The following is a 427,081-nucleotide window of genomic DNA, read 5'->3' on the forward strand; positions in this document are numbered from 1 at the left end:
CAGCCATAGGGAGGAGGAGGAGGAGAAGATCCAGCAGGCAGGAGTTGTGCAGCAAGATTGATTTATTTAATTATTTTACAAACTCTTTTATAGACTTTTTTCTTCATAGCCTAATTGGACAAAGGGCCAGCCACCCCTTGGGGGTGATTGGCTAAAATCCTAAAACATCCATTGTCAAAATATTTTTCTACAATACCATAAACAAGACTTTTCAAGGTTGCAGGTGTCTGGGTTGTTTACATTCCCTGCTACCTCTTCTGTGAGAGAGAAAAGTCTCTCACGGACTTAGAAAATAACAAGAAAATCCTCGCTAGCAGCATTTTTGTATCTACAGAGGGGCAGCAAGGGAAGGAAGAAATCCCGACTGAGTGGCGGGAGAGGCTCCGAAAGAATATGAAACAATACTCTGGGATAGACCCAGAGTCCCTAGCAGGGCAAGCCCTGCTAAGAGTTAACTTTGTCACTCATGCCTGGCCAGATATTAGGAAAAAATTGGAAAAAATAGAAGACTGATACGAGAAGCCATTACAAGACCTAGTAGGGGAAGCTCAAAAGATATGTGTATGGAGGGATGAAGAAAAAGCCCAAGTGGAAGCAAAGATCATGATAGCCACTATGCGAGAGACTACCTTCCAAAAAAATCTAAATCAAATGCCCTCAGGTACCACTCCTAAAGATTCAGGGTTCAGAAATGGGGGAAGGGCGAAAAGTAAAACTTCAGCACGGTCAAAATTCCAAGAACAACCCAGGGATGCCTGTTTCTATTGCAAGGAAGAAGGGCATTATAAAAGAGAATGCCCCCACCTGAGGAGGGATCTGAAAATATTTCAAGAGACACACACAGAAGAAAAATAGGGAAGTCATGGGCTCTATTTTTGGGGGGATAAATACCATCTGGAGCCTTTGATAACTTTAAAAGTAGGCCCCCAAGAGGGAGTATTCGAATTTATAGTTGACACTGGGGCAGAAAGGACTTATGTGATGAATATTCCAAAAGAGTGTGATGTAAGTAATGATATGGTAAAAGTAACGGGAGCAAAGGGGGAAGGATTTAAGGTCCCTGTCATTAAAGATATGGTCATTGAAGGGGAAACAAAAATCGGGATAGGGGATGTTTTGTTAGTTCCTGGGGCTGGCAGCAATTTATTGGGAAGGGATTTACAAATCCAGCTGGGGATTGGAGTCATACCAGAAGAAGGGAAAATGACGGCCAAAGTGTTAAAACTTAGCCAAGAAGATGAAAGAAAAATTAACAGAAAGGTTTAGGCTGGGGAAGGGAATAGGGGTGGACTAGATATTGACCCCATAAAGGTCGCAATTGAAAAAGAAGAATGTCCTATTCATGTATGTCAGTACCCTATATCTTTAGAAGGGAGAAAAGGCTTAAAACCAGTAATAGAAGCATTAATAAAGGATGGGACACTAGAACCTTGTAAATCCCCTCATAACGCCCCTATTCTCCCAGTAAAGAAATCTGATGGAAATTATAGATTAGTGCAAGATTTAAGAGAAGTAAACAAAAGAACAAAGGCCTGCTACTCTATGGTTCCTAATCCTTACACTCTTTTAAGCAAAATTCCACCTCAACATCAGTGATTTAGTGTGGTGGATCTTAAAGATGCCTTTTGGGCCTGCTCACTGGCAGAGGAAAGTCGGAATATTTTCGCCTTTGAATAGGAAGATCCAAACATAGGGAAAAAGAACCAATTGAGGTGGACTAAACTGCCACAGGGGTATTGTGAGGCCCCAAATTTATTTGGGCAAGCCTTAGGAGAAATATTACAAAGCTTCCCCACTCCCCCAGGAATACAAATTATCCAATATGTAGATGATCTTCTAATATCAGGAGAAGATGAAATTAAAGTTAAAGAAGCTCCTATAAAGCTTCTAAATTTTCTTGAGGAAAAGGGACTAAGGGCACCAAAAAGGAAATTACAGTTTGTGGAATCCGAAGTAAAATATCTCGGCCACCTGATAAGCAAAGGTAGCCGAAAACCAAGTCCTGAAAGAATTACGGGGATTTTATCCCTCCCTCCTCCCTCTTCAAAGAAGGAGGTTAGGAGACTGCTAAGGCTACTGGGATATTGCAAACTATGGATTGAAGGATATACACAAGCAGTAAAATTTTAATATGAAAAATTAACAGGCGGAGACAATATACAATGGACCAAAGATGATGATAATAAATTAGAAAAACTGAAGTTGGAACTAGCCTCGGTACCAGCCTGTTATAGGTTAGCAAGCATAGTCCCGGAAGGGATGTCCTTGCTAAGGGGTGCTTACAATTTCCTCTGGGACCTGGTAGAACCTATCAGCTGGCCAGTTTGAATATGCACAATTCTTTAAGCCACTTAAAGTTGGGACTGCCTCTGTGATCCACACTTAAGAATAGACAAACTCCCACCCCAAGCTCTCTCTCGTTTCCGGTGCTGGGACAGGTGTCTGTGGGCCCCGTGTGGGGGCCAGCGGGACCAGCCCAGGTCCTGCGTGGGCCAGGCTGGGACGGGCCATGGCCATCCTGGAGTTGATGGACCTGTTCCAGCGGTGGAAGCCCCCCCCACTGCCTTGCTGTGGGCGACCGGAGCAGCTTGGCTCTCCCCGCTCTCCACTGCAGCCAAGATTTCAGCAAAGCGGCACCTCTGTCTGGCAGAGGTCAGGTGACCAACAGCGATAAGCTGAATTCCAGCTGCAAGGCCGAGGTGAGATTAACCCTTTTATTGCTGTGAAGAGCTGAAAACCTGAGGGAAGAGAGAGAGGAGATGCTTAAAGCTGAAAGTCTGTTGTGAAGCTATGATATATCAGAGTATCCCATTGTAATTTCATGAAGATATGGGGGGTGGAGTGTTCAACTCGTAAGCAAAAGCACCTGTGCTGAGATAGGCAGATGCTGACGCAGCTGTAATTTCATGAGAAGTTTGGACAGGGAGAGATGGACCAGATGAGGACTTTTGCTCCAAACGGGAAAGGAGAAAACCTCAGTCCCTAGAGATGGACCAGATGAGGACTTTTGCTCCAAATGGGAAAGGAGAAAACCTCAGTTCCTAGAGATGCTCCCAGAGATAGTCCTAAAGATGAAGATGAGGATGACCCTTTGCTCCCAGGGAAGGAGAAGGGCCTCTGGTTTTTGTTTCTGAATGGCTCAACCTTAAAATTGTACCCCAAAAACCTTCAAGAGTGGACCCTCGAAAGCAGCTGTGGGAAAAGCTGCAAGTCGGGGGAAGGGACTCGCATGCGAGCAGAGAGACCTCTTCCTGAATGGACTGAACAATATTTGGAAGTGGGTGGCTGTCTCGGTGTGATACTGTTTTCATAGCATGAGCAAAAAGAGACTTCTCTTTCTAAATGGACTGAACAAGGTTATTATGGAAGTGGTAAACAGACTGAACATCTTATGGGTTGTCTTTTTACATTGTCAGTGGGAGAAGGGAGGAAGGTGGGGGGAGGAGGAGAGTTCTGAAGGTGGTATAATTTTTTTTCCCCTTCTTTTAGGTCTGTTAATAAACTTCCTTATATTCTTTCAAGTTTGGTGCCTGCTTTGCGTTTCTCCTAATTCTTATCTCACAGAAGATAAACAGTAATGAGTATTTTGGGCCAAACCACTACACAGCCCTAAGCTTACCCTCACTAGAAAAGCCCTTTCATTTATATGTGAATGCAGAAAATGGAGTAGCTCATGGTGTGTTAGTCCAGGAATGGGGAGGGGTGAGAAGACAAAAAGCTTATTTATCTAAATTATTGGACCCAGTAAGCCTTGGCAGGCCAGTATCCATTCAAGCCATAGCAGCTACTGTTATTTTGGTAGAGGAGCGCCATAAACTCAACTTTGGAAGTAAACTGATTGTATACACACCCCATGCGGTCCAAAATGTGCTAAATCAAAAAGCTGAAAAATGGTTAACAGACTCCAGGATATTAAAATATGAAGCAACTCTGATTGACAGTAATGATCTAACTATAGAAACAAGCAAAAGCCTCAATCCGGCCCAATTCCTGTATGGAGAACCAAAAGATGACCTGACACATGATTGCTTGGAAATTATTCAATACCAAACAAAAGTTCAGGAAGATCTAGCAGAAGAAGCTCTCTTGGAAGGGGAAAGAATATATGTGGATGGTTCATACAGATGCTTGCAAAGAAGAAGAATGTCAGGATATGCCTTAGTCGATGGGATAAACATGCAGACCATCGAAAAAGGAAAACTACCTTCAAATTGGTCAGCACAATCTTGTGAATTATAGGCTCTAAAGAGAGCACTGGAGCATTTAGCACACAAAAAGGGGACCATCTATACTGATTCAAAGTATGCCTTTGGGGTAGTACATACCTTTGGAAAGATCTGGGAAGAAAGGGGTTTACTAAATTCAAAGGGGAAGGAACTGATACATCAAGGCCTGATTTCAAAAGTTTCAGAGGCATTAAAACTGCCTGAAGAAATAGCCGTAGTGCATATCAAAGGACACCAAAAAGGGATGACCCCAGAAATAAGAGGGAATAATCTAGCAGATCAAGAAGCCAAAGATGCAGCAGAAAATGGGACTGAACGAATTATGTTAATCCTGACCCCAGAAAGGGGAGAATTGGAAATCCCCAAATTTAGTGAAGAAGAAGAAAAGGAATTATCTAAGATAGGGGGAGAACAAGTTCAATCTGGAAAATGGAAACTCCCTGATGGGAGACAGTTACTTAATAAGCCACTCACTAAGAGAATATTAGAAGATATGCATCAAAAAACTCATTGGGGTACTCAAGCTTTGTGTGATCGTTTTCTAAGAAATTGTGGGTGTATTGGAATCTTTGGGGTAGCAAAACAAATAACTGAGAACTGTATAACTTGCCAAAAAGTGAATAGGAAAATAATGAGAAAAACAACATTAGGAGGCCGTGAGTTAGCCCTGCGACTATTCCAAAGTATCCAAGTAGATTTCACTGAACTTCCTCAAGTGCAGAGATGGAAGTTCCTATTAGTAATAGTAGATCATCTAACTCATTGGGTAGAAGCAGTTCCTGCTGCTAGAGCTACAGCTAATGTAATATGCAAAACCCTTCTAGAACAAATTATTCCCAGATATGGAATGGTTAATAAAATAGACTCAGATAGAGGAACACATTTTACATCCAAAGTCTTACAACAAATAACTCAAGCCTTGGGAATAAAATGGGAATTACATACCCCCTGGCACCCACAAAGTTCAGGCTGAGTAGAAAGAATGAACCAGACTTTGAAAAGAACTTTGACAAAATTAATGATTGAAACGCAAATGTTGTGGGTAAAGTGCTTACCTTTGGCTCTGTCGAGAGTCCGAACACAGCCCAGGTCAGACCTGGGAGTACCTCCTTATGAGATGATGTTCGGATTACCCTTCCTTACCACTCAACATGAAACAGCTACTTATGAAGGAGGAGAAGTAAGCGTCAGAAAATATGTCACCACAATTGCCAGAACACTTGAAAATTTGCGGCTGAAAGGAATGATCCCTCAAACCACAACTTTGGAGTTCAAAATTCATAATATCCATCCAGGGGAATGGGTACTAGTAAAAACATGGAAAGAACAATCTTTGACTCCACAATGGGAGGGTCCTTTTCCGGTACTGCTGACGACTGAGGCCGCAATCCAGACCAAGGAACGAGGGTGGATGCATGCCAGCAGAATCAAAGGACCTGAAAAAGAACCTGAAGAGTGGACTGTAATATCCAAACCAGGTGATACCAAATTGATTCTTAAACAGAGGCCAGGTGGCAATGAACTAGAACAATCTAAATAATCCAAGGGATATGCAAAGAATCACACCTAACTGAGAAGTAAAAGCCAAATTTATATCAGTGCCCCCTGGACAAATTCTGGGACATCTTGGAGAAGAATATTCTCACTTCAAACAGGAAGGGTTGGGACTGGATCAAACAGGGAACTCTCATGTTCTGATTCTAGCCTGTGACTTGTGTTAAGAAGGGGGAGAATCACACCTTCCATCGGGGCCACATCATATACCCTGTTTGAATCATTCTAACACGGGGCATGCCAGCCAGGTCAAATATAAGTAACTAATCTGGAGGGAAATTGGCATTTCACACCATCGACACCCTAGTTGTAAAGGGTGTCAAGCACAAAATCAACCCCCTATCCAGACAAAATCATAAGCAACAAAAGGAATAACTTTGCTCTGCAGATGGGAATTACTAGTGCCTGTTGAATGGGAAATACCTAAGATACAATAAGATACTACAGTTAAAAAAGGTGCCAAAAGAAATTTGCCTAAAAGCTACAAAAAAAGAAGTGACAAGGAAATAGAGGGCAAGACCGGGTTGGCCACTGTACTCGCCATCGAGAAGATCCAATACACCTGCTATGGGTTGCAACCTCATAGGCAAGGGAGGTGGGAGTATAAGCCATGCCGGACCTCTGTTATTCCTTCTTTTGTCACTTATCCTGGTCCCTTTCGGGACACCGGCAAGACCATGTTACAAATGCTATCGAAAGCTTTACATGGAAAGACACCGGGGTTTCTTTCTTATTACTCATACCCATATCAACAGTCACTGTTATGACTCGTCCAAATTAGGTATTTGCATGCATAAAGGGGAAAAATATTGGATTACAGAAAATTTGGGAACAAGTGGAAACAGACTAGGAAGTAATTGTCCAAAAGGAGAAAAATGGATTTGCTTCACAGCTGCCACCAGGGGAACAGTCCAAGATTTGGTAAAAGAACAAGTGGTAAGTAAAAATACAAAGCCAGCACAGCAACCTCGCCCTATATTCACCTCACGCCAGGACCTGTATGCAAAGCTTAAACAACAGTTAAAAGAGGAAAAAACCCCAAGGTTAGGAAAAAACCTGTTTGCGGAGATGGGGGAGCGGATAGGTAAGGAACTTAACAGAACCAACTGTTGGGTCTGTGGAAGAGCTTTAATGACAGAAGAATGGCCATGGAAAGGTAGCAGCGTAGGCCCAGTAGAACTCCTTAAATGGAACCGGACAAATATAAGAGGGGGGAACCGACCTGAAGGGTGGATTTTAAGTTCAACAGTGATAGGGGAAGAATGCCTCTGGCGAACTGGGAAAAAATGAAGTAGGAAACACTCCCTGTAAAAGGTATAAAGTGAGTAACAAAAATTCAACGTGGTGGGTCCCAGAAAAACCAACTTGGTATTGGGCTCAGAAAAAAAGAAAAGACTGTGGATATGATAATGAAATTGGACTCTTTCAGTGTAATGACACAGGGAAAAATCCTTATTTTGGAATCCCAGAAATATCCAAATTTTGGGAGAATATAAATCAACAAGAAAGTGATTATTGGAAAGCACCAGATGGCTTATTTTGGATATGTGGGAAAAGGGCATACCCAAGACTCCCTTCACATTGGAAAGGGAGTTGTACACTAGGATTCATTCAACCATGGTTTTTCCTTTTACCAGAACCAGAGGGAGATCAATTAGGAATACCTGTCTATGAAGACTTCAAAAAAAAAATAAAAGAGATTTAATTGGAGGATTCCAAAAATAGAAAGATGAGGAATGGCCCCCTGAACGAATATTGGAAACATATGGGCCAGCTACCTGGGCACAAGAAGGAAGTTGGGGATATCGAACCCCAATTTACATGCTGAATTGTATCATCAGACTCCAAGCTCTTGTAGAAATCATAACCAATGAAACAGCTGGGGCTATGGAATTAATAGTCAGCCAGCAACGCCAAACCAGAGCTGCAATATATCAAAATGGTCTGGCTTTAGACTATTTACTGGCTGAAGAAGGGGGTGTATGAGGGAAGTTTAATACATCGGATTGTTGTTTAAAAATGGATGGCAATGGGGATGTGAATCACGCTGCAACCGGGCCAGGAGACACTTTTGAGACTGAGTCAGAGAAGTGGGTATTTGCTTTATTCGGCGCGCCGGGTGTGTGGGGATTGCTCCTCCAAACACACACACCTGGTGCTCTCTACAACACAGTATTAAGGGTTAAATTATGAATATTCATCACATTCCTTGGGACAGGTGTGGTTATACAAATTATTTCTCGGAAGTCATTAGCATATGGGCCACGCATGCGTATAACCGCAAGCCTGGTTCCTACGGTATATCACTGTGTCCCGGACCATAGGGAGGAGGAGGAGGAGAAGATCCAGCAGGCAGGAATTGTGCAGCAAGATTGATTTATTTAATTATTTTACAAACTCTTTTATAGACTTTTTTCTTCATAGTCTAATTGGACAAAGGACCAGCCACCCCTTGGGGGTGATTGGCTAAAATCCTAAAACATCCATTGTCAAAATATTTTTCTACTATACCATAAACAAGACTTTTCAAGGTTGCAGGTGTCTTGGTTGTTTACATTCCCTGCTACTGTTGGGAAATAGAATTATTGGGATCAATAAAAGAACTGTGAAAGCAATAGGCCTGGAAGTTTTAGGCTTGTGTGTGAGAAAACTTTCCATGGGAAAGTCCCTGTGTGAAAGATAACAAGAAGGCCTGAGAAAGAGAGAGGGAGTGAAAAACTTGCAGCTGTGCTATCCGGGAGTGAACAAGGGAGATGGGCACAGAATTCTTTTGATCATAACAAGACTATGGAAACTTGCCAATGTAAGTCCAATTATGTAGATATAGAAATGTGTCTTGATAAGCTTTAAGCCACTTAGGAGCTAACAAGCTGGTATACTATATAAGTGCCTTTGGACTGCTAATAAACGGAGTTCGTTTATCAACCATATTGGTTTGGACGGTGTTTCTCTCTCCCCCTGCTGGGATCCGGGCTCCTCGTCCTGCGGAGCTTCCAACATCTGGCGCCCGAACATGGAATACCGAACTTGGAACACCGGACTCGGAACTTGGAACACGGAGTACGGGACTGGAACACGGAGCTCGGAATTTGGACTGGGACTGGTACTTTGTTCCTTTTGACCCGGCAGGAGCCTACTGCGGTGCCGGGGCAGCGCCGGCGGGCATGGAAGGTCGGCGACTCGCCCGACCCCCAGCCTGGACCGCCCTGAAATAGGGAATTCGCCGCTTGGCTGATAAAGGCTCACCTGAATGCTGCAGGACCCTGATTGCAGAGGCCCCCCAAAGACGCGGTTTGTGACAAGATAGTTCGCGGTTTGGACGCGGTTTTGCAGTTTGGTACGTAGTTTGCAGTGTGGTAAGCAGTTCACGCTGGTACACAGTTTGCGGTTTATAGGTGGTTACGGTTTGCTGTAGACGCAGTTCGCGGTTTGGACGCGATTACGGTTCGTGCTGAGACGCGGGTTCGCAGTTGAGACCCGGTTATGGAAACTGAGGTGGCCTTTGGTGTATTTTTACGCTTTTTAGAAAAGCAGGGAATTAAGGACATAAACCCTTATAAGGAACTAGCTGATCCAAGATCGTTTAAAATGAAAGCTACAGAAACAAGAGCTCTCAAAGTCATCTGGAGAGCAGTAACTAGCACTCTAGCAGAAGTAAAAACAGAAAAGACAGTTGCCGCGGTTGCCATAGGGACTGTAGAGAGCGGCAACGCAGTCTGTAGCAGCTCCGGGAAAGAAAAAGACGTGGGACTTACAGAGCCGCGGCCGGAGACCGCGGCGGAGTCCGGGGTAGTGCGGTCCTTCCGGCTGGCCACGAGAAAACCGATTAAAACCACAGCAGCATGCATCCGCTCATTGCGGGGGCTGCTAAACTTGGCAGAGCTGGATGTTAACTCTCCGACGACCGGAAAAGTGATGGCTGCGAAAGCGGAAGCACAGACACCCGATCCAGGGGGCGGGGCGCAGGCAGGCCAAAGACACACAGGCAGTCCTGCCGTCCTGCCAAAAGCAGCAGAGCAACAAAAAGGTCCTAAAGCCCGGCCAAAAGCGGTGGAGGGTAACCCCACCCCCCACACCGAAATGCGAGACGGCCGGCAGCAGTGCGGCTTCTGCGGTTTCGTCGCCTGCAATGCCAAAGCCGGCCAGGGCAGCCCGAAAACAGCCCCAAAAGAAAGAAAAGTACCAAAAAATGATACAAAAAGTAATCAAAAAGCTTGCTAACTTATCTACACAAAGCATTTTGCAGTCTGTCTTTACAGCAGATATCCTGTGTTCAAAAGTATTACATCAGCATCCTACAGTTGTTGTTAATCCCTTCACAGTTCCTGCTCTGGGAACGAACGTGGACTACAACACTGCAGAATGTCCTGCAACAACAGGGACAAGTCATTGCTACATCACTGACCAGAGAGGTGCCCAGCAAAGTGATGCCATGCTACAGGACCCCGAAACGAGAAGGCAAAGTCAGCATCAGCTCCTGAGGAACGTGATGCCACTGCTTCAACAGCTGGGACTTTGAGACCTGTCCCTAGGAGCTTTAAGAGAGGCTGAGACGTGGCTGAGTGAAGGAGCTGAGGACTTGCCAGATCCACCACTCTCCGTAGCAGGAGAAATAGTGAGACTCTGGGGCAAATGTAACAGCTGTACTAGGTGGTTGCTAGTGACTGGTGGTGGGTGTAGGGGAACCCTTTCCAAAGACAAAACTAAGAAAAATAATTGCATAAATTTTTGGGTATATTGCATAAATCTTTGGGTATAACACCAAACCCAGAAGTAAAGTGAAAAATTGTTTTTCATCTGCCTTGAAATAAGAGTATTAGCAGGCATTTTTCAATCAGCTTCCTGCCTATTTAGATCAAGTGAAAGCAGTCAATTTAGCAATTAGTTATGCATTTATGTTTTTACCTGGTATTTTAGCAAACAGGGCTTATGCTATTTTGCTTAAACTTGCTTGCTGGGAGAGGGATAAGTTTAATATAACCTTGCAAATGCTTAATAAGTTAAGTGTGTGTGTTATTAGTGTTAGACTTATAATATTATAAAGTTAAGTAGCCATTAAGTTTAATATAACCTTGCAAATGCTTAATAAGTTAAGTGTGTGTGTTATTACTGGTAGACATATAATATTATAACGTTAAGTAGCCATTGATTTTCTGCTATTAGCCCACAGCCACAGCTGTGAAAGGTTCCAATGTTTGTGCTGTTTAAAGGTTTGTGCTGTTTAAGTCTTTCTAATCACTTTTTCCCACTTCACTAATAGATTAGTGAGTTACATCAATTAACTACATAATTATAGAAAAAAAGAAGACAGTCTCAACTTAGAGGGATGGTTAAAGTTATTAGGCTTAAAATCATAACTAGTTTTATTTGTGTAGCATTTGATTACTGTAGAACTAGCAATACTGTTAATAACAGTGCGTTCACCTTGCCTCCCAATGCTTGCAATAGATAATATACAAAGTCACTACATCTGTGACCCATCAAGTATTGCTTGCACAAAAGAAAAACGGGGAATTTGTTGGGAAATAGAATTATTGGGATCAATAAAAGAACTGCAAGCAATAGGCCTGGAAGTTTTAGGCTTGTGTGTGAGAAAACTTTCCATGGGAAAGTCCCTGTGTGAAAGATAACAAGAAGGCCTGAGAAAGAGCGAGGGAGTGAAAAACTTGCAGCTGTGCTATCCGGGAGTGAACAAGGGAGATGGGCACTGAATTCTTTTGATCATAACAAGACTGTGGAAACTTGCCAATGTAAGTCCAATTATGTAGAAATAGAAATGTGTCTTGATAAGCTTTAAGCCATTTAGGAGCTAACAAGCTGGTATACTATATAAGTTCCTTTGGACTACTAATAAACAGAGTTCACTTATCAACCATATTGGTTTGGACTGTGTTTCTCTCTCCCCCTGCTGTGATCCGGGCTCCTCGTCCCGCGGAGCTTCCAACATGCTACCTCTTCTGCGAGAGAGAAAAGTCCCTCATGGACTTAGAAAATAGCAAGAAAATCCTTGCTAACAGCATTTTTTTACCTACAATTCCCCCTTTTTGTTTTATAAGAGAACAATTCTACTATTAATCCTAAATAGAAATCTACATCAGTTATTAATTCTAAATATGTCCTTAAGGCTTTAACTATCTGACTCCATAACAAGAAATTTTAAGTTCAGTCTCTGCTTGTGGAAGGACCATCCCAGTCTCTGCTTGTAGAAGGACCATCTGCCTGATGGTTGACATCCTGGTCATCATCAGAAGAGTCATTAGGCTGATGCTCTACATTCTGGTCGCCATTTGGATGATTGGCGTTCTGGTCATCATTTGGAGGTTGCCTGTTCTGCCTCTGGCACCGTAGGTCAGGGCAAACGCATTTTGAAGGTATCCCAGTATCTGTGGAAACGCAAGCATACCCACGACCCCAAACGATAAGCTCATGAGGGCCTTCCCACTGGTTAGTGAGTAAATTCCGCACCCAGACTTTTGCCTGGGGCAGTTGTCTGTCGCCTGCAGACTGCAATGAGAGAAAATGATTCAGAATAACAGGATTATTTGAATTTTGTGGTACTGTAAGGTGATTAATTGTATACAAAGCTTTTGCTAGTCGGCTCTGTGGGGTTTCTCCATGCATTCCCCTTTTCTGCTTGCCCAAAACACGCTTCAAGGTACCATGAGAGCGTTCAACAATGGCTTGGCCAGAAGGAGAATGTGGGATACCAAAGGTATGGTCTACACCCCACAGGTGTAAAAACTGCCGCGTCTTCTCCGAGGCGTAGGCAGGACCATTATCGGTTTTCACAGAAGCTGGCACGCCTAGGACTGAGAAAGCCAATTTCCAATGGGCAATGACATCACGGCCCTTCTCTCCAGTGTGAGCAGTAGCCCACATAGCCGAGGAGAAAGTGCCAATAGACACATGCACATATTTCAGCCGACTAAGTTCTGGGATGTGAGTTACATCTGTTTGCCAAATCTGCAAGGCTTTTAGCCCTCTGGGGTTTATCCCCGCTGGCAAAGGCGCAGCAAGTCTGTGACAGTCAGCACAAGCGCTGACAATGTCATGCACTTCGGTTGGCGTTAAATGAAACTGCTTCTGCAGGGTATGTGCACTTTGATGGAAGAAACCGTGCGATGCCTTGGCTTGTGCAATTTTGTCAGGCTGAGGCCCTACCCATGCAGGGTTGGCCAGCATGTCAGCCCTGGCATTGCCTTCTGTTAGAAACCCTGGTAAATTGGTGTGGCTTCGAATGTGCAGAATGTAATATGGATGCACTCGAGCCTGAATTGAAGACCACAAGGTTTGCAACAGCGAAAACAGAGCCACATTGTTCACCTCCTTCAGAAGGGAACAATCTAAGCGTTGGGTGATATCTGCTACATAAGCAGAGTCAGTAACCAAATTCAAAGGTTCCTGTGAGAATCGCTGAAAAGCCATGGTAACAGCCCTTAATTCAACTAACTGAGCAGAGCCTGACTCGTGTTCCTTCAGCACCTGCCATTCTGATCCCTCCTTCCAGGTAACAATGGCTTTCCCAGTTTTCCCTGAACCATCCATAAAGATGGTGGGTCCTTGCACCGGTACTCGACTATTTCTCGGCCGCAAGGAAAGCACGGTCGATTTTGCCAACTGCAGTAATTTATGGCTGGGCAGATGGTAAGTGATCTGCCCTGAAAAGTTTTGCAGCACACTTTGCAAAGGAGCACTATGGATGAGGCTCCACTCAAAGTATTCCTTTGAGATCAGAATGACAATTACTGCAGGATCCGCAGCCATCAGTTGCAAACACCGTTGACGGCATTTGATTATCAGAGAAGCGACCGATTCAAACACTGTGGTCACAGTCCTTTTCGGCTGGTGAGGCAAAAAGACCCATTCTAGGATATGCAAAGGATCAGGCCATTGTGCATTCCACTGGCCAATGATACCTGTAGGATGGAGGTCTGGAATAGTAATGAAAACAGTGATGGCAATGGAGGGATCCACTCGATAAACCTGATGAGCGGAAACAGCCCGTTGGACCTCCTGCAGCGCTCGTCGTGCTTCCGGAGTCAACTCCCGAGGTGAATTCAGACCAGGATCCCCTTTTAATGTATTAAAAAGTGGGGAAAGTTGCTTTGCAGTTAGACCTAAATAAGGTCGTAACCAATTGATGACACCCAACAGCTTCTGAGCATCATTCAAGGTTTTAATTGAATACAGGAATTGCACCTCTTGGCATTGGATAGTTTGGTCCAAAATTTTCACTCCTAAATATTTCCAAGGAGGATGCTGTTGAATTTTCTCCAGAGCTACCTCTAATCCATAGGCATGCAGAGCAGTGAGCAGCTGTGCCTGTATTCTCAGCAGCTCCTCCCGTGTGGACGCTGCCACCAGGATATCATCCATGTAGTGGTAGCAGCGTGCATCAGGAAACTGCTTGCGAACTCCGGCTAAAGCTTAGGCAACATACCACTGACGGATAATTGGGCTGTTCCTCATCCCTTGAGGGAGTACCTTCCATTGGTATCTCTTAGCAGGTTCAGCATTGTTAATGGCAGGCACAGTAAAGGCAAATTTCGGTTTGTCATCAGGATGCAAAGGAATTGTGAAAAAACAATCCTTCAAATCAATGATCAGGATGTCCCACCCCGTAGGAATCATGGTGGGAGAGGGCATGCCAGGCTGCAATGCCCCCATACTTTCCATTACGGGATTAACTTTCTGGAGGTCCTGCAATAATCTCCATTTCCCTGATTTCTTCTTAATTACGAAAACAGGAGTGTTCCAGGGGCTAGTAGAAGGTTCAAGGTGCCCCTGTTGTAACTGTTCCTGAACTAGCTGATGAAGAGCGTCTAACTTCTCTTTTGGTAGGGGCCACTGCGGCTCAAAGACTGGTGTGTTAGTCAGCCACCGCAAAGGCAGTGTAGGATGCTGTGCGCCCTTACACACAGTGACCCCTGCTAAAAATTTGTCCCAAACCGTATGCCCCAAGCTGCCAACACATCCCGTCCCCAAAGGTTAAGGGAAGTGGTAGCAACATAAGGCCTAATCATAGCTGTGTGCCCCTCTGAATCCTTCACCACCACAGGCCGTTCACTTAAATAGCTCTGTGTGGTTCCTCCTAATCCTGCGATGGCCGATCCCACCGGGGCTAAAAACCTTGAGGGAGGCCATGCAGAGAAGGAGATAATAGTTACATCAGCACCCGTAACAATCAAACCTGAAAGCTGAATCCAGGGTGGACGGGCGTTCGGCAGGACCAGGGTACATGTCATCTGTGGCCTTTGGTCAGAGATGTCTGCAGTCCAGAAGGCCTGCGGAAGTCCCGTAGATCCACTGCCGTTATCTTCGTGAGTTTGTTCTACCCTGGGGACACAAGACTTAAAAGGCACTAATTTAGCAAGGCAGGTCTTTTCAGGAATAGTTACAGGGGGTTTTTGCGTGGACACCATAGCGCAAATCTGACCTTTAAAGTCAGCGTCAATAACTCCTGAGTGCACTAAGATTCCTTGATGGGCAACATCAGGTTTTCCCACCAGCATCGCACTGGATCCCTGGGCTAAGGGTCCATATGCATCCAAGGGAACCTTATAAATACCGCGAGAGTCTAAGACGACTGCGGCTGCGGTGTGGACGTCAAACCCGTCTGATCCGTGGGTGCCGTCTGATCCCTGGGTGCTGTCTCTAGGGTTGATGGGTAGGCCTGTGCCTGTACCTGTGCCACTCTCTGGGGGAGCGACTGCACTGGAGAGCAATTCCCCCTCCTTGCACCCCGGCGGAAGTTTCCCGACAAAGGCCGACCATCGGCATGAGTCAGGGATCTGCAGCAGCCCGTGCAATGCCCTGGCCTGCCACACCTCTTGCACTGGGGGATCGGTGTGTTCTCTTTTTGTCTCAGCTTAGGCCGCTTCCGTTTTTTCGCCTGTTTTGGTGACTTTGGTTCACGACCAGAAGATGCCGAAACGGTCTGCAGGAACGCAGCCAAAGCAGACCTTTTCTGGTTCCCAGATCCCACCTTAGCACAGGCCTCGACCATGTCTGTTACCTCAGGATCCCCTGGCAAAGAATCTATGACTCTTCTGCACTCCTCGTTTGCGTTATCTCTCACTAACTGCCTTAACAACTGTCTTAACCCGTCATCCTCAACCTGCTTCACGAGAGAAGCAGCGACTTTCTCTACAAGAGAGAGGAATGAGTCTGATTTGCCTTGAACTATTTCAGTATATCGCTTTCTGGGCACAGACAACTCTATGGTTTTCAACACGGCAGCCATGCCGACCTGTTGAGCTTGCTGCAGGACGCTAGAGGACAAAGTACCCTGTAGGCTGGGATCAGAGAAGGGACCAGTCCCCATCAAAGCGTCCACTCCTGCTGTCTGTCTAGGATCGGCAGCAAGGAGCTGCATATTTGCTAATGCAGTCTTGCCGACCAGCTTTCTCCAGGTTTTCTCAAAAACTGTAAATTGTACAGGTTGAAGTAGAATTTGACCTAAGTGTCTGATATCAAATGGAGAAAGCAAATCTGTATTTATCACCCTTATTATCTGCATAACCTCAGCAGAACCTAGCCCATATTGTGCCACCTTGGATTGGAGGTCCTGGGCAACTTTCCAAGCAATTACCTCATGCTTGTCATGCTCCCCTGAATCTGGGAGAGCCTTATACACTGGGAAAGCTTGGATCTCCCCTTTAGGGGAAGCACTACCATCCTGAACTTCTGGCACAGTCTGCGGATGGAGTGTAACACCTCCCGGTTACCCCCAGAATCCTCAGATCTATTTGGCATTCCAAGGATTTCTAATAACCTCCAGTCACCCTCCTCCAATGCTCGCATCTCAATAGACTCTAAGAAGCGATTATAATGCGTCGGACGTACTGTTACTGTTCAGTCCTGAAAGGTCCAGGGGCAAGACCGGCGCAGCCTTTTTCTTCGCCGCGCGGCTACAGCCGCCGGACGACCTGGGGCCAGCACCTCATCTGCCTCACTTCCTGACGAGGAATCATCAGTCAAAGGCAACTTTGGGGTGCTGGGAGTGACCAGAAATGAACGTGGAGGGGCACTTTGGCTAAGTTCGCTAGAGCCAGAACAGACAGCACAGACTGCAGTTGGCTGTGCAGCAGTTTTAACAGCAGTTTCTTTACGGGAGGCTGTCTCGGCTAATCCCGGCTGAGCCGGCACTGAAGCTGCTGCGGCCGTCTCTGGGGCAACGGCAGCTCTCGGCGCCGTGCTGGGCGCAGCGCTTTTCTCTTGCACCACAGCAGCATTCGGCGCGGTCGCCGCTTCCGCTGCTGTTTCGCTCTCCCCGGCCGCGCTTGGTGCCGCCGTCTCTGGCCCGCGCTCTGCGGACGCGCCCGACTCCGCCGCCGCTGGCCCGTTCTCGGCGGTCGTGTTGGGCGCCGCTGCCCCTGCCGCGTCTCCACGGCCGCCGTCGCTTCCGGGTTTTCCCGCGGCAGCGCCGCTTCTGGGTTCGCCGCTGGCAGCGCCGTTTCTTGGCTCGGAGCCGCGTCTCCCGTGGCTAGTGGGGGGGGGTGGGCGGCGCAGCCTGTGCTGGCGGCGCGGGCTGTGCTGGCGGAGGGGACTCGGGCATTCACCGCTCAAACAGGCTGAGCAGATCCTCCATCCTTCGGGATAGGTTCGGTAGCTCTGTCAACAAAGGCAGATGCTTCATTAAAAGGTGGATGGCTCGGTTCTGCGACTGCGCAGAACAGTCCAGCGCCAAGGAGGGCAGCAGACCACACCCAGGGAGTCTAGGTGCAGGCACGCCCGGTGCTACGCCGGCTAAAAAGTTAGACCCAGGTGCATACGGAACCGAGCTAGGAGCCTCTCTGGGCGTCCAAGTGGCCCTGGATAAGCTGTGGCCGCCGCCCAGCCGAACGGCAAGGCAGGCTGTGCTCCCTCCTGCCGCCTTGACCCCCCTGCCTCTGGCAGCGCGGGGTCTCTGGGGGCTGCGGAGTCCTGCGATTGTGCAGGGTGAGCCGGCGCAGGCTCTGCCTGTGGAGCTGGGGGGGGTTTTTCCGAATCCACCATCATTTGCCCCGGAAACCCAGTCAACGGGGCCTCCCTCGAGCATTTCTCCGTCACTCATCACCGAAATAGGTGAGCCAGCCCTGCTATCACAGTCAAGATCTGTCAGCAGAATAAATAACGGGTGCCAGGTTTTGTATAATTCTAACCCTGCTGGGTCCCCAGTCGGGAGCTCGTGTAGGACAGCCCATCTGAGTTCCTGCCATAAGGCAAAGTCCAGGGCAGTATCTCTGTCCATGGAAATCCCTTTTAAAGTAGCCCAGTCTAATAATTCCCGAACTGAGTTTTCAGGAACGGAGGTGCACATTATACTAAACACACCTTTCCAGACCAGCATCGCAGCTTCGGTTTGTGAGCCGCTGTTCGCCATTTCTCAGTTCTGTCGGACCTCCCCGTCCCAGGGGGAAGGGGAACAGCGTACTTCTAGAGGAATTCGGCTTGGCTCGCAGCAGCAGGACACGTCAGAGAGTGCAGATCACGTCGGGCAGCACCAAATATTACCCCAGGCCTGGGCCCTAGGGTATATCACCGTGTCCCGCAGCCATAGAGCCATAGGGACGAGGAGGAGGAGGAGGAGGAGGAGGAGGAGGAGGAGGAGGAGGAGGAGGAGGAGGAGGAGGAGGAGGAGGAGGAGGAGGAGGAGGAGGAGGAGGAGGAGGAGGAGGAGGAGGAGGAGGAGGAGGAGGAGGAGGAGGAGGAGGAGGAGGAGGAGGAGGAGGAGGAGGAGGAGGAGGAGACGATCCAGCAGGCAGGAATTGTGCAGCAAGATTGATTTATTTAATTATTTTACAAACTCTTTTATAGACTTTTTTCTTCATAGTCTAATTGGACAAGGGACCAACCACCCCTTGGGGGTGATTGGCCAAAGTCCTAAAACATCCATTGTCAAAATATTTTTCTACTATACCATAAACAAGACTTTTCAAGGTTGCAGGTGTCTTGGTTGTTTACATTCCCTGCTACCTCTTCTGTGAGAGAGAAAAGTCTCTCACGGACTTAGAAACTAGCAAGAAAATCCTCGCTAGCAGCATTTTTGTACCTACACATGCGCTGCGTGTCCTGGTGGTCGCACTGGAGGAAGACCTCTCCTCTTCCTCAGGGGTCTTTTCTGATGAAGGCCAGTAGTCATCCTCTCAGTGAACTTTTCACCTTTCTCCCTGGCCATGCGTAGCCCTTTGAGGAATGATTCAGCAGTCTCTGAGATGATCCTTGTCCTCTCTATCTTGACAAGATTAGGGTGAATTCGGCTTCTCAGGCTTTATACTAACATTTGCTGTCTCCCAATAGTTAACTTGTGCTTACATGAGTTAGTTATTGACTGCCCCTTCTTCAATCCCCCCTTTTCTTTGGTTATTTGTAATTCTTTACAAATCTTGCATGTCTTTAAAGCAAGAACCCTTCTCTATCTTATTTCTAAGTTTATGCTTGTGCCACTGAGCATAAGCATCGCGATTCCAAGTACATAATATCATACAACAGTAACTACTAATACAAACACTAAGTAACAATGCAATAACACAAATAGCTATTACAAACAATTGTTTAAGGCAGGATAAGTTGGGTAACCATGATGTAAGTTTGTCTCATACCTCTTTAAGCCTTCAAGAACTGTCATCTAAGGTGATTTGATGCAATGTTCACTTTGGATAAATAATTTTAACAGTTTTCTGGGTTTCACAATGAGATCTTTTATTTTAGCCCACCCATCAGATCCTATTTGTCCCTTCCCTTCTTGTACCCAATTTAAATCATCAGTGTCATATGGTGGGGGTTTTTCACCCATAAGGATGTTAGAAGGGATTAGAGCAAGGGCTTGAATTTGATCCCCGCCAGCCACTGCCTTTGCTGTTTTGTCTGCCATAGCATTTTCCAGTTCAGGGATAGTGTTACCCTGGGAGTGTCCCTTACAATGCATTATAGCCACTTTTGAAGGTTTTACCACTGCTTCTAGTAACTGCATGATTTCAGTAGCATGCTTGATTTCTTTCTTCTGTGAGGTTAATAAACGTCTTTCTTTCCAGATAGCCCCGTGAGCGTGTACCACCCCAAAAGCATACCTTGAATCAGTCCAAATGTTCATAGGTTTTCCTTTGCCCAATGCCAAGGCTCTAGTTAGGGCTATTATTTCAGCCTTTTGAGCTGATGTCCCCACAGGTAACGGTTTTGCCTCAATGACAGTGTCTGTGGTTGTAATTGCATAGCCAGCAAACTGCTTACCATTCTTGACATAACTGCTCCCATCAGTGAACCAGTTGTCTGCATTTTCTAGCAGAGAGTCCTTTAGGTCTGGGCGGCTGGAGTAAACTGCCTCCATGCTTTCGATGCAGTCATGCTGTACAGGCTCCTCAGCAGCCTTGCCCTAGAGGTAAGCTGCTGGGTTTAAAATGTTAGTTACTTGGATACTCATATCCTCTGATTCTGCTAGGACAGCCTGGTATTTGAGAAAGCGAGATGGGGTTAACCAGTGATTTCCTTTCTGTGTGAGCACTGCTGACACTGTGTGAGAGACAAAAACAGTTCTCTGCTGACCCAGTATGAACTTGCTAGCTTCTTCTATGTTCAGGATCATAGCTGCCACTGCATGCAGGCAGGCTGGCCATCCTTGGCTGACCACATCCAGCTGCTTGGAGAAATAAGCCACTGGCCTTCTGTATGGTTCCAGCTTTTGTGCCAAAAGTCCCAGCGCCAGTCCTTGTCTCTTATGTGAGAACAACAGAAAAGATTTAGTGACATCTGGTATGCCCAATGCTGGAGCTTGCATTAACTCACGTTTCAGAGTTAAAAATGCATTATTAGTCTCTGGTGTCCAGCATAGGTGAGTTCCCCCAGTCTCTTTTAGGAGTTGGTATAAAGGTTTCACAATGAGTCCATAGTTGTAGATCTATAATCTACACCATCCTGTCATTCCCAGAAAGGTCTCAGTTCTTTGGTTGTGGTTGGCCTGGGCATTTGACAAATTGCCTCTTTCCTGTTGCCTCCCAAGGCTCTCTCCCCTCCTGCCAGTTTATACCCCAGATATGTAACATTCTGGAGGACTAGCTGAGCCTTTTCAGGGGACACCCTATATCCACTTAGTCTCAGAAAATTTAAAAGACTTACAGTCCAGTTCTTGCAGTCTTTACGGGTCCTTGTTGCTATCAGTAGATCATCAACATACTGCAGGAGTGTACCTTCTCCAAGTGGTGGTATCCAGGCTTCCAGTTCCTTGGCTAATTGATTTCCAAATATCATGGGTCTTGAATCCTTGTGGCAATATAGTCCATGTAAGTTGGCTTTTTCTCCCTGTTCTGGGGTTTTCTCATTCAAAGGCAAAAATTTCCTGACTGCTTTCAGCTAATGGCAGACAAAAGAGAGCATCTTTTAAATCTAAAACTGAAAACCACACTCAGTCACTTTGTAATTTTGTGAGTAAAGTGTCCTCAGGTCCTGAACTAATCAATAACTTTCATTTGGCTTTTGTACTGGTAGAACTGGGGTATTGCAGGAAGATCTACACTCTCTCAACAACCTCTGATTAATAAATTTAGAAATTCTTGGTTCTATTCTTATTCATGTTTCATGCCTTAGAGTATATTGTTTAATTGACACTGGTTGTGCCCCTTCCAGTAGTTCAATAATCACTGGGGGAGCCCTTTTTGATCTCTGGAATTTCAACATCTCCTACTAATGGGATCACTTGATTTGTTATTTTACTATCTATGGGTATTTCTCTTTCCTTTATCTAATCTTAGTTGTTTAATTTACACTTTAAAGTCTGTCCTGGGTTGAAGTGTATTCTATTACCATCCTCATGAGCAGTGGAAATCAGGTGGGGCAGTGTTTCCTTGCCTCCTCCACCCAGACTATCTTGCTGTTAATGGCCCATCATTGTCCTGCTGCATGACTCAGAGATAACTCCCTCCAGACTATCTTCTGTTAATGAGCCTAATCAACACTTGGCCTCATGACTCATTACCCTATTGTGAGATGCTCCACCCAGAGGGAGGAACCAAGCATCCCATCGTGGATATAATCTGGGACTCTGAGCACCAGAGACACTCTTTCCACTGGATTTCCAGAGGACAGAAGCTACACATCCACCACTGGACTTTCTGAGGAAGAGCAGACCCCTTCTACTACAGGATCACCACTTCAGAGGACTGCTACCACCACCCTGCCTAACAGGGACTCAGATTGTATCTTGACCCTGTCAGTGTTTTCTTTTACTTTCTTTTCCTTTCCTTTAATTTCCATTAAATTGTTATTCTGACTTGGTGCCTCCCACTGGTTTGTTTTCAAACTAGCACAAAGTCCTAGTCAGGTATCTTCAGGAGGCTTCTTTGGTTGTAGCTTCTTTATACAGTTTTTGTTATAATAATATTCTTACTTTGCTGGATAATTCTATACATTATGAAGGATTACTTTTTATGATACAAAACTAACACACAAAACATTTTCATACAAAATGTTCTCATGCAAACATATCTTTACATTAGGGCTATGCTCTGTTTTCCAGGAGACAGATTATAGCACTCTTGTCATTTAATCTTGACGCAAACTACAAACTGTGGCTTTGTTTTTGGTGGGATTAAAAACGAAATTAATGCTCTTTCAAACTTAGTGGGTTTTTTTTGTTTGTTTGTTTGTTTGTTTGCCTTCATCCCATGCTGCACCTACAACTGAGATTGCAGAATGTGCTATAAATAGGAGGGATGAGGAAAAGTTAAAACATCCTCTTAAGACATATGGCGTGAGATTGAACAGCACTTTAGTTTGAGAGCTGGTAGAAGGCTTTTCTGTATCCCTCTTGGTTTAGGAAGGGGGATTCAATCATTTCTCATGTAGCATTTGCTTGTGTTTTGTCAAGATTCTTTAATTCACTAATTAGAAAATCCAAAAATTTAGCTAGATTATAATAATTTTGAAGCCTTCTGAGGCAGAGCCAGGAAGGTTAGTTCACATTTGTAGGATTTCAAATATGTATAAATTCTTATACCAACTCTCAGGATAATATTGGTTGAGACAAATTATACATCTATAAGACTTTAACCACACCATTTTTCAGTAAAAAGACAAAACAAGTTAGACAAAAATTAAACTCAAGAATACGTAGAATGCTTTAACTTCTATTTGATCTCTCACCAAGTCACTTGCAATGAAAACACAAACAAATTACAAACATTAACCAACTGACAATGCGAGCAATTATGGTGACACTTTACATTTCATTGGTTTTCACACAGCTCCATCTCATGTGTTGGTAGATTCCTATAAAAGAAAAGTGAAAATTTGGCCCACTAGACCAATTATTAAAAAGAAGTAAAACCTTTTGGGGCTAACACAAAGTGACAGTGAAGCAATGGTTATCACATTTAGGTGTGATTTTGCTGCTTGCAGTTTCCTTGCTCTCAAACTGCTTTCTTTATCTTTCATGTCGGGACATTTGACATTCCTAGAAAAGAGAAAAGAAACAAACTTTCCCCCCCCCAAAAAATATGAAAAATATGTCTGAGTGAAACACGAGTTTAATTGCATTAACTTATTTAAGTGGAGTTTTAGTTTTTATTCTATAAAGTGCTTGTTGCACCACTTTTGTTGTCTCCCACAGGTTTTCGGTGGGGTTTCTTCCAATTGATTCTTCAGTGGAGGGAGTGAGACTGCTTTTAAAAGTTTTGCAAGAGTTGCAGTCTGTGAATCAGGCATTTGGATTGCCTTTTTTTTTTTTTTTTTTTTCTTCAGGGTTTTAGTAGGCTTCTGCTTTTCGCCCTGGAGCAGTTTGTCTTATCAGTTTTCTCCTTTTGTTCTAGTGATTTTCCTTTTGGACAAGATCAAGTTCGGCAGCAAGCAATGCTACTGCCTAAAACCCCCTTCTCTCTCTTTTTTTTTTTTTTTTTTTTTTTTTTTTTTTTTTACCAAATCCACCCCAGGAGTAGAGAGGTGACTAACAAATTAAGCAAGGAAGGACAGCAAAACATTTTCCCCATAGGTTTCTCTACAGCCCCCACAGATGAGGCTGCATGACAAATACCTGGGCCTGCACAGGGACAACACCATCCCCACAAGGCTGCAGCTGCAGAATTGGCTTCAGGATTAGAATCTGGCAATTCTAGTTCTCCACAATAAACCACAGATTGGTGGCGAGGTTCCCCACAAGATAGGAGCTCCGGATTCGCCTCAGGTCTGAAACCTGCCAATTTTGGCTTTTCACAACAAAACACGAAAGACACAGGGGCACGGGTCCCCTCCAAACAGAAGCCTTTCAGCTCTGCACACCCAAACCTATTAATCACAATGTCTACAATTCTTACTTCTGCCATCACCTTTGCCATTGCTTTTGCCTTTTCCTCATCTCTTCTTACATACACTTGCTGTACTTTTCTAACCAGTTCCTCTCAAATTTCTCACTATTCTCTGCCACTCTCCCCTTACTCTAACATTATCTGCACTTTCATTATTTTTTTTTTATTCTTGCTTTTTCTAGTCTGATACCAAGCTCTCTCCTCTGGCAGCTTGGACACCATCCACTCCATCTAGTAGAAGTACAATACCACTTTCTCTCACAATTAATACATGCACACAAATACAAGCTTCACAACTATTTTCATACACTAAACACGGGATTTTAAAACGGAAATCAGATGGAGCTACATTAGAAAGGCGTTGGGGGTCTGGATGTTTTCAATTCAATAGCTAAAATCTTTTCTCCTCTAAAATCTGCCCCTCTTCAGGCAGTAAGGTTGAATTCCAAACCAACAGTTTATATGATTTATCCTCATTCACTCTTTGGCAAATGCTTCGCTTTTCTCTGGCCGAGCCCATCGCCGGGGTATGGAACTGCAGACAGAGCTTCCCACTCGCTTTGTACTTTGACAGGATGTCTCATCCACTCTCACTCACACAGCAGCAGAATAGCAACAGACAAAACAAAAATAGCAGTACAATAGCCCATGACAGAGGGGTCCAACCCCTTAAAGGTACCTTTCACAGTGGGGTCCTGTTGCAGTGGGGATACTGCAACACGCCTATATCAAACCAGGAGTCCCGTGGAAAAGAAACAAATATACACGGACGGATTCTTGCTAGATGTTTCAGAGATGTTTATTTCCCCAGCCGCATGGCCGGGGCTCTGCTGAGGGACTCTTACAGTCGGGGCCCGAGCTGCTTTGCCCACGCAGGGGAACACAAACCAACCAATGGGGAACGAGGCTGAGCAGGGACAGGGAAACCCCGTGCCTCCCTCAAGGCTACATGGCGCGGGGGAGGGACCCCAACATCTCACCCGTTTTATTTTAATAAAAGGAGAATGAAGACAATTGGATAAACATAACAAGAACAGTTTCAAAACAAAACAAGCCACCCTCCTGAGTCTTTAAATGTCCAAACAAATTCTGTGGAACATCTCAGGGCTGACAGAAGGGAGACAGAACTCTCTGGACATGCCTGTGGGGAAACTGAGGCAGGAGAGGGTTTAATTTCTTTCCTCCCCCTTTTCATCCCCCCATCGGCATCGGAAAGGGATTTTTGGGGAAACAATTGGCAAAGGCAGGGGTTTGTGAGGGAAACCATGGATGAAAAAACAGATTGGGAATACACTGGGGGTAATAGGACATAGGGTAAAAGGGAAAGATGGGATTAGGAAAGGGAGACTGTAGGGGGGGTTTACAATGGAGATATTGTCTAACATGACTACGATTTTTTGCATATATACTGCCTTTTACAGGAACACCATCAGGCCCAGTGACCTGCGACGCTTGTAACCCTTTTCTACCCTGTATGATTTTGAATTCCACCACCTCCCCATCTCCCAAGCTTGGGATGCATTTTTCAGGGTTATTCTTTTTAATAGCAGTTCTATGCACGAATATGTCTTGCTGGTTATCACATCTTGTTATAAAACCATAATTTTGTTTAACATTATACCATTTCACTGTCCCTAAGATCTTAGCTCCCATGGTCTTTTCCTTTTTCCGAGTGGCTGCTGTTTTCTGTCTCGCTGTGTCTTTGCTCTCTCTTTCGGTCGCTCCCGTGTTGGAATTATCGGAGCCCTTTTCCCGGGGTCGCGTTTGGGGCCGCGCGGGCCGGGCCGCGCCGCTCCGTTCTCCGTGCGTCGCCTCCTCTGCTCTCAGCTGCGTTGCCACTGCCAGGCGCTGCATCTCGGCCAGGCCCCCAAGCAATGGCCCCCCTGCGCCCCGCTCCAGCGCGCGTTTCGGCTGGGCACAGCTCCACTCTGCCGCCTCCACTCCCCGCCCCTGCGCCTCCACTCCCCGCCCCTGCTTCCTCTTGTCCTGTCCCTGGTTCCCACAATCCTGTAAATACCTTTTTAAATCCGGGAACCCATGGCTACCAGGAAGTAACTCCAACTGCTTCTACTACACTCTCTCCTACTAGCAATGTAGCAAACCCTGACTGGAAACCCTTACCTTATTCTAATATTAAGGATTTGTGCAAGGCCATTAAGGAGTTTGGAATGCATAGTAATTATTTTAAGAGCCTTTTAAGTGCTACTTTTGCAACTCACTTACTAGTACCTCATGATTTACTTACATTGATGCAAACTCTTCTAACAGCTGGTGATTTTATGATGTGGAAAAAGCAATGGAAAATAATTTTATCTGATTTGCTAAAAATTTTGTGGCAAACTCCAGATAATTACCTGGACCTTGAGAATAATTATATCACATTAGACCTTTTATCTGGTGACAATAATATGGCAAATCCTCAAAAACAAGCAATGCTTATCCCTAGTCCAGTTCTTACTGAAATCACACGTGCTGCTGAAAAGGCCTTAACATTATTACCATCTCAAACTCCTAACTCTCATTATACCACCATCAAGCAATTGCCAAATGAAAATATTATTCACTTTTATAACCGTTTGTGCGAAGCTGTCTCTTCTCAGGTCCCTAATCCTGACCTCCGACAAGCGCTCCTACTCGAACTTCTCCAAGTGAATACCAATGATGCTTGCAAACAAGTCATCCTCACTCTCCCTCTTCATCCTCCTCCTACTGTTGAATCCATCCTCGAAGTCTGTACAAAGAAGGTGCAGCTGAACACAGCTGCTCCCTTTTTGGAAAAAGTGGGGATGGTTGGGGAAGTTGTGGAGAATGCTATGGGTACAGGAGAAACTCAATCGCGTGGTAACCTTATATGCTATCGTTGTCAGAAAAAGGGACATGTAGCTCGCAATTGCAGAGCCATTATAACTGCTGATAAAAACTCTCCAAAGACTGTTTCCCCAGGTCAACAGCAGGGAAACCAGCAACTCAACGCGTCCTAACAGCTCCGCGTTCAGACAAAAATAGAGCTGCAGACAAAGCAACTTGGACTTCTGGACTCAGGTTTAAGGTAACCTGTGCTGAAACACACCATTTCAACAACAACAAACAGACTGCAATACCTATCTCATTCCAGAATGTGGACCACATGCAAGACTTTACATACCTTTTTGTTATTGGGGACACTCGGGTAACACCTGCTGGGATAGAGGTTACACCCACACTCATGAAAGTGGATCAGAACGGGTGTTCTAACGTAATGGTACAATGTATATATCCGCCGTACTTTATGCAAAAGGGTCAAGTCATTGCACAGGCCATTCCACTGCCCAAATACCTGCCCACAGATGGTCATATCCCAGCCATCTGTTGGACTGAGGTTTTGGGAAATGACAAACCTATAATAGAATGTAAGCTCCGTCATAAATCACATAAAATCAGTATAATGGGAATGATAGACACAGGTGCTGATGTGACTGTCATTCCATTTGATAAGTGGCCTGAGCAATGGGAGCTACAATCTCAGTGCATCATACATGGGATTGGAGGTACCCAAATTGCAAAGCAATCCAAATACACCATCCAAATTGAAGGTCCTGAAGGACAAATAGCAACTCTTCGTCCGTATGTCCTGGACACCAAATTCACCCTGTGGGGAAGGGATGCCATGTCTCAGTGGGGAACAAAAATTGATATCACCCCTAGATATCAAAATTTTCTCTTGCAGGCCACAGAAGCAGAGTGCCATCCACAAAAATTAACTTGGAAAACAGATGAACCCGTGCAAGTTAAACAGTGGTCTTTAAAAAAAGAAAACTTAGAGGCACTCAAAACATTAGTAGCTGAACAATTGGCTAAAGGAAATATAGTTCCAACTAACAGCCCATGGAACACACCCGTGTTTGTAATAAAAAAACCGGGAAAGAACAAATATAGGCTACTCCAAGATCTTAGAGAAGTTAATAAAGTTATTGAAGACATGGGACCCCTTCAACCAGGTATGCCATCACCTTCAATGCTCCCACAACATTGGCATTTAGCTGTTCTTGACATTAAAGATTGCTTCTTTCATATTCCACTCCATCCTGCAGATGCCCCTCGATTCGCATTTTCTGTACCCTCTCTTAATCATGAAACCCCCATGGAACGTTACCATTGGCTTGTGCTTCCCCAAGGTATGAAAAATTCCCCAACTCTCTGCCAAGAGTACATTGCTAAAATTCTATCTCCCATCCGTGCCAAAGCAGAGAAAGCCATCATCCTACATTACATGGATGATGTGCTGGTGTGTGCTCCCAATAATCAGTATCGTGAGCAGACACTTACCTTGGTGATTGAGGCCCTAGAGGCCAAGGGCTTTGAATTACAACCTGAAAAAATGCAGAGAACAAGCCCTTGGAAATACCTCGGACTCAAAATCACAGAAACCTCTATCACCCCAACACCCGTCACCATTAATAATAACCCAAAAACATTAGAGGAAGTGCAACAGATCTGTGGGACACTGAAGTATTTAAGGTCCTGGTTAGGACTCACCACAGAGGATGTAGCTCCCATTACAAACCTGTTACAAGGGGAAGGCGGTCCAGCATCCCCCAGATCCCTGACAGAAGAGGCAAGGCAGTCTCTCAGAAAGATACAAGGGCTCATTTCCACCAGGCAAGCACACAGATATCAGCCCTCCCTACCCTTTAAGCTTGTCATTCTAGGGAAGGCACCACGCTTTCACGGCCTCATATTTCAGTGGGACAAAGAGCAGAAGGACCACCTCATCATAATTGAATGGGTTTTCCTTCCACTCCAGCCTCCTAAAACCATCACACAGCCACAAGAATTAATAGCAAAAATTATCATGAAGGGTAGAGCAAGGCTCCGCACCCTGGCAGGATGTGACTTTGCATGCATCTACTTACCAGTAACAACAGACGCATTAGATCACCTACTCCAAAATAATATAAATTTACAATTTGCATTAGATAGTTACTCAGGCCAAATCTCAAATCATTACCCAAAACATGAAATGTTTAATCTGCCATTCTCTTTCATCCCTCGAGGGATTCAAAGCAGAAAACCCCTCGATGCGATTACTGTTTTTACTGATGCATCAGGGAAAAGTAAGAAGTCCGTGGTCACGTGGAGAAATTCAAAGACACAAAAGTGGGAATCTGACATAAAGGTAATCCAAGGATCACCACAAGTAGCTGAATTAGCAGCTGTTGTTAGAGCATTTGAGAGGTTCAAAGAACCCTTTAATTTGGTCACTGACTCAGCATATGTAGCTGGAGTAACTGTTAGAGCTGAGCATGCTCTCCTAAAAGAAATCTCAAACAAAAAAATTTATGATTTACTCTCAAAATTAATTTATCTGGTTTCCCACAGAGAGCATCCCTATTTTGTCATGCATGTGAGGTCACATACAAACTTGCCAGGATTTATTGCGGAAGGTAATCGTAGAGCTGATGCTCTGGCTATGCCAGCAGACATAGTTTTATCAGCCGACTTACCAAAGCTCCCCCAAGTTTTCGAACAGGCAAAACTGAGCCATGCTATGTACCATCAAAATATTCCTGCTCTTATCCGCATGTTCCATCTGTCGCAGACGCAGGCAAAAGCAATAGTGGCAACATGTCCCAACTGCCAGAAGCTACAGCTTCCATCACTGGGCATGGGAGTCAATCCCAGAGGCATTAATAGCGGTGAAGTGTGGCAGATGGACGTCACACATTTCCCTGAATTTGGGAGATTAAAATACGTTCATGTTTCTATTGATACCTTCTCTGGTGCTATGTATGCCTCTGCACATGCAGGCGAAAAAGCTAGGGACGTTGAAAAACATCTTGTCCAAGCTTTTGCTGTGCTCGGTATACCTGAGGAGATAAAAACTGATAATGGACCTGCCTACACCTCTCAGGAGTTTAAAAACTTCCGTCAGCAGTGGGGATTTCGACATGTTACAGGTATTCCTCACTCCCCAACCGGACAAGGCATTGTTGAACGTGCCCATCAAACCCTCAAGCGAATGCTGCTACAACAATCAGGGACCACCAAACTCAACTCACCTGTCCTCAGACTCAGCAAAGCACTGTTTACCATAAACTTCCTGAATGGCACCTTTGAGGATCCAAACCCTCCCATCTATCGTCATTTCCAGAACACCGGGAGACAGAAACTGAAGGAGAATCCAGAAGTCCTGATCCGGGACCCAGAGACTCAGAAAATCCAAGGACCATACAAACTTGTAACTTGGGGACGTGGGTATGCCAGTGTATCTACCCCTCAAGGACTGAGATGGATCTCAGGGAAATGGGTAAAGCCTTATGTCACTTCCTCAAAAATTAAGGAGGTTAAAACTGCCTCCTGGAAGAGACGCCGTAAAAAAGATGCTGATTTTGTACCCTCATGTAAACCCTTTGCTGCAGATTTTGATGTTAATCCCTTAAGTTGCACTGTTTTGCACTCAGGTTTTGCACTGTACTCTGTAAGTCTTCGTCCTGACACTCCATACCATAGATGTCCTAACTAACCCCCTGAGTTTTTGCTGGGAAACTAGTTTAAAGGCATCCTAGGTACTATCGAAGTTGTAGGGACGATAGATTCCAATTATGTTTTGCACTGTTGTTCTGTTACTGTTCTATGCACTTTAAGTTACTAAGAGTTACAACCCAGCTTTAAAGAAAAAAAAATAGGGAATTGTTGCTGCCTGTTCTGAACTTCCCCTCCCCTTCCCAAAGACACGTGCTCCGGCCACGTGCTCCGAGCTCCTTTGTTCGAAGCGCGGGCAAAACCAAATGTAACTCAAACTCTTCAGCAGTGTCTGATTGGCCACTCACCCCAGGTCCTCCCCTTCCCTCTTCTCCGAATAAAGGATAGTCGAGGGGAGGCTCCACCCTCTCTCAGCTCAGCTATCTTCCTGTGAACATCTGTGGTTGTCTCTCTCTTTCTTAAGGCTTCTAACTGCAGGAAATTGAGCGGGCAGGGAGCTATATTTCTCCCTCTTTGCTTCTGCTGATGGTATTTGCTCTGCAGCTGATACAGGTACCGATTTTAGAGCTATTAAGGTGCTAGATCGCCTGTGCTGCCTCTCTGGGCTGCTCGAGGCTTTCTAAGTTATTGAAATACAAGCGCTAGCCGGTATAAAGCTGAAAAGATACCATCCACAGGGTCCAACACTGGGGGGTCCAACCCCTTAAAAGTACTTTTCCTCTTGCCCAGGACTAATTTTAGGAGACCCAGTCTTCCTCGGGACTTTCAACCCACCCTCAGGGACTTGAACCCTGGACCTGCAGGTATTTTGTGTTTGAAAGGAATAGCAAATACCTTAATTTGGTGCAGATGGTCCTTGTCTGCTCCTGCCGTGAGCCAATGGACAGCTGAGCTCCCCCTGAAAATTCAGGGTCACAACTGGGAGGTCTGCTTACCCCCAGATCCAGCAGCCGGGCAGAGAGGGTCCCATCTCGGGGTGCCAGATGAATCGCGCCACAACCAGGCCAGGAGACACTTCAGAGACAGAGTCAGAGAAGCGGGTATTTGCTTTATTCGGCGCGCCGGGTGTGTGGGGATCGCTCCTCCAAACACACACACCTGGTGCTCTCTACAACACAATATTAAGGGTTAAATAATGACTATTCATCACATTCCTTGGGACAGGTGTGGTTATACAAATTATTTCTCGGAAGTCATTAGCATATGGGCCACGCATGCGCTGTGTGTCCTGGTGGTCGCACTGGAGGAAGACCTCTCCTCTTCCTCAGGGGTCTTTTCTGATGAAGGCCAGTAGTCATCCTCTCAGTGAACTTTTCACCTTTCTCCCCTTTGAGGAATGATTTAGCAGTCTCTGAGATGATCCTTGTCCCCTCTATCTTGACAAGATTAGGGTGAATTCGGCTTCTCAGGCTTTGTACTAACATTTGCTGTCTCCCAATAGTTAACTTGTGCTTACATGAATTAGTTATTGACTGCCCCTTCCTCAGATGCCGTTCTAGATGTCGCCAACAATATCAGAAAAATAGCCCATGTACAGGTCCAAAAATGGGAATCAATGATGACTGCTAACTGGTGGGATGGCATATTGGGGAAAGAATGGTGTAAGAAGCTAGGTTTCTTCCTCTTATGTGCTACAACTGGTCTAATATTTCTCCCTTGCTTGATCCCCTGCTTTATTCGGCTAATCACCAGCGTAGTTCAAGGCATGCAAGTTGTGGCAATGCCTACAGACCCAAAGTTGGCTATGTCTGGAACAGCACAAAAAATTATGGTATTAAAAAGACAAGGTGATATAAAAGACCCTCTCGAAGAAGCCAAATTGATCTGTGAAAAGAATGAATGGACATTAGAAGCCAAGAAGAAAGGAATTATTGCTCAAGCCAAATGATTTATAAAAAAGAAAAAGGGGGGATTGTTATAAACATATATTATAATATTGGCTTCTCGCAAGTATAAAGGTAGATATTATATAATGTTAGAAATGCTTTTTGCTGTGTGGATGTAGTTTTCTCTCTTTTTAGCAAGAATGTTAGCAAGTGTGAGCAAGTAAGGTAACCTCCAAGCAAACAGAGGATGAGGCCCAAGAAGCTGCTAATCAACACTTTGTCCAGAGAACAAAAGGGTCCAAAGGCTACTCTGCCCGGAGAATGGGGGGAAGGGGGGGGGGGGGGGGGGGGTGGGGCGGGGGACCAGGAGAGCCCAAGAGCTGCTATCACCACTCTGCCCGGGGAAGGCAAAGAGGCCCAAAGCTGCAATCAGCCCTGACTGTCTGGAGAATTAAGACATCCACCCTGCCATCAACTCTTACCTAGCGGACTCAACCCCAAGAATCAAGAGAAATAAAACCGCAAGGCAGAAGACTACGCATGCTCTAAAAAGGCGGAACCAAGGAATGGCCATGCAGAACAGCTCCGGGAAAAGTTTGAATATGCATAGAGAGCAGACAGTAAAAATGGTATAAAAAGGACTATCCCCGAGAATCAGGTGTGCTCTTGGCAGCGTGCCAAGGCACCTGGCTGTTACCTCATTGCTTTATTTTATGTGTCTCTTATTGTCTTTCTATTAAACCCTTTAAATTCTCACAGGAGAGTCAACCTCGTTTTTCACACAAAAGCAGTATTTTTCCTAGATGAAAAAACCCAATAACTAGTCTTATGTATGAAGACAGTGATTAAACAGATTAAACGTTGAGGAACAATGTAAAGTTGTTTAAAACTTTTATCATCACTCAGAGTCTGCAACTGCTGGAAGGTCCTTGTCATAGGTTAGCAAGCATAGTCCCGGAAGGGATGTCCTTGCTAAGGGGTGCTTACAGCTTCCTCTGGGACCTGATTGAACCTATCAGCTGGCCAGTTTGAATATGCACAATTCTTTAAGCCACTTAAAGTTGTGACCGCCTCTGTGATACACACTTAAGAATAGACAAACTCCCCCCCCCAAGCTCTCTCTCGTTTCCGGCGCTGGGACAGGTGGCTGCAGGCCCCGTGCGGGGGCCAGCAGGCCCGGCCAGGCCCTGCTTGGGCCAGGCTGGGCCGGGCCACAGCCAGCCTGGAGCCATGGGCCTGTTTTAGCCATGGAACCCCCCCCACTGCCTTGCCGTGGGCAGCCAGAGTGGCTCGGAACCCCCCACCTCCACTGCGGCCGAGATTTCAGCAAAGCGGCACCGCTGTCCGGCAGAGGTCAGGTGACCAACAGCGATAAGCCACATTCCAGCTGCAAGGCCGAGGTGAGATTAACCCTTTTATTGCTGTGAAGAGCTGAAAACCTGAGGGAAGAGAGAGAGGAGATGCTTAAAGCTGAAATTCTGTTGTGAAGCTATGATATATCAGAGAATCCCGTTGTAATTTCATGAAGATCTGGGGGGTGGAGTGTTCAACTCGTAAGCAAAAGCACCTGCGCTGAGATAGGCAGATGCTGACGCAGCTGTAATTTCATGAGAAGCTTGGACAGGGAGAGATGAACCAAATGAGGACTGTTGCTCCAAATGGGAAAGGAGAAAAACCTCAATTCCTAGAGATGCTCCCAGAGATAGTCCTAACGATGAAGATGAGGAAGACCCTTTGCTCCCAGGGAAGGAGAAGGGCCTCTGTTTCTTTGTTTCTGAACAGCTCAACCTTAAAATTGTACCCCAAAAAACTTTCAAGAGTGGACCCTCGAAAGCAGTTGCGGGAAAAGCTGCAAGTCGGGGGAAGGGACTCACATTGCGAGCAGAGAGACTCCTCTTCCTAAATGGACTGAACAATATTTGGAAGTGGGCGGCTGTCTCGTTGTGGTAATGTTTTCATAGCGCGAGCAAAAAGAGACTTCTCTTTCTAAATGGACTGAACAAGGTTATTATGGAAGTGGTAAACAGACTGAACATCTTAAGGGTTGTCTTTTTACACTGTCAGTGGGAGAAGGAAGGAAGGTGGGGGGAGGAGGAGAGTTCTGAAGGTGATATCATTTTTTTTTTCTTTCCTTTTCTTCTTTTAGGTCTGTTAATAAACTTCTTTATATTCTTTCAAGTTTGGTGCCTGCTTTGCGTTTCTCCTAATTCTTATCTCACAGAAGATAAACAGTAATGAGTATTTTAGCCCAAACCACTACAGTCCTGTTTCACAGTGAAGACTTAAAAAGCCTTTCCTAGGAAAGACTTTCAAATTTACTTTGAAAGAGGGTCAAGCTTTTATAAAATCAGATTAGCAAGTCAAAATGACTTGATAACACTTTTAGGGCAGAAACACCTAGGTCTTATGGTATAATCCCCAGTCAGCCAGGGCTAGGGCTTGGCCAGAGCCTCAAGCCATGACTGGGAGGGTTTCTCTAAAATACTTACAAAATTGCTTAAAAACTTTATTAATATCTTGTGATCATTTTGAATGTGATTGAAAAATTAAGAACAGATAAACCTCTTTGCAGTCTTTTGGGGGGGGGCACACCCCATCTCTGCACCCCCCGTTTTTTGTTCTAACAATATGTAACACGAACATCTTTTAACTTATCAAATTCAAGAAAATGTGTAACATAACATTCAGTTTTCTTACCAAGAAGAGTAAAATAATACATCTAATAGAATAACAAGCACTCATTGAGCAAAACCTAAGCAAGTTAGTTATCTTCAACTGCTTAAATACCTCACTATTTTGTAGAATGTATATAAGTCCAGGCTTTGGACATTACAATTATAATAACATTAATTCTTGTGAAAAACAAGGTTCACTCTCCTGTGAGAATTTAAAGGGTTTAATCTAAAGACAATAAGAGACACATAAAATAAAGCAAAGAGGTAACAGCCGGGTGCCTTGGCGCTCTGCCAAGAGCACACCTGATGCTAGAGGTGAGTCCTTTTTATACCATTTTTACTGTCTGTTCTCTATTAATATTCAAACTTTTCCTGGAGCTGTTCTGCATGGCCACTACTTGGTTCCGCCTTTTTAGAGCATGCGTAGTCTTCTGCCTTGCGGTTCTATTTCTTTTGATTCTTGGGGTTGGGTCCACTAGGTAAGAGTCGATGGCAGGGTGGATGTCCTAATTCTCCAGACAGTCAGGGCTGATTGCAGCTTTGGGCCTCTTTGCCTCCCCCGGGCAGAGTGGTGATAACGGCTCTCAGACTCTCCTGGCCTCCCCTCCTCCGGGCGGAGTAGGCTTTGGGCCCTTTTGTTCTCTGGACAAAGTGTTGATTAGCAGCTTCTTGGGCCTCATCCTCTGTTTGCTTGGAGGTTACCTTACTTGCTCACACTTGCTAACATTCTTGCTAAAAAGAGAGAAAACTACATCCACACAGCAAAAAGCATTTCTAACATTATATAATATCTACCTTTATACTTGCGAGAAGCCAATATTATAATATATGTTTATAACAATCCCCCCTTTTTCTTTTTTATAAATCATTTGGCTTGAGCAATAATTCCTTTCTTCTTGGCTTCTAATGTCCATTCGTTCTTTTCACAGATCAATTTGGCTTCTTCGAGAGGGTCTTTTATATCACTTTGTCTTTTTAATACCATAATTTTTTGTGCTGTTCCAGACATAGCCAACTTTGGGTCTGTAGGCATTGCCACAACTTGCATGCCTTGAACTACGCTGGTGATTAGCCGAATAAAGCAGGGGATCAAGCAAGGGAGAAATATTAGACCAGTTGTAGCACATAAGAGGAAGAAACCTAGCTTCTTACACCATTCTTTCCCCAATATGCCATCCCACCAGTTAGCAGTCATCATTGATTCCCATTTTTGGACCTGTACATGGGCTATTTTTCTGATATTGTTGGCGACATCTAGAACGGCATCCCCATTTTCATCAATTTTGAAACAACAATCCGATGTATTGAACTTCCCTCATACACCCCCTTCTTCAGCCAGTAAATAGTCTAAAGCCAGACCATTTTGATATATTGCAGCTCTGGTTTGGCATTGCTGGCTGACTATTAATTCCATAGCCCCAGCTGTTTCATTGGTTAAGATTTCTACCAGAGCTTGGAGTCTGATGATACAATTCAGCATGTAAATTGGGGTTCGATATCCCCAACTTCCTTCTTGTGCCCAGGTAGCTGGCCCATATGTTTCCAATATTCGTTCAGGGGGCCATTCCTCATCTTTCTATTTTTGGAATCCTCCAATTAAATCTCTTTTATTTTTTTTTTTGAAGTCTTCATAGACAGGTATTCCTAATTGATCTCCCTCTGGTTCTGGTAAAAGGAAAAACCATGGTTGAATGAATCCTAGTGTACAACTCCCTTTCCAATGTGAAGGGAGTCTTGGGTATGCCCTTTTCCCACATATCCAAAATAAGCCATCTGGTGCTTTCCAATAATCACCTTCTTGTTGATTTATATTCTCCCAAAATTTGGATATTTCTGGGATTCCAAAATAAGGATTTTTCCCTGTGTCATTACACTGAAAGAGTCCAATTTCATTATCATATCCACAGTCTTTTCTTTTTTTCTGAGCCCAATACCAAGTTGGTTTTTCTGGGACCCACCACGTTGAATTTTTGTTACTCACTTTATACCTTTTACAGGGAGTGTTTCCTACTTCATTTTTTCCCAGTTCGCCAGAGGCATTCTTCCCCTATCACTGTTGAACTTAAAATCCACCCTTCAGGTCGGTTCCCCCCTCTTATATTTGTCCGGTTCCATTTAAGGAGTTCTACTGGGCCTACGCTGCTACCTTTCCATGGCCATTCTTCTGTCATTAAAGCTCTTCCACAGACCCAACAGTTGGTTCTGTTAAGTTCCTTACCTATCCGCTCCCCCATCTCCGCAAACAGGTTTTTTCCTAACCTTGGGGTTTTTTCCTCTTTTAACTGTTGTTTAAGCTTTGCATACAGGTCCTGGCGTGAGGTGAATATAGGGCGAGGTTGCTGTGCTGGCTTTGTATTTTTACTTACCACTTGTTCTTTTACCAAATCTTGGACTGTTCCCCTGGTGGCAGCTGTGAAGCAAATCCATTTTTCTCCTTTTGGACAATTACTTCCTAGTCTGTTTCCACTTGTTCCCAAATTTTCTGTAATCCAATATTTTTCCCCTTTATGCATGCAAATACCTAATTTGGACGAGTCATAACAGTGACTGTTGATATGGGTATGAGTAATAAGAAAGAAACCCCGGTGTCTTTCCATGTAAAGCTTTCGATAGCATTTGTAACATGGTCTTGCCGGTGTCCCGAAAGGGACCAGGATAAGTGACAAAAGAAGGAATAACAGAGGTCCTGCATGGCTTATACTCCCACCTCCCTTGCCTATGAGGTTGCAACCCATAGCAGGTGTATTGGATCTTCTCGATGGCGAGTACAGTGGCCAACCCGGTCTTGCCCTCTATTTCCTTGTCACTTCTTTTTTTGTAGCTTTTAGGCAAATTTCTTTTGGCACCTTTTTTAACTGTAGTATCTTATTGTATCTTAGGTATTTCCCATTCAACAGGCACTAGTAATTCCCATCTGCAGAGCAAAGTTATTCCTTTTGTTGCTTATGATTTTGTCTGGAGAGGGGGTTGATTTTGTGCTTGATACCCTTTACAACTAGGGTGTCGATGGTGTGAAATGCCAATTTCCCTCCAGATTAGTTACTTATATTTGACCTGGCTGGCATGCCCCGTGTTAGAATGATTCAAACAGGGTATATGATGTGGCCCCGATGGAAGGTGTGATTCTCCCCCTTCTTAACACAAGTCACAGGCTAGAATCAGAACATGAGAGTTCCCTGTTTGATCCAGTCCCAACCCTTCCTGTTTGAAGTGAGAATATTCTTCTCCAAGATGTCCCAGAATTTGTCCAGGGGGCACTGATATAAATTTGGCTTTTACTTCTCAGTTAGGTGTGATTCTTTGCATATCCCTTGGATTATTTAGATTGTTCTAGTTCATTGCCACCTGGCCTCTGTTTAAGAATCAATTTGGTATCACCTGGTTTGGATATTACAGTCCACTCTTCAGGTTCTTTTTCAGGTCCTTTGATTCTGCTGGCATGCATCCACCCTCGTTCCTTGGTCTGGATTGCGGCCTCAGTCGTCAGCAGTACCGGAAAAGGACCCTCCCATTGTGGAGTCAAAGATTGTTCTTTCCATGTTTTTACTAGTACCCATTCCCCTGGATGGATATTATGAATTTTGAACTCCAAAGTTGTGGTTTGAGGGATCATTCCTTTCAGCCGCAAATTTTCAAGTGTTCTGGCAATTGTGGTGACATATTTTCTGACGCTTACTTCTCCTCCTTCATAAGTAGCTGTTTCATGTTGAGTGGTAAGGAAGGGTAATCCGATCATCATCTCATAAGGAGGTACTCCCAGGTCTGACCTGGGCTGTGTTCGGACTCTCGACAGAGCCAAAGGTAAGCACTTTACCCACAACATTTGCGTTTCAATCATTAATTTTGTCAAAGTTCTTTTCAAAGTCTGGTTCATTCTTTCTACTCAGCCTGAACTTTGTGGGTGCCAGGGGGTATGTAATTCCCATTTTATTCCCAAGGCTTGAGTTATTTGTTGTAAGACTTTGGATGTAAAATGTGTTCCTCTATCTGAGTCTATTTTATTAACCATTCCATATCTGGGAATAATTTGTTCTAGAAGGGTTTTGCATATTACATTAGCTGTAGCTCTAGCAGCAGGAACTGCTTCTACCCAATGAGTTAGATGATCTACTATTACTAATAGGAACTTCCATCTCTGCACTTGAGGAAGTTCAGTGAAATCTACTTGGATACTTTGGAATAGTCGCAGGGCTAACTCACGGCCTCCTAATGTTGTTTTTCTCATTATTTTCCTATTCACTTTTTGGCAAGTTATACAGTTCTCAGTTATTTGTTTTGCTACCCCAAAGATTCCAATACACCCACAATTTCTTAGAAAACGATCACACAAAGCTTGAGTACCCCAATGAGTTTTTTGATGCATATCTTCTAATATTCTCTTAGTGAGTGGCTTATTAAGTAACTGTCTCCCATCAGGGAGTTTCCATTTTCCAGATTGATCTTGTTCTCCCCCTATCTTAGATAATTCCTTTTCTTCTTCTTCACTAAATTTGGGGATTTCCAATTCTCCCCTTTCTGGGGTCAGGATTAACATAATTCGTTCAGTCCCATTTTCTGCTGCATCTTTGGCTTCTTGATCTGCTAGATTATTCCCTCTTATTTCTGGGGTCATCCCTTTTTGGTGTCCTTTGATATGCACTACGGCTATTTCTTCAGGCAGTTTTAATGCCTCTGAAACTTTTGAAATCAGGCCTTGATGTATCAGTTCCTTCCCCTTTGAATTTAGTAAACCCCTTTCTTCCCAGATCTTTCCAAAGGTATGTACTACCCCAAAGGCATACTTTGAATCAGTATAGATGGTCCCCTTTTTGTGTGCTAAATGCTCCAGTGCTCTCTTTAGAGCCTATAATTCACAAGATTGTGCTGACCAATTTGAAGGTAGTTTTCCTTTTTCGATGGTCTGCATGTTTATCCCATCGACTAAGGCATATCCTGACATTCTTCTTCTTTGCAAGCATCTGTATGAACCATCCACATATATTCTTTCCCCTTCCAAGAGAGCTTCTTCTGCTAGATCTTCCTGAACTTTTGTTTGGTATTGAATAATTTCCAAGCAATCATGTGTCAGGTCATCTTTTGGTTCTCCCTACAGGAATTGGGCCGGATTGAGGCTTTTGCTTGTTTCTATAGTTAGATCATTACTGTCAATCAGAGTTGCTTCATATTTTAATATCCTGGAGTCTGTTAACCATTTTTCAGCTTTTTGATTTAGCACATTTTGGACCGCATGGGGTGTGTATACAATCAGTTTACTTCCAAAGTTGAGTTTATGGCGCTCCTCTACCAAAATAACAGTAGCTACTATGGCTTGAATGGATACTGGCCAGCCACAGCTTACTGGGTCCAATAATTTAGATAAATAAGCTCTTTGTCTTCTCAAACCTCCCCATTCCTGCTTGTGTATATCCTTCAATCCATATCCCAGTAGCCCCAGCAGTCTCCTAACCTCCTTTTTTGAAGAGGGAGGAGGGAGGGATAAAATCCCCGTAATTCTTTCAGGACTTGGTTTTCGGCTACCTTTGCTTATCAGGTGGCCGAGATATTTTACTTCGGATTCCACAAACTTTAATTTCCTTTTTGGTGCCCTTAGTCCCTTTTCCCCAAGAAAATTTAGAAGCTTTATAGGAGCTTCTTTAACTTTAATTTCATCTTCTCCTGATATTAGAAGATCATCTACATATTGGATAATTTGTATTCCTGGGAGAGTGGGGAAGGTTTATAGTATTTCGCCCAAGGCTTGCCCAAATAAATTTGGGACCTCACTATACCCCTGTGGCAGTTTAGTCCACCTCAATTGGTTCTTTTTCCCTGTGTTTGGATCTTCCCATTCAAAGGCAAAAATATTTCGGCTTTCCTCTGCCAGTGGGCAGGCCCAAAAGGCATCTTTAAGATCCACCACACTAAACCACTGCTGTTGAGGTGGAATTTTGCTTAAAAGAGTGTAGGGATTAGGAACCATAGGGTCGCAGGCCCGTGTTCTTTTGTTTACTTCTCTTAAATCTTGCACTAATCTATAATTTCCATCAGATTTCTTTACTGGGAGAATAGGGGCATTATGAGGGGATTTACAAGGTTCTAGTGTCCCATCCTTTATTAATTCTTCTATTACTGATTTTAAGCCTTTTCTCCCTTCTAAAGATATAGGGTACTGACATACACGAATGGGACATTCTTCTTTTTCAATTGTGACCCTTATGGGGTCAATATCTAGCCCACCCCTATTCCCTTCCCCAGCCTAAACCTTTCTGTTAATTTTTCTTTCATCTTCTTGGCTAAGTTTTAACACTTTGGCTGTCATTTTCCCTTCTTCTGGTATGACTCCAATCCCCAGCTGGATTTGTAAATCCCTTCCCAATAAATTGCTGCCAGCCCCAGGAACTAACAAAACATCCCCTATCCCTATTTTTGTTTCCCCTTCAATGACCACATCTTTAATGACAGAGACCTTAAATCCTTCCCCCTTTGCTCCCATTACTTTTACCATATCATTACTTACATCACACTCTTTTGGAATATTCATCACACAAGTCCTTTCTGCCCCAGTGTCAACTATAAATTCGAATACTTCCTCTTGGGGGCCTACTTTTAAAGTTATCAAAGGCTCCAGATGGTATTTATCTCCCAAAAAATAGAGCCCATGACTTCCCTATTTTTCTTCTGTGTGTGTCTCTTGAAATATTTTCAGATCCCTCCTCAGGTGGGGGCATTCTCTTTTATAATGCCCTTCTTCCTTGCAATAGAAACAGGCATCCCTGGGTTGTTCTTGGAATCTTGACTGTGCTGAGGTTTTATTTTTCTCCTTTCCACCATTTCTGAATCTTGAATGTTTAGGAGTGTTACCTGAGGGCTTTAGATTTTTTGGAAGGTACTCTCTCGCATAGTGGCTATCATGATCTTTGCTTCCACTTTGGCTTTTTCTTCATCCCTCCAGACATATATCTTTTGAGCTTCTCTTACTAGGTCTTGTAATGGTTTCTCATACCAGTCTTCTATTTTTTCCAATTTTTTCCTAATATCTGGCCAGGCATGAGTGACAAAGTTAACTCTTAGCAGGGCTTGCCCTGCTAGGGACTCCGGGTCTATCCCAGAGTATTGTTTCATATTCTTTCGGAGCCTCTCCCGCCACTCAGTCGGGATTTCTTCCTTCCCTTGCTGCCCCTCAAAGGCCTTTCTGACATTTTGTCCTTGGGGTGCCCCCTCTTTTATTCTTTTGATTATCAAATTACGATAATCATTCATATGTCCCCTCCCAGCTTCATCATTTTGGTTCCAGTTAGGAGGTGTAATGGGCATTTTCTGATCCCCGGGTGGACCTTGTTGCTTTTCTCTTACCCAAATTTTTATTCCAGCAATTCTAATCATTTCTCTTTCCTCTTGGGAGAATGTTATTTTCATTATTGATTGCATTTCTTCCCAAGTCAAAATGTTGGGACCTAAGGACTGGTCCAACTGTTCAGCTGTACCTATGGGGTCTTCTAATAATCCTTTAATTTCTTTTTTGAAATTCCTAACCTCTGTAGAGGTTAGAGGAGCATTCACAAAGCCGGTTCTCCCTCCTCCCATAGGTACTTCTCTTAATGGAAATAAATGAATTTCCCGGCTTTCCTCTGTTTGTTTAGCAATGGAGGGATTGTTGGGCTGCCTCTGAGCCTTAATGGCACCTCTTGTATTCTGGTATGGTGCTCCTTCGTTAAGAAGAGGGTTTATTTGGGAAGAAAGCACCGAACTCCCCTGGGGAGGAGGGGCAGATTCAAAGTCTGGCGCTGAAGCCGAATATTCTGTGGTGCAGAGGGTGGGGGTGGGGTCTGGCAGTGAAGCCAAATATTCCGGAGTGCAGGAGGCGGGGACCGGCGCTGAAGCCGGGTTTCTCAAGGCAGGAGAGGTGGGGGCTGAAGCCGGGACGTGTGACGTTTCCCTTGATTCAATTGAGGGTGCTGGGATTCCCGAGATATATGGGAAGGGTGGGATCCCCGGCATGGGCGGGGGCACGGCTCCCCCCCCCCAGCTCCATTTGGGCGGGAGGGCTGCCGGGGGAAAGGCCCCCGGTGCGGGCAGAGGGGTGGCTGGCGGGGGAAGCCCCGGAGCCGGGAGGAGGGGGGGGGGGGGGGGCAGCTTCTGATACTGGCGGCGGAGGCAATACTTCTAAAGGGTCCCAGCCTTTTTTCTCTTCTGTTTGCTTTTCCTCTGGGATTTCTGATATTTTAAAGACTTTGGTTCCCAGAGGTTCTGTAACTCCTGTCCAGCAAGAAGCATATTGTCCCTCCTCAGGGTTAGATGGCTCTTTTGAATTTACAAATACATTTAGAACCTGGCAAATCCATGCCTCATCAGACCCATATTTTGGCCAGTACACATGATCAGATCTGATTTCCTTTTTTACCCACTCTTTCATGCAGAATTGAATCATTTTTACTTTATCTTTTCCTTTTGTAGAAGGATCAGTTTCCCAGTTCGCGAGTTTGACCCCGAGGGGACTGTCTTGGGGTATATCCTCTGGTACCCTTTTATAATTTGAACTTAATTTACTAGGTTGTTGTCCCATTTTTTCCAGGAGTTCTCTATTCCAACTTACTCAAAATACCAATTTATCCCCCCCTTTGAAATACTAATTCATTCCTTTAAAACACCAATCTTCGCTGCTGTAAAATACTACCCACCCTTTCACAGTACAAAAAACAAAAAAAAAATTATTATAGCCCACCTTCCCCAAAAACAAAGTTAACTTCTAATTACACAGTTTTTCATTCACACATTCACTCTTTTTTTTTTTTTTTTTAATATTTGTTCACTCACTCATTCCTACTCACAAGAGAATAATAAGGTACCTCTTTCAAGTCACTTGTTAGTTTCCACCCATGGGTATGATATAATCCTTAGGATTCTGGATGCTCTTGGATTTCCCTCAACCCAGCACTGCTAGCCTCTAACCCCCAATTTCTCTTGAGGTACTTTTAGGCCCTGGGTGCTCTTGGAGTTTTCCTCAACCCAGCATATGGGGGGGGGTAGCTCCCACTTTGCAACCCCTTCCCTGGGACCCCGTCCCAGTCACCCTGGGAGATTCTTTCACTCCTCTTATCTCTCACTTCGTCTCCTCGCTGGCCGCCGAACAAGACAGAACCGCAGCCCTCAGAGACTGCCACACTTGCTTTGCAGATCTGGGGGCAACCAGTCCGTGTCTCATTCACACACACTCATCTCCCGTAACCACCCCCTTTTTCTTTGGACAATACTTACCAGTCCTGTTTCTTTTCCAGTGTCCGTGGGGTTTTTATTGAGAGCGCTCTCTTTCATTTGCTTTATTTTTGTGTCTTTCTTGTCCTCCGGGTGTTGCCCTGCTGCCACCAAATCGCGCCAGAGGATGCTAAGCAAGGGTCCTGCCAACTTGGATCTTGCTTCTTGACTCCTCCCACGCTTTTCAGAGGCGTGGTGTAGCTCCGGGACTGTCCGTTTCTCGCGCTTCACGTGTCCAGAGGAAAATAACTTTAAGGGATGGGACTATGCAACTACACGAATTTATTGTTTAAAATAACAAACGCATCAGTCGAGGTGTGAGATTTTACAACACTTCCGAGTAATGGCGACTAATCGCAAGATTTAGGGTTACATCGTAATTTATAACTTTCTAATCCAATAGATACTTAAAATGACACTTTGTTTTAGATTAATGACCTATCACCTGTGGCACTTCTCACTGCAATGCAGCTATGTCTTGACCAATAACTTCTCATGTCACATACACACAGATGTCTCTCTTATACCATCTAAATTCTTAACTTAAACTATATAAAATCAAACTATTATATTTTAAAACCCTTCACCAAAACACCCAGTGTACAATTTTACTTATAATGATAGGAACACAAGTTTGTAATCCTGTTGCTTAAAGTCCACAAATCTCTGTCAATTAAGCCAGACCTAGTCTCTTCCAGGGTTGTAAATCAAAGCCTCCTTTAATTGCAGGAGTTTCTACTCCTTTGTCTCCCACACGGGACGAGCCCCCAATTGTGAAAAACGAGGTTCACTCTCCTGTGAGAATTTAAAGGGTTTAATATAAAGACAATAATAGACACATAAAATAAAGGAAAGGGGTATCAGCCGGATGCCTTGGCACTCTGCCAAGAGCACACCTGATGCTAGAGGTGAGTCCTTTTTATACCATTTTTACTGTCTGCTCTCTATGCATATTCAAACTTTTCCTGGAGCTGTTCTGCATGGCCACTCCTTGGTTCCGCCTTTTTAGAGCATGCGTAGTCTTCTGCCTTGCGGTTTTATTTCTCTTGATTCTTGGGGTTGGGTCCGCTAGGTAAGAGTCGATGGTAGGGTGGATGTCTTAATTCTCCAGACAGTCAGGGCTGATTGCAGCTTTGGGCCTCTTCGTCTCTCCGGGCAGAGTGGGCAGAGTGGTGATAACGGCTCTCGGACTCTCCTGGCTGCCCGTTCTCCGAGCAGAGTAGCCTTTGGGCCCTTTTGTTCCCTGGACAAAGTGTTGATTAGCAGCTTCTCAGGCCTCATCCTCTGTTCGCTTGGAGGTTATCTTACTTGCTCACACTTGCTAACATTCTTGCTAAAAAGAGAGAAAACTACATCCACACAGCAAAAAGCATTTCTAACATTATATAATATCTACCTTTATACTTTGCGAGAAGCCAATATTATAATATATGTTTATAACACTCTCAAAGAGGTTTTAAAAGGTAACAAGCGTAATTCCTGCTTTAAAAAATAGATTACAAATTATAATTATTATCTATCACAAAAAGCAATCAGAACAATGCAGGGGGGTCACAAGGTGGTGTGGTAAAAAAGCAGTCTTTGAGAAAGGGTCTAGGATTGTGACAGCATTTTGAATAATGAAAAAAAAAAGAGTTCTGTGGACCCGCTGCAGGAAAAACATACTTAGCTTGCCACCACCCCTTCACAAGCTGGTGCAAATGCTGCATGCTGCAGCCTCCCCCACCCCCTAGGAAGGGACCATCGGTCCACTCAGTCCTCTTCTCCAGCACAGTATCAGCTCTCGAGAGCCTGCAAGGAATGGGAGCTTGGCTGTAGAAGTGCGGGTGGGGCAGTCACGCGGCTGCGCTGGTCCGGCGGCCGGCAGAGGTCCGCCGGCCCGTCTCTTCTCACATGCAGAGAGCCACACGCGGCCCCCACCATGCGCTGAGTGGAGCCGAGGACCTGCCAGCTCCCAGCGCCGCTGATCCCGTCCGCCCGTGGCACAGGGACGGCTGCCGGGCGCGGCGTGGCTCTGCTACGTACTCGCCGCCGTGGCACGGCTCTGCCATGTGCTCGCCGGCATGGCGCGGTCACCGGCACTGCTACGTGCCACCCCTCCGTGGCCCCCCACGCTCACCCCCTGCCCCGTCTGCCGCCGCTGCACTCTCACAGAGGGCAAACGGAGAGGGAACACGCTACCAGGACGGGATCCCCCGGCTCCAGCCACTCACCGCGACCTGGCTCCAGCTGTTGTTGCATGGCCCGGGGCGGCGCGAGCTTTTCAACGGTACTGTTCGGCTTCCTTCCAGGGTCAAACCCGTCGGGGGACGAGGGGCCATCTTCTGGTTCTTCTCTCACAGCCCCAACAGACTTACGGTTCACTGGAGGCGCAGAAGGGCTCGGCACAGCTGCCGCGGTGGCTCAAGCATCTTTCTTTGTCCGGTCTCTGGGTGCTGCATGCAATATGAGCGCCTTGCACACTGTCCTCCACGGACACAAAAGCTTTGTCAGCGCTGCGTCGCCGCGTGTAACTCGGTCCCACAGTGTGTCCTCTAAAGCGTTCCATGTCTGAGGATCAAAAATATTGGTACTATCTAAAGTTGAATTACAGTCTTTTGCCCAGAACAAGACTCTGTTCAAATCTGTAGACTCAACTTTCCTGCCATATTTCTTTAAAATCTGTTCGTGGGATACACCATCCCCTATGGCCCTCATGCCTCACCTACAACTTGCAGGTATTAATTGCTGGCCAGCTTTCCTGCTTTATTCAGCAGCACTTCAAGTCCCACAGGGCTCACCGACAGACACACAGTAAGGTGTATAATAAATTCCTCACACAGGGACACCATTTGTCAGTGATTGAGGCCCGGACCCAGACCAGCAGGGAATCTTAAACGTTTATTCAAAGGAATGAGCTGGTTTTATACACTTTTCTAAGGGACAGTATTTCCTTATATGGTAATCCTCACTACATGACCTATCCCATGTTGCCACCTCAGCAACACACTTCCTTCTATGAGTGAAAAACGAGGTTCACTCTTTGTAAAATTTTAAGAAAAATTTAATAAAATGGACAATTAGGAGACAACAGCAAAAAGAGTATTACAGCCGGCTGCTTTGGCAGAGATCCAAAGGCACACTTCTACATCTAAAAGATCGTCTTTAAAAGTACATCTCTCATTGCATATTCATCACCATCGTGCATAATTCATGAATTCTTTGGAGTTGCTAAGTAGCATCCCATCAGCCTAATCCTTCTCCTTGGCTCCATTCCATCTGGTTTCGGGTCTTCTTCTCTGATAAGATCTTCCAGGAATGTGAAGGCTTTTCTCTGCCTATCTTCTAAATTGAACACCTAAGCAATACACATTCTATTCCATATAGTACATTACAGAACCTAGGTAAAGTTTTTCTAACATTAAGTAACATGTGAAAAGCCAACATCACAATACATTCATAACATATGGGATGATCACTCGCTGTTCACCCATCCGTGAGCTCCCAGCAGGTTCCTTTCCATAGGGGTCTGCCAGGTGACATCTCCTCCCCCTAGGGTCCGGTGGCAATAAGCATCTGTGTGCCGCCATGTGCTCCTTTGTGCTGCCATGTGCCTCTGCAGGCAGGTTTTACAGCTCACAACCAAATTCTATCTTATTTCTCCCCATAAGAGACCATAAAGACTGTCTGTAGTCCAAACCATGGAGGAGCTAGGCAGCCACGTTGTTCATTGCCTAGAATAAGTGTTGGGGTTTTAGGAGTTCTCCTTTTGTTTTTTTTCTCTTAAAGAATTTTCCCCATACGTGTTGCTAGGAGACAATAATGACTGGATACTTAAGAGAGACAAAAGACCTGGCCACAGCTCAGGGGAGGGGTCCAGCTGGCTACTCTCTTTTACCTGGGGTTTTCTTGTTTAGGGCAGACATGCTTTGAGATTTGGACTGGGAAAAAGGAGTTGGGTGGAGCCCTTAGCTCTTTTGTGCTCTCCACGTTTGGAGGGGAGAGAAGCTGCGGTTGCTGTGGGGAGAATTCATCACCACTGTGGGGTTCTGCCTTCTGCTGCCTTTCTTCTACTGTGAGTGGAGCTTGCTCACTCGAGTGGCCATTTCATTGGGACCCTATTTAACACCCTACCTCGCTAAAAGAGGGACTTTTCACCATCTGCTTGGGTGCCTCAGGGGAAAAGCCCCAGGATCCTGAGCCTGCTTTTCCCTGCCCTGCCACTGCCCTGCCCCCGCCATTCCTTTGCCACTGCTCTGACTCTCCGGTACACTGTAGTGCTGAACCCTCTGTCTGCTGAGACATCCCGGGGTTCCCACTACAGCTGTGGAGTTTGATACATCTCGTCTACCACCCGGGATTTTGTGCTCATTCCTGCTCTTCCAGCCTGCTGCTCCCAAGGGTCCTGTTGGGGCACCAGGATTGGCTGCCCCGGGGGGTTTGTGAAGCAAGCCTTTCTTTCATCCCTTCATGGCTTGGCCAAGCCGCCATTACCACATGCTCCCCGAGCTTGGGCTGGAGTGCCCCCTGCAGCCGCAGGGGAATCATCGCACCTGCTCTGCCCACCGGGAGCTACCAGCGCCCCTGCCGGCTGTGACCATCACTGCACCAAAGGGGAAAGTGCCTGCGGCCGAGAAGGCTGCCACTAGGTTTCTAGTTCTGTTTGTTGTTACTGCCATAGTTATTGTTGTTTGTTTACCTTGTTTTATATATATTAGTAAAGAACTGTTATTCCTATTCCTCATATCTTTGCCTGAAAGCCCCTTAATTTCAAAATTTTAATAATTTGGAGGGAAGGGGGTTACATTTTCCATTCCAAGGGAGGCTCCTGACTTCCTTAGCAGACACCTGTCTTTCAAACCAAGACAATCAGCAAAGGGAATAGCTTGCTGTTGTGTTGATAATTGCAGCAACCTTTAGTTTTGCTGAATAAGAGTTATAGTTAAAAAAAATGGTAATAGGTTGGTGTGCTTGTGTGCTGGTTTGGACAAATTTGGAGGAAAATATCCTCTGATAGATGGCAGGTTACAACCATCCCTCCCCCACCAGGTTCGGGAAAAAATAAATTTCCCTCGGAGGAAAGTGAAAGAGATTAAACAACTGTTTATTTAATAAACGCGCCGGAAAAGAATAATAATACTGAATAATAAAACCTCTCTCTGTGGAGAGAAACCTAGGAAGATTTCAGAGTTCTTCTGTAGGTGTAGTCTCTCTCCTCCTCCTTGGAGCTGAGTCTGTGTGGACCCACCTCTGGGGCCCCGATGGAAAGTTCTCCTGATGTGTTCTGATGTTGAAACAGTCCAGAAGAGAAGAAGGGAAAAACCGAAGTCCCAGGAAAACAAAGTTCAACTCTCCATCTCCCTCTGAAGAAAAGGGGCCGAAAGCTGGCTGAAAAGCAAGAAGGGTGCTTCCTCTGCTGCAGCAGGAGAACGCAGAGGAGTGTGTATCTGTGTCCTTGAACAACTGCTTTGAAAAGTCCGCTTGGTTTTTTTTCTCCCCCCTCTCGGGCTCAGTTTAAAGGCACTGAAAGGTGCAAAATTAATTTCTGGGCATAGAACAGCAGTAGGGGATACACATCATAAAGTCACCCCAAGACATTCCACCCCTTATCCCATATCGTCAGCTCAATGCCCAAACTAAGATATTCTAAATCTACACACACACAATAATACATACACATATATATACATATATACATCTATGTACAACAAGTGACAGTGACACTCAGCAAGCAGTGGTATATAGGCATTTCACATTACAGATGGTTTTCACACAACAATCAGATCTCCCTGCGGTACACAACATGTTGTTCCATCTCTCTGCATTACCCACCATGTGCAACCAGGTCCCTGAGCAAAAACAACCCCACGGATGGGTTTGTCTGTACTCGAGGCGGAGTTAACCCAAACAATCTTTCCTAACAGTCCTCTGACGTACTACTGGGACCTTATCTCCGTCTACTGTATGCAGGGGTTCAGATTGAGCTGTGCCAGCTCTATTGGTGGAACTTTGAGTGTTAACTAACCAGGTGGCCTTTGCTAGATGCTGCTCCCAATTTTTGAAAGATCCCCCACCCAGTGCTTTCAAGGTGGTTTTTTGTTGGAGTCACTGAGCCAGCAGTTTTGATGACTGATGGGCCAGAGAGCCCCGAAAAAGCAAAGGCCTGCTGGTGGAAAAACTCAGATATTTGAAATACCTTTCTTACCCCTGTAAAGTAAAGGAAAAGCCTCTCCCACAATCCCCTGCGAATGAACTGTAACCTTACATACCCCAGGCTCTGTTTAAAGAAAACTACCTCTCCCAGTGGCCTGTGTGGCTGCATCCTTGACCTGGTCCCCCGCTCCACCCCTTCCCTCTGCTCATTGGTTCCCTTCCCTAGTCCTGCCTTTGTACTGTCCCGTGCCCTCAGATCATTGGCACTGTAACACTATGTAAGTGGGCTTTCGAGCAGCCCATGCCTCTTAATCTCTGGCTGCCCTCTGTGGATGATGGAATAAACCTCGACCGTGGAATTTACCATGCGGAGAGCCCTCCGACTCTTTGTCCCTGGTAATATTGAGCTATCTGGCTTGAATGTGTGTGTGTGTGATATCAGCACCTAAACAGCTGCGCAGGGAGAAGGGAGAAGCTTGCTAGCAAGCTATGAGGCCCCACCCAGGCGAACTCTTGCCCTAGATGCTTTCGAGGAAAACAGCAGCGTACTCCCTTCCGCCCTAACACCACCACTCTTACAAGTGGCTGCTCGAACTCGGACTTTTGCAAAAAGAGTCCCGGCAAACGTCCCTTGGGCCTCTGGCCGATAAGGAGTCGTTTTCGGTGCTGCTACTCCCAAAGGAGCAGTTTTAAGTTTTATTAGATCTGCTTCAAAGGGTGGCTAGCCTACTTCCAGACCAGGAGGACCAGCCAAAGACCAGGGGACCAATCTGCAAGTTTTCTTTGACCCTCGGAGCGCCAGAGTTGTGTAAGTGGTAATTCGTTTGGGTCCTTTTTTGAACTCTTTTGATTTACTTTTTCCTCTCAGAGTTGGGAAGAGTTTCTGGGGAAGGATGGGTGGGAAATTAACCCTTCCTCAAAAGGAGGTATATACCCAAGTTAAGATTTATCTTAAGGCGAGAAAATTCCCTTTTTCTAAGAGAAACCTGAAAAGTTTTGTCCGGTAGCTGTTTGAATTTTTCCCGGGGGTGTCTAAGGCTTCTGTTCAGTCTCTGAAGTTCTGGGATAAGGCTGGGGAAAAGCTCACCCTTCTCAGGAAAACTGGAGATACCTCAGTTGCACGGTTTTTCCCTTTGTTATGAATTAGGGGGATGGGGAGCAGAAGAATTCGTTTGTGAGGAACAATGCATCTAGCTTGGTCAGCATATCAGAGCAGGAAGAAAAGATAAGAGACCACTGATAAGACCAGCGGGAGTCTCAGACAGACATCCTGCCTCATCCCAAAACTAGCTCAAACCAGTCCCAAAGCTTAAACTCAGGCCAGGGGTATAAAAGAGCATGTGCAGGGAAGAAAGGTGAAAAGTTCAGGATGAGGAAGACTCCCCGGCTTCATCAAAAAGACCCATGGAAGACCCCTACCACAACCACCAAACAACACTGCGCAAGCGCAACGCAGATGTAAATGACTTTTGGGTTCATTATAATACGAAGCGAGGCTGGGCGAGGCTAGGTGATGAATATGTATAAGTTTGTTAGGAAACTTAATGAATATGGAACTTGTAACCCGATAAATACCGAGCTGAAAGCAGCTGTCGGTACACATGATTTTGGGAGGGGCAATCCCCCGTGCGTCCCAGCGCTGGAATAAAGCATACCTAGTTTACTACTTATTTAGTAGTGGAGTTCTTTCCGCTTTTCATTTGGCGAGCCAGCCAGGAGGAACTGTCCGGCTGCAGGATCGACTGAGGAGTGGACATCCTAGGCGTGCCCCAGGGCTTTCCTCGAGGATCTCCCCCCCTTGGCTCGCTCACTGCGGCGGACAGACAACGACCTGTTGAAGCTGTGGATAAACGGTATGTTTTGCATTTAGGGTGCCTGTAAGTTGTACGCATGGCCAGGGCTGCTGGTAAGCTACGAGGAGACATCCCGCGCACAGCGTAGTCCCTGTGAGGGTAAAGGTGGAGCTTGCAAGCAACCGGCTACCGGAGCCGGCAAGGGGAAATCACTGACCGATAGAGCAGCCGATAGCGATCCTGAGGGCGGATCAGGTGATTCCCGGGGGGGGGTCCCACCGAAATATAAGTGGGACCCTGAAACTATTACAAGCGAGTGTTGCGAACATTTTTGCTACTAGTAGCTGGTTTGAATGTTGTTGTGTTGCTTATATGTCTGTGAAGACATTGGTTGTTGTCGGACTGCTTTTATGTGTGTGGATGTGTATTAGGTCGCCTATTTGTTTGTAAAACGGGAGCGTGCGTGTTGCCGTGTGTTGTTTGAGAGTGTGTGTAGTGGTTTGGTCTAAAATACTTATTACTGTTTATCTTCTGTGAGATAAGAATTAGGAGAAATGCAAAGCAGGCACCAACTTGAAAGAATATAAAGAAGTTTATTAACAGACCTAAAAGAAGAAAAGGAAAGAAAAAAAAATGATACCACCTTCAGAACTCTCCTCCTCCCCCCACCTTCCTCCCTTCTCCCACTGACAATGTAAAGACAACCCTTAAGATGTTCAGTCTGTTTACCACTTCCATAATAACCTTGTTCAGTCCATTTAGAAAGAGAAGTCTCTTTTTGCTCACGCTATGAAAACAGTATCACACAGAGACAGCCACCCACTTCCAAATATTGTTCAGTCCATTTAGGAAGAGGTCTCTCTGCTCGCAATGTGAGTCCCTTCCCCCGACTTGCAGCTTTTCCCTCAACTGCTTTCGAGAGTCCACTCTTGAAAGTTTTTTGGGGTACAATTTTAAGGTTGAGCTGTTCAGAAACAAAGAAACAGAGGCCCTTCTCCTTCCCTGGGAGCAAAGGGTCTTCCTCATTTTCATCGTTAGGACTATCTCTGGGAGCATCTCTAGGAATTGAGGTTTTTCTCCTTTCCCATTTGGAGCAAAAGTCCTCATCTGGTTCATCTGGTTCATCTCTCTCTGTCCAAACTTCTCATGAAATTACAGCTGCGGCAGCATCTGCCTATTGCTTACGAGTTGAACACTCCACCCCCCGATATCTTCATGAAATTACAACGGGATACTCTGATATATCATAGCTTCACAACAGAATTTCAGCTTTAAGCATCTCCTCTCTCTCTTCCCTCAGGTTTTCAGCTCTTCACAGCAATAAAAGGGTTAATCTCACCTCGGCCTTGCAGCTGGAATGTGGCTTATCGCTGTTGGTCACCTGACCTCTGCCGGACAGAGGTGCCGCTTTGCTGAAATCTTGCCCGCAGTGGGGTTGGGGGGGGGTTCCGAGCTGCTCTGGCTGCCCACAGCAAGGCAGTGGGGGAGGGTTCCACGGCTGGAACAGGCCCATGGCTCCAGGCTGGCTGTGGCCCGGCCCGGCCTGGCCCAAGCAGGGCCTGGCCGGGCCTGCTGGCCCCCACACGGGGCCTGCAGCCACCTGTCCCAGCGCCGGAAACGAGAGAGAGCTTGGGGTGGGAGTTTGTCTATTCTTAAGTGTGGATCACAGAGGCGGTCACAACTTTAAGTGGCTTAAAGAAGTGTCCATATTCAAACCGGCCAGCTGATGGGTTCTATCAGGTCCCAGAGGAAACTGTAAGCACCCCTCAGCAAGGACATCCCTTCCGGGACTATCCTTGCTAACCTATGACAGTGTGATATTGAGACATTTGTTTGGGGGGGAGTGCTTGCTTGTTGAATTTGGAATCGTGGCTGGGAGAACCTCTGCAGGAAGATTCGTGGCTCTTGATTGAGAACAACCAGCAGCAGAGAATTTAGAGTTGAAAAGAGTACATGGAATAGCTTGTTTTTGTGGATGTATCAGAACCTTTTATTCAACAGGAGCGTGGCAGGTTGCATGGGTATTAATACAGTGTAAAGTTTGTAAGAGAAGGTGGTACTGTTCTTCTGCCAGGTGGCAGAGCCTGTGTTCTTCTGCCAGGCAGCAGAGCCTGTGTTCTCAGTGCTATCAGGGGTACTCTGAAGCTGATTTTGAGCCTGAGATTTTAAAGATTGTGTGTGGGAAGTCGCATTTGGTACCTGAGATTTGGGAGGTTCGGGAAGAAAATTGGGAAAGAACTCTGAGAGAGTGTGAAGAAAGATTTGGGTGGAAACGAGATAACACTAGGGGACGGAGATAGAAACAACAGCAGCTAAGCGGGGAGGGAGGTCGTTACCCCCCCCAGGAGCTATATGGTAAAAGCATAGCCCCGACTCTCTCCGTTCATGTGTCCTATCTGCTTGAGTGATAGAAAGGACTCCCTGCTTTGTGTGTGGGTGTAAGAAAACTCCAGCTCCACACCGGCTGTGGATTTTAGCTCAGTGCGGATTTTGTGGAAGTCGGAAAGGTTATAATTCTATTTATTTGGCAAACAAGAGATCTGTGCCCAGAATGTTGGGAAAGCAAGGAACATTTTGTGTTGAAACTTTTGTGTGGTAAAGAGCATCACATTCCCAAAATAATGTGCCAATAACAGATTGGGAGGAGATAGTAAAGAATTCTGGAAAAAAAAAAAAAAAAAAAAAAAGAGGAGATTTCAAGCAGCAGCAAAGCAGGCTTGGCAAAAGGCATAGGAGAATTTATAAAGAGTGACTTATACACTATACAGGTGACCCGAAGGGGGTGGCACAGTATTTGAGTAAACTCAAATAGGATAGGAACCAGACAAAGTAAGGAAATCCCCAGAGCAAGCCCACTCGGCTGTATTCTAGCCCATTGGAAGGAGATAGTAGGAGCTGGAGGCACAGAAAATAAAAGAACCCTTATAAAATATTGTACCCAGTGGTGGCCACTGTATAAATTAGAAAATGAAGCCAAATGGCCATCTAATGGAACTTTAGATTATAATACTTTGCTTCAGTTAACCCTATTTCTGAGGCGGGAAGGTAAATGGGAAGAAGTTTTCTACGCTGATGCATTTTTCTCTCTCTGAAAACACCCTGAATTGCAGAGAGATTGTGGAATCAAACCCCCCAGTGATCCTATGGTGTTAGCTCTGGAAAAAGAGAATAAAAAGGGCCGAAGAAGAATTAAGCGCTGTTGTTCATCGTGCAGTATAGGCCAGAGATGCACAAGGTCAGACAAAGTCTATCAAGCAGCAGCTCAGGGACAAGATGATGATGAATTAACTGATTTGCTTAAGCCTCCCCTTAGGAGACAGGAAGAGGATGCGGACTCGGAAGGAACACCAACGCTAACCCCCTCTCCCCCGGGCAGTCCTGTCTCGTCCCGAACCAGGAAACAGGTACTGATGGCACCCCTGAGAGAGGCAGTGGCACCTGATGGGGATACAATGTTGATTAGAGTACCTTTCTCTACTGCTGACCTAGATGCATGGTATAATGTTGCCAAAAATTACCAAAATGATCCAGCTGGTACTGCTGAGCTCTTGCGACTTATAATTAAACAGCATAATCCAGATTGGGCTGATATACAATTATTATTGGGTGGACTAACAGAGACAGAAAGTTAGTTTTGAAAACAGCTCGAGACTTGGCAGAGGACTATTACAAAACGCAACAATTAGATGTAAAAGATTACTTCTCACTCCAGGAACCACACTGGAATCCGAATAGAACAGCTGAATTAAAGAAATTAAAATGTTATCAAGAATGGATAGCAAAAGGGGTGGAAAGGGCTATTCCCAAGACTCTAAACTGGTCAGCTTTGTATGCAATAAGACAGGGTCCTTCCGAGTCACCATCCAAATTCCTGGATCGTCTGAGGGATGCAATGCACCGTAACACATCGCTGGATCCTGGGACTGAGGTAGGGGTACAACAGCTGGTATCTTTGTTTCTAGGGCAATCCACAGGAGATATCAGACTTAAATTGCAGAAACTTCAGGGGCCAGAAGGGAGGAACCTGGAAACTCTATTAGATGCAGCTTGGAGGGCATTCAGTAATCGAGAAGAAAGTTACAAGCAAGGGATGAGGAGATTAGTAGCAGTAGTAGAAGAAGGGAATAGAGGAAAACTTAGACAAGGACCCCCCCAGACAGAGACCTCCCAGACAAGGCCCACCCTGGCTAGGTAGAGACCAATGCGCGATTTGTGGAAGGTCCGGCCATTGGAAAAATGAGTGCCCAGAAAGAAGACAAGAAGACTGCCACAACAGAGGAAACCGAGGAAGGGGGAGGGTGGTTGCACATGTGAAAGAAAATTGAAGAGGACCGGGGGATTCCACCCTAGCAGATCCACTGGTTATAATGAAGCTAGGGGACAAGGAAAAAGAAATAGAATTTTTGGTGGATACGGGGTCAGCATATTCAGTTTTAAATAAAGCTTTAATGCCTGTGGGGGATGACTATATTGTGGTACAAGAAGCAACTGGCCAATCTGAAAGAGCTTATTTTTGTAAGCCATTGAAATATAAAATCGGGAAACAATGGGGTATTCACAAGTTTCTATATTTACCCAATTCTCCAAAAGCACTCTTGGGAAGAGATTTATTAGAACAATTACAAGCAACCATTATTTTTAGGAATGGGGAAGTTATTCTGGAGGTAAATGACCAACAGTACGTAGAAATACTGAGCCTAATATTAACAACCAAAGGCCCTGCGGAGGAAATTAGGGAAGAGAGAATGAGCCAAGTGTTCCCAGGAGTCTGGGCCACAGATGTACCTGGGAGAGCCAAAAATGCAACCCCAATACAGATCAAACTCAAAGAAGGGTGACAACCAGTTAGAATTAAACAGTATCCCCTTAAAAGGGAAGACAGGGAAGGAATTGGCCCAATAATTGAAAAATTCTTACAGTTGGGATTGTTAAAAGAGTGCCAATCTGATTTTAATACTCCTATCCTGCCTGTCCATAAACCTGATGGATCTTACCGGGTGGTAGAGGATTTACGGACTGTTAACAAGATAACTGAGGACCTCTATCCTGTGGTGGCAAACCCTTACACTCTGTTAACATGTTTAACACCAGAGCTAACTTGGTTTACCGTTTTAGATCTAAAAGATGCCTTCTTTTGCCTCCCTCTCCATGAAGTCAGCCAGAAAATTTTTGCATTCGAATGAGAAAGCCCTAAGAGTGGGCGCAAAACCCAGCTCACATGGACGGTGTTGCCTCAGGGATTTAAGAACAGTCCCACCTTGTTTGGAGAACAGCTCGCAAAAGACATAGAGTCCTGGGAAGCCCCACCAGGAGAAGGGAAGCTATTGCAGTGCGTGGATGATCTCCTAATAGCTACCCGAACAGAGGAAGCTTGCACAGTCTGGACAGTAAGCCTCTTAAACTTCCTGGGACTCCAAGGGTACAGGGTATCCAAGAAAAAGGCTCAGGTGGTGAAACAGAAAGTGATCTACCTGGGCTATGAAGTCAGTGCTGGGCAACAAACTTTGGGGCAAGATCGCAAAGAAGCGATATGCCAAACCCCGAAACCCCAGACAGTGAAAGAGTTACGGACTTTTCTGAGGATGACAGGGTGGTGCAGACTGTGGATTTACAATTACAGGCTGCTCGTGAAACCACTATATGAACTCATTACAAAGGAAAGCAGAGATCTCCAGTGGACAAAGGAGGCCATGCGGGCCTTCAGCCAGCTAAAGAATGCCCTCATGTCAGCTCCAGCTCTAGGACTCCCAGACGTGAGTAAGCCATTCTTTCTATTTTCCCATGAGAAGCAAGGGATTGCCTTGGGAATACTAGCACAGGACCTGGGCCCATATCGACGGGCAGTTGCTTATTTCTCCAAGAAGCTAGATGCAGCAGCCAAAGGATGGCCTGGATGCCTCAGAGCTGTTGCAGCAGTCGTGCTAAACCTCCAGGAAGCACGCAAATTCACCTTGGGTCAGAGAATGACTGTACTGGTATCCCACACGGTGTCCGCAGTGCTGGAAGTGAAAGGTGGGCACTGGCTCTCCCCACAAAGGTTCCTGAAATATCAAGCCATCGTGGTAGAACAAGATGATGTAGAAATAGTGGTAACTAACATTGTCAACCCAGCTTCCTTTCTCAGTGGAAATCAAGGAGAACCGGTACGCCATGATTGCCTGGAGACTATCGAAGCTACCTACTCCAGCCGCCCGGATCTAAAGGATACCCCTTTAGACAACACAGAGACCTGGTTTACTGATGGAAGTAGCTACATCATCAGTGGAAAGCGACATGCTGAGTATGCAGTTACCACCTGCTGGGAGATGATAGAATCCGGACCCCTGCCAACAAACACCTCTGCACAGAAGGCTGAAATAATCGCCCTAACCCGTGCCTTAGAGATGGCAAAAGGAAAGAAAATAAACATCTATACAGACTCAAGGTATGCGCTTGGAGTTGTGCACGCACACGGGGCCATTTGGAAAGAAAGAGGACTGTTAAATTCGCATGGAAAGAACATCAAACATGCACAAGAAATAATGCGGCTGTTGGAAGCAGTCCAGCTACCTGAGAAGGTAGCAATCATGCACATAAGGGCACATCAAAAGGTGGGCTCAGAATTGGAAGAAGGGAATGAACTGGCGGACAGAGAGGCAAAAGAAGCAGCAAAAGGTGAAGTAACAACAACTGGAGCCTTGATCCCAGATGGACAACTTTCCCTAGAGGGTAAGCCAACATATAATAAAAAAGACAATAAATTGATTAAAGATTAAAGGGGATCATTTAACCAAGAGGGATGGGCTATCACTGCAGGAGGAAAAGTAGTTATTCCCTCTCATTTGCTATGGGCTGTAGTTAGAGAGGAACACCAGAAAACACACTGGGGAACAAATGCCTTATATAACTACTTAATTGCGAAAATTATCACCAGAAACTTATACGAAACTGTTATGCAAGTAACTCGACAGTGTAGCCTTTGCCTCCAGACTAATCCCAAAAATATCCCCAAACCAAAAATGGGCCAGATTGGGAGAGGCCATGGGCCAGGACAGCAGTGGCAAATTGATTTCACAGAACTTCCAAGAAAAGGGGGGTATCGATATTTATTAGTGCTAACAGATACTTTTTCAGGATAGCCAGAAGCCTTTCCTACTAGGACCACTAAGGCTCGAGAAGTAACCAAGGTGTTACTACAAGAAATAATACTGCGCTTCGGAGTTCCAGCCACAATATCCTCAGATAGGGGACCACATTTTATTTCAAGGGTGGTACAACAAACTAGCCGACATTTAGGCATAGACTGGTGTTAGAAGCTCCGCGGGACCAGGAGCCCAGGGCCCCAGCGGGGGGAGGGAGAAACACAGTCCAAAACCAATATGGTTGATTAGCGAACTCCGTTTATTAGCAGTCCAAAGGCACTTATATAGTATACCAGCTTGTTAGCTCCTAAGTGGCTTAAAGCTTATCAAGACACATTTCTATTTCTACATAATTGGACTTACATTGGCAAGTTTCCATAGTCTTGTTATGATCAAAAGAATTCAGTGCCCATCTCCCTCGTTCACTCCTGCATAGCACAGCTGCAAGTTTTTCACTCCCTCTCTCTTTCTCAGGCCTTCTTGTTATCTTTCACACAGGGACTTTCCCATGGAAAGTTTTCTCACACACAAGCCTAAAACTTCCAGGCCTATTGCTTTCACAGTTCTTTTATTGATCCCAATAATTCTATTTCCCAACAGACTGGGAACTCCACACTCCATACCACCCCCAGTCAAGTGGCCAAGTAGAGAAAATGAACCATTTGATTAAACAGCAAATTGTGAGATTAGGGAAAGAAGCTAACCTACCCTGGCCCCAATCTCTTCCACTTCCATTGTTACGAATTCGGACCAAGCCCAGAATTAAGGAAAAGTTAAGTCCCTTTGAAATACTTTATGGGAGACCATATGGGGTACAGAGAGGAATATCTACCCAAATAGGGGAAGAGACGCTAACCACCTACATGATTGCTTTAGATAAACAGCTTAGAGAAATTGGAAAACATGTGGCTGGAACTCGAGGTCGAGGCTTGGACGGTCCTGTACATGGCATTCAGCCTGGAGATTATGTATATGTTAAGTCTCTTACAGAAAAGACTCTGGAACCACAAGTGGAAGGACCATTCCAGGTGCTTCTCACGACTTACACCATGTTTAAGATCAGAGAACAGAATGCCTGGATTCACCATACCCGAGTAAAGAAGGCTCCAGAGACCCCTTGGAAAGTGACCCCTGGGGATGATGAACTGAAATTGAAGTTTACCTGAACAAAATGAAAATGTTAGGGTGGCACGCAAGTATAACCCAGAAAATTGTTTTTCTCACAGTTATAATTGTAACCTTCAGCTGGGAAGTTATTCATAGGAGAGAAGACATATGGTCCCAAGCCTTTATGCAGGTTACTGGACTCATGGGGAAATATTCTGATTTAAAAAATTTAAACCTGTTGACTGTAGTCATGCACAGAAACCAAGTGTATACAAAGCAAGAATGGGAAAAACAAAGAACTTGGCAGCTCCAGGAGACTGTAGGAGAAAAAATCAAGATTGGATGCCGAATGATTAACGGGACTACTCATAGAAAAGCAACCCAAATCAGTGTCTCAACTACTCCTACAGACAAGCACCGTGCAATTTGTAGTTATTCAAGTGAAGCAGATTGTTGGTATAATTTTACATTAGTACAAACTGTTGAAGTGGTTTGTCTTTGGGGTCAAGGCAGTAATGGACTCTCATTCAAATTCCAGATAAATGCCATGGCTAAGCCTACTACGACCTACTCTGGCAATCAGATCCAAACCCAGGTCACATCACTTAAATCTGAGCCAAAGGTTTATGAGATTGGCCCTTATGTAGTGAGGAACACAGGCCAACAATTACTGCTGTTTAATCCAGAATGGTCTCTTAAGCGTGTAGAACTACTAATGCAAATTAACATTTCTGAAATCCAACCAGCCTGCTCCCCTTTAATTCAAACATCCCTTGAAGGGTGGACAGCCTGGCTGCAGAAGCAAACACCCCTCAAAGGCAGAATGAGGAGAGACCTGACTGGCATGCTGGGAACAAGACTGGGAGTCCTAAATGGAATAGATTCAAAGATACTGATGAATAAATTGGCCACAGCGACCAGTGACCTGACCAAATTAAAACAGCCCCTCCAATCTTCCCTATTAGCATTAGGAAACAGCCAGTGGCAAGTCTCAAAAATACTCCCAGACCTCGCGAAAATCAGCAACCTGGACCACGAACTGATATTAAACACACCTGGCACAGCTCAAGACAACGTCTCATTAGCCCTTAGCTGCATACAAGCTCAATTATGGATGCAGTCCACAGCTTCCTTAATCATAAGAGAAGGTAATGAAGGTGTATTTCCTATTGAAATCCGAGAGGCTGTTTGGAACAATGCTACTAAATTAGAAAGCTCCAATCCTGGTGGACCTTAGTAAATTTCACCTATGACCCAATGACTAACATAGCTACTGCCTTTGTGCTTATGATACGGAATGCCACAGTTTATGTAATTCATCCTATTGTCGCATTGGGATTAAACCATAAAGGGACAGTTTTTTACCCCTCTGAACATAGAGTATGGGCTCGAATGGTAGGAGAAAAATGGCAAACGGTGAATCTAGAATCTTGCATCACACGGGAACAACAAGGATTTATCTGTGAAAGTAATACGCTTGATGCCAGAGACATATGTCTTGATACAGAACAAGGCATATGTCACTTTGAGATCCACCCAGACACTTCACCAAAAACTGTACTTGTATATATTGGTCAAGGCTGTGTGTGCTTAAGAACTACCTGCACTTCTATGATGATAGATGACAATGTTATAAATGTAACTGCCAGGAATCACTCTAATTTTTGTATTTGTAATTTTGCCAAGATTGTTGGGTGTGACTTTTCGTATTTAGGACCAGTCGTATCTCATCAATTAATAAGGTCTAACTATACCATTTACCATAAATTGCTACCCACACCTATTGGGATGGACCTCACATTAGTAAAGCAATTAGTGAAACAACAGGACCTAATGGAGATTTTGAGAGAAATCCAAAGAAACGGGGAAAAGACCTTAGTCACCGTCCATTATGACACACAAGAAATCAGCAGAATCTTGCAAAGAGTAAAACAAGACCAAGCCATAACTAGTGGGACTCACTTTTCGGGTGGTCGCCTACCGCAACTGGTATCCTAAATACGTTATGTCACCCCATAATTGTCTTATTAACCTTGGTTAGTACCTGCCTCGTGCTGTCTATTGCGTTACTTATTTGGAACTATAGAGTACTAAAAAGGTTATCAGTTCTAACTACTTTGTCAAACGCACACAGAAAAACATTAAGAGATGCCTACCAAAAAGTTCATTAGGAAAAGAATTTAAGTATTAGTAAAAGAATTTACTAACTCTTTAGAAAAGGGGGGACTGAATCAGAGGGATGGGGAGCAGAAGAATTCGTTTGTGAGGAACAATGCATCTAGCTTGGTCAGCATATCAGAGCAGGAAGAAAAGATAAGAGACCACTGATAAGACCAGCGGGAGTCTCAGACAGACATCCTGCCTCATCCCAAAACTAGCTCAAACCAGTCCCAAAGCTTAAACCCAGGCCAGGGGTACAAAAGAACATGCGCAGGAAAGAAAGGTGAAAAGTTCAGGATGAGGAAGACTCCCCGGCTTCATCAAAAAGACCCATGGAAGACCCCTACCACAACCACCAAACAACACTGCGCAAGCGCAACGCAGATGTAAATGACTTTTGGGTTCATTATAATACGAAGCGAGGCTGGGCGGGGCTAGGTGATGAATATGTATAAGTTTGTTAGTGTGGGAGACAGAGGAGTAGAAACTCCTGCAATTAAAGGAGGCTTTGATTTACAACCCTGGAAGAGACTAGGTCTGGCTTAATTGACAGAGGTTTGTGGACTTTAAGCAAAAGGATTACAAACTTGTGTTCCTATCATTATAAGTAAAATTGTACACTGGGTGTTTTGGTGAAGGGTTTTAAAATATAATAGTGTGATTTTATATAGTTTAAGTTAAGAATTTAGATGGTATAAGAGGGACATCTGTGTGTACGTGACATGAGAAGTTATTGGTCAAGACATAGCTGCATTGCAGTGAGAAGTGCCACAGGTGATAGGTCATTAATCTAAAACAAAGTGTCGTTTTAAGTACCTATTGGATTAGAAAGTTATAAATTACGATGTAACCCTAAATCTTGTGACTAGTCGCCATTACTCGGAAGTGTTGTAAAATCTCACGCCTCGACTGATGCGTTTGTTACTTTAAACAATAAATTCGTGTAGTTGCATAGTCCCATCCCTTAAAGTTATTTTCCTCTGACACGTGAAGCGCGAGAAACGGACAAGTGGTGCCCGGTGTGCGGCGGATTTACGGCGCAGAGGTCGGAGTAGGATGAAGAGGATTCCCCCGGTCGACCTGAGGTAACCGTACCCTGAAAGGAAGGGTGATCCGGCGAGAGCTTAAGCTGAAAGGAAGCTTAATGGAGGGTCGCGGGTCGATTTCTCCCAAGCACGCTGGTAGGACAACTGTCTTCAACGTTGAGTGAAGGCAGGGGCCGGGGAGGTAAAGAGATGGGTGAGAATATTTCAAAAGAACAGAGGGATGTTTATAATAAGTTAGATGCCTTGCTGAAGTTACATTCGGAGCCTCTTCCCAGCAAAGAAGTGAAAGATTTATTGCTTTGGGTTTTCTGTAATTGCCCTGATGTTGACTTTGAACTTCTTCTTACTAAATCAGTTTGGGATGATATTGCAACTAGACTTTACGATCTGGCTTCAAAACGCGATAAGGTGGCGGCTCTGTTAATCCCTGCTTGCCGGGTGGTGATAGAATTGTTGAACAGCTCAGTGATTAATGGCGGCTCCGAAATTTTAACTGAGCCACTGGCTTCCTCTCAGTCGCCCCCTCCGGCCGCTTGTGATATTGCACCCGAAGGGGGGGGTGGTGAAGAAAAGAGGGGGGAGCCCTCGGAAGTGATGTATGGTGCCGGAGGGCGGGAGGCCCCGGAAATTACATCTCCGGAAATGACATCTTTGGAAGTGATGAAAGCAAAGATGGATGCCCCCATGACAGCTCGGAGGGTTGCCGGTAGCACAGCAGATGTGCAAACTCAGGATGAGTGTTTACCATCAGTGGATGAATCTAATTTAAGCCTTCAAGATATGAATAGGCTCTCCTCTGCCTATAAGCAGAGAGAAATAAATCTAAGGGAAAAGCCTGTTTTAACAAATTGGAATGTTATACATCGGGGGGTATCTAAAGAGGATGATCTTGTCCCAGCTTGTAAATCGTTGTTAGCACTGCCGATGAGATATGGGAGAGCAGGAGAGAACCCGAGGTGGAAAGCTATCTCACATGATGACATTAAGGATTTAAGGAAGGCAGTAGAGGACTGTGGCTTAGGTTCTCCCTATTTCAAGCTGTTGTTAAAGGGGTTTTTCAATCATTTGGATTTAACACCTTTTGACTGTAGAAATATTTCCTCAATAATTCTGACTGATTCACAGTATTTGTTGTGGGACTGGGGATGGCGCAGACTTCTCGGAAAATTGCTAGAGAGATATGCAGGAGGTCCCAATGCAGCTCTGACGCTTGCACACCTGGCAGGGGACCCACCTCATGACAGGCCAGAAGATCAAGCAGACCTGGCAAGACCGGTCCTTGCTGATATCAAAGAGGCAGCCAGAAAGGCACTCCTGAAGGTTAAACCTGTGGGTAGTCCACAAGGTGCCTATACAAAAATAAAGCAAGGTCCAACTGAGTCTTTCTCTTCTTTTATAGATAGATTGACTCAGGCTTTAGAACGCCAGTGTGGCGATGATGTGGCATGCCCAATATTATTACAGAATTTTGCTTACACAAATGCCAATGAAGAATGTCAGCGAACTATTAGAGCCCTGCCAGGGTTACAGCCAAGCCTTTCAGATATGATCGAAGCTTGCAGTAAAATTGGTACTGCACAACATATACCCATGGTTCAAGCTGATATATTAGGAGAAAGGCTTGAAAGAGCTATTACCACTCAAGCTGAAGTGCTGGATAAAACACTCACAAAAACACTTAATGCTCTTACTATGAACAATTTCAGAGTAGTACTACAAGCTGATACAGATGAAAGAACATGTTTTCTGTGTGGTAAGCCTGGACATGTAATAAAAAATTGTCTAGAGCCTAAAGAGACTACAAGAGCACCAGTTCGCTGTTCCAGATGTAAAAAGGGAAGACACTATGCTAACAGATGTCACTTTAGATATGATGTAGATGGGAATCTCTTGCCTGGAAACGAATTTTTGAGCGCGATGCCTCGCCGCGTGACAAAACAAATAGCAGCAGTTCATTACCCAGAGCTTCAATCCTATGGAAACCAAAGTCATACACAGTTAGCAGAATGGTCAAATACCTCCCTAGCGACTCAAACCTCCTGCCCCCTGGAGCATTCTGTACCTTGGCAGCCTCCAAATTGATATGCTTTATGAATAGTTCCCACTACCTGATACCCACAGGGGTTACTGGGACATCTGAAGAAAAGCAGGACTTTTTAATTATGGGAAAAGATGCATGTCATATTATAGGTCTCGTGGTTTATCCAACAATTGTTTCAGCAAACTATCATGAAGAGCTTACAATTTTGGCTCAAGCATTACAACCTCCTTTAGTTGTTCCTGCAGGAACCCAATTAGCCACCGCTGTTGCAGTGCCTACTACAGCTGTACGCAGAGCGATAGAGATGGAAGGGCGGCCACCTATAACAGAAAACTCAAACTTGGGACCAGAGATTTTCTGGACAAAGCATATTGGACGTGACAGGCCTTTACTGACTTGCAGTTTAATGCATAACAATAAAACAATCATGGTTCAAGGCCTATTAGACACAGGAGCAGATGTTACTATTATTTCTTACTTGTTTTGGCCAAAAGACTAGAAGCTGGTAACTCCCCTGGATACCCTCACAGGAATAGGGGGCGCCACTTTATGCTTACAAAGTGAATCTGCGATTACAGTCAGAGGACCAGAAGGAAAAACAGCAATTGTTCATCCTTTTATTGTGAAAAAGCCTATTACAGTCTGGGGAAGAGATTTGTTATCTCAGTGGGGAGTCAAGTTGGAAGTGGATTTTTAGTAGGGGCCATGCAGGCACTCATCACCCCTAAGCTTTCACGGAAAACCGATGAAGCCATTTGGGTTAATCAATGGCCCCTAGAAGAGGAAAAATTGAGTGCCCTTAAGAAATTAGTGCAGGAACAATTGCAAGAAGGACATATCATAGAAACAACTAGTCCTTGGAATTCACCAGTGTTTGTTATACACAAGAAGACCTCTAATACCTGGAGACTGCTTCAAGACCTTAGAAGGATCAACGAAGTAATAGAAGATATGGGACCCCTCCAACCTGGACTTCCTTCGCTCTCTATGATTCCCCGAGACTGGCCTTTAGTTATCATTGATTTAAAGGACTGTTTTTTCAATATTCCACTTCACCCAGAAGATGCCCCACGTTTCGCATTCTCCGTTCCAAGTATTAATCGACAAGAACCATTGATGAGGTACCATTGGGTTGTGCTTCCTCAAGGGATGAAAAATTCACCTACTATATGTCAATGGTTTGTGGCAAAAGCCTTGTCTCCAGCTAGGCGAAAACACCCTAAAGCAAAGATTCTACATTACATGGATGATCTGTTAATTTCAGCACCCACACAGAAGGAGATGGAGGAAGCTCGTGACAGTGTTGTAACAGAGATTAAAAGGGCTGGACTTGAGATTTCTATGTCAAAAATATAAGAAACTCCACCGTGGAAATATTTGGGATGGAATATGACAGAACAGTCAATAAGGCCACAGAAAATACAGCTTCGAATTAAAGTTCATACTTTACAAGATTTGCAGCAGCTTTTGGGAGAGATAAATTGGATTAGAGTTACTTTAGGGATTACTAATGATGAACTTGCTCCAGTTTTTGATTTGTTAAAGGGAGATTGTGACATTACATCCCCAAAAACCCTCACACCTGAAGCTCTAAGGGCACTTGACAGAGTAACAGAGGCTTTACAGAAAAGACAAGCACATCGTTGTGTAGATTCACAACCATTCTTCCTTGCAGGGCTGGGGGAAAAAATGCAATTGTATGGTCTTATATTTCAATGGGATGCTTCTGCCAAAGATCCCTTATTGATAATAGAATGGGGTTTTTTGCCTTACAGATCTCCAAAAACAATCTTCACAACGATGGAAATGTTAGCTCAGATTGTAATCAGAGGCAGGTCAAGGCTGTTAACTATGGCAGGCAAGGAGTTTGCGATAATTTATTTGCCTCTGAAGAAGCAATATTTTGATTGAGCATTACTAAACTCAGAAGAACTTCAGATTGCATTATTGAATTATCCAGGTACTTGTTCTATTCATTTCCCTAGTCATAAACTATTTCAGGCAAAATTAAGCTTTAGAGAAAGACCACTGTTAAGTGAAGTGCCTTTGGATGCTGTGACAATTTTTAGTGATGGGTCAGGAAAGACACATCACTCGGTGGTAACGTGGCAAGACCCAGAAACCAAAATATGGAAACAGAATATTCAAATAGTAGAGGGTTCAACCCAGGTAGTAGAACTTGCCGCAGTAGTTAGAGCATTTCAGCTTTTCCCAGAGCCTTTTAATTTGATTACAGATTCTGCTTATGTTGCTAATATAGCTAAGAGAATAGAAGGATCAGTTCTGAAGGATGTTAGCAATAATGCTCTGTATCGTCATCTTAAATGTCTTTATACCCTTGTGCAAAATAGAACAAATCAATACTTTGTCTCCCATATTAGAGCTCATTCTTCACTCCCAGGATTCCTGGCGGAGGGCAACTCCAGGGCTGATAAGTTAACAGTTGCCATAGTGAACACCTTGCCAAATATTTTTGAACAAGCGAAGTTGAGTCATGCCTTTTTTCATCAGAATGCACAAGCTCTTATGAGAATGTTTCGTCTTTCCAGAGATCAGGCTAGAGCAATTGTAAATACCTGCCCAGATTGCCAACTGGTGCAGCCTCCTGTCTCCATGGGAGCAGTAAATCCTCGAGGGCTACAGAGTTTGCAGTTGTGGCAAACGGATATCACTAAATATCCGTCCTTTGGAAAATATAAAAATATCCATCTATCAGTGGATACATTTTCCAATGCAGTTTTTGCTTCTGTACACACAGGAGAGACAGCAAATCCTGTGTGTCAGCATTTTTTGCAAGTTTTCGCTTCCTTGGGGGTGCCTCAAGAAATAAAAACAGATAATGGTCCTGCTTATACAGCCCAGAAAGTAGCCACATTTTTGATGAATTGGGGTGTTCACCATACTTTTGGCATTCCTTATTCGCCCACGAGTCAGGCAATTGTAGAAAGGACGCATCATTCTTTGAAACGTATTTTAGATCAGCAAAAGGGAGATCTAGCACAAGCAACACCACAGATGCGATTAAGTAAAGCTTTGTATGTTTATAACTTTTTGAATAGTTCTTCTGCAGAGCCTGATCCTCCAATATTTAGGCATTTCTCTAATAGCACACATGCAAAGTTAAAAGAAAATCCTTTGGTTCTGATTAAAAATCCAGAAACAGGACAAATAGAAGGTCCATTCCCATTAATAACCTGGGGAAAAGGGTTTGCTTGTGTTTCTACAGGTACGGGACCTAGGTGGCTTCCTGTGAAGAATGTGAAACCATATCACGCGCAGAAAGAAGCTGACAACTCTACGAGTACAGAAGAGAGTACGCAGACGTGAACTTCGCAGAGACTACAGCCTATACCTGCAATTTTTTGTTTTATTGTTAAAGCTGTAAATTTTAGGTTTTAAATCGATGTAAGAGTGTATAAGCAAATGTGTTGTAAAGATCTTTTGGCAAATAATCCTCATCATTAGATGAAGTGAAAGTAAAATTGGGAAATATAAAAATATTCTTACAAATTAGTTTAGAGATTGAGATTTGAGAAGGAGTCTTTTGCCAAGAGAACTTTCAAGAAACATGAAATCTAATCAAATGTTAAGTTTATTTTTTGCTTTGTTTGTCTTATTTACTTTCGGTGGAGTAGCTTTGCCGGTCGATCAACCTAAGACCAATGTTTGGGTGACTTTAGCTAATGCTTCAGGGTTGGATACTCTATGTCTGTCTACCACAACTCCAGAAAATCCATTTTCAACTTGTCTAGTCAATGTTCCAATAGAGAATTGGCCAATCCCAGAGAAAATTGACAGGGCCTTACGAGATACCTTTGCAAGATCAGAAGTTTGGGAACACTATACTCCAGTAAATACATGGGAATGGTGGACTCCCTATCTTCCTAAAACCTCTGATGAACCTGAAGAATTGGAAATCCTTGGTTCTGTAAAAGTGAAATTCTGTGTTGCGTTCCATTCTACAAACATTAATCAATCACTGATGAGAGATTTCTCCATATCACCCTGTGTATAAGAACCACTCCTTTTGGTGTAATAATACTTTTGTAGCTTCATCTGCACCTAGCTCTATTCCTCTGCAGTTACCAAGAGGAATGTTTTTTGTATGTGGAGACAGAGCATGGCCAGCTATCCCTTCAAACATTAAGGGTGGTCCGTGTACTTTGGGAGAGCTTACATTATTTACTCCTAATATGAAGACAATTGCCAATGTGAGACACAGACAAAAAAGATCTACGCCGCATCAATATGGACCAGAGTGCAAAGATGATTTTACCCCATGGGACTATGGAAAAAGGCTTGTAACATCTCTTCTTATGCCACCAGTTGCCTCAGTAGTTGCGTTAAAGCAGTTGGATCGGTTGGGATGTTGGCTGAGTAAACAATCTAACGCTACATCCCTTGCATTAAGTGGCCTTTTAGCAGATGTCAAAAATGTGAGGCATGCCACTTTGCAAAATAGAGCAGCCATTGATTTTCTTTTGCTAGCCCATGGACATGGATGCAAAGACTGAGGGGATGTGCTGTATGAATCTGTCTGACCACTCAGAGTCTATTTACAAGAGCATACAACAACTTAAAGAGGGTGTGTCGAAAATAAGAATCGATGATGGAACGTGGCTGGATAATTTGTTTAGTGGATGGGGTTTAGCATCATGGGTAAAAAAGTGTCTTACAACAGGCCTATACATTTTGGCAGTCATAGTAATAGTTCTCATAATGGTGCCTTGTCTGTTTCAATGTGTACAGCGAATGATTGATAAATCCATCAAAGGAGTTTTTTTGGTGCAGAAAGGAGGGGGAGATGTGGGAGACAGAGGAGTAGAAACTCCTGCAATTAAAGGAGGCTTTGATTTACAACCCTGGAAGAGACTAGGTCTGGCTTAATTGACAGAGATTTGTGGACTTTAAGCAACAGGATTACAAACTTGTGTTCCTATCATTATAAGTAAAATTGTACACTGGGTGTTTTGGGGAAGGGTTTTAAAATATAATAGTGTGATTTTATATAGTTTAAGCTAAGAATTTAGATGGTATAAGAGGGACATCTGTGTGTACGTGACATGAGAAGTTATTGGTCAAGACATAGCTGCATTGCAGTGAGAAGTGCCACAGGTGATAGGTCATTAATCTAAAACAAAGTGTCATTTTAAGTATCTATTGGATTAGAAAGTTATAAATTACGATGTAACCCTAAATCTTGTGACTAGTCGCCATTACTCGGAAGTGTTGTAAAATCTCACACCTCGACTGATGCGTTTGTTATTTTAAACAATAAATTCGTGTAGTTGCATAGTCCCATCCCTTAAAGTTATTTTCCTCTGGACACGTGAAGCGCGAGAAACGGACATGTTAGGAAACTTAATGAATATGGAACTTGTAACCCGATAAATACCGAGCTGAATGCAGCTGTCGGCACGCATGATTTTGGGAGGAGCAATCCCCTGTGCGTCCCAGCGCTGGAATAAAGCATACCTAGTTTACTACTTATTTAGTAGTGGAGTTCTTTCCGCTTTTCAGTTAGTTGCTATTTATCAATCCTTTAAAAATTCAGAGACTGAATCAGCAGTGCCAGGGAATCTGGGTCCCTTTGGTGAAGGTGTCCCTTTGTTCCTTCACTCTCCCTGTGTTTCCCCCCCCCCCCAACCCTCGAGGAACCCCAGAAAGTACAAACCACCACATGGTGCAGGGGAGCCACCAGCCCCCTCATCTTTCTGGGTATTCCCTAGCCTCTCCTCAGGTCGGAATTGATCACCCCACCTCGGAGAAACCCCTAACCCTCCTCCCGACCCCCCAAACTCCTGTAGTGTCGACCTTAGTTAGTGGCCAAGATGGTAGTGGCCACGTATTCCGCTCCGGTCATGTTGCCTTCTTTGAATATGCCCGCTTCCGCGGGAACCCCTGACCCCTTCCTAACCCCGCCCACTGCGTCGCTGTGTGCCACTGCGTCAGTCGTCGTCCCCCCCCCCACGGCAGGACGTGCCTTTGCGTCGGACTCCTCCCCCGCGGCGGCTTGTGTGCCCCCGGCGTCCCCTCCCTCTGTCATTAGGTGTACCATTCTGGCCGCGGGCCCCTCTCCCAGGGCCGCGCGGGTGGCCACGGCGGCCCCTCCCCTCCTGGCCATGAGTCCCGCCCATGATCACGCCCCCTCCACCGGAGATCCTGCCCCGGGCCAGCCCATCCCTGCTCCCGCCCCTCCCTACCCCCCCCCCCCCCCCCCCCCCCCACCGGCTTCCTGGCTCCCGAACCTGGAAGTGAGAGCGGCGCCGGCACGGCGGGAGAAGCCCCGGTCCCCGCCGGGACGCACCGGGATAACCCCCCCTCCTTCTCTTCAGAGGGAGACAATGACCTCTCAGACGCTGAAGATTATTGGGCAGAAATAAGGAAAAAAGCGGCAAGGGTGGGGGGGGGGAATTGGGAACTGGCAAACAATTGAGGTTAAAGCAGCTCCAGTTCATTACGATAGAGGGAGGGGGAACCCAAGGTGGGAAGCAGTCCCTTACGAACAGTTGAAAGAGCTGTGCAAGGCAGGAAAAGATTTTGGGAGGAATTCTCCTTATTTCAAAAACCTAATCCAAGCTACCTTTGCTGCTAACATGTTGATCCCCCATGATATAAAAAAACATTATGTCATGACTGCTCTTCCCTTCAGAGTACATGCTATGGGAAAGAACTTGGAAAAGGTTATTGCAGGACCTTCTCCAAGGTTATCAAAGAGACCCAAATAGACCAAATCTGACATTGGACCAGCTTTGCGGCCAGGGTAATTTGGAGAAGCCTCAGGATCAAGCCAGAACACTTTCTGAATTGATCCTGGACGATATTAAAAGACTAGCTGAAAGAGCATTGCTGCTAATGCCTTGTGGCTCCACCCCCTCTCATAATTTCTCCACTATAAAGCAGGCAATAGATGAACCCTTCATGAAGTTCATAGACAGACTTAAAGAGTCAATTGAAAAGCAGGTTGAAAATTTCGAAGCCCAGAAAGAGCTGCTGTGTGTTGGCTATGGCAAATGCCAACAAAAGTTGTAAAAAATTCCTCCGGGCTCTATCGCTTGACCCAGCTCCTACAATTGAGCAAATGGTTGAAGCCTGCACCAAACTAACATCTCCTGAGGTTGCTATAGCCCAGGCAGTGTCAAAAGGGGTGGTGGAGGCACTAGCAGTTTCGCATAATATGCAAAGAGAGAAGCCAAGATGTTATAATTATGGGAGTTTAAAACACCTGATTAAAAATTGTCCTGAACCTAAAGAGAATAACAAGGATTCCCAGACTGTCTCAAATGCAAGCACCACCAGAAATCATCAGGAAACGGACGATGAAGCATGGGATGGCCCCACACAAGGACACTAAGCATCGAGCCATTTCCCCCCACCACGCTTCCTGCCTGAAGGACAGATCTCAGAACTGTAAGCAGAGACTCATCAGGTCTTGGTGAGTTAGATTTCTTTTCTCTTTGAGGACAATGCACCACACATGATAACTGTGGGACAGATTGGATTTCTGGACAGGACTACAGACATTCTGATCAGGGGAGACCCTGTGCATGGACCACCTGAACTTTTTATCTGTCCCGAGGTACAGGCTGTGGACTCAAACAGTGAAATTACTGTTAGTTTCCTGTAACAACCCTCCATGGTTCATGAACAAAGGGACACCTATTGCACAGGCCATCCTACTCCCCCAGGAATTCCCACAGTGCCACAGAACACCATCCATATGGTGAGCAGAGGTTGTGAGCAGGGAGAAACCCCTGTTGCATTGTAAACTGCGCAATGGGAAAGCTGCTGTTTACTTGATGGGAATGGTAGATACAGGAGCAGATGTAACTATCATTTCTTGGGCTGAGTGGCCCAGAGAACAGAAATCCAAACCGATGAACAGGAGGATCATGGGGATAGGAGGAACAGCTGCTTCCATGAGGAGTACTAATAACATCATGGTAGAAGGACCTGATGGTCATGTAGCCACAGTCTGGCCCTTTGTAATTGATTCAGGATTTACACTCTGGGGCAGAGATCTCTCCCAGTGGGAAACTCGACTGGAAATCCCAAAGCCACAGGATTTCTAGCAGGGGCCACTGTACAGAGTGCTGTCCCATGTCTTACCTGAAAGACAGATAAGACAATATGGACCGAACAGTGGCCCCAGTCAGCAGAAAAATTACACGCTCTCGAGTTCCTCATGGAAGAGCAGCTTGCCAAAGGCCACCTCGTTCCCACCAATAGCCCTTGGAACTCCCCTGTCTTTATAATAAAAAAACCAGGCAAAGACAGGTGGAGACTTCTCCACGATCTCAGAAAAATTAATTAAGTAATCGAGGACATGGGTCCCCTGCAACCAGGGTTACCCTCGCCCTCTATGCTTCCCTAAGAGTGGAAGCTCGCTGTATTAGACATCAAAGATTGCTTTTTCAATATACCCCTGCACCCCTGTGATGCTCCCAGGTTTGCTTTCTCTGTTCCATCTCTCAACTGGCAAGCCCTGTTGTGCAGGTACCACTGGCGAGTTCTTTCCCAGGGAATGAAGAATTTGTCCACAATCTGTCAATGGTATGTTGCCCATGTCCTGTCCCCTGTCCGCAAAGAGTTCTCAAAGTCCATTATCCTCCACTATATGGATGATGTATTAATCTGTGCACCGGACAATGCTTACCTGGACTTGACTCTAGAAAAAACTGTTCAGGCCATTGAAAAGGCAGGGTTTGAAATATAGCAGGAAAAGATCCAGCATACATGCCCATGGACTTACCTGGGACTCCGCATCAGCGAACGGACCGTTGTGCCCCAGCAACTTGCCATCAAAGATAACCCAAAGACTCTCAGGGACCTGCACCAGCTGTGTGGCTCTATCAACTGGGTTCGTCCTCTGCTGGGACTAACAACAGAAGATCTAGCTCTTCTGTTTAACCTCCTGAAAGGCTGCGAGGACCTGGACTCCCCCCAAGCCATCACTGAGGAAACCCAAGAGTCTATTGAAAAGGTACAGCTTACCCTGTCTTCTTTCCAGGCCCACCAGACCAGCCCGGAACTGCCCTGTAGCTTCATCATTTTGGGTAAGTCGCCCAAGTTGCATGGGCTGATTTTTCAGTGGTATGCTGCACAAAGAGACTCTCTTCTTATAATAGAGTGGGTCTTCTTGTCACATCAGCCATTCAAAACTATCACCGCACCACAGGAATTGATGTCACAACTGATTATGAAGGCCAGAGAATGCCTCCATACCCTCGCGAGGTGTGATTTCACGTACATTTATTTGCCATTGAAAACTGGTGTCCTAGAGCACTTGGTACAGATGAATGAACGCCTCCAGTTTGCTCTGGACAGCTACTCAGCCAAAGTCTCAATTCACAATCCAAAACATAAATTGTTCAATTCGGCATTTCATTTGGCCCCAAAAGAACTTCAAAGTCGAACCCCTCTCAAAGTGCTGAAAAACTTTACAGAAGAATCGGGGAGCTCTCACAAGTCTATGATGACTTGGAAGGACCCCAGGACCCCAGGATGAAGATGTGGGAGTCTGACGGATGGTTCCCCACAGATTGCAGAACTGGCAGCCATAGTTAGAGCTTTCGAGAGGTTCGAGGAACCTATTAATTTGGTGACAGATTCAGCTTATGTAGCCAGAGTAATTGCCAGAGCAGAACACTCTTTGTTAAAGGAGGTATCCAACCCTTAATTGTATAGCTTGCTTTTGAAGCTTGTTTTTCTACTCTCCCACCGAAAGCATCCCTTCCACGTAATGCGAGGTTACACATCGATCTCCCTGGGCCTATTGCCGAAGGGAATTGGAGGGCAGATCCCCTTGCAATGCCAGTACAAGTTCCCAACGTACCGGACACATTCGCTCAAGCAAAGCTGAGCCATCAGTTTTACCATCAGAACACTCCAGCCCTTGTGAGAATGTTTAAACTGCCTAGAGATGAAGCAAGGGCAATTGTGGCAACCTGTCCCAACTGCCAAAGCTACCAGGTGCCATCGTTAGGTTCCGGGGTTAACCCCCGGGGCCTAGGTAGCTGTGAAATCTGGCAAACAGATGTAACCCATGTCCCTCAATTTGGAAGATTAAAATATGTACACGTCTCCATGGATACATTTTCCAGAGCTGTGTTCACATCAGCCCATGCAGGAGAAAAAGCAAAGGATGTTATGAAACATTTTCTCCTTGCTTTTTCTACCCTGGGTGTCCCTGCAGAAATAAAAACTGATAATGGTCCAGCTTACATCTCTAACATACTCAAGGAATTCTTTAGTTTGTGGGGTATCCAGCATACCACCGGCATTCCCCACTCCCCCACAGGTCAATCTATAGTTGAAAGAGCTCATCAAACTATTAAAAGAGTCCTGGACCAACAGTGGGGAGGGACAGAGGTCAATTCTCCCATTGTGAGATTCTGTAAGGCTCTTTTCACAATAAATTTCTTGAATAATTTGTTCTCAGAGCCTACTCCCCCAGTATTTCGGCACTTCACTAATTTAACCCAGGCCAAATTAAAAGAACAACTGCCAGTGTTGATCAAAGATCCTGAAAGCCATCAAATTTAATTGTTGCAACCACTGAAAAAGATCAACATTAGAAAATTCTCTCAAAACATCAGCTTCAGCTCTTTCAACAATACCTGCGGCATAAGCAAATCTCTTATCAAATTAAAAGGCGTGGGCCATTTTTGAAAAGCACGAACAACTGCCGCTAACTTTACAATCTGTAGAGACCCAGAAACTAGTCACATCGGAGGCCCATGTACCAGTCTTATCACCCCTCCAAAGTAAAACAGATTTGTGGGGTCGTCCAGAGCCATTGGTAAATACTATAGGAGCTTATAAAGGCATTTCACTGCACTTGGGTTTTAAAAGAATATTAAAATTAGTAGTTAACAATTTATGAGGTAGTGAATGGAGGGTAATCTGACCTGAAAAATCATCAAGTGCAGACTGAAAAGGTCCTGATGTCTGCAAAAGCCAATCTAGATAAACAGTAGTTATAGGTACACAAATTTGTTCAAAATCACCACCTGCTAACATTTGCAATCTCTGACGTGCCTTAATGATAAGCTGTGCAAACATTTCATGTTGAGTAACAATTGTCTTTATCATCTGATGAGGTAAAAAAATCCATTCAATAATAAGCAAAGGGTCAGCTGTATTAGGAACCCATTGGTACAACAAGGCATGTGGCTGTCATAAAGAGTTTAAAAGAATCAGTGAAAATGGAAGATCAGGTGCACATCATGATGCTTGCCTGTGGGCAATGGCATCTGCTACCTTTTGCAAGGCCAATTGTGCTTCATGATTCAAATGTCTTGGGGAAGACAAGTCAGGCTCTCCTTTTAATAATGCAAAAAGGGGAGCTAGATAAGAATTTGTGATTCCCAGCAAGGGCCTTACCCAATTAATAGCTCCTAATAATTTTTGTGCTTCATGTAATGTAGAAATTTTGGGTTGAATTTGTAATTGCTGTGGCTGTACAGTTTGGGATCTAATACGCCTACCTAGATATCGCCATGGGGGCATTTGATGAATCTTATCCTGGGCTATTTGCAATTCTGCACATTTTACAGCTTCTGTGGTAAGGGCCAAGGTTTCCTTCATGTCATCTTGTTTTTCAGCTGCAATGAGAATATCATCCATATAGTGATATAGTAACACATGAGGCTTTGCCTGTCGTACTGGGCTAAGGGCCCGTGCGACAAACCACTGAGAAATTTTCATCCCTTGGGGTAAAACCACCCAGTGGTATCTTTGCAAAGGCTCTTGCATATTCAAGCTGGGCACAGAAGAGGCAAATCTCAGTGCATCCTCTGGGTGCAGAGGAATCGTAAAAAAGCAATCTTTTAAATCAATGATTGTCAAGTGTCAATCTCGAGGAATCATAGTAGGTGATGGGAGTCCTGGCTGCAGGACTCCCATGTCTTCTATGACTGCATTTATTTTTCTGAGATCATGAAGCAAAAGCCACTTACCACTCTTTTTCTGAATAACAAATACAGGAGAATTCCAAGGGCTTGTGGAGGGAACAATACGTCCTGCTTGCAATTGTTCTTTAACTATATTTTGTAAAGTGCACAATTTTTCAGTTTGTAGGGTCCACTGAGAAATCCAGATTGGGTCATTAGTTTCCCAGACCAGCTTTAGGGTAATGCACTGTTCAGTGGCCCCTACAAAAAATCAGATCCAATCCTGACTCCCATTTGCGAAAGCATGTCATGGCCCCATAACACCATGGGAATTTGCAAAACAAAAGGCTTGGTGGTAGCAGTATATCCCTCAGGACCCACAATTTGAATGAAATCGTTGCTTTGAAAGCTGGTACTGCTCCCCCCAATACCAGTGAGTGCTAGGGGAACTGCAGTTAGTGGCGACCTAGGGGGCCACTTAGCTTGTGAAATGACTGTAACATCAGCTCTCGTATCAATAATGCCTGTGAGCGTGACATGCTGTCCCTGCTGCGATAGTTTACATTTGCAAGTGGGACACTGTACAGTTAGCTGCTTAGCCCAAAAAATTTGAGGTGCTCTTGTGGATCCAAAACCTTCCTCCCCCCTCTGCTTTTGCACTGTTAGTAGGCATTGATGCTGTAAAAAATATTAACTGAGAAATTTTGGACCCTTGGGGTACAGTACATGGAGGAAAGGGAGTCCAGACCATGATTTTGATTTCTCCTAAGAAGTCTACATCAATCACACCTGGAAGTACAAACAGTCCCATTAAAGTAGTTGAAGAACGCCGCAAAAGCAATGCACTCTGTCCTTGTCCTAAAGGACCTTTGACCCCTGTGGAAATCAGATGGACGGAGGAGTCTAAAATAGTTACTGTACAGGCGGCGATGAGATCCAAGCCGGCACTGCCGGAGGTGGCTGGTTGCAAGGCTGAAACACTCCTGCGGCTGCTGAGGGGGTTGGCTGAGAGATTGGTGTCTGCGCACGGGGCTGGCCCGCGCTCTGTTTTGCGTTTCCAGGAATTGGTTTGCTGTCAAAAGGTCTGGGATCAAAGGGATTGTCTCTAAATTCCGAGTCCCCATCAGAAGCGACAAATCACATTGAGAGAGTCTGTGCCGGAGTGCCGGAGGCTTGTGGCTCTGTGGGTAGCGGAGGAGCAAAAGAAAGCAAAGAGTCTCCTGCAATGCTTTTCCAGGGAGTTACAGCCACCGGGGGGCTGAGGCAGGGAAGTGCTGCACAGGGGGTGGCGCAGGAAAGCCAGCAGACTCAGCAGCAGGGGGGCGTGGCAGGCTGCACCGGAGAGCTGCGGCTAGAGCCAGCAGTAGCAAGCGACTCAGCGGGTGTCCTGGGTTGCAGTGTATTCTATTACCATCCTCATGAGCTGTTGAAACCAGATGGGGCAGTGTTTTCCTTGCCTCCTCCCCCGGGACTATCTGTTAATGGCCCATCAATGCCCTGTCGCATGACTCAGAGGTAACTCCCTCTGGACTATCTTCTGTTAATGAGCCCATCAACGCCTGGCCTCATGACTCATTACCCCATTGTGAGATGCCCCACCCAAAGGGAGGAACCAAGCATTCCATCCAGGATATCATCTGAGATTCTGAACACCAGAGACAACCTTTCCACTGGATTTCCAGAGGACAGGAGCTATATAGCCACCACTGGACCTTCTGAGGAAGAGCAGGCCCTTTCTACAGGATCACTGCTTCAACAGAACCACATCCACCACTTCAGGAGGACTGCAGCCACCATTCTACCGGGCTGCTGCCACCACCCTGACTAACAGGGTGTCAGGTTGTAGCCTGACTCTGTCAGTTTGAACCAGTGTTTTCTTTTATTTTTTTTTCTTTTCTTTAATTTCCCCATTAAATATTTATTCTGACTTGGTGCCTCCCACTGGTTTATTTTCAGACTAGTACAGCAGGCAAAGCAGCAGAGCTGCAGCTAGAATCAGCAGCAGCGATAGCCGACTTTTCCCTGGCAGTCTCTTGAGCTTTAAGAGTCTCTAAAATTGCTCTCTATGGGGAGAGATAAGATAGAATTGAGCTGTGGGCTGTGGGATGTGCCTGCAGAGGCACATGGCAGCACAAAGGAGCACATGGTGGCACATAGAGGCTTGTCTCCACCGGACCCTGGGGGGCAGGAGGTGTCACACGGCAGACCCTGGGGGGAGGAGGTGTCACACGGCAGACCCCTATGGAGAGGAGCCTGTCAGGAGCTGACGGACAGGTGAACAGCGAGTGATCACCCCATAGAAGGACATTTAGAAAGTGTGTTGCTGATGTGGCAACATGGGATAGGTCATGTAGTGAGAATTACCATATAAGGAAATACTGTGCTTTAGAAAAGTGTATAAAACCAGCTCATTTCTCTGAATAAACAATTCAGATTCCCTGCTGGTCTGGGTCCGGGCCTCAATCACCAACACTCCAAGCAGGTAACAATTCGTCTACTAATTTGTCGCCTTTAGTTGCTTTGTCCCAAAGTTTCACCCCCACTTCATCCCACAGTTCCACTGTAAAGGCTGTGCTGGTACTGTACTCTTAAACGTGTGATTGCACCCAGCGCAGAATCAGCTTGAGAGAGGGAGAAGCAACCGACTTCCCTTGCTTCTCCAAACATTTAGATATAAGTTCATAAACATGTTTCTCTTCTGAAGACATATTCCCACCCATGTTCCCCAGTGCTCACCTTCAAAACCTGAAGGGATTCTTAGGCCAAATTCCAACTTCCTTTCAGTGGCACTTCAAGTTCTGTGGGGCATCTCCACCGGGTGCCAGGTAGGCAACTGTCGTACTCCTCTCACGGGTACACCATTTGCGGAGATTAAAGAAGCACGGACTCTGCTGGGTGTTGCATGCAAAGCCAGTTTATTACACAAGTTATCAGCATTTTATAGTTTACTACTTCTGGGTAGTTCCATAGGCTCAAACCCCCCTGCCCCATTCCCCTAGCAACACTGTCAAGTCCTTGCTGATTCCCTCTTGAGACAGCGGTGTCCTGGATAATCATCCTTTTGCGCCACAGGCTCAGGTCATGTTGTCCTGTCCGTCCCGTGTCCTGCCTCTTGTTCTTGCTTTGGGCTTTGTTTGGTCTCTGCTTCTTGTTCTTGCCTTGAGTTTTTATCTGTCCCATGGCTTTCACGGCACCAAGGCTAGAAGGGCTGCGCAGCTATCAGCTTTCGTCGCTCTCTGGCCCCTGACCATAGGCTGCCAAGATTTCCTTCTCTGTTGGGGTGTAGTTGGCTTCAGACCCTCTCTAGCTTCGACACCAGAATCCCAGTGGTCAGCCTCGAGTCTCACCAGGCACCTTCTGCCAAAGGCTCCAGGACAGACCATGGCTCCCAGCTGCAGAGTAGAGCACATTCTTCACTTCTGGTCCTGTCCTGACTGGGCCAAGGGCTACCACATGAGCGATCTCTTTCTTGATCTGGGCGAAGGCTTTATGCTGTTCAGGGCCCAAATGGAAATCATTCTTCTTCCGGGTAACCAGGTAGAGAGGACTCAGAATCTGGCTGTACTCAGGAATATGCATTCCTGAAAAGCCTATGGTACCTAAGAAAGCTTGTGTTTCCTTCTTGTTGGTTGGCGGAGACATTACTGTGACCTTGTTGATGACCTCAGTGGGAATCTGATGCTGTCCATCTTGCCATTTCACTCCCAGGAACTGGATCTCTTGAGCAGGTCCCTTGACTTTGCTCTTCTTGATGACAAAGCCGGCTTCCAGGAGAGTCTGGATGTTTTTCTCTCCTTTCTCAAACACTTCTGCTGCGGTGTTCCCACACACAATGATGTCTTCAATGTACTGCATATGTTCTGGAGCCTCACCCTCTTCCAGTGCAGTCTGGATGAGTCCATGGCAGATGGTGGGACTGTGCTTCCACCCTTGGGGCAGTTGGTTCCAGGTGTACTGCACACCCCTCCAGGTGCAGGCAAACTGAGGCCTGCATTCTGGTGCCAGAGGAATGGAGAAAAATGCATTGGCAATGTCAATAGTTATTACAGCTGGAGATGGGGGTCAGCGGCTCTGACCCAGGAAGAGGTGACCGGTCCGGGGAGATGGTCCCGAAAGGAATCGCCTTCCCGAGGTCCGGTGTCTTCCCTCAGCTGCTGGCAGGAAGGCCCATGCAGAAGCTGTCAGCTCTTTAGTGATTATCAGCTCGTGATTCCAGCTCAGCTCTGCAGGGCAGCCTCCAGGCCAAGCCAGACCAGAGAGACGAGAAGGCTCGTGTGGCTGTTTCCGCACGGGAGGTAGCTTTATTATGGGTCCCCTCAGGCGAAGGGGGGAGCCAGGGACTAGAACCCTCTCCCCGAGTGGCCCCAGAGGGCTTGCTTTTATAGGGATACAGGGGATCAGTAAGGGACCAATGGATTTCAGAGGATCTGGGATGGGAACAGACCAATGGGTTACAGAATGATTTGCATAGTGTCTCCCAAAGGATTGTGGGTCTGCCTTTCCTCGCCATGACCAAAGTGGTTGCCTTTCCAGGGAGTCCTGCTGGGAGATTGCTCAATCTCCTTATCTCAGCAGATGTCCTTCCAGGGCAGTGGCTGGGCATACCCCACAAATAGTGGCATACCACTTCCCTGCTTTGGACTCCAGCTTGTACTGGAGCTTCAACATGTCCAGCACTGCAGCGCTCAATGGTGGAGTCACTTCATTCAAGGCACAATAGTCCACAGTCAATCTCCATTCTCCTTCCGATTTGCACACAGGACAGATGGGGCTGTTGAAGGGTGAGTGGGTTTTGCTGATCACCCCTTGGCTCTCCAGCTCACAGATCATCTTGTGGATGGGAATCACAGCATCTCTAGTTGTCCGGTACTGCCGGTGATGCACTGTTGAGGTGGCAATTGTTATTCTTTGTTCTTCCACCTTTAGAAGACCTACTGCAGACAGGTTCTCTGATAGTCCAGGCAAGGTGTTCAATTGCTTAATGCCCTCTGTCTCCACAGCAGCTATTCCAAAAGCCCACTTGAGTCCCTTTGGGTCTCTGAAGTACCCGCTTTTCAGGAAGTCTATGCCCAAAATGCATGGGGCCTCTGGACCAGTTACAATGAGATGCTTCTTCCACTCATTTCTGGTCAGGCTTATCTCAGCTTCCACCAAGGTCAAATCTTGTGATCCACCTGTTACACCAGAAATAGAAACAGATTCTACCCCCACATGTTGAGATGGGATTATTGTGCACTGTGCACCAGTGTCAACCAAGGCATCATATTTTTGTGGTTCTGATGTACCAGGCCAACGAATCCACACAGTCCAAAAAACATGGTTTTCCCTGGCCTCTACCTGGCTAGAGGCAGGGCCCCTCTATGCCTGGTTATCCTTCTTTCCCTGGGCCTGCATCTTAGAGGTTCCTTCAAGGGGATCGGACATGTTATCATCTTTTCCATCATTTCTGGCAGTTTGGCTACAGGCAACTGGAGCTGCTTCATTTCTGGTAAAACTTCCTTTCTGAGACTTTCTTTCCTTCAATTCACGCACTCGTGCTGCCAGAGCAGAGGTGGGTTGTCCACCCCACCTCTTCATGTTTTCCCCACTATCACACAGGAAAAACCACTGTCCACCGTGTGGGATGTGCCTTCTCTCTCTAGCTGGGGCTGTTGCCATAATGGTTTTTTGCCTTTTCTTTTATACCCCTTTTATACCTTTTTATAGCTTCTGTATTCTTAGTGGGTTTTAGCCTACATTCTTGGACTTGTTTGTCAGGCTAGGAGACTAAACATTTTGGACTAAACAGTTTGGGATCAGTGTGCCACAGATACCAATGTCCTCTCCGGAAAATCTTTTGTAAACTAAGATGGAACCATCCAGGGGAAGGTTCCTTGGGGAGGTGGGCCCATTAGAGCCTCTCATTGGGGAATTTTTGATAGATATGCTAATTAGTAAGACCTATAATGTTATACCAGATCTTCTGTGGGGGGGCATTGCGGTGGGCACTGTGGTGTGCATTGAGGTGCATTTGACCTGGACGTAGTGCACCTAAGGATCCTTAAAATAAATACCAAGGTAAAATCCCTTCTTTTCCCTTCTAAGCATGTTTGACTCTTGATTTTGACCAGTAAAAGGCATCAGGGGAAGTCTGCATTTGGTAACAGATTCTCTGATCTGTACTGCTGAGATTTGGAGAAGGCCCTCTTTCATCTCCTTCTTGAGTTCCTGGTGATTCTCCTCTATCTTATCTTCCACTTTCTGCAGACGTGTTTCCACAGCTGCAATTCTTGCATGTGTTGGGCCATGCATGGCATCTGCATATGCTTGGATCTTCGTTGCCATATCCCGCACGGTCTCATTCCCACCATCATCCAGTTTCATCATTGCTAAAGCAGAAGCATATTCTTGTGGCCCAAGTTGTATGAGTTTTCACCACTTCACTGGGTCAACTCTGACCCTGTCTGGACTCCTCAATCCTGGGTCATGTGTGTAGACAATCTCTACCACCGCTAGTCCTCTGAAGCCTTGGATCCCTTTGTCTATGGTCTTCCACTGGGTTTGCTGCATATAGAGATTGTCTGCGCACAGGTCTTTCCCTTGTGCCACTCAAAACCCATGTCCAGAGACTGACAGAGTCAGCCCTCCTTATTATCGCTTGGTCAATAGCCGGATCATGTGACAGGGATCCCAAATGCCTCGCTTCAGCACCGTCCAGCATTATATCATTTCCTGCGGAGTCCCAAATATGGACCATCCAACTTATGGATTCATCAGACCGTTGGGGGTAGTCCTTTCTTAAGCTATGAAGGTCCTTTATGGACATGGACTCAGTAATGGTTTCTGTACCTGAGTCAGTTGGTGGCTTTGAGGTTCCTTCTCCGCATCATCATCATCTTTCACTGGGTGATCGGTTTTGGTTGTGTGTTTTTCCTTGTGACAGGAGCCACTGTCAATGGCTTAGGCTTGCTGTCTGGTCTGGCTGCAGCCTGAGTGACTAAGGTGTCTGCTGATTTATCTTCCTGCCCCTCTACCTTTATCTGCTGCCCTACAGTACCTAGCAGTGTGCGATAGGCATATGCCAAGGTCCAACATATTGCACAGAGCTTGTTCTCATTAGAATTGTGATTGTATTTCTCTTTCAGATATTTCCCCACCTCAGCTGGGTTCTGAATTTGTTCAGGGGGGAAATTCCAAGCTATTGGGTCAGAGAATTTCTTCAGGGTTTGGCCCATATCCTCCCATTCCCCACACCACTCAGGATTTTCCACACCTGGGTCAGGTGTCTCATCAGTCACCCTGGAAATCTGAGTTCTGGATCTAGACAAGCTGCAAACCATATAGAGGAAGCTTACTAGATAAAATACCAGGAAGGTTTTCTCCTTAATATCCAGGGGAAACTGAACATTCTCAAAAGATAATGTATCAAATTTAAAGGGGAAGGAGATTAAAGGCTGGGAAACCCTGTCTCCTCGTCCTCTAACAAACTGGGTGGAATTACTAATAAACTCCCAAAACAGGCTACTGAAACTAGGACTGGGATCAAGATGGAGAAACCACAGATCATACACATTTTGAACAACTGCCACTACCACTGTTAACTTCTTATAAATCATTATCATTGAGCACAGCAAAATAGAAATCCGGATTTGTGCCCCTGCTCTGTAAAGGTTATGTATCAGGGACAAGATTGGAGCAATCTGTGGATAGGCAAATAGGCCTAGGGACCAGAAAGACAGTAGTACCTCAAACAAGCCTAAGGACCAGAAAGACATTAGCACATCAAGCCAGAGAGACATTATGAACTGAACCAACATGGTGACTACGTTGCCCCAGTACAAAGTAATTAAAACCAAACCAAAATGTAATTAGTACAGTTTTTTTCACTTTCCTTCGAGCCACGCCTTGGGCGCCACTAATATATTTGTGCCAGTTTGGACAAATTTGGAAGAAAATATCCTCTAATAGAAGGCAAGTTACAACCAGCCCTTCCCCACCAGGTTCGGGAAAAAATAAATTTTCCTCAGAGGGAAGTGAAATAGATTAAAAACCTGTTTATTTAACAAACACGCCGGAAAAGAATAATAATGCTGTATAAGAAAACCTCTCGCTGTGGAGAGAAACCTGGGAAGATTTCAGAGTTCTTCTGTAGATGTAGTCTCTCTCCTCCTCCTCGGAGCTGAGTCGTTGTGGGCCCACCTCCAGGGCCTAGGTGGAAAATTCTCCCAATGTGTTCTGATGTTGTTGAAACAGTCCAGAAGAGAGGAAGGGAAAAACCGAAGTCCCAGGAAAACAAAGTTCAACTCTCCATCTCCCTCAGGAGAAAAGGGGCCGAAAGCTGGCTGAAAGCAAGAAGGGTGCTTCCTCCGTGCTTGCTACTGCAGCAGGAGAACGCAGAGGAGTGTGTATCTGTGTCCTTGAACAACTGTTTTGAAAAGTCTGCTTGGTTTTTTCTCTCTTCCCTCTCAGGCTCAGTTTAAAGGCACAGAAAGGCACAGGATTGATTTCCTGGGCATAGCACTGGCAATAGGGGATACACATCATAAAGTCACCCCAAGACAGCTTGACATCAAACTGTTGGATTTCTGCTTCAGATATATGGGTTTTAACATACTTTTCCCATTACAGTATTTGGTTTTATAAGTCCAGCATGCTTTTATATGCATGTATAAATAGATTGTGTATTAATGTATATACACAAAAATTGCATGTGTAAAAACTTTAGGCAGACTTTGCCAGGATACCCAGACAGAGGATGATGCCTTGAAGTGGCTACTTGAAAACAGAGGCTAGACAAGATTAAGAGAATAAAAGTAGGTATTTATTTGAAGGGCCTTCAAAGGTACACCCTGGGCAGTCAAAAGGCTACAAGGGGCTCCACCCAAGATGGATGCTGGGTCACGGGTTCTTCACACTTTTATAAGTTTGGTCCATTTGCATATCAGGGTAATTCTCCAATTATAGCTTCAGTAATACCCCAGGTTTGTCCCTCCTCTCAAAGGCTTTTAATTTACACTTTTTGGGGGCTGGGACAATCGAGGTTTCCTTGAAAAGCAAACCTAGAGAGGGTTTGTTAAATCTAACCAGCATGAGAGAACAGTAGTTAACAGGCCACACGACACTTCAGTTACACACTAGGCAGTACAGGATTTGAAAAATATAAGTTAAAACCTAAAGCATCAAAGAGACAATAATTATTGGTAGTATTTGGATCATTCATTATGTTGATAAAAAAAATTTGTGGTGATAATAGAAGTATTGTTGTAGGAAGGCATTGGGTAAAGTGTCAGAGGGAATTTGGAAGGGGTTATATATGGGAGTGACAGAGACAGTTTCTATAATATTGTTATATACATTGAATAAGGTAACATCTGGAACATATACCCATATCCTTCTTATCTTGCTGAAGATATAGGACTTTTCCCTTGTCTTAGGTTACAATGTAAGATGGAACCAAAAGCATGTATTCTATCGCCATCTTCATAAGCTGTTAAAACCAGGTAGGGCAGTGTTCTTTATCTCTTCCATGACACATCCCTGATAACTCTCTCCTGAGGGATATCTTTTGCTAATGGGCTGTCAAGTCTCACTGCATGACTCATAAAATTACATCATCCCATTGTGAGATGCTCCGGCCAGGGGGAGGAACCAAGCGTTCCTACCTGGATATAATCTGAGGCTTGGAACACCACAGCCAGCCTTTCCTACTCTATTCCCAGAGGACAAGAGCTATATAACCATCACTGGATGTTCAGAGGAAGACCAGACCGTTCTACAGGATCACCGCTTCAACAGAACCACATCTATCACTTCAGGAAGACTGCAGCCACCATTTAATTAGACTGCTACTACCACCCTGACCAACAGGGTGTCAGGTTGTATGCTGACTCTGTCAGTTTAAGCCAGTGTTTTCTGCCTTTATTTTAATTTTCCTATTAAATTGTAGTTCTGACGTGGAGTCTCTCACTAGTTTGCTTTCAAACTAGTACATCCCTTTAGTAAATCTTGGTAAAAGCTTCAATGTGAGGCTGTACTTGAGGTTAGGATCAGTTCTTCCTTTCCCATCCTCAGAGGTATAGGATCTCCTTATCCCAGAAATACCCTGTCCTTACTTGCTTACAGCATGCCTACCTTCATGTGTGTGGCTGTCCTCTATATGTGGCTTGGAAGAGGGGAAAGAGCTACTGCTGCAGAGAGAGCAAATAGGAACATGGCAAGACCCACCAGCTGCACCAAGAGCACCCCGCCAGCCCTCAGGTGGGGACAGTGAGGGCAGCAGAGGTGCTGCAGGGTTAGGCATGTGGCTTGTGCTGTGGGTACTAGTGCTGGGACCCACATAGTTCTGTCCCACACTGTTGTTGTGCCATTAGGTCTTCTATTACTATGGGAGCAGTGAGATTTGTGAGAGCAGAGCAGGCCTTTGTTCTGCAGCAGACCAAAAGGCAGCCCTATTTCTGAAAGCTATCAGAACCACAGCAAAGAAAAACTCAACATATACCTCCAATAAAAATGCTAAAAAGGCAGCTGATGACATCTTTTTCTACCATCTATATCTTGCTGCAAGCTGTGAAAAGCATCAACACCCCAGTATGCTGAACATGCAATACCAAAAATGGCAGGGGAGAAAGAAGAATTTGGTTCCAGTATAAATAGTGTATTTATGTTTTTAAATAAGACTTTTTTTCCAAATTAAATTAGTTCACATGTTGCGTTAAATATTTCCTTGTCTCACATGGCATTATGATATAGGAGATACTCCCAATAGAATGGCAGCTGTTGTAGCTTGACACTGGCTAAGCCCCTGGCACCCACAAAAGCTGCTCACTCACTGTCTCCTGCCACAGCTGCGCAGAGGAGAAGAAAAGTTTAAATGAAGGGTTCATGAGTTGAGATAAGGACCGGGAGAAAACACTCCAAGGGCAAAACAGGCTCAACTTAGAGGTATAAAGTGAGTTTATTATTAACAAAATCAGAGGAGGATAATGAGTCAAGATTGTGAAGAGTTAAACTTTAGCTAGGAGTTAGAAGCAATTTGTACTGATTGAACTAAAAGATAAGTTAATGAAGAATTAGAAATTTAGCCAAGAAGTAGAGTGCTATTCACTATTATGTACCTGTCTGAAACTTTGCTTATAGTAAATGAACTGTCATAAGGACAAATGAAGCTGATAGAATTATAGCTAGCACCTAGATTGCATGATCAAATACAGGCAGGAGGTATGGACTGTCTCCAGAAGGCTTGCCGAGGCTTGCCCACAATAGAAGGTAGAAAGTTCATGGTGACGAAGAGATCCCTGACTTCATCTTTCAAGACCACTGACTCAAATCAAGACCACCGACCCAAATCAAGAAAAGAATTGTGCACGTGCAAAGGACTAGTAACCTCATTTTAATAAGAAGTGGGAATGGGAGGTGCTGGAGATATGTATATGATTAATATGTAACACTTTGTGAAATAAATAGAGGGCAAATAACCACGTAAGTTGCTGGCACATCTCTAGGAGGTGACTCCCGTGACGCCCTCCAGCGTAATAAACATACCACTTTCTAACTTTAATTAGTTAGAGAGTTTTTGTCCTTGAATACTGGATTTTTTTAACGATTCATTCTGGCAAGCCAAGCAGGAGACGGTTCTGTTTGGCTGTGAGACCAGGCAGGGCTGGTGGACTCCTCAGGGTGCCCCCAGGATATTCCTGGAGAGAGGACTCCGCTGCCTGGATTGTTCATCCAGCAGCAGACAAGGACTCCTGACTACTAAAACTCTGGACAAAACGTTATGTTTAAAGGAAAATACTAAAATAGTCTACAGTGACCTGTAAGGGATATGTGTGGTCAGGGAAGGCTGTTGGTAAGTTGTAGGAGATGTCCTATGCACAACTCATGCCTGTGTAGTGTGCTTGAAAGCTGCAATGGTGTTTAGTCAGTGGTATTTAGTTACCAGCAGAGGGAGAGAGCTGTAGAGGGCTTGGTCTACCAGCAGAGGGGGAATTCTGCCATCTGTTGTGCCGTAGAGGGCTGGGTCTGCTAGCAATTTGGGGCTAGCAGTTTTAAAGGCAAATCTTATTTATGGTTGTTATGTTGTTGTGTGTCCTGACTGTGAGAGGGACTGTGTGAGAGCTTGTTGAGATGTGCCATTAGCACAAAGCGAGAGAGGAGTTTGGACCCGCGGTTCCGTTCTCGGGCGACCGGGGCTGCCAGGGAAAAACAAAGCGAATGTGGTGGATGTTTAAAAGCGAACGCTATGTGTTGTGTGTGTGTTTCTTTTATTGTGATTGTGGCGTGTGTATTTTAGCAATGGGGGAATGGTATTCGCTGTAACACCCGGTGTTCACACTAAAAGGGCCCGAACTGTGATGCATTTTTTTAAGAGTAACACTGCCATCTTATGTCAAAAGTTATAATTGCAACCTAAGCGAAGGGATAACAAAAATTGAGTTTATTAAAAGAAAATAATGGGAGCCAACCAGAGTAAAGTGATCCCCGGAACTAGCCTTTTAGGATGCACTTTATCACACTGGAAAGAACTGGTGGGTTATGGTGGCACGGAGAATAAAAAAAGCTCTTGTTTCGTTCTGTACACAATGGTGGTCCCTCTATAAGCTTGAGGGAAATGTCAAATGGCCACCAACTGGGACTCTAGATTATGAGACCCTGCTACAGCTTATGCTTTTCCTAAGGTGGGAGCATAAATGGGAAGAAATTATATAAGCTCATTTTTTTTTTCTCCCTCTGGAACCATCCTGAGTGGCAGAGGGATTGTGGAATTGGGGCCCCTTCTGATCCCTTAGTATTGGCCCTCGAAAAAGATAATAAGGCTAAGAAGGAAAAGCTTAGGCGATGTTGCAGTACATGTTCAATAAATCAACGCTGCACACACCCTGATAAGGTATATCCAGCTGACACACAGGAACAAGAGCTGAGGGATCTGTTTAGACTACCACCCAGGAGGCAAAGGGGGCTGGGGGGAGAAGCAGCCCCGATCCCTACTGCACCTTCCACCTCGTTCTCTCTGGGGAAGGACCAACTCCAATTTCTATTTCAACCCCAGCTCCAATCTCTATTTCACCCCCCACTCCAATCTCTATTTCAACTCCAGCTCATATTTTAACTACAGCTATCACAGCTTTTACTCCGGCTACAAGCACAGCCGAATCAACTCCGATTTTGGCTCCAACTTCTATTCCACCTCTCACCTTCACCCCTGAGTCTATACCATTGCCTAGTAATGACAGTGAGAAGAAGGAACTGCCCTCTCCAAGGGGTCCTGTATCATCCCGGGCTCGAAAACAAACTAAGAAAATTATACAAGCACCCTTGAGGAACGCAGTAGTTTCTGAAGGGAGAACAATGTTGGTTAAAATCCCCTTTTCTACACCAGATTTAGAAGCTTGGAAAAAAATTGCTAAGCAGTATAGGAACGACCCAATAGGGTTTGCAAAGAAATTCAAGTTTATGGTTAAGCAGCATCAACCTGACTGGTCGGATCTCCAGCTGTTGTTAGATGCCTTCACAGAAGCAGAAAGATGATTAATTTTGAAAGCAGCAGTGAGTTTAGCAGAAGATGCTTGTCAAATAGCACAGAGGAGAGTTAAAGATGTTTTTCCTCTCCAAGATCCACAATGGAATCCTAATGATGATGTGGATATAGAAAACTTAATGAATTATCAAGATTTTATAGCAAAAGGGATGGAGAAAGCAATTCCTAAAACTATAAACTGGTCAACCCTATATGCAATTAAGCAAGGCCCCTCGGAAGCACCCTCTGAATTTTTAGGACATTTGCAAGATGCGACGGGGCGTCATACAACACTAGACCCTGAGTCTGAGGAAAGGATGCAACAGTTAGTAAGCTTATTTATAGGGCAATCTACCGGGGACATTAGGTGCAAACTCCAGAAGATATGGGGCCTGACCGCACGAAATTTAGACACTTTGTTAGAAGAGGCATGGAGAGTTTTTAGCAACTGGGAAGAAGGGTGTAAACAAGTGATGAGAGAATTAGTGGCAATGGTAAAGGAAGGGGAGAAAGAGAGACAAGGGCAAGGACCACCCCAGCTGGGGAGAGACCAATGTGCTTTTTGCAGGAAAACTGGATGCTGGAAGAATCATTGCCTAGAATGAAGAAAAGGTGATGCTCAAAGAAGAGGAGACTGGAAAGGGGAGGGAGTGGCTGTTTGTGCTAAAAAAGACTGAGGGGGACTGGAGGTTCTCACCCTAGGGGAACCTCGGGTTATAATCAAACTAGGGAACAAAGAAAAAGAAATAGAATTTCTGATAGACACAGGGGCAACATGCTCGGTCTTAAATGAAGCTTTAATGTCAATAACAGATTATTATGTCATGGTACAGGGAGCAACTGGCCAATCTGAAAGAGCATATTTTTGCAAACCACTGAAATACAAACTTGGGAAACAATGGGGAATTCATAAGTTTTTATACATGCCTAATGCTCCAACAGCACTTATAGAAAGGGATTTACTGGAGCAGTTAGAGGCAAAAATAATATTCAAAAAATGGGGAAGTTATTTTGGAGGTAAAAGATCAGCAATATGTAGAGTTACTAAGCCTGATATTAATAACAAATAAAATCAAGATTGAAAGTGAAGAGAGATAAACAAAAAAAATAATGGATCAAGTATTTCCTGGGGTACGGGCTTCTAAAATACCAGGGACAGCAAAGAATGCATTCCCAGTGCAAATCAAGCTCAAAGAAGGGAAACAGCCAGTTAGAATTAAACAATATCCCCTGAGGAAGGAAGACAGGGAAGGAATTAGCCCTACAATTGAAAACTTCTTGCAGATAGGGTGTGCCAGTTTGGCCAAATTTAGAAATATATCCTCTGAGAGAAGGCAGGCCACAGACCACCCCTCCACCACCAGGTTCTGGAAAAAATAAATTTTCCTTGAAGGAAAGTGAAAGAGATAAAACCTATTTATTTAACAAACACACGGGGAAAGGATAGTAATGCTAAATAATACAATCTCTCACTGTGGAGAAAAAACCTGGGAAAGTGTTAGAGTCCTCCCTTTGGTCTCCTCAGAGGTGGGACTTGGCCCAGGGCCACGCCCTCTGTGCTTGGTGGAAAGTCCTCCCGATGTGTTCTGATATTGAAGCAGTCCAGTAGAAAAGGGAGAAAATCTGAAATTCCAGGGAAGGGAAAACAAAAGTTCAACTCTCCATCTGTCTCCAGAGAAAAAGAAGCTGAAAAACTGGCCAAAAGTTGACTGGAAAACAGCAAGCCGGGTGCTTCCTCGCTCTCCTGCTGCAGTTGAAAAAAAAGTCTCTATCTCTGTGTGACCTTGAACAAGCTGCAAACTGCTTTGAAAAAGTTTTGCTCAGTTTTTCCTTCCTCCTCTCAGGCTCAGTTTAAAGGCATAGAAAGGCACAAAATTAATTTCTGGGCATAGGGCAGCGATATGGGATTCCTTGTGGAACAGGGGCATATGATACCCCTGGAAAGACGGGACAACCCAGGGTTGCTGAGGAAAAACCCCTGAACTGGCCCCTGGCTGCAGGCAAGCCTGGAAGACACCTGGCTGCAGACAGCCTTGAAAGTCCTTGGCAAAGTTATACACTGGTCGGCTCCCCCACGGATTAGGGGCCGTCTAGAGGGACAGGATGTGAATCTTTGCAAAGTAGATATAAGTTTGTATAGGTAAACAATAAAGCGGAGAACGATGATCAAATCGTATCGGTGTATGTGTCATTTAATCTGGCCAGCTCTTCAGTACTTGAGGCCCGAAAACCTGGCGCCTGAGCAGGGACTCGAGTGATTTTTCACTTAAATGCGGTTTGTTTTTCACTTAAATGCGTTTCGCTTGAATGTGGTAAGACTCCGAATCATCGCAAGGACGGTGAGGAGCCTGGAGAGCTGGAGCGGGAGTGTCCCGGCAAAAAAGTTGAGTGGAGCCGAAGACTGGGGCTCGCGCAGCCGAGCGGGCCCCCGCAGGTAAGAAGCTATGGAATACGAGGCTGGCACTCGTCTCCTAGCCAGTATCCTCTCTAAGAGAGGCGAAACTGTAAAAGATCAAGATCTCTATGCCCTAGTTACGTAGGCCTGGGAACAAGGGTTTTTGAAATGCACTTCGCTTTTGTTCTTGACCGAAGAGTGGTGGGAAGTTGGAAACAAACTGTGGCTGTTCACGATTGAGGGTAGAAAGGAAGGTAAAGAAGCTAAAGCTCTCGGATTAACATGGAAAGCTGTGACTAATACCCTCACAGAAATGAAAGCAGAGAGGAAGGTGGCCACGGCAGCCATGGAAGCCCTGGGGGGTGGCTGCCCCGGAAAGGAAAGAGATGTGGGTCTTACGGAGCTGCGGCCAGAGGCCAGGGCGGAGTCCAGGGTTGCGCGATTCTTCGGGCTGACCGCGGGTCGACTGATGAAAGGAACATCAGCACCCGTACGCTCCCTGCGGGAGCTGCTGGATGCAACAGGGAAGGAAGTTACCCCACAGACGCCTGAGGGAGAAATGGCCGGAAAGGCGGAAGTACAGGCTCCCGACCCTGGGGGTGGGGCGCAGACGAGCAGAGGAGAAATGAGCAGTCCTAGCTGCCGCCAGAAAATGGCAGCGCGCCACCCCCCTCTGCCAGACAGTGGATCATCATCCGACTGCAAAGCACGCTCTACGGCTTTGTCGCCCTCAGAGCCAGAGCCAGCCAGGGCTGCAGGGGGTCAGCCCCAAGAGGAGGAGAATGCATGAAGTAATCAAGAAGCTTGCTGAATTGTCTACGCATCAGGACGCGCTGGAGTCTATGGCTTGCGAAACCACACCATCAGCACCATGGCATCCCATGGACCCACCGGTCAAGGCAGCCACCAGAACTCCTACGTTCCTGTTGGGAGAACCGGGCACAGGGCCTACGGCCCCTCCCTTCCGGCAAGAAGAGGAGCAACCATTGCCTCCGTCAGCCCCGATGGAGAGGACTGATCCATTGCGTAGGAGATGGAATGGAGTTGTCCGTGACACAATTATTGAAGGAGATTGGCAAGCCATAGATGCCCTAGGCTCCCCTGTACAGATACAAGGGGACACTGCAAAGTGGGAACCCCATGATTGGAAGATCTTGCAGCAAGCAAAGCAAGCAGTCACCACACACGGCTTACGGTCCGAAGCTACACGGAGCATCCTGCAGTTTATCTTTACAGCAGATGTCCTGTGTCCTAATGATTGCATCAGCATCACACAATTGTTGTTAACCCCTTCACAGTTCCTGCTCTGGGAGTGAACGTGGAAGTGGCTAGCACAAGAAGAAGCTAGCAAACACCAAGGTGATACACAAGACCCACTGTATGGTATCCAAGCCGACATGCTAACTGGGAGCGGGGCTTTTGGAGCAACGGTGATGGAACTGACCATGCCCACAATCATTCATCAGTTGTCACAGACTCTTTCCCACAAAGCCTTGTTGTCAGTACCCGAAAAGAAGAAGTCTCCTCCGTATGCAGCAGTCCGACAGGGGCTGTCAGAGCAATATGGTCAGTTCATTGACCGGCTGTCAGCAGCCTTGAAGGACACAACTGAGCTCTCCGAAGAGCTCCAAGAGCAAATGTTCCGGACCCTTGCCTTTGAAAATGCTAGTAGGCAAACTAAGACAATTCTTGCCACACTGCCCCAGGGAGCAGGAGTAGATGAGATGCTCGTGCATGCTAGCCATGTGGAGCAGTCGTCTCAAACAGCTGCATTTACCGCAACACTGCAGAATGTCCTGCAAAAGCAGGGACAAGTCCTCGCTGCAGCGCTGACTGGAGGGGCGCAAAGAAAAAAGGGGCCGAAGGCTGCTGGCCCACCTCCTGGTCCCCAGACAGGCAGAGTAACCTGTTTCCAATGTGGTGAAGAGGGGCACCTGAGGCACACTTGCTGGAAAATGGTGTGGTGCCACAACTGCAATTCCGGCACCCATGCCACCGTAGCATGCTGCCGTGCGGGAAATGACCAGCTCAGTGCCGTGGGGCCACGTGTCAGGACACAAATGAGTGCCCCAAAGAGCCATGAGTCGAGTGCAACCCTGGTGGTGTCCTTCACCAGAACCAGCCAGCCACCTGAGGGAGCCTCGGAGTGGACGTGGCAACTTCAATAGAAGTCACGCTGACTAACCACCAGGTCACGCTGATCCCGACCAGAGCCAAGGGCCCCCTGTCATCAGACAGCCCTCGTCTGGGTGGCCTACTCGTGGAGCGATCATCAACCAGCCAGAAGGGAGTAGTGGTGCTCCCTGGAGTCATCGACGCCGACTACACCGGCAAAATTAAGATCATGGCCTACGCGCTGCAACCACCCGTGACTATCCCACAGGGCAGTCACATTGCCCAAATCGTCCCTATTCCCCTAATGACCAATGGGGGAACCAGAAACAGCAGTGTCCGCAGAGACCACGCTTTTGGGTCCTCTGGGTTGGACGTGTTTTGGACATTGAAGCTGGCCCAGAGACCTCAGCGGCAAGTGATCCTGCGAAGGGGGGCAGAAGCCATCAAAATACAGCCGCTTTTCAACACAGGGGCTGACGTTACCATCATTAACCAGGCAGGATGGCCACCTGGTTGGGGACTGGAAAAACCAGCAGCCATGCTGGTGGGGGGGGGAGGAACACAAATCCCCCAAGTAAGTGCAACCCCAATTCCCCTAGAGTTTGAGGACAATCAAACCATTGTGTGTTGCCCCTATGTTATGAAGCTGCCTCAGACCCTTCAAGGCCTGATCGGACGTGACATCCTTGTGCAGCTAGGCCTTGTGCTGACCACAGACCAGCGTTTATGCTGACAGCCACTGCTGATCAGCCGCCCATACGGGCTCTCACCTGGTTAACAGATGATCCTGTCTGGGTCGAGCAGTGGCTGGTAACAGACGAAAGGCTGAAGATAGTAGAACAGCTTGTTGCAGAACAGCTAGTGGCAGGACAAATAAAGCTTTCGGTCAGCCCATGGAAGACCCCCATCTTTGTGATCCCAAAGAAGTCAGGAAAATGGCGCCTCCTTCATGACCTTCGACAAGTGAATGCGCACATGCAAACTATGGGGGCACTGCAACCTGGGCTACTGGCTCCTACAATGATTCCAGCAGGATGGAAAATCACTGTAATTGACTTAAAAGACTGCTTTTTCACAATCCCACTGCATCCAAAGGACACAGAATATTTTGCCTTTACAGTGCCCACAAAGAATCGCAGTGAGCCTGCTAAGTGCTTCGAGTGGGTTGTCCTACCCCAGGTGATGAAAAATTCCCCCACGCTGTGTCAGCTATATGTTGACTGGGCGCTCCGTCCGATTTGACAACGCTACGCAGAAGCACTCATCTACCATTACATGGATGACATTCTGATAGCTACTGCTAAAGAGTTCCCAGATAAAGAGATGCAATGGGTCAGAGACCAACTGCATGAGACTGGATTAGAGATCGCCCCCAAGAAGATCCAGCAGACTGCACCATGGAAGTACCTGGGCTGGCTCATATCAGAATCACAAATTAGGCCCCAAAAGATCGAGCTAAACACAGAAATCTCCACGCTCCATGATGCACAACAGCTGCTAGGAGATCTGCAATGGGTCCGCGGAGTCACAGGAAACACGAATGCTGACCTCGCCCCCTTTCTGCCATGGCTGCACGGGACAAACGCTGCCGAACCTCAAGAATGCTCCCCGGACCAAGCAGCAGCTCTCGCCAAGGTGGCAGATAAGCTGCGGCACGCATAGGTGTCGCACAGAGAAGGAGTCCCACTCGCCACCCTCATCACCCTGATCTGCGCAGCAGGTTCCCATGCCATCATCCACCAACGGCAAAAGAAAAAGGGGGAGGACATCTGGATTCTGGAATGAATCTTCCCGCCGACTCAGCCACATTTCAGACTGCAGTCCAGGGTAGAGATGGTGGCGCTTTTAATTCGAAAGAGTGGCGACCGAGTGGTAGAGTTGGATGGCAGGGAGGCAGAGGACATCAGTATACCGGTCCGGACAGGGGACTTGGAGTGGATGCTACGCCATGCAGAGGCACTGCAAGAAGCTCTGCTCGGATTCACCCGCGGAGTCCATAACAAGCGCCCACAGGGAAGGCTGGCGCAGTTGCTGGGGCACTATGAGTGGCTGGACCTCCCACTGAATGTAGAACGGCCAGTACTAGGGTGCACAGTGTTCACGGATGCAGGGAGGAAGATGAAGCCGGCCTCCTGTGCGTGGAAAGAGAACGACCGCTGGAAGACTCATGTCATAGCAGGAGAACGGGCCAACAGCTTGCAAACACTCGAACTGCATGCCGTGATATGGGCGTTACAACAGTGGTCGAAGGAACCAGTGAATGTAGTCAGCGATTCCCTATATGTCGTTGGAGTAGCCCAAAAGATCCATGACACAGAAATCCGGTGTACCAGCAACGAACATCTGGGCAGACTGCTTATCACATTGAGGCATATCCTGCAACAACGGACACACCCCTACTGTATCCTGCACGTTCGAAGCCACCAGTGGAACATCGGGCTGGGAGAGGGCAATGCCCGTGCAGACGAGGCGGTGACCTGTGCCCCCATAGTGCATCTCCCGCCCATGAGCATTTTTGAGCAAGCCAGATGTAGCCATGATTTGTTCCACCAAAACGCAAAATCCCTGCAGAGACAGTTTAGGATCCCGCTGATAGAAGCCAAAGGCATAGTGCGGGCTTGTCCCTGCTGTAGCCATCATGGCCCAGGGTTGGGTGTGGGAGTTAACCCCAAGGGTTTGAAAGCCCTCGAGCTCTGGCAAATGGACGTCACTCATGTCCCTGAGTTTGGCTGACAGTGCTATGTCCATGTAACAATTGACACCTTTTCACACTTCCTGTGGGCTACTGCTCAGACAGGAGAGAAGGCATTGCATGTGGAGCGGCATCTGCTCTCTTGCTTTGCAGTAATGGGGGTACCCAAAAAGATCAAAACGGACAATGGGCCAGCATACACCAGCGGTCGCCTAGCCATATTTATGCAGCAGTGGGGGGTAGAACATATCACGGGGATCCCACACTCGCCCACAGGTCAGGTAGTGGTAGAGAGAGCCCATCATACACTAAAAGAATATCTGGACCTACAGAAAGGGGAAGAGATGGAACCAAGTAAACGGCTAAGTAAAGTGCTGTTTACATTGAACTTCCTCTCTCTGGCTGGGGATAGGGAAGAGCCTCCAGTGGCAATCCATCATCAGACGGTTTGTAGGGGAATGGAGCAGGCTCTTCCAGGAATAAGTGTTTTGTACTGTAACCCTCAAACAGGGTTGTGGGAAGGTCCCAGCCCAGTGCTATTTAACGGCCGAGGATATATGTGTGTTTCCTCCCCAGAGGGACCGCTGTGGGTGCCCAGCAAGTGGTGCCGTGCTACACATGCAGGACCCCGAAGCCAGAAGGGGCAGTCAGCATCGGCTCCTGAGGAAAGTAGCACCACTACTACAACAGCTGGAACTCTGGGACCCCCGTCTCGAGAAGCCTTGGGAGAGGCTGCAGACGTGGCTGAGTGAGGGGGCTGAGAACTTGCCAGGTCCACCACTCTCTGTAGTGGGGGAAATAGCTAGACCCTGTGGCGAATGTAGCGGCTGCCCTGGGTGGTTGCTAGTGACTTGCGGTGGTTGTAGGCGGACCCTCTGGATACAAGCTAACGTTAGAAATCAGGTGGTATACGTGCCCGCCTTGTGTGGACCGTGATCAAAGGCAGAACCAAGAAAGGGAGTTAATTCTTGGGTATAGCACCAGACACAGAGGTAGAGTGGGGAATTGTTTTTGACTGTCTTGAGACAAGGGCATTGGCGGACATCTTCTATCGGCTGTCCGCCCATTTAGATTGAGTGAAGGCAGTACAGAGTGTGGCAGTGTTAGGGCGAGAGTGTAGCACACATTTTCGTGTCCCGCGGCAACATGTGGTGGCACCTGAGCACTGGGAAGTGACAAAGCAGCGCTGGGCCCGCAAACATTATGAGAGGTTTGCTTCTCGTAAGCATCCTAACCCGGTCCCACGCAATGTTGATGGCAATCCAAAAGAGACAAAACATGTGGGTCACCCTAGCTAATTTAACAGGGCAAGACTCCATGTGTCTGAGCCTGGCCACGCCAGGGGACCCATTTCACACCTGCTTAATTGGGGTCCCATATTTTAACCTGCAAGACTTCCAAGAGATGCTAGACAACAGCTCCCTGATAGGGAACGCCACAGGCAATGGCAAGTGTTCAGGGCTGATCGGACTCAAGCCTGTGCAGCAGCATGCCTGCTGGCAAGCTGCATTCTTGAAAAGCATCAATGTCACTATGGGGACACCAGAAGAGTTAGATTTACTGGGAAACCAAACTGGGGATGGTTACATGACATTCAAGCCACCCACTACCGGTCAATTAAATGTTAATAGGCACCTTTGGGCCACTGTTGACCCTCTTGCAGACTGGTTTCTGAGAAACCACGAGTCCGAAGCAATTTACCATCGAATCAACCTCACGGGTCAAGCCCCAAAACTCCTCCCTAGTGGTATGTTCTTAATATGCGGGGACCGCGCGTGGAATGGGGTTCCTGCCAGCCCACATGGGGGGACCATGCTACTTAGGGAAACTCACCCTATTCCACCCAAACCTGCATCAACTCTTAAATATCACCCACCGCACTGAAACCAGGATGCAGTGTTCAGTCCATGAGCTCAAATGTGAAAGGACTGAAGAGCCCGTCTTTTGGCGTTGTAGTACAATTTGGCTAGCATCTATGTTTTTACCTGGTGCTTCAGCAGCTAGGGCGCACGCAACATTATATTAACTTGCTTGCTGGGCGAGGGATGAGCTAAACATAACTTCGCAGATGCTTGGCAAACTAAGCGCAGATGTTACTAGTGTTAGGCATGCAGTATTACAAAATAGGGCAGCCATTGATTTTCGACAATTAGCCCACTGCTGTGAAGATTTCCAAGGTATGTGCTGTATGAATCTTTCTGACCACTCTGTCTCAATTCACAAGCACCTCTCTGACCTCCAGAGGGGCCTGCACAACCTTTGAGAGACAGACGACCCTATTGGAGATTGGCTTAAGGGTCTGGGTATCACCTCGGTAGTAGAAGGCTGCCGATTGCTATTTGTAGTTATATTAGGCTTAATAGTATTTGGGTGCATTTTTTCTTGCATTAAAGCGGGGCTGCGAAAGATCATCGACTGGACCTGGGTTGCCCAAAAAAAAATGGGGGATGTGTAGAGGGATTCCTTGTGGAACAGGTTGTCTTGGGGTGACTTTATGATATGTATCCCATATCACTGCCCGATGCCCAGAAATTAATTTTTGTGCCTTTCTATGCCTCTAAACTGAGCCTGAGAGGGGGAAGGAAAAACTGAGCAAAACTTTTTCAAAGCAGTTTGCAGCTTGTTCAAGGTCACACAGAGATAGCAACTTTTTTTTTTTTTCCCAGCTGTGGCAGGGGAATGAGGAAGCACCCGGCTTGCTGCTCCCGGGTCAGTTTTTGGCCAGTTGTTCAGCTTTTTTTTCTCCGGAGAGAGACTGAGAGTTGAATTTTTTTTCCTTCCCTGGAATTTCGGATTTTCACCCTTTTCTACTAGACTGCTTCAATATCAGAACACACAGGAAAAGGAAAATAATGCTAAATAATGAAATCTCTCGCTGTGGAGAAAAAACCCGGGAAAGTGTTAGAGTCCTCCCTTTGGTCTCCTCGGAGCTGGGGATTGGCCCAAGGCCGGGCCCTCTGTGCTCGTTGGAAAGTCCTCCCAATGTGTTCTGATATTGAAGCAGTCCACGAGGCCCACAGCCACCTGTCCCAGCACCGGAAACACGACAGAGAGACTCTGCCTCAGAGTTTCCTATTCTTCAGTGTGGATCACAGAGGTGGTCACAACTTTAACTGGCTTAAAGAATTGTCCATATTCAAACTGGCCATCTGATAGGTTCTGTTAGGTCACAGAGGAAGTTGTAAGCACCCCTTGGCAAGAACATCACTTCCAGGACTATGCTTACTAATCCATGCCACAGGGGCATATGATACCCCTGGAATGATTGGACAACCCAGGGTTGCTGAGGAAAAACCCCTGAACTGGCCCCTGGCTGCAGACAGCCTTGAAAGTCCTTGGCAAAGTTATACACTGGTTGGCTCCCCCACGGATTAGGGGCTGTCTAGAGGGACAGGGCCTGAATCTTTGCAAAGTAGATATAAGCTTGTATAGGTAAACAATAAAGTGGAAAACAATGCTCAAATCGTATCGGTGTATGTGTCGTTTAATCTGGCCAGCTTTTGCGTACTTGAGGCCCCAAAAGGGCAGCGATATGGGATACACATCATAAAGTGACCCCAAGATATTCCACCCCTTATCCCATATTGTTGGCTCAATGCCCAAACTAATATATTCTAATTCTAGACACACACATCAATACATACATATACATATATATATATATATATACAGCTATGCACATAAAAGTGACAGTGACGATCAGCAAGCAGTGGTATACAGGCATTTCACATTATAGGGGGTTTTCACACAACAATCAGATCTCCCTGCGGCACACAATGTTTTGTTCCATCGTTCTGCATTACCCACCATGTGCAACCAGGTCCCTGAGCAAAGACAACCCCATGGATGGGTTTGTCTGTACTCAAGGCAGAATTAATCCAAACAGTCCTTCCTAACAGACCTCTGACATGCACTACTGGGACCTTGTCCTCATCTACGGTATGCAGGGATTCAGATTGAGCTGGACCAGCTCTATTGGTGGAACCTCGGGTGTTAACTAACCAGGTGGCCTTTGCTAGATGCTGTTCCCAATTCTTAAAAGTTTCCCTACCTAGTGCCTTCAAGGTGGTTTTCAACAATCCATTGCACCGTTTCACTTTGCCTGCAGCTGGTGCATGGTAAGGGATGTGGTACACCCACTCAATGCCATGTTCTCTAGCCCAGGTGTTGATAAGGCTATTCATGAAATGAGTCCCATTGTTAGATTCAATTCTCTCAGGGGTACCATGCCTCCAAAGGACTTGCTTTTCAAGGCCCAGGATGGTGTTATGGGCCATAGCATGAGGCACAGGGTAGGTCTCCAGCCACCCAGTGGTGGCTTCTACCACTGTGAGCACATAGCGCTTGCCTTGGTGGGTTTGAGGCAGTGTGATGTAATCAATCTGCCAGGCCTCCCCATACTTGTATTTGGACCACTGCCCACCATACCACAGGGGCTTCACCCGCTTGGCCTGTTTGATTGCAGCACATGTCTCACAATCATGGATGACCTGGGAGATACTGTCCACGGTTAGATCCACCCCTCGATCTCGTGCCCACCTATAGGTGGCATCTCTGCCTTGATGACCTGAGGCATCATGGGCCCATCAAGCTAAGAACAACTCTCCTTTATGTTTCCACTCTATCTGTGACACTTCTATCTTTGCAGCCTGATCTATCTGCTTGTTGTTTTGGTGTTCCTCATTAGCCCTACTCTTGGGAACATGGGAATCTACATGGTGGACTTTCACAACTAGCTCTTTTACTCCTGGCTTAGCTCCCGGCTGCAGAGTAGAGCACATTCTTCACTTCGGGTCCTGTCCTGACTGGGCCAAAGGATACGGCGTGCTTGATTTGGGCAAAAGCTTTTTGCTGTTCAGGGCCCCAATGTAAATCATTCTTCTTGCGGGTAACCAGTCAATCTGACAATCTGACTGACAATCAGGCTATATTCAGGAATATGCATCCTCCAAAAGCCTATGGCACCTAGGAAAGCTTGCGTTTCTTTCTTGTTGGTTGGTGGAGACATTGCTGTGATCTTATTGATGGCCTCAGTGGGAATCTGACGTCGTCCGTCTTGCCATTTTACTCCCAGGAACTGGATGTCTTGAGCAGGTCCCTTGACTTTGCTCTTCTTGATGGGGAAACTGGCTTCCAGGAGAATCTGGATGATTTTCTCTCCTTTCTCAAACACTTCTGTTGCGGTGTTCCCCCACACAATGATGTCATCAATGTACTGCAGATGTTCTGGAGCCTCACCCTTTTCTAGTGCACTCTGGTTTAGTCCATGGCAGATGGTGGGACTGTGCTTCCACCCCTGGGGCAGTTGGTTCCAGGTGTACTGCACACCCCTCCAGGTGAAGGCAAACTGAGGCCTGCACTCTGGTGCCAAAGGAATGGAGAAAAATGCATTGGCAATGTCAATAGTGGCATACCACTTTGCTGCTTGAGACTCTAGCTCGTACTGGATTTCCAACGTCTGGCACAGCAGCACTCAATGGTGGAGTCACTTCATTCAAGGCACGATAGTCCACAGTCAATCTCCATTCTCCTTCCGATTTGCGCACAGGCCAAATGGGACTATTGAAGGATGAGTGGGTCTTGCTGACCACCCCTTGGCTCTCCAGCTCATGGATCATCTTGCGGATGGGAATCACAGCATCTTGAGTTGTCCGGTACTGTCGGCGATGCACTGTCGAGGTAGCAATTGGCACTCTTTGTTCTTCCACCTTTAGAAGACCTACTGCAGATGGGTTCTCTGATAGTCCAGGCAAGGTGTTCAATTGCTTAATGCCCTCTGTCTCCACAGCAGCTGTTCCAAAAGCCCACTTGAGTCCCTTTGGGTCTCTGAAGTACCTGCTTTTCACGAAGTCTATGCCCAAAATGCACGGGGCCTCTGGACCAGTTACAATGAGATGCTTCTTCCACTCATTTCTGGTCAGGCTCACCTCAGCTTCCACCAGGGTCAAATCTTGTGATCCACCTGTTACATCAGAAATAGAAACAGATTCTACCCCCACATGTTGCGATGGGATTATTGTACACTGCGCACCAGTGTCAACCAAGGCATCATATTTTTGTGGTTCCGATGTACCAGGCCAACGAATCCACACAGTCCAAAAAACACGGTTTTTCCTGGCCTCTACCTGGCTAGAGGCAGGGCCCCTCTATGCCTGGTTATCCTTCTTTCCCTGGGCATGCATCGTAGAACTTCCTTCATGGGACTCGGACATGTCATCGTCTTTTCCATCATTTCTGGCAGTTTGGCTACTGGCAACTGGAGCTACTTCCTTTTTGGTAGAACTTCCTTTCTGAGACTTTCTTTCCTTCAATTCACGCACTCGTGCTGGCAGAGCAAAGGTGGGTTTTCCACCCCACCTTTTCACTTCTTCCCCACAGTCACACAGGAATTTCCACAGCTCACTTCGTGGGATGTTCCTTGTCTCTTGGGAAGGTCTGCGTTTGGTATCAGAATCTTTGATCTGTACTGCTGAGATTTGGAGGAGGCCCTCTTTAATCTCCAGGAGACTCTTCCCCATCTTATCTTCCATTTTCTGCATACGTGTTTCCACAGCTGTGACTCTTGCATGTGTTGGGCCATGCACGGCATCTGCATATGCTCGGAGCTTCACCGCCATATCCCGCACGGTCTCATTCGCACCGTAGTTTCGTTTCATTATTGCTAAAGCAGAAGCGTGTTCTTCTGGCGCAAGTCGTATGAGTTTTCGCCACATGAATGGATTAGCTCTGACCTGGTCTGGACTCCTCAATCCTGGGTCATCTGTGAAGACAATGTCTACCCCCACTAGTTCTCTCAGGCGTTGGATCCCTTGTTCCATGCTCTTCCACTGGGTTTGCTGCATATAGAGATCATCTCCACACAGATATCTATCCGTAGCACCTGTAAAAACCCATCTTCAGAGACTGGCAGTGTCAGCCCTCCTTATCATTGTTTGGTCGATAACTGGGTCACTGACAGGGATCCCAAATGCCTCACTTAAGCACTGTCCAGCATCACATCATCACCTGCAGCATCCCAAATATGGACCATCCAACTTATTATGGATTCATCAGACCTTCAGGTGTAGTCCTTTCTTAGGCTGAGAATGTTATTTATGGACATGGACTCAGTATTGGTTTCTGTGCCTGAGTCCGTTGGTGGTTTTGAGGTTCCTTCCCCTGCATTATGCTCATCTTTCACTGGGCGATCAGTTTTGGTTGTGTGCTTTTTCCTCATGACAGGAGCCACTGTCAATGGCTTAGACTCTCCATCTGGTTTGGGCTTGCTATCTGGTTTGGCTGCAGCCTGAGTGACTGGGCTGTCTGCAGGCTTTGCCAATTTATCTTCCTGCCTTTCTACCTTTACCTGCTGCAGTGTGCGATAGGCATATGCCAAAGCCCAACATATTGCAAGGAGCTTGTTCTCATTAGAATTGTCACTGTATTTCTCTTTCAGCTATTTCGCCACCTCAGCTGGTTTCTGAACTTGTTCAGGGGAAAAATTGCAAACCATTGGGTCAGAGAATTTCTTCAGGATTTGGCCCATATCTTCCCATTCCCCACACCACTCCGGATTTTCCACCTCTGGGTCAGGTGTCTCGGCAGTTACCCTGGAAATCTGAGCTCTCATTCTAGCCAAGCTGCGAATCACATGGCAGAAGATTACCAGATTAAATACCAGGAGGATGGTGTCTTTAACATCCAGGGGGTACTGAACATTCTCAAAAGATAACCTATCAAATTTAAAGGGAAGTGAAACCCCGTCTCCTCCTCCTCTAACAATCTGGGTGCAATTACTAATAAATTCCCAAAACAGGCTACTGAAGCTAGGACTGGGGTTAGGACGGAGAAACCACATATCATACACACTTCAAACGGCTTCCTGTACCTCTGTCAACTTCTTATAAATCATTATCACTGAGCACAGCAAAATAGAAATCTGAATTCGTGTCCCTGCTCTGCAAAAATTCCTTATCAAGGATAAGATTGGACCAAGTTGTGGATAGGCAAATAGGCCTAGGGACCAGAAAGGCAATAGTACCTTAAACAAGCCTACAGACCAGAAATACATGAATGTATCAAGACAGAGAAACGGTATGAACTCAACCAACATGGTGACTATTTTATCCCAACACAGAATAAGTAAATTCAAACTAAAATGTAATTAGCACAGGTTTTTCACTTTCCTTTGAGCCACACTGTTGGGCACCACTAAATTTGTGCCGGTTTAGCCAAATTTAGAAATATATCCTCTGAGAGAAGGCAGGCCACAGACCACCCCTCCACCACCAGGTTCTGGAAAAAATAAATTTTCCTTGAAGGAAAGTGAAAGAGATAAAACCTGTTTATTTAACAAACACACGGGAAAAGGATAGTAATGCTAAATAATACAATCTCTCACTGTGGAGAAAAAACCTGGGAAAGTGTTAGAGTCCTCCCTTTGGTCTCCTCAGAGCTGGGACTTGGCTCAGGGCCACGCCCTCTCTGCTTGGTGGAAAGTCCTCCCGATGTGTTCTGATATTGAAGCAGTCCAGTAGAAAAGGGAGAAAATCCGAAATTCCAGGGAAGGGAAAAATTTCAACTCTCCATCTGTCTCCGGAGAAAAAGAAGCTGAAAAACTGGCCAAAAGTTGACTGGAAAACAGCAAGCCAGGTGCTTCCTCGCTCTCCTGCTGCAGTTGAAAAAAAAGTCTCTATCTCTGTGTGACCTTGAACAAGCTGCAAACTGCTTTGAAAAAGTTTTGCTCAGTTTTTCCTTCCTCCTCTCAGGCTCAGTTTAAAGGCATAGAAAGGCACAAAATTAATTTCTGGGCATAGGGCAGTGATATGGGATACACATCCTAAAGTCACCCCAAGACATAGGGCTATTAAAAGTGTCTGTCTCAATTCAATACTCCTATTTTACCTGTTAAAAAGCCTTATGGATCATACTGAATAGTACAAGTTTTTAGAGCTATTAACAAAATAACAGAAGATTTGTACCCAGTGGTTGCCAATCCTTACACTTTGCTAACCTGTTTAACACCCGAACTAATTTGGTTTACCATTTTAGATTTAAAGGATACTTTCTTTTGCCTTCCTCTCCATGAGGCCAGCCAGAAATTTTTTGCATTTGAATGGGAAAACCCCAGAACTGGATGCAAAGTTCAGCTCACATGGTCTGTGCTACCCCAAGGATTTAAGAATTCCTCCACAATATTTGGGGAGCAACTTGCAAGAGATCTGGAATCCTGGGAAACCCTATCAGGAGAAGGACAGCTGTTACAATATGTGGACGATCTCCTGATAGCTACTAAAACTCAAGAGACTTGTGTGGAGTGGACAGTAAGCCTCCTACACTGTTTGGGTCTACAGGGATATAGAGTATCCTGGAAGAAAGCCCAGATGGTGAGGCAAACAGTTGTGTACTTGGACTATGAGGTTAGTGCTGGACAAAGAACCTTAGGACAGGATCGCAAGGAAGCAATATGCCAGACCCCAAAACCCCAAACAGTAAAGGAACTTAGAACCTTTCTGGGCATAACAGGGTGGTGTAGACTGTGGATTTATATTTACGGGTTGCTTGTTAAACCCCTATATGCCTTAGTTGCGGCAGGAAACAGAGACCTACAATGGATGAAAGAAGCTACACGAGCCTTCGACCAACTAAAGAAGGCCCTCATGTCAGCTCCAGCCCTGGGACTTTCAGATGTGAGTAAGCCATTCTTTTTGTTTTCCCACGAAAAGCAGGGGATTGCTTTGGAAATACTAGCACAAGACCTGGGCCCGTATCGCAGAGCAGTCGCCTACCTTTCTAAACAGCTGGATGCAGCAGCTAAGGGATGGCCAGGGTGCCTCAGAGCTGTTGCGGCAGTGGCAGTGAACATCCAGGAAGCATGCAAATTCATCCTGGGCCAGAAGATGACTGTGCTAGTGTCCCACACAGTGTCAGTGGTCCTGGAGGCGAAAGGCAGACACTGGCTTTCCCCACAGAGATTCCTGAAGTACCAGGCTATAATAGTAGAACAAGATGATGTAGAAATTGTGGTAACTAATATTGTGAACCCAGCTTCTTTCCTCAGTGGTAGTCCAGGAGAACTAGTGATCCATGCTTGCCTGGAGACCATCGAAGCCACCTACTCCAACTGCCCGGATCTGAAGGACACCCCTCTCGAGGACACTGAGACCTGATTCACTGATGGGAGTAGTTATGTCATCAGTGGGAAAAGACATGCTGGGTATGCAGTTACCACAAACAGAGAAGTAATAGAGTCTGGACAATTACCAACCAACACCTCTGCACAGAAAGCTGAAATAATTGCCTTAACCCGAGCTTTAGAACTAGCAAAAGGAAAGAAAATCAATATTTATACAGACTCAAGGTATGCATTTGGGGTGGTTCATGCACACGGGACCATTTGGAAAGAAAGAGGACTGCTAGACTCACAAGGAAAAAACATTAAACATGCACAAGAAATAATAAAATTATTGGAGGCAGTTCAACTACCTGAAAAAGTGGCCATCATGCACATCAAAGCACACCAGAAAGTGAGCTCTGAATTGGAAGAAGGGAATGAGCTGGCAGACAGAAAGGCAAAAGAAGCAGCTAAAAGTGAGGTAACTATTGAGACTGATGCCTTAAGAAGCCTCCTAGACACAGAGACTGGACAGGAGTAAAAGAATAAAATAGGTATTTATTTGAAAGGCCTTCAAAGGTACACCCTGGGAGCCACAGGCTATTGCCAAAAATGGACCCCAAGATGGACCACAGGTCACAAATTTTTCACACCTTTATAGGTTTGGTTCATTTGCATATCAGGGTTAATTCTCCAATTAAAGCTTCAGTTCAATGATGTAATTTCCCCTCTGCTGGCCCCCCTTAGAAGCTCTTTGGATTATACTTTTTGGGCCTAGGACAGTCTGGGTGACCTTGGAGAGCAGGCCTGGAGAGGCTTTGTTATGTCTACCTAGCACAAGTGAGCAGAAATTAGCAAGCTACAAGAAACCTCAGAGTTACACTCTAAGCAGTTCAGAATCAGGAAAATATAAAAGTTAAAACTTAGGCATCAAGACAGTAGAAGCAGCCTTTATCCCAGATAGACAAATGTCCATTGAAGGTAAACTGAGGTATAATAAAAATATTAAAAACTTATTGCACAGGAAAATGGAAGTTATAACCAAGAAGGGTGGGCTATCACAGATGAAGGGAAAGGAAGACTTGTAATTCCCTCTTTACATGTTACGGTCATTAGTGAAAGAGGAACATGAGAAAACGCATTGGGGAATAGACGCTTTGTATAACTACTTAAGAGACAGAATTGTAGCCAGAAATTTGAGAGGTACAGTAATTCAAGTAACCCGTCAATGTAGTCTTTGCCTCCAAACTAATCCAAAGAATATTCCTAAACCAAAGCTTGGACAAATTGGGAAAGGCTATGGGCCTGGGCAACAATGGCAAATTGATTTCTCAGAGCTGCCCAGGTGTTAGAAGCTTAACAAGACGAGAAGCCCGGGCCCCTGGCGGGGGGTGAGAGAAGCAGTCCAACCATTATGATTGATAAGAGCAAACTCCGTTTATTAGCAACCCAAAGGCACTTATATAGTATACCAGCTTGTTAACTCCTAAGTGGCTTAAAGCTTATCAAAACACATTTCTATTTCTACATAATTGGACTTACATTGGCAAGCTTCCATAGTCTTGTTATGATCAAAAGAATTCAGTGTCCATCTCCCTCGTTCACTCCCGGATAGTACAGCTGCACCGTTTCAAAACTCCCTCTTTGTTCCCAGCCCTGCTTGTTATTTTTCACACAGGGACTTTCCCAGGGAGAGTTTTCTCACACACAAGCCTTTAGCTTCCAGGCCTATTGCTTGCACAGTTCTTTTATTGATGCAAATAATTCTATTTCCCAACACCCAGGAAAGAGGGATATCGATACGTATTGGTGTTAACAGATACCTTTTCAGGATGGCCAGAAGCTTTCCCTACCAGAACTGCCAGAGCACGAGAAGTAACAAAAGTATTGTTACAAGAAATAATACCATGTTTTGGGGTCTCAGCCACAATGTCCTCAGATCGAGGGCCACACTTTATTTCAAGAATTGTGCAGCAAATTAGCTGCCACCTAGGCATAGACTGGGAACTTCACACTCCATATCATCCTCAGTCTAGTGGCCAGGTGGAGAAAATGAATCATTTGATTAAACAACAAATTATTAGATTAGGACAAGAGGCAAAATTACCTTGGCCTCAGGGTCTCCCATTAGCATTATTACGAATTCGGACCAAACCAAGAACAAAAGAAAAACTAAGTCTTTTGGAAATATTGTATGGAAAACTATACGGGGTCCAAGAGGGGACAACTCCCACTCAAGTAGAGGAAGAAATCCTACACAGATATATGGTTGCCTTAAACACACAACTTAGAGAAATTGAGAAACATGTGGCTGAGGCTTGAAGCAGAGAATTGGATGGGCCAGTACATGATATACAACCTGGGGATTATGTAAATGTTAAGTCTTTTGCAGAAAAGATTCTGGAACCACAGTGGGAAGGACCATTCCAGGTGCTCCTCACGACCTTCACTGCAATCAAGATCAAGGAACAGAGTGCCTGGATTCATCACACCCGAGTAAAGAAAGCTCCTGAAGAATTCTGGAAAGTCACCCCTGGTGACAACAAACTGAAATTAAAACTTACTCAGGAAAGTAAATAGTGTGTGTAGGTAAAATGTTAGAATAGCTTAACATTTTAAAATGGATAATCAAGTAGGTGCAATTTGGGGAGATTGTAGTTTTTGTGATTATTGCTATAACCACTGTTGTAGGTAGTGCAACACCTCCTGCATATAAGGTGACTGGTGTGTATAAGTGCCAAGGGAAAGCTTATGACCCTTACTTCCGTCAGTCTCTGGGTCAGATGTTAAGAGTTACAAATGCAACTGTTTGGCAAAGAAGTAACATTTGGGGATGTGAATATGCATTCGTTCAAGATGGATTCCATTAAGCTCACCAAGAACCCACGAATTTTATCCAAATTGGCCCAGAATGCTGTGACAAATGCTTAACTAGCTGTTCTGAGTTCAGACTTAAAATAGAAGGATGTGCAGTTAAAGATTTTAAAATTTACTTTAACATAACCCAAATTTGTACTCAAACTAAGGTTAAGACAACTCCACCAACACCAAGAGAGACCACGGCCACTCCAATTCAAACCCTCTTAGAACCCTTAGCTCCCACAATTACCAAAATAGGGCCATATGCTATTAAGAAGACAGGAATTCAAAAGTTGTTGGTTAATCCAGAATGGTCTTTAAAGCGGGTAGAAATGGCAATGCATGTAAATGCATCAGCTATTTGACTGGAGTGTACCCCTTTTCTTAAAACTTCCTTTATAGATTAGACCACCTGGCTGCAGAAGCGTATGCCCCATATGTCTAGACAAAAGAGAGACCTTACTGGGTTATTGGGAACAAGACCAGGGGTTTTGAATACCATAGATTCAGAAGCACTAATGAATAAATTGATGGAAATTGGGAGTAATATGGTCAAATTACAGCAACCTTTGCAATCCTCTTTATTGGCATTGGGTACTAGCCAATGGAAATTGTCCAAAATATTACCCGAGTGGGAAAACACAGAAGAACGGGACCATGAGGTAATAATTAATGCTCTAGGCACAGCTAGGGAAAACATTTCTTTGGCCCTTAGATGTATACAGGCACAGCTGTAGATGCAATCAGTGGCTGCTTCAATCATTAAGGAAGAGGAAGAAGGCATATTCCCTGCCGAAATTCGTAAAATTGTCTGGGACAATGCCTCGAATTTGGAGACAGAACTCCAACCCTGGTGGATTTTAGTTAATTTCACCTATAATCCAGTGACAAGTATGGTAACAGCCTTCATTTTAACTATACACAAGGCATCAGTGAGTTTAATACACCCAATTGTCGCTTTAAGATTAAACCATGAGAGGACCATATTATATCCTTCTGAACACAGAGTGTGGGTACAAAAAGTTGAAGGAAAATGGCAAACTAATAACTTAGAACCCTGCTCTACGAGAGAGCAACTAGGGTACATATGTGAAAGAAATATAAAGGATAGCAAAGACATCTGTCTGGATACAGAGCAAAGCATTTGTCACTTTGAAATGCATCCCATTAACCAAACAACCCTGCTTGTGTATACAGGACAAGGCTGTGTCTGCCTTAGAACAGCATGACCTACTATAATGGTGGATGAAATAATTGTGAATGAAACAGTTTAACTTATGCATTTGTAACTTTGTCAAAATCAAAGGATATGACTTTTCCTATCAGGCACCTGTCATATTGCACCAACACATAGAAGCAAATTTGACCACTGTGCAAGAAATACTGCCTGTGCCTATAGGAATGAACTTAACCTTGGTCACACAATTGCTGAAACACAATGAACTAAAGGAAATTCCTAAAGAAGTTAAAAATGAGAGAAAGAAAACTTTGATTATGATACATCATGACACAGAGACCATACAGAGAGTATTTAAAAGGTTAGAAGAAGACCAATCTCATCATTGGTGGGATGTGCTCTTTGGGTGGTCCCCAATGACAACCGACTTGCTTAATGCCCTATTTCACCCAATCATTGTTTTACTTATTTTATGTCCGGGTCCCTCCCCCGCCATGTAGCCCTGGGAGCCCTGAGGGGAGGCACGGGGTTTCCCTGCCCCTGGTCAGCCTCGTTCCCCATTGGTTGGTTTGTGTTTCCTGCGCGGGCAAAGGACCCTCGGGTCCTGACTGTAACAGTTCCTCGGCAGAGCCCGGCCATGCATCTGGGGAAATAAACATCTCTGAAACATCTATCAAGAATCCGTCTATATATATTTCTTTTCCACGGGACTCCTGGTTTGATATAGGCGTGTTACAGCATCCCCGCTGTAACAATTTTAGTCAGTATAAGTTTGATTTTATCTGTTATAATACTTGTTTGGAACTTGTCATACATGAAATCCCTATTTGTGCTTGGTCTTTGCATATTAAGTGCTTTAATTAATTTGAGCTTAATATTTTTAAATTGAATGTTAAAATTAACCCATCAGCCCAGGTACACATATCAAGTTTTTATGGTCTTCCTGTGTTTACTGTATACTTTTACAAGTGTTTTAAGATGTGTTGGATGTATTTTTTTTTGTTTTGTTTTACTTGTATCTTGGTTTCAAGGCAGATTTTAAAAAAAACCCCAGTTGCAACAAACAGCCCAGCCCCCATAGCCATACCCCCGTAAGCTCCATGACTCTTATCTCAACTAATACCACCCCTCTGACAAGGAGGAGCCATTGGTTGACAGAGGTAATCTGTCAAAGGGAAAACACCAATCACCTTAAACCAAAGGGGCGGACTGTGGGCGGAGCAAAAGCTATAAAGGTGCAAGAGACAGACACGCCTTCCTCATTTCTCCCTTCCTCTCCAGCTTGCTAAGTTCAGTGCTGGAGAAACCTACCCCTTTTTAGGGGCCTTTAGAAATAGATTTCTTTTTGACCAGCCTAGACTGCAAGTTTTTTTCTCTACCTGAGGTTCAGAGCTGCCTTAAGCCTAAAAAGCTCCTGAATCCCTGCGCTCCTGGGGCATACCTTCTGAGCCACTAGGATCCCAAATTTTTATATTTTGTTAGTTTTTGCAATTTTTCAATTTTTCTGTTTTAATAAATTGTTTTAATTTCTACAAAGAGTTGTCTCATTCCTCACAGAACTAGAGGATGCTGCAACGAGTAGCTACCTTAACTTCAATATCAAGAGCATGTGGTACGCTCTTGGGAGACACCTACTGTACAAACCGGATATATGAGGAAGAATGTATATATTAGTAAAGGAATTTACCAGTCGTGTAGAGGGAGTGGGGAAATGAGTCAAGATTATGAAGAGTTAAACTTTAGCTAGGAGTTAGAAGCAATTTGTACTGATTGAACTAAAAGATAAGTTAATGAAGAATTAGAAATTTAGCCAAGAAGTAGAGTGCTATTCACTATTATGTACCTGTCTGAAACTTTGCTTATAGTAAATGAACTGTCATAAGGACAAATGAAGCTGATAGAATTATAGCTAGCACCTAGATTGCATGATCAAATACAGGCAGGAGGTATGGACTGTCTCCAGAAGGCTTGCCGAGGCTTGCCCACAATAGAAGGTAGAAAGTTCATGGTGACGAAGAGATCCCTGACTTCATCTTTCAAGACCACTGACTCAAATCAAGACCACCGACCCAAATCAAGAAAAGTGGGAATGGGAGGTGCTGGAGATATGTATATGATTAATATGTAACACTTTGTGAAATAAATAGAGGTCAAATAACCATGTAAGTTGCTGGCACATCTCTAGGAGGTGACTCCCGTGACGCCCTCCAGCGTAATAAACATACCACTTTCTAACTTTAATTAGTTAGAGAGTTTTTGTCCTTGAATACAGGGTTATTTTTACAATTCATTCATGCGAAGTAAAATAAGCCTTTAAAACACTTTGTTTCACCCCAACCCCTCCCTTCTTCCCACCAAGAGCACAGTGGACAGTGCATGGGGGGTTTTGGTCAGTTCGTCACCCAAGGTTTTCTTCCACTGCTCAGGGAGAGTAGTCTTTCCCCTTCTACACCATGGGGGCCCTTCCCATGGGAGACAGTTCTCCGTGAACTTCTCCAGTGTGGTTCCAATCTCACAAGCAGCAGTCCTCCCAAAATTGCTGCCGTGTGGATCACTCTTCCACAGGGTGCAGTCCTCCAAGGACAGGCTACTCCAGCTTGGAAGCAGGGCGCCCCTCTCTCCACCAGGTCTCCCACTGGATCATAGCCTCCTCCAGACACCCACCTGTTGGGGCCCTCCCCCTGCCATGTGGTCCTGGGAGAGGGGCCCTGGGGGGGAGACACAGGGTTTCCCTAGCCCCTGGTCAGCCTCATTCCCCATTGGTTGTTTTGTGTTCCCCCACGTGGGCAAGGACCCTCGGTCCCGTGATTGTGACAGTTCCTCGGCAGAGCTCCAGCCATGCGGCTGGAGAAATAAACATCTCTCTGAAACATCTATCAAGAATCAGTCCATATATATTTCTTTTCCACGGGCCTCATTGTCTGATACACATGTTGCAGTTTCCCCACTGTAACATATGGTGGCTAATGCGAGCAGAATGATCCCCGATCCCTAAGGACAGCGACTGATTTGTGAGTAAACTCTGGATTTCTCTTCTTGTTTTTGTTTTGCTATTCCATATCTAAACTATGGAGGAACTGTGGAAAGACTCTTGGCTCTCAGAGCTGCATATGGACATTTATCTTAAACTTGAAAAGATTCTTGAACAACGATTTGTAAATTTTAGCTTAATTCAAGCTCAAAAGGAACTGAAAAATTTCCTTTCATGGTTCTTTAAAAACTTTTTCTACGTTTCTTGGGATTTAATTCTCACCAAAGACTTTTTGAAGACCGTTTGGACACAGTTAATTTCTGAGTCAAAACATATGCTGATGGAAGAATATTTTCATGAATATTATTTAATTACCGAGACTGTTGAGCAATGTCAGCTGTGTCTTGGCCAAGGGAAGCGTGCCTCAGAGTCCGTGCGACCCAGACCACGTGGACCGAGCGCTCTCCGAGCAGCAGCGAGGCAGTTCCCGAGCACGGGCAGAGCGCCACGAGCTGCAGTGTCGGCAACGGAGCGAGGTGCAGCGGGAGTACATGGTGGAGCGAGCCCCATGAATGCCCGACTGAGAGGGGCGGCACGCAGGCGGCGGTGGTGGTGGCGGTGGAGCAGAGCCACGTCTAGCCAAAACGCGCGCTGGAGCAGGGCGCGGGGGGGTCATTGCTCAGGGGCCCGGCCGAGACGTGGGCGCGACCCCAGGCAGTGGCAACACAGCTAAGAGCCGAGGCGGCAGCGTGCAGGGAGTTGAGCGGAGCGGCCCAGCCCGGCCCGCGCGGCCCTGAATGTGACCCTGGGAAGAGCGTGCAGGCAAGAGCAGCCCTGACAACCCTGGCAATTCCAACATGGGAGCGAGTGAAAGCGGAAGAGAAAGGAAAAACGCAGTGAGACAGAAAACAGCAAGCACTCGGAAAAAGGAAAAAATCACCATAGCTAAGGTTTTAGGAATAGTAAAATGGTATAATGTTAAACAAAATTATGGTTTTATAACAAGATGTGACATCCAGAAAGACATATTCGTTCATAGAACTGCTATTAAAAAGAATAACCCTGAAAAATGCATCCCAAGCTTGGGAGATGGGGAGGTGGTGGAATTCAAAATCATACAAGGTAGAAAAGGGTTACAAGCGTCGCAGGTCACTGGGCCTGATGGTGTTCCTGTAAAAGGCAGTATATATGCAAAAAATTGTAGGCATGTTAGACAATATCTCCATTATATGCCCCCCTACAGTCTCCCTTTCCTAATCCCACCTTTCCCTTTTACCCTATATCCTATTACCCCCAGTGAATTCCCAATCCGTTTTTTTACCCATGGTTTCCCTCACAAAACCATGCCTTTGCCAATTGTTTCCCCAAAAATCCCTTTCCAATGCTGAGTGGGGGGGTGAAGAGGGGGAGGGAAGAAATTAACTATTGTTGTTTAGATTTCCAACAGGTACAAATGGAAGAAACCCTCTCCTGCCTCAGTTTCCCCACAAAGCATGCCTGGAGAGTCCTGTCTCCCTTCTGTCAGCCTTAAGATGTTCCAGAAAACCTGTTTGGACATTTAAAGACTCAGGAGGATGGCTTGTTTTGTTTTGAAACTGTCCTTGTTATCTCATGTTTATCCAGTTGTTTTCAATGTTAAGTTTTTAAATCTCTTTTTGTTAAAAATAAACAAAATGTTGGGGGCCTCCCCCTGCCATGTGGTCCTGGGAGAGGGGCCCTGGGGGGGGAGACATGGGGTTTCCTAGCCCCTGGTCAGCCTCGTTCCCCATTGGTTGTTTTGTGTTTCCCTGCGCCGGCAAGGACCCTCGAGTCCCGTGATTGTGACAGTTCCTCGGCAGAGCTCCAGCCATGCGGCTGGAGAAATAAACATCTCTCTGAAACATCTATCAAGAATCGGTCCATATATATTTATTTTCCATGGGCCTTGTTGTCTGATATGCGTGTTTCAGTTTCCCCACTGTAACATCCACCTGCTCTGGCGTGGGCACCTCCCCCAAGGGCTGCAGGTGGACCTCTGCATCCCCTGTTGATCCCCATGGGCTGCAGGGACACAGCTGCTTCACCATGGTCATCACCACAGCCTGCAGAGAAATCTCAGCTCCGGCACCTGGAGCACCTCTTCTCCCTCCTTCTCCACTGACTTTGGTGTCTCCATGTTGTTTCCCTCACATGTTCTCACCTCCTCTTCTCTAGCTGGAATTAAAACTGCACCCCCACCTTTGTTTTGACTTTTTCTTAAATATGTTATCATAGAGGCGTTACAATCATTTCTAATTGGCCCAGCCTTGGCCAGCGGCATGCCCATCTTCAGAGGCATCAGGGATTGGCTCTGCTGGACATGGTGAAAGCTTTTAGCAGCTTCTCACAGAATCCACCTCTGTGGCCCCCCTGCTGCCAAAAAACAGGTCATACAAAACTAACACAGCAGCATAAATGAAAACATGAGAAAAGCCTTTAGGCACAGCTGTGGGACTCGCTTCCAGCAGATGTTAAAGTTGTCACACTACCTTAGTGTTAGTACTAGCTTTTCTTTTTTCCTTCTCCCTCAGCTAAGCTTGCTATATATTTTATATATTTCAATTGAAATAATCTCAGTGAACAGTTTGCTTTCACTGAAAATTGACTATGACAGTATCATTTAGGTTTCTAAACCTTTCCCATTGCACTGTCAAAATACACGCAATGATAGTCAATATTGTCTATATTTCTTAAAATGAAATTATAAGACCACTGGAATTATTTTATAAGCTGATGATCCTAAATTTTGGAGGTCAGTGCTACCTAACAGTAGCCTTCTTTCAGGACACTTCATATAGATGCTAACCAATACATAGATATTAATGTGGTTGATATTTATGAAATTTAAACTGTCAATTTTCAAATGTCATACCTGAGACAATGAATGAAAGTTTCCTGCTACTGAATTGTGTCTATGTGTCTTGGGGTGACCTTATGATGCGTATCCCATATCGCTGCCTATGCCCAGAAATTAATTTCTGTGTCTTTCTATGCCTCTAAACTGAGCAAAACTTTTTCAGGGCAGTTTGCAGCTTGTTCAAGGTCACACAGAGATAGCAGGTTTTTTTTCCCAGCTGCGGCAGGGGAGCGAGGAAGCACCCGGCTTGCTTTTTTTTCCAGTCAGTTTTTGGCCAGTTGTTTCAGTTTCTTGTTCTCTGGAGAGAGAGACTGAGAGTTTGGACTTTGTTTTCCTTCTCTGGAATTCCGGATTTTCTCCCTTTTCTACTGGACTGCTTTTCAACCTCAGAGCACACCGGGAGGACTTTCCACCGGGCACAGAGGGCCTGGCCCTGGCCCAAGCCCCAGCGCCGAGGAGACCAAAGGGAGGACTCTTAACACTTTCCCAGGTTTTTTCCTCCACAGTGAAACATTTTATTATTTAGCCTTATTTTCCTTTTCCTGTGTGTTTGGTAAATAAATAGTTTTATCTCCTTCACTTTCCTTTGAGGAAAATTTTTTTTTTCCCGAACCTGGGGGGGAAGGGGTGGTTGTGCCTTCTCTCAGAGGATATATTTCTAAATTTGGCCAAACTGGAACACTATGAAATATAGTACAATGTGTGGTGTTTCTTACAAAGCTCATAATAAAATTCTTCATCTAACATAAAGGTTGTTAGTAGAAATTTTAGTATCACCTGTGAAAGTTGGTTTGGAGGAAAGGAAAATTTCAAACAGATAAGAATCCATTAGGAATGTGAGCTCCCAACAGACCTCCAGCCACCTCCCCATCCCAGCCACCTCTCCCCTTTCTCAGGAATATAAATCATCAGTTAAGAGTATTCAAAATGACAACTCTGAGGATGAAGAAAAAAAAATTGCATTTCCAGCTTTGGCACATAGGTCCCTGACAAAACAGTGAGAGCATATCTGGGTGGGCAGGCAATTACTGGTGTTACTTCAAATTTGGAGCATGTAAGAGAGCCAAAGGAGTATGTACTCTACCAGCAGTAACAAGAAGGGCTGCTGTAAATTACTTTGCAGGTTTCGTTTATGTTGTTGATAGTGTAATCAGCCAAAATAACATACGGTGAGTGAGAGATCGAGTGAATGGAGGCATGAAGGAGCAAGTGAAAGAAGCTAGCAGAGGAGTGAAGGGATGAGGGGAGGAATGGAGGAGCGGAGGAGCAAATGAAGGAATGAGCACAAAAAGCTGCAAAGGAGCAAGCAAAGCAGTGAAGGTGTGATCTAAGAAGTGAGCAAAGGAGTGAGCATGTGAAGGAGCGAGAAAAGTGCAGTGAAATACCTAAGGAGCAAGGGAGCAAACAAAGGTGCAAGCAAAGCAGCAAGTGAAGCAGCAAGCAAGTGAAGCATTGCAGGAGCAGTGGAGGAGCAGAGAAGCATAGAAGCAAGCCAGCCAAGCATCAGAGGAGAAAGCAAAATGCTGAAGGAGTGTAGGAGCAAGCAAAGGACCAAGTGGAAGAATAAGCAAAGTTGTAAAGAGTTGAGAGAGTAAAGCATCTGAGCAGAGCAGTGAACGAGCGAGTGAGGGAAGCAGTGTGTGGTGGCCAGTTAGCCTGTGGTACAAGGGACAGAGAGACTTCTCAGTAAGACAGTCCCTAGTACCAGAGAGTTCTGTCTAGGTCACGGTGAGAAAAGAAGCCTCTCCCAGAACGCTTTGTTCTGTTATGGTAATCTACCTGTAAGAGACGGTCCGAAAATCCCTCATCTGCCTCACGATCATTGCCGAGGACAGACACTGAACACAGGAGCCCTGGCCTGGCTGAGGTGGGATGTCTGCCAAGTGTTGCCTGCAGGTGTGCCCACTGGGAACTGGTACTCATTCCTGAGGAAAATTAGTGCAGGTCACGGTGGACTGAGCCATTCCTGCTGCCCAGGCAGGAAGGACTGCGCTGAAGTGGAAAGGAATAACCTGTCCTGTACACCTGTCCTGTGTTGGAGAATGGATTTATTGGGATCAATAAAAGAACTGTGCAAGCTATTGAGCTAGAGGTTTTTGGGCCTGTGTGTATGAGACACTTTCCGTGGGAAAGTCTCTGTGAAAAGCAAAACAGTTTCAGCCTGAGAAATTTCAGGGAGTAACGTACTTGCAGCTGTGATATCTAGGAGTATAAGGGAGGCAAGGGCAAGATTCTTTTGAACATAAAAAGACTGTGGAAGACTGCCAATGTAGTCTGATTGTGTAGAAATAGAAATATGTCCTGATAAGTAAGCCACTTAGGAGCTAACAAGCTGGTATACTATTTAAGTGCCTCGAGACTGCTAATAAATCGGAGTTTAGTTTTCAACCATATTGGCTGGTGTCTGTTCGTCTCCCCCCGCCGGGGATCCGAGCTCCCCATCCCGCCGCGGCTTCCGACATCTGGCGCCCAAACAGGACACACCGAACTTGGAACATCGAACTTGGAACACCGACTTCGGATCCTGGAACGCGGAGTACGGGACCTGAACGCGGAACTGGGACTTTGTACTGGGACTGGTATTTTATTCCCTTTGACGTGGCGGGAGCCTAATGCGGTGCCGGAGCAGCACCGGCGGAGGGGGAGGCGTGGCCGACCTCTAGCCTGGGCCACCTTAACATCGGTGGTTCGCCGCTTGGCTGCTAAAGGCTTGCCTGGACGCTGCAGTACCCTGATACTTGGGGCGCACAGAGGCGCGGGTGGTATCAGAGTAGTCCGCGGGTTTTTCGGTTTTTAGTTCGCGGTTTGCGGTTCGGGGTTTGTCCGCGGTTTTGTTTTCCGCGCTGAGGCGCGGGTTCGCGCTGATCGCACGTACGGCTCCCCCTGGACGCGGGTTCGCGGTTTTATCCGGGGGTATAGTTTATGAGGTTTGTGTTTTTGCGCTGAGTCGCGGGTTTGTGGTTGACGCGGTCATGGAAACTCAGGCAGCCTTTAATGTATTTTTTCGCTTTTTAGAAAAGCAGGGAATTAAGGAGATAAACCTTTATAAGGAACTAGTTAATCCAAGATCATTTAAAATGAAAGCTACAGAAACAAGAGCTCCCAAATTCACCTGGAGAGCAGTAATCAGTACTCTCGCAGAAGTAAGAGCAGAAAAGACAGTTGCCGCGGTTGCCATAGAGACTGTAGAGAGCGGCAGCGCGGGCTGTAGCAGCTCCACATAAGTATCAGACGCGGGACTTACAGAGCAGCGGCCAGAGACCGCGGCGGAGTTCGGGGTAGCGCGGTCCTTCGGGCTGGCCGCAAGAAAAATCATTAAAAATACAGCAGCGCGCGTTAGCTCATTGCGAGAGTTACTAAACCCGGCAGAGCCGGATGTTAACTCTCCGACGGCCAGAGGAGAAATGGCCGCAAAAGCAGAAGTGCAGACACCAGCTCCAGGGGGCGGGGCACAGGCGGGCCAAAGAGACACCGGCAGCCCTGGTGCCCGGCCGAAAGCAGCAGCCCGGCCAAAAGCGGCGGAGGGTAACCCTCCGCGCCGAACTGCGGGACAGCCGGCAGCAGCGCGGCTTTTAGAGTTTCGTCGCCTGCAATGCCAAAGCCAGCCGGGGAGACCCAAAAACAGCCCCAAATGAAAGAGAAGTACCAACAAGTAATGCAAAAAGTCATCAAAAAGCTTGCTAACTTATCTATACTAAGCATTTTACAGTTTGTCTTTACAGCAGATGTCCTGTGTTCAAAAGCATTACATCAGTATCCTACAGTTGTTAACCCCTTCACAGTTCCTGCTCTGGGAACGAACGTGGACTGCAACACTGCAGAATGTCCTGCAACAACAGGGACAAGTCATCGCTACATCACTGACCAGAGAGGTGCCCAGCAAAGTGGTGCCATGCTACAGGACCCCGAAACAAGAAAGCACAGTCAGCATCAGCTCCTGAGGAAGGTGATGCCACTACCATAACAGCTGGGACTGTGAGACCTGTCCTGAGGACCCTTGAGAGAGGCCGAGACGTGGCTGAGTGAAAGAGCTGAGGACTTGCCAGATCCACCACTCTCCATAGCAGGAGAAATAATGAGACTCTGGGGGGAAAATAACAGCTGCCCTGGGTGGTTGCTAGTGACTGGTGGTGGGTGTCGGGGAACTCTTTCCAAAGACAAAACTAAGAAAAATAATTGCATGAAATTTTTGGGTATATTGCAAAACCAAACTCAGAAGTAAAGTGAAAAATTGTTTTTTGAATGTCTTGAAATAAGAGTACATTTAAGTTCTATTAAGTTTACGTGATGTTAAGGTTAATTTCTGTTAAGGTTAAGTTCTTTAAGTTTAAGTTCTGTCAAGTCTAAGTTCTGCAGAATTTAGGTAATAAAGTTAAGTTGTGTAAAGTTTAAGTAATGTTAAGGTTAATTCGTGCTAGGTTTAAGTGTTGTTAAGTTTAGACAAAGTTAAGTTTAAGTGAAGCTGATTTTAAGTTCTGTTAAGGTTAAAGCTCTGTAGAATTTAAGTGATAAGGTTGTCGCACAACATTTAAGTAGTGTTAAGATTAATTCATGTTAAGTTTAAGTGTTGTTAAGTTTAAGCAAAGTTAAGTTTAAGTAAAATTAATTTTAAGTTCTGCTAAGTTAAGTTGAGTAGAGTTTAAGAGATTAATAAGTTAAGTGTGTATCATTAACATTAGACATGTAATAATATAAAGTTAAGTAGCTATTGATCTTCTGCTATTAGGCCACAGCCACGGCTGTGAAAGGTTTTAAAAGTTTATGCTGTTTAAGTCTTTCTAATCATTTTTCTCCTTTCACTAATAGATAAGTGAGTTACATCAATTAACCACATAATTCTAGAAGAAGACGGTCTCAACTTAGAGGGATAGTTAAAGTTGTTAAGTTTAAAATTATAACTAGTTCTATTTGTGTAGCATTTGATTACTGTAGAACTGGCAGTTTGTTCACCTTGCCTCCCGATGCTTGCAGTAGATAATATGCAAAGTCACTACATCTGTGACCCCTCCAGCATTGCTTGCACAAAAGAAAAACGGGGAATTTGTTGGAGAATGGATTTATTGGGATCAATAAAAGAACTGTGCAAGCTATTGAGCTAGAGGTTTTTGGGCCTGTGTGTATGAGACACTTTCCGTGGGAAAGTCTCTGTGAAAAGCAAAACAGTTTCAGCCTGAGAAATTTCAGGGAGTAACGTACTTGCAGCTGTGATATCTAGGAGTATAAGGGAGGCAAGGGCAAGATTCTTTTGAACATAAAAAGACTGTGGAAGACTGCCAATGTAGTCTGATTGTGTAGAAATAGAAATATGTCCTGATAAGTAAGCCACTTAGGAGCTAACAAGCTGGTATACTATTTAAGTGCCTCGAGACTGCTAATAAATCGGAGTTTAGTTTTCAACCATATTGGCTGGTGTCTGTTCTTCTCCCCCCGCCGGGGATCCGAGCTCCCCGTCCCGCCGCGGCTTCCGACAGTCCTGTACCCGATTCCCAAAGCAACGGGCCTCATAACAATGGCTGTAGATTTCCCCACCTCTTGGCCAGTTGCCCCTCGCTTCTGAAAAGGACTAGAAAAGGACTTTCTAAATTAACTGAGATGAGGTCTCCCCACAGAAAGAAGGCGAATCTATTGGCAGAAGACCATGAGGACTTCGTCTCATCCGTTGGTAGCTATTACCTCCCCGTCTTTCTCTCTACCCTTTTACTTTGTTTTCTTTCTCTCTCTCTCTTTCTCTCCTCTATCGCATTACTGTGTTGTGGGCACTTAATAAAGGTGCGCTGTTCTGATTAAGAGTGAAATCCCATGTGTCCTTTTGCACTCTGAGATCTATAAACGAACCATCATGACCCTCGCTTGTATTAGGGGATCGTGACATTAAATTGGCGTCACAGACAGGATATCTGACAGATAGAAGCGGTTGCAAGGTGGTGTGTAGTCTGTAATAGGGGAAGGACATTTCGCTCCAGCCGCACCTAGCCCGACACCCCGAAAAGGGTGAGCGTTGTCTAGAACGCAAGGGGGGGTGACTCCAATATCCCGCAAACTGCACACGCCTAGGTAAAAAGAACCCCATACTCAGGTGAGGGGTCTGTCTTCAGATTTTCACAAAAGATCTCTTAGTGTAAAAGGGGGAACCGTTTTTGGTGTGTGTGTGTGAATTTGGACTACTTGGTGTAGTGAAGAGACAACCATAAGTAACTTAAGGAGTACCTCCCAGGCAGATTTTGGTCTCTTCACCCACCCAGGGAAGCGAAGGGAGACAAAGCGAAGCTGTGTGTGTCGCAGTGTGTAATTAAGTTTTACGTCCCTGTGGTGATTTTGATCCCTTCATAAAATGACTGAAAACGCTAGTTCAAAAGATAAAGCTGCATTTTATGCTCTGCTAGCAAAACATAATGCCAGGCCCTTTCCAGGAGGGGAAGAATGGGCTCAAAATAACTGGTTTAATTTGGAGAGTGTGACTGATAGAGTATGTTCTTTACAACATGAGACAAAATTTAAATTTGGCAGAGATAAAGCCATAATCTACTCTGTTTTAGGAGCATGCCTTATGGCAGCTATAGATCACTGCTTTAAGCAGTGCAGTGAAGAGAAAGCAATCATAGATTCCCTTCAAAACCTAGTGGAAATTTTACAGAAACAATTAGATGAAGAAAGGAATGAAAATCATTTGCTGCAGGTGCCTTGGGGTGACTTTATGACGTGTATCCCATATCGCTGCCCTATGCCCAGAAATTAACTTTGTGCCTTTCTATGCCTTTAAACTGAGCCTGAGAGGAGGAAGGAAAAAACTGAGAAAAACTTTTTCAAAGCAGTTTGCAGCTTGTTCAAGGTCACACAGAGATAGCGTTTTTTTTCCAGCTGCAGCAGGGGAGGGAGGAAGCACCCGGCTTGCTGCTTTCCAATCGCCTTTGGCCAGTGGTTCAGCTTCTTTTTCTCCGAAGAGAGACTGAGAGTTGAATTTTTTTCCTTCCCTGGAATTTCAGATTTTCTCCCTTTTCTACTGGACTGCTTCAATATTAGAACACATCAGGAGGACTTTCCACTGAGCGCAGAGGGCGTGGCCCTGGGCCAAGCCCCAGCTCTGAGGAGACCAAAGGGAGGACTCTAACACTTTCCCACGTTTTTTTCTCCACAGCCAGAGATTTTATTGTTTAGCATTATTTTCCTTTTCCCATGTGTTTGTTAAATAAATAGTTTTATCTCCTTCACTTTCCTTCGAGGAAAATTTATTTTTCCCCCAACCTGGTGGGGGAGGGGTGGTTGTGGCTTCTCTCAGAGGATATATTTCTAAATTTGGCCAAACCGGAACAGTGGTCAACATCTCGATGTCCAAGTGGAGAACAGTCACGAGTGGGTCCTCAAGGATCAGTGTTGGAGTCTGGTGCTGTTTGACATCTGTGTCAGTGATATGGTGTAGCTCGGAACCACCCCCCCCTCCACTGCTGCCAAGATTTCAGCAAAGCGGCACCTCTGTCCGGCAGAGGTCAGGTGACCAACAGTAATAAGCCACACAGCTGCAAGGCCGAGGTGAGATTAAGCCTTTTAGTGCTATGAAGAGCTGAAAACCTGAGGGAAGAGAAAGAGGAGATGCTTAAAGCTGAAAGTCTGTTGTGAAGCTATGATATATCAGAGTATCCCGTTGTAATTTCATGAAGATATGGGGGGTGGAGTGTTCAACTCGTAAGCAAAAGCACCTGAGCTGAGATAGGCAGATGCTGACGCAGCTGTAATTTCATGAGAAGTTTGGACAGGGAGAGATGGAAGCCATGAGGACTTTTGCTCCAAACGGGAAAGGAGAAAATCTCAGTCCCTAGAGATGGACCAGATGAGGACTTTTGCTCCAAATGGGAAAGGAGAAAACCTCAGTTCCTAGAGATGCTCCCAGAGATAGTCCTAACGATGAAGATGAGGAGGACCCTTTGCTCACAGGGAAGGAGGAGGGCCTCTGTTCTTAGAGATGAAATGCTCCCAGAGATGGGTGAAGAGAACTTTTGTTTCTGAATGGCTCAACCTTAAAATTGTACCCCAAAAACCTTCAAGAGTGGACCCTCGAAAGCAGTTGTGGGAAAAGCTGCAAGTCGGGGAAGGGACTCACATACGAACAGAGAGACCTCTTCCTAAATGGACTGAACAATATTTGGAAGTGGGCGGCTGTCTCGTTGTGATACTGTTTTCATAGCACTAGCAAGAAGAGACTTCTCTTTCTAAATGGACTGAACAAGGTTATTATGGAAGTGGTAAACAGACTGAACATCTTAAGGGTTGTCTTTTTACATTGTCAGTGGGAGAAGGGAGGAAGGTGGGGGGAGGAGGAGAGTTCTAAAGGTGGTATAATTTTTTTTTTCTTCTTTTAGGTCTGTTAATAAACTTCTTTATATTCTTTCAAGTTTGGTGCCTGCTTTGCATTTCTCCTAATTCTTATCTCACAGAAGATAAACAGTAATGAGTATTTTGGACCAAACCACTACACATGGACAGTGAGATTGAGTGCACCCTCAGCAAGTTTGCCAATGACACAGAGCTGTGTGGCATGGTTGACATGCTGGAGGGAAGGGATGCCATTCAGAGGAACCTGGACAGGACTGAGAGCTGAGTCTGTGTCAACCTCATGAAGTTCAACAAGGAGGAGTGCAAGGTCCTGAACCTAAGTTGGGACAATCCCAAGCACAAGTACAGACTGGGTGGAGAATGGATAGAGAGCAGCCCTGAGGAGAAGGACTTGGGGGGTTTTGGTTGATAACAAGCTCAACGTGTGTAGCAGGGCATTGCCCCCCGCCACAAGAGCTTCTCTGTTGCTTGTTAGTTGGTGCAATAACTCAGGGCATCTCATTCTCACATGAGCCTCACATGAGACTTGATGAAATAATCAGGACAGTTTTCCTTGAAGTGAGTTATTTTGGTGCCATGGAATGGATGCTTTCAGCTGACAGTAAACATCTTGCTGTGGAAGCAAGATGTGGGAAGATAAGCTGGAATTTCTGACTGACAGACATTCCACTTTACAAACGATAAAAGCAACACCAAACTTTCACAAAGTAGAAGTCTTCTGCACATTCCCTAGAAATGTGTAGGGCCTTTTCCCCAAGGTTTGGGACTCCAGCCTTGCAGTTACTCTTCCAGAGGTTGAGTGAAAGGACTTTGTGTACACTATTGTCATTTCAGTGGTAAATTACATTGACTCCTAATCTATACTATTTCTTTGTTAGCTTTAATATAGGTACCTCAATGTCATGCACTGTTTTATGCAATCTACTAGTAGTTCTTTTTGGTTTTATACTGTGCAGTATCTCTGTTTAAGGCCTCTTGTCTGTTATCTCCTGTCTATTCAATAAATAACTGTCTTGGGGTGACGTTATGATGTGTATCCCATATCGCTGCCTATGCCCAGACATTAATTTTTGTGCCTTTCTATGCCTCTAAACTGAGCCTGAGAGGGAGAAGAAAAAACTGAGCAAAACTTTCTCAAAGCAGTTTGCAGCTTGTTCAAGGTCACATAAAGATAGGAGGGGTTTTTTTTCCCCAGCTGTGGCAGGGGAGCGAGGAAGCACCTGGCTTGCTGTGTTCCAGTCAGCTTTTGGCCAGTTGTTTTCAGTTTCTGGTTCTCCGGAGAGAGACTGAGAGTTGGACTTTGCTTTTCCTTCTCTAGAATTCTGGATTTTCTCCCTTTGTTACTGGACTGCTTTCAACCTCAGAGCACATCGGGAGGACTTTTCATCGGGCACAGAGGGCCTGGCCCTGGGCCAAGCCCCAGCTCTGAGGAGACCAAAGGGAGGACTCTAACGCTTTCCCAGGTTTTTCCTCCACAGCGAAAGATTTTACCATTTAACCTCATTTTCCTTTCCCGTGTGTTTGTTAAATAAATAGTTTTATCTTCTTCACTTTCCTTCGAGGAAAATTTTTTTTTTTTCCCGAACCTGGTGGGGGAGGGGTGGTTGTGCCTTCTCTCAGAGTATATATTTCTAAATTTGGCCAAACCGGTACAATAACTCATTTTATAATAGACCAAATTGGCCATTCTTAGAACTTGTGAGCTGGAGTGGTTTAGGTGTGGGCCACCTAAATTTAAGATACTGCAAAAAATCTGAGCCTAAGGTAGGGCTTGTCTTGAAGCTCCCACTCTATCCATAACACTGTGACCTGGAAATGAGCATTTGGAGCAGAGAAAGCCAACTACGTTCTGGGCTGCATCAAAAGCAGCATGGCCAGCAGGTTGAGGGAGGTGATTCCCCCCCTTTACTCTGCCCTCGTGACACCCCACCTGGAGTACTGCATCCAGCTCTGGGGTCCCCAACATAAGGACATAGACCTGCTGGTCAGAGTCCAGAGGAGGGCCAGGAAGAAGATGAGAGGGCTGGAGCACCTCTGCTATGGAGACAAGTTGAGAGAGCTGGGGCTGTTCAGCTTGGAGAAGAGAGGGCTTTGGGGACACCTTATAGCACCTTCCAGTACCTAAATGGGCTACAAGAGAGATAGAGAGGGACTTTGGACAAGGGCATGGAGTGATAGGACAAGGGGCAATGGCTTCAAACTGGCAGAGGAAAGGTTTAGATTAGATATTAGGAAGAAATTCTTTACTCTGAGCATGGTGAAACACTGAAACAGGTTGCCCAGAGAAGTTGGGGATGCCCCATTCCTGGAAGTGTACAAGGCCAGACTTTGAGCAACCTGGTCTAGTGAGCCCCATCCAACCTGGCCTTGAATGTTATAGTGTCTACCATCCTCATTGTAAAAACTTTCTTCCTTCTGTCTAGTCTGAATCTACCCTGCTTTAGTTTAAAAACATTACCCCCTGTCCTATTGCTACAGGCCCAACTAAAAGGTCTGTCCCCATCTTTCTTATAAGCCCCTGTCTTGGGGTGACTTGATGCTGTATTCCCTATTGCTGCACTATGCCCAGAAATTAGTATATATGCCTTTCTATGCCTCTAAAGTGAGCCTGAGCTGAGAAAGAAGGAAAAAAACCCCAAAGCCTGAAGGACACAGACAGAGATAACATACTCTCGTTCTCTGCATTTTTTTCTTTCTTCTTCATTCTTCTGCTGTGGGAGAGGAGCGGAGAAGCACCCTGCTTGCTTGTTCAGCCAGCTTTAGGTTTTTTTCGCCTCCGGAGAGTTAAACTTTGTTTTTCCTGGAATTTCGGATTTTTCCCTTTCTCTGCTGGATTGTTTTCAACATCAGAACACATCAGGACTGTTCCCCACCTAAGGCAGCTGGCTGGGGTCAGTAGCTCTGACCCAGGAAGCTGTGACCGGTCTGGAGAGATGGTCCCATGGAGGATCATCTTCCCGGGTCCCAGTGTCTTCCCTCAGCTGCTAGCCGGAGTGCCCGTGCAGAGAAGCTATCAGCTCTTAGTGATTTTCAGCTCGTGGTTCCAGCTCTTGCTCTGCGGGGCAGTCTCCAGGCCGGACCAGGTTGAGAGAGACGAGAGACCCGTGTAGCAGTTCCGCACTAGGTAGCTTTATTAGTCCATAGCCAGCGAAGGGGAGGCCATTGACAGGCTTCTCTCCACTCTCACAGGGGCAGAGGGCTAGCTTTTATAGGGATACAGGGCATGGGTGTCAGAGGGTAAAGGCCAATGGGTTACAAAGGATCTGCATAGGGTCTCCTAAAGGATTCTGGGTCTCTCTTCTTCTTGCCGTAGCTGAGAAGTGGTTGCCTTTCCAGGGAGTCCTGCTGGGACGTTAAGCAATCTCCTTATCTCCATGGCAGGGGCTGGGCATACCCCACAACTCCCCCTTCTGTATTTATTAAAAAGGCATTTCTGGCAGCCTTTCTGCAGCAATGTAGGAGGCATGAAAACATAAGTAACACGATAATAATTATAATGAATACCCACAAAACTCCCTTAATCAAAGATGCAATCCATCCCGTTATTCCCCATCGTCCAAAAAGTTCATCGACCCAGTTTAGGCTCTTATCTACTTTTAAGTCTTTTACAAGTCCTTGTAGTTTCTGGATGTTCACCTGGATGGATGTTGAGTGCAAAGAAAGATTGAAGCAGCACATCCCTTCAAAGTCTTGGCAGCCATGTCCATGGGCAAGCAGTAGGTAGTCTATTGCTGCTCAATTTTGTAGGGTTGCGTGTCTGGTAGTGTTGGGAAATAGAATTATTGAGATCAATAAAAGAACTGTGCAAGCAATAGGCCTGGAAGCTAAAGGCTTGTGTGTGAGAAAACTCTCCATGGGAAAGTCCCTGTGTGAAAAATAACAAGCAGGCCTGAGAAACAGAGAGGGAGTGAAAACTTGCAGCTGTTCAGATAAGACCCAGAGCAGAGATGACCACTGAATTCTTTTGATCATAACAAGACTATGGAAGCTTGCCAATGTAAGTCCAATTATGTAGAAATAGAAATGTGTTTTGATAAGCTTTAAGCCACTTAGGAGCTAACAAGCTGGTATACTATATAAGTGCCTTTGGCCTGCGAATAAACAGTTTGCTCTATCAACCATATTGGTTTTGACTGCTTCTCTCTCCCCCCGCCGGGGGCCCTGGCTCCTCATCTCGCTAAGCTTCTAACATCTGGCGCCCGAACTTAGAACATGGAACTTGGAACACCAAACTTGGAACCTGAACTCAGAACTTGAACATGGAATACGGGACTCAAACACGGAGCTCGGAATTTGGACTGGGACTGGCACTTCGTTCCTCTCAACCCGGCGGGAGCCTACTGCTGTGCCGGAGCAGCGCCGGCAGGCGTAAAAGGGTCGGCGGCTCACCCGACCGCAGCCTGGACCAACCTGACATCGGGGGCTCGCCGCTTGGCTGACAAAGGCTAACCTGAAGGCTGCAAGACCCTGACAGCAGGGACGCGGTAAGACACGGCTTTGTGGAAAGACACAGGTTGTGGCAAGACACAGTTAGTGCGGAAAAGACTCAGTTTATGGGAAGATACAGTTAGTGCAGAAAAACGCAGTTTGTGACAAGATAGGGCGGGAAGACGCGGTTTGTGGCAAGATACAGTCAGTGCGGAAAGACGCGGTTTTACAGTTTGGTACGCAGTTTGCGGTGGAGATGCGGTCATGGAAACTGAGGTGGCCTTTAATGTATTTTTACGCTTTTTAGAAAAGCAGGGAATTAAGGAGATAAAGCTTAATAAGGAATTGGTGCGCTTAGTGGAGTTTGGAGTGGCAAGAGGGTATTTTAAGGAATCAGGATCGCTGTTTCAGGAGCAGCAGTGGAAAGAGTATGGTGATTGTTTGTGGTTTTTGGTTATAGACGACAATAAGGAAGCTAGGAAGTTAATGAAGCCGTGGAAAGCAGTTCTTAATTGCTTGAAACAATATCGGGTTGAGAAACAGGTAGCAGCAGTTGCTACAGCTCATTTAGGCTGCAATGATCCTCCTCCAGGTATAATGACGCTTGGGAGCAATTATGTTCCCACACCACCAATAGGGTGTTCCGTGCCTGTGAAACCCCCTACAGATCCGACACAGGGTGCCGTACCTACCGCACCTCCGGTGCAAACGCAGGCTGAGTTATCGGATGGCGACAACAAACAGTTGGGTCAAGAAGCCACTAGATGTCGCCCTGAGCCTGCTGGAACTGACATTCGCAGAGCATGTAACACCCCTACGTTACCATGTACTTGGGTTGATTGGAGAAAGATCGTAAAAACAGCCCTTGAAAATGAAGATTACAAACTCCCCGAGGCGATCGGAGATGCGGTTGCCTTTCCGGTAATATACCAAGCAGCTGGGGATGATGTAGTAGGAGAATATAGTCCGGTAAATTGGAAGCTGTTAACTCAGCTGCGGGGCACAGTCAATGAGTCTGGGCTGCACAGTGAGCCTGCCAAACAGATGCTGAACTACGTATGGGGTTGTGGGATTCTTTGCCCGGAGGATATTAAAACTATTATGAGAATGATTATGACCCCTTCACAGGTTATGCTGTGGCAGGCGCACTGGCAACGCCTTTGTGATGCCTCTGCTAATACCCACCGTGACGCACAGGACCCCTTACATGGGGTTACGGTAGAGCAGCTTATGGGTGTTGGGCAGTTTGCCAGAGTGGAAATGCAGGTGCAAGTGGGACCAGAAAGATTATTGGAGGCTATGAGACTTGCTCGGCAGGCAATGTCCTTTGTAAAAACAGCACCCCCCCAGCCTTCCTATCTGTCAATCAAACAGGGCAGGGATGAATCCTTTTCGAGTTTTGTTGATAGGGTTACAAATGCTATACACAATTCGGATGTACAGGATTTTATGAAGGGACCATTGTTAAGGCAGTGTGTCATGGAGAATTGCAATCCGCACACCCAGTCCATACTAGTTACCCTGCCAGCTGACGCACCGGTAGCGCTGATGCTAGATAGGATGAGCTGTGTGCCAGTAGGGCCACAGGCAATGTTAGTGGAAGCTGTTAAGGCAGTAGGGAAAGATCTCCTGCAAGCTCACACGCAAGCCTTTGCAGCTCTTGCCCCCCTGAAAGGAGTAGAAGCACCGAGAGATGGGTGCTATGTTATCTCTAATGAAGTTAAGTGCTACCGATGTGGCCGAAGAGGGCACGTGAAACGGCAGTGTCAGGTCCAACGAGTATGGTGCCGTAACTGCAATCTCAGTACTCACTCCACGGAAGTCTGCCGGAGGAGGTCGGGAAATGGGAGATAGAGCACGAAGGGTCGCGGCGTGCAGACACCAACAGCAGCCCCAGCGGTAGCAATGCCAGTCTCCGCATCTCCCTGCAACCTGCCAGCTGCCTTTGGCCAGCAACCCGAGGAAGCCTCGGCTTGGACCTGGCAACAGCAGTAGATGTGACTCTGATCGACGGCCGGCCCCAGAGGATTCCAACTGGCATTAAGGGGCCCCTGGCTATTAATGGACAGTGTTATGGAGCTTTGCTGTTAGGCCACTCTTCTAGTAGCCTGAGAGGACTTTTTGTATTGTCAGGCCTAATTGATAAGGACTATGAAGGAGAAATTTGCATTATGGCTCAGACTCATTTTCCACCTGTGCACATCCCAGCACACAGCAAGATCGCTCAATTAATCCCTCTGCCCCACCTGACTGCAGACATAGCCGAGGGAACGCCGGAGCAGGGAACGGGAAATTTTGGTTCAACTGGGAGTCTAGCTCTTCTTACCCTCCCTCTAGCTCGGCGGCCGGTTGCTACTGCAGTGTTCACACGTGATGGTGATTCTATAACACTGTCTGCACTTTTGGACTCTGGAGCAGACCTGACAATCGTGGCCAATTCATGCTGGCCTCCGCATTGGCCCCTTCAACAGGCAGTAGGGGGGGTCGAAGGTGTCGGGGGCACTGCTTCAGTGCAACGCAGCCGGGAGCGACTTCAAGTCATACTAGACGGACGCACTGCATCTGTTGTAGTTACAGTGATGCCTCTGCCTGAGAAAGTTAATGCTTTAATAGGGAGAGACATGCTCGACCAGCTGGGATTTGTGCCAACCACTGATATGCCTTTTCGGTAGCTGCCGCTGCACTGACTTTCCCGATAGCCTTGCACTGGATTACAAATGCCTCAGTGTGGATCAAGCAGTGGCCGCTCAAAGAGGAAAGTCTGCAGCAAGCTCATGCGCTGGTGCACGAGCAGTTAAATCAAGGACATTTGCGACCATCCACGAGTCCATGGAATACACCCATCTTTGTAATCAGGAAGAAATCTGGGAAATATCGGCTGTTACATGATTTGTGTGCTATTAATGCTCAGATACAAGCTATGGGGACCCTGCAGCCTGGTCTTCCCAATCCTGCAGTTGTACCTGAGAACTGGCATTTATTAATAGTGGATTTAAAGGACTGGTTTTTTACTATTCCATTGCATCCTGATGATATGCATCGCTTTGCTTTTACTCTCCCTGCAATAAACAGGGAAGGGCCTGCTTCTCGATATGAGTGGACAGTACTTCCACAGGGGATGAAGAACAGTCCCACCTTGTACCAGATGTATGTTGATGCTGCACTAAAGCTGGTTCGAGTGCAGTGGCCGAAGGCCATCATTTATCATTATATGGACGATATACTGATCGCTCAGACAGACCCAATCACCCCCCAGCAAGAGCTACTGCTCACCAGTCAGTTGAACCAGTATGGCTCGATCGTTGCGCCTGAAAAGGTTCAACGTACACCCGTTTGGAAATACCTGGGGTGGAATATTACCGAGGCACAAATCAGGCCACAGAAGGTGACAATTCAAACCAATCTAACATCCCTGAAGGATGCACAAAAACTCTTGGGTGACCTACAGTGGCTGCGGCCCGTTGTTGGCATTAGTAACGAGGATCTGGAGGTGCTGCGGCCCCTGCTAAAAGGGAGTGATCCTTCCTCGCCTGTTCGGCCCACACCGGAGCAGGTGGATACTATTCAGCGTATTAGTACTGTTATTGCAGACAGAGTGGTTGATCGAATGAACGCTGATATTCCAGTCGACTTCACCGTCCTCCACGGAGAGAGTCAACTTATTGGTGCACTGACTCAGTGCAAAAAGAAAAAGGGGGAGCAGGTTAAGGTCTTGGAATGGATGTTTACAAGCCTACAGCCTAAAACAACATTGCAACAGAAAATTGATAATGTGGCAGAATTGATACAGAAAGGCTGCACCCGTATAATACAAGTCACTGGGCAAGAGCCAGGAACAATCTACTTGCCAATAAAAAGAACTGAGCTCGAGTGGTATCTACTGAGTTCTCAAGCTTTGCAAATTAGCCTGCTAAGCAATGCCCAGCAAATCAAAGTACAATCACTCAGGGCCCCGGTACTGAAATGGATGACACAGCATACATGGATTCAGATTCCCAAAAGGAGTAAGCACCCACTACAAGAAGCAGTAACCGTGTTCACTGATGCTGGAAAGAAGTCCCGACGAGCAGCTGCGACGTGGCAGGTTCAAGGACAATGGTGTCATCAGATACTAGAGGCTGAACCTGGAGACTCTTTACAGACCCTTGAATTAGCTGCAGTGGTATGGGCCTTTAAACGATGGTTGTCTGTTAAGCTCAATGTAGTAACAGACTCATTATATGTTGCTGGCATCGTGGAACGGATAGAGGATGCTAGGATCAAAGACATAAATAGCAAACACCTGTTTGAACTATTGTGCCAGCTTCAATCAGCTATCAGTCAGATATCGTGTGCCTATGCTGTAATACATGTCAGGAGTCATCTATGGACAGAGGGCCTGGGCTAAGGGAATGCCTATGCAGATCAGTTAGTTTCTGTGACAGCGCCATTGAATGAATTTGCAAAGGCACGGGAAGCCCATAACACATTCCATCAGAATGCAAGAGGTCTTCATAGACAATTTGATATCACCATGGAAGAAGCTAAAGGAATAGTACGGGCATGTCCTACATGCAGTCATCATGGCCCGGGTCTCGGTATCGGGGTTAATCCCCGAGGCTTAGGCCCGAATGAACTATGGCAAATGGATGTGACCCATGTTCCTGAGTTTGGCAGACTGAAATATATGCATGTCACCATAGACACTTACAGCAAATTTATATGGGCATCAGCGCAGACAGGAGAAAAGGCCCTTCATGTGATACTACACCTGACCAGCTGTTTCACCGTGATGGGGGTACCAGAGAAGATCAAAACAGACAACGGTCCTGCCTACATTAGCGAAAGGCTGCAAAAGTTTTGTCAGCAGTGGAGTGTGCGGCACTTCACTGGAATCCCTCATCTACCCACAGGGCAAGTTATTGTGGAGCGTGCTAATCAGACGCTGAAGTTATATTTAGCTAAGTTCAAGGACATTTCAGATGTGCAGGAAAAATTAGCAAAAGCCTTGTATGTATTAAATTACTTGTGTTTGTTTGGGGATAGTGACGCTGCACCTGCCTATCTTCACAGCGGTATTGTAGAAGCAAAAAGGAAAGTAACAAAGCCTTTTTATGTGATGTATAGGCACCCAGCTACAGGGATCTGGCAGGGGCCCGCTGAGGTTCAATATTCAGGCAGGGGGTGTGTGCTTACCCCAGCAGGACCTCTGTGGGTACCCAGCCGCTGGACTCGTGCTGCGACAGAGCCTGCAGTGAGCAGCACCAACCCTGGATCCAGAAGTGCATCCACATGAGGAGGAAAGGCTGAAAAGGGCTTTTGTGCCCGCTGCATATAGGCTGTAAACCTGACTTGGAATAAGGGCTCACCTTATGTCAAGGACTGCTTCGACTGTGGTTTTTGTGAACTGTAGAGCTTGGGTTAAAATACTTTGTGATTGTTGTAATAAGAGAATTTGGTATAACACCAAACTCAGAAGTAAAGTGAAAAATTGTTTTTCATCTGCCTTGAAATAAGAGTATTAGCAGGCATTTTCAATCAGCTGCCTGCCCATTTAGATCAAGTGAAAGCAGTCAATTTAGCTATTAGTTATGCATTTATGTTTTTACCTGGTGTTTTAGAAAACAGGGCTTATGCTATTTTGCTTAAACTTGCTTGCTGGGAGAGGGATAAGTTTAATATAACCTTGCAAATGCTTAATAAGTTAAGTGTGTGTTATTAGTGTTAGACATATAATATTACAAAGTTAAGTAGCCATTGATTTTCTGCTATTAGCCCACAGCTACGGCTGTGAAAGGTTCCAAGGCTTGTGCTGTTTAAATCTTTCTAACCACTTTTTCCCACTTCACTAATAGATAAGTGAATTACATCAATTAGCTACATAATTATAGAAAAAAAGAAGACGGTCTCAACTTAGAGGGATGGTTAAAGTTATTAGGCTTAAAATCATAACTAGTTTTATTTGTGTAGCATTTGATTACTGTAGAACTAGCAATACTGTTAATAACAGTGTGTTCACCTTGCCTCAGGATGCTTGCAATAGATAATATAAAAAGTCACTACATCTGTGACCCATCAAGTATTGCTTGCACAAAAGAAAAACGGGCGAGTTGTTGGGAAATAGAATTATTGGGATCAATAAAAGAACTGTGCAAGCAATAGGCCTGGAAGCTAAAGGCTTGTGTGTGAGAAAACTCTCCATGGGAAAGTCCCTGTGTGAAAAATAACAAGCAGGCCTGAGAAACAGAGAGGGAGTGAAAACTTGCAGCTGTTCAGATAAGACCCAGAGCAGAGATGACCACTGAATTCTTTTGATCATAACAAGACTATGGAAGCTTGCCAATGTAAGTCCAATTATGTAGAAATAGAAATGTGTTTTGATAAGCTTTAAGCCACTTAGGAGCTAACAAGCTGGTATACTATATAAGTGCCTTTGGCCTGCGAATAAACAGTTTGCTCTATCAACCATATTGGTTTTGACTGCTTCTCTCTCCCCCTGCCGGGGGCCCGGGTTCCTCGTCTTGCTAAGCTTCTAACATGGTAGTCTCCTCATCTTTTAAAAGATTGCTCAAGGCAGCAGATGTCGCATTGGCCTGTTTGCTTAGCCAACACCCTAGGTGATTTATATCACCAAGGGCTTTGAGCGCGGCTAACCAAGGAGTGAACACGGAAATTGTGACTTGTTCTGCCTTATTCCAATTGTAAATGCGCCTGTCACAACTTTCGTCAAACTCAGCAAAGGATCTCTTTTGACGTGTTGATGTGTTTGTTTGTCTCCAATTATGTAACAATGTGATATTTGGGGTGAGGGTAGAAAGCTTGCCAAGGCTACAGGGGCCTCCTTGGAGACGTGAGGGGATCCTGGCCCATACTCTGTCACCACAGACAAGAAACACTCCCCGGGGTAACACTTTTGGGTGGAGAGTGGACACAGAGAGTGCGTGACTGGTGTAATTGCACCAATCCTGACTATTATAGGCTTTATTAATTGGTGATATGTCTTTTTTGTATGTGTTTTTCGCCTGGTCAATTCCTGGCCAACGTTGGATTTGCTGTCTAAAATAAAATTTGACACAATATGTTGCTTTGGAGGACCCCAGCAGGTTTAATTCTTGAGGTTCATCTCGAGCATTTGGCACAATCTTTGTCCACTCGTCCCAGGTGTCTACTGGGTTGGGCCTCTTACTTGTGGTACGGAGGAGCTCTGGGTTAGTGATGGGCCAATCATCTGCTACTAAAGGAATTCCTACCAGACACGTGGAGAGTGGGTTGTCTACGCTGCCTATGGACAGGCACAGATTGTCTTGATTGAGTGTCTTTGCTAGGGTCACCCAAATATTATGGCTAGGCTGTGGGACAAACTAGCTGAAGGCATGTGGTACGGCGAAGAGCGTCCAGGCAGTGATGAGGACAGCATCAACGTAGATAAATTTCATCTTTGGACAGGGATGGGGCATCTGAGAGGGAATATAAGCGAGATCTGTTAGCTTTATGGTGAGAAGGGAGGTTTTAGGGTTTAAGGAGGTTTGACAAGGGTTGAGGGAAGGGAATATTTGGGGTAAAAAGGGGGGTGGTAACATAAACTAAGGATCAATTTTTTCTGGCTGTGTCTGGCCTACGGCTTGACTTTTGCCGTAGCATCTTGTTCAGCTTTGTTTGGTCTGCTGCCGTGTGGTGGGACGATCTTTTCTCTGGTTGATGGTCGTTTGGCGGCGTCTCCGTCTCCATGCAGAACTGGTCTGGTTTTGGGGAGGTCCTGTATTTGACTCAGGAGAGTTCTTGTTGGTGTTTATAGGAGAAGTGTTCATAGGGCCTAGGTATGGTTTTATATTTTTTCCTGGGAACCACTTCGGGCCAGATGGTAGCTGGACACAGGCGTAGCCTCTCCGCAAGGTAATCAATTGGAAAGGCCCAGAGACCTGGTGTGGTTCTGGGTCCTTCACTAGCACTGGTGGTTTCTCTGTCAGCTTAGCTTGGGTTGAATTTGAGAAGTGGGGAGTATTGGGGGGGTCAGGCTCTGATGATGTACCATTTAGGAAGTTAATGATGTAGAGAGCCTTACAGAGTCTTTCAACAGGAGACAAAAATTCTGTTTCTCTCTGTTGCTGGTTGAGGACTCTTTTGAGGGTTTGGTGGGTCCTTTCTACGATGGATTGGCCTGTGGGATTGTCAGGCATGCCTGTCTTGTGTTTTATACCCCATTGGTTGAAGAAATCTTTTAACTTACGAGAGGTGTAGGCGGGCCCATTATCCATTTTGATTTCTTCAGGGACTCCCAGGGTGGCGAAGGCAAGGAGAAAATGCTTGATGGTGTGGACGGCATTTTCCCCTGCGTGGGCTGAGGCAAACACTGCCCCAGAAAACGTGTCGACTGACACGTGCACGTATTTGGATCTCCCAAAGGATGGGAAGTGGGTTGCATCAGTTTGCCACAATTGGCAGATGTTCAGACCACAGGGGTTGACTCCGGTACCCATAGATGGTATTTGGTAGTTCTGGCAGTTCGGGCACGTTGCAATGATAGCTCTTGCTTGATCTTTTGAGAAATTGAACATTCTGACGAGGGCAGGGATGTTTTGGTGAAAAAATGCATGTGACAACTTCGCTTGGGCAAAGATGTTGGGGATGTTTGCAGTCTCTGCTGGCATGGCCAGTGTATCCACTCTCCTGTTCCCTTCGGCAATGGGACCAGGGAGGTCAGTGTGTGACCTCACATGCATAATGTAGTAAGGCTGTTTTCTGTGGGAGATTAAATGAATTAATGTAGAAACCAATTGGTATAATTTTTGATTTGAGACCTTGTGAGGAATGAGACAACTCTTAGTAGAAATTAAAACAATTTATTAAAACATAAAAATTGAAAAATTGCAAAAATTAGCAAAATATAAAAATTTGGGATCCTAGTGGCTCAGGAGGTATGCCCCAGGAGCGCAGGGATTCGAGATCTTCAGGCTTAGACAGCACTGGACCTCAGGTACAGAAAAAAAAGGGCTTGCAGTGCTAGGCTGGTCAAAAAGAAATATATTTCTAAAGGATCCTGAAAAGGAGTAGGTTTCTCCAGCACTGAACTCAACAGGCTGGAGAGGAAGGGAAAAAGAGGGCGTGTCTTTCTTTTGCTCACTTTTATAGCCTTTGCTCCGCCCACAGTCCGCCCCTTTGGTTTAAGGTGATTGGTGTTTTCCCTTTGACAGATTATCTCTGTCCACCAATGGCTCATCCTTGTCAGAGGGGTGGTATTAGTTGAGATAAGGGTCATTAAAATTCAGGTTGCTATGGAGCTTACAGGGTAATGGCTGTGGGGGCTGGGCTGTTTGTTGGAACTGGGGTTTTGAAATTTTCTTGGGAACCAAAGTACAAGTAAAAACATAAAAAAAATACATCCAACACATCTTAAAACACTTGTAAAAGTATACAGTAAACACAGGAAGGATAACTTATGGTGTACAAGTGATTAATGTTTGAAAAGGGCTTTTAACTGGGGAACTTTTAACTGGGGATTTTTTACTGGGAAGGGTGCAAATGAACTGCTTTGAACAAGTGAAAACCATAATAATAAAACTTGATTTGTGTACCTGGGCTGATGGGTTAATTTTAACATTCAATTTAAAAATATTTAACTCAAAATTAATTAAAGCACTTAATATGCAAAGACCAAGCACAAATAGGGATTTCATGTATGACAGACCTCTTTTAGAAAAGCATGTTCATCCCTCATAGCTATGCCAGCAACATAAGCTGAATCTGTGACTAGATTTAAAGGTTCGTTTTTGAATTTGTCAAAGGCTCTGACAACGGCTGCTAACTCAGCAATCTGTGGTGATCGCTCTACTATTTGAGTATCAGACTCCCATTTTTGAGTCTTGGGATGCCTCCATGTCATGACAGACCGCTAGGACGAGCCAAACCCATCCGTAAAGACGGTCAGAGCTTTGAGAGGTTTTCTACTTTGGGTTAATTTTGGAATCAATTTAAAAGCTGCATCATGGTAGAAAAATCTATGTTTTGGCATGTGGATGGAAATTTGGCCTCTGTAGCTATCTAGGGCGAACTGGAGGCTCTCATTGGTCTGGAGCAAGTGCTTCAGATCTCCAGTAGTCAATGGCAAGTATATGTATGTGAACTCACACCCTGCAAGAGAGCGGAGATGAGTTCTGGCCTTTTTTATTAAATGTGCTATTACTTCTTGGAAGGTGGTTATTGTCTTTGTAGGCTGATTGCTTGTGAAGACTATAGGAGAAAGGTTCACGAAGGATGTCTGGACTTCAGGCAGCTCTCTTGAAAGCTGTTTATTGCATAGGCAAAGTTACAGCATTTCAGGGAGTGGGTATCCAGAGCCAGCCCCACAGCTGTCAGCTACAGCTTGTAGGCATACCTGAAGCTGCCTTCTGTTCAAGTTACAAAGCATTATATACTTTTCTTTGCTGAGTATCTTAATACATAACAACCAATAAGCACCATACACAATACCTTTACATTTGCCTATAGCCTATCATAGCTACTACCATTACCATATTATAGTCATTATTATCCAATCACAAGAGTAAGTAAGTTACAATTTAAGCTTACAATGGAAAATTCTGAAACCTCTTATCTTCTTGCTGCATCAACATTTCTTTTTTGCCTGCGATATCTCTCTTTTTGGTAAAAACCTGTTTTCTATTTACTTATGCTCTTCTTGAGACTTATTTACTTGGTGAAAAACATGTCTTTCTTTGTAGTCACATAACTTTGTCCTATTCCTAAAAATCTCCTTCCAACTCATCTCCAACCTTTGCCTTCTCAGCTATTCAGTGCTCAGTGTTTCAGCAAAACATCTTTTACTCTCTATCAAAACTTGCTTTCATTTCTATCTCATCCTCAGTTTCTACATTCAGAGATCTTTCTGCCAAGCCTACATATCTGTGAAACTTTCTTACCAAACTTTCATCCTCTCCAACATCTCCCCCTTACTGTTGAACTATTGAAACATTAGAAATTATCTTATTCATTATTTTCTGCACACATTGAAGTACACAGGTTACTACTACTATAACTACAATTATCACTACTAAAATAATTAAGCCTATTTTATAAAGTTCCTTCAGCCAAGGTGCAAAGCTCCAACCATCAAACAAACTGTCTAGCCAAGATGGTTCATCTGTTGTAATTTGGTTAGCTAAATCTCTTAAGTTTTGCAACTGCTTATGAATAGAAGCAGAATGATCATATAAGTTCATACAACACAATCCTTCAAAATCTTCACAGCCATGCCCATGTACTAGTAAAAGATAGTCAAGTGCAGCTCTGTTTTGTAAAGTGGCATGTTTGACAGCTTCTTCATCTGTCAGCAAGTCACTGATCATAGAAGAAGTGGCAAAGTGGCATTTGCTTCTTTACTGAGCCAGCATCCTAATTTGTTTAGTTCATTCAATGCAATTGAAGAACTTAGCTGAGGCAAAAAAATGCTTGCAACAATTGATTTTCCAGAGTTCCAAGGGTGAAAATCACTATCGCAATTGCCCTCATAGTGATGTCCTCGGGAAGATCTTATTTTTCTGTTTTTCTTTTTGATTGCTTTTTTGACACTTGGAGCAATTATTTTAAGTTGTCCCAGGGCACAAAGACCACCATCTATTTTTGAGGGAATACCATGCCAAGCTCTGTCTCCACAGATGAGCCAAATTCCTTTAGGAAATCAAATAGAAAGCTTGTTAAAGCGATCTGTGTAAGGTTCATCATATGTGAGAAGCTTAGTTTGATTACACCAGGAAGTCATATTACTATAAACTGGGTGATAAGGAGTGACGTTTAGATGAGGGCCATTTTTTCCTACAAAATGAAACACATAACAAGTGTCCATAGTTAATGAGCCCAAAATTTCTAATTCTTGAAGGTCAGATTTATCAACTTTGAAATTATCAATATAAGTTTGGTGCCTCAGGCTGGGAGTTGGAGAAATGTGATGATCATCATATTGCCAATATTTATCAAAAGTAACATTACCAAAACCTTCTGGGAAAGGCACTCCAACTAAACAAGTTGAGAAGGGTTAGTCAGGGCTCGTGTTGGATAAACAGATGGTGTCAGACCCTGCGGACTTGGCTAAAGCAACCCAAACATTTGTCTTTGGTTGATTTACAGGTAAAGCTTCACTACAAAAACAAAAGGGTAAAAGCAACATGCATCTGCACAAATAAAAATAAAACTCCATTCTTTTCTTGAGCCGTTTCTGGCAGACAATCTTCTCTCAGTGGTTCTGCATAGTTCACATTTGGGTGCCGCTTCTCGGCTTCCACTCGCCGGGTCACTGGCTTAAGTGGAATCATCAACGAGCTTTGATGCGTGGTACAGCTTCATATTCTTTGCTGGAATTCACTTGATTCCTTTACCTGTAGAGAGACATGCAAACCCCTTTCCCCATGTTATAAGATCATATGGTCTTTCTATTTTTCCTGATTCTAAATTCTTGATTAAAACTGGGGGGTGTTCTTTCAATTTTGCTTTTTTGTTGTTCAAGAAATGTCTGTAAATGGGGGGGTCAGGCTCCTCTGCAGAGCTGTTCAAGAAATTATAAACATACAAGGATTTATTCAACCTTCTTTGAGGTGTAGCCTGGGCTTCTCCCCCTTTCTGTTGATCTAAAATGCATTTTTAAGTTTGATGTGTTCTTTTTAGGGTACTTTTTAGCAGTTGTTTAAGATATGGTGAGCAAATACCACTATCTCTTACAGCCCTTCTCAGTTATTTAATTTTCTGAGTGGGAATGGGAGCCCACATTTTAGGACTGCTAGGCTGTTGGCTAGCTATTACAGGCTTAGTTAACAGACTAAGACTTTCCTCTTTACAGACTTGGCGTCTTATTTCATGCCAATCTGTTAATTGAGAATAATCTGAGCATTTTGGAGGATTTTTTGATTCAGAAAGTAGCGCTGACAAACTCCTGGAACTCGTTTTCTCTTTCTGGGTTGCAAGATCCCTGCCACTTGCTGGCTAGACTCTGGGGCTCATTGCAAACAAATCTGGCTGTTTCTCGGGGTTTCCTTGTGTTAGATTTAAAGGATCAGCTCTGGCAGAGCGGCTCCTCGTCTCGCCTGCTACTGGAGCTGCTTCACTCCCCTCCGTTCCCCCCCTGTTTGCGGCTTGTGAGGCGGGGCTGAGCTGCGTAGAGTGATATTGCTGGGTGGCAGAGGGGTACAGCTGCATGGTGGTGGCAGAGGCTGGCGGGGGTGGCAGCATGCTGACCCATGACTCGATTACTCAGTGCTCACCTTTGCCGACCCATCGTGTCAAGTGTCTGTCGTTGAGGTCCAGTCCAGGCGCTGACCCTTCGCAGTGTCCGTCCAGCCTCCACATGCCTTCATTTCAGGTGTCTCGTCTCGTTAGCAGCTGCACACACTTTCGTTTCAAGCGTCTTGTTTGCAGCAACTCAGGTCACTTCGTTTCAGCGACCGCATGTTCACCGAGAAGTCTCCTATATGTGGAAAAATCCCTTTTTACCCCTCTAAAATGCTGGAAGTCAATTTATAGGAGAAAGGTTCACGAAGGATGTTTGGACTTCAGGCGGCTCTCTTGAAAGCTGTTAATTGCATAGGCAAAGTTACAGCAGTTCAGGGAGTGGGTATCCAGAGCCAGCCCCACAGCTGTCAGCTACAGCTTGTAGGCATACCTGAAGCCGCTTTCTGTTCAAGTTACAAAGCATTATATACTTTTCTTTGCTGAGTATCTTAATACATAACAACCAATAAGCACCATACACAATACCTTTACATTTGCCTATAGCCTATCATAGCTACTACCATTACCATATTATAGTCATTATTATCCAATCACAAGAGTAAGTTACAATTTAAGCTTACAATGTATTACCACAGGCCTGGGCCATCGGGTATATCACCGTGTCCCACAGCCATAGGGAGAAGGAGGAGAGATGATCCAGCAGGCAGGAATTGTGCAGCAAGATTGATTCATTTAATTATTTTACAAACTCTTTTATAGACTTTTTTCTTCATAGTCTAATTGGACAAAGGATCAGCCACCCCTTGGCGTGATTGGCTAAAATCCTAAAACATCCAGTGTCAAAATATTTTTCTACTATACCATAAACAAGACTTTTTAAGGTTGCAGGTGTTTGGTTGTTTACATACTCTGCTACCTCTTCTGTGAGAGAGAAAAGTCTCTCACGGACTTAGAAAATAGCAAGAAAATCTTTGCTAGCAGCATTTTTGTATCTACAATTGCCCCTTTTTGTTTTATAAGATAACAATTCTACTATTAATCCTAAATAGAAATCTACATCAGTTATTAATTCTAAATATGTCCTTAAGGCTTTAACTATCTGACTCCATAACAAGAAATTTGAAGTTCAGTCTCTGCTTGTGGAAGGACCATCTGCCTGATGGTTGACATCCTAGTCATCATCCGAAGAGTCATTAGGCTGATGATCTACATTCTGGTCGCCATTTGGATGGTTGGCGTTCTGGTCATCATTTGGAGGTTGCCTGTTCTGCCTCTGGTGCCAAAGGTCAGGGCGAATGAATTTTGAAGGTAGCCACTGTACCCTAGTGTTGGGGTTTTAGTTTAGTCCCAGTTTTTTTTCCTGTTAAAGGAATTTTTTCCTATATGCATGTTGCTAGGGGACAAATGGCTGTACTTAAGAAAGACAAAAGAGCTGCCCCTTGGGGGTGGGGTGGGCCTGGCTACTCCTTTGTTTCACCTGGGTGTGGGGTCAGTTCGCTCTCGGCGTTCGGAGAGAGAAGCTGCAGAGAAAGGAGCTGCTGGTTCTTTCTTCGGCCATTTTTTCTTTCTGCTGGAAACAATGCCGGGATTCCCTGCCCTGCTAAATGCTGGGCTGTGGCCGCCCTGCCCCGCTGCTGCTTCGAGCCTTCGCTACGCTGCAGCCGTGCTCGCCCTGCCTGCCCGACCTCTGGGGGGCTCCCCGTTTGGATACATCTGTGCTCGTCCCTGCCGCTCCACCCTGCCGCTCCAGCCTGCCATTCCAACCTGCTGCTCCCGAGAGTCCGGCCGGACACCAGGATCAGCTGCCCAGTGGTTTGTGGAGCTTTTGTTCCATCCCTTCCTGGAATCCAAGGGCACCTGTGCCGCGTGCTCCCCGAGCTCGCTCCGGAGCACCCCCTGCAGCAGCGGGGAAACCATTGCACCTGCCCTGCTCACCGGGAGCCGCCAGCGCCCCTGCTGGCTGCGAGTGGAACTGCACCCAAGGGGAAAGGGCCTGACAGCCGAGAAGGCTGGGACTGGGTTTGTGATTGTTTGCTGTTACTGCCATAGTTATTGTTGTTTTGTTTGACTGGTTATATATATAATAGTAAAGAACTGTTCTTCCTATTTTCCCACATCTTTGCCTAAAAGCCCTTGATTTCAAAATTATAATAACTCGGAGGGAAAGGGTTTACATCTGCCACTTCAAGGGAGGCTTCTGCCTTCCTTAGCAGACACCTGTCTTTCCAAACCAAGACACCCAGTATCTGTGGAAACGCAAGCATACCCACGACCCCAAACGATAAGCTCATGTGGGCCTTCCCGCTGGTTAGTAAGTAAATTCCGTACCCAGACTTTTGTCTGGGGCAGTTGTTTCTCACCTGCAGACTGCAAAGAGAGAAAATGATTCAGAATAACAGGATTATTTGAATTTTGTGGTACTGTAAGGTGATTAATTGTATACAAAGCTTTTGCTAGTCTGCTCTGTGGGGTTTCTCCATGCATTCCCCTTTTCTGCTTGCCCAAAACACGCTTCAAGGTACCATGAGAGCGTTCAACAATGGCTTGGCCAGTAGGAGAATGTGGGATACCAAAGGTATGGTCTACACCCCATAGGTGTAAAAACTGCCGCGTCTTCTCCGAGGCGTAGGCAGGACCATTATCGGTTTTCACAGAAGCTGGCACACCCAGGACTGAGAAAGCCAATTTCCAATGGGCAATGACATCATGGCCCTTCTCTCCAGTGTGAGCAGTAGCCCACATAGCTGAGGAGAAAGTGTCAATAGACACGTGCACATATTTCAGCCGACCAAATTCTGGGATGTGAGTTACATCCGTTTGCCAAATCTGCAAGGCTTTTAGCCCTCTGGGGTTTACCCCCACTGGCAAAGGCGCAGCGAGTCCATGACAGTCAGCACAAGCGCTGACAATGTCGCGCGCCTCGGTTGGCGTTAAATGCTTCTGCAGGATATGTGCACTTTGATGGAAGAAACCGTGCGATGCCTTGGCTTGTGCAATTTTATCAGGCTGAGGCCCTACCCACGCAGGGTTGGCCAGCATGTCAGCCCTGGCATTGCCTTCCATTAGAAAACCTGGTAAATTGGTGTGGCTTCGAATGTGCAGAATGTAATATGGATGCACTCGAGCTTGAATTGCAGACCACAAGGTTTGCAACAGCGAAAACAGAGCCGCATTGTTCACCTCCTTCAGAAGGGAACAATCTAAGCGTTGGGTGATATCTGCTACATAAGCAGAGTCAGTAACCAAATTCAAAGGTTCCTGTGAGAATCGCTGAAAAGCCATGGTAACAGCCCTTAATTCAACTAACTGAGCAGAGTCTGACTTGGATTGCTGAGTTAAAGAACCACCTCAAAGGCAGTGTAGGATACTGTGCGCTCTTACACACAGTGACCCCTACTGAAAATTTGTCCCAATCTGTACGCCCCAAGCTGCCAACACATCCCATCCCCAAAGATTATGGGAAGTGGGAGCAACATAAGGCCTAATCATAGCTGGGTGTCCCTCTGAGTCCTTCACCATCACAGGCTGTTCGCTTAAATAGCTCTGTGTGGTTCCTCCTAATCCTGCGATGGCCGATCCCACTGGGGCTAAAGGCCATGAGGGAGGCCATGCAGAGAACGAGATAATAGTTACATCAGCACCCGTATCAATCAAACCTCGAAGCTGAATCCGGGGTGGACGGGCGTTTGGCAGGACCAGGGTACATGCCATCTGTGGCCTTTGGTCAGAGATGTCTGCAGTCCAGAAGGCCTGCAGAATTCCCGTAGATCCACTGCCGCTATCTTTGTGAGTTTGTTCTACCCTGGGGACACAAGACTTAAAAGGCACTAATTTAGCAAGGCAGGTCTTTTCAGGAATAGTTACAGGGGGTTTTTGCGTGGAGACCATAGCACAAATCTGACCTTTAAAGTCAGCATCAATAACTCCTGAGTGCACTGAGATTCCTTGATGGGCAACATCAGGTTTTCCCACCAGCATCGCACTGGATCCCTGGGCTAAGGGTCCATATGCATCCAAGGGAACCTTATAAATACCGCTAGAGTCTAGGACGACTGCGGCTGCGGTGTGGACGTCAAACCCGTCTAATCCGTGGGAACTGTCTCATCCCTGGGTGCTGTCTCTAGGGTGGCTGGGTAGGCCTGTGCCTGTACCTGTGCCACTCTCTGGGGGAGCGACTGCATTGGAGAGCAATTCCCCCTCCTTGCACCCCGGCGGAAGTTTCCCGACAAAGGCTGACCATCGGCATGAGTCTGGGATCTACAATAGTCCGAGCAATGCCCTGGTCTGCCACACCTCTTGCACTGGGGGATCGGTGTGTTCTCTTTTTGTCTCGGCTTAGGCCGCTTCCGTTTCTTCACCTGTTTTGGTGGCTTTGGTTCACGACCAGAAGATGCGTGAACAGGCTGCAGGAAAGCAGCTAAAGCAGACCTCTTCTGGTTCCCAGATCCCACCTTAGCACAGGCCTCGACCATGTCTGTTACCTCAGGGTCCCCTGGTAAGGCATCTATGATTTTTCTGCACTCCTCGTTTGCGTTATCTCTCACTAACTGCCTTAACAACAACTGTCTTAACCCGTCATCCTCAACCTGCTTCTCGAGAGAAGCAGCGACTTTCTCTGCAAAAGAGAGGAATGACTCTGATTTGCCTTGAACTATTTCAGTATATCGCTTTCTGGGCGCTGACAACTCTATGGTTTTCAACACGGCAGCCATGCTGACCTGTTGAGCTTACTGCAGGACGCTAGACGACAAAGTACCCTGTAGGCTGGGATCAGAGAAGGGACCAGTCCCCATCAAAGCATCCACTCCTGCTGTCTTTCTAGGATCAGCAGCAGGGAGCTGCAAATTTGCTAACGCAGTCTTGCCGGCCAGCTTTCTCCAGGTTTTCTCAAAAACTGTAAATTGTACAGGTTGAAATAGAATTTGACCTAAGTGTCTGATATCAAATGGAGAAAGCAAATCTGTATTTATCACCCTTATTATCTGCATAACCTCAGCAGAACCTAGCCCATACTGTGCCACCTTGGATTGGAGGTCCTGGGCAACTTTCCAAGCAATTACCTCATGCTTGTCATGCTCTCCTGAATCTGGGAGAGCCTTATACACTGGGAAAGCTTGGATCTCCCCTTTAGGGGAAGCACTACCATCCTGAACTTCTGGCACAGCCTGTGGATGGAGTGTAACAGCTCCCTGGTTACCCCCAGAATCCTCAGATCCATTTGGCAGTCCAAGGATTTCTAATAACCTCCAGTCACCCTCCTCCAATGCTCGCATCTTAACTGACTCTAAGAAGCGATTATAATGCATCAGACGCACTGTTACCATGCCGTCCTGAAAGGTCCAGGGGCGAGACCGGCACAGCCTTTTCCTTCGCCGCGTGGCTACAGCCGCCTGACAACCTGGGGCCAGCACCTCATCTGCCTCACTGCCTGACGAGGAATCATCAGGCAAAGGCAACTTTGGGGTGCTGGGAGAGAACAGAGATGTACGTGGAGGGGCACTTTGGCTAAGTTCGCTAGAGCCAGAACAGACAGGACAGACTGCAGCTGGCTGTGCGGCAGTTTTAACAGCAGTTTCTATACGGGAGGCTGTCTCGGCCAGCCCCGACCGAACTGGTACTGGAACTTCTACCGCTGTCTCTGGGGCTACAGCTGCTCTCGGCGCCGCCGCCTCTGGCACAGCAGCTGCGTTTGGCGCGGTCGCCGCTTCCGCGGCTGTTTCGCGCTCCCCAGCCGTGCCCGGCGCTGCCGCCGCCGGCCCGTTCTCGACGGATGCTCTGGGCCCTTCCGCCCCTGCCCGCTGCTCCGCAGCCACCGTCTCTGACCGCGTCTCCTCAGCCGCCGCCACTTCTGGGTTTTCCCGCGGCTGCGCCGCTTCCGGGTTCGCCGCCGGCCGCGCCGTTTCTTGGCTTGGAGCCGCATCTCCTGCAGATGGTGGGGGGGGCGCAGGCGGCGCAGGCTGTGCTGGCGGCGCGGCCGGCGCGGGCTCGGGCATCCGCTGCTCTAGCAGGCTGAGCAGTTCCTCCATCCTTCTGGATAGGTTTGGTAGCTCTGTCAGCAAAGGTAGATGCTGCATTAAAAGGTCGATGGCTCGGTTCTGCGACTCCGCAGAACAGTCCAGCGCCAGGGAGGGCAGCGGACCACACCCAGGGAGTCTAGGTGCAGGCACGCCCCGCGCTACGCCGGCTAAGAAGTTAGATCCAGGTCCATACAGAACCGAGCTAGGAGCCTCTCTGGGCGTCCAAGTGGCTAAGCCGCTGATCTGCGGCCCTGGATAAGCCGTGGCCGCCGCCCAGCCTAACGCAAGGCAGGCTGTGCGCCCTGACGCTGCCCTGACCCCCCCGCCTCTGGCGGCGCGGGGTCTCTGGGGGCTGCAGAGTCCTGCGATTGTGCAGGGTGAGCCGGCACAGGCTCTGCCTGTGGAGCCGGGGGGATTTTTCCAAATCCATTATCATTTTCCCCGGAAACCCAGTCAACGGGGCCCCCCTCGGACATTCCTCCGTCACTCATCACCGAAATAGGTGAGCCAGCCCTGCTATCGCAGTCAAGATCTGTCAGCAGAATAAATAACCAACGCCAGGTTTTGTATAATTCTAACGCTGCTGAGTCCCCAGTCGGGAGCTCCTGTCGGACAGCGCATCCGAGTTCCTGCCATAAGGCAAAGTCCAGTGCACTATCTCTGTCCATGGAAATCCCTTTTAAAGTAGCCCAGTCTAATAATTCCCGAACTGAGTTTTCAGGAATGGAGGTGCGCAATATGCTAAACACACCTTTCCAGACCATGACCGCAGCATTGGTTTGTGAGCCGCTGTTCGCCATTTCTCAGTTCTGTTGGACCTCCTGGTCCCGGAGGGGAAGGGGAACAGCGTACCTCTAGAGGAATTCGGCTTGGGTCGCAGCAGCAGGACACGTCAGAGAGTGCAGATCACGTCGGGGTCACCAAATATTACCGTAGGCCTGGTTCCTACGGTATATCACCGTGTCCCACAGCCATAGGGGGGAGGAGGAGGAGGAGGAGGAGGAGGAGGAGGAGGAGGAGGAGGAGGAGGAGGAGGAGGAGGAGGAGGAGGAGGAGGAGGAGGAGGAGGAGGAGGAGGAGGAGGAGGAGGAGGAGGAGGAGGAGGAGGAGGAGGAGGAGGAGGAGGAGGAGGAGGAGGAGGAGGAGGAGGAGGAGGAGGAGGAGGAGGAGGAGGAGGAGGAGGAGGAGGAGGAGGAGGAGGAGAAGATCCAGCAGGCAGGAATTGTGCAGCAAGATTGATTTATTTAATTATTTTACAAACTCTTTTATAGACTTTTTTTCTTCATAGTCTAATTGGACAAGGGACCAGCCACCCCTTGGGGGTGATTGGCTAAAATCCTAAAACATCCATTGTCAAAATATTTTTCTACTATACCATAAACAAGACTTTCCAAGGTAGAAGGTGTCTTGGTTGTTTACATTCCCTGCTACCCCTTTTGTGAGAGAGAAAAGTCTTTCACGGACTTAGAAACTAGCAAGAAAATCCTTGCTAGCAGCATTTTTGTATCTACAATGGGCCATTAACAGAAAGATAGTCTGGGGGGAGGAGGCAAGGAAACACTGCCCCACCTGATTTCAACAGCTCATGAGGATGGTAATAGAATACACTGCAACCCAGTTCAGTGGGGCTTGTTCGTTAAGAGAGGGGAGGGAGAAGGCAAACCATGGTCCATCCTGGGGATGGAGCGGGATGTTAAAGAAACAGTCTTTTATATCTATGATAGCAAGCATCCAGTCTTGGGGCAGCATCGATGGTGATGGCAGGCCGGGTTGGAGGGGGCCCATGTCTTCAGTGACCTCATTGATCTTCCATACATCATGAAGTAGTCTCCATTTGTCCTTGCCAGGCTTTTTCAGCACAAAGGCAGGGGAATTCCAGGGGCTCGTGGTCTCGGTGATGTGACCTTTGGCAAGTTGCTCTTCCACCAGGGTTTCCAACACGAGGAGTTTTTCTTCTTCAAGGGGCCACTGTGTTGTCCATTTTGGGTTGTCAGTCTTCCAGGTGAGCGGGGGAGTAGATGGAAGCATGCGTTTCTCAGTGGCCCCAGTCAGAAATCCTGGCTGGGAATAGTGAGGATAGCCCCCCACTGGGATAGAAGGTCTCTGCCCCATAGGGTGATGGGGGCCCTTACCATGAATGGTCGGGTGGTTGCTATCTTGCCCTCGGGTCCTTCGATGACATTTCGTTTGCTCCTCAGAGATACTGTGACTCCACCAATCCCGGAGATCATACCTGCCACCGGCTCCAGTTCCCTGTTCCCTGGCCACTCGGAGTGGGCGATGATGGTCACATCTGCTCTGGTGTCCAGCATCCCTGGATGGTAGATCCTCTCTCCTTTACTGAACAAGCTGCACTCAATGGTCAGTTTGTTTGAGCCTACAATCTCTATTCATATTGCTGTTGGATTGAGAGGAATCTGTTCTGGGCGGTTCTGTGGAAGCAAAAAGGCTTGTGCAATTGGTGTTCCCTGTGGAAGAGAGAAAGGTGTGTCTGTGCAGCAAAGCTGGACAAGAATCTCTTGTCCAGAGTGCACTGTTTGTATCTCTGGTAATACAAAGAGTTGTTCTGGACCATGTAGAGTATCGCTTAGGATAAGAATGTCCCATGGGCCGTTCCTGTGGGGATACGATAAAAACGCTTGTCAATAAAGTTAAGTGACAGTGACGTTACCAGTTGATGCCTGGTTCCCATCGGTAGCGCTCCGTATGTTGGATCCTTCTCGTGTGTTCTGGGATCACCTGGGATGATGGTGCCTTGTGAGGTCCAATTGTCTGCTCCCAGTGATCCGATGTGGAGTTTGCAGGCGGGGCGGGGTAGTATGGCCTTTGATTTGTTATCTGAGCGCGGGGCCTTGATACCAGGCTCCAATGGAAGTTTTCTGAGCGCTGCTGGTGCTGCTGTCTCTGGTGCCTTTGGTAGGTGACACGACGGTCCTGGGTGGGTGACCTTTGTGGGCAGTCCTTTATAAAGTGTCCAAGTTCACCACAGTAGAAACAGTGGACATTCTCCTTGGAGACTGCTGCAGCAAATGCACCGGAAACTCCCTCTGTGATGCCTTTTACAACTGCTTGGGTCATTGTGTTCTCTGTGGATGTGTGTCATGTACAGCTTTCTATCATTTTTTCTATCATGGGTTCTGTGTCCATGGGTAAAGCCCTTAAGATATTCTTACATTGTTCATTAGCATTTGCCATGGCAAGTTTACCCAAAAGTTCTTTTCGTCCATCAGGACTCTCTATCTGTTTCTCTAAGCTCGTTTTTAAACAATCAACGAACTTAATGAAACTTTCATTTACTGACTGTTTGATGTTAGAGAAATATTGTGTAGGAACAGAATAATCAGGAGTGAGGAGCAGTGATGTTTTTGCTGCAATAGATATGTCCTGTAATGCTACTTCAGGTAAGGTGGCAGCTTGGTTTGAGGGTTTCTGGAGGTCACCTTCTCCAGCCAGTTGTTCTATTGTCCGATCTGTCTGATTTGCATCTTTAGCGTAAGTATCAGACAATGTTTTTAAATGTCTCTTCCAATGCCTTTCCCATAACATATATTCGGCAGGGGAAAGGATGCAATTAACAATGTTTTTAATGTCATGTGGTACTAATGTATAGGCGGACAAGGTGGCTTCCAATAAGTTTCTAAAAAAATGTGACCCTCTCCCATGTTCTTTTGCTGCCTTGCAAAGCTCTTTGACTTCTTTCTGTGGGATAGGTTCCCATGTTTTTGTGGTTGATGGTCCACCCCTCCTTCCTTTCCCTATAGTGACTGGGAAGGCTGAGATCTTTTGGGCTAACTCCCAGTCTCCCTCCCGGTTGGCCTCCCTTCGTGTGTGTGCCCAGTGGTCCTCAGATTCAGATTCAGAGCTGCTGCTACTGTTGTCTGAAAATGAGGAGTCAGCTGTGGCAGGGCGGGGCTGGGCTACAGGGGGCGTAGCACGGCATTTTTTAAATGCCAGCTTTGCTTTACCTAGGGAGGGAGTTGTGGGGGGTCGGGAGTGTCCTGAGGGATGGGAAGGGGGTATGTTGTGGCAGCATGGGGGTGGAGAGGCTGTGCAGCAGCAGCTCGTTTTGGGGGGGGGGGGGGGGGTCGGGTTGCTGCTGGTGCCGGTTTCGCAACTGTGTGTGGAGTCGGCATAAGCTGTAAGAGGGTGTGGGGGGGGGGGGCGGTGGGCTTTAGGGCAGGAGCGGAGGAAGTGGGGATTGCGCAAGAATCCGTGGTAGGGGGAGGGGGGGTGTGGGGGATTAGTAGCGGGGATTGCGCAAGATGCAGATGGGGGGGGAGAGAGGGGGTCTGCCGGCGTTTGCCAGGTTGGCAGAGGTACTGGTGGCGGGGGGAGGGGGAAGGGGGCTTCTGGTCTGCAGGTGGCAGCCTGGGGCGGCGGCACAGGTACTGTTTGGCACAACAGCTGTGCTTCGCCAGCGGCGAGAGGGGCAGACGCTGGCGGGAGGCATAGCGTTTGCTCTGTGCTCCACAGTGCCGGCGTGGGATCGCGCAGGGCTGGTGGCGCGTTGTACAATGCCTACTCCGTGGGTGTGGGGAGGGGCAGGGGCGGCGGGGCGGCTTGCTGGGAGGGGGAGGCGGCGGGCTCCGCCGCGGTGGGCAGGGGCGGCAGCCATGGTGGAGCCGCGGCTGTACCACGCTCCCGTTGGCAGAGCCGGGCGGTGGCAAAGCCGGCTCCAGTGCCGGCGGGTTGGGGGGGGTGGGGTAACAGAGGCACCGCGAGCCAGTGCGAGAGGGGGAGGGGTGGTGTCACGCGTGGAGGATTGCGAAATACCAGGGGCACGGGGAGATTGGGCTGGGGGGGGGGGTCTCAGAGCCGTCCATCCCGGGGAGGGGGGATGGGTTTAGGGTGGGTCCCCTGTGCTCTGCCTGGGGGGTGACAGTAGGACCGAGGGGGCTAGCGGGGGGGTTTGGGTATGGGAGAACTGCTGGGAATAGGGGATCGGGATAGGGTAGCAGGGTGGCCACTGCCCCAGCCTGGCCAGGGCTGAGGGGGCAGGCGGGCTTAGCGCTGGGACTGGCCTCTGTCCCAGGCTGCGAGAGAGGATGGGGGGAGGGGAGGGCAGGGGGCAGGTTTGGCTGAGGAGGGTTAGTCACACGACATGTCTTAGCTATGAAATGAAATAAATGAATGAATCGTGAAACAGAGAGGTCTCCAGCCGCTTGAAAAGAATAGAGCTTCTTCCCCACTGTGTCCCAGAATGGATCTGAAAGGACAGAGTATCTGGTGACATCAGGGAAATTTCGAGATATCCAATTAGTGAAAGATTTAAGATTTTTCTTAGAAAGAACACCCTTAGAGAATTTTGTGGTGAGCTTATCTGAGGAATGGCTGCGCAGTAGAGGACATGATAAGATAGAGCCTTGCAGGATGTAGAAGTCAGCCTGTCGTGGGAAAAGGGGTTTCTTATCAACAGGATGTCCAACAGGACACAAGCCAGAGCAGACTGGAATGAGGAAACCATCGCCGCGGGGCGTGTTGTTCCCACGAGAGAAGATGACCAATCATGAGCTCAGCTTTTGCAATATGTATGAGCTGTTTAAGTGCTGTATAAGTATGAGATGAGAAGACAATAAAGTTGAGGCTTGCCGATCATGAAATCATGAGCTCGTCTCCCGCGCCTTTCCCGACAGAATTTAAAGTCGGTTTTTAAGAGAAGGTTTAGAAGAAAGGGGTATAGGTCTCTCTCAGATTGGAAAAGGCTGGGTTTAGCTTGCCTATTTCACATGTGAGTTCAGTTCCTCCCTCAGCAGAAAAAAGAGAAAAAAAACCAAAAAGGACTTAAAAAGTATTGCGCATGAGAAAGAGAGGAGAGCCTGATTTTAAACTTACAAATCCCATCTTCTGGCTAGGCTAGCTCTTTATGAAGTTAAAAAAAAAGTCTGCTGGCGGGGGGGGGGGGGGGGGGGAGTCTGGCCAGTTCAATCCTCAGGGGTTTCTGTCCCACGTGAGAAGGTGAGGGTCTCGAACTGTCCTCTTCCAAAAGGCCCTGCTACAACGTAGGTCCTTTTTTTCAGAGGTGCAGCACACAAATGGCTGTTTCTGTCTTGACGCGGTCAATATGCAGATAAGCCGGGGGTCCGTCGGAAGTCCGGGGTCCAATGGCTTGTTCAGGCACCAAAATAAGGCAGTTGGCTGGGGTCAGTAGTTCTGACCCAGGAAGCTGTGACCGGTCTGGAGAGATGGTCCCATGGAGGATCATCTTCCCAGGTCCCAGTGTCTTCCCTCAGCTGCTAGCCGGAGTGCCCGTGCAGAGAAGCTATCAGCTCTTAGTGATTTTCAGCTCGTGGTTCCAGCTCTTGCTCTGCGGGGCAGTCTCCAGGCCAGACCAGGTTGAGAGAGACGAGAGACCCGTGTAGCAGTTCCACACTAGGTAGCTTTATTAGTCCATAGCCAGCGAAGGGGAGGCCATTGACAGGCTTCTCTCCACTCTCACAGGGGCAGAGGGCTAGCTTTTATAGGGATACAGGGCGTGGGTGTCAGAGGGTAAAGGCCAATGGGTTACAAAGGATCTGCATAGGGTCTCCCAGAGGATTCTGGGTCTGTCTTCTTCTTGCCGTAGCTGAGAAGTGGTTGCCTTTCCAGGGAGTCCTGCTGGGACGTTAAGCAATCTCCTTATCTCCATGGCAGGGGCTGGGCATACCCCACATCCACTGAGGGCCCTGGCCCCTGAAGGAGGGGGGCCCACCCCGTCTCAGCTCGAAAGAGGAGGACCAAAGGGAGGACTCTAACATTTTCCCAGGTTTTTTCTCCACAGCGAGAGATTGTACTATTTAGCATTATTATCCTTTTCCTGTGTGTTCGTTAAATAAATAGTTTTATCTCTTTCACTTTCCTTCAAGGAAAATTTATTTTTTTCCCAAACCTGGTGGGGGAGGGGTGGTTTGTAACCTGCCTTCTCTCAGAGGATATATTTCTAAATTTGGCCAAACCAGCACAGCCCCCTTGAAGCACTCAAAGGCCACAGCAAGGTCTCCCCAGAGCCTTCTCCAGGTTGAATAACCACAAGTCTCTCAGCCTGTCTTCATAGCAGAGGGGCTCCAGCCCTCTGATCATTCCTGTGGCCATTCTCTGGAACTGCTCCAACAGGTCTGTGTCTCTCGTTTTGATTAGCTCTACTACTTATCACTTACTAATCAATTAACACCTTAAAAATGTTCAGTACAGGCATAGTTTTGTTCTATTATTGCTTAAAGCTTTTTGGGACTAACTGTAAGTATAAGCAATATAAAATGGTATTTAAATTGTACATTACATGTTTATTGTGGTGCAAATTTTTTCAAAATTTCTTTTATGAAAAATGCAAAGTATTTACAACTTTTGTAAGATAAACTTGTGTGCTATAATTTACAGTCCAATTGAATCGGGGGATGGGGAAGCAGGGGTTAAAAAATTTGGTTTGTTAGAAACAATGCATATAGCTTGCTCAGCTCTTACTGTGCATAACAAGGCAGGAAGAGAAGATAAGAGACCACTGATAAGGTGGAAAGGATTCAGACCAGAGACCCTGTTTCTCACCTAAAACTAGCTCAAACCAGTCTTGAAGTTTGGACTCGGGCCAGGGGCATAAAGAGCATGCGCAGGGAGGAAAGGTGAAAAGTTCAGGAGGAGGAAGACTCCTTACTTCATCTGAGGAAGACTCTTATCCCATCTCAGCGACCCCTGCCCATGACCACCAGAAAACACTGCGCAAGCGCAACGTGGATGTAAATGACTTTTGGGCTCATTTTAATACGAAACGAAGCTAGGTGGGGCTGGGTGATGAATATGTATAGGCGTATTGGGAAACTTAATAAATATGGAACTTGTAACCCAATAAATACCAAGCTGAAAGCAGCTGTCGGCACGCATGGCTTTGGAGGAACTATCCCCCGTGCGCCCCAGCGCTGGAATAAAACATACCTACTTTACTACTTATTCTGGTAGTGGAGTCTTTTCCACTCATCGTAATGTACTAAGAATCCATAGAAAATCAGATCTTTTAAAGCTTTGTTTACAAATTAATTTTCTTAGGAGGCAGCTAAAAAGGATAGCGCTGTATACAGAAGCAAGAACCAGCTTGCTACATATGGTTTTCTTATCAGACACATGTAATTTCTACATTGTTTTTTAATTTCTTTACAAAATGTCTATATAAACTTGTATGGCTTCAAAATTGTAACTTGTACCCAATGCAAATATATGTATAATCACCTCGTTTAAAAGTGCTGAAACAGAGCTGCTTTATTTAACTAAGAAATGAAAATAATACTTGACTAAAACCAGCAATACAGTTTTGGGGTTTCATTAATAAAATATTGTCGTGTTAAACATTGATTGCAAAGCAGATTACAATCAAGATTTCATTAAAACGGCTGTACCATTTTATATGAGTTAGAAATTTACTATTCAATAAGATTAGCAAGTTGAGCCAAATATACTCTTCTGATCAAATCTACAGTACAGTATGCGCTTAATGCTAATAATGGAACTCTTATCTGCAAAAGTGTGTAGTATACATTAGAATTTATGTAGCTTCTACACAGCTTAATTTATTGTAAAGTTTCAGCAGTCCAATTCATTACTGGTTTTGCATAAATTAGTTGAAGCAAGTTTTATTGTTTAAATATAAAATTTGAAATATACTGGTATTCAAAATGGTGATGTAAAATTCCCACTTGTATGTTATTGAATTATTTTGCCCCAATAGTTTTGATTTCATCATTAAAAAAAACCCACTTGATAATAAACATGCATTAAAGATTTTCTAAATTAGTGACTTGCTTTAAAAAACATTACTGTGTCACTTCCCTGTGCTAAGGTGGTGGCAAGCAGATTAGATGCCAATTCAAATACTAAAATTGGTGGATTTAGATAAAAAATTAATAGAAATGGCAGTACTTGTCATCCTGCTGCTATAAAATACCCTTCTAAAATGCCATTTCTCCCAAAGTACTATGTTTACATTCACATCACAGAACCCTCAAAGCACTTAAATTTCAAAGGCTTGCAGTCCAAGTGAAAGGAAATGCTCTTTGCTTTTACCATCTTCTGTGATTTTTCAGGATTTTCATCTTTGGTGACATTCAAGTTACTATCTCAAAGTTTCAAAGTCCTGTATGATGCATCTCCCTTTACTACAGCTGCATTTATTGCAACTACCCCATGAGGAAGTAAACCAGTATTTTAAACCTCTTTTAAAATAATCTTCAGTTTTGCAAATCTGCTTTCTAAATCCCAGTCAAAGGAGTTTTTATAAATTTGTATGTATTATACAAACCGTGCTTTCTTGATGAAGAGCCAAAATTTGAAAAAGGAATTTAGTCATGTGAATAAGAAAGTGGATAGGCACAATTGTTTTTTTAAAGGCACAAATGTTATGCAATTCATAAAAAATAAATTAAATCTACAGCATTGATTCAAACAATCACAGCACCCATAAAATTTCCTAACTGCAGAAGTAAATCCCTTCTGTCTTTTGCAATTTTGTAACACATTGCACTTTGGAAAAAAACCCTATATAATAACATACAATAGACAGACAGTAAGTTATATTTTTTTTTATACTTTTCTAACTCAGCTGGTTTTATGGCTCGAGTGGATAGAAGAACTATGTGAGACTTTGCTTTCTTTTCAAACTGGCAATTGAAGAATCTGAAAAATTAATATTGCTTATGGAAAGCTGAAATATTTCTTACTTGCTTTCCCATATTTTTAGGTTAAATGTTTATAGAATAACATACAATTTTATACTTTTATTCCAACTATTGATTATTATTTTGACTTCAACTATAAATTTATTAATGATCATTTACAGACAATGTTAATGTCAGTGCTACTATAAAGTAATAAAAAGTTTGCAAAATTACTTTTAAAAGTGCATTTTCTGTTCTGATGATTAAACCTCAGAGTAGATCAACATTTAAAAAAAAAAATTAATGCATGTTAAAATAGTGTTTGAAAAGTAGAGAGGGCAGAGCAAGCTTCTTGCACTCCTTTGATCCAATGACTTCCACATGTTAATCAGCAGTCTGCCATATACCGTCCTGAAAAATAAAGGTAGGATTTTTGCAATCAGTAGATAAAACAAATTTTTTCAGTATTTTTCTGCAAGCAGTTTGACTAACTATGGAAAACAAAAATAGTAAAACAGTTTTCAGCCACATTTTTGAGGAAAAATAATTATTTATGCATCACTTATTTAACAGTTTCATTATGTATAATTTAGCACTACATATCATATTAATTGAATATATAAGCACATCGGTGCCTTACCAGAGGCAAATCTCTTCTTAAGGAGGGAAAGTCGATAGCCAGTGCCTACTAGCTCTACATCTATTCCTGAAAGGGTGCTTCCTTCACTAATGAATTGCACTGCAAGTGTTGCTGGTTTACTGGGTCCTTCTGAAAGTTCAAATTTTGCTCTGAGGGATCCAGAACCTATAAAAATAACAAAACTGAAAGGCTGGTTGTTTTTCAAGACCAAGGCAATCTCCCAAAATTTTTAGTAGTAAAGAGCAGAACTAACATGGTGATCTTTAAGACCTATTCCTAGTGGCAGTCCTATATAGATTTTCAGAAGATATGAGAGTACAACTCTTTTCTTCCAATACTGTGTTTAAGACAGTGACTAGCGAATGATTTAGAGGAAAGCAAAACACATTTCTACAAGATTATACTCATAGATGAATGTAGAAGAACTACCAGACAGCCTGGTAGTTTCCTATTACATTAAATACCTGATTGTTCCCTATACTCATAATTTATGCTTCCTGGTTTATCTTGTATATATATCTTTTCTTTAGCAGATTTTAAAGTACATTAGAATATTTAAACGCTGTCACAATTTTCCTGGATGAATGCACACAAACAAAACCATTGGAAGAAATGCAGCTGAACAGTAATTTAGCAAGAGAAAAGCAATTCTTATTTTTCTAATAAATGCAAGGTCTGATTAAATACATTTCCCAAAAACCAGTTGTTTTTTCATAGACAATGGCAAAATTCACTTCAGTGCCATTATAAAGTAGCAATAGTTCAAAATTACTTTAAGTACCCCTTTGTAGTCAGTGCAAGACATAAAACCCCCCAACATTATTGTTGGTCTCCTTTTCTAGTTCTTAAACAAGACTTTTCTTGGTCTTGCAAAATATGCTGGGGAAAAAAGATTTAAACAATGAATTAATGGAATAGCAAAAGTCAAGTATTTTTATTTATTTAAAACAACTAGTCAGTAGGAACTGCTAAGTAAGGAGGAAAGCTAGTAACTGAAATGTTACTAGGGTAAAAGCAGGAATTGATGAATGGTTTTATGCAATGGTTTGTTCTTGGATTAAAGTCCATTTCTTCAGTAGGTCTGTCACAATTTGGAAAAATTGGAAATTATTTCCACTGTAAGTATGGAAACTCATATATTCAAGTGTTTCAAAAAAACCATTGCATCTGCAATGGCTGCAAGGGCTGTGGCATCAACTGAACCTCAGGGAAAGGCAGATGGGCAGAGGACAACTACTGGTACCTTACAAAATGCGATATAAATTACCACTCTGAGCAGACGCACATTGATTTTTTTTTCCTGGAGTTGTACATGGTCAAAACAAAAAATAATAAAAATGTTGGTGAAGAATTGTGTATAGTTGAGTCTATCTCAGTGCAGGACTTTTGGATCTTTTTTTCTTTTCCCCAGTTCTTCCACTTACCTCTTTCTACTTTATCTCAATTGTTAGCATGTGGAAAATCAGAACACAGATATTAAACATATTTCCCTTTCAATAACTGCTCATTTCCAACTAGCACTAATGTAATTATTTCCTGGCACTAGCTGCTTTCAAGGGGCTTCACTATTTTGCTTTTTATAATTAGTTAATATTTTTACATCTCACTGTTAATGGAATCTCTCAGGAGGAATTTCATTGAGAAGAAGGTGAACTGATAAACAGGATATGGCAAGTGTAAACAGGCATGAAGACATAGAGGCTAAAATGATTACCTTTTTACTGTTATCATTTGTCTGTACAAGAAAACAAAAGAGTTCAACTTGCCTCCATTCTCAGACTTCTCTGAAATGCTAGATATTTTCCAATAAGCTTTCATCTGATCTGCATTCCTGTAAAGCAATGGAAGGTTAGTTATAGGCACCAATTTGCAGAATTTTAATTATTTATATTATTTTCCCAAATTTACATTGGTACCTTACAGACCATGTGCCTATAAACTACGTCTCTCAATGGAGGTTTATAAAAATATTTCATAATTTTAAGGTGAGTTTGTGGAAAACTATACAAAGCAAAAAGGAAAACAGAAGGGTATACCTGCATTACCCCTGAGCTTGCAGCAGAGCTCAGACATACATAGCACCTTTTTATACAGTTAACACTGGTCTATGCCCAGGTTATGGTTCCACTTCTCAACTCAAAACCCTCTGTGGTCTCAAAAGGTAAGGGCAGGCCAAAAATGCTGGAAGCAGTTTGAAAGCTGGGTCTTTATGCTTCATGATGATGGTATGAGGGGGAGCAATACTGTTTGATCTCCTCTATGCGAGACTCCTGGCTGTGTGAATTTTATTCCATTTCCATTCTAGTAAAACAAGTTGGCAGAAGTGACTCAGGGTTTAAGCTAACTCCTGATGCTGTAAAGGGGAAGAAAAGCAAAAGGAACCAAGAACCAGTCTTCAAGCTGACAGGTGTTACGATCCAGTTTAAACCCAGAAAAGCAAAGAAAGCTATGTCTCTGTGCATAAACCAGAAAGAACTTAGAAGGTTCAAAATATTCCCAGAAACGAGATTAAAACCAAATGAGGTTAGATGTTGATGCCAAAAAATGGGTGTATTTTATTTAATAGGAGAGAGGCAGAGAGAAAGAAAGAGAGAAAGAAAGAGAGAAAGAGAGAAAGAAAGAGAGAAAGAGAGAAAGAGAGAAAGAGAGAAAGAGAGAAAGAGAGAAAGAAAGAGAGAAAGAGAGAAAGAGAGAAAGAGAGAAAGAGAAGAGAAAGAGAGAAAGAGAGAAAGAGAGAAAGAAAGAAAGAAAGAAAGAAAGAAAGAAAGAAAGAAAGAAAGAAAGAAAGAAAGAAAGAAAGAAAGAAAGAAAGAAAGAAAGAAAGAAAGAAAGAAAGAAAGAAAGAAAGAAAGAAAGAAAGAAAGAAAGAAAGAAAGAAAGAAAGAAAGAAAGAAAGAAAGAAAGAAAGAAAGAAAGAAAGAAAGAAAGAAAGAAAGAAAGAAAGAAAGAAAGAAAGAAAGAAAGAAAGAAAGAAAGAAAGAAAGAAAGAAAGAAAGAAAGAAAGAAAGAAAGAAAGAAAGAAAGAAAGAAAGAAAGAAAGAAAGAAAGAAAGAAAGAAAGAAAGAAAGAAAGAAAGAAAGAAAGAAAGAAAGAAAGAAAGAAAGAAAGAAAGAAAGAAAGAAAGAAAGAAAGAAAGAAATGTGCGTGGGGGGGTTGGGGGTTGGGGGGACAAGGAGAGGTGACAGGGGTTAGGTGGAAGCATATCACCCATCCAAGGGTCCCAACGATGTCTCGTTGCTCTCCTCCATCTGGTCTTCTGGTGGTGAGGGTCCCCTGTGGCTGCCATGGCCGCACCGCCACACGCTATACCGTGCCGCCACATGCCACCACACCACACACCAAAGAGTACAGAATCTAGTGGATTAATATATGCTTTGGGCCAGGTGGGAACGCCCATGTGTCTCTCTTGCAGTGGCTAGCTTGACACTGTCCCTTGCAACACTGAGGGTCTGTTGCATCATCTCTGGTGCTCTGGTGCAGGGTCTAGGGACCCCTTTGAGGGGAGCCCCTGTGATGGGCCATGTCACCCCCTTCTGCTGTGGATAAGCTTCCCCCCCCCCCGGTGAGAACCCCTTAGCTGGGCTCCTCTGCACAGTGGAGGATGGGCAGTCACTGCGCCTCTGACCAGAGGCTTTTCCAACACACACCCAAACCCTCTCCTCCCTCCACCCTTTGGTGTAGGGGGTCTGTTTGAGCCTGGCAGCTGATAGCCCTGGGGCTGTGGTCTCCACCTTTGGAGGTGTTAAGCCTGTGCTTTGTGAAATGTCCCCATCCCCGAGTTGTTACTTTATCTTATCTTCATCAGCGAGTGGTTTAAGACCTCAGTCAGGGCCCCATTCAGGGTGCGGCAGTCTTCTTTGCAGCTTTTGTAATACAGTTTTAAAAGTCCTTCAAGAAAATGTTTAAGTCATAAACTATAATATTTCAGTCTCTGACACGGCATTTAAACTCTTTCAGCACTTTGCAGCTGTTCCATCAAAGGAAAGTCAACAACTTAAAGCTGTGAGCAGCATGAAGTGATGATAGGTTTGAAACTGTCCTTGGCATTGGTGTAGCAGGAGTGAAATGCTCACACAAGTAGTACATAGATGGTAGTGGTTACTTGCAGGAGGTCTAATCAGAAAATATTTATTCTTAAAAAGACCCAGAACTCTACCACCCAAACCACTAGACCAAGTATATAGTAAGAGACACATACTAGAGCTGCCTGGGACATGACTGCATTTTTTGGTTAGCTTTCAAGGCTCAAAATTCCAGCCTTGGGTAGTTGCCTAGGTAAAAGAAAGAATACATGGGGCTCAGGTCCCTTACTCTGATGAATCTGAAATGAAATTGTCACTAAGTTTTGAGTCTTTCTAGGTAACACTAAGTGTTCTGAGCGGACATTCCTGCCCTCACTCAGGTTTCATTACTGAGGGGTTTGTTGAAGAAGCCTGAGCAGGGAGGGGGGACACTGCCTTCACCAAAAATTCTAGTCAAGTTGGGGAGGCAAGATACTGAACCTGCCCTTGCTCAGAATAAGCTTAAGGTGATTTGGTTAAAAGTATTGCCCCCTTGAAACACCAAGTCAAGAAAGATTCAGTCTTGGCAGGATTTTTTCCACTTAAAATGATATTGTATTACCACTTTGTCCAGTTAACACATTGTAGAGAGAGGAAAGATAGAATTGAGCTGTGGGCTGTGGGACATGCCTGCAGAGGCACATGGCAGCACAAAGGAGCATGTGGCGGCACAGAGAAGCTGGTCTCCACGGGACCCTGAGGGGAGGAGGTGTCACACGGCAGACCCTTACAGAGAGGAGACTGCTGGGAGCTGACAGACAGGTGAACAGCACGTGATCACCCCATAGAAGGACATTTAGAAAGTGTGTTGCTGATGTGGCAACACAGGATAGGTCACATAGTGAGAATTACCATGTAAGGAAATACTGTGCCTTGGAAAAGTGTATAAAACCAGCTCATTTCTTTGAATAAACGATTCAGATTCCCTGCCGGTCTGGGTCCGTGCCTCAATCACCGATACACATTTAAATGTATTGTCTCCAGAAACATCAGAACCTTTCTGATAAATACACCAGGCTTATCTTATTTCTGAACCTTGCTTTATAAGGTAAAAGGATCTATAAGTATAAAGGTTAACAAAGCCTGACTTCCCACAACTTGGTATTCTTTGCCCTCTTAACCTTCATGTTGAAATGACCCTCTTGTTCCTCTTGAAAATAAACAGTCCAGGAATTACATTACAGCTGGGCAAGTACCTATGTGCTGCCAAACCATAGGCACAGGGATTGAATTCTGCTCACCTTTTGCTCCAAATATGTCACACTACCTAGCCCTGCTAACCTCTGCTGTTTTCACAAAATTGTAGAAACATAATTATCTGAGATGTCTCACTTTCAATTGCTGCTGTAAATGGTCTGCAGGCTTAGAAGGTGGGGACAGGCAGGTGTGAGTCATACAATAATCAGCATGACACTTGAATTGAGAGAGCTACCTGGCTCATGAAGAGCTTCTTAGCTACTGAAGTTTGTTTTAAAAATTATTTCAATTATAAGACAATTTTTAAGGTAGAACCATCAAGAAATATTTTTAAGAACTACATTTCTTCTACTCTCTATATAACTTATATATCTTGATATATTTAATACATACACACACAGAGATATATTCTGTTTTTTAACCATTAAGATATTTTTGTTTCAAATCTTGTTATTTAAAATATCTATCCTGTTTATCGTCAAAAAGAAAGCAAACCTTGGAAATTTCAGAAATGCTTGTATTCAGAAATGTTTGTATTATTACACAGTTGGAATGGGTGCATATAATCTCATTTTAGTCTATGTGAATCGGCTGTACATGATCTGTTTTGGACCAGAAAATGTCCTAAACATCTGTACAAGTTTAAAAACAAACTAGCGGGAGACACCAAGTCAGAATAACAATTTAATAGGGAAATAAAAGGAGAGGGGAAGAAAAAATAAAGGTGGATAACACTGGGTTAAACTGACCAAGTCAGGATACAACCTGGCACCCTGCTAGTCAGGGTGGTGGTAGCAGTCTGGTAGAATGGTGGCTGCAGTCCTCCCGAAGCAGCAATCCTGTAGAAAAAGGGTCTGCTCTTCCTCAGAAGGTCTAGTGGTGGCTATGTAGCTCCTGTCCTCTGGAAATCCAGTGGAAAGGATTGTCTCTGATGTTCAGAGTCCCAGATTAAATCCAGGATAGAATGCTTGATTCCTCCCTTTGGGTGGAGCATCTCACAATGGGGTAATGAGTCATGATGCCAAGTGTTGATTAGGCTCATTAATAGAAGATAGTCCAGAGGGAGTTATCTCTGAGTCATGTGGCAGGACAATGATGGGCCATTAACAGATAGTCTGGGGGGAGGAGGCAAGGAAACACTGCCCCACCTGGTTTCAATGGCTCATGAGGATGGTAAAAGAATACACTGCAACCCAGGACATTATCCACCCCTTATTCTATTACCATCGACATCATCCCAAACCAATACCTTCCTTAAACTCTACACACACACACACCACACAGACACACATACATATATATACAATGAAACCCTACACACATTTCTCACCTAAGATTAGGTCACCTTGTGGTACACAACAGGTTTCCCCATCTTTCTGCATTACCCACCAAGTGCAACCAGGTCCTTGAGCAAAGACAATCTCACGGATGGGTTTGCCTTTGCCTGAGGTGGGATTAATCCAAACAGTCTTTCCTAAATACCTCTCAGGTGTACCACAGGGACTCTATCTCCATCCACTGTGTGCAAGGGTTCAGACTTGGCGGGACCAGCTTGATTGATGGACCCTTGGGTATTGACCATCAAGGTGGACTTTGCTAAGTTCACTACCCAATTTTTGAAGGTCCCCCCACCAAGTGCCTTTAGGGTGGTTTTAAGTAGTCCATCGCAGCATTCAGCTTTTCCGGCAACTGGTGCATGATAAGGAATATGATATATCCATTTGATACTGTGTTCTCTGGCCCAGGTGTTGATGAGGCTGTTCTTAAAATGAGTCCCGTGGTCTGACTCCATCCTGTCAGGGGTGCCATGTCTCCACAGGACTTGCTTTTCCAGGCCCAAGATGGTGTTCCAGGCTGTAGCATGAGGCACAGGGTAGGTCTCCAGCCATCCAGTGGTTGCTTCCACCATGGTCAACACGTAGTGCTTGCCTTGGCGGGTTTGGGGAAGGGTGATGAAATCAACTTGCCAGGCTTCCCCATACCTGTACTTTGACCATCGTCCACCGTACCACAGAGGCTTCACCTTATTGGCCTGATTGATTGCAGCACAGGTCTCACAACTGTGGATGACCTGTGTGATGCTGTCCATGGTAAGGTCCACCCCTCGGTCACGGGCCCATCGGTATGTTGCATCTTTCCCCTGATGACCAGAGGCATCATGGGCCCAACGAGCTAGGAATAATTCTCCCTTGTGCTGCCAGTCCAGATCCACCTGAGATACTTTCACCTTGGCAGCTCGGTCCACCTGCTCGTTGTTGCGATGTTCTTCATTAGCCCGACTCTTGGGCACGTGCGCATCCATGTGTCGAACCTTCACGGTCAGCTTCTCTACTCGAGCGGCGATGTCCTGCCAAATCTCAGCGGCCCAGATGGGTTTCCCTCTGCGCTGCCAGTTGGCTTTTCTCCAGCGAACCAGCCATCCCCACAGAGCATTAGCTACCATCCACAAGTCGGTGTAGAGATAGAGCCTCGGCCACTTCTCTCATTCAGCAATATCCAAAGCCAGCTGGACGGCTTTAAGCTCTGCAACCTGAGTCAATCCACCTTGTCCCTCAGTAGCTTGTGCAACTCGTCGTATGGGGCTCCATACTGCAGCTTTCCACTTCCAGTTAGTGCCTAGAATTTGGCAGGAACCATCAGTGAAGAGGGCATAACGTCTTTCAGTCTCTGGTACCTCATTATATGGTGGGGCTTCCTCAGCACGAGTCACTTGCTCTTCCTCTTCTTCAGAAGACAATCCAAAAGTCTCACCTTCAGGCCAGTTTGTTATAATTTCTAGAATCCCAGGGCGATTCAGGTTTCCAATACGGGCACGCTGTGTGATGAGAGCAATCCATTTGCTCCATGTGGTATCGGTGGCATGATGTGTGGAAGGAACCTTTCCCTTGAACATCCACCCCAGCACTGGTAGTCGGGGTGCCAGGAGGAGTTGTGCCTCTGTGCAGATTACCTCTGAGGCAGCTTGAACTCCTTCATAGGTGGCCAAGATTTCCTTCTCTGTGGCAGTGCAGCTGGCTTCAGACCCTCTGTAGCTTCGGTTCCAGAATCCCAGTGGTCGACCGTGAGTCTCCCCAGGCACCTTCTGCCAGAGGCTCCAGGACAGACCATTGTTCCCGGCTGCAGAGTAGAGCACGTTCTTCACCTCTGGTCCTGTCCTGACTGGGCCAAGGGCTACCGCATGAGCGATTTCCTGCTTGATCTGGGCGAAGGCTTGCTGCTGTTCAGGGCCCCAGTGGAAATCGTTCTTCTTGCGGGTAACCAGGTAGAGAGGGCTCATGATCTGGCTGTACTCAGGAATATGCATTCTCCAAAAACCTATGTATGGCACCTAGGAAAGCTTGTGTTTCCTTCTTGCTGGTCGGTGGAGAAATCACATTGATCTTATTGATGACCTTGGTGGTAATCTGATGTCGTCCATCTTGCCACTTTACTCCCAGGAACTGGATTTCTCGGGCAGGTCCCTTGACTTTGCTCCTTTTGACGGCAAAGACGGCTTCCAGGAGAATCTGGATGATTTTCTTTCCTTTCTCAAATACTTCCTTTACTGTGTTTCCCCACACGATGATGTCATCGATGTACTGCAGATGTTCTGGAGCCTCACCCTTTTCCAGTACAGTCTGGATCAGTCCATGGCAAATGGTGGGACTGTGCTTCCACCCCTGGGGCAGTTGGTTCCAGGTGTATTGCACACCCCTCCAGGTGAAAGCAAACTGGGGCCTGCCTTCTGCTGCCAACGGAATGGAGAAGAAGGCATTGCAATGTCAATAGTGGAGTACCACTTCGCTGCTTTGGACTCCAGCTCGTACGGAAGTTCCAACATGTCTGGCATGGCAGCGCTCAATGGTGGCGTGACCTCATTCCGGCCACGGTAATCCACCATCAGTCTCCACTCTCCGCTGGACTTACGCACTGGCCATATCGGGCTGTTGAAAGGTGAACGAGCCTTGCTGACCACCCTTTGGCTCTCCAGTTTACGAATCATCTCATGGACGGGAACCACAGAGTCTCTGTCGGTGCGGTATTGCCAATGGTGCACTGTTGCTGTGGCAATTGGCACCTGTTGTTTTTCAACTCTTAGCAGTCCCACGCCAGAGGGGTCATCTGAGAGACAAGGCAATGTACTCAGTTGTCTGATATCTTCCGTCTCCACAGCAGCTATCCCAAAAGTCCAACGATGTCCTTTTGGGTCTTTGAAATATCCATTTCTAAGATAGTCTATGCTGAGGATGCACGGGGCCTCCGGGCCAGTCACAATGGGGGGTTTCTGCCACTCGTTCCCAGTTAAACTCACTTCAGCTTCCAGCACAGTCAGCTGCAGGGATCCTCCTGTCACCCCAGAAATAGAAATTGGTTCTGCTCCCACATACCTTGATGGCATCAGAGTACATTGAGCGCCTGTGTCAACCAAAGCCGTGTGTTTTTGTGGGTCAGATGTGCCAGGCCATCGGACCCACACAGTCCAAAAGACCCGACTATCCCTTTGCTCTACCTGGCTAGAGGCAGGGCCCCTCTATTCCTAGTTCTGGTGCATGTTGCTCCCTTCTGGTGAATATGCTCCTGAGGTCCCTTCAAGAGGATTGGTCATATTATCATTCCTATACCGTCTGGAATTCTGTGCGCGAGCGACCGGAGCAGCGTTGACTCTAGTTAAGCTTCTTGTGGTAGTTGTCCCTCTTTTTAGTTCACGTACCCTGGCTGCTAAGGAGGACGTGGGTTTTCCATCCCACTTACTCATGTCTTCTTCATGTTCCTAAAGGAAAAACCAGAGATTACCTCATGGGGTGTATCTTCTCTCCCTGGTTGGGGGACGCTGGCTCCTAATGGCAGAGACTCTTGTTGGTTCTGGTGAGATCTGGTAAATCTCTTCCTTAAGTTCTTCTTTCAGTTTTTGATGGCCCTCTTCAATCACGCTCTGGACTTGCTCAGCCAGACTTTTTCTACGGACGAGACATGGGCACGAAACAGGGCTGTGACGGTGTCCTCGTAAATCCTCAGTTTGTTCACCAAGACGCCCACCCGGTCCTCGCCTTCCCTCCATTGCAGCGTTGCCAGGTAACAGGAGTACATTTCTGGTCCAAGGCATGCGAACCTCAACCACATCTGTGACGTGCACTGGACGTCATCCGGGCTCTTAGGAAATCTCTCATCTTCTGAGAAAATTATTTCCAGCACAGCCAATTCCCTCAGGCACCGGATACCTTGTTCCATTGTGCTCCATTTTCCTTGGTGCACCTGGAGGTCTTCTTTACAAAGGTACCTGTCCCTTATACTTGTCAGTAGTCACCGCCAGAGGCTGAGAGTTTCTTGGGTTCTCCCGATCCCCTGGTCAATGACCACATCCCGGGACAGAGATCCCAGTTGCCTGGCCTCACTTCTGTCCAGAATGGTGTCATTGGCTGCAGTGTCCCAGAAGCGGAGCAGCCAGGTCAGGATAGACTCATTTGCCTGGCGGGTGAATTCCCTCCGCAGGTCACGCAGCTCATGCAGGGATAGCGACCGAGTGATGATCTCTGGCTCTGCCTCTTCTGCTGAGTGCGAAGGTCCTGCTGCATCCTCGTCAGTAACTATGCGGACTGATTTGCTTTTTGATTTCTTCTTCTGAACGGGGGCAACTGCAATCAGTTTAGGCTGCTCTGGTTCAGTGACAGCTTGTGTGGAGATGCTGATGGTGCTTTTGGTTCCTTTCTCCTCTGTGTCAGTCTGCGTGGACATGGACACTGTGGTCTCACGTCTGGGTTCTTTCTCCTCTATGAGAGTCTGAGTAGAGATGGATGCTGTCACTATGCTTTTGGTTCCTTTCTTCTTTGCAACATTCTGTGTAGACATTGTGCTTGTTGCTCGGCTCTTTTTTTTCCTCTCATCCTGAGGATGCTGTGCCATAGCTCTGATCCTAAGCATGTTGTACACAGTGCAGGTCATAGAGAAAAAAGTGAAAAGAACTTACAAAAAGATTACGCCATCCTTAACATCCACAGGGAACTCAATATTTTCAAAAACTGCTGTGCCCGGTCTGAAAGGCTGGAAAAAAACATTCTTTAATCCTCCCGCCAGGGGCTGGGTATGATTGTTGAGGCCCCAGATGTAGCAGCCTAAAGTAGGACAAGCAGACAAAGTTGAGTATATATTCCGAATTATGTTCATTGTCTCAGAGGTTATCATGCAGTAGGCATAATAGACTAATAAAGCAAATTTTATACCATACCCTGGTCTACACAGGAGCATTACAATCGGCAGATAGTTCCCCATGTGAGGAAAAATATAGAGAGCTAGGTACAAGACCCATGTAAGCATGTTGAACATCATAGTGAGTAGGTGGCTTCTACAATACAAAATTGTAATTCTGCCTTTTCTCAGCAGCCAGCCCCACCTTGGGTGCCAAAATATGTACTCGTTTGAAAACAAACTAATGGGAGACACCAAGTCAAAATAACAATTTAATAGGGAAATAAAAGGAGGGGGGAAGAAAAAATAAAGGTGGATAACACTGGGTTAAACTGACCAAGTCAGGATACAACCTGGCACCCTGCTAGTCAGGGTGGTGGTAGCAGTCTGGTAGAATGGTGGCTGCAGTCCTCCCGAAGCAGCAATCCTGTAGAAAAAGGGTCTGCTCCTCCTCTGAAGGTCCAGTGGTGGCTATGTAGCTCCTGTCCTCTGGAAATCCAGTGGAAAGGATTGTCTCTGGTGTTCAGAGTCCCAGATTATATCCACGATGGGATGCTTGGTTCCTCCCTTTGGGTGGAGCATCTCACAATGGGGTAATGAATCATGAGGCCAAGTGTTTATTAGGCTCATTAACAGAAGATAGTCCAGAGGGAGTTATCTCTGAGTCATGTGGCAGGACAATGATGGGCCATTAACAGAAAGATGGTCTGGGGGGAGGAGGCAAGGAAACACTGCCCCACCTGATTTCAACGGCTCATGAGGATGGTAATAGAATACACTGCAACCCAGGACAACATCTGATACCGTGCATTTTATCAAGAAGAAAAAATTATCTGTTTCTTATGGTGACATTTTTCAGGCTGACACGAATGAATACTCTGAAATGAATTTGAAATTATAAAAAGAAAAGCATTACTATTACCATTTTGCAGGTGGAAGTGATTGCATGTTTGTTACTCCTCCATCTACTGGTACCACAACCTGCACATTAGACAGCGTACTAGGCACATTCATAGACTCTGGATTATATTTATAATCCACTCTCACATCAGTAGTGCTAGCATTACATTTCCAGTAAGTTGCAAGATTCAAGGGAGTGGACTGGATGCCATTTGAAGCTACCTGTAAAAGAATAAGCCATTGAAAAGGTCTTAATTAAAACATTCCTATTTTGGGCAGAATTAGGGAAAGATGGTAATGCGTATAACTCTAAATCCTGACAAATGACAAACAGAACGATTGAACTCTGTGCCCTTAATCTCAGAATTCTGAAGATTGTTGTAGCCTAAAGTAATTCCTGTTGTTTTGGCTTTTTTTATTTTATTTAAATAATTTTAAAAAATGTTTAAACTCCCTCTGGCCCACGAGGCTTCTTACTGTTCTGGCTTTCATAAGTTTTTTTTAGTCTTCAACTAGGCCTTATGACAATGACCATCATCCTCTGGGCCTGGCTTTTCAGCCAGTTTTCAACCCCCCCTTGCTGCCTGCTAATCTAGCCCCCACTTTATCAGCTTCTCTATGAGGATGAGTGCCAAAAGCCTTCCTGAAGTCTAGGTAGACAATATCCACTGCTCTCCCCTCATTTACCAGGCCAGTCATTTCATCATTGACAGTTATCAGATTGGTCAAGCATGACTTTCCCTTGGTGAAGTCGTGCTGACTACTCCTGATGACTTTCTTGTCCTTCATGTGCCTCTAAGTGGTTCCCAGGATGAATTGTTCCATTATATTGTGAGAGGTGAGAACATTATGCATCCTCATATATTACAATTGATTAGTTACAGCATTCAAAAAATATGCAATTACAAAATCAAAATAGAATACAATTACAAACTCAACCCCCCACCAAACCCCCTAAATTCAAGAAAAACTTAACTTCGTTAACAAAGCTTACACACATGAATTGGATCAAAGTGTGAGCAAGCTGAAACAGGTAGTGAATGAACATGGAATGTCACAAAGGCATAACATGAATTCACTCAGCCTTAGCAGAGCCCAGGCACTGAAAACAGTGATGTACCCAGAACTGGCTTAGATGAGAGATGACAATTCATCTACATGCAAACAGGCAAAGAACAATTCTTATAATTTCTGTATAGATATGAAATCTGCCATAGTTCTTTTAAAAATTCCAAAGGGAAAAGTGTTTACCTGATACTTTAAAACATTCACATTATAATAGGATGCAGATGGATTGTGCTCTGATAATTTCTTGAGGTAGACAGTTATGGCTTGCATGTTCATCCAAAAATCCTTAGTACTAGAGTCACTTTGTGACTGATCACTACAAAGAAAAAGAAAGGTAGGAATCAAAAATCAACACTGAGTTTTATTATTCCTTATGTCTAAAAATTAAGACTAGATCTTTCCCCTTCTTCACTATTCCAAGCAAGAATTTGTTCTAATGTTTTATAACACATAATTGTATCTTCCTAAATATTAAGACAAATTAACTGTTTGCTGTAGCTGGTAAAACTTCTCCTTCCAGGTTGTTGAGCAGTGAGTTTCCTGCACTGATGATCTGCTTCACAAGATGGGGAGTGAATGCCAAATTTGGATTTTTACATTTAATAAAACACAATTTTAATACAGTCAGGTGCCATGAGAATGTGTGGGAGGTGGGAATGAAAGTGTTGTTTGAAGAGGAATGTTTTCCAATTTGGAATAAATCCTAGAATCATAATTAGCTTTTGTTATGACAGCTTCACTAATGCATTGAATTAAAATTTGTGCTGCATGTGTGTCTTGGGGTGATTTTATGATGATACTTTATTCCCTAATCACCTGCTTTATGCCCAGAAATGGCTGCTGTATCTTTAAGATGGACCCGGGGGGTGGGGAGCCTTGGGCTTCTGTGCGGTTTGGTTCAAACTCTCTCCGGGTGCTCCGGCGGTGCGGATTAGGATCTTACATTGGGATTTTTTGTTGGATTAGTTTTTTTGCTAGCTTAAAGCAAGACATTTTTTTCCTTCCCTTAGCCTGGAGGTTGTACCGGGAATTCTCTCGGTGGCTTTTTGGTTTTTGTTTTTTATTTTTTTCCCTTGAACTGTTTCGGCTTGGCTTGTTTTTCTTTTCGGCCCGTCCGGGGAGCCGGCGGGGGGACCGCCCGAACCCGAGACCTTGGAGAAGCTGAACCAACACGAGAAAGGACACTAAAACCCACCAGTTTCGCCTGGTGCCAGGAAGAGACTAACACTAGAAAGGTTCCCATCTATTCTGCCCGAGTGGTTACGTGAACTCCTGTTCCTCCTGTCCCCTGAGACAAAGAAGGGCAGTCGCCATCTTTGCCTCTCGACCACGCGGCAAGGTAGGGGTGGGGTGTAAGGTTCATTTTTTTTTTTTCCCCTGTGCTTTGCGGGTATCTTGCTTTGTTAATAAACAGTTTTACTTTTGGTTTTTTGGTTTTTTTTCACCCACTGGTATTCAATCCTCTCATTGGCAAAAAGGGATTATTGGAGCCCTTCTCTTTAGAGGAAATGCTCATTCCAGGGCGTTTTCTCCTAAAATTTGTCTCCAAAACCGAGACAATGTGTTACCACACTTTCACACATTTAGAGAGTATAAACTTTCAAAATATTTTCAGTTTAAAGTTTCTCAGATACTTATAGTTACATTTAATCTTAGTAACAATTTATTATATCATTTCTACATGTAGCTAAAAGTGCGCATGACTACAGAAGCAAAATCCTGGTTGGGAACTATGGGAGCATGAAAAGGTGTTTTGCAACTCAAGAATATTTTCAGTTCCAGTGGCATCAGGTTTATTTTTTAATAAGGATGAAGCTTTTAAGAAAACTGATTCAGAAGCAAAATTCAAATCACTTAAGAATTAGAGCTCCACGGATCATCTGTGGATACATAGAGGAACTGCACCTGTCTCCAAGGAGGCATTCAGAAAGTGCATGCAGAATGAAAGCTGAAAAGAAGCACCTGGAACATACTAAATGTGACTGCAATGGGTTCAATGTGCCAGAACAGTGATTTACATACCACTAGCCTGTCCAATTTACTCAGAATTTGGTTCTCAATACAGTGTTGTCATTCATGCAATTTCCATTTTCACTAAAATTTATAGATAAACACATAACAGAGACCCTCCAAAATGTAAACAAATGAAACCAGTAGCAAAATCCTTCTGTTTTCTCCTTCAGAACTTCTGACGTCTCCACAAGTTTCAGTCACATTAAAAAGTTTAATCTCTATAAATACTAAGCAAATGATAGTCATTGCAGTATATAATGAAATGTCAAATTATTACTATATGGGTTTAATTTCATAAATATCCAGTACATGCATCCTTTCTAATTAGAGGTGAAGTGTTACAGTACTCAGACAAGAATACTAGACATTTTCACTTTTTTTCACAATATAATTTTTCAGTATAGTTCACTGTCAGATACAGCTCTGCTAACATTTCAGTTATAAACTGTCATGTCAAAGAACGACAAATTTAATTTTGTATAAATCATTCCTTACATTAAGTATGAATTATCACAACAAAATTAATGCAAAAGAATGGATATGTGGTTTGATTGTTTCAAATAATTTTTCCAATAAATCAAATGGAAAGTGCTCAGCTGAAACAGATATCTGGTTGTGGGTTTTTTTGGAAAAGATGTCCAAACAATTACTCTATTATTCTATTCAACCAGCAGCTTTTCTTCTTAAGAATTCTCCTAAGCATGCTGCTATACACTTGAGAGATATAGTTATGTAATGGATCTGATCTACCATAGAAATGATACACCTTAAAACCTACACTAATAACTGACAAATGAAACCATTGTTATTACTGTATAAAGAAATCCATATGACAATGTGTCCTATTTTTGATAATTTTTCTCTGTAGTTATATTAGTTATATTGTTCATATAGTTTGAGTAGAAAAAAATATTTTTGTTTTGTTGTTTTTAAATAGTTTATTAAACCATTTTATTTATAAAATGTATGTATAAACACAGCTAAAATTGAAAACTATTTTTATGTTTCCTCATATTCAGCATAAGTTTCAAGTCCAGTAATCACTGAAATTTTTAATGGTAGCAGTGAAAAGAAACTGAGCTAAACAAGATTAGTTCAGGAAATTAAGTTATGTATGAGCAAATCAAGACTGTAGAGAATTCTGATTTGCATATACAAAAATTCACATTTTAAGATTCATGTACTTTACTATTATATTAAATAAAAATACAAAACCTGTATACAAGTTGTGCATTTGGAAGAATCTGCTCTAGTTTGCTTGTGTTTTTTACCCTGAAGCAGAGCAATGCTGGAGATGGGTTGCTGGTAAAGACTTTAACAATCCCACTTGGGAATGATAATGTCATATCACCAGTGATCTTCACAATGCATCTAGAAGAGAATGAAAATATCAATTTTATTGCAACTCATTAACTGCCTAGTTTTAATACTAATTTTAAATCAATCATACTTTTACAATCGGATGAGCTGATTTCCAAGCAGAAAATCAACAGACTCGGCAGTATGCACTTGCAGCCCAGAAAGCCAACTGTATCCTGGGCTGCATCAAAAGAGGCATGACCAGCAGGTCAAGGGAGGTGATTCTGCCCCTCTACTCCACTCTTGTGAGACCCCACCTGAGTACTGCGTACAGTTGTGCAGCCCCCAACACAAGAAAGACTTGGACCTGTTGGAGCGAGCCCAGAGGAGGCCATGAAGATGCTCTGAGGGCTGGAGCACCTCTGCTACAAAGACAGGCTTAGAGCTGGGGCTGTTCAGCCTGGAGAAGGCTCTGGAGAGACCTTATAGCACCTTCCAGTACCTGAAGGGGTTCCAAGAGAGCTGGAGAGGAACTTTTTGCAAGATCATGTAGTGATAGGACAAGAGGGAATGGTCTTAAGATGAAGGAGGGTAGGTTTAGATTAGATATTAGGAAGAAATTCTTTACTGTCAGGGTGGTGAGGCACTGGAACTGGTTGCCCAGAGAGGTTGTGGACTCATCCCTGGAGGTATTCATGGCTAGGCTGGATGGGGCTCTGAGTAACCTGGTCTAGTGGAAGATGTCCCTGCCCATGGCTGGGGAGTTGAAACTAGATGATAATTTTTTCAAATATATTAATAGCAAAAGAGTGCAGAAATAACATCACCCTGTTACAGGATGAGGATGGTCACCTCACAAACAGGGACATGGACAAGGCAGAGGTGTTTAATGCTTAAAACAGTGATGATGGACCAAGGCAGTCTCAGCACCCTGAGCTGAAGGACCATGACTGCTAGAATGATCAACTCCCAGTCGACACTGAACTTGTGCAGGGTCTGCTGCTCCAGCTGGGTCCCTACAAATCTATGGGGCCTGATGGGATTCATCTGAGAATCCTCAAAGACCTGGCTGATGTCATTGTAAAGCCTCTCTTGGTGATTTTTGAGTGCTCTTGGGAATCTATAGAGGTCCCAGCTGACTGGAAGATAGATAACATTGTCCCAATTTTCAAGAAGGGCAAGAAGGAGGACCCCAGAAACAACAGGCCTGTCAGTCTCACTTCAGTACCTGGTAAAATCATGAAAAAGATTATTCTGGGAGGTATTGAAAAACACCTGGAGGACAACGCAGTCATCGGTCACAGCCAGCATGGCTGCATGAGGGGAAAGTCCTGCTTGTTGAACCTGATTTCCTTTTATGACAGGGTAACCCACCTAGTTGATCTAGGAAAGCCAGTAGATGTCATCTTTTTGGACTTCAGCAAAGTTTTTGATACTGTCTCTCACAGGATCCTTCTGCACAGAATGTCCAGCACACAGCTGGATAACCATGTTACGTGATGGGTGAGCAACTGGCTCATTGGTCAGGCACAAAGGGTTATAGTAAATGAGGTAACATCAGGCTGGTGACTGGTCACTAGTGGGGTTCTGCAGGGCTCTGTCCTTGGCCCAGTGATCTTCAACATCTTCATTAATGACTGACACAGGACTCAAAGGACTAAGTAAATTTGCTAACAACACTAAATTGGGAGGAGCTGTGAACTCCCTTGAAGACAGAGAGGCCCTGCAGAGAGACCTTGACAAATTAGAGAGATGGGCAATCACCAACCGTATGAAGTTTAACAAGGGCAAGTGCCAGATTCAGCACGTGGAACAAGACAACCCTGGTTGTGTGTATAGACTTGGGAATGAGAGGCTGGAGAGCAGCACCACAGAAAGGGACCCAGGGGTCCTGGTTAATGGAAAGTTGAATATGAGTCAGCAGTGTCCTGGCAGCCAGGAAGGCCAACCATGTCCTGAGGTGCATCAGGCACAGCATTGCCAGCCAGTCGAGGGGGGTGATTGTCCCACTCTGCTCTGCACTGGTGTGGCCTCACCTTGAGTCCTGTGTGCAGTTTTGGGTGTCACAATATAAGAAAGACATTAAGCTATAAGAGAGCGTCCAAAGGAGGGCCATGAAGATGGTGAAGGGCCTAGAGGGGAAGCCATACGAGGAGCGGTTGATGTCACTTGGTCTGTTCAGCCTGGAGAAGAGGAGACTGAGGGGAGACATTGTGGTCTTCAACATCCTCATGAGGGGAAGTGGAGGGACAGTGCCAGGACAGGACCTGAGGGAATAGCCTCAAGTTGTGTCAGGGGAGGTTTAGGTTGGATATTAGGAAAAGGTTCTTCACCCAGAGGATGGTTGGGCACTGGAACAGGCTCCCCAGGGAAGTGGTCACAGCACCAAGCCTGACAGAATTCGAGAAGTGTTTGGACAATGCTCTCAGGCACGTGGTGTGATTCTTGGGGTGGTCCTGTGCAAGGCCAGGAGTTGGACTTGATGATCCTGATGGGTCCCTTCCAACTCAGCATATTCTATAATTCTATGATCTTTAATGTTCCTTCCAACCCTAACAATTTTATGATTCTAAAATCAATTTCAAATGAGGGTAATGTGGCACAATGACAATGTATTATCACTTTTGACTTGGAAGTCAGATGTAATAAGAAAAATGTTTAGCTGGTTAAGCATACAGTAGTATGGGTGGTTATTTTTCAGGCTTTGAAAATATAGCAGAACTATGCTTAGGCAAGGCCTAAGTAGTATGTCAAGCAGTGTGACAGAAGAAATGAGGTACTTTTAAGCTGTCCAAATTTACATGAAGCACCTACCTGACTACAGTAGAAACCCTTATTTTTGTTTTTCTCACTGAACACATTTTTGTAAAGCAGGGATATATGAACTCCTAGTCAGATGCAGGCCAATAGAAAGTGATAAGTCACTGATGTCACATATCAGGGGAAAAAACCCTGTGAATCTGCATTCTAATGTATATATGTTTCCCCCCAAAATATTAAGAGTACAACCAGTGCATTTTTTTATTGTAACTTATTACATTCAAAACAATTTACTATTTAACTAACTTTGTGGGATCTGCTCCTTTAAAGTAGGCGTTAACAGATTCAGTAAGGGCTACTGCAACAGGCACGATGTCCTGGTTTCCAAGTCTGACAGGGCTGGGACCACATGAAACACCTAGAATACATACAGTGTATAGGTTTAATTTTCAAAAAGCTTAGCAATAGATTTCAGAATGGTTGACTACACCTGTCATTTTCATAAGAGGTTACTACCATCATGGTCACAGCAGAGTCTGAAATATTACTTGAAGCATGTAGAAAAATATAAACATAATACAGTACAATCACACCATCAAAACACTGCTTAGCAGCATAGAAAAACAGGACTGTTGATATGACATTTTGTAAATGGACAGACACAAGGAAATACAGATGAGACAGAGGAACACTGCATTAAAATGGCTACTGATGAAACTGAAGTCAACAGATAAAAAGAAAATTAGATGTTAACTACAATACTGTAAAAAAAGTCCCTACTGTATGCTTATGGTATGGAAAAACGTATGATAAAATAGTCACAGAAATGCAAAGAATTCAGTCGGGGTATGTATGAACATAAATGCACATACATTAATATTACCCCACATAAGTGAACTGTTGAACATTCTTTTAACTATTTCAGACAAAAAAGATTGCAATTCCCAAATAGAAATTGTTGGAGAAATATTTTGCAAATTTTCTGATGTTTGCATAGTAAAGATTCTGGGAGTACCTTGGAGGTACCTGGAAATATTTATCAGTTTACAAGAAAAATAATTACCAGGCCAGTGTTAGCCTTCATGCATCTGTGCCTACACAACAAAGTTACAATGCATAATTATAAAAAGTTACTCAGACCTCAGCTAAAGGTTTTTTGAAATGAATGAAATGTCAAATGCGAATTGACAAAGCCATTTGTCATGGGATTTTACTTTTCAGTAGTGTTTTATATGTGTACTGACTATAGGAGAAAGTACTTGAAGTTCTATCTTTTTATTAGTTCAATAGCGTAGTAGAAAGCATCTTACTAATTTTTTTGTACTGGTGAAACAGCCTGTATTAGATGCTTGTTGCAAGTTCTCAGGACAGGATGTCAAAGAGTTGTGCCAAGGTGGACTCGTGGTATCTTAGGCTGCAGTCAAGCTCACAGGTCCACTTCTGGGACCTTCAGCAGCACCAGAAAATCTGGCTTTGATGCCCTGCCACCTGCCTTAGCCCCAACCACTGTTAACAGCTCTTCAGCTGTGCTGACACAACAGCTAATGACACAAACATGCAAACAGTTGCATTGACACACTCAAAGAGATTGCCAAGGTGCAGAATAAAAGACCGCATCATTGGTCATAAAAAGAGCAAATAAAATTCTGATCAAATTGTTTTAGTTCAGTTGAGGAACAATGATTCAGGTAATTTTAATATTGGCTAAACTGCTGCCATAAAAATGAAATGTATTTAAAAATATTATTATTTGTATCTTCAAAGCCTTGTGTTATTTAGAAATACAGAAATGGTTTTATCTCCTTGTCTTATGAGAATAAAGATTGTCAAAGTAAAAATATATTTATTTTTCTTCCAAGAATGTAGTAATGACAAACTGAAGAATCAAGAGAGACCAATTTTCAGCTTGTTGGTGGGGGAGGGGGGAATAGATGGAAGATTATGTTGTATAAAAGTGACTATATCAAGTTTTGGTGACTTCAGCAACACATAATTTATGTACTTGAGCTTTCAAGCTACTTGTATCTGCCAGACACCAGAAATAGCTGGAGAGGCTTGTTTCAAAAGAAATACAATATTATTAATTGTAGTGCATTAGGATGATTAGTGTCCTGGGTTGCAGTGTATTCTATTACCATCCTCATGAGCTGTTGAAACCAGGTGGGGCAGTGTTTCCTTGCCTCCTTCCCCCAGACTATCTTCTGTTAATGGCCCATCAATGCCCTGCCAAATGACTCAGAGATAACTCCCTCCGGACTATCTTCTGTTAATGAGCCCATCAATGCCTGGCCTCATGACTCATCATCCCATTGTGAGATGCTCCACCCAGAGGGAGGAACCAAGCATCCCATCGTGGATATAATCTGAGATTCCAAACACCACAGACACCCTTTCCACTGGATTCCCAGAGGACAACAGCTACATAGCCACCACTGGACCTTCCAAGGAAGAGCAGACCTTTTTTTCTACAGGATCACTGCTTCAACAGAACCACATCCACCACTTCAGGAGGACTGCAGCCACCATCTTATTTGACTGCTACCACCACCCTGACTAACAGGGTGTCAGGTTGTATCCTGACTCTGTCAGTTTGAACCAGTATTTTCTTTTATGTTTTCTTTTTTTTTTTTTTTCCTTTTCTTTAATTTCCCTATTAAATTGTTATTTTGACTTGGTGCCTCCCACTGGTTTGTTTTCAAACTAGTACGATTAGTTAACATGTAAATCTGCTTCTAGTACAATACCTGGTGGTGTCTCACAAAGCTTTTCAATTGTAGGAAGTGTTCCAATCAAAAGATCATCCTCTATTACATGTAAATAAAACAAAACATGGCAAAAAACCCCAAAGTATTTCAAGAAAAAAATAGATGTTATAGGTGTTAAACAATTTAATAAATAAAAAAACATTGCAAATGAAAAGGCTAAAGCATAAAAGAAATTCAATTATGCATGCCTACAATTTCATTTGGAACAAGTTAATTATAGTTAACTCAATTATTCAGAACAAATGGGGTAAGAGAAATACTGGATTGTATGCCAAAAGCATACAGACAGTAGTGCAGAGTATATCCTCATGCCATCTGCACCACCCTTTCCAGGTCTCCAGGACTATTTAATTCATACAATCAATTCAGGTGAAACTGGCTTTATTTTTGCTAGGCCAGGTTAATAACCATATCAAACCCTGGTGTCAGTGCACACCTCCTTACTTCTTCCCTCACCTCACAATTTCCCTCTGTCACTGTCTCCAATAACACGCACACAGCTGGGGCTATTGATGCTGCTGCCACCAATTTCTAGTTCCTCAGCACCAGTGCGGAGGCCTGAGGAAGTGAGCCTGGATGGACTCTGGCAACCAAAATATCAGTTATCTTTCTATGATGCTTCTCAACATTTGAGAAACTGGTGGACACTGAACTGTGCCAGCACTGCAACAGCTAAGGCTAGGTAGACCTTACTATCTTTGGTCCTGCACAGAGTGGAAACAGCTGCATTGCTTTCAATGCAGAACTCTTAATAGAAGCTGTGCAGATACTCTTCTGAGGTGCTGAGCCTGGATGAGGAATCCTTGGCATCAGTAACATTCAGAGATACCTGAGCATTAATTCAAGGGTCTAATTTTACTTGGGACTAAAGTGGTAATAGTGTTCAGGAATGAAATACTTCAAATCTACTACAGAAACAAGTTAAAATGTCCCCCCACAAATAATCCTCCTCTCCTGTCCCACAAATCTCCTTGTATTTCTTCTGAAATTAGTGGCAGCATGGGAAGACCGATTTGCTTTTCATCTTCATCTTTATTGTTTGGTTGGTTGTTTTGCTTTCAGTAAACACCTCTGTTTAGCTTACAATACTTCACTAACTTGAAGAAAAAGATGCATTAGTTTCATTTCTTTGGAAACTGCAATTACAGGATAAAAACAAAGTAAAAATAACATAAAAATAACTCAAATTTTGAACATTTATATTAATTCCAATTTATCAGTATCCCAAAATACTTCTGTACATGTACAATAACATCTTCTGAACAAATACATAACATTGTGCTTGATGAATAGAGAGCACACCAAATACAAATTGATAGAATATTTTAATTTTGAAAAATATTTCACTAGAGAGCATGCCATAATTGGATCTATGGTCTAATCTAGCCAAATCCACTGTCTTGTCTCTCAGGTAATTTAGAAGCAGGTATTGCAAAGAAGGCTTGAAGTACCTAGACTGAATTCACATATGGAACAGCTAACTCCAAGGAATGGTTTTCCTAACAGGTGGAACTCAGTGGCAGAATGTTACCATTTCTAAAATGAATTAAAATGGTTAACTTACCAACTGTAGGTGTGTTTGCTGCACTGAGGGAAGCAGGAGAGGATATTGAGGAAATGCTCTCTGCATGTGCCAAGGGAGCTGCAGGTGGTGGACTTGAGTTAGAGGTCAATGGAGGGCTGAATGGCCTAGGCTTAACACAAGAGATCACAAAAGTATTACAGAGACAGAAAGTGATTTTAAAAAGATGAAAATAGACTGTAAATAGTTCTTCATTTCATTCCCCAATCAATTTTATAGTGTTTCTCAACATCTTTCTTTTAATGCTTTATCTATCCTAGTTTTAGTGTAAAAGAGAGAACTTACATTTTCTATGGGAATGAATCCCATTATTTCAGAACTTATCATTATTAATTTTTTTGCCTGGCTAGGTAAGTCTAATGTATTTGATTATGTAACAGCCTGACAATAATTGTGCTGTAACACAGTAGCAGAATCTAACCCTATAGCCCTGTGGATGCGTGCAGCAAATGTGGATTTTCAGAGCTAAAGGAGAGCTACTAACAAAATGGAAGTGAGCCCAGCAGAGGGCAGCTAAAATAGCTGAGGACTGGAGGACATGAGAGAGAGGGAGAGGCTGAAGGACCTAAGTTTGTTCAGCCTGGAGAAGAGAAGCCTAGGAAGGGATCTACTATCCGTCTTTCACTAGCTACAAAGAAGATGGAGCCAGGCTCTATTCAGAGGTGCAAGATCTATAAGAAAGGAAATTTTAGCTGAACGTAGGGAAAAAATTCCTTCTTGTAACCTTGTGGTTAAGCCCTGGGACAAGTTGCCCAAATATGTTGTGAGATCTCCCTCCCTGAAGATTTTCAAAACTCAGCATGTCCCTGAGCAACCTGATGCAATTTTGAAGTTGGCCTTTCTTGGAGCAGGAGATTGGTCTAGAGATCTTCAAAAGTCCCTTCCACCCTAAATATGTGGATAGTTTTATGACCCATTTAACTGTTAAGGTATTAAAATAACTAATGAACAATTTGCAATTAACCTATCTAAAAGGTACTGGAACTCCTGAAGCATCTGCTTTGGTTGGGTAATTTTTTTTTTTTTTTTTTTGGTTCTATCACACTTGTCACTGAGTCTATGACTTTTATACAGACTGAGAATTGTAAAAGGATGTGGCATATAATGAAGACCACTTGCAATCTTCTACTTATATCCAGATAATAGCCAATTTCTAACACATGTAACATTTGCAGAATCATACTTTATAGCAGAACAATACCAGCTAATTTTTTCTCTTTAATTCTGATGATATGTATTGGGTCTGACTGAGGTAAAGCTCGCAGCCCTCCCAGTGCTGTGCTTTGCATTAGTAGCTGGAAGGGTGCTGATAAGAGACCAGTGTTTTGTCTACTGCTGAGCAGTGCTGCCCCTCTGACATTCCTTCCCCCCATCAAAGGGGATGGGAGTGGGCAAGATCCTGGGAGGGGACGCAACCAGGCCAGCTGACCCAAATCAACCAAAGGGATATTCCATACCATATGATGCCAGCTCAGATATATAAGCTGAGAGAGAGGAGGAAGGGGGGGCATTCATGAGCTTCCAATGTTTGCCTTCCAGAGCAACCATTACGTGTGCTGAAGCCCTGCTTCCCGGGAAGTGCCCAAACATCGCTGCTGATGGGAAGTAGAAATTGCCCTTTTTTTCCCCTTTAGCTTTTGCGTGCACAAATCTCTGCTTATTCTTTTCTTTTACTGTAATAAAACGGCTTTATCTCACCCTGCTGGCTGTTCTCCATCTTACTCTCTCCCCTGTCCCAAAGGGAAAGGGAGTGATAGAGTGACTTAGTGGGCACCCGGCACCCAGCCAGGGTCAACCCACTACATGTTATCAAGAACAGATTTCTTGGTCTAAGAGCAATTGCTACAATTTTATATTGGAATTAGAAAATAATCTCAAAATGAACCCTACCCTGACCTTATACTATAACAGAAAAGCAAAAGAGTTAAACAATGTTTCAGTTTTGTTAAAGCATAAGACCAGATGTTTTTTCATAATGAGAATATGGTGAAAATATCTTGCTACTTTGAAAGACAATAAGAGGATCTTACCACAGTAAAATTTTACCAAGTCAGCAAGTCAAATGAAACCCAAAGAATCATAATATTCATAGAAGAGATTAAGCATGGCTTGGCCAGATATGCTGTCTGGGTATTTGCATTCTTTGCCACATTCTTTATCAGCAGGTGGACCTGCACTGCAAGGAGTGAGCAGAGATGAAGGTAGCGTGCAATCTCTCACTATCCAGATGGGCAGCTGCTGCAATCTGCCACCTTCCTTCTCCACCAACCAGCACCAAGTGTAGGGTGAAGTCACAGCAGGGCTACTTGTGTCAGCACATGACTGATAAAGATCTACTCAATCCCACTCATTCCCCAAAGTTTTGGTGATATCCCTAAATCAACTGAGTTTTGTTTATAATTTCACTAATATTTCATATTTTGAAAATTTTAATCCTACACATATGCTATCCTTTAATTTTCAAGATATTGATTTGTTCAATTAAAAATATTCAGCTGATGCAAAATTTATGGTTTGGACCTTTCAAGTTCAGTTAAAAATTATTTTGTTATAGTAACATGTTTATCATTAACAACTTTATGCCTATCCAGCAGTAGTGAAAATTTGAGTATGTGATTTCCTGAACATTATCTAGAAAGTAACTCCACTGTAACAGTGTGTTGTGGTTTAACCCCAGCTGGCAACTGAGTACCACACAGCTGCTCCCTCGCCTCCCCACCCCCAAGGGGGAGGAGAATCGGAAAGGAAAGATAAGCCTCATGGGTTGAGGTAAGAACGTATTGGATTTGTGTGACAAGGTTTTGATAGTGGGGGAGCTACAGGGGTGGCTTCTGTGAAAAGCCGCTAGAAGCTTCCCCCATGTCTTGCACAGCCAATGCCAGTCAGCTCCAAGAGGGACCTGCTGCTGGCCAATGCCGAGCCAATCAGAGATGGTAGTAATGGCTCTGGAGTAACATATTTAAGAAGGGAAAAAGTTATTAGGCTGAAGAAAATTGCACTCAGAGAAGAGAGGGGTGAGAATATGTGAGAGGAACAACTCTGCAGACACCAAGGTTGGTGCAGAAGGAGGGGGAGGAGGTGCTTCAGACGCCAGAGCAGAGATTCCCCTGCAGCCCATGGTGAAGATCATGATGAGGCAGCTGTGCCCCTGCAGCCCGTGGAGGTCAATGGCGGTGCAGAGATCCACCTGGAGCCCATGGAGGAGACCCATGCCAGAGCAGGTGGATTCCAGAAGGAAGCTGTTACCCCATGGGAAGCCCATGCTGGAACAGGCTCCTGGCAGTAACCTGTGGACCCATGGAGAGAGGAACCCACACTGGAGCAGGTTTGCTGGCTGGACTTGTGACCCTGTGGGGGACCCAACACTGGAGCAGGCTGTGCCTGAAGGACTGCACCCTGTGGAAAGGACCCATGCTGGAGGAGGGGAAGGAGTTCTCCCTCTGAAGAGGAAGGAGAGGCAGAAACAACATGTGATGAACTGACTGTACCCCTCATTGCCCATCCCCCTGTGCTGCTGGGGGGGAGAAGATAGAGATTCGGGAATAAAGTTAAGCCCAGGAAGGAGGGAGGGATGGGGGGGAAGGTGTTTTTAAGATTTGCTTTACTTCTCATTATCCTGCTCTGGTTTTGACTGGTAATACATTCAACTACTTTCCTGAAGTCGAGTCTGTTTTGCCCATGATGGTAATCAGTGGGTGATCTCTCCCCATCCTTATCTCAACTCATGAACCTTTAGATATATTTTCTCTCCTCGTCCAGCTGAGGAGGGGAGTGATAGAGCAGCTTTGGTGGGCACCTGGCATCCAACCAGGGTCAACCCAACACAAAAAACAATTTAATAATTGAAAGAAAAAAAAAAAAGACAAAACCAATATAGTAATAGTAACAGTAATAGTAATAATAGTAAGACAGGGGAAGGGAGAGAGAGTAACAGAAGCCAAGAGAAACAAGTGATGCACAATACAGTTGCTCACCACCCAGTGACTGGTGCCCAACACATCCCCAAGCAGTGATTGGCCCCTCCCAGCCAACTCCCCCCAGTTTGTATACTGAGCATGATGTTCTATGGTGTGGAATATACCTTTGGCCAGTTTGGGTAGCTGTCCCAGCTGTGCTCACTCCTAACTTCTTGTGCAGCTCTTCACTGGCAGAGCCTGAGACACTGAAAAGCCCTTGACTCAGGGCAAGCACTGCTCAGCAGCAACCAAAACATCAGTGTATTATCAGCATTATTTTCATACTGAATCCAAAACACAGCACTATATCAGCTATTGAGAAGAAATGAACTCCTATCCCAGCCAAAACCAGGGCACAGTGTAAATGATATATCTGAAATTGAGTACAATGGAGAATTAAAAAATCCAACAATCGATACCTACGCTTTCATTAATTCCACTAAGTTTCCCTGTAGACAATTTTGGTGTTGAAGCAGGCCTTGGAGGGGGTACAATGGTGCCTACAGAAAGAGGATTTGTGGGTTTTGCTGAAAGAAAGCAAATTTAAGAAAATCAATATTAGAAAGGTCACAGTGAACATAAATATGTACTCAATTGAACAGAATAACTGGAAATTATGCTTCTATTAAAAGTTCCTATTTTTCAAGCCTCATTTTGTAAAATTTACCACGAATCATAAATGTTTTTAAAATAGGGCTATGTGCTACCTGGAAAAGTGACTCTAAAGATGGCATCATGGGCTTTCTCATTCCTCTTGAATGATTTTATACCAACTATTTGCAGAGGTTTGTATGTAAAAAGAATTCCCCTTACCTGAGTTCCCTTTTGTGTATAGTTGTTGGGGTTTTTAGTTTAGTCCTAGTTTTTTTCCTGTTAAAGGAATTTTTTCCCATATGCATGTTGCTAGGGGACAAATGGCCGTACTTAAGAGAAGACAAAAGGGCCTGGCCAGGCTTTTGTTTTCACCTGAGTGTGAGTTCAGTTCGCTCTCAGCTCCCGGAGAGAGAAGCTACCGAGAAAGGAGCTGCTGGTTCCTGTTTTCGGCTGGTTTTTTTTCTGCTGGAAACAACGCCGGGATCCCAAAGCTGCTTTCCCTGCCCTGCTGGAGGCCAGGCTGTGGCCACCCTTCCCCGCTGCTGCTTCGAGCCTTCGCTACGCTGTAGCCGTGCTCGCCCTGCCTGCCTGGAGCCCTGGGGGGTTCCCCTTTTGGATACATCTCGTCTGCCACCCGGGATTTGTGTTTGTCCCTGCCGCTCCAGCCTGCCGTTCCAGCCTGCTGTTCCCGAGAGTCCGGGATCAGCTGCCCAGCGGTTTGTGAAGCCTTTGGTCCATCCTTCCCCGGGATCCCAAGGCACCGGTGACGCATGCTCCCCGAGCTCGCTCCGGAGCTCCCCCTGCAGCCGCGGGGGAACCATCGCACCTGCCCTGCTCACCGGGAGCCGCCAGCGCCCCTACTGGCTGCGAGCGGAGCTGCACCCAAGGGGAAATAGCCTGACAGCCGAGAAGGCTGGGACTGGGTTTGTGTTTGCTGTTACTGTCATAGTTGTTGTTGTTTTGTTTGACTGGTATAATATCTATATATATATATAGTAAAGAACTGTAATTCCTATTTCCCACATCTTTGCCTAAAGGCCCTTGATTTCAAAATTATTATAACTCAGAGGGAAAGGGGGTATATCTGCCACTTCAAGGGAGGCTTCTGCCTTCCTTAGCAGACACCTGTCTTTCAAAACCGAGACAATAGTCTATATGGATTCAGAATATAGGACAGTTTTTCATGTCTAACAACAAATGGATAATTCAGTGGAAATTGATATTTGGTCCTGCCTGACAATGGCATAACTCTGCATCAAATTATACCCTCTGATATCCCACTGACTTCAATAAGTATACATCAGTATAACAGATAAATTACTCTGTTGATTGCAAGAACACAGTAATTGCATATTATCTCTTAACCAAGCTGCCTTTCCTAAACCCATGCTGACTGGGCCTGATCCCCATGTTGTCCTGCATCTGTCACATGATGGCACTCAAGATGATCTACTCCAAAACCTTCCCCAGCACCGAGGTCAGAATGACAAGCCTGTAGTTTCCTGGATCCTCCTTCCAGCCCTCTTTGTAGATGGGCGTCACATTTACTAAATTCCAGTCAACTGGGACCTCCCTGGTTGACCAGGACTGCTGATAAATGATTGAAAGTCGCTGTCTTGGGGTGACTATGATGTGTATCCCCTATCGCTGCTTTATGCCCAGAAATTAATTTTGTGCCTTTCTGTGCCTTTAAACTGAGCCTGAGAGGGGGGAGAGGAAAAAAAAACCCTGAACAAAACTTTCAAAGCAGTTTGCAGTTTGTTTCAAGGACACAGAGATACAGACTCCTCTGCGTTCTGCTGCAGTGAGAGAGAGCGGAGAAGCACTCTTCTTGCTTTTCAGCCAGTTTTTTTTCTGGCTCCTTTTTCTCCAGAGGGAGATGGACAGTTGAACTTTATTTTCCTGGGACTTCGATTTTTCCCCTTTTCTCTGCTGGACTGTTTCAACATCAGAATACATCAGGAGGACTTTCCACTGAGGCCTTGGCCCTGGAGATGGGCCACAACCCAGCTCCGAGGAGGAGGAGAGAGACCATACCTACGGAAGGACTCTGAAATTTTCCCAGGTTTTGTCTCCACAGCGAGAGGTTTTATTATTTAGCATTATTATCCTTTCCCTGTGTGTTTGTTAAATAAATAGTTTTTATCTCTTTCACTTTCCTCTGAGGAAAATCTATTTTTTCCCAAACCTGGTAGGGGAGGGGTAGTTGTAACCTGCCTTCTATCAGAGGATATTTTCCTCCAAATTTGTCCAAACCGGCACAGTCACTCAGTGAGCACTTCAACCAGCTCCCTCAGTACTCTTGGGTGGATCTCATCCTGCCCCATAGACTTGTGTGTGTCTAACTGGTGTAGCAGGTCACTGGCCATTTCCCTGTAGATTATGGGAGCTTCATTCTGCTCCCCATCCCTGTCTTCCAGCTCAGGGGGTGGGTACCCTGAGAACAATTGGTCTTACTATTACATATATGTGGTAGCCTGTTAACCCACTGCTTTTTGTGATGCCATGTTCCCCTTCCTGCTCCCCCCGCCCTTAGCCTTGGCCACTCCCTCAGGCTCTCCCTATTGGTTCATGTACCCCAACCCCCCCCCAGGTATCGCCTCTGGGCCCCTGACAAAACCCCCCACGCTCAGACCACGAGGTCTCTCTCTGCCTCTGGAGATCGTGGAGACAAGATGTGATTAAAGCCATCTCAACCCTCATGAGAGACCCTTCTCACTTCCTTCATCATCACTGGTTGTAATGCTGATAGCTGACCAGAGCAAGATTGCGGGGCCGTCCGAAATGGACTGTGGGATGTGATGGGTCGCATTGCCCTAGAAAGCCTGCGCTGAGCTCTCAGGGAGCTACAGCCTGCTAAGCAAAATCTAGTGGTTGCAACAATATATATATAAAATATTTATCCTTAAATATGTTACAAATGTGGATTGAGTAGCCAATAATCTTATCTGAATACCTAAGTGAGGAAGAGACAATCTAATGAATTCCGTAAGCTACATTTGTTATATATAAATATAACTTTTAAGGAATATGAAGTGGAGGAATAAGTTGCACTTAAAACCCTAACGGTTACATAGCAATGTTGGTTGCTACTGAGGACACTACTAAAGCCAAGAAGAATTAGCACTAGTTGAATATAATTCTCCTATTGATATACATTTTTTTCTCACTCTTCTTCAATCTGTATGAGCAGATACAGATGAAAACAGAAAGCCATGACTGTGAACAGAGAATCTATAATAATTTTTGGAAAAGGAATACCCAGCTAAAAGAAACAGTGACCACTTCCTCTCTCATGCACATGGGAGGACAAGAGTCTCTACACTAAAACAGTAGGGATTGGAAAGTAGACATGCAGTAGGCAGACTGAAGAGAACTATGAAACAGTGTCTGCTACTGTTAACAAATAGTAGATTCCACCTTAAATCCCGAGATAATCAACATAAATAATTTAATTGAATAATTTTAGTAAGCAGGTTCAAACATAGCACTACCTGTTATTGTTTCAGTATGTCCTTCTTTCTTAACTAGTTTCTCAACATCTCCTGCTCTCATCAGTCTCTTCAACACATGTAGCCAGGCACTTACATGGTATTTTGCCTCCCTCTCTGCCTTTTGAATGTAAAAATCAATATTGCCTGTTTCTGTAAACTCCGCCCCCCCCCCCCCCCCCCCAAGACCAAGTTTCAGGAAAGCCTGCCAATATCCTGCCCACACTAATATACTCCAAAAACCTGCACCCAAAAAACCTGCACCCAAAATTTACACACAGTTTTAGTCCCTTCCCCTCCACCTCCCATACTCCTCAGCCCACCCTCTTCCTCCTAATACACCTACTCTCAGGTGGTGCCAGGAACTCCCCCTTAATTCCAGACTCAGTCTCGCCATTTTTCTCCCACACACACCTCCTAACAGACTCATGGTTTCCTACAGGAAACAAGTTCATCACAGCAAAGCTCCACAGTGGCTTTGTGCTGCATAGGTCAACAGGTTTTCCTGGAAAGAAGAAACCCATCCCTATTCACAGTGCCAATTCAGCATCTCAGGTGCTGTGACAACCTCCACTTAATTTACAAACTTTGTAAAAATAAGATTCTATTCTTCCTCCAGCATAGATGATGATTATTTTTTGTAATGAGAGAATGAGAGAAAAAAAAAAGATAAAAGCAAGATAGAATTTTCCTAAGGTTTCTAGTGTTCTCTCTTCCCCCTTGCTCCCTAGCTTGAACACCTGGCATACTGCACTCCAAGTTGTGTATACTCATAACATAGGATACTGCTTTAGAAAATTCTTTCATTTCAATAGTCAAAGCACATCTCCTTGCAATGACTAAAAAAGCAACAACAGAACATCCCAAAGAATATGCAGAAAACATTTTCTACTATCAAATATTTTACCTGAGGAGGATGAGGATACCAAGGACGCTGAAGAGGAAGATTCAAGAGAACTGCTAAAGAGTGGATCCCATGCCAGAAGGTCACTGTTTCCCTTTCTATAGTAAATGTTACAATTAGAATAATAATGAAAGATGTATTTACTCATAAAAATACAATTACAACTTTGGTAATTCATATTCTGTATTAGTTGGTCTTTGAATTTAAAAATTAAAAGTATTTACAAATTGTAGGTCAAGGAACTGATTTACACATAAGGAAACTATTCGAACTGATAATTGGTGGGAGTTTGTGTGTGGATATATTTCATAATGTCAGTAAATTATTTTCATTTTCAAAAAGGCATACATCTACAAATCAATTTGTTTCAGTATATACATGTATGAGCAATGTATATAGACCTATCCAAATTTGGGACTTGTAATCTTAAACACTTTACAATGGAACAGTATAAATATGATGGAAACTAAATCTGTCTTATTTAAAACCTGAAATTTTAATAAAAGCCAATATTTTGTAGTCACATAATCATAAATATCAATTGAGACAGATCAGAATGAAGCAAACACATTAGAAGGGGAAAATGAGTGGATAGAAATCTCCATTGTTACATAATTACTCATTAACTCTTACAATGCAATAAACGCCTGGCTTAAAATAGCAGTTAACTGATATTTCCAATGAGTCTCAGTGTCAGATCAAAATAAAACCAAATTCCCCCAAAATTACACTTGATATAATTTTAAAAGTTGAACTTACTCATTAGCTGGAGTAGAAAGCTTTGATTTTGTTAGCTCTTCACCTAAGGAAAAGACATGGCATTATCACCACTCTAAAATAAAAATCTTTCAGCTTCATTGTTTATATTATCTCTGATAGTATAAAATCAGATGCTCCTGAAATACCTTCTAAAAGGAGAGGACTAAACAGAGCAATGCATTTCAGGAAGAAGTGCTGGTCACTTGAAATTTCTTCCTTAAATTATACTGTTTACATCAATATTATTCTTCAGGAAACCTGGCTTGGTTTCCCACTGAGAAAAACACTAGAGACTAATGCTCTTCCCTCTATCTCCATGGCCATATTTTGTGAATGATACTAAACATGTGCAGATGGAAGGGTTTTAACAACCTACACAAGAGTCATTTCTATGGATACTCCCCCATACACACTTTGGCTCTTGGACTTGTTTGTCATCACTGTCACAGACAGACTCATCTGTTTCCCAGAACAAGGAACAGATGAGTATACAAAAAAAAAAAAAAAAAAGAAGCGGTCTTTGGTGGGCTTCTACTAGCTGCTTTGAAATTTTGACCAAATAACTTATTTTGTCCATTGAATTTATTGTGAGTAGTGCAAAAGCAAATATCATGAAGGTACCTAGAACTGACAAGAGAATTTTTTTTTTTACTTAAAATAGAAATAGTTTATAAGTTTATTTCTTCAATATTAAAAAAAAATATTTTCATGCCATGTTAAAAAAATGAATGTAAATAGACTAAAAGTTAAATATTCACACTTACTAGATGCATTTCGATTAGTTTGTGCCTGAAACAGAAAAGAATACATTCTTTTACTAACTGTCGAATAAAACACTTAATAGTCCCAAGGTTCTTATTTCCACTCAATTTTCCATGTTATTTTGCTTTGAATGCCAGGCAGACCATTTTGGAGCTTGCAGAAGACCAGAACACGAGCCAGGACAGAGCAACTAGTGCATACCCACCACACACAGAAAAGGCAGGAATGAAGACCAAAGAGCTGACAAAGGCAACAGTATGACTAAACCCTTTGACAGGCTGGGCCAGTAAAATTAAACAGCTTTTATATCACATAGTATGCCTGAAAGGTAAGCATAGAAACATTCCTAAGGTTTTCCCAATAACTTTCTCACATATTACACTTACTTGGTTTTAATCTAAAAATGTGAATAAAAAGCCATTCTGTACTTACAGAACTGTGTTTCTGCTTTCAAAATGTGGGGGGAAAAAGACAAAAATACTTATTAATATTTTAATATTAATAATATTTTCCTTAAAATTAGAGCCATCTATATTGTGATGTGAATACTGTACTAGCATATTTTAATACTATTTATTTGCAATATCATCCCACAGTATAAAGGATCATTCTGTGGTTTGACAGAATACATACAATAAAGCTGCACTGTAAAAGTTATATGTATCCGCATTATATGATCTGGTTTTAAGGTTTGTATATTACTGAATATGAATTAGTTGATGCCATGAAGATTTTTGCCTTTTCTTTTATACCCCTGTTATACCTTTTTACAACTTCTGTATTCCTAGTGCTTTTTGCCTACATTCTTGGACTTGTTTGTTAAGCTAAGAGACTAAACATTTTAGAAGCTTCGTAGTTAGAGATCAGTGTGCCCCAGACCCCAAGGTCCTCTCCAGAACACATTCTGTAAACCAAGATAGAACCATCCAGGGGAAGGTTCCTTGGGGAGGGGGGGCTCACTTGAGCCTCTCATTGGGGAATCTTTGATAGATATGCTAATTAGTAAAACCTATAATGTTATACCCAATGTTGGGGAGGGGGAACAGAGAGACACAGAGATAGACTCGGCGGGGTGCATCTTGATGCATATGACCTGGACGTGTGCACCTAAGGATCCTTAAAATAAACACCAAGGTAAAATCCCTTTTCCCCTTCTAACCGTGTATGACTTGATTTTAAGACCAGGAAAAGGCATCAAGTAAACTATTTTAAAAGCCATGCTCAGCTAACTCCATATGTATTTCAATGTCTTGTGGTGGCAACAGCAGAAGGACAAGGACTAAGCACTCCCAAGACTCAAAGTAAAGTTAAAATCTGAGAAGGGGGAATTACTTAGCATCAAATAGCAATAAAGTGTATCAAAGATGACCTAGTGCACAAGAAAAAAAATCATTGAACTTGAATCTAGAATAAATTCTGAACAGTAAAATATATGTAACACTAAAGATTCCTTACCACTTTTCTTCTCATTAAAAATACAAGGAACAAAATTACTTACAGATATTGCTGGAGAAAGAGTGATGTTCCCTATAGATACTTTTAATTCATCCAAGGAAGGCATGGTATATTGAGAGCTATTATTTGATTGGATGGGTTTTATTTCTACATGGAACCTCCTGGGTTCATCATCTTCAGAGTCAGAATCACTGGATGAATAGAAATGGTTCTTTTTGGTATGTTTTTCTCAGTTAAGGTAGAAATACTTCAAATTCACCTCTCTACTGTGTTTCACAATTACTCTCTAAAAAATGGTCATATTAAGTAAACGCCACAGATAAACAATGCTGCCTAAGCTCTTTGTGCACTTATACAGACACATCAATTATATCCACTGTTCAAAATACACAACTCAGAGTTCAAATTTAGTTTTTACATTCCATTCATCTTCATGACGGTATTCTGTTATCCAAGACACAATATTATCTAACTGAATGACTATATATTTGAAAGTATCAAGATAAATGATTCTACAGTAGCAACACTTCTGTATATTAAATTTATGATTTCCAAGATTCAATGAAGGATCCTAACGCATACATGAAAAATGTATGCATTGTAGAAATCCTTTTAAACCAAGTGAGGAAAAATCCTAGTCTTTCTAATTAGCAATGAAATGTCCATCTGTCCTTGTTACAGAGAGAAGGGCAGTTTAGTGCTGTGTGGGTGTGACCAAGCTGTTATTCCTCACCATCTACGTCATCACTGGGGGCTTGGTTTCGGCAGGAAAAGCCGGGGCATATAACCAGAAGTGCTCCATCTTGCTTTTCTCACTCCAGAGGAGGGACCGTCAGCATCAAACCTGCAGATCCCATCCTCTGTGGCCTGCCAGTCCCCCCATCCGTTCTGCCAGGACACTTTTGCAGGACGTGGTGCTGAGGAGAGGCGTCAGCGCCGCTCCCAGTTCTGGTGCTGAAGGGACAGCTCAGAGGCGCAGCTGAGCCTAGTGGGGCAGGGGCAGCGCGGAGACGGCACCCCAGCATGTCCATTTTCCCCCTCACAGCACGACGGAGAGTTAGAGGTGGTAGCGCAAGCAACTGTGCAGGACTGAACTCAGTGGAGCAGCTGCACAACCCCTACTTGGACAACCTAGCTTCCGGGGGGTTTCTTTTTCCTTTTTTTTTTTTTGCTGTTTTCAGGCCGGGGGAAAGGAAACGTTAGCTGGGGGAGCTCCCCCGCCATCTTTCCTTTGTTTCCCGGTGTCCATGTGGCACAGCGCGCAGGAACGGCTGCCACAATGCCTTTGTCTGGGGAAACCACATGGATGCATAGTACAGGGAGAGTCCACCATCCTGCTTATCTGTTCCAGGTGGTCAATACCTTTTTGTGGGTAAAACACCTTGTCTTTTTTGTGTACTTTCACTATTAATAATGTTGTTATTGTGCGTGTCTTTTTCTATTGCTTTGTGCTTTTAGTAAATCATTATTTCAACCCATAATCTCTCTTTTTGTCCCTCCCTTACCAGAAGGGGTGGGGGTAGGGGAGTGGCTTATTTGGAATTTAATTCCCTGCTGGTGTTATAACCAGCACGCCATGGTACTTGTACCAAGCATAACAGTAGAGGAAACAGCAGCCACCATTACTTGTCCTTTTTTGCAGAGGCACTGAAAATTTTGTAACAAAGGATGCCAGTTACACAGAAGGATGCACGGTAAACTAAACCACATCAGTCACTTAAAGCACTGTCATCCTTGCAAAAAAAGGAATCGGAATGACAACTCAGCCCTCAAAATAAGCAAAATATACAGATGAATTTAGCCTTGGTTCTTTATATGGACAGCAACTGCACTCAACAAAAGCTCTGAAAGGCCTCTGCTAAGTCTTAAAAGATGCAGCTGTTTTGACAAGAAACAAGTTGAAATTTTTCCTCTGCTGAAAGAGAAGTATCTTGCCACCCAGTGGAAGCATACATATTCTATACTTCACTTCTGTTATTTTTACTTGAAAATATGCCATCCATTTTAATGAAATCTCTTGAAAATACTCCCTGACAAAGATTAAACCCCTGAACCCTAAAGACATTCCAAATCCAATTCAACTGAAAGAAACCCTGAGATGTCATGAATAAGAAGTCAAATGGCTTCATCTTACAGGCTATCTGCCGCACAAAATGGATCACAACTGGAAAAGCAAATTTTAAAAGACAAGTGATTTTTCATTTTACCAAAGGATTTCTTGCCTTGAAAGCTATCATCGAGTTTCAATATTAATTTCCTAGAGATCGGGTGGCTCTTGTAAGGTGGCATGAGCTGGCCACTGAGGTATTAAGTCTATTAAACAGTTACTGACAAAAATCAATTTAGACCTGAATGCCATGAACTAAAAAGTCAGTCAGCAATTTTTGGGATGAGTGTTTTTCCAACATTTAAGACTGGCCTTATTAAGACTCACTGCCATTATGGTAAAATAATGTCCTCCAACAAATCATCTCAAGAGTTCCCATCAAAAGAATAAATATCCACTCTTGGAGGCTGTCTTGGGGTGACCTTATGATGTGTATCCCATATCGCTGCCTATGCCCAGAAATTAATTCTATGCCTTTCTATGCCTTTCTATGCCTCTAAACTGAGCCTGAGAGGGGGAAGAAAAAAAACTGAGCAAAACTTGCTCAAAGCAGTTTGCAGCTTGTTCAAGGTCACATAAAGATAGCAGGTTTTTTTTCCCCAGCTGCGGCAGGGGAGCGAGGAAGCACCCGGCTTGCGGCTTTCCAGTCTGCTTTTGGCCAGTTTTTCCAGTTTTCTTGTTCTCCGGAGAGAGACTGAGAGTTGAACTTTTTCCTTCTCTGGAATTTTGGATTTTCTCCCTTTTCTACTGGACTGCTTGATTGCTTTCAACCTCAGAGCACATCGGGAGGACTTTCCACTGGGCACAGAGGGCCTGGCCCCGGCCCAAACCCCAGCCCCGAGGAAACCAAAGAGAGGACTCTAACACTTTCCCAGATTTTTTCTCTACAGCGAGAGAGTTTATTATTTAGCATTATTTTCCTTTCCCATGTGTTTGTTAGATAAATAGTTTTATCTCCTTCACTTTCCTTTGAGGAAAATATTTTTTTTTTTCCCGAACCTGGTGGGGGAGGGGTGGTTGTGACTTCTCTCAGAGGATATATTTCTAAATTTGGCCAAACCGGAACAGAGGCTAAGGCAGGAAAAGAAGAAGGAAACTGATGACTTTGTGAATCTCTTCAAGATTTTCAGAAGCTGAAGTGCTACCTGGCTGACAGGAATTGCAAACCACTGAGCTTTTTCACTGGATCTATGTCCTTTTCTATTCCTTCATGACAAAAAGGATACTGAATAAAAGGATATCCAGGTGAATCGCTTAAAAAGCATGACTCTTATTCACTCCTGCCTCCATTTCATAAAAAACGTAAAACATTAAATAATGCACCCCTCCAGAACTGGATAATAGTCTTTTGCTTTTATACCAGTTATGCAAATAAGAGATAACATGAATTATTTTTATCAGTACAGGAACCTCCACTGGAGGCAACAGAGGCATATTTTGCAAAGGCGATGAGAACAGAGAAGCTATGATGATGGAGTGGCCCACTTTAAGGTGCTCTCAACTGGTTAAAAGTTTTCACAATTTAAAGTATTGCAAAGTGTACATTTTTTCCGGTTTGGCCAAATTTAGAAATATATCCTCTGAGAGAAGGCACAACCACCCCTCCCCCACCAGGTTGGGGGAAAAAAAATTTCCTTGAAGGAAAGTGAAGGAGATAAAACTATTTATTTAACAAACACACGGGAAAAGGAAAATAATGCTAAATAATAAAATCTCTCGCTGTGGAGAAAAACCTGGGAAAGTGTTAGAGTCCTCCCTTTGGTCTCCTCGGAGCTGGGGCTTGGCCCAGGGCCAGGCCCTCTGCACTAGGTGGAAAGTCCTCCTGATGTGTTCTAATATTGTAGCAGTCCAGTGGAAAAGGGAGAAAATCCAAAATTCCAGGGAAGGGGAAAAAAAATTCAACTCTCAGTCTTTCTTCGGAGAAAAAGAAGCTGAACCACTGTCCAAAAGCTGACTGGGAAAAAACAGCAAGCCGGGTGCCTCCTCCCTCCCCTGCTGCAGCTGGGAAAATGAAATTGCTATCTCTGTGTGACCTTGAACAAGCTGCAAACTGCTTTGAAAAAGTTTTGCTCAGTTTTTTCCTTCCCCCTCTCAGGCTCATTTTAGAAGCATAGAAAGGCACAAAAATTAATTTCTGGGCATAGGCAGCGATATGGGATACACATCATAAGGTCACCCCAAGACAACATTTAACTTTTATTTTATCTGTAGTCCCCTGAAAAATCAGTGAATACGCTTGCAAAAATTAGCTACCTTGCTAACATATTAGGTTTGCTTAGATCTTCAACAGTTCTTCCTAGCTCTTAAGTAGAGCTTCCCTCTGTTTCTGATGGAAGAAAAAAAAGAGGAAATCCATTAAAAAGAAAGACTCATAACAAAATCTGTTTTATCATTAAAAATGCAATAAAAGCTATAAGCACCAATTAGAAACAGCATGATACTTCATTAATTAACAGAAATTCTATTTCTAGACTTCTGGGCCTTCCAATCTTTTTAACAGTGTTATTAAAAGGTGGGAAAGGCACAGATATGCAACAAAAATCTATTCAGTATGCTTAAAAGATTTAACAAGCTGTACTTTACACACTCTCTGAAAGCTTTTAATGGAAAAAGATCTGCATGGTTACCTTAAAGTTTTTGTTGTGGATTTTTTTACCGTCAGACAAAATTTCTTCTCTTAAAGTTCCTCAGACATTTGATTTAACCTTTAACATTTACACACATAAAATCTAAACTAGACAAAATTTTGTGCATTTTGCAAACACTTAAGACTACAAGCTTGCAGCATAAGCATGTAATTCATCTTCCTTTACTTAACACTTTAATGAGTACTTCCCCTCCCCAGATAATTGTAATACCAGGAAATAGCTTGGCACAATAATAGCAAAAAGGATATCCTGTGATGCTTCTGGTTTAATGCTGTATCCTTCATCATCTACATCAGGAATGTTCTAAAAAAAAACCCAACAAAAATGATGGTATTGAGAAATAACTTAAAATATATGCTGTTCTTACATCAATCTGAATTTTATATCATTGACAAATCAAAATTTGATTATAACACCCCATGAAAATCACTTTTATGCATTAATAATTATTACCATTCTCTCAGGTTATGCTCTATAGTTTAGAAGTAGTGTGACAGATGTCTCAGGAACACAATGCAACAAAACAATCTCCAAATTTCCTATGAAAACTGGCAAGTTTTAATGCATCTGCTTTTACTGGTATTCTATGAAAAAGGCCAGAAATCAACAGATGCATTTTAACTTTACAAATGAGTGTTAAATAAGCCTACAATACTCTTAGCCCCAAATATTTTCCCTATTTCTACTTCTAATTCTTTCAGCTAAGCCACTAAGGCTCTGATGGTGCAGGAGCATAACCTTTTCTAAATACTAGTCAGTACTTTAATAAGTGAATAAAAACATTCCAGGTTATATAGGTTGCAACTTCCTCTCTCCCCCTTGAAAAGACAGCAAGCCTGTAGTGTTGCTTTAGCAAATATCCACATTAATTAAAAGGCATGGATGAACCTTTAAATACAGGTGCTCAAAATCAGGTTCCAAAGTTTTTGTTTGTGCATCTCCAGCACTGTCCTGGATTTTTAAAGCTAATAAGCACCTGGGAACTTCAAACTAGTTCAGTTTTTCAGTTCTTGTAGGCAATTAAATATTAACTGAAGAGAATTATGTTTAAAATAATTTTGAATTCTTAGCTAAGCACATAGTTTGATAAAAATGCTTTGGGACAGAAAGAAACAAGTCTCTAATATGATCATCTAAATTTCAAAAATTTGCAAAACCCTACACTTTTGTATATTTTATATATAAAGGGGTATACTTGGATTCACATATATACTTTTCCCATTCAAAATAGAAAAATAAAATCCCACTCATGACTTTGCATGCATAGTTAGTCTATATGAACTGCTGAGATGCTACAGTAAGTTTATTATAAAAAACCCCTCAGATGTCTTCAAATTTCTCTAGTTATACATTTCTTATAAAAATGGCAAAGGGTAGAAGAAACACTTAATGTACCTTTGTAATGATAACAAAAAACTGTCATATACAAGTAAAATAATACTTTAAAATCTTATTTAACAAGTTAAATAGTAATTTCAAAATATTATTTTCAATATTTTGAACAGTTGGACAGTTCTGCTTCCTGAAAAATTAAAATTTTATTTGCTAATCTGCATTTTGTAACAGCAGTAGAAGACAGCCCTTCAGGTGAGATACATAATCACAAATCTCATATTAATGAAGGCATATACATCTCCTTGACTAATTCTTACTCCCTTCTTCACACTCTTACAAAGACAGAACTATATGTTATATGGTGGATCACAGTGCATCTTTTAAGTACCAGGCACACAATACAGATAAGACCTGATTTGCCTATGTATTGGGTTTGCATGGCCTGGTTTTGGTAGTGGGGGGGGGCGACAGGGGTGGCTTCTGTGAGGAGCTGCTAGAAGCTTCTTTGGTGTCCAGCAGAGCCAACCCCTGGTAGCTCCCAAGACGGATGTGCCACTGATCAAGGCTGGGCCAGTCAGAAATGGTGGTAACGCCTCTGTGATAACATATTTAAGAAGAAAGAAAAAAAATTATTGCACAGTTGTAATTCCAGCCAGAGAAGAGCAGAGTGAGAACATGTGAGAGGAACAACTGTGCAGATGCCAAGGTCAGTGAAGAAGGAGGGGGAGGAGGTGCTCCAGGCACCGGAGCTGGGATTCCTCTGCATCCTGTGGTGAAGACCATGGTGAAGCAGGCTGTCCTCCTGCAGCCCATGGAGGTCCATAGGGGATGCAGAGATCCACCTGCAGCCCGGGGAGGAGGCCCACGCCAGAGCAGGTGGATGCCTGAGAGGAGGCTGTGACCCTGTGGGAGCCCTGTGGAGAGAGGACCCCTTGCTGGAGCAGCCTGTCCTTGAAGGACTGCGCCCTGTGGAAGAGTGACCCATGCTGCAGCAGTTTGGGGAGGACTGTTGCCCATGGGATGGACTCGTTGCAGCAGTTTGCAAAGAGCTGTTGTTAGTGAGATGGACTCATGATGGAGAAGTTCACAGAGAACTGTCTCCCATGGGAGGGACCCCATGGTGCAGCAGTGTTGGGGTTCCTCCCCTGCCATGTAGCCCTGAGGGGAGGCACGGGGTTTCCCTGCCCCTGCTCAGCCTCGTTCCCCATTGGTTGGTTTGTGTTCCCCTGCGCGGGCAAAGCAGCTCGGGCCCCGACTGTAAGAGTCCCTCAGCAGAGCCCGGCCATGCGGCTGGGGAAATAAACATCTCTGAAACATCTAGCAAGAATCCGTCCGTATATATTTGTTTCTTTTCCACGGGACTCCTGGTTTGATATAGGCGTGTTGCAGTATCCCCGCTGCAACATATGGTGGAAGATTGCGAGCAGAACGATCCCCGTGACTGATTTGTGTGAGTAAACCCTGGAAACTTTGGATTCCTCTTCTTGGTTTTGTTTTGCTATTGCATATCTGGACTATGGAAGAATCGTGGGAAATGGGGCTCTCTGAGCCACAGAAAAAAATGTATCTAGAAGTAAAAGGGATCCTTGAACAACAAAACAAAAAAGTATTGGAACCGGGAGATCTTGAACACTTTTTTATCTGGCTTTTCAAAGAGTTCCCCTATATTTCTCGAGACTTACTTTTTGATATCAAACCTCCTGGATATTCTCAGGAGTGTTTCTGGAACGAGATCTGTGATAAGCTAAGGGATGGACTAGCAATAGAAGCTCTCCGTGGATCCTTTATAATCAGTGACGCTCTTCAGGAGCATCTGTATGATCCCATTACCCCTAAAGCAGAAGATCATACTTCTCCCGTGGCCGAGACCGCGTGGCGGCCACCCCAGGAGTGTATGACTGCAGCTGTGCCAGCGGAGGTGCCTGCGCTGGATGCGCCCGGCCCCCTCGGGAGCGCGCGCCTTACTGCGGACCCCATCCCTGTCTCGGGGTCCCCGGCTACGCGGCCGCGAGTGAGGGAGCGATGCCGCAGGCGCCATGGGTGCCGTGGGCCACGAGCAGCCAGGAAGCGGAGGTCAGCGTGGAAGCCCGCTCTGTGCATACGGCTCAGAGAGCCCTATGCAGGGAGAAGCGGCGGTTTCCACAGTGACACGAGAAGCTGTGCAGTGCAGCGCCGAGCCGAAACGGGGCCGCTCTCAAAGCAGCGTGGAGTTTGCGGAGCGGAGCCGTGCAGAGCCCAGACAGGCGCTGGAGCGGGGCCGTGCAGAGAGCGCAGAGCGGCCGCGGCGCGGGGGCCTGACCGAGACGTCGGAGTCGGCGAGGCGGCGGCCACGCGGGACCGGCAGCCACGACAGACACGCAAGCACGTGATAGGAGACGTTCTAGCAACGAAAGTCACAGGAACTGTGAAATGGTACAATGTGAAAAACAACTATGGATTTATAACACGAGATGATACAGGGGAAGATTTATTCATCCATAGAACTGCCATTAAAAGGAATAACCCTAAAAATTACCTGCAAAGTGTAGGAGATGGGGAAGTTGTTCAATTTGATATAGTGCAAGGAAAGAAGGGTTTACAAGCAGCGAATGTTACTGGGCCTGGAGGTATTCCCGTCAAAGGCAGCCGTTATGCACAAAATTATAAACAATATCCATTCCAGCAATTTCCCTACCCACAGCCTAATTTCCCCTTTTACCCTATACCCAATATGAACCCTTTCCTAAGTTTACCCTATCCCCAGTTTATTCCCAATCCGTTTTTTCATCCATGGTTTCCCTCACAAACCCCTGCCTTTGCCAATTGTTTCCCCTACAATTCCTCTCCGATGCCGATGGGGGGATGAAAAGGGGGAGGAAAGAAATTAAACCCTCTCCTGCCTCAGTTTCCCCACAGGCATGTCCAGAGAGTTCTGTCTCCCTTCTGTCAGCCCTGAGATGTTCCACAGAATTTGTTTGGACATTTAAAGACTCAGGAGGGTGGCTTGTTTTGTTTTGAAACTGTTCTTGTTATGTTTATCCAGTTGTCTTCATTCTCCTTTTATTAAAATAAAACGGGTGAGATGTTGGGGTCCCTCCCCCGCCATGGAGCCCTGAGGGAGGCACGGGGTTTCCCTGCCCCTGCTCAGCCTCGTTCCCCATTGGTTGGTTTGTGTTCCCCTGCGCGGGCAAAGCAGCTCGGGCCCCGACTGTAAGAGTCCCTCAGCAGAGCCCGGCCATGCGGCTGGGGAAATAAACATCTCTGAAACATCTAGCAAGAATCCGTCCGTATGTATATATTTCTTTTCCACGGGACTCCTGGTTTGATATAGGCGTGTTGCAGTATCCCCGCTGTAACACAGCAGGGGAAGGACTCCTCTCCCTGAGCAGCGGGAGAAGCCACAGGTGATGAATTGACCATAACCCGCACTCCTTGTCTCCCTGTGCCATTGGTGGGAGGAGGTAGAGCTGGGAAGGAGGGAGGGGGGGGGAAGGTGTTTTTAAGGTTTTATTTTACTTTTCATTATTCTGCTGTGTTTTTGTTAGTAATAAATTCAATTCATATCTCTAATTAAAGCCTGTTTTGCTTGTGACAGTATTTGATGAGTGACCTCTCCCAGTCCTTATCTCAACCCATGAACCCTTCATTATATTTTCTCTCCCCTGTCTGGCTATGGAGGGGAGCGATAGAGCAGCTTTGGTGGGTGCCTGGCATCTAGTCAGCATCAACTCACTACAGCCTACCACGCTGAATGGAGAAAACCTCCACAATCTTCTTGTATATACATGTAATTTTGAACTTCAACACAGAGGAAGATGAGATGATCTTTGCAAATTTTGGGTTTCTGTAAGTAGTTATTAATATGATTTGGGATGAAGGTCTAGCCCCCTACCCAAGTGTTATTTGTAGTATTTGCAGTAAAAATAAGCTCAATATGGATGTGACTTGAACTCTAGAAGTCACTGGAAAGGTAGACTTCCTCCAAAGGTTTCACATTCTCTGACATTCTATCAAGCAATTAAACATATAACAATAAGCCCTGCAGTTTTCCCTATGTTTGCAGATGTAAAACAAAACATTATTGATTAAGTTATTATATAGTTTTAAATATACATAAAATCTGTAGGGTTTATAACTCTGAATTAGTATGTTCTAAAAAATTTCTGGGGTGAATAATTTTTTAAAGAAATAAAACATAAGGACATAAACAAAGTAAAACTGCCTATACAATAAGCATGAGGACTGAACATTTTATTCCTAAAACTTATTTTTAGAGTTTCAGTCAATACTTTGACTCAGTTTCCTTGCTCTGTTCCATCTGGCATCCAAAAAGCAATGGAAGAAACCACACCATAACCATGCTATATTAATATTGAAAAATGAAACAGAATGGAAATCTTAAATTAAAAGACAAGAAAAATAAAAAACATTTGAAATGGGACCTTCAAGAATAGGATTTTCTAGAGGATCTAGGTCTTTTTTCAACCATATATAAATTACATCTAGACAGAACAATTAATTTATCATATGGTGTGCCTCATGCAGTCAGAAAGAATGTTAGACACATTTACAGTTGAATTTGTTGAATTTTTTTTTTAAATGAAGAGACCAAAATAAGCAAGGAAGAAAATAAACACCGCACATCAAACCCAGGTATGTTTCACTCCAATGACTCAACCTGAACAGTCAAAAGACACTATTTCTGTGAAAAAAACTGATAATGTTAGGGATGATCCTAAAGTTACTTTATTTTAAACATACCTAATGAATGTGCTCTAAGTCAAGATGACTTTGTATAGGATAAAATAACTGTCTCAAATGATGCTTATAAGGCTGTTCACGCACATAGAGTACTATTATGTGGCAAAACTTAGTTTTCCTTATTTAGAAGAATGGAAACCAAGTTTCTCAAAATGAGTTTTACTATTAGGTAGTAAAACTCCCAGATATTAAATGCAAAGAAAAATATCCACAAAACAGGTAAGCTTGTAAACTTAAATTATTTAATATAATTAACATCTAATTAAATGAACTGAAAACCAAATCAGTCCACAAAAGGTCACATAAATAATTCTGTAAATGCTTCCCTACTATAGCTATAGGGAGCTACAATCTCCATTACCTATAATTCAAGACAACATACATGTTTAATTAAAAAGAAAATGCTCAGTTAAGGAAATAAAAAATCATTAACACAGCAATTTCATTTGCAACTGTCACTTATTTGAATTTAATAAATAAAATTCTAAGACTCATCATAGATCAAACTGAGAGCAATGAAAAACAGACCATGAATAAAGTGCACTGAGATACTGCATTTAAAGCCATATTTTAAAATGTATATTCCTACACACTATTGCCAGCAATCACACAGAACCCTATTATTAGAAGGGTTCTCCAAAGAGACAGTTGTAAGCACAGGAACATGATGATGCAAAGCTGGGTTCTCTGAAACTTTTTCTTACTTAAAATCGATCAGTCAATCAATTTAAGCTATTATTTTGCAAAACAAAGAAGCAACTAATTACAGAAAAAACACCTTGTTTAAAACTTAAGATTGTTAAGTAATATAAATGTATTACTGATGCATATTTGTATATACTGCTAAAGACTATGTTTTGAACAAAATAAACACTTCAACTATGCTATCAAAATATTAAATCCTCTGTCCTGTATATAAGTCAAGTTAAAACAGATTTTAGTGCTTGACAATGTTACCATATGCATTCGTGTTGGAAATAAGTCTACTTACAACTGAGTCTGTATCTGGACACACCCTATAAAAAAAACAAACAAAAAACAATTATAAAATGCACAAATTATTTCAGTCATACAGCTCTTGTAACTTCCTTTAATAATCTCAGGTCATTTGAAATATTGCATTTACCTTTCAAACTCTGGCAAAATTTTTGTTAACACAGATTCATAGAATCACAGAATGATTTGGGTTGGAAGGGACTTTAAAAATCATCTAGTTCCAACCCCCGTCCCATGGGCAGGGACAAGTTTCATAAGACCAGGTTGTTCAGAGCCCCATCCAACCTGGCCTTGAACATTTCCAGGGATGGGGCAGCCACAACTTCTCTGGGCAACCTGTGTCAGTGTCTCACCACCTTCCCAGTAAAGAATTTCTTCCTAATATTCAATCAAAACCTACCCTTTTTCAGTTTGAAGCCATTCCTCCTTGTCCTGTCACTATCTGCACTTGGAAAAAGTCCCTCTCCCTCCTTTTTATAAGCTCCCATCAAGTACTGAAAGGCTGCAATTAGGTCACCCTGAAGCCTTCTCCAGGCTGAACAATCCCACCACTCTCAGCCTTTCCTCATAGGAGAGGTGACCCATTCCTCTAATCATATTGGTGACCTCCTCTGGGCTTTCTTCAACAGGTCCACGTCCTTCCTGTGCTGGGAACACCAGAGCTGGATGCAGCACTCCAGGTGGGGTCTCAGGAGAGCAGAGGGGCAGAATCCCCTCCCTCGACCTGCTGGTCATGCTGTTTTGGATGTAGCCCAGGATATGATTGCCTTTCTGGGCTGCAAGTGCACATTGTGGGCTCATGTCCAGCTTCTCATCCACCAGCTCCCCCAAGTCCTTCTCGGCAGGGCTGCTCTTGATCTGTTCATCCACCAGCCTGTACTGATACCAGGAGTTTTTGACCCAGGTGTAGCACCTTGCACTTGGCTGGTTAAATCTCATGATGTTCCCACATTCAACTTAATGACATTTAAATAAAAGAAGCTGAAAGTTTATGCTAAAAACACTGCAGAAGAAAAATTAATAGTAAATGCTGAAAAACACAAATCACATCATATTGGAAAACAAATAATCAAGGGAAGTCCATAGTATCACACTTTATTTTGGATAAATATACTTCAAAAGTCTGGTTTCTAGGGATGATGTGCATAATAAATAAATCACCAATCCTAATGAAATAGTCCACATCCAATTACAAAACATTTTGGACAATAAACAATTCTTAAATGTGACATTTAAGTAAAACCTTATAAAATGAAGGCCTTGTTGCCTTTATAAAATTATGGCTCAGGCCTGTTACTTCGGCTAGAGAAGGATTGTGAGAAAAGTCTGTGATAAGAAAAACAATTAGTTTTTACCCATGAGAATGTAGTATCAACAGAAGCATGAAAGTTAAACAATAGGAGAAAACCAGCAACATATCCGCACCTGTTATTTTTCTGAATGCTTGAATGCTTATGCTATAGGTAGCCAATGGTAGTACGTTGTAGTTAATAATAGCCAATGAGTCTATTGTAGTAGCTTAACATGAATGATAACATACAAAAGGTGTATAAAAGAGGCTGATTTGTTTAATAAATGGCTTTTTGCCCTTTGTCCGAGGCACTGTCCGTGTGTGTCGTGACCACCCCAACAGCGACACTTAAACTGAGAATGAAATTCCAAGAGAAGATCTGAATCCCTCTGAAAATAGTCCTAATTGCTTTGAGTTTGCCAAGCACAGTTGCAGTCAAGCACCAGAAGATGCTGGAAAAAATAATAGAATACTCTCTTTGAAAACACTTAAATTTTTTTTTCAGCAGAAAGGCAGTGAGTGCAAGCACATTATTCAGAAGTGTTATATTTTTCTGCTATAATTTGAATTTAAGCAGTAATATTTTAAAACATTAATGATGTTGAATCTCTCTCACTGATGTATGCAAAAAGCAGAAGCAATTACATTTATAGTATGTGGAAATGCTTGAGTAGAATACAGGTTCTCTCTAATCTGCACCCTGACAAATAAAGCCATAAGTCCCAGTGTAACTGAACAGCAGTGTTTTTATACAGTCACATTGAACATCTTAAATGTGTACTTATTAAAAAATAAGAGAAAGAAAAAATCAAATTTGTAGCAAACAATCATTTTTTCTGAAAGGTCAAATGGGTTAAATGTGAAAACTATGGTGTCTTTTAAAACATATATGAAAACTTGCTAACATGGAAACATTAATACGAAATTCAGTACAGCGTGTTAAGAAATTGACAGTGAGATGAAGCATCTTGTCTCCTCTGAACAGCCCCACACAAAAGAGAACCCATGACAGTGCAACCAAGTTTCTAATTGATTTATGTCTTATCTTCCTCTGCTGGCTAAACTGAATTCACAGCAATAGAAACAGCTATTTTACAAGCTATTTTACAGAACAAACAGACAACATATTAGATTTCTCTCAAAAAGTATAACAGATGTTGACATCTGCTTTTAAAAAGCATCTGTACTCAGACAAGATGGCCTGAAGTCCATAAAAGTTAAGAAATATGAAAGATGAGAGGCAAGCTACAATCAAACCAATTCAATTCATAATGAAGATTTTCAAAATTAGTGAGCAAATGCATCTCAAAAAGTAATGACAGATCTAGTATCATTCAAATGACTGACAGCACCTCACATGAACTGTTCTCAAGATACAAAGCAAATCTCAATAGATGTTGGGGTCCCCCCCCCCTGCCATGTAGCCCTGAGGGGAGGCACGGGGTTTCCCTGCCCCTGCTCAGCCTCGTTCCCCATTGGTTGGTTTGTGTTCCCCTGCGCGGGCAAAGCAGCTCGGGCCCCGACTGTAAGAGTCCCTCAGCAGAGCCCGGCCATGCGGCTGGGGAAATAAACATCTCTGAAACATCTAGCAAGAATCCGTCCGTATATATTTGTTTCTTTTCCACGGGACTCCTGGTTTGATATATGCGTGTTGCAGTATCCCCGCTGCAACATATGGTGGAAGATTGCGAGCAGAACGATCCCCGTGACTGATTTGTGTGAGTAAACCCTGGAAACTTTGGATTCCTCTTCTTGGTTTTGTTTTGCTATTGCATATCTGGACTATGGAAGAATCGTGGGAAATGGGGCTCTCTGAGCCACAGAAAAAAATGTATCTAGAAGTAAAAGGGATCCTTGAACAACAAAACAAAAAAGTATTGGAACCGGGAGATCTTGAACACTTTTTTATCTGGCTTTTCAAAGAGTTCCCCTATATTTCTCGAGACTTACTTTTTGATATCAAACCTCCTGGATATTCTCAGGAGTGTTTCTGGAACGAGATCTGTGATAAGCTAAGGGATGGACTAGCGATAGAAGCTCTCCGTGGATCCTTTATAATCAGTGACGCTCTTCAGGAGCATCTGTATGATCCCATTACCCCTAAAGCAGAAGATCATACTTCTCCCGTGGCCGAGACCGCGTGGCGGCCACCCCAGGAGTGTATGACTGCAGCTGTGCCAGCGGAGGTGCCTGCGCTGGATGCGCCCGGCCCCCTCGGGAGCGCGCGCCTTACTGCGGACCCCATCCCTGTCTCGGGGTCCCCGGCTACGCGGCCGCGAGTGAGGGAGCGATGCCGCAGGCGCCATGGGTGCCGTGGGCCACGAGCAGCCAGGAAGCGGAGGTCAGCGTGGAAGCCCGCTCTGTGCATACGGCTCAGAGAGCCCTATGCAGGGAGAAGCGGCGGTTTCCACAGCGACACGAGAAGCTGTGCAGTGCAGCGCCGAGCCGAAACGGGGCCGCTCTCAAAGCAGCGTGGAGTTTGCGGAGCGGAGCCATGCAGAGCCCAGACAGGCGCTGGAGCGGGGCCGTGCAGAGAGCGCAGAGCGGCCGCGGCGCGGGGGCCTGACCGAGACGTCGGAGTCGGCGAGGCGGCGGCCACGCGGGACCGGCAGCCACGACAGACACGCAAGCACGTGATAGGAGACGTTCTAGCAACGAAAGTCACAGGAACTGTGAAATGGTACAATGTGAAAAACAACTATGGATTTATAACACGAGATGATACAGGGGAAGATTTATTCATCCATAGAACTGCCATTAAAAGGAATAACCCTAAAAATTACCTGCAAAGTGTAGGAGATGGGGAAGTTGTTCAATTTGATATAGTGCAAGGAAAGAAGGGTTTACAAGCAGCGAATGTTACTGGGCCTGGAGGTATTCCCGTCAAAGGCAGCCGTTATGCACAAAATTATAAACAATATCCATTCCAGCAATTTCCCTACCCACAGCCTAATTTCCCCTTTTACCCTATACCCAATATGAACCCTTTCCTAAGTTTACCCTATCCCCAGTTTATTCCCAATCCGTTTTTTCATCCATGGTTTCCCTCACAAACCCCTGCCTTTGCCAATTGTTTCCCCAAAAATCCCTTTCCGATGCCGATGGGGGGATGAAAAGGGGGAGGAAAGAAATTAAACCCTCTCCTGCCTCAGTTTCCCCACAGGCATGTCCAGAGAGTTCTGTCTCCCTTCTGTCAGCCCTGAGATGTTCCACAGAATTTGTTTGGACATTTAAAGACTCAGGAGGGTGGCTTGTTTTGTTTTGAAACTGTTCTTGTTATGTTTATCCAATTGTCTTCATTCTCCTTTTATTAAAATAAAACGGGTGAGATGTTGGGGTCCCTCCCCCGCGCCATGGAGCCCTGAGGGGAGGCACGGGGTTTCCCTGCCCCTGCTCAGCCTCGTTCCCCATTGGTTGGTTTGTGTTCCCCTGCGCGGGCAAAGCAGCTCGGGCCCCGACTGTAAGAGTCCCTCAGCAGAGCCCGGCCATGCGGCTGGGGAAATAAACATCTCTGAAACATCTAGCAAGAATCCGTCCGTATATATTTATTTCTTTTTCACGGGACTCCTGGTTTGATATATGCGTGTTGCAGTATCCCCGCTGCAACACTCAATAGTCTGCAAATGCTAGTGAAGTGGAAAATAGGGATATGAGGTTTTAGATGAAGGTGCTTTTACATTGCTAGATGCATGATCTTTTAAGATTACAAAACTAAGTCATGTTTCTACTATAAGGTAACATATTTCAGCAAATGGGGACTCTATAAGGGAATTTAAGGACTGTAGTTAAAAACTAAAACAACCAAAGCAGTGATTAGAAAAAGAAGTTAAATCCTTGCATGAACCTCTATAGCAATATATAATAGAATACATTGTGTATGGTATTTCCTTGTGTAAAACCATTACTAGAGACAATATCAATATATGTCAACACTTTAAAAACCTGTATTGATAAACTGAAAAGCCTACAAAACATGAGAGTTTTTCTAGGTGTGGAAAGCCTGCTCTACACAAACTAAATAAGCTTACAGTCTAATTTAACAGGAGATTAAGAAAAGACTTGACGTTTATGTGCAGAGAAGTTTCTGATGATACGGAGTTCAATCATGTACAGCTTCTAACAAGATCATCAGCTGAAGATAAAATCAGAAAAAATTTAGGGTAGCAATAAGATTTTTTAAGAAGTCATAAATAATTATCATAATATTTTACTTAAGCACATAATGAATTCTCTATTATTCAAAAACCCTACATTAAAATGTGATGTTCTAGCTAAATTAGAAGTTATGGATTAATGCAAGAATCTCTGCAAAAGCCTATGGCATGTGTTACATAGAAGGTCAATACCATGCAGTCATACTTAATTCTTTCTGACCTCAGCATCTATTCATTTTTGCATTCTGTATAAATATAAAAACAAATAATATAATATAATATAAAACAAGTTTCAGTCCAACTTGTTGAAAGCAAGTCAAACAATTTTCCCATTTCAGAGTGACTGCACTGATTTATATTTTCTGATGACATCATGACATGAAAACCAAAATTTCTTCTAGAAAGAGACATCCATATTATCTTTCAACATTAAATAAAGTTTATTTGGGAAAAGACTGCATTTAGAAAAGTATTCAGATCCAATGGACAAGCATATAAAGGTATAAAGGTACAAAGTGTTTCACATAGTATAGAAGCCAGCTTTCAGCCCTCAGTGTCTTTTTCTGTTACAAATCAAGGAAAAACATGATCTCTGAATAAGGATAGCACATTGAATGATACACCTGGGAAGAGCTAATTTGGAACTTCTTGGCCCTTACCGTCTCCAGAAAGCTACTATTAAAAGCCCTGAATCTTTACTGGGGCTAAATTACATTTCATCATCTGCCAAAGAATGAATGGAAGGAGATGCCTGGTTTGCAAGCTGGCTAATAACATGACATTGGATTAGCTTGAGTAATAGCCCATGTGGTAGCAAAATACAATTTCTGTAGGAAAAGAAAAGCTGACAGCTACAGAACTCAATCCTACAACAGTACTTGATGCTATCAAAATCACTACTTTGCAATTAAGTAAATGCAAAAAAACCAAATGGCAAATGATTTAATAAAATTTTTTGTAGCCATTTGATATCGCAACAGTTTTTAATCACAAAAGTGTAGTAAATAGCTTTTCAAAGAGAATGGATTAATTTTAAAAAGGGTACTAAAACTATTTAAAATACTAATATCACCAGATATTTAAAACATTTTAATTGAAACATGCTAAACTAACTCATTATCATCAGAAAAAATAATTCTTTGTAACAGAATAGTATTTTCAGATTACTTTTTTCCCTCTGCGCTGCCAGTTGGCTTTTCTCCAGCGAACCAGCCATCCCCACAGAGCATTAGCTACCATCCACGAGTCAGTGTAGAGATAGAGCCTCGGCGACTTCTCTCATTCAGCAATATCCAAAGCCAGCTGGACGGCTTTAAGCTCTGCAACCTGAGTCAATCCACCTTGTCCCTCGGTAGCTTGTGCAACTCGTCGTATGGCCATACTGCAGCTTTCCACTTCCGGTTAGCGCCTACAATTCGGCAGGAACCACCAGTGAAGAGGGCATAACCTCTTTCAGGCTCCGGTAGCTCATTATATGGTGGGGCTTCTTCAGCATGAGTCACCTGCTCTTCCTCTTCTTCAGAAGATAACCCAAAAGTCTCACCTTCAGGCCAGTTTGTTATAATTTCTAGAATCCCAGGGCGATTTGGGTTTCCAATACGGGCACGCTGTGTGATGAGAGCAATCCATTTGCTCCATGTGGTGTCCGTGGCGTGATGCGTGGAAGGAACCTTTCACTTGAACATCGAACCCAGCACTGGTAGTCAGGGTGCCAGGAGGAGTTGCGCCTCTGTGCCGATTACCTCTGAGGCAGCTTGAACTCCTTCATAGGCGGCCAAGATTTCCTTCTCTGTGGCAGTGCAGTTAGCTTCAGACCCTCTGTAGCTTCAGCTCCAGAATCCCAGTGGTCGACCGTGAGTCTCCCCAGGCACCTTTCTGCCAAAGGCTCCAGGACAGACCATTGTTCCCGGCTGCAGAGTAGAGCACGTTCTTCACCTCTGGTCCTGTCCTGACTGGGCCAAGGGCTACCGCATGAGCGATTTCCTGCTTGATCTGGGCAAAGGCTTGTTGCTATTCAGGGTCCCAATGGAAATCATTCTTCTTGTGTGTAACTGCTACAGTGGGGATACTGTAACACGCCTATATCAAACAAGGAGTCCCATGGAAAAGAAATATATATATAGACGGATTCTTGATAGATGTTTCAGAGATGTTTATTTCCCCAGCCGCATGGCCGGGCTCTGCCGAGGAACTGCTACAGTCATGGGGCCCGAGGGTCCTTGCCCGCGCAGGAAACACAAACCAACCAATGGGGAATGAGGCTGACCAGGGGCAGGGAAACCCCGTGCCTCCCCTCAGGGCTACATGGCGGGGGGAGGAGACCCCGACAGGTAACCAGGTGAAGAGGACTCACGATCTGGCTGAACTCGGGAATGTGCATTCTCCAAAAACCTATGGCACTGTCATAGGTTAGCAAGCATAGTCCCGGAAGGGATGTCCTTGCAAAGGGGTGCTTACAGTTTCCTCTGGGACCTGATAGAACCTATCAGCTGGCCAGTTTGAATATGGACAATTCTTTAAGCCACTTAAAGTTGTGACCGCCTCTGTGATACACACTTAAGAATAGACAAACTCCCCCCCAAGCTCTCTCTCGTTTCCGGAGCTGGGACAGGTGGCTGCCGGCCCCGTGTGGGGGCCAGTGGGCCTGGCCAGGCCCTGCTTGGGCCAGGCCGGGCCGGGCCACGGCCATCCTGGAGTTGATGGACCTGTTCCAGCCATGGAACCCCCCCCCCACTGCCTTGCCATGGGCAGCCGGAGTGGCTTGGCTCTCCCCCCTCTCCACTGCGATAAGAAAAATTCAACATTCCAGCTGCAAAGCTGCAAGGCCGAGGTGAGATTAACCCTTTTATTGCTGTGAAGAGCTGAAAACCTGAGGGAAGAGAGAGAGGAGATGCTTAAAGCTGAAATTCTGTTGTGAAGCTATGATATATCAGAGTATCCCGTTGTAATTTCATGAACATATGGGGGCTGGAGTGTTCAACTCTTAAGCAAAAGCACCTGCGCTGAAATAAACAGATGCTGATGCAGCTGTAATTTCATGAGAAGTTTGGACAGGGAGAGGTGGAAGCGATGAGGACTTTTGCTCCAAACAGGAAACGAGAAAACCTCAGTCCCTAGAGATGGACCAGATGAGGACTTTTGCTCCAAATGGGAAAGGAGAAAATCTCAGTTCCTAGAAATGCTCCCAGAGATAATCCTAACGATGAAGATGAGGAGGACCCTTTGCTCCCAGGGAAGGAGAAGGGCCTCTGTTTTTGTTTCTGAACGGCTCAACCTTAAAATTGTACCCCAAAAAAAAAACTTCAAGAGTGGACCCTCGAAAGCAGTTGCGGGAAAAGCTGCAAGTTGGGGGAAGGGACTCACATCACAAGCAGAGAGACTCCTCTCCCTAAATGGACTGAACAATATTTGGAAGTGGACGGCTGTCTCGTTGTGATACTGTTTTCATAGCATGAGCAAGAAGAGACTTCTCTTTCTAAATGGACTGAACAAGGTTATTATGGAAGTGGTAAACAGACTGAACATCTCAAGTGTTGTCTTTTTACATTGTCAGTGGGAGAAGGGAGGAAGGTGGGGGGAGGAGGAGAGTTCTGAAGGTGGTATAATTTTTTTCTTTTCTTCTTTTAGGTCTGTTAATAAACTTCTTTATATTCTTTCAAGTTTGGTGCCTGCTTTGCGTTTCTCCTAATTCTTATCTCACAGAAGATAAACAGTAATGAGTATTTTGGGCCAAACCACTACACTAATTGGTGTTTCCGCCCGGTTACAAACCCAACTCGCGACAGGCACCTAGGAAAATTGCGTTTCCTTCTTCCTGGTCGGTGGAGACATTGCAGTGATCTTATTGATGACCTCGGTGGGAATCTGACGTTGTCCATCTTGCCACTTTACTCCCAGGAACTGGATCTCTCGGGCAGGTCCCTTGACTTTGCTCCTTTTGATGGCAAAGCCGGCTTCCAGGAGAATCTGGATGATTTTCTCTCCTTTCTCAAATACTTCCTTTGCTGTGTTCCCCCACATGATGATGATGTCGATGTACTGCAGATGTTCTGGAGCCTCACCCTTTTCCAGTGCAGTCTGGATCAGTCCATGGCAAATGGTGGGACTGTGCTTCCACCCCTGGGGCAGTCGGTTCCAGGTGTATTGCACACCCCTCCAGGTGAAAGCAAACTGGGGCCTGCATTCCGCTGCCAAAGGAATGGAGAAGAAGGCATTGCAATGTCAATAGTGGCATACCACTTAGCTGCTTTGGACTCCAGCTCTTACGGAAGTTCCAACATGTGTGGCACAGCAGCGCTCAATGGTGGCGTGACCTCATTCCGGCCACGGTAATCCACCGTCAGTCTCCATTCTCCGCTGGACTTACGCACTGGCCATATAGGGCTGTTGAAAGGTGAACGGGCCTTGCTGACCACCCCTTGGCTCTCCAGTTTACGAATCATCTAATGGACGGGAACCACAGAGTCTCTGTTGGTGCGATATTGCCGACGGTGCACTGTTGCTGTGGCAATTGGCACCTGTTGTTCTGCAACTCTTAGCAGTCCCACGCCAGAGGGGTCATCTGAGAGACAAGGCAATGTACTCAGTTGTCTGATATCTTCCGTCTCCACAGCAGCTATCCCAAAAGCCCAACGATGTCCTTTTGGGTCTTTGAAATATCCATTTCTAAGATAGTCTATGCTGAGGATGCACGGGGCCTCCGGGCCAGTCACAATGGGGGGTTTCTGCCACTCGTTCCCAGTTAAACTCACTTCAGCTTCCAGCACAGTCAGCTGCAGGGATCCTCCTGTCACCCCAGAAATAGAAATTGGTTCTGCTCCCACATACCTTGATGGCATCAGAGTACATTGAGCGCCTGTGTCAACCAAAGCCGTGTGTTTTTGTGGGTCAGATGTGCCAGGCCATCGGACACACAGTCCAAAAGACCCGACTATCCCTTTGCTCTACCTGGCTAGAGGCAGGGCCCCTCTATTCCTGGTCATGGTACACGTTGCTTCCCTTTGGTGAATATGCTCCTGAGGTCCCTTCAAGAGGATTGGTCATATTATCATTCCTATACCATCTGGAATTCTGTGAACGAGATACTGGAGCAGTGTTGACTCTAGATGAGCTTCTTGTGGTAGTTGTCCCTCTTTTTAGTTCATGTACCCGGGCTGCTAAGGAGGACGTGGGTTTTCCATCCCACTTACTCATGTCTTCTTCATGTTCCTGAAGGAAAAACCAGAGATTACCTCATGGGGTGTATCCTCTTTCCCTGGTTGGGGGACGCCGGCTCCTAATGGCAGAGACTCTTGTTGGTTCTGGTGAGATCTGGTAAATCTCTTCCTTAAGTTCCTTTTTCAGTTTCTGATGGCCTTCTTCAATCACGCTCTGGACTTGCTCAGCCAGCCTTGTTTCTACGGACGAGACATGGGTGCGAAACAGGGCTGTGACAGTGTCCTCGTAAATCCTCAGTTTGTTCACCAAGACGCCCACCCTGTCCTCGCCTTCCCTCCATTGCAGCGTTGCCAGGTAACGGCAGTACATTTCTGGTCCAAGGCATGCGAACCTCAACCACATCTGTGACGTGCACTGGACGTCATCCGGGCTCTTAGGAAATCTCTCATCTTCTGAGAAAATTATTTCCAGCACAGCCAATTCCCTCAGGCACCGGATACCTTGTTCCATTGTGCTCCATTTTCCTTGGTGCACCTGGAGGTCTTCTTTACAAAGGTACCTGTCCCTTACACTTGTAAGCAGTCGCCGCCAGAGGCTGAGAGTTTCTTGGGTTCTCCCGATCCCCTGGTCAATGACCACATCCCGGGACAGAGATCCCAGTTGCCTGGCCTCACTTCCGTCCAGAATGGTGTCATTGGCCGCAGCGTCCGAGAAGCGGAGCAGCCAGGTCAGGATGGACTCGTTCATCTGGCGGGTGAATTCCCTCCGCAGGTCACACAGCTCACCCAGGGATAGCGACCGAGTGATGATCTCTGGCTCTGTCTTTTCTGCTGGGTGCGAAGGTCCTGCTGCATCCTCGTCAGTAACTATGCGGACTGATTTGCTTTTTGATTTCTTCTTCTGAACGGGAGCAACTGCAATCGGTTTAGGCTGTTCTGGTTCAGTGACAGCTTGTGTGGAGATGCTTACAGCTCCTTTGGTTTTTTTCTCCTCTGTGACAGTCTGAGTAAAGATGGATGCTGTCACTTTGCTTTTGGTTCCTTTCTTCTTTGCAACAATCTGTGTAGACACAGTGCTTGTTGCTTGGCCCTTTTTTCCCTCTCATCCTGAGGATGCTGTGCCATAGCTCTCATCCTAATCATGGTATACACAGTACAGGTCATAGAGAAAAAAGTGAAAAGAACTGACAAGAAGATTATGCCATCCTTAACATCCACAGGGAACTCAATATTTTCAAAAACTGCTGTGCCCGGTCTGAAAGGCTGGAAAAAAACATTCTTTAATCCTCCCGCCAGGGGCTGGGTATGACTGTTGAGGCCTCAGATGTAGCAGCCTAAAGTAGGACAAGCAGACAAAGTTGATTATATATTCCGAATTATGTTCATTGTCTCGGAGGTTATCATGCAGTAGGCATAATAGACTAATAAAGCAAATTTTATACCATACCCTGGTCTACACAGGAGCATTACAATCAGCAGATAGTTCCCCATGTGAGGAAAAATATAGAGAGCTAGGTACAAGACCCATGTAAGCATGTTGAACATCATAGTGAATAGGTGGCTTCTACAATACAAAATTGTAATTCTGCCTTTTCTCAGCAGCCAGCCCCACCTTGGGTGCCAAAATATGTACTCGTTTGAAAACAAACTAGTGGGAGACACCAAGTCAAAATAACAATTTAATAGGGAAATAAAAGGAGGGGGGAAGAAAAAATAAAGGCGGATAACACTGGGTTAAACGGACCAAGTCAGGATACAACCTAGCACCCTGTTAGTCAGGGTGGTGGCAACAGTCCAGTAGAATGGTAGCTGCAGTCCTCCTGAAGTGGTGATCCTGTAGAAAGAGGGTCTGCTCTTCCTCAGAAGGTCCAGTGGTGGCTATGTAGCTCCTGTCCTCTGGAAATCCAGTGGAAAGGTTTTCTCTGGTGTTCAGAATCTCAGATTATATCCACGATGGGATGCTTGGTTCCTCCCTTTGGGTGGAGCATCTCACAATGGGGTAATGAGTCATGAGGCCAAGTGTTGATTAGGCTCATTAACAGAAGATGGTCCAGAGGGAGTTATCTCTGAGTCATGTGGCAGGACAATGATGGGCCATTAACAGCAAGATAGTCTGGGGGGAGGAGGCAAGGAAACACTGCCGCACCTGATTTCAACAGCTCATGAAGATGGTAATAGAATACACTGCAACCCAGGACAGACATTGTATGGGGTTTCTTTATGGAGTTGTTGATTTTATTAACCCTTCCCATTTTTAAGTGTTTGTTTTGAAATCCCTTAAGCCTTCCCCCTTATTTCAAGGTAATAAAAAAGGGGAAGATATTGGTGTGACCAGCCCACTGCAGGGCTGGGGCAGCGAGATGCCAATCAATCCCAGCCCATCCCCTGGTTGGAGCTTCCCGAAGAGGCAGACTCAGAGGGTGGGTCAATGGGCAGCTCAGAAGCCTAAGCCGCATCCCTGCTGGGCGGTGCCCAGGCACAAGCTGCCTCCCCCGGTTTGCGAAAATTCTTGGTTACTCAGTTGTTCACTGGTTCTTTGTTTTAACTCCTGCCTCTTGGTTTCCTCCAGTGGTTCTTGTTAAATTGTATCCTCCCCCTGGCTTGTAACTCATTGGTTGTTTTCCCCTTTCACCACGGTTTTCAAACTCTCTATAAAACTGAGGACAAGCCTCGGGGAAAGCATCCCATTGCATTCCATCCCTTCCGAGCTTGTTCGGGTTGCAAAACTTCTAACAATAAGCCTGCTAGGAGCCAGACCAGAACAGCCTCTGTCTTCCTTTGTCCCTGAGCTAACGTAAGCCGATACCATCGGCTCCTGCCATGTTCCCTCTGCAAAGAAGCCAGCCAGCTAGCTCAGCCAGCAGCTCTTTTCCAGATGCCAAAGTTGCTTCAGTGACGCACAGAAGTAGCGCAGCTGGACTCTCTCTGACCTGGGGCATGCCAGAGCTCCTGCCTCGAGCACAAGAACTGCATTAGTTGACCAGGTGCTAGGAAACCCCGTGTCTTCCCCCCGGGGCCCCTCTCCTAGGACCAGATGGCGGGGGGGGGAGACCCCAACATTTCACCTGTTTATTTTTAACAAAAGAGATTTAAAACTTAACATTGAAAACAACTGGATAAACATAACAAGAACGGTTTCAAAACAAAACAAGCCGCCCTCCCGAGTCTTTCAATGTCCAAATGGATTTTTTCTCTGGAACATCTTAAGTTTGGCAGAAGGGAGACAGGACTCTCTGGGCATGCTTTGAGGGGAAACTGAGGCAGGAGAGGGTTTCTTCCATTTGTACCTGTTGGAAATCTAAACAACAATAGTTAATTTCTTCCCTCCCCCTCTTCATCCCCCACTCAGCATTTGAAAGGGATTTTTGGGGAAACAATTGGCAAAGGCATGGTTTTGTGAGGGAAACCATGGGTGAAAAAAACAGATTGGGAATACACTGGGGGTAACAGGATATAGGATAAAGGGGAAAGGTGGGATTAGGAAAGGGAGACTGTAGGGGGGGCTCATAATGGGGATATTGTCTAACATGCCTACAATTTTTAGCATATATACTGCCTTTTACAAAAACACCATCAGTCCCAGTGATGTCTGCTGCTTGTAACCCTTTCCTACCTTGCACAATTTTGAACTCTACTACTTCTTCATCTCCTAAGCTTAGGATGTACTTTTGGGGTTATTCTTTTTAATAGCAGTTCTATGAACGAATATGTCTTTCTGGATGTCACATCTTGTTATAAAACCATAATTTTGTTAAACATTATACCATTTTACTATTCCTAAAACCTTAGCTACAATGATTTTTTCATTTTTCCGTGTGGCTGTTTTTTTCTGTCTCGCTGTGTTTTTGCTTTCATTTTCCCTCACTCCCGTGTTGGGACTGCTGGAGCTGCCAGTGCTGCCGGGGCTGTCAGGGATGCTAGTGCCTGCGTGCTCTCACTGCAGGGTCTCTCGGGGTCATATTCAGGGCCGTGCGTGCCGGGCCGGGTCGCGCCGCTCAGCTCCCTGTGTGCTGCTGCCGCCTCTGGTTGCAGCTGCGCTGCCGCTGCCTGGCACCATGCCCGCTTCTTGGCCAGGCCTCCGAGCAATGACCCCCCCGCCCCCTGCTCCAGCACGTGTTTTGGCTAGGTGCGGCTCTGCTCCACTGCCATCTTTGCCGGCTGCTGCCCATGCGCCGCCCGTCTTGGCCAGGCATTCACGGGACTCGCTCCACCACGTGCTGCGCGGGGCCAGGCGGGCACCAGCGGGTTGTGCCACCGCCGCTGTGCCTCGCTCCGCTGTCGGCATTGTAGCTCGCGTCGCTCTGCCTGCGCGCGGGAACTGCCTCGCTACTGCTTACATGGTCCCTGATGCAGGCTTCCCTTCGCAAGGACACAGCTGACATTGTTCAACAGTCTCCATAATTAAATAATATTCACGAAAATATTCTTCCATCTGCATATATTTTGACTCAGAAATTATCTCAGTCCAAACGGTCTTCCAAAAGTCTTTGGTAAGAATGAAGTCCCAAGAAATGTAGAAAAAATTCTTAAACAACCATGCCAGGAAGTGTTTCAGTTCCTTTTGAGCTTGAATTAAGCTAAAATTTACAAATCGTTGTTCAAGAATCTTTTCAAGTTTAAGATAAATGTCCATATGCGGCTCTGAGAGCCAAGAGTCTTCCCACAGTTCCTCCATAGTTTAGAGATGGAACAGCAAAACAAAAACAAGAAGAGAAGTCCAGAGTTTACTCACAAATCAGTCGCTGTCCTTAGGGATCAGGGATCGTTCTGCTCGCATTAGCCACCATTTGTTGCAATGGTGATGGTTGCAACATGTGTATCAGACAATGATGCCATGGAAAAGAATATATGGACCAATTCTTGCTAGATATTTTCAGAGATGTTCATTTCCCTAGCCGCATGGCTGAGGATCCTGAGGAAAACTGCAGCAATCACGGGACCCGAGGGTCCTTCCCCCGGGCAGGGGACCACAAAACAACCAGTGGGGAATGAGGTTGACCAGAGAGCAGGGAAACCCCGTGTCTCCCCCCTGGGGCCCCTCTCCCAGGACCATATGGTGGGGGGGGGACCCCAACAACTTCCAAAAGTAATTTGTATAACCACTCCTATCCCAAGGAATGTGATGAATATTCATGAATTTTACCCATAATACTGGACTGTATGGAGTGCTGTGTGTGTGTTTGGAGGAGAGATCCCCCACACCTGGCGCGCCAAATAAAGCAAATATCCAATTCTCTGACTCTGTCTCTGAAGTGTCTCTTGGTCCGGTTTGGGGCGATTCAGACCTGTGGCCCCATGGAGAGAGGAGCCCACACTAAAGCAGGATTGCTGGCAGAACTTGTGACCCTGCGGGGCACCCATGCTGGAGCAGCCTATGCCTGAAGGACTGCACCTTGTGGAAGGGGCTCATGCTGGAGCAGTTTGTGAAGATCTGTAGCCTGTGGGAAGTACTCACATTAGAGAATTTCATGGAGAGCTGTCTTCTATGGGAGAGCCCCTATGCTAGAGCAAGGGAAGAGTGTGAAAAGTCCTCCCCTTGAGGAGGAAGCAGTGGCAGAAACAACATGTGATGAACTACCATTAACTGTCTGTTGTGGTTTGACACTGGCCAAATGCCAGGCACCCATGAAAGCCGCTGGGCAGAGGAGAGAAAAAAAATTAATAAAGGGTTCATGAGTTGAGATAAGGAGAAAACACTTCAAGGGCAAAACAGGCTCGCTCAACTTGAAGGTACAAAGTGAATTTATTACTAACAAAATCAGAGGAGGATAATGAGAAGTAAAATAAGCCCTTAAAACACCTTTTTCCCCCCAGCCCCTCCCTCCTTCCCACCGACAGTGCAGGGAGACAGGGCATGGGGGTTTTGGTCAGTTCACCATCCAAGGTTTTCTTCCGCTGCTCTGGGAGAAGAGTCCTTCCCCTGTGAGACCGTGGGGTCCCTCCCACAGGAGACAGTTCTCCATTAACTTCTCCAGCGTGGGTCCACTCTCAGGAGCAGCAGTCCTCCCAAAACTGCTGCAGCATGGGTCACTCTTCCATGGGGTGAAGTCCTCCAAGGACAGGCTGCTCCAGCCTGGAAGCAGTGGCCCTCTCTCTCCACCAGGTCTTCCACTGGAACATAGCCTCCTCCAGGCATCTACCCACTCTGATGTGGGCACCTCCCTCACGGCCTGTGGGTGGACCTCTGCATCCCCCATGGATCTCCATGGGCTGCAGGGAGACAACTTGCTTCACCATGGTCATCACCATGGCCTGCAGAGGAATCTTGGCTCTGGCACCTGGAGCACCTCCTCCCCCTCCTTCTTCACTGACCTTGGTGTCCCCATGTTGTTTCTTTCACATGTTCTCACCTCCTCCTCTTCTCTGACTAGAAGAAAAACTGCACATGCCCCACTTTGTTTTGATTTTCTCCTTAAATATGTTATCACAGAGGCATTACCACCCTCTCTAATTGGCCCAGCTTTGGCCAGCAGCCTGTCCATCTTCAGAGCCATCAGGGATTGGCTCTGCTGGACATGGTGGAAGCTTCTAACAGCTTCTCACAGAAGCCACCTCTGTGGCCCCCCCGCTACCAAAAACCAGGCCATGCAAAACCAATACACCATCATTCACCATGGCAAATAGCTCTGGTGCAGGCACATCCCGCAGTGGAGCAGGGGATCGCAGCGAGCAAGGCAAGTTTCTAGAGCCAGGGGAACTGCAGGAGAGCGCTGAAACACACGTGGAGCTGACAGCTTGCCCTAGAACAGCTGACTCAGTGTGGGCAGAGCCAGTAGTGACTGTTCAGTGGCACTCACAGCAGTGACAACCAGCAGCTGTTCCCACTCTCTTATAAAGTGCCCATAGGGAGCAGAAGCAACCAGCTCTGTTAACAGGGCATGGGACAGCAGTTTGTGTGGCAGTTCACGCAAGCAGAGTGAGCAGGAAGGTCTCCTGTCCGACAATCTGGGACCAGCTAGCAGAGGCAGTGAACAGACCCAGTAACTGGTGAAGGGCACAAAGAGATCTTTTCATCCCCAATCTTACTAGTGTATGCTCCCTCAGGTATGGTTTTGACATGTCACAGAGCTCATTCCCCTGTAGTGGGAGTCCCTGAACCAGCTGTCAGAGGCTTCAACCCAGACAGACCTTCTGACGGTCGATGTAGCTCTCCAGGTCTCAGGTTGCTAGGAGTGCCTGATGCCTCTTCATGAGGCTGGGGCTGACAATCATTCCTTCTGCAGAAGGTGTGTTGGTGATGAGCTGTGTCACCAGGTGAAGGAACTACAGGAGGAAGTGAACAGGCTATGCAGCATCCATGAGAATGAGCAAGAGATTGATAGGTTATTCTCAGAGACACTACAATCTCAGGAGTCTCAACCTCCCTTTGCAGTGGAGATGCAGGTGGGCTCAGAACCCTGTCAAGCATTAAGTCAAAGGTCTGTTGAATATGAAGGCTGGAAGCTGGTCACTGCCTGTACTAGGAAGAAGGCTCCTCCTTCTCCTGAAACCTTGAAGATGACAAGTAGGACTGGCACCTTTTACAATAGGTATGAGGCCCTGGAACTAGAAGGACAGTCAACTGATGAGGTGGATTGTTGGAAAATGGATTTATTGGGATCAATAAAGGAGCTGTGCAAGCTATTAAGCTGAAGGATTTTTGGGCCTGAGTGCGTGAGACACTTTCTGTGGGAAAGTCTCTGTGAAAAGCAAAACAGTTCCAGCCTGAGAAATTTCAGGGAGTACCGTACTTGCAGGTGTGATATCTAGGAGTATAAGGGAGGCAAGGGCAAGATTCCTTTGAACATAACAAGATTGTGGAAGACTGCCAATGTAGCCTGATTGTGTAGAAATAGAAAAATATCCTGATAAGTAAGCCCCTTAGAAGCTAACAAGCTGGTATACTATTTAAGTGCCTCGAGACTGCTAATAAATCGGAGTTTAGTTTTCAACCATATTGGCTGCTGTCTGTTCTTCTCCCCCCGCCGGGGATCCGAGCTCCCCGTACCGCCGCGGCTTCCGACCTCTGGCTTCTTACAGTGGATGACTATCCTTTTGGGATAGAGATGCCACCTGGGGCAAGACAGCCTACCCCTCGCATCATCACCTCATCTGTTCGAAAAAAAGGGTAGTTGTCATAGGTGACTCCCTTCTAAGGGGAACAGAGGGTCCAATATGCTGACCGGACCCAATCCACAGGGAAGTCTGCCGCATCCCAGGGGCTCAGGTAAGGGACGTTACTAGAAAACTCTCTAGTCTGGTATGGCACTCCGATTATTATCCATTATTGGTGATGCCAGAATAATTTTTGCTTTTATATTTCCTTCACATATATTTGTAGGTCTTTTGTTGTTTAGTTATACAGTTCCTAGCTAGCCTCAGTACTTTTCCCTACCTTTTCCCTACCCTGATAGGCAGAAAGACAAAACACATTCCAGACGCTCCAAGCCAGGGGGTCCAAGACCCCTATCCTATCTTGGTTCTTCCTGGGAGCCAAGGTTGAAACCAGCTCTTCAAAACACATTTTCATAAACAAAGTTTAGTTCCTATCTAAGAGGTGGAACCAAAAGGGGGAATTACCTCACCACTTATGTAACTAATTGGGGATTTTTGTCAATTATGCAAATTTGCTAAACTTATAAAACTCTATTCACCCCATGCAGGGATGGACATTTTCCATATCCGCCCATTGCAGGCCTCCAATAAAGACCAGCCTTTATATGGCCTCCTATACTAATATGGTCTCGAAAGTGTGTTGCTTTATTTCTAGGTGTTTAAGGTATCATTGGTTCTTTATGTCAGCAGTGATGAGATAACAAAGAGAAGTCTGAGTACAATCAAAAGGGATCTCAGGGCCTTGGGACAATTGGTTGAAGGATCAGGAGTACATGAAGTGTTTTCCTTATTCCTTCCAGTAGCATGGAAGAATATGAAAGGGAACAGGCAGACCCATCAGATCAACACATGGCTCCAAGGCTGGTGTTATTTGAAAAGTTTTGGGCTTTTTGACCATGGGATGGTCTATACAACACCAGGTCTACTGACACAGGAGCTAGCAGGGCCAATTGATAGAGATTTAACTAGATTACCCTCTTCATGTGGGTAATGGGCACAGCCGGAAGAAGAGATGGAAAAGGAGCTTCCTCTACAACCTCACAGGGGCTGCTGGTCCTGATGCCCCTCCTGTCCTGGATTGAAGTGTATTCTCTTACCATCCTCATGAGCAGTGGAAATCAGGTGGGGCAGTGTTTCCTTGCCTCCTCCCCCCAGACTATCTTGCTGCTAATGGCCCATCATTGTCCTGCCGCATGACTCAGAGATAACTCCCTCCAGGCTATCTTCTGTTAATGAGCCTAATCAACACTTGGCCTCATGACTCATTACCCTATTGTGAGATGCTCCACCCAGAGGGAGGAACCAAGCATCCCATCGTGGATATAATCTGGGACTCTGAGCACCAGAGACACTCTCTCCACTGGATTTCCAGAGGACAGGAGCTACACAGCCACCACTGGACTTTCTGAGGAGAAGCAGACCCCTTCTACTACAGGATCACCACTTCAGAGGACTGCTACCACCACCCTGCCTAACAGGGACTCAGGTTGTATCTTGACTCTGCCAGTGTTTTCTTTTACTTTCTTTTCCTTTCCTTTAATTTCCATTAAATTGTTATTCTGACTTGGTGCCTCCCACTGGTTTGTTTTCAAACTAGCACACTCCGGATAGCGAAATGAGCTGTAGCAGGAACCTTGGAAGCAGCAAGCTGGAACAGCGGGGACAGGCAGACCCCGGAGTAACAAACAAAATATATCAGAAACTCCGCAGCTGTAGCAGGAGCTGCCGGGTGTCCTGGCAGGCAGGGAGTGAGGGGTTACAGTGTACCGAAAAAACTTGGAGCAGTATCAGAGAAACGGTGGGGCTGGGCAGCAGCAGCCCGGCTCTCAAATGCAACTGGGAGAGGCTCCCTCAGAGGGGGGATGGGGCTTGGGGTCCCGGGTTTTCCTGAGTAGATGGTGAGGGTCCTTTCTAGTGAGGTAGGGTGTCAATAAGGTCCAAGTCCAATGGCTACCCTTACGAGCAAAGGCTCACCCACAGTAAGGAAGAAGCAGCACAGAGCTGAGCTCCGGCGGTGACAGTGAATTCTCCTTGCAGGAAGCAAGAGCTCGACCGTCCTCCTCTGATGCAGAGAAAGAGAGAGGGAGAGGAGAGGAGCCGAGCCAAGCCCCTCACCCCCCAGCCAAAATCTCACAGTATCTCTACCCTTCCCAAGAGAATGCCCCTCAGCTTCGATAATGCAACCAGCTGCACTCCTCCCCTCCTCCTTGGCTATATTTTTTGTCTCTCTTAAGTACCAGTAGTTACTGTCTCTTAGCAACAAATGGGAGAAAATTCCCTAAGAGAAAGAAACAAAAGGAAAAATCCTAACCCCCAACAGGCATCCTTGGCATAAGTGAAACCTGTTGGGATGAGTCTTGTCACTGGTGTGCCCTGATGGACTGTTACAGGCTTTTCAGGAGGTATGGGCAGGCTAGGTGAGGGCTTGGTATTGTATATAACGGAGGGGCTGGAATGTAAGTAGCTTGCAGTTGTCAATAGCACAGTTGAGAGCCTCTGAGTAAGAATCAAGGGACAAACAAATAATGTGGATGTCATCCTGGGAGTCTACTATAGACCTCCTAGCCAGGACAATTATGCTAATGAATTATTCTTCAAGAAACTAAGGGATACCTGCAAATCAACTGCCCTTGTCCTTATGGGGGACTTCAACTTGCCAGATGTTTACTGGGAACACCACACAGTGGGTACAACCTGGGCCAGAAGATTCCTAAAACACCTGGATGATAACTTCATGGTACAGGTACTAAGGGAGCTGACTAGGAAAGGTGACCTCCTTGATTTTTTGCTTGTTAACAGACAAGGTCACATGAGTGAAGTGGTGATTGGCGACCGTCTTGGCCACAGCAACCACGAGGTGATCGAGTTTAAAATCTCTGGTGACAGGAGGAAAAGTGACAGAAAAACCTCAACTCTGGACATGAGGAGAGAAGAGACTTCAGGCTGCTCAGGGAGCTAGTGAGTAAGGTCCCCATGGAAAATGTTTTTGCAGGTCCATCAGTGCTGTTCACTTTTTGAGCACCAACTCCTAAGGGCACAGGAGCAGGCAATTCCCAAATGTCTGAAGTCAAGCAGGTGAGGCAGAAGGCCAGCTTGGCTGAGCAGGGATCTTCTTCTGAAGCTAAGGCAAAAAAAAAAAAAACGTGCATGACTAGTGGAAGAAAGGTCAGGTGACATGGAAGAAATACAGAGATGCTGCTTGCCACTGTAGGGAGAAAATTTGTGCGGCCAAAGCTCAACTGGAGTTGAAGCTGGGCAGAAATGTGGAGGACAATAAAAAGAGCTTTTTTAAATACATCAATAGCAAAGGGTGGTGTAGAAATAACATTGCCCCATTACAGGATGAGGATGGTCACCTCACAAACAGGGAGAGAGACCAGGCAGAGGTGTTTAATGCTTTCTTTGCTTTGGTCTTCAGCACTGATGATGGGCTCTGGGGGTCTCAGAGCCTTGAACTGGAGGACTACTAATGCAGTTCTTGTGCTTGAGGCAGGAGCTCTGGCGAGCCTCGGTCAGAGAGAGTCCAGCTATGTTACTTCTGTGTGTCACTGAAGCGACTTCAGCATCAGGAAATGAGCTGCTGGCTGAGCTAGCTAGCTGGCTTCTTTGCAGAGGGAAACACAGCAGGAGCCGATGGTATCGGCTCACGTTAGCTCAGAGACAAAGGAAGAGAGAGGCTGTTCTGGTCTGGCTCCTAGCAGGTTTATTGTTAGAAGTTTTGCAACCCGAACAAGCTCGGAAGGGATGGAATGAGATGGGATGCTTTCCCTGAGGCTTTTCCCTCAGTTTTATAGGGAATTTGAAAACCGTGGTGAAAGGGGAAAACAACCAATGAGTTACAAGCCAGGGGGAGGATACAATTTAACAAGAACCACTGGGGGAAACCAAGAGGCGGGAGTTATAATAAAGAACCAATGAACAACCGAGTAACCAAGAATTTTCCCAAACCGGGGGAGGTGGCTTGTACCCGGGCACCACCCGGGGGGGTGTGGCTTAGGCTTCTGAGCCGCCCATTGACCCACCCTCTGAGTCTGCCTCTTCAGGAAACTCGATCCAGGGGATGGGCTGGGATTGATTGGCATCTCGCTGCCCCAGCCCTGCAGTGGGCCGGGTCACAGCAACAGACTACGGCTGTGAGAATGATAAAACTCCCAGATGACCCTGAACTTGTGCGGGATCTGCTGCTTCAGCTGTATCTCTATATGTCTATGGGGCCTAATAGGATTCATCCCAGGCTACTCAAAGAGCTGGCTGGTGTCATTGTGAGACCTCTCTCAATGATTTTTGAATAGTCTTAGGAATCTGGAGAGGTCCCAGTGGACTGGAAGCTAGCAAACATTGTCCCAATTTTCAAGAAGGGCAAGAAGTCTGACCCTGGAAACTACAGGTCTGTCAGTCTCAATTCTGTACCTGGTAAAATTACGGAGAAGATTATTCTGGGAGTGCCCTGGGTACAGAGACAAGGGGGTGGAGTTTTTAGTGCTGTCTATTTGATACCACTCACATCACCACTGGGGGCCATGGTTTCCGCAGGGAAAAAGCCAAGGCCAGAAACAAAATTTGTCATTTTTTGCTGGGCTCGCTTTAGAGAGGGTGTAGGATCGGAATTGCTGTCACTGCTGCCATGCCGTCACCACCACCCTGGAGAGACAGCCCCTGCATCCGCACCACTGTCACTGCCACCCCGGAAAGAGAGCCCCTTCAGCAAGGCCCAAGCCCTGCCGGGCAGTGCAAAATCAGCATTTCATCATCACAACTCCTTATTCAGATGAAATAGCTTTCCAGGTTTTGTTTTGTCCCTGCTTTCCATTGGTTTTGGGTGGTGGGTGGGGGGGGGGGGGGGGGAAGTTAAGCCATAAGAGCCTCCCCAATATATTTTTTTTGTTGTTTCCAAATACCATGTAGTCCCAGCCCAGGGCCAGTCACCATTTTGCTGTTATCTGGGAAACCACACTGGGTGCTGTCTTCAGGAAGTGCTTTTGTTTGGTGGTGAATACACTTTTGTGTGTAAGATTCTCTTTTGTACACACTTTTATTAATATTGTTGTGGTTATTGTGATTTTTTCAGTAAATTGTGATTCCAACTTATAGCCTCTCCTAGTGTTCCTCCATTTTCAGAAGGGGCAGGGGGAAAAGGGAGCAGCTTGAGTGGGTTTAATTTTCTAGCTGGGTTTTAAACCAGCACAGGGAGCTATTGAAAAACACCTGAAGGACAATAGTCATTGGTCATAGCCAACACAGCTTCATGAGGGGAAAGTCCTGCTTGTTAAACCTAGTTTCTTTTTATGATAAGGTAACCCACCTAGTTGATCAAGGGAAGCCAGTTGATGTAATCTTTTGAGATTTCAGTAAAGCTTTCAATACTGTCTCTCACAAGGTCTGTCTGGACAAAATATCCAGCATTCAGCTTGATAAACACGTCATGCAATGGGTTAGTAACTGGCTCACAGATCGAGCACAAAGGATTATACTGAATGGGGTTACATCAGTCTGGTGACCTGGGTGGGGTTCCGCAGGGCTCCATCTCAGGGCTGGGTCTCTTCAACATCTTGATAAATGACTTGGACACAGGACTCAAAGGTATACTGAGATGATAATAAATTAGGAGGAGCTGTCAACTCCCTTGAAGGCAGATGCCCTGCAGAAAGACCTAGACAAATTAAGAGGACTGGGCAATAATCAACCATATGAAGTTTAACAAAGTCAAGTGCCAGATTCTGCACCTGTGATGGGGTAACCCTGGTTGTGTGTATAGACTCGGGAATGAGAGGCTGGAAAGCAGCACTATGGAAAGGGCCCTGGGGGACCTGGTCAACAGCAAACTGAATATGAGTCAGCAGTGCCCTGGCAGCCAGGAGGGCCAACCATGCCCTGGGGTGCATCTGGCACATCATCACCAGCTGCTCGAGGGAGGTGATTGTCCTGCTCTACTCTGCACTGATGCAGCCTCACCTCCAGTACTGTGTGCAGTTTTGGGTGCCACAATATAAGAAAGATATAAAGCTATTGGAGAGCGTCCAAAGGAGGGCCATGAAGATGGTGAAGGGCCTAGAGGGGAAGTGTCCTATGTGACCTAGTGTAGCAGGGCATCTCAATCCCCCACAAAAGCTTATCTGTTATCACATAACTCAAACAGGACAAGCTGTCTTGTAGTGAGTTATTTTGACATCATGTGGTTAACATTGGTCTGGCATCTCCCAACTGCCAAAGTGAGTTCTGGCAAGATAAGCTGGATTTTTGACTGACATCCATTCTCTTTACAACTATAAAGGCAACACCAAACTTTCACAAAGCAGAAATCTTCTACACATTTCCTGGAAATGTGTGGAGTTTCTCCCCTGAGCAGGGATGCCTGCTTTGCAGTTACTCCCCTGGAGTTTAAGTGAAAGGAATCTGTGCACATTATCGTAATTTCAGCAGTAAGTTGCATTCGACTCCTAATCAATACTATTTCTTTTGCTAGCTTTAATATAGGTACCTTGATATAGTGCGCTGCTTTATGTTATGCTGTAATATACTAGTAATTCTTTAGTTTTATACTGTGTAGCAATTCTGATTAAGATCTCTCATCTGTTATCTCATCTGTTTAATAAATAATTCATGTTTATAAATAGATCTGTTTTGCCATGATTAGAACTTGTGGACCAGAGTGATTCCTTAAATTAAAATTGTTGCCAAAATCTGAGGCTAAGGCAGGGCTTGTCTGAAGCTTCCACTCTTCCCGTGACACCTAGGTGACCCAAAAATGTGTACTCCATATTTTTTGTATGACATCTGTTGGAAATTATGCCAAGTTTAAAATTTTTTATATAACTGTAGTCAGGGGTTTTGTTGGCTTTTGCCCCAGGGGAAAAAAATTTTAAGTTTCTTTTCAAAGGACTGTTTCATCACTCAAGGAGTGATGATCTTAACATCTCAACAAACTGGGAGTAGCACAGAAGATACACAAAAGATAATGACCATTAACGACCATTAACAAATATCAACTCCAAACATCATCCCTGGTGATGCCATGATGATTTTTTGCCTTTTCTTTTATACCCCTTTTAAACCTTTTTATAACTTCTGTATTTGTGGTAGACAGAGGAGTAGAAACTCCTGCAATTAAAGGAGGCTTTGATTTACAACCCTGGAAGAGACTAGGTCTGGCTTAATTGACAGAGATTTATAGACTTTAAGCAAAAGGATTACAAGCTTGTATTCCTATAGTTATAAGTAAAATTGTATACTGGGTGTTTTGGTGGAGGGTTTTAAAATATAATAGTGTGATTTTATATAGTTTAAGTTAAGAATGTAGATGGTATAAGAGAGACATCTGTGTGTACGTGACATGAGAAGTTATTGGTCAAGACACAGCTGCATTGCAGTGAGAAGTGCCACAGGTGATAGGTCATAAATCTAAAACAAAGTGTCGTTTTAAGTATCTATTGGATTAGAAAGTTATAAATTATGATGTAACCCTAAATCTTGTGACCAGTCGTCATTACTCAGAGGTGTTGTAAAATCTCACACCTTGACTGACGCGTTTGTTATTTTAAACAATAAATTCGTGTAATTGCATAGTCCCATCCCTTAAAGTTATTTTTCTCCGACACGTGAAAGTGCAGAAACGGACATGTATTCTTAGTGGTTTTTTACCTACATTCTTGGACTTGTTTGTAAGGCTAGGAGACTAAACATTTTAGAAGCTTTGTAGTTAGGGATCAGAATGCCCCAGACACCAAGGTCCTCTCCAGAACACATTTTGTAAACTAAGATAGAACCATCCAGGGGAAGGTTCCTTGGGGAGGGGGGCTCACTTGAGCTTCTCATTGGGGAACCTTTGATAGATATGCTAAATAGTAAGATCTATAATGTTATACCAGATCTTTTGTGGGGTGCATTGCGGTGTGCATTGGGGTGCCTTCGACCTGGACGTAGTGCACCTAAGGATCCTCAAAATAAATACAAAGGTAAAATCCCTTTTTCCCTTCTACCCATGTTTGATTCTTGATTTTAAGACCAGGAAAGGGCATCACTGGCATGGTCCAAGACACCTGGTCTGGGAAAAGAGAGATAAGAGAATGAAGAATGAGACCCTAATTAACATTGAAGGCTAAGGGATCAATAACCAATAGGAAACCGAATACTAAGAACTGTGTAACTTGGGACCAATGAACATTGAACCAATTAATTTCTATGGGTTTTGACTGTATAAATATGTGAAAAATCTGGTAAAAAGGATGTGTGATGGAATGATTTTCTCTGCACAATCCAGGCAATGTGTGGATGAAATGATTTCTGTTGCACATCCTGGCCAGAACAACATTCTGGCTGGAATAAAGTAATGCCTTGATTCTCCAACACTAAAAAAGTTGTTGGAGAGTTTTTGTTTTTCCCGCAGTTTTGGTGACACATCCACAGTCTGTTTTACTGTCTCGTTAAGACCTGGGGAGCAGAAGCAGAACTGGAGTGCTTTACCCCGGTTCACAGAAAGGAGAAGGTCCTGGGTCACTTTAAAAAGAGGGAACGCATGCACGTAGAGCTATCTTTTGTTCTCTCCGGACTCCCCAGGAGGTTTCCTTGGTCATGTCTCTGAGTTGAAACCCAAGAAGCTGCATTTCGCAATCCAAAACTGTTTTGGGGTGGATTTCACAGTACCTTTCACTCCTGCTGCCTGTGGTTTCGCCAAGGAGTAGTCAGACCTGGCGTTTGCCAAGGAGGAGTTGAACCCACTCTCCAGAAGTTCCAGCCACTCCCACAGCCGCCGCGCCACTCCAGGAAGTCGGACCTGCTCCACAAGGTTTTCCAGACAGTGCTGTTTACTGAGGAGAGGGCAGGGGCTTGTCCGATGCTGCTGGTTTGGGTTTTTTTCTGACCATTTCACTGCCGCCGCTTGGGACCAGCGCACAATGCAGCAGCGACACGGAACTGGATCCAGCCAGGCCAAAAGGGAGCAGGGAGGCTGACACTGCAAGGTGGGAGCTACCTCAAAGAACACCAGCACCCCTCATCTGCAACCAGAACTGCTTCGTAAGCCCCTACCTTCCCAGTTTTCTTGTTCCAGGGGAAAGGTTGAGCCAAGAAGGACTTCTCTGCCATCTCGTCTTTGTTCTCTGGGCCAAGCAGGATGCTATAGCAGCTGCCATTTGGGAGGAGGCAGCTTCTCTACCATCTTGTTTTCTTTGTTCCCGGGGGGCATATGAGTCTGCATTTTTGTATCTAGTGGTTACTGCTGTTATCTTGGTTGCTGCTGTTTTCTTTTTAGTAAACTGTTATTTTTTCACTTATATCTTCTCGCATTCATGTCTCCTTATTGGTGAAAGGGGAGTGGTTAAAACTAAGGGGAGGTAACTGATTGTGGAGTCTCTGCCCCATATAAATTGTCTTAAACTAAGACAGGAAGCCTTATGAGGAATGGCTGAGGTCATTACATCTGTTCAGCCCAGAGAAAAGGAGACTGAAGGAAGACCTCATCATGATCTGCAGCTTCCTAATGAGGGGAAGTGGAGGGGCAGACACTGATCTCTTCTCTGTGGTGACCAGTGATGGGACCCAAGGGAATGACATGAAGCTGTGTCAGGGCAGGTTTAGATTGAATATTTTGAAAAGGTTCTTCACACAGAGGGTGGTTGAGCAATGAAACAGGCTCCCCAGGAGACTGGTCACAGCACCAAGCCTGACAGAGTTCGAGAAGTATTTGGACAATGCTCTCAGACATGTGGTGTGATTCTTGGGGCTGTCCTGTGCAGGGCCAGGAGTTGGATGATCCTTGTGGGTCCCTTCCAACTCAGGATATTGTATGATTCTATGAACTGTGACCCTGTCTTGGGTTACAATGGAAGATGTAACCAAAAGTATGTATTATATTACCATCTACTTAAGCTTTTAAGATAGGAGGGGCAGTGTTCTTTATCTTCTCCATGACTCAGCCCTGATAACACCCTCCGGGGAAACAGCTGCCACCCTGAGATGGCCACCTCTGCTATAGGCCCATCAAGGTCTCACAGAATGACTCATAGAATTACATCATACCATTGTGAGATGCTCTGCCCAGGATGAGGAACCAAGCATTCCTACCTGGATATAATCTGAGGCTTGGAACACCACGGGGGCACTACCCGCTGGATTCCCAGAGGACAAGAGTTTGACAACTACCACTGGGCCTCCAGAGAAAGACCAGACCTTTCTACAGGATCACCACTTCAACAAAACCACATCCATCACCCCAACGGGACTGTAGCCACCATTTAATCAGATTGCTACCACCACCCTGACCCACAGGGTGACAGGTTGTATTCTGACTCTTGTCAGTTTAAGGCAGTATTTCGGTATTATTGCCTTTATTTTAATTTTCCTATTAAATTGTAGGTGTAACTTGAAATCTCCCGCTGGTTTGCTTTCAGACTAGTAGACTCCCCTTCCCTGTTCCCTTGTGCCCCTGTGGGGAGGAGGTAGAAAAAATTGGGAGTGAAGTTGAGCTCAGAAAGAAGGGAGGGGTGAGGGGAAGGTGTTTTATGATTTGGTTTAGCCTCATTATCCTACTCTAATTAGATTGGTAATAAATTCAATTAAATTCTCCAAGTCAAGTTTGTTTTGCCTTTTATGGCAATTGGTGATTGATCTCTTCCTGTGCTTATCTCAACTCATGAACCTTTCATTATATTTTCTCTCCCTAGTCTAGCTGAGGAAGGGAGTGTCAGAGCGGCTTTGGTGGGCACCTGGCATCCAACCAGGGTCAATTTGTCATGGTGGGATATCAGCCATGAGTTAGTGTTGGGGTCTCCCCCCCATCATGTGGTCCTGGAAGAGGGGCCCTGGGGGGGAGACACGGGGTTTCCCTAGCCCCTGGTCAGCCTCGCTCCCCATTGGTTGTTTTGTGTTTCCCTGCGTGGGGAAGGACCCTCAGGTCCCGTGATTGAGCAGTTCCTCGGCAGAGCTCTGGCCATGCGGCTGGAGAAATAAACATCTCTCTGAAACATCTATCAAGAATCGGTCCATATATATATTTCTTTTCCACGGGCCTCATTGTCTGATACACGTGTTGCAGTATCGCCACTGTAACAAATGGTGACTAATGCGAGCAGAACGATCCCCGATCCCTAAGGACAGCGACTGATTTGTGAGTAAACTCTGGATTTCTCTTCTTGTTTTCGTTTTGCTGTTCCATCTCTAAACTATGAAGGAACTGTGGAAAGACTCTTGGCTCTCAGAGCTGCATATGGACACTTATCTTAAACTTGAAAAGATTCTTGAACAAAAATTTGTAAATTTTAGCTTAATTCAAGCTCAAAAGGAACTGAAACACTTCCTGGCATGGCTGTTAAAGAACTTTTTCTACATTTCTTGGGACTTCATTCTTACCAAAGACTTTTGGAAGACCGTTTGGACTGAGTTAATTTCTGAGTCAAAATATATGCCGATGTGTAGATACAAAAATGCTGCTAGCAAGGATTTTCTTGCTAGCTTCTAAGTCCATGAGAGACTTTTCTCTCTCACAGAAGAGTTAGCAGAGTATGTAAACAACCAAGCCACCTGCAACCTTGAAAAGTCTTGTTTATGGTATAGTAGAAAAATATTTTGACACTGGATGTTTTAGGATTTTAGCCAATCACCCCAAGGGGTGGCTGATCCTTTGTCCAATTAGACTATGAAGAAAAAAGTCTATAAAAGAGTTTGTAAAATAATTAAAGAAATCAATCTTGCTGCACAATTCCTGCCTGCTGGATCTTCTCTCCTCCTCCTCCCTATGGCTGCGGGACACAGTGATATACCCTAGGGCCTAGGTCTGCGGTAATACCAATGGAAGAATATTTTCGTGAAGATTATTTAATTACCGAGACTGTTGAACAATGTCAGCTGTGTCCTTGCGAAATTAAAACTGCTTCAGGGACCGTGCGACCCAGGCGACATGGACCGAGCGCTCTCCAAGCAGCAGCGAGGCAGTTCCCGCACGCGAGCGGAGCGGCACGAGCTGCAGTGCCGGCAGCGGAGAGAGGCGCAGCGGGAGCCCGCCCGGCCCCCACAGCGCGTGGTGGAGCAAGCCCCGTGAGAGGAGCGGCGCAGGGGCGACAGCCGGCGGCTGGCAGCAGTGGAGCAGAGTCGCGCCTAGCTGAAACACGCACTGGAGCAGGGCGCGGGGGGGTTGTCGCTTGGGGGCCGGGCCAAGATGTGGGCGTGGCCCCAGGCAGTGGCAGCGCAGCTCAGAGCAGAGGCGGCGGCACGCGGGGAGCTGAGCGGCACGGCCCCAAATGCGACCCCAGGAAGAGCGCGCAGGCAGCTCCAGCCCCGATGACCCCAGCAGCCCTGGCAGCTCCAACATGGGAGCGAGCGAAACCGAAAGAGAAAGCAAAAATGCAGTGAGACAGAAAACAGCAAGCACTCGGAAAAAGGAAAAAATCATCGTAGCTAAGGTTTTAGGAATAGTAAAATGGTATAATGTTAAACAAAATTATGGTTTTATAACAAGATGTGACAACCAGCAAGACATATTCGTTCATAGAACTGTTATTAAAAAGAATAACCCTGAAAAATACATCCCAAGTTTAGGAGATGGAGAAGTAGTAGAGTTCAAAATTGTGCAAGGTAGAAAAGGGTTACAAGCATCGCAGAAGTCACTGGGGCTGATGGTATTTTTGTGAAAGGCAGTATATATGCTAAAAAGCGTAGTCATGTTAGACAATATCCGCATTATAAACAGTCCCTACAGTCTCCCTTTCCTAATCCCACCTTTCCCTTTTACCCTATATCCTATTACCCCCAGTGAATTCCCAATCTGATTTTCCACCCATGGTTTCCCTCACAAAACCATGCCTTTGCCAATTGTTTCCCCAAAAATCCCTTTCAAATGCTGAGTGGGGGATGAAGAGGGGGAGGGAAGAAATTAACTATTGTTGTTTAGAGTTCCAACAGGTACAAATGGAAGAAACCCTCTCCTGCCTCAGTTTCCCCACAAAGCATGCCTGGAGAGTTCTGTCTCCCTTCTGTCAGCCTTAAGATGTTCCAGAAAACCTGTTTGGACATTGAAAGACTCAGGAGGGTGGCTTGTTTTGTTTTGAAACTGTTCTTGTTATCTCATGTTTATCCAGTTGTTTTCAATGTTAAGTTTTAAATCTCTTTTTGTTAAAAATAAACGGGTGAAATGTTGGGGTCTCCTCCCCCTGCCATGTAGCCCTGGGAGAGGGGCCCTGGGACAGAGACGGAGTTTCCTAGCCCCTGGTCAGCCTCGTTCCCCATTGGTTGTTTTGTGTTTCCCTGCGTGGGGAAGGACCCTCAGGTCCCGTGATTGAGCAGTTCCTCGGCAGAGCTCTGGCCATGCGGCTGGAGAAATAAACATCTCTCTGAAACATCTATCAAGAATCGGTCCATATATATATTTCTTTTCCACGGGCCTCATTGTCTGATACACGTGTTGCAGTATCGCCACTGTAACAAGTTAGAATGATGGTCTTTCAGAAATCAATGCGCGCATGATTTACTGAAAAAAAAATGCAAAGTTTTTCTATCTTTCTATACAGTACACAAAAGATTTTCTAGAAAATAACTAAAGCTTCGATTCTGCAAGCACAGACATATAGTACTTTTTCCACATGCAGAGCTAGTATTTCATTATGAGTACACATAAGAATTGTATTATCTACAATGTTGAAATGTAGAACAAGGGAGAACTACTTACCTCTGCAGAGGACAGCATGAAACATTAGTAGGTTTCCTTAAAATCCTTAGTTAGAAAAATTTTAAATATATGTAATGTTTTAATATTCATGGCACTCCTCTAAACTTCTGTTATAAAACCATTTTTTTGTTACACATCAGCTAGTTTTCATATAAGACAATATTTTAAGCTGGAAATATACTTACATGGACTCAGTATCTTTTTCTTTTTTCATAATTCCTGATAAACCAAATGGCTTCCTCTTTCGTGGTTTTATCCCTGTGAAACAAACACTTTTAATTTAAAGATCAAATAAATAAGTATATATGTCAATGTCAGACACTGGTGCATACCAATGCCAAGACCTTTTAAATGCTGCAATGACGAGTGATACAAAAATCTAACAGTGGAGGTAGGTATGGAGCTAAACTAAGTAAACAAAAGAATAAACTAAGACAAAATTATTCCAATATGTTGTTCAGTAGCATAATGTGCCAGTTTGGGCTGGAACAGAGTTAATTTTCTTCACAGTGGCTGGTTTGGGGCTGTGTTTTGTATTTGTGCTGGAAACAGTGATGATAACACAGGGATGTTTTCATTACTGCTGCACAGGGTTTACACAGAGCCAAGGCCTTTTCTGCTTCTCATCCCACCCCACCAGCAGGTAGGCTGGGGGTACACAAGAAGTTGGGAGGGGACACAGCCGTAATAGCTGACTGCAACTGACCACATGGATATTCCAGACCCTATGGCGTTGTGCTCAGTAATAAAGCTGGGGGAAGGAGGAGAAAGAGGGGATGTTGAGTGATAGTGCTGGTCTTCTCATTGCTATGCATGGTGAGGCCCTGCTCCCACAGAGGTGGCTGAACACCTGCCTGCTCATGGGAAGTGGGTGAATTAATTCCTTGGTTTGCTTTGCTTATGCACACAGCTTTTGCTTTCCCTATTAAACTGCCTTGTCTCAACTCACGAGGTTTCTCACTTTTACCCTTCCGATTCTCTCCCCCATCTCACCAGAGGAGAGTGAGTGAGTGGCTATGTGGGGCTGAGTTGCCTACTGAGGTTAAAACACATCAGCTTAAAAAAAAAATTAAAATATGCTTCAAGCAACACATTCATAACATGAGCCTTTATAAAACTCATCTTTATTTTACATACAACTGTCCAAGCTGGGTATGCTAGACTGTCACATTTTATAGAAGATGGATGCACTGCCAGATTTGAAGAAAGGGACTCTGCGCACAGAAGCTCAACAGGAGCTATTGATCCAGCCAATCCTGACTAGCTAATGGACTTGGGGCAGAAACTGAATTCTGTCTCTCTCAGCTACTGCAGTTCTACCCTGTTCTTATTTCCTTGCATGTTCCTGATACCTGCAAGCCCCTGTCTCTCCTAAAAAGTAGGATCTTGGTCCTGTAAAAACTAACATCTCAGCTTCCCAGCTGATGCCAAGTTCATGATTTCCCAGTGCTGTAGCCAGCTCTAGTGCTGGCTCCCACTGAGTCTGGAAACATGCCTTCTCTCTCTCTTTTCTTCCTTATTTTTAGTAGGGGATTTATACAGCTTTAGTAAAGAAAAAACGTTTGCTTTCATACCCATTTAATGTACTAAAATTAAAATAAATTTAAATATTCCATCAGACTTACTGCCCTGTCTGCTTCTCTCCCCATTTTTTGCTGAATCAAAGCAGACTGCCAAACTTGAAACAAAATGACCAAGTGCAAGTATCCGATCCAACTAGTCTACAGTTTTATTTTGATGTAAGATACTACCTACTGCAAGCATTTAAGCAAAATGGCGGAAATAATTTGTTTTCTATAATTTAACAATGGACAATTTGAGCATGTCATTAAAAACCCCGCTGTGTTCCAATTTACAGAAATACATTACACAGCACATAAGGAATCTCTTCACTTTTAGAAATTTTCAGGGGGAAATAACTCAAAATTTCTCACAAATCAGGTAGCTATAAATTCAGCCATATCTTATAGTTTAATAGAGAAAGCAATTGCTTCAAAATTATTTTTAAATGCTAGTCTAGGATTTAGTTCCTTTCTGTGTTATATCCAGCCCAAAACAATGACAAATGGAATGTGAGAGTAGTTTCTAAACATGCATCTCCTTTGCTTCAGTCAAAAGGCTTATCATGGAAACCCAGAATGGTTTGGGTTGGAAGGGACCTTAAAGATCATCTAGTTCCAACCCTATGCCATGGGTAGGGACACCTTCTGCTAGACCAGGTTACTCCAAGCCCCATACAACCTGGCCTTGAACACTTCCAGGGATAGGGCATCTGCAGCTTCTCTGGGCAACCTGTGCCAGTGCCTCACCATCCTCACAGTAAAGAATTTCTTCCTCATACCTAATCTAAACCTACCCTCATAAAGTATTGTAGTTCTCGTTTCCGTGGAATTATGTTTCTTAAAAGAAAAACAGCTTTTTGGTATATTGGAATATAGAAATTAACATGTGAATATCCTTCTCACCCTCAGGTCCTATCTACAGGATTCTTAGGTAAATAACTATGCTACAACAACTCACCTTCAACTGCACTGGATGTGTTACATTCTTGAAATTCAATAGAGCCTTAAAGAAATAAAAAGAAAGATAAACATTAGGTTAAATTTAATCTCAAATGAAGATCAAACCCTAAGATATTTTAACAACTATTAATATTTCCTGAAACTACTAAACAGTATAAATAAAAATTTAGGTGGCAACTGAAAACCACAATTTCTCTAATAATGGTCAAAAATCATACATGTACAGTGAATCATTAAATATTTTCACTCTTTCATACTGAAAAAACTAAAATACTACTGCACACTGTCTAAATACAATTTAATTTTCAATATTATTACAACCACATGAAAAATTTCCTATTTGTTTCCTCTTCTCATTCAAAATTGCATCTATATGTGAGAGACTGGAAAGATTGATGTCTCAAGACATTTTGGAGTGCATGTGTGTGGACGGGGGCAGGTCGGGCCTTGCCCTGGTGAGGTAGTGCACTGCACTCCCCCCCCCCCCCAGCCCTGCAGTGGTGCTAATCACAGGCACAGCGGACGTAATGCTCCACACCCATCCCTGGAGCCCCTAACCCAGCTCCTGAGTGGTCAAATGACCAGAAGTCCCACCTGAGGGAAGGGCCCAGGAAGGCCAAGGAGTATTTAAGGCCAAACACAAGACCATCACATGGTCTAGATCCTACCTTCCTCTTGGAAATTCTGTCTGAACACTGTTGGAATGCAGGGGTTGGATGCACTCAACCCCTTAATGGAACTAGCAGTAGTTTGGTACAGGCTCAAAAAGACATAAATGGCCTGAGCTGTAGACAGGCCAAGAGTTTCTCTAGTTCCTATCTGTTCTCTGAAAATCTACAAAGGGGTAGAGTGACCCAGTGAGCATCAATGCATATGAGCTTGGAACACCAACATGTGATTAACACATGAATAGCAGGTGGTACAAGGACTCTCATGCATACCTTTCCCATTGTATGAGATTTGACTACAAGCCAACCACTTTATTCCATAAATATGACAGCCCAAGCGAGCCTTCTTTGAGCTCTCCCTGCTAAGCAGCTGACTGGATGGCAGTGATCTCTCCTTGAGCTGGGATGCCCCTCAAGGTTGCTACTCAAGGTCAAGAGACCTCTTACCACCTGAAGATCTTGTAATATAGAACACTAAGATTTTGTCTTGGTAATTTTGATTCAGTCTTGGTAGTTTTGAATCACTGTTATATCCTTTGTGCAGCACAGTAATAGAGCAAACCTTGCCATCAAACTCTGTTAAGTCACACTATTATAGCACCATATTTCAATGAAAACACTTTTGCCAACACCTTAGGCTGCAGTTCTTTAAGCAGTCTAAATTGCCAATTAACAACTGTTCCGGTTTGGCCAAATTTAGAAATATATCCTCTGAGAAAAGGCACAACCACACCTCCCCCACCAGGTTTGGGAAAAATAAATTTTCCTCAAAGGAAAGTGAAGGAGATAAAACTATTTATTTACCAAACACACAGGAAAATGAAAATAATGCTAAATAATAAACTCTTTCGCTGTGGAGAAAAAACCTGGGAAAGTGTTAGAGTCCTCCCTTTGGTTTCCTCGGAGCTGGGGCTTGGCCCAGGGCCAGGCCCTCTGTGCCCGGTGGAAAGTCCTCCTGATGTGCTCTGAGGTTGAAGCAGTCCAGTAGAAAAGGGAGAAAATCCGAAATTCCAGGGAAGGAAAAGCAAAGTTCAACTCTCAGTCTCTCTCTGGAGAAAAAGAAACTGAACAACTGGCCAAAAGCTGACTGGAAAGCAGCAAGCTGGGTGCCTCCTCCTTCCCCTGCCGCAGCTGGGAAAAAAAAAAGTTGCTATCTCTGTGTGACCTTGAACAAGCTGCAAACTGCCCTGAAAAAGTTTTGCTCAGTTTTTCCTTCCCCCTCTCAGGCTCAGTTTAGAGGCATAGAAAGGCACAAAGTTAATTTCTGGGCATAGGGCAGCGACATGGGATACACGTCATAAAGTCACCCCAAGACATTCCACCCCTTATCCCATATCGTTGGCTCAATCCCCAAACTAATATATTCTAGCTCTACACACACACATTAATACATGCATAATTATATACACAGCTATGTACAAACAGTGACCCTCAGAAAGCAGTGGTATACAGGCATTTCACATTACAGATGGTTTTCACCCAACAATCAGATCTCCCTGTGGTACACAATGTGTTGTTCCATCTTTCTGCATTACCCACCATGTGCAACCAGGTCCCTGAGCAAAGACAACCCCACGGATGGGTTTGTCTGTACTTGAGGCAGAATTCATCCACACAGTCTTTCCTAACAGACCTCTGACATGCACTACTGGGACCTTATCTCCATCTGTTGTATGCAGGGATTCAGACTGGGCTGGACCAGCTCTATTGGTGGAACCTCGGGTGTTAACTAACCAGGTGGCCTTCGCTAGATGCTGCTCCCAATTCTTGAGAGTTCCCCCACCCAGTGCCTTCAAGGTGGTTTTCAACAAACCATTGCACCATTCCACTTTGCCTGCAGCTGGTGCATGGTAAGAGATATGGTACACCCACTCAATGCCATGTTCTCTAGCCCAGGTGTTAATAAGGCTATTCTTAAAATGAGTCCCGTTGTCAGATTCAATTCTCTCAGGGGTGCCATGCCTCCACAAGACTTGCTTCTCAAGGCCCAGAATGGTGTTACGGGCAGTAGTGTGAGTCACAGGGTAGGTCTCCAGCCATCCAGTGGTGGCTTCTACCATTGTGAGCACATAGCGCTTGCCTTGGCGGGTTTGAGGCAGTGTGATGTAATCAATCTGCCAGGCCTCCCCATACTTGTATTTGGACCACCGCCCACCATACCACAGGGGCTTCACCCGCTTGGCCTGCTTGATCGCAGCGCATGTCTCACAATCATGGATCACCCAGGAGATACTGTCCATGGTTATATCCACCCCTCGATCTTGTGCCCACCTATAGGTGGCAACTCTGCCTTGATGGCCTGAGGTATCATGGGCCCATCAAGCTAGGAACAATTCTCCCTTGTGTTTCCAGTCCAAGTCTATCTGTGACACTTCTATCTTTGCAGCCTGATCTACCTGCTTGTTGTTTTGGTGTTCCTCATTAGCCCTACTCTTGGGAACATGGGCATCGACATGGCGGACTCTCACAACTAGCTTTCTTACTCGGGCAGCAATGTCTTTTCACTCTTTAGCAGCCCAGATTGGTTTTCCCCTACGTTGCCAATTAGCTTTTTCCCACTTTTCCAGCCATCCCCATAGAGCATTGGCTACCATCCATGAATCAGTGTAGAGGTATAGCTTTGGCCACTTCTCTCTTTCAGCAATGTCCAGGGCTAGTTGAACAGCTTTGAGTTCAGCAAGTTGGCTTGATCCACCTTCCCCTTCAGTAGCTTATGCAACCTGTTGTGTAGGACTCCATACGGCTGCTTTCCACTTTCGTTTCATCCCTACGATGCGACAAGAACCGTCGGTGAAAAGAGCGTAGCGTGTGTCTTCTGATGGCAGTTGGTTGTACGGTGGAGCTTCTTCAGCACGTGTCACTTGTTCTCGTTCATCAGCGAGACCAAAGTTTTCACCTTCAGGCCAGTTTGTGATTATTTACAAGGTCCCAGGGCGATTCAGTTTTCCGATACAGGCGCGCTGTGTGATGAGAGCAATCCATTTGCTCCATGTAGCATTGGCGGCGTGGTGGGTAGAGGGAACCTTTGCTTTGAACATCCAACCCAGCACTGGTAGTCAGGGTGCCAGGAGGACTTGTGCTTCAGTGCCAATTACCTCTGAGACAGCTTGGATTCCTTCATAGGCTGCTAAGATTTCCTTCTCTGTTGGAGTGTAGTTGGCTTCAGACCCTCTGTAGCTTTAGCTCCAAAATCCCAGTGGTCGACCTCGAGTCTCACCAGACACCTTCTGCCAAAGGCTCCAGGACAGGCCATGGCTCCCGGCTGCAGAGTAGAGCACGTTCTTCACCTCTGGTCCTGTCCTGACTGGGCCAAGGGCTACAGCATGAGCGATTTCCTGCTGGATTTGGGCAAAAGCTTGTTGCTGTTCAGGGGCCCAATGGAAATTGTTCTTCTTGCGTGTAACCAGGTAAAGAGGACTCACAGTCCGGCTATACTCAGGAATATGCATCCTCCAAAAGCCTATGGCACCTAGGAAAGCTTGCGTTTCCTTCTTGTCGGTTGGTGGAGACATTGCTGTGATCTTATTGATGACCTCAGTGGGAATTTGTCGCCCTCCATCTTGCCATTTCACTCCCAGGAACTGGATCTATTGAGCAGGTCCCTTGACCTTGCTCTTCTTGGTGGCGAAACCAGGTTCCAGGAGAATTTGGATGATTTTCTCTCCTTTCTCAAACACTTCTGTTGCGGTGTTCCCCCGCACAATGATGTCATCAATGTACTGCAGATGTTCTGGAGCCTCACCCTTTTCTAGTGCAATCTGGATCAGTCCATGGCAGATGGTGGGACTGTGCTTCCACCCCTGGGGCAGTCGGTTCCAGGTGTACTGCACACCCCTCCAGGTGAAGGCAGACTGAGGCCTGTATTCTGCTGCCAGAGGAATGGAGAAAAATGCATTAGTAATGTCAATAGTGGCATACCACTTCGCTGCTTTGGACTCCAGCTCATACTGGAGCTCCAACATGTCCGGCACAGCAGCGCTCAATGGTGGAGTCACTTCATTTAAGGCATGATAGTCCACAGTCAATCTCCATTCTCCTTCCGATTTGCGCACAGGCCAAATGGGGCTGTTGAAGGGTGAGTGGGTCTTGCTGACCACCCCTTGGCTCTCCAGCTCACGGATCATCTTGCGGATGGGAATCAGAGCATCCCGAGTTGTCTGGTACCGTCGGCGATGCCCTGTCGAGGTAGCAATTGGTACTCTTTGTTCTTCCACCTTCAGAAGGCCGACTGCAGATGGGTTCTCTGATAGTCCAGGCAAAGTGTTCAATTGCTTAATGCCCTCTGTCTCCACAGCAGCTATTCCAAAAGCCCGCTTGAGTCCCTTTGGGTCTCTGAAATACCTGCTCCGCAGGAAGTCTATGCCCAAAATGCATGGGGCCTCTGGGCCAGTCACAATGAGATGCTTCTTCCACTCAGTTCCAGTCAGGCTCACCTCAGCTTCCACCAGGGTCCAATCTTGTGATCCACCTGTTACACCAGAAATAGAAACAGATTCTGCCCCACATGTTGCGATGGGATTATTGTACACTGTGCACCAGTGTCAACCAAGGCATCATATTTTTGTGGTTCTGATGTACCAGGCCAACGAATCCACACAGTCCAAAAAACACGGTTTTCCCTGGCCTCTACCTGGCTAGAGGCAGGGCCCCTCTATGCCTGGTTATCCTTGTTTCCCTGGGCCTGCATCTTAGAGGTTCCTTCATGGGACTCGGACGTGTCATCGTCTTTTCCATCATTTCTGGCAGTTTGGCTACTGGCAACTGGAGCTACTTCCTTTTTGGTAGAACTTCCTTTCTGAAACTTGCGCTCCTTCAATTCACGCACTCGTGCTGCCAGAGCAGAGGTGGGTTGTCCACCCCACCTCTTCGTGCCTTCCCCACTGTCACACAGTAAATCCCACAGCTCACTTCGTGGGATGTTCCTTCTCTCTGGGGAACATCCGCTTTTGGTATCAGAATCTCTGATCTGTACTGCCGAGATTTGGAGAAGGCACTCTTTAATCTCCTTCTTGAGTTCCTGATGATTCTTCTCCATCATATCTCCCATTTTCTGCACACGTGTTTCCACAGGTGCGACTCTTGCATGTGTTGGGCCATGCATGGAATCTGCATATGCTCGGAGCTTCACTGCCATATCCCGCACAGTCTCATTCGCAGCATAGTTTGGTTTCATTATTGCTAAAGCAGAAGCGTATTCTTGTGGCCCAAGTCGTATGAGTTTTCGACCCATAAATGGATTAACTCTGGCCTGGTCTGGGGTCCTCAATCGTGGGTCATCTGTGAAGACAACCTCTACCACCCCTAGTTCTCTCAGGCACTGGATCCCTTGTTCTATGGTCTTCCACTGGTTTTGCTGCATGTAGAGATCATCTCCGCACATATATCTTTTAATCATGCCTGTCAAAACCCGTCTCCAGAGACTGGCAGAGTCAGCCCCCCTTATCATTGTTTAGTCGATCACTGGATCACGTGACAGGGATCCCTAATGCCTCGCTTCAGCACCGTCCAGCATCACATCATCACCTGCCGCATCCCAAATATGGACCATCCAACTTATTATGGATTCATCAGACCGTCTGGTATAGTCCTTTCTTAAGCTGTGAAGGTCCTTTATAGACAAGGACTAAGTAATGGTTTCTGTGCCTGAGTCAGTTGATGGCTTTGAGGTTCCTTCCCCTGCATCATCATCATCTTTCACTGGGCGATCAGTTTTGGTTGTGTGTTTTTTCCTTGTGACAGGAGCCACTGTCAATGGCTTAGACTCTCCATCTGGTTTGGGCTTGCTATCTGGTTTATCTGCAGCCTGAGTGACTGGGGTGTCTGCAGGCTTTGCCGATTTATCTTCCTGCCTTTCTACTTTTACCTGCTGCAGTGTGCGATAGGCATATGCCAAAGCCCAACATATTGCAAGGAGCTTGTTCGCATTAGTATTGTCATTGTATTTCTCTTTTAGATATTTTGCCACCTCAGCTGGTTTCTGAACTTGTTCAGGGGAAAAATTGCAAACCATTGGGTCAGAGAATTTCTTCAGGATTTGGCCCATATCTTCCCATTCCCCACACCACTCAGGATGTTCCACCTCTGGGTCAGATGTCTCAGCAGTCACCCTGGAAATCTGAGCTCTCATTCTAGCCAAGCTGCGAATCACATGGCGGAAGATTACCAGATTAAATACCAGGAGGATGGTGTCTTTAACACTCAGGGGAAACTGAATACTCTCAAAGGATAACCTTTCAAATTTAAAGGGAAGGGAAACCCTTTCTCCTCCTCCTCTAACAATCTGGGTGCAATTACTAATAAATTCCCAAAACAGGCTACTGAAGCTAGGACTGGGGTTAGGACGGAGAAACCACTTATCATACACACTTCAAACGGCTTCCTGTACCTCTGTCAACTTCTTATAAATCATTATCACTGAGCACAGCAAAATAGAAATCCGAATTCGTGTCCCTGCTCTGCAAAAATTCCTTATCAAGGATATGATTGGACCGAGCTGTGAATAGGCAAATAGGCCTAGGGACCAGAAAGGCACTAGTATCTTAAACAAGCCTACAGACCAGAAATACATGAATATATCAAGCCAGAGAAACATTATGAACTCAACCAACATGGCGACTATTTTACCTCAACACAGAATAAATCAATTCAAACCAAAATGTAATTAGCACAGGTTTTTTCACTTTCCTTCGAGCCACGCAGTTGGGCGCCATTAAATTTTTTCCGGTTTGGCCAAATTTAGAAATATATCCTCTGAGAGAAGGCACAACCACACCTCCCCCACCAGGTTTGGGAAAAATAAATTTTCCTCAAAGGAAAGTGAAGGAGATAAAACTATTTATTTACCAAACACACGGGAAAATGAAAATAATGCTAAATAATAAACTCTCTTGCTGTGGAGAAAAAACCTGGGAAAGTGTTAGAGTCCTCCCTTTGGTTTCCTTGGAGCTGGGGCTTGGCCCAGGGCCAGGCCCTCTGTGCCCGGTGGAAAGTCCTCCTGATGTGCTCTGAGGTTGAAGCAGTCCAGTAGAAAAGGGAGAAAATCCGAAATTCCAGGGAAGGAAAAGCAAAGTTCAACTCTCAGTCTCTCTCTGGAGAAAAAGAAACTGAACAACTGGCCAAAAGCTGACTGGAAAGCAGCAAGCCGGGTGCCTCCTCCTTCCCCTGCCGCAGCTGGGAAAAAAAAAGTTGCTATCTCTGTGTGACCTTGAACAAGCTGCAAACTGCTTTGAAAAAGTTTTGCTCAGTTTTTCCTTCCCCCTCTCAGGCTCAGTTTAGAGGCATAGAAAGGCACAAAGTTAATTTCTGGGCATAGGGCAGTGATATGGGATACACATCATAAAGTCACCCCAAGACACAACAAATTTGCATAGTTGGCAGGATCCTAAATCAGGATTCGTGACAAGTTGACACAAGGTAACAGTCAGTTGTCATTGTAAAGGGCAGTCCTAACCCTCATTAGAACCATAGAATTGTTAAGGTTGTAAACGACCTCGAAGATTATCGAGTCCCTCCCCCGTCACTGCACCTTATGCAACTACTTCAAGTGAGAGACAGAAATCTTGAGAATTTAATTACAAGTGACTGGAAGTAAATAGATTGTGGAAACCTCAAATATAGAAACTACATTCACTTTCCAAAACACACATGCTAATAAGTACTCTGATTTATTTATCTTTATTATGAAAATACAATTATTCTAGAGCATCCACTATAAAATAAAGGGTGTACTTGCAAGCATTTTCCAGTGTTTCCAGTGAATATGTCATAGTCTTAAAATAAATACCTGATATAAACAAATTTTAGATACAAGTTTCAGATTGTTTTTATGTAGCAGAACATAGCAAATCATTGTGCTGCAATTAGAGGTGCCACAATGAAAGTAAAAAGTAATTTAGCTGTGAATTAGCATTGTGAATTACACTACTGGGTTTAACTGCATGAATCAAATACAAATTAAGTACCTCAAATGTTTCTATTTGTAATGTAACTCCCAAGGTTGGGGTAACAAATGTTTGCTTGAGGGATGTTAGCAGGAAAGAGTTACACAGAGAACAGCAGCGTCTGAATGGGTCAAACGGGTTGAACAAGAACAAGACACCATTTCTACTAGAACATGAAGAAATTTAAAACAGAACGGTCTTTGTGCTCTACTGGCCCATGACTATGGAAAGAATAATAGATGTCAAGAGGACAGATTTATTGTAGACCTATGATTAAACTTTTAGCCTGTAGCTAAATATAGCGTTTGCTTTAGGGGTATAAAGCCTGATGTGCTTTGCGAATAAAGTGGATTCACTCGCATCTCTGCTAGTGTGTCTCATCTTTCATACATCAAAAATGGCGCCAAATGTGGCCTGAATACTGCTGTGGTGATCCAGCCTGGTGATGCATCCAGATTGAACCATCTGGTTGTGCCTGAACGATCACCGAGGAGCTCCTATCATTGCTGGCTATAGAACAAGGTTAGCCAAAGTGACCGGTCGGGAAGTCATTTTTCTTTAATCATGGGGCAAAGCACAACCAAATCTCAAAAACTTCATAAAGACTCTTTGTTGCTCATTACCAGGGAGCAAGGATTTAAAGTCCTACCTCAGAAACTCATATCTTTACTCATCTGGATTCGTCAAAATTGCCCCTGGTACCCCTCTGACGGTTCTTATGAACTTATTCATTGGCAAAAAGTTGGTGAATGCTTACAAACTCGTCAGGTCACTCACCATGACATTCACCCCGATGATATTGTTACTTGGCGTATGATCTATTCTGCCTTGCAGCAATTTAAGTAAGCGAATCGTGTCCTTCCAGATGCACCGCTATCCTCTCCTTCTGAGGAGGGTGATCCAGAATGCCAGGATCCTTTTGATCCCAGACCACTCAACCCTGACCAAGAACCAGATTTATACCCTCCTCTAACCACTGTACATGCTATGGCAGCCACTGCTCCTAGCGTGGAAGAAATATTACAAACAGCACACTGAAAAGCGGCTGCAACCATCTCACCTACTGTGCCGGTTTGGTCAAATTTGGAAATATATCCTCTGAGAGAAGGCACAACCACCCCTCCCTCACCAGGTTTGGGAAAAATAAATTTTCCTCAAAGGAAAGTGAAAGAGATAAAAACTATTTATTTACCAAACACATGGGAAAAGGAAAATAATGCTAAATAATAAAACCCCTCACCCTGCTGAGAGAAACCTGGGAAAATTTCAGAGTCCTTCCGTAGATCTCTCTCTCCCCCTCCTTGGAGCTGGGACTGGGTGGTGGGCCCAGCTCCAGGGCCAAGGCCTCAGTGGAAAGTCATCCCAATATATTCTGATGTTGAAACTGTCCAGCAGAGAGAAAAGGGAAGAAAAACAAAGTCCCAGGAAAACAAAAGTTCAACTCTCCAAAGGAAAAAAGAGCTGAGGGAAAAAACACTGCCAAAAAGCTGGCTGGAAAGAAAAGCAAGCTGGGTGCTTCCCTTCCCTCCCGCTCTCCTGCCACAGCTGAAAAAAAAGTCTCTATCTCTATCTGACCTTGAACAAGCTGCAAACTGCTTTGAAAAAGTTTTGCTCAGTTTTTCCTTCCCCCTCTCAGGCTCAATTTAAAGGCATACAAAGGTACAAAAATTAATTTCTGGGCATAGGACAGCAATATGGGATACACATCATAAAGTCACCCCAAGACACCTACCCGCCCTCCTCATCACATCTCATTCTTCTCACGATTATGAGGACATGTCACCCACTGAACCTGAGCCAGAAAGTTTTATACATAACTGCTGCAGAAGGGCTTTACAGGAAGGAGCTATTGAATTTTTACAAGCAGTGCCTGTTATATATCGCAATCAAAACCCACATCATTAACAGTTGTCATATAAAATAGTTAAAGAATGGAAATCAGTGAAGGAAAATGGCTTGCATTCCTCTTTTACTGTGAATTTAATAGATGCTATTGCAGAATCGCATACCATGTTACTGGTGGACTGGAAATCTCTTTTTAAAACAGTTTTAACAGGGGGGCAGGATTCTGTGTAGTGGACGGAATTTGTAGATTTGGCTCAAACCCAGGCATTGAATAATGGTAATCAGCACCCACAAATTAATATCACGGCACCCCAGCTCTCTGGTACCGGCATGTATGCTACTGCGTGTGCCCAGCTGCAATTACACCCACAGGCATGGGAACAAAACACAGTTATCACCTTCTATGCGCTGCAAAAGTTACCTGATACAAAAAATCTAGAGCCTAGTTTTGCCGCCATTCATCAAGCTCCCCAGGAACCATATGTTATCTTTATTGATCGATTGCAATCAGCCATCAGGTGCCAATTTGAAATGCAAGCCACAGCCGATGCTATTTTAAAATCCCCTGCTTATGAGAATGCTAATAATGACTGTAAAAAAGCCTTAGATGTGATACGCAACCATGCAGATGTTGAACTTGCTGATTACATCAAAGCATGTGCTAATATCGGCTCAGAACAATATAAAGCAGAACTAATTGCTACAGCAATCACTCAGCAATTGCAGTGTCATAGGTTAGCTGCTAAAGCAGCTGTTAAATGCTTTGCATGCGGAGAAGGGCATGTTAGAAAGCAATGCTCAAAGGGACAGAAAACTAATAAAAAGCCAACCAAACCCTGCCCTTGATGCAAAAAAGGCTTTCATTGGAGTTACCAGTGCCACTCTAAGTATGACAAGGATGGCAACCCACTCCAAAACCAGGGAAGCTCAAATAGAGGCATGCAGGCTGGTGCCCTTCAACCCAGTGGGGCCCAATTCAGCCAACCTCCAATGCAAACTCAGGTCTGGCAAAGGGGCAACCCAGGCAGTGCCAGCCTGGACCTGGCCATCAGCTCTACCACAGTCTTAAATGACACTTCTGTTCATCTATTACCCACTGCTGGTTTTGGTCCACTACCATTTCAAACTCATGCTTTATTATTAGGTCATTCTTCTACCACTCAAACTGGACTGTTTATTTTACTGGGAATTATTGATGCAGATTATAGAGGGGAAATCAAAATTATGGCTTGGACTCCTAACCCCCCTTGTACTGTGCCTCAGAGGACTCACTTGGCACAACTCATACCATTGCCAGCAATTCCTTGTTCAGTGCCAATACTGCAACAGCAATGAAATAATGGGAGCTTTGGAATCACGGGTGTTCCACAAATCTTTTGGTCCAGTTATTGGAACACAACAGCCATTACTCACCTGCTGAATAGACTCTAAGTCCTTTACAGGACTGGTTGATACTGTAGCTGATGTATCCATCATAGTGCAGAAGGAGTGGCCTCCTGACTGGCCCTTGGCACCCTCTATGGTGATTGTCGCAGAAGTCGGTGGACAACAAATACCGTGGCAATCAGCCAAAGAACTACACATTGTTGGACCAGAAGGCAAGACTGCCACCTTGTGACTGTATGTACTCCTAATCCCAGGCACTTTGTGAGGGTGAGATCTACTAACTCAATGGGGCTTGATCATTACAACACATTTTTGATAGGGGCCACCGATGAAATGCCGCTCTTGAAACTGACCTGGGTTACAGATAAGCCCGTCTGGATCAATCAGTGGCCTCTAAGAGGCGAGCTGCTTCATCAAGCCCAAATCCTTGTACAGGAACAATTACAATTGGGTCACATAGTCCCTTCCACCAGCCCATGGAACACACCTATTTTCGTTATCCCTAAGAAATCGGGAAAGGGGAGACTTTTACAGGATCTCAGGGCAGTCAATGCAGTCATGTCACCTATGGGGTCATTACAACCAGGAATACCTAATCCCACAATGATTCCCGAACACAGGGAATTGGCAATAATTGATTTTAAAGACTGTTTTTTCACAATTCCTTTACATACTGAAGATACATCTAAATTTGCCTTTTCATTACCATCTGTCAATCATGAAACCCCCATGGAACAATACCACTGGGTTGTCCTAACCCAGGGTATGAAAACCAGTCCAAGTATTTGTCAATTTGTCGTTTATTCAGCAATATAACCAATACAACAAAAATATCCGTTTTGCTGTATCACTATATGGATGAGATTTTAATTGCTTCCGACAGCTCTTCATTATTGCGTGATTGCTTTGCAGCTTTAAAAATAACACTCACCATCAGAGGCCTGTGCATAGCCACAGACAAAATTCAAACAGAACCTCTTTGGAAAGAAATACTTGGGCTTTAAACTACTTGAAATAACAGTCACCCCACAGCCGGTAACTTTAAAAACCAACATAAGCACATTGAATGACTTGCAAAAGTTATTTGGCACCATTAATTGGATTCGGCCTCTGCTGGGAATTACAACAGAATTATCTCCTTGATTTCAGTTGTTAAAAGGGGACCCAGATCTCTCTTCTCTTAGGAAATTGACAAAAACTGCCCAAAAGGCTTTAGAGACTGTAAGTAATAAATTCAACGAGTCCTTTGCCACACATCGAAACCCAGATCTGCCTTTGCAGCTGTTCCTGATTTTGCAATCTTTCCAACCCTATGCTCTTATTGGCCAATGTGATGTGCAAGAACATCGTCTCTGGTTATTAGAATGGATTTTCTTGCCACACACCTTTTCAAAAACTATAACCACTCAATTCAAAATGATTATTTGACTGTTGTCGATGGGACGACTCCGATGTCAGAGCCTGAGAGGATATGATCCAGCAGTGATTCATCTCCCTATTACTGCAGCAGAATTAGAGAATCTTTTCAGGGATTCACTGTCATTTCAAATTGCTCTTGCAGACTATAATGGACAGTTTATTCACTCAATGCCTTGACATGCATTGTTACAATCTTTTAAAGAACTTCCCTTCCAACCGTGATGCTTACAATCAAAGATACATATCCCTGATGCAAAAACTGTTTTCACTGGTGGATCAGGGAAAACACACAAAGCTGTGACCCTGTGGAAAAATGATACAGGACAATGAGAACACTCAATAACCTTCCAACCTGTATCCACCCAGTTAGTTGAACTGGTGGCCGTGGTAGAAGCATTTAGTCTCTTTTCACAGGAACCTATTAACATTGTTTGTGATTGTCTTTATGTTACAGGGATCGTTGAGAGAATAGAGCATTCATTCCTGAAAGAAGTTTATAACAAAGATGTTTTTGTGTTATTAACCACTTTGTATAACTTTTTACTTCACAGGCCTCATGAATATTACATTCTGCACCTTACATCACACAGCACTCTGCCTGGACCTATAGTGGAAGGTAACGCGAGAGCAGATGCTCTCTCCATGACAGTCACTATACCACAAAAGTTAGGGCAGGCAAAACTTTCTCATGATTTCTATCATCAAAATGCCTGAGCATTGGCTAAACAATTTGGCTTGACCTTGCCACAAGCTCGAGATATAGTGAATACTTGTTCACAGTGTCAGCAGACTTTTTCCTTACCACAAATGTTAGGTACAAACCTATGAGGGTTAAAACCTAATGACATTTGGCAAACAGATGTTACGCACATATCGAGTTTTGGGATTTTTAAATATGTGCATATTTCCATTGATACTTTTTCAGGTTTCACAGTAGCAACAGCTCATAAAGGTGAGAAATCAAGAGATGCCCCCTGACATTGGCTGCATGCTTTTACTGTTATGGGGGTCCCTTAACAGATAAAAACAGATAACAGATATACATCTCAAAAAACACAAGATTTTTTCCACACTTGGGGACTTAAACATGTTACACATATTGCCCATTCTCCAACAGGGCAAGCCAAAGTGGAAAGGGCACATTACACATTGAAAAACATGCTACAGAAACAAAAAAGGGGAAATCTGATAGGTATGCTCCTTCAAGAGCAGCTTGACAAAGCAACCTATGTTTTAAATATTTTGAATCTTTCCACTAGGGATGACCTCACTGCACATCAAAGATGCCTAGGTCAGACCATTGATGGAGAAGGAGTTCACCCAGAAGTTGCATACAAAGATGTACACAGCAGTCAGTGGAAAGGTCCAGTTCCACTGTTAGCTTGGGGGAGAGGTTACAGATGTGTTTCTTTGCTCATAGGACCATATTGGCTTCCAGTGAGATACATCAAACCCAGCCACGGATGACAACAAGAATCTTGTCTTTCTACTGCTATACTGCCATCAAGTGATGGAAGGAAGAATCTACTGGGCACACATTCTTGAGCCACCACTGTTTTGCTCTCTGACCTGGTGGGATCCAGAGCCTCCCCTCAGCAACAATGGAACGGAATGGGTAGGAGGAACTTGGCTTCCTCCCCTAGATCAGGATGTTGTAAATACATATGTTACCAGTGCTTCTTATGTTACTGATTTACTGCCTATATGCTTAATGTGGAATCAAACAAACACCTTTTTACCCTTACCTTGTGCTAATTTTTCAATGCAATTGCATTTAATATATGTATCCTCAGGAACTGCAAAAAATTTGACTGCTATTACATTGCCGACCATTCTGTCTATCTCCAACAATTCTGTGGATGCCACTCCACTTCGTTTTCCCAAATGTCATTTTACATCCATTTCCAATTTATGACGTTTGGAATGGACATCATGTTTAGGACAACAACCACAACAACAATTCTTACAGTATCGGAGCGTAATTGATTGGGGACCACATGGTATCCTTAGAGAAAAGGGGACAAATAAAACCATCCTCCCATTCCAAAAGGCAAACCACAGCACTGTTTGGCATTATGGTAGAATGGCAGGACCATTGATTCAATATTATCTAGATAGTAATGCATCATGTGTTCATAAGCATTTGTGGAAGATGTTGTTACCTGCCTTTGGTAATATGGTATATCAGGTGAACTTGAATAAGAATGCTACTATCACAAATTTGACACTGTTAAAGAGACAATCACTAATGACTTGTACTTCACACCTGTATGTTTTTGCTTTAACTAATGATTTTTCAGTTGATTATAGGAATGGCTTGTATTTTTTACCTGCTAATTCTTTTGTCTTTATACCACGTGTAACCAATGAAGATATAAATAACTTTTCTGTTCTTCTTCCATTTAAGAGAAGACTGGAAATTTGGGTACCTGTAAATCTGACTTGGACTTGGGAAGGACAAGATGGTCTTTCACAATTGGCTCAACTATTCCAAGAGGAAATCCAAAAGAATAAGAAACGAGTTCGCAAATTTCTGGGTTGGTTGATTTTTGCCATCATTTCTGCTGTAATAATATTAACCACAGCCTCTGCAGCTGTTGCAGCTTTAACTAATTCCATTCAAACTGCCCACACCGTGGGACAAGCTTTAACCAATATTACGAAAGAGTTACAAGAACAAATTGACAAGGAAATAATGACCAGATTAGATGCCTTGGAAAGCGCTCTTTTGTGGATTGACCAAAGAGTTGAGCCTCAAAAAACCCACATATCTTTACATTGTGATTGGGAACACATTAACTCGCTATATGTAACTCCTCTTCTGTGGAATGAAACGGAACAAAATTGGGAAACAATCAAAACCACCTCCAAGGAGCCTTTGATAAAACCTTAAGACAAGATATTCACTCCACACTGAATTAAAAGAGCAGCTCAGAGCTTTGCAAACTCTGGAGGAACAAAAGTTACTGACAGACTTAAAAAATTATCTCTCTTGGCTAAATCTGAAAAATTGGTTTTCAGGAATAAATTTACAAGTTTGGGTTTTTATTGGATTAGGTTGTTTGTTAGTGATATCTTTTTAAATTTTCTGTCTTGTCCTTTTCAACATAATCAGAGCCATTAAAGGCACACAAGAACAAGTTATGGTTGCACTTGCTTTGTCCATGACACCAAGAAAAAGAGAAGGGGGAAATGTTGGGGTAACAAATGTTTGCTTGAGGGATGTTAGCAGGAAAGAGTTACACAGAGAACAGCAGCGACTGAACGGGTCAAACGGGTTGAACAAGAACAAGACACCATTTCTACTAGAACATGAAGAAATTTAAAACAGAACGGTCTTTGTGCTCTACTGGCCCATGACTATGGAAAGAATAATAGATGTCAAGAGGACAGATTTACTGTAGACCTATGATTAAGCTTTTAGCCTGAAGCTAAATATAGCATTTGCTTTAGGGGTATAAAACCTGATGCACCTTGCGAATAAATTGGATTCACTCGCACCTCTGCTAGTGTGTCTCATTTTTCATGCATCACACCCAACATGTATATTTAACTCTTGCAGCATAAATCTATGTTTAATTCAGTATAAACACTACATCTTCATAGAATTTCTCAAACTGCAAATGAAAAAAAAAATATGCTTAAGTCAAACAGAAAGGATTGAGAATCTGATGATGTAACTTGATACTCACTGATGTTAAACAAATGTAATTATTTTTGACATTGGATAAAATCTACCAAATATTTTCTCTAAAAACTTGCAGAGATCGAATAATTAAAAGAAAAGAAAAAAGATGTGCTCAAAGTAACAACTTTTATCTATTTTATTTAAGACCGAGTCTGAAAAATTTTCACTGCCAGTAAAAAAAAAACTGGGAATGGAACCCATCAATATCCCATTCAACATAATGTAATTGTTTAGCTTCCAAATGAAGCTCTTGAGGGCAGAATATCAAAAGGCCAATCTCAAAGCAGTCTTAAATGCCATTTAAGTTTCTTTACCCTTCCCAGCTACTAAAATTGATCCCCAGACTTTTAAGACTCTCACACTAATAATTAAAATATATAAATAATCTAGGCTGAAGTAAAACCAATCCTTATTTCAGATCAGTATCTTTAACCTTCACTTCTAACAGAATGTACTAGTTTGAAAACAAACCAGTGGGAGGCACCAAGTCAGAATAACAATTTAATAAGGAAATTAAAGAAAAAAAAAAGGCAAAAACCACTGGTTTAAACTGACAGGATACAACCTGACACCCTGTTAGTCAGGGTGGCGGTAGCAGTCCAATAAGATGGTGGCTGCAGTCCTCCTGAAGTGGTGGATGTGGTTCTGTTGAAGCAATGATCCTGTAGAAGGGTCTGGTCTTCCTTGGAAGGTCCAGTGGTGGCTATGTAGCTGTTGTCCTCTGGGAATCCAGTGGAAAGGGTGTCTGTGGTGTTTGGAATCTCAGATTATATCCAGGATGGAATGCTTGGTTCCTCCCTCTGGGTGGAGCATCTCACAATGGGATGATGAGTCATGAGGCCAGGCGTTGATGGGCTCATTAACAGAAAGATAGTCCAGAGGGAGGAGGCAAGGAAACACTGCCCCACCTGGTTTCAACAGCTCATGAGGATGGTAATAGAATACACTGCAACCCAGGACATTATCCACCCCTTATTCTATTACCATCTACATCATCCCAAATCAATACCTTCTTAAACTCTACACACACACACATATATATACAATGAAACCCTACACACAGTTCTCACTTAAGATTAGGTCTCCTTGTGGCACACAACAGGTTTCCCCATCTTTCTGCATTACCCACCAAGTGTAACCAGGTTCTGGAGCAAAGACAATCCCAGCGGGTGGGTTTGTCTGTGCCGGGATTAATCCAAACAGTCTCTCCTCAAATACCTCTCAGGTGTACCACAGGGACTCTATCTCCATCCACTGTGTGCAATGGTTCAGACTGGGCGGGACCAGCTCGATTGAAGCACCCTCGGGGATTGACCATCCAGGTGGCCTTTGCTAAATTCACTTCCCAATTTTTGAAGGTCCCCCCACCAAGTGCCTTCAGGGTGGTTTTAAGTAGTCCATTGCAGCATTCAACTTTCCCAGCAGCTGGTGCATGATAAGGGATATGATATATCCATTTGATACTGTGTCCTCTGGCCCAGATAGTTATGAGGCTGTTCTTAAAATGAGTCCCATTGTCTGACTCAATCCTCTCAGGGGTGCTGTGTCTCCACAGGACTTGCTTTTCCAGGCCCAAGATGGTGTTACGAGCAGCAGCATGAGGCACAGTGTTGGGGTTCCTCCCCCCTGCCATGGGGTCTGGGGGGAGAGGACCCTGGAGTAGAGGCACGGCCAATGGGGTTTCCCTACTCCCTGGTCAATCTTGTTCCCCATTGGTTGTTTTGTGTTCCCCTGCCCAGGAAGGACCCTGCTAGTCCTGTGATTAGGGGTTCTTCTGCAGTCATCCGGCCATGTGGCTGGAGAATAAATATCTCTGAAACATCTACCAAGAATAGGTCCCTATTTCTTTTCCACGGGCCTCGCTGTCCAATACATGTTGCAGAAATCCCCGCTGCAACAGCACAGGGTAGGTCTCCAGCCATCCAGTGGTTGCTTCCACCATGGTCAACACGTAGGGCTTACCTTGGCGGGTTTGGGGAAGGGTGATGTAGTCAACTTGCCAGGCTTCCCCATACCTGTACTTTGACCATCGTCCACCGTACCACAGAGGCTTCACCCGTTTGGCCTGTTTGATTGCAGCACAGGTCTCACAACTGTGGATGACCTGTGAGATGCTGTCCATGGTAAGGTCCACCCCTCGGTCACGGGCCCATCGGTATGTTGCATCTCTCCCCTGATGACCAGAGGCATCATGGGCTCAAGGAGCTAGGAATAATTCTCCTTTGTGCTGCCAGTCCAGATCCACCTGAGATACTTTCACCTTAGCAGCTTGGTCCACCTGTTCGTTGTTGCGATGCTCTTTTTTTCCTCCTCCTCAAGCGGACACTGCACCACACCAAGTAGCGTTCTGTTCCTAAGCATGGTGTACACAGTACAGGTCATAGAGAAAAAAGAAAATAGAACTGAGAAGATTATGCCATCCTTAACATCCAGAGAGAACTCAATATTTTCAAAAACTGCTGTGCCTGGCCTGAAAGGCTGGAAGAAACCACGCTCTACTCTTCCCACCAGGGGCTGGATGAGATTGTTGAGGAGATCCCAGACGTAGCAGCCCAGACGAGGACAGCCAAACAAAATTGAGTATATATTCTGAATGGTATTCATCGCCTCACAGGTTATTATGCTATAGACATAATAGACCAATAAAGCAATTCTCATACCATTCCCTGGTTTCAACAGGAGCAATACAACAGGCAAGTAGCTCCCCATGTGAGGAAAAATGTAGAGAGCAAGATACAGTACCCATACAGACAAGCTGAGTACCATGGTGAATAGGTTTCTGTTAATACAAAATTGTAACTCTGACTTTCTCTCAGAGCATGCCCCACATTGGGCGCCAAATTATGTACTAATTTGAAAACAAACCAGCGGGAGGCACCAAGTCAGAATAACAATTTAATAGGGAAATTAAAGAAAAAAATAAAGGCAGAAAACACTGGTTTAAACTGACAGAGTCAGGATACAACCTGACACCCTGTTAGTCAGAGTGGCGGTAGCAGTCCAATAAGATGGTGGCTGCAGTCCTCCTGAAGTGGTGGATGTGGTTCTGTTGAAGCAATGATCCTGTAGAAGGGTCTGGTCTTCCTTGGAAGGTCCAGTGGTGGCTATGTAGCTGTTGTCCTCTGGGAATCCAGTGGAAAGGGTGTCTGTGGTGTTTGGAATCTCAGATTATATCCAGGATGGAATGCTTGGTTCCTCCCTCTGGGTGGAGCATCTCACAATGGGATGATGAGTCATGAGGCCAGGCGTTGATGGGCTCATTAACAGAAAGATAGTCCAGAGGGAGGAGGCAAGGAAACACTGCCCCACCTGGTTTCAACAGCTCATGAGGATGGTAATAGAATACACTGCAACCCAGGACACAGAAGAAAGCAAAGATTTTTTTTAATACAAACTTTCTGTACTTTGTCCATTACAGTTGCCTAACATTTGTCTTTGAGAGTGTTTTATTTACAACTTGATAAGAGACAAATACTCATGCTTAGTACTGCAACACACACAGATATGATGATCAGATTAGTATTTTTAATTTGATTTAACAGAGGCCAGCTTACCCCCCAAAAATTCACCTTGCTCTAGCAACAATGTATTCTTTTCTCATAGGGAAGACTATAAAACACAATCTGAAAAACTCTCAGTTATTGAAGAATTGGCAGAGATAGTAATGAGATGGTGTCTTGGGGTGACTTTATGATGTGTATCCCATATCACTGCCCTATGCCCAGAAATTAATTTTGTGCCTTTCTATGCCTTTAAACTGAGCCTGAGAGGGGGAAGAAAAAACTGAGCAAAACTTTTTCAAAGCAGTTTGCAGCTTGTTCAAGGTCACACAGAGATAGCAACTTTTTTTTCCCAGCTGTGGCAGGGGAGGGAGGAGGCACCCGGCTTGCTGCTTTCCAGTCAGCTTTTGGCCAGTTGTTCAGTTTCTTTTTCTCCGAAGAGAGACTGAGAGTTGAACTTTTTTTCCTTCCTTGGAATTTTGGATTTTCTCTCCTTTCTGCTGGACTGCTTCAATATCAGAACACATCAGGAGGACTTTCCACAGAGCGCAGAGGGCCTGGCCCTGGGCCAAGCCCCAGCTCCGAGGAGACCAAAGGGAGGACTTTCCCAGGTTTTTTCTCCACAGTGAAAGAATTTATTATTTAGCATTATTTTCCTTTCCCCGTGTGTTTGTTAAATAAATAGTTTTTATTTCCTTCACTTTCCTTCGAGGAATATTTATTTTTTCCTGAACCTGGTGGAGGAGGGGTGGTGACCTGCCTTCTCTCAGAGGATATATTTCTAAATTTGGCCAAAGCGGCACAGATGGAAGCCACACAAAAAGTTTCAATAAGCAGGTCCTACTTTTGGCTACAAAGTCTATTTGGAAATTTTAAATATGCTTTCTTCTTAATGATATCTATTAGCTTATTTTGTACTTCACCAAAATGAGCATAGTTAATAGACAAGTCCCTTCTCCCCCACACACCCTCTCTCCTTCCCTTGAATCTACTAGCTGTTTTACTGCAAGAAAGATAAATAAAAACCATAACAACAGCATTACATAAAGAAAAAAAGACAGGTCATTGTGTTAGTAGACTTCCTTCTGAAGGGAACAGAAGGCACCATATGCAGATGAGACCCACTCCTTAAGGAAGTCTGGTGCCTCCCTGGGGCATTAAAGATGTGAAGAGAAAGCTTCCCACCCAGTACAGCCCTCAGATTATTATCCAGTACTGATTTTTCAGGTAGGCAGCAATGAGGTTGCAACAAGAAGTCTGAGGGCATTGGGATGACTGGTTAAGGGATCAGAGGCACAAGTAGTGTTTTCCTCTATCCTTCCAGTCACAAGGAATGATGAAGGAAGAATCAGGAAGAGCCAGCAACTCAATACCTGGCACTGACTGTGGTGTCACTGACAGAACTTTGGGGTTCTTGATCATGGGTCAGTCTATACAACACCAGGCCTGCTGGGATCACCTGTCTCAAAGGGAGAAAAGGATCTTTGCACAGGAGTTAGCAGGGCTCATTGAAAGAGCTTTAAACTATATTTGAAGGAGGAAAGGGATAAAACCAAGCTCGCTACAGATAAGCTGGGGGAAGAGGTGAGGGGGAGGCATGTGACTGAGGGGTGTGCTAGCGAGGTTCTTTGCCATCTCAGTGGAGGAAGGGAATGGAGATCCATGTGGCAGCAAAGACACAGGGGTTATTGATTTATCAGAAACTATGGAAGTGCCTGAAAAGAATCACATAGGAATGAGGGCTTCTCCCCTTTAAAAGATGGCCAGATCAATAGCCCAGCTGAAGTGCATCTACATCAATGCATGTAGCATGGAAAACAAGCAGGAGGAGCAACAAACATTGCCCAGCTGGAAAACACTATTATATAGTTGCCATCATGGAGTCATGGTGAGATGACTCACACAACTGGAATGATGCAATGGATGGCTATAAACTCTTCAGAAGGGACAGGCAAGGCAAGAGAGGCAGCAGGGTAGCCCCTGTATGGTAGGGAGTGTTTTGACTGTCTAGAGCTTGCCAGTGGGGATGAAAGGGTCAAGCGTTTATGGGTAAGGATCAGGGGGAAGGCCAACAAGGCAGATACCCTGGTGGGAGTTTGTTACAGACCACTCAACCAGGATAAGGAGGCAGATGAAATATTCTATAAGTCACAAAATGAATGAGGTTTCAATTTTTGAGAAGTAAAGGAGGGTGCCAGCAGAACTGCTACTTTGGACTCTTGGAGGGAAGACTTTGGCCTGTTTGTGATACTGGTTGAGAGAGTCCCTTGGGAGGCAGTCCTGAAGGAAAAAGGGGTCCAGGAAGGCTGGACACTTCAAGAAAGAAATCTTCAAGGTGCAGGAGCAGGCCATCAATATGTACCAAAAGATGAGCCAGTGGGGAATATGACCAGCCTGGCTGAACAGAGACATTTTGCTGGAACTCAGGAAAAAAAGGAGAGTTTACTAGCTTTGGAAGAAGGGGAAGGCAACTCAGGAGAACATCCTGTGTTCAGACTTGGGGTCCTCACTACAGGAAAGACATTGAGGTCCTGGAGCACGTCCAAAGTAGGGCAATGAAGCTGGTGAAGGGTTGTGGTGGTACATCCCCATCACCTCCTCCTTTCCCCTCATCCTCGGGCCTGGTCTACAATCTCAGAAGCTCCTGATAAGCCTTGACTGAACCAGCTGAGGGGTGAAGCATCCCTTGACTGTACCAGTTGGGCCATGAGGCACTCCCTGGGTGTACCAGGGGCTCTTGTATGGTAAAGGTGGGAACAATCAGGAACAACATCTGCCCAACAAAGGTGGGAAACAAAGGATAAGCATCTATCCTTTGTAGCCTTGGTAAACCATTTACCTGAATCGTACCCTGAGCGGAACAGTACCATTGTTACTGGACTTTCTGGGTAAAAAGGCCGGTAGTTACCAGCTTGGGTTATGTCCAGGATGGAAACTTACTGATGACTAAAGCCAATCATGACAATATGGTGATCAGTCAAAGGTTGGACTCAATGATCTCAGAGGTCTTTTCCAACCTAAATGATTCTGTGACCCTATAAAAAGAAGTCCTGAATGAGGCCCTTCGAGCTCTCCTGGATTGCAGTGGGCTGAGTCAGCACCTCCCTCTGAGTGGGGCCTCTCAGAGCTCGCAAACCCTCAAGTTTGTGATACATGAAGGACCATCGCTGACGATGAGGCCTAGGCTGATATTTCCCCCCATCTCCATGCTCTTCCAGGTGCAACCCTTGCCTGTTGGGAAAGGCAAAGGGAATTGACGTGAGTATTTCACCAAACCTGAGGGGAATTTTTGATAGGTACATTTACACACATAGAAATAGGTGTAGACATGGTTTTACCTGTGCGTGTGTGAATCAATTATCTTTGCACCCTTACCCCCGTTTGCATTCCTGGTTTCTGTGTAAATCATTCCAAACTACTTCTAGTTTGATATTCCTTTGTATGCTTTAATCTGTGCAGTAAGCAATAGAGTGAACCTTGCCATAGAACTCTGTAAAGTCACTTTTTTACAAATTCAAATTAAACCCTGCTTTTTCCAATACCTTTGATGGTGTTTCTTTAAGTGGCTAAACCACTCATTCACAACAATGGGTCTAGAGCACAAGTCTTATTAGGAGCAGCTGAGGGATCTGGGGATGTTTCTAGAGTCCCTGCTGCATCATAGCCCAAAGCACTGAAAAGGACAATCTAGATGTTGCCATGCTGCAATAATAATAATCATCATCATCTGAAGTACTGCAGTCAAAGCATTGAGATTTCCTTTGTTCTTTTTCTCATAAAAGACAAGAAAACAATCTGAATTGAGAAGGAAGCCTTTTCTCAACCTTTCATATGAAAGCAAAATAAAAGCAAATGTTGGAACTAAAGCAGGACTGTGAAAACAAAAATGCCTCATTCTTAGCCAACATGGGTCCCAGGGGCAGGGGGAGGAGGAGAGGCAGCTTTAGATGGGTTCTGGCTGGTGAAAAGGCATCAACAGCATTCCAGCAGTCAGGACAGATAAGGACACTAAGAAAAGGCAAATGGATGATGGTTTTATAGGCACATCAAAGAAGACAGCTGCTATTTGACAAAAGACTAAAGCAAATAAATCAGAAGTGGGGAAGTTGTTAGGCTTTTGAAAATGAGGAAGCTTTAGTTTCCCAGAACAGAAGATGGGGAAGGTAATTTGAATAAATGTAGAATTTTTATTTAAAATTAATTTAACAATATACAATGAGTGACACTGGCATAAATGAAGCAACTGTGAGTCTGCAGCTCAGGATGCATTTCAGACTGGTAAAATATATGTACTGTTTTTCTTGTTACAAGAGACGTGACTTTCATGACACTAAAAGTGAATGTCTAGCAATGAGGAGATACTGATCTTATTTAAAGATGAAGAAAATGCAATTACATGGATACAATTGCCCTGTTAATTATAATACAGTACCCTAATACATATTTAGCCCACATCTATGAGAATGGTATTTTCAGATATACACAAGGCAACTACAGAGGAGGTTTTATAAATAAAAACTTTATACCCCCTACCTAATTTATCTACAAAGTGACACCAATTGTCTTGAAGAAAGCTAGTTCTTTGTCAACTACCTCGAAAACAGTTACAAAACTTCTGTCTAGTATATTGAGAGGGAGTCATTGGGAAGATAAAGGTTTTGCTAAGGTCAAAAGAATAAAATAATTTGCACTTTCCTCAATACAGGGAAAAATGTTTTGATGTTTGGATTCTTAAACAAGGTAAATACAAAAGCCAACTACAATTGCTAAGAAGAAAAACATAATATTATGCCATACCCTGAAAAAGAGACCCCAAAAAGTATATAAATGAACTGGAAAAATCCTGCCCAGCTAAAAAGTTAAACAAATAAAAAAGTCAACAAATTAACTAAAAACTATTTTATATTTGTATCTGCTTCTGGAACCTGTCTCCCTTCTAGTTTAAGGGGGAGTATGCACGACAGGAAGAAATGTTATCCCATTCAAGCAAATATTTTTATTAACAACATTTAATTTTCAAAAACTGGAAATATTTGGGCACTAAAAAAAAAAAAAAATCTACCCTTCATCCCCATCCCAAAGGATCAATTTACACACACGCATGCATACATATAAACATTAACATATCTGTTTCAAACAAAAGCTTTTAAAAAACTCTATAAATATGTACTTGTAGTTACAAATACAACAACAACTCATATCCTTGTTTTTGTTAAAAACTAAAGTTTGTCTGTTCATACAAATCATGCATGAAAGGAGGGCAATTTTTTCTTAAAACTACATATGCTTCACATGCTGCTTCAAATGGCAAAGCTTTGTGTGTCTGGCTCAGTGCCAGTTGACAGCTCAGCTGGATATCAATGCTCATTCTGACCTCCCCCTTGCAGCGTGTCACTTCTAAATTGTTTCTGCAGTAGAAAGTTTATTCAACCTTTCTCTCAAATTATGTGGACCAACCATCATTCTGCTATTTCTTCATAGTAGAACAGGTCATTTTTTCTGACAGCACAAAAGCCAGACAGCAATTCCTAATGATCAACTTGATACAAGTGGAATTTCGACTGTTTTAGCTTCAATTAATTCTGCTGTCAAAACGAATGACTGCTTTTAGTGTTTAGATATTAAGCTGCATCACGAAGGTCAATTTTGTGAGTACACAAACGTATAAGAAATCTTTATCCTGCTATAATCTTAACCTGTTTCATGTTTATGAACAATTTTTAAGCTTTCTAATTTAGAAACCAGGAAATCAAAATATATTTTCTCAACATTACTCTTTCTAACACCATCTAACACCAACTCCCATTTTTATTGCCTGTTCAAAAAAGAGAAGTGCTTTTCTAAAAAGATAAGGAGAAATTAATTTTTCCCTGGAAAATTACTTTGTTATTCTAGAAGTAAAAAATAAGAAAAACCCCCAATTTCAAGCATAGCTTATTTGTATGAATGCAGAATAAAGATGAATGGTTGTTTTACCATTTCTGAGGTAAATAATATGTTTATGGTATATTTAGCATGCTAGTAGCTGATTGCCTCAAGCAAATGTTAGTTCATGGATTTCGTCAGCACTACTTCACCAAAAAGATGATGAGGGACAGAAAATTTAACAACTGGCCTGATAACAGCCCAATCTGAGGGGAAAACATTGAAGTAATACTGTATCCTTAAATCCAATTCTACAAGTACACAGTTCCATAATGATCACTGCATTTCTGACTACTTTTTGTTACATCCTGTACTAGTTTGAAAACAAACTAGTGGGAGACACCAAGTCAGAATAACAATTTAATAGGGAAATAAAAGGAGGGGGGAAGAAAAAATAAAGGTGGATAACATTGGGTTAAACTGACAGAGTTAGGATACAACCTGGCACCCTGTTAGTCAGGGTGGTGGTAGCAGTCTGGTAGAATGGTGGCTGCAGTCCTCCTGAAGCGGCGATCCTGTAGAAAAAGGGTCTGCTCCTCCTCAGAAGGTCCAGTGGTGGCTATGTAGCTCCTGTCCTCTGGAAATCCAGTGGAGAAGGGATGTCTCTGGTGTTCAGAGTCTCAGATTATATCCACGATGGGATGCTTGGTTCCTCCCTTTGGGTGGAGCATCTCACAATGGGGTAATGAGTCATGAGGCCAAGTGTTGATTAGGCTCATTAACAGAAGATGGTCCAGAGGGAGTTATCTCTGAGTCATGTGGCAGGACAATGATGGGCCATTAACCGCAAGATAGTCTGGGGGGAGGAGGCAAGGAAACACTGCCCCACCTGATTTCAACGGCTCATGAGGATGATAATAGAATACACTGCAACCCAGGACACATCCTCAGGCTTATATATCAGCCTAGCTGATATATAGCCTCTAGAGATGCTTCAGACTTGACCAAATGCACCTGTTTTTTAAATTCAAGTTGAAAAAAGGCCTATAGTATGGTGATAGCACTCCTTTAGAAAAAGAAGAAACCATAGTGGAAGCATAAATAACTACAATTAGCAGTAGTAATTGATGGTCATGTAGAGAGAAAATTAGAAAGGTGAAAGCTCAGCTAGAACTCAATCTGGCCACTGCTGTGAAAGATAATAAAAAGTGTTTTTATAAATACTTCAAAATAAAAAGGAGATCCAAGGAAAATCTCCATTAAATGGGAAGCAAGGAAGGGGTTGGAGAAACTTATAGAAAAACTTTTAGAATGTGGGTTATTGAAGGAGTGTGAATAGGAATATAACACACCAATATTACCAGTTAAAAAGCAAAATGGGGAATATAGATTAGTACAAGATTTAAGGGCCATTAATAAAAAGTATCTGATATTCATCCAGTAGTAGCTAATCCGTACACACTCTTGACAGCACTGAGAGAGGAATATAAATGGTTTACAGTGATTGATCTTAAGGATGCCTTTTTCTGCATACCCTTGGAGGAAAATAGTCAAGCAATATTTGCTTTTGAATGGGAAAGTCCCAGCTCTGGACGCAAAGTTCAGTCAACCTGGACTGTCTTACCGCAAGGATTTAAGAATAGTCCAATAATATTTGGAAATCAACTAGCAAAAGAATTAGAACAATGGAAGAAACATAACACTGAAAGAGCAGTTTTACAGTATGTGGATGACATTCTGCTGACAGCGGAGACCCAAAACCAATGCCTACAAATGACCATAAGTCTGTTGAACTTTCTGGGACAGAATGGTTACAGGGTAATTAAAAGAAAAGCTCAAATAGGAAAGGCAACTGTGAGCTATTTGGGCTTGGGGATCACTCAAGGGCAGAGAATTCTTGGCCTTAACAGAAAGGAAGCAATCTGCCAAACTCCGGAACCTGGGAACATCTGAGAATTATGAGGCTTTCTAGGAGTGTTCAGGTGGTGCTGGTTGTGGATATTAAACTATGGACTTTTAGTGAAGCCCCTCTATGAACCTCTAAAAGAGCCAAAGGAAGGACAATTAGTGTGGACTCCCGAGTGCCAAACTGCCTTCTGAGAACTGAAAAAGGCATTAATGACAGCACCTGCATTAGGGTTTCCTGATTTAACCAAGCCCTTTGAACTGTTTGTACATGAGAGGCAGCATTTAGCCCTGGGGGTCTTAACACAGAAGTTGGGAACCTGGAGGAGAACTGTGGCCTATTTCTCTAAACAGCTGGACAACGTGAACAAAGGATGGCCAGGATGCTTGTGAGTGATTGCTGCAACTGTTCTACTGATCCAAGAGGCCAGGGGGCTCACAACTGAACAGCACATAACTGTTTTTGTCCCTCACATGGTGATATCCGTATTAGAGCAAAAGAGGGGGCATTGGCTATCCCCCAGCAGGATGCTCAAATACCAAGTTGTGCTCTTGGAACAGGATGATGTGGAATTAAAGACAACAGCAGCCATGAATCCAGCTGTGTTTCTTGATCCAAAGGCAGTGGATGAGGGAGCCCTGACACACGATTGTCTCCAAACCATCGAACAGGTATATGGTAGCAGAACTGATTTGTGGGATAAACCAATACAGAATCCCTATTAAGAATTAATTACAGACGGCGGCAGCAGTTTCATAAAAGATGGAAGATGGATGGCAGGATACGCAGTGGTGACTGGTATCTATTTGAAGCTTTATCTTTACCAATTAATACATCAGCCCAAAAAGCAGAGATAATAGCACTAAAACAAGCATTGAATTTGGCAGCAGGCAAAAGACTGAAGATTTGGACTGATTCTAGATATGCATTTGGTGTGATTCATGCCCATAGAGCTATATGGAAGGAAAGGGGACTGCTATCAGCTCAAGGATCATCTATTAAACATTAAAAAAAAAATTTTTACAACTTTTGGAAGAAATTCAAAAACCAAAGGAGGAGGCAGTGATGCATTGCAAAGCACATCACTCTGGACAAACTATTGTTATGTTGGGAAACCAACTGGCAGACAAAGAAGCTCGAGGAGTAGCTGAAAAAGGCATCCTAGAGTTAGTACCACAAAAACAAATTTACATATCTGAATTAAAGGCTAATTATGACAGTGAGGATCAATGCTTAGCAAAAATATTACAAGCCACTAAGAATCGGGAGAGCTGAGCAAAACCCTGGGTATAAAATGGGACTTACACACCCTTTGGCCACCACAGTCAAGTGGGAAAGTGGAAAGGATTAATCAGACTTTGAAATGACAAATGTCTCAGTTTAGAGACAAATTTAGGAGAAAATGCTCTGTAATAAGCGTTTCCGCTAAAGAAAAAGGGCTTCAGCAATCCCTTTTCTGCCAATGAGAAAAATGAATACCAGTGGGTGAAAGTGAAGGAAAAAAACCTGTTATAAACATATATTGTAATATTGGCTTCTCGCAAGTATTAAGGTAGATATTATATAATGTTAGAAATGCTTTTGCTGTGTGGATGTAGTTTTCTTTCTTTTTAGCAAGAATATTAGCAAATGTGAGCAAATGTGAGCAAGTAAGATAACCTCCAAGCGAACAGAGGATGAGGCCCGAAAAGCTGCTAATCAACACTTTGTCCAGAGAAGAAAGGGGCCCAAAGGCTACTCTGCCCGGAGAACAGGGGGGCAGGGGGGCCCAGAGCCTCTATCACCGCTCTGCCGGGGGGGGGGGGGGGGGGGGGCAGGGCAAAGAGGCCCAAAGCTGCAATCGACCCTGACTGTCTGGGGAATTAAGAGGCCCACTCAACTATCAACTCTCACCTAGCGAGCCCAAGCCCCAGAATCAAAAGAAATAAAACCGCAAGGCAGAAGAATATGCATGCTCTAAAAAGACGGAACCAAGGAGTGGCCATGCAAAACAGCTCTTGGAAAAGTTTGAATATGCATAAAGAACAGACAGTAAAAAGGATATAAAAAGGACTCACCTCTAGCACCAGGTGTGCTCTTGGCAGAGTGCCAAGGCACCCGGCCATTACCTCTTTGCTTTATTTTATGTGTCTCTTATTGTCTTTATATTAAACTTTTTTAATCCTCGCAGGAGAGTGAACCTCGTTTTTCACAATTGGGGCCTCGCCTGGGATCTACAGCTCTCCTCTGAAAAGCGTGAGAGGATTCAGAGCAAGGGTAAGGTGCCCCCCCGCCCAGTTTTCGGCAGGTCCCTGCTCCATATCCTCTGGCGTGGATCGGTGACAGCAGGGCGACACCCGGAGGACAAGAAAGACACAAAATTAAAGCAAATGAAAGAGAACGCTCTCAATAAAAACCCCACGGACACTGGAAAAGAAACAGGACTGGTAAGTATTGTCCAAACAAAAAGGGGGTGGTTACGGGAGATGAATGCATGTGAATGAGACGCGGACTGGTTACCCCCAGATCTGCAAAGCGAGTGCGGTAGTCTCTGAGGGCTGTAGTTCTGTCTTGTTCGCGAGAACAGTGGACAGCGAGGAAACGAAGTGAGAGATAAAAAGAGTGAAAGAATCTCCCGGGGTGACTGGGATGGGGTCCCAGGGAAGGGGTTGCAAAGTGGGAGCTACCCCCATATGCTGGGTTGAGGAAAAATCCAAGAGCACCCAGGGTCTAAAAGTACCCCAAGAGAATTTGGGGTTGGATGCTAGCAGTGCTGGGTTGAGGGAAATCCAAGAACACCCAGGATCCTAAGGATTATATAATACCCATGAGTAGATACTAACAAGTGACTTGAAAAAGGTACCTTATTATTCTGTTGTGAGTAAGAATGAGTGAATGAACAAAAATTTAAAAATGAGTGAATGTGTCAATGAAAAACTGTGTAATTAGAAGTTAACTTTGTTTTTGGGGGAGGAGGGCTATAATAAATTTTTTTGTTTTTTGTACTGTGAAAGGCTGGGTAGTATTTTACAGCAGTGAAGGTGGTGTTTTAAAGGAGTGAGTTGGTATTTCAAAGCGGGGGGATAAATTGATATTTTGAAAAGAGTAAGTTGGAATAGAGAACCCCTGGAAAAATGGGACAACAACCTAGTAAATTAAGTTCAAATTATAAAAGGGTACCAGAAGATATACCCCAAGACAGCCCCCTGGGGATCAAACTGGCAAATTGGGAAACTGATCCTTCTACAAAAGGAAAAGATAAAGTAAAAATGATTCAATTCTGCATGAAAGAGTAAGTAAAAAAAGAAATCAGACCTGATCATGTTTACTAGCCAAAATATGGGTCTGACGAGGCCTGGATTTGCCAGGCTTTAAATGTGTTTGTGAATTCAAAAGAGCCATCTAACTCTGAGGAAAGAGAATATGCTTCTTGCTGGACAGGAGTTACAGAACCTCTGGGAACCAAAGTCTTTAAAATATCAGAAACCCCAGAGGAGAAGCAAACAGAAAAGAAAAAAGGGTGGGACCCCTTAGAGGTATTGCCACCGCCGCCAGTGCCGGGGGCGGCCCTTCCCCCGGCTCCGGGGTTTCCTCCGCCAGCCATCCCTCTGCCCGCACTGGGGGCCTTTCCTCCCACCCCAATGGAGCTGGGGGGGGTGGGCCCTGCCCCCGCCCATGCTGGGGATCCTACCCTTCCCATATATCTCGGGGATCCCCGCACCCTCAATTGAATCAAGGGAAATGTCACACGTCCCGACTTCAGCCCCCACCTCTCCTGCCTTGAGAAACCCGGCTTTACTGCCAGACCCCGCCCTCACCCTTTGCACTCCAGAATACTCGGCTTCAGTGCCAGACTCTGAATCTGCCTCTCCTCCCCAGGGGAGTTCGGTGCTTTCTTCCCAAATAAACCCTCTTCTTAATGAAGGAGCACCATACCAGAATACAAGAGGTGCCATTAAGGCTCAGAGGCAGCCCAACAATCCCTCCATTGCTAAACAAACAGAGGGAAGCCGGGAAATTCATTTATTACCATTAAGAGAAGTGCCTATGGGAAGAGGGGGAACCAGCTTTGTAAATGCCCCTCTAACCTCTACAGAGGTTAGGAATTTCAAAAAGGAAATTAAAGGATTATTAGAAGACCCCATAGGTACAGCTGAACAGTTGGACCAGTTCTTAGGTCCCAACATTTTCACTTAGGAAGAAATGCAATCAATAATGAAAATAATATTCTCCCAAGAGGATAGAGAGATGATTAGAATTGCTGGAATAAAAATTTGAGAAAAGGAAAACCAACAGGGCCCACCAGGGGATCAGAAAATGCCCATTACACCTCCTAACTGGAACCAAAATGATGAAGCTGGGAGGGGACATATGAATGATTATCGTAATTTGATAATCAAAAGAATAAAAGAGGGGGCACCCCGAGGACAAAATGTCAGAAAAGCCTTTGAGGGGCAGCAAGGGAAGGAGGAAACCCCAACTGAGTGGCTGGAGAAGCTCCGAAAGAATATGAAACAATACTCTGAGATAGACCCAGAGTCCCTAGCAGGGCAAGCCCTGCTAAGAGTTAACTTTGTCACTCATGCCTGGCCAGATATTAGGAAAAAACTGGAAAAAATAGAAGACTGGTATGAAAAACCATTACAAGATCTAGTAAGGGAAGCTCAAAAGATATGTGTATGGAGGGATGAAGAAAAAGCCCAAGTGGAAGCAAAGATCATGATAGCCACTATGCGGGAGAGTACCTTCCAAAAGAATCTAAATCAAAAGCCCTCAGGTACTACTCCTAAACATTCAGGGTTCAGAAATGGGGGAAGGGAGAAAAGTAAAACTTCAGCACGGTCAAAATTCCAGGAACAACCCAGAGAGACCTGTTTCTATTGCAAGGAAGAGGGGCATTATAAAAGAGAATGCCCCCCACCTGAGGAGGGATCTGAAAATATTTCAAGAGACACACACAGAAGAAAAATAAGGAAGTCATGGGCTCTATTTTTTGGGAGATAAATACCATCTGGAGCCTTTGATAACTTTAAAAGTAGGCCCCCAAGAAGAGGTATTAGAATTTATAGTTGACACTGGGGCAGAAATGACTTGTGTGATGAATATTCCAAAAGAGTGTGATGTAAGTAATGATATGGTAAAAGTAACGGGAGCAAAGGGGGAAGGATTTAAGGTCCCTGTCATTAAAGATGTGGTCATTGAAGGGGAAACAAAAATAGGGATAGGGGATGTTTTATTAGTTCCTGGGGCTGACAGCAATTTATTGGAAAAGGATTTACAGATCCAGCTGGGGATTGGAGTCACACCAGAAGAAGGGAAAATGACGGCCAAAGTGTTAAAACTTAGCCAAGAAGATGAGGAAAAAATTAACAGAAAGGTTTGGGCCGGAGAAGGGAATAGGGGTGGACTAGATATTGACCCCATAAGGGTCACAACTGAAAAAGAAGAATGTCCCATTCGTGTACATCAGTACCCTATATCTTTAGAAGGGAGAAAAGGCTTAAAATCAGTAATAGAAGAATTAATAAAGGATGGGACACTAGAACCTTGTAAATCCCCTCATAATACCCCTATTCTCCCAATAAAGAAATCTGATGGAAATTATAGATTAATAAACAAAAGAACATGGGCCTGCTACCCTATGGTTCTGTTGGGGTTTTTAGTTTAGTCCTAGTTTTTTTTTCTGTTAAAGGAATTTTTTCCCATAGCATGTTGCTAGGAGATAAATGGCCATACTTGAGAGGAGATAGCCATACTTAAGAAAGACAAAAGGGCCCGGCCAGGCTTTTGTTCTCACCTGGCGGGCAGTTCAGTTCGCTCTCAGCGTCTGGAGGGAGAAGGTGCAGAGAAAGGAGCTGCTGGTTCCCGTTTTTCGGCGTCTTTCCTTTCTGCTGGAAACAACACCGGGGATCCCAAAGCTGCTTTCCCTGCCCTGCTGGAGCGTGGGCTGCGGCCGCCCTACTCCGCTGCTGCTTCGAGCCTTCGTTACGCTGTAGCCGTGCTCACCCTGCCTGCCTGGAGCCCCGGGGGGTTCCCCTTTTGGATACATCTCGTCTGCCACCCGGGATTTGTGTTTGTGCCTGCCGCTCCAGCCTACCAGTCCAGCCTGCTGTTTCCGGGAACCCGGGACCAGCTGCCCACCGGTTTGTGAAGCTCCTTTGTTCCATCCTTCCCCGGGATCCCAGGGCGCCAGAGCAGCCGCGTGCTCCCCGAGCTCGCTCCGGAGCGCCCCCTGCAGCCGCGGGGGAACCATCGCACCTGCCCTGCTCACCGGGAGCCGCCAGCGATCCCTGCCGGCTGCGAGCGGAACTGCACCCGAGGGGAAATAGCCTGACAGCCGAGAAGGCTGGGACTGGGTTTGTGTTTGCTGTTACTGTCATAGTTGTTGTTGTTTTGTTTGACTAGTTATATATATATATATATATATATATATATATATATATATATATATATATATAGTAAAGAACTGTTATTCCTATTTCCCACATCTTTGCCTAAAGACCCTTGATTTCAAAATTATAATAACTCAGAGGGAAAGGGGTTATATCTGCCACTCCAAGGGAGGCTCCTGCCTTCCTTAGCAGACACCTGTCTTTCAAACCGAGACAGATCTTGGCGCCCAACCGTGGGGCCTGAGGGCATTAAGAGAGAGAGGTGAAAAATGAATAACAGTTCCTGGATAACTTAATTTGGTGTGTTGGATATAGGAACCTTGGTAGGCAGCACTATGTGGTCTACTTTGCCCTGGTTTGGGTGGCATGTGGCTGTGGCTATATTCTTCCCCTTTGCAGCTCCTTACTTGAATATGGGTCCTCTGACTAAGGCTACCATTGCTGTTATCCAGCTTGTGCTATGGGTCGAGAAGGTGAGGAATTCATGGGTTTTTAACTTGCTCCGGAATGTGGGCACGTGGATAAATGGCTATCACACACTGAGCGCATGTTTTTGGGGTTATGTTAACAATGGTACCTTCTGTGAGGAAATGACACCAGGGGAAGTTTTCCCCCAACCCCTCAACCAGTTATTTGGACCCACCCCATCAATTTTCGAAGGGTTTAGATTCCCTCTGAATACTAACCACCTGCTGCTGGTAGGCCTACTCTATTTAGCATTCAAGGATAAGTTGAGATTGGCTTGGATAACTACCCAGACACCAGCCCTAGAGACTAGAGATCCTGCCCCAGAGCCTGATCCTGCCCCGGAACCTGACACGGCCCCAGACACTAGAGATCCTACCCCAGAGCCTGATTCAGCCCCAGAGCCTGACACAGCCCCAGACACTAGAGACCCTCCCCCACAGCCAGATACCGCCCAACAGCCCACCTCAGAAATGGACTACCCGAAATGGGTGGGGGTACTGGCGAAAGGGATGCAGGAGATGTGCCAGGAGATGGGCCAGGTGCACCAGGGGATATGCCAATTGCTAAGGGAATACACCTCCTCAGCTAGTGAAAAAACCTCTCCCTGCCCCAAAAAGGGTGAGTCTGACGGTGCAGGGCAGGTGCGATGGTTTCCCCACGGCTGCGGGGGGCGCTGCGGAGCGAGCTCGGGGAGCACGTGGCGCGGTGCCCTGGGATCCCGGGGAAGGATGGAACAAAAGCTTCACAAACCTCTGGGCAGCTGGCCACGGTGTCCGGACGGACTCTCGGGAACAGCAGGCTGGAGCGGCAGGCTGGAGCGGCAGGGACGAGCACAAATCCCGGAGGCCAGACGAGATGTATCCAAATGGGGAACCCCCCAGAGGTCGGGCAGGCAGGGTGAGCACGGCTACAACGCAGCGAAGGCTCGAAGCAGCAGCGGGGCAGGGCGGCCACAGCCCGGCCTCCAGCAGGGCAGGGAAAGCGGCTTTGGGATCCTGGCGTTGTTTCCAGCAGAAAGAAAAAACGGCCGAAAAAAGAACCAGCAGCTCCTTTCTCTGCAGCTTCTCTCTCTGAATGCCGAGAGCGAACTGACCCCACACCCAGGTGAAACAAAGGAGTAGCCAGGCCCACCCCACCCCCAATGGGCAGCTCTTTTGTCTTTCTTAAGTACAGCCATTTGTCCCCTAGCAACATGCATATGGGAAAAAGTTCCTTTAACAGGAAAAAAACTAGGACTAAACTAAAACCCCAACATCTTCTAATATCAGAAGAAGTTAAAATTAAAGAAGCTACTATAAAACTTCTAAATTTTCTTGAGGAAAAAGGACTAAGGGCATCAAAAAGGAAATTACAGTTTGTGGAATCAGAAATAAAATATCTCGGCCACCTGATAAGCAAAGGTAGCCGAAAACTAGGTCCTGAAAGAATTACAAGGATTTTATCCCTCCCTCCTCCCTCTTCAAAAAAGGAGGTTAGGAGACTGCTAGGGCTACTGGGATATTGCAGACTATGGATTGAAGGATATACACAAGCAGTAAAATTTTTATATGAAAAATTAACAGGAGGAGACAATATACAATGAACCAAAAATGATGATGATAAATTAGAAAAACTGAAGTTGAAACTAGCCTCGGTACCAGCCCTAAGCTTACCCTCACTAGAAAAGCCCTTTCATTTATATGTGAATGCAGAGAATGGAGTAGCTCATGGTGTTTTAGTCCAGGAATGAGGAAAGGTGAGAAGACCAATAGCTTATTTATCTAAATAAGTAAGACCCAGTAAGCCGTGGCTGGCCAGTATCCATTCAAGCCATAGCAGCTACTGCTATTTTAGTAGAAGAGAGCTGTAAGCTCACCTTTGGAAGTAAACTGATTGTATACACACCCCATGCGGTCCGAAATGTGCTAAATCAAAAAGCTGAAAAATGGTTAACAGACTCCAGGATATTAAAATATGAAGCAATTCTGATTGACAGTAATGATCTAACTATAGAAATGAGCAAAAGCCTTAATCCAGCACAATTCCTGTATGAGGAACCAAAAGATGACCTGGCACATGATTGCTTGGAAATTATTCAATACCAAACAAAAGTTCAGGAAGATCTAGCAGAACAAGCCCTCTTGAAAGGGGAAAGAATATATGTTGATGGTTCATCCAGATGCTTGCAAGGAAAAAGAATGTCAGGATATGCCTTAGTCAATGGGATAAATATGCAGACCATCAAAAAAAGAAAACTACCTTCAAATTGGTCAATGCAATCTTGTGAGTTATATGCCCTAAAAAGAGCACTGGAGCATTTAGCACACAAAAAGGAGACCATATATACTGATTCAAAGTATGCCTTTGGGGTAATACATACCTTTGGAAAGATCTGGGAAGAAAGGAGTTTACTAAATTCAAAGGGGAAGGAACTGGTACATGAAGGCCTGATTTCAAAAGTTTCAGAGGCATTAAAACTGCCTGAAGAAATAGCCGTAGTGCATATCAAAGGACACCAAAAAGGGATGACCCCAGAAATAAGAGGGAATAATCTGGCAGATCAAGAAGCCAAAGATGCAGCAGAAAATGGGACTGAACGAATTATGTTAATCTTGACCCCAGAGAGAGAAAAATTGGAAATCCCTAAATTTAGTGAAGAAGAAGAAAAAGAATTATCTAAGATAGGGGGAGAACAAGATCAATCTGGAAAATGGAAACTCCCTGATGGGAGATGTAGATACAAAAATGCTGCTAGCGAGGATTTTCTTGTTATTTTCTAAGTCCGTGAGAGACTTTTCTCTCTCACAGAAGAGGTAGCAGGGAATGTAAACAACCCAGACACCTGCAACCTTGAAAAGTCTTGTTTATGGTATAGTAGAAAAATATTTTGACAATGGATGTTTTAGGATTTTAGCCAATCACCCCCAAGGGGTGGCTGGCCCTTTGTCCAATTAGGCTATGAAGAAAAAAGTCTATAAAAGAGTTTGTAAAATAATTAAATAAATCAATCTTGCTGCACAACTCCTGCCTGCTGGATCTTCTCCTCCTCCTCCTCCCTATGGCTGCGGGACACGGTGCTATACCGTAGGAACCAGGCCTGCGGTAATAGGGAGACAGTTACTTAATAAACCACTCACTAGGAGAATATTAGAAGATATGCATCAAAAAAACTCATTGGGGTACTCAAGCTTTGTGTGATCATTTTTTAAGAAGTTATGAGTGTATTGGAATCTTTGGGGTAGCAAAACAAATAACTGAGAACTGTATAACTTGCCAAAGAGTGAATAGGAAAATAATGAGAAAAACAACATTAAGAGGCCGTGAGTTAGCTCTGCGACCATTCCAAAGTATCCAAGCAGATTTTACTGAACTTCCCCAGGTACAGAGACGGAAGTTCCTATTAGTAATAGTGCACCATTTAACTCATTGGGTAAAAGCAGTTCCTGCCACTAGAGCTACAGCTAATGTAGTATGCAAAACCCTTCTGGAACAAATTATTCCCAGATATGGAATGGTTAATAAAATAGACTCAGATAGAGGAACACATTTTACATCCAAAGTCTTACAACAAATAACTCAAGCCTTAGGAATAAAATAGGAATTACATACCCCCTAGCACCCACAAAGTAAAGGCCGAGTAGAATGAATGAACCAGACTTTAAAAAGAACCTTGACAAAATTAATGATTGAAACTCTAATGTCGTGGGTAAAGTGCTTACCTTTGGCTCTGTTGAGAGTCTGAACACAGCCCAGGTCAGACCTGGGAGTATCTCCTTATGAGATGATGTTCGGATTACCCTTCCTTACCACTCAACATGAAACAGGCACTTATGAAGTGGGTGTCAGAAAATATGTCACCACAATTGCCAGAACACTTGAAAATCTGCAGATGAAAGGAATGATCCCTCAAACCACAACTTTAGAGTTCAAAATTCATAATATCCATCCAGGGGAATGGGTACTAGTAAAAACATAGAAAGAACAATCTTTGACTCCACAATGGGAGGGTCCTTTTCAGGTACTGCTGACAACCAAGGCCGCAATCCGGACCAAAGAACGAGGGTGGATCCATGCCAGCAGAATCAAAGGACCTGTAAGAGAACCTGAAAAATAGACTGTAATATCCAAACCAGGTGATACCAAATTGACTCTTAAACAGAGACCAGGTGGCAATGAACTAGAACAATCTAAATAATCCAAAGGATGTACAAAGAATCACACCTAACTGAGAAGTAAAGCCAAATTTATATCAGTGGTTTCAAGTGCCCCCTAGACAAATTCTGGGACATCTTGAGAAGGAATATTCCCACTTCAAACGGGAGGGTTGGGACTATCAAACAGAGAATGCTCATGTTCTGATTCTAGCCTGTGACTTGTATTAAGAAGGGGGAGAATCACAGCTTCCATCAGGGCCACATCATATACCCTGTTTGAATCATTCTAACACGGGGCATGCCAGCTAGGTCAGATATAAGTGTTTAATCTGTAGGAAAATTGGCATTTCACACCATCGACACCCTAGTTGTAAAGAGTGTCAAGCACAAAATCGACCCTCTATCCAGACAGAATTACAAGCAACAAAAGTAATAACTTTGCTCTGCAGATGAGAATTACTAGTGCCTGTTGAATGGGAAATACCTGAGATACTATAAGATACTACAGTTAAAAAAAAGTGCCAGAAGAGATTTGCCTAAAAGCTACAAAAAAAGAAGTGACAAGGAAATAGAGGGCAAGACCGGGTTGGCCACTGTACTCGCCACCGAGAAGATCCAATACACCTGCTATGGGTTGCAACCTCATAGGCAAGGGAGGTGAGAGTATAAGCCATGCCGGACCTCTGTTATTCCTTCTTTTGTCACTTATCCTGGTCCCTTTCGGGACACCGGCAAGACCATGTTACAAATGCTATCGAAAGCTTTACATGGAAAGACACTGGGGTTTCTTTCTTATTACTCATACCCATATCAGCAGTCACTGTTATGACTCATCCAAATTAGGTATTTGCATGCATAAAGGGGAAAAATATTGGATTACAGAAAATTTAAGAACAAGTGGAAACAGACTAGGAAGTAATTGTCCAAAAGGAGAAAAATGGATTTGCTTCACAGCTGCCACCAGGAGAACAGTCCAAGATTTGGTAAAAGAACAAGTGGTAAGTAAAAATACAAAGCCAGCACAGCAACCTCGCCCTATATTCACCTCATGTCAGGACCTGTATGCAAAGCTTAAACAACAGTCAAAAGAGGAAAAAACCCCAAGGTTGGGAAAAAACCTGTTTGTGGAATTAGGGGAGAGGATAAGTAAGGAACTTAACAGAACCAACTGTTGGGTCTGTGGAAGAGCTTTAATGACAGAAGAATGGCCATGGAAAGGTAGCAGCATAGGCCCGGTAGAACTCCTTAAACGGAACCAGACAAATATAAGAGGGGGGAACTGACCTGAAGGGTGGATTTTAAGTTCAACAGTGATAGGGGAAGAATGCCTCTGGCGAACTGGGAAAAATTTTCTTAATGAAGTAGGAAACACTCCCTGTAAAAGGTATAAAGTAAGTAATAAAACTTCAACGTGGTGGGTCCCAGAAAAACCAACTTGGTATTGGGCTCAGAAAAAAAGAAAGAACTGTGTACATGATAATGAAATTGGACTCTTTCAATGTAATGACACAGGGAAAAATCCTTATTTTAGAGTCCCAGAAATATCCAAATTTTGGGAGAATATAAATCAACAAGAAGGTGATTATTGGAAAGCACCAGATGGCTAATTTTGGATATGTGGGAGAAGGGCATACCCGAGACTCCCTTCACATTGAAAAGGGAGTTGTACACTAGGAATCATTCAACCAGGGTTTTTCCTTTTACCAGAACCAGAGGGAGATCAATTAGGAATACCTGTCAATGAAGACTTCAAAAGAAACAAAAGAAATTTGATTAGAGGATTTCAAAAATGGAAAAATGAGGAATGGTCCCCTGAACGACTATTAGAAACATATGGGCCAGCTACCTGGGCACAAGATGGAAGTTGGGGATATCGAACCCCAATTTACATGCTGAATCGTATCATCAGACTCCAAGCTCTTGTACAAATCATAACCAATGAAACAGCTGGGGCTATGGAATTAATAGTTAGTCAGCAACGCCAAACCAAAACTGCAATATATCAAAATAGGCTGGCTTTAGACTATTTATTGGCTGAAGTAGGGGGTGTATGTAGGAAGTTTAATACATCGGATTGTTGTTTAAAAATTGATAACAATAGGGATGCCGTTCTAGATATCGCCAACAATATCAGAAAAATAGCCTATGTACCAGTCCAAAAATGGGAATCAATGATGACTGCTAACTGGTGGGATGGCGTATTGGAGAAAGAATGGTAGAAGAAGCTAGGTTTCTTCCTCTTATGTGCTATAGCTGGTCTAACATTTCTCCCTTGCTTGATCCCCTGTTTTATTTGGTTAATCACCAGCGTAGTTCAAGGCATGCAAGTTGTGGCAATGCCTAAGGACCCAAAGTTGGCTATGTCTGGAACAGCACAAAAAATTATGGTATTAAAAAAACAAAGTGATATAAAAGACCCTCTCGAAGAAGCCAAATTGATCTATGAAAAGAACGAACAGACATTAGAAGCCAAGAAGAAAAGAATTATTGCTCAAGCCAAATTGTTATAAATAAAGTATGTAATTCATGCTATTATGTATAAAACTAGAATGTAATCAGACCATGTAGAGACACTTTCAAAATCCCTCCACCAGCCTGGCTGAGAGAAAAATTTCACAACACTAAAAGAAGTTCTCTCACAATAAGTGAGGATTCCACCTAGGTGGGGTTGGATCTTATCACCGGGACATTTGCACCATGACAACTTGATTACCATCTTCTGATATCTACATCTCATCTGATAAGGAATCAGACATTCCGGGAACTAAAAATAACTGTTCCAAGAACCAGAGATGGCCCATTCATCATCAGAGATGGCCCTTCCATCACCAGAAATGGCCCACTCATCAGACCCAGGATGGACAATTCATCAGACCCAGGAAAGGCTTTGTGCAGCCCAACTCCAGGACAAGAAAACTTTATGAATATGCTAAAATTACCAGAAGAATAGAATTAATTCGGACTCTGCCCAAAAACTGTATAAGAAGGGACCAGCCGAAGCAGCAGTTGTGAGCTCAAAGGCTACTCTGCCCGGAGAAGGGGGGGGGGGGGGGGGGGGGGGCAGGGGGCCCAGAGCCGCTATCACCGCTCTGCCGGGGGGGGGGGGGGGCAAAGAGGCCCAAAGCTGCAATCGACCCTGATTGTCTGGGGAATTAAGAGGCCCACTCAACTATCAACTCTCACCTAGCGAGCCCAAGCCCAAGAATCAAAAGAAATAAAACCGCAAGGCAGAAGAATATGCATGCTCTAATAAGACGGAACCAAGGAGTGGCCATGCAAAACAGCTCTTGGAAAAGTTTGAATATGCATAAAGAACAGACAGTAAAAAGGATATAAAAAGGACTCACCTCTAGCATCAGGTGTGCTCTTGGCAGAGTGCCAAGGCACCCGGCCGTTACCTCTTTGCTTTATTTTATGTGTCTCTTATTGTCTTTATATTAAACTTTTTTAATCCTCGCAGGAGAGTGAACCTCGTTTTTCACAAAACCCAACTTTTTATGGACAAACAAAGTGCCTGCACGGCACGGGGGAAAAAATTGAATAAATGCTAGATATTGAACCATCAGAACCTCACCCCCCCCCCCCCCCCCCCCACACACACACCCCCACAGCAGAACAACAAAACCAAAATGCCGGGGGAAGAAACAAATCCACTGGCCGTGTGGCAGGGGGAACAAAATGGTGCCTGGCTTTTGTCTCAGGGAAGGAAAAAAAGTTCACGCAGCAGCTTGGGCAAAACAGATGGGAACCTGTTGAACCTCTGGTGTTGATCTCCTCTTCACAGCAGATGAAGCTGGTAGATTTTGGTGTCCTTTCTCTTGTTGGTTCAGCTTTTGCTGAAGTCTGGGGCCAGGCCAACCGTCTCCCGTCGATTGTCTGATCTCAGACCAAAACCAAGCCGAACAGTTCAAGAAAAAACAAAAACTGCCGAAGGATTCCTGTAGCAGGCCAGAGAAAGGGAAAAAAACCTTCTTGCCTAAGCTAACAAAAGACCAAGCTAGCTAAGCAACAAAGTAACACCGGTTTGCACCACACCCAAGCACGCCCAGGAGTGAGGCTTTGAACAAAGCCCACGCAAGAGCCCCAAGGCTCCCGCCCCTCCCCCAGACCCACCTTAAAACTACAGCAGCCATTTCTGAGCATAGAGCAGACAATAAGGGAATAGAGTATCATCATAAAATCACCCCAAGACAACAAATTAGTAAAATGTGCCAAGAAACCTCTTTAAAATGGCCACAGATCCTTCCTCTGTCTCTTTTGCCAGTCAGAATTCAGCCAGGGTCAAAACTTAAATGAAGTCACTATGAATTGCTGTATGGACAGCCATATCAAACACCATCAATTCCCAGAGAAATACATTCAAAGGGAGAAACAGATTTGAATCTATACTTGATTTTTTTAGGAAAGACTTGCTGGACCCCATTGGTTTATAGCCCTATTGGGACCAGTTGCTTTGGATACATCCGTTCACCCCTACCAACCTGGGGATTTCATTTATGTAAAGACTTGGAACTCTGATCCCTTGAAGGAAAAGTGGAAAGGACCTTTCCAAGTCCTCCTGGTAACCTACACTCCATTCAGAATGGAAGGAATTGAACCCTGGGTTCATCACATGCGGGTAAAACCAGCAACCACACATGAAACATAGCAGAAACAAGACTGACTAACACCGTGGAGTTTTTTTATATATAAATCCTATTGTTTTAGGTATAGGATATGATTTTCTACTGGATCTAGGTGAAGATGATAAATAATTGCATAATTATAATAATAAGAGAAACTATGTTGTTAATCTCTGGGAAGAGGAATGTGGTCTTAAAGTTTTAGTGTAAGATTTTGGCAGATTACAGAATGTAACTTCTATAACAGCTTGCTTGCCAACACCAACCTCTGCAGAAAATCCAGTTCCGTGAGGAGCTTTAGTCAGCAATTTGACAAAAATTTGGGAACACGTGGGAAGGAAATAGTACCCATGCCAATTGGACAGGGATGGAAGGAGAATATTCCTTACAATGGACACATAAGAACAATACCATTGAGAATTGTGATATCTGAAAACAACTTCAGGAAATATCTATCAGCCGACAGATTGCACTAATACCCATTTGGGATGTGAAATACCAGAAATAAGGAATAGCCCTCAGACAGGACAATGGGATTATATCCAGCCAGTTGAGCAGTGTCTAGACCGGAAAGGGAGTCCAGGCCTCCCAGAGGACCCCTTACAGGTCGGTATAAAATATCCTGATTTAATGAGGTCAAGGCAAAAGGATCCAAGGACAAAGGAAAAGTGGAATTGCACTCAAATATATGCTTGTACTAGTAAGAATCCTGAAATACAGCGACTCATGACTGTGGCCCAGGCTTTAAGGTTGGGATGTGTTTGTAGAAATTATTCTACCTTTCTTAATGACACCTGGTCTTATCTAACAAACAATGAGACTTGGAGAGATAGACTGTCAGCAGGACATGGTAAAATCATTAGGACCCACAGTATGGGTAGGAAGTAATGGAATTTGGACCACACATTTGCCCTTAGGAGAATCAAGAGTACAACGGACACTGGGAGTATTAACGTCATGTCCCTTGTGGAAGGAGTCACCATTGGGAAGCCAACTATGGGGAAAAGTTAAATGTGATGAAACTTGGAAACATCCGAGTATGAGAACCATAGTGGGATGGATTTTAGAATCCATCTTTACTCCGCAAATATCTACCTTCAGGAATAGACTAACCATACACAATTTGACTCTGCAAATGGAAACTTTAGCAAATGCAACTCAATTGGGGTTTACTGAAATAAATGAACAATTGCAAGCCACAACTAAAACGACCTTACAAAACAGATTGGCTTTAGACCTATTGCTGTTACATGAACATGGAGTATGTGGTTACTTGAATTTAAATAACAAGACTTGTTGTGCGCACATTCCAAATGTGACTGCTAAATTGGATGATCAGATAGAGAGGATAAAATTGGATGCTGCATCCAGCAGATAATTAAGGGCAGGATTAGAAAGTAACTGGTTAAACAAAATATTTAAAGGACTCGCATTTTCTCTGAGTGGTTGGTTGGCTGGCCTCACTTTTGCAAAGTATAATTGTGATCATAGTAATAATTGTGCTTTAAGCTGCATAAAAAACATGATTGCTAATGCAACGTGAAGAGCTTATATGATGTTGGTAAAAAAGCAAAGTGAGGCTTATGAAGGCTTGAAAAGAAGACAAGCTTCACAAGCCTCAAAGGGGGAGGATGTTGCCAGATGAAAAATTGTCTACACCTGGTGAGCTAACGCAATGCTTATGCTTCAAAGCCCACTGGCCCATGGAACTACACAATGCCCATCACGTAAGAAGAACTGGAAAGCAACCAGCCCCAGTTTCTGCCGACTTTACTAGTTCACCAAGCAGTCAGCTATAACTTTGGGGTCCCCAACCACTAGGGCCCACCAAAGAGACCCCCAGGACAGAAGAATGCATGCGGGGATAGAAAATATGTTAATGATTTTGGGGAAATGATTACCATATATATGTTTATTCTGGGACAATCAATAAATATGTATGTAAAATACAGTATATAAACAGGAACTTTCCTGTACTCAGCATGCATGGTATTTCAGAGGAGATATCCCCTCGTGCATCTGGATGAATAAAGAATTCCTGCTTCTTAATGCTAGATCGGTGTTAAGGAGTTTTCTTGATTTTTACCGAATTTTTGGGAACAGTTCCTCCAGACACTTGAAAAGAAGTAGAACAAATACAGATGCCCCAATCAAAGAAAGAATTATAACAGGTAATGGGAACTTTAGGATATTGGAGAAAACATGTACCTGGATTTTCTATCATTGCTTTCCCTCTGTATTCACTTTTACAAAAAGGAAAACAGTGGGAATGAAATTCAGAACATGAGGAGGCAGTCAAAACCCTAATACTGTAATTAAAAACATATCGATCACTGGGACCAGTGCACCCCCATGATCCTATTATAGCAGAATGGGGTTTTGTGGAGCATGGTACTGTAACCTGTTTCAAACTGTCCCTGATGGACCAAAGAGACCTTTAGTATTTAGTATGTCTGCATTTAAAGAGACAGAATAGAGATATTCTGAATGGGAAAAGGGACTTTTATCTTTAGTCCAAGCAGCGAAACATGCTGAGAAGATACATCAGGAACAGCCCGTACAAACCGGAGGACCATTTAATTTGCTGGAATCTATTTTAAAAGGGGTCTGCTCCCCCAGAAGGAGTTACACAAAAATCTACAGTCAGAAAATGGTATGCCTACCTTGTAGATACAAAAATGCTGCTAGCGAGGATTTTCTTGTTATTTTCTAAGTCCGTGAGAGACTTTTCTCTCTCACAGAAGAGGTAGCAGGGAATGTAAACAACCCAGACACCTGCAACCATGAAAAGTCTTGTTTATGGTATAGTAGAAAAATATTTTGACAATGGATGTTTTAGGATTTTAGCCAATCACCCCCAAGAGGTGGCTGGTCCTTTGTCCAATTAGGCTATGAAGAAAAAAGTCTATAAAAGAGTTTGTAAAATAATTAAATAAATCAATCTTGCTGCACAACTCCTGCCTGCTGGATCTTCTCCTCCTCCTCCTCCCTATGGCTGCGGGACACGGTGCTATACCGTAGGAACCAGGCCTGCGGTAATATTTGGTGCTGCCCGACGTGATCTGCACTCTCTGACGTGTCCTGCTGCTGCGAGCCAAGCCGAATTCCTCTAGAGGTACGCTGCTCCCCTTTGCCCCCCGGGACCGGGAGGTCCGACAGAACTGAGAAATGGCAAACAGCGGCTCACAAACCGAAGCTGCGATGCTGGTCTGGAAAGGTGTGTTTAGCATATTGCGCACCTCCATTCCTGAAAACTCAGTTCGGGAATTATTAGACTGGGCTACTTTAAAAGGGATTTCCATGGACACAGATACTGCCCTGGACTTTGCCTTATGGCAGGAACTCGGATGCGCTGTCCGACAGGAGCTCCCGACTGGGGACTCAGCAGCGTTAGAATTATACAAAACCTGGCGTTCATTATTTATCCTGCTGACAGACCTTGACTGTGATAGCAGGGCTGGCTCGCCTATCTCGGTGATGAGTGACGGAGGAATGTCCGAGGGGGGCCCCATTGACTGGGTGTCCGGGGAAAATGATAAGGGATTCAGAAAAACCCCCCCGGCTCCACAGGCAGAGCCTGCGCCGGCTCACCCTGCACAATCGCAGGACTCCACAGCCTCCAGGAACCCCGCGCCGCCAGAGGCGGGAGGGTCAAGGCAGCAGGAGGGCGCACAGCCTGCCTTGCCGTTCGGCTGGGCAGCGGCCACGGCTTATCCAGTGCCGCAAATCAGCGGTTTGGCCACTTGGACGCCCAGAGAGGCTCCTAGCTCGGTTCCGTACGGACCTGGATCTAACTTCTTAGCCGGCGTAGCGCCGGGCGTGCCTGCACCTAGACTCCCTGGGTGTGGTCCGCTGCCCTCCCTGGCGCTGGACTGTTCTGCGCAGTCGCAGAACTGAGCCATCGACCTTTTAGTGCAGCATTTGCCTTTGCTGATGAAGCTGCCAAACTTATCCCGAAGGATGGAGGAACTCCTCACACTGTTAGAGCGGCGAATGCCCGAGCCAGGGCCGCCCGCGCCGCCCGCGCCCCCCCCCGCCATCTGCGGGAGACGCGGCTCCGAGCCGAGAAACGGCGCGGCCGGTGGCGAACCCGGAAGCGGCGCAGCCGTGGCAAAACCCGGCAGCGGCGGCGGCTGCGGAGACGCGGTCAGAGACGGCGGCTGCGGAGCAGCGGGCAGGGGCGGAAGCGCCCAGAGCGACCGCCAAGAGCGGGCCGGCGGCGGCAGCGCCGGGCGCGGCTGGGGGAGCGCGAAACAGCAGCGGCAGCGGCGACCGCGCCGAACGCAGCTGCTGTGCCAGAGGCGGCGGCGCCGAGAGCAGCTGTAGCCCCAGGGACGGCAACAGCGGTTCCAGTACCAGTTCGATCGGGGCTGGCCGAGACGGCCTCCCGTATAGAAACTGCTGTTAAAACTGCCGCGCAGCCAGCTGCAGTCTGTCCTGTTCTGCCTCTAGCGAACTTAGCCAAAGTGCCCCTCCACGTACATTTCTGTTCACTCCCAGCACCCCAAAGTTGCCTTTGCCTGATGATTCCTCGTCAGGCAGTGAGGCAGATGAGGTTCTGGCCCCAGGTCGTCAGGCAGCTGTAGCCGCGCGGCGAAGGAAAAGGCTGCGCCGGTCTCGCCCCTGGACCTTTCAGGACTGCACAGTAACAGTGCGTCCGACACATTATAATAGCTTCTTAGAGTCTCTTAAGATGCAAGCATTGGAGGAGGGTGACTGGAGGTTGTTAGAAATCCTTGGAATGCGAAATAGATCTGAGGATTCTGGGGGTAACCAGGGAGCTGTTACACTCCATCCACAGGCTGTGCCAGAAGTTCAGGATGGTAGTGACTCGCCAAAAGAGGAGATCCAAGCTTTCCCAGTGTATAAGGCTCTCCAAGATTCAGGAGAGCATGACAAGCATGAGGTAATTGCCTGGAAAGTTGCCCAGGACCTCCAATCCAAGGTGGCACAATATGGGCTAGGTTCTGCTGAGGTTATGCAGATAATAAGGGTGATAAATACAGATTTGCTTTCTCCATTTGATATCAGACACTTAGGTCAAATTCTATTTCAACCTGTACAATTTACAGTTTTTGAGAAAACCTGGAGAAAGCTGGCCGGCAAGACTGCATTAGCAAATATGCAGCTCCCTGCTGCTGATCCTAGACAGACAGCAGGAGTGGATGCTTTGATGGGGACTGGTCCCTTCTCTGATCCCAGTCTACAGGGTAACTTGCCCTCTAGCATCCTGCAGCAAGCTCAACAGGTCGGCATGGCTGCCGTGTTGAAAACCATAGAGTTGTCTGCGCCCAGAAAGCGATATACTGAAATAGTTCAAGGCAAATCAGAGTCATTCCTCTCTTTTGTAGAGAAAGTCGCTGCTTCTCTTGAGAAGCAGGTTGAGGATGACGGGTTAAGACAGATGTTGTTAAGGCAGTTAGTGAGAGATAATGCAAACGAGGAGTGCAGAAAAATCATAGATGCCTTACCAGGGGACCCTGAGGTAACAGACATGGTCGAGGCCTGTGCTAAGGTGGGATCTGGGAACCAGAAGAGGTCTGCCTTGGCTGCGTTCCTGCAGCCTGTTCACGCATCTTCTGGTCGTGAACCAAAGCCACCAAAACAGGTGAAGAAACGGAAGCGGCCAAAGCCGAGCCAAAAAGAGAACACACCGATCCCCCAGTGCAAGAGGTGTGGCAGGCCAGGCCATTGTATGGGCTACTGTAGATCCCAGACTCATGCCGATGGTCGGCCTTTGTCGGGAAACTTCCACCGGGGTGCAAGGAGGGGGAATTGCTCACCGATGCAGTCGCTCCCCCAGAGAGTGGCACAGGTACAGGCACAGGCCTACCCAGACACCCTAGAGACGGCACCCAGGGATCAGACGGTCCCCACGGATCAGACGGGTGTTACAGTGGGGATACTGCAACACGCATATATCAAACCAGGAGTCCCGTGGAAAAGAAATATTTATGGACGGATTCTTGCTAGATGTTTCAGAGATGTTTATTTCCCCAGCCGCATGGCCGGGCTCTGCCGAGAGGCTCTGCCACAGTCACAGGAGCCGAGCTGCTTTGCCCGCGCAGGGGAACACAAACCAACCAATGGGGAACGAGGCTGAGCAGGGGCAGGGAAACCCCGTGCCTCCCCCCCAGGGCCCCTCTCCCAGGGCTACAGGGCGCGGGGGAGGGACCCCAACAGACGGGTTTGACGTCCACACCGCAGCCGCAGTCGTCTTAGACTCTAGCGGTATTTATAAGGTTCCCTTGAATGCATATGGACCCTTAGCCCAGGGATCCAGTGCAATGCTGGTGGGAAAACCTGATGTTGCCCATCAAGGAATCTTAGTGCACTCAGGAGTTATTGACGCTGACTTTAAAGGCCAAATTTGCGCTATGGTCTCCACGCAAAAACCCCCTGTAACTATTTCTGAAAAGACCTGCCTTGCTAAATTAGTGCCTTTTAAGTCTTGTGTCCCCAGGATAGAGCAACAAACTCACGAAGATAGCGGCAGTGGATCTACGGGACTTCCCCGGTCCTTCTGGACTGCAGACATCTCTGACCAAAGGCCACAGATCACATGTACCCTGGTCCTGCCAAGCACCCAACCACCCCGGATTCAGCTTCGAGGTTTGATTGATACGGGTGCTGATGTAACTATCATCTCCTTCTCTGCATGGCCTCCCTCATGGCCTTTAGCCCCGGTGGGATCGGCCATCACAGGATTAGGAGGAACCACACAGAGCTATTTAAGCGAACGGCCTGTGGTGGTGAAGGACTCAGAGGGGCACACAGCTACAATTAGGCCTTATGTTGCTACCACTTCCTGTAACCTTTGGGGACAGGATGTGTTGGCAGCTTGGGGCGTACGGATTGGGACAAATTTTAGCAGGGGTCACTGTGTGTAAGAGCGCACAGTATCCTACACTGCCTTTGAGGTGGTTCATTAACACACCAATCTGAGTCAGACTCTGCTCAGTTAGTTGAACTAAGGGCTGTTATCATGGCTTTTCAGCGATTCTCACAGGAACCTTGAATTTGGTTACTGACTCTGCTTATGTAGCAGATATCACCCAACACTTAGATTGTTCCCTTCTGAAGGAGGTGAACAATGCGGCTCTGTTTTCGCTGTTGCAAACCTTGTGGTCTGCAATTCAGGCTCGAGTGCATCCGTATTACATTCTGCACATTCGAAGCCACACCAATTTAACAGGTTTTCTAACGGAAGGCAATGCCAGGGCTGACATGCTGGCCAACCCTGCATGGGTAGGGCCTCAGCCTGACAAAATTGCACAAGCCAAGGCATGGCACGGTTTCTTCCATCAAAGTGCACATACCCTGCAGAAGCAATTTCATTTAACGCCAACCGAGGTGCGCGACATTGTCAGCGCTTGTGCTGACTGTCACGGACTCGCTGCGCCTTTGCCAGCGGGGGTAAACCCCAGAGGGCTAAAAGCCTTGCAGATTTGGCAAACGGATGTAACTCACATCCCAGAATTTGGTCGGCTAAAATATGTGCACGTGTCTATTGACACTTTCTCCTCAGCTATGTGGGCTACTTCTCACACTGGAGAGAAGGGCCATGATGTCATTGCCCATTGGAAATTGGCTTTCTCAGTCCTGGGCATGCCAGCTTCTGTGAAAATCGATAATGGTCCTGCCTACGCCTCAGAGAAGACGCAGCAGTTTTTACACCTATGGGGTGTAGACCATACCTTTGGTATCCCACATTCTCCTACTGGCCAAGCCATTGTTGAACATGCTCATGGTACCTTGAAGCGTGTTTTGGACAAACAGAAAAGGGGAATGCATGGAGAAACCCCACAGAGCTGACTAGCAAAAGCTTTGTATACAATTAATCATCTTACAGTACCACAAAATTCAAATAATCCTGTTATTCTGAATCATTTTTTCTCATTGCAGTCTGCAGGCGACAGACAACTGCCCCGGGCAAAAGTCTGGGTGCAGAATTTACTCACTAACCAGTGGGAAGGCCCTCATGAGCTTATCGTTTGGGGTCATGGGTATGCTTGCATTTCCACAGATACTGGGGTACAGTGGCTACCTTCAAAATGCGTTCGCCCTGACCTGCGGCACCAGAGGCAGAACAGGCAACCTCCAAATGATGGCCAGAACGCCAATCATCCAAATGGCGACCAGAATGTAGAGCATCAGCCTAATGCCTCTTCTGATGATGACCAGGATATCAACCATCAGGCAGATGGTCCTTCTACAAGCAAAGACTGAACTTTAAATTTCTTGTTATGGAGTCAGATAGTTAAAGCCTTAAGGACATATTTAGAATTAATAACTGATGTAGATTTCTATTTGGCATTAATAGTAGAGTTGTTATCTTATAAAACAAAAAGGGGGAATTGTAGATACAAAAATGCTGCTAGCGAGGATTTTCTTGTTATTTTCTAAGTCCGTGAGAGACTTTTCTCTCTCACAGAAGAGGTAGCAGGGAATGTAAACAACCCAGACACCTGCAACCTTGAAAAGTCTTGTTTATGGTATTGTAGAAAAATATTTTGACAATGGATGTTTTAGGATTTTAGCCAATCACCCCCAAGGGGTGGCTGGCCCTTTGTCCAATTAGGCTATGAAGAAAAAAGTCTATAAAAGAGTTTGTAAAATAATTAAATAAATCAATCTTGCTGCACAACTCCTGCCTGCTGGATCTTCTCCTCCTCCTCCTCCCTATGGCTGCGGGACACGGTGCTATACCGTAGGAACCAGGCCTGCGGTAATACCTACCTAATGGCAGTTGCAGAAAGAATGAAATTAACAGAAGGACCTACTAAAGTTTCTAAATTACAAATGACTATAAATGCAGATCCATTGCAACATTAAACAACCTTTAAACCCTCACCAATTTTAGATGCACCTCCCCTTACTGAGGGGATGCCAACAGAAGATATTTGGTTCACTGATGCCTCAGCAAAAAGGGTAAATGGTTGTTCCGGTTTCGCCAAATTTAGAAATATATCCTCTGAGAGAAGGCACAACCACCCCTTCCCCCCCAGGTTCGGGAAAAAATAAATTTTCCTTGAAGGAAAGTGAAGGAGATAAAACTATTTATTTACCAAACACACGGGAAAAGGGAAATAAGGCTAAATAATAAAATGTTTCGCTGTGGAGGAAAAACCTGGGAAAGTGTTAAGAGTCCTCCCTTTGGTCTCCTCGGACCTGGGGCTTGGCCCAGAGCCAGGCCCTCTGTGCCCGGTGGAAAGTCCTCCCGATGTGCTCTGAGGTTGAAAGCAGTCCAGTAGAAAAGGGAGAAAATCCGGAATTCCAGAGAAGGAAAAGCAAAGTCCAACTCTCAGTCTCTCTCTCCAGAGAACAAGAAACTGAAACAAGTGGCCAAAAGCTGACTGGAAAGCAGCAAGCCGGGTGCTTCCTCGCTCCCCTGCCGCAGCTGGGAAAAAAAAACCCCTGCTATCTCTGTGTGACCTTGAACAAGCTGCAAACTGCCCTGAAAAAGTTTTGCTCAGTTTTTTCCTTCCCCCTCTCAGGCTCAGTTTAGAGGCATAGAAAGACACAGAAATTAATTTCTGGGCATAGGCAGCGATATGGGATACACATCATAAGGTCACCCCAAGACAATGGTCAATGGCAATACAAGGCTGTTGCATCAAACATCAACACAAACAAACAAATAACAGAAGGTGAAGGTAGTGCACAAGTAGGAGAGTTAAGAGCAGTTGTTTGAGCAGCTCAGAATGGAGCAAAAATAATCTGTTCGGACTCCTGTGCTGTTTGGGCTGGTGCTACCCAGTGGCTCTGCCTATGGGAATCACTAAATGGGGAAGTAAATAGACCTCCCCTTTGGAGATCTTAAGATTGGCAATTATTATTAAATATAGCCAGAAAAACATCATTCAGAATAGGATGGGTTACAGCCCATGCCAAGGATAACAAACCAGCCACAAACTTGAATAGAAAGGTACAGGAATTAACTAAAATCAAGGAAATAAAGATAGAAGACTCCTCAAGTCAGGAATGGCAGTGATTGGGAGAATGGTTACATCAGAAATTAGGTCACACTGATACAGAAGCACTTTATTTTGTTGCACAGAGCAAAGGTTGGCCCCATAACAGGAAAACCTATGAAACTATTCTTACAGAATGCCCTCAGTGTAGATTAAAATTACAATTAGATCACCCTGCTAAAGCACCACCCCTACACATCAGTAAAGGCAAAGCTTTATGGTCTACATGGCAAATTGACTACATCGGGCCACTCAGACCTTCTGCAGGATACTGATACATCCTCACAGGTGTGGAAGTAGTCTCAGGCCTACTCATGGCAGCTAAATGCTGAAAGGCTGAAAAGGCTGATGGTCAGAACACAGTATGGGGACTGTCATCTTGGTTCTCAAGTCTACCTACTCCTGATACCATCCAAAGTAATAATGGCTCACATTTCTCCTATAAGGAGGTACAGCAATGGACCAAACAGGAAGGAATTCAATGGGTATTTCACACCCCATATTATCCATAGTCAAATGGAATCATAGAAAGGGCTAATGGCCTAATGAAAAATAGCCTGTATTGGGTCTGACTGAGGTAAAGCTCGCAGCCCTCCCAGTGCTGTGCTTTGCATTAGTAGCTGGAGGGGTGCTGATAAGAGACCAGTGTTTTGGCTACTGCTGAGCAGCACTGCCCCTCTGACATTCCTTCCCCCCATCAAAGGGGATGGGAGTGGGCAAGATCCTGGGAGGGGACACAACCAGGCCAGCTGACCCAAATCAACCAACGGGATATTCCATACCATATGATGCCAGCTCAGATATATAAGCTGAGAGAGAGAGTAGGAAGAGGGGGACATTCATGAGCTTCCAATGTTTGCCTCCCGGAGCAATTGTTACACGTGCTGAAGCCCTGCTTCCCGGGAAGTGCGGGAAGTGCCCGAACATCGCTTCTAATGTGTTGGGGTTTTAGGAGTTCTAGTTTTTTTTTCTGTTAAAGGAATTCTCTCCCCATACTGTTACTAAGACAACAAATCGCTGGGGTACTTAAGGAGGACAAAAGAGCTACCCACTGGGGGTGGGGTGCGCCTGGCTACTCCTTTCTTTCACCTGGGTGTGGGGTCAGTTCACTCTCGGTGTTCTCTGAGGGAGAAGCTGCTGGTTCTTTTTGGCCGCTTTTCTTTCTGCAGAGAAAGATCCCAGGATCCCCGGCCCACCTTCCCTGCCCCGCTGGAGGCCGGGCTGTGGCCATCCTGCCCTGCTGCTGACTCGAGCTTTCGCTGCATTGTAGCCGTGCTCGCCCTGCCTGCCCAGACCTCCGGGGGGTTTCCCGCTTGGATATATCGTGTCTGCCACTCGGGATTTGTGCTCATCCCTGCTGCTCCAGCCTGCTGCTCCAGCCTGCCGTTCCAGCCTGCTGTTCCCGAAGGTCCAGCCAGGCACCGTGGCCAGCTGCCCAGGGGTTTGTGAAGCCTTTGTTCCATCCTTCCCCGGGATCCCAGGCCACTGGTGCCGCGTGCTCCCCGAGCTTGCTCCGGAGCGCCCCCTGCAGCCGCGGGGAAACCATCGCACCTGCCCTGCTCACCGGGAGCCGCCAGCGCCCCTGCCGGCTGCGAGAAGAACTGCACCCGAGGGGAAAGGGCCTGACAGCCGAGAAGGCTGGGACTGGGGTTGTGATTGTTTGCTGTTACTGCCATAGTTATTGTTGTTTGTCTGACTGGTTATATATATATAATAGTAAAGAACTGTTATTCCTATTTCTCACATCTTTGCCTAAAGGCCCTTGATTTCAAAATTATAATAACTCGGAGGGAAAGGGGTTACATCTGCCATTCCAAGGGAGGCTTCTGCCTTCCTTAGCAGACACCTGTCTTTCAAAACCAAGACATAATGCGAAGTAGATTGCCCTTTTTTTTCCCGTTAGCTTTTGTGAGCACAAATCTCTGCTTATTCTTTTTCTTTTACTGTAATAAAACAGCTTTATCTCACCCTGCTGGCTGTTCTCCATCTTACTCTCTCCCCTGTCCCAAAGGGAAAGGGAGTGATAGAGTGACTTAGTGGGCACCCGGCACCCAGCCGGGGTAAACCCACTACAGAGCCTTAAACCACAAAGGAGTGGATGGGATGCTGGATTTCCCAGAATACTTCAGCAACTAAATAATCAGTATAGACCTACAGGGAGCCCCGTGAGCCAAGCATCCTTTGTAAAACCTGAATAAAGTGCTCCACTGTTGGGGTTCCTCCCCCCTGCCATGTGGTCCTGGGAGAGGGGCCCCGGGGTAGAGGCAGGACCTACGGGGTTTCCCTACTCCCTGGCCAACCTTGCTCCCCACTGGTTGTTTTGTGATCCCCTGCCCGGGAAGGACCCTCTGGTCCCGTGATTGTTCAGTTCTTGGCCAAGTCGCTGACCAGGTGGCTGGAAAAATAAACATCTCTGAAAATATCTACCAAGAATCGGTCCTTATATTCTTTTCCACGGGCCTCGTTGTCTGATACACATGTTGCAAGAATCCCCACTGCAACAAATGGCTGCCTCACGTTGGGCACCAAATGTGGAAATACTCACAGCTCTTAGCTGGCTCGGCTTGTAGTTCAGTGCCTTAGAAAGCCTCGAGCAGCCTAGAGAGGTTGCACGGGCAATCTGGCACTTCAGTAGCTCTAAAGACGGCAAGTGGTAGCTGCAAAGCTAATACCACGAGTAGAAGCAAAGAGGTAGAAATATAGCCCTTGTCTTATGCCTTAATCCTGCAATTAAATGCTTTCAGTCAGAGACAGGGAGACACAGAAGTTGTTCGCAGAAGGGAGCAGAGCCAAAGAGCGTGGGCCCACTCTGAGCTCTCTCTTTTATTCACGAGAAGGGAAAGGGGAGAGCTAGGGGCGGACCCAGGGTAACTGGCCAATCAGACACTGCTCCAGAGTTTGAGTTACTTTCAGTTTTGCCCGCGCTTTGGGAGAGAGGGGTTTCAGAGCACATGGCTGTTTGACCAGTCTCGGGAAGGGGGAGGGGCGGCTCTCTCTGAGCAGGCAGCAACACTCTACCTTCCATCAAAGGGTAACATCTGACAGCATTACAACCAGGACAACCTGTTATAGTAAAATTACCACAAATTGGAACTGTGCCTATGACCCTGACTAAACCTCATGGTCCACTTGCTTGGGAAGCTACTGACAACAGTGGTACAAAACAAAATTAGTGCATGGTGGATTTTTCCTTCCTTTTAATGGGGTAACCTGTCTGGGAAAACCCCGCCAAGACTTGTTTTATTTTACTTTTTCAGAAAATGATACTGGGAATGATGCCAGCACATCATCACTGAAGATCAAAGGACTGCTTATTCTTCTCACAGAAGAAATCAGCATCAGAATGAACCAGGCTGGGCACACACATCACCAAGCCTGACCTGTGGGATAGAGACCCTCACTTTTCCTATCTGTAATGGTCACTATGGTAACAGTTGCAGCCACACTTGAGCCTGAATGCATTTCAATGACAATTGCTAATGAAACAAGCTATGACTGTACAAATTTAGGAGCTCCACCTAATAACATGAATTTGGCAGAGGGAAATTTCACTATAATATGTGAAACACAACTTCCAACCACTGAAAGGGAAATTTACTTACTCAGTTTCTAATATACCTCCTTTGAGAAACAACAGATGTTACAAGACCAGTAGCTGCTCTGTGAACATTACATTGAAACAAATATGGAAAGGGAAGTAGTAGCATGTGGAGGTATAATGTATCCACAACTGTAACTTGGCTAATGTATATTGGCATGACAAAAACTAATTTAACCCTCACAATGCATGCCACTACCTCCCAGGCTCCTGATAAGATTGGTGAAACCTTATCTGCACAAATTTCAAAAATTGAACCCTATGCCATCAAATATTCAGGTCAGCAACTGCTCTTTAATCCTTCATGGTTGTCAGAGACTGAAATAGTTCATGTCTTAAACATTGTTATGAAGGAGTCTTGCCCATTATAGCAAAAACTGTATAAAGAAGCTACAACCACAGAAGCCCACCTGTCCTTGATGCCTGACTGGAGCTTTGGACTGTGAGTTAAGCCACCTAGATAAGATAAAGGGGACACTAATGTTCATGCATCTCAGGTCTAGGGAGAAACAAACAAGGCTGAGGGAAAGGAATGCATCCACAAGAAAGCCAAACACAGAAGAGGATCATCCCTGGCTGGGTTTGGGGTAGGGAAGACCACAGCCAACAGAGGCCAGGTTTACACAGACTACCCCCACCTAACGAGGGCAGGGGGAGGAGGTTTTGGGTGTGTGGCGTGACCTCTGGTCAGAGGCACTGAACACCCATCCTCCCTTACACAAACCAGCCCAGCTGTGAAACCCTCAACTCCACAGGCCATATCCATGGGACATTCATGTGAGAGGCAGCTGATAGGGTGTCATAATCCATCGAAGACCCCCCAAAGTGCTCCCAAAACTTATTCCTGAGGCCTTGCACCACAGCACTGCACGTGACACAAAGTGATGCAACAGACCCAGAGTATGCTGCAAGAGACTGTGTCAAACTAACCCCCCCCCCTCCCCCCACCCCAGGGAAGGTACCTGGGCATTCCCACCTGGCCTGAGCATATATTAATCCATTGGATTCTATGCTTTTCGGGGGACCTTCACCAACAAGAAGTGTTGGGGTCCCTCCCCCGTGCCCTGTAGCCCTGGGAGAGGGGCCCTGGGGGGGAGGCACGGGGTTTCCCTGCCCCTGCTCAGCCTTGTTCCCCATTGGTTGGTTTGTGTTCCCCTGCGCGGGCAAAGCAGCTCGGCTCCTGTGACTGTGGCAGAGTCTCTCGGCAGAGCCCGGCCATGCGGCTGGGGAAATAAACATCTCTGAAACATCTAGCAAGAATCCGTCCGTATATATTTGTTTCTTTTCCACGGGACTCCTGGTTTGATATATGCGTGTTGCAGTATCCCCACTGTAACATATGGTGGAAGATTGCGAGCAGAACCATCCCCGCGACTGATTTGTGTGAGTAAACCCTGGAAACTTTGGATTCCTCTTCTTGGTTTTGTTTTGCTATTGCATATCTGGACTATGGAAGAATCGTGGGAAATGGGGCTCTCTGAGCCACAGAAAAAAATGTATCTAGAAGTAAAAGGAATCCTTTAACAACAAAACAAAAAAGTATTTGAACCGGGAGATCTTGAACACTTCTTTATGTGGCTTTTCAAAGAGTTCCCCTATATTTCCCGAGACTTACTTTTTGATATCAAACCTTCTGGATATCATCAGGAGTGTTTCTGGAACGAGATCTGCGATAAGCTAAGGGATGGACGAGCGATAGAAGCTGTCCGTGGATCCTTTATAATCACTGACGCTCTTGAGGAGCATTTGTATGGTCCCATTACCCCTAAAGCAGAAGATCATACTTCTCCCATGGCCGAGACCGCGCGGCCGCCATCCTGGGAGTGCATGACTGCAGCCGTGCCGGTGGAGGTGCCTGCGCTGGATGCGCCCGGCCCCCTCGGGAGCGTGAGCCTTATCGCGGACCCCATCTCTGTCTCGGGGTCCCTGGCCACGCGGCCGCGAGTGAGGGAGCGACGCCGCAGGCGCCATGGGTGCCGTGGGCCACGAGCAGCCAGGAAGCGGAGGTCAGCGTGGAAGCCCGCTCTGTGCATACGGCTCAGAGAGCCCTATGCAGGGAGAAGCGGCGGTTTCCACAGCGACACGAGAAGCCGCGCAGCGCCGAGCCGAAACGAGGCCGCTCTCAAAGCAGCGTGGAGTTTGCAGAGCGGAACCGCTCACAGGCCATGGAGCCAGCGGCGATGGCAGCGCGGGGCCGTGCAGAGCCCAGACACATGCCGGAGCAGCGTCGTGCAGAGAGCGTGGAGCAGCCACAATGCGGGGGCCTGACCGAGACGTCGGAGTCGGCGAGGTGGCGGCCACGCGGGACCGGCACCCACAACAGACACGCAAGCAGGTGATAGGAGACGTTCTAGCAACGAAAGTCACAGGAACTGTGAAATGGTACAATGTAAAAAACAACTATGGATTTATAACACGAGATGATACAGGGGAAGATTTATTCATCCATAGAACTGCCATTAAAAGGAATAACCCTAAAAATTACCTGCAAAGTGTAGGAGATGGGGAAGTTGTTCAATTTGATATAGTGCAAGGAAAGAAGGGTTTACAAGCAGCGAATGTTACTGGGCCTGGAGGTATTCCCGTCAAAGGCAGCCGTTATGCACAAAATTATAAACAATATCCATTCCAGCAATTTCCCTACCCACAGCCTAATTTCCCCTTTTACCCTATACCCAATATGAACCCTTTCCTAAGTTTACCCTATCCCCAGTTTATTCCCAATCCATTTTTTCATCCATGGTTTCCCTCACAAAACCCTGCCTTTGCCAATTGTTTCCCCTACAATTCCTCTCCGATGCCGATGGGGGGATGAAAAGGGGGAGGGAAGAGATTGAACCCTCTCCTGCCTCAGTTTCCCCACAGGCATGTCCAGAGAGTTCTGTCTCCCTTCTGTCAGCCCTAAGATGTTCCGCAGAATCTGTTTGGACATTTAAAGACTCAGGAGGGTGGCTTGTTTTGTTTTGAAACTGTTCTTGTTATGTTTATCCAGTTGTCTTCATTCTCCTTTTATTAAAATAAAACGGGTGAGATGTTGGGGTCCCTCCCCCGCGCCCTGTAGCCCTGGGAGAGGGGCCCTGGGGGGGAGGCACGGGGTTTCCCTGCCCCTGCTCAGCCTTGTTCCCCATTGGTTGGTTTGTGTTCCCCTGCGCGGGCAAAGCAGCTCGGCTCCTGTGACTGTGGCAGAGTCTCTCGGCAGAGCCCGGCCATGCGGCTGGGGAAATAAACATCTCTGAAACATCTAGCAAGAATCCGTCCGTATATATTTGTTTCTTTTCCACGGGACTCCTGGTTTGATATAGGCGTGTTGCAGTATCCCCACTGCAACAAAGAAGACCAGCTGGAGAGGATCAACGGAACATCATTGGGAGCCATGGAGTGGTGATATTTTCTTTATTCTGTCTCTGTCACTCTCTTTCTGTCCCCCCACATTTTTTCTACTTTTCTCTTTCTTTTTCTCTCATTTTCTCTCTCTCTCTCATATTTACTTTTAAATAAAACCCATACTATTGACTTTGGCATATGGTCTAGTTTTCACTCTAATTCAGGCATAAGCATTTCTAATAACTTTTAAACTGGACTGTAACAATGGTCCCTCAAACGAGTGGAATTATCAATGCAGATCAATATCTCTGCAATCAAACCTGTCTGCTCACCATTCCTGTCTACATCCTATGCAGGGTGGTTGGCATGGTTGCATGGACGGACCTTCACCTCTCCAAAATGATCCAGAAGAGATGCGACTGGTATCCCAGGGACAGGATTAGGAGTATTAAATAGCATGGCTGCTGAAGTCTTAGCAAACAAAATAAACTCAGTAACAAGTGATCTATACCAACTGAAACATCCAATACAATCTTCCTTATTGTCATTAGGAACTAATCAATGGCTCATCAGATATATTACCTCACTTGGAAAGAACTGATGAAAAGGATCACCAGATGATAGTGAATGCTCTCAGTGCAGCCCAAACCAATACTTCTTATGCTCTCAACTGCATCCAAGCTCAATTGTGGATACAGTTTACTGCAGCAGCAATTATAAGGGAGGGCTATGAAGGTACATTGCCCACTGAAATTCATAAGATAATCTGTGACAATGCAAAAAAATTTGAAAGAGAATTTTAATCTTGGTGGCATCTAGTTAACTTCACCTATGACCCTACCAACAGTAAAGCCACAGCTTTTGTTTTAACAATACGCAGTGCTTTGGTATACCCCATATACCCAATAATTGCACTGGGGTTAAATCACCATGGAACTATACTCTATCCAATACAACACAGAATATGGCCCCAACAAAATGGGAACAAGTGGCAAACTGTCAATGTTGATGCATGTGTTGTGCGAGAACAGGGATTTATTTGTGAAAGTAACACAATTAAGGCCCAAGACACTTGTCTTGACACTGAACAAAATGTTTGTAATTTTGAAATACACCCTGATGAAATCCTTGAAACTGTGCTTGTTTACGTTGGAAAGGGTTGTGTTTGTATGAGAACTATTTGTGATTCCATACTTATAGATCACACCACTACAGAAATGGGCAATCACTCAAACATGTGTTTGAAATTTTTCCAGAATTAGGGGATGCAACTTCAACTTTTTAGCTCCTGTCCCAACCCATGAATTACTACAATCTACCTACAGGTCCTATGAAGATTTACTGCCCACCCCCATTGGAATGAACCTTACACTAGTGAAAAACTTACTGCAGCACGGCAACCCGTGCCAACTGCTGAAACACATCTGAAACAATGGACACAGAACCCTAATCACTGTTCATCACGATACAGAAGAGAGACACCATGTCTTGGAAAGAGTGATGAGAGATGGAGAACATCACTGGTGGGACATTTTGTTCAGGTGGTCACCAACCACAACAGGAATTCTGGATCTAATGTTGCACCCTATTGTAATATTGCTGATTTTTGGATATATTATGCTCATTGTTGAATATTGTCCTATACGTTAGAGTGGATACTGGCTAGACAGGTAACACTGTCACACAGACCTCCTCACATATATAATATTGTTCCATCATGTTCAAAGAAGAGAAAAAAAAAATTTAGGTAACCTGTGGGGTATGCCCAGCCCCTGCCCTGGAGGGATCTCTGCTAAGAGATAAGAGATTTCGCAATCGCCCAGCAGGACTCCCTGGAAAGGCAACCACTTCTCTGGTCACAGCGAGAAAAGACAGACCCACAATCCTTTGGGAGAAGCTATGCAGATCCTTCATAACCCATTGGTCTGTACCCATCCCAGATCCTCTGTAACCCATTGGCCTTTACTGATCCCCTGTATCCCTATAAAAGCAAGCCCTCTGGCCCCTGTGGCTCAGAGAGGGTTCTCGTCCCTGGCTTTCCCCTTCGCCAGAGGGGATCAACAATAAAGCTACCTCTGTGCGGAACCAGCCACACGAGTCTCTCATCTCTCTCTCTGGTCTGGCTTGGCCTGGAGGCTGCCCTGCAGAGCTGAGCTGGAATCACGAGCTGATAATCACTAAAGAGCTGACAGTCTCTGCACGGGCCCTCCTGCCAGCAGCTGAGGGAAGACACCGGGCCTCGGGAAGGCAATTCCTTTCGGGACCATCTCCCCGGACTGGTCACCTCTTCCTGGGTCAGAGCCGCTGACCCCCTCCAACAACTGTAATAACTGGTGCCCGAACAGCCTTGGACCCCGGACCTGGCCTGAGCTGCGTCTTGATCGCCAAGACAGAACCAGCCGTTCGTGTGCTGATCCTCTGAAGATAGACCTACGTTTTAGCAGGCCTTTTGGATGGGGACAGTTCGAGACCTTCGCCTCCCACCTAGGACTGAAGTCCCTGAGGATCGAACTGCCAGACCATCCCCCCAGCAGACCTTTCTAGGAGCCAGCCCCACCAGGAAATGGGATTTGTAAGTTTAAATTTGGGGCTCTCCTCTTTCTTGCGTGCAACTTAAAGTAATTTTGGTTTTTTTTTCTCTTTTTTTCTGCTGAGGGAGGAACTAAGATGGGACATAGGCAAGCTAAACCCAGCCTTTCCCAATCTGAGGAATACCTATACCCCTTTCTCCTAACCCTTCTCTTAAAATATGACTTTAAATTCTGTAAAGGTGCTCTTTCTAAGAAAAATCTCAAGTCTTTTAGTAATTGGATATCTCGAAATTTTCCTGATGCTACCTCAGACTCTGTCCTTTCTGATCCGTTCTGGGACAGAGTGGGGAACAAACTGTATTCCTCTCAAGCCTCGGGAAACCTCTCTGTTTCCAAATTCATTCCTTTATTTCATTTATTGGTTAAAACGTGTCGTGCGAAAAACCCCCCTCAGCCAAACCCCTTCTCTGCCCTTCCCCCCTCCCACTCCCCCTCTCTGCCTCCGGCAATAGCCAGCCAGAGCGCGGACCCCGCCAGCCGCTCCGGCCCTGGCCCGGCTGGGGCGCCGGCCACCCCACTTCCCTACCCCGATCCCCTATTCCCGGCAGTCCTCCCATACCCAACCCCCGCGGCTCGCCCCCTCGGTTCCGCTGCCACCTCCTAGGCAGCGCACGCGGCACCCATCCCAGACCCATCCCCCCTCCCCGGGATGGATGCCTCTGAGCCCCCCCCCAGCCCCATCTCCCTGTGCCCCTGGTATTTCGCAACCCTTCGCGCACGACACCACCCTTCCCCCTCTCCTACCGGCTCGCGGTGCCTCCGACCCCCCCCACCCCACCACGTCCCAGCGCCCCGCCGCATCCCTGCTCCACGCGGCCCTGCCCCCCCCCCCCCACCCCAGCACGGCTGCCCTGTCCCAGCAAGCCGCCCCGACGCCGCTTCCCCCCCCCCCCGCACCCACGCAGCAAGCATGGTACAACACGGGGCCGGTCCCGCAGAGCTCTGCGCACACACTGTGGGGCACGGAACAAGCGTCACGCCCCCCGCCAGCATCCGCCCCTCTCGCCGTTGGCGGAACGCAGCTATCCGTGGCACTGCCCCAGGCTATCGCCCATAGAATCTCCCCCCCCCCCCCCGCCACCCCGCAAATGGCCCTGACACCCTGGCAGGCGCCGGCACACCCACTCTCTCCCCCCCCCCAGCTGCATCTTTCGCAATCCCTGCTGATGCTCCCCCTCTCCCTGAACTCCCCCCTCCCCCTACCACGGGATCTTGCGCAATCCCCATCTCCTCCGCTGCTGCCCTAAAGCCCACCGCCCCCCCACACCCTCCTACAGCCCATCCCGACTCCACACAGAATTGCGAAACCGATACTACCTACAACCCGACCTCCCCCCAAACGACCTGCTGCTGTACAACCTCTCCACCCCCATGCTGCCACAACAGACCCCCTTTCCACCCCTCAAACCACCCCCAACACCCCGCTATTCCCGCCCTGGCTAAAGGAAAGCCAGCATTTCAAAAATGCCACGCTACGCCCCCTGTATCCCAGCCCCGCCCTGCCAAAGCTTATCCCTCCTTTTCAGATGACAGTAGCAGCAGCTCTGACTCTGAATCTGAGGACCGATGGGCACACACACGAAGAGAAGCGAACCGGGAGGGAGATTGGGAGTTAGCCCAGAAAATCTCAGCCTTTCCAGTCATTATAGGGAAATCGAGGGGGGGTGGTCCATCATCTACAAAAACATGGGAACCTATCCCATACAAAGAAGTCAAAGAGCTTTGCAAGGCAGCAAAAGAACATGGGAGAGGGTCACATTTCTTTAGAAACTTATTGGAAGTCACTTTCTCTGCCTATACATTAGTACCACATGATATTAAAAACATTAACTGCATCCTTTCCCCTGCTGAATATATGTTATGGGAAAGGCATTGGATGAGACATTTAAAAACACTGTCTGACACTTATGCTAAAGATGCAAATCAGACAGATTGGACAATAGAACAACTGGCTGGAGAAGGTGACCTCCAAAAACCCTCAGATCAAGCTGCAACCTTATCTGAAGTAGCATTACAAGACATAGCTATTGCAGCTAAGACATCGCTGCTCCTTACTCCTGATGATTCTGTTCCTACACAATATTTCTCTAACATCAAACAGTCAGTAAATGAAAGCTTCATTCAGTTTGTTGATCGTTTAAAAGCTAGCTTAGAGAAACAGATAGAGAGTCCGGATGGACGAAAAGAGCTTTTGGGTAAACTTGCCATGGTAAATGCTAATGAAAAATGTAAGAATATCTTGAGGGCCCTACCCATGGACACAGAACCCACAATAGAACAAATGATAGAGAGCTGTACTAGACACACATCCACAGAGAACACAATGACCCAAGCAGTTGTAAAAGGCATCACAGAGGGAGTTTCCGGTGCATTTGCTGCAGCAGTCTCTAAGGAGAACGGGCGCTGTTTGTATTGTGGCGAACTTGGACACTTTATAAAGGACTGCCCACAAAGGTCACCCACCCAGGACCATTGTGCCGCCTACCAAAGGCACCAGAGACAGCAACAGCACCAGCAGCGTCCAAAAAACTTCTATCACAGTGTGGTGTCAAGGCCCCGCGCTCAGACAATAAATCAAAGGCCATACTACCCCGCCCCGGCTGTGAACTCCACATCAGACCACCGAGAGCAGACAACTGGACCTCACCCGGCACCATCATCCCAGGCGATCCCAGAACACGTGAGAAGGATCCAACACATGGAGTGCTACCGATGGGAACCAGATGCCAACTGGTAACATCACTGCCAATTAACTTTGTTGACAAGCGTTTTTACCGTATTCCCATAGGAAAGTATGGACCGCAGAATGGCCCATGGGACATTCTTATCCTAAGCAATACCCTCCATGGTCCAGAACAACTCTTTGTATTACCCGAGATACAAACAGTGCTCCCTGGACAAGAGATTCTTGTCCAGCTTTGCTGCACGGACACACCTTTCTTTCTCCCACAGGGAACACCGATTGCACAAGCTTTTTTACTTCCACAGAACGGCCCAGAACAGCTTCCTCTCAATCCTACAGCAATGTGGATAGAGATTGTGGGCTCAAACAAACCGACCATTGAGTGCAGCTTGTTCTGTAAAGGAGAGAGGGTCTACCACCCAGGGATGCTGGACACCGGAGCAGACGTGACCATCATCACCCACTCCGAGTGGCCAGGGAATTGGGAACTGGAGCCAGTGGAAGGTATGATCTCTGGGATTGGTGGAGTTGCAGTATCCATGAGAAGCAAACGAAATGTTGTCATCGAAGGACCAGAAGGCAAGATAGCGACCACCCGACCATTCGTGGTAAGAGCCCCCATCACCCTATGGGGCAGAGACCTTCTATCCCAGTGAGGTGCCACCCTTACCATTCCCAGCCAGGATTTCTGACTGGGGCCACTGAGAAACGCACACTGCCATCTACTCCCCCGCTCACCTGGAAGACTGACAACCCAAAGTGGACAAGGCAGTGGCCCCTTGAGAAAGAAAAACTCAGCGTGCTGGAAGCCCTGGTGGAAGAGCAACTTGCCAAAGGTCATATCACTGAAACCACAAGCCCTTGGAATTCCCCTGTCTTTGTACTGAAAAAGCCTGGCAAGGACAAATGGAGACTATTCCAGGACCTACGAAAGATCAATGAGGTCACTGAAGACATGGGCCCCCTCCAACCCGGCCTGCCATCGCCATCGATGCTGCCCCGGGACTGGCTGCTTGCCATCATAGACATAAAAGACTCTTTCTTTAACATCCTGCTCCATCCTCAGGACGCACCACGGTTCACCTTCTCCATACCCTCTCTTAATAAACAAGCCCCACTAAGAAGATACCATTGGCTCGTCCTCCCACAAGGCATGACGAACAGCCCTACCATCTGCCAGTGGTACGTCGCCCACATTCTGTCTCCCATCAGGAGCCTGTTACCAGAAGCAATCATCTACCACTATATGGATGACATACTAATCTGTGCATCAGAAAAAACTTATTTGGACAGAACTCTTAAAAAGACAATTGAAGCCATAGGAGAAGCAGGGTTCGAGATTCGTGAGGACAAAGTGCAGCACTCCAGCCCATGGACTTACTTCGGCCTCCAGATCCGTGAGAGAACTATCGTACTCCAGCAACTCGCCATCAAAGAGGACCCCAAAACCCTAAGGGACTTAAACAGCCTGTGTGGATCCATAAATTGGATATTCCCCCTTCTGGGAATCACAACAGAAGACCTCACTCCCCTCTCCAACCTCCTCTGTGGCAGCGGAGACTTGGACTCTCCATGCGCCCTGACGCCTGAAGCCCGAGATACCATCACCAAAGTCCAAGAAGCCCTGTCTTCACGCCAAGCCCATCATGTTGAACCCAGCCTGCCTCTCCAGTTTGCAGTTTTGGGTAAAGCTCCCCGTTTACACGGACTGATCTTCCAATGGGACCCTCAACTCAGAGACCCTTTGCTGATACTTGAATGGGTCTTCACAAGCCATCAACCTACAAAAACATTAACCACCTTCCAAGAAGTAATGGCACATTTAAGATAAAAGTCCAGAACTCGTCTCCGCTCTCTTGCAGGGTGTGAGTTCACATGCATATACTTGCCATTGACCACTGAAGATCTGAAGCAGTTGCTCCAGACCAATGAGAGCCTCCAGTTAGCCCTAGATAGCTACACAGGCCAAATTTCCATTCACATGCCAAAACATAGATTTTTCTACCGTGATACAGCTTTTAAATTGATTCCAAAATTAATCCAAAGTAGAAAACCTCTCAAAGCTCTGACCGTCTTTACCTATGGGCCTGGCTCGTCCTAGCAATCTGTCATGACATGGAGGCAACCCAATACCCAAAAATGGGAATCTGATATGCAAATAGTAGAGGGATCTCCACAGATTGCTGAGTTAGCAGCTGTTGTCAGAGCCTTTGAGAAGTTTAAAGATGAACCTTTTAATTTGGTCACAGATTCGGCTTATGTCGCTGGCATAGCTATGAGGGCTGAACATACTTTTCTAAAGGAGGTCTCCAACCAAAAATTATTCCAATTGGTTTCTACATTAATTCATTTAATCTCCCACAGAAAACAGCCTTACTATATTATGCATGTGAGGTCACACATCGACCTCCCTGGTCCCATTGCCGAAGGGAACAGGAGAGCAGATGCACTGGCCATGCCAGCAGAGACTGCAAACGTCCCCGACATCTTTGCCCAGGTGAAGTTGTCACATGCATTTTTTCACCAAAACATTCCTGCCCTCGTCAGAATGTTCAAGCTTTCAAAGGATCAAGCAAAAGCAATCGTTGCAACGTGCCCTAACTGCCAGAACTACCAAATACCATCTATGGGTACCGGAGTCAACCCCCGTGGTCTGAACATCTGCCAATTGTGGCAAACCGATGTAACCCACTTCCCATCCTTTGGGAGATCCAAATATGTGCACGTGTCAGTTGACACATTTTCTGAGGCAATGTTTGCGTCAGCCCATGCAGGAGAAAATGCTGTCCACGTCATCAAGCATTTTCTCCTTGTCTTCGCCACCCTGGGAGTCCCTGAAGAAATCAAAACAGATAATGGGCCTGCCTACACCTCCCGTAAGTTAAAAGATTTCTTCAACCAATGGGGAATAAAACACAAGACAGGCATACCTAGCAATCCCACAGGACAATCCATCATAGAAAGGACCCACCAAACCCTCAAAAGAGTCCTCAATCAGCAACAGAGAGAAACAGAAATCTTGTCTCCTGTTGAAAGACTCTGTACGGCTTTCTATGTCATTAACTTCCTAAATGGTACATCATCAGAGCCTGACCCCCCAGTACTCCGCCACCTCAAATTCAACCCAAGCTAAGCTCACGGAGAAGCCACCAGGGCTGGTGAAGGACCCTGAATCACACCAGGTCTCTGGGCCTTTCCAATTGATTACCTTGCGGAGAGGCTACGCCTGTGTCCAGCTACCATCTGGCCCGAAGTGGTTCCCAGGAAAAAATATAAAACCATACCTAGGCCCTATGAACACTTCTCCTATAAACACCAACAAGAACTCTCCTGAGTCAAATACAGGACCTCCCCAAAACCAGACCAGTTCTGCATGGAGACGGAGACGCCGCCAAACGACCATCAACCAGAGAAAAGATCGTCCCACCACACGGCAGCAGACCAAACAAAGCTGAACAAGATGCTACGGCAAAAGTCAAGCCGTAGGCCAGACACAGCCAGAAAAAATTGATCCTTAGTTTATGTTACCACCCCCCTTTTTACCCCAAATATTCCCTTCCCTCAACCCTTGTAAAACCTCCCTAAACCCCAAAACCTCCCCTCTCACCACAAAGCTAACAAATCTCGCTTATATTCCCTCTCAGAAGCCCCATCCCTGTCCAAAGATGAAATATATCTATGTTGATGCTGTCCTCACTGCTGCCTCGATGACCTAAAAGTAGATAATGACCTTTTTGGACGATGGGAAATAACGGGATGGATTGCATCTTTGATTAAGGGAGCTTTGTGGGTATTCATTGTAATTATTACTTATGTTCTCTTGCCTCCTACATTGCTGCAGAAAGGCTGCTGGGAATACCTTTTTAATAAATACAGAAGGGGGAGTTGTGGGGTATGCCCAGCCCCTGCCCTGGAGGGATCTCTGCTGAGATAAGAGATTTCGCAATCGCCCAGCAGGACTCCCTGGAAAGGCAACCACTTCTCTGGTCACAGCGAGAAAAGACAGACCCACAATCCTTTGGGAGAAGCTATGCAGATCCTTCATAACCCATTGGTCTGTACCCATCCCAGATCCTCTGTAACCCATTGGCCTTTACTGATCCCCTGTATCCCTATAAAAGCAAGCCCTCTGGCCCCTGTGGCTCAGAGAGGGTTCTCGTCCCTGGCTTTCCCCTTCGCCAGAGGGGATCAACAATAAAGCTACCTCTGTGCGGAACCAGCCACACGAGTCTCTCATCTCTCTCTCTGGTCTGGCTTGGCCTGGAGGCTGCCCTGCAGAGCTGAGCTGGAATCACGAGCTGATAATCACTAAAGAGCTGACAGTCTCTGCACGGGCCCTCCTGCCAGCAGCTGAGGGAAAACACCGGGCCTCGGGAAGGCGATTCCTTTCGGGACCATCTCCCCGGACTGGTCACCTCTTCCTGGGTCAGAGCCGCTGACCCCCTTTACCAGCTGTAATAGTAACCTGATTAAAAAATGTCCTGAATTTATAATTGGAACATAATTAAATCTCTGTTTATAGGCAAAGAGGCAAGAGGTGACCACACCACCACTCTGTGGGGCAAGAGATCTTGACTTTAGTCAAAGGGTAGCTTGTGGTGGTGCATCCTCCTCCCCTCCTCCCCTGCCATGATGTGAGAAATGCTCGTTAGGCCCCAGCCTTGATGAACAGCACCTGGGCTCAGCTCCTCTTGAGCTTATCAGAAACAGTCTGCTCCCAGGAACTAGTGCTGGCTAATGAGCTTCTGGGTTTTTAATGAACAGCCTTGGAAACATTTTTGCTTGAATAACAACCCAAGTGGAACAATATTTTTGTTCTCACACTTTCAAAGAAAGTTTATGACTTAAAGTGTGGCCAGGATGAAACACTGTTATGACCAAAGCCCACTGTCTTGCAACCCTATAAACAGCAGTCCAAAGTAAGACCTTTTGAGCTCTCCTGGCCTGCAGCAGCTGCAACCAGCAAACTCCCTGAGTGGGACCTCTGAGAGCCAGTGAACTCTTAAGTTTGCTATACTCAGAGGACCACGGAATAACAATGAATCCTGGGCTGATAAAGAATCACAGAATCACAAAATAAACTAGGTTGGAAAAGACCTTTGAGATCATCAAGGACCTAACACCTCCTCATCAATTAAACCATGGCACTGAGTGCCATGTCCAGTCTTTTTTTAAACATGTCCAGGGACGGTGACTCTACCACCTCCCTGGGCAGATGATTCCAGGGCCCAATCACTCTTCCAGTGAAGAATTTTTTCCTGACATTTAACCTAAACTTCCCCTGGCGGAGCTTAAGACTGCGTCCTCTCATTGTCAGTGGTTGCCTGGGAGAGGAGACCAACCTCCACCTGACTACAACCTCTTTTCAGGTAGTTGTAGAGAGTGGTAAGGCCTCCCTCGACCCTTCTCCCATTGAGAAGTGAGTATTTCACTACCTTTGAGAGGTATTTTTCACTGGTACCTTGTACAAACTCTTTATATCTGTGTGCATGCAAGTGTGCATATGCTATAGCAAATGTGGGAGAAACGCTGCTCTCCTAGATTCTTAAGTACTTTAGATTTGTAAGTTAGGCCTGTAGAGTAAGGTACTGTTGTGGTATAGTAAATCCTATATGAATCCTTTGCTAAATTGTTTAACTTAAATTATAAGGCAAGATAAGTACTGTTAAGTTTAAATGCTGTTAAGTGCTGTTGGACCTTTAGACTGTATTTCCTTTTATCCTTACCCTTTCTATCCTTTTGTCTCACATACACACGCACACACCCCCACACACACCTCCACATAGATATTTTTTGGTTTATTTTGGTTTGGATTGATGGACTCTGAATTTTTTGTTTGTTGCTTTTCCTTGGGGTGCCATAACCATCTAGTAAGTAGCAGAGTGAACCTTGCCAATGAACTTTATTGTGCTGTTGCTTTTATATTAAATCTGTTTTTACTGATACCTTTGCCAGTGATTCTTTAAGTGATCTTAAAGCACTCATTCATGACACCTGGGCTGCTGCATTCAAAGCAGCATGGGCAGCAGGTCGAGGGAGGGGATTCTGCCCCTCTACTCTGCTCTGGTGAGACCCCACCTGAGTACTGCATCCAGCTCTGGGGTCCCCAACACAAGAAAGATGCGGACCTGTTGGAGCAAGTCCAGAGGAGGGCCACAAAGATGATCAGAGGGCTGGAGCTCCTCTGCTATGAAAACAGACAGGTGGGGCTGTTCGGCCTGGAGAAGAGAAGGCTTTGAGGAGACCTTCTATCACCTTCCAGTACCTAAAGGGGCTACAAGAGAGCTGGACAGGGATTTTTGACAGGGGCATGTAGTGACAGGACAAGGGGGAATGGCTTCAAACTGCCAGAAGGTAGAGTTAGATTAGATATTAGGAAGAAATTCTTTACTGTGAGGGTGGTGAGACCCTGGCATAGGTTGCCCAGAGAAGCTGTGGATGCCCCATTCCTGGAAGTGTTCAAGGCCAGGCAGGATAGGGCTTGGAGAAACCTGGTCTAGTGGAAGGTGTTTCTGTCCATGGCAGGGGGTTGGAACTAGATTATTTTGAGGTCCCTTAAAACCCAAACCATTTTTAGGACTCTATGAAATTGTGTTGATAAAATTCCATGAATCATTTAATATCAAAGATAATTAATCCTAAGAATTTGAAATGGTAAGTACATTACCACTATAAAACATTAACAAATAGAGTTTGACCTTTTCTTAGGAGTGGAAATCTACAGTTTTTATATTAACGTTTCCTACACTGTTATTTTTTATCTCTTACCAGGTCTTTCCTTCCCAGTTCCTTTTGACTCAGAAAATTTCTGTATTAAACTCTTAATCGTAGTATTTGTCATGTTATCAATAAACTCTTCATGTACCTGTCAAAAAAAAAAAAAAAAGACAAAACACTCCACAAAAGGAATTTTAAAACCAGTAATTGAAAGAATGTAATTAACTTTAAAAAGTGGTTTTCTCTAGAGTTAGGGTTCAAAATACTTGCCTCCAAAATATATTACAGGGCTTCCAAAAATTTACAGGTATTTTACCAAGGAAATCCCTTCTTTGCTTTAGTATTAGCAAAGGTGTTTGAGATACAGATGCAAATGAGGAATGAAAGAATACAGCTTGATGATGTGTTTAAGATTTCCTTCCATTTCTTCTATCTAAACCACTTTTGTAATCCATAATTTTTGGAATTTTTCAGCAACATGTCCCACTACAATGGCTCTTAAGCCAGCACCACTTAAGGGTGTAAACTATTAGCACTGTATTCTCACAATTCTCACCTGCTTGAGTAAAAGCATTACCCTTGTACTGTTTTTTAGTCTGACAACCACATGGTTAATAAGATTTTCCAACAAGGCAGTATGTATATGCTTTAGAAATAAATAGCATGACCCTTGCAACTACCATTCATTAGCAGAAAACCTCAAACCCAAGGAAAACAGTGACTCAGATATATACAAATAAACCTACATTTCAGAATATCAAAAATTAAGGACTACTTATAAGGATTAAACCAACTTGCATCTAGAGAAAAGACACTATAAAAGCTTCTTTCAGTACTGTTACTGAAGGTCTTTTGCTCATAAAAACCAAAGCATATTAAAAATTTGGAAGTTTTCAGAATGATATAATTTCAAGTTTTAGTTAAAGAAAAGTACAAGTATCCTGAAATGTGTGAAATGGGTGCTAATTAATATCTAGGGAAAAGAATTCAAAATTGTCAATAAATATATTCTTTTTGGTTAACACAAAATGTAACAATTATTCAGCCTTATTCTGTAAAATTTGTGATACTAAACTTATAAATACACCAGGAATCAATAAAATATTCAGGTTATGTTGAATTTAGATATTAAAAAGATTTGCAATACAATGAACAAAATTAGAGGATGACCCATTTAATAAAAAAATTCAGAGAAGCTTGAATAACAAAAGAGAATACATATATAGAAACATCACAAAAGACCAAAACAGCAATTTAGTACATTTAAATCTCCTTCAAACATCTCATAAACAAGTTCTATACTTGCATAACATTTGATATCTGTGGTAAAAAGAACCATATCTGCTTGAAAGTCTTTTGAATTCTGTAGATTATTTCTATCTTCTACTCATACTTGTTTTAAAATCTACAATAATTTGAAAGATGTGATCCTGTAATTACCACAAACACAGTAAGAAATGTTTCATTTAAGAGTTAAGAAATATATGTAGCATGATCCAAACAAATGATAATATAAAAATTACCTCTCCTATTTGCAAATGAATTTCTTTTATGCTAATTGACAATGATTCTATAATCTCTTTCATATGAAGAAGGTGTGTTTCTTCAATGTCTTGAAATTTCTGTAAACCAATACAAACAGTTATTCATAATGAAAAGAATTCTTGAAAAACTAAACCTTAAATTTTAAGAAATATAATAAAGAGAAAAACAGGTTTTTTTTCAGATTTTGATTATGGTAATGACAGCGTTTAAGAAAGGAAGGTGCAGAATTCATAGTTATGAAATAATATACTTTATAATAACCTTTTAGAAGCATTATCCAACTTTTCTATTTACTCTTTAAACCTTCACCTATCTTGATTTTTTTAAGTCTGACATATTTCTACCAAAAGAAAATAGGATTGAATGATGTTTAATAAAAAACAAACAAAAAAAACCCCCCACTTTTTTCATATCTGAAGAGTTTAGGTTTTTTATCTAACTCCAGAAATCCTATTTCTGAATCTGTTTTGTGACTCCTCATCACCCTCTTTTCCTGCTCACAATATACACATGCTTTATGTTTCTTCAGTTAAATCTATATCCTTTGCTTCTTTAGAAGCAATTCATTTGTTTGATCTTTAAACTCACTGTATAAAAGCTTTGCAGCTTGTCTGGAATTTAGGATCACAGAATATTCTGAGTTTGAAAGCACCCACAAGGATTATCAAGTCCAACTCTGAAGTGAATGGCCCATACACGGATCAAACCTGCAACCTTGGTGTTATTAGCACCATGCTCTAACCAACTGAGCTAATCAATTTGCCCTCCTGTTGGACCTTACCCAGACTTTCACCTGACACCTATTTTAAAATCATTTCCAATGTCTCTAATGACCGTTTCCTAGCCAAAGATCAGAACTAAAAAGGTCATCCTTCCCAACAGTCAACCATAATCATCTTGAAGTCCGTGTTTTACCCCTGCTCTGTCCTAGATCTCTTCCTACTTCTGTAACTGTCCAAACTTTGGAGCACCATTTAATCTTCTCTCCACCTTTTCCAGGGTTTTCTGAAGATCATCTCTTCACATTTCACACCTCCTGGTACTCTTGATTCATAAACAAGTACCACATCATATAGACAAATCAAATCTCTCTTCTAAACTCAATCTTTCTTTCTTTTGCCATACTTATATGCCTGTCTAGCCATCAATCAAGCAGATAAATTATTTTTTTTCCTCAAGTGGTCATCCTCTGTAGCCTATTCTAGGATGTTATTTCTTTTACTGACTGCTTGATTACATAACCTATATTATTTTACTTTCAAAGCTATGTATGGCCCATCTCTATATCTACTCTCAACCACTATCACAGTGTCAACATCCATATGCAATGTGATCTTCCAGCCTATTTTCACCACTGTCCTGATTTCGTTTGGGATAAGAGTTCATTTCTTCTCAGTAGCTGGTACAGTGCTGTGTTTTGGATTCAGTATGAGAATAATGCTGATAATACACTGATGTTTTGGTTGCTTCTGAGCAGTGCTTACCCTGAGTCAAAGGCTTTTCAGTCTTATGCTCTGCCAGTGAGGAGCTGCACAAGAAGCTGGGAGGGAGCACAGCTGGGACAGCTGACCCAAACTGGCCAAAGGGATATAACAATAATAATATGGTATGGAATATTTTACTTTTTTCAATTATTAAACTGTTCTTATTGCAACACAGGTTTTACCTTTTTCCAATTCTCCTCACCATTCCACCAGGGAGGGAGGAGGGAGTGAGTGGCTGCATGGTACTTAGTTGCCGGCTGGAGTTAAACCACAACTACCTAATTTTTACCTAAACTCAAAGTCAAGTTGTCCTGGGTTGAAGTGTATTCTATTACCACACTCATGAGCCGTTGAAATCAGGTGGGGCAGTGTTTCCTTGCCTCCTCCCCCCAGACTACCTTGCTGTTAATGGCCCATCATTGTCCTGCCGAATGACTCAGAGATAACTCCCTCCGGACTATCTTCTGTTAATGAGCCTAATCAACACTTGGCCTCATGACTCATTACACCATTGTGAGATGCTCCACCCAGAGGGAGGAACCAAGCATCCCATCGTGGATATAATCTGAGACTGAACACCAGAGACATCCCTTCTCCACTGGATTTCCAGAGGACAGGAGCTACAGAGCCACCACTGGACCTTCTGAGGAAGAGAAGACTTTTTTTCTCTACAGGATCACCGCTTCAGAGGACTGCTACCACCACCCTGCCTAACAGGGACTCAGGTTGTATCTTGACTCTGTCAGTTTGAACCAGTGTTTTCTTTTAGTCTTTCTTTTTTTTTTCCCTTTCCTTTAATTTTCCCCATTAAATTGTTATTCTGACTTGGTGCCTCCCACTGGTTTGTTTTCAAACTAGTACACAAGTTTTGAGATTATGCCAATGCCACTTCCTTCGTGTTTGGTTTGAGGTCTCCATAAAACTCTACAAAACATTCTCCTTTAAACTCTTCTCTATAGTGTATATCGAAACAGCCAGCCATTCAGAGATATTTTTTTTCTCTTGCCATCTTGGCCTTGCACAGGAAATAACACAAAGAGGTCTGATCAAAGACTAAATCTATCTAGGTACTATAATACAATCAGCTATAATCATTAACCAAATTGTTTACTTTCAGTTTTGTAAGATCAGTCCATTTTGAAAAGATGTACTGAAAGAAATCTGTAATGTTAATGACCCAATAAATGCAAGTCAATTCTTAGCATTTTAAGCTACAATAAAAAAAAGAAAAATCATCCATAGGATCTTTATCTATTCAACTCAGCATACACAGCGTAAGCAAGCATTATTCCTTTTTATAAACGTACATTTTCCTGTCGGTTTTAAAATGTGACTAATTATTACTCATTCTTGAACTTTATTTATATAAAAACTGCTCAACAACAGTTATCCAGTCAACTGCACTCAGTTCTAATTAAGACAGGACTTTCAAAGAATAACTTAGCACTTCCAGTTATTTAATTTGTTCCAATAACTGACTGCACTATGTGATTATAAAAAAGCTTCTAAAAAGGTGAAATAACTGACAAATGAGATGTTTTCATAACAAATGCATAGCAATTGTATAATACAACCATAGTTTTATTCAGAAAAACTTTCAACATGAAGAATTTCTGCCAAATCCAGTATCTGAAACAGAAAGTGAATTATATTTTCCTATGTCTTTAATCATAAAAATCGTTCCATGTTTACTGCAGAAAAAACCCACATAATTTGCAATTTAATATTAGGAAGATCATGTTTCTAATTTCAACTTCTCAAAATAATGTATCACAAGCCATGTCACTTTGATAATAGCAGGTAATTTAATAAATTAGGAGAAAGGAAAAAATGTAAAATTTATACAACAGTATTGGTGGAGTTTAACTACGAAAAGAAGACAGTTAAGTGAGGATATTGCTACATGACTACCTAGAATATAGCCCCAAGAATTCAAGGTGTTTGCATCCTCAGAAAAATTTTATCTGAATGGTCTAAAACAGATTTAAGACAACTGATTTTGCACTGAAACAGCTGAGAATGCTCACGCTGTTCACTTATTTTGTTTTTAGAATTAGTATATTTAAAGTGAAATGTACTGCAAATTAAGATAATCTAGGGTGTGATTGATTGGCAAAGGTTGCTAGCGAGGGTCCTCTGCCCATGATTCTGAAATGTGCTGGCCACACTGGAACACACTTGCAGTTTTATGGAAATGAGACAGGGACTCCTGAGGTAACAGAAGCCAACAGGGAAACACCAGAGAATTATCTCAAAGGAATTAAAGGGTGTTCCTCTAGGAAAGTGACACAGCTGACAGCCCAGCCGAGGTGCCTTTACACCAATGCACATGGCATGGACAACAAACAGGAGGAGTTGGAAGCCACCATGCTGCTAGAAAGCTATGACTTTGTTGCCATTACTGAAACTTGGTGGGAGAAATCCCATGACTGGAGTGTGGCTATCGATGGCTACAGGCTATTCAGAAGGGACAGGTGAGGAAGGAGAGGTGGAGGGTGTCCCCTCTACATCAAGAGTTGGATTGAGTGTGAAGAGTTGTCTCTGAAGAACAGCCACAAACAGGTTGAAAACCTGTGGGTAAGAATCAGACCAAGGCAACAAAGGGAATTTAGTGGTTGGTGTCTACTACAGGCTGCTTGACCAAGAGGAGCCTATTGATGAAGCCATCTTGCTCCAGCTGCAGGAGGCATCGTGCTCACAGGCTCTTGTCCTGCTGGGGGACTTCAACCACCCTGACATCTGCTGGGGGAGTAGCAAGGAGAGCTGTAGCAATCTAGGAGACTCCTGGAATGCATGGAGGATAACTTCTTGAACCAGGTAATAGACAGCCCTACCAGAGGGGATGCGATACTGGATCTGATGGTCACCAACGTAAGCAAACTAATTGGGGATGTCAAGACTGGAGGCAGCCTGGGCTGCAGTGATCATGCACCAGTGGAGTTTGCAGTCCTGAGGGGCAAGGGTCACATAAGGAGGAAAGTTAGGTCCCTGAACTTTAGGAAAGCAAACTTCCAGCTCTTCAAGGAGATAGTCAATAGGATCCCCTGGGAGATGGCCCTCAGGAACAAGGGAGTGGAACAGCTGGCAGATCTTTAAGGAAGTCTTTCATAGAGCACAAGAGCTTGCGATCCCCAGGAGTAAGAAATCGGGCAAGGAAGGCAAGAGACCAGCATGGCTGAGTAGGGAACTGCTGGTCAAACTAAAGGGAAAGAAACAAATGCACAGGCACTGGAAACAAGGACGGGTGACCTGGGAAGAGTATAAAGATGAAGTTTGGTTGTTTAGGGATGGGGTCAGGAAGGCCAAGGCAAAACTGGAACTCAGCCTGCCAAGGAACACAAAGAATAACAAGGAAGGGCTTCTACAGGTACGTTAGCCAGAAAAGGAAAGTCAAATAAGGTGTATCCCCCACAATAAACAACTCTGGTGAACTGGCAACAATAGATGAGGAAAAGACTGAGGTGCTCAACAACTTTTTTCCTCAGTTTTCAATGGCATCTTCTCTTCCCACACCTCTCAAGTGGATGGACAGCAGGATGGAGACTGGGGAAACAAAGTCCCTCCCAATGTAAGAGAAGATCAGGTTTATGACCACCTGAGGAACCTGAACGTACATAAGTCTATGAGACACAATGAGATGCATCCCAGTCCTGATGAAATTGTCTGATGTAGTTGCCAAGTCACTCTCCATATCTGAAAAGCCGTGGCAGTCAGGTGAAGTCCCAGGTGACTGGAAAAGAGGAAACATTGTACCCACCTTTAAAAAGGGTTGAAAGGAGGATCAAGGGAACTACTGACCTGTCAGCATCACCTCTGTGCCTGGGAAGACCATGGAACAGATCCTCCTAGAAGCTCTGCTAAGGCACATGGAGGACAGTGAGGTGATTCAGGACAGCCAGCACAGCTTCACCAAGGGCAAAATCTGCTTCACCAACCTGTGGCCTTCTATGATGGAGTGACTACATCAGTGGACAAGGGAAGAGCTACGGATCTCATTTATCTGGACTTCTGTAAAGCCTTTGACACAGTCCCCCACAACATCCTTCTCGCTAAATTGGAGAGGGATGGATTCGATAGGTGGACTGTTAGATGGATAAGAAAGTGGTTGGATGGTTGCATCCAGAGGGTATTGGTCAATGGCTCAGAGTCCCGATGGACATCAGTGACAAGTGGTGTCCTTTAGGGGTCCGTATTGGGACCAGAGCTATTCAACATCATCAGTGACATAGTGAGATCGAGTGCCCCCCCCCAGCAAGTTTGCAGATGACATCAAGCTGAGTGGTGCAATTGACACCTGAAGGATGAGATGCCATCCAGAGGGACCTGGACAAGCTCAAGAAGTGGTCCCACAGGAACCTCATGAGGTTCAAGACCAAGTGCTGGTGCTGCACCTGGGTTGGGGCAATACCCAGTGTCATACAGGCTGGGAGATGAATGGATTGAGAGCAGCCCTGCTGAGAAGGACTTGGTGGTGTTGGTGGATGAGAGACTGGACATGAGACGGCAATGTGCGCTTGCAGTCTAGAAAGCCAATTGTATCCTGGGCTGCATTAAAAGCAGACTGGTCAGCACTTTGAGGGAGTGGATTCTGCCCCTCTCCTCTGCTCTTGTGAGACCCCACCTAGAGTGCTGCTGATGCCTTAGGTTTTAACTTTCATATTTTTCAAATCCTGTACTGCCTAGTGTGTAACTCTGAAGTTTCTTGTAGCCTGTTAATTTCTGCTCTCTCGTGCTAGGTAGACATAACAAAGCCTCTCCAGGCCTGCTCTCCAAGGACACTCAGACCGTCCTAGGCTCAAAAAGTATAAACCAAAAGCCTCTAAAGGGGGAGGGGGAGACAAGCTTGGGGAAATTACATCATTAACTGAAGCTTTAATTGGAGAATTAACCCTGATATGCAAATGAACCAAACTTATAAAAGTGTGAAGAACTCGTGACCTGTTGTCCATCTTGGGGTCCATATTGGCAGTAGCCTCTGGACTCCCCAGGGTGTACCTTTGAAGGCCCTTCAAATAAATACCTACCTTTATTCCCTTATTCTTGTCTAGTCTCTGTTTTTAGGTGGCCACTTCAAGCATCACTGCATCCAGCTCTGGGCTCCCCAGCACAGGAAAGACCTGTGGGAAGGAGTCCAGAGGAGGCCACCAAGTTGATTAGAGGGATGGAGCATCTCTCTTATGAGGAAAGGCTGAGGGAGTTGGGTTTGTTCAGCCTGAAAAAGAGAAATCTTCAGGGTGACCTAATTGTGGCCTTTGAATACCTGAAGTGAGCCTGCAAGAAAGATGGAGAGAGACTTTTTATAAGAGCACGTAGTGACGGGACAAGGGGGAATGGTTTCAAACTGAGGGACAGTAGGTTTAAATTAGATATTAGGAAAAAATTCTTCACTCTGAGGGTGGTGAGGCACTGGCACAGGTTGCTCAGAGAAGCTGTGGATGCCCCATTCCTGGAAGTGTTCAAGGCCAGGCTGGATAGGGCTTGGAGCAACCTGGTCTGTGCAAGGTGTTTGTGCCCATGGCAAGGGGTTAGAACTAGATGATCTTAAAGGTCCCTTCCAACCTGGGCTATTCTGTGATTCTATGATATTCACAAGTGTTATTTTTCCTATTGCATCATCTTTAAAGTAGCCCCCCTGCAACCAAACTGTAGATGCAGCTACACCATTATACTTGAAACAAAGTTAACAGATAGGACTTAGACTGGTAGAATTCCAATTTTCATTTCCAATATGGATAGCTGTGGAAAGTATTAAGAGTTTCCAGGTGTCCGTTACCATATTAAGTGAAAAATTATGAGTAAAAGGGTTGTTGCAGTTAATGAACTAAGATTATTTATGCAAGTGTGGTTTGCAGTCAGACATAAATTTATATAATTTCTGTACTGCAAAACAAAACAAATAGCCCAAAAGCATGGTCATGTTTTTCCAGCTATAAGACCTAGTATAGTAAAAAGATTTATTTTCTCTACATCTCAGCCTGTTTTAAATAACTCATGCCTACCTAATAAGAGAAATAAAGCTGAACAAAAAGCATCTTCATATTCAGTCTCTGGATACAAAAGAAACTGCTACTTTTTTCATTATTTTGTTGTAGAGAATTGTTCAAATTAATTTTTTAAGATATTATGAAAAGCCCAGCTAATTTTCTTGCTGAAATACCCTAAATTTTCCTTCACTGACAATAAAATCCATTTCAAATACTCTTCATGTTTATCTTCTGTCAGTTCTAAACAAAAACTCCTGTTCATTACTCACAGCTTTCTTGCTTGTTAGGGACAAGTTTGAAGTGCAATTTTAGCAAGGCCAGTCTATTAAAGTCATATTCGGTAATTTTTTTCTTATTGTTTTAGAGAGCAGTAAGTCAACTGCTATAAACACAATCTCTTTCTTGTAAAGTAAGGAATAGATAGCAGACGGTTTTTTTGAGACTAAATAAAGATTTAAATCAACCTGACTGAATTTGCTCTAAAGTAAATCAAAAGCATTCACAGGATCTATTTCAGTGGGGGTTCAGTAACTTCCAGAGCAAGGTAACCAACAAAATCAACAAATTTGAAAAAGAAACTTTAAAACATAACAAGCAGCAGCACATGTATTCATACAAAGAACATGATATCCTCTGACATACAGATTAAAACAGCTTTAAAAAAAACAAAACAAAAATTTGAATAGATGTGCTTTTGACCACCTCACATAAACCCTGGAAAGTCACTTTCACAAGCTGTTCCTAAAGTGTTTTGCCAGAATGATAATGAAAACATGATGGATCTTAGTTTTAAAACTCCTATGAATTAATCTCTCCAGCAATTCACAAGATTTCCCACATGATCTCAATGTATCTACAATACTTTCAAAAGTTTCCTTCATAAAAAAGTCTTTCAGAGTGCTAGTGTTCAACTGTGTCATTCAAGGACACTGTCATCACAACATACATGGTAAATGTTTGCCCTTCAAACATATTACTTCTGGCATTATTGTTCATATCAATTTCCAATGGAGATCACTCTATCTTGAACCAATTTTTCAAAAGCTTTGATTTCACATATCATCAGAAAGGTAAAATAGAACACATTAATTTATTTTAAAGATAAGTCATTTAATATAACACTTACCTGTGCAGTTTCTGTCATCTTCTGTTCAAAAGCAGATTTAACTGCAGCATATTTCTCCACATACAGTTTATAGGTATCTGTAGCTTTTTTCAATTTCACTGCTGCCTATAGATTAGTAAAAAAAAAGTCTCAAATGTCACACATCCAATCTGATCCAAGGCTTTTAAAGTCACTATTAACAGAAAGCCTAGGATGACCTATGAAAATGTTCAGGGCCGTATCAAAACAGTGAAGTTTCATACCAAAATTTAACCACCAAATAACTGATTCAAGCCATTAGAGATTCCTATTTAAAGCTATATGTAAACCACATAAAAAGGTAATAAAGCAATTACCTCATTTAAATACCTTCCTCTTATCAGTAATGACTAAGTTATACTTATTTTGAAATAAATATTTAAAAATTTGTATTACCAGAGTTAACTGAATAGCTCATATCAAATACTTAGATCTGCACCAGAAAAGCAGGAAAAGAACAGGGCTGGAATACAGAGCAAACAGTTATTAGTGAAATTCTGAAAGAGGTAATGGTAAAAAACAAAAGGCAGCACAGTTCTCTTAGAAGTGAAGGAAGGAATATAAGGGAAAAGATATTCAAAAGTACAGGTGTTCTGTCAATGGAAATTTTAAGAGATATTTGAAAGTGAAGTTAATGCAGAACATGCTGATGACCAAATTTATGCAGATCAGAGTTGTTTATAATAGTCCTTGGTTTTGTAATTTTATTTGTTTCATTATTTGCTGCTAATAAACCAAAATGTTCTTTTTGTGGACTTAATATTCCTAAAAGACAAAAATACAGGAGAATCCCAATATTACATGGACAATAAAACTGAATGAAGTGATTGTTTTTGGTAGAGAAAAAGTGATTTTCAAAGTCTACAGCATAGCAAACATGAGATGAAGTTTTTCAAGACTTTTATAATCTTGCTATTTCCACAAATTAAAATAAAAACTGTTTGCCAAGAACATCAGCCTTTTTGTAGCTTGTGTTCAACATGCCTATTTTATCTCATTGAAAATTCCCATCAGTAATAACTCAGAAATATTTTTGAATTGTTAATGACATCAATAAGGTATTTACTATTTGTTCTAGTTCTGAATCCCTTTCCTTGCCACTGGGGATTAAAATAAATTTACTTATACAATATTAGAAATATTAGAAATTAATTGTGTAGGTTTAAGTGGCACTACAATATAAGAAAGACATTTAAGCTATTAGAGCATGTCCAAAGGAGGGCCATTAGAATGGTGAAGAGTCTGGAGGGGAAGCTGTATGAGGAGAGGCTGAGGTCACTTGGTCTGTTCAGCCTGGAGAAGAGGAGACTGAGGGGACACCTCATTGCAGTCTTCAACATCCTCACAAGGGGAAGTGGAGGGGCAGGCACTGATCTCTTCTCTGTGTGACCAGTGACAGGACTTGAGGAAACAGCATGAAGCTGAGTCAGGGGAGGTTTATGTTAAATATTAGGAAAATGTTCTTCACCCAGAGGGTGGTTGAGGACTGAAACAGGCTCCCCAGGGAAGTGGTCACAGCACTAAGTCTGCCAGAGTTCAAGAAGCATTTGGACAATACTCTCAGGCACATGGTGTGATTCTTGGGGTGTCCTGTGCAGGGCCAGGAGTTGGACTTGATGATCCTTGTGGGTCCTTTCCAACTCAGCATATTCTATGATTCTGTGATTCTATGATTTAATTGTAACTTGCTCACAGCTTAGCATGAGTGGGCCCTGCTCAAAGTTTGGCATAGATGAACTCTAAATGAACTCTGTCAGCATGAATGGCTACTCAGGGGAGGAAACAAAGACTGGATACTGTCAGATAAGGGTTGAGACCCTGGAGGGCCTCAAGGCTGGCCCAAGCTGGAAGATAAGAGCAGTTAATGGCCTGGCCACATGGACATGGAGAAAGAATCCAGTGAAGTGCTAGAAGACCCTAGACTATAAATCGCCATTGGACCAAGAGGAGCATGCAGGGCACGTGAAGATCAGGGGCACAGACTATGAGGGTATAAAGAGCCAGGAATTTCTTTGTTCAGGGTCCCTCTCTGGAGGCACCAGCTCGAGCTGAAATAAACGGACTCTGCCTCAGAACCCAGGATCTGAACTATTCTTAAATACTTGACTCTTTTAAAAAAATTTCATGTGTCCCACAGGAAAAATGGAAACTAATTTTCACTTGCAATTACTTATAAAGCTGACCACTATCAATACCTTTCAAATGAATTAAAATAAAATGTACTCAGAAAAGATACTGTTATATTCTGTCATTTTCAAGAGAAAAAAAATGAAAATCATGACTAATAGAATAGTGTTATCACTTGCTCACATGGGGAAACATCAACCAGGAAATCAAGAGGAATCAAAGAGTTTTCAATTCTCAGAGAAGTAAGGAGGGGGGCCAGCAGAACTACTACCTTAGACATAAAAAGTGTTTCTACAAATACATCAGCAACAAAAGGAGGGCTAAGGAGAATCTCCATCCTTTGTTGGATGTGAGGAGAAACATAGTGACAAAGGATGAGGAAAAGGCTGAGGTACTTAATGTCTTTGCCTCAGTCTTTAATACCAAGACCAGTTGTCCTCAGGGCACACACCCCCTGACCTGGAAGTCAGAGACAGGGAGCAGAATGAAGCCCCCATAATCCAGGAGAGAATGGTCAGTGACCTGCTGTGCCACTCAGACACCCACAAGTCCATGGAGCCAGATGGGATCCACTCAAGGGTACTGAGGGAGTTGGCAGAAGAGCTCACCAAGTCACTTTCAATCATTTAATCAATCATTCAGTCCTGGTCAACCAAGGATGTTCCAGGTGACTGTGAGTTAGCAAATGTGATGTCAATCTATAAGGAGTTTCAGAAGGAGGATCCAGGGAAATACTGGCCTGTCAGCCTGACCTTGATGTCAGGGAAGGTCATGGAACAGACCATCTTGACTACCATCATACGGCATGTGCAGAACAACCATGGAATGAGGCCCAGCCAGCATGGGTTTATGAAAGGCATGTCCTGCTTGACCAACCTGATCTCCATCTTTGACCAGGTGACCCACCTAGTGGATGAGAGAAAGGCTGTGAATGTTGTCTGCCTGGACTTCAGTAAAACCTTTGACACTGTTTCCCACAGCATTGTCCTGGAGAAATTGGCTGTTCATGGTGTGGACAGGTGTACTCTCAGCTGGGTAAAAAACAGTCTGGATGGCCAGGCCTGGAGAGTGGTGGTGAATGGTGCTACATCCAGTTGGCAACTGGTCACTAGTGGTGTTCCCCAGGGCTCAGTATTTGGGCCAGTCCTGTTTAATATCTTCATCGATGACCTGGAGGAAGCAGTAGAATGTACCCTCAGTAAGTTCACAGATAACACAAAGTTGGGCAGGAGTGTTGATCTGCTGGAGGGTAGGAAGGCTCTACAGAGGGATCTGGACAGGCTGGATGGATGTGCCAAGGCCAACTGTATGAGGTTCAACAAGGCCAAGTGCAGGGTCCTGCCCTTGGGTCACAACAACCCCCTGCAGTGCTACAGGCTGGGGGAAGAGTGGCTGGAAAGCTGCCTGGTGAAAAAGGACATGGGGGTGTTGGTTGACAGCATCTGAACATGAGCCAGCATGTGCCCAGGTGTCCAAGAATGCCAATGCCATCCTGGCTTGCATCAGAAATAGTGTGGCCAGCAGGACTAGAGAAGTGTTTGTCCGCCTGTATTTGGCAGTGGTGATCCCACACCTCAGGTACTGTGTTCAGTTTTGGACTCCTCACTGCAAGAAAGACAATAAAGTGCTGGAGCATGTCCAGAGAAGGCAACAGAGCTGGGGAAGGGTCTGGAGCACAAGTCTGATGAGGAGAAGCTGAGGGGAGCTTGGTGGGCTCAGCCTAGAGAAAAGGAGACTCAGGGGGACCTTATTGCTCTCTACGACTACCTGAAAGAAGGTTGTAGCCAGGCGGGGATCAGTCTCTTCTCCCAGGTAACAAGTGACAGGATGAGAGGAAACAGACTCAAGTTCCACCAGGGGAGGTTTAGATTGGATATTAGGAAAAATTTCTTCACTGAAAGGGTTGTAAAGCATTGGAAAAGGCTGCCCATAGAAATGGTAGAGTCACCATCCCTGGAAGTGTTCAAAAACATGTGGATGTGGCATTTTAGAACATGGTGAACATGGTTGTGGTGCTAGGTTGATGGTTGGACTTGATGATTTTAAAGGTCTTTTCCAACCTTAATGATTCTATGAAAAAGAGAAGACATCATTAGAGACAGGAAAAGATAACTTGCTTCCTCTACTACTTCATTTCGTGAAAACTGGAAAAAGTTACAATGTTGCCACTAAGTCGAGGGAGGTGAGGTCCCACCTGAGTCCTGTGTCCAGTTCTGGGCTCCCCAATACAATAGAATAGAACAATTCAGTTGGAAGGAACATAAAACACTCATCTAATTCAAATGCCTGACCACTTCAGGGCTGATGAAAAGTTACAGCATGATATCAATGGCATTGTCCAAATGCCTCTTAAACACTGACAGGATTGGGGCATTGACCGCTGCTCTAGGAAGGCCATTCCAGTGTTTGACCACCCTCTTGGTAAAAAAATGCTTCCTTAGGTCCAGTCTGAACTTCCCCTGGCACAGCTGTGAAACATTACTATGCATACTGTCGCTGGATCCCAGGGAGAAGAGCTCAGCACCTTCCTCTCCACTTCCCCTCCTCAGGGAGCTGCAGAGAGCCATGAGGTCACCCCTCAGCCTCCTTTTCTGCAAACTAGACAAACCCAGAGTCCTCAGCCACTCCTCCCAGGACATGCCTTCCAGCCCTTTCACCAGCTTGGTTGCCCTCCTCTGAATGCATTCGAGGACCTTCACATCCTTCTTAAATGGTGAGGCCGAGAACTGCACTCAGCACTCAAGGTGGGGCCACACCAGCACTGAATACAGTGGGATAATCCCCTCTTGACTGGCTGTTATTATTGTGTTTGATGCACCCAAGAACACAGTTTGCCCTCTTGGCTGCCAGGGCTCACTGCTGACTCATACTAAGCCTGCTGCTAACCAGCACCCCCAGATCCCTTTCTGCAGGGCTGCTCTCCAGCCACTCCTCTCCCAATTTATACTTGTGCCCAGCATTTCGCTATCTCAGGTGCAGAATCCGTCATTTTGACTTGTTAAATTTCATTCCATTAATCATAGCACAATGCTCCAATCTATCCAGATCCCTCTGCAAGGCCTCTTGTCCCTCAAGAGAGTCAACAGCATTTCCCAGTTTGGTATCATCAGCAAACCTGCTAATGGTGCATACAACTCCTGCCTGCAGATCATTGATAAATATATTGAACAGAACTGGCCCTAAATTGAGCCCTGAGGAACACTGCTAGTGACCGGTCACCAGCCAGATGTAGTGTCACTCACTGCAACCCTTTGAGCCCTGCCCTTCAGACAGTTCTTCACCCAGTGCGTCATGAACCTGCTCATCCCACACTTGGACAACTTGTCCAGAAGGATGCTGCGAGGGAGTATTAGGTTTGCATGGCAAGGTTTTGGTAGTGGAGGGGCTACAGGGGTGGCTTCTGTGAGAAGCTGCTGGAAGCTTCCCCCACGTCTGACAGAGCCAATGCCAGCCAGCTCCAAGACAGACCCCCTGCTGGCCAAGGCCAAGCCTTGGTAGTAACCCCTCTGGGGTAACATATTTAAGAAGGAAAAAAAAATATGCCACAGAAGTAATTGCAGCCAGAGAAGAACAGAGTGACAATATGTGAGAGGAACAGCTCTGCAGACATCGAGGTCACTGGAGAAGGAGTGGGAGGAGGTGCTCCAGGAGCCAGAGCAAAGATTCCCCTGCAGCCTGTGGTGCAGACCATGGTGAAGCAGCTGTGCCCCTGCAGCCCATGGAGGTTCACGAAGGAGCAGAGATCCACCTGCGGAGGAGACTCACCAGAGCAGGTGGATGCCTGAAGGTGGCTGTCACCCTGTGGGAAGCTCACACTGAAGCAGGCTCCCCACAGGACCTGTGGCCCCATGGGGGGCTTACGCTGGAGCAGACTGTTCCTGATGGACTGCATACCATGGAAAGTGACCTATGTTGGAGCAATTCATGAAAACCTGCAGCCTGTGGGAAGAAGTTCATTGAGGACTATCTCCTGTGAGAGGGACCCCACACTGAAGTGGGGTAAGGAATCCTCTCCCTGAGGAAGAAGCAGAAACAACGTAATGAACTGACTATAACCCCCTTTCCCTATCCCGCTGTGCCGCTGGCAAGGCAGAAGGAGAGAATTGGGAACTAAGTTAAGCCCAGTGGGGAAAAGGTGTTTTTAGAAATTGTTTTACTTCTCATTATCCTGCTCTGATTTGACTGGTAATAAATTCAATTAATTTCCTCAAGTCGAGTCTGTTTTGCCTGTGACTGTAATTGATGAGTGATCTCCCCCTTTCCTTATTTTGACATACAACCTTTTGCTATATTTTCTCCCCCTCCCCTAGCTGAGGAGGGGAGTGATAGAGCAGCTTGCTGGGCACCTGGCATCCAGCCAAAGTCAACCAACCACAGTCCTTGTGGCATCCAGGGTAAGGTGAGACAAAGGCAGTTATATATATATATTAATGCTGTAAAATATTACCGTGTCCCGCAGCCGTAGGGAGGAGGAGAGAAGATCCAGCAGGCAGGAATTGTGCAGCAAGATTGATTTATTTATTTTACAAACTCTTTTATAGACTTTTTTCTTCATAGTCTAATTGGACAAAGGATCAGCCACCCCTTGGGGTGATTGGCTAAAATCCTAAAACATCCATTGTCAAAATATTTTTCTACTGTACTATAAACAACACTTTTACAAGGTCGCAGGTATTCTTAGTTTACAGAACTTCTGCTATTATCTTCCATGTGAGAGAAAAGTATCCCATGGTTTAGAAGAAGCAGGAAAATCCTTGCTAACAGCATTTTTGTATCCACATATATATATTGCATGCTATAGTAAATAGTAGTTATTGAGTAACAAGCTCCTGTGTGGGACATGGAGTTTGTCAGCTGCACCACTTATCTCTTTATTTTGCTGAGTTTGGGAACATGTTAATACAAACAATGGTTCTGTGCTTTGCCCTGGCATTGACGGCCTTGTTGTGCTGTGGGAACTAGCTTGTGGAAAAGATGAGGGAATACATCTCCCTCTCCCTACCTGAGACTGATGTGGATGATTTTATTATGCAGGCTCCAGAGGTCCTTGTTCACCCTTACATGACCTGTTTAATACTACTAATAAACATTGTTGGCATATTACAATGTTTGTGGAATCTGGTGTCACCCTGGTGTAAGAGAAGATGACTCTTCAGTGAGGCGATACTGAAATGTGCCCTGAAGCATCCAGTTCCTGGGTGGCAGAGTGTGCGGAAGGATTTGTGCTGTTTCCTAGGGCAGTTATCACCTCCCATTACCTGGGACTTTACACCTGAACAGGCAATGAACCCTGGCAAACTGACAGGGTGCCTTGCCCACCCCAATGAAAACCAGCAGCTTCTCGTCCTGTACTAGGGCCTGGCCTGTGCCTATGGAGCCACAACTCAGTACTCTTAGAGAACTGTAGTTGAGGCAGGAACCAAAACTGCATTTGTGGACACTAGCTGAGACAGGGACTCAAACCACAGCAACTACAGTAATTGCCCCAGTAGTGAAAAAGAAAAGGTGAACCAGGAGAGGTCAATATCATTGATTAGAAAGGGGGAGGGGGAGGAGGAGGAAGATGGGTAGGAAGAGGAGGAAGAAGAGGAAGAAGAAGAAGAAAAAGAATGAGGAAAGGAATGGTCTGATCACAAAGCCAGTCCTTCAACAAAGAAACTGAAGAAAGGAGTGAGACAATTCAAACAGGAAACAGTGGTTACTCAGTTCCTAACCTCATCAGAACTTTGAGACATGCAGCAAGATAACAGCCACCAGCCAGGTGAGCAGATTTCTGCCTGGCTGCTTCAATGCTGGGATAATGGGGCTGACAGTCAGCAACTGGAAGGTCATGAAGCCAAACAGCTGGGATCCCTTGCTAGAGACTGGGGAATTGAGAGCAGAATTGGAAAGGAGGCAGTAATTTGCAGTCTCTGGAGATGGCTCCTCTCAAGCATGAGGGAAAGATATCCATTTAAGGAAGATCTTGCGAACTCCCCAGGAAAGTGGACCACTGCAGATGAAGGTATCCAGTACTTGAGAGAATTAGCAGTGCTGGAAGTCATCTGTAGTGATCTAAAAAATTTTAATGTCTCTAAAGACCCAGAGGATGGTCCTTGCACAATGGCCATGTGGAGGAAGGTGATTCAAAGTGCCTCAGCATCATATTCCAGTAGCTTGGCAGCAATGTATTACCCACAAATGGATATGCCAACTGCAGAGAGTCTTCCAGGCTCCAAAACTTTGAAGAAAATCTCTCTCCTTCCTCATCCCCCTGGGCAAGCACCTCAGCTGTCAGGGGCACCCCAAGAAATCACTCCACTTCTGCCCTGGCTAGAGGGAAAGGAAGCCCCAAGTGCAGGCCATGTGGTAAACTCTGGCTCTTTCTGCATGACCAAGGGGAGGACATGAAGAAATAGGATGGTGAACCCACCTTAAAGCTGGAAGCCCATGTTCATGAACTGAAGAGAGCTGTTGAGAAGGGATCACCCAAGAAGGCTTTCAGTGTAGTTGCCCCAGAGAGACAAAAAGGCAATCAGCAATCTCCCAGACATAAAAGAAGAGAAATTACCTCCTTTGATCCTGGTGAGGGGACTTCCGGTCTGACACTGCAAGGGTTAGACAGTGAATACTCTGACCAGGAACAGGAATAGAGGGTCCCTGTCTTCTGCCAGGAGGAGGAAAGGGATGACGGGGCATACTGGACTGTGTGGATTCAATGGCCTGGCACATCAGATCCACAGAAGTGTAAAGCTTTAGTAGATACTAATGTCAAAATGATTTTTGCTTTTTATATATTCTTCATATATATTTGTAGCTCTGTAGACTGTTATTATATAGTTATATAGTTATATAGTTATATAGTTTCCTAACCTTAGTACTTTTCCTATTAGACAAACAAATTCCTGAGGGCCAGTTCTAATCTCAGTTCTTATGGGAATCAAGGACAAGACACCTTCCCAAGACACACTCCCATAAACAACCAGCAAGGAAGAGGGGCTTCAGAAGGGGTCAAACCAAGAGGGGGAATTACTTCATCACCTGTGTTTCTAATTGGGGATTCTTGTCAATTATGCTAATTTACTAAACTTAAAAAACTGTATGTGCCCTATGTCACGTGTGCATCTTCGGCGTATTTTCAGCTTGTATTTAAGCAAGTTTTGCACCTGGAGGGACCTTCATTAAAATGGTAACTGCATTTTATCACCTAACCTTGTTTGGCTCTTGATTTTAGGGCTCAAAAAGGCAACATACTGGTGCACAGTGCACACTGATGCCATCAAGGCACTGGAGTGTAGAACCCATCTGGATCTCTGAAGTGACAAGGGGATGCCAGAAGTTGTCTGTATTGGAGGCTGAGGGGAGTTTAACAGGGGACAAATGGAAAAAGAACCCCATTGTGACTGGCCCAGAGGCCCCTTGTATCCTTGACATCAACTACCTCAGGAGAGGGTACTTCAGGGATCCAAAGGGGTATCAATGTGTTTTTGGTGTAGCTACTGTAAATACAGAGAAGATCAAACAGTTATCTACCCTGCCTGGCCTCTCAGAAGATCCCTTCATTGTGGGATTGTTGCAAGCAGAAAAATAGCAGGTGTCAATTGCTACCAGGCCAGTGTACTGGCAATATTGCACCAACTGAGACTCTCTGGCTCCTATCCATGAGCTGATCCATCAACTGGAGAGCCAAGGAGTGATCAGGAAGACTCACTTGCTTTTTAATAGCCCCATATGGCCAATGGGAAAGTCTAATGGAGAATGGAGACTAACAATAGACTATCATGGCCCGAAAAAAGTAACGCCGCCTGAGTGCTGCCATACTGGACATGTTGCAACTTCGGTATGAGCTGGAGTCAAAGGCAGTCAAATGGTGCCCCAATTGATATCACTAATGCATTTTTCTCAATTCCTCTGGCAGCAGAATGCAGGCCAGTTTGCTTTCACTTGGAGGGCTGTCCAATACACCTGGAATCGACTGCCCCAAGGGTGGAAACACAGCCCAACCATCTGACATGGACTGATCCAGACTGCACTGGAACACGGTGATGCCCCTGAACATCTGCAACATATCAGTGACATCATTGTGTGGGACAACAAATCAGAAGTGTTTGAGAATGGAAAAAGAATAATTCAGATTCTTCTGAAAGCTGGTTTCACCATAACAAGAAGCAAGGTCAAGGGACCTCCATAGGAGATCCATTTTTAGGGAATAAAATGGCAGGATGGACATTGTCATGTCCCTATGGATGTGGTCAATGAGATAGCAACTAGGTCTCCACCAGCTAACATGAAGGAAACACAAGCTTTCCTAGGCCTTGTGGGGTACTGGAGAATGCATATTCCAGGTTATAGCCATCTTGTGAGCACCCTCTATTGAGTGACCTGGAAGAAGAACCATTTTGAGTGCGACCCTGAGCAACAACAGGCCTTTGAGTAGATCGAACAGAAAATAGCTTGTGCCGTAGCTCTTGAGCCTGTTCGGACAGGACCAGCCATGCAAATTATACTCTACACTGCAGCTGGGGAGCATGGTCTCACCTGGAGTCTCTGTCAAAGAACATCAGGAAAAACCCAAGGTCGACCATTAAGGTTTTAGATCAGGGGTTTTAAGGATCAGAATCCCAGTACACTTCAACTGAAAGAGATATTAGCCTATGAGGGGGTTCAAGCCACCTCAGAAGTTGTTGGGACAGAAGCATGTCTCCTCTTGGCACTGCGACTGCACATGCTACACTGGGTGTTCAAAGGAAACATCCGCTTGGCACATCGAGCAACCAGCATTTCATGGAGTAAGTGGGTATCATTGATCATGCAGCAAGCTTGACTGGGAAAACCCAACAGCCTGGGAATCCTGTAAGAGATTATGGACCAGCCAGAAGGCAGAGATTTTGGAGCATTGCCTAAGGAGGTGGCTCGTGTCCTAGAAGCACCACCATATAGCAAGTTATTGGAAGACAAAAGAGGCTATGCTCTATTTACTGATGCATCTTGTCATGTGGTAGGAAACCATCAGAGGTGGAAAGCTGCTGTGTGGAGTCAGTTTGCAGAAGTGAAAGCCATCCAACTAGCCCTAGAGATTGCTGAATGACAAAAGTGGCTTGTACACTCTACTGGCTCCTGGATGGTCGCTAATGCCCCATGGGGGTGGCTGCTGCAGTGGAAGAAGACCAATTGGCAGTGCAAAAGTAAACCCATCTGGGCTGCTGCCTTGTGGCAGGACATTGCTGCATGGGTAGAAAACATGGCTCTGAAGGTATGTCATGTAGATGCTCAGGTGCCCAAAAGTCGTACCACTGAAGAACATCAGAACAATGAACAGGTAGATAAGGCTGCCAAGATTGGAATAGGTCAGGTAGACTTAGACTGGGAGCAGAAGGGTGAGCTATTTATAGCCTGATGGGCCCATTAAACATCAGGACATGTAGGAAGGGATGCAACATACAGATGGGCTAGAGATCGAGGGGTGGACCTGACCATGGAGGCCATCACACAGGTTATTCAGAAATGTGAAATGTGCTGCAATCAAGCAAATCACGCGAGTGAAATCTCCCTGGAATACAGCGCAGTGGCTGGGTTTCCCATATGGCAAGGCCTAGCAAATTGACTATATTGGACCACTGCCATGAACATGCCAAGGCAAGAGCTACATACTCACCATGGTGGAGGCAGCTACTGGTTGGCTGGAAACACACCTTGTAAACCATGCCACTGCCCAAAACACCATCTCAGGTCTTGTAAGGCACATTTTGTGGTGACATGGTACCTCAGAATTGAATCAGACTATGGGCCTCATTTCTGAAAAAAACGCATAAACTCCTGGGCAAAGAAACATGGTATTGAGTAGATATATCACATCCCTTATCACCCACTCTGGAAAGATTGAGACTGTTTAAGACTATGTTGAAACCACTGGGCAATGAGGCATGGATGCATTGGGATGCAAATTTAACAGAAGCCACTTGGATGGTTAACACCAGAGGATCTGCTAACTGCCCTGGTCCTGCCCAAATAAAACCCCTACATACTTCGGGAGGAGATAAGGTCCCTGTACTACACACAGGAAAACTACATCTACCACCTTCCCTTTATCCACTAGGTGGGTGACCTTATTGTAGGAGATCAAATTAGTTAAACAGAACTTTCACTTTGTGAACCCATGTTGGCTGTGCCTGATGCTTGCATTGTCCTTTAAACGCCTTTCAATAGTACTCAGTACAATCTTCCCATATTTTTTCCAGATACTGAGGTTAGACTAACAGGTCTGTTGATCCCTAGGTCTTCCCTCTCGTCTTTTTTGTAAATTGGAATAATATTGACTAGCTTCTGGTGAGCGGGCACCTCCTCAGACTCCCCAGACCTTTGGTAGATGATGGAGAGGGGTCCTGCTGTAACATCCACTAGCTCCTTCTGAGATTAATCCCATCAGGCCCGGTGGACTTATGAACATTCAGCTGATACAGCTAGTCCCTCACAATTTCAGTGTCCACAAATGGAAAGGCACTGTTCCCATAGTCTTGGTCCTCTGACCCAGATCTTGGGCTGCCCAGTCACCCATCAGTATTATTAAAGACTGGGGGGTGGGGGAAGCACTGAATACCTTCACTTTTTCTTCATCCCTATTAGTCAGATGACCATCTTCAACAAGTATCAGTCTAATGTTTTCTTTAGACCTCCTCTTGCTATTAATGTACTTAAAGAGAGACATGGACATACTAGAGAGAGTTCAGCAACAGACCAAAAAGATAATCAAGTGACTGGAGCATCTCTCCCATGAGGAAAAGCTGAGAGAGCTGGGGCTATTCAGCCTGGAGAAGAGAAGGCTCTGGGGAGATCTTGCCAATGCATGTAAATACCTGAAGGGAGGGTGCAAAGAGGAGAGACAGGCTCTTTTCAGTGGTGCTCAGTGACAGGACCAGAGGCAATGGGCACAGACTGAGACACCAGAGCTTCCACTTGAACATCGGGAAACACTTTTTTTAATGTAAGGGTGACCAAGCACTGGAACAGTTTGTCCAGGGAGATTATGGAACCTCTATTCTTGGAGATTTTCAAAAGCCATCTAGTCACGGTCCAGGGCAGTGGGCTCTAGGTGATCCTGCCTGAGCAGGAGGATTGGACAAGATGACCTCCAGAGGTCATAGAATGGTTTGGGTTGGAAGGGACCTTAAAGATCATCGAGTTTCAACCCTCCTGCCATGGGCAGGGACACCTTCCCACTAGGCCCAATTGCTCCAAGCCCCATCCAACCTGGCCTTGAACACTTCCAGGGATGGGGAATCCAAATCTTCTCTAAGGTCTCTTCCAGCCTTAAACATGTTGTGATTCTATAAATAGATCAAGCTCCCCCATGACCCAAGGAGAGTACTAAATGCAATCCTTTGGGGGTTTGGTCCATGTTACTGGAACCTCTTAAATTATCACTGAAAGTAATGTTAACTTGTTTTTCTTCCCAATGAAATAGACTTCAAAGACTAGTATAATTAGCTGTTTTATCTCACTTGAAGCGACAACACAAAACTTCCTACTCCTTAATTCATTAACAAAGGCATTGAATGTTTGCATATTTACTTAATAAAATGCATCTGAAAACAGAAGGTGAAACATCCAATTTCTGTAAAGGCCACTGAACAAAATTATCATATAATGCAGGTAAGTACAAAATAAAGAATCAAAACTGCAGTGCACTTAGAACAGATAAGGAAGTGTAAACAAAACATAACCAGGCATTCAAAGCATCATGCACATTATGAAATAGCCACAATGACTTTTAGTTCTTTTTGAGCATTTCACTAGTACAAGGTGAATGTTACAGATTGACAACACAATAAATTTAAGATGACACAGAACTACCTTATCAACTTCTCTCTGTGTTGCTCCTTCCTTTTTCAAACGTTCTTGTTCCACAAACTTTGCATTGTAGTTTTCCTTTGATTTCTGTAAGGCCTGAGTGATAGTTTGAATATTTTGCACAGCTTGTAATGTTCCTGAAACATCTTCTTTAGTCTGCCAAATATCACATACTTGTCAAAAACAAACCATTTTAACTATGTCAAGTCATTGGTCATGCATAAGAAAAATAATTAATAACCTTTTTATAAGTTTTGATTTGTTCATCTCCATACTTATTAACTTCTTTTATTAGCTCTTGTAATCTCCGCATGAGGTCCAAGTGACAGCTTGCCAGTTTTTCTGTTGAGGTTTTGAAAACATCCCAAACTGGTGCAAATGTCCTAGATTGAGGGGACAAAAAATAATAAAAAATTTAATGCTCATCTGGATTTGTACTAACATCTGGACTTGTACTAACCAGGAGGGACTGGTTGAAGATGTGAAGGTTGGTGGCAGCCTTGGCTGTAGCAACCATGAGATGGTGGAACTCAGGATCCTGCATGGAGGAAGCAAAGCAGTAAGCAGGACTAGAACCCTGAACTTCCAGAGAGCTAACCTCGACTTCTTCAGGGACCTGCTTCAAGGAATTGCATGGGATAGGGCTCTAGAGAAGGGAGGGAGTCCAAGAGAACTGGTCAATATTTAAGTACCACTTCCTCCAAGTTCAAGACCAGTGTATCCCCATGAGCAAGAAGTCAGGCAAAAGGGGAAGGACACCTGCATGGATGAGCAGGGAGCTTCTAGCAAATCTCAAATGGAAGAAAGAACTTTATGGGATGTGGAAAAAGGGACAGGCCACATGGAAGGGCTATAGGAACATCATCAGGGTATGCAGGGATGAAGTGAGGAAGGCCAAGGCCCACTTGGAATTGAGTCTGGTAAGGGATAGATATCAAGGACAACAAGAAGGGCTTCTAAAAGAACATCAGCAGCAAAAGGAAGATTAGGGAAAATGTGGGTCTGCTGCTGAATTAGGTGGGTGTCCTGGCAATGGAAGACACAGAGAAGGCAGAATTACTGCATGCCTCTTTGCCTCAGTCTTTACTGCTGAGGACGGCCCTCAGGAATCCCATACCTTGGAGGTGAAACAAGGCCCAAGAAAGGAAGACTTCCCCCTGGTCGTAGAGGGTTGGGTTAGAGATCGGTTAAACAGACTTAACAGCCATAAATCCATGGGCCCTGACGGGGTGAAGCCATGGCTGCTGAGGGAGCTGGCAGATGTTGTTGCTCTGCCACTCTACATCATCTTTGAAAAATCATGGAGAATGGAAGAGGTGCCCGATGACTGGAGGAAGGCCAATGTTACTCCCATTTTCAAAAGGGGCAAGAAGAAGGAGGACCTAGGAAACTGCTGGCCAGTCAGCCTCACCTCCATCCCTGGAAAGGTGATAGAACAGATCATTCTGGAGGTCATCTCCAAGCATGTAGAAGAAAAGAAAACCATCAGAAGTAGTCAGCATGGATTCACCAAGGAGAAATCATGCTTGACCAATCTGACAGCCTTTTATGATGACATGGCAGAATGGGTTGATGAGGGGAGAGCAGTAGATGTTGTCTACCTTGACTTCAGCAAGGCTTTTGACAGTGTCTCCCATAACATCCTTGTAGGTTAGATGAATGGACAGTGAGGTGGATCAAGAACTGGCTGAATGGCAGAGCTCAGAGGGTTGCGATCAGCAGAGTAGAACCCAGTTGGAGGCCTGTAGTCAGTGGCGTTCCCCAAGGATCAGTACTGGGTCCAGTCTTATTCAACTTATCAAGGACCTGGACAAAGGGATAGAATGTACCCTCAGCAAGTTTGCTGATGATACAAAACTGGGGGAGTGGCTGATACACCTGAAGGCTGTGCTGCCATTCAGCAAGACCTTGATAGGCTGGAGAGTTGGATGGGGAGAAACCTAATGAGGTTCAACAAGGGCAAGTGTAGGATCCTGCACCTGAGGAGGAATAACCTCAAGTACTAGTATAGGTCAGGGGCTGACCTACTGGAGAGCAGCTCTGTGGAGAAGGACGTGGGAGTCTTGGTGGATGACAAGTTGACCATGAGCTGGCAGTGTGCCCTTGTGGCCAGAAAGGAAAATGGTATCATGGGGTGCATTGGGAAGAGTGTGGCCAGCAGGGTGAGGGAGGTGATCCTGGCCCCTCTACTCAGCCCTAGTGAGGCCACACCTGGAGTACTGTGTCCAGTTCTGGGCTCCTCAGTACAAGAAAGACAAGGAACTACTGGAGAGGGTCCAGCAGAGGCCACGAATATGATGAGAGGTCTGGAGCATCACTCTTAGGAGAGACTGAAGGAGCTGGGCCAGTTTAGTTTAGAGAAGACTGAGAGGGCATCTCAGCAGTACATATAAATATCTCAAAGTCAGGTGCCAAGAGGATGGTGCCAGACTCATTTCAGTGGTTCCCAGTGACAGGACAAGGAGCAACAGCCATAAACTAAAACACAAGAAGTTCTACCTCAACATGAGGAAGAACTTCTTTCCATTGAGAGTGGCAGAGCACTGGAACAAGCTGCCCAGGGAGGTCGTGGAGTCTCCTTCTCTCAAGACATTCAAAATCTACCTGGATGCGTTCCTGTGTAACCTGCTCTAGGTGACCCTGCCTTAGCAGGGGGGTTGGATGGGATGATCTCCAGAGGTCCCTTCCAACCCTAATTATTCTGTGGGGTTTTTTCTTTGTTGGCTATATTTTTCTGAAAATAGTGCTAAAATGTAACTGATATGTCTACAGAATTTCAGCTCTGTTCCTAAAACTGAAGCAAAAACCCCAGCAACTGCTATAAATGTTATTTAATGTTTCAAATGTACTTGGCATCTTACTTAATTTTTTAGTGTTCTATGTTTTACCTGTGTTGACTCTATTGAGTAAAATGCAGCAAAATTAACTTATTCTTCTCCATCAGCAACACAATAATGACAAATGATATTCCTAAAGATGATACAAGAGAAACTCAAAAAATGTAACATGTATAGGTATTTTTAGGTTCATACTTGAATAGTGAAAAGAACCCAAAAGTTACTTGGCTAATTAAGTTTTCAGTTCTTACATCATTACAGCCACAGGATTAACCATATGGTAAAGGAAGGTGAGGGACAGGTAATTCTTCAGATTCAGATTTCTATACTGCATGGACTTCTCCAGCTATTTTAAAGATACACTCCAATTTCCAGGTCAATGTTGCTGAAAAATCAATACCATGTATAGCCTTTAAAGCACTGATGTTATAACTAACATGAAGATACAGAACCTTTGAAGAACAGCAACAACTAGTATCAGATTATCCACTGATGAAAGCTCTCCACATTTCTAGCTGTGATTACTACAAATAAAAATCATATTTGGTCTCATGTAAGAAGTCTGAGCTGTTGGCATAATATTTCTAATTAAAAAAATCCATTAACATTCAGTTTTTAAAAAAACATATCCTGTGTATAAAATTTTAATTAATCTATGGAATAAATCTATTGAAATCTCTTATTCTTAATGTGTCCAAGGACAGAGAAAACACTTGAAAAAGTAGAAATAATAAAAAAATTCACTGCGACATTTGCAGAGCATATGTTCTTTCTTCAAATTAATTACCATAGGATTGGGAGCACAGAATAGAAAATCACATTCTTTATTATGTCTGGAAAAAATCTCAGCCTTAAACACAGAGGAACAGGCAATTCCTCCATGGTGTTGGGCTTTTTGGTTTGTTTGGTTTTTTTAACTGAATAAAGAACTATAGTCTTGTTTTTCATAGCTGCTTGATATTTTGCATAGCTGCACAGTAACTGAAAAACTAAGAATCATTAAAGGTAGAAAAGTTATGCTACCTTGAACATCATCAATAAAATAGAATCAAACTCGATGCTTAACATGTTTAACTATTTCTTTCTTCTACACACTTACCCAAGTTGTGTGTAATTGCTCACTGATTTGGCTAGTTTTGTCATTGACCTTGAATATGCCTCCTCTATTGCAGCCCTGTCAAAGAAAGCAATCAAAAGCATAATTGAAATTTTGAAGATATTTAAAGAAAAATGAATAGGCACTCTAAAGATGCAAAGCATAGGAATTTTTATTTTAGCTGAAAATTACTCCACTCAAAAACTATATGCAAAACCACAGAAGTACAAAAAAATAATCTAAGAACACTGCGACAGAAGGTTGCAGGGAACAGAAACAAATAAAACCTAAGGGCTTGTCCTGGCTTTCACAACCAACGAGGAAACTAAACTCCAAATATGCCACTCCCTTTCCCCAGCCCCCTCAGACAATGAAGAGACAATAGGGAGAGATTATAAGTTAAAATAACAATTTACTAAAATCACGAATAACAATGACATCGATACAAAAAAATACATAAAAAGAAGGTGCCTTACCCAAAAAAAGGAATTTACCACTGGGAACAAATAAAAACACTCCCCATGATACTGAAATAGGCCAGAGAGAAATTTTCTAACAGTTTTGAGTATTCGAAGGCAGGCATTCTTTATTGCAGTGCTGGTTACTCGGAGGATCCTTCCCCCAATTGAGTGCCCCGAGTGTCAGGTAAACAGAGTTATTATACACACTGATTACATATTCATTAGCTATCCCCACTTACTTGATGTATATATATTACTTTATTTTACATAGTCACACCTCTTAGTCCTTATATGGTTCTTTGGGGTCTGTCTTCAACATTTGGTGTCCTTTTTAGGTGGCTGTTCCTCAACCCCTGCTTTTGAGTTGTTGTTTTGCATAACTTCTGTTTGCCTAAGTTATATCCTTTATCTATTTCTGCAAGGCTATGCTGTTCTGTTCTACTGTCCTTATCACCCAAAGACAGCACCTGACATGATCTCCAAAGAAAGGAAAAATGGCGACCAATCCTGTGGCGGTGGCAGCTGTGGCGCTGGTTTGTGGCTGTGGCTACAGCTTGGCTCCACTCAGCTCTGCTGGGCTTCGTTGTGGCTTGGGCTTCACGCAGCTCGTCTGGGCTCCACTACGCACCACCACCACTCTTTTTTCTTGGAGTGGCATCTTGGGCTCACCATCACTGTCCTCCAGCAGCAAACCACAAAAGCCGTAGCTCAGAGGAATGGGAAAGGGACTGACAGTAGCAAAGAGGGGCTAGGTCTGCCGGGCTGCCCCCGATATCTTCTCCCTGGAGAGAGCCAGGCAAGATGGCCCCTTTCCAGCTTCTGGCCTTCAGCCTTCCCTGATGAAACCACACCCCCCAGCAGTGATGTAGGTGGTATCAAATATTAAACACTAAAGCTCCACCCCCTGGCTTTAAAACCATAACATTATCCACCACTTATTCTATACCATCTACATCATGCCCAGATTTATACCTTTAAACTATATACATATAAATACACACACACATAACTATGCACAGGCATAGGTATGATTTCAGTAGTAACTGATCATCCCCCCAAGATTGTAGAGTTCATTTAGTCCATGGATGGTATAACTGGAGTAGTCCATACTTACTGTCCATGGTATTTACAACATACAGTGGCAGTGTCATACAGAAACCAGAATTACATATGCAATTCAACATTACAGGCTGTTCTCACAGAAAGTCAAATCACCCTGACATGTTTCACTGTCCCTCTGCATTATCCAGTAAGTGCACCCAGGTCCTTGAGCAAAAACAATCCCATAGATGGGTTTGCCTTTGCTTGAGGCAGGACTAATCCAAACTGTCTTTCCTAACACATTCCTCATATGCACCATGGGGATGTTATCTCCTTCTACAGTATGTAAGGGTTCTGATTGGGCAGGGCCAGCTTGATTGGTAGAGCCTCCAGTGTTAACTATCCAGGTGACCTTTGCTAAATGTAAATCTGAGTGTTTGAAGGTCCCACCACCCATTGCTTTCAATGTGGTTTTTAACAGTCAATTACATTGTTCAATTTTTCCAGAGGCTGGTGCATGATAGAGAATGTGATACACCCACTCAGTGCCATGTCCTTTGGCCCAGGTGTCTATGAGGCTATTTTTGAAATGAGTCCAACTGTCCGACAATTCTTGCAGGGCTGCCATGTCACCACAGGACTGGTTTTTCAAGGCCCAGGATGGTGTTCAGGGAAGTGGTGTGAGGCACAGGGTATGTCTCCAGACATCCAGTGGTTGTTTCCACCACTGTCAGCACAAAGCACTTGCCTTGGCAGGTTTGCAGGAGTGTGATATAATCAATCTGCAGGGCCTCCCCGTATTTTGACCATCATCCACCATACCACAGGAGTTTTACCTGCTTAGCCTCCTTGATTGCAGCACATTTCACTGTTATGGATAACCTGGGAGATAGTGTCCATGGTTAAGTCCACCTCTCAATAATGAGCCCATCTGTATGTTTGTTGGGGTATTAGGAGCTCCCCTGGTTTTTTTGGGTTTTTTTTCTGTTAAAGGAATTTTCCCCCCATACATGTTGCTAGGGGAACAAATGGCTAGGTGCTTAAGAAGAACAAAAGACCTGGCTGCTCTTTTTGTTTCAGCTGGGTGTGTCGTCAGTCGGTCTGGCATTCAGAGAGGGAAGCTGCTTGTTCTTCGGCCATTTTTCTTTCTGCCGGAGCAGCCCTGGGATGCCAAGCCCACCTTCCCTGCCCCGCTAGGAGCCGGGCTGTGGCTGCCCTGCCCCGCCACTGCTTCGAGCCTTCGCTACGTTGTAGCCGTGCTCACCCTGCCTGCCCCGACCCTCAGGGGGGGTTCTCTGTTTGGATACACCTCGTCTGCCATCCAGGATTTGTGCTCGTCCCTGCTGTTCCAGCCTGCTGTTCCCGAGGGTCCGGCCGGACACCGGGATTGGCTACCCAGGGGTTTGTGAAGCTTCTTTGTTCCATCCCTTCCCGGGATCCCAGGCCACCAGTGCTGCATGCTCCCCGAGCTCGCTCCGGAGCGCCCCCTGCAGCCACGGGGGAACCATCGCACCTGCCCTTCTCACCGGGAGCCGCCAGCGCTGCTGCCGGCTGCTACCGGAACTGCACCCAAGGGGAAAGGGCCTGACAGCCAAGAAGGCTGGGACTGGGTTTGTGATTGTTTGCTGTTACTGCCATAGTTATTGTTGTTTGTTTGACTGGTTATACACATATAGATATATAATAGTAAAGAACTGTTATTCCTATTTCCCATATCTTTGCCTAAAAGCCCTTGATTTCAAAATTATAATAACTCAGAGGGAAAGGGGTTGTATCTGCCATTCCAAGGGAGGCTTCTGCCTTCCTTAGCAGACACCTGTCTTTCAAACCAAGACAATGTTGCATCTCTTCTCTGATGACCTGAGATGTCATGGGCCCATCGAGCCAGAAATAAATCTCCCTTGTGTTGCCAATCAAGATCTACCTGCAAAACTTTAATCTTGGCAGCTTAATCAACCTGGCCATTGCTGCGATGTTCTTCAGTAGCCTGACTCTTAGGTATGTGTGCAACTACATGACTTACTTTCACAGTTAACTTCTCTACCCGGGCAGTGAGTTCTTGCCAGAATTCAGCAGCCCTGATGGATTTCCCTCTATGCTGCCAATTGGTCTTTTTCCATTCTTCCAGCCACCCCCGAAGAGGGTTTGCTACCATCCAGGAGTCAATGTAGTGTTGGCCACTTCTCTCTTTCAGCGATATCTAAAGACAGCTGGACATCTTTCAGCTCTGCAACGTTACTTGATCCACCTTGTCCCTCAATAGCTTCTATGAGTCATCGTGTAGGACTCCATATGGCAGCTTTCCTTTTTTGATGTATCCTTACAATATATAGCAGGAACCATCAGTGAAGAGAGCATATCGCTTTTCGTTTTCTGGTAGCTGGTTGTATGGTGGGGCCTCCTCAGCATGTGTCACCTGCTCCTCTTCCTCTTCTGATATGAGTCCAAAATTTTCGCCTTCAACCCAGTTCATGATGATCTCCAAGATCCCTGGGTGACTGGAATTTCCCATCCGAGCACACTGTGTGATCAGAGTAATCCACTTGCTCCATGTGGCATCAGTGGCACGTGTGGAAGGGACCTTTCCTTTGAACATCCAGCCCAGCACTGGCAGTCAAGGTGCCAGGAGGAGCTGTGCTTCAGTGCCAATCACTTCTGAGGCAGCTCAAACCCCTTCATAAGCTTTCGGGATCTCCTTTTCAGTTGGGGTGTAGCAGGCCTCAGATCCTTTCTATCCTGGACTCCAGAATCCCAGGGGTTGTCCTCAAGTCTTCCCAGGTACTCTTTGCCAGAGGCTCCAGGAAGGACTATTCTCCCTCGCTGCAGTGTAGAGCACATTTTTCACATCTTGTCCTGTCCTGACTGGCCCAAGGGCTACTGCATGAACAATCTCCTGTTTAATTTGTTCAAAAGCTTGTTGTTGTTCAGAGTCCAACTCAAAATCATTCTTCTTTCATGTAATATTCTCCTGGTTTGAAGGACAGGTGTCTGCCAAGGAAGGCAATAACCTCCCTTGGAATGGACAATATGACCCCGCTCCCTCCAAATTATTATAACTTTGAAATTATGGGGCTTTCAGGCAAAGATATGGGAAAAGGAATAACAGTTCTTTACTAGTATGTATGCATATAACAAGGCAAACAAACAACAACAATGGTAGCAACAAAAAACAAAAGGAAAAAAAAACCAGAAAACCCAATAAACAGTCTCTTCCCTGCTCTTTAAGCAATTTCCCTTTTGGTGTAGTTATGGCCACAGCCGGCAGGGGTGCTGGCGGGCTCCTGGTGGGCAGGGCAAGTGCGATGATTCCCCTGCGGCTGCAGGGGGAGCTCCTGTGTGAGCTTGGAGACCACGTGGCTAATGGCAGCTTGACCGAGACAGGAAGGGATGGGAAAAAAGCTTGCTTTACAAACCCCCAGAGGCAGTCAATCCTGGTGCCCCAGCAGGACCCTCAGAAGCAGCGAGCTGGAACAGCAGGAATGAGCAAAATCCCAGGGTGGCAGATAAGATGTATCACAAAGTCCGCAGCTGTAGCTGGAACCACGGGACATCCTGGCAGGCGAGGGTTGGGGGGACTACAATGTAGCAGAAAAACTGGAGCAGTGGCAAAGAAATGGCGGGGGCTGGGCAGTGGCAGCCTGGCTCCCAAACATGGCGGGGGGGGGGGGGGGGGCGGGATCCTGGGGTTTCCCCTGAGACACCTGAGCAGATGGTGAGGGATCCCCTGTTTGGTGAGGCAGGGTATTAATAAGGTCCCAGTGCAACGGCCTCTCTTACGAGCAGAGCTCCACTCACGGTAGAAGAAAGGCAGCAGGAGACAGAACTCCGCAGTGGTGACGAATTCTCCCCACAGTGACCATAGGCTCTCTCCCCTCTGAATGATGAAAGCACAAGAAGAGAGCTAGGAGCTGCACGCAACCCCTTTTCCCCAGCCCAATTCTCTCAGTATCTCTGTGCTTCCCAGAGAAACCCCCAGGTAAAGAGAGAAAGTAGCCAGCTGCCACCCCTCTCCTGAGCTGTGGCAACTTCTTTTGTCTCTCTTAAGTACCCGGTTGTTATTGTCTTCTAGCAACACATATGGGAGAAAATTCCCTGAGAGAAAAAAACAAAAGGAAGAATCCTAAACCCCAACAGTTCTTTACTAGATTATATATATGACAGGGCAAACAAACAACAACAGCAGCCACAACAAAGAAAACCAGGAACCCAATAAGAGCCTTCTCTCAGCTGTCAAGCACTTTCCCCTTTGGTGTAGTTATGGTCACAGCTGGCAGGGGCCCTGGCAGGCTCCCGGTGGGCAGGGCAAGTGCTATGATTCCCCTGCGGCTACAGGAGGCGCTATGGCGTGAGCTCAGCCACCTCTCTCCACGTGGTTAATGGTGGCTCAGCTGGCAGGAGAGATAAAAAAGGGGCTTCCTTTACAAACTCACGGGGGCAGCCAGTCCCAGTGCCCCTCTGGATGGCGAAATAGACTGCAGCAGGAACCTTGGAGCAGCAAGCTAGAACGGCAGAGGCAAGCAGGGCCCAGGGTGACAAACAAAATGTAGCAGAAACTCCGCGGCTGTAGCAGGAGCCGCAGGGGATTGGGCGGACACGGGGTGTCAAAGTGTAGTGAAAAACCCAAAGCAGTAGCAGAAAAGCAGCGGGGCTGGGCAGTGGCATCTGGGCTTCTGCAAGCAGCTGCCGCATGCCCCTTCCCAGTGAGGTCGGGTGTTGGAAAGGTCCCAGTTCAACAGCTGCTCTTGTGAGAGGAAGCTCACCCCCAGCAAGTAGAAACCGTGCAGGATGACAACTCCTCAGTGGCACCGGATTCTGGGCAGCAACAGTCTGGCACCAAACTCGCATCTCTCCACTTCAGTCCCGAGAATGAGAGAGTGAGGAGCTGAGCCCAGCCCCCTGATTCCCCAGCCGAAATCTTGTGGTATCTCTGCACTTCCCAAGAGAAAGCCTTCCAGCTAAGAGGCTGCAGCCAGCTGCCCCCTTCCCCCCACCTTGGCCACTTATTTTGTCTCTTAAGCATCGGTCGTTCCAATCTCTTAGGCAACAAATGGGACAAAATTCACTGAGAGAAAGAAAAGGAAAAAAAAAGGAAAAATCTTAACTTCCAATACACATGATAGAGGGATTACAATCTGACTGTAATCTGGAATATGCATTATCCAAAAACCCACAGTGCCTAGGAAAACCGGTGTTTCCTTCTTGCTGGTCAGTGGGAACACAGCTGCTGTTTTGTTGACCACATCCATTGGAATCTGATGATCTCCATCTTGCCATTTTACTCCTAAAAACTGAATTTCCTGGGCAGGTCCCTGGACCTCACTTTGCTTTATGGCAAAACCAGCCTTCAGGAGGATTCAGATTATCTTCTCTGCTGGCTTGGTTTTGGAGACAAATTTCAGGAGGAAATGCCCTGGAATGAGCATTTCCTCTAGAGGGAAAGGGCTTCAATAACTCCCTTTTCTTCTGCCAATGAGGCAGATGGATACCAGGGGGTGAAAGTGAAAAAAACCTGTTTATTAACAAAAAAAAAAGGGTGCCCACAAGGCACAGAAAAAAGAAAAAGAAAAAAAATTGAACCTTACACCCCAACCTCCCCCTCGACGCATGGCCGAGAGGCAAAGATGGCGGCTGCCGGTCTTTGTCTCTGGGAAGCGGGGAGAAAAGAGTTCACAGCAGCTGGGAACCTTTTGGATTTCTGGCATGGGTCTACTCCTTGCAGCAGCTGAAGTTGGTGGATTTTAATGTCCTTTCTGATGTTGGTTCAGCTTCTCCGAGGTCTCAGGTTCAGGGCAGTTCCGCCAGCTTCCCGGACGGGCCAAAGAAAAAAAAAGCCAAGCCAAAACAGTTCAAGGAAAAAAACCCAAAAAAAACTGCTGAGAGGATTCCCCGTACAGCCTCCAGGCTAGTGGGAGGGGAAAAAAACATTTTGCTTCACACTAGCAAAAAACCCAATCCATCAAAAGGAACAATGTAGCATTCCCATCCATGCTGTCCGGAGCACCCAGAGAGAGGGAGATTGAACAGAGCCCGTGCAGGAGCTCAAGGCTCCCCGCCCCAAACCCTGGGTCCATCTTAAAGCTACAGAAGTTGTTTTCTGGGCATAAAGCAGACAGTTAGGGAATAAAGCATCATCATAAAATCACCCCAAGACATCTGCTTGTGCCAGTTTGGACAAATTTGGAAGAAAAATATCCTCTGATAGAAGGCAGGTTACAACCAGCCCTCCCCCACCAGGTTTGGGAAAAAAAGAAATTTTCCTCAGAGGAAAGTGAAAGAGATAAAAAGCTATTTATTTTACAAACACACAGGAAAAGGATAATAATGCTAAATAATGAAACCTCTTGCTGTGGAGAGAAACCTGGGAAGATTTCAGAGTCCTTCTGTAGGTATGGTCTCTCTCCTGCTCCGAGGAGCTGGGTCGATGTGGGTCCACTTCCGGGGCCTCCGTGGAAAATTCTCTTGATGTGTTCTGATGTTGAAACAGTCCAGAAGAGAAGAAGGGAAAAACCAAAGTCCCAGGAAAACAAAGTTCAACTCTCCATCTCCTTCCAGAGAAAAAAAGCCGAAAGCTGGCTGAAAAGCAAGAAGGGTGCTTCCTCCTTTCTTGCTGCTGCAAAACAACTGTTTTGTGTCCTTGAACAACTGTTTTGAAAAGTTCGCTCAGTTTTTCTCTCTCCCCCTTCTCAGGCTCAGTTTAAAGGCACAGAAAGGCACAACATTAATTTCTGGGCATAGAGCAGCGATAGGGGATACACATCCTAAAGTCACCCCAAGACACTGCTTTTCTCAAAAACTTCCCCTACCATGTTTCCTTATACGATGATGTCATCAATGTACTACAAGTGTTCTGGAGCCTCACCCTTTTCCAGTGCAGCCTGGATCAGTCCATGGCAAATGGTTGGGCTGTGCTCCCACCCCTGGGAAAGTCAGTTCCAGGTGAAACCAAATTGTGGCCTGCACTCTGATGCTACAGGAATGGAGAAAAACGCATTAGCAATGTCAATGGTGGCACTACTTTGCTGCCTTGGACTCCAGCTCATACTGAAGTTCCAGCATGTCTAGTCTGTCAGCACTCAGTGGTGATGTGACTCGGCTCAGGCCTCGATAGTCCACTTTCAATCTCCACTCTCCATTAGATTTATGCACAGGCCATATGGGGCTATTAAAGGGTGAGCAAGGCTTGCTGACCACTTCCTGGCTCTCCAGTTCAGTAATAACCTTATGGATGGGAATCATGGAGTCCCGGTTGGTGTGGTATTGCTTACTGTTCTTGTAGCAATCAGTACCCGTTGTTCGTCAACCCTCAGCAGTCCCACAGCAGAAGGGTCCTCTTGAGAGGCCAGGTATGGTATTCAACTGTGTTGCTTCTTCTGTCTCCACAGCAGTTATCCCTAAAGCCCGATGATGTCCTTTTTGGTCTTTGAAATACCTGCTCCTGAGGTAATCTATGCCAAAGATACACAGAGCCTCTAGACCAGTCACAAGGGGGTGTTTTTGCCACTGTTTCCCGGTCAGGCTCACTTCAGCTTTCAGTACAGTCAGTTGTTGGGTTCCCCCCCGTCACCCCAGAAATAGAGAGAAATTCTGCCCCTACATATCTAGATGGCATCAGGGTACATTGTGCGCCAGCATCAACTAAAACCTCTTGTGGGTCTGTATTAAAGATTAGGATTTTTTCCTTTTTTTTTTTTTCTTTCTCCCAGGGAGTTTTTCTCCCATTTATTGCCTCAGAGATGGGAATGACAGGTACTTAAGAGAGACAAAAGATGTGGCCAAGATGGGGAGGAGGGGGGAAGTGGTGCAGTTTGCTACAGTCTCTTAGCTGGGGGGTTTTCTCTTGGGAAATGCAGAGATACCTCGAGACTTGGCTGAGGGTCTGGGGGCTGGGCTCAGTCCTCTCTCTCACTCTCTTGGGATTGGAGGGGAGACAGGTGTGGTTTTGGTGCCGGACTGCTGCTACCCAGAGGATTCACTGCCACTGTGGAGTTTTGTCCTTCACTGCTTCTCCTTACTGTGGGTGAGCTTGAACTGGGACCTTTTCTACACCTGATCTCACTGAGAGGGACCTTCACCATCTGCTCAGATGCCTCAGGGGAAACCCAGGACCCCAACCCCCTTCCCCTCTCCAGAGGGAGCATCTCCCGGCTGTTTGAGGGAGCCCGGCTGCTGCTGCCCAGCCCTGCTGTTTTCTGCCCCTGCTTCAGGCTTTTTGCTATACTTTAACTTGATACCCCAGGTCCACCTGGACCCCCACTGCTCCTGCCACAGCTTCAGGGCTTTTTGCTACACTTTGCCACCCCAGGTACTCTCGCCTCTGCTGTTTCAGCCCACTGCTCCAAGGCTCCTGATACAGTCCATTTTTCCACCCGGAGTGGCACTGAGAACGGCTGCTTCCCATGAGTTTTGCAAAAGGGAGCCACCTCCCCTCTTCCCTATTGCCTGAGTCGCCATTGGCACTGGAGAGGCGGCTGAGCTCTCGCCACAGCATTCGCAGGGGAATCATAGCACCACCATGCTCACCCACCATTAACCAGGTGAGAGAGGTGGCTGAGCTTGCGCCACAACGCCCCCTGCAGCCGTGGGGAAATCATTGCACCCACCCTGCCTGGCTGGGAGCCAACAGCACTCCTGCCAGCTGTGGTCATAACTACACCAAAGGGGAAAGTGTTTGATGGCCAAGAGAAGGCTGTAATTGGGTTTCTGTTTTCTTTGTTGTTGCTGGGGTTGTTGTTTGTTTGACTTGTTATACACATATATACTAGTAAAGAACTGCTATTCCTTTTCCTATATCTTTGCTTGAAAGCTCCGTAATTTCAAAGTTATAATAATTTGGAGGGAAGGGGGTCATATTTTCCATCCCAGGAAGGTTCCTGCCTTCCTTGGCAGACCTTTTAAACCAAGATAGTCTGCTGTACCAGGCCATTGGATCCACACAGTCCAATAGATCTGATTGTCCCTTTCCTTCTCCTTGCTGGAGGCAGGACCACTCAAGTTCTGGTCACAGTATTCGCTCACTTCTTGTAAATATGACCAGCAGGTCCCTTCAAGAGGATCAGACATAACATCATCCCTTCTATTCTGCCTAGGGGCTTGCCCACAATAGACCAGAATGGCATTTATCCTTGACACATTTCCTGTAGTAGTTGTTCCTCCTTTCAACTCACATAGCCATGCTGCTAGGGCAGAGGTAGGTTGTCCATCCCACCTCCACATGTCTTCTCCATGGTCATGCAGGTAAAACTAGAGATTCCTTTATGGAGTGGACCCTCTCTCCCTTGCTGGGGGGTGCCTGCTCCTAATAGCAGAGACTCTGGTCTGTACTGGCAGGGCATGGAAAATTTCCTCTTGTAGTGGTTTGGTCCAAAATACTCATTACTGTTTATCTTCTGTGAGATAAGAATTAGGAGAAACGCAAAGCAGGCACCAAACTTGAAAGAATATAAAGAAGTTTATTAACAGACCTAAAAGAGGGAAAAAAATATTATACCATACCTTCATAACTCTCCCCCTCCCCCCACCTTCCTCCCTTCTCCCACTGACAATGTAAAAAGACAACCCTTAAGATATTCAGTCTGTTTACCACTTCCATAATAACCTTGTTCAGTCCATTTAGAAAGAGAAGTCTCTTCTTGCTCATGCTATGAAAACAGTATCACAACGAGACAGCTGCCCACTTCCAAATATTGTTCAGTCCATTTAGGAAGAGGTCTCTCTGCTTGTGATGTGAGTCCCTTCCCCCGACTTGCAGCTTTTCCCGCAACTGCTTTTGAGGATCCACTCTTGAAGTTTTTTGGGGTACAATTTTAAGGTTGAGCCGTTCAGAAACAAGAACAGAGGCCCTTCTCCTTCCCTGGGAGCAAAGGGTCTTCCTCATCTTCATCGTTAGGACTATCTCTGGGAGCATCTCTAGGAACTGAGGTTTCTCCTTTCCCATTTGGAGCAAAAGTCCTCATCTGGTCCATCTCTCCCTGTCCAAACTTCTCATGAAATTACAGCTGCGTCAGCATCTGCCTATCTCAGCGCAGGTGCTTTTGCTTACGAGTTGAACACTCCACCCCCCATATCTTCATGAAATTACAATGGGATACTCTGATATATCATAGCTTTATAACAGACTTTCAGCTTTAAGCATCTCCTCTTTCTCTTCCCTCAGGTTTTCAGCTCTTCACAGCAATAAAAGGGTTAATCTCACCTCGGCCTTGCAGCTGTGTGGCTTATCGGTGTTGGTCACCTGACCTCTGCCTGACAGCAGTGCTGCTTTGCTGAAATCTTGGCCGCAGTGGAGGGGGGGGGGGGGGGGGGCAGGGTTCTGAGCCGCTCTGGCTGGCCACAGCCCTGCTGGGGGGGGTCATCCTGGAGCCGTGGCCCGGCCCGGCCTGGCCCAAGCAGGGGCTGGGCCCACTGGCCCCCGCTCGGGCCCTGCAGCCACCTGTCCCAGCGCCGGAAACGAGAGAGCTTGCGGGGGGGGGGGGGGGGGGAGTTTGTCTATTCTTAAGTGTGGATCACAGAGGCGGTCACAACTTTAAGTGCTCAAAGAATTGTCCATATTCAAACTGGCCATCTGATAGGTTCTATCAGGTCATAGAGGAAGCTGTAAGGAGAACATCACTTCCGAGACTCAGCTCACTAACCTAGGACACCTCTCTAAGCTCCTCTCTTAATTTTTGGTGGCCCTCTTTAACTTTCTTCTTTTAAGTTCCAGAAATCCTCGAGCAGTTTCTCCATGGATGAGATGTGGGCCCACAACAGGGTGGTGATAGTTTCTTCATACATCCAGAGTTTGCCAATCAAAGTGCCACTTTGTCTTCTCCCTCCTTCCATGCCATCATAGCTTACTGGCTGGCATATGATGCTGGCACGTTCTGTATGAATTTCAGCCACATCTGTGATGTACACTGGACACCATCTGGATTAGTAGGGAACTGCTTGTCATCTGAATAAATTATCTCCAGTACAGCTAATTCTCTCAGATACTGGATACCTTGTCCCGTGGTGTCCCATTAGCCTTGGCACACTGAAAGGTCTTCTTTGCAAAGGTATCTTTCCCTCACACTTGACATGAATCTCCTACAGAGGTTTAGAGGTTCTGGTCTTCTCCCAATGCCCTCCTCAATACCTGCATCCTGGGACAGGGATCCCAGTTGCTTGACTTCACTACCAACTCGGTTCATATTGTTGGCCACTGCATCCCAGAATCAGAGCAGCCAGGTCAATAAGGACTCACCTGTCTGGTGGCTGAAATCTTTCCGCATACTGTGCAACTCACCCATGGATAGAGATTGGGTGATTATCTCTGACTCTGTCACTTCCACTGATTGTGAGATTCCTGCTTCCTCTTCATTCCTCACTACGTAAACTGATTTGGTCTTGGATTTTGTCTTCTGAATAGGGGTGACTGCTACTGGCTTGGGCTGTCCCTCTGGTTCAGCTGCAGTTTGAGTGACCACAGTGCTTGTTGATCTGGTTTCCTTCCTCTCTCCCGAAGGTGCTGTACCATAACAAGCAGTGTCTGGTAGGCAGTGGTCAGGGCCCAGGACGTTGCATAACTTCACACCTCTCTGAAACTGCCCCAGCATTTTTCCTTCACACATTTTATCACTTTAACAGGGTCCTGTAGTTGTTCAGGGTTGAACTTCAAAACCACTGGAGAAATCCTCCAAATACTGGCCCATGTACTCTCACATTCCATGCCACTCAGGACTATCTACCCCATGGACAGGCCTCTGGACAACCTCCCTACAAATCTTTGTCCTATCTCTAAACATGGTGTAGACCATACATATGAGACATAGCAGAACTAGCAACAAGATTATGATGTCATTAAAATCCAGAGGGAATTCAACATTCTTAAAAACTGTTGTAGCAGACCTAAAGGAGAAGGACATGGAAGGCTGGGAGAAATCATCCTCTCCTGTTCCCCAACAGGCTGGGTACAATTATTAATGAATCCCCAAAGGTAGCAGCCAAGGCCAGGACAGGCAACACCAAATACACATCCCAAATGGCCCTCATTGCCCTTGATTCTATCATGTCATAAATCAACATCAAACAGTACATTACCAGAGCAATCCTGATCCCTCTCCCTATGTTGACAAATGTTATTATGAGGAGCACATATGGGAATATATACAGGACTAGAAGCAATACCCAAATGAACCGACCAAGCAACATGGTAACCAGGGAGTTCTGTACCTAATACACAAATGCTTTGATCAAAATTGTTATTTTACCTTCTCTCTCATGCCCCACATTGAGGTGCTAATTGATGTGCTTGTTTTGACAACCAACAGGGAAACTAAACTCTAAAAAAAGTCACTCCCCTTTCCCTGCCCTCTCCGACAATGAAGGGACAACATGAAGAGATTAAAAATTAAAATACCAATTTACTAAAATCACAAATAACAACACTGACATCAATAGCAAAAAGTACACAAAAAGAAGATGCCCTACCCAGAAAAAGGAATTTACCACTGGGAACAAAGAAAAACACTCCCCAAAGACAGCACCTGACATGATCTCCAAACAAAGGAAAAATGGTGACCAATCCTGTGACAGTGGCAACTGCGGCTTGGGCTCCACATGGCTGGGCTGGGCTCCACTGAGGCTTGGGCTCCATGCAGCTTGCCTGGGCTCTGCTGTGGCTTGGGCTTCACAAGGCTTGTCTGGGCTCTGCTACGCACCACTGGTGCTCTCTCATTGTTTCTTTTTCTCGGAGCCCCATCTTGGGCTCGCCATCACTGTCCTTCAGCACCAAACCACAAAAGTCATAGCTCAGAGGAATGGGAAAGGGACCACCAGTGGCTGAGAGAAGCTAGGTCCACTAAACGGTCCCTGATACCTGCTCCCCGAAGAATACAAGGCAAGATGGCTCCCTTCTGGCTTCTGGCCCACAAGCCTTTCCTGCTGAAACCACACATCCCAGCAGTGATGTGAGTGGTATCAAATATTCAACACCAATGCTCCAATCCCTGGCTTTGAAACCATTTCAGGGCTCAAGACTTCCAAAAGACTTGCAAAATTTCTTCCTTCCTATACTCTCTGCTGTTCCCTTCTGCATTTAACACTCCTTAGTAAGAGTCAGAACACAGTGACATAACAATCACCAACCTAATGCTGTCAAAATACCAGGAATTTTAAAAGCAACAAAATCAAATATATATGCAATGAAAACATTAGAAAAAACCCCCGAAAGCTTACTGAGCAATCACACAACAAGAGGACATAGTCTCAAGCTGTGCCAAGGGAGGTTCAGGTTGGAGATCAGGAATAACTTCTTCACTGAAAGGGTGGTCAGGCATTGGAATGAACTGCCCAGGAAGGTGGTGGAGTCACTGGAAATATTTGGGCACTCAAAAATCTGCCCTTCATCCCCATCCCAAGGGATCAATTTACACACACGCATGCATACATATAAACATTAACATATCTGTTTCAAACAAAAGCTTTTAAAAAACTCTATAAATATGTACTTGTAGTTACAAATACAACAACAACTCATATCCTTGTTTTTGTTAAAAACTAAAGTTTGTCTGTTCATACAAATCATGCATGAAAGGAGGGCAATTTTTTCTTAAAACTACATATGCTTCACATGCTGCTTCAAATGGCAAAGCTTTGTGTGTCTGGCTCAGTGCCAGTTGACAGCTCAGCTGGATATCAATGCTCATTCTGACCTCCCCCTTGCAGCGTGTCACTTCTAAATTGTTTCTGCAGTAGAAAGTTTATTCAACCTTTCTCTCAAATTATGTGGACCAACCATCATTCTGCTATTTCTTCATAGTAGAACAGGTCATTTTTTCTGACAGCACAAAAGCCAGACAGCAATTCCTAATGATCAACTTGATACAAGTGGAATTTCGACTGTTTTAGCTTCAATTAATTCTGCTGTCAAAACGAATGACTGCTTTTAGTGTTTAGATATTAAGCTGCATCACGAAGGTCAATTTTGTGAGTACACAAACGTATAAGAAATCTTTATCCTGCTATAATCTTAACCTGTTTCATGTTTATGAACAATTTTTAAGCTTTCTAATTTAGAAACCAGGAAATCAAAATATATTTTCTCAACATTACTCTTTCTAACACCATCTAACACCAACTCCCATTTTTATTGCCTGTTCAAAAAAGAGAAGTGCTTTTCTAAAAAGATAAGGAGAAATTAATTTTTCCCTGGAAAATTACTTTGTTATTCTAGAAGTAAAAAATAAGAAAAAAACCCAGTTTCAAGCATAGCTTATTTGTATGAATGCAGAAAAAAGATGAATGGTTGTTTTACCATTTCTGAGGTAAATAATATGTTTATTGTCAGGGTCTCCTCCCCCTGCCATGTAGCCCTGGGAGAGGGGCCCTGGGACAGAGACAGGGTTTCCCGAGCCCCTGGTCAGCCTTGTTCCCCATTCGTTGTTTTGTGTTTCCCTGCGCGGGCAAGGACCCTCGGTCCGGTGACTGTAATCAGTTCCTTGGCAGAGCCTAGCCATGCGGCTGGAGAAATAAACATCTCTCTGTAACATCTATCAAGAATCTGTCCATATATATTTCTTTTCCACTGCCTCCTTGTTTGGTACATCGTGTTACAGTATCCCCACTGTAACATAATGGTGGAAAATTGCTGGCAAAACACAGATCCCTAAGGACAGAAAATTCGTGAGTAAAAACCACTCTAGATCTCTCTCTTCTCACCTTGGTTTGGATATTCTCTCTGGACTATGGAAGAATCATGGGAAATGTGGCTCTCTGAACCACAGAAAGAAATGCATCTAGAAGTTAAAGTAATCCTTGAACAGCAAAACAAGAAAGCATTTGTTCTGGGAGATCTAGAACATGTTTTTAACTGGCTTTTCAAAAATTTCTTCTATATTTCTCAAGACTTACTTTTTTGATATTAATCCTCCTGGAACTATTCACGGATGCTTTTGGTCCGAGATCTTGTGTGAGATGAAGGATCAAACAGAACATGCATTAGTGATTGAACCCCTCCGTGGATGCCTTGTAATCACTGAAGCTCTTCAGGAACATTTGTATGGTCCTATTACCCCTAGAGCAGAGGATGGCCATAATCCCGTGGCCGAGACCACGCGGCGGCCATCCCAGGAGCGCGTGACTGCAGCCGTGCCAGCGGAGGTGCCTGCACTGGATGCGCCCGGCCCCCTCGGGAGCGTGCGCCTTATCGGGGACCCCATCCCTGTCTCGGGGTCCCCTGCTGCTCGACCGCGAGTGAGGGAGCAACGCCACAGGCGCCGCAGGTGCCATGGGCCACGAGCAGCCAGGAACTGGGGGTCGGCGTGGAAGCCCGCTCTGAGCACACAGCTCAGAGAGCCTTGTAGAGTGAGAAGCCATGCAGCGCAGCGCTGAGCCAAAACGAGGCCGCACTCAAAGCAGCGTGGAGTTGGCGGAGTGGAAGCGCTTGGAGGGCACGCAGCAGCCGCAACGTGGGGGCCCAGGCGAGACGCCGGAGTCGGCAAGGTGGCAGCCATGTGGGACCAGCAGCCACGACAAACACGCAGGCCCATGATAGGAGAAGTTGTAGCAACAAAAATCACAGGAACTGTGAAATGGTACAATGTGAAAAACAACTATGGATTTATAACACGAGATGATACAGGGGAAGATTTATTCATCCATAGAACTGCCATTAAAAGGAATAACCCTAAAAATTACCTGCAAAGTGTAGGAGATGGGGAGGCTGTACAATTTGATATAGTACAATGAAAGAAGGGTTTTCAAGCAGCGAATGTTACTGGGCCTGGAGGTATTCCAGTCAAAGGCAGCCGTTATGCACAAAATTATAAACAATATCCATCCACGCAACTTCCCTACCCACAGCCTACTTTCCCCTTTTATCCTATACCCAATATGAACCCCTTCCTAAGTTTACCCCACCCCCAGTTTATTCCTAATCCATTTTTCACCCCATGGCTTCCCTATACAATTCCCTTTCCCTACAACTCCTCTCCGATGCCTAGGGGGGGATGAAAAGGGGGAGGGAAGAAATTAAACCCTCTCCTGCCTCAGTTTCCCCACAAAGCATGCTCGGAAAGTTCTGTCTCCCTTCTGTCAGCCTTAAGATGTTTCAGAGAATCTGTTTGGACATTTAAAGACTCAGGAGGGTGGCTTGTATTGTTTTAAAACTGTTCTTGTTATGTTTATCCAGTTGTTTTCAATGTTGAGTTTTAAATCTCTTTTTGTTAAAAATAAACGGGTGAAATGTTGGGGTCTCCTCCCCCTGCCATGTAGCCCTGGGAGAGGGGCCCTGGGACAGAGACGGGGTTTTCCGAGCCCCTGGTCAGCCTTGTTCCCCATTCGTTGTTTTGTGTTTCCCTGCGTGGGCAAGGACCCTCGGTCCAGTGACTGTGATCAGTTCCTTGGCAGAGCCCGGCCATGTGGCTGGAGAAATAAACATCTCTCTGAAACACCTATCAAGAATCTGTCCATATATATTTCTTTTCCACTGCCTCCTTGTTTGGTACGTCGTGTTACAGTATCCCCACTGTAACATAATGGTGGAAAATTGCTGGCAAAACACAGATCCCTAAGGACAGAAAATTCGTGAGTAAAAACCACTCTAGATCTCTCTCTTCTCACCTTGGTTTGGATATTCTCTCTGGACTACGGAAGAATCATGGGAAATGTGGCTCTCTGAACTACAGAAAGAAATGCATCTAGAAGTTAAAGTAATCCTTGAACAGCAAAACAAGAAAGCATTTGTTCTGGGAGATCTAGAACATGTTTTTAACTGGCTTTTCAAAAATTTCTTCTATATTTCTCAAGACTTACTTTTTTGATATTAATCCTCCTGGAACTATTCACGGATGCTTTTGGTCCGAGATCTTGTGTGAGATGAAGGATCAAACAGAACATGCATTAGTGATTGAACCCCTCCGTGGATGCCTTGTAATCACTGAAGCTCTTCAGGAACATTTGTATGGTCCTATTACCCCTAGAGCAGAGGATGGCCATAATCCCGTGGCCGAGACCACGCGGCGGCCATCCCAGGAGCGCGTGACTGCAGCCGTGCCAGCGGAGGTGCCTGCACTGGATGCGCCCGGCCCCCTCGGGAGCGTGCGCCTTATCGGGGACCCCATCCCTGTCTCGGGGTCCCCTGCTGCTCGACCGCGAGTGAGGGAGCAACGCCACAGGCGCCGCAGGTGCCATGGGCCACGAGCAGCCAGGAACTGGGGGTCGGCGTGGAAGCCCGCTCTGAGCACACAGCTCAGAGAGCCTTGTAGAGTGAGAAGCCATGCAGCGCAGCGCTGAGCCAAAACGAGGCCGCACTCAAAGCAGCGTGGAGTTGGCGGAGTGGAAGCGCTTGGAGGGCACGCAGCAGCCGCAACGTGGGGGCCCAGGCGAGACGCCGGAGTCGGCAAGGTGGCAGCCATGTGGGACCAGCAGCCACGACAAACACGCAGGCCCATGATAGGAGAAGTTGTAGCAACAAAAATCACAGGAACTGTGAAATGGTACAATGTGAAAAACAACTATGGATTTATAACACGAGATGATACAGGGGAAGATTTATTCATCCATAGAACTGCCATTAAAAGGAATAACCCTAAAAATTACCTGCAAAGTGTAGGAGATGGGGAGGCTGTACAATTTGATATAGTACAATGAAAGAAGGGTTTTCAAGCAGCGAATGTTACTGGGCCTGGAGGTATTCCAGTCAAAGGCAGCCGTTATGCACAAAATTATAAACAATATCCATCCACGCAACTTCCCTACCCACAGCCTACTTTCCCCTTTTATCCTATACCCAATATGAACCCCTTCCTAAGTTTACCCCACCCCCAGTTTATTCCTAATCCATTTTTCACCCCATGGCTTCCCTATACAATTCCCTTTCCCTACAACTCCTCTCCGATGCCTAGGGGGGGATGAAAAGGGGGAGGGAAGAAATTAAACCCTCTCCTGCCTCAGTTTCCCCACAAAGCATGCTCGGAAAGTTCTGTCTCCCTTCTGTCAGCCTTAAGATGTTTCAGAGAATCTGTTTGGACATTTAAAGACTCAGGAGGGTGGCTTGTATTGTTTTAAAACTGTTCTTGTTATGTTTATCCAGTTGTTTTCAATGTTGAGTTTTAAATCTCTTTTTGTTAAAAATAAACGGGTGAAATGTTGGGGTCTCCTCCCCCTGCCATGTAGCCCTGGGAGAGGGGCCCTGGGACAGAGACGGGGTTTTCCGAGCCCCTGGTCAGCCTTGTTCCCCATTCGTTGTTTTGTGTTTCCCTGCGTGGGCAAGGACCCTCGGTCCAGTGACTGTGATCAGTTCCTTGGCAGAGCCCGGCCATGTGGCTGGAGAAATAAACATCTCTCTGAAACACCTATCAAGAATCTGTCCATATATATTTCTTCTCCACAGCCTCCCTGTTTGGTATAATCGTGTTACAGTATCCCCACTGTAACAGTTTATGGTATATTTAGCATGCTAGTAGCTGATTGCCTCAAGCAAATGTTAGTTCATGGATTTGGTCAGCACTACTTCACCAAAAAGATGATGAGGGACAGAAAATTTAACAACTGGCCTGATAACAGCCCAATCTGAGGGGAAAACATTGAAGTAATACTGTATCCTTAAATCCAATTCTACAAGTACACAGTTCCATAATGATCACTGCATTTCTGACTACTTTTTGTTACATCCTGTACTAGTTTGAAAACAAACTAGTGGGAGACACCAAGTCAGAATAACAATTTAATAGGGAAATAAAAGGAGGGGGGAAGAAAAAATAAAGGTGGATAACATTGGGTTAAACTGACAGAGTTAGGATACAACCTGGCACCCTGTTAGTCAGGGTGGTGGTAGCAGTCTGGTAGAATGGTGGCTGCAGTCCTCCTGAAGCGGCGATCCTGTAGAAAAAGGGTCTGCTCCTCCTCAGAAGGTCCAGTGGTGGCTATGTAGCTCCTGTCCTCTGGAAATCCAGTGGAGAAGGGATGTCTCTGGTGTTCAGAGTCTCAGATTATATCCACGATGGGATGCTTGGTTCCTCCCTTTGGGTGGAGCATCTCACAATGGGGTAATGAGTCATGAGGCCAAGTGTTGATTAGGCTCATTAACAGAAGATGGTCCAGAGGGAGTTATCTCTGAGTCATGTGGCAGGACAATGATGGGCCATTAACAGCAAGATAGTCTGGGGGGAGGAGGCAAGGAAACACTGCCCCACCTGATTTCAACGGCTCATGAGGATGATAATAGAATACACTGCAACCCAGGACACATCCTCAGGCTTATATATCAGCCTAGCTGATATATAGCCTCTAGAGATGCTTCAGACTTGACCAAATGCACCTGTTTTTTAAATTCAAGTTGAAAAAAGGCCTATAGTATGGTGATAGCACTCCTTTAGAAAAAGAAGAAACCATAGTGGAAGCATAAATAACTACAATTAGCAGTAGTAATTGATGGTCATGTAGAGAGAAAATTAGAAAGGTGAAAGCTCAGCTAGAACTCAATCTGGCCACTGCTGTGAAAGATAATAAAAAGTGTTTTTATAAATACTTCAAAATAAAAAGGAGATCCAAGGAAAATCTCCATTAAATGGGAAGCAAGGAAGGGGTTGGAGAAACTTATAGAAAAACTTTTAGAATGTGGGTTATTGAAGGAGTGTGAATAGGAATATAACACACCAATATTACCAGTTAAAAAGCAAAATGGGGAATATAGATTAGTACAAGATTTAAGGGCCATTAATAAAAAGTATCTGATATTCATCCAGTAGTAGCTAATCCGTATACACTCTTGACAGCACTGAGAGAGGAATATAAATGGTTTACAGTGATTGATCTTAAGGATGCCTTTTTCTGCATACCCTTGAAGGAAAATAGTCAAGCAATATTTGCTTTTGAATGGGAAAGTCCCAGCTCTGGACGCAAAGTTCAGTCAACCTGGACTGTCTTACCGCAAGGATTTAAGAATAGTCCAATAATATTTGGAAATCAACTAGCAAAAGAATTAGAACAATGGAAGAAACATAACACTGAAAGAGCAGTTTTACAGTATGTGGATGACATTCTGCTGACAGCGGAGACCCAAAACCAATGCCTACAAATGACCATAAGTCTGTTGAACTTTCTGGGACAGAATGGTTACAGGGTAATTAAAAGAAAAGCTCAAATAGGAAAGGCAACTGTGAGCTATTTGGGCTTGGGGATCACTCAAGGGCAGAGAACTCTTGGCCTTAACAGAAAGGAAGCAATCTGCCAAACTCCGGAACCTGGGAACATCTGAGAATTATGAGGCTTTCTAGGAGTGTTCAGGTGGTGCTGGTTGTGGATATTAAACTATGGACTTTTAGTGAAGCCCCTCTATGAACCTCTAAAAGAGCCAAAGGAAGGACAATTAGTGTGGACTCCCGAGTGCCAAACTGCCTTCTGAGAACTGAAAAAGGCATTAATGACAGCACCTGCATTAGGGTTTCCTGATTTAACCAAGCCCTTTGAACTGTTTGTACATGAGAGGCAGCATTTAGCCCTGGGGGTCTTAACACAGAAGTTGGGAACCTGGAGGAGAACTATGGCCTATTTCTCTAAACAGCTGGACAACGTGAACAAAGGATGGCCAGGATGCTTGTGAGTGATTGCTGCAACTGTTCTACTGATCCAAGAGGCCAGGGAGCTCACAACTGGACAGCACATAACTGTTTTTGTCCCTCACATGGTGATATCCGTATTAGAGCAAAAGAGGGGGCATTGGCTATCCCCCAGCAGGATGCTCAAATACCAAGTTGTGCTCTTGGAACAGGATGATGTGGAATTAAAGACAACAGCAGCCATGAATCCAGCTGTGTTTCTTGATCCAAAGGCAGTGGATGAGGGAGCCCTGACACACGATTGTCTCCAAACCATCGAACAGGTATATGGTAGCAGAACTGATTTGTGGGATAAACCAATACAGAATCCCTATTAAGAATTAATTACAGACGGCGGCAGCAGTTTCATAAAAGATGGAAGATGGATGGCAGGATACGCAGTGGTGACTGGTATCTATTTGAAGCTTTATCTTTACCAATTAATACATCAGCCCAAAAAGCAGAGATAATAGCACTAAAACAAGCATTGAATTTGGCAGCAGGCAAAAGACTGAAGATTTGGACTGATTCTAGATATGCATTTGGTGTGATTCATGCCCATGGAGCTATATGGAAGGAAAGGGGACTGCTATCAGCTCAAGGATCATCTATTAAACATTAAAAAAAAAATTTTTACAACTTTTGGAAGAAATTCAAAAACCAAAGGAGGAGGCAGTGATGCATTGCAAAGCACATCACTCTGGACAAACTATTGTTATGTTGGGAAACCAACTGGCAGACAAAGAAGCTCGAGGAGTAGCTGAAAAAGGCATCCTAGAGTTAGTACCACAAAAACAAATTTACATATCTGAATTAAAGGCTAATTATGACAGTGAGGATCAATGCTTAGCAAAAATATTACAAGCCACTAAGAATCGGGAGAGCTGAGCAAAACCCTGGGTATAAAATGGGACTTACACACCCTTTGGCCACCACAGTCAAGTGGGAAAGTGGAAAGGATTAATCAGACTTTGAAATGACAAATGTCTCAGTTTAGAGACAAATTTAGGAGAAAATGCTCTGTAATAAGCGTTTCCGCTAAAGAAAAAGGGCTTCAGCAATCCCTTTTCTGCCAATGAGAAAAATGAATACCAGTGGGTGAAAGTGAAGGAAAAAAACCTGTTATAAACATATATTGTAATATTGGCTTCTCGCAAGTATTAAGGTAGATATTATATAATGTTAGAAATGCTTTTGCTGTGTGGATGTAGTTTTCTTTCTTTTTAGCAAGAATATTAGCAAATGTGAGCAAATGTGAGCAAGTAAGATAACCTCCAAGCGAACAGAGGATGAGGCCCGAAAAGCTGCTAATCAACACTTTGTCCAGAGAAGAAAGGGGCCCAAAGGCTACTCTGCCCGGAGAACAGGGGGGCAGGGGGGCCCAGAGCCTCTATCACCGCTCTGCCGGGGGGGGGGGGGGGGGGGGGGGGCAGGGCAAAGAGGCCCAAAGCTGCAATCGACCCTGACTGTCTGGGGAATTAAGAGGCCCACTCAACTATCAACTCTCACCTAGCGAGCCCAAGCCCCAGAATCAAAAGAAATAAAACCGCAAGGCAGAAGAATATGCATGCTCTAAAAAGACGGAACCAAGGAGTGGCCATGCAAAACAGCTCTTGGAAAAGTTTGAATATGCATAAAGAACAGACAGTAAAAAGGATATAAAAAGGACTCACCTCTAGCACCAGGTGTGCTCTTGGCAGAGTGCCAAGGCACCCGGCCATTACCTCTTTGCTTTATTTTATGTGTCTCTTATTGTCTTTATATTAAACTTTTTTAATCCTCGCAGGAGAGTGAACCTCGTTTTTCACAAAACCCAACTTTTTATGGACAAACAAAGTCCCTGCACGGCACGGGGAAAAAAATTGAATAAATGCTAGATATTGAACCATCAGAACCTCACCCCCCCCCCCCCCCCCCCCCCACACACACACCCCCACAGCAGAACAACAAAACCAAAATGCCGGGGGAAGAAACAAATCCACTGGCCGTGTGGCAGGGGGAACAAAATGGTGCCTGGCTTTTGTCTCAGGGAAGGAAAAAAAGTTCACGCAGCAGCTTGGGCAAAACAGATGGGAACCTGTTGAACCTCTGGTGTTGATCTCCTCTTCACAGCAGATGAAGCTGGTAGATTTTGGTGTCCTTTCTCTTGTTGGTTCAGCTTTTGCTGAGGTCTGGGGCCAGGCCAACCGTCTCCCGTCGATTGTCTGATCTCAGACCAAAACCAAGCCGAACAGTTCAAGAAAAAACAAAAACTGCCGAAGGATTCCTGTAGCAGGCCAGAGAAAGGAAAAAAAACCTTCTTGCCTAAGCTAACAAAAGACCAAGCTAGCTAAGCAACAAATAACACCGGTTTGCACCACACCCAAGCACGCCCAGGAGTGAGGCTTTGAACAAAGCCCACACAAGAGCCCCAAGGCTCCCGCCCCTCCCCCAGACCCACCTTAAAACTACAGCAGCCATTTCTGAGCATAGAGCAGACAATAAGGGAATAGAGTATCATCATAAAATCACCCCAAGACAACAAATTAGTAAAATGTGCCAAGAAACCTCTTTAAAATGGCCACAGATCCTTCCTCTGTCTCTTTTGCCAGTCAGAATTCAGCCAGGGTCAAAACCTAAATGAAGTCACTATGAATTGCTGTATGGACAGCCATATCAAACACCATCAATTCCCAGAGAAATACATTCAAAGGGAGAAACAGATTTGAATCTATACTTGATTTTTTTAGGAAAGACTTGCTGGACCCCATTGGTTTATAGCCCTATTGGGACCAGTTGCTTTGGATACATCCGTTCACCCCTACCAACCTGGGGATTTCATTTATGTAAAGACTTGGAACTCTGATCCCTTGAAGGAAAAGTGGAAAGGACCTTTCCAAGTCCTCCTGGTAACCTACACTCCATTCAGAATGGAAGGAATTGAACCCTGGGTTCATCACATGCGGGTAAAACCAGCAACCACACATGAAACATAGCAGAAACAAGACTGACTAACACCGTGGAGTTTTTTTATATATAAATCCTATTGTTTTAGGTATAGGATATGATTTTCTACTGGATCTAGGTGAAGATGATAAATAATTGCATAATTATAATAATAAGAGAAACTATGTTGTTAATCTCTGGGAAGAGGAATGTGGTCTTAAAGTTTTAGTGTAAGATTTTGGCAGATTACAGAATGTAACTTCTATAACAGCTTGCTTGCCAACACCAACCTCTGCAGAAAATCCAGTTCCGTGAGGAGCTTTAGTCAGCAATTTGACAAAAATTTGGGAACACGTGGGAAGGAAATAGTACCCATGCCAATTGGACAGGGATGGAAGGAGAATATTCCTTACAATGGACACATAAGAACAATACCATTGAGAATTGTGATATCTGAAAACAACTTCAGGAAATATCTATCAGCCGACAGATTGCACTAATACCCATTTGGGATGTGAAATACCAGAAATAAGGAATAGCCCTCAGACAGGACAATGGGATTATATCCAGCCAGTTGAGCAGTGTCTAGACTGGAAAGGGAGTCCAGGCCTCCCAGAGGACCCCTTACAGGTCGGTATAAAATATCCTGATTTAATGAGGTCAAGGCAAAAGGATCCAAGGACAAAGGAAAAGTGGAATTGCACTCAAATATATGCTTGTACTAGTAAGAATCCTGAAATACAGCGACTCATGACTGTGGCCCAGGCTTTAAGGTTGGGATGTGTTTGTAGAAATTATTCTACCTTTCTTAATGACACCTGGTCTTATCTAACAAACAATGAGACTTGGAGAGATAGACTGTCAGCAGGACATGGTAAAATCATTAGGACCCACAGTATGGGTAGGAAGTAATGGAATTTGGACCACACATTTGCCCTTAGGAGAATCAAGAGTACAACGGACACTGGGAGTATTAACGTCATGTCCCTTGTGGAAGGAGTCACCATTGGGAAGCCAACTATGGGGAAAAGTTAAATGTGATGAAACTTGGAAACATCCGAGTATGAGAACCATAGTGGGATGGATTTTAGAATCCATCTTTACTCCGCAAATATCTACCTTCAGGAATAGACTAACCATACACAATTTGACTCTGCAAATGGAAACTTTAGCAAATGCAACTCAATTGGGGTTTACTGAAATAAATGAACAATTGCAAGCCACAACTAAAACGACCTTACAAAACAGATTGGCTTTAGACCTATTGCTGTTACATGAACATGGAGTATGTGGTTACTTGAATTTAAATAACAAGACTTGTTGTGCGCACATTCCAAATGTGACTGCTAAATTGGATGATCAGATAGAGAGGATAAAATTGGATGCTGCATCCAGCAGATAATTAAGGGCAGGATTAGAAAGTAACTGGTTAAACAAAATATTTAAAGGACTCGCATTTTCTCTGAGTGGTTGGTTGGCTGGCCTCACTTTTGCAAAGTATAATTGTGATCATAGTAATAATTGTGCTTTAAGCTGCATAAAAAACATGATTGCTAATGCAACGTGAAGAGCTTATATGATGTTGGTAAAAAAGCAAAGTGAGGCTTATGAAGGCTTGAAAAGAAGACAAGCTTCACAAGCCTCAAAGGGGGAGGATGTTGCCAGATGAAAAATTGTCTACACCTGGTGAGCTAACGCAATGCTTATGCTTCAAAGCCCACTGGCCCATGGAACTACACAATGCCCATCACGTAAGAAGAACTGGAAAGCAACCAGCCCCAGTTTCTGCCGACTTTACTAGTTCACCAAGCAGTCAGCTATAACTTTGGGGTCCCCAACCACTAGGGCCCACCAAAGAGACCCCCAGGACAGAAGAATGCATGCGGGGATAGAAAATATGTTAATGATTTTGGGGAAATGATTACCATATATATGTTTATTCTGGGACAATCAATAAATATGTATGTAAAATACAGTATATAAACAGGAACTTTCCTGTACTCAGCATGCATGGTATTTCAGAGGAGATATCCCCTCGTGCATCTGGATGAATAAAGAATTCCTGCTTCTTAATGCTAGATCGGTGTTAAGGAGTTTTCTTGATTTTTACCGAATTTTTGGGAACAGTTCCTCCAGACACTTGAAAAGAAGTAGAACAAATACAGATGCCCCAATCAAAGAAAGAATTATAACAGGTAATGGGAACTTTAGGATATTGGAGAAAACATGTACCTGGATTTTCTATCATTGCTTTCCCTCTGTATTCACTTTTACAAAAAGGAAAACAGTGGGAATGAAATTCAGAACATGAGGAGGCAGTCAAAACCCTAATACTGTAATTAAAAACATATCGATCACTGGGACCAGTGCACCCCCATGATCCTATTATAGCAGAATGGGGTTTTGTGGAGCATGGTACTGTAACCTGTTTCAAACTGTCCCTGATGGACCAAAGAGACCTTTAGTATTTAGTTTGTCTGCATTTAAAGAGACAGAATAGAGATATTCTGAATGGGAAAAGGGACTTTTATCTTTAGTCCAAGCAGTGAAACATGCTGAGAAGATACATCAGGAACAGCCCGTACAAACCGGAGGACCATTTAATTTGCTGGAATCTATTTTAAAAGGGGTCTGCTCCCCCAGAAGGAGTTACACAAAAATCTACAGTCAGAAAATGGTATGCCTACCTAATGGCAGTTGCAGAAAGAATGAAATTAACAGAAGGACCTACTAAAGTTTCTAAATTACAAATGACTATAAATGCAGATCCATTGCAACATTAAACAACCTTTAAACCCTCACCAATTTTAGATGCACCTCCCCTTACTGAGGGGATGCCAACAGAAGATATTTGGTTCACTGATGCCTCAGCAAAAAGGGTAAATGGTTGTTCTGGTTTCGCCAAATTTAGAAATATATCCTCTGAGAGAAGGCACAACCACCCCTTCCCCCCCAGGTTAGGGAAAAAATAAATTTTCCTTGAAGGAAAGTGAAGGAGATAAAACTATTTATTTACCAAACACACGGGAAAAGGAAAATAAGGCTAAATAATAAAATGTTTCGCTGTGGAGGAAAAACCTGGGAAAGTGTTAAGAGTCCTCCCTTTGGTCTCCTCGGACCTGGGGCTTGGCCCAGAGCCAGGCCCTCTGTGCCCGGTGGAAAGTCCTCCCGATGTGCTCTGAGGTTGAAAGCAGTCCAGTAGAAAAGGGAGAAAATCCGGAATTCCAGAGAAGGAAAAGCAAAGTCCAACTCTCAGTCTCTCTCTCCGGAGAACAAGAAACTGAAACAAGTGGCCAAAAGCTGACTGGAAAGCAGCAAGCCGGGTGCTTCCTCGCTCCCCTGCCGCAGCTGGGAAAAAAACCCCCTGCTATCTCTGTGTGACCTTGAACAAGCTGCAAACTGCCCTGAAAAAGTTTTGCTCAGTTTTTTCCTTCCCCCTCTCAGGCTCAGTTTAGAGGCATAGAAAGACACAGAAATTAATTTCTGGGCATAGGCAGCGATATGTGATACACATCATAAGGTCACCCCAAGACAATGGTCAATGGCAATACAAGGCTGTTGCATCAAACATCAACACAAACAAACAAATAACAGAAGGTGAAGGTAGTGCACAAGTAGGAGAGTTAAGAGCAGTTGTTTGAGCAGCTCAGAATGGAGCAAAAATAATCTGTTCGGACTCCTGTGCTGTTTGGGCTGGTGCTACCCAGTGGCTCTGCCTATGGGAATCACTAAATGGGGAAGTAAATAGACCTCCCCTTTGGAGATCTTAAGATTGGCAATTATTATTAAATATAGCCAGAAAAACATCATTCAGAATAGGATGGGTTACAGCCCATGCCAAGGATAACAAACCAGCCACAAACTTGAATAGAAAGGTACAGGAATTAACTAAAATCAAGGAAATAAAGATAGAAGACTCCTCAAGTCAGGAATGGCAGTGATTGGGAGAATGGTTACATCAGAAATTAGGTCACACTGATACAGAAGCACTTTATTTTGTTGCACAGAGCAAAGGTTGGCCCCATAACAGGAAAACCTATGAAACTATTCTTACAGAATGCCCTCAGTGTAGATCAAAATTACAATTAGATCACCCTGCTAAAGCACCACCCCTACACATCAGTAAAGGCAAAGCTTTATGGTCTACATGGCAAATTGACTACATCGGGCCACTCAGACCTTCTGCAGGATACTGATACATCCTCACAGGTGTGGAAGTAGTCTCAGGCCTACTCATGGCAGCTAAATGCTGAAAGGCTGAAAAGGCTGATGGTCAGAACACAGTATGGGGACTGTCATCTTGGTTCTCAAGTCTACCTACTCCTGATACCATCCAAAGTAATAATGGCTCACATTTCTCCTATAAGGAGGTACAGCAATGGACCAAACAGGAAGGAATTCAATGGGTATTTCACACCCCATATTATCCATAGTCAAATGGAATCATAGAAAGGGCTAATGGCCTAATGAAAAATAGCCTGTATTGGGTCTGACTGAGGTAAAGCTCGCAGCCCTCCCAGTGCTGTGCTTTGCATTAGTAGCTGGAAGGGTGCTGATAAGAGACCAGTGTTTTGGCTACTGCTGAGCAGCGCTGCCCCTCTGACATTCCTTCCCCCCATCAAAGGGGATGGGAGTGGGCAAGATCCTGGGAGGGGACACAACCAGGCCAGCTGACCCAAATCAACCAAAGGGATACCATACAGGGTGTCAGGTTGTATCCTTACTCTGTCAGTGTTTTTTTACTATTGCATTTATTTTTAATTTTCCTATTAAATTGTAGTCCTGATTTCAAGTCTCTCACTGGTTTTCTTTCAAACTAGTACCATGAGGAAAAGGCAGAGATACTTAATGCCTTCTTTGCCTCAGTCTTTAACAGTAAGTCCGATTATCGTCAGGGCAACCAGCCCCCTGAGTTGGTAGACAGGGAGAGGGAGCAGAATAAACCCCCTGCAACCCAGGAGGAAGCAGTTCGTGACCTGCTGAGCCACTTAGACACTCACAAGTCTATGTGGCTGGATGGGATTTACCTGAGAGTGTCGGAATTGTAAAAGGGAGAAAGCAGGCCCCAGCGGGGGGAGAGAAGCAGTCCGTAACCAATATGGTTGATAAGCGCAAAACTCCGTTTATTAGCAATCCAAAGGCACTTATAGTATACCAGCTTGTTAACTCCTAAGTGGCTTAAAGCTTATCAAAGCGCATTTCTACTTCTACCTAATTGGACTTACATTGGCAAGTTTCTATTAGTTATTGTGCTAGTTTGAAAACAAACCAGTGAGAGGCACCAAGTCAGAATAACAATTTAATGGAAATTAAAGTAAAGGAAAAGAAAGTAAAAGAAAATACTGACAGAGTCAAGATACAACCTGAGTCCCTATTAGGCAGGGTAGTGGTAGCAGTCTGGTGGAATGGTGGCTGCAATCCTCTGAAGTGGTGATCCTGTAGTAGAAGGGGTCTGCTCTTCCTCAGAAAATCCAGCGGTGGCTGTGTAGCTCCTGTCCTCTGGAAATCCAGTGGAGTCCCTTTGATGCTCAGAGTCCCAGTTATATCCATGATGGGATGCTTGGTTCCTCCCTCTGGGTGGAGCATCTCACAATGGGGTAATGAGTCATGAGGCCAGGTGTTGATTAGGCTCGTTAACAGAAGATAGTCCGGAGGGAGTTATCTCTGAGTCATGCAGCAGGACAATGATGGGCCATTAACAGAAAGATAGTCTGGGGGGAGGAGGCAAGGAAACACTGCCCCACCTGATTTCAACAGCTCATGAGGATGGTAATAGAATACACCTCAACCCAGGACATTATCCACCCCTTATTCTATTACCATCTACATCATCCCAAATCAATACCTTCTTAAACTCTAGACACACATACATATATATATATATACAATGAAACCCTACACACCGTTCTCACCTAAGATTAGGTCTCCCTGTGGTACACAACGGGTTTCCCCATCTTTTTGCATTACCCACCAAGTGCAACCAGGTCCTTGAGCAAAGACAATCCCACGGATGGGTTTGCCTTTGCCTGAGGTGGGATTAATCCAAACAGTCTTTCCTAAAATACCTCTCAGGTGTACCACAGGGACTCCATCTCCATCCACTGTGTGCAGGGGTTCAGACTCGGCAGGACCAGCTCGATTGATGGACCCTCGGGTATTGACCATCCAGGTAGCCTTCGCTAAGTTCACTTCCCAATTTTTGAAGGTCCCCCCACCAAGTGCCTTTAGGGTGGTTTTAAGTAGTCCATTGCAGCGTTCAACTTTTCCGGCAGCTGGTGCATGATAAGGAATATGATATATCCATTCGATACCGTGTTCTCTGGCCCAGGTGTTGATGAGGCTGTTCTTAAAATGAGTCCCGTTGTCTGACTCGATCCTGTCCGGGGTGCCATGTCTCCACAGGACTTGCTTTTCCAGGCCCAAGATGGTGTTCCGGGCTGTAGCATGAGGCACAGGGTAGGTCTCCAGCCATCCAGTGGTTGCTTCAACCATGGTCAACACGTAGCGCTTGCCTTGGCGAGTTTGGGGAAGGGTGATGTAATCAACTTGCCAGGCTTCCCCATACCTGTACTTTGACCATCGTCCACCATACCACAGAGGCTTCACCCGCTTGGCCTGTTTGATTGCAGCACAGGTCTCACAACTGTGGATGACCTGTGAAATGCTGTCCATGGTAAGGTCCACCCCTCGGTCACGGGCCCATTGGTATGTTGCATCTCTCCCCTGATGACCAGAGGCATCATGAGCCCAACGAGCTAGGAATAATTCTCCCTTGTGCTGCCAGTCCAGATCCACCTGTGATACTTTCACCTTGGCAGCTCGGTCCACCTGCTCGTTGTTGCGATGTTCTTCATTAGCCCGACTCTTGGGTACGTGCGCATCCACGTGTCGAACCTTCACGGCCAGCTTCTCTACTCGGGCAGCGATGTCCTGCCAAATCTCAGCGGCCCAGATGGGTTTCCCTCTGCGCTGCCAGTTGGCTTTTCTCCAGCGAACCAGCCATCCCCACAGAGCATTAGCTACCATCCACGAGTCGGTGTAGAGATAGAGCCTCGGCCACTTCTCTCGTTCAGCAATATCCAAAGCCAGCTGGACGGCTTTAAGCTCTGCAACCTGACTCGATCCACCTTGTCCCTCGGTAGCTTGTGCAACTTGCCGTGTGGGGCCCCATACTGCAGCTTTCCACTTCCTGTTGGTGCCTACAATTCGGCAGGAACCATCAGTGAAGAGGGCATAACGTCTTTCAGTCTCCGGTAGCTCATTATATGGTGGGGCTTCCTCAGCACGAGTCACTTGCTCTTCCTCTTCTTCAGAAGATAATCCAAACGTCTCACCTTCAGGCCAGTTTGTTATAATTTCCAGAATCCCAGGGCGATTCGGGTTTCCAATACGGGCACGCTGTGTGATGAGAGCAATCCATTTGCTCCATGTGGTGTCAGTGGCGTGATGCGTGGAAGGAACCTTTCCCTTGAACATCCACCCCAGCACTGGTAGTCGGGGTGCCAGGAGGAGTTGTGCCTCTGTGCCGATTACCTCCGAGGCAGCTTGGACTCCTTCATAGGCGGCCAAGATTTCCTTCTCTGTGGGAGTGTAGTTAGCTTCAGATCCTCTGTAGCTTCGGCTCCAGAATCCCAGTGGTCGGCCACGAGTCTCACCAGGCACCTTCTGCCAGAGGCTCCAGGACAGACCATGGCTCCCGGCTGCAGAGTAGAGCACATTCTTCACCTCTGGTCCTGTCCTGACTGGGCCAAGGGCTACGGCATGAGCGATTTCCTGTTTGATCTGGGCGAAGGCTTGCTGCTGTTCAGGGCCCCAGTGGAAATCGTTCTTCTTGCGGGTAACCAGGTAGAGAGGGCTCACGATCTGGCTGTACTCAGGAATGTGCATTCTCCAAAAACCTATGGCGCCTAGGAAAGCTTGTGTTTCCTTCTTGCTGGTCGGTGGAGACATCGCAGTGATCTTGTTGACGACCTCGGTGGGAATCTGACGTCGTCCATCTTGCCACTTTACTCCCAGGAACTGGATCTCTTGGGCAGGTCCCTTGACTTTGCTCCTTTTGATGGCAAAGCCAGCTTCCAGGAGAATCTGGATGATTTTCTCTCCTTTCTCAAATACTTCCTTTGCTGTGTTTCCCCACACGATGATGTCGTCGATGTATTGCAGATGTTCTGGGGCCTCACCCTTTTCCAGTGCAGTCTGGATCAGTCCATGGCAAATGGTGGGACTGTGCTTCCACCCCTGGGGCAGTCGGTTCCAGGTGTATTGCACACCCCTCCAAGTGAAAGCAAACTGGGGCCTGCATTCTGCTGCCAAAGGAATGGAGAAGAAGGCATTGGCAATGTCAATAGTGGAGTACCACTTCGCTGCTTTGGACTCCAGCTCGTACTGAAGTTCCAACATATCCGGCACAGCAGCACTCAACGGTGGTGTGACTTCATTCAGGCCACGGTAATCCACCGTCAGTCTCCATTCTCCGTTGGACTTACGCACTGGCCATATAGGGCTGTTGAAAGGTGAATGGGCCTTGCTGACCACCCCTTGGCTCTCCAGTTTACGAATCATCTCATGGACGGGAACCACAGAGTCTCTGTCGGTGCGGTATTGCCGACGGTGTACTGTTGCTGTGGCAATTGGTACCTGTTGTTCTTCAACTCTTAGCAGTCCCACGGCAGATGGGTCATCTGAGAGGCCAGGCAATGTACTCAGTTGTCTGATATCTTCTGTCTCCACAGCAGCTATCCCAAAAGCCCAACGATGTCCTTTTGGGTCCTTGAAATATCCATTTCTGAGATAGTCTATGCCGAGAATGCACGGGGCCTCCGGGCCAGTCACGATGGGGTGTTTCTGCCACTCGTTCCCAGTTAAACTCACTTCAGCTTCCAGTACAGTCAGCTGCTGGGATCCTCCTGTCACCCCACAAATGGAAATGGGTTCTGCCCCCACATACCTTGATGGCATCAGAGTACATTGAGCACCTGTGTCAACCAAAGCCGTGTATTTTTGTGGGTCAGCTGTGCCAGGCCATCGGACCCACACAGTCCAAAAGACCCGATTATCCCTTTCCTCTACCTGGCTAGAGGCAGGGCCCCTCTATTCCTGGTTCTGGTGCATGTTGCTCCCTTCCGGTGAATATGTTCCTGAGGTCCCTTCAAGAGGATCAGTCATACTATCATTCTGGTATCGTCTGGAGTTCTGTGTGTGAGAGACCGGAGCAATGTTGACTCTAGATGCGCTTCTTGTGGTAGTTGTCCCTCTTTTTAGTTCACGTACCCTGGCTGCTAAGGAGGAGGTGGGTTTTCCATGCCACTTACTCATGTCTTCTCCATGTTCCTGAAGGAAAAAACCAGAGATTACCTCGTGGGGTGTATCCTCTCTCCCTGGTTGGGGGACGCCGGCTCCTAATGGCAGAGACTCTTGTTGGTTCTGGCGAGATCTGGTAAATCTCTTCCTTAAGTTCCTTTTTCAATTTCTGATGGCCTTCTTCAATCAAACTCCGGACTTGCTCAGCTGAAAGACTTGTTTCCACGGATGAGACATGGGTGCGAAACGGGGCTGTGACGGTGTCCTCGTAAATCCTCAGTTTGTTCACCAAGACGCCCACCCTGTCCTCGCCTTCCCTCCATTGCAGCGTTGCCAGGTAACGGGAGTATATCTCTGGTCCAAGGCGTGCGAACCTCAACCACATCTGTGACGTGCACTGGACACCATCTGGGCTCTTAGGAAATCTCTCGTCTTCTGAGAAAATGATCTCCAGCACAGCCAATTCCCTCAGGCACCGGATACCTTGTTCCATTGTGCTCCATTTCCCTTGGTGCACCTGGAGGTCTTCTTTACAAAGGTACCTGTCCCTGACACTTGTAAGCAGTCGCCGCCAGAGGCTGAGAGTTTCTTGGGTTCTCCCGATCCCCTGGTCAATGACCACATCCCGGGACAGAGATCCCAGCTGCCTGGCCTCACTTCCGTCCAGAATGGTGTCATTGGCTGCAGCATCCCAAATGCGGAGCAGCCAGGTCAGGATGGACTCGTTTGTCTGGCGTGTGAATTCCCTCCGCAGGTCACGCAGCTCACCCAGGGATAGTGACCGAGTGATGATCTCTGGCTCTGCCTCTTCTGCTGGATGTGAAGGTCCTGCTGCATCCTCATCAGTCACTATGCGGACTGACTTGCTTTTTGATTTCTTCTTCTGCACGGGGGCAACTGCAATCGGTTTGGGCTGTTCTGGTTCAGTGGTGGCTTGCATGGGGACGCTGACAGTGCTTTTGGTTCCTTTCTCCTCTGAGTCAGTCTGCGTAGTCATGGACGCTGTTATTTTGTATTTGGTCCCTTCCTCCTCTGTGATAGTCTGTGTAGAGATGGACGCTGTTGCTTTGCATTTGGTTTCTTTCTCCTCTGTGTCAGTCTGCGTAGAGATGGACGCTGTTGCTTTGCATTTGGTTTCTTTCTCCTCTGTGACAGTCTGCGTAGAGATGGATGCGGTTGCTTTGCTTTTGCTTCCTTTCTCCTTTGTGACAGTCTGCGTAGAGATGGATGCGGTTGCTTTGCTTTTGCTTCCTTTCTCCTTTGTGACAGTCTGCGTAGAGATGGGTGCGGTTGCTTTGCTTTTGGTTCCTTTCTGTGTGGCAGTCTGTGTAGACATGGTATTTGCTGCTTTGCTCCTTTTTACCTCCTCCTCAAGCAGACGTTGCACCACACTAAGTAGCGTTCTGTTTCTAAGCATGGTGTACACAATGCAGGCCATGGAGAAAAAAGAGAATAGAACTGACAAGAAGATTATACCATCCTTAACATCCAGAGGGAACTCAATATTTTCAAAAACTGCTGTGCCTGGCCTGAAAGGCTGGAAGAAACCACTCTCTACTCCTCCCACCAGGGGCTGGGTGCGATTGTTGAAGAGATCCCAGACAGAGGAGCCCAGACTAGGAAAGCCAAACAAAACTGAGTGTATATTCCGAATGGTATTCATTGCCTCGCAGGTTATTATGCTATAGACATAATAAACCAATAAAGCAATTCTCATACCAGTCCCTGGTTTTAACAGGAGTAACACAACAGGCAGATAGTTCCCCATGTGAGGAAAAATATAGAGAGCAAGATACAGAACCCATGCAGACAAGCTGAGCACCATGGTGAATAGGTTTCTGTTAATACAAGATTGTAATTCTGACTTTCTCTCAGAGCAGGCCCCACGTTGGGCGCCAAATTATGTGCTAGTTTGAAAACAAACCAGTGAGAGGCACCAAGTCAGAATAACAATTTAATGGAAATTAAAGTAAAGGAAAAGAAAGTAAAAGAAAATACTGACAGAGTCAAGATACAACCTGAGTCCCTATTAGGCAGGGTAGTGGTAGCAGTCTGGTGGAATGGTGGCTGCAATCCTCTGAAGTGGTGATCCTGTAGTAGAAGGGGTCTGCTCTTCCTCAGAAAATCCAGCGGTGGCTGTGTAGCTCCTGTCCTCTGGAAATCCAGTGGAGTCCCTTTGATGCTCAGAGTCCCAGTTATATCCATGATGGGATGCTTGGTTCCTCCCTCTGGGTGGAGCATCTCACAATGGGGTAATGAGTCATGAGGCCAGGTGTTGATTAGGCTCGTTAACAGAAGATAGTCCGGAGGGAGTTATCTCTGAGTCATGCAGCAGGACAATGATGGGCCATTAACAGAAAGATAGTCTGGGGGGAGGAGGCAAGGAAACACTGCCCCACCTGATTTCAACAGCTCATGAGGATGGTAATAGAATACACCTCAACCCAGGACAGTTATGTTATGATTAAAAGAATTCAATGTTTACCTCCCTTCCCTGGGTCTTATCTGAACAGCTGCAAGTCTTCAAACCTCCCTCTTTGTTCCCCAGGCCTTTTCTCACACAAGAATCTTCTCATGGAGAGTTTTTTCTCACACACAGGCCTTTTGCTTGCAGGCTTGCAGGCTCTTGCTACAGTTCTTTTATTGATCCCAATAATTCTATTTCCCAACATGAGAGTACTTAGGGAACTGGCAGAAGAGCTCACCAAGCTGCTCTCCATCATTTATCAGCAGTCTTTGTTAACCGTGGAGGTCCCAAAGGACTGGAAGTTGCCCAATGTGATGCCCATCTACAAGAAGGGCTGGAAGGAAGATCTGGGGAACTACAGGCCTGTCAGCCTGACCTTGGTGCCAGGGAAGGTTACGGAACAGATTGCCTTGAGTGCAATCATATGGCACATACAGGAGAACCAGGAGATCAGGCCCAGCCAGCATGGGTTTAGGAAAGGCAGGTCCTGCTTGACCAACCTGATCTCCTATGACCAGGTGACCCACCTAGTGGATGAGGGAAAGGCTGGGGATGTTGTCTGCCTGGACTTCAGTAAAGCCTTTGACACTGTTTCCCACAGCATCCTCCTGCAGAACCTACAGCCCATGGCTTGGACAGGTGCGCTCTCAGCTGGATGAAAAACAGTATGGATGTCCAGGCCTGGAGAGTGGTGGTGAATGCTGATACATCCAGTTGGCAGCCGGTAACTAGTGGTGTTCCCCACGGCTCAGTCATTGGGGCCAGCCCTGTTTCATATCTTTATTGATGATCTGGATGAGGGGATTGAGTGCACCCTCAGTAAGCTCTCAGATGACACTAACTTGGGTGGGAGTGTGTATCTTCTGGAGGGTAGGAAGGCTCTGCAGAGGGATCTGGACAGGCTGTATTGATGGGTTGAGGCCAGTGGTATGAGGTTCAACAAGGCCAAGTGCTGGATCCGGCACTTGGGTCACAACAACCCCCTGCAGCACTACAGGCTGGGGGAAGAGTGGCTGGAAAGTGGCCCAGTGGAAAAGGAGCTGGGGGTGCTGGTTAACAGTGACTGAATATGAGCCAGTGTCTGACCAGGTATCCAAGAAGGCCAATGGCATCCTGGTTTATATCAGGAATAGTGTGGCCAGCAGGCCAAGGGAAGTGATTGCCCTCCTGTACTCAGTACTGGTGAGGCCATACCTCAAGTACTGTATTCAGTTTTGGGCCCCTCACAACAAGAAAGACATTGAGGGGCTGGAACATGTCCAGAGAAGGACAATGGAGCTCGTGAAGGGTCTGGAGCACAAGTCTGATGATGAGTTGTTGAGGGAGCTGGGGTTGTTTAGCCTGGAGAAAAGGAGGCTCAGGGGAGACCTTATAGCTCTCTAAAACTCCCTGAAAGGAGGTTGTAGCAACCTGGGGATTGGCTTCTTCTCCCAGGCAACCAGAGACAGGACAAGAGGAAATGGCCTCAAGCTGTGTTAAGGGAGGTTCGGGTCGGACATCAGGAAGAACTTCTTCACTGAAAGGGTGGTCAAAACAACGAAACAAAACCTCCAAAGTACTCTCGATGATCTGAAAAGAGCTTCCAAGGTTTGGAATTCTTGTTTACTGCACAGCAACAAGCACATATATACATACACCAATATCCTGGTTTCAGCTGGGATTGAGTTAATTTCTTCTCAGTAGCTGCTACAGTGCTGTGTTTTGGATTCAGGATGGGAATAATGTTGATAATACACTGATGTTTTGGTGGCTAAGTGGTGTTTATCCTAAGTGAAGGATTTTTTTCTATTTTTGTCTCATGCTCTGCCACAGTGAGGAGGTGCACAAATGAAAAAACTGTGAGGGAGCACAGCCAGGACAGGTGACCCGAACTGGCCAAAGGGATATTCCACACCATAGAATGCCATTCCCAGTATATAAACTGAGGGAGTTACCCAGTGGTATATGTTTTCAGTATTGCAGGCACCTCTGTGCTTTGGGAGTCATCTGCTGGGAATGATTAATAATCACACCTTTGACATTTTCTCTTCAGAGGAACAACATATGGGGGAGACACCTTCCTACATCTTTCTTCCCTCCTTCTTTCCTTCCTTCTCCTCCAGGCTGATTACAGTAGTGATTACCCTTGAAACCAACCTGGCCCTTTTGCTAGGAGCCAGCATGGTGCTGCATATGGTTCAGGTCTCATTTAAGGTCAGACAATTAAGAACATCACCCAGAGATCTGCAATGAGGCTGGATAGTTCAGAGTGGCAGGGTGTGTGGGATTGTATGGGCAAGTACCCAGGGCAGTGGGCACCTCCAACGTGTTTGCACCTTACCCCTGAATGAGTGCAGAATCCACAAAAACTAGTAAAATCTTTTAAAAAGGTGCATTGTCACCCTGGAACCCTAGAAAGGACCCAAATCACTGCAATGTGTTGGGGCCTGGCCCAGGCCTATCAAGCCCTATTTAACACTCCTCAGTACCCTCAGGAGGAAAAGGTGGTCTCTAAATCTGACAATGAGATGACAACAGGCCCTCCAGCTGCTCCAATCACAGATCCAGACAAAGTTCTATGCCTACAACACGTGGCAGAAATTTATACAGAGTGTACCAATGGCACACGCCAACCCACTGGCAACATTAATTTGGAAAGATGATGGGTGATGCAATTTGTCCACTCCAGGAATATGAAGACAGTATTTCTTTCTCCCTCTCCTCAGTTGTGGAGAAACTGTGCCAGGAGTTCCAGCAATTCAGAGACGATCTGTCCTACTCCCTACCTGTACAGGCCGGTATCTCAACAGCTGACAGCAGGAGTCCTTTTGTTCAAGAAAGACGATACAGAGGGTACATGCCAAGGGCCAAGGGGTACCCTATGGTTTTACCTGTGGGACTACGGAGAGGCCATGAAATGGGATGGAAAACCTACCTCGATTCTAGATGCATGGGTGTGCTAATTGCAGGGAAAAACAACCACAAATGTTTTTTTTCCAGGAAAGTTGCTGCTCCAGTCTCCAGTGGACAGTTTTCCAGGCAGAGTGTATGGTCATACTACTGACTCTATAGAGAGAAGTTCTAGTCCATTTCTACAAGACATTAGTGGGGAAGCTTGTGATCAGTATTACAGAGGCCCTGCCATCAGCCAGGTGGAGAGGGATAACCAGGTTTACTGGACTGTGTGGATTCAATGGCCTGGCATCTCAGTCCCATGGGAGTACAAGGCTTTAGTAGACACTGGTGCACAGTGTACCCTAATGCCACCAAGCTATGTAGGGACAGAATCCATCTGTATTTCTGGAGTGGCAGGGGGATCCCAACAGCTGACTGTATTGCAGGCTGAAATCAGCCTGACTGGGAACAAGTGTCAAAAGCATCCCATTGTGACTGGCCCAGAGGCTCCATGAATCCTTGTCATAGATATTTCAAGGACCCAAAAGGGTATCAATGGGCTTTCGGTATAGCTGCCCTGGAGAGAGAGGAAATTAAACAGTTGTCTATGTTGCCCAGTCTCTCGACGGAGCCTTCTGTTGTGGGATGGCTGGAGGTCGAAGAACAACAGGTGCCGATTGCTACCACAACAGTGCACCAGAAGCAATATTGCACCGAGACTCTGTAATTCCCATCCATAAGCTGATTCATCGACTGGAGAGCCAAGGAGTGATCAGCAGGACGCTCTCACCCTTTAACATCCCCATATGGCCAGTGTGAAGGTCTAATGGAGAATGGAGGCTGACAGGAGACCATTGTGGCCTGAATGAAGTCACGCCACCTCTGAGTGCTGCAGTGCCAGACGTTGGAACTCCAATATGAGCTGGAGTCAAAGGCAGCCCAGTGGTGCCACAACTGGTATTGCTAATGTATTTTTCTCAATCCCTCTGGTAGCAGAGTGCAGGCCACAGTTCCCTTTCACTGGGAGGGGTGTCCAGTATACCTGGAATCAACTGCCCCAGGGGTGGAAACACATATCTACCATTGGCCATGGACTAATCCAGACTGCACTGAAACAGTGTGAAGCTCCAAAACACCTGCAATACGTTGATGACATTGTGTGGGGCAACACAGCAGAAGTTTTTGAGAAAGGGAAGAAAATAATCCAAATCCTTCTGAAAGTGGGTTTTGTCATAAAACAAAGTAAGGTAAAGGAACTGCACAGAAGATCCAGCTTTTAGGAATAAAATGGCAAGTTGAATGTCATAAGATCACAATGGATGTTATTAATAAGATAACAGTGATGTCTCCACCAACTAACAAGGAAGAAACACAAGCTTTTTTAGGTGTTGCGGGATTTTGGAGAATGCACATTCCAAATTACAGCCTGATTGTCAGCCCTCTCTATCAAGTGACGTGGAAGAAGAATGATTTCAAATGGGGCCCTGAGCAATGACAAGCCTTGGAATAAATCAATCAGGAGATAGTTCATGCTGTAGCCATCGGGCCAGTCTGAACAAGGCAAAATGTAAAAATTGTGCTTTATACTGCAGCTCGGGAGAATGGCCCTACCTGGAGCCTCTGGCAGAAAGCAGACTCGAGGAGACCCGAGGTTGACCTCTAGGGTTTTGGAGTTGGGGATACAGAGGATCTGAAGCCCACTATACTCCAACTAAAAGGGAGATACTGGAAGCTTATGAAGGTGTCTAATCTGCTTTGGAGGTGATTGGCACTGAAGCACAGCTCCTCCTGCCATCCCAGTTACCTGTGTTAGGTTGGATGTTCAAAGGGAGGGTCTCCTCTACACATCACACAACAGATGCTACATGGAGTAAGTGGGTCACCCTGATAACACAACAAGCTCAGATAGGAAACCCCAGTTGTCCAGGAATCTTAGAAGTGATCATGGATGGGCCAGAAGGCAAAGATTTTGGAATGTCACCAGAGAAGGAGATAATACGAGCTGAAGAGGCCTTAAAGCGAGAGGCAATATACCTTGTTTACTGATGGATCCTGCCATCTTGTGGAAAAGCATCGGAAATGGAAAGCAGCTGTATGGAGCCCCCTATAAGTCTGAAAACTGCTGAAGGAGAAGGTGAATCGGGTCACTTTGCAGAGGTGAAAGCCATCCAGGTGGCCATAGAAGTTGCTGAATGAGAAAAATGGACAATACTTTATACTGACTCATGGATGGTGGCAAATGCCCTGTGGGGGTGGTTGCGACAATGGAAGCAGAATAACTGGCAGTGCAGAGATAAACCCATCTGTTGCAGTGGGGATACTGTAACATGCATATATCAAACCAGGAGTCCCGTGGAAAAGAAATATATATGGACGGATTCTTGATAGATGTTTCAGAGATGTTTATTTCTCCAGCCACATGGCCGGGATCTGCCGAGGAACTGCTACAGTCACCGGACCCGAGGGTCCTTCCCTGCCCAGGAAACACAAACCAACCAATGGGGAACGAGGCTGACCAGGGGCAGGGAAACCCCGTGCCTCCCCTCAGGGCTACATGGTGGGGGGAGGAGACCCCGGCATGTCACCCATTTTATTTTAATAAAAGGAGAATGAAGACAACTGGATAAACATAACAAGAATAGTTTCAAAACAAAACAAGCCACCCTCCTGAGTCTTTAGATGTCCAAACAGATTCTCTGGAACATTTTAAGGCTAACAGAAGGGAGACAGAACTCTCTGAGCAAGCTTTGTGGGGAAACTGAGGCAGGAGAGGGTTTAATTTCTTCCCTCCCCCTTTTCATCCCCCACTCGGCATTGGAAAGGGATTTTTGGGGAAACAATTGGCAAAGGCATGGTTTTGTGAGGGAAACCATGGATGAAAAAACGGATTGGGAATACACTGGGGGTAATAGGACATAGGATAAAAGGGAAAGGTGGGATTAGGAAAGGGAGACTGTAGGGGGGGTTTACAATGGAGATATTGTCTAACAGGACTACGATTTTTAGCATATATACTGCCTTTTACAGGAACACCATCAGGCCCAGTGACCTGCAATGCTTGTAACCCTTTTCTACCTTGTATGATTTTGAATTCCACCACCTCTCCATCTCCCAAGCTTGGGATGCATTTTTCAGGGTCATTCTTTTTAATAGCAGTTCTATGCACGAATATGTCTTGCTGGTTATCACATCTTGTTATAAAACCATAATTTTGTTTAACATTATACCATTTCACTATCCCTAAGATCTTAGCTACTATGATCTTTTCCTTTTTCTGAGTGGCTGCTGTTTTCTGTCTCACTGCGTCTTTGCTCTCTCTTTCGGTCGCTCCCGTGTTGGAACTGTTGGGGCTGCTGGTTCCTGCGCGCTTTTCCCGGGGTCACGTTCGGGGCCGCGCGGGCCGGGCTGGGCCGGGCCGCTCCGTTCTCCATGCGTCGCCTCCTCTGGTTGCAGCTTCAGGCACTGCATCTCAGCCAGGCCCCCGAGCGATGACCCCCCCGCGCCCCGCTCCAGTGCGCGTCTCGGCTGGGCACGGCTCCACTCCATCGCCACCAGCCGCCGCCCGCATGCTGCCCCTCTCGGTCGGGCGTTCACGGGGCTCGCTCCACCACGCGCTGCGCGGGGCCGGGCGGGCACTGCCGGGCTGCGCCGCTCCCGCTGTGCCTTGCTCCGCCACCGACACTGCGACTCGCATGGCTCGGCCCGCGCGCCGGATCTGCCTCACTGTTGCTCGCAGAGGGCTCGGTGCACGTGGCCTGGGTCGCACGGTCCCTGAGGCAGGCTTCCCTTCGCCAGGACACAGCTGACATTGCTCAACAGTCTCGGTAATTAAATAATATTCGCGAAAATATTCTTCCATCGGCATATATTTTGACTCAAAAATTAACTGGGCCCAAACGGTCTTCCAAAAGCCCTTGGTAAGAATTAAATCCCAAGAAACATTGAAAAAATTCTTAAACAACCATGACAGGAAGTGTTTCAGTTCTTTCTGAGCTTGAATCAAGCTAAAATTTACAAATTGTTGTTCAAGAATCATTTTAAGTTTAAGATAAATGTCCATATGCGGCTCTGAAAGCCAAGAGTCTTCCCATGGTTCCTCCATAGTTTAGATATGGAATAGCAAAACAAAACCAAGAAGAGACATCCAAAGTTTCCAGGGTTTACTCACACAAATCAGTCGCTTAGGGATCGGGGATCGTTCTGCTCACAATTCTCCACCATTTTGTTACAGTGGGGATACTGTAACATGCCTATATCAAACCAGGATTCCCCTGGAAAAGAAATATATATGGACGGATTCTTGATAGATGTTTCAGAGATGTTTATTTCTCCAGCTGCATGGCCGGGCTCTACCGAGGAACTGCTACAGTCACCGGACCCGAGGGTCCTTCCCCGCCCAGGAAACACAAACCAACCAATGGGGAATGAGGCTGACCAGGGGCAGGGAAACCCCGTGCCTCCCCTCAGGGCTACATGGCTGGGGGAAGAGACCCCGGCACCCATCTAGGCTGCCGTTACATGGCAAGATATTGCTGCTCAGGTACAGAACCTGGTTGTGAAGGTTTATCACATAGATACTCATGTGCCCAAGAGTCCAGCCACTGAAGAACATTGGAACAACCAGCAGGTGGATCAGACTGCAAGGATTGAAGTGGCTCAGGTGGATTTGGATTGGCAACATAAGGGTGAATTATTTCTGGCTTGGTGGGCCCATGACACCTTGGGACATCAAGGAAGAGATGCAACATATAGCTGGGCTTGTGATCAAGGGGTGGACTTAACCATGGACACTATTGCACAGAGTATCCATGACTTAATTGCAATTAAGGAGGTCAAGCCTCTCTGGTGTGGAGGCTGGAATATGAAAATGGGGAGGCCTGGCAGATTGATTCTATCACACTCCCCCAAACCTGTACGGCAAGCGCTATGTGCTTATGCCAGTGGAAGCCACCACAGGATACCCTGTGCCTCATGGCACCACCCAGAACATTATTATGGGCCTTTAAAAGCAAGCCTTATGGTGACATAGTACTCCAGAAAGCATTGAATCAGACAATGGAACTCATTTCTGAAACAACCTCATAGACACTTGGGCCAATAAACATGGAATTGAGTGGTTGTATCACATTCGCTATCATGCACCAGCCTATAGAAAAATTGAACAATGTAATGGATTGTTAAAGAGCACACTTATATCAATGAGTGGTGGGACCCTCAAACATTGGGATACCCATTTGGCAAAGGCCACCTGATTAGTCAACACCAGAGGATCTGCCAATCGGGCTGGCCCTGCCCAATCAAAACTTTTATATACTGTAGAGGGGGATAAAGTTCCTGTAGCGCACATTAAAAACATGCTGGGGAAAACAGTCTGGGTTATTCCTGCCTCAGGCAAAGGCAAACCCATATGTGGGACTACTTTTGCTCAAGGACCCAGGTGTACTTGGTGGGTAATTCAGGAGGATGGGGGGTACTAGTTTGAAAGCAAACCAGTGAGAGATTCTAAGTCAGAACTACGATTTAATAGGAAAATTAAGATAAAGGCAGAAAACACTGGCTTAAACTGACAGAATACAACCTGACACCCTGTTGGTCAGGGTGATGGTAGCAATCCGACTAAATGGTGGATGTGGTTCTGTTGAAGTGGTGATCCTGTAGTAAAGTCTGGTCCTTCTCCAGTGCTGGTTGTCAAGCTCTCATCCTCTGGGAATCCAGTGGTAAATGCTCTGGTGTTCCAAACCTCAGATTATATGCAGGTAGGAATGCTTGGTTCCTCCCCCTGGGCGAAGCATCTCACAATGGGATGATGTAATTTTATGAGTCATGCAGTGAGACCTTGATGGCCCATTAGCAGAGATAGCCCCCAGAGGGAGTTATCAGGGATGAGTCATGGAGGAGATAAAGAACACTGCCCTATCTGTTTTAACAGCTTGTGAATATGGTAACAAAATACATACTTTTGGTTGCATCTTACATTGTAACCTAAGACATGGGGAAGTCTGGTGTGTGCCTCAAGGGGATTTGATTTGGGGTGAGAATAGCCAATGAATTAAACTGTATGATGTTAATAACTACCTAACACTGTGTATTATCACTTCTACGGCATCTGTGTGCACATCACCTTCCTGAGCACCTCACGGCATTGATCTTAATCACAAGCCTTCTGCAGATATGAACCTGACTTCCCTCTGATCATCACACCAATCAAGAAAGAACTTTGATAAAACTGAACAAGCGCAGCAGTGCTGAAATCAGAACTGACACAAATGTGTAATATGCAACAATCCAACACCTCACACCATCTTTCCTGCTTGAAAGACTGTTACCAAGGATGGAGGTCAAAGTCATGGACTAAATGAATTCAAGAGACATTTTTGTGGACATTTTATGGACATTTGACAGAGGTGTTTCATAGACTAAGGGATGTCTGTATGTATATCTATCCCAATAGATACATAGGGGAGGTAATGGGGCATTGGGAAGTATGAGACTTGGCATGATGTAAAAGGCATGGAAAAAGGGGTGGATATTGTCCTAGTTTCAGCTGTAATAGAGTTAATTTCTTCTCAGTAGCTGCTACAGTGCTGTGTTTTGGATTCAGAATGAGAATAATGTTGATTACACACTGGTAGTTTGGGTGTTGCTAAGTCCTGTTTATCCTAAGTCAAGGATTTTTTTTTTTTTTTCATGTCTCATGCTCTGCCAATGCAGAGGTGCACAAAAGAAAAACTGTGAGGGAGCATAGCCAGGACAGGTAATCCAAACTGGCCAAAGGTACACTCCACACCATAGAACATCATGTCCAGTATATAAACTGGGGGAGTTACCCAGAATGGGAACTGATCCGAGTTTGGGAACAGGGTCTGGCATCCATTAGTGGGTAGTGAGCAATTGTATTGTGCATTACTTGTTTTCCTTTCCCTTTTATTATAATTAAATTTTACTATTATTTATTATAATTTACTACTATTATTATTCTATTTTACTTTTTTTTACTTTTGCTTCTGCTCCCATTCCACGGGGGGGGGGGCAGAGGGAGTTGAGCAAGTGGCTGCATGGTGCTTAGTTGCCAGCTGGGGTTAAACCACAACCAAGAAGAGACACTTTTTTATAATTGCCATGATGAACAATATATTTTGCTTAAGTATCAGTAGTTTCTATCAAAGTTTTATAGATTTGAGAACTCAATGCTTTTTTTTTTTTAAACACAAGATTTCTGACCAAAATCCACACCTTTCTTTGCAGCAATCTCCACAAAACTGGAGTTCCCTAACTTACTACATATTATCCACATACAATGATTACAAATACTAACAAGCAAAATGCACTGTTGCTAACCAGTGTAGCATGTATATGTACATTTGTTTTATCAGTTGACTTCCCAGAGCATTCTGATGTACTGGTAACACACTATGAACATCTGAGTAAATTAAGTTTCACTGATTTGAAAATCTGTCTTTGGAATTTGTTAAACATTTAAAGTGAAATGAATATGTGCATTGCCCGATTGTTCTGATGAAAAAGTTGCTTTTTTATGACACTTACAGACAACTGGTGCAAAAAAATGTTTGAAAGACTTCTGCAGAAAAGCCAACAATCCTTATTCAGCTCCTAGTTGAGCACAGTGGTTTCTTACACATAAACATTTAAGGTGTTAAATACACAAAAATTCACCTACAAAATCTCACCAGTATTTAAAGAAAGAAAACCCCACAACAACAAACAAACAAAAAAAAAAAACACCAAAAAAAAAACCACTGCAGGGGAATCCCAATCTTCTTATATGTTAACTTCTTTAAAGAAATAATTTCTACATATTTTATCAAGAATAGAACAAAGATACCTACATTTCAGCAGACAGATATTCTGCCCCCCTCAAGATTTGTCAACATAGAGTGAATTTTGTGACAGACAGTCTGCTCATTCAGGAGATGTATCTGAACCTCCTAGAAAGCAATATACTACTGACTGAGGAAGTCTTTCCCATTTACAATAGCAGAATAGCTGGACAAAAGGCACTAAAGAACCATAGATCCAATTGTCCCTCATTTCTTTTATTACTAAACCTTTAACAATCACTCAAAAATGAAAAAAGTGAAACATAACAGTTAAAAACTGAATTGGTATTTGTAGGAACCCAGAGTGCCGAGAATATTTCTCTGCCTGTTTTTAAGGGTTTTTACCCCCCTGGACAACACTGGTATAGCTTTAAACCTTGGAAAAAATTACCAACAGTCAGACAAGAACTAGAAAATACAGTGGTGTGAATTAGGTTATAGACTACTATGTAAGATTGTCACAGGGTGAAAAATTTAGAGGTTTTAGGCTTCTCTTTATAGTATATAGATGAGTAAAAAATATCAAAATGGAGGGTTGTTGTTGTTCTCTAAACCTTCTTCTCCTTCTTCTACCACTCCATATTTTGCAGTAAAAGTAGTTTGGAATGATTGTATAGAAAATTCCGCAGTTCCTAGTCGTGTTACTGAATAATTGGTAAGAAAGTAAAAATAATGTACGTTTTTAGTAACTATTGGTTAAAATGTCTTTAAAAGGCTGTGTAAATCTTGATAATAGCTCTCTCTCGCTCTCACTCCTACTTTTCCTCCTTCCATGCTGTACCTGGGTCACACTAGTGGCTCAGTTCCTCTGATAAGACTTAATAAACAACTATCTAGAAGCATTGAAACTACAGAAGATGCCTCGTTTTATCTTTTAAACTCCTTGCAAGGATTTTCAGCAAATTCTCTCCCATCAGGAGAGACTCAATTTATGGCACAATAAAGTGTCAGGTATTGATTAACTGAACACAGCCAAAGGGGAAATCTTCCGCTCCTTCTAGGGATATCCAGGGTTTTTTTTTCAGAGTTCATCCACATGTCCTTTGTGCCCTAAGCAGTCTGTACATCCAAATATACTCAACTATCTTTCCTCTCTCTCTTTTATGCCACTCCCTTAAAATAAAGCAAATATTTTGGTTATTCTTCTGGAGACTCTAGCAATGCTGACTAACCAGCTGACAACTGTATATAATGTTTTACAGTACTCCAACTTTTTGTAATTATCATCACCAACTCAGATGTCTCTCCTTTACCTAGCCAGAAATTTTCAGTTTTCACTCTCCTATATCTCCATATCTGAATAAAACTGGCCAATATGTTCAGAAGGAATGGAAGGGCCAACATGAGGAAATTAAAAATATGTTCAAGTTTAGTTTTCATAGGTGTCGTGGTTTGATGCGGGCCAAATGCCAGGCGCCCATGTAAGTCACTCACTCACCCTCCCCTGTCATAGCTGGGCAAAGGAGAGAAAAAATTAACGAAGGGTTCATGAGTTGAGATAAGGACCAGGAAAAAACACTCCAAGGGCAAAACAGGCTCAGCTTAGACGTACAAAGTGAATTTATTGCTAACAGAATCAGAGGAGGATAATAAGAAGTAAAATAAGCCCTTAAAAATACCTTTTCTTCCCCCAACCCCTCCCTCCTTCCCATCGACAGTGCAGGAGACAGGGCGTGGGGGTTTTGGTCAGTTCGTCACCCGAGGTTTTTTTCCGCTGCTCAGGGAGAGAAGTCCTTCCCCTGCTATGCCATGGGGTCCCTTCCCACGGGAGATAGTTCTCCGTGAACTTCTCCAGCATGGGTCCACTGTCACGAGCAGCAGTCCTCCCAAAACTGCTGCAACATGAGTCCCTCCCACAGGCAACAGTTCTCCCAAAACTGCTGCGGCGTGGGTCACTCTTCCATGGGGTGCAGTCCTCCAAGGACAGGCTGGTCCAGCTTGGAAGCAGGGGCCCCTTTGATGCCATGAGGATTTTTTGCCTTTTCTTTTATACCCCTGTTATACCTTTTTACAACTTCTGTATTCCTAGTGCTTTTTGCCTACATTCTTGGACTTGTTTGTTAAGCTAAGAGACTAAACATTTTAGAAGCTTCGTAGCTAGGGATCAGTGTGTGCCAGACCCCAAGGTCCTCTCCAGAACACATTCTGTAAACTAAGATAGAACCATCCAGGGGAAGGTTCCTTGGGGAGGGGGGCTCACTTAAGCCTCTCATTGGGGAATCTTTGATAGATATGCTAATTAGTAAAACCTATAATGTTATACCCGATCTTTTGGGATCTGCTCGGCAGGGTGCATCTCAATGCATATGACCTGGATGTGTGCACCTAAGGATCCTTAAAATAAATACCAAGGTAAAATCCCTTTTCCCTTTATAACTGTGTATGACTTGATTTTAAGACCAGGAAAAGGCATCACCTTCTCTCCACCAGGTCTCCCACTGGATCACAGCCTCCTCCAGGCATCCACCTGCTCTGGCGTGGGCACCTCCCCCACAGGCTGGGAGCGGATCACTGCATCTCCTGTGGATCCCCATGGGCTGCAGGGGGAGAACCTGCTTCACCATGGTCATCACCACAGCCTGCAGAGGAATCTTGGCTCTGGTGCCTGGAGCACCTCCTCCCCCTCCTTCTCCACTGACCTTGGTGTCTCCATGTTGTTTCCCTCACATGTTCTCACCTCCTCCTCTTCTCTAGCTGGAATTAACAGTGCCCCTCTTTGTTTTGATTTTCTTCTTAAATATGTTATCACAGAGGCGTTATCAACATCTCTAATTGGCCTAGGCTTGGCCAGTGGCATGCCCATCTTCAGAGCCATTGGCTCTGCCAGACATGGTGGAAGTGTCTACCAGCTTCTCACAGAAGCCACCTCTGTGGTCCCCCACTACCAAAAACCAGGCCATACAAAACCAACATAATAGGGAACAGTTCAGAAAATGAGGTTTAAGTAGTGCATAAAAACACTAGATCTAGGAGGTTCCTAATGTATCTTGCTCATCTACTTACACATTTCTAGCAGAAAAGAGTACTGCACAATAATATTCAGATTATAGGAGAGGAACAGATAATTGTGAGCAACATAATTTCTTTGCAATAAACAAAGATGCAAAACAATACAGTCGAGACAATCAGACTGTTGCAAAACTGTTGAAGTACTGCCCAATACAAACTCTGAGATCAAGAATTTGACCCACATGAATAAATGTGTGCTACTGCACCATATTTATTTCCTGAGAAATAAGACTGACATACTGCAATAACCTTACAGTGGTAAGTGGAAGGATGCCACTGCCTAGATATGAACACTCAAACATTTTTACTAAAGCAAGGACACCAAATATTTAAAATCCATCTATTTCTTTGAAACGCCAAACTACATGCCACAAGGTGCCACTAGCTTAGACTGAGATTGATCAGCAATACACCCTTAACTTGAAAAGAAGCATCTATTTGGCATTCAAATTTTTAAATTTTTTTAATGGCAGCCTGGCATACCTAATGGATCAATAAAGCACAGCTGAATAAGACACAATGGAGAGGATCACTGGAAAGGTCTGAACCTATTGCTGCGGGTCTGCATCAAAGGTATTTTCTAATTCCAGGGCAAGTTGTTCTTAAGGAAGTATACTGAAGCCCTGTCAAATAAGTTAAAATTTAGTGCTAAGATTCTAGTGAATCTCACTGTATTAATTAGAACTAAAATTTTCCATAAATTTTACCAAAAATGCTGTAGATGGTTGCACATCTCTAGCATGTCCTGATCTATTCACAAGAGAAACTACATTTCTTGACATCTCAGAAACTTCAGCCAAAACATTTTTAATATGTGGCGAAAGGTCCAAATATTTATTGATTGTAAAGGCACATCTCATTTAAAATTGCATTTGAAGAAACAGATAGAATGAAAAATAAACTAGAATGCCATATTCTTTTTACTGGTAATTTTGTGTAGAATGAACTGCCAAGTTTTATTTATGCCACCATAATAAAGAATCCAAGACAGACATAGCATCAAGTTATTTTTACCCATTTACATAAGATCTTTAACCTTAGGATCAGTATGAATAAAATGAAGCATGCCCAAAGAATACAACTTAATGGAGATAAGAAGAGTGAGCAAGCAAACTTCTGATCTAAATGTGGAGATGAATCAAAACGCAACAGATATAAAACTAATAAAATTATATGTGTCCAGGTGATGTACAGCTTAGGTCTATGACTTATTACTATATATAAAAAAAAGACTGATTCCAAGAATTAAAGCAGGTTTCAAAGGAAAGATCCAGGCATACGCAAAGATAACGCAAGGCAAACTTTTTACCAGTCAATATTAAAAGCAGTTTAGAAAAAAATATACCATTTTTCGCAGCTTATGAAGCATACTAAGCATCAACAGCATGATATCCCTCCACTAAATCCAGAATCCACTAAATCCAGATACCTGTCTGGCTTCATAATGTGTTCTCTGGAATCAGGGATTCTTGAAACAACATTCCTTGGTTTGTGCAGTCCTTCCAACAGGACACTGCCCATCACATATGGACTCTAGAATTCACCTGTTTCACTTAGTGAAAAGATTTTTGTCATTGTCTCCATTTCAACTCACTTAGAAACCACACAAATGTCAGTGTCACTGAGTACCTGCCAGATCCATGATGGTTACATTTTGTGGAAATTTTAAAATAAATTCTTCATTGAGGTCTATTTTGGGATAAAACTAAAGTTTTGATGAAAATTTTCAGAAAACAAAGGCTGGTTATTTTGATGGCTTTTACTGCAAGAAACCTTCACTGAAACAGGTCCTCAATTAGCCTCTTGCAAGTTTTTTCCATGTATTATCTGGTATTGGTAACTGAGTAAGACAGAATTCTGAAGCAGACATATCATTAATTTCATCCAGAACAGACATTCTTATGTTCAAAGTAGCAGCAGCAGTCATCTTCTATAAAGAAGATCTGTTTAGAAAGCTGTCACATTTTCAGATTTCAGTTCTGTCCTTTTCATCCCATAAAGAACAACCTAGATTATTTTCTGCAAATTATTTTCTTGTCCATAGATAACACTCCCTTTTCTTTAACCAACTTAGTTTCTCAACACCTTAATCAAAAAGTATAACTTTTTAAGATCATACTAGAACTTGCTAATACCCTAATTCTACATATATAGTCATTTTTTTTCTACTTAAATTATTGCTTTTCTTCCAAACATGATGAAAAATCGTGATTAATTTAAATAAACTAATGGACACCTACTGTGACATTTCTTGCTTTTTATTCATCTTTTAATTCAAACAGAAAAATTAGAAGCTTGTTATTAGAAGTTACTATTCACTGACTTAGAAATCAATATTCAGTTCAAAGCAAATGCAATAAACCAAAATGTTCTTGTAGGATATGAGAGATTTTTATGTTTTGTGTGTTACTGTAATACATAATGATAAACTTAAATAAAAACCACAAACTGTATATTAAAGAGCCAGGATTAGCAAGGATGAATACTTACCTTTCTCTTATGAAGTCTGCCAAGTCTTTTGTTGACAAATGTCCATGTTTCATGTTGTGATAGAGGACATCAAAGCCACTGTTCCTTTCCCCCTAAAGGTTAATAACAAAAAGAAAGCAGAACTATGAAACACAACAAGCTAAAACACTTACATAAGGTATATAAATATGCATTTGAATAAATGATCAAGCTTCATAAAATAAATTATTTCTAACGCTTCAGTGTTTTGGTTTGTAGGACAGGTGTCTGCCAAGGAAGGCAGGAACCTCCCTTGAAATGAAAAAAAAAATGCAACCCCCTTCCCTCCGAATTAACATAATTTTGAAATTAAGGGGCTTTCAGGCAAAGATATGAGGAATAGGAATAACAGTTCTTTACTATTACATATATATATGTGTATGACAAGTCAAACAAACAACAATAACTATGGCAGTAACAGCAAACAGAACCACAAACCCAGTGCCAGCCTTCTCGGCTGTCAGGCCCTTTCCCCTTTGGTGCAGTGACGGCTGCAGCCGGCAGGGGCACTGGCGGCTCCTGGTGAGCAGGGCAGGTGCGATGGTTCCCCCGCGGCTGCAGGGGGTGCTCCGGAGCAAGCTCAGGGAGTACGCAGCAATGGCAGCTTGGGATCCCGGGAAGAGATGGAACAAAGGCTTCACAAACCCCCAGGGCAGCCGATCCCGGTGTCTGGCTGGACCCTCGGGAACAGCAGGCTGGAACAGCAGGGACAAGCACAAATCCCAGGTGACAGACAAGATGGATCGAACTCCAGAGCTGCGGTGGGACCCCCTGGAGGTCTCAGTAGGCAGGACGTGTGGGGCTACAGAGTAGCCAAGGCTCGAAACAATAGCAGGGACAGGGTGGCTGCAGCCCAGCTCCCAGCAGGGCAGGGAAAGGTGGGCTTAGGAATCCCAGGGTTTCTCTGGTAGAAAGAAGGCAGCTGAAAAAAGCAGAAGCCTGCCGTGCTGACGAATTCCTTCCAGCCTCTCTCTCCATCAAAACGCCAGGAACTAAAAGCCCACAAGCCCAGGTGAGAGTAGCCAGATGGACCCCTTCCCTTGTGGCCAAGTCTTTTGTTTTTCTCAAGCACCCAGTAATTTGTCCCCCTGGCAACACGTATGGGGAAAATTCTTTAAGAAGAAAAGAAAACAGGAGGAGAACTCCTCAAACCCCAACATTATCCACCCCAAATTTTTCCCATACTAACACGTTACATGAAATTTAACCCTTTTAACCATATACATACATGCATCACCCGAATTATATACATATATACATGCAGATACTGATACAAGTACAGAGCCATGGGTTGTTCACCCTAAAACAAGGTCCTCTTGAGGTATGCATCAGGTCTCTCCATGCCTTTGCATCACCCACCAGGTGCAACCTGGTCCCTGAGCGAAGACATCCCCACGGATGGGTTTGTCTTTGTTCGAGGCTGAATTAACCCAAACAGATTTTCCAAGCATACCTCTAGTGCACCACTGGAACCTTATCCCTGTCTGTTGTTTGTAGGGGTTCAGATTGGGCAGGGCCTGTTCGGCTGGTTGAGCCTCGGGTGTTAACTAACTAGGTGGCTCTTGCTAAATGCACCTCCCAGTTTTTGAAAGTCCCCCCACCCAGTGCCTTCAAGGTGGTTTTAAGCAATCCATTACACTGCTCAACCATCCCAGCTGCTGGTGCATGGTCAAAGGATATGGTACACCCATTCAATGCCATGTTCTCTAGCCCAGGTGTTGATAAGGCTGTTCTTGAAATGAGTCCCATTGTCAGACTCAATTCTCTCAGGGGTACCATGCCTCCAAAGGACTTGCTTTTTGTAGTGGTTTGGCCCAAAATACTCATTACTGTTTATCTTCTGTGAGATAAGGATTAGTGTTGGGAAATAGAATTATTGGGATCAATAAAAGAACTGTAGCAAGAGCCTGCAAGCAGAGGCCTGTGTGTGAGAAGCTACCCTCCATGGGAAAGTCCCTGTGTGAAAAATAACAAGCAGGGCTGGGAACAAAGAGGGAGTTTTGAAACGGTGCAGCTGTACTATCCGGGAGTGAACGAGGGAGATGGACACTGAATTCTTTTAATCATAACAAGACTATGGAAGCTTGCCAATGTAAGTCCAATTATGTAAAAGTAGAAATGCGTTTTGATAAGCTTTAAGCCACTTAGGAGTTAACAAGCTGGTATACTATATAAGTGCCTTTGGACTGCTAATAAATGGAGTTTGCTCTTATCAATCATAATGGTTGGACTGCTCTCTCCCCCCGCCGGGGGCCCAGGCTTCTCGTCTTGTTAAGCTTCTAACAGATTAGGAGAAATGCAAAGCAGGCACCAAACTTGAAAGAATATGAAGAAGTTTATTAACAGACCTAAAAGAAGAAGGAAAAAAAAATTATACCACACCTTCAGAACTCTTCTCCTCCCCCCCCCTTCCTCCCTTCTCCCACTGACAATGTAAAAAGACAACCCTTGAGATGTTCAGTCTGTTTACCACTTCCATAATAACCTTGTTCAGTCCATTTAGAAAGAGAAGTCTCTTCTTGCTCGTGCCATGAAAACATTATCACAACAAGACAGCCACCCACTTCCAAAAAACTTTGTTCAGTCCATTTAGGAAGAGGAGTCTCTCTGCTCACATGTGAGTCCCTTCCCCCAACTTGCAGCTTTTCCCACAACTGCTTTCGAGGGTCAACTCTTGAAGGTTTTTGGGGTACAATTTTAAGGTTGAGCCGTTCAGAAACAAAAGTTCTCTTCACCCATCTCTGAAAGCATTTAATCTCTAAGAACAGAGGCCCTTCTCCTTCCCTGGGAGCAAAGGGTCTTCCTCATCTTCATCTTTAGGACTATCTCTGGGAGCATCTCTAGGAACTGAGGTTTCTCCTTTCCCGTTTGGAGCAAAAGTCCTCATTGCTTCTATCTCTCCCTGTCCAAACTTCTCATGAAATTACAGCTGCGTCAGCATCTGCCTATCTCAGCACAGGTGCTTTTGCTTACAAGTTGAACACTCCACCCCCCATATCTTCATGAAATTACAACGGGATACTCTGATATATCATAGCTTCACAACAGAATTTCATCTTTAAGCATCTCCTCTTTCTCTTCCCTCATGTTTTCAGCTCTTCACAGCACTAAAAGGGTTAATTTCACCTAGGCCTTGCAGTTGGAATGTGGCTTATCGCAGTGGAGAGTGGGGAGAGCCAAGCCGCTCCGGCTGCCCACAGCAAGGCAGTGGGGGGGGGGGGGGTTCCGCGGGTGGAACAGGGCCCACCGGCTCCAGGATGGCCATGGTTTGGCCTGGCCTGGCCCGAGCAGGGCCTGGGCCGGGCCCACTGCCCCCGCACAGGGCCCGCAGCCACCTGTCCCAGCACCGGAAATGAGAGAGAGAGCTGGGGGGGGGGGTTGTCTATTCTTAAGTGTGTATCACAGAGGTGGTCACAATATTAAGTGGCTTAAAGAATTGTCCATATTCAAACTGGCCAGCTGATAGGTTCTATCAGGTCATGGGGGAAGCCGTAAGCACTCCTTTGCGAGAACATCACTTCCGAGACTATGCTAGCTAACCCATGACACTTTTCAAGGCCCAGGATAGTGTTACGGGCAGTAGCGTGAGGCACAGGATAGATCTCCAGCCATCCTGTGGTGGCTTCTACCATTGTAAGCACATAGCGCTTGCCTTGGTGTGTTTGAGGCAGTGTGATGTAATCAATCTGCCAGGCCTCCCCATACTTGTATTTGGACCACCGCCCCCCACACCACAGGGGCTTCACCCGCTTGGCCTGCTTGATCGCAGCACATGTCTCACAATCATGGATAACCTGGGAGATACTGTCCATGGTTAGATCCACCCCTCGGTCTCGTGCCCATCTATAGGTGGCATCTCTGCCCTGATGGCCTGAGGCATCATGGGCCCATCAAGATAAGAACAACTCTCCTTCATGTTGCCAATCCAAGTCTATCTGGGACACCTCTATCTTTGCAGCCTGATCTACCTGTTTGTTGTTACGATGTTCTTCATTAGCCCGACTCCTGGGGACATGAGCATCTACATGGCGGACTTTCACAGGTAGCTTCTCTACCCGAGTGGCAATGCCTTTCCACTCATCAGCAGCCCAAATTGCTTTTCCTCAACGCTGCCAGTTGGCCTTCTTCCACCTTTCCAGCCAACCCCACAGAGCATTGGCTACCATCCATGAATCAGTGTAGAGGTAGAGCTTTGGCCACTTCTCTCTTTCAGCTATGTCCAGAGCTAATTGAACGGCTTTGAGTTCAGCAAATTGGCTTGATCCACCTTCTCCTTCAGTAGCCTGTGCAACTCGTTGTGTGGGGCTCCATACAGCGGCTTTCCATTTCCGGCTAGCGCCTACAATTCGGCAGGAACCATCAGTGAAGAGGGTGTGTTGTCTTTCACTCTCCGGTAGCTCGTTATATGGTGGGGCTTCTTCAGCACGTGTCACCTGCCGCTCTTCTTCTTCAGAAGATAACCCAAAAGTCTCACCTTCCGGCCAGTTCGTAATTATTTCCAAGATCCCAGGGCAACTTGGGTTTCCAACACAGGCGCACTGCGTGGTGAGAACAATCCATTTGCTCCAAGTAGCATTGGTGGCGTGATGTGTGTAAGGAACCTTTCCCTTGAACATCCACCCCAGCACCGGTAGTCAGGGTGCCAGAAGCAGCTATGCTTCAGTGCCAATTACTTCTGAGGCAGCTTGGACTCCTTCAAAGGCGGCCAAGATTTCCTCCTCTGTGGGAGTGTAGTTGGCTTCGGACCCTCTGTAGCTTCGGCACCAGAATCCCAGAGGTCGACCCCAAGTCACACCAGGCACCTTCTGCCAAAGGCTCCAGGACAGACCATTGTTCCCGGCTGCAGAGTAGAGCACGTTCTTCACCTCTGGTCCTGCCCTAACTGGACCAAGGGCTACGGTGTGAGCGATTTCCTGCTTGATCTGGGCGAAGGTTTGCTGCTGTTCAGGGCCCCAGTGGAAATCGTTCTTCTTTCGGGTAACTAGGTAGAGAGGGCTCACAATCTGCTGTACTCAGGAATATGCATCTTCCAAAAGACTATGGCGCCTAGGAAAGCTTGTGTTTCCTTCTTGTTGGTAGGTGGAGACATCGCAGTAATCTTATTGATGACCTCAGTGGGAATCTGACGCCATCCATCTTGCCACTTTACTCCCAGGAACTGGATCTCCCAGGCAGGTCCCTTGACTTTGCTCTTCTTGATGGCAAAGCCAGCTTCCAGGACAATCTGGATGATTTTCACGCCTTTCTAAAATACCTCCATTGCTGTGTTCCCCCACACGATGATGTCATCAGTATACTGCAGATGTTCTGGAGCCTCACCCTTTTCCAGTGCACTCTGGATCAGTCCATGGCAAATGGTGGGACTGTGCTTCCACCCCTGGGGCAGTCGGTTCCAGGTGTACTGCACGCCCCTCCAGGTGAAGGCAAACTGAGGCCTGCACTCTGCTGCCAGAGGAATGGAGAAAAAGGCGTAAGCAATGTCAATAGTGGTGTACCACTTTCGTTGCTTTGGATTCCAGCTCATACTGGAGCTCCAACATGTCTGGCACAACAGCACTCAGTGGTGGAGTCACTTCATTCAAGCCACAATAGTCCACAGTCAATCTCCATTTCCCATCTGACTTGTGCACAGGCCAAATGGGGTTGTTGAAGGGTGACTGGATCTTGCTGACCACCCCTTGGCTCTCTAGCTCGCGGATCATCTTGTGGATGGGGATCACAGCATCTCAATTTGTCCGATACTGCCGGCGGTGCACTGTCAAGATGGCAAGTAGCGCTCGTTGCTCTTCCACTTTCAGGAGCCCAACTGCAGAAGAATTCTCTGATAGTCCAGGCAGGGTGCTCAATTGCCTAATGCCTTCTGCCTCCACAGCAGCTATTCCAAACACCCACCTGAGTCCCTTTGGGTCTTTGTAATAGCCGTTCCAGAGGAAGTCTATGCCCAGAATACACGGGGCCTCTGGGCCAGCCACAATTGGATGCTTTTGCCACTCCTTCCCAGTCAGGCTCACCTCGGCTTCCAACAGGGTCAACTGCTGTGATCCCCCAGTCACCCCAGCGATAGAAACAGGTTCTGCCCCCACATGTCCCGATGGCATTAAAGTACACTGTGCCCCAGTATCAACAAACGCATCATATTTCTGTGGCTCTGATGTGCCAGGCCATCGGATACACACCATCCAAAAAACCTGGTTCTTCCGTGCCTCTTCCTGGCTAGAGGCAGGGCCCCTCTAGTCCTGGTTATCATTCTTTCCCTGGGCATACATGCTCGAAGTCCCTTCAAGGGGATCCGACATATCATCCTCCCTTCTGTAATACCTGGAAGCTCAGTCACGGGTGGCTGAGGCTACTTTCACCTTAGTGGAACCCCTTCTGTTAGTGTCTCCCTCCTTGAGTTCACGCACCTGTGCTGTCAGGACAGAGGTGGGTTTCCCATCCCACCTTCTCATGTCTTCCCCATGGTCGCACAGAAAAAAACACAGCTCAGCTTGTGGGGTGTACGATCTCTCTCTAGCCGGGGGACGACGGGCTCTGACTTGGGGGCCTGTGACTCGCACTGGTGCCACACTGATCTTCCTCATCTCCTCCTTCACCCCCCTAATCTCTTCTTTAAATTCCTCTTTGAGGTCCTTAACCACAGCAGAGACATGAGCTCTCAGCAGGCCATTGACCATACTCTCATAATTTCTGAGCTTGTTGGCAACAGAACCCACTGTTTCTCAGTTGTCCTCTGGATTAATTGTTGCAATGAAGATGGTGTATTGCTGTGGCCCTAGCTTTGCCAGGTTCCACATCTGCCCAGTGCACTTGACCTTGTCGGGGTCATTATCATGCTGTCCATCCCTCCCAAAGAGTACCTCTAATGTTGGATCCCTTCCTCAAGTGTCTTCCATTGCATTCTATGATGGTACTCCTGCATTCTCTCTTTGTGAACGAACCTTACTCTCACACTCATTAAAAGCCACTCCCAGAGAGAAAGAGGCCCTGGCTCCCTCACAAATATCTGATCCACACCCGGGTCCTGGGTCAAGGATCCCAAATACCTTGCCTCACCACTATCCAGTTGCACACTTGTACCCATAAGGTCCCAAACCCGAAGTAACCAGGTTGTATAAGCCTCATGCCACAACCACACAGTGTCTTTTTGCATATTACAGAGACTGTCGTACGACAGGAACTCAGTGATGATTTCAGGTTCTGACTCTCCTGCTGGTTGTGAGGGCCCTGGTTCCCCATCATCATTAACTGGTTGTACTGATTTGGTCTTATACTTCCTCCTTTGCACAGGGGCGACTGCTGCTGGCTGTGATTGCCCTTGTGGTTCAGCTGGAGCCTGGATGGTTGTAACATCCGTGGGTTCTGCTGCTGCACCATCAGACTCTCCCCCTTTGGGGCAGGGAGAGGATTTCCCACTAGCTGGGGAGGTATATTCCCTCAGCACCTGACACATCTCGTGCACCTCCTTCACCAGTGCCCCCACTAAATCTGGGTAGTTAATTTCTGAGGTAGGCTGTTGGGCAGTATCAGGCTGTGGGGCAGGGTCAGGCTGTGGGGCAGGATCTCTAGTGTCTGGGGCCGTGTCAGGTTGTGGGCAGGATCAGGCTCTGGGGTAGGATCTCTAATCTCTGGGGCTGGTGTCTGGGTAGTTATCCAAGTCAATCTCAACTTATCTCTGAGTGCTAGAGTAGGCCTATCAGCATCACTTGGTTAGTATCCAGGGGAAATCTAAATCCTTTGTAAGTTGGTGGGGTGGGCCCGAAGAACTAGTTAAGGGGTTGGGAGAAAACTTCCCCTGGTATCATTTCCTCACAGAAGGTACCATTTTTAACATAACCCCAAAAACATGCACTTAGTGTGTGATAGCCCTTTATCCATGTGCCCACATTCCGGAGGAAGTTAAAAGCCCATGAATTCCTCACCTTCTCGACCCATAGTGCAAACTGGATAACAGCAATGGTAGCCTTAGTCAGAGGACCCATGTTTAGGTAAGGAGCTGCAAAGGGGAAGAATATAGCCACGACCACCTGCCACCCGAACCAGGGTAAACTAGACCCCATAGTGCTGCCTAGCAAGGTTCCTATATCCAGCACACAAAATTAAGTTATCCAGGAACTGTTATTCCTTTTTCACCCCTTTCGCTTGGTGCCCTCAGGCCTCACATTGGGCACCAATATCTGTCTTGGTGTGCCAGTTTGGCCAAATTTAGAAATATATCCTCTGAGAGAAGGCAGGTTACAACCATACCTCCCCCACCAGGTTTGGGAAAAATTGAATTTTCCTCGAAGGAAAGTGAAAGAGATAAAAACTATTTATTTAACAAACACACAGGAAAAGAATAATAATGCTAAATACTATAACCTCTCGCTGTGTAGAGAAAAACCTGGGAAAATTTCAGAGTCCTTCCGTAGTCTCTCTCTCCCCCTCCTTGGAGCTGGAACGGGGTGCTGGGCCCCCCTCCAGGGCCAAGGCCTCAGTGGAAATTCCTCCCAATGTATTCTGATGTTGAAACAGTCCAGCAGAGAAGGGAAAAAAACTAAGTCCCAGGAAAACAAAACTTCAACTCTCTGGAGGAAAAGGAGCTGAAAAACTGGCTGAAAGCTGGCTGGAAAGCAAGCAGGCTGCTTCCCCACCCTTGCTCTGCAGAAGCAGACAGGTTTTATCTCTGTGTACTCAGAACATGAAAACAAACTACTTTGAAAAAGTACACTTTTCTCTCTCCCCTCTCAGGCTCAGTTTAAAGGCATAGAAAGGCATATATACTAATTTCTGGGCATAGTGAAGCGATAGGGAATACAACATCAAGTCACCACAAGACACTTGGTTTGAAAGACAGGTGTCTGCCAAGGAAGGCAGGAGTCTCCCTTGAAATGAAAAAAAAATAAAAGCAACCCCCTTCCCTCCAAATTAACATAATTTTGAAATTAAGGGGCTTTCAGGCAAAGATATGAGGAATAGGAATAACAGTTCTTTACTATTACATATATATATGTGTATAACAAGTCAAACAAACAACAATAACTATGGCAGTAACAGCAAACAGAACCACAAACCCAGTGCCAGCCGTCTCAGCTGTCAGGCCCTTTCCCCTTTGGTGCAGTTACTGTTGCAGCCGGCAGGGGCACTGGCGGCTCCTGGTGAGCAGGGCAGGTGTGATGGTTCCCCCGTGGCTGCAGAGGGCGCTCTGGAGCAAGCTCGGGGAGCACGCAGCAATGGCAGCTTGGGATCCCGGGAAGAGATGGAACAAAGGCTTCACAAACCCCCAGGGCAGCCGATCCCGGTGTCTGGCTGGACTCTCGGGAACAGCAGGCTGGAACAGCAGGGACAAGCACAAATCCCAGGTGGCAGACAAGATGGATTAAACTCCAGAGCTGCGGTGGGAACCCCCGGAGGTCTCAGCAGGAAGGACATGCGTGCAGGGCTACAGAGTAGCCAAGGCTCGAAACAATGGCGGGGGCAGGGCTGCTGCAGCCTGGCTCCCAGAGGGGCAGGGAAAGGTGGGCTTGGGAATCCCGGGGTTTCTCCGGTAGAAGGAAGGCAGCCAAAAAAGCAGAAGCCTGCCGTGCTGACGAATTCCTTCCAGCCTCTCTCTCCATCAAAACGCCAGGAACTAACAGCCCACAAGCCCAGGTGAAAGAGAGTAGCCAGATGGACCCCTTCCCTTGTGGCCAGGTCTTTTGTTTTTCTTAAGCACCCAGTAATTTGTCCCCCTGGCAACATGTATGGGGAAAATTCTTCAAGAGAAAAAGAAAACAGAAGGAGAACTCCTAAAACCCCAACATTCCGCTTTTTACCAGTTGCTGATAGTTGCCTTCAATCCCTTATATGTAAAACAAACTAAAATCACCTTAGCATCCACTACCACCCTGTGAATGACAACTCTTTGATTACATATTTCTAGACTATATTTAAAGCCATTTATTTTCTAGATTTCTACAGGTCTTGTATTATTTCACTTCCCATCTTATTAAACACATACTTAATACTGCATTCCCTTGTCATTCCTTCATATTTTTCATTATTTCCCATCAACTTAAATTCCCACCTCCCCAATTCTGCATACTTCATGGATATTTCTGTTTTTTGAAAAACTGGTAAAAATCATTAACTTTTTCCTTCTCATAGGTAACTTCCCTTTGTCTAGTCTTAAGTTTAATTTCAAAACATAAAACACTTTCCCATCAGTAAGGCATATCTTACAATTAAAACTAAGACACTGCCGTAAAAACGGATTAATAAATTCAGCCAGTTTATCATCTCTGGTACCATGGTGACCTTCCCTCTGAACAGAAGAAAGCAACAATAAATTAAAGGAAAGTGAGGCAAGGAACAGCATAACAACACTGCTACTATATGAGTTTTCCTGTCAAACTATCCATTTCCCTCCTGGCTTCCAAAAGCTTCAGATCCATAACACTGCTGCTACTAGACACAGAAGCACACCCTCAGGAAAATTGCATGCACGTTCATGTTAGAAGGGAAAAAAGGATGAGAAACAGAATCTTGGACTTTTTACAATGGCAGCTCTACATCTCCAGTGAAAGATTTGGTCAGGCACAACTCAAATAATTTGTTCTTTTTGTTCTGGAAAAAATTGTTTGTGCAGCCATAAGGCACACCTGATCAGGGAAATTATACAGCTGAAAAATAAAGCTAGCAAATAAAGACCAGTGATCCAGATCACTGCAGCACAATGACCTGTGTTGACTACTAGAATGTGTGAAGTGATGGACACAGAGCTCTAATCACAGTTCATCATGATACAGAACAAATATACCATGTCTTGGAGAGAGTAATAAGAGATGGAGAACATCACTGGCGGGACATTTTGTTCAAGTGGTCACTAACCACAAGAGGGATTCTAGATCTAATATTGCATCCTATTGTAATCTTGCTGATTTTTGTCTTATTATGCTCATTGCTAAATATTGTCCTTTATGTTAGAGTGTGGATATTAGCTAGACAGGTAACACTATCATACAAACCTCCTCGCAAATATATTGTTCCATCACATTCAAGGAAGTCATAAAAAGGTAACCTGATTGAAATTTTCCCTCACTTTATAATTGGAGCATAATTAAATCTCTATTTATAGGCACAGAGAGGTGACCACACCGCCACTCTGTGGAGCAAGAGAAGTTGACTTTAGTCATGGGGTAGTGTGTGGTGGTCGTGCATTTCCCCCACACACCTTTCCAGGCTGCACTGCGATCTGAAAAATGCTCGTTAGGCCTTGGCCTCAAAAAAACAGTACCTGGGCTCAGCTCTTCCCAAGCTTATCAGAAACACTGACTGCTCCCAGGAACTGCTGCTGTCTAATGAGCTCCTGTTTTCCTTATGACCAGCCTTGGAAAATATTTTTCTTGCCTGAATGGCATAACATTCCTGGTTTCACACTTTCTTTGAAAGTGCCAACCCAAACTGTGGCCAGGATGAAGCATTGTTATGACTAAAGCCCACTCTCTTGCGACCCTATAAACAGTGGTCCAAAATGAGACCCTTTGAGCTCTCCTGGACCGCAGTGGACTGTAACCAGCAAGCTCCCTCTGAGTGGGATGCCTCTCAGAGCCAGCAAACTCTCAAGTTGGATATACTTGGAGGATTGTCAAACAACGACGAGTCCTGGGCTGACACCCTCAAGGCCTGACCCTTTGCCCATCGGGAGATGCAAAAACATCCGAAGTGAGTATTTCACTGACCTCAGAGGGGAAATTTTCACAGGTACCTTGCTTGCACTGACTGTGTCTGTGTGCATGCACATACACATATACTATAGCAAATCTGGGAGAAATGCTGCTTTCTTAGATGTTTAAGTACCATGGATATAGAAGTGTTAGGCCTTCAAGTAAGCTTGTGACTTAAACTTACTTAAATGCTAAGTGTTATTCTTTTGCTAAGTATAACTTCGAAGTTATAAGTTAGGTTAAATGCTGTTAAATGCTGTTAAATGTTATTCCTCTGTTAGATTGTTAAGGTGAAGTTATAAATTAAGTTATAAGTTAAGTTAGATATAAGTTAAGTGTTGTTTCTTTGGTGAATTGTTAGGCTTAAGGTATAAGGTAAGTTAAAGTACTGTTAACTTTGAGTGCTGTTAGGCTTTTAGGCTACATTCCTTTTTATCCTTGCTCTCACTATCCTTTTGTCACACACACACACCCTAGATAGTTCTCGATTAGTTTCTGTTTTGATTGCCTGGATTTTATTTGGTTTGGTTGTTGCTTGGTTTTCCTTGGTGTGCCTTAACTGTCTTGTAAGTAATAGAGCGAATCTTGCCAACAAACTTTGTCATGCTGTCACTTAATATTAAATCTGGCTTTTTCTGATACCCTTTCCTGTGGAGGCCAGTGGGCCTGCTGGACAAGGAATGAAAGGAGTCCTACAGTGGGATAAGTCCTAGGTTCCTTTCCAGCTTATGGTGACTGAAAAAGCTTCCCCCAGAATGCTCTGTTCTGTTATGTTAATGTACCCCAGTTCTGCTTCCCTGGTTGGCTCCGTTGGCTGCTACACTCCTTGTTACCTGATATGCCCTCAGAGTTTCTCTGTTGGTTCCCTTACCCTGGACCCCCCATTTGCTCTCCCCGGACTTCTCTGGAACCTGGCACAAGTGCGGATGCATTAAATCTCTCCTGTAGAACCCCATGCGAAGACCCTTCCTGCTCATTCATCGTTGGACTGTTTTGCTAGCTATCCAGTGTGTGTGTGTACGTGGGTGGGCAAGTGTGCTGGCTGCACCGAGCGGCTTCTTCCTTAGAGGCACTTTTGGGAAGGTCACTGCACTTTATCATCTAATAGCACCGCGACACTTGCCGATGATTTTTTAAGCGATCTCAAACACTCGTTTGTAACAACTATCTACAGAGCAAGGCTTTTATATGTTTGAAAAATAAAAGAATGATAAGAACACCAACTAGTAGGAAATGCAATTTTTTTTAAATGTAGTCTTACTATTTCAAGTACCAGTCTAATCACAACAGGTCAGTAAAGCATTTGGAATAGTTAATGATAACAAATGTGATGCCATACAGACACAGTAACTGAAGAGTACTGCAAACAAACAATTTTTTCCACTTAAATGAAGTTTTCAAATCAGTCCTATGCTTGTTCTTGACTTCACATTGAATAGCGGAAAGCACAAGAAAGAAAGAAACCAGATACTTTCCTCAATTAAAGAAGTCCCCTGAAAGCCACACCTTTTTATACATTATCAACAGTTATCAGAGGCTATAAGCTATGTGAAAAACATATTAAGCTTTAAACAAATCAGCAAGTCCAAAACAGACTCCCAGATTTGAGGGCTTATGTGGCTCAATCTTAGCAAAGCTAAAAGACATTTTACATTGTAAATATGCCAAGTTGTCGTGGTTTAGGAACGGTACTCCCCAATTTAGTGCTCCCACTGAGACTCTCCAAACTAAGCTGCTACTTGCTCCCTCCCCTGCAGGTGGCTGAAGAGGAGAATTGGAGGCACAAAAGGTAAAGAGCATGGGTTAAGAACAATTTAATGGAAACAGCAATGAGAAAAAAAATTAACAGTAACAATATAAACCAAAGTGTACAAAAGAGAGTGATTCACATGCAAAATGCTTACCACAGAGCCCGACCTGACCTGACTGCAGCCACACCGCCAGGACTAGAAGAGACTCCCTTCCCTCCAACCCTTGGCAATGACATGAGATGGTATGGAATAACCTCAGGGTCCTGGCCATGCCCCTCCTGGCTACTGCAAAAATTAATCCTTTCCTGGCTGGAACCAAGACACAAGTGCAACCTACCTTACCAATATCAGGCTCCACCTATGAGTACAAACATCTAGATTTCAAAACCGTTCAATTATTTACAAGTTATATGATCAGGAGTACTGATGATTAACCTGATGAAAATTCTATAAATTACAATATCTTCTGCTCATGTTTGGAAACATGTGTAGCTATGTCAAAGTATGGTATCTCAGTGTAGAGAGCATACATTTTTCTGCCATATGGCCTATCCACAACTACATCTTTTAGTAGTTAATTTCATGAAGAGTAGCTCAAACAATTCATACACTGAGCAGCAGAGTTAAGACTCTATTTAGGATAAAGACAGATGCATGCTGCAGCTAAGAGGAAAAAAGGTAGTTTAAGTTACAAAAAACAAGTAATCTATCATTTACATGTACATCAGCCATCACCATTGTTTCCATTTTGGTTGTTTTTCCTTGACACTACCCCTCCCTATACACATTGTATGAAATTCTGTACATGCAAGTTTTATGTCTAGCTAACTTTTCTTCGTTACTTGTTTTATCTGCTTCTTCCTGATAGCAACAGTAATAGCTGGGATCACAAAAAGTCCAGTACCATCATACTTAAAAATAAATAATATTAGGAAAAATTTCCCAAACTATTGCACCAATTAATCTTTATAGGATGAAATTGTATGAACTTTCTTAAGATATATATATAGTTAACATTGTATACTGCATAGTCACAGGTAAGTAAGCATGACTAAAAGGCCTCAGCTCATTGCAAGGAGGAGGATGACAGCCCCCACCATCAAGAATAAAGGGTAGCCCCTGGACTACCCAGATCATGACAGCAATCCCAGCCCCTCTGACACCTCTATGAAACCCTCCCCTTATCTGGCATCAGAGATAAGTAACTGTAGTAGACCAACTCCAGGGACTTCTAGATCAAGAAAGAAGCAGGTAGATGATAATGCCATATAATTGGAGTTGCTTTGCAAAACAGTAGCATGTTAAGTAGTGATTGGTCGAATTGTAATCGTAATGTACCTAAACACTTGAAAGGTATAAGAACTCTGTGTAAAACTGTATTCAGGGTGCCCCAATCTGAATGGGACACCTCATGCACATGAATATTTACTCTTGCAATTCTATACTTTCCATGCTAGCCTCTCTCCTCAGTCTGCACAAGCCAGTTGTGAAATTTTCTTAACAATAAATGCAGCAGATAGCAGAGATGAGACCTTCCACTCCCATTCAGAAGCAGTTACTATCCACTGCTATGACAGACACACAGAGAAGTCACATGCAGATCCTTCTAGAAGTTGGATCTTAGAGAAAGAGGAATCTCTTTTATAATTTATAATATCAGGTTATATACAACAGATGTCCACATCAGTTTGAAAGACCATTCTGGATGTCATTTCAGGATGAAAATGACATCTGTTGAGGATGATCTCATCATTACTCAACAGAAAACAACTGTAAAACTGTGTGAAAATGCAAAAGATAAGCAGTTCCTTCCCCATATAGGTTCCATATAATTACTTTGAAGTTCATTAGCAGCTTTCTCCTTTTTCCCTAGAGCTAACAAAACTCTCTTCAGAAGCTAGTGTTCCTATTGAGGTTTCCCCTTTTACACTGCTATAAGAGAGCTCTTCCGTAAATAGAGACATCTCCTGACAACAAATCATAAGAGGAAACAATTTCAAATACAAGTAAACACTTCACTCACATAAACCTACAATGAGGCATTACTGACCAACTTGGCATACAAAATAAATTGTCATGGAAAAAGGGGGAAGACAGTCCTTCTATTTTCCTTCATTGAGAACTAGCTGCAATAATCTTCTTATGGAAATGAAAGTAACCCTGTCAGCAACTGTGAAGTCAGAGTTCAGCATTTCCACAACTTCTACATAACAGGAAACAGATTACAGAAACTCTGTTTTACTAAACTACTTAAAATATTTTGGAAAATTATAAGAATAAGTTTGTGTTGCATATAAAAGATGATTCTGAATTTAAAACATATATTTGGTAAAATAGCCAGAAATTTCTGGGCCATCTGTAGCAGTATTTATTCCCCGTGTTTCTAATTTAATTGTCTAAGTGGAAGCTCAGTGTACTTGAGACCAAAACCATTCAACATTAACATCTTTTAGTGTAAAAAGCTAATACTCTCTATTATAGCACCCTCTTTTTACCCAATGTAAACAACTGTTTCTCAACTATTAAGGTGATTCTATAAGTCCCATGAGTGGTTAGATACATACTACTTATTGAGCTAGTGTGAGAAGCAAGAAGAGGACAGCTGCAAATACTGATTGCACAGAAAAAACAGAGTAGATGAAACAATAAAAGGAACATGCAGTTCTCAAACACATTTTTATTTTCATTAAATCACATAGCTGTTTGGGTTGAAAGGGACCTTGGAGATGATCTAGTTCCAACTCCTTGCCATGGGCAGGAACATCTTCCATTAGACCAGGTTGCTCAGGGCCCCATCCAACCTGGCTTTGAACACTTCCAGGGATGGGGGATCTGCAGCTTCTCTGCGCAACCTGTGCCAGGGCCTCACCACACTCACAGTAAAGGATTTCTTCCTAATAGCTAATCTAACCCTGCCCCTCTGTCAGTGTGAAGCCATTCCCCCTTGTTCTGTCACTCCAGGCCTTTGTGAAAAGTCCCTCTCCAGCTCTTTTGGAGCCCCTTTAGGCACTGAAAAGTGCTCTAAGGTCTCCCCAGAGCCTTCTCTTCTCCAGGCTGAACAGCCCCAACTCTCAGCCTGTGTCCATAACAGAGGTGCTCCAGCTCTCTGATCAGGTTTGTGGCCCTTGGTCTTTGGTCAAACTGCAAAAGCTTGATGAGAGAAGTTCAGACAGTTCAGCAAGTAAAGAAACATTTGATAATAAGTGAATTACCATAATTTTGACCTATGCTTTTATAATGTGCATTAGCAGTGGTTAAACATTCACAATCATATTTATTCAACCCTTCAAACATGACCATATAAGCACATTACACTGAATAAATCAGACTGAGAAAAAATATATACTTTTGATTATAAATAATTTAAGTCATAACCTGCTTAATCCTCTTTTTAAAATAACCTACCAAGCCCACAACTTATTCTTCAGGAAACAGGCAGACAAATATTCCAACTGCAACATTTGGAAGTGGCAATCAACCATAAAAAGTTTAAGTTCCTAATTTACTTCAAATTGTAATAAAATGAAAACTGGATCATCTCCAAATTAAGATTCCAAACCCTAGTTAAACCTTACAACTGCCTACAGCAAACATGATGTATCAATGAAATATGACCAAAAAACCCATCCCTTCTTGTTAGATAATCTCCAAATAGAAAAAGCCTAGAAAAGAATGAATGTGGGAAATAGTTACTTGCTTCAATTTGTGGGGTGAGAATTGAAAAATTTGTATCCTTTGACTCTTGTTTTGGTCAGCTCCAGAGAAGCTGCCCTACAGCTAGATTTACACTTAAAAGTACTACCCATACTATTCTGTCAGATAGCAGAATGAAAAAAAAATACACACACCCCTGGCCAACAGATCATGCATGCAAGAATACTAATACAGATAAGTGATAATGGCATAGAAGTTCTTTTGGCAGAAAAAGTTTGTCTGTATCAAGAAAATTCTAGAGTCGTTCCAGAGTTGCATCAATATGCACAACTCCCTCATATAGGTGAAATAAAGTATTTGTTGCAACTAGGTACAACTTTTCAACAACTACAAGATTTGATTTATGCTGCTCAAAAGATACCCTATTTAATAATTATTTGCAAATTTTAGTGCAACAGATCAATAGAAACTGGGTGTACATTCCTGTGATTCTAAAATGAAAGCTTCAAATATTAACCAAAACCAATCTTCTCTTTACCCACAAATGTAGAAAAACATATACTAGTCATTATTGTTTGTTCATTTGTATTGTCAACTTCATTCATCTAACTCCAGGTAAATTTAAACTCATTTTAGATGCTCTGATAAATATCACTGTCATTTTGTTTAAAACTGTTGCTGCTTGCTGCAGTTTCAAATAAGAAACACGTGTTTCATACTTTTCACCTAAGCAATTACTTAATGGACCCTGCATACATGAAAATATTTCTCTGATTAATATTATGGTGTTATATTTTTGAAAGCTAGCTAACAGTAATTTTCAATGACCAAGTGTCTGAAAGAGCTACATAAAATTGAGAGCATCAAAAATTAAAAAAAAATAGTCACCTGATGTTTATACTGGCAACATATCTTCAGTTTTGAAAGTTTTGAGAAGTTTGAACACAAAGGCAATCTGGCAATTTCAATTTTCTTCTTCCAGCTTCAATAATTTAAATAAAAATAATCTCCAGAGAAATTCTATGCATATGAATGTCCTGGGGTGACTGTATGATACTGTATTCCCTATCGTCTGCCCTATGCCAGAGATGAATCCTGTGCCTTTCAGTGTCTTTAAGCTGGGTCCGAGAGAAAGAAAAAAAAAACCCGAGCAGTTTTGTATTCAAGGACAGAGATATACACTCCTCTGTCTTCCTGCGGCGGCAGAGTGGAGAAAGCACCTTCCTGCTTTTAGCCAGCTCTCAGCTCCTTTTCTCAGGAGAGAGTTTTTCCCTGGGACTTTGGCTTCTTCTTCTTCTCTTCTGGACTGTTCAGCAACACCAGAACATCATTGGGATGCCTTACACCGTTGGCCCGGAGGGGCCCACGCCAAACCCCAGCTCCAGAGAGGAGAAAGCCACACTCACAAAGGACTCTGAAGTCTACCTAGGTTCTCTCCACAGCAAGAGGTTTTATTATTTAGCATTATTCTTTTTTTCCCGTGCCTGCGTGCACTTTACTTGTTAAATAAATAGGTTTTTTTCCACTTTCCTCCGAGGAAAATCCTTTCCGAACCTGGTGGGGGAGGGGTGGCTGCAACCTGCCTTCTATCAGTGATGCCTTTTTTTGGTCTTAAAATCAAGAATCAAACACGGTTAGAAGGGAAAAAGGGATTTTACCTCTATATTTATTTTAAGGATCCTTAGGCGCACCACCTCTAGGCAGAATGCGGTGAAATGCACACCACAATGCACACACACAATAGATCGGGTATAACATTATAGGTCTTACTAATTAGCATATCTAGCAAAGATTCCCCGATGAGAGGCTCGAGTGAGCCCCCCTCCCCGAGGAACCTTCCCCCTGGATGTTCCTATCAGTTTACAAAATGTGTTCTGGAGAGGACCTTGGTGTCTGGGGCTTTCTGATCCCTAACTACAAGGCTTCTAAGATGTTTAGTCTACTAGCTTGACAAATAAGTTTAAGAATGTAGGCTAAAAAACACTAAGAATACAAAAGCTATAAAAAGGTATATAAAAGGGGTATAAAAGAAAAGGCAAAAAATCATCATGGCATCAAGAGGACGTTCATTTCGGATGTTCCTCCAAATTTGTCTCAAACTGGGACAATGAAGAACAGATATTTTATCTATATCTAGATAATTTAAAATATTCCTTTTGAACAAAAAGATGAAAAGTTGCCAACTCATGCTAAATACACACACAAAGGGAAGAGACTGAGCAAATATTGCACAACAGCTCTCTTGAAACAGACCATCCAACTGTATGCCAAGCAGAAGAGTAGCACTGTGTAAACATGTGAACGGAACTCCAGGTGGAAACATGACAAGTTTCATTATCACTCATATCACTTAAGTGCATATGAGAATGTGTCTTATTAGAGTGTCTTCACAATTATTAACCCTGGACACTGCCACATGTTACAAAAGAACTTGAAAAGAATCTTCCTCACAACCATTTCTCAAAAATCTACAGGTAACACCAGCAATTAAAAAGATAAAAAGAATTCATCAAAACCAATTTAAACACATTTTTATACCCCAGAATTTTCAGACTTACCATGTACAGCATTACAGAGAGACCAATCTCAGCTATATATAGAACTTCCAAAAATTAAAACAATTATACTGACTGGCTTAGAAGTGGTTTATTTTGGTTGACCTGAAGCATTTTAATAGATTCACAATTAACAAGTGTGCCTGCACCAGCCAGTTTAAAAAAAATTTAAAAATCAGATTTATGTCAAAGCTTATGTAACATTTCCCAAGTGCTGCTAAGAAAACAGTAAAAGATAATGAATACTGTACCAGTATGAGTGTGAATGACAAATGACAAAACCTAGCTGTATATAATGAAAATTACTTACAAGAACACTTACTTTAATGTTTCAAACCAGCTACAGTCACAACGAAAACAAGTTTCATTCCGTGCAAGGATCAATAATCCAAATCCAGATTTTAAATTTTCCCTCCATGTATAACTATCCAATTAAAAATATAAATATTTGCACAGAAATTACTGACAAATTATGTTTCTAAAACAGACTCGAAAGTGTAGTTTCTCTAGCAGGCCGCTGTTCAGACTGTACTTTCTGTCATGCAAATAGAACTGAGTCGTCGGTACAGAAGTATAAAGTTCCGAGACACAGTTTTGCTTTGACATGAAAGAACTGTGTAAGTTGTTACGGTTAATGCCGTTCCCCCAAACAACTGCATTGTATGGGAGACAACGAAGAGAGATCAGGCTGCAGTAGAAGCCCCATCTACGCACCAGTGGCTGCAAGTGTTAAGACCCCCTAGCGAATGCTGTCCCACTAGTATCTGCACACTCCTTGGACCAGCAAACCCTCTCCCCCATAGTTTCTCCCTAATGGGCCCCCGAGCACTGCGCAGGGCAGGGCGCTTCCCCCACGGCCCAGCCTGGCCGAGGAGAGGCTAGGCGCGGCAGGCGAAGGAGGCACAGAGGGCCGCGGAGAGAACAGCAGCCCCCATCCCTCCACCGTACTCCCCGCGGTAAGGCCCAAGCCCAGTCCCCAAGGTGACGTGTAAGAGTCGAGGTTGCTCCTGCGAAAAGTATGCCGGCTGCTTTGCACTGCGCTGCACTGCAGCGTGCCCTCCCTGTCCGATTCGCGACACGGAGGAACCGGCCCGCGGCACTTCCCTACCCAGAAGCTATCCACGAAGTACGCCATCATCACGCTGCCGCCACGGCCCTGAGCGAGCCCAGTCTCAGCCGCCGAGACGCAACAGAGCAACAGGCGCCACTACGGCGCACCACCCTTCCCGTTATGATGGAACCGCCTCCTTCCACACAGCTTCGCGACCCCCAGTCCCGCGCATGTGCTCAGCTGCCGTCAGGCACCGTGGCTCCTGCGCAGGCGTGTCGCATTCCCCCGGGTGGAGGAACGGCTACCGCATACCCAGAGCATTGGCCCCACTGCAGTTTAGAAGTGCTATCTCGGAAGTGAAGAAACTCTGATCTCTATAGAAGTATGAATATACTTGCATAAGGCACACAGAAATCTTGAGTAAAAATCCCTCTAAAATATTCAGTTACCACTAAGGAGTGACTATGCTGAAGGCTAGAATGCATATGAATTATTTGATACCCAGGAGAATAGATTCATGCTGTTTGAAGTGGCTTCATAACCAAGCATCTTTCATCGACATATTGTTGTGAAAATCTTTAATTGTAACAAATAGTGTTTAAGTCTTGTGAATTCCTTTAGCTTTAACTGACAGTGCTTAGTCCTGTATTAATATTTGCAAGTGGTTATCTTAGCCTTAAAGACTGTAGGCCTGAGCAATGCTGATAAGAAGGTATATCTTGGCCAGGCCACATTGCTGGGATGCATTCAAAGAGAAGAAACGTTTAGAGGCCTGTGACTGAAAAAGGATAATTTGAGGAATGGGATGTTCCCTGAATGACCGAGACCCTCAAAAGACCCCTACTCTAATGTAAATAAGCTCTGAGAAATGATTTAAATATGCAAACGAATTCATGAGAATGTTTAGCATATATGTATGAGTTTCAGAAAATGTAATTAATAGGTATTAGTTACATAGATATAAACTAGTCTGTTAGATAGCTGTGGTATGTGTGATAGGAGGAGATATCCCCTGCATGTCCGGCGCCAAAATAAACTAATGCCACTTTCTAATACTGAAATTAGAGTGTTAGAGAGTTTTATTCCCGACTTTCAGTTACAATTCGATAAGATCTTTCAAGGCATTTGATGACTACTAGGCACTTTATTAACAAAGTGTAGCTTACCGTCTCCAGTACCTCCTCTTACAGTATTTTACAGTTTCAGTGACAGGCTCCTAAAAACTATACAGTTCATCTAAAGTCAAAGAGTCTGAAGAAACTGTTTACTTCAAACCTTTATCTGCTTCAATGATAGTTCAGTTTTCCAGACTCTTCTTTTGCTTGATGTAGATTATTAGCCAATTTGGATCATATTGATTGCTGGAATACAGATACACTGAATTGCTGTCTGTGGCCAGTCTGTACCTGGACTGCTGCTTTTCAGTAAGAATATCTTTAGATATTCTTCATAAGAGAGTCAGCACTACTGGTCTCTTTCTGGGATCCCAAAGAGTTCCTATTCTACCTTAAGAAGATAATTAATTGTTCAAGACAGCAGTAGTTTTTCATTATTGACTAAAAATAGAGGTCCAGATCTAAGTAATGATGTAAGGGGCTGCAGCTCACAATCCTAGGCACACCAGTGGTTAAGTGCTTTATCAAAATTTTATTTATGATTTTGTCAGCACAAAGCTTTATCCAAGATTAAAAAAAAATCTCATATTCTATGTTGGGTTCCTCCTCAAGGGAAATTCTATCAGTTCTGGTTTGAGAATCTCCCCTACCCCCCATCTTAATACTGATGTCCTTTGCCCTTTGTGCTGCAAGATATTAGGTAAGGCATATAGCAGAACATTAAAGTCATCCTGACGAATCTGATGAATCCATAACTTATGTCAAATTTATGTTGCTTAAAAATTTCCATGAAAGTCAAATGGTTAGGAAAAATGGAGTTAAAAAAATTACAGAACTATACAAGTTCATTAGGCAAAAAAATATTAGGGTAAACTTAAGATAGCCAAATCAGTATTCTTGATATAAGTCAGCATGACTCATTCTACATTATGAAATTTCAATGATCTTTACCAATGATACGTTCATGAAGGATGAAAAATATCATTCTTAATTGGTATAACAATCACTGGTAACTGGCTATACCTCTAGTACACCACTTCCTGTAGCTCCATGGTAACTTTAGGAGTTCCTTTCTTTCTAGCAACATTCTCTCAAAGTTTCAGTATATGCAAAGTTTGCTAAGTTGCCAATGCCAAGACAGAAAAAACTTCTGGACTCCTTTCATAGTTAAAACTTCTTTAAAAGTCTCAAGACTGTTAGATCTGGATCTCTCTCTTTTGATAATAGGAGTAAGCATGTGTATTTTAAACAATAACAACATGCTATAGGACTACATTTTTTGAAAAGAACATTATGTATCTGTTTTCTTGACATAAGTAAGCAGCCTGCATTATAATTATCTTAGCTTTATGGAAGACATGACTATAGTACTTTTTGCAGTCTGTGTTGCTATCTGTAAAGATATACACCAGGGCAAACAATGAGACAAAAGCTGCATTATCAGAGCTGAAACTTTGGGATTGCTTTCCCAAATACCTTTCACATGGACGGATACTATCCTTTGAAGGAAGGAGAGTCAGGTTCACTTCTACATTTCAGAGAAGTCCACCTCTTCCACATTTTCAAAGGTATATAGTAATCCTTTATCTACTGCTACATCAAGATGTGCAGCAACTACTCCAGTGCTGCAACAATCTACCATCACACAAGTACCAAACCCATTCTCAGGTGTTAAACAACAGATTTCCACAAAAATCAGAATGAAATGCAAAATCTTAGACCTGAACTTTAAGGCATCCTGCAGCATATACACAGTTACCTAGAAAACTACTTTGATAAAGGATGAAGATCAGGATCAATAGTTATATTCTTAAGTCACACTGGAATTACCCACAAAAAATTAATTTCTTCAGGAGCAAACTTTAGTAGAGGGGGGTTCCGAGTGCAGGGGAGCCGGCTGAAGTCGCGATATGAACACCGATACGATTTGAGCATTGTGCTCCCTTTATTGTTTACTTACACTCACTTATATCTACTTTACAAAGCTTCATGCCCTATTCCCACGGGACAGCCTCTAAGCAGCGGGGGAGCCGACCAGCATGTAACTTTTCCCAAGGCTGTTCAAGGCTGCCTGCAGCCAGGTGTCTTTCTGGCCTATCTGCAGCCTGAGGGCCCTTCAGGGGTGCTTCTGCAGCAGCCCTGGGGTGCCCAAACTCTCCTGGGGTATCATATGCCCCTGTTCCACAAGAAATCCCTCTACAGCAAACTTTCTCTTGAACTCCATATACAATCATATAATCAAAGAATATCCTGAGTTGGAAGGGACCCATCAGGATCATCAAGTCCAACTCCTGGCCCTGCACAGGACACCCCAAGAATCATACGATGTGCCTGAGAGCATTGTCCAAACACTTCTTGAACCCTGGCAGGCTTGGTGCTGTGACCACTTCCCTGGGGAACTTAACCACCCTCTGTGTGAAGAACCTTTTCCAAATACCCAACCGAAACCTTCTGTGACACAGCTTCAGGCCATTCCCTTGGGTCCTGTCACTGGTCACTAGAGAGAAGAGATCAGTGCCTGCCCCTTCACTTCCCCTCATGAGGAAGCTTTGGACTACAATGAGGTCTCCCCTCAGTCTCCTCCAGGCTGAACAAGCCAAGTGACCTCAGCACTCCTTGTATAGCTTCCTCTCTAGACCCTTTACCATCTTTGTTGCCCTCCTTTGGATGCTCTCTTATAGCTTTATATCTTTCTTATTTTGTGGTGTCCAAAACTGCACACAGGACTAGAGGTGAGGCTGCACCAGTGCAGAGCAGAGTGGAAAAATTCCCTCCCTTGCCTGGCTGGCGATGCTGTGCCTGATGCACCCCAGGACACTGTTGGCCGTCCTGGCTGCCAGGGCACTACTAACTCACATCCAACTTTCCATCAACCAGGACCCCCAGGTCCCTTTCTGCAGTGCTGCTCTCCAGCCTCTTGTTCTCCTGTTTGTACATCCAGGGTTGCCCCATCCCAGGTGCAGAATCCAGCACTTTTCTTTGTTAAACTCCATATGGTTGGTGATTGCCCAGCCCTCACTTAATAATGAGTTCTACCAGCAACAAAGGGCTGCTCTTAAATTTTACCTTTCTATATTCTGTATGCTGATCTTGTCATCTGTATCTTAAGTGGCACATACTGAAAAATCCTAAGGACAATCCTATTATGCACACTATTCCTTTGCAGACTCGGCTGGTTAAGAAAGTCCTAGATTACTGATTGACTTACTTTAAGTGCTGCTGGATATAAAAAGAGTGATATAATATAAACATATATAATATAAAAAGAGCGAGCAACTTTTTACATAGGCAGATAGTAAAAAGACAAGAAGGAATGGTTTTAAACTAAAAGAAGAGAGATTTAGATTAGACATTAAGAAGAAATTAATTACTCAGAGGGTAGTGTGCCACTGGAACAGTTTGCCCAGAGAAGATGTGGATGCCCCATCCCTGGAAGTGTTCAAGGCCAGGTTGGATGGGCCTTGGAGCAACCTGATCTAGTGGAAGGTGTCCCTGCCCATGGTGGGGGGGTTGGAACTAGATGATCTTTAAGGTCCCTTCCAACACAAGTCATCCTGATTCTATGATAACAGTATTTTCATTTATTTAAGATGCTAGTACTTACTCTACTCATCTTGTTTGTATATAGAAGTAGTAATTAACCTCAGACTCAGGCCTGAGTCAATAGTCAGATGTTTTGTTCAAGTTCCCCCTTGACAGCAGCATGCTCTAAAACAAGTACCCCACAACAGAATGGGAGTGGGGAGGGCTATTTGAATGAAGACAAAACCAAAACTACACCCTGCCTTCCCAGTCACTGGTTTACTCATGTCTTATAGCCAACAGGAACTGATCTCTTTTCTAATCAGCTCGGTCTCTGCACACCTACTATGCTGTCAACAGCTATTCCATGGTCTTCTCTTTCTGGAGGCAGAAATTGAAGTCCTTATTTAAGCAGACTTTCAGCCAAATATGCAGAAATTAGTTTCTACTATACATTTTATTATGAATTTACTTAGTAGTTATATCATGATAATGTATTTTATTGAATTCATTACAATACAGAAGGTCCCTGTGCTAGATGTAGTTGTCTATTGTTTATATGTTATTGACCAACTGTAAATATTGGAAACAAACATAAAACAATCAGATCAACATGGGTAAATTTTGTACAGGGAGCTACTACTGTTAGTTTCATACTTTCATTTTAGAGACTCCTGTATCAGGAATTTATATAAGTTTAAGAACAGACCTTTAAACAGTTTGCATTATCACCCCATAAAAGCTAGATAAAATTAGACTAAGACCATTGCAAGATTTGGTTCAAGGTCTTGAATAATTTTCATTTAGCTTTAGCTTATTCCAATTTTTACTCAATTATTGATAAACACAAGTAATGAGAATGACACCGCAAGGCCCCATTGAGAAGTGAGAACAATATAACACCATAAATCTACTAAATAAGTGAGCAGCAGAGGAGGATGGCACCATAAATTTACCAAACAAGGAGATAATGCAGGAACAAACTATTGATGAGACCAAACAAGTCTTTGACTTGAACCTTTGTGCTAACTTTAGTCAGATAACCAGCATAGTAAAATTCACATCTATAGATGGTAGAAGCCCCTTACTCACATAAGTTCCTTCCCTATAGAGCATGTGTGATAAAATAAATGGGTACTGTGTCTTTAAGTGAAAGTGAAGTATTTAGCCAATTAATGTAGTTTTAGATTGTTGCATATACTGGAAGTTATGATCTTTCAATGTTTGAAGTATATGAAAGCGTGTAACTAGCATACTGAAGGTGTGCCAGCTTTGTGGATTCATCACCCAGCACCCATCTCTGTGCAGACATGAATTAAACAAATACCTCAACTGTGTGTGGATTGGCTTCTTGCACACTGGGTAGAATCTATATTTGGGACAACATCCTCATTTGGTCAGATTTAGCTAGCTAGCATCAGCTGTTTCAAACAAAAATACAGGCAATGTAACATTTCTCAGTAGTAAAGCAGTTACCAGTATTACCCCACTAACATTAATTTCAGTTCAGGTAAACCTCCTATGTCTACATTTACTGGCCCCCAAGCAGCATAAAACATCTAAACTGAACTAACCTTAGCTTATCCAAAGATCATTTTCATTCACAAAAAATTTAAATCCTCCTTATTCAAGAGACTCCAGAACTTACATGTGTGAACCCGAAGAGTACCCTACCAAGTCAGACAAAACACAAGCTGAACATGACATTTTCATCTTTCATTAAAAATTGGAATGCAACAGATATATTTTAACAACTTTATTAACATAGTCAAGCAGTGATTAGCATCCACATCTATTATGTCACATCATACAAATGTAGATACAAAATTACTACAGTACAATATATATTCTCTGCATGATTCAAAATATTTGGTGGCCCCAAAAACTCTAAAATTTAGCAGCTTATCAAAAATTAAAACAATATTCTATTTAAAATGAAGTTCTGTTAGCAAATAGGCAGACTTCAAGAAACATCACTCAATTTAGTACAGTTTGAAAGGTTGCAGGAGGATATGTTTGAAGGACACATTCCAACATTGTGGCAGATACAGAAACATCAGTTTTAAAGCTTTCAAGCAAAACTCATACAACCTAAGTTGTCAGCAGAAAGATCAGTCATCTTTATATTTATTTTCTATACTGCATTCAATTGAAAATTTTAGAAGTGCTCAGTATAAGTAAGTCAGACATACATAGCTACCTATGTCTTTCCATGAAAAAGAAAGTATTACACTGAGGATTTCAACAGCCAAAGAAACCTACTTATACCCATCTTTTTTTTTCTAATCGCTTTCCCACAAAGATCACCTAGGTCTTCTCAGTTTTGTTGTTCACCCAAAGTAAGGACATAGATACCTTAGGTGAAAGTAGCACAATAGAACCAGCTTATAGAAAAGTGATATACTATAAGCACTGAATTCTTTGAGATGCAGACTTGACTTATTTAAAAAGTATACTGTAACACCAGACAGGGATTCACCTTTTATAGAGACATTTTAACTGCCCTCACAAATGCATTCAAGTATCCTTATTATTTTAGGAGAATATACTCTACAAGGCAAGCAACAAGAATACTCACCTCAGAGTTTTCCATTTAAACTAATTATATAACACTGGCTTGCTCCACCCATTACGTGCAAAGAACAGGCATCAGTGTCAGACCAAAAAACGTAGACTGATGGTGCAAGTCATTCTGGTGAATGCATAGGTGAGTGAAATACACAGCTACTGATCAAGCTTTATTTACTCAAGATGAGGTTACTGGAAATATGTAATATATCACAAATATGTATACAAACCACATCAGCATCTACCTGAAGTAACTGCAGGATGTTTTGCAATTTACAGCAGTCATTTCACTGTAGATCTTAACCTTTATCTAAGATAAAAAGTTACTCTTTAGACCCTATGTAGACGCTTTATGCACTTATGCTCATGAAAGAGCATCAAAGCAATTAGTGTTAATTTGCAACTTCGTTCCTTGACAAAATCTGAAAGAAAAGATTTCTAATACAATGTTACATTTAAAGCATTTTTCAAGAAATATTTCAGTTGTTTGAATATGGATGCATTCTCCTCAAGGGAAGAATGTTTTTGCACCTTTATCTGTTAATACATTCAATATGAATAAAATAGGTGAAGCAAAAGTCATTATTGTCCAACAGTAGAAGGTTAATTTAGAGTAAGTTTAAGACAGAGGAGCTCCCTAATATGAAATACATAAACTGATATAATTAAGACACATTTTTATAAGCATGTGTTCTGAACAAAAAGGGTACAAGAGTATTCACCTGAGATAAAGCTAGTATTTGAATATTTCTAAGTAGCAATGAGTTTCACTTGAGTAAAACTACTTGAAGCTTTAAAATATACATTTTACTATTATACAATATATGCAGTATAAGTAATTAAAATTTATGCTTACATAAAAGTCCTAAAAAAACCCCCATGAAATCCACAGTGTATCAATAATTCTAGTTACAAAACTTATGCTGCTTCATAACTTTAAAAAATTATAATTATTATAAATTTTAAACTCATTCTTCCAAAACTGATCTTTTGAGTACAAGCTTTAAGGAGCAATAAACTAAAGCATAAGAATTAGCTCATTACAATTTAAATATATACATATTCACCAATTTAGAAAATAATCAAGCTTTGGGAAAAAAATTTATAAAATTGATTTTATTTTCTTGCCCTGCTTAGAATAATGAACTATTCTAATGAGTTTTTCCTAAATGAAAAGAGTTGTTTCCTGAATGTATCAAGAAAAAAATTTAGTATTGAACGTATAATTTAACAGCAATTTAGAACTGCCAAAATGATGCATTTTATAAGGATTTTAAATACCCTTTCTGTTATCAACTTAGGTTGATCAGCAGCTTTTCTTCACTCTGAATCCTTCAAAAAGGGAAACTTAAAACAGGAAAAAGACATATACAAAAACAGTAAACACTGACCTCCTGAGGCTCCTACAACAAAAGTATTCAAGTAGAAAATCTACACCATTACTTAGCAGCGGCTATTTTTGTAGTTTAGCAGACTAACAGCACTTTATTCAGTGTGTAAGGAGCAAATGAAGCCGTACTTTTAGCATGCCAAGAGGCAGAAACACTGGAATGTAACAAATTCACAATTCTACCAATATAAACATTCAGTCAACATTCAAGAACTGTCAAGCCTACACTACAAGAATTGAAATGCTTTTTATTTATCCCATGATGCAATAATTAAATTATAACTGTTAATGCTGATTCAGAACTTTTCTTGCCTCAGATTAGACCCTAAATGGCTTCTGCAAATCTCTGCACTATATTATGCATTAGGAATATAGTTTATTTGCTTTAAAATATACTACAAGACAACTTACTGATAGACTATTTTGTCAGTACTGTTTATTTCTGCCTTAATTATTTTCTTTGCTGTTGTACCAGATCAGTTCATATCTGTACGAATACCTATTAAAATACTATGTACAAAAGCGGTATCCTAAGGTAATGTGAGGTGAAGTGGGTTTATTTGGTTAAAGGGGCTTTCTGAAATTTAAACAGTTTAGTTAAACCCAGATTCTAGCTGTAATGCTACAGTATTATTTAGGTAGGTTTTCTATTCTACAATTTCTTTTAATGTCATTTCTCTGAAACTCTTCCCTAATGTTCAAATGCACTCAAAATTATAGCCAATTTGTGTCTAAAATAATATCCTACTGGGTTTTTTTCTTCTTTCAAAAATTGGTTTCAAAGTGTTTTTAGTGACTAAAATTCTTACAAATTTTCTTCAGTGCTATTAGTTAAGAATTTTGTATTTGCTACCAAAGCAATGTAATTTGAAAGGAAGTTATCACATGCACATTTGACCAAATTGAATAAATACTATGTACTAGCATTAGTGAATGTACTTCATACAGTACATGTTCAAACTATTCTTCAGGCATAATCCATTCATATTTGTAAAGCCACAAAAAACAAAAAAGGATGGGGTGGAGAGCGGGACACATTTAAAATGTGCATGTAAACACCCCCCTCCCCAAACTCTTAAAACAGCATAACAGCATTTATAAGTCCACAGTCATACAGCTCAAACTTCAGTGCAATGGCTAAATCATTTAACACTCAAAGAACAGAACCATGCAAAGAGCAGCAAGTTCTTAAAAAATACCACACAACTGCAAAC

At 44.8% G+C, this 427,081-nt stretch overlaps 1 protein-coding gene across 1 annotated transcript; it reads right to left on the reverse strand.

The window, feature by feature from the left end:
• Positions 1-160,004: 160,004 nt before the first annotated feature.
• On the reverse strand, positions 160,005-417,442 carry LOC138102765 (F-BAR domain only protein 2-like). The gene is made up of 26 exons (XM_069000522.1): positions 417,330-417,442; positions 396,563-396,654; positions 343,603-343,677; positions 339,908-340,049; positions 339,670-339,822; positions 325,696-325,800; positions 317,080-317,178; positions 315,608-315,704; positions 242,857-242,901; positions 240,522-240,594; positions 207,983-208,007; positions 201,165-201,219; positions 196,205-196,383; positions 195,139-195,150; positions 194,709-194,733; positions 193,945-193,987; positions 193,189-193,283; positions 188,620-188,723; positions 184,223-184,352; positions 180,200-180,311; positions 177,050-177,205; positions 174,005-174,137; positions 172,776-172,975; positions 162,200-162,264; positions 160,434-160,598; positions 160,005-160,204 (listed from the first exon to the last, which is right to left on the reverse strand). Exons 1-26 carry the CDS (start codon positions 417,357-417,359, stop codon positions 160,182-160,184), a joined length of 2,433 nt encoding a protein of 810 aa, XP_068856623.1. The 5' UTR covers positions 417,360-417,442; the 3' UTR covers positions 160,005-160,181.
• Positions 417,443-427,081: the final 9,639 nt, after the last annotated feature.

Source organism: Aphelocoma coerulescens (assembly GCF_041296385.1).
Source record: "Aphelocoma coerulescens isolate FSJ_1873_10779 chromosome W unlocalized genomic scaffold, UR_Acoe_1.0 ChrW_unloc_scaf_1, whole genome shotgun sequence".
Taxonomy (NCBI): Eukaryota; Metazoa; Chordata; class Aves; order Passeriformes; family Corvidae; genus Aphelocoma; species Aphelocoma coerulescens.

Excerpts from the sequence above, each read along its gene's own strand:
- LOC138102765 (XM_069000522.1), bottom strand. The coding sequence starts at position 417,359 with ATGATGGCGTACTTCGTGGATAGCTTCTGG. Across the intron at positions 208,008-240,521 it reads GAAAAAGATACTGAGTCCAT|GGTGTGTCCAGATACAGACT; the intron begins GTAAGTATATTT and ends TTTTTTTTATAG. Across the intron at positions 201,220-207,982 it reads GTCCAGATACAGACTCAGTT|AACATTCCTGATGTAGATGA; the intron begins GTAAGTAGACTT and ends GTTTTTTTTTAG.